The 576716-nt window shown below is 47.1% G+C and overlaps 3 protein-coding genes across 13 annotated transcripts; all 3 read left to right on the top strand.

Annotated features, from left to right (window-relative positions):
- Positions 1–16509: 16509 nt before the first annotated feature.
- Positions 16510–473823, top strand: RPS6KA2 (ribosomal protein S6 kinase A2). 6 transcript variants are annotated; one of them, XM_064360463.1, is made up of 23 exons: positions 16510–16618; positions 20327–20386; positions 105180–105230; positions 342572–342688; positions 350172–350253; positions 369711–369791; positions 371769–371848; positions 375335–375441; positions 378973–379010; positions 382192–382334; positions 390637–390707; positions 392350–392438; positions 410590–410654; positions 420816–420918; positions 431946–432076; positions 434372–434497; positions 454730–454819; positions 457020–457178; positions 459682–459843; positions 462445–462521; positions 463992–464109; positions 468951–469088; positions 470367–473823. In XM_064360463.1, the coding sequence occupies exons 1-23, from the start codon at positions 16556–16558 to the stop codon at positions 470490–470492; spliced, it is 2277 nt and encodes a 758-aa protein (XP_064216533.1). In that variant the 5' UTR covers positions 16510–16555; the 3' UTR covers positions 470493–473823. The 6 variants fall into 6 exon arrangements, with proteins under 6 accessions (XP_064216533.1, XP_064216535.1, XP_064216537.1 ...); XM_064360465.1 differs by lacking the exons at positions 16510–16618; positions 20327–20386 and adding an exon at positions 104991–105085; XM_064360467.1 differs by lacking the exons at positions 16510–16618; positions 20327–20386; positions 105180–105230 and adding an exon at positions 120054–120127.
- Positions 473824–488928: 15105 nt separating this feature from the next.
- MPC1 (mitochondrial pyruvate carrier 1) lies at positions 488929–506782 on the top strand. 5 transcript variants are annotated; one of them, XM_064360471.1, is made up of 5 exons: positions 488929–489077; positions 490858–490861; positions 504926–505022; positions 505658–505790; positions 506255–506782. In XM_064360471.1, exons 1-5 carry the CDS (start codon positions 489007–489009, stop codon positions 506277–506279), a joined length of 330 nt encoding a protein of 109 aa, XP_064216541.1. In that variant the 5' UTR covers positions 488929–489006; the 3' UTR covers positions 506280–506782. The 5 variants fall into 5 exon arrangements, with proteins under 5 accessions (XP_064216541.1, XP_012326474.1, XP_064216539.1 ...); XM_012471051.3 differs by lacking the exon at positions 490858–490861 and having other exon boundaries at positions 488948–489077; XM_064360469.1 differs by lacking the exons at positions 488929–489077; positions 490858–490861 and adding an exon at positions 501200–501452.
- A 41338-nt stretch (positions 506783–548120) lies between these two features.
- Positions 548121–572600, top strand: SFT2D1 (SFT2 domain containing 1). 2 transcript variants are annotated; one of them, XM_012471054.2, is made up of 8 exons: positions 548121–548262; positions 561750–561836; positions 562405–562487; positions 563598–563679; positions 565444–565479; positions 567746–567804; positions 569457–569486; positions 572069–572600. In XM_012471054.2, the coding sequence occupies exons 1-8, from the start codon at positions 548200–548202 to the stop codon at positions 572106–572108; spliced, it is 480 nt and encodes a 159-aa protein (XP_012326477.1). In that variant the 5' UTR covers positions 548121–548199; the 3' UTR covers positions 572109–572600. The 2 variants fall into 2 exon arrangements, with proteins under 2 accessions (XP_012326477.1, XP_012326476.2); XM_012471053.3 differs by lacking the exon at positions 548121–548262 and adding an exon at positions 548338–548666.
- Positions 572601–576716: the final 4116 nt, after the last annotated feature.

Genomic DNA, 576716 nt, shown 5'->3' on the forward strand with positions numbered 1-576716 from the left:
TTTGGTCCTTTCATATTTATTGAAATGTAAGATTCTTACAACAAATACTTCCCTTTCTTCCTTCCCATCCTGTTTGATATTATTGTCTATATTTGCTTCTGTGTGTTATAGATGACACAATACAGTTATTATTTTCCCTTTAATTAGTCAATTATTTAAGATATTTTAAAAATTAAACAATTTTTTCTATTAATTTACATATTTATTTGAAATTCTCTTCATTTCTCTTCTAAATTTAAGTTACTCTCTGATATCTTATTTTCTCTTTTTGAAGAACTTTCTTTAGATTCTTTTTTTTTGGAGGAGATATTTATTTATTAACTTTTGTTTTAGGATCAGGGTACATGTGAAGGTTTCTTATATAGGTAAATTACATATCATGAGGGTTTGGTGTACAGATTATTTAGTCATCCAGGTAATAAGCATAGTACCCAATAGGTAGTTTTTTGATCCTCTCACTCCTACCACCCCCCAGTCTCCAGTAGGCCCAGTGTCTGTTGTTCCCTTCTTTGTGTCCATATGTACTCAGTGTTTAGCTCCCACTTATAAGTGAGAACATGCAGTATTTGGTTTTCTATTCCTGCTTTAATTCACTTAGGATTATGGCCTCCAGCTTTATCCTTGTTGCTGCAAAGGACATGATCTCCTTTTGTTTTTTTTAGCTATGTAGTATTCCATGGTGTACCTAATGCTCAGGAGGCATCTGGCGTGCCCTTCCTTTCTGGGCTCTGGGTCATTTCTCGATTTCTGTACTGCTTGTAGCTTAAGAGGGAAACACTCCTCCTGCCAGACCTGGTGGTAGGGAAATTCATTGATCACCCTGGGGCTATGGTATTAGACAGATGTGGTTGATGTTGTTGTTGTGGAGGAAATAGAAGCCCATAGAAAGGAAGCCACCCACCCAGATCACATGATAATGAAATAATGGAGCCAGGATGTGGAGTTTTCAGTCATTTTACTCCAAGCCCTCTGTTCTTCCCCATACCTGGACTTAACACCTTCCTTTTATTCTTGTGGTTACATTTGCCTGCTAACTCATCTGCTCAAACGCTGGTCACTGGTTTCTCCATCCTTCTGGCTCTCTATTTTGTGGGTATCTTGTTCTAGTCTGCTCTTGTTTTGATCTGGCTCAGTTGAATCTAGTTTTTGTGTGTGTGTGTGTGTGTGTGTGTTCTATACTTTTGAAAATTTCCTCCAAGGCTACAAAATAATGCACATTTCTGGCTTCTCAAAAGCACCATGGGTTTCAGGATTGCTTGTATATTTCACCTGATCGTCTTGAGCTGCTTGTTGGGAACACAATTTGCTAGCCTACAATTGCCTCATTTCTCACAGCACTTAGCTCAGATGGCAACAGTTAAATCACAACCAATAATGCAATAAAAAACGAGTCTGTAATTTACCTAATTACTGATTTCTCAATTTTGAAAATAAATTTCGGACAGATGGTTCATTAAAAAGTAGTAGAAAACATCAAAAGGATACAGACACATAATGAAATATATGGATAATGCTTAGATTTTATGCTTTTAAAAAAGCCTGCCTCCTCCCAAATCAACAGAAAGGTAAGTTTTTGTTTCTAAGCAAAAAGGAAACGGAGGCTTTTATGAATGTGTTCACATTGATGAAGATGTTTATTTGTCCACTTATTTCAAATCTTATATTACATAAGTTATCAAAAAGTGATTGTTGCAAACCTTTATGTTACTTTGGAATATTAATTACACTCTATATTTTATGTAGGCATATCAATTAGTCAGTTTTTTGAAATTTATTCCATTTTTTATGCTTAAAATGTTATTTTCCAACCAAGTCAGATAAATATTCACCTTTTTTACTTCTTGCTATGATTTAACATTTTTTACAATATAGAGTTTAATTATTCCTAATTTTATGTATTTGGGAAGTGAGGTTTTAAAGTATTTTTTTTTCCAAATGGCCACTTTCCCCTTTAACACTCAAAAAATCTATTGCTTTGTAATTGGTATACAGTATTTTTCTGTCATATTTTAAGTCCATATATGTCTACTTTGGTTGTGAGTTGAACTGCTCTCTCCCAGGACACACAAACACACTTCATTTATGTGTTACTTTCATCAGTAGAGTTGTATCTGTAAATATTACATCTGACCCAGCAGGTATTGTTCCTGCTATTCTTATTCTTTTCATTCTTTTCTTGTTTAGTTTTAAACTTTTGCTTATTTTGTTAAGTCATAAATCACAGTTTAATTTGATTATAGCCACAACAAAATTCAGACTAATTTTAGTAGAATATACATGTTTAAACTTTTCAGCTTTCCTAGCCAGAAACGTGGCATATCTTAATTTATTTAGGTCAGTAAGTCAATCCTTTAATACTCCCAAATGTGCTTTCATAATAAAAAATCAAAATACAAAACAGGTTTATGTTGGGAATCTCTTTCAGGTCACTTTCTAACAATCACCCACAGAAGCAAAGCTCATTTTTCCTATTCGTAAGAGAATCCTACATTAAAACATACTTTATTGTATTTTAGGGTTTCTTTTTTTGTATTTTATGAGGCATAAACATGCTTATCATCATTTACCAAGGAAAGTTGCATTTGGGGGCTTGCCCTAAGCATAGGGCAAAAGCCTTATGCACAGAGATGTTAACGGAAACAAATATATCCCCTTATGAGGAATGATTCAATGCATTAAGATATGTCAATAGGATGGAATCTTACACAGAAATGGAAAGTAATTTTGAGGACTATATTAATGTTGGAAAATATTTTCAATATGTTATGTTTTAAAAGATGGGGATTTTTTTTTTTTTTTTTTTTGAGATGGAGTTTTGCTCTTGCTGCCCAGGCTGGAGTGCAATGGCGCAATCTTGGCTCACTGCAACCTCCGCCTCTTGAGTTCAAGCAATTCTCCTGCCTCAGCCTCCTGAATAGCTGGGATTACAGGCATGTGCCACCACACCTGGCTAATTTTGTATTTTTAGTAGAGATCGGATTTCTCCATGTTGGTCAGGCTGGTCGCAAACTCCCGACCTCAGATGATCCACCCACTTCGGCCTCCCAAAGTGCTGGGATTACAAGCGTGAGCCACTGTGCCTGGCCCAAGATGGGAAATGTCTTTAAATGCTGTGTTACAAGGCAGTGTGTTCCCTGCAGGCATTTCTTCTCTACGGTTTCTGCTTCTCTGGCTTTTGCTCCCTGTTCACCAACCACGTTCACCTGCTGCCGTTCCTTGCACCTGCCAGGTAGCCCCCTCCCATGCCTCGGACACTTGTGCTTGCTGCCAGGACTGCTCTTCTCCCCAACACCATGACCAAGTCCCCTGCCTGGCCTGGGGTCCTCACTGGCATCATCTCAGTGAGAGCTTCCCTGGCCGCTCCAGCTAAGGTCCCACCCCTGCCCGGCACGCTCCAGCCACCTTCTCTGGCCATCTCAGGACATATTGTCCAGTACTTCTTTTTTTTTCTTTCTTTCTCTTCTTCCTTTCCTTTCCTTTTTTTCTTTTTTCTTTTTCTTTTTTTGCTCTCCTCCAACTAAAACAGAACCTGGGGTGGGATTTCTGTCTGTTTTGTACAAGGGAGCCTGGGCATATGAACAGGCTATGGAATGAAAATGTACAAAAGTCATAAATACTAGAGGACCATGGACATTATTATATTAATTTTATTTTAGCTAGATTAGCTTGTCGATCATTAAGAACTATCTTACTAGAAGCAACCCTACCCACCTGCCCTTATTTTCTTTACCTCTAGGGTATCTACAGATGAAGAAAACCTGGCTGGCGGGATAGGGGTTGCCTGAAACAGGCTGCAGTTCTGACCGTTTCTTGGGCAGTCTCAGAAGCATCAGGGCTGGACCTGCTTCCCTTGGCTGAGATTTAAGCGGTGGCTGAGTCTTGCCGTGTGGGCAGTGAGGAGAGCCCTCCATGGCCACGTCTCGGCCCTCACCCCGCTTGTGCTGGAGGAATCTCTGGTTTCAGGTGAGTCGGCTTCCTCTCTGGCACGATGCTGGTCTAGTGCACGTTTGTATTCATGCCTCCCAAGGTCTGGAGACTTTGTGCTCATGAGGGGAGGGCAAAGGCTGACACAGAAGAGGGGAGGTCAGGGTTCCCCAAGTCCTGGTGTTCATGTGTGTCACATGGGCCTCCGTAGAAATGGTTCTGGCCAGACTCATGCTGACCATCACCCACCTTGTGCCCCACTCCCAAGAGGAGGGGTGACTGATGTGCTGGGTCTCCCATCTCCAGCCATGTCCCCAAATCCGCTCTATCAGACAAGTAATGCACACGATTCAGAGATCAAAAATATTATATATATTCCTGGATATTTGTAGCACTTCCTTTTCCTCCAGTTTTTCAAAAGTTCATTAGAAAATATTTCTTAAGAAGAGCAAAGATTTATATTGCTAGGGGATCAGCATCTGACAATGCAGAGAAACTTCCACAAGCTCCAATCAGAATTCATCTATTTTTACTGAAGCAGAAGAAAAAAGGATCTCAGCTGACAGCAGTGCCATCTAAAAGGCTGCGGTAATCAGCTGTGCGGCAGAAAAACATCCACATCATGAGACAAGACTGTTTTTAAAGAAAATCAAGCCAGATTTTTTTAAAAAGCTGGATGAAATAAACAAATCAGAAGGCTATTTAGCTCGTTTTAAATAGCCAAGACGTCAGCATTTTTCTAGGAAAGGAATCCAGATCTCTGAGAACACATGATGCAATGAAATGCCACAGAAAGCGTGACCGCGGCTGCTTTGTCATCCAGCTCCAGGTGGGCCCGCTTACAGGAGCAGACCCGGGGACGAGACGAGAGGCTGGGCTGAAGAACCACACCCATTTATTTTAGTTCCACTGTGGATACTGCATGCTGAGGATCAGGTATAACAGCTGCAAAGAACTGCCAAAAGGAACTTTCCCTCTTTATCAAGGGTGTTCAGGCTTGCCCGGTTCACATGTATTTTTATTATCCAAGGAAGTCATGAGGCTTGACTGCTGCCTCATCATGTTCAAGGCAAGGCCAACCCCTGCCATTGTCCACTGTGTCTCCTTTCACTTTCTTGTAGGTAGGAAACTCAGCCCATAAATGAAGGTATACAGGAACTGTTCATTTCTTTAAGTCAGATTCACCTGAGAGGAATCTCACGCATGTCAGCCTCCTGGAGCTCCTTCCTAGGTTTCCCACCCAAAATCGTGCAATGGCCCCACAGCACAGGGTCCCCACTGGTCACTCACTGCTCCCGCCAGCCCGGCTGCCCATGCCCTGCTCCCGGGCGAAGCTTGGCGTGGGCTGGGAGTGAATGGGGTGTATGGAAGGCGAGGGGGAGCCCTGCTGCAGTGGGTCCTGCCACGGCCCTCTGCTGAGGCGTGAGCATCCCCGTAGAGCAGCCATCCGCTCCAGCCGGGGCCAGGAGCCTGCATGGGGCCACTCCACAGGCCGCATGCCCCCCACCAAGGCGTGGAAGGGGACCCCTGGGGACTTGTTAGGAAACCAGAAAGGGCTTTTCCCAAGACTTCCTCAGCAAGAGAAATGCAATCCACTTAACTAAATTCTGCAGGGTGTGAGGGGGTGAGTAGGAGAAGGATTGGAGAAAAACAAAGGGTTGTTTTTATCCTTACAAGAAACACATCTTACTTTATTACCTAAATTAGTATGAGAATTCAAGGTTAGGTTGAACTATTGTCAAGAAATCACATCTCTGGCGCCATGCTGGTCTAGCGCACATTTATATTCATGCCTCCCAAGGTCTGGGGACTTTGTGCTCCTGAGGGGAGGGTAAAAGGCCAACACAGAAAAGGGAGGTCAGGGTTCCCCAAGTCCTGGTGCTCACCCGTGTCACGTGGGCCTCCTGCTATGAAATTTCTTTACAAGTGTTCTTGTTAATATAATTAATGTTCATCTTGCAGAATTTTCATTTAAAACTAGAAAAAACCCTCACTCTTCTGCCCCCATAACAGTTTGACAAAACAAATGCTCACTGCATTTGTATTGGGAAGTCGGTTCCTCTGGGTCCTATCCACTGTGTTTATGGCTTATCTCTACCCAGGGCGTGGAGGGCTTCCAACCTTCCAAAGCCTCCAGTATTCCTTCGTTTGGCAGAGACTTGTCCAAGGACTGAATGTGGACCAAGCCTCTGCCTGGCCCTGTTGAGACACCAGGAATGCACAGGAGCCCTCCCCATCCCAAGATGCCCCCATGCAGGGGGCTGGTCACTACCAGCTTACATGATTGATGAACTCAGTCAAAAGGGCTAGTGAGGACTGGAAAATTCTGTAACTTTTTTTTTCAGGAAATCATTGGCTTACCTTTACACACATGTACAAAGACACACAGATAAACATATAATTTTGCTGATTTCTTAAAAAATTTCCTAATGAGTTGTCATTTATCAAGCACCTAATGTGCATTCAGCCATGCACGGCATGGTTAGCGCAGCAAAGCTTGTTCTCTGGGGTTTACCAGTGCTCTGCTTTATAGGAATAAACGTCAGCACAGTTCCCAGCACACCGCAGGGTACCTTCTGCCCTCTAACCGGGCACAGTCTGTGTTTGGTTCACAGCTAGTGCGACTCTGCCCAGGCTGGACGTTCAGATGGTCCTTCTTCATTGCCGTACTGACGCCTGGCGTCCAGCCCCGAAAGGACCTCTCTTTGGCTCTGTCTGCCTCTGGTGACCTGACCTTCCACGCCGGCGGAAGTTCTTTCTTTCTGACTCACCTCTTCATAAAAGGAATTTTAATACCCTCTTTGAGATCAAACAGGACAGGTGAAGATGAAATATTGGGTTTGTTGTTAGCGACAGTCTTTTAGTTTTGCTGGTTTATTATCCTAAAGATTTCCTTCCATGACTTTGCTTTTATAATTCTTTCCGCATCTCAAAAACTGAGGCAGGAACAGTTATTCAGGTAATTTTGACTGTTTAGTCATTCCTTAAGCTAAATGCTTCATGAAAAGATGAGTTCTCTTGCACATCTGTGTACCCAGCTTGGCTAGTCCATTCTGTTCCTATGTTTTCCTGACAAGGTAAGCAAACATTCATTAAAAAAAACCCATCAACAAACAGATGTAGCAATTGAAGTTGACAGCATGAAAGAAGCTAGCCTGTGCCAGCAGAAGAACCGAAGTGGGGCTCTTGGGGCCTGTAGTTTGGATATCTTCTTGCAATTGGAAACTTAACATTTCACATTGGACATTCTCCTGTCTTCCATTCTTCTCCCCAGAAGACTAGTTCAGTTGTGGCACCAGGTAATGCACCATATCTCAAACTTTGCCTTTTCTTTTATTAAAGAGAATTTTATGCCACTATAGTTATTATTATTATTTTGAGCCAGAGTTTTGCTCTTCTTTCCCAGGCTGGAGTGCAATGGCATGGTCTGGGCTCACTGCAACCTCCACCTCCCAGGTTCAAGTGATTCTCCTGCCTCAGCGGCCTGAGTAACTGGGATTACAGGTGCCTGCCACCATGCCCGGCTAATTTTTATATTTTTAGTAGAGATGGGGTTCCATGTTGGCCAGGCTGGTCTCAAACTCCTGACCTCAGGTGATTCTCCTGCCTCGGTCTCCCAAAGTGATGCGATTACAGGAGCGAGCCACCAGCCCTGGCCTAGTTATTATTCTTCACTGTGACCATTAGAGTGTACTTCAACTTCTTCCACCAGGAGTAGATAATTGTTTCTACAAATTATTCAGAAGATTCCTATACATACTGTTTTTACTACAAATTTGTATTTTGAGAGAGCAACTACTGTAGTTTTGAGAATTTGCCAAGTCCCATTCGTGCCTATGTTTAATTTTCAACCGTTAATACCAACTGCCAAGATGTGTTGTTCCAATTCCCTCCCATTTCTGGTAAACACAGAGCCGTCCTCTTAGTCACTGTTTTAACTCTCTAGGCATTTTCCTGTACTTGTTTCTTGCCGTTGTCCATTCTTAACCAGATAGCTGCTGTCACCCGCTCTTATAATGCAAGAAGCACGTAAGTGCAGCCTGCATGCTTGTGCTGCGGGCTGCTTCCCCGCACCCTTCACTTCTCCTCGAAGCCAGTTGTTCTGTCTCTATAGCTTCCAAAGATGTCACGCTGGGTTTTAAAAAGGCATTTTCCATATTCAGATCACAGATGCCAATATGCGTATTTTTGTTTTCAAAAGGACTTGAGTTAGTCCAATAGAACCTATTTTTTTTTTAAAAGTCTTGAAAGATGTTTGTTTTGCTTTAAAAATCTTTCTTGCAGGCTGTATTAGACAGGGTTCTCTAGAGGGACAGAACTAATGGAATATACATATATTCAAGGGGAGTTTATTAGCTCTTAACTCATCTGATGACAAGGTCCCGAAATAGGCTGTCTGCAGGCTGAGGAGCAAGGAGAGCCAGTCCGAGTCCCAAAACTGAAGCAGTTGGAGTCCAGTGTTCGAGGGCAGGAAGCGTCCAGCGTGGGAGAAAGATGTAGGCTGGGAGGCTAGGCTGGGCTAGTCTCTTCACGCTTTTCTGCCTGCTTTATATTTTAGCCATGCTGGTAGCTGATTAGATGGTGCCCGCCCAGATGAAGGGTGGGCGTGCCCTTCCCAGCCCACTGACACAAATGTTCATCTTCTTTGGCAACACCCTCACAGACACACCCAGGATCAATACTTTGCATCCTTCAATGCAACCAAGTTGACACTCAGTATTAACCATTACAAAGGCCATCTTTGCTCACGTGAATTCCAGTGGTATGACGCCAAGATCTTTCAGGCAAGGTGTGGCGTGGGGGAGACAGTACGTGCCCATCTTCCAGATGCTGGCTGCTCATGGTATACTCGTTGACTTGCTATGTGATTAGGGTTATGAAAACGGGAATAAATTTTAGAACCAATATGTTTGGCTTGAGGCTAAATTAAATAAATCCCTAAGAATGGCTTAATTGACAATTACTGCATAGTATGGCGAGTTAGCAAAGACTGCAGCTTTGGTCTCAGCATCTCTGCAGGACCAGCAAGGCAGAGGGACTCCCGACAAGGAAGGCCGGTAAGCGCTAGGGTGCTTTTTAAACACGATTGTGCCAACTCCTGGGTAATGTTATATGCCGACAAATAAATGGGTGAATTGAGAAGGGGGTGCAGATGTTTCGGCATTTTCACTTTTTTCTGTTTTTTATGTGTGCTTGTATGTATGTGTGCACTTTCTTAAGTATGAGCTTCATGCAACTAAAACCGATAAGCATTTGCCTCGCGCTGCATTTATACTCTAGAGGTGAGAAGACTTCACGACACATAGGAATACTTGGGGGCGCCCCGAGAATCTGGGCAGTGCAGGGCACAATGACTTTTCCTACCAGTGAGATGAAGAGCTTACCTTGGAACACTGCAGGCAATAGCTGCTTTTTAAAATGTTCGCCTAGCTTATAATTTTTTTTCATAATAGAGGCTGTTTACTTTGTGCGCAGGCTTTTTTTGTTCCTTGTGAACAATTTCTTTCGAAAACAAGCTGCTGTTATAGTTCTGAGTATCACGACGCTGCTGTGCTGGAAATGAGGCTTGGAGGGCATCCTGCCAAGGGGGCTGGTCTGGGCCCCAGACACCTTCATGCCTTTGGGACCAAGTTGTTGGCTGCCAGTGTATCAAGTGGCTCTGTGAGCCTCTGTGCACCTTGGAAGCTAAGCCATTTGCAGCTGAAATGATGTCCCCCCTGCCCTGGCTGGCCCCGGTGGAGAAAGGGTATCTGTGAAGATCTCTGTGTGCTGGATTTCTCCTGGAGTTCGGGTTCTGGTCATCACACTGCTGCGGGCTTAGGGCACTGCTGGATTTGGTGGTGCGCGCTGGCCTCGTCCCCCAGCTGGTGTGTTAGCCCTCTTCTCTGCTGGGGTAACCAAGTATCACCAGCCGAGTGGTCTAAACAGCAGAAAATGTTGCCTCCCAGTTCTGAAGGCCCGAAGTCTGAGGTCAAGATGTCAGCAGGGTCGCTCACCCCCTGAAGGTGTCGGGAAAGGGTCTGTGCAGGCTCTTTCTCAGCTTCTGGGAGAGCTCGCAGTTCCGCGGCTTGTGGTAGCAGCAGAGCTCCAGCGTCCCGGTGCTGTTCTCGCGTGTGCGTGTCTGTGTCCAAATCTCCCTTTTTATGAGGACACATAGGGCCCATCCCACTCCAGCGTGACCTCACCTTAACCAGGTACATCTGCAGGGATGCTTCTTCCATGGAAGGTCACATTTGGAGGTAGTGACAGTTAGGACCTCAACATAGGAATTTGGGAGGTAGAGGGACATGGCCCAGCCCATGACCATGGGTAACATGCATTTTTGTTAAAATTTAAATCAATTTGGTCTTAAGTTTTTGGAGAATTTTGTGAAACTCTGGAGAGTATGAATACCAAAGCTGGTGACCATGCCAGTGGAAATTAGTAACTCTTGTTTTTTTGAGACAGTCTTGCTTTGTTACCCAGGCTGAATAGCAGTGGCATCATCATGGCTCACTGCAGCTTCAAACCATACTCCCACCTCAGCCTCCCGAGTAGTTAGGACTTCAGGCACATGCCATCATGCCTGGCTATTTTTTTGAATTTTTATTCTTAGTAGAGACAGGGTCTCACTGTGTTGCTGAGGCTGGTTTCAAACTTCTGGGCTCAAGCAATCCTCCTGCCTTGGCCTCCCAAAGTGCTGAGATTATAGGTGTGAGCCACTGCACCTGGACACTGTTTTCATTTTTACTAAATCTTTCATGCATTTCAAAATGTACAACATTGCAAAATGGAACAGCCCAGGATAAAACATTTGGGTCTTTTGAAAGTGTCTGTCGGCGTCAGTGTGGCGGTCGGGTGTGTCTGTCGTCAGAAAATTTGGATTTCTCTGGGCCTTTCCTCTCCGATCATGAAACACATTTCATTGCTGTGTATTCTGTGAGTCAGGTCATGGCAGCCCCCTCTGTGGAGAAAGTGAGCCACAGAAGATGCCTATTAGTAGCAGAAGCGGGACCAATACTGGATTCCTGATCCATCTTTTCTTTGGTTGTCGGAAATCACCGAATGTCTAAGCTCTCTCCATCCCTCCTTCCCTCCCCTTCTCCCTTGTCTGTCCTTTCAAAGGGAAAAGAGGCACTTTAAGATTGAAGAGGCCGGGCGTGGTGGCTCAAGCCTGTAATCCCAGCACTTTGGGAGGCCGAGGCGGGCAAGATCACGAGGTCAGGAGATCGAGACCATCCTGGCCAACATGGTGAAACCCCGTCTCTACTAAAAATTTAAAAAACATTAGCTGGCTGTGGTGGCGTGCGCCTGTAGTCCCGGCTACCCGGGAGGCTGAGGCAGGAGAATTGCTTGAACCTGGGAGGCAGAGGTTGCAGTGAGCCGAGATTGCGCCACTGCACTCCAACCTGGTGCCTGGCAACAGAGTGAGACTCTGTCTCAAAGAAAACCCAATAACAACAACAACAAAACAAAACAAACAAATAAAATAAGATTGAAGGGGCAATGAACACACAGGGGTGCCTTCCTTCATTGCTGCAAGAGAGGAATTTTCACTAGGGGCTTCAGTGGGTTTGATGCCAGCTCCTCCATCTCATTTCACAATGACTTTGTGACTTGGGACTCTTAAAACACTTCCCGTTGCTTTTAGTTTGCATGGTTTGGTGCATTAAAGACTCATTTTCTTCAAGGCTGCTTCAGCAGTTCTTTCTTCTTGGAAATTGATGCTTTGGAGGTGGATTTCTCAGAAATAGCTTTTTAAGGTGTTGTGCTATTGAAAATGTTGTTCAGGTTGGGTGGAATGGCTCAAGCCTATAATCCTGGCACTTTGGGAGGCTGAAGCAGGCAGACTGCCTGGGTTCAAGAGTTCAAGACCAGCCTCAGCAACATGGCAAAACCCTGCTTCTCTAAAAAAAAAAATAGTGGCGTGGCATGGAGGTACGTGCCTGTAGTCCCACCTACTTGGGAGGCTAGGGTGGGAGGATCTCTTGAGCCCAGGAAGTCGAGGCTGCAGTGAACTGAGATCATACCACTGTACTACAGTCTGGGTGACAAAGTGACACCCTGTCTCAAAAAAAAAAAAAGAAAGAAAGAAAGAAAAGGTTAAGTTTTCTTGAGAATTAGTTGAACATTTTAATTCCAACACATCTAATTTCCTTGGTTCTTTATTTGAATCTTTATCGTCTTAGGTATTTAAATGTAATAATTATTTCCTTTTTTTTCCTTTGGAGACGGAGTCTCGCTCTGTCACCCAAGCTGGAGTGCAGTGGAGCCATCTTGGCTCACTGCAACCTCCACCTCCCAGGATCAAGTGATTCTTCTGCCTCAGCCTCCAGAGTAGTTGAGATTACAGGCGCCCACCACCACATCCAGCTGATTTTTGTATTTTTAGAAGAGATGAGGTTTCATGATGTTGTCCAGGCTGGTCTCGAACTCCTGACCTCAGGTGATCTTCCTGCCTTGGCCTCTCAAAGTGCTGGGATTATAGGGGTGAGCCAAATTATTTCTCATCTAATTGTTTCCCTTTCCCAATGCAAATTTTGTAAGTGGGGCTGTTTTCCCGGACTGATATCACCTTTTGAAAATTTTAGTTTGTTTCATTTTATTTTGTTTTATTTTCTGGCTCCTGGGTCTGTTTCCAGCTCTCCTTCCCCAATGTCTGGCATACCTGGTACTGTGTCTTGGCGGGCAGCACCCCGGGAGTGCCTCACATGTAAAAAGTTGATGGAAGAGAACCCATTGGGAGGTTTCTGCTTTGGGAGGACCCGGTAGGTGTTTTAAAAGGTGGCAGTGCAGGGAGTAAGTGTGGGAATTCCAGCCTGGAGCCCTGGTCACATAAAATCTCATCTCGCTCGCTGGTGATCGCTTCATATCTCCAGGCTTCTCTGCTTGCCTGTGAGATGCCGAAATAATGTGCAGTCTGTTGATTAGTGTCATATTTGCATAGTTAAAACCATGCTAAATTATGAACCATATTTTCAGCAATTCCTAAGATGCCCCCGAAAATGAGCTCTTTTTTGCTAGGGACTCTGGCAGGCTGTTCACCCATTGCCAAGGGCTCCCTCGGGTCTCTTAGGGCACATGGCCAATCAGAAGAGATCCCATCCATAGGTCTTTTCCTTCCTCAGATAAAGGACTTGTATTGTTTTTCTTCCACATCAGAGCACCTGGGGAAAATTCCAGAAGCTGGAGGCTTTGTAAATACACAGTAAAGAATCCAAGTTCATTTCTTTCCCATTGCCTTCAGGAGCCCACATTTTCAGTCCATCAGATTAAAGATTCTTCACATCTCTTCAGCACTATCTTTTAGGAATGATTCTCCTCGCTTTATTACAGGAAAACCATTTCTTTTCTTTTTTCCTTTTTTTTTTTTTGAGACAGAGTCTCGCTCTGTTACCCAGGCTGGAGCGTAGTGACTCAATTTTGGCTCATTGCAACCTCCACTCCTTGGGCTTAAGCAATTCTCCTGCCTCGGCTCCCTAATAGCTGGGATTACAGGTATGCACTATCATGCCTAGCTAATTTTGGTATTTTTAGTAGAGACAGGGTTTCGCTGTGTTGGCCAGGCTGGTCTCGAATTCCTGACCTCAGGTGATCTGCTGGCCTTGGCCTCCCAAAGTGCTGGGATTACAGGCCTGAGCCACCATACTGGCCTTGTTTATTTTTTATCTGTGACTGGCTAGCCATGTGCAGAAAGCAGAAACTGGACACCTTCCTGACACCTTACACTAAAATTAACTCCGGATGGATTAAAGACTTAAACATAAGACCTAACACCAGAAAAACCCTAGAAGAAAATCTAGGCAAAACCATTCAGGACATAGGCATAGGCAAGGACTTCATGACTAAAACACCAAAAGCACTGGCAACAAAAGCCAAAATAGACAAATGAGACCTAATCAAACTCCACAACTTCTGCACAGCAAAAGAAACAGTCATTAGAGTGAATTGGCAACCAACAGAATGGGAAAAAATTTTTGCAATCTACTCATCTGACAAAGGGCTGATATCCAGAATTTATGAAGAACTAAAACAGATTTACAAGAAAAAAACAAACAAGCCCATTCAAAAGTGGGCAAAGGATATGAACAGACACTTCACAAAAGAAGACATACATGAGGCCAACAAACATATGAAAAAATGCTCATTGTCACTGGTCATTAGAGAAACGCAAATCAAAACCACATTGAGATACCATGTCACACCAGTTAGAATGGTGATCATTAAAAAATCTGGATACAACAGATGCTGGAGAGGATGTGGAGAAATAGGAACACTTTTACACTGTTGGTGAGAGTGTAAATTAGTTCAACCATTGTGAAAGACAGTGTGGTGATTCCTCAAGGACCTAGAAACAGAAATTCCATTTGACCCAGCAATCCCATTACTGGGTATATATCCAGAGGATTATAAATCTTTCTATTATAAGGACACATGCACACAAACGTTCATTGCATGACTGTCTACAATACCAAAGACTTGGAACCAACCCAAATGCCCATCAATGATAGACTAGACAGGGAAAATGTGGCACATATACACCATGGAATATTATGCAGCCATAAAAAACAATGAGTTCACATCCTTTGTAGGGACATGGATGAACCTGAAAACCATCATTCTCAGCAAACTGACACAAGAACAGAAAATCAAACACCGCATGTTCTCACTCATAGGTGGGTGTTGAACAATGAGAACGGACACAGGGAGGGGAGCACTACACACTGAGGTCTGTCCGAGGGAGCTAGAGGAGGGACAGCGGGGGAGGGGGGAGTTGGGGAGGGATAACATGGGAAGAAATGCCAGATATAGGTGATGGGGAAGAAGGCAGCAAACCACGTTGCCATGTATGTACCTATGCAAAAATCCTGCATGTTCTTCACATGTACCCCCAAACCAAAAATGCAATAAGATATATATATATAAAATTTTAAAAAATAATAAGAATAGGGAAGCCTAAAAAAAACACCTTGTGATTGTTAACACAAGAAAACCTTCACTCTGCTCTGTCAATCGCAGAAACTCCAATTTGAAAATGAACAATATTGCTATTTTTTAAATTCTGAATGGAATTCATTTCAAAGGTCCTTCTGGCCTCATTTTGTGGAAAGATAAAGTGACTATCACAAATCAACGCCAAGTGCACAACCCTTTTGTTAACTTTGGACTCTGCTATGAGATATAAAGTATCTGGGATTTGGGCTTTTCTTCTTTTCCAATGAATTGAATTTCTTAGTGATTGTATAAAGATGTAAAAGAAAAAGGGATTGATAATATTTGAGAACATTAAGTCATTTAAAAGAGATTTTTTTCTCAAAGATAAAGGAATTTGCTATAGAAATGGGTACACTTACTCCTAAAGCAGCATTAATTTGTGTTGACTTTAACACCCTTTCCTAAAAGAGGGAACCAGTGCTTCTGGATTAGCACTTGGACGTCTGGAGGGATGAACGTGTCTTTCACACACACGCATCTGCCGTGAGACCAGGACAGCAGGGAGTAATACGAGAGGCAAGAGAGATCCCCCGATTCCACTCTCAAGAAAGGGAAGCAGGGAGGGGAGTTTTCCGCTGGTTTCTCTCCAGGCAGCCGAGGCTGGCTGGGCTCAGGAGGCCTTGCTATGCGGTGGGCTCCTGGCTGTGTCTTTGGGGCTTCCTTCCCCGAGCCTCAGGACTTTGTCACCGGTGAAACAGGACTAGGTGGAGACGTGAAGGCGCTGAGGGCAGGATACACGTGGTTTGAATCAATGTCTGCGTCCCTCAGGCCCCGCACTGGGAGCCCCAGCGGCCACGTGCCTTTCACCCCGGCCCGCAGAGGCCTCAGCGCTGTCCTGGCAGCTCCGGGCAGGGCTCAGCAGGCCCCACGGGCCGCCCCACGGGCCGCCCCCCGCCCCTCTTGGTCCCTCTTCTCCTCAGGTGCTGTCCCAGCCCTCGGGGGAGGCGGCCGAGGGCCGCTCACTCTGCAGCGCTTCCAGGGGTGCTGGGGTCCCCCAACGCTCAGCAGGAAAGCAGCTCTTCCCCGCCCCCAGCGTCCCCGTCCCTCCTGTCCCTGTCCCCGTCCCTCCCGTTCCGCGGTGGGAGGCGCGTGTGGGGCCCCGGGGAGGGCGGCGGGCTGGGAGGTGGGGGGCGGCCGCGGGGGGACAGGCCCGCCGCAGCAGCCCTCGGTTGCTATGCAGTTTCTATGGCAGCAGCATCCTCAGACTCAACTTTCACCCTCATTTAGAGCCAATTAAGGTAAAACAGTGCGGGGAGGAGGGAAGAGCGTGGCCGGGCGGGGCGAGGCAGGAAATCCAATTCGATGCTGCAAGTGCAGCGTTTACTCCGCCGAAGTCGCAGTACAGATTGGAGCCGCAGCGCCGTCCCCGGCTTTCCTCCCCCAGCCCGAGCGGGCAGCGGCAGCGGCTCCCCGGAGCCCGGCTCGGCAGGGAGGGGACGGCCCCCCAGCAGCCATACTGCAGCCCCCCGGGGTCCCTCCTCCGCGGCCGCAGGCCCCGCGCCCGCGACTCCTCTGGGAGCTGATCTCTCGTCTCCACCGCCGCCTCTGCGTCCCCGGCTTCTGACACCGTCTGGCCGCCCCGCTGTGCGGGTCCCGGCCTCTATTTATTTCCTTTCTCACGATCAATACTTGACCAGCAGAAAAGGAAAGTTTAAAAATGCCGATCGCACAGTTGCTGGAACTATGGAAAAAGATCGAGGTGGAGCCTATGGAAATAGAGGTGAGTGCGGGAAGGAACGCACTTTTCACGGCACCGTGAGAACCCTCACTCTGCGGCCAAAGCTCGTTTACTGTCATCAGCTCCTGTTTATTCGGTGACTGTAATGTGTCAGAGCTGGATCTGGAGTGCGTGTGGATGTGTGTGTTGTGTTGTATGTCACATGGATAAACACTGCGAGTGGACGCACGGCATTGTGTGTGGTGTAAATACATAAATGACAATGAGTACAAGAAACAAATGGTTGCCCTTAAGGAAACTTCAGGATGCTTCTTAAAGTCTGTGCATGTCTTAAAAGTATTCCCGTTTCCAAACTAATCTGCATCAGTTTAATTTTCCTTCAACAAGTGGCTTTAAATTAGAAGGCTTCCATTTGCTACAGTGAAAGATGAAACCGGAAGACAAAAATCAATGATGAATCAAGGAACAGAAAGCATAAAGATAATGTGATCTTAAAGGAAGAACGATAATGCAACCTTAAAAGGATGAATGGTCAGATAAAGAGGTGTGATTAAAAAGAAAGAGAAAGGATAATGAAATGAACGTGTTCCCAGCCCATCCCAGGGCTGGTGGGTGTTCAGGAGATGCTGCTGGTAGTTTTCACTCCATGCTTCCCTGGGGACACAGAAACCTCTGCTCCACGGAATCTGATTTGCTCCATTTGCGTTAGAGATGGTCAACATACATTTTTCCTAGAAGAGAAAGTTCTCCAAAGTTATTAACATCTACCAAATTATTAGATCTACCTGCTCTATGTTTATGGCAACTGAAACGGCGTTTAAACATGGCTGATTTTTAATAACTCACCAAACCTCAAAATCCAATTCAATGTTTGCTTATCTCCTACTCCCAGCCCTGTATTTATAAATTCAATGTCATTTTAAATTTTATTTATTTTTATATGTATGTCTTGAGATAGTCACATAATGTAACTTTAAACTGAATGAGAGGTTCTGTTTTAGAAGAGAATTTACTTCATGTCTCATACTGAGTAGTTTCCTTGGAAAGCCAAACTGAATTATACTTGGCATATGTGTTGATGTTTAACAGAGATGGCTGGGCATAGCACGGACATTATAGTCCATTTCTTTAGCTGGAACAGCCCAGATACTGGAAGTACCGTAGGTGGGAGAGGGACGACACCAGGGCTCCTGAGTGTTACTGATTCTTCTGTTTGTACATGGGGTTGTTCTTGGTGTTGAGGACAATGCCTTGGAAAGATCCATTCCCTTACTGGGGTTGCCATTTCAAGTCTACTCTTTTCTTTTTTTTGAGAGAGAGAGAGATTCAATTTTTTTATGTATTGAATTAGTGAGTGAGCAAGTGATTAGCTAGACGTTCTTTTCTTATTTACTAGTGCTTCCTGTAGCCCTGTTGGTCATCGTCAGCACGTTTGTTTGTGCTGAAGCTGTAAGGTGCACAGGCGTAAGGCCCTCCTGAATGAAGGGCTCCTTCAGAGGGAGGATTCGGCCCTAGGCTCAGGAAGGATGTCGGGGGTGGGTAGGGCAGGGACTTCACAATTCCAGGTGGGATTCCAGTCTTCATATTATTTCCAGTGACCAAAGCCATGAGGAGCAGCTTGTGTTTCACATATTTCGCAAATTGCTCCTAGACGGATCAGTAATGAATAGATTCACATGATTTCAAAACTATGCCATGACCCTAGAAAGCCTTGCAAGTGGCAAGAATTTGGAGCTGAGTTGACGGATACTCTGCCCTGCCTCGCCAGCCCCAGGAGAGGACAGATGGTAAAGGTTTCAGGGAGAATTGGATATATTAAATAGCTCCTGAAGCAAAATAAATTTTTTTCAGGCTTCTCAACTAAATTTTTCAGGAGAGCACAGCTGGTGGAGTACGGACAGTGTTAAGTTCTGTTTAGCTGGAACCCAGAAAACTAGGGTTCTTTCCACTGAAAAATGAAAGCTTAAATATTGACACTTTGGTACTTCAAGTTTCTGAGGAAACTTCCACATCCACAAAATCCTCTGTGTTTTGGAACTCAGAGGCTGATTTCACACTCTAGTTTTGTCTATGTTTTATGTTGTGTGGTATTAAAATAACTCTCATATCAAGAAACATGGCAGAGCAATGTGGAGCACATCTGGCCTCTGAACCTCCGCGTTAGACACCCTGACGCCCTTGCAGGAGGAGCCTGCATGCTTTTCTCATCAGAAAACCTGCTAAGAGATTTTAGTGCTTAGTTTTTAGTGATTTACTTTAGATTTTAGTGCTTTAGTTCCTTGCTGTTACGCAAATTTAACACGACCGATGATTGGGTTTCCAGGACTAGAGCCAGCATTCCTGGATTCCTGATTTGCGCTAACTACCTTTTCCAGTTGCTTGCCTCTCTGGCCTGTTTTCTCATCTGTAATCTGAGAGAACTGAACTGAATTGGGTTTGAGGTCCCTTGTACTAGAGAACACTGCATACACTTTATAAAAATCGTAGATCAGGGGAGATTCATCTGATTGTCCAGAGAAACTCTGCAGTTCTATGCATTGTTCTGAGATATTTCAGATGATATAATTTACCCATAGATAGGAGTCTTGACAAAGAAACCTGCTAGTTAAGAGCCAGAACCTCCAGAAAACCCCTGCAGAATGTAGCATGAAAAAGAAACATGTAGTTTTTCATGAATATGCTCTGGCAAGTTGAAGGCACGTCTCAAACGGAGGACTTCTCAAGTGTTGCTTTCAGCAGGGTCACAGCAGCCAAGGGCATGCTCTGGGGGCAGGATAAGAAAATGGGAGAAATGATGAGGAAGGCAAGTCCATAGCCAGCCCACAAGGTCTGACTGACCCATTCTATTTGTGTTCTTTGGGAGGAATAAGCAAGATTTTTCTCTCTGGGATGCCATCATACATTAGAGGAAGAGAAAGCCCCCGTTTTTAAACAATGCAGATCAAACATGATTCCCTAAGATTCATACTCAAGCTTGGATAGAGACAATTATCTCCTGGCTACTGGGTGAGAAGATGAAACTGGAAATAGTAGTTATGACAGCAGTTCGCTTTGAGTGTCTACTGCCTGGCGGCCTGGGCTGCTGGCTGGCCGGTGCCCTTCCATGGAGCTCTCCCCGTATCTCTAGACAGAAGCGCTGCCGTGTCCCCGAGGCCCAGGTTAAGCACTTTGCCCCACGTTGTTAAGTAGAAAGCAAAGACTCAGACCCAGGTGGCTCTGCTTAAGCCTTGTGCCAACCACAGAAGCACTTTGCTTTACGTTTTTGGGCTGGGCCTCATTTCTCTGATAGAATCCTTTCTCCCGGCACCCGCTCGGGACTGTGATTTTGTTCGGTCTCACGGGAGTGGTCACACATGCCTTCACCGCCGCTCTCCTTCTGCATCAGCTCTGTTAGCTTTTTGGCTTTGGGAAAGTTCATGCCTTCTTCACTGGCAAGAATCAGCTTGTCCTCCTTTAGGTTGTGCTGTAGGTCACACATGCTTCACTGATTTCGTCATTTGAGTTAGCATTTAGTGGGAAGGCTCCCTGCCTTACTTACCAAAGCTGTTGTATAAAGGATTCGTCTTGGGCATGAAGCATCACATAGTTGCACATAAATTCAGGTGGGAAGAGATGGTGATATGGTTTCCATGTCCTACAGAACTCATGCAGGATATTTAGTTAGCACTTTTTCGGATTGATAACCTGTATGAGGCCGCCTACAAACACGTGGCAATGCTAACCATCTTTAACATCTATCTTTGTTATCAGACCACAGAGGAGGATCTCAACCTGGATGCAGAGCCCGCCACAGAAGACACTGCGGAAGAAGTAACTATACGCATTTTATTACACTCTGCTTTGTTAGGGGAGATTGCGCCCAGAAGTGGTGAAGGGGGAAATGGAAGTTTGACGTTAAGTATCTGCTAGCGACTAGTGACATATGTGTCCCTAGACATATACATGCACGAATATGCACAAGTACATATCATGTGCTTACTGTATTTGGTAATCTCCCTCGAAAGGAATAGCGGGAGCATAGGAAGGAAGGCTGTCAAGCGAGGTAAAGTTCGTGGTCTCCTGGCATGGGTGTTTGCAAGGGGCATGGCACATTAGTAACAGTCAAGGAGTCCTGGGAGTAACCAGCTGGCACGGAAGCCCGGCCTGGGGTTCCCTGTACTGGAAGTCATATGAGGCGGAATTGCTGAGAGCTCCTCTGGGCAGGTGGGAGGACCAAGGTAGGGGAAGACTAGGAGAGAAGGAAAAAGAGCTGGGATATCTGAGAGATTAACAGCCCGAGGTGGACCTCAAAGGGAAGAGAAGAAAGAAGTCTCACTGCTACTGGCTGTGCATTTCTTCATTTTGATGCTGTGCAGGAGCGTGGGCCTGACCCAGGCAACAGAAAATGGGCTAAGACTTTGATAAAGTGAATATATCTCAGCAACACTCGTGTTCTAAGGGGAGATTTTGGTAACAATAAGCATATCCATGAGGGAGACACTGGGCACAAAGGAGCTAAATTCAAAAGCTGAGTTAAGGCTGTAGTTAAGGCATTGCAGTTACGTGGCCACACTTCCACCAGAGGTGGCTGGAGCCATGGGACATGGACGTGGCCATTAAGAAGACAGAGTTGCTCAGCCACATGCCACCTGGAGCCATAAAAGTTATACAATTTGCAACTCTGTTGACTTTTAAAATAGCTGGCAGATATTGTAGACTGGAAGGGCTGGATCAATGAACATTACTGGTTTTAGAAAATGGTCTGCTCAGATGCTGAACACTGCATTTCACCACTGTCTAAACCTATGCACACCAATGCAACATTTAAGCCAAATGTCGCTGGTTCTTCTGATCCGATGATATAACCCACTGGTTAAATAAAGAAAATGGCATTCAGCTGCCTAACCTTTATCCAGCTGCCTTTCGGTTCTGTGTGTTTTCACTGATCTGGGAGTCTAGAGTCTGGCTCTCTTCTAGCTGTGCCGTGATCCGGCTGCATTCTTGAACACTACACTTGGCCTGGCCTGTACCTTTGCATCCCCTGGGGGAGTAGATAGTGATGCTTTTGCCAGTTCCATGAAGATCAAAGTGTAGGGAGACGTAAGGCAGTGACTCTCCTGAAAATATGATGCTCAATCTGATACTTTCAAAGTAGCAGGAGTGGGAAAGGAAGATGCACCCTCCCTGCAAATTCATAAGGCCAACGGTCTCAGAGAAATGACTGGCTGTCATTTTTAAGAATACTTTTCCAGGCTTTCATAGGAACTCTGATTACCAGGGAACCTTCAGTGCATTTACTGCAGGCAGACTAATGTGATGACTTCGTAGTTGGCTTCAGGAGGCTTACAACAGGGCCCTGAGCCAGGATAGGTGCAGCAGACTCTTCATTCTGCTAGCTTCAACCAGAGCAGCAAGATTGTGTAACACCATGTCCTGCTGCATCCAGGCTGCCATAGCAGAATCCACACTGGGAGGCTTAGACACAGCAGAAATGTACTGCTCACAGTTCTGGAGGCTGGGAAGTCCACAATTAAGGCATGGCGGCTTTGATGGCTGCTGAAGGCACACCTTCTGGTTCATGGGCAGCCATCTTCTCCTGTGTCTTCACATGGTAGAAGGGGCAAGGGAGCTCCCTGGAGTCTCTTTGATAAGGGCGCTAATCCCATTCATGAGAACTCACCCTTAAGACCTAATCACCTTCCAAAGTTCTCACCCCTAATACCATCGCCTTTATTGCTAGGATTTCAACATATGAGTTCTGGAGAAATAGAAACATTTAGATCATGGCACACGATATGCCCAAAAGTACTTAACAACTAACTGAAAATCCTTTAATTCATTAACAATATTTATTTTTTTAAGAGCTCCTGGTCTCAAGTTGTCTTGTCCTCCACATTTTTGATAGAAATCTAAATGTGAATTCAAATATATATATATATATTTATTGTACTTTAGGTCCTGGGGTGCACGTGCAGACCATGCAGGATTGTAGCACGTACATACATGGCAAGGTGGTTTGCTGCCTCCATCCTAGATGCGAATTTATAATAGAATGTAATAAAAGCAACCAACCTCTTTAAAAGTTGTTTTTGATAATGGAATATGAGATGGAGGAAATTATTACTGTTTCCTGATGTTTACTCTATCTGGATAATAGAAAAGCAGTATGTCTTCACATCTTAATAAATGAAGGACTAGAGTTCCAAACAGATTTTAGGAGTATTTTGCAGAACTGTAATATCGATATTTAGATACATTTGCAGTATTTGTGGGAATGATGAGAAAATACTGGAGGAAATTACTTGTTTACTTGATATTTCTTATAGATGATGCTGAAAACCCAACATGGAATTTTTCAGTCTAGCTGCAGATGAATGTCATTTGAATACTCTGTGATGTAGTTTAACTTTCGTTAGAGACAAGCTTCAGGCATCCTTCTCGGCCTCCGGAGTGGCAATTTGAAAGGTCTCCTCTAAGTGAAGGATTTATGGCTCAGATCAAAGAGATATATATGTTTCTTCTTTTTTAAAAAATAGATTTAGGGAGTACAAGTGCAGTTTTGTTACGTGGATATATTGTGTAGTGGTGGTCTGAGTTTTTAGCATAGCCATTACCACAATAGTGAGCACAGCACCCGACTTGTGATTTTTCACCCCTCGCCCCCATTCCCACGCCCCCGCCTTCTGTGGTCCAGTGTTTACTGTTCCCCCTGTATGCTCACGTGTGCTCATTGTTCAGCTCCCACTGATAAGTGAGAACATGCGGCTTTTCTGTTTCTGAGTTATTTCACTTAGGTTGATGGCCTCCAGTTCCAACCATGTTGCCGCTAGAGACATGATTTCATTCTTTCTTATGGCTGAGCAGTATTCCATGGTGTATCTATACCACATTTTCTTGATCTGATTCTTTGCTTTTGGACATTAGGTTGATTCCATGGCTATGCTACTGTGAATTGTGCTGTGATAAACATGTAAGTGCAGGTGTCTTTTCGAGATAATAATTTCTTTTCCTTAGGGGAGATTCCCAGAAGTGCGACTATGGATCAAATGGCAGCTCTGTTTTTAGTTTTCTGAGAATTTTTCATAGGTTTTCTGTAGAGGTTGTGGTGACTTACATTCCCACCAGCAGCGCAGAAGTGTTCTCTTTCTCTGCATCCTTGCAACATCTGTTGTTTTGAAAAGGAGAGAAATGTGGTGGCACCTGAACTGAGCAGAAGACGTTTCATGCCTCTTGCCTGTCTGAACATATATGATAAAAAGTCATCTTATTTGGGAACAAAATCATTCAAGTCAGCAGCAGTTTTCCATTCACTTATTCAGCCAAGAATACTTATTGATAACCTGTGGGCCAGACATTAGTGTTCATGGAAAAGAATAAAAAGGCGAGTGGGGCTTCCTGGAAGAGTGCCTGTGAGTACTTTCACTGCTATGAAGTTTGTGAAGTGTGCTTCTCACGTAATTTTTGAAGTGTGGAAGGCGTTTGGGATAGATCGCGTATGATATCTAGGCACGGGGCTCCTCATGGTATGGTTCTGCACAGTTTCTGAGAAGGTGAGCTCTGGTGGAAGGCCAGCGTGCAGATGGGGTGTAAGGCAGGACGTCTGCTCTTGAGCTTGGGTGTTACTGTGACACACCTTAATTCCCCATTGCTGAGAGAACGGCCTCTTCCCTCAAGAAGGCAGTAGCCGTGTGGGGGAGTTTGTGTTATAAATTCACGGGACAGGTGGATTCTTGGTCTAATTTCATCTGATGCATCAGAGGCAGGCACACTTCACATTCTGAACAACAACCACAAAACCCAGCAGATTCTGTCAGGAAATACTTCCTTAAGGGATTACTTGAAGGGGCTCAGTACAGCGACATCACAGTCATGGAAGAAAAATCTAGAAGCATAATGACTCCTGTGAGCAGGTGAGGCCTAACAGAGCAGGCTTATTGAGGGTCCAGAGGCAACTTGCTGCCTCATTGCCGGGGAACCTGATCTGGATGTTGGGCCTAGTGTACTCCAATGAACCTCACAGCCACACTCGTGACACTCTGCGCCAGAGTGCCGAGCGCTCATCTGGGTGGGATGGGACGTGGTCGCAGCGGTGTTCCTCCAGCCTCCTTGGAGCTGCTGTGCTGGGCGGTGGGGAGGGCCGAATGCTGTCCCGATGGAGGAGGAGGGCCAGCTTCAACGGCGCTGGGCCGGGAGAGGCCCCACCTGCCCACTTCCCCGGCACAGAGGCGAAGTCCGTGCAGCGCCAGGCTCCCGGGTCTCTGTGCTGTTTTGTCGTCTTTGTTCCCTGTGTGTTCTTAGATACGGAGATGATTTTTAGGTGAGCTTTCATTTCACAGAGCAACCTTTGAAAAATATTAGAATTTGTTGCATGAATGTGTGTTTTTTTTTGTAGACACAGGGTCTCACTACATTGCTAGGCTGATCTTGAACCCCCGAGCTCAAACGATCCTCTTGCCTTGGCCTTCCAAAGTGCTGGGACTACAGGCAGGAGCCACCACACCTGCTCATTGCACGGGTTTTTAAAGTGCTTAGATTTCAGGGTTATGTTTATTAATAACAGGACTATTTTCTTGTTAAGTCAACTTTATAAAACCAGATCCAGAGATACTATTAAAAATGTTGGCATGATTCCACTTTATTTCCTTGTGGCTACTGGGGTACTTCCCCATTCCCCTCAAATTTTACTCCTTCTTTTTGACAGCAGAACAGAAACTACCTGGACCAGGGGGCAGGGCAGGTGGCACTTCCTGCTGTCACCTTCAGTTGGCAGCACGCAGCTACACGGGGATCACAGGGTTTCGGTGGCCAGTCTCTTTGAGCCAAGGAAGATGCTGACGACACAGCGCCAGCTGAGAGGTCACAGAGGGACCCTCAGGCCTGGGCATGTGGCCTCCTTGCAGGGGCATCTAGGGGCCTGTGGGCAGCTCAGGGACAAGCTCCTGAGCATGTCAGCACGGTTGCTGCTTGGACCCCTCAACGAGTCCCCTGGTGAGGAGGAAGGAAGGCAGGCCAGAAAGAGAGTCGTGGCAACAGGCAGAACGCGTTAAAGAGCGCCAGCCCGAGCGTGTTGGGGAGCTCTGGGCCAAAGCCCCCGCAGGATACGGCCAAGGGGGGCTGAACCGCCTGTGTGGCTGCATCGCCTCTCCTGTCTCTGCAACCCAGAGTTCCATCGTTCCTCATAAAAAAGAGAAAGAAAAACTATCTAAACTGGTTTGAATAGAAGAGACAAGGTGAATAATGAAGCCTAGGCACTAATGAAGCAATTAAGAGCAATGCAATTACTGTTTAAAAGAGATAGCTAGTCGTTTTGAAAGAAGATTGATAAAACAATCTTCCAAGCCCGGCTTATTACCTCCCATGATTCTGTCTCTGTGGCGTCTCTAAAAGCTGGTGTTACATAAGTCACCATGATGGTGTCAGTCTATTTGCATTTGTATTTCTTACTGTTTTTCTGTCCAGCAGACAAGAATCACTTTAGTCCCTGCAGAAATTCTAGAAAAGGGTAGGGTAAGCATAACGCCTTCCGGAAAGAGGGTGGCGCGGCTCAGCCACTGCAGGCCCATCTGTGTTTAGACGTGCTGTGGGGCGGGTGAGAATAACATTGGCTTCACGAAACATTAGCACTTATTGAGGCAGAAAAGAAAAATGTATGATTTTGTTAAGAAAATTGGGACAGCATATCATTTGATGTGTAAGTGGTAATTATTTGCAAGAATCCACAAAAGACAAGAAGTCTGGCTCTTGTCATCTGCAGACACCCCTCCTTCTGCTTATTCCTTTCTCACGGAGTGTTTGTCATTTGTCATTCCTGGGCAGATGAAGACAGTTTACAGCTCTTTTCAGTTTCTAGGATCCTCATTTTTCTGCTTCGGTGACAAAGTCAGCCTTTGCACATTTCCCAGAGTGCTTTCTTTCTGAGAAGAAAAGGATTACTCAGTGCGAACGGGAACATTCTCTCAAATCGTGGGCACCGGCTAGAGACAGTGTCCCGTAGTCTGAGAGCACCAAATCGGGAGCCTGGGGCGACCGCTCCCTGCTCGCTCCCCACGCAGGGCTCCAGGGAGTCGGGCACCAGCAAGTGGCCCATGGGGGCTTCCTTGTAGCCTCCGAGGCAGAGCAGTAACTGTCTCTGCAGCCCGGTGATTTTATGGGGGATCTCATAAAGAAAATGCCGGTTCTCCAGAAAAAATGGTGCTCATCCAGTCACAGCCAGCAATCACCTTCTGCATCGAGGTCGTTGCTAAATCATGAAGCAAAAGACCCAAGGAAAGCTACGTGTTCTCCGTGTCCAGCGTGCAGCGCAGCAGGTTGGAGAAGTGATGAGCTGAGGCCTGGGTGTCTGTAAGGCCCCCTGTGTCTCAGCCCCTGAAGACTGACAGAGAGGCTCTCCTGCTGCCTGCAGAGGAACGGCTGTGAAACAAGAACGTGGCTCTGGAGGTGCCCTTGGTTTCCACACCTCGCACCCTCCCTCAGCCCCGGGAAGTGGGCAGCAGGGCAATTTGTTTTCCCCCATTTTTCAGGTGGTGAAATCGAGGCATCAAAGATGATGTGATATGCTGAGGACAGCAGAGAACTAATGAGTCAGGGAATTCCAAACAAAGGCTTTTTCTGGAGACGTGTTTTCTCTTTCTAGAATCCTTGATTTCGCCCACTCTACTCAACACTGGGGGCAGATCTTTTATTTTTGGTTCATCCGCTCAGGTCATGGGTCAAACACTGTGGCTCAATCCCTTCCTTCTGTTCAGGCTTTAGCTCCGTGCTTCAGGCATCTCTGACCACATGGAGGACACTGCCCACGGCGTCTGTCCCTCCCTGTCCCCGTCATCTCCCTTCTCGCCCACACGTGGAGGAGCCCGCCCCCTGTAGGTGCATCCCCCGGGAGACCTCAGAGGCAGCCTGGCTTCCCGCTTTCCTGAGGAGGCCGCAGGGCTCAGATCTGTGCCCCTGGCCGGTGCTGCGTGGAACTCGTGGGACCTGCCTTGCCACACTGAGGCCCTTTCTCCTCTCGTTCCAAAGTCTCTCTCCTCTGTTCACACTGGAAAAAGACAAAAATTATTTATTTATGTGTGCATAAAAATCCGGGGGGGCTTTAGATGGAGCTGCTTTTAAAAATTATACCTCCCCATTCTCTGGCTGATATCTCATCATAGGTGGGATGTATTATCGATTTACAAGAATTACAAAAGCTCCTTGTATTTTATTAATCCTAAATGGATAATTTGAATAATTATGGTAAGATTTATGTACAATATATAGGGGTTTTTTTCTTTAATCAAGTGGATTTTCCTCCATAAATAACGCTGTATGTGTTTGGGTAAGACGCAAGGTATCAGTTAGAAAATTGTAGAGCTTGTTATCCTTCAGATATTTTGAAGTGATAAAAAGGGGGAAAAAAACCCTTGCACCCTTGTAACGTACATGCAGCTAAGAGCTGGGTGTGGAGATAGACTTTGCAGTTTGTGTGAGTCATAGAATTCTCTAGGGAACCTTAAAGACATGTTTTTCCAGGATGTGGAACCCAAACACCCCACTTACCAAATGCGCAGAGAGTAGCCACCGCGAAGGAAACGCCTCCGTTCCACTTCTCTGGCAGAGGCCCCATGGGCACAGTGGAGCCGGGCGTGACTGCCCTGGTCCCTGAACCCGGAGTCTCACATCTGTCTCCTGTAGAACAGATGGAGCAAACCCTATAAAACCATTTTCAAAGCAAGCGATGGTGAGAATGACTCAGTCAGCTTGAGGAGACGCTGTGAAGTAGGCTGGGTGTCCATGTCGGCCACACACTGCGCTAGGCACGTGGGACTGAGTGTGCACAGGATGCAGCTCCTATGTTGGGAAAGCTCATTCTATGTGAGGAGTTAGCTACATCACTGCGTATCTCCAAGTTAATAGGGTAAACACAGCAACACCCTTATCGAAATGATATCCATGGGCAGGGGTGGCCTTGGGCTCCTCCACTGCCAGCTACACACGTGGTGGCTCAAGCTGATCTGCCCCTGCCTCACCCTCCCTTCTCCTATCATTCTTCCGGCAAAGTCTGGGGAGTAATAGCTGTGTGTCTGGCCCTGTACTAGGCACCAGGATTCCGTGAGAAAGAAGACAGATGATTATGTAAAATTTATACATGTGTATTTATTTATATACATACCGCAGTTTATCCACTCATTGCTTGATGGGATGGGCATTTGGGCTGGTTCCATATTTTTGCATTTGCAAAGTGTGCTGCTATAAACATGTGTTTGCAAGTATCTTTTTCGTGTAATGACTTCTTTTCCTCTGGGTAGATGCCCAGTAGCGGGATTGCTGGATCAAATGGTAGTTCTACTTTTAGTTCTTTACGGAATCTCCACACTGTTTTCCACAGTGGTTGTACTAGTTTAAATCCCCACCAACCGTGTAAAAGTGTTTCCCTTTCACTGCATCCATGCCAACATCTATTATTTTTTGATTTATATATTATGGTCATTGTTGCAGGAGTGAGATGGTATAGCATTGTGGTTTTGATTTGCATTTTCCATAAGTGACGTTGAGCATTCTTCCATGTGCTTGTTGGCCATTTGTGTATCTTCTTTTGAGAACTGTCTATCCATGTTCTTAGCCCACTTTGATGGGATGGTTTATTTTTTTTCTTTCTGGTTTGAGTTCCTTGTAGACTCTGAATATTAGTCCTTTGTCGGATGTATAGATTGTGAAGATTTTCTCCCACCCTGTGGGTTGTCTGTTAACTCTGCTGATTGATTATTTTGCTATGCAGAAGCTTTTTAGTTTTATTAAGTCCCATCTATTTATCTTTGTTTTTGTTATATTTGCTTTTCAGTTCTTAGTCATGAACTCTTTGCCTAAGCCAATGTCTAGAAGGGTTTTTTTCCAATATTATCTTCTAAAATTTTTACGGCTTCAGCTTCTTAAATTTAAGTTTTTGATCCATCTTGAATGGGTTTTGGTATAAGGTGAGAGATGAGGAACCAGTTTCATTCTTCTACACGTGGCTTGCCAATTATCCCAGCACCATGTGTTGAAAAGGGTGTCCTCTCCCCACTTTATGTTTTCGTTTGCTTTGTTGAAGGTCAGTTGGGTGTAAATATTTGGCTTTATTTCTTCGTTCTCTATTCTCTTCCATTTGTCTATGTACCTGTTTTTATTCAGGAACCATGCTGTTTTGTTTCTGTGATGTCACAGTATAGTTTGAAGTCAGGCAACGTGATGCCTCCAAGTTTGCTCTTTTTACTTAGTCTTGCTTTGGCTATGTGGGCTCTTTGTGGGTTTCATATGAATTTTAGAATTGTTTTTTCTAGTTCTGTGAAAAATGATGCTGTATTTTGATGGGAATTGCACTGAATTTGTAGATTGGTTTTGGAAGTATGGACATTTTCACAATATTGGTTCTACCCATCCATGAGCATGGGATATGTTTCCATTTGTTTGTGTCATCTATGATTTCTTTCAGCAGTGTTTTGTAGTTTTCCTTGGAGAGGTCTTAGGTCTTTCACTTCTCTGGTTAGGTATATTCCTAAGGTTTTATTTGTTTGTTTGTTTGTTTTTGCAGCTATTGTAAAAGGGGTTGAGTTCTTGATTTGATTCTCAGCTTGGTCACTGTTGGTGTGTAGCAGAGCTGCTGATTTGTGTACATTAACTTTGTATCCCGAAACTTTGCTAAATTCATTTACCAGTTACAGGGGCTTTGTGAATGCATCTTTAGGGTATTTTTTAGGTCTACGGTTATATCATCAGCAAACAGTGACAGTTTGACTTCCTCTTTACTCTCTTTACTAGGGTTTTCTAGGCATAGGATTATATTATCAGCAAACAGTGACAGTTGGACTTCCTCTTTACTGATTTGGATGGCCTTGATTTCTTTCTCTTGTCTGATTGCTCTGGCTAGGGCTTCCAAGTGCTATGTTGAATAGAAGTGGTGAAAGTACGCACCCTTGCCTTGTTCTAGTTCTCAGGGGGAATGTTTCTAACTTTTTCCCCATTCAGTATAACGTTGGCTGTGTGTTTGTCATAGATGGCGTTTATTACCTTTAGGTATGTTTCTTCTATGCTGATAATAAAGCAATGCTGGATTTTGTCAAATGCCTTTTCTGCATCTATTGAGATGATTATGTAATTTTTGTTCTGTTTATGTGGCATATCACATTTATTGACTTGTGGATATTAAACCATCCCTGCATCCCTGGTATGAAACCCACTTGGTCATGGTGGATTATCTTGTTGCTATGCTGTTGGATTCGGTTAGCTAGTATTTTGTTGAGGACTTTTGCATCCATATTCATCAGGGGTATTGCTCTGTAGTTTTCTTTTTTTGTTATGTCCTTCCCTGATTTTGGCATTGGGGTGATAATGGCTTCATAGAATAGTTTAAGAAGGATTCCGTCCTTCTCTATCCTGTGGAATAGTGTCAGTAGGATTGGTACCAATTCTTCCTTGAATGTCTGATAGAATTCAGCTGTGAATCCATCTAGTCTGAGACTTTATTTTTGTTGGCAATTTAAAAACTACCATTTCAACCTCACTGCTTGTTATTGGTCTGTTCAGAGTTTCTATATCTTCTTGGTTTAACCTAGGAGGGTTGGATATTTCCAGGAATTTATCCATCTCCTCTAGATTTTCTAGTTTATGCTCTTAAAGATGTTCATAGTAGCCTTGAATAATCTTTTGTATTCTGTGGTATCCAGTTGTAATATCTCCCATTTCATTTCTAATTGAGTTTATTTGGATTTTCTTTTTTTCTCAGTTAATCTCGCTAATGGTCTATCAATTTTGTTTATCTTTTCAAAGAACCAACTTTTTGTTTCATTTAAATTTTGTGTTTTATTTGTATTTCAATTTCATTTAGGTCTGCTCTGATCTTTGTTATTTCTTTACTTCTACTGGGTTCGGGTTTGGATTGATCTTGCTTCTTCAATTCCTTAAGGTTTGACCTTAGATTGTCTATTTGTGCTCTTTTAGACTTTTTGATGTAGGCATTTAATGCCATGAACTTTACCCTTAGAACTGCATTTGCTGTATCCCAGAGGTTTTGATAAGTTGTATCGCTATTATTCAGGTCAAAGAATTTTTAAATTTCCATCTTGATTTCATTGTTGACTCAAAGATCATTCAGGAACAGATCATTTAATTTCCATGCATTTGCCTGGTTTTGAGGGTGCCTTTTGGAGTTAATTTCCAATTTTATTACACTGTGGTCTGGGAGAGTACTTGATATAACTTTGATGTTCTTAATTTTACTGAGACTTGTTTATTCCCTTGTCATATGCTGTATCTTGGAGAATGTTCCATGTGATGATGAATAGAATATATATTCTGCAGTTGAAGGGTAGGATGTTCTGTAAATATCTTTTAAGTTCATTTGTTCTAGGGTATAGTTTAAGTCCATTATTTCTTGACTTTCTGTCTTGATGACCTGTCTAGTACTGTCAGTAGAGTATGAAGTCCCCCACTTTTACTGTGTCGTATCTCAGTTCTTAGGTCTAATAGTAATTGTTTTATGAATTTGGGAGTTCCAGTGTTAGGTGCATATATATTTAGGATTGTGATAATTTCCTTTTGGACTAGTCCTTTTATAATTATATAATGTCCTTCTTTGTCTTTTTAACTGCTGTTGCTTTAATGTCTGTTTTCTTTGATATAAGAATAGTTACTCCTGCTCACTTTTGGTATGTATTTTCATGGAGTATCTTTTCCACCTCTTTATCTTAAGTTTATGTGAGTCCTTATGTGTTACCTGAGTCTCCTGAAGACAGCATAAACTTGGTTGGTGAATTCTTATCCATTCTGACTCTCTATATCTTTTACATGGGACACTTGGGCCATTTATATTCAATGTTAGTGTAGACGTGAGGTACTATATCTTTAACGTGGGGCATTTGGGCCATTTATATTCAATGTTAGTGTAGACGTGAGGTACTATATCTTTTAGATGGGGCATTTGGGCCATTTATATTCAATGTCAGTGTAGACGTGAGGTACTATACATTTTAAGTGGGGCATTTGGGCCATTTATATTCAATGTTAGTGTAGATGTGAGGTACTATATCTTTAAAGTGGGGCATTTGGGCCATTTATATTCAATGTTAGTATAGATGTGAGGTACTATATCTTTAAAGTGGGGCATTTGGGCCATTTATATTCAATGTTAGTGTAGACGTGAGGTACTATATCTTTTAAGTGGGGCATTTGGGACATTTATATTCAATGTTAGTGTAGACGTGAGGTACTATATCATTTAAGTGGGGCATTTGGGCCATTTATATTCAATGTTAGTGTAGACGTGAGGTACTATATCTTTTACGTTGGCCATTTGGGCCATTTATATTCAATGATAGTGAAGATGTGAGATACTATATCTTTTACGTGGGGCATTTGGGCCGTTTATATTCAATGTTAGTGTAGACGTGAGGTACTATATCTTTTAAGTGGGGCATTTGGGACATTTGGGCCATTTATATTCAATGTTAGTATAGATGTGAGGTACTATATCTTTTAAGTGGGTCCTTTTGGACATGTATATTCCATGTTAGTGTAGACGTGAGTTACTATATCTTTTAAGTGGGGCGTTTACGCCATTTCTATTCAATTTTATTGTCGACGTCAGGTACTGTGTCTTTTAAGTGGAGCATTAGGGCCATTTATATTCAATGTTATTGTAGATATGAGGTACTATATCTTTTATGTGGGGCATTTGGGCTGTTTATTTTCAATGTTAATGTAGACGTGATGTACTCTATCTTTTATGTGGGGCATTCGGGCCATTTCTGTTCAATGTTAATGTAGACGTGAGGTACTATATGTTTTACGTGGGGGATTTGGGCCATTTATATTCAATGTTAGTATAGATGTGAGGTACTATATCTTTTACATGGGACATTTGGACCATTTATATTCAATGTTAGTGGAGACGTGAGTACTATATCTTTTACATGGAGCATTTGGGCCATTTATATTCAATGTTAGTATAGATGTGAGGTAGTATATCTTTTACGTGGCGCATTTGAACCATTTATATTCAATGTTAATGTAGACATGAGGTACTATTCTTTTCATTGTGCTCTTTGTTTCCTGAATACCTTTTTTTTTTTATCGTGTTATTTTTATATCGATTCTGTAATATTTATGTTTTAAGGAGGTTCTATTTTGGTGTATTTAGAGGATTTGTTTCAAGATTTAGAGCTCCTTTTATCAGTTCTTGTAGTGCTGGCTTGGTAGTGGCTAATTCTGTCAGCATTTTTTTGTCTGAAAAAGACTGTATCTTTCCTTCATTTTTGAAGTTTAGTTTCATTGGATGCAAAATTTTTGGCTGATAATTGTTTTGTTTAAGGATGCTAAAAATAGGACCCCAATCCCTTCTAGCCTGTAGGGTTTCTGTTGAGAAATCTGCTGTTAGTATGACAGCTTTTTCTTTATAAGTTACTGATGCTTTTGCCTCATAGCTCTTAAGATTCTTTCTTTCAGCTTGACTGTAGATAACCTGACGACTGTGTGCCTAGGCAATGATCTTTTTGTGATGAACTTCCCAGGTGTTCTTTGAGCTTCTTCCATTTGAATGTCTAGATCTCTAGCAAGGCTGGGGAAGTTGTCCTTGATTTTTCCCTCAAATATATTTTCCAGACTTTGATTTCTCTTCTTCCTCAGGAACACCAATTATTCTTAGGTTTGGACACTTAACACAGTCCCAAGCTCCTTGGAGTCTTTGTTCATTTATTTAAAATTCTTTTTTCTTTGTCTTTGATGGATTGGGTTAATTTGAAAGCCTTGTCTTCGAGCTCTGAAGTTCTTTCTTCTGCTTGTTTGATTCTATTGTGAGACTTTCCAGTGCATTTTGCATTTCTCTAAGTGTGTCCTTGATTTCCAGAAGTTGCAATTTTTGTTGTTGTTGTTGTTTTTTACGCTATTTCACCAAAGAATTTTCCTTTCATTTTGTATATCATGTTTTTTAATTTCTTTAAGTTGGAGTTCACTTTCTCTGGTGCCTCTTTGATTAGCTTAATAATTGACCTTCTGAATTCTTTTTCTGGCAATTCAGAGATTTCCTTTTAGTTGGTATTCATTGCTGGTGAGCTGGTGTCATCTTTTGGGGGTGTTAAAGAACCTTGTTTTGTCATATTACCAAAATTGTTTTTCTGGTTCCTTCTCATTTGGGTAGGCTATGTCAGAGGGGAGATCTGAGACTCAAGGGCTGCTCTTCAGATTCTTTTGTTCCATTGGGGGCTCCCCTGATGTAGTGTTCTACTTTTTTTCCCTAGAGATGGGGCCTCCTGAGAGCCAAACTGTAGTGATTTTTTTTTTCTCTTCTGGATCTAGCCGCCCAGCAGAGCAACTGGGCTCTGGCCTGGTACTGGGGAGTGTCTGTAAAGAGTCCTGTGATGGGATCCATCTTCACGTCTTGCAGCCATGGACACCAGCACCTGTCCGGTGGAGGTAGCAGGGAGTGAAGGACTCTGAGGGTCCTTGGTTGTGTTTTTGTTCACTGCACTGGCTTTGTGTTGGTTGTCCTCCAGCCAGGAGGTGGTGCTTTCAAGAATGCATCAGCTGAGGTTGTATAGGGCGAATACAAGCTTGCTCTAGGGTCACCTTTGGAGAAGTATTTAGTTTTCTCTGGTGGTGGTCAGGGCTGTAGAGCTCCGAAGGGATTATGTCCTTCATCTTCGGCTACCAAGGCAGTAGAGGAAGACCCCCAGGTGGGACAGGGTTAGGTGTTTCTGATCTCAGACTCTCCTTGGGCAGGGTTTACTGTGGCTGCTGTAGGGGATGGGGGTGATACCCAGGACAATGGAGCTGTGTTCTCAGGGGGCCTCTGCTGCATTACACAGATTGCCAGGGAAGTGAGGTAAAGCCAGCAGTCACAGGCCTCACCCTGCTCCCATGCAGCCCACAGTCCTAAAGGCCAGTGTCACTCCCACTATGCCCCCAAGAGCACTGCACATATTTCCAGGCAGCTGGTGACCTGGGCTGCCCCAGGCCACCATCCTCCCCACTGAGAAGGCAAGTAGACTGACAGTTTTGTGCATCTCATGGAGCCTGCAGCAGTGATACAGTTCCTGCAAAATGTCTAAGGATTATCTAGGCTTTCCTGGTGTGTTGCTATGGTAGTTCTTGAAGCAAAAGTTCAGGATGTGGGTCTCTCCACCTGCTGCTCTGTGTGTCCGAGCAGGAGCTGCAAGCCAGTCTCGCCTCCTATCTGCCATCTTAATCTCCATTTTCCGTGTGTATGTTTTTAAGAAAAGTAATTCTGGCTGTTGGGTTTAGAAGCATGGAGCTTACAGGGAATGAGTGAAACTAGGAAGACTGGCTGGACAGCAAGGTGGTGGGGCATGCCGCTCTCAGTAGAGATTTGAAAGGCCTTCGGGTCAGTTATGGACCCAGCCCCTCTGGCTTCAGCACCAGATTAGTCTCCTGGGGCCTTGCAAGGAAGTCCCATGCACTGGGCAGCTTAAATAGCAGAAATTCTTTCCCTCACTGTTCTGGAGCTGGAAGTCTGAGATCACCGCGTCCACAGGCTGGCCCCTTCTGTGGACTCTTGGGGAGCATCTGTCCCAGCCTCTCTGCATCCTCTGTGCTTTGCTGGTGACCTCTGGTGTTCCTTGGCTGGTGGGATTCTCTCTGCAGTCTCCGTCTCCATCTTCACATGGCATTCTAAGAAGCACAGTTATACTGGATCAGGGCCGGCCCACCTGCCGACTTTCACCCTGTTATACCCCAGTTCCAAACCAGGCCACACTCTGAGGTATGGGGGGGTGAATACTCACGTATCTTTTGTGGAGCATAATTCAACCCCTAGCAGATACCATGCTTGGGAAACCCCGCTTGATTGGCGTCATGGGTCAGGGTCTCAGACTCTTTGCAAGAGACCCTGCTTTTTGGGGCATGCGCTAAAATCCATGAGTTGCACGCTGACTTGAGTTTTATCATGATTTCTGCTTCTACCACTGCTGGAGTGTGCAGAGGCCTCCCTGCTGCCTGGCACTGGCTTTTGTTTGCTCGAGAGATGCTAGGTCATGCTCGAGGCTTGTCCAAGGGCACCAGAATCACAGTGACCTTAGGGAAGGGTTACCACAAGCTCCTGGTCACGGGGTCACCAATTTGGGATTAGAGAATACTTTAGGGGGATTTCGCACCAGCCCTCTGTCCTCTACCTACACAAGCTGCACCCTGGCCACTTCCTGATTCCTTTAGAGAGAGGTCATGGGCTGTTACTGTCATAGCATGTCAAAAGGGAGGAATGAAACCCAGGTCATATTACTTGCTGTCAGCCCCCTGTCACCTTTTCCTCAGCAGTGAAGCACAATTACCAGGTCCCGTCTGACGCAGGCCCTCGGGTGTGGCCTCTGAAGGCTGGGTATAGCACCTGCCATGTCTGGATCAGAGCCGCCTCAGACCTGCTGAGTTCTTCCACTTTGCTTCTGCAATTAATTTTTTATTATTGTGTTCTCATCTTGCCCTCCTATCACTTTGAAAACACATATTCTTCTGACAATTTCATCTTTAGCCTTTGGAAAAAGCTCATCGTCAGCTCTGGGGCCACTGTCTTTGAAAGAGCAGGTGCAGCATGCACTTTGCCTGGCTCAGCATGGCAAGAAGCACGCGTCAGCGCTGAGGCTCCAAACATGGCCTTGACTCTTACCGGAATGAGCTGTATTCCTTTTAACGTACCATGGATATTCAGGTTTCTTTTTTTTTTTTTTTAATATTTTTGAGACAGGGCCTCATTCTGTCACTCAGGCTGGAGTGCAGTGGTATAATCTCACCTCACTGTAACCTCAACTTCCTGGGCTCAGGTGATCCTCTCACCTCAGCCTCCTGGGTAGCTGCCTGGCTAATTTTTATTTTTTATTTTTTGTAGAGACAGGGTTTGCTTTGTTCCCCAGACTGGTCTTGAACTCCCAGCCTCAAATGAGTCTACCACCTTGGCCTCCCAAAGTGCTGGGATTACGGGTGTGAGCCACTGCGCCCAGCCCAGCTTTCTTTTTAAACAATGTGAGATGGAATGTTTCAAGGTTAGTGATTGGTTAAGCCTCCTGGGCTCAGGACGCAACTCACTGGTGTTTGTTGTGGTAAGGAATTGTTGTCTAGTATCACACATCCTCTGAGTGCTGCTGGAGAAATTGCAAGGAAAGGAAAGCATCACACCTTGTTTTCCTAGAGGTTTGTAATGATGCATTTGAAAACCAGCTCCCCAAACCATTTACGCAGTCCTGGAATGTGTCTGTGCTGGGAAAACTTTCTCTGTTTTTCAGCTACAGAGGGTCCCTTGTGGGGAGGTGGAGAGAGGAAGGCCGTCGCACTCTCACGTGGAAGTCTGAAAGTGTTTCTTTTTGCTGTGCGTGGGAACCACCGGGAGGCTTTGGTAAAACTTCAGGTTCTGGTCCAGTGGGTCCCTCACAGGCTTCGCAGGGTCATGGTGCCCACGTGCCAGAAGTGCAGAACACCACAGTATAAGGAGCAAGGCCATGGGCACACAGCAGCCGGAGGTGTGTTCTAGGAGCAAAGGAGTCGTTTGGGGCAGCTTTGCAGAACGGTTTCCAGCATTCACTTTCAAATTCTTATCTCCTGCAACAAGTGGCATTATGACGTCTGCTTCTTACGTTAATAGTAAGCTTATTGCTCACGTAACAAATATATGTGTGTGTGTGTGTGTGTGTGTCTATATATATGGAATAATACTAATATAATACATACACACACACATATATATGGAATAATACTAATAATATACACACACATACACACGCACACACACACATATATATATGGAATAATACTAATTTCATTCAGTAGTTGAACTCATTACCTAATTGGAGAGGTTGACTTTGTCCTTTTCTATTTTAATTAATTTTAAGAGTCCACAAATTCATCATCTTACCACTTTAGAGAGCACAAGTCCAGAATCAGTCTCCCTGTGGAAGCCCAAGGAAGAACGCATTTCTGGGCCTTGGCCCGCACGCCCCGGCGGGAGGCCGTGCTCCACCTCCAGAGCCTCCAGTGCCGCCGTGCCTCTCCTCTCCAGCCCTGATTTCTGCCTCCCTCTTACAAGCACCCTTGTGACTATATCAGGGTGACATCTATTTTTTACATTGGCAAACCATACTACTCCAAAGCCCCCATTATAAACAGGAAGTGAGTCAATTTCATTTTACATTTAGAAAATAATGATACATATACAGTAACTAACCCCTCAGATATGGTAGGGTTCCATTCCCCCTTATTCTAACATCTTTCCTTAAAAGCTACTATATCGACAGTACACATTTACTCACTTATTTATCTAACAAATGTTTCTTCAGAATCTGTCCTGGAAAAGGCCATGTAGATGCTGCAGTGATGACAAATCCTCCGGTTTTTGGGTGTTTGATGCGCGGGAGGTGTGATCATCACAGTATAAGATATACAGCCTTGAGTTCATGGAGCAATGCAGGAAGCCACTTTGAGCATAACCACCTGATTACAGGAAAAAAGCAATAAAGACACAAGAGTGAGAACACCATGACTTCAGCGCAGGTCCCCGGCGGGTGGCTGTGAGTTCCTTCTGGCTGTTGCGACTAATCCCCACAAACGTGGCGGCATAAAACAACACACTTTGGTTCTCTTACGCTTCTGGAGGGCACAGGTCCTAAGACTGAGGAGTTGGCAGACTGCGTTTCATTTCCAGAACCTGCTTCCTGCCTGTGGAGCCTGCAGAGGCGCTGGCACTCCTTGGCTCACAGCCCTTTCCCGCAGCAGCCTCACTCCCATCCATCCCAACCTCCGTGGCCACATCTTGTCCTCTGACTCTGACCTACTGCCTTCCTTCCTCTTATGATGGCCTGGTGACATTAAACTCGAATGAAGAATCCTGGATGGTCCTCCTTGTTCCTCCAAATCTGCAAAACCCCTTTGCCATGTACCATTCTCGCAGGTCCTAGGGCTTAGCATGTGGACATCTATTAATACCTTTAGAGTCAAGATTCTGACTCCTCCATTGGTGAGGCCTTGAGGATACCCAGTCTGCCTGCGAGAAAACAAGTCTGAAACAAAAGACTGGGAAGGACTGCTGTGTATTGACAAGACTTCGGGATATGAGAATACAATGTAACATTTACTTGTTGGTTCCATTCTGATTTGAAGAAACCAACAGTAAAACATATTTCTTTGGACAATCAGGGCACTTTGAACATGGACTAGATAAGCTTTTGTTGATTTTGTTCTATATTTGTATTTTTTTGTTAATTTTTTTTGCTTAAGTATATTTTTGTGACGTATATAAACCATAACATTTCATTCCTAAATATTTCCATATGGCTCTCTGAAAAATCAGTACCTTTTCCTGCGTAAGCACAATGCTATTATCATTGACAGGCTGACACTGTCATCTTCGCCTTCCCCAAAACCATTGCGTTAGAGAGATCAGAAGCACTTCACTTTGTAAGTTAAAGACTGACCACCCTTCTCCCAGGTTATTTTACTTTCTTGAAAAAATCAATTATAGCTAAACTGTACCTTTGTTGGACAAGGCATTGATTTCCACCTGTTAATTTTAGCAACTGATGTTAGCCACTGACTGGCTGGTACAGGGCTTTAAAGCCCGAGGTCCTCGGCCCGTGACTCAGGTGCTCCGTGAGCCAGTGAGGGCTTTGGGCTTGTGATCTGGGGCTTTTGCCAAGGAGCGTGTGCTCATGCACAGCCTGCGTTGCGTTTGTGTGTCTCAGACACAGGAGTCAAACCAGCCGTCAAGCTCATTGTGAACCAGAAAACCTTCTGCTTCTTCATTTCCGTTTCTCATGTGCAAACTTTATTTTCATTCCGTAGGCGAAGCTATTTGGATAGATTATTGGTGAAAAGCAAGCAGCCAACCAAGTACAACACGAAGCTTCTAGTCGGTTTCGCCTGGGATGTAGAAAGCAGTGGGAACCTGCTTTGCAATGAAGCTGAACCAGGCTGTCTGGGAACCCCACTTTCCTCGAACTCAACAGGGGCAGGGTGACCAGGTGGCTGCAGGCTGACGGGTGCGGAGCCCGGGATGGGCAGAGGGCAGGCAGAAGATGCAGCCACCGCCACAGCGGTGATGAGGACACAGCTGGGTGTGGACCCAGCACCAGCCTAGGACCCCAGAGCCCCAGACACGGGCCTATCTTCACTCCAGTGTCCTCTGTGGCCTTTTTGCAGCCGGAGGGGCTGGGGGCTAGGCAGGAGGTGGGGAGCCCTCGGGGTGCACAGACACAGAGGCCCACCCTGTGCCCGCCTTTTCCCTCTTGCCATGCAGAGCCCTCAGCCAGTGGGAAGGGGAAAGGCCTGCCTTGGGGAGAGGTGGGAGCTCTGAGAGGGTCAGGAGGGTCCCATGCTCGGCCGTGAGCCTGAGCTGAGAAAACTGCAGCGTGGCCTTTGGCCCAGGGAAGGGGTGCCAAGGCCGGGGGGGCAAGAAGTGGCTGAGCCTTCCAGCCCGGGAAGGGCTGGGAAAGCCTCGAGAGGGCTGCTCCGTGGGGGTGGGCAGGGGCTCTCCCACCCCAGACCCTCCAGGCCCAGGTCTTTGGGCCACCTCTGAGACAGGCTGGACAGAAGGTCCTGGAGCCCCCTGGCCTCACCATGCACCTCTCAGCAAGCATTGGTCTTCCTCGGGTGGGTGGCCAGGTGAGCGGCACCTGCTCAGCGCAGAGGGTGGGGCCGGTACTGGAAATCCCACTGTGCTGGGCCAGGTCCCAAGTCCCAAGTCCCATGGGAAGTGCCTCCGCAGGTGCCTGGGCAGGTGGGACTGCAGACAGACGCACTGAAGGCAAAGACCAAGCAGGGAGGCCTGGTCAGCTCCCAACAGGACAAACCCCGGCTCCGGGACCCAGGTGGGACAGCGTGGGTGCAGGTGTGATTTACGGTCAGCTCGGCTTCTACTGTTCTTTCTTCCACTCACCATACCCAGTGTTTGATAAACAATCTGAAGACACGTACCAAAACGAACAAAAGCGAACCATCCTCAAGACTGCTCCAGATGCTAGAACCAACGGATAGGAGATGAAAGTAACTGTGACAAATATGATAAAAGATCTAGCAGAAAGCGGAGACCCTGCATTTCAGCACAGAGGGGCAAGCTATGCAGATGAGCCACATAGCTGTGTTAGAAACCTTCAGAGTGAAACCACAGGTGAAGTATACTGTAATGAGCTCCTTAACAGATTGGGCACAGCAGTGGAAAAATCAGAAAACTCAGAGGTAGAAAATTGAAAATATTTAACATGTATATTTACTTACCATATAGTCTTATACTTATTAAAGGTGTTTAATTTGTTGTTAAAAGCCCCCACAAGGAAGTTTCCAAGGCTAATTGAATTCACTAGCGAATTCTATCCAACCTTTAAGGCAGAAATATTACCAATTCTACACAAAAGTGTCCAGAAAATAAAAGAAGAGGAAATACTTTATGAAGCCAGAATTACCCTGACACTAAAACCAGACAAAGACATTGCAAGGAAAAACAAAAACAGAAAACTGTAGGAGAATGTCGCTCCTAAGTATATATTTTAAAATAATACATATTTTGCTTAGGAAAATATTAGCAAGCTGAATCCAGTAACATATAAAAAGAAGAATGCATCATAAAAAAGTAGGAAGTATCCCAGCAATGCAAATTTGGTTTAATATTTGGAAATAAATGCATGTAATTTACTGTATTAACAAACTAAAAAGAAAAACCATATGATCATCTCAACAGATGCATAAAATCACTTGAGAAAACTCAAAATCTATTTCTCTTAAAATTCTAAGAATTGTGGATAAAAAGGAAACATCCTTAACATGATAAAGTGCTTCTACAAAAAGCTTCACACTTAATGTAGAAGACTGAAGATTTGCCTTAAGATGGGGGCATGGCATCACACCCATTCTACATTATACTGAAAATTGTTGGTAGTGCAAGAGGGTAAAATCGAAAAGAAATTTAAGTTCTACAAATTGGAAAGGAAGAAAGCAAGCTGCATTTATTTGCATACGACATTACTATTTACATAGAAGATTCCAAATTATCTACAAAAGCATCTCTTATAGACTAATGTGTTTAGGATGGTTGCAAATGCAAAGTAAATATGCGAAAGTCAATTTTTTATTTCTTTATAAAGGCAACAAAAAATGAGAAATTGAAATTAAAATGACATGCAGTAGCATCCCAATATTACAAAATACGTGCAAGTTTTGTGTACTGAAAACTACAAAACATGGCCGAGAGATTAAAGACAGAAGGTCCAAACTAACAATGCATGCTAAGGCCGTGATCGGAAGACTTAGCGTTGTTAGGGTGCTGAGCTTCCAAGCTGATTTTGAGAATCCAGTGCAACACCACTCAGAATCTCCACAGAATTTGGCAAAGGTTCTTAAACTTATACAGAAGTTCAGAGGACATAGAACAACCCAAAGAACTTTGTGAAAGAAGAATAAAGTTGGTGAACTCACACCGTCTTTTAAAGTTCTACTATAGTGATGCAGTCATCAAGACAGTTCGGTATTGGCATAAAAGCAGACATAGTCAACGGAACGAATAGAAACAGGCCGTCACACTATGGTCAACTGGTTTCTGACACAGACGAAAGTGTAATTCAATGTGGGGGAATATTATCTTCTTAACAAATGGTGTTTGAACAACTGGATATTTATAAACAAAAAGATAAACCTTGGTGTTTGCATCATTTTAAAAAGTAGCTAAAAATGGATCATTGACCTAAATTTAAGAGCTAAAACAGTAACACTGACAGGATAAAGCATTGCTGGTTTAGGCAAAGGTTTTCTAGGTAGGGAACAAAAAGCATGAACTGTAAAATACATAAATAAATAGGACTTTATAAAAACTAAGACTCCTGTCCTTGAAGAGACACTGTCGGAAAAATCAAAAGACTGGCCAGAGTGGGAGAAAATATCTTCAAAACACGTTACCTCCTAAAGGATTTACATCCACATTACATCACGAACTCTTACAACTAGAAAATACAAAGACAACCACCCAATAAAAATGAGGAAAAGGTTTGGACCGACATTTTTGTTTTAACTTTTATTTTAGGTTCGGGGCCACATGTGCGGGTTTGTTATACAGGGAAACTGTGTCACGGGGCTTTGTAGGACAGGTTATTTCCTCACCCAGGTACTAAGCTTAGTACCCAATAATTTTTTTCTGACTCTCTCCCTCCTCCCACCCTCCACCCTCTGATAGACCCCAGTGTCTGTTGTTCCTTCCTTTCTTTGTGTCCATCTGTTCTCATCATTAAGCTCCCACTTACGTGAGAGAACATGTGGTATTCAGTTTTCTGTTCCTGCTGAACAGACATTTTAACAAAGACGTGAGATTGGCAAATGAGTGTGTGAAAAGATGCTCAACATCATGAGTCATTTAGGACACGCAGGTTAAAACCACAGTGAGATATCAATGCACGCCCACTAGAGTAGCTAAAACTGAGAAGTCTGACAGCATCAAGTGTTGACGAAGGTGTGAAGTAACTGGAAGTCTCTTCCATCATTGCTGGAAATGCAAAACGATGCAGCTACTTTGGAAAACAGTTGGGCAATATCTTATAAGGTAAACATCCTCTTGTCATTTGACCCAGTGCTTTCACCCTTAGGTATTTATGCAAAAGGGGCCAGGCATGGTGGCTCACACCTATAATCCCAGCATTTTGGGAGGCGGAGATAGGAGGATCACTTGAGGTCAGGAGTTTGAGACCAGCCTAGTCAACATAGTGAAACCCAACTCTATTTAAAAAAAAAGGAAAAAAAACTTTATGCAAAAGGAATAAAAACACACGTCATAAAAATGTCTGAATGTGGACATATAAAGCAGCTTTGCTTATAGTCACAGAAAGCTGGAACCTGCTCAAATGGCCATCAACTCGTGAACAGATAAAGTGCGTTCTGCGTCTACACATGGGGCACTTCTCTGCAATAAAAGGAACAAACCAGGGGTGACTACAGCAACACAAGTGCATCTCACAAGAATTAGGCTAAAGGAAAGCAGCCAGGCCCAGATACGACGTGTCGCATGCTCCACTTCTAAGGGTAGATCAGCGGAGTGCAGGAAGTGTGGGCGTCAGGAGGAAACTGACCAGAAGAGGGGCGTGAGGAAGTGTTCAGGGTGGGGAAATGGGCGATGCCTTGGTTTTCATGATGGTTACATGCTGTACAAATTTGTAAAAATTCATTGATCTCTACACTTAAAGGAAGTGAACTCTCCTGTAGGTAAATCATACTTCAATAAATCTGACTTAGGAGAATATAAACTCTAGGGAGTTACAGCTTCAAATGCTAATCTTAAAGGAAAAGTCCACATTCAGTTATAGACTGACTTGCTTTCAGTCTTGTCAATATGGATGGTAGACAGTTTCATCTTTGTTCCTAACGCCTTCCTTTGTTGGCTAAGAATGGTATCTTCTGTCAGATCACCTGGCTGTGAGTCTGTTTCACCACTTTTGCCTTTTCTAAGCTTGTTTCATCGCTTGTAGGATAATATTTATATCTTCTTCATGGTTGTGAGGATGAAATGTGATAATGCCATGCAAGTGCTTGGCTAACTGTGGGCACACAGTAAGCACTCAATAAATGTCTGCTATTATGATTATTTGTATTATCATGAGAGAAGCTGCTAAACATCTTAAATTAAAATGCATTTACATAAGAGAGCATGTTGCTTTCAAATATATTGGCAAGATATATTTGCAATGAGACATTTTAATGTGAGCATTATAAATAAAACTTGGTCTTTAAAGTGTTGTGATTAAAGTCTTGGCTCAATTCTTTTCTAACATTTAGTTTCTTTAATTATGAGTGCTTGGAAGTAATAAAATGACATTTAAAAATATTGCAGTGATTCATGATTTTCATTAATTCTGACGATTTCCCCAGTTAGCTCAAATTAATGACATTGAACATCAAAAGTAAACATTTAGTAGCAAATCTGTCAATTTCCTGGATCTCCTGCGTTTCCTAACATTGAAACTGTGGGGCACTGCAGCCTCCCAGCACGCATCTTGAGAGAGAGATTCGGAAAGTTTATATTCAAGATGGAGTTAGTTTCTCTTGACATGAGTGGACTTACCGTACAGAAAACACCAATAAAATTTCCATTTTTGTCTGTTATATTTTAAAATGTATTGCATTTTTGTCTCTAGAGTGATATGGTGTAGCCAGGGGCGGTATTGCCCGGGCTTCCAAGCCTGGGCTCTGGGGTCTGTCAGAAGTAGACTCAAACTGGATTCAAATCCAGCCCAGCCTCTGCTATCTGGCATGTGTGAGTAAACCGAAATATGTGCTGAGAGCCTGGAGCTTCCCCACAGCTTCCTCAGCATGGCTGACATGTCCGAATCCCACTCCTCTTACTCTAACTCAGCTCTTCCTCCCAGGCTGGGCAAATCCCAGTGCCACCAGCCATTTTCTTCCTGTTTGCATCATTAAAAATCCCCCCAAGTTACTTTCAAGGCCAAATCAGAAATCTGGTATGCATCTTATATTCATCCTTAGTCACTCCATGCAACCAACTCACTACTGTGGATTACCTATCTATCTATCCATCTGTCATCTATACATGTGTATATGTGTGTATATATCACCCATGTATCTATATATCATCTATGTATACATCCATCTATTATCTGTCATCTATCTATATCTATATGTGTGCATCTATGTATCTATTATCTATCATCTGTCTATCATCTATCTGTTATGTAATTCTGTTATTGCATATATGTATGCAGATGTGGTGAAATATAATTTGTTTAAAATATTTCCTGTTACAGTTTTTATTTTCAGTTTTTCTGTCTGTGGTCTTTTGCTACTGAGCCCAGGCCCGGGGAAGGCGAGGGTGAATGTGACCATGGGAAGAGGAAACAGCAATGGTGCCCTAAGAGAGCTCCTCTCGGGAGGGGCCGAGCCTTCCTCTGTGGGAGGAGCTTGTGAAGAGGTGCAGACTAGGCAAGGGTGTCTTGGTCCTCACTGCCTTAGAGCGGAAGCTTTCTGTCTGGCAGTGGGGAGGGGGACGGTGTGACGCCAGTGTAGAAATAGACACAGAATGTTTGAAGGGCAAATTTGAGTTGAAGTAGAGAAGCTCCACGGTCATCATGGCCGGGGACCCACGGTGGACCTGAGCAGGAGAGAGACGGCAGTGAGAGTAAGGACTGGAGAAGGGATCCTGGCTAGGCCTCCGTCCTGGAACGTGGAGCAGCCTCTGAGGAATCTGCCTCTGGCGAAGTTAGTGAGGTGCATGCAGGACCAGCACCTGCGGAGGATGGAGGACGGGGTGGGGCAGAGGGAGCAGGTGCGACCAGCGTGGATGGCCCAGGAGGGAGTGCCTCTTCCTTCAGGGGTTTTCTCCCTGGACCAACCCAGCACACCCTGCCACTGGAGGGTCTGGGCTCTAGGCCCTCAGGGGTGCAGTTGGCGACGTGTGTGGTGAGTCAGGGGTCCAGGGAGGCCTTGGTTGCAGAAGAAACTCCCTAACCACAGCGTGCGGCCCAGCCCAAGGGAGAGCCTGAGTCTAGCCAGAGTGCGTCGTGGTCAGGGATCTAGCTTGATAGGGAGAAGCACTGGGAAAGAGGAAACAAGAATGTCCCAAATCTCAAAGAAAAGGCCTTAAAAACCAACACGGGTGCCAGGACGGAAGGCTGTGGCTCCGGGATCCCACGCAGCCGTGGAGATGACGGCTAAGGCAGCAACACAAGTTTCAGCCCCCAGTTTCAGGTCTGGGCCCGAGAGGACGGATGCTTGGTGTGATGAGAAACGCCAGAACCCACAGCGGAAAGCACCCCTGTGGGCGCTCACTAAGGGGACTCACTGAACCGGGGCCCAAGAGAGCAGTCCTGATTTCACTTACGCTGTAGGAAATTGTCCATGAACTATGTATGTGTCATATCTTGTGCATGTATTGAGAGAGATGTTTTATACTTTGTATCTATGATGCAATTTTTTAAAAGAAATTACGAAAACATAAAATTTACCACCTTAACTGTTTCTAAGTGTGTAGTTCAGAGGCGCTAAGGGCATTCACATCGTGCAGCCGTTACCATCCACCTCCGGAATGCTTCTCGTGTTGCAAAACTGAAACTCTCTGCTAAAAACCAACTCTCTCACCGGGCGCGGTGGCTCACGCCTATAATCCCAGCACTTTGGGAGGCTGAGGCGGGTGGATCATGAGGTCAAGAGATCGAGACCATCTTGGTCAACAAGGTGAAACCCCGTCTCTACTAAAAAATACAAAAATTAGCTGGGCATGGTGGCGCAGGCTGTAGTCCCAGCTACTCGGGAGGCTGAGGCAGGAGAATTGTTTGAACCCAGGAGGCGGAGGTTGCGGTGAGCCGAGATCGCGCCATTGCACTCCAGCCTGGCTAACGACTGAAACTCCGTCTCAAAAAAAATAAAATAAAATAAAAACCAACTCTCTCTTCTCCCCTTCCCTCAGCCACTTCCCCATTGAGACAGCAACCGTTCTGCTTCCTGTCTCCATAATTCTGATACTCTAGGCACCTCACACAAGTGGAATCATCCAGTGTTTGTCTTTCTGCAACTGGTTTATTCACTTAGCACATTGTCCTCAAAGTTACGGGCTCCATGTTGTAGCATGTGTGAACATTCCTTTTCTCTTTCTTTTTCTTTCTTTCTTTTTCTTTCTTTCTTTTCTTTCCTTTTTCCTTCCTTTCTCTTCCCTTCCCTTTCCCCTTTCCTTTCTTTCTGAAATTGAGTTTTGCTCTTGTTGCCCAGGCTGTAGTGCAGTGCTGCAATCTTGGCTCACTGCAACCTCTGCCTCCTGGGTTCAAGCAATTCTCCTGCCTCAGCCTCTGAAGTAGCTGGGATTAGAGGCACCTGCAACAATGCCCAGCTAATTTTTATATTTTTAGTAGAGATGAGGTTTCACCACGTTGGCCGGTATCGAACTCCTGACCTCAGGTGACCCACCCACTTCGGCCTCCCAAAGTGCTGGGATTACAGGCGTGAGCCACCGAGCCCGGCCAAATTCCTTTTCTTCTCAAGGGTGCATGGTGTTCAGTTGTAGATATGCACACATCACATTTTGTTCCTCCACTCATCTGCTGATGGACCATTGGGTTGCTTCCATCTTCAGAGTACCGTGAGTCATGCTGCTGTGAACATGGGTGGACAGATATCTGTTTGAGTCTCTGCTTTCAATTTTTGGGGTATACACCCAGTAGGGGAATTGATGGACCATATGATAATTCATTTTTAAATGTCTTTGAGGAACCAACAGCCTGTTTTCCGTAGCAGCTACACTGTTTTGCATTTCCACCAGCAGTGCCACAAGTGTTTCAGTTTCTTCACATCCTTGCCAATTGCTATTTTGTTTTGTTGATAGCAGCTAGCACACTGGGTGTGAAGTGGTATCTTCCTGTGGCTTTAATTTGCATTTCTCTCATGATTAGTGATGTGGAGCATTTTTCCAGGTGCTTATTAGTCACTTGTGTGTCTTCTGCGGAGAAGTGTCTCTTCAAGTCGTCTGCTAGTTTTTAACTGCGTTGTTTGGTTTTTTAATGTTATCGAGGTTGTTAAGTTGCAGGAGGTTTTTCTACGTTCCAGATATTAACCCCTTATCTGATATATGATTTGCAAATATTTTCTCCCATTCTGTGGGTTGTCTATTCATCCCGTTGATTGTATCCTTTGACATACAAAATTTTACATTTTGATGGCGTCGGATTTATCTGTTCTTTTTTCTTTTGTTGCCCATGGCTTCGACATCATATGCAAGAAATCATCACCCAATCCAATGTAATAAAGCTTTTCTCCTTTCCTCTAAAAGTGTTACAGTTGTAGGTCTTACATTTAGATCTTTCATCTGTCTCTAGTCGACTTGTGTATACGGTATGCCCAACTGTATTCTTTTGCATGTTGATATCCACCTTTCACAAGACCATTTGATGAGTCAGTGATACCATTTTTAAGGCACATTGAATTCATTTATATCCCAAGCTTTGTTAGGTTTTGATGTGATACATTCATTCCCATAGATAAAGTACTTGCTCTACTTCTACCCTAGAAATATTAAGAGCAAAAGATTTCCACAAGGAAGGGTAAGGGAAAGGGCAGCTATGGCATGAGTCAACATGGTTTGTCATGTAGCACTGGGGACTGTGGAGTGGCAGTCATGCCTGAATTGTGTCCTCACAGGAAGGTGGGGGCTGTGGAGTTGGGGAGGAAGGGGAATGGAGGGCAGGTCTTTCAGAAGAGGCTCTGCAGGTGACAGGGTCACCTTCTCGGCCATTCTGACCATTGGGCTCTGATTCTGTGCCCACTTGTAGCGATTAGGGGACTCCCTGCGGCCACAGCACTGTGCTAAAGCTGGGAGGGAACAGGTGGGATGCCCATGCCCTATGCCGGCCTGAGGTGTGACTGTCTCCTTCACGAGATCCCATCCATGGGTTTGTGCTTACTTTTGCCCCCAGCATGCTTCTGTGGTTTGATGTGGCAAATTCTGTCAGGTACCTGGAGCTGACTGACATCTCTTCTAGCAGAATATATGCATTTTTACAGATGTATGTTTACACCCAATCTGCATTCCAAGAGGAAGTTGAGGCATCTTATTAATTAAAAATGCTCCTCACTCAATAGACTGAAACTAAAAACCAGATTAGGGGGACAGAACAATGAAGGCAGAGCATAAAACAAGATTAAAGTGCACTAGCCTATCTTTACCATTTGCTTTCACATTTTGTATTGAAATTGTTATATTTAAGATACACAGTGTGAGGTTTTGATGTTCATATGCATCATGATCTGATTATGACAGACACTCTAATTCACTTATCCATCTCTTCACACAGTTATCTTGTTTTTGGTGGTGTGAACACTTGAGACGGACTCTCAGCAAGTTTTCAGTATGCAATAGAATATTAATAACTGTGGTCCCCATGCTGTGCATTAGAAGTTGCCAGCCTTAATGACAGATAGTGGCTCTCTAAAAGAAAATGTTTATTTGGGAATAGAGCATTGCAGTGGGAATACGTATGCCATAGTAAACTATGTGTATATTCAGGAGATAAAGGCAGAGGTTGTTCAAGAAAAAAAATGAGGAGGATTACATAATTGTTTTGCAATAATTGTTCTTGGCCACAAGATCAATAACAAGTGACCCCAGTCTGAGGTTGGACAGGGAGTTTTGGGGCAGGTGTCCTTCCAGAAATATTTTTTTTGTATAAAATTGTGATGGCCTTTGTGCAAGGTTGTGGTTTTTGTAAAGTCCTTTTCATTATCAGGTATACAAGCCTGAGAACCTTTTCTTCCTGGCCTTCCCCAGCTCTATTAGTCAGGGTTTTCTTAACTTTAGTGACTCCATTTTGATTCTGACAATTTTAACAACCTTTATAACTTATCATCCTACACAATTAAAACTTCATGCTCTTTGACCAAGGTCTCCCCGTGCCCCCACCTCCCTGCCCCTAGCAACCACCATTCTACTCTCTGCTTCTACGTTAACGGTAGGTTTCAACCCTGAGCTCTCTAGAGGCCTAAATAAAAGGAGAAACATGATCAGTTATATAATTCATAGCACATTAAAGCACAAGAGTGGCCCAGAAATATAGCCTTTCTGAGCACTATGATCTCAGGTTAATTATTCCTGTATCTTCCTGTCAAGAGTACCCTGAATAATCCAGTAAACCAAGCCCTATAATAAATCTAGTACTGAATTTCATATATGTCCCTCGTATAGGGCCCATAAATGTAATCAGAGAGTATAGTGGAAAATTGAGGTCAATGAAGACAGTTTTATGGGATGTGAGGCAACGTGGTACCCTAGCTGTGATAACCCTAGCTTTAATTCAGGGGACAATGTTATACTCTGTAGAAAATCTTTCCGTCAATCCTTTGTAACAGTGATTTACCCAACTAATCTTTCGTAAGAGCCGATCGCAGAGTCGTCTGCAAGGAGTGTGGGAGATTCTCCCTTGAATTGCACACGTACCAGGGAAGCCGTGGATGACTCGAATCTGACTCAGGGCCTTCCGGGACGTGGCCCAGACTTCTCCAGTCCTGCAGTGTCAGCAAAATGCTCAGGACGTCCTAGGAACAAGAAAAGAGCTGTTTCCATTGATTCTGTGTGAGAGAAGTGAATATTTCAAACACAACTAAGATGTAGAAATGAGAAACATGTCTTTCTACTCTTCCACTTTCTCAGAACAAACGAAAAACTTCCTATCAATTTTTAAATGTAAAATATAAACTACATATGAACTTAGACTTTAATGGCAGGACAAAGAAAAATGTGAAAAAAAATACGTCATATGTTTTGATGTTTCCAAAGCTGCTTATGACATTTAAATTTTTTCCCCCGGTAAAACCTAAAATATCCACAACCTAGGAAATTTGCCAAAAGAGAACATCTATTTATGCCTGAAGTATTTTTTAATGACTTGTGCTTACCTTGGTTCATTCTTTCAGGTTAATTTGACCCAATTTTCTTTCCTTTCTACTCACAATTGTTGATGTGGAAGGCAGGAACTCGGGTGATCGCCGGCCAGAGGAATCTGTTCCTTCCCGCTGTGGATGTTTCATCTGTGCTGTGGTCTGAATGCTTGTGTCGCTCTCAGAATTCGTGTTGAAATCCTAGCTCTCAAGGTGGTGGTACTGGGATGTGGGGCCTTGGGTGATGATGGGATCGTGAGGGTAGAGCCTCATGAAAGGGATTAGTGCCCTTAGAAAGGAGACCCCAGGGAGTTCCCTTACCCCTCCCACCACAGGGAACACAGAGAGAAGGTGCTGTCTGTGTACTACGAAGCCGGTTCTCACCCAACACTGAGTCTGCTGGCGCCTTGACCTTTGCCTTCCAGCCTCCAGACCTGGGACCAATACACTTCTGTTGTTTGCAAGCCACCCAGTCTAGGGTATTATTAAGTAACACCCTGAAGGGACTGTAACAATTTGCCAGGATCTGGGTGGTGTCAAGGGAAGCGGACCTGCCTGGGGGTCCTCCTCTGCCATATTCCACCTAAACTCCATCTCTTCACCTAAGCCCACACTCTTCCTCCATGGCGTTACCTGGGAATGAGAGGTCAAAGTTATTCCCTTTGGAAAAGTCACCTTCCCGTCACAGCCATGGGCTCCTTGGATTCCCAGTGTCACGGCACCATCAGCCCTGCCTTTTGTTCTCGGGACTCATGGGGCCCCTCCTGTGTGCCCCCTCCCGTCAGCATCCAGCACCCCCTCAGCTCAGAGCCTCCATTTGTGGTGAGCCCGCGCTGCTCTGGCTTTGAAATGGATTCCTGATCATCAAAGCAACATTTGTAAAAGGGTTTTTAGAGGCCCTGCCATTCACTTGTGGAAGAACAACTCTCTGCAACACTGCTGTGTGGGCGGAGGTAGAAGACGGATGGGAAGGCAGTTCCCTGGGGGGCCCCAGTCACAGCTCCAGATTAGCACCCCAGACAGGGTGAAGCACAGGATGCTGTGGCCTGCAACTGTCTGATGTGATTGCCTCTTTTCACAAGGTTCACACACACAGACACACACACTCTCTCACATAAACACTGACATACATACAGATACACAGATACACACAGACATGCACACAGACACATACACATATGGATACACAGACATACACACAAACATACACATATAGACATGCATACATAGACACACACATATGGACACACAGACACACACAGATGCACATACAGACACACACAGGCATACACATGGACACACAGACACACATAGACACATAGACACACACACATAGACACACATACATAGGCAGACACACACACACTCACACACACATGCCAGCACAGAAGGATTTGACTTAGGGCCAGATTAAATATTCAAGTTTCCTTTTAAGTGAAAACTGCCACAGAGAAGTTGGGGAGTGTGTCCCCCAGGCATCTTGCAGAGTGCGAACCCCAGCAGGTGCCACCTGCTGAGGCAGCACTGGGCACCCAGGGGACGGGCCGCTGTCTGGAGAGCCGTCACGCACGGCAGCTGCTCTGCACATTGGTGGCCCTCGGGCAGAGAATTGCACCAGGTCCACTGCTGGTTGGTCCGTACCACACCTCCACCGTCGCTCCGTGGACAGCCCTCCTTCACTTTCTCCTTCATTCACTTATTTGCTATAACTTTCTTATACATGATACCTCGGGTACATGTGCAGGAGTTTCTCCTGGGTGCAAAGAGATGTGTGGACACATACACATATGCACACACAAACGTATATTTACATGGGTATACACATATAATCAAGCACATACACATCACACACGCGCATACACAACCAACCAGAGGTAGAATTGTGGAATCGTTGTGTGGAATTACTGAACGGAATTCACACGGAGAGCATAAACGTTCAAGGAGAACGTGCCAAGCGTTTTTCCAGAGTGCTTGTGCGAGTTTATATCCCAGCGGCAGAACATGAGCATACGATCCCACGTACTAGAGAAGTGCTTCATCTTCCCTACCATGTGGGGTCATGAGACTTTTTAACTTTTTGCCAATTGAATGGGGATAAATTGAACTTCCCTCATCAAATAAGGTTCACGTCTCTCTACATTTTTAGTGGCCATATCCGATTCCTTTCCTGTGAAGTGCCTGTCCGTGTTTTATCATGCTGCGTAGTTTCTGCTTTTATTTTGGAAAATTTTGAGCAATTGCAGAAGCTGAGGGATTCTTGCTCCCATTGTGCAGCAAGTATCACTCAGAGAAAATGTCGTTCCACTTTAAACTCCATCTCTTCCCCTAAGCCCACACTCACCAGATGATCTTTGAAGAAGTTTATTATCACATTATGTCAGCTACAACTATTTCCAGGAGTATCTCTAAAGATAAGGTCACCCTTTACACAGACACACACACAGACACACACACACACACGCACTGCAAAACCAATACAGTGCATACCAATTTAATAATAATTTTTTAATATCATCAAGTATGAGGTCTTTGGCTTTCTCGAGTCATCCGATCTTTAATAATTTGTTTGAGTCAGGCTCTAAGTGAGACTCATATCCTGTGGTTGGTTGACACGTCTTAAGTCTCATTTCATACGTGGTCTCCTTCCACATCTGGCATATTTCTTGCCTTGTTGAAGAACCTGGACCATTGTCCGGCCGTGTTTCGGGCATTCTGGATCTTTCTGCCTGCTTCCTCCTTGTGTCCTTGAACATGGTCCTCTGTCTCATGTAGCTCCTGTCTTTTGTCAGTTGGAGCTAGAGTCTCGCTGATTTTCAGGTGGGGCCATCTGCCCTTTAGAGGCCCGGGTGTCTCTTTCTTCAGTATTGGTAATTTGCCTAGATCCAGTGACTCACTAGGAGTGATCAAAGAGCGATACCCTCATTCTAGCACTTCTTCATTGATGAGCTGGAATACTTCCTTGAAAGAAACTTATCCTACCAGGAAAAAGTTATGATTGTGGAGCCATAACATTCCGTATTAAAATTCACTTATATGGATCTTTATGGAAAGTCCTAAGATCTGGCAACATGGGATTGCATTCGTTCATTCATTGGAAAACACATGCTGAGCCCCTATGTGCAAGGCATTGCTTTAGGGGATGGACATTTGTGTGAACAGGGCAGATAAATCCACGTATTTGTGCTGACTTTCTGCTGGATGGAGACAGACACATAAACAATCCATGAGCTGGATGGGGTAGTGGGAGGTGGTGGGCAGGCAGGGAATGGGATGGACTCTCTGTATAGCTAGAAGCCATTTGTGTCCGTGTCTAGGGCTGCCCTGACAGTGACCACAGACGGAGCAGCTTTCACAACTGAAAGTTACTTCCTCACAGCTGCAGAGGCTGGAAATCAAGGGTCAAGGTGTCCGCAGGCGTGGTTCCCACCCACCTCTTCGGCTTCCAGGGCTGCCCTCTTGCTGCATCCTTACGTAGTTGTCCCACTGCGCAAGCAAAGCCAGGTGTCTTCCTGTTTCCTAATCGCCTCTTTTTATGAGGACACAATTCAGCCTGGCTTAGGGTTCGCCCTGTGGCCTCATCTTAGTTGATTTACCTCTTAGAAGGCCTTATCTTCAGACACAGGCACATTCTGAGGCACTGGGAGTCAGGACTTGAACTCAGCAAGTTTACAGGGACACGTCCAGCCCATAAAGCCCTTGCCAGTGTCCAGCATAGGATTGCGAGAGTCAGATTTACTTTAAAATCCGCTGCAGCTGTTCTGCAGGGGCAAGACTGACAGGGCAGGAGCAGGAGGCCAGCTCCAGGAGGGACAGTGGTGGTGCCAGCAGGGTCCACGGTGACAGAGGTGGAGGGGCAGGGTCTGGGTGCGTCTGCGACTCAGGGCTGTCAGACTTGCCAGTGCATTTGATGTGGAGGCTGAGGGAGAGGGATTCACCGTGGTGCCCAAGTGTTCAGCCTCACAGCTGGGTGTGCCGTTAACTGCGAAGGGGAAGCAGGGGAGAACACAGCAACGTTAACTTGAGTATGCCTGTTAATAGACAAGTCATAGGGCATGTACGCGGCCTTAGGAGGGAGGCCACAGAAGGGTCAGGGCCTTCCTATTGGGCATCCTCAGCAAACATGGTTTTTAAAGTGAAGGGAAGTTTGTCCTGGAAGAGGCTACAGATTACAAGGGGATGAGGGCTCCGAGTGGAAATCTGGGGCACAGCAATACTGAAAAGGGAACAAGTGATGGGGCGGAAACCCATGGGAGCATAGGTGGTTACAGCTGGGAGGAGGGCTGCCCACCGCACCCGCACGGAGGAGGCACATGGACGGGGCAGTTCCGTGCCAGGCTAAGGACGGAGCCCTGACTGCAGCCTTTATGGGAGAAGCCGGGATTTCTGAAGAGATAGCGCACTCTCCTGTGTTTCTGCCTGCCTCTCTGCCCCTCCACCCTGCAATCCCACGCATGTGAAACGCATGTGAAACGTGGCCTGGGCTGCTAAGCCACCCGAAGAAGACAGCCAGGCCCCTCCCCAGAGGGAGTCAAGGGCTGATTCTGACTCAACGCCCAGCCATGCCTGCACCTGTTTGCTCAAATGTTCAGAGCACAGGAGGATGCAGCAGGAAAGGCTGAAAACTGAGTTGGGCCAAGCATGTGCCTGATTTTTCTGCCTCGGTCCGTGTCACGTTTTCCTGAGGAAATGGCAGGGAGTTGATTGTCTGAGGTAGTACAGGGATCATGCCCATCAACTCACTCATCAGTACCACAGCCCTGCTGCCTGAGAAGGAAACCACGCAGCCCCAGCAAGCGCTCTCTGTTCCTGGAGTTGGTGTGACATGCTCGTTCCTGGTTTGCAAGGTGACACAGAGAGAGAACTGCTGCAAGCATTAAACGTGCCGTGTCATTTGAAGGATTTATAAAAGGTGGTGGCAGGTATATGGTCACTTCCTATGTGGGGCCCGGCCTGGGTGGCAGCTCCCAGCCAGACTCAGAGAGCAGCAGTTCATCTAGCCTAACTGAGAGGCAGGTGTTTTGTTATTAATCTCAGATCTGTAAATCAGTTCCTTTGTTCTGATTCAGGATGGATTCGGTGTCATCCGTGTAACAGAAGCCACTCCTAGCTCACTCACATTCCAGTGTGTTTTATCTTTGGGATGTTCCTGGGAACCTGTGGTCTGCAGATGCGATTTCTCACCTCTGGGGTGTGTCTGCTGGAAAAAAAGAGAAATGCTTTTTTTACCCGATCACCTCTATATTTTAAAAATAAAGCCACTAACCAACTAGCCTGTGATGCAAAATATGGTTACCTAAGTCAATATCCAAATCTCTGTAGCCCCAGACCCATCATCCCAAGACACCTGCTTGTCCCTGCCCTTGGCTCCCTGTGATAAAATGCTGTTTTATGCCACGTTTGAAAATTCATCTGTGAGAGATACTTGTTAATTTTCACTTGCAGGGAACTTAGGTGAGGAGGAGTGATTTTACAGAATGTTCCTAAACTGGTAACAGTGCAGTCTGAACACAGTAATTGGTTAATTATAATTGAACAAAATAATTGAGGTCATTATAAGTGGGTTAATTGCTCTTTGTTAAGGAGGCAATTTACTGTCTTATGACAAATGCAGTTTAAAACATAATGAGCACAATTCTCTATGACACGCATGGAGAAATGTGTATGTTATATTCCTATGTATATAAAAATCAAAGTCACAAGTCAGCTTTTATTGGAATTGTTGGAACAAACCTTCCAATATTATAAGAAAGTCTTTTGTTCTTTACAGTGGAAAGATCTGCACGGTAACTCAACTTTATGGTAACAGAATAGAGCATGTACTTTAAATTGTATGGTACCAGGAATGTAAACGTTTTCTAACCTATTCTGTTTTTTCCACCCACCAAAGCCTTTATATCCCCAAGGCAACGACCTTCACACAAGACTTCTCATTAAATCCCACTGAGACAACCCACGCATCTAAACAGAATTTTAACCAAGATTGAATCAGATAATTTGAGACCCAGGTGAGAGGCACTTAATCTGAGGTTGAGGTAGAGGAAGGAAGTCTGGAAACCTTTAAGGAGAAAGGGGCATTCAAGTGGGGTTCTGTGGATGGTTAGGAGTTGGACAGACATGGGAGGCTGGTGGGTGGGTGGGGCAGTTTTACCTGCACAGGTGACAGCATATGAAGAAATCTGGTAGTTGCTCAGAGCTTAGGGGACAAGTTGAAGCAGGGGTTTTATCCAACTATATGTTCATGCCCTCTGGATAAAAGGAGAAACGTATGTGCAGCTAGCCCACAGAAAGTGCCTTAAACATAGTCATGGAAAGAAAAATGCCCTGAAAAGGGCTCCGACTACCCCCTTCACCTCAGATTTGCAGGAGTTCAGAAGCTTGCGTCCATGCCGTGTTGGCAAACTGTGTTCCCTTGGGCCAGAAAAGTGGAAAAAGTCTTGAGGAGGAAAATCGGCCTAATAGGAAAATTTTAAATGCATTTACCCTTTAACCCAGAAATCCCATTTCTAGTAATTTACCCTTGAGACTCACCTTCATAAATTCAGCAGGTGCAAGATTAATCCTTGCGGCATTATTTGTACAGCCAGTTATTGAAAACAACCTAAGTGCTGCCCACAGGAGACTCATTGAATAAACTACAGGACATCTACGCATGGGGCACTGCAGAGCCCTAGAAAGAATAAGCACAATCTCTGCGAAAAATCACGTAATTCCCAGCATTTACTTTTCAGATTTTTACCAAAAGACTATTCAGGAAGTATAGTGTACCCATCGCGTGCCCTGTGTGTATACAGTTGACCCTTGAACAGCATAAGTTTGAACCACCTGAGCTCACTTACAAATGCAGATGAAAACACAGTACTTGTGGGATGCAAAATCTGCCTGTAGGGCTGACTTTCTGCATTCGCGGGCCCTACAGGACCGACTGCGGGACTTGGGACTTGAGTGGTTGCAGAGTTGGGTATATGAGGTTGGGAAGGGACGTGTCCTGGAACCAATCCCCACAGAAACCAAGGTACAACTGTGTATATGTATATATATTTACACGTAATGCTACCTTTCATGTAAGAAGTGAGGGGAAGTAACAATAAATATATATTCGCTTACCTTGTAAAAATAAAACAAAATAAACAAACAAAAAAACCAACTCACAGATGGAATTTCTCGGAAGAGAATGGAGACCCCTCTTATAGGGAATGAGTACCAGTGGGGTGGGAAAGTGAAGGTTGGCATGAAGACTCCTCAGAGGGCACCTTCAAATGATGTTTGGGGCTTCTGAGTGGTGTGTTCATGTGCTAAACCCCAAAAATTCCCAGCTCTGTCCACTGAAGGGGTTTCAAAGGCTGTCACCTCCATTGTCATAAGAAAACCTGCGTGCCGAGCTTGGTGTGTAAGTCACACTCCCCAATGAAGGGAGCCAGGAGCGTCCTTGGAACAGTAGCTGGTTCCAGGTCTGGAGCAGGCAACATACAAGATGAGCCTGGAGTATTCTGTCGGTCCAGGAAATAAGGGCATGTCTAGTTATCAGTGGGAACACGTGGAGGGGACACAGTTACTGGTTCAAAGAGATGCCTATGACCAAATTTTTGAAAACAGCATACTCAGAAGAATAATAATGGCATTGGATTGTAACATCTTGACTAAAAATTAATTGATGGATTTACTGTGACAAAGGCATGATGGAATTATAAAATCACTGTTTCAATCTCCATTTTAATAGCAAGTATAGGCAAAGATTTCTGAATGGAGGCCAAAACTGGGGAAGGGGATGACTGTGCAGCTGGAAAACATCACATCCTGAATCACTTACTTCTGAGACATAGAAAGGAACATTTTCAATGGAAAGGTCTGGCAGACACCACCTTAATCAGATGAAACACAGCTTCATGAGGGATAGGCCTGCCAGCTAATGTGCTGCAAAGAAAAATGTTTGGTGACACAGATGCAGCTTTCTTGTCAAAAAGCTTTAATCTGAGTCTAACATGAGGAGATAGAAAAAATTCAGGTTGTGGAAAATTTACAATGCAATTAGCCTGGACTCTTCAGAGATAAAAAGGAGGAAAGAAATTCTACATCAGGGACTACAGAGACATCACAACGAAATGCAGGGTAATCAATCCATGACTTGGTCCTGGATTAAAAAAAAAAAACTACAAAGACATTCTTGGAGATAATTTCAATATTGACTGTACATTTAACACCATTATATTAATTTTAAAAATTTTGAGCACAGCAATATTATTGTGGTCGTGGAGAATATCCCAGTTCTAAAGAGAAACATGCTGAAATATTGAGAGATGAAATGTCAAGATATTTGCAAGTTACTTACAAAGGTTTGGCAGGGCCAGGTGCAGTGGCTCAGGCCTATAATGTTGGCACTTTGGGAGGCCAAGGTGGGTGGACTGCCTGAGCTCAGGAGTTCAAGACCAGCTTTGGCAACATAGTGAAAACCCATCTCTACTAAAAGACAAAAAAACAGCTGGGCATAGTGGTGCGTGCCTGTAATCTCAGCTACTCAGGAGGCTGAGATGAAAGAATCCCTTGAACCCAGGAGGCAGAGGTTGCAATGAGCCAAGATCATGCCACTGCACTCCAGCCTCGGCAACAGAGTAAGACTCTGTCTCAAAAAAAAAAAAAAAAATGGTTTGGCCAAAAAAGTGGTATATAATAACATACAGAAAGATAAAAAGTGAAGATCATGTGCATGTTCCTTGTGCTATTCCTTCAACCTTTCCATAGGTTTTTACCAGTTTAAAATAAAACACTGGAGGAAAAAGTGACTTACATGTAGAATCTCAGTAGATATTAAAGGAATCTTAGTATCTAGCAGACAGTTTTTAAAATTTACATGGAGAGGTCTGTGTGTGTTTCTGCTCTACCATGTTATGGTTTATGGTGTGTGTGTGTTTACATGCATGTGTGTGTTTCATTTGAGTTATGTGTGTTCCCCATCGGACTGTACAGCAGTGGTCTATGCATAATACATATCATTGCCAAACTAAGGCACCATGAGGAGTCTTGAGTTTTGTGGCTCGGGAATATCCCTGTCTCCTGGTAACATTTTCAAATGAGCGCTTTAATCATTGCTAAGGGGGAGAACTGGGGGAAGGAATAATGTCACTTTTTGGCCTTCAGGTCTGATTTCTGATTTGTATTAGAGGACATTACAATGAAATATATTTTTTGTCTATTCCTTTTCACCCTTTACTCTGAAAGGCACACACATTTAATCCCATTTATGTACAAAACCAGAATCTTCCTTCTCTGTTTGAATCATAGTTTTAGGTGATCACAGCATCATCTGGGAAAACCTCCAGAAATGTGTCTATGTTTTGGGCTTGGACTTGGAGTGAGAGGCCATGTTTCAACCCAAGCATTTGGGTCGGTGCTCTGTGGAGCAGGGGACGTTGCTCTGTGGAGCAGTACCTATTGTTCTTTTGAACAATTCCCCTGTCTTAGGAGGGAAGCATATGAGTGTGTAAGAAATAGAAACATTTGCTTGTTTCCAACCTGACAAGTTGACAACAACCTCTTGAGAGTGAGTTTGACTCTAATTTTTAAATACTTTCTATGGAGTAACAATATAAGAAGCACTGTTTAAAATGTCTTGTAATAACTGAGTCATTCTGTATCGACTTCCATATTTTTTCAAAGATCCATTAATTGGGGGAGGTGTTACTAACATCTTCCAATTTAGTTATGGTCTATAATTCCTTTTTTTTTTTGAGATGGAGTCTTGCTGTGTCACCCAGGCTGGAGTGCAGTAATGCAATCTCAACTCACGACAGCCTCCATCTCCTGGGTTCAAGCGATTCTCCTGCCTCAGCCTTCCGAGTAGCTGGGATCACAGGTGTATGCCACCACACCATTATTATTATTATTATTTTGGTATTTTTAGTAGAGACACGGTTTCACCGTGTTGGCCAGGCTGGTCTCAAACTCCTGACATAAGGTGATCCACTCACCTCGGCCTCCCAAAGTGCTAGGATTACAGGCATAAGCCATTGTGCCTGATCATAGTTGAAAAATTCCTTAAGTAAATACCCTGGGCATGCTAAGACAGCATGGACCCTTTGAGGACTGGGGCATATGCTGTACATAGGAAGGCACTGTTGTGGAGAACCAAAGCAGGATTTTGCTAATGTAAAATTGTTAAAGCAAAACCCAGTCTTACCTGCCTTTTAGAATCTTGGTGAAAGTGTTTTAATCATCTGTCATCCACATTCATGTTTTAAAAACTAGGGTGTATTTTTTGGACTTTCTTTTGTCATCTTCAGAAGAGGTACCAACATTGACAGCATTAAAATAAGAACCCTGAATGCACTTACAGGTTTGATGCTCTGTAGAAACAAGTAGCACAGCTACTACTCTTTATGAGCTACATTTTGGTTTGAATTCACTCCTTTCATTTGTAGAATGAATTAGTAGAGATGAAGACCTAAGGAAAAGTAGGCAGCTGCAAAAACCTCTGTCCGCGGTACTGAAACTCTCCCCTCCCGGGCTCAAAACTTCTGTGTTCATTCTGTGCATTTTCAACCTGCAATTCTTTTGAAATTTTTCCTTTTATTGTCTCTTCCTCTTTAATCCATTGCCACTAACACCTGTCAGGGCCGCATTATTTCCTGAAATGCCTACCCCATTAGTAAAATGGCCCTGAATACTGGGGAGAAGAGATGGGGAAGTCATCTCTCCATGAAATTTTTCCTTTTGCACGTCAGATTATTTCTTCAATTAGTTGATGTCTGTAGGTCTTAAGTTATAGGCCAGATGATGCGATTTTGGTAGAGTGTATTAGTCTGAATTTAGATGTCAGTAGTATTTGAATTATAAAGGAATTGCTTTATTTTAGTGACTGTAAGTCACAGTGGGCTAAAAAGCTCAGCAGTTTGATGAAATAAATGTCCATTCTTTCCTCATCTCACATACAGTGAAGCATGTGGCAGGCAGCCTTCCCACGCAGGGATCTGAGGTCTAGTACTACCACTTCCCTCAGCGAGCCTCGAAGGCCTTGCTGCTTATACAACATTGAGAAGAATGTGGAAAATGAAAGAGATGAAAAATTTTCTAGACTATGTGGATGGCAACTTCAGAATAGTTTTTAAATTCATGTTTCATGTCCATAAAAAGTGGTTTTTCATCGGTTTCTTTAACTGGTCATTCAGAAGACACAGAACTTCCTTTAGAGTGTCTCTTGTTTTCTTTGTTGTACCACAGAAGATGATTTTTCAAATGCTTGCTTAAAACTTTTCTACCTTGAAAGCAGTGGTCCCCAACCTTTTTGACACCAGGGACAGGTTTTGTGGAAGACAATTTTCCACCCACCAGGTGTGGTGAAAGAGGGGTGGTTTTGGGATGATTCAAGTGCATTACATTTATGTGTACTTTATGTCCATTATCATTACGCAGTAATATATAATGAAATAATTAAACAACTCGCCATAATTTAGCATCAGTGTGAGTCCTGGGCTTGTTTTCCTGCAACTAGATTGTCCCATCTGGGACAATCATCAGGCATTAGATTTGTAGTGGGTGTCACATCGGAGTCACCACCTGAGACCTCGATCATCACCTGCAAGGGTCCATCCTACAGACCCTGATTCCACAACAGATGAATGAATACACTCACATACACTCATCTGAGTGGTCTAGGGATGGTCGCTGGCTGCTTTTTGTGGGCAATTGCAGCTAGCCTACCATAACTCCTTGTAACTCTTCACATTTATTCAGCATAGATTTAATAACAGAGGTTCTAAGTCAACATGCTTGTGGATAATTAACATGGTTAAAAGAGTGGTTTTACAAATGATATAAGCTTTAGGTTCTGGGGCCCAGAGTAAACACCATTAACAGGTAATTCCCCTTTGACTTCTCCCTGAGAGGACCATCCAGCACAAAGTTTACATAAGTAAACAGTTAGAGTAGAGACAAAGGAATGTGGGGTATCAGACTTAACTGGGAAAGCTTTATCTTCCTTTTACCCTATGACTTAAAATTCTAACGTAATGAACTGGATGCCTTCAACCCATTCCATTAAAACCTTCCTGGCTTCCTAGAGACTACAATCTTCTAACTTTCCCTAATATTTCCCTAGTGTTTTGCCAGCCACCCTGAGTGAATCTCAACAAGATTCTCATAAGGAGTGGGCAACCCAGATCCCTCCCATGTGCAATGCACAATAGGGTTTATATTCCTATGAGAATCTAATGCTGCTTCTGACCTGACAGGAGGCAGAGCTCAGGCGGCAATGTGAGCAGTGGAGAGTGGCTGCAAGTACAGATGACGCTTTGCTCGCTGGCCACTCACCTCCTGCTGTGCAGCCCAGTTCCTAACAGGCCATGGGCTGGTACCAGTTTATAGCCCAGGGGTTGAGAACTCCTGCTTTAAAGAATTTATAAGAAAGCATTAGCACATATTACCAAGATATTTTACTTTAACTTCAGTCAACAAGAATGACCAATTTAAAGGAAAGATATGAATCATTGCTCCACTGTGTCTTAAAACCAAATAACTCATATGATTTTTAAATTAGATTTTTAAAATATTTTGTCTTTATTTACTGGTTAATATGGCCAACTCTTAAAATGGTTTTTAATTATAATTTATTTTTACCAGGCAATCTTTTTTTTGAAACATAATATTATCCATGTGGTATTCTAATAAGATCATCCTAGTGCAATAAAAATTTAGGCATAAAACCATACATATCTTTGAAAAACATTAAGAATATTTCATGTTCGTAACTGCAAAATGTATGCACATCAATAATGTGGGGTTAATCAATAACAATTAACAATTGATATTTATTTAGTTTTTGCCATGTGCCAGATAGAATACCAGACACCAGTTGTCATTAAACACTGAGGTACAAGACAGTTCTACTTCAATATCAAACATAAATGTGCTGAAGAAAGGGAGAGTTTAAATCTAGTCTATTTCCGATATCATCAACCCATTATGTATTGTATATCCATTATGATTTTGACCTATTTCCTTTTGAAAGAAACCCAATAATGTCCAAAGAGTATTTATGACTGAAACTCAATAACATGACTGGCATCCTTAGAAGAGACACAGATACGAGAAAGCCCGTGACGGTGGTCACAGAGACTGGAGTGACACGTCTACACACCAAAGGTCACTGGGGATTGCCAGCAACACCAGATGCTGGAAGAGACAAGGAACGGTTCTCCTGCAGGTTTCAGAGGGAGCACGGCCCTGCAGACATGTTGATTTGAGGCTTTCAGCCTCCAGAATGCAAGACAATGCACTTTTGCTGTCTTAGGTCACCCAGTTTGCAGACTGTGTTAAGGCAGCCCTTGGAAACTAATGCAGTGTTTTATCGATGAACTCAGAAAACAAATCATAACATGTAGAATGAATTCCTTTTAATCTCATTAAAGTTAGACATAATCAAATCTACAGTTGTAACCAATCCCTTACAGGTTCGGCTTTTTCCAGGGAGCTCCTCATGGAAGCAACAATGTGAGGTTAGGTCAGAAGCAGCGGGTGGCTGTTCCAGGGGATGAGAGCCCTGGCTCCTGCTGTGGGGCCTTCTGCTCCACATCCGCGTGTATGTGGCTTCCACTTGTTAAATGCGGGCTGTGGGCCTACCTCCCCTGTGTGTGACATGGAGACACTACAAAAGATGTGGGTAAAGTCTGGATCAGTTCTCCAGGGAGCGGTGGTCTGGGTCAGGGTTAGAAGCTGTGCCTCTCAACCCCTCCAGCCGCAAACAAAATCAAGAGACATGGAGGTGCGTGAGTGTCTCAGGATTTAGTTTGGGTTAATTGAGTCATTTGAAAAAAAAAAAAAAAACCCATGAGGCCTTTTTTACTCTGAACTGTCTTAGCATTATTTTCAGTGAGAGCTGGAGAGTTTCCTGATTTCTATAGAAAACTGTCTTGGTGTTGTTTAGTCTTGAGTGGGATTGCTGTAGTTTATAACCTGTTAAATATTCCTTAACATATTTCTCAGTGATGTGGCTGTGAATCTCATAGATGAAAAATGTGAGAAGCTGCTAAATTGATCTTCTCATGAGGTCACTAGAAAACTTGCAAATAAGTAGGTTCTTTTAAAATATTTTAAGCTTTTATCATAAAATTATTCCTGTAGCGAGGTGTGACATTGCAGGGAGAGGGTCAGGTTCTACATGAGAGGGGGAGCTTGAGGCAGGTCCCAGAGCTTTTCCGTCTTCTCCGAGTGGCCACAGGTATGGGAGGCCACGTGCCCAACACAGACCCCCCCATGTGGAGGATTTCCACTGTGTTAAATGCCATGTGTGCAAAGTGCAGGGCCCTGCAGGGCTTTGAGGGAAAGGCTAACAGGGGCATCTCCCCACCTTCAGCCCCTGGGAAGGTGTCTCTGGGGAGGTGACATTGAAGCTGAGAATTGAGAGGGAGGCAAGGGGGCTGTGGGAGGAGGGCGGGGCTGGGAGGGGGCTGCCAATGTCTGGGAGCCCGAGCCCGGATGCTTTCTTCTTCTTCTTCTTCTTTTTTTTTTTTTTGAGAGGGAGTGTCACTCTGTCACCCAGGCTGGAGTATAGTGGTACAATCTCAGCTCACTGCAACATCTGCCTCCCAGGTTCAAACAATTCTCCTGACTCAGCCTCCCGAGTAGCTGGGATTACAGGTGCCCACCATCACCCCTGGCTAATTTTTATATTTTTAGTAGAGACAGGGTTTTGCCATGTTGTCCAGGATGGTCTCAAACTCCTAACCTCAGGTGATTTACCCATCTCAGCCTCCCAAAGTACTAAAATTATAGGCATGAGCCACCACACCCGGCCCGCTTGCTTTCATCCACTCATCTTCCAGAATGAGACAGTGACAGCCAGGTTTCCCAAGAAGCTCTGTGAACTCATTTAAAATCTGCAGTGCACTCAGCAACTATTGCTCAGCTTTGTAATTAACATCTTGACAAGGCACTGAAATATCCTCGGATGGCTCTGGAGTCACAGGAGAAAGAATTCATTGTGTTCAATATCATTTTCCTGTTAAGTGAATTTTAATTTTTGAGAGCTGTTATTTCAGTAATTATGTATGTAATAACTTGATTAAGAAGAACGGGTGGTTCACCAAGACTTTGAAACTTTAGTAGAAATCAGACAGCGCTCAGATTTGCAAAAATGCTGTTTTGAACGTATTTTAAAATGTTAGGGGATGGTTTCCTTGGATCAAAAGATTAAAAAGAATTTTTGTACACCTAAAACATTTTTATTTTTATTTAATTAATTAATTAATTTATTTTGAGACTGGGTCTTGCTCTGTGGCCCAGGCTGGAGTGCAGTAGCATGATTATAGTTCACTGTGGCCTTGAACTCCTGGGATCCAGTGATCCTCCCGCCTCAGCCTCTGGAGCAGCTGGGACTACAGGCACACAACCACACCTGGCTAATATTTTTATTTTTTTGCAGAGATGGAGTCTTGCTATGTTGCCCAGTCACATAGTTAGGTTTTGGGCAGCCCCCTGAAGTGGAAAATTATGAGGCAGAATAAAATTATGACCTTAGGACAAACATGACAACAGTTTGAAAACACAGCTGAGAAAATAACATTCTGGGCAAGCTCTGTCTGAGACCAGTGAGGAACCAGGGCCATTGGCTGTCGGTCCAGTCCTGCTTGGCTGAGGGCAACGAGGGTCTCTAGGGCGAGTGGATGCTGAGACAAGCAAATGTAATTAAAGGTATGACAATCCTACCAATAAGATCAATGTGTCCGTCTCCTGAGGCACCCACGTGGCGTGTATATTTGACCTACACTTTGAGTAGTTTTTTAAGATCTTATTTTCTCTTCTTGACTCTTTGAGTGGTTTTTTAAGATCTTATTTTCTCTTCTTGACTTAGTGTGACATCATCATAGTCTTGGTCCTTAAGAGACAGTGCTGTCTGAAAACATGTCCACTATTTGCCAGCTGCGCAGGCCTCAGGGTACTTTCTCTGTCCAGTCCTGGCTTCTCGAGGGAAGATGGGCCCTCGTGGAGTTGTGTGAAGTTGTCACAGTCTCACTTGGTTGTGATTTTGTGTGGAGACACTTGGTGTTGTGTTGGTATGCTGCGTTTGGTCCTTATTATGTTTTTTGAGGATCAGAAAGAGGCAGTTTATTCCCTGAGCATGGGCTTAGGCAGGAAATTGACATGTGTGCAAATGTCTCGTCCATGGTACTTTGTGACCCTGTGAGTTGCCAAGAATGGATTCCAAGGAGATGCCATGAAGTTTTCTGTATACAGGCTTTTATCCGGACCTAGACTCGGGTTAAGCCTGGTAGCAGGTCTGCATGGGGGGGACCAGAGGACAGCCTCGAGCCACAAAGGCAACTTACATACCCTGATCCTAGGAGGTGATGCCATTGATCTGTGATGCTCAGCTATTTAACATACTTCTTTTTAGCCTTAAGTGCATAGGGTTGAGTTGGCCACACTCTCAGTTCAAGGCACATCTCATCTTTAGCGCATCTCTACTTTTTTTTGCCCTCACTCTCCCATCACACAGAAGCAAACGTCCTCGTGAGTTCAGATCTTTCCATGTTAGCTTGCACTTACCATTCCGTTGCTTATAACCAGGGGCTGTACAACATTCCAGAGCATTCCACACACCCACGCATCGTCTGATATGGTCTGGCTGTGTCCCCACCTAAAATCTCATCTTGAATTGTAATCCCCATAATCCCATCCCCATAATCCCCATGTGTGGATGTCAGGAACAGGTAGAGGTAATTGGATCATGGGAATGGTTTCCCTCAAGCTGTTCTCCTGATAGTGAGTGAGTTATCACGAGATCTGATGGTTTTATATGCATCTGGCATTTCCCCTGCTTGCACTTGCTCCATCCTGCTGCCCTGTAAAGAGGTGCCTGCTTCTCCTTTGTCTTCTACCATGATTGTAAGTTTCCTGAGGCCTCCCAAGCCATGCGTAACTGTGAGTCAGTTAAACGTCTTTCCTTTATAGATTACCCAGTGTCAGATATGTCTTTATAGCAACGTGAGAACAGACTAATACGTCATGCCTGTTCATTCCCCCAGCAGTGCATGACCATGAGTAAGGCTACAGTGAGTGTCTTCACATGCGTCCCTTCGTGGGCCTGCATTGAACATGTACTAAGGAACGAAGTTTCTGGCTCATTGGCTCCCTATTCTTAATCTGAATAAATCTCACCAGGATGCCTTCTGCCATGTCTGTGCCATGTGCACCCACCTGCAGCTCATGGAATCCTGTGTTCCTGCGCCTGCCTTAGTTCCTGGCACCACCCAGCATCCTAATTTGCCAGTCTGACACCTGTGTGAAGTGGTGTCTCACTGTTGTTCTAATTTGCATTTCTCTAACATGACTTTAACCTTCTCTTTATATGCTTGCTAGACATTGGATTTTCTCTTCTGAGGCTCACCTGTCCACATCCTATGCAATTTCTCTGATTTCTTTTTGTCTTTTCTTGGTATTTACAGGCTTTCCCTGTTTTTCTCAATATCAGTCTCTTGTTGGTTTTCAAAATTGTAAATATCACCTCCTAAGCTATCTGCCATGTGTTAACTTTGCCCATTTTGTTTTTCAGTAAACAAAAACCCTAGATTTTGATATTATCAAATCCACGTTTTATGGGGAAATCTTGTTTAAACATCTTTCTCTATTCTCAACTCACGGAAGTATACTCCTCCATTATCTTCTCTGAGCTTTAGAATTTAAATTTCCACTTACAGGCCTTTAGCCTTCCAGGACTCCCCTACTACACATAGCGCTAGAAAGAATGCACCCTCATTGTCTTCATGTAGTGATTCAGTTTTCCTGAAACCACCGATTCAAAATTCATCCTTTTCCCCGTTGACTTGTGATGCTGAGTTTCTGTGTATATGTGGTCTCTCTCTGAGCTCTACTCTGTTTAATTGATCTATTGTCTGTTTTTGCACCAGCGCCATACTTTTAAAAGATTACTATTGGCCGGGCGCGGTAGCTCACGCCTGTAATCCCAGCACTTTGGGAGGCCGAGGCGGGTGGATCACGAGGTCAAGAGATCGAGACCATCCTGGTCAACATGGTTGAAACCCCGTCTCTACTAAAAATACAAAAAATTAGCTGGGCATGGTGGTGCATGCCTGTAATCCCAGCTACTCGGGAGGCTGAGGCAGGAGAATTACCTGAACCCAGGAGGCGGAGGTTGCGGTGAGCCGAGATCGCGCCATTGCACTCCAGCCTGGGTAACAAGAGAGAAACTCCATCTCAAAAAAAAAAAAAAAAAAAAAAAAAGATTACTATTATCATCACTCATTAGGGTCTTGCAGTCTCTATTTACTAGGTCAAGTCTCTCCTCTGTACCCTGTTTTTTCACAGTTAATTAGGCTACTTCTGAGCCTTTATTCATCCAAGAGAATTTTAGCATAAATTTATGAATGTCTCAAAATCCAGCTAGAATTTCTATTGTAATTGCATTTAATTTTTAGACAATTTTGGGATACTGACATTTACATTTTGTAAGACCATACTTTATACTGTTAAAGTGTGCTTCTACCCAAGAACACAGTCTATATTTTTATTTACTTAAATATTTTGACTTTCTTTAATGGAAACTTGACTTATTTTCTTCTGTGTAAATATGGCCAACACTGAACATGTGGTTATTCTGTGCAACACTGGGTGGCATACTTTTAAGATGCATTATCAGATTCAATATGTAAGACATTTACTCAGCACAGATTTACTGCATCTCTGCTATGAGCCAGGCCCAGCTCCAGGCACCAAGAAAGCACAGGAAAAATCCAAAGCCCTGTGCCCTGGCCAGTTCATGCTCTAGTGGGGCAAGACAGACGATGAACAATGCAACAGCAATAATAATAATCAACTGTGCGGCTCATACTCTCTGAAGAGCAGAAACCAGGCAGGGTTGGACATGCAGATTCCTTGGAGAAGGAGTGAAGAGAGATTTCAGACCACGCTGCAGGTCCGACACCTGTGAGAGAGAAAAGGCAAGAAGAGGTAGAGGTAGGAGGGTCTCAGCTTCAAGAAAGGTCTGTCCAGGCCAACAGGGCATCCTGGGTGAAACGTTACTCCCCAGGGAGTCCCAGCCCAGGAAGCACCGTGGGGAGCGTGGCCTTGTCGTGAAAACAGGTGCATCCAGAGGTGCCACAGTGGAGCCATGGGTCCATAGTGCTCCCTGCAGGGGTGGGAGCTGTGCACCCCCAGGGCTGCCACATTAATGAAATTCTGTGGAACATTAGAAGGAGATGAGTGCCATGGCAGAAATCAGTGGGGCAGGATGGGGGGGCCTGGGAAGCTGCGGGTGGAGCAGCTCTCATTTTAAACAGGTGTTGAGGAAAGGCCTCATGAATAAAGACTGAGGAAGTCCAGGAAGTGAGCCCTGTAGCCACCTGAGCTCAGGGCACTCCACACAGAGACAGAGCACGCTGGGCTGCATACAGATGGTGGGAGACTGTGGGAGGCGAGCGTGACCCGCAGAGCGAGTTGGGGGAGAACAGCAGGGGAGAGGCCACAGAGGTCACGAGGCCAGGTCATGTAGCACCTTGTGGCCTCTGTAGGAATGGGGCTGCTACTCAGACTAAGATGGAGAGCCCCCGGGTCTGAGTGGGAGCCACCTTCTGCCCTCACTGGATCGCTCTGGCTGTGTGTTAGGGAGAGACCAAGAGGGAGCAAGGCAGAAGTTGGGAGACCTGCAACCTTCCACGCCAGAGGTGGTGGCTGCTTGGACCAGAGGCAGGTCACTAGGGAAGTGGAAAAAGCAGTTCATATGTGGGTATATTTGGAAGGCAGAGTCAACAGGATTTTCTGAGGGATTGATACCAAAGACTAGGTAAGAAGAGGATTCAGAACGGAGGAAATGATTACATGTGTCAGGAAAGATGGGAACTGAGGATGGACGATTACATTTACACACATGGCGGTCACCAGGGCCTTGACAAGAGCAGCTAGGGATGGGGAGTGGGGGCAAGAGCATGGCCAGGGTGAGCTCCAGAGAGGCAGGCAGGAGAGGAATTGGAGACAGAGAATCAGCAAATGGGGAAAAGAAGGGGGTGGCAGGTGGCAGGGAAGAGGGCACCAGTGCTCATGGTCAGTTTTCTCCTGGGAAGACCGAGGCGTGGGGAATGTGTGAAAGTTGCTCAAGAAGCCACGGTCCTTGCTCTTATTCCCTGCCTGACAGCCTCTGGGGTCATGCGCTTTCCTAAGTTAGTGTCTAGATATTGCACAGTTTTGTCATTGTGAAGGATGAATATTTTTATTGTGTTTTTAGTTGGTTTTTGCTAAGATGGAGATGTGTATTGATTTTTGTACAGTGAATCTGCCTCAGGCAACCCGACTTTCCTGTCATTAACACCCCACCCCATTCATCTATGAGTCTCTTAGTGTTTCCATGTGAAAGATGATAATATTATGGTACGCAAATGAGAAGAGCTCACGATACTCCTCCTGTTGGGTACATGAGAAGTCATTAGGTCCAAGTGATGGCTTCACACCCATTTAAAAATCCGTTGCTATGAATTTTAGATGATTTGTGACAGTTTTCACATCTCCTCTGTGACTGCTCCTGTGCTCTGAGGGTCCTGAGCAGGAGTTGTGAGCGTGAATCACTGCTGGCTGCACATCTGTGAGGTGGCCGCTGTCCCCACAGTGGAAATGATGCTCACGCCAGCAGCACGAGGATGCTGGCAACACCCATGACACTCTCTGAACTCCCACTGAATCAGCTCTTCCGGAAGAACAGCCTTCTGTAGAACCTGGTGGGAAAACGAAATAGAGGCAATGTTTATGTACATTTACCGTGTGCAACAGAGTGAAACCCATATTTAAATTCAGAAAATGGTCCAACATGCTGATTTCTTAGACATAATTGTCTTAACACATTTTCCTACACTGTAAACTGTACAAATATTACACATCAGACAACAGTCTAGAGAAATGGGGATTAAATTTTAGGCAAACCAATGTTTCTGAGGCTGTCTCCTCCCTCCACTGTGCACATGAGCCCCAGAGCGTGGAGTGGGATGGGGACGCCATGGGAAGGGCCCAGGTGCTTGCCACAGTGATCAGGGACAGCTCTGTGGCTTTGCTATCATGGTTGCTTTATATTTATTTATTCAACTAATTCTGGGACCTATTCTTGTAAATTGGCCATATTGCAAAGAGACAAGTATGTCCTTTTTCTCTTCATTTTTTTTTATTGTGGTAAACTACATGTAAGATTTGCTATTTTAACCATTTTAATGTGTACAATAGTATTAAGTATATTTATATTGTTGTACAACCATCAACATGGTCCACAGCACCTTTTCATCTTGCAAAACTGAAACTATGCCCATTAAAAAATAACTTCCCATCTCCCCTCCTCCAGGCTCCTGGCAACCACCATTGTACTTCTGTCTCTGATTCTGACTACTCTACCTCGTATAGTGAAATCACCATTGTGTTCGTATTTTTGTAACTGACTTATTTCACTTAGCATCATGTCCTCAAGGCTTTTATTCTCTTTATTATTATATTATTTTTCAAGGCTGAATCATATTCCACTGTATGTATGTGCTGCATTTTGTTTATTTATCTTTCAGTGGGCCCTTGGGTTGCTTCCATGTCTTAACTCTTGTGAATAATGCTGCTATGAATATTGGTGCACAAATATTCCTGGGAGACCTCGCCTTCAATTCCTTTGACCATATACCAAGAAGGAGAGTTGTTAGAACATACAGTAATACTGCTTTTAAATTTTTGAGGGACCATCATACTGTTTTCCACAACAGCGGCACCATTTTACCTTCTGACCAACTGTGCACAAGGGTTCTAATTTCTCCATATCTTTGACAGCATTTGTTAACTTCTGTTTTTTTTCTTTTAAATAGTAGCCACACTAATGTGTATGGGGGATATCTCATGGTTGTGGTCTGCATTCCCCTCATGATTAGTGATGTTGAGTATCTTTTCATGTGCTTATCAGCCATTTGTATATCTCCTTTAGAGAAACGACCATTAAAGTCCTTTGTTAATCTTGGATGAGGTTATTTGTTTTTCTGTTGAGTTTTAAGGGTTCTCCCTGTATTCTGGATATTAATTCTTTACCAGATTTATGGTTTACAAATAGTTTCTCTCATTCTGTGGATTCCTTTTTACTCTGTTGATAACTTTGTTTGATGCACAATATTTTTTAATTTTTATGAAGTTCGATTTATTATTATTTTTTATTGTTGCCTGGGCCTTTGATGTTATATCCAGTAAATTATTCCTGAATCCAATGTCATGACGCTTTTGCCCCATGTTTTCTTCTAGGAATTTTACAGTGTTAAGGCTTACATTTAGGTCAATTGTGGATCCATTTTGAGTTAATTTTTGTGTATGGTATTAGATAAGAATCCAGCTTCATTCTTTTTCATGTGTATATCTAGTTTACCCAGCGTCATTTGTTGAAAAAGACTGTCTTTTCTTCATCAAATGGTTTTGATATGCTTATTGAAAATGATTTGACCCTATATGGGAGAATGTATTTCTGGAATCTATTCTATTCTATTGGTCTATTTATCTGTCTTTGCCAAGACCAGCTCAGTCGAAGAGACCCCAACCCAGGTGGTGCTGAAGGAATTAAGAAACAGAAACAAAGATAGAGTGCAAAAGTGGGATCAGAGAGGAACGTCAGGGGCCTGCCAGCATTTCCCAGCTGAAAGCCCAGAGCAGACTCTGACCCATGTATCTATTCTTTGTGAACAAGTGATTATTTTTAATAAGCAGGTGCTCAGTGTTTTTTCATAGAATAAAGACAGGCTAAACAGGCAGATAGTGCCTGTTCACAGCTAAAATAGAAATAAGCTAGAAAGCACTCTTTGCGAGTCAGCAGTGAGGACAAGGTCACATATCCTGTGTTTGGGGAACTGGTTTAACTAGTGCATGACCTGTACATACTGCTTACTTATTCTAACAGTTTTCTGCCTGGGGATGGCTCGGTGTTCCCTGCCATCGCCTCTCAGCAAACAACATATACTCCCTCACACACAGGTAAGACTTTCTCCCAACATGTCTTTATGCCAGTATCATACTGCTTTGATTAGTATAGCTTTGTTGTAAACTTTGAAAGCAAGAAATGTGAGTTCTCTAGCTTTGTTCTTTTTCAATAATTTTTTGACTATTTTGTGTCCCTTGAGATTTCATGTGAGTTTTAGGATGGCTTTTCTATTTGTGCAAAAAAAGAAATTATTGATATTTTGATAGGAATTGCATTAAATCTGTAAATAGCATTGGGTAGTACTGACATCTGAACAATATGAAGTGTTCATGAACAGGGACGTATTTCTATTTTCATACATATTCTTTAACTTTTTTTGGAAATGTTTTGTAGTTTTTCACTACATAAGTCTCACCTCTTGGTTAAGTTAATTCCTAAGTGTTTTACTTTTTTCCATGCTATGTAAACAAAATCATTTTTTTAATTTCCTTTTTTGATTGTTTATTGTTGCTATTTAGAAATGTGACTGATTTTTGTGTGCTGACTTTGTATCCTGCTGTTTGTTGAATTTGTCTATTAATTATAATAGATTTTTGTGGAATATTTAGGGTTTCTACATATAAGAGTGTATTATCTATGAACAGAGATAAATTTACTTCTTCCTTTCCAGTTGGATACTCTTTTTTTTTTTTTCTTTTTTTTTTTTTGCCTAATTCCTCTGACTGGAACTTCCAGTACTGTGTTGAATACGAGTAGTAAGAGCAAGCATACTTGCCTTGTTCCTGATTTTAGAGAAAATTTTTCAGTCTTTTACCACTGAATATGATGGTCACTGTGAGTTTTTACTTATGTGGTTATTATGTTGACGTAGTTTCTTTTGATTCCCAGTTTGTTGAATGTTTTTAATCATGAAAGGATGTTAAATTTTGTCAAATCCTTTTTCTGCTTCAAGATAATCCTGAAGATTTCCCTATCATTTTATTAATGTGGTATATTACATTTATCAATTTTTGCATGTTGAGTCATCCTTGCATTCCAATAATAAATCTCAGTTGATCGTGGTGTATAATTCTTTTAATAGGTTGTTGAATTTGGTTTGCTGACATTTTGTTATGGATTTTGAATCAATTTTATAAAGGATATCAGTATGTAGTTTTATTTTCTTGTAGTGTCTTTGTCTGGCTGTGGTATCAGGATAATAGCCTTATAGAATGATATAAAGGTTTCCCTGCCCCTTCAGATTTTTGGAAAAGTTTGATTGGTGTTAGTTCTTCTTATATTTGATAGAAGTCACTGGTGAAACCATCAGATCATAGGCCTTTATGTGTGTGTCTGTGGGGTAGATTTTTGATTATTGATTCAATCTTCTTCCTAGGTCTATTTAGATTTTCTATTTTTTTGTGGTTTGGTCTTGGTAAGACTGTGGTTATAGAAATTTGTTTATTGGGTATAGTGTTCTGTATATGTCTGTTGAATCTGGTAGGCTTCTTTTGTTGTTATTTAAGTCCTCTATTTCACTATTTATCTTTTGTCTGGTTGTTCTATACAGTATTGAATGTGGAGTATGAAGTCTCCAACTATTATTGTAGAACTATCTATTTCTCCTTTCAATTCTGTCATTTTTTGCTTCAGATATTTTGATGGTCTATTATTGGATGCATAAATGTTTATATTGTATATCTTCTTACTATATTGGGGAGTTCATTAATATATAATGTCTTTCTTTGCCTCTGCAACCTTTTTTTATTTAAAGTCGACTTTGTCTGATAGTAGTATAGCAATCTCTGCTTTCTTTTCCTTACAATTTGTGTGGAATATCCTTTTCCATCTTTCTACTTTTAAGCTATTTGTATCTTTGGATCTAAAGTGAATGTTTTGTACATAGCATACAGTTAGATAATGTCTTTTCCATCCATTCTCCCAATATTTGTCTTTTGATTGGAGAGTTTAATCCATTTACATTTAAAGTGGTTATTGATTATTGATATGGAGGGATTTCTGTCATTTTGCTATTTTCTATATTATAGTATTTTGTCTCTCATTTTCTGCATTACTGTTTTCTTTTGTGTTTAGTTGATTTTTATAGTAAAACATTTAAATTTATATTTGTATATTCTTTAGCAGTTTTCTTTGTGGTTACCATGGAGATTAAATTTAATATTATAAAATTGTAACATGGGATTTAAAGTTTTACCAACATAACATTAAGAACATGCAACAATTTTGCTTCTTCAGAAACCCTGTTACCACCTCTTTTAGTTGTTGATCTCACAAAATTACATCTTTATGTATTTTGTGTCCAAAAACATAGACTAATACTTTTTTAATGCAGTAATCCCCTGTAGAAAACAAACAGTGGAGTTATACATCATTGTTGGAATTATGCTAATTTTTATAATTGTTATAATATTTACCTTCACTGAGATCTTTATTCCTTCACGTAGCTTTTAGTTACTGTCTAGTGTTCTTTCATTTCAGACTTCAAGACTCCCTTTAACATTTCTTGAAGGTCAGTCCTCATGATAACAAATTCCCCTGCATTTATTTATCTGGGAATGTCTTAATTTCTTCTTCAGTTTTAAAGTACAGTTTTGCTGAATATAGAATATGGTTGATGGATTTTTTTGTTTAATTTTTTTAGCACTCCAGATATATTAACTCTCTGCCTTCTGGCCACCAAAGTTTTTGATGAGAAATCTGCTAATATTTTTTGAGGACCCCTCTGTATGTGATGAGTCACTTTTCTCTTTTCAAAATTCTCTTTGCCTTTGTTCTTCGACAGTTTGATTACAATGTGTTTTAGCGTGAGTTTCTGAGTTCGTCATACTTGCAGTTTGTTGAATTTCTTGGATGCTCATATTCATGTCTTTTTAATCAAATTTGGGAAATTTTCAGCCATTATTTCTTCCAATATTCTCTCTCTATCCCTTTCTCTCTCTCCTCCTTCTGTGACTCCTATAATGCATATGTTTATTCACTTAAGGGTGTTCCACAGGTACCTTGATCACTGTTCAATTTTTCTTCAATCCTTTTTCTTTCTGTTCCTCAGAATGGCTAATTTCCATTTTCTTATCTTTAAATTTGTGGATTCCTTTTTCTTCCTGCTTATATCTGCCTTAAATCCTTTTAATGATGTTTAAAATTTGACTTATTGTACTTTTCAGGCCCAGATTTTAGTTTTGGCTTCTTTTAGATTTTCTATCTCTTTATTACTATTTTCATTTTGTTCACACATAGGCTCTTCCACGTCTTCCTTCAGTTCTTGAAGCATCTTTAAGACCGTTGTTTTAAAGCCTGTCTAGTAGATCTACCATCAGGTCTTTTTCAGGGACAGTTTTCTATTTAATTTTTTCCTTTGAATGAGCCTTACTTTCCTGTTTTTTGGTATGTCTTGTGATTTTTTATTAAAACTGGACATTGGAATCTAATAATATGGTATCTCTGGAAGTCAGACTGTCTTTCCTCAGGGTTTGCTAACATTTAAAAAATTGTTCTAAAACCGATTTACAAGAAAAAAACAAGCTCATTCAAAAGTGGGTGAAAGATATGAACAGATACTTTACAAAAGAAGACATACATGAGGCCAACAAACATATGAAAAAATGCTCATCATTACTAGTCATTAGAGAAATGCAAATCAAAACTACATTGAGATAACCATCTCACGCCAGTTAGAATGGCGATCATTAAAAAATCTGGAGACAACAGATGCTGGAGAGGATGTGGAGAAATAGGAACACTTTAACACTGTTGGTGAGATTGTAAATTAGTTCAACCATTGTGGAAGACAGTGTGGTGATTCCTCAAGGATCTAGAAATAGAAATTCCATTTGACCCAGCAATCCTATTACTGGGTATATATCCAAAGGATTATAAATCGTTCTACTATAAGGACACGTGCACACAACTGTTCATTGCAGCGCAGTTTACAATAGTAAAGACCTGGAACCAACCCAAATGCCCATCGATGATAGACTGGACAGGGAAAATGTGGCACATATACACCATGGAATATTATGAAGCCATCAAAAACGATCAGTTTGTGTCCTTTGTAGGGACATGGATGAACCTGGAAACCATCATTCTCAGCAAACTGACACGAACACAAAATCAAACACCGTATGTTCTCACTCATAGGCGAGTGTTGAACAATGAGAACACATGAACACAGAGAAGGGAGCACTACACACTGGGGTCTGTTGGGGGGAAATAGGAGAGGGACAGTGGGGGATGGGGAGTTGGGGAGAGATAGCATGGGGAGAAATGCCAGATATAGGTGAAGGGGAGGAAGGCAGCAAATCACACTGCCACGTATGCACCTATGCAACAATCTTGCACATTCTTCACATGTACCCCAAAACCTAAAATGCAATAAAAAAATAAAAAAATAAAAATTGTTATAGGCTGTCTGTGTCAAGGATCAGACTGAGATGTAGACAGGTATTTTCAGGTCTTTTCTGAGTCTGTGGCTTTCCCTGGGCATGCATGGTTGCTTTGTAATTTTCTCTGCATATGCAGTTACTTTTTAATGTGCCAGTCTTCGACATCTGGCTCCAAGTATGGGGAGGGGGGCAAGAAAAATAAAGTGGAAAGAAAACATATGCCGATTCTTTAAATCTCCTGGAAGTCACTTCAGCTGGAAGGAGAGGGCCTTGCAGCAATGAGGGGAGCTGCAACAACAATGGTAGCAAGCCCCTCTGTCCGCAACTCTGTGATCAGAGCACAGATCCCTTGTCCCTGGAGGTCGGTATTCTCTCTGCCCGTTAAGCTGTGTGCAGGTTGCTACAGGAACACCTGCCCAACTGCCTGCTACAGGCCTGGTGGTGGAGGGCAGGTAACTGTTACTATGCTAAGAGGTAAAATTGACCAAATTTAACCACAGTTTATCATCCAAGACATCCCCTGTGAGATGTAAGCCTTCAATAGACCCCAGAATTCCAAAATAATTACACTATTGCAATTGTTGTCTAAGTAGGAAGACAGATTCATGGTGCATTTGCTCTTTCATTTCCAGAAACTTTTCTTTATTTCTTTTTAATGATAATGTCTCCAGAGGAAAGAGAAAAAGTGTAATCCTGCTGCCTTGACTACTTAATCTGTCAGTATATTTTCTTTTGAGATGTCTCTATTAATTCCTTTTTCTTTAATTCAAATCTAAGTATTTTGGAATGCTTTTTTAAAATGTTGTCAATCCAGATCATATGTCTTGTTAGTCTAATTATATAGATTATTTATGTTCAAGAAGAGAATAAATTTTAATTTCCTCACAGTGAGATACCAGATAATGTGAATGCACTGAGTATTAAATATCTTCAATTGTATCTAAAAATTAATGGACAAAACAATAAAAGATACAAAACACATAAATATATTATATCTAACGTATATAGTTAAATACATAATACTCTGTGTAATACCTAGACCTCTCATTAAACTCTATTTTGCCTGTGGGCTGTTATTTATCTATAACAGAAAGCTTTAATGTTAATTCTGGCTTTACTAGTTAAGTATTTTTTTTACTGATTTACATACATTATTCTAGTTATAATTATTTTCTCACATTGTATTGCTTAACTTTAAAAATTATAGAATTATGAATTATGGAAATTAGCAAATACAATCAAATCAACAACCAGAATTGTCAGACTTCAGAAACCTCACAGAAATTTCAAGTGAAGAATGTTTTATAGGTTCATATTTTTACAATATCATTAGGGTTTCACTAGAACAGACTGAAAAAGACATTAGCACATCTCAGTTGCAATTTCATAACAACATCACATTTAGCCATTTTCTAACATCTTAAAAGCAATTTTCAGCCAGTTTTGCTTATCCCCAAGGGGATTTCCATTTTAGAATGGAAAAAAATGACTTAGAAATATAGCTATGGAATATCTAAGGGGCAATTTTCTAAATTGTATGTAAATTAAAACATCTCATGCTTCCCAGTTTTTCACTCCATGGCGACTGTGTGAATAACACAGGCACAAAGTCAGTCTCTGTGGGGTTTCCTGCTTCACAGATTCGTTGAAAGTCTCATGCGTGGAATATGGTTTTGCTGAAATCCGTATTAGTCAGCTAAGCATTTGGCATCCTGGCCGGTCCTGGCAGAGGCCAGTAATTCACCTCAAGCTGCCTGTGGTTTAGGGTCCTGCCATGGGATTTCCAGGACTCTAAAGTCTTTGGATTAATTTTTGGTTTGGGCCTCATAGCATGGGGTTGCTGACTTTTCCTTGTGAACCGGGCATGAGGGCCAACAACTGTCTTGCAGCCCGGGCTGGGTTCTTGTTTACCAAAGCAAAACTACTTCCGAAATAGTATTAGTCTGTCAGCATTGTGTCTTGGTGGCAGGTTTAGGAACTATGGAACAATGAAACTTACAGTCATCAACTTTTGTATGTATTTGATGCGGTTAGAAACCTATCCAGGTAATAAAGAGCAGACTTTTAAAAAGATTGCTTCTTGTACACTTTGCCAATAGGAGCTTTATTTCTCAAATACTTTTGATTTTCTATTCGAAGGATATTTGGTCAAAGTGCAGAATAATTTCTAAGTCTCTGTTTCTGGACGTCCTTTTTTCTTAGATCCCAATTAATTTGCACAAAGTTTCAGGGCCAATCTGCTTCAAAAGAAACAGATTTAGTACCCAACATTTAAGGAGTATTGGTTAAAATAATACAATGTAGACTTTAAAAATTAGTCTAATTGGTCTCATTTAATCATTATATACACACGCACACACATATATAAAATCTATGGTTTGTCATTTGATCATGAAGATTATAATTTAAAAATAATAACATTAACTTAATAGCAGTTTAACATTATGGTTACATTCAAATAAATTCTTTTGTCTTCATTAGTAAGATGGCTTGTCTGATTTTCTCTATTTCTTAATGAATGATAAGCATCGAACCATTGGCTAAACTTTATTCTGATGTAATTTTGTCCAAGGAATTGGCTGGGTCATGACCACCTGAGCGCACCTGGACAGATCAACCAGTTTTCATGTCTCAGTTTCTCCTGCTGCAAACTGGGGGAGCCCACCACGGTCCCCTCAGAGGGATGCTCTTCAAGGGTCTTCCCCTCTAAAAACCAAATGAGTCAGCCCCGAAAACATGCCTGTCAGCGTTTGGCAAACAGTCGTGCAGCAAAGGCAGCCTCACTGTTGTGTGAGAGTTTCTAACTCCTTTCGTCTGAATTTTAACCCATTCTGAGCATGTGAGACCTTCCAAAATCCCAAATCTGGTCTTATTTTAAAATCTTGTGCTTTATGTAATCTATTTTCCTAGAGTTTTTTCCTTGCATGTAAAGTAAAAATAAAGGGCCGCTAAGACTAACTAAAGGTAATTTCCTTCTCCTTTACCCTTTCCTGACGTCTAGGGAGCGATTTTTTAAAAATATTTTTTGAAATTTTCCTCTCGGGTTTTTGAAATGACATTATCTTAAGCACTGTTAAATAATTTCCTTCTCAATTGTTTTTCTCTAGTCAGCGATAACCATTCACACAACTAAAAAACAAAGAACTTACAAATTTAACTTCTTTGATTTCTCAAAATATGAAGTTTTGCAATCACATATACTCATTGTTTTAAAATCATGTGCATGAATATATTTATGCACAATATTTTAAATAAAGATAGAATATTTTTAACTTTTAAAACTTGAATATAGCAAAATGAATCAAATTAGATTCATTAAACATCAGGCCAGGTGTGGGGGCTCATGCCTGTAATCCCTGCACTTTGGGAGGCTGAGGCAGGAGGAACACTTGGGGCCAGGAGTTGGAGACAAGCCTGGGCAACATAGCAAGACCCCATCTCTACAAAAATTATTTTTTTTAATTAGCCAGGCATGGTGGCATGCACCTGTAGTCCCAGCTGTTTGGGAAACTGAAGCGGGAGGATAACTTTAGCCTATGAATTGAGGGTATAGTGAGCTGTGATTACACTGCTGCCTTCCAGTCTGGGTACCAGAGCGAGACTTCATCTCAAAAAGAAATCATATAAACCACCCTTTCCTTTACATTCTTTTCCTCTCCCCAACTCTTCCGCTTTACTTAGCCATGTTTTTTATTCTCTCTGGATTCTATCTTTATGTTTTATGTTTTGATTGCAAACTTTATCATTAAACTTTTCACAAGTTTAGCCTATCAGATTCTTTTAAATGCTTGAAATTTCTATAAAAGTAGACACAGTTAAATTGCTACAAAACTCACCACTGCACTCCCAGCAAAACCATTTACAAAAGTGCAAAATTTTCTTCTTTATCCTGTTATTTCTACAGAGACTGTGAGTCTATGACCACTTAGAGAATTTCTCAGTACAACTCTTATTTCTATTACATCAAAAACTTTGGCATTTATACAATTTCTTTTGTAGAGCAGAAAGTTTATTAACTTTAGAGATTTTTGCTTTAAATGCTGAAATGAGGAGTCCTGTTTCAGTTATTTTACATATAAATTTTCTTTACAATTACAGGGAAAGCCAAAGGTGTATATTTCCAGTGCCTGTCATGAAATAAAATATCTTCTTTGAGTTAAGGATATAAATGAGTTGAGGATAATAAAGTTTGAATTATCTCAGGTAAAGAAAGGCCAACTGTCTTTATTCAGGTTACTGTGACAAAATACCCTAGACCAGGTGACATATAAATCACAGAAAGCTCTTTCTCACAGTTCTGGAGGCTGGAAGTCCAAGATGGAGGCACCGTGGGTTCAGTGTCTGGTGAGGACCCATTTCTGCTTCCAAGACCTTGTTGCTGAGTCCTCCAGTGGGGCTAAGTACTGCATCCTCACATGCTGGGAGGCGGAAGTGCCTTTTATAAGGTCCGCTGGTCCCATTCATCAGGATGGGGCCCTCATGACAGCATCACCTCTTCGGGCTATCACACTGACGTTTGAGTTCCAGTGTATGCATTGTGGAAGGGCACACACCGTAGCACCCACCCCTTCCTCTCTGTTTAAACACTTTAAGCAGACCCAGCGCCCCGATGTGGCAGGAGGCCAGAATGCAGAGCCCTAGACTGTGCCGTGGAACTGCCCTGGAGCTGGGCTGCTCCCACCGTGCTCAGGGGGCTGAGGGCAGACACAGGGGCAACATGTCAGAGTCTCTGGAAACCTCGTTCCTGGCCCCCTGGGGTGTTGGCCTGATTGCCCTAGAGTGTATGGTCAACTGGGACTCCAGTGAGTCACTGGCTTAAAATATTCTTCTGGAACTCCTGAGGAGTTGGCCTAATTGAAACAGAGTGATCCATTTTCCAGGGTTCAAATGAGTTTATTAGGCTGGAGACTGCTAGAAACAAATACCTGATGTTTAAAAAGGAACCCATAGTCTCCACAAAGAACTGCGGAGCAAATCCCCACCAGGCAGGCCTGGGGCCTGTGCTAAGCGCGCGTCTCCTGATGAGAGGTCCCAGACACGAGCAGTTACTGCGGACTCACAGAAGGGTGGAGAGGGTGAGGGACGAGAGGCTGGCATCCAGCGCAGAGTACACTGCCAGGGAGACAGGGGCACCAGAATCTCAGACATCTCCACTGAAGAACTTATCTGTGTAACCAAATACCTCCCGTTCCCCCAAAACTATTAAAAAAATACTCATCTAAAAGTCAGTTTTATTCATTGGAAAAGGTATATCTTCTGGCCTTTCAAAATATTGATATTCCAAAATAAAACTCTCACACCACTCTTAAGTGTTTCCACTGGAATCCAATTACCATAGTGATTTCACAACCTCCCTCATCCTTAAATAAAAATAAAAATAAAAAAACACAAAAATGCTTTTCTTCTGAGCATGCAAATTTTTTTGTGATTCCTCTTTCTCTGTAAGCTCAACTTTCCATTCTAACTACTCCTTTGGATATTATGCCAGTGTGATAGGTATACTTTTTAGCTTAAAAGTCATCACGTTTATATTCTTACAGGAAAAAATCTGTATATAAATTGAACAAACTCTTAAAATGTAATTTTCTGAAACCATAGACTCTAAATGTTGCTTCTTTGAATTATTCTTGTAATTATTGGTAGTATACGACTGATTAAAATTTAAATAATTTTAAAAAAATTCATTACTATAAAATTAAAATCTTAGAAATCCAATATCAGTGATGCTAGGGGTGGCCCCTCCCCAGGTTCACAGACCCACGGGGTTCTCCTAAAACAGGCGGGGCACTGAGATTTTCTCCAGTTTCATTTTTATGAGCCAAAGCAAACTTGTTCATGTAAATGGGGATGGAAGATGGAAATGGAAAAAGATTTGCTATAATCATGTCACTGTTTTTTGAGCTCCATTCAAGTTGTATGCCAAAAATCACCTTGTGCTTGTTATACAAGAGTGTTTTTAAAGCTTTCTCAGCTGACAACTTGAATAGGCTCCCCTTCCATTCTATGGAAAGCAAAGAATAGGAGACCTCAGCATTTGCTGGAGGCTGGTTTCCTTCGTCACTGGGCACAATTGGCTGCTGATCTTCACAGGGTTGCTCTCTCTGGCGCTGTGCTCTGGGGAGGGCTCCCCCACCAGGAGCACGCCCTGGAGAGAGGTTTGGGGTGGGTGTGAGGTGCCAAGTGCCCGGGTCTGTGGAGAAGGGGACAGGAGACCGAGAAGGGGGCCGGGAGAGGGACTGGCCAGAGAAGATCCTAGGCACATCACTTTTGGGAAAGAGCTGAGGAGCTGAAAATGATAAGTAATTGCTTTAAAAATACTTATACCACGTGCCCCATAGAAGGTCTTTGCATGTACACTGACCCCGTCTGAAGACCACTGTGGTGGAGAGGGCCACTCCCCAGCTGCGGGGCCTGCACCCAGCAGGCCGAGCACAGCCTCCTGCAGCCGGGAACAGGGAGCACTCCGATCGGCGGAGACGCTGTTTGGGGCTCCCTGGGGAAGCTCCCCAGTGCCCTCTGTCAGCACCAAGACGCAAACTTCCAGTGCTAAATATTAATATTAATACCAGAGTTGTTCCCCTTTGGTAGTTAAGGGCTCATCAAACATTCCTGGTGTCCGTCCCAGATGTTCACGCCGTGGTGCTGGCATGTTAGAGTCTTTTTCAGGGCCCTGTAACTCCCTCAGAGAGGGGATTTATCGTAGGCTTACATTTAGCCTCTCCCCTAGGAATGGAAGGCTCCCCAGGAGGAAATTAGTGGCAGTCCTCATTTCTTGAAAGTTGCTGCTTCCGGTCAGATAAGAAAAGCTCTGAGAAGGCTTCTTTCTGCATCTGTTCAGCCTCAGATGTCTTCAGCTTCAAATAATCTGTTCAACAGTGCCTGGGGTTCCGAGTGAGTCCCCACAGCAGCTAGAAGCCATTCCTCCATCCTCCCTTGTCCTTGACTCCTGGTCCAGAGGACACCACTCAGCCCCTGGCCTGGATGCTTCCCGTTCTCCTTCCTTTTCCAGGGACATCTTTCTGCTCCCATCTGAAGTCTAGGCTCCAGTCCCACTTTTTATGGAAAACTCTTCCTGATTCCTGTGGTCTGAGCGTCCCACCACGGTGCCCGCACACTACACCTGAGTCTGGAGCCCAGCTGTGGTCACCGGGACCCTGCAGGGAGAACCGCCTTTCTCACCCCGCAGCCCTCATTACCTAGCTTGGTGCAGGGGACCCCGACAGCCTCCAGCCATGATGATTACCTGCCCTGTACAAGGAAAGTGAAATCCCGAAACATTCAGAAGAGCTTAGAGAGTGAAGGATCTGGTTTTGTCTGATGCACAGCGGCAGTCAGCTGTCAGGTTCAGGAAGAAAGTCACTCTTGCTGGGCGCTGGCTCTTTAATGCCACATAATCACGTTCAACTGACCACTGGGACCAGTTTCAGTGTTTTGCCAGTTTTTTGAGTAAAAGCAGTTGTGTTTGTATGTGTTCTGTTATTTTAACTTAAAAACTATATTTTTCTTATTTTTTCTATTATAATGATAAGACAGCTTTAATAGAAGAGCAAAACAAAACAAGTTGAGATTTGCAGATTCTTTTCAACTATCGGCATCTATAGCACAAATGAGTCTGGCTTTATGATTTTAAGACACTGAAAGACCAAAGAGGGTTCAGCTTTTGCTTTATAAATACCACATAATGCATATTTCCCTTTTTCCCTGAATTTAAAAGAAATACAGTATATTACAATATAGAAAATGAGAAAAATAAAGGTATAAACATTTTTTAGAATGGCTGAATTTTTATTTTTTATTTTTTTTAGATTTATTTTAAGTTCCAGGATACATGTGCAGAATGTGCAGGTTTGTTACATAGGTATACATGTGCCACGGTGGTTTGCTGCACCCATCAACCTATCATCTAGGTTTTAAGCCCCATATGCATTAGGTATTTGTCCTAATGCTCTCCCTCACCTTGCCCCCCACCCCACAACAGGCCCTGGTTTGTGATGTTCCCCTCCCTGTGTCCAAGTGTTCTCATTGTTCAACTCCCACTTGTGAGTGAGAACATGCAGTGTTTGGTTTTCTGTTCCTGTGTTAGTTTAGTGAGGATAATGGCTTCCAGCTTCATCCACATCCCTGCAAAGGACATGATCTCATTCTTTTTTATGGCTGCATAGTATTCCATGGTGTATATGTACCACATTTTCTTTATCCAGTCTATCATTGATGGGCATTTGGGCTGGTTCCACATCTTTGCTATTGTAAATAGTGCTGCAGTAAACATATGTGTGCATGTGTCTTTATAGTAGAATGATTTATAATCCTCTGGGGTCAAATGGTATTTCTGGTTCTAGATCCTTGAGGAATTGCCACACTGTCTTCCACAATGGTTGAACTGAGTTGCACTCCCACCAACAGTGTAAAAGTGTTCCTATTTCTCTACAGCCTCCCCAGCATCTGTCTCCTGACATTTTAATAATCACCATTCTTACTGGCATGAGATGATATCTCACTGTGGTTTTGATTTGCATTTATCTAATGATCAGTGATGATGAGCTTTTTTCATATGTTTGTTGGCCACATAAGTGTCTTCTTTTGAGAAGTTTCTGTTCATATCCTTTGCCCGCTTTTTGATGGTGTTGTTTGTTTTTTTCTTGTAAATTTAAGTTCCTTGTAGATTCTGGATATTAGCCCTTTGTCAGATAAGTAGATCACAAAAATTTCCTCCCATTCTGTAGGTTGCCTTTTCACTCTGATGCTAGTGTCTTTTGCTGTACATGAGCTCTTTAGTTTGATTAGATCCCATTTGTCTTTTTAGCTTTTGTTGCAATTGATTTTGGTGTTTTTGTCATGAGCTTTTGCCCATGCCTGTGTCTCGAATGGTATTGCCTATGTTTTCTTCTAGGGTTTTTATGGCTTTGGGTTTTACATCTTTAATCCTCCTTGAGTTAATTTTCGTATAAGGTGTAAGGAAGGGATTCAGTTTCAGTTTTCTGCATACGGCTAGCCAGTTTTCCCAGTGAAACGTATAGACATTTAAAATCAATTTAAATGTAACAAAGAAGAGACAATAATTTTTAACAGGGGGCATTTTTTTTCACCTGTGATCTATTTTTTTCCCTTTGGAACCTTTCTACTTCTATATCTGTACTCACACAACCAGACCTATATTTTTATCATCAGTATCTAGATGTTTCTATATTTAAACCAACACAATTTATACAATTCCTCAATATCAAATCATACTTTTTATAATATTCTCTAAACATTTTATAATTTTGTCCCCAAACTCTTATTTTTAAAAGCAGCTATAGAGTTTTCCATCATATAGCTGTACCATAATTTATTAGTATAACCCCCTATTGTTGATTACTTAGGTAAATTTTCAATTATTCGCCATTATAAAAAACACTATGATAAACATCCACATCCATCGGTCTTTATCTTTGGATAAACTCCTAGAAGTTATTGGGTCAAATAATTTGGATATTTTTATAAAAGCATGCTTATTTTACATCTTGTTTTATGCAAAATAAATTTTAGGCCTAATTTAGGAAAAATATTTAAATTCTGGATTGAGTTTTCAATACAGATATTGGGACACTGACATAGATGTGTATACCACGAATCAGAATTCCTGGTTGGGAAGGCCATTTAAACCCACATTGCAAAATGGCATCAGGCTAATTCGACCAATCTCAGGCCTCTTGTACTTCTCTCTTCTGCCCTCTAGTGGTCGTGAGGATCAAAAATGTGGAACTGGAATTAGGTTGTTACTCAACTGATGAAAATAACCAAAATTAAGCATAAAAAACCCTGAACTAAACTACTTACGAGTACTAAATTACACAATTACTAAAAATTTAACATGACGTGATTTAATTTAGTTTTCTTCACTTTTGCTATATGATATTTTTAAGCATTGTTTTTCCTCTTGTGATGTGGAAGGCATGCACCTTTTAAGACTATAATTGTAGCATTTTTGTTTATACTACTATAAAATGGCAATATCTATTAACCTAGCAACGTTTGGAGTAAATTAGAAAAAATAATATTTTTATATTCTTCCTTCCATTCTATACCCAACCATCTACAAATCTTTGTTGATGTAATCAGGATATTTTTTGCATCTATGATATCACTCATGAATTATTTTGTTACCTTTTCTACTCTAATGATCAATTTTGTCACCATTTGCCCCTTTTTCATGCCATATTAACTCATTATTCTCTGTTAATTCCTTTTCTTACTGCTAATACCATGGTTTGTAAATTCTTCCTTACCTTCTGTATTTGGAATTAGAGTTTATTAGATAAGTGCATTTTTAAAGGAATTTCTCTGGGCTGCCTGAGCCAGGCTGCCACCCATGTGTCTTATTTAGTCCTGCTCCACAATGACTAGCCAGAGAAAAGGAGACTGTTTACCAGAGAAGGGCTTAACATTTCCTGTACCGTCAGCTTTCCACACTGTGAGTGGATTGGAGGAGGGGCGGCTCCTGTCTCAACCTTCTCAAATAACAAGAAATGCCCAGAAATGATTGTTGAAAATGGATATCTGAGTTGTATGGTTTTCTGGTCACATCTGTCGAAACCCCATTGTTCTTAGATTTTTAAAAAGAAAATAAAACTAAATGTTACGTAGTTGATTATTGTTATCTGCTATTTTTATTATTTTGTAAGATTTCATCATTGATCTTCTAGAACAAAAAGGAAAAAAGGTAAAAACCGTTTTTGGCAATACCTTGTCTATATACTAACATGTCCTAAAAACACATTTGAGTGACTTGTCTCATATGATATGAATAAGATTGATGCAGTTAAGCCATTGAGTGCTTTACAGAAACAAGATGCTTGGAAGCAAATTTTGTGATTAAGAATATGGGCTTGGAGTCAGATAAGTCTGAGTTCAAATGCTGGCTCTGCAACTACTAGCTTGTGACTTTGTAGAAATTATTTAACCTTGCTCAGTCTTAGTTCCATCAGCTGAAAAATAGCATTCATGCTGCTCAGATTCTCATAAGGACCATGTGAGTGGAGGTCTCGAAGCAGGAGCACCGTGCCTGGTGCAGAGCAAGCCTTTAACATGGTTGCTACGTTTTCAGGTGTTTTCTGGATCATAGTCTATGGAAAGTAATTACTTAAAAAATAATAAACCCTCAAGTAAGTAGAAGAAAGGAGGAACAGCTCCCATAACCAAAAGAGCCACTAATCCCTGCCTCATACACATCTTTTCATACCTGGAGCCAATGACCTAGGGAAGAAACTGAGGCCCACAGAACTGGGTGACCTGCTGGGCAGCCTAGTGGGGGGGTGGCACGTGGGGGGGGGGTGAAGAGAAAAAGCACCAAGGCCCTCCCCAGCTTCCCAGGGCTTACATCAGAATTCAGAGGCTTACATCAAGAATTCAGAAGATTGTCTTATTTCAGAATGAGATTGCCTTTACAAGAAAATGGGATTGTACTGGTCAGTGCTCTCCAAAGAAACAGATCCAAAAAGATGCAGACAGGTAAATACAACACAGAAAGGTCTACACATATACAGACACGTGTGTACAGCGACTGATCAATAGCTACAGCCTGCTCCGAGAAGGAGCTGACAGCCGGGTAGAGTTTCCCTGGCATTGGAACCATCCTCCCAGCTCAGCCTGTGTGCAACAGAAGCCAGGAACTGCATGCAAGGCGGAGGCAAACAGGGATTGTTCATCACACATGCACTCCTCAGGTCAAACTTGTTCTTACATTCACTCAGCAGAATGCTTCCTCTGTCCCGGATGAGACGCAGAGGCCACTCCGGGACTTAATCTGGTCTCATGTAGTTATAGACATGCATACATATGTATATATGTAGCTACAGATAAGTGTGCACATGTGCATTATAATTATGCATAGGTGCACATAGGTAGTTACAGATACATGTGCACATGTGTATATGTGATTATGCATAGGCATGCACATGTGCATATGCAGTTACAGAAAGGTGTGCACATGTGTATATGTGGTTTTAGATAGGTGTGCACATGAGCATATGTGATTACAGAAAGGTGTGCACATGTGTATATGTGGTATAGACAGGTGCATGTGTGCTATGTGGTTATAGGTAAGTGTGCATGTGCATATATGTAGTTATAAATAGATGTACACATGTGTATATGTGGTTTTAGATAGGTGTGCACATGTGCATATGTGATTACAGATAAGTGTGCACATGTATATAGTTACAGATAGGTGTGCACATGTGTATACGTGGTTATGCATAGGTGTGCACATGTGCATATGTGATTACAGATAGGTGTGCACATGTGCATATGTGATTACAGATAGGTGTGCACATGTGCATATGTGATTACAGATAAGTGTGCATGTGTATATAGTTACAGATAGGTGTGCACATGTGTATACATGGTTATGCATAGCTGTGCACATGTACATGTGTAGTTACAGATAGGTGTGCATGTGTATATATGTAGTATAGACAGGTGCACACATGTATATATGCAGTTATAGATATGTGTACATGTATAGATGTAGGTTTAGATATGTGTGCATGTACATATATGAGGTTTTAGATATGTATGTATGCATATATGTATGTCATTTGTATCTATATCTGTCTATCTAGAGAGAGACAGCAATTTCCTTCTGTTAAGGAACTGGCTCACACCCCTGTGGGGCTGGCAGGCAAGTCTCAAGTCCACAGGGCAGACCAGCAGGCTGGGAATTCTAGTGGGAGCAGATGTTCTAGTCCCGGGGCCGTCTGAAGACAGAGTTCCTTCCTCTTCAGGGTAGCTCGGTCTTTTTCCTTAAGGCCTTCAACTGATTCGATGAGGCCCACTCACATTGTGAAGGTAATCTACTTCACTCAAATCTACTGATTTAAATATTAATCGCATGGCTCCTGCCTATAGTTCCAGCTCCTGGGAGGCTGAGGCGGGAGGATTGCTTGATTCCAGGAGGTCGAGGCTGCAGTGAACTGTGAAGCCTCCACCGCAATCCAGCCTGAATGACAGACAGAGGCCCTGTCTCAAAAAAAAAAAAAAATTAGTAACACCTAAAAGATACCTTACAGCAAATTCAGAGTGGTGTTTGACCAAGCAACTGGGTACCACAGCCCAGCCAAGCAGGCACATAAATTAGCCATCCTGGGGCCAGAGGCCTATGATTGTCTGAGAGAGATGAGACAAGTCCCGGGGTGACCTTGATGACCACCCAGGGCAGAGGAAGAAGCACTCTGCTGCGCCAGCTTATGAATCAGTCAGAACTGATGAGTGCGTTTGTGCTGAGCAATCCCTGCTTGCCTGCACCTTGTGTGCGCGTCTGGCTTCTGTTGCACCGGACGGAGCTAGGGCTGGGAGGACGGTTCCGACGTCAGGCAGGGTCCCAGCTCTGCCCTGGCCTTCGGCTCCCTCCCAGAGCAGGCTGTAGCCATCTGCCTCTAAGATGCAGACACAGGCTTTTGAGTAATTCTGCTGGTGCTAGGGAGGACTTGAGGAGGAAGCCCAGCTCAGCCATCCGGGCCTCGGGATTGAGTCACACCGCCTTCTGGTGGCTCTAACCTCGTGCTGCCACTTCAGTGCCGGCTTCTGCTCGGTCCCGAGAGCACAGCTAAGACCTTGTCCAAGAGTCTGCTGCACGGGTGTGTCTTCTCTATCTGAGTCTCCCATCTGCAAAACCTGCCGGGACCCCCGATAAGCTGGAGTTTTGCTTCTGAAGACTCAACTGGTTCTGAACCAGGGGTAATTTTGCATCCCCCAACCCCAGGGACACTGGCAATGTCTAGAGACAGTTTGTTGTGGTGGCTGTTGTTGTTTTTTGAGACTGAGTCTCGCTGTCACCCATGCTGGAGTGCAGTGGCACAGTCTCAGCTCACTGCAACCTCTGCCTCCCAGGCTCAAGCAATCCTTGTGCCTCAGCCTCCTGAGTAGCTGGGATTACAGGCACCTGCCACCTCACCTGGCTAAGTGTTTGTATTTTTAGTAGAAACAGGGTTTCACCATGTTAGCCAGGCTGGTCTTGAACTCCTGACCTCAAGTTGATCCGCCCATTTCAGCCTCCCAAAGTGCTGAGATTACAAGTGTGAGCCACCATGCCCAGCCTCTAGAGACATTTTTGGTTGTCATAACTTGGGCTGTCCAGGGGGACATGCTCCTGGCCACTAGTGGTCAAGGCCAGACAGACTGCCGAACGTCCTCCATGCACAGGACAGGCCCCGCCACAGAGTCATCCACACAAAACGTCCACAGTGGTGGCTGGGACACTCTGCCCATGCTCGGCTCTCAGGGAGAGCTTTGCCTTCTGGGCTCTGGACCACGTCTGCTTCTCCATCGGCCTGTCCTGGCTCATGGTGCAGCTCTGTGGGGCATCTCAGCGACACTGTCTCATAGCTCCATTGTCTGTCCTCAGGAAGGTTTCCAGTTTGCTTGGCCTCCTCTGTCATTTGCAGCTGAGCCTGTTTACCAAGCACTTGCCTGACCTAGGTGAGTGCATGCAGGACATGGGCAGTCTCTCCAGGAGCACCTGTCCAACCTGAGTGGGTGCACGTAGTCCTGGGGCAGCCCCTCCAGGAGCACCTGCCCGACCCGGGTCAGTACATGCAGGATGCGGGCAGCCCCTCCAGGAGCACCTGCCCGACCCGGGTCAGTACATGCAGGATGTGGGCAGCCCCTCCAGGAGCACCTGCCCAACTCGGGTCAGTACATGCAGGATGTGGGCAGCCCCTCCAGGAGCACCTGCTCGACCCAGGTCAGTACAAGCAGGATGTGGGCAGCCCCTCCAGGAGCACCTGCCCTACCTGGGTGGGTGCTATAGTTCTGTAGCAGACCCTCCAGGTGCCTGTGACCCGAAGAGAGCCAAGTCCTGCCTCTGCTGGGAGTGGTGACCCCAGCTGTGTTGCTTCAGCATGGGGTCAAGTCGGCTAGTCTTCCCTGGAAGCATGGCAGGGGATGTGAGAACAGTGTCTGAGTGACAGACAGAAGCCACCGACAGTCAGAAGTCACCTTAAATAATCCCCAAATGGGCCGCCAATTATGGATAATTAAGAGTGAAATATGGTTCCTCGTTTCTTTGGGAAAATAGTTAATGGCCTACCTTCTTCTTAAATACACTTAATGAGAACTTGATATGTTGATTGGTCTTTCTAAAGCTACGACCTTCATAAATTTAAGCAGAGAGCAAAGGTCCAATATGTTTTGTAATTCTGTTAGAGCAGTGATGCTGTATTTACAGTGATGCTGTATCTACAGTCTCTTTAGAGAGATTTCCAGTCCTTAAAGGCTGGGAGAGGAACTTGAAGTTCTAGCAGGAGTCGATAAATCGTCTGTGTCTGCTAGAGCAGCGTCGGAGTACCGGGTGGTTATGGTTGGGATGAATTTGATTGCAGTGTGGCTCTGCCTGCTTCCACTGCGGAGTGCCGGTCGCTCAGCCTGGAGTGTTACAAGTAATTTTTTTAAGTCTTGGCCACATCTGTGTAATCCAACCAGGCTGGCTTGCAATGTTGCGAGCACACTTTTTGCCCTGAGTCTCAATTTAAGATAAGTATATATTTTCTACAGGTGCAGGTGAAAACTATAAATAGCATATTAAATGCCCGTAAAAGACCCCCGAGAGACTCTTTGACACCTGGAATTGACTCACGTTTCAAGCCCGACCCTTCCCCTTGGTTAAACGCCGAACGGTGTCTTAGCCTGGTCCTCCAGCTCCTCTGGGTGCCCGTGAAGGGGTCCTCTGGCTTCTGCAGTATACTCAATCGCCAGAGCTGCCGTAACAAGGCACCGAGACTGGGCTTAAACCAGACGCGCGTCGCCTCACAGTTGCCTGGGGGCCGGAAGCCCCAGGCCCAGGTGCTGCAGGGTGGCTCCTTCTGGGCTGTGAGGGAGGCTCTGCTCAGGCCTCAGTCTGCCTTCAGTGGTTGCTGGTAGTCCTTTCCCAGCTCTCTCCCCATCGCCATGCTGCTGTCGTCCCCCTGCCTCTGAGGACACCATCATATTGGACCAGGCTCACCTATTCCAGGGGCACTGCCCCTCAACTAAGCCCATCTGCAATGGCCCTTTGTCCAAATCAGGACACATTTCCAGGCGCTGGGGGTTGGACTTCAACGTATGGATTTCGGGGGACGTGATGCAGCCCCAAACTACGCTGCTCTTGGTCACAGTGACTCTCTTTCTTTCTTGCCAAGTAGCACTTCTCCTGCTCTGAGCCATCCCTCTGTGTGAGAAATTAGCAAGGTTCCCCCATGAAGAAAAGCAGAGAGGCCTTTCCCTAGCTCCCATAGAAAAGGGGCAGCATTGACATCTTTGCAGTTTTTGAAATGTGGTTGTATCCTTGGGATGAGTCAAAAAACCGTCCGCTCCACACTGTGAGCCACTGCGAGCCTCTGCTGGACTCAGTGGGCCCTTTCCCAGTGGCCGTGGGCGACCCTAGCCCGGGGCCTCACTGCAATTTCTCTTGGCCGCCCTCACTTCGTGAGTCCTGCCTGCGGTCCGTCGTCCAGTCCGTTTTCTGCCTGGTGAGTCTGGGGTAAGATGAGTTGAGCTGAATCTGCTCACAGGATGCTCAGCTAAGGCCACAGAGCCGGTGCTCCAGGGATGGGATGTGGGAAAACGCGGCTGTGCGATCTGGCTGCTGACGAGACTGAGGCCCCAGGCCGACTCCAGCACATCGGTTATCGGTTCTTTGTCTCCCTCTGCCCCGGGCTCTCCCCTGTCCCACAGCTAATGGTGGGGGTCCCTGAGCACAGGCCCCCAGGCCTCTCCTCCAACCTCTCAGTCGTCTTGTGAGGCCCGGGACCCCTGAGCATTTCCAGACTCACACCCTCCACACTGGGGGGCAGGGCTTCAACACAGGAATTTTGAGGACACAGTTCAGTCCACGAGAGTTCGCGTCTGTAAATTACAGGTGTGTTTTACATCCTTACCTGGTGGAAGGCAGTCTCCTTGCTTTTGAAGCTCACTTTTAAAACAACTCCTGTGATATTTTGGGATTTAGCCCTGCTGGTCACAGAGCTCTACTGCACCGTCCTGAGTGCCATCGAGGGTATCGTGGTAGGAGAAGTGGCATCGTTTACTTTTCTACTCTCCCACCAAGGAACAGTTAGATTATTTCCGACGTTTTGATCTTTGAAGCAGTGCCAGTGAGAAAGCCCGCACCCGTCTCCCCATCAGCGTGTGCCGGGAGTTACTCTCCCTGTCTAGACACGTCAACGTGAAACCGACAGGCCACAATATTTGTGCATTTTCAAGTTAATCTGCTGTCGACAAACTGCTCTCCAAAACGGCTGGACGTTGGGCTTATCAGAGAGAGCATCAGTGCCGTCAATAGCAATGGGCCAGAGTTTCCGCTTCGCACCTCTCACTGGACCCAGCTTGGCACTCGCGATGCTGTTTGTAGGAGCCACAACCACGTTCTCTGACAGGAGTGGACACATCTCATTAACACATGAGTTAATGAGTTAATCTTGTTGTTGTTGTTGTTGTTTTGAGATGGAGTTTCACTCTTGTTGCCCAGGCTGGAGTGCAATGGCGTGATCTCGGCTCACTGCAACCTCTGCCTCCTGGGTTCAAGTGATTCTGCTGCCTCAGTCTCTCAAGTAGCTGGAACTACAGGCACCTGCCCCCACAGCCAACTAATTTTTATATTTTTAGTAGAGACAAGGTTTTGCCATATTGGCCAGACTGGTCTTGAACTCCTTATCTCAGGTGATTCACCCACCTCGGCCTCCCAAGTGCTGAGATTATAGGCGTGAGCCACCATGCCCAGGCTAAAATACAATTTTTAAAGCAAGGTATGGCATTCTGAGTTGTTTAAAGAATTCTTTAGTAGCTCGAGTTAAAACACCCGCATCTTCTCCTGGATATCCTTTCAACATTGTGCCTTGGCTTTTTCACATCTTGGCCTTTAACACGTCTTGAATTACTGCTATATATGGTGTGAGGTTGGTAATAGTGATATATACGGTGTGAGGCTGAGAAGTTGTTGAAGAGGCCATCTCACCCTTGCTGTTCTCCAACAGTTCTGCCCTTTTGTGAGGCCCGCACGGAGGCAGGCAGGTCTGCAGGCTCTGCTGCGTCTGAGGCACCCACCGGGTCCCTCTACTGTGAGCGTAAGCGCCGATACCTCCTGCCAGGGCCTGTCTTCGCTTCTCTGTCTTTAAATTGGTGTTGGCTGTCCTTCAGCCTTCAAAATCACTTTGCTTGAAATTCAGAAAAAGTTCTTTTTGGATCATCATTTTATTAAATTAAATTTACAGACTGACTTTGAAAAAATTGCCATGTTTACTCTATTAAGATGTTTTTTCTTGAATATGATATTTATCTTCATTTACTTTAATCTTCTTTTATATCTCAATAAAGTTTATCATCTTTTCTGTAAAGACATTACACATTTTTGTTAGATGTATCTTTTATAGCTTATAAGGGGTTTTTTCCATCTCTTTTCCTCTCACACAATTGCAAATGCTGTTGTTTAAAATTACTTTCTGCTGGAGGGCACAAACACTGTTTGCTTTTGAATATTGCTTTTGCATCCATAACCTTTCCACACCATCTTATTCAAATTAATAAATTCTCTGTAGGTTCTCTTGGATTTTGTAGAGATTTCTATTATCCGTGAACTGTAGCAGTTTCATTTTATTCTTTCCAACTTGTTCACATTTATTTCTTTTACTATGTTCTTTATGATTTTATAACTTTTAACAATACTTCTTTAATACTCCTGAGTATTGTTTATCTGTTCTCTGGAATTCTGGGCTCCAATCTGGCCTTTCTGTGTGTCCTCTGCCCGTCACGCAGCGTGGCCTGCTGCCTGGGTTCTGCAGCTCCTGGCTGTGCATGTACTTGGAGGCCTTGTCCCCGGGTGGTCTGCCTCCTGGGTTCTGGAACTCCTGGCTGTGCGTGCACTTGGAGACCTTGTCCTCGGATGTGAGCTACCATGCCCAGGCTAAAAACCAACTTTTAAAGATTAAACCTGCCTGGGTTCTGAAGCTCCTGGCGTGCACTCGGAGGCCTCATCCTCTCCGTGTGCATTCCCCGTGGCTTGGTGTCAGGTGGTCCCTTCAGCAGAGTTCTGGGTTTGTGACTTAGGCATGTTCCTGACACCAGATCAGCTGTCATGTTAAACTTCACCCTGAGCCACCCTTGTCATTATGAATTCACACCCAAACTCATGGAAGGCTCAGCCCTGGCATTTTCAATGATCAGAGAAGACAAAGTCCATGTGTTTTTAACCTGAGCCCAGGACGAGTTCTGTAAGTCTCTGTTCTTAGCTGGTCAGCCAACTTTCATCCAGGCTTTGTGCTCCCTGCTCAAGCCTTCCACAGCAACCTCAGGTCAGGCTCCTCACCTCACAGTCACCCCGTTCTCCTTCCCTGCACCTCCAGCATGTTAAAACTCAAGCTTGAACAACAAAAAGACACCAGCCCAGTGAAAAAATGGGCGATGGGCTTGAGTGGACATTTCTCCAAAAGAGAGCTACGAACGGCAGAGAAGCACAGGAAAGGCTGCGGTGTGCCCCCTCCTAGGTATGTACCCAAGACTGTTGAAGACAGGAACTGAAACAAAAACTCCATGCACTTGTTTACAGCAGCACAACTCACAGTCGTCAAAGATGGAGACAGCCGCATGTCCATCAGCGGATGAACGGATGGACAGTTGTGGTGGAAACAAGCAACGGCCTGTGATTCAGCCACTAAGGAATGAAGCACTGACGCACGGGACACCGAGGAAGAACCTAGAGCACAGCGTGCAGAGGGAGAGAAGCCAGACACGAGAGACCCCCAGCTGTGCAGTTCCATTAATATCGAATGCCCAGAACAGGTGAACCCACAGAGCCCGGCATGGATTGCTGGTTGCCAGGGCTGGGAGGGCGGAGTGGGGGGGCGTGGAAGAGGCGAATGTTGGGAACTCGAGGTGACACATCATCGTGAATGCACTAAATGCCACCTCATCGTTCATGTTAAAGCGGTTAATTTTGTTACGTGAAATTCATCTCAATAAAACAAATTAAAACGCAAAAACAGGAAACCTAACCTGGAAGATTACGGGCACTGAAAATGCCCCAGAACGGCCTCAGAGTCAATGCGGGGACTCGATTCTCTCTCCCAGGGCTGCTCATTTCTGAGGCCTGTGGGTTAATGCTTCTTTCTTACAACTCAGCTTTTCGCTTAACCGCTTTTTTGGGTTTGTTTTATCCACCACCTCTAGTGGGTGCAGTGAGATTGTTCTCGGTCATTTCTGCCTGGCGTCTTGCTGGAAGTAGAAGTCCTCTAAGCAGTACTTTCTCCACGTATTTTTGTGTGGTCCTGGCCCCAGAGCCTGATGGTAGAGGACATAGTGGTGCGCCCCAGCCTTCGCTAGACCACTGCTGTGGCTGGGGAGACGCACACGCCCTCAGTGGCTTTCACGACCATCCTTCCCAGTGATCTGATAAAGCCAGCAGTGTCCACCCTCACTTCCCGTTCTGGCCCTCCACACCTGTCTGTCTTCCTAACTGTAAGTTTTATCCTTGCCAAGTTTAAAGAGAAGAAACTGAGGCCAGCACAAGAAGATCCAATGTGAAGGGTTTAATCAGGCTTCTGAGTGAGGTTCTGAGGTCCAACAGGCAGGGCCGGAGAGGTCGTGCGGACTCCTCTCAGACATGGGGTTTTATAGGGAATGAAGGAGCTCGATTGGTTGTGGGAGAGCAGGACTGCTATTGGGTAAGTTACAAGCCTTTACCTAGGACTTGGCTTGTTGTTGGTTGGAATTACTCGGCTGCTATTGGTTGTTAATACTCGGCTGCTATTGGTTGTTAATACTTGGCTGCTATTGGTTGTTAAGACTCAACTGCTATTGGTCAATAAGGCTTAACCGCTATTGGTTAACAAGAGGCTAGGGTTACAGCACCTTGTTTGCATACTGGGCTCTTTAAGGGAAGGTCAGGCTGTGCAAGCATGGGAGAAGGGAACAAGCCTGAGCATGTCTGAGCTTGCCCGAGCTCGTCCAGACTTGTCCGAGCTTTTGAAAAAGAAGTGGGGGGTGTGCGTCCGAGCTCCTGGTGAGGCAACTGGCCTTACACTAACTGTCCACACTGGTTCCTCCATCCCAAGGACATTGTGTTTTGTGTTGAGTAGTCCTCTCTGTGCACCTTTGCCCGTGCTCCGTCTCTGCCCCGTTGCAGCTCAGAGCTCCAGCCACGGAATCCCAGAGCCCAGGCATGTAGGTGGACAGCCTCCTCACGTGTCTGTGTGCATATCCACCGTGCTTTGTCTAGAGAAGATCCCCAGGCTGCAGCCCTGAAGCCAGCAAGCGTCTGGGAGAGACGTTTCTTGGCTGATGCTGCAGCCTCAGGGCGCTGATACTTTAGTGCCGACAGAAATCCAAATAAAGCTGGCAGGTGTGGGGAGAGCCGGGGGTCATGGAAACCAAATCCAGCCTTCCTACAGCGTGGGCCCTGTGTCAGTTAGCATTTTTATGCTTCCAGGAGCACATCAGTAAGATTTAAGAAAACCAAGGCCTATGTTTTGTTTATTACAACTTTCCAGGATTTCATTGGCTGCGCAGGCCTAGGCGTGTTCTCGCTTGCTGTGTCCTCTGCTGCCATCTAGTGGTGGACATGCAAATTCGCGAGGGAAACATTTGGGCGCTTAGAGACGCCCCTAAAACCAATGACTGAGCTCCTGAAGCCTGTGCATGGTGCGAAGGGGTTGGCGGGCGTGGATGTCAATGAGTGTGTATTTTTTGGAGGAAGAGCCCAGGGTGTTTGCCAAAGTCATCAAAGACATTTAAGAATCAAGACTGCCCCCCAAAGTCTGGGTAGAACCATTTTAAATTAACCATTTTGGTAACTCCTAGGTGATTTCAAAATGGTAAAAATCTTAAAATTGGTTGTGTAGCCTAATTATATCTAAGACGTGGAATTCCAGTGATGCTGAGGGCAGGTGCTGGGTGAGCATTTCACATCATCATGTGTAAAAATACCCCCAATGCCACCTGCCGCTTCTCCTCTGCCCTCCCAGCCCTACACACTGGAAGCTGGGGCTCATCCAAAATATAGGACAGCTCAGAGCTCTTCAAGCACCTGGGGATCGACTCTTCAGAGGTCAGGGACAGGAAGCACACACGCCAGCCTGCTCAGAGAAGGGCGCGGTGTTTGGGGGCCCTTTATGCTGCTGTAATCTGGGAACGCCTTCATTTTCCTCACATTGCCATCCTGCTGCTGTTCACTGATGGCTGCTGTTCACTGATGGCTGCTGTCTGCTGGGAGCCTGGTATGGGCCAGCTCATTTCCCACCACCCTGAGCAAGGGACTGTCTTTCCTCAATTGTACAAACAAGGAAATTGGAGCTGAGGGGTGCAACGGCTCACCTAAGTTCTGGTGCCAGGAAATAAACCCTGGCTGGCTGCTTGGGAGGCTGAGCTCCCCACCATGGGCCGTAGCATCTGGGGAGAGCTTAGCCGCATGGTGCTGGGGTGGATGCAGCAGGAGCAGCGACAGTCACAGCATTCTCAAAGACCCAGAGTGACCGATGCCGAGACGCTTGCTGGGTCAACACAGCTGCTCCATTCCAGCCACGCCACCACTTGAAAGGGTCCAGTTTTTAGAATCCCATGTACTAATTTCACTTTGAAATAGCTGATGTTGGTTCTAGCAACAGCCTGACCATGACTACCTACAGTGTCTTTTGAGGAATGTGCACAGACTTCAAGGTATTCTGTCATCTGGTAAGCAGGGACGCTGTGAGTGTGCTGAATTCCTTTGGTGGTGTAAAATTGGGTTGTCAGCTTTACTTACAGTCCAGTCATAAAAGACCCACAAGGATCAAATGGAGCTTGGTCCTCCAGCCTGCAACGCCGAGTGCCATGAAAGTGACGCCGTCTGCCTTTCACGTTTCTCCCACAGCACCAGGTCACTTTCCAGACCTTTAAAAAAGATTCCTTCCATATTTTTTTCCAAAATGGTTGGCAAGCATTTGTTTAGAAATTTCTGATAGTTTATTTCAAATCAACGAAATAGCAAAGATATTTGTTTGGCCATGTTCATTTATTTTCTGCAAGCATGCTTGGCTATTTGGCGAGTGTCTTCTTCACGGAATACCCCTGGAGGACAACTATTTGCACAAAATGTTTTATGTCATCTCAATGATAGTTTGTTTGCTTGTTTCTTTCTGGTGGAGCCAGCCACGTTAATGGTAAAATCATGCTAAATGTGTTTTGATGATAATGTGGTCACAGGTATGTAACTGGATGGACAGACAGGAGGAAGGGACAAAGGCAGATTGCAGGCAGGTGCGGTGGCTCACGCCTGTAATCTTAGCACTTTGGGAGGTTGAAGCAGGCAGATCACCTGAGGTCAGGAGTTCCAGACCAGCCTGGCCAACATGGTGAAACCCTGTCTACTCTAAAAACACAAAAATTAGCTGGGTGTAGTGGTAGGCGCCTGTAATCCCATCTACTTGGGAGGCTGAGGCAGGAGAATCCCTGGAACTGGGGGGCAGAGGTTGCAGTGAGCCAAGATTGAGCCACTGTACCTCACCATGGGCAACAGACTAAGACTCTGCCAAAAAAACCCAAAAAGGTGGTTGCTTTAGGAGTCAGGATTTCCTATGGGGGCTCTGACTCCCCTGTGATGGAAAGCCCCTCATCAGGGCATCGCTGGGCGTTCCTGTGGCCCATCTCCCTCTCCTCGCTCCTTCCCCGCCTCCTTCCCCACCCGCACAGTCACAGGTGCTCCGAGGGAGGAGAAGGGATCTAGAAGGGGCGGCCTCTCCTCTTGTCCTGGATCGGAAGGGAGTGCTGGAGGAGCCAGGATTTCCTTTTGGAGCTAGAAGCTGCCCGCTTCTCTGCCCACCCAGGGTTGGCCCAGGAGTGGAGTTTATGAAGGAGGCTGAGCATGGTGTAGAGAGGATGGGGGTGGGGCCAGTTTGGAGAAGAGGAGGGTGGAGGTGGGAGGGATCTCGTGGCTGCAGAGCAGGTGGAGAATCCTCATTTAATGTCCAAGTCATTCCAGATTCCCATTTAGTTCAGGGGAATTCACAGCATTCTTAATGTTGTTTGCAAAGCAGAGTCCAAGAAGTGAAAAGGGAAAGATAGTGATTCTAAACAAGAAGATATGCAAAATTTAGTAATGTGTCTTTTTATGGGGGTCCCAAGCACCTTATACTCTGTATGCACAGTCTCAGGGGTGTCCCGACGGCCTGGCTTAGTAGCGCCATCCGTGGGGCACTTGCTATGAAAAGCTGGTTGCCCTGAGGGTGGTCGGGAGTGGAATGAGGTGATGGGCAAAGGTACGATGTTGTGGCACATTTGGGATTTTCATGCTATTAGGCATCTTTCTGTAAAAGCGCCATTTATGTTCCACCAGGTCTCATAATTTTTTCAAGTTACAGAAACAGAATCAAACCTTCTTAAGCAAAGTTGGCAATTTGTTGGCTCATACCATTGAGTAGAGAGAGAGTTTCTGGTGGGTCTGAATCCCAGGGTCCGGAGCTGTCAGCAGGACACCGAATGTCTTGTCCTCCTTGCTCAACTCCATTCTACGGCAGGCACGTTTGCAAGGCAGAGCAACCACAAACCCCAGACTTAGGTCACCCGCCAGGCTGGCCATCCCAGGACAAGGGGGCTGAGCTCTGCGGGAGCCCTGCTAGGGCGTTTCTCCCAGTGGTTGGGGGATGGGGTGGGCGAGGTCATTCCCACCTGGACGCCATGGCACTAGTGTCCCACAGAAAGAAAGGGAGTGCTGGCCAAGAAGAGGGCAGGGCTGCGGGGTGCAAACCGCACACAGGCTCACCATGCACGCCCAGTGTAATACAAACGGGGACGAAAATGGCAAAGACAGGTAGTCAAGTCGGCTGTAGAAACTGCGTTCCTGCCGTTTAGTAATTACCATCCAGCTGGGGACATAAAACAAGGACAAAGAGACACACGGTTCTCACATGGTTCTCAGCTCGATAAACTGATCGTTCGTCAGCTGTGTTGGAGGACGGAGGCGGTGTCGTCGGAGGTGAGGAGGAGCACCTGCAGGGCAGGGCTTTCTCTCACGGCGGAATCGCTGGGCCGCTTTTCTCATGGCACACAGGGAGGAGCGCACCCCGAAGCTGTGTGCGGCTGCTGACTCATGGCAGCCGAGGCCCACGTGAGGCAGCACAGGCCGTGGGCATCTCCCGTTAGCCTTCTCACTTCACGCGGATGGTGATTCCAATCCTCTGTCTTCTGACCTGCAGTCATTAGTAGGGGTAAAGATTTCGTTTGAATTCTGGCTTCTTCCTTCATCTCTTACATTTCAGTGGGTATGAGCCAAGGAACAGAACACAGAATAGAAATGTAGAAGGAAAAAGCCAAAGGAGAAAGGAGGAAATGAGAATTTGGCCTCTACAGTATTGAATGTGTAGCAGTAAGAATAGCCATTGTCTCTGCTCTCAAGGCCCCTAAAACCACATTGCTAAGTAACATCTTCAGTTGACCTCCAAACCGTGCTGGCCGAAAGAGGCTTGGGAAGAAGGAAGTCCTCCTAGACGTAGTGTTTCTGGGTTTAAGCCCTGGGACCGAGCATGATTGGAATTTTAAATAGGTGTATGGTAGCATATTACAGATGAAGACGAAATCCACACATTAAAGCATCTGGAATGAGCCTCTTCCATAGACTAGAGCTAAGAGTCACCTGAATGCGTTTTTATTCTCATCGGTGACATGTAGCTCGGAAGATGAATGCTGTACGCTTGGAGCTTAAGAGAGTGACTTTCTTTCCGTTGAGGTTTGAGGTTGGTGATGGGAACACCATCACTTCCTTTGGCTAAATTTTAAAAGTTGCACAAAAGTCGCAGGTTCCTTTCTTCTGTAGGCTTTCACTGAAGGGCTTCCTGAACGCGAAAGAAACTCCTCCAATTATTTAGAGCTATGTGGAGATTAATGTTTAGAAACAAAAAGCTCGCGGGCTTGGTGAGTGCGGTAGTGACGCCCTTGCTAACGAAGCTGCTGACTGTAAATGTGTTTGCGACTTACAGGGCTTCTTTCTTCCTTTCCATTTTCACAGTGCAAAAGTGACTCGACTGCCCCCGAGGCAAAGGCAGCTGCATCCGCGGAGGTAAGCAGCGTTCCAGTGGGTTCCTTTTTCTCCACGGTCATGTGAGTTACATACTTTTTTTAAGTTAAACTTGAAGCCTTTTTCGATGTGTCGAGTTGTTTCACACTGCCAGAGTCCAGCAAGGCAAGCTATGGAGAGCTTTTAGAGGGCTGGACCGCTCCACAGGAAGACGTGAGTTTTTCGACGTCCTGCGGGAAATCCGAGTGCTTTGTGCAGTAATGTCCTTGTACAGCAGCGGCTGCCTTGTGGGCTGAACTGAGGTGTCCTCTTGCCATGCATTGTGAGAATCTGTGAATCGCTTTATGTGCAATATTCCTTTTAAAACTATGATGTGCCTTCAAAATAAGCTGGAATTACGAGAGGCAGAAGCGAGCCATGGCTGTGAGGCAAACGTGGGGGGCTGAGGCTGCCCGGGGCTGTGTCTGCCGTCGGGATTTGCAGGCTGGTAGCTGACCGGCCTTCAGGCTCTAGTGTGTATGGTTCAGGTTCTCAGCAACAGCTTTTCTAGGAATTAGGACTGAAGTGGGTAATTTTAGATGGTGGTAGATTTCTCCTCTGTCAAGCATCGATCTGGTTTTAACACCTTTATAAATAAGACATTTTTAAAGATAGTTTAGTGGCTGTTTTCGATGTGTTGGGCTGCAACGCGCAGGTGAAATGTAGTAAGTGGGTAATATGCCACGTGCAGTTGTGACGCCGCCATGAGACTGATCATTCTCGGGCTGTGCCTCCACAGTGGTCACGGCAGGCTAGTGGGCCTGCACCTTGTGGGTGCCAAACGGGTCATTGGAACTTGGTTTCTGGTTGAGTTTATGTTCATCTGCGTTGAGACCTTAAACCACCCTGTGGTTCATACGAAACAAAAATACTCCTGATTTTCTGGCAGCTTTCCTGAAGCTAAAAAGCAAAAATACAATAATAGTAAGATTTAAAATGGCTCCTGAGAGCAGCGTGCACTCTGCCACAGGAGCCTTGCTGGGCAGTTGGTGCCCCAAGAGCTGCCAGGGAGGGCACTGCACCAGGGTGCGGCCGCCTCTTCTTAGCGCCGCCGCCGGCCTGCAAATCCCTGACGGGAGAAGCTGAGTCCTGCCTGGCTTTAGGGGGCCCCAAATCCTGGAGGAGAGGTTCCTGCTGCATTCCATTGCAAACAATGCTTGACACTTGAATTCCACTGTTTCACTTGTTACATGCTCGAGGCACTCCCGTCTGGATCTGGACATAGTTTGCATGAATTGAGTTTCCTTGTTAGACTTGGAGCTTGTGCTGTAGAGCTGTACGGTTAACGGTGGCCATGCAAAGGTGACAAATGAGCACATGGAATGTCAAGCTGGCTCTATGTCAGCTAAGGGGTTAGGCAAATGCCTGGATCCCAGGTGGCATTACATCCTAACTTCCATCAGCTCAGCAAGCAAGGTCTGCCGGGGTGGGAGGAACACAGTCTCCTACTCCTTTCTCGTAGTCTCGTGTCAGGCTGGTCCATAATCTGTTCAAGAAAAAAAGAGTCAAGCTGTAGTTGGTGATTCTTAGTGAAACTTGATGTGGCTTTATCCAGATGTGTGACGAACTGTATTTCTTGGCAAATGAAAAGTTTTATTATTATGTATATCATCCCAGTCCACACCCGACCTGGCCGTGCCACATAAGAGTGGTGAGTTCCAGTACTGGGTGTTTCTCCTTTCTTGGTCATAGCGGTGAACACTGGGCCAGCGCTACAAGCCTGGGCCTGGTGGGCAGTGCACACTGAGTTCAGGGCGGCGGTGGGGTGTGGGTGCCCTTGGAGAGTCGTTCCTTCCTAATTCAACAGCCAGGCCTGGACTGGCATTAACCACAGGTGCCATAGTTGGAATTGGACAGTGTTCCAAGGAGAGCGGCTGTTTCTGCCAGGACGCTGTGTCCGGTCACACCCTAGTGTCAAAGCATGGGAGAATCCCGGGAGCCATGTGGCCACAGCGTCTCTGTGGGCTGAGGGCCCATAATCCCCTCCGCTGCCTTTAGCCCTGGAGCAGGTCAAATGCCTGGCAGTGTTTCCAGATTCACCGAGAATTTGATAGGCAGGAATCCCGCATGTTCAGGGTAAAAAATGCAAATTAGACCTCCTGCAGCATCACCGGGGAGCAGCCCAGAAGTCTGACAAGGTAGGGAGGCAGGAGTGACTGCAAAGTGGAGCCTTTAACTCTCCCTCTGCTGGTCTTTCTGTTTCTTGCTGTTGTTGTTGTTTTTTGTTTTTTAATTTTTTTCCTCTCTCCTTCCCTACCCGCCTGTCTCTGTACATATTTTTTAAAAGACTACAGAAGTTGATGTTCAACAGATTGTTATACCAGGTTAGAGGATTCCAGGGTCTCCTGCTGAAACTCCTAACACAGACTGAGCCTCTGAGGCAGAAGCAGGTGCCCCTGCCACATGGCTAAGGAACATCTGGCCGCTCATCAGGACGGTCCCAGAAGCATGGGTGGTGCTAACACAGCAGCCAGCATCTTTCATGGATCTGCCTGATAACACCTGCAACATGCCTCCAGTTTCACAGCTAGCTGTGTCTTCTTTCTCCATCATGACTCCACTCTTTATTTGGCTTTATAAAAATGAATTTTAGAAAAGAGGAGACAACGGAGGTTCAAATTCCCAGGGGAGGATGTTTTCTTTTGTCCACACCCAACCTCAACCAGAATGGAGGGAGCTCGTCCGGGGCCACTGCTGCCCGCTGAGGGCCTCTCTGGTTTCCTTCCTTTTCTGACGACTTTGAAGTGAGCACACATGCCCTGTTTTATAGAGCTGCAATGATCAGTCATCTATTGATTGGGTGGGACTTGAACAAAGAAAAGCAAAATTGTCTCTCAGATTTCCTGCTGTCAGAAGGACAGAAATGTGAGCACTCATCACGGTGCAGCGGTGGCCCAGGTAGTGATTTCACACGTGGGGACACAGAGGCCGACTCCACAGTCATTGAACAATAAAACCCCCAAGGCTTGCACCCTAACAGGGAGAGCGTGCTCTGGCTTGATTAGCAATCCACGCACACGCTCTGTGGCAGCCGGCTGCCCAACACCAGGTTGTGTGTGTGTGTGTTTGTGTGTGTGTGTGTATGTGTGTGTGCAGGGGAAGTATTATTTTTAGTTCTTAATAATTTGGGAAACAATGAGTTCTTTTGTCAGGTACATTTATATGCAAATAAAATAATGAGGTGACCCAAACTCAGACCTTTGCAAAGCAACGTAGGGAGCTGCAGTGCGGGGCTAAGCCTGGAACATCATGGATGCCCAGCACATTCCGGCCGGATGGTCTCCCTTCCCGGATCTCTCTGAGGCTTTGCTGGCAAGTGGAGCCCAGTCGGAAGGGTTCCTGGGTGACAGCAGCAGCCCTTAGCTGAGTCACAAAATTAACTTTCCGACCCGGATCCTGAAGGGAGCACGAGCTGGCTTCTTCTTTTGTTTGGTCTTCCTCTCACCACGCTTTCACCTCGACCACATCGATCCGGACCACACTGATCCACGCTGCCTTTTTGGCTTTGGCTGGAAGGGTGATTTTTCTGTTTTCCCCTGTCTTTTTCATCAAATCGTTCCGTGCCTTGCAGCTGAAGTGTGTGAGATGGTAGTCTCAGGTGTATTTTGCTTTCTGATGGAGTTGATCATGGGGAGGGGTGGGCTACATTAAAAACTGGGCAGAGTCTAGGGAATAAAATACAAAGTCTGGTCCTTCAGTCCGTTTTCGGAGACAAGAATTCCACTGTGGAGCTGGCTATGCATGCCGACAGATGAGCCCTTGCTTTTTGCTAGGGCTGCTCCCAGCTAAGGAAGGGACCTCATTCACTCTCGTGGCAGTGAGTTGGTGCAGCCTTCTGGGTGCAGCAGGGTTTGGGGGTGGGAGGCATGTTCCTTGGGCTTGTAAACAAAGGCGAGGGAGGAGAGGCACGTTAGGCCCACAGGGGCATGCAGCAGGCTGCAGACTCTGTGGGGCTAGTGGGGTGCCGAGGGAAGCTTCTGGAACAGTGGTGGCAGCAGATGGAGACACCTGCAGCTACAAAGGAGCACCTTGCAACTCTGCAGCCTGCAACCTCGGTGCTCTTCTGCGTTCCTTGCAACTCTGCAGCCTGCAGCCTCGGTGCTCTTCTGCGTTCCTTGCAACTCTGCAGCCTGCAACCTCAGTGCTCTTCTGCGTTCTGTCCCCAACCACTGCAGAGACAAATTCCCTTTCATTCCTGTGGTTTCTTGATTCACTGGGTGGGCTTCCAAAATCTGTGCACTGCACTTCAGCAGAAAATAGTGGTGTCATCAGAGTTAGAGTTTGAGCTAGAAAAATCCTTTGATTGAGGTCATACTTAAAAATGTCTTTTTGGGACAGCTGGAGAAAAATCAAACATTAATTTTAGGAAAAAAGTAGATCCAATGTTTTATCATATTCAGCTCAGCTGAAGCTACAGGTCAGCTACAGGTCAGCTGTAGCCCACCTCCTAACTCCCCATAGAAACAGGCAAGTGTTTTAGAAAAAGCTTGAAAGGAAAACACACACGCACACAAATCCAAAAATTACCAAGGCTTTTCATTAAGTTCTAGGATTATATGTAATTTTTATTTTCTCCATATTTTTCTACAATTTCCAAATAAATCTATATTACTAGTACAATGATTATATTTGAAAATTAAGTATAATTTAAGTTATAGGCTTAAAGTTAAGGCTTAACTTATTCTAAAAAAAAATTTAAATAGCACTATACTCTTTGATGATACAGTACAGATTTAAGTTATTCGATATATCTTGGGTTTAGTAATGTGTGTAAGTCTTTATCTCAGGCAATTTCACCAATTAAAGGTATCCTGTATTCAGTGACATGAAAAGAAGTATTTAATCCATTAATCGAACAAGTCACTGCAACTTACCAATGCAACCCAAAAGATGTCATCATGATAATTATACTCGCAGGCTACCCAAAGGGAAAGTTTTGTTTGGAATCTGTAATTCACCCTGAGAGTTTCTCATCGCATAACCACAGCCATTATGACATTGACCTTCAATGAACTAGAAAGTGTTTTGTTCGTAACAGGCTGGAGGACTGTGTCCCTGTGAAGGGAGCGTAAACTCACCCTCCCTTCCCCTGTCCAGAAGAGCTGGTAGTCACGGGGTGCCTGCCACTGCCCCAGCCAATTTTTCATCGTCTCTATTTCTTTATATTACTAGTCTTACTGTTAGTATTGCCATTTTACAGACGAGGAGATGAAGCCCAAGACAAATGAAGTAAATCACTCAGTCATGCATCTAAAATGTGATCCTTAGCCCCATGTCTTTGAAAAAAGTAAGATGCTCTTTGAATTCTCTTATTTAAATGCCAGATCCACATCTCACACCTTCTACACCACTTTTAAGCCAGCTCTTTCTAAATCATGGTCTCAGAAAATAAGAGCTGTAGAGAATTATGGTTATCCTTTTTAATCCACTAAAAGTTAAAGTCATGATCTTGTTGTTACTGCAGGATTTATCTAGCCTCTATGTGTTGGTGGGCACTGAGCCCGCCCCGAGCTGCGATGCAATAAGGAACTTATTTCACCCAACACTAATGGCAGCAGGGATCGTGCAGGTGGGAGCAGGTGTGGGGGCCGTGGCTAAGGAGGGTTGGCTGTGCTCATGGCCGTGGGCCGTCCCCATGATCCCAGAGCCTCCTCTACTTGAGGGCTGGCGTGCTGGGCACACCTGCTGACCTGCAGCCCTGGCGACATCTGGGAGCTTCTCATGGCACTCAGCTTTGTGGAGCCCAGCGTCAGGAGCACTGTTTAGGAGTCCAGAGATGCCACACACACTACCCATGCTGGCCGGCCACGTGGAGGCTCACTCCAGGGCCATGGGCTCTCTAACTTGTGGGTCCATTGCTTATACAGCACAGTGGCTGTTCCTCCTGCCACCGCCCTAACACTGTCAGCGGGGAGAAAGCCCCAGGCTGGAGCTGAGAGACCCGGGTGGGGTCGTCCCATGGCTGTGTGGTCCAGGGAAGGTCATGCCACCTCTGTGGCGGATGTTGAGAGGACAGAACTTGGTAGAGATACGTCAAGGCTGTGGAAGTGTTTTGTTGTTCTTGCATATGTGTGTTGACACATATGAACACACACACACATGTTGTGTAGTGTGTAAATGTACGAAAGATGTGGCATGTGACTGTGGCATGTGTTTACACTGGTGCTTGCAGGGATGTAGGCGTCACTGTGGTGGCCACTCTCTGAGTCCCCGTGGCACGTGACTGTGGCATGTGTTTACACTGGTGCTTGCAGGGATGTAGGCGTCACTGTGGTGGCCACTCTCCGAGTCCCCGTGGCACGTGACTGTGGCATGTGTTTACACTGGTGCTTGCAGGGATGTAGGTGTCACTGTGGTGGCCACTCTCTGAGTCCCCATGGCACGTGACTGTGGCATGTGTTTACACTGGTGCTTGCAGGGATGTAGGCGTCACTGTGGTGGCCACTCTCCGAGTCCCCGTGGCATGTGACTGTGGCATGTGTTTACACTGGTGCTTGCAGGGATGTAGGCGTCACTGTGGTGGCCACTCTCCGAGTCCCCGTGGCACGTGACTGTGGCATGTGTTTACACTGGTGCTTGCAGGGCTGTAGGCGTCACTGTGGTGGCCACTCTCCGAGTCCCCGTGGCACGTGACTGTGGCACGTGTTTACACTGGTGCTTGCAGGGATGTAGGCGTCACTGTGGTGGCCACTCTCCGAGTCCCCGTGGCACGCCTTCCCCACATTGTCAGGGGTTGTGGGCTCACGGCTGCGGGCTCCTTCTGGTTTCTTTTCACAGCGTGAGGGTACCTGGCTGAGTCCTGTGAAGCGCAGCCGCACTCAGGGTGGTCAGTGACAGGGACCCGACCCCTGCCTGGCCCCCTGATTCCTGACCCACTCTGCTTCCCCACCTAGGCCTGGGGGCTTGGCCTCCTCCTGCCTTCCTGCACCCCTCCCTCTATCTCACTGGCCTGATTTCGCTCCTTCAGCTCTACTGAGCCGCCTCATAAGGAGAGAAACGTGGGCCGCGTGCTGTTTGATCCGATCCCATGTTCCAGCACCTCCTCAGGGCTTGCCGTCCTTGACACCCTCCTTTGGGGAGCGCCCTGCTCCTCGGCCACCCTGGGGCAGAGCCTCCCGCTCTCCCTCTTCACACACCTCCTGGTGTCCTTCCCTCTGCCCATCACTAAAATGTCCCTGGCCTTAAATGATCCTGACCGCACTGCGGAGGGCAGTCCCAGAGCTCTTCCCTGCTGTGAGCTGGGGCTCGGCCACATTTCTCCCACCCTCCCACTCACAGCCTCCCCAGTGGGAGTGGAGCTCCAGCACGGCGTGGTCCTCAGAGCGGACAGTGACGCAGGACACCGGGCACTCAGAAACCCCATGCGTGTCCATTCCTCACGCCCATGACTCCTGAAACACTCCGCATTCTTTCCAGCTGAACAACAGGAACCCTAACAGAGGCTGCTTTAGAGCAGGTCATGGAAAGTGCTGTGTATGCCACACAATTTAGTATTTGGTGGCAGACACAGACAAGGCCGATCGTGCCGTCATGGATCCAAAAACCATCTTTAAAGGACAGCTGGGTGCACCCCTGTTTCTGGAGGCATCGTTTGCAGTTGCTTAGTACCTTGGACCCCTGGGGACTTGATTGCTAACAGCGGACTAACAAGGTCATGGAGGTTTATCTGCCTGGTGCCTTACTACTTATAAAAACGCCTCTTCTCAATGCTCTTATCTGTACAGGAAGGAGATAAAGAAATTGACAGCTCTTTCTTAATTAACTTTCGGTTTCCAAGGTTGTTCCCGCAAGGGAATCCAGGGTTCCCTGCCTTCCTCCTGTTTTTGCTTTGCTTTTCTTTGGTAAATCCTTCTGGAATACTCACTATGTTCTGAGCCCCTTACAATATGAACGAATTTGACCCTCACAACCAGATGAAGCAGCCCGTCATTGCTGCGCTCTCCCATTCTACAGATGAGAACATGGAGGCAATGAATTGTACCAGGTGACAGGGCCAAGTGGTGGGTCGGAATTTGAACCAAGCTGTGTGGCTTTGGAGTCTTAACTGTGATTCTACGATGGTGACGTTTGTTGAACTCAAAGGTAATTTACTCTCGCAATTTATTTTGTGGAAATAACATTTTTCTACTTTCTTAATGTCACCCTTTAATGACGCCAAAAGAATTTAAAATTCTTGGCCTTGCTTTTTCCATGCTATCTAATGGGCTTTGGCTAAGCCTGGAAATCGGAAGCCGTATGGCAAGAAATGTGACTCCTTCTATGACCCTGATACTGCTGCTGGAATTTCTGAGTTACTGGGTCCCAGACATTGTTAATATAATCTCTTTGTCTCAAATATAATACGAGTAAATCACAGGCCACCCCTCAGTCGCTGTATATTTGTTATTCATGCATTGAGGAGACCACAGGAACCCATCAATGCCTTCCAGATAAAACTGAACTTTATTCATTATGGTCATATTGATGCTTGCAGCTATGATCACAGAAGCATGTGAAACCGTTTCTTTGGCCTATGGAAGGTCACCTGTGTACCTGTGTTTCCACCTGTGCTCTGCACTGGCCTCGGTCCCCACAGGTCTGAAATCTCGTGGTGGAAGGCTCAGGGTCATAACTTGCTCCCTTTTCCTTGTTAGCTCCTGAAAGTCGTGGCAGAAGTGAAGGTCATTTCCTGGGAGTGGACGGGATGGGAAGGTGCTGTTCCTTCTCCATGGAGCTGTTGATTTATTTACCTGTGAACTGGGAGTGAACAGGACTTTCACGTGAGGCTGAGTGAGTCTCTCAGGGACTGCAGTGCACAGCAGGGTGTAACCCTGGTGCCGGCTTACAGCCAGGTGCGAGACCCCGAGTGATTTGAAACCAGCCCTGTAAGGGAAAATGAGGCCAGTTTCCCAAGGTACTTTCACTTAAGAACATGACTTTACATACTCCGTGTGCTGGGGACCACACCAACTGCTGTGGGGAAATTTGAACGTCATGTTCCCTCCTCTCTTTAACATGCACACACACACCCATACATAGACATACAAACATACATGCACATTTCATGCACACACATGTGCACAGACACACAAACACACACATGCACACTGCATGCACACACACATAGACATACAAACATACACACACCGCATGCACACGCACATGCACATAGACAAACACACATGCACACTGCATGCACACACATGCACATAGACATACACATGCATGCATACTGCATGCACACACATACATAGACATACAGATGCATGCATGCTGCATACACACACATGCACATAGACATACACATGCATGCATACTGCATGCACACACATACATAGACATACAGATGCATGCATGCTGCATACACACACATGCACATAGACATACCTATGCATGCATACTGCATGCACACACATACATAGACATACAGATGCATGCACGCTGCATACACACACATGCACATAGACATACACATGCATGCATACTGCATGCACACACATACATAGACATACAGATGCATGCATGCTGCATACACACACATGCACATAGACATACACATGCATGCATACTGCATGCACACACATACATAGACATACAGATGCATGCATGCTGCATACACATACATGCACATAGACATACACACTGCACACATACACGCACATGCATACTCTATGCACACACATATATAGACATACAGATGTATGCACACTGCACACACACACATGCACATAGACACACACATACTGCATGCACATGCTCATAGACACTGCATGAACATGCACATGCACATAGATACACAAACACACACACGCACACTGCATGCACACACACATGCAGACCGATTGCTACATGGCTAGATGGTAAAGAGCGACAGAGATTTGGTTTTGAGTCTGAGGAGAATGTGGTAAAACGTGGGGAGACTGAGGGAGGGGAGGACACGTGGATGCTGCCGTCCTAGCGCCTGGGCTGTGTGGCCTCTTTGGGCCTCAGTTTCCTTTGGGTGACACTAGCACCTAAGGTTTCTGCCCCTTGTCTTGGTCCAGATGGGACAGACCCTGTAGCTCTGTGGTGACACCAGGGCCTTCATGTGACACTTCCCACTCCTCTGTGCGACTTCTTTCCCATGAGGACACTGGCAGAGCTATCCTCAGCCACATTCTCGGAGGTCCAGGGGCTGGGAGACGAGGCTGCCCCATCTGGAGCTGTCCCCTCCCTGGGCTCTTGGTTCTCGCTGTGAGGCTGGGGTGCAGGGGATAGCTGGCACCCTCCACACTGCCTCAGACACGAGGAGACTCTTCCCTTACACTCCATTCCCAACGGGGAGGATGCAGCCAGGCCGTCCCACCTTCCTATCTCCTGGGGCCCAGGAGGGGGAAAGGTGCGGCACACTTACAGCGATGTCTTCAACGCAAGGCTGATGTCACCGCCTGATCCTCCCTGGGACCGAAGATGTGGAAGTGAACAACTGGGTTTTTCAGAGGAAGACACACAATATTGCTCCTGGGCTGAGACGCTGCTGATCTTATGGAAACATGAAACAGAGGCTTTCTGCTGCATGGTGCTTGTCTATTCCTTGGGCTAACCGGCATGAGCATTTGGGTTGTGCGGCTGGAAGGTGGAGGCTCACATGACAACAATAGCAATGCTTTTAAAGCCGGAGCCAATAAGCAGTGACGGCTGCTTTTCACCAGTTAGCCAGAGACCTTTTCAGAATAATGTCTTTAAAAATGTATTTGGTAGATGAGTAAGTCAAGGTGGTTATGATGATTTCCCATGGCATAAAAAAAAAGGTGGCCAGGTGTGGTGGCTCATGCCTGTAATCCCAGCACTTTGGGAGGCTGAGGCAAGCAGATCACTTGAGGTCAGGGGTTTGAGACCAGCCCAGCCAACGTGGTGAAATCCTGTCTTTACTAAAAATACAAAAATTAGCCAGGCATGGTGGTGCATGCCTGTCATCCTAGCTACTTGAGAGGCTAAAGCACAAGAATTGCTTGAACCCAGGAGGCAGAGCTTGCAGTAAGCTGACACAACGCCACTGCACTCCAGCCTGGGCCACAGAGTGAGACTAGGTCTCAAAACTAAAAATAAAAATAAAAGGCAATTTCTTGCCATTATCACCATGACAACATTCAGTTCAAAACTCTTATCCACCTGCAATTAAATGCCATTAAACATGAAAGGTTTCTACTGCAAACCCACTAGTTCTCACAGGACCACCATTTACCCAGAGACCAAAGGCCTGATCTATTTTGCTAGTGCACTTTCAGAAGTACCAAGTCCTGGAAAATTACCTTTTAATTCTTATGGGAGTTTGGATTGAATTGCTTTTAAGATCACTGAAAATACAGATACCAAAACCCAATGATTGTGGGTGAGGATTATTCAGACCCTTTGCTTCTCCATTCCCCCATCCAATTCTCTTTTTCTCTTTTCCTCAACTCAGTATCCATGCACGTTGCAATCAGGTTGGAAACGGGAAGAGGGCTTGCCAGTGAGCAGGCTATTTCAAGTGATTCCAGCAAAATGTGTGGTGCAGGAAAGATGAGCATTTTTGGCCGAGGGATTTGCAGGCTTTCCCGTGGCTTGCGCTAATCTAACCTGTGCTAGTTTCTGTTGCCAGGAACAATAGAACAGACCCGAAGTCCTCACAGTCTAAAACCAGACCGTGATGGAGGCAGTGCTCATGCACCGTGCAATGGTCTTGTCACCCTGACGTTCAGTAGGCAGCTTTGGTGAGTTCATTTTTGATATAGTTCAATTGCTTTGCTTAACTCCTGGGTTTTTTTCCTTTGGGGATTAGACCAGCTCTATATACCCTTAAAAGAAGATGTTTACACAGCTTCTTAAGAAGCCTTTTATTTTACTCTGTGTGCAAAATAACCTGAGAAAATATTTGTTCAGCAAAACGAGCCCACCTTCCTCTCTCCAAATCGCCATTCCCGGGTGCCACTGATTCGCCTGAGCTGGGAACATTTCCCCACAGGAGCGACACATCTCTGCCAAGCGATTGAGTAAGTCACAGATAGCGGAAAGAAACCTTTCATTTGTATTCCTGTGTATTTGAAACAAATCCAGGGCCTCAACACCACACCCTCAAACAAAAATTTAGTAAAAAATTCCAAATCTCAAGCCTGAAAAATATGTATTTTAAAATTAAAACAAAATATTTATGAAGGGTCACAGAGTCAAGTTTGTTTTTTTGTTTTGTTTTGTTTTGTTTTGTTTTTTGTTTTGTTTTTTGTTTTTTGTTTTTTGGGACGGAGTTTCGCTCTTGTTACCCAGGCTGGAGTGCAATGGCACGATCTCAGCTCACCGCAACCTCCGCCTCCTGGGTTCAGGCAATTCTCCTGCCTCAGCCTCCTAAGTAGCTGGGATTACAGGCATGCGCCACCATGCCCAGCTAATTTTTTTGTATTTTTAGTAGAGACGGGGTTTCACCATGTTGACCGGGATGGTCTCGATCTCTTGACAGAGTCGAGTTTTAAGGAAAATATGTTATGTTGTTCTCCTTCGACACGCAGAAATCCCATGCAGCAGCGCTGAGCGAAGCGCACGCCCCTCTGTACAACGGTGGGAGCGGCGACGGCCGGCGGGCGAGGCCGCGGACTGGGCTGCAGTCATGTCTGCCGTAGGCGCTGAGGCTGCTGCTGACGGTAGACGGTGTGAGACCGCCACCAGCGCGTTTCCAGGAAGCAGGAGTGCTTATTTCTGTGCAAGACTGCACATATATTTTAAGATCCAGCATTTTCAAAGAGGTGAAATATGGATGTGGGTTCATTTTAGGGAAAAGAAATAGAACTGGAATTGTTTTAAAGCTCCTGATGCTTTGACAAAAAAGAGACGTCAAGGCTGAAACATACCAGCAAGTGCTGAGACCCAAATAAAGTAACACGTATGAAATTCGGTGAGACTAGAAAGAGCCTTAGTTTCTATTAATCTCCCTGTATTATTATTTTGCACCAGCAAAAGTGGCAAAAGGTCATTGAGAAATTTTGGGAGACGGAGGCATTTTCTTCTGTTGCCGTAACTTGGCCTGTGAACAAACCGTGCTCTCTCCTCAAAGTAACAGCTCAGAAGTGTGACCGTTCTGCTTAGAACGTCGTATTTGCCAACTGCTCCAGAATAGAAAAAAAAATGTGTATATAATGGCAGATGCATGGCATATGTTTCTAAAAATCTTATATTGTAGGTTCTTAATAATAAAACTTTAGTTCCTATAATGGAAAGTAGGGTTAATAAAAATGATAGCTTAGAATGTCCCTCCGAAGGGCTGACCACAGCATTCTTGAGTTGTTATTTACTTAAAGTATGTACCTGTCTGTGTAGCCCAAACACACATGCACACACACACACACACACACACACATACACGAATGCAACATTTATCTGGATATGGATAAATGAGTTTCCGTCAGTTCTGCATTCGAGGGAAAGAAAATTCGCCGTGTGTGCTCTGGAAGCCACAGAGTGGATGAAAGGCTATTTCGATAGAACCCGTTTTCTGAAGTAGCAACCACCTGAGAAAAGACAATTGTACTTCAACTATTTTTGTCTGATTGGGAAGGAAATATTCTTTATCTCAGTGTCTGGGAGTAAGGAAGGGGTGGACAGGGCCCCTCTCTCAGCACTGTACTGCCCTAAATCGAGGTAATTTCTATCCATTTCAGCCTTGAATTTTCTCTTACCTTTGGTTTCTTCTTTTCATGTCCTATGCTTCCACAGCAGTTTATTTCCACGCCTGCATCCTCAGCCATGGTCTCTGTCGTCTGTCACCTCAAAGGCAATTGTCAGTTGCTAGATCTCTTCTGTTGTGTCTGTAGTTTTCAGAGGAGAAGGCTGTTTATGTAGTAACAAGAAGCTACAGCAATAAACAAAGGAAACTCTCCACCAGTGTCCTGGGTCTGACTCTGAACCTGCCACCTGCACTCAGTGGCTGCCAATTACGTGGAACCCTGAACACTTCTGGTGGCACCAAGGCAGGGCTCGATGGCAAGTGACAGCAAGAAAGGGCTGATGTTCCGAAAACGTGGGAACTCAGTTTTGATCAGGAAAGCGAAGCAAATGTTTATATTAGCCAGAGGGGACATACTCTGAGTTAGCCGGGGAGGAGGCTGGAGAGAGTGTGTGTGTGTGTGTGTGTGTGTGCACCTGCCTGTCTCTGGTGTGGAGGTGTCATTTGAAGGGGTAATACAAGGGTGATGCCATCCTTGCACCCTCCATGAGCATTCGTTGACCCAGCGCCACCCAAAGAAATAGCAACCATTTTCTTTCTCCTTCCTCCTCCCACTGCCTCCTCCTTTTCGTTTAAGTGACACAGAGAAGGATTGAGGTGTCTTTTCAAGTGCTGCTAAGGCACGTTCCAGCCTAGCTGTGGGCAGGCGGGCAGGTGTGTGGTGGGAGGACCTCAGGCCTGCCCTTCGGAGCATCTTTGACGGTTTCTGACATTCGATTGCCTCCACGTGACGCTTCTGCTTTGCCGGCTTCTGCCAGATGTTGTGTTCCAGCCTGCTGGGATTCAGAGCAGCATGAGTAACTTGGCGTTCACATCGGAGGAGATGGCCAGCCTCAGGGCTGAGGTTTTCTAGGCTTCTCTCCTTTGCTTCTGAGTTTGCAAAGCAGGGGTTTTGTCTGCAGCCAGAGCATTCTCGCTTCACAGCTGGTGCCTACGAGGGGCAGGACTCCTGGCTCAGGAATCTGGCTGCCTGAAAGGGGTGAGGGGAGGAAAGGGGGGCTGTGCGGAGTGGCTGCCTGGTGACGTGCGGGGGTGGGTGGGCGCAGCAGCCCCGGAGGTGATAAAAGGAGTGGCACTGCCCTGGCAGGATGGCCGGCCGGCGAGGGGAGCCCGACCCCCGGACCCTACACAGCGCAAGATGATGATCAGGCTGCCACACAAGAAGCTGCAGAGACTGTTCCTCAGAAAGGTAAAGGGGGGCTCGTGGGAAATGGGGGTCCCGGGGAGCTTGGCAGTTTTTATTTACTGCAGGGAAATCACTGGCATGAGCGAGCTTGGGTGGCCAGGGGCAAGCTGTTTTCTGGGCAGAGTGGAATCTCACAGATCATGAGCACGGGTCTCGCAGTGGTGCCAAGAGCAGGTCAGCGTGTCTGGTTCAAGTTCGCCTTGTTCTGAATTTATCTCGTGTTTGAGGATGTGTCGCGCCCAGGGAAACTTAATGCTCCTGTTCCCAAGTGTGTTTCCAGCACTGAGGGCAAGGGGGTCTGTAATTTTTCTGCAAGTGCAGAAGCAAAGGGGAGAAAATAGGACGAAGCTTATGTTTATTTTTACTGTTACTAAAAGGTAAAGTTTTGGGTGAAGAGAATCAAAACTCACCCAGAGCTAGCAGTTTGCCCTTTAAAAAATTGTTTTTGCTTTTTCTTATATGATGGGGAAATGTGCTTAAGATTTGCAGTTGTAACCATTTTTCAGTGCACGACTCAGCAACATTAAGTGTATTCACGTTGTGCAGCCATCAGCACCACCTCTAGGACTCTTCCATCACCCCAAGCCGAAGCAAGCTCTGTTCCCATCCAACACTCACTCCGCACTCCTCCCGCCCTCCAGGTTGCCCGTTTTTAAGTGAGTTAAGCCAAACACATTGATAATCACACGTTACCAGAGTGCATCAGATCAGAACCCAAACCAGCCCATGCAATTGCTCCTACAATCTGTTGAGAAATTACTGTTAAGTGTATCTCACATAATTCTTTTTAAAAAGAAAAAAGATGAAATACAGGGTTCTAGAAATCACTGACCTACTCATGGGTAGAACATTGTTTTGAAGGAAAATCTGTGACTTCCCCAGATGTGCACACTTTTTTTTGAATAGGATGAAAAGACGTCCTGGTTCCTTGTTTTGGCTCAGATCTGCAAGTGTGCACAGGCTTAGTTATGTCAGATCTGGGGTTGGTAAATATGCTTAGACTTGTAGATCCTTGTGTATGACAATACAATTTTAAGGAATATTTATATTTTATTTTGAAACTACTAAAATAATATTATTTTAAATAATTATATAAGGTGAATGAAAGTTGTTTACTTCAACTTTTGGAATTAAGAAAACTGAGCATGAAGAGAATAAGTGGCTTCTTCCTGAGTGGCGAAGACAGGCAGGCCTCTAATTGTGAATTCCAGCTCCTCACCCGGCTCAGCCCCGAGTCTGTTACATCCTGACAACAGCTTCTCATGCGGTTGTTTGCTTTGATTTAAACAAAGTTGCATCTCTGGCGTATTTCCTTGTTGATACCCCATCTTATGTCCAAAAGATGTCAGTAAACTTACCTATATTCAGTCCAAAGCTAAGCCACTTGGTGAAGGAAAGGAGGAGGAGTGGTAGGAAGCTGGGCCCACGCGCGGCAGCCCCGGAGTCTGTCCACAGGCCGCAGCCCTGCGGAAGGTGGGCCTGGGTCTGACTCCGAGACTGCTGGCTTCTCAAGGAGTGGAACAAGGCAGGCACGCTGGAGACACAGAAACCAAACAAGAAAAATAAGCGAATAAACAAAGCCCGGTTGTGTAGGTAAACACTTCTATTTCTGTTCCGAGCCCTGCGAGAAACATCTCCTGCGGTCCTCCGAGAGAGCTTGCCCTAGGAAGGGGCGAACGCCCTGCACGGTCTCTTTCTAGGAGCTGCAAAGTGTCTCTACATAAGGTTTTGCCATGGCCCGGGCTGTAGGCTGGGACAGTAAGTCCGGAAAGCACTCGTGCCAGGAGTCCACGCTGCGGAGGCCAGCAAGCTGCCCTGGGAAGAGCTGCCTTCACCCAGGGCCCATCTGAGGCCACCTAGGAGTATGCGTGGATGCAAACCTCCCCACCCTCCACGGCTTTGGCTGAGGGAATCACACCTTCGTTAGAATTCAGTGGCCCTGAGTCTAGGTTCCTTGACAAGCACAGGATTATAGATTTTCTGTGCTCCAGGTTACGAGGTGGGCCTTGTGCAATCTGGAAGCTGGAAGGGGTCACTGAAATCACACAGTCCAACCCCTTCCATCCCCTTCATTTCACAGATGAGGAGGCTGAGGCCCTGAAGGTTGAGATTCCTGAGTCAAGTTCCCCCGGGAATGAGCGACAGGGTGGGGCCTGTCACCCGGACACTCATCTCAGACCCCTTCCCTGAGACCACAGCATTAAACGTGGCATCAGGAGGGTGCAGCACAGCAGCCTAAGGGCTGGGAAGGGGCCTCTACCTGCCTGAACTAGCTGGGCCTTGTCATTTTCCGCATCTGATACTTTGACATCCGTGGGGAGTTGGGGAGGCTTGCTGGCCCTGGAGGGGCTGCTCCCCCAGGATTTCTCTTTCTGAGACACAGCAGGCAACTCACCCAGAAACGCACTTTTCAAATGAAAACTGACCAATCCAGAGGCCACCCCACCACCTCCTTTATGAACTCCCACCACTCTGGGCCACACCCTCCTACCCTGATCTCCCCCAGGGCCTGGAGCCGGCCAGCAAGGGCAACCCCCATGCAGCAAGGCCCATACCAGCCAATCCCATGCAGACTCAGCCTGGCTCACCCATTCCTTCCCTAGAAGCCACGTGAAAGGCCCCTGCCCATGCATCCCCGTGCCCCTTCTGCCTCCGGACAGGCTCAGTGCATCCCTAAGTGGTCCCCAGGGCACGGCCCCTCTCCCAGATCTGTGAGTAACAAACTCTTTTCCACGGCGGTTGCCTCGTGACCTGTTGCCCTGCCACACCTGAATAATAATGAAGCCTGCGTTTTAAAACACTGTCAGTTGTTTTTAAAACTAGCGGCTTTTGTTTATTCAAGATTCCTCCAACACACATGTTGTGGCAAATGCAAAAATAGGTGAGACCAAGTCTCTGTGTCTGAGAAACCATTCCAGGCGCTAAGGTGGTCCCAGGCACAGTCACCACTGCGTGCACCTCGGACCTCAGGGATACTGAGGTCTCGTGTGGCTGGGGCTCAGGGCTGGGCTCCTTCAGGAAGGTGGACAGCACAGGAGAGCACGGCAGGTCAAGTTCGAGCATGGCCAGGGTATTTCCCAGAGTTTGGGCTCCTCATGATGCATTGTTGGGTTAGTGCGTTTCTGACAGTGATCTCTCTTGAAATTTTGGGGAAGTGAGCGGCTTCTTGTGGAGGATCCCAAACTTCTTGATCTGTTTTCATATGAACCGCGATAGCTCATGGGCAAATCAGCTCGGTGGATTTTCCCAGTTTCATAGTTGCTAACGACTGTTGAACAAGCACAATACGTGTAGTAATAAAGGTTTTATTATAATAACACAACACATTAACACAATCTAAATAACAGTCAAAATGCGTTTGTAGGGAGGTGATAAACTTTCATAATAACAACAGTTAACGCTATGTCCCTGCGGATGAAGTTTCAAACTGCTGTGTGATTCTATTATTAAACTCATCTGAGTTCCTGTGTTTGTTTTTACAATACGATGTCATAGTATTAATATACAGCTGTAGAAGAACATATAAAAAGGCCAACAGTGATTTTTATATAAATATAGGACATTTTTGTGTTTAATATAAGAAGAAAATTCCAACAGCATTACACACATTTTAAAGTATATTATTGATTCTTTACAGAGGTTAATTTTCTGAAGTTATCACTAAAGTTTTAGTTTTAAGGCGTTTAACGGGCAAAGTCCATTGAATGCTGTCGTATACCCAGACACGGCAGCTGTTTGTTCAGCCTGAGGAGGACTGTTCCTCCCTCGCGTAGATACTTCTTTATTGAGTGCTTGGGTCGCCCCAGCTGGGGCCTGGGGTAAAACCATGAACAAGATAGACAGCGCCCTACATCTGGCTTGAGTCTGGCGTGACAGCCAGCCCCTTTGCTCTAGTAAACCACGCACTTCCTACAGAAACGGTCGCCAGCAAAGAGGAGTATGATTTTAATGCCACACAAAGGGAGTAGTATCTAAAAGTTTCTGCCCTCTGCAGTGACTAAAGCCACAGAATAAATTGCTCATAGTCGGTAGGAATGGGCCCTGCATTTCACAGCAAATAAATCCAGGTGCAGAGTCAGGGGACAAAAACATTTACCTACTCAGCAGCACATACCAGGCTTAACGCAGCAGATAGGGATTGGGCCACCGTCACCCCAGTAGTATCCATCTACTTGATCCAGATTCCACCAAGAAACCAGCAGCAACAAGCAGAAAACTATGGGGAGACGTAGGGGCGAGGGTAGCGACACACAGAATGGTGTGGGGACAGCAGGAGGGAGGACTGCGTTCGGAGCCCTGCTTTCCCTTTGAGAAAAATCAATTAACTCAGTTAGTCTCAGTCTTTCTTTTAAAATACAAGGGTCTGAGTAAATGATCTCCAACACCAAGAATCATCTGCCTCTATAATAACCTTCATCATCATTATGGGTCTATCACCTTTGAATTAATTTAAATATTTAATAACCCATTAATATTCTTAGCTAATATCACCTTTCGAGGTGACTTTCTTCCTATATTTTCACTATCTAATTCTAAAATAAGATTTAAAAACAAATCAGGCCGGGCGCGGTGGCTCACGTCTGTAATCCCAGCACTTTGGGAGGCCGACATGTGTGGATAACCTGAGGTCAGGAGTTCGAGACCATCCTAGCCAAGATGGTGAAACCCTGTCTCTACTAAAAATACAAAAATTAGCCGGTGCAGTGGCATGTGCCTGTAATCCCAGCTACTCGGGAGGCTGAGGCAGGAGAAGTGCTTGAACCGAGAGGCAGAGGTTGTGGTGAGTGGAGATAGAGCCACTGCACTCCAGCCTGGGCGACAGACTGAGACTCCACCTAAAAAAATAGATCTCTCTCTGCCTTTCTGTCTCTTAAGATTTCTCTTCCCGTTTCTTCTAAATTGCCTCTCTGGACTTCAGTGTGCCCCGCATTCTTGGACGTGAAGCTGAGGTTGTAAAGGATGTGTGCTCTAGTCCCGCTCTTCGGTGACTGTGGATGCGCTTCTCAGAGCTTCGTCTCAGAGGCTGCTTACTCTGCGTGATGTCTTCATCATATTCACTGAGGCCCCAGGTTGTGGCCATACTGCCCAATTTGCTAAGCTGGCCCATCTAGAAGACCACAGGTTGTTAATGATTAAAATATTTAGAAACAATGTCTTTATTTAAAATAATAAGCATTGATTTTATCTAACTTCTAACAAACGCACATGAGGCACTGGTAGAGCCTGTGGAGGAAGATTTAAAATATCCAGGTACAGATGGACCTGGCGTCGCCTTCGAGGTCTCAGGGACTCTTTGGCCCAGTTTGCGTTGCCCCTTTGTCCTCTGGGGCCCCTTCTCCAGGAGTCTGGCTTCTGTGCTCCATGCTTTCTTTGCTCCACAGGGCCTGACCTTGAATCGTCGTGAAGACATGTTCTGTTCATTCTGTAGATTTCCTAGAGTCTGTGCCTCTGTTTGGCTTTGCATAAAATCACCAAATTGGCTAAGTGTTGGACTTCACTAGGCTGGAAATGGTGCAAAGTCCGATCCAACTGGCTGTGGTGGAAAATGGAAACGTGTAGGGCTTCATGCAGAAAACTTGGGAATACTTTGATTCCAAGCTCAGACACGTGGATGCCTCTTTTCCCGGCTCCGGTGGCAGCCCAGCCACTCCTGACACCCAGGCCAGCAGAGAAGCAAAGCCCCAGGGCCTGTTGCCGTCTGTTACCTGTCAGGGCTGGCTGGCCTGCACCTCCTCCATTCCCTGCAGTGCAGCTTTGCCTCCCTTGCGGGGTTACAGGCTCTACTCAGCTGTCTCCTGCTACAGAGCAGACCACGGCCCAGCTGGCCGACTGGGGAAACCCTCCTGCGACTGTGCATTTGACGGGACCCTGGCAACTGGCTTCCCTGGAACTCATCTGAATTCCTGTGTAATCTCCACCCCTTCCTGAATGCACCTGGCCAGAGGGCGCTGGTCTTGCCTCCACCTTGGAAAGAGCAAACAGGTGTCTTGGAAGCAGGCTTTTTGAGGTTTCAGGAAGCAGCACGGGGCTGACAAAACTTCCTGCTGGTTTGCGGAAGTAATGCTGTAAAATCTTAACTGCTCCGCTGATTCACCGCTGAACCCGGAGGCCGGCCATCGCCTGCAGCTGCCGGGGCACCGTGTGAGGGTTATGAACTTTGCAAGGTGCCGAGTTAGGGGACGCAGAGGCCGGCTGCAGTCACAAAAGAACACTTCACACTTTCCGGAGTGTCAGCAGCCTTACCTCTGTTTAGGCAAATAGCATTTGTCCTCCCAGAGATTGGGCTTTTCCCTCTGAATCCGATCACAGTCTACCCAGCAAGAGGGGTGTCTCAGCCCTCGGCCAGTTTCTGAATTATTCCAAGGAGCAGAGCTTGGATTTACAGACTTCCCCATTTCTATTGCTTTAGACCAGTTCTCAGCTAGACTTCCTGACCCCCTGCGTATGGTCCTTGTCACCCTTCTCTTTCTCGTGCATCAGGGCTGGAGACTTTCCTGGCAATATCCCAGATCAACCACACTCATCGCTGCTGTGCGTCTGGCAAGTTCCAGGCACAAGGGATGCTCCAGGAGCTCAGACCCGGGTGGCACCTGCCATCTTCAGCCACAGAAGGGGAGACATACAGGTGCAGAAACCCGCCTTGTGACAGAATCAGGAGGGGCATGGAGGGCGGTGCCTGGGCCAGCGAGCTCAGAGCTGGGCATGCAGGAAGCAGCCAGGGATGTTGGGAATACCAAGTACAGGTCCCCAGGAGGGCGTGCATCTGAGGAGGAGGAGGAGGGTCAAGAGGGGCTGAGGGAGACTGTGTGGGAGGAGTGTGTCACAGACATGTGTGCACCCTGTGGGGTGACTCAGGGCCTCCAAGGTCGGCGAGAACTCAGGGAATCCTCGGGACCTCGAGGTTTGGGATGGGGCCCTGGGCTGGTAAGCACCCACCCAGGGGAGAAGCTGAGGACATGGAGGGAGCACACCCCACGTGTCTGCAGCACTGCCCTGCACGCCAATCCTGTGTGGCTCACAGAACTAACAAAACCTAGGCCGATGGAATCGCCCTTTGCAGTAGCACAGAGTGGGGCTCCAGGAAGCCAACTTCTGCACGGGACGGGCACCTCCAGGGCCACTGCCCTGGGCCCACACCTTCTCCCTGGAAGGCCCCCTCTTCCCTGCCCCTCTCCGCTGACTCAGGCCGGGCTGGACTCAGAAGGAGTGTGCCAGCTCTGCTTCTGATGCAGACTGTGGCCACCTCCACACCCTCTCTGTTTTCCTCACTCAGCATCCCCCTTCCCCCTGCCCAGCTTCCTGCCTTAGTCTGTGAGGTGGGGGGTGAGTAGAAGCTCTGAGAGGAGGAGGAGAGGCCAGGCTCCCCCTGCAGCTCCCAGCCAGGCAGGGCAGACAGTAAGGAGGACGGAGATGGGGGCCCAAGAAAATGGGGGGCCCGAGGATGTGGGGGGCCCGAGGAGGTGGGGGGCATCAGGAGGTGCAGGTCCGAGGAAGTGGGGGGTCCGAGGAGGTGGGGGGCCCCAGGAGGTGGGTGTCCGAGGAGGTAGGAGTCCGAGGAGGTGGGGGCCCAAGGAGGTGGGGGCCCGAGGACATGGGGGTCTGAGGAGGTGGGGGGCCTGGGGAGGTGGGGGCCCCATGGAGGCTGATCTGCCCCCGCTGCCCAGCATCCTCCAACCCCACACCAGCATCTTTTCCCAGCAAGCTTCTCCTTCACTAGCCTGTGGCAAGGATCAGTGTAAAACACCCATTCATTGTTAGTTTTCAAGTTCCTCCTGCCTGGGGCAGCAGAGTCTGGCCTGCGCTCCCATCCCGGCTGCTCCCCAACCCCATCTTAGCCTCCTGAAGCCGGGAGTGGCGATTGCCTGTGCTGCACCCTCCAGCCAGCTGCTAATTTCCATTCCTAAGAGGTAATCTCTTCACATGGTTCTAGAGTTCCAGAGTCTATACAAAGCTGACCGGATAAGTGTCCTTCACCCTGTCCACCACCCCCTGCCCATCACTCGCCCTTGGAACCAATGGTACATTTCCAGGCTCCTGTAGAGCTACAGGGACTGTTGGCACCTTCACTGGCATGGACAAGTAGGGGCAGAACGTCGAGCACACACCGCTCTGCACAGTGTCTGGGTCTGCTCTGTTCACACACAGCCGCTGCAGAGGTTGAGAATCTGCATTAAGAGCTTCAAGAGGAAGCCCCTGTGCAGTCCCGTCTCCTGCCGAGGTCATTTGCATTGGAAATGAAGCCCCCCAGCTAGGCATACACATGGGAGTAGGGTCAGGCAGCGAGGAGGTGAGTTCATCCTCAGCATCCACGCACACACCGACACTGCTCTGAAGCCTTGCCGCAAAGAGCACACAAGCGATTCGGGCTGCACAAAGCTAGCAAGCTGCGACTCGGGCTTGCGTCGCTAAGACATGCAGAGGTGCATCTGTGAAGGATGTTGTGGAACATTCTTGGTGTGCAAAAGTTTGCAGTAGCCTCTAAGGTGTCTTCCAACTGGACCATTCTCCTGTTATACTTGAGTGTGCCCGACCGTCCGTGAAGCAGACAGTAGCCCAGCTTTTGGATTTGCGATACCAAAATATACATACGTGTTCTTTCTCCCCGGTTCCTGATATGCACCTCCTGAACCCCTTGGAATGAGTGCCCTTTGTACACTAATGGGATGACTGGTGACTGAGGGCCCCTAGGCAGCTTTAGGATGGGGGCTGGTCACCCCAGAGACCACAGGCAGGATTAGAGGGTTGAGACTTTCATCCCTACCCCCAACCTCCCTGGAGAGGAGAGGGGCTGACGGTGGAGTTTATCACCAATGGCCAATGATTCGATCAAGCCTGTCCATATAATGGAGCCTCCATAAAAATCCAAGAGAACTGGGGCTGGGGAGCTTTGGATTACTGAACACCTGGAGGCTCCTGCCGGTGGCACTGCCTAGAGGGCATGGAAGCACCATGCCCTTCCCCATGCCTCACCCCACGCCCGCCTCCATTCGGCTGCCCATCTGTGTCCTGTAATTTCCTTTATAGCAAACCAGCAGACCTTGATAACGTGGTTCCATGGGCTCTGTGAGCTGCGCTAGCAAATTAGCTGAACACAAGGAGGGGGTTGTAGGAACCCCTATTTATAGCCAGCTGGTTAAAAGCACAGACCACAGCCTGGGGCTTACGACTGGCGTCTGAAGTGGGGGGTAGTCTTCTGGGACTGAACCCTCAGCCGATGGAATCTGAGGCTGTCTCCAGGTAGGCAATGTTGGAATTTGAATGGAATTAGAGAACATCTTGCTGGTGTCTGCGCAGAACTGATTGGTTGCCACTGGCAAGAAATCCCCAGGCACTGTGGTGACTGCAGGTGAAATGTTGTATTGCATGAGAGTACGGAGTAGGATAAACACTTTGATATGTACTGAGAACCAGCTTAGCCATAGAGACCCCCACCCAGGCGGCACTGAAGGAACTGAGAAGCAGACAACCAGATAGAACAGCAAAGTGGGCCAAGCGCAGTGGCTCACGCCTGTAATCCCAGCACTTTGGGAGGTGGAGGTGGGCGGATCACGAGGTCAAGAGATCGAGACCACCCTGGTCAACATCGTGAAACCCCCGTCTCTACTAAAAATACAAAAATTAGCTGGGCATGGTGGCACGCGCCTGTGGTCCCAGCTACTCAGGAGGCTGAGGCGGAAGAATAGCTTGAACCCAGGAGGTGGAAGTTGCAGTGAGCCAAGATTGCGCCACTGCACTCTAGCTGGGGTGACGGAGCAAGACTCCATCTCAAAAAAAAAAAAAAAAAAGAACAGCAAAGTGGGTCTATTGGGGTCAGTGGGGGACCAGCAGCCTTCTGATCTGAGAGCCTCAGGGGCTGGCAGCATTCCGGGCTGAGGGCCCTGAGTAGACGCTGACCCACACATTTATTCTCTCTGAACAGATGATCATTTTTAACAAACAGGTGTTTGGTATTTTCTCACAACACAAAACACGCCAAGTAGGCAGCTGGTGCCCGCTTCCCACTGATCACAAACAACCTACAAAGTGTTCTCCACGAGGGAGCCACGGGGCAGGGGCAGATACCTTAAAGAACTGTTTTAGCAGGTGTGTGATATTTACACCTTGTCCTGCCACTTTGGAATGCCCCAGGTAGTTTTCTATTTGCGGGGAGGGTGGCTAAGTTTTCCTTGCCATCGTTCTTCCCAGCAAACAATATGTTCTATCATACACTTAGCATTTCTCAACAGATACGTCTCCAACATACGGGGTCAGGAGTGTTGGGTTGACTATGTGAGAACAGGAAAACACATGTTGAGTTTCCTGTGTCCTCATCCCAGATGCTGAAATGGGGAATTCGCCTCAACAGGTGAGTCTGGATCCGGTCACATGACTGGTGGGTGTAGGCGCTCAGAGGAGAGCTCGGTGGTGTTCTTGTCGTGTGGCCTTGCCTGCTCCAGCTGGCTGCATGCGTCCCAAGGCACTGGCCCCCCAGCTGTGCACTGCCTTCTTTGCCCGAAAGACCATCTAATCTATAGAGGCAGAAGGTGACGGGGGCAGGAAAAGTGTGTCTCAGCACCTGCGGCAGCGCGGATACTTCTCAGAGGCTCAGAGGTGAGCGAGCGATGTTCTGCGTTTCGTTCCTCGTGTCCTCACTGGGCAACCGCGGCCGCAGCATTAATATTCTGTCGGGCCTGACAGCTCTTTTCCAAATTAGTCTCTATTTTCTGAGTCACCGGTTATAGAGACGATGGATTAGAACCTCCACATTTTGGTAGATCATTTTTAAACCATGACACACTAGGGAGGTTTTGGCAGGCCTGAGAGGCTCCTCCGGCCTTGTAAACTGAGGCAGATGAAACAGCGCTGCACGCGGAGCTGCCAGCTCTCAGCATCTTTGCTGCAGCGCCCCACACTGTCTTCGCGCCCTCTCGTTCTCTAACGGAACACCGGGTGGAAACCTGGTCTTTGGGGTTCTGCTGTTATTATGGACTGAACTGTGCCCTCGCAAGTTTATGTTGGAACTCTAAGCCCAGGACCCCAGAATGGAACTGTATTGGGATGGAGGGTCCTGGAAGAGGTGATGAAGGTGAAGGGGTCACGAGGGTGGGTCCTGGTCCAATCTGACTGGTGTTCTTATGATAAGAGTAGATTAGGACCAGGCACAGTGACTCACACCTGTAATCCCAGCACTTTGGGAGGCCTAGGCAGGCAGATCACCTGAGATCAGGAGTTCTAGACCAGCTTGGCCAACATGGTGAAACCCCATCTCTACTAAAAATGCAAAAATTAGCCAGGCATGGTGGTATGTGCCTGTAATCCCAGCTTGGGAGGCTGAAGCAGGAGAATTGCTTGAACCCAGGAGGCAGAGGTTGCAGTGAGCTGAGATGGCATCACTGCACTCCAGCTTGGGCAACAAGAGTGAAAGAAAGGAGATTAGGACACACAGAGGGTCACATGAGGATGTGGGAAGGAAACTGTCCCCAAAGCCGAGGAGCGATGTCCCACTAGGAGCCAACCCTGCCAACATCCCAATCTCTACTTCCAGCCTCCAGAACCGTGGGAAATGAATGTCTGCTGTTTCAACTGAGAGCTTGTGTTATTTGTTACGCAGCCTGAGCTGACTCATACAACCCAGTGAACCCATGAGGAAAGGCAGGCAGAGGCAGATGCCATTCCCAGAGTTGAGGAAGGCTGGCCCAGGCACCCAAAGCTTTAGGAAGGGAAGGTCCTGCCTCCAGCGTCTTCAACTGGAGCCAGGTGCAGACTCCCAACTGAACCACAGGCAAAAGTGTGGTGTGCCACTTTAAATCCAGAGCCACGCCCAGCCCTGCACCCACCCACCCACCCGGGGTGTCACCTCCCACTCTCCCCGAGCCTGTCCTCAAGCAGATGCCGCTGAAGTCTGAAGGGACAGCGGAAGGACCCTCGTGTGTGTCTGGGCCTGGCCCGCAGGGTGGGGCCTGCTGCACGGGTCTCCAGCCTGTGCCCTGTGGCAGCATGCTCCTCCAAGGTGTTTCTCGGGGGCTAAGGCCCAGCACTGTTCTTTCTTGAGTGTGTCACCATAGAGCCTGTGTTTTGAAAGGAGGGCAGGCCCCCGGGACCCTGCCTACCCCCAGAGGCCTCAGCCAGCAGTGCTGCTCCCACTCCCGCCGGCTCCCCATGCCCAGACTGAGTCTCAGGACTGCAGCGAGGCCAGCATGGCCCAGGGGCACGGGGAGCACCAGGATTCCCTGGCCGGAGCTGGTGCCTCCCTGACAGAGAGCCAGGGACCCCGCCACCAGCCCCTGGAGGTCACTGCATCCACAGGGCTGCCCTCAGAGACTTTTTGAAAATTAAAATCCAGGTCGGTGGATGGAATTTCATGAATGCAGAGTGCTGTGTGGAAGGACGTGGCCACACTCGCCTGGGTGAGTGTTTACCCCGGTTTCCCAGAGGACACTCAGGCGCTCAGGGTATGAATTCGAGACACGGAGGGCTGTGACCTCGGGATGGCTCAGGGCCCCAGCACTGCACTCGGTGGCTGACAGGAAAGACAGATGTTCGGCAAGTGCCCGAAGCTGGGTTGAAAGGGAAAATATTCAGGCCTCTCATTTTCTCTCTCTGCACTTCTGCTGCTATGGGAGATGGTGTGGTGCGCTGACCACCAGCCAGAGGCCTGTCTGCCGTAGGCCTGGTTTGTTAAAGTCCTATGGGTGAAAAGCTAAAGAGGGGAAGGCAGAGAATCCCTCTTGCAGGATCCATGGCGCCGAGTCAGGGGCATGAGGGTGTCCTGAAATGCCCGTGCTGGCATATGCATGTCTCAGTACATCAAAGGGTTACAAGAGACAGCGGTAGCTCCCCAGAGAGGCCTCCTAAGCTGTTTGTAGATGAGGCGGCACTGTTGTTATAGCAACTAAGGACCAGCGCCTTCTGCTGCTGTGCAAGTGGGTGTGGCCTCAAGCGTCTGCCCAACTGTGCTGTTCATGTTACACACTTGTTAAAATGTGTGTGGCCTGGTGAAAGCAGCTGCCATCGGAAGTGTGCCCAACTGGGTTCGGGCTTGCTCTTCAGCCTGGTTGCTGGGCTTTTAGTGGGCATGCTCACAGACGAGGGTGGTGTTCTCCAGCCCTTCCTGGGGGATTGGCACCAGGGCCTCGGCCTGCGCTGGGCACCGTGAGTTTCAAGTCCCGCAGTGTGAGTTTTCATAGCCCATCCTCAAAAGGAGAGGGAGCCATGAAGTTTCCTTTGCGAACCATGTTTTGGGTGACAGCTTGCAAGTCTAACGCTGGCTGGCGGGGGCCACGGAGCTGGCCCCAGCTGCAGGGCCTTGGGCGAGTTGCTAGAGAAATATGCAGAAATAAAGTACATAAACAGAGCTTGGGTGTGTGTTGCAGCAGGCCGTTCTTGTCCTCTTTTGTTACCAGACTGTCTTTGGGGAAGTGCTCGAGCTGCTTTGATACCAGTATTCTAGCTCTGTGACAAATGTCTTGGGAAGAATTCCGCTCCCTGGTAGGTAGATAATTTTGGATTCCTTCAGTGCCATTAGTCAGAGGGACATGTGCCTCTGCTATGGGAACGCTCCCATTCTACGGGGCCCGTTTGTGTGTCTGGCTTCGCAATGTTTTGCAGGCATGGATGGAACACAGAGTGCCCTGCTCACCTGTTAACTAAATACTGAAAAATCCCTGCTAGCGTGGGACTAAGAGTTAATGAAATGATGCATTGAGTGGACATTATAGGTAATAAAAAGCACGCAGTGTGCAGTGTCGGCAGGTGCGGTGGAGGGAAGTGCGAGGAGGAATGAGGGGCGGATGAAGGACCTGGGAGGCCACACGGCCGAGAGCCGTCCTCCCCGTCCTCCCCTCCGTGGCCACCGCAGGGAGAGCTGTGACAGCTCCTTGTGTGTGTGTGTCGGGAGGAGGCAGAAGGGAAATCCTCATGGATTTGGTTGGGGTTTAGCATGACTTTTTGTATTTTGCCATCCAAACGCATTTTCTCCTGAGAGACACAATTCTGAGACCCACACTGGAGAGGACTCCACACCAAGGGTTCCCTCAACAATAAATGTTTTTGTGAAAAATCAGATAACTCAGTGTTTCTTCTTGAAGAAATTTCTTCTTGAGCTGCCTTTGTCCGAGCACTCCTGTGCAGAGACAGACATTTGAAAAGCCCCGTGCACACAGTCTGTGCAGAGCGTTGGTCATGGTGCTCTATTTGTGTCGGGGGTAACGGCGCTCAGCCCAGGGCTGTAGGATTTCTTTCTTTTCTTTTCTTTTTTTTCTTTTAATGAGTCTCGCTCTGTCACCCAGTTTCAAGTACAGTGGTGTGATCTTAGCTCAGCTCACTGCAACCTCTACCTCCCGAATTCAAGCGATTCTCCTGACTCAGCCTCCTGAGTAGCTGGGATTATAGGTGCCCGCCACCATACCAGGCTAATTTTTGTATTTTTAGTAGAGACGAGGTTTCACTATGTCGGCCAGGGTGGTCTCGAACTCCCGACCTCAGGTGATCTGCCTGGCTTGGCCTCCCAAAGTGCTGGGATTACAGGCGCGAGCCACTGTACCCAGCCTGGACTTTCTTGAGGCAGCTGTTAGGGCCGGTAGGGTGAGAGCAGAAGAATGCTAGAAACTGGGCTGCTCAGATGGAACTCCTGGGAGAGCGATTTTCTGGGGTTTCTGTCCTTTCTGTTAACCTCACTCTTGGCCCTTGAAGGCGGGGCCCTGGAGGGGTGGTGCAGAGCCGCCTGCTGGGTCTGACTGCTCCTGGCCTGCATACTTAGGGTACATAAGCAGTGGGTGATTACTCAGCACAGCAGTAAAGGACACCAGGCTCTAGTGATCCTAATTCAGTTAGATGGTCTGCAATCAGGGGCTGTTAAATTATCCACCTGAGCGCCAGTTTAACACAGATTTCATTTTTGTGCTTTCCCTTTTTCTGTGTGGCAAGAAATTAAATATAGGGGATGACTTGACATTCAGCACTCAAAACTCAGACATAACACTGGAGGCCCTGCCCAGCCAGAATAACATTTAGTCCACATGCTTCAGATCATGTGAAAATAAAGCTCACATCCCTGTGCAGGGCTCTCAATGGCACCCGCCACCCCTTCCTTTCCCACCAGCGCCATCCACCGTCTTGGATTCAGAGTGTAAACCTTATCGACGTCTTCACATTTTACACTTACACATACGCGACGTATGCATCAACAATGTGTATAAACGGCGCACAGAACGGTTTGTGTGTTTATGTCTCATCAGTGGAATTACAGTGCACACATTTTTCTGCAACCCGCCTTTTCTCCCTCGGGCGTCCCTGATTTTGCTTACCTGTGCCCCTTCTGATGGGCGCACCAATTCCCTCCACATCTGGGCTGTTGGACATTGCTGCACGTGCCTGGCAGTTCTGCATGTAGGCATGGAGTCAGTCGCTCGTGACACACGTGCATTTCCAGCTTGTACCGCCGATCACTCTCTGTTGAGAGTCTGTCGACAGAGTGGGGACTCCTTGAGGCTTCCAGACGTTTTGAACGTTCTGCCGACTCAAAGCGTGGAATATTCCAGTCTGTGCCTCCCCACCACTGGCGAGGCCGGGCGTCTGTTCACATACGCACTTGGACATTTCGCTTTTCCTGTTTGCGAATTACCAGTTCATGCCCTTTGTTTATATTCCCATTGGGTCGCTGTCTTTTTGTCGATGGTCTTTATAAATTCTGGAAATCAACCCTTTGTCACAAATGCTACACGCATCTTCAGAGAGTTTGCTGTCTTTAACTTTGTGTGTGAGTTCTTTTGTAGGAACAAAGTTTTTCACTTGCAATATTTTTGTCCTTTTATTTTGAATTGTTTAAAGAATGTATTCCTACTTAAGAACGTAGGTTGTTTTTCCTTAATGTCAAATTCTTAGACTAAATTTGATTTTGCATATGGAGAAATATGGGAATCTAATTTCATTTTTCTGATAGAAAGACTCTCTATGGATTAATTGCACATCCGGTCTTTGAGTACTCTGTTTTCCTCTCTGCTACTTTGGTAGATTCTATTTTTTAGGTGCTGAGAGCCCCCTAGTCCCCAGTAAACAGATAATAGGCTGAACATTATTTTCAAAATAAGCAGTAGGGCAGCTTGTTCATTTTGAATCATAATTTTTAACAGTGCTGGAGTTACTTCAGATGGTTTCTTAGGGTGCAGCAGAATTACCACGAGGTAGGTCTCTCTGTGGTGGTCCGACCACGCCCCAGTCACTGTGTCCAGTCCACATCCTGCCTTCCAAGGACAAGAAGCCATGAAGAGCATGTCCACCGAGAATGCTCGGGGACCCGCTCCTCACACCCTGGGACGTCAGGGCCCTGGGCTCTGGTGCGTGCACATGGCGCAGGCCCAGCCCTGGTAGGTGTCCCTAAATGTTTAACGAATACGTGATCTTAAAGCAGGCCCTGCAGGAAACAATGAAGGTGCTGGTGTCACCCACCTGGGAGGAAGGACACAGCATGAAGAAGGCAGGCTTTCCGACACTTGGCCGTGTTACAGAAAGAGGGGTTGGGCTTGTCCCAACTGCCCTCCTGATACCGCGGGATCGCGAGTGGAGGCCGCATGGAGCCAGGCCCTGTGCACACTTAGCTCTTTTAAATTCAGAACTTTCGAAGATGCAGTGGCTCCTACGTGGAGACATCTCCCATCACTGGAGACATTGAGGTGGAGGCTGCGTTGACACAGACAGAGGGATTTGCAGAACGTGATTGGTCTCAATGACCGTGGGGTCCCCTTAACCTGATATTCCTGAATCGCACAGCGCAATCGTTTACCATCTGTTCCCTACCTGCTCTGTTCACTTGGTTGCCTGACTTAGACTCAGAGCAAAACCTACGAGTGAAGCTGACAGACTCCCAGGCTGCTCTGTGAGCTCACAGTGGAGATGCCAGGGCCTGGATTTTAAAGATGAGCTCTAACGGGAATTCCCTTAATGGGAGGCTTAAGGGTTTCCACAATGTCTAAGGCTGTGAGTTCGCTTAACAGCTGTGCTCAAGTGATCCAGTTAGGGATCCTTACCCAGGGGATTTCTTGGAGTTCATATTTCTAAGTTTATGTGCTTAAAGTGTTTTTGCATTCTAGCTTTAAGTGCTACGCAGATTTAAAACTATTTACATATGGAATAGCACCATGAGAAATATCAAAGAAAAGAGGAAATGCTAAAATTGTCAAAGCCATGAGTTTAGACAAGTCAAATCTGAATGACTCACTGCAGATACTTAGCTTGTCATGAATTTTATAAATATCTGCTAATTCTTGTAAATTTTATTTCTGATGTTAGGATGTTTTCCTCCCCCTCTCCCTGTTGCTTTAAAAATTACTCTTGATTTTTTCCCACAATTTCCAGTAAAGCAATATTGCTACAATTTGTATTTAGCTGTCCGCATTCGGAAACCTTACGTGTTTTCAGGAGCACTCATCTTGCAGACACGCAGACCTGCATCTCTAGGCTGTAACTCCATACCTGCTGTGTGAAGCTTGGGAATATTTCCCAAGAGCCATTGGCAGGGAAGTGATGGATGGCTTCAATGTCTCTGGAAATTTTCCTAGTGGCAGATTCCATTGCCAGACTCAAACATTTCTCTATTAATATTTTTCTTTTGAAACTCTGTGGATTGATATCTTTCTAGTTCTGTGTAAAAGTTTGCCGTCTTCCTGGCAGATACCATGGTATCCAGTGACTTTTTTTTTTTAAGCCATGTTCTTTTTTTTCCTGTGTAAAATGGGTACAATACTGGTAACATGTCCAGGACCATGGGGACAGTTAAATGAGCCAACCTAGTCAGACAATTGCACACACCGGGCTTGAAAGGCAACGCCTGGCTCCAAGGCACAGTGCAGTCACCATGTGAGTGTCAGCCGCTGCTGCCCCCACAATTCTCGCTCCTTGTCCTCACGGTGAATTCCTCTGTGCTGAGGGTCCGCCTTGGCCTTCCTGCTCCAGGGTCTCTGCTCTTGGCCTCAGACCTTTTTCTTCTCCCTGGACAGTCCCCCCCAAGATCTTCCTCCAAAGCCCCACTTCCCAGCCACTGCCCTGCTGCCTTCCAGACCACTGGGTGACCAGCTGGGGAATTCACTGGATGGGTTTGCAGATGTTGGGGACTTCCTCCAAACAGCAGCTTTCAGGACTGTTGAGTTGTAATTACTCTCTCTGTCATTTTATTTAAAATAATAATAATGAACTGGAGACAACCTATGCGTACATTCATACAGGATTGAATATTTAACAATAACATACTATGTATTCAGTATGTTCATTGATAGGGAAGAAATGTCCACACATACTAAATGCAAAAGGCAGGTCAGGAGACGGTAATACAGCAAAAATAGTATTTTCATTTAAAAATTATTAACACAGTATGATGTGTTTGCATGTAAATTCCAGGAGGGTGTAAACAGCATTCAGAGGATTCTCGCTGAGTGATGGGTGACATTTTTATTTTACTTCGTATACTTTTCTGTATTTTCTGTTTCTTTCACAATGAGAAATCGCTTCTTTTCATAATCAAAGTTGTTTCTCTTTATGAGAAAATAACTAGTACAAATTTAAAAATAACCGAAGGGATATGAGTTTAATTTGGAGTTCATCTAAACAGGGAATATACTACTTTGGGTGCAGCGTTTGTCAAGTTCAGAACTGTCACCGGAGTCCTTTATAGCATCACAGGAGTGAGATCCAAGACCCGAGTACCTGGGGCGATTATCCTGGCGTTAGCTTGGAAAGCTGTGAGGAGCCCTCACTGAACATCTTGGAAGCTTAAAGGGAGTCAGTAGCAGTTTCCTATGAAAAAGCTCTTTCTGTTTTTTAATTTAACATCTGCGGAGAGGAAGTTTAGAATTTTCTTGAATACCTCTGGAGTGTGAAGCTTATCTCTAATGTCTAGATTTTCTGCTGTCTGCATGATGTTGATGATGAGTAAGGCGTGAGTTGTTCCTCCTGGTGTCTGGCTACGCATGCCTACAAATCTAAGGGAGACAATTAAGCACTTCTTAGTGTAAACAGCAAACTGGTTACCTACCAATTATCACAGCAGGCTGCGGCTGTGGTGAAGGGTCGTGGCCGCACATGATTTATTAGGGAGAGACACCGACAGCCTTGCAGATTTATTTGCTTCTAAATAATATTACAAGTATGATCCGGTTCATTGTAGACTAAACAGAATAATCAGTATTTGGCAACTGATGAGGAATGTCTTAAAAATTGTGTTTCTTAGCCAGGATTGCAAAGAAATTAAAAACCAAGGACCTCCTTTGTGACAGTTGACAAAGAATGTGCATCTGTCTTTTCGCCTCTGTTAAAAAGCTTAGGCTCCACCCATTCCCTTCCCGCCCCCTTTTCTCCCCTTCCAGCCCCTTCCTCCTCCCACGCCCTTCATCAGTTACGGTTCTGGGAGTACAGGTCTTGAGGGATTTTCCAATGTTGTCAGTTCTGCTAGGAGATATTCTATTTTCATTTCCTCTTGCCATCATGACTGGCAGCTGGGTGGTGGTTCATGAAATTTACAACTGGAAGAAAAAAGCTTCTTGGGCTCCCTCTGAACTTCCCATCACCAGCCAGCCGGTCTCACCTTCCTGTTTCCAGGTGAGAGGAGAGCTCACTTCCTGAAACACTGACAGAGCCACAGAGCTTTGAGGGCGGGCGGGTGGCGACCCTGGCCAGCCTCGTCGATGCAGGCGGCTGTCTGGACAGCATGAACTGTGGATGGTATCTTAGAGTTTTGCACACTTTGGAGTGGATTTTTTTTGTTGCCAGGAAAAAAAATACTGAATGGTCTTGACTTTCCTGAAGACATGCAATCCTGATATTCTGTGACTTTCCCTTGAGTTTGGATATATTTTACTGGAGAAATTAAAAGGAATAGGAAGAAAAGGACAGGAGGAGCTGGCATCCAATCTGTTATTCCACTAAGGGGCAAATGGCAGGGTGGCAGAGGTAAAGCGTTAATGTGAAAATCACCAAGCAACACGCAGTTACAAGCGTGGCCCTGCTACGCAGAATGACTTCACAGGACCCTTGAGAAAATCTCAGTGGAGATCACCGCTTTGAAGCAGCATCCAAGAGAGAGCTGAACAAAACGACCCAGTGGATCGAATATGCTTTGACGCGAGTAACTTCAGCTCCATCATGTAAGATGTAAAGTCCAAATGTCCTCAACTCTGTAAGCCCCAATACTTTCTGATGGTGAAACGGATAATATCACACTAGTAGATTCTATGTCCAGCTGACTTGTATACGTTTAGCCTTACTTCGGTGATACATAACTAGAAAATCAGCTGTTCTGCTTTGATCAAGGGGTCTGGCTAGTCCAAAAATTTCACCATGGTTTTGATCGCTTGGGAACCTACACCTATTTTTAACAACGAGTACATTATTCGGTTGGATCATATTTGTACCCATAAATCACCTACTGTGCTGCCTTTTTCTTACAAAGCTTTTCAGAGCTGTCTGTTGAGTGTTTTCCTAAGTCAGGGTCCCCAACCCCTGGGCCACAGACCATGTCCTGTTAGGAACTGGGCCACACAGCAGGAGGTGAGTGGTGGGTGAGCAGGTGAAGCTTCATCTGCATTGATGCCCACTCCCCATCACTGGCATCGCCGCCTGAGCTCTACCTCCCGTCAGACAAGTGGTGGTGTTAGATTCTCATAGGAACTTGAAGCCTATTGTGAACTGCGCACTAGAGGGACCCAGGTGGTGCGCTCCTCATGAGAATCTAATGCCTGATGATCTGCCCCGTCTCCCATCACCCCCAGGTGAGAACGTCTAGTTGCAGGAAAACAACTGAGAACTCCACATTATGGTGAGTTGCGTAATTATTTCATTATACATTACAATGTAATATGAATAGGAATAAAGTGTACACTAAATATAATGTGCTTGAGTCATCCTGAAACCATTCCCACCCCCATCCATGCAAAAACTGTCTGCCATGAAACCAGTCCCTGGTGTCAAAAAGGTGGGGGACCGCTGCCGTGATGGAGACTAGACCGCCGTGAGGGTATTGTTGATTCTCTTGAGATAGCTGTTCACGTTGCTTCCGGTTTGTTTTGTGTCATGTTGTTTGCTTTTGCAAATAATTGCCGTAAACATGTTTCCCTGTTGATGGCGCAGAAGTTTCTCTGCAGGGCAGCCTGAAGTGGAGTGGCCGGGCGGGAGGGCGCCCCTTTCAGCTCTCCTTATCTTGTCAAAGCTTCCCCAGCATGGACATGCTCAGGGCGTTCTCAGAGCTCTCCAAGTTTGATGGAAACTTAATCCAAGATTGTCTTTTTCTGAGTGATATAATTCAGAAATCGGATCTAAAGTAAGTCGCAGTGCAAGGCTACAGACACAAAGATTTCCAGTTTCTAACCTGAGACTTCTGAGTGAATAATGCTTCACTGATTGCCGAAACAAGAGGATAGGAACTTCAAAATCTGCGATATTTTCTCATTCTGTGTATGAAAAAACTGTCATGATAAAGGTCAGGTTGTTTAACATTTCATGTGACAAATCTATAAAATACTGAAGTGCCCCCAAAGGAGGAAGTGATTTATGAAGAAAGCCTGGCACTGTGTGGCAGCAGCTCCATGTTGCTGGTCTCAGGCGTGCCAGCCCCAGCCACACACGCTCCCTCTCGTGCTGAATCAGGCACACTGTCACAGGGAAAATAAACATGCCCTGGGTGACTCTTACAGGGAGTACAGACCTGTGCTTAAATTCATTAACTTTCTTAACACCCTAATGAACAATGGCTGAGTGTCTTAATTGACACGTAAAAGAACTGATTGCCAGAACCTTCTAATTACCCCACAGATACCAGCCGCTGCTTGTGAGCACAGAGTAATCATATACCATTGGATGGTAAGACGGGGATGAATCGCTGATAACTTACATCTATTTCCTAGCACCTGAATATGGAAAAGACAACCTATTGCTCTTCCATTTGAGTAGGTGGCCCCTAGGGAGAGAATCTTGAGTTTAGAATTCATTTCAGTTGAAGCCCTTACTCCAAAGGGTCGATGTCAAAATCTTAGACCCCTGCTAAGGACAGAAGCAGATGTATAGCGGGGAGAGTGCTCAGGCCCTGCAAACAGGTGTTATAAACTGGTAAGAAGAGTGAGAATTGCTGCTAGCCATGATTTCCCATGCTCCTGCCAGGCGCCATGGCTCCCTTGCCCCTCAGGGGCTGTACCTAACTTTCCTCTCTCCCCCCAGGGCCCTTCCCAGTGTCTGAACAGGTGACCTGTCTCCAGTTGTTGGGGAAAATTGAAGCAATCTATTACCTCAGCTTCCTGCCTCCCTCTTACCAATGTATCTTTGCCTGCATGCACCTTCATTTTTGGAGGTCAACACCCTGAACCCTCTGCTCCCACACCCCAGCAGTGATCCCCATCCACACCCCACAGTTTCCTTAGAAATCTCATTTTGTTCATTTTACCCTTTCCCTTTCTATCAGTTTATTCAGCCTGTAAACCCACTCATACCTGCTTTATAAACAAAGACACCCAGAACCTTTCCTTTCACGTCTCTCCTCCTCTTCTCTCCTGGACAGTTCAGGGCTGGCATCTGCCAGGGCAGCCTCCACTTCCCCACTGGCGTGAGCTCCAGAACCCACTACAGTGTGACCTGTGCCGGACATTCCATGGAAACTGTCCACGAGGGGTGCTAGTGACCTCTGTGTCAGCAAACCTTTCTCCTAACGAGATAGGCATTGGCTGCCATAAATACATGGGACAAGATAAAATCAGAATCACGTGTTTTTGAGAGTAGATTCTGCCCTTTTTGGCCTCTAAATTTCCTGGACGACAATGCAAAAGAACTTCCCCCAATTAGTTTAAGGATGAGTTCCAAGCCATAACAAACTGATCAAGATGGCTGGCACCACTGCTGTTACTGACAGAGGCAGCCTCAGCCCTACAGGTCCATAAAGGGTCTGTGACTTTGGGAACAGTACCATCCGCAGGACTCTTGCAACCTAAGGCTATTAGGCTTTCAAAAATATTCCCTTCCATTCTGGCAGATAATGTGACATCCAAGTATAATTTGATATCATTTTCTGAATGCTCAAAATGATGTGCAGTGGTTTGCACGGCGCTGAGTACAGGGCAGCCTGTATCCCGCAGGCCGGGGGCAGAGCATCATGAAACCTTCTGCAAAGAGGGTCCCAAACCTCCAGAAAGCAAATGCAAAACTGGGCAAATGCATAAGTGTGCACCCCAGCCACTCCGGTTCCTCATTTCCTCTAGGCCAGTGGCCTTCACTTTGGGTCTTTTGTTTTAACTTATTATGTTTATTTGAACACCAACTTGAACCAGAGCGGCCTTCGCTTTGGCTGTTCCCTGTGCCTCCCTCCGCCTCCCTCTGCCAGGCTCAGCTTCTGGCGGCCTTCACAGCTCCCCTGTCATCACCTCTGGTAGGAAGAGGCTCTGACCGGGCCCCTGTGTTGTGCCCTGGGAGCACCCCATCTCTGCACCTAACATCGTCTGTGGGAGCTCCACGCTTCTTTGCGTCTCCATCTCCTAGACAGCAGTCCCTGCAAAGGCAGCACTGTTCCTTGATGACTGCTGAAGATTCAACGGTCTGGAACGTGGTGTGGTGGATGGCCGTTGAGTGGACTTGGGATGGGCATCTGTTTTTTCAAATCATGTGACATCCACCCCCTACCCCGTGCCACCATAGCAAGCCCATATGATAAGGTTCAATGATTCCCAGTTCACGGTCCTGGAATGTTTGTAGCCTGATGGAGGTCACATCCTAGCAGGTGGACAGGCAAAGATCAAGGCCTGGGCTCTGAAGCCGGGTGACCCAGCTCTCTCCAGCAGGGGCAACAGCCTCCAATAATCAGACCCCACGTGCCACTGGCTTTGTGATGGACTTCAGATATTTCTAAGAATGCTTCATCCCAATGGAAAGAAATGCTTCTAAATTGTATTTTTATTGGTCTGTTTTGGGGGGAATCGTGAAGTTATACAGAAGTGCAGGAGGACTTTAACAGATGCCAGGTTTCCAGCAGCCAGTTTGATGTTACTATGTTTGGCATATTGTATTAAAGTCATCTTCTTCTTCTTTTCTTCTTATTTTATTTATTTATTTTTTGGTAAAGTGAAAAGGAAAAGAAAAAGGAATTAAGGTCTTGGGAAAAGGTATTCCAGTTTCATCATTTCTCCCCAATCCCATCCCGTCCCGTCTCCTCCAGCCACCACTAATAAAAGATTGCTATGAGGCCTTTCCATCCACTTTTGTACTTTTAAAGAATATTTATTAAATAATGCTGAGTAAAGAAAAATCAGGCTTTAAATAATTAAAGTTAGTTTTATTCAGGACTCTTGCTGTGGACCGTAGAGGAGGCCTATGGTTGGGAGGAGATTCAGGGTTTCTGCCCACAGCTGCTGTGCAGGTGGTGGGTGGAGCTTCAGGACGTTCAAAATCACAGCGAGGTTTGGGCATAAGTGCACATCTGGTCGCAGATGACAGAGGCATTGTCACTAACCTCATTGGAAGTTATGTGTCAGAAAAGGCAAGGCTAGGGTCATTTACCTCTGCAGGAATGGAGCGACTCCAGCAGGAGCCTCCGGGGCTGTGCGCTCTGTCCTGTTTGGCTTCAGAGCATCTTTCTGGAGAGCGGCAGGGCATTGCAGAGTCAGGGGTTTTGTGAAATGATGCTGGCAAGCAGGAAGAAACAGATGGGCTTCTGATGTGTGTTACTTTGTCTCACGAGTTCCCCCTTTAATCATACATCCGCTACTTAGTTGCATTTACAAGACCAATGCTAATTGTCTCTTACAGCTCGGGGGCTCTTTCCTAGGGCAGTCGGCATTTCTAGCTGTAGTTGCAAGGAATAAATGTCGGGCCCAAGGAACATACTTGCCTCTTTATTGGAAAACATACTTTGATGGCATCCATTTTTTAATTAGCATGATGTAAGATTTTTTCCTGATGTTGTCTTTCCTGCACCTGACAAAACACCTCAACCCGACGACTGCAGGGAAACCACAGATTCTTCAAAGCAGCACACGCTCAGCAGCCTCAAAACCAGTTTCCCAGATGCGGGGAAACCACAGATTCTTCACAGCAGCACACGCTCAGCCGCCTCAAAACGAGTTTCCCAGATGCGGGGAAACCACAGATTCTTCACAGCAGCACACACTCAGCAGCCTCGAAACGAGTTTCCCAGATGCGGGGAAAATAAGCATGATAAACTTTTAACAAAACCAGAACATACATTTGCATATTCTTTGATTGATTGTACTATTTTTCTGTCTTTTTGTACCTATATTTATTAGAGCCTTTTTCATGAAAAGCAGTTTTGGACTAGAGCGGATTTCAAATGTTTATAGAGAAGAATTCAGAACAATAGTTTTGAATGACAAAAACTTAGAATAGCCATGGTTAAAATTTGATGAAAGTTTTCAATTGGCAAATTTAGTTGTTTCTATTACATGCAGCATTCTACCGTAACAACCAGAATCGTGACTGACAGGTCATATTAGGGTCATTAGACTTTCATATATTTCATATAATCAGAATAATCATAATAACATATCCATGTAATTTTATAAAAGATTTACTATAACATCAAAATGATGACTGAAGTATTATATTTTTATGAGTTGATGTCACTTTTAGAATATTTATCTCAATAATAGACTCATAAATGTCCATAACTCATAAAGAAGTTCCGGGACAATTTTCATTTGACGACGCCTCCCACACAACTGGCCAGATGAAAGTGTTGGGGAAATATCCTGAAGATATCAAAAGGTTCAAAACACTTGATCAAGACAGAGTCACAAATCACTGTAAAATAACAGTTATTCAGTTAACCAGAGTGATAAAGACCTCAAAAGCAATACAGAAAGTTACATGAATGTGAGAATCTTAATCCTTCTAAAGCTCAGTTTTTGCAAGTAATCAGAAAATCTAATAAAGGCAACACAGAAAATTATCTTGATGAAACATGAAATCTTTGTTTCTTTAGACCAGTTACCAAAAAAGGTGGAGAAAAAGCTCATCGCCATGAGGGATTGCTTCTCCTCATGGGATGGGACGCCCATTTAGACAATCTGGCAGTCAAACCTGATGAGAAGGGCTCTTGAATTTCGTCACACACAGGAAGCGCGTGTCTGGGGTTATCACACACTATATTATAGGGGAATATAAATTAGAAAACTAGCACCTTGATCAGGGAAATATGTAGCCCTTAGTAACAGCATGGGAAGTTTCTTGGTTCCATTGAATGATCCAGATATATCAAGAAAAGCCAAGAGAACAGAATCAAGTTAGATTGGAGGAAAACATTGCTTTCTTAGACCTTCAAGATAAATGTTTCAAGGTTGAGCATGGTGGCTTATGTCTGTAATCCCAACACTTTGGGAGGCCAAGAAGGGCAGACTGCCTGAGCCTGGGAGTTCAAGACCAGCTTGGGCAACATGGCAAAACCCCATCTCTACAAATACTGTAAAAGAGTAGCTAGGTATGGGTGCATACCTGTGGTCTTAGCTACTCAGGAGGCTGAGGTGAGAGGATCATCTGAGCCCTGGGAGGTTGAGGCTGCAGTGAGCCGTGACTGCACCACTGCACTCCAGTCTGGGTGACAGTGAGACCTCATCACACAGAAAAAGAGAAAGAAATAACATCCTGAGCAGTGGCCGGTGACTTTGATGTCCCACACCCTGTGGCTGGCTCTGCTTGCCTGGGGTAGCGTGGCTTCCCTGCACCAGGGCTTGCAGACAGCCATGAAGGGCCCTCAACTGCTTGCTCCATGAATGGGTGGCAGAGGTGACAGCTGGAATCGGGTGTCTAATTGATGGATGTCAATCTTGTTTCATGCTCTACCTAGGCTGCCTCCACTCAGCAGCCCCTGCAGGAGGGCTAGAGGGAGTGATGACAGGGAAGAGTGTGCTGGCACACCTGCCATGGGCCCAGCCCTTCCACGGGGGAGCACTTCCACGGGGGAGCACTTCCACAGGGGAGCCCTTCCACCGGGGAGCACTTCCACGGGGGAGCACTTCCGGAGGGGAGCACTTCCGCAGGGGAGCACTCCACGTGTCAGACTGTGGTCACTTTTTGCATCAGTCACTCCGTCCTTTGGTCTGTCTGGCTAGTGAAGGGCAGGCACACCCAGTAAATGCTGAAGTAAACCAAACCAAATGAGGGGTGCAACTGCATCTCACATGCTGAGAAATGCCTTGTTTCCAAGAATGTCGTGGAAACTGCCCACAGAAGGCCTGCCTGGCAGGTGCCCAACCCCCTCCAGACAGGCCCCATGCCCAGCTCTCTCCAGTTGTGCAGCAAGAACTGTTCTGTATGCATTGAGACCATGCTGCTTTTTGGAACTGAGAAAATAAGCATGTGGTATTGATCTTATATTCCACTGATTCTATTGTAAAATCAACACAACACTCCTAATTTCCAGCTTCCTCTGGTCAAGCAATTTGTCCGGATTGTGTGCTGGAGGGGTAAGTCTGGCTGGCGGGGAGGAGGGCCTCTCTGAGTCAGCTGAAGGACTGTCCACCCTTTCCCTGGTCACTGCAGAAACGCTGCTCAGAGACCAGAGGAAAGGGGCCCAGATTGGAAGAGAGAAGGATATGCTTGTCATATACAAGTGGGTGACTCTTTTAGCCACTGCAACGCTCCCTGGAGCAGCAGTTTCTTACCCTGGAAGCTGACGAGACCCCGGGTGACCCCTGCATCCACATCTTGGAATTGCCCACACCATGTGGACCCTGAGTCTCTGCACTGGGGGCAGGGATCTGATGAGTGACTGGGACTGGGAACTTTGTTCTGAATCACTCTGGCCAGCCCTCCGCATTCGTACAGATAAGCACCCACCCCAATACAGTCATCCCTCTGCATCTGGTTCCAGGACCTCTGTCGATACCAAAATTTACACTGCTCAAGTCCTTCATATAAAACGGTGTAGTATTTCCACATGGCCTAAGCACATTTTTCTCTATCCTCTAATCATCTCCAGATTGCTTATGATACCTAACGCAATGTAAGTGCTATGGAAAAAGTTGCTATACCGTATTGTTTAGGCAATGATGACAAGGAAAAAGTCTGTTTAGTGTGGATATGACCATCTGGCTTTTTCCCCAAATATTTTTGATTCTCAGTTGGTCGAATTCGTGGGTGGCAAACCCCTCTCAGAGGCCACTGGTGCTCAGCTCCTGAAGCTGTAGCCCGGCCTCTCATTTTCAGTTTTGCAAGCTGCTGTTTTTTCCAAAGCTATGGCTTTGCCTCTTGGCAATTCCTGACTCCTTTATCTAGCAACACTGCACCAGGCAAGGGGGCCACATTAGGCTGCTGAGACTTTAGGGTGGTGCTGCCTTAAGGTGCTGATATTTTAGGGTGCTGATGCCTTAGGGTGCTGGTACAGTGGAGTGCTGCTGCTTAGGGTGTGGTGCCTTAGGGCTCTAATACCTGAGGGTGCTAATGTTCAGGGTGCTGGTGCCTTTGGGTGCTGGCACATTAGCGCGCCAGTGTTTAGGGTGCTGTACCTTAGGATGCTGGCTTTGGGTGCTGTGCCTGAGACTTCTGGTACCTTAGGGTGCTGGCATAGCACAGTGCTGGTGCTTAGGATGCTGATACCTGAGGGTGCTAATGTTCCGGGTGCTGGCACCTTTGGGTGCTGATGCCCTGGTGTTGCTTTAGGAACAGCACTGCCACCAGGCATCGCAACTTTCATGACCCATCTTCCAGACCTCAGGAACTGGTAACGTGTTACTGCATATATCGCATTAGAGGTGTGTGTGTGTTTTAAAGCATGATCTATAATCATAATATGCAATATACTGTGATGTGAACTGTGTTACTTTCCGTTCTTTCACACATCAGCAGAACGATCCCTCAGCCTGTGGAAGGACACATGAGGTGGGCTTTGTCATCGTACCAGGTCTTCACAGGCTACCTGAAAAGGAGGATGTTGGCTGCTAATTACAAAAATGCCCTCAGGAGGAACCACCCCAAGGTTATGGGGAGCTGTTGGGATATACGGTTCCAGTGACAGCAGTATACATCTCAGTGTTTCTGACAGTCATATACATTTCTACTCAGTTGAGGAACACTACGATTCCTGTGAGTGGCTATGGCTTCATGAGCGCGAGTGGAAAATTCTTCATGGAAATCGGGTTTGGTTTATGTGGTAGAGGAGACAGTGCTCAGGACGGTAGATTCCAGGCCTGGGCTTCCTCCCCACCTGCCAGACCCACTCCCTGGGACCCGCCCCCTCCTGGGTGGAGGGGCTGCATCTGTCAACGTCTCCTGACCTAGCGTTGTTGCAGTGTTCAGTTTTAAAGTTTTGACAATAATTCACAGAAGCTTACGGAAACCGGTGTCGCAACTCAAGTCGTTAAGAGTCAGTTTCCAGTGCTGCCAGCAGCATCGGTGCATGAGATCCAGTTCTTTGGTGACACCTCACTCGTTTAAGTTGACCACGGTTGTATATTTTGGATCAATCGGTGTGTCACTTCAGAAACATCTAAGTTCTTCACGCAATGGACGTGTGTCTGGCGTGGGCGCCAGGATGTGTGTCCTTGCTTTCATTTTCCTTCCATGTCTCTGACTTGGGGAACGATTATTGGCAAACAGAAGCCTCTGCTACAAGGTCCAGGCCCTTGGGAGGTGGCTAAGAATTCGCTCAGCATAGTGTCACCTTGCTGCTTGCAGCTCTAGGACTCGGAGGCGGGGTGGAAGTTTCTCCCGGTGGAGTTTAGCCCCTTCCCCAGGATTGCTGTTTCTTTATGTTCCACAGCTACCTGCAAACTCTCAGCCTCGGGTCGTCCTAGGTATCATCTGCCTTTCAGTATATTCTTCTACCGCAGCAGACGGCAGTGGCCAGGACTTTGCTTATAAACTGTAGGTTTATCAAACTAATTATGTGAAGTAAGATTTTAAACTTAAAAAAAATCATCTGTGGGCCTAAGGGCATTTCTATAGGACCTAAAAGCCATGTGTTTTCACACTCACATAGGTTCATAGCACAGTCTTACATCTTACTCTTGGGCTGGAAACATTCTTTTCTGATCAGCTTCTGGGGCCAGGCTGTTTCAAATATGGTGCTCTATGGTAAATCTGCCGGGTCCCCCAAAGCCGCCTCTGTGAACTCCCCTCAAGCTGGGGAATCACACGTGATGCACCGTCTGCCTCCCCCGCCCCGCCTGGCACTGCTTTCCCTCTGGGTCTGGGCTGCCAGGAGCCTCCCTGCCTGGAATGCCTGCAGCCAGTCTCTGTGGTGTGGGGGCAGGTCGGGAACCCCCAGGGTGGCCCGAGGAAGCTGCGCAAGCAGAAACTCAGAGCTTCCTTCCCATCCCCAGTGTCTGAAGGGAAGGCAGGTGGGGTGAGGGTCTTCCTATGGGGCCCCGGCCCCGCACCAGCTCGCCCAGTTCCTTGTCCTATCACACCCCTTTGGTTCTGTGCTTGCACCCCACCTCCTGCGCCTCCCTTTGAGGCACCCACAGAGGTGGCTCCCAGGGATGCTCTGCTGACTGCCTGGAGCTGTCCACTGCTGTGGGCTCTCAGAGGCCGGGCTGGGCTGGGAGGCCCAAGGGGAGGGTACTTGGTAGATGCCTGTCACATGCCCACCTAGTCTGTTATAATACGTACATTTTTCTTCCAAATGGAATTTTTAAAAGAGAAAAACACCACGTGGCATAATCCATGAGGATTTAATAGAGAGCCAAGGTTGTTTTCAAGGAGAAAGAAAATTGAGACTTTTTAAATATGAGAAAAATCAGATAATGGAGCAACATAAGAACAAAGCCTTTCTTAAAAAAAAAAAAGAATTTTTTTTTTCACTCAGTCCAGAAAACCAAGGGATAAATGGAAAGACCGTGAGAAGGAGAAAACTTTGGTTTTATTTTGAAATGGAAAAAATCTATTTGAATATGAAACCAAAGCCAAAGAATGTGAGATTATTCTTGGGCATTTGCATTCTCAGAAGAACATAACAAAAGCTAGAACAGGGGAAGATGAGGTGAGAAGAGTCTGTTTTCATTTCTTCAACCTTGTGAGCCGAAAGTTAGTAGAGAGCATTTCAACTTGGTACATCAAATACAAAAGTATTGCATTGGTGGAAAAGCTAAGTATTCTATCTAACAAACCACAAATGCAAGGTGGCGAGGAAGGGGGTGCGCTAACTTGTGCATCTTTCAGACGAGGCCATGACGGGAGTCTGTGTAAAGTTGATGAATCAAGACATAGATGTTTGTTTTGATCATAAAACTTTAAAATTAAAACCAGTTACAGACGGTCCCCATTAAAGAATAGGAACACGCACACTCAGCGTAGAACTAGGAAACCAGGCCAGACGGCAGCAGGTTAGAAAGAGGCGGCAGGAAAACCAGGACCTGTGCAGTGACGCCTGGTGACGAGGCTGGGGCCCGGCACGGTAGCCATGGTGGCTGAGTCACAGAGCGTATGTGGGGGGAGCAGCCGTCACAAAGTTCTCAGATTGAGGGAAGAAGCATAACTGACCCACTCGCATTCAGACATGTACCCTAAATAAAGTGTCTGTGAAAGATTAACTCCAAAAGTCTGGTATGAAAGGGTTTCGGTGGCTTTGTTTTGTTTTGTTTTGTTTTAATATCAGTTTTCAATATGAATAACAAGGTTAAATTCAACAAAAACACTTTAAGGTCCCTTATGATAATGATGAAGGTCTAGTCTACAGCACAGAGCTCACTGCCACGCTTCTCCATAAATCAAGTAACGGCATCAAAATCTGTGAAGCAAAAACTGCAGAAAACACAAGGAGAAAAAGGATTACCCAGTTAGGAATCTTTAACTCATTGCTGTTAGGATATCACAAATCAGAGGCAAATGCGCGTGCACACACACACACACACGCACACTTAATATAGCATATTTGATATACATACATATATGTCCATGCATGTGCATGTGTATGACATATATGTAGAGAAAGAAAAATATACACCCCGAAAATAGATTATGCTTACCTTTCAAGTATCCATGAAACATAATACAAAAATATACCTTAAATTATGACTCAGGAGCCAGGCACGGTGGCTCACGCCTGTAATCCCAGAACTTTGGGAGGCTGAGGAGGATGGATCACCTGAGGTCAGGAGTTCAAGGTCAGCCTGGCCAACGTGGTGAAACGTCATCTCTACTAAAAATAGAAAAATTATTCAGGTGTGGTAGTACACGCCTGTAATCCCAGCTACTCGGGAGGTGAAGCAGGAGAACCACTTGATCCGGGAGGTGGAGGTTGCACTGAGATAAGATTGAGCCATTGCACTCCAGCCTGGGCAACAGAACGAGACTCTGTCTCAAAAAAAAAAAAAAAAAAACAATTATGACTCGGGGAAAAATTCAGTCATTTCCTAAATGTAGAGTTAGTTCAGCCTTTATTTTCTAACCACAGTGCACCCAGCTGAGAATCAGTGCCCCCACTTCTGTTTGTATTTACGTGTTGTTACTGGATCCCAGCTGCCACTCTGAAGCACTGGCACAGCCTTCCTGGTGCCACTGGGGGTCCCCTGGCGCACACGTGTCGACCCTCTGGGGTGAGGAAGGCGTGATGCGCGTCCTGTCGTTCCCACAGCCTCTGGGGGCCTAGGTTGCCTTGTTCACTGTGGCACCTCAGTTGGTCCTTAGAAGTTAGTGCTTTAGTTTCCAGAAGGGGAGCCTTGAGCAAGAGGCGGGGCACGGGGCCAGGATGGCAGGGCTAGGAAACACGATCGCAGACTGCCAGCCACAGCCCGGCCTTCCCACCAGGCGGGGGTCTGCTCACCGCACGTCTGCCCTGACTTTCTGACAACTTCACTGGGACCTTACTCCGACAATATTTGGGGCTCTTTTACTGCAATCTCTACAAAACAGCTTCTCTAAGTCCTTGCAGGGCCAAGCCTTGCATCGCTAACCGTCGCCGTAGTCGCCGACATAGGCACGGACAGACCTTGGAGGCGGTGGTGTCTCGTGAGATGTGACAAGTCCTGTGAGCTCGGAGAGTAAACTGTGCAAAGAGGAACCGAAATTACTCCAGAAATGTAGAGAGGAACGGGCTGGAAACGCCGCGACTGACGCTCGTGGAAACTGAAGTGTCGTTGGAGGGAAAGTCTAACAATAGACCGAAGGGCGAATCTCAGAAAGGGAGCGTTTGCTTCACACGGGGAAGCACCGAGTGTCAAGCGTTTCAGAGAATGGGATCGGAGAATTCAACAGCTCCTCATCCACAGCAAGCTCGGCAGCCCCATCTGAGGGTGTCCTGGCTCTTCTCACAGAACTCCAGGGATACGCCAGTGAGGGTCGCAGACTCAAAGCCGGGCAGACATGCTGCTCCCACTGCAGCCGCCAGGCTTGGAAGTGCCACCCCAGCCTCTGTGGCTGTGGGTCCTGTGGGTTCCACGTGGTGTGGGCCACGGATTGTAGAACCAGGATGGATCGTCCTCACAACCGAAAGAGGGAAAATACGATCAAATAAGAGGAGCCCTACGTTTCCCCTACCCCCTCGCGGCTTCTCCATTTTTCGTCACTTTCACCTGCTTTGTTGAGTGCCCGCCCGCCTGACAGAACGCTGTTCCACTTTGTGTTCAGCTTCTCCTTCCGCGTGTGGGATCTCCAGTCTCCCGCCTCACGTTCCTGCATGGCTTTGGCTGGAACACAGGGCTGGAATGTAGGGTGGATGGTTGGACCTTCTGAGTCACACTCCACTTTCTTCACCAACTCCTGAAGTGCGAACTGCTCACTTTCTGAGTTATTCTGCTTATGTCTTCTCATTTTTCCGATTGTATTCTGATTATATTTTGGTTCTGATTATGTTTTCCTACTGTACTCATATTTACTCCACTATGACATTCCAAATAAAATGGACTATTTTAATGAGTCTGTACATGTGAAATATGTACCTAAATATTTTGCACAAATGCTGGTATCCCAGCCGGCAGGGAGGAGCGATAGGAATCGGGCTATTTTCGAGTCGGAGGAGCTGGTTCTGGGGCTGAGGCTGGCACCAGCTCCTCCTCTGAGCTGGCACCTCCTGGGGAAGCAGCTGAGCCGATGAGCCAGGTTTAGGTTGCAAGGTGAGGGTTCTGTTAAAGTCCAGCTCTGCTAACTCTACCACCCACCCACCCCGCGAAACGTTCCTGAAGCAGCTGTGTCTTCGCCACCCCTGAGGCTCTGCCTTAGAAGGAGGGGCCCAGACACAGATCCTCTGCGATCACCCAGCACTGCCAGGAAAGCTGCCGAGCTTCCTATTTTACTTTTTAAGAAGCTCTAGCATGTTCATCTGTGATTTTGTTCAGGAAACTAGAAATTTTCTGTTAAGAAAGATCCATTTTGAAAGCTTGATCTTCTAGAAGTTTTTAAACTCTTTAACTAGGCACCATCTGGTTAGATCTCTGGCGAGGCAGGGATGGAAGAATGGAGGAGGTGCAGCCGTGGGCCATGGCTAGGCCAGTGCTGCTGGCCCCCATGTCTGTCAGGAGAAGCTGCTCCGGGGGGAACACACTGAGGGAGAGAATGGTGACTGGACACCAGGGCCTGTGGGTCAGCGTGGGGAGGTCGGCACCATAGGGCCAAGTCCACCAAATAAACTTGAACAGGTGAAGCCACAGGACCAGCACCCCAGGTGCTATTTACTTTTAATGATTATTGGAATGTATTGTTCTAGTTAAAAAAAATTCCAGATAATGCTAAAGTCTACTAGGAACATAGAGTATCCTCCCACCCCAAATCTCATCCCTACCAAAGGTGTCCTGAATTAGTCCATTTCACACTGCTGATAAGGACATACCCAAGACTGGGTAATTCATAAAAAAAAAAAAAGAGGTTTAATGGATTCATAGTTCCACGTGGCTGAGGAGGCCTCACAATCATGGCAGAAGGCGAAAGGCACGTCTTACATGGTGGCAGGCAAGAGAGAATGAGAGCCAAGTGAAAGGGGTTTCCCCGTATAAAACCGTCAGATCTCCTGAGACTTATTCACCATTGCAAGAACAATATGGGAGAAACTGCCCCCGTGATTCAATTATTTCCCACTGGGTCCCTCTCACAACACGTGGTAAATATGGGGGTACAATTCAAGATGAGATTTGGGTGGGGACACAGCCAAACCATGTCGGTATCTATCCACAGGGTGGTTTTCCTCTTTGCAGACTTTACGTCTGGTTATATAAAATAGATAGCTGTACTTTGAAAGTGGACTCCTGTAGTTATAAGCCACAGCTTGCTTTTTTCCACTTAACAGTATGTCTTGAAGGTGAATCTTGATTATCCTGTTAAATAGCTGTGGGAAAGTACCACAGCGCATTAACTCATTTCCCTCCAGATGAGCATCTAGTGTTTTAAAAAGTGTATTTATATTACAAATGATGTTGCCATGAATATCCCAGGGCCATTTTTCTGCTCACTGCCATCCTAGTGTCAACCCCAGCTTGCCCCATCAAGCCCCTTCCCTCACTGAGCTTTAGGGTCTGTAGTTCTGGAATGTCCAAGCTGGAAGGGTCCCTGGCGATCATCGGCTCTGACTTCCTCAATTTGAGGATGAGGTAACTCAGACCTCAAGAAGTGACTGTTTAAGCCCACATGGAAGTCCACACTGAGCCAACGAAACCTGCATTATTAGTTCAGCTGCCCTGGAGCACGCACACTCGTTTCATACCAGCCCATAGTACAAACTCGATGTCTGTCTGTGTGCTGGAGAACAGCAGCCCAGAAGTGGCCTCCCACCTGGGTCCTGGCCATCAGATGACTTCTAAGTGTTGTCAGATGTCACTTTGCCTCTCCAGTATTTTCACTGTCTGTTGAAGGCTGCAGTCATTTTGGAAAAGCCATCCAAGCAGAGGAGACCCTGAGTTGCACCCTGAAGGTCCCCCGCCTTTAATGTCATTTATCCTTATCCATAGATGTTTTGATGTTAAACCATTTCATTAGACACACCAATCTGAGTGACAGATTTCGAGTTGAGATCTTCATGAAATTGTTAAATGAGTCACCTTGTAAATGGAGCACGTGCTTGTGTGAGCTCAGGTGTTAGAAGGTGAACAGATGAGTAGAATCATTTCCTGTGAAGTGTATGTAAGATGACTTTTAACAGTGAAATTGCCCTTTAGTATTAAACATGCAGCTTCTCAAAGCATCTTCTCCTCAACTATCTGAGATTAAATACAGGAGCTCATCCCTGCTTTGTGGGAGGTTTCAGACTTACTGTAATTTAGTGGCAGCAAGGCAGGTATGGCCTTGCTACTTTGCACAAATTAAACTTGCTGTGCCAGAGTTTCCTTCTAAGTAAAATACAGATGATTGGAATGAGCTACTCTGTCTATAACGAGGATTTGATACAAATGAAAAATACCTGACACAAGCTAGACATTTAGTACATAGAGGTCATTTGTCTTATGACCAAATATTTCCCTTCATTTAGAGTTAGAAATATGCTCAAACGATCTCAAAAAGTGAATTATTTAGTGCCAGTTTCTCACACAGGGACTTCCTGGATTTCTTTGATGATGCCTGTCTTTGTCTTACGATTTCATTTTTGGGGAGAGACTTCTAGGTGGTGATTGACAGCTCCCTTTCTGCAGACAGCCTTGAGGTTATCATCTGGGTTCCTGAGTTCCTCTGGGGAAAGAAGCATATTGCAGATCTTCAGTGTTCAATATCACCCATCCATTCTTTTATTTAGGTGACATATTTCTCCATTTATTATAATGATTAGAAACCTATTCTTTGGAGTGAACTTGGAAGATGAATAATGCAATTAATATGTTCCCAACTTGAAAGTTTATAAATAGCACCCTCTGGGCACATAAGGGGAGCTCGCTAAGTGGTAGTTATTGTTGTATAGGGCTCACCAAAATGTGAGTGCTTATTACCTCAAATAAAATAGGAATAGGGATTTAATACAAAGATGCCCATTTTACAATGTTTCGTTCTTTAAAAGTGTGCATTGAGTTGTTTCAATGAGGAATACTTACATAATACTGATTTATTTGTCATTTTTCTATGAAGACAAAAGCAACCGTGCACATACACCTTCACTTTCCCTTCAAAAGCCTTTGGCCTCTGGGCATAAGTGAAAGTCTTATTAACAGTAATTATTTACATAAGTGAAAGGCTTATAGTAATTATAAGAAATAGCACTCAGGGTATTTTGGGGCTTGAAGATTTCTGAATGGGGAATGTAAGACAGCGAAACGTTTAGACTAACTTTCCTCTCCCACTTATCTCAGAGCTGCCACTCTTTTAGAAATTTGCCATGAAATTCCTTCTGAAGACTGTGGTTGAAAGTTGGCACATAGCATTTGCAAATTATAATATGAACATCCTTTATAAGCTCTCCCAGATATGTCCTAATCAGCAGACCTGGACCATGCTTGTTGGGATCAGTGCAAGCCATGATCAGCTCCCCGCTGGCAGGTCCTGAGCAGAAAGCAGTCGGCTTTCAATCTGAAAACTAGTGAGACTGACTGTCCCTCCATGGATGAACGTTTTAATGATATGTGAGTAGAGTTTGAGATGCGTTCCTTTAATCATTCCTTCATCTGACATTTAATGGTACATTATCAAACACTGAGCTAGTTTCAGACTATCCATCGTGGGGTTTAAGAAGGCCATGCAAAATGGAGGTGTTTTCATAGAGAAATCATCACAGTCATGTGTTGTTCCAGGGCAGTTATGATGGTAGAGAAGAAAGAGAGACTGTAGGGCGCTCGGCCTTCCAAACGAGCGCAAATTCAAGTTCTCATTGATATCAAACCTTGCATACATTCTGGCTATGTGAGCTAAGGATGATTTTTACATATTTTAATAGTCAGAAAAAGTTAAAAGAAGATTTTATGATACATAAAAATTGTATGAAATTCAAATCTCAACATCCATGAATAAGCATTCTTAGAACCCAGCCACGTGCATTCATTTACATGCCATCTGTGGTGGTTTCCCTAGACAGGCAGGGCGGAGCAGGGGTGACAGGTTGTGTGGCTCCTAAAATATTCGCTACCTGTACACATAGAGAAAAATTTTGCTGGCTGGTGCTGAGTATATCGGGCTTGTTGTCGGAGTCAAGTTCTGGTCAAATTATTGAGGATTTCTACCCTGTGGTTAGTAAACAGTCCTCAAGGGCTTTGGCTTTCTGAAATTCTTAGTAACTTTTAAATGTTAATTTTTTGTATTCATACTCCTGTATGCCTGTATACAGACACACAAATAAGAAAAACTCTAATGGTTAGACTTTTAACCTAATTATCCTGTTCCAGCCCTCTCTAGTTTTATGAACAAGCAAAAGAGCTGTTCAGTGCTTAGAAATACTAGGATCTCACTTTTCATTAACTGAAGGTCGGTTATTGAGACGTAACTGATCCGAAAGTCCTGCCAGGTTTACGTCACCTGTCCTTCAATACCTCCACGCACATGTGTGGGGCAGCTGTCTTACCACAGAGGGTGAGACTTAGAGATACGTCTGCACTGAAATATGTGCTACTTTCTTGGGTGTCTGTCCTCATTAATTCATGTCTTGGGGGCCAAGTTATTTTAACCATTTTAAAAGAATGTGTACAACTACTCGTGTCTTGTATTTTCAGACATAGTTGCATTTTATTGTATGATTTTAAAAAGTCAATATGTATCGGTTTAGATTTTGATATGGCCTTACAACTATTAATATTTTTCAAACAAACATGGAGTGCTTAGTCTTTTTAAAGGAAAAATTATCTCCAAAGCCTTTTATTTCTTCCTGATGGATTAGTATCCAGGTGCCTTGGAAACTCAAACAGCCTGACATATGAGGCTGAGCATTATTTCCTAAATCAGCACCGCGGGCATGAACTTCCTCCCATGGCCAGCCTCTGATAACTGCTATCTGCCGGTCTGCATGGTGGCCTGCGGTAGATAAGACCTTCACTAGTTCCCTTTGTGCCTGGAACCCAGAAAGCTATTTAAGGGGAAGTGAAGGTAAATGTGCACAGTTGTGTTTTGTCTTCACAGAAAAATGACAAATAAATCAATAAAACAATCATCAGTGAAATATCTATACCAAATGTGCTTGCCCCAAGTACAGTTAATTGTGGAAGGCACCCCTGATGAAATTTCTAGGTCATTTCAGCATGCTAACCTGTGTTTCTGGTGCACTCTGGATCTTAGGAGGATACGCTCTATCACTGAAATCTAAAACCCGCCCTGGATGGAGCGTCCGCTGTGCACCCCACCCCCTCCCAACCCCACCCTGCTCCAGCTTCCGCCTGCAGGGTCTCTCATTGCCAGTGGTCTGCTGAGCTCTTCCCTGTTAACATCCCGGTTTCCTTTGAACCCCAGCTCTCTTCGCCTGGCTCCCACCTGTACAATCCCCTGGCCTTCTTCCCATCCTCAGGGTGGCAGAGCAGAGCTGGAGAGAGCCTCCTGGTGCCAGTGTGTGCCCAGCGCCAGCCTCCTTTGCATCCATGCTTCCAGGCCATGGCTGGTCTTTGGTTCCTGTTCTCTTCCATCTCCTACAACATCCCTGGGCCATTCTGCAGCTCTCTGTTGAGGGGGACACACAGCAGTGATCCCAGTTGTTCGCTGTTTTTGGAAACCTCTTTGCAAGGCTCTGCTCCTTGTTCCCAGTGATGGTGACGCCTCCACCCGCTTGCAAAACCTGAGCCTCAGACGAACTCAAACTCCTCTTCCTTACCTGCCAGTTACCTACAGACACACCTCACCTCCTTCCCTCCATTGCAGGGGTGAGCGCGGGGCCTCTGCTAAGCCTGTGTCCTGATCTGCTTCCACACGTGTCCCAGCAGCTCGTGCTCCATCCTCACCCTCTGCTCCGTCCAGCTCGGAATCCTGCACAGCCATGAGTGGGGTCCTTCTCTTACTCAGTGTGAGTTCTCTGCGGGGAGCGCTGATGCTTTGCATGCGTATTGCAAAACCTTTTTCTGCAGTTTATTTAAATTTCGGTTACAGTGTTTTGACATAGAAAGTTTTCAATTTAGTCAGGCTTTGCACTTGGAAAAGTTGTAGCCATCAAAAGATGGCATAAATGATCACCGTTACTTTATTCCAGCACTTCAGTGTTGAATTTCCACACGTTTGCTTTTGTCTCTTCTGACATTTTGGGCTGTGAGGTGTACAATGGAGGATTTAACTATTTTTTCCAAATGAATAATTAGAACCCCTCCTTTTCCATTCTGACTTCACAAATCATGATGTCTTAACCTCTTAGGTATGCAGCTGTGCAGCGCAGAAGGCCATTTCCGTCACCAGCAGACCGCACATAGGAAGGTGGCCCCATGAGAGTGTAATATGGTATTTTACCTGTGCAGCAGGTCCTTAAATGACATCATCTCATTCAATGTCATTTCGGTACAACATCGATGTGAAAAAGAACTGATGCCAGCCAGGATGGTGTCCCGGCCAGGATGAGGCCTGCCTCGCAGGACAGGCTGAGCTGCCGGGACACACTCTGCAGACCTATGACCCTGGCCTGGAGTCGGTGGGAAATCATCGTCAATATTAGAAGTGTTTCAGTCTTTATTCAGAGGCTTGGTGATGGTTTTGTGAATTGAAATACGCTGCAGGAATGTAACTCTTGTTTATATCAATTAAGCTGCGGCGAAACTGCTTTAATCACATGTTTTGCTTCAGGTATGTTTGCAAGAAGCTTTCAATGATGTGAAGTGAGGACCTACAGCTTTTTTGCTTTTGGATCCACGGCTCCTTATCCGGGCGCCGCCGCCGTCCCCGGGGTTCAGCGCAGCCGCGTGCGTGCAGGCTCGGCCTGGGAGCCGTGGGCTCCACCAGCAGCCTCGGTGTGTGCCAGGTCTCTCTGTCGCGTTCTCCCACGACGGAATCGCCCAGTGCGCCTTTCTCGGAACGTATCCCTGTCGTTCAGTGATGCACGGCTGTGCCTGCATCTGGTGTTGGGTTTTTCTGTTCCATTAATTTGCCTTGTTGGGCTGCTGTTAATATCATATTTTAATATGTGCTAGGATAAGCTGTCTGTCATTCCTTTTCTCACCCAGCATTTTTCAGCTATCCCCACAATTTTGTCTCCTGGATAAGTTTACTCCATTTTAAGAGGCAGCTGGTAGGAAGACTGGTCGGACTAATTCAGGTGTCCCATGCAGGGAGAAGGCCTGAGTTCTGTGGTGACAGCTGCCGTTCGTGCCTCCTCCCAAGGGCACTGCGGTTGAAGGCACAGCTCCTCTGCAGCCAAGTGGCTAACTGACCCAGCCAAGTTGGAGGGAGGCCACCAGGAGGGGCCGTGTTGGGCGCGCTCTGGCCTCTGACTGCCTGAAGGGGTGCTCTGCAGTCTCGGGCCTCCCCAGGCTCCCTCTGCCCACCCTCCCCTGCTCTTTTCCTTCTCACGTCCACAAGGCAGAAGGCTTTGGTGAGGCAGAGGCTTTGGTGAGGCAGAAGGCTTTGGTGAGACAGAAGGCTTTGGTAAGGTGGAGGCTTTGGTGAGGCAGAGGCTTTGGTGAGACAGAAGGCTTTGGTGAGACAGAAGGCTTTGGTGAGGCGGAGGCTTTGGTGAGGCAGAGGCTTTGGTGAGGCAGAAGGCTTTGGTGAGGCAGAGGCTCTGGTGAGACAGAGGCTTTGGTGAGGCAGAAGGCTTTGGTGAGGCAGAGGCTCTGGTGAGACAGAGGCTTTGGTGAGGCAGAAGGCTTTGGTGAGGCAGAGGCTTTGGTGAGACAGAGGCTTTGGTAAGATGGAGGCTTTGGTGAGACAGAGGCTTTGGTGAGACAGAGGCTTTGGTAAGATGGAGGCTTTGGTGAGGCAGAGGCTTTGGTAAGATGGAGGCTTTGGTAAGATGGAGGCTTTGGTGAGGCAGAAGGCTTTGGTAAGATGGAGGCTTTGGTGAGACAGAAGGCTTTAGTGAGACAGAGGCTTTGGTGACACAGAAGGCTTTGGTAAGATGGAAGCTTTGGTGAGGCAGAGACTTTGGTGAGCCACAAGTCTTTAGTAAGGCGGAGGCTTTGGAAAGGCGGAAGTTTTGGTAAGATGGAGACTTTGGTGAGGCAGAAGTCTTTGGTGAGACAGAGGCTTTGGTAAGATGGAGGCTTTGGTGAGGCAGAAGGCTTTGGTGAGACAGAGGCTTTGGTAAGATGGAGGCTTTGGTGAGGCAGAGGCTTTGGTAAGATGGAGGCTTTGGTAAGACGGAGGCTTTGGTGAGGCAGAAGGCTTTGGTAAGACGGAGGCTTTGGTGAGACAGAGGGCTTTAGTGAGACAGAGGCTTTGGTGAGACAGAAGGCTTTGGTAAGATGGAGGCTTTGGTGAGGCAGAGGCTTTGGTGAGGCAGAAGGCTTTGGTAAGATGGAAGTTTTGGTGAGGCAGAGACTTTGGTGAGCCACAAGTCTTTAGTAAGGCAGAGGCTTTGGTAATGCGGAGGTTTGGTAAGATGGAGGCTTTGGTGAGGCAGAGGCATTGATAAGCCGGAGGCTTTGGTGAGGCAGAGACTTTGGTGAGCCACAAGTCTTTAGTAAGGCGGAGTCTTTGGTAAGGCGGAGGTTTTGGTAAGATGGAGGCTTTGGTGAGGCAGAGGCTTTGGTAAGATGGAGGCTTTGGTGAGACAGAGGCTTTGGTAAGATGGAGGCTTTGGTGAGACAGAGGCTTTGGTGAGGTAGAGGCTTTGGTAAGATGGAGGCTTTGGTGAGACAGAGACTTTGGTGAGACAGAGGCTTTGGTAAGATGGAGGCTTTGGTGAGACAGAGGCTTTGGTAAGATGGAGGCTTTGGTGAGGCAGAGGCTTTGGTAAGATGGAGGCTTTGGTGAGACAGAGGCTTTGGTGAGGTAGAGGCTTTGGTAAGATGGAGGCTTTGGTGAGACAGAGACTTTGGTGAGACAGAGGCTTTGGTAAGATGGAGGCTTTGGTGAGACAGAGGCTTTGGTGAGGCAGAGGCTTTGGTAAGATGGAGGCTTTGGTAAGATGGAGGCTTTGGTGAGGCAGAGGGTTTGGTAAGATGGAGGCTTTGGTGAGGTAGAAGGCTTTGGTAAGATGGAGGCTTTGGTGAGGCAGAGGCTTTGGTAAGATGGAGGCTTTGGTAAGATGGAGGCTTTGGTGAGGCAGAAGGCTTTGGTGAGGCAGAAGGCTTTGGTAAGATGGAGGCTTTGGTGAGGCGGAGGCTTTGGTAAGATGGAGCCTTTGGTAAGATGGAGGCTTTGGTAAGATGGAGGCTTTGGTAAGATCGAGGCTTTGGTAAAATGGAGGCTTTGGTGAGGTTTGCTCCTCAGCATTGGGTGGGTTGGTCTGTGGAGAAGGAGTTTCCTTGGGTGAGCCGAAGGAGGAACAGAGGCCAGACAGGAAGGGAGGGTGCCCAGTGCAGCCTGAGGCCCAGCTTGCAGCAGGGAGAACAGCCCAGAACACAGGCCCAGCACAGGCTGCCGAAGCCAGCTTGCATTTTTGACAAAATTTTGCCTGGGACCTGGTATTGGCCTCCTGGGCTGCAGTAAATAAAATTCCACGAACTGCCTGGCCAGGCAAGGGGCTCTGCCCTCTCCCCAGTCCAGAGGCTGGGGCTTGGAACTGGGTGACGGTGGTGTGACAGGGTGTGGTGACCGCTGGCTGTGAGGGCCACACTAACAATCCTGTCCGCCTCCTCCACGATGGAGCTTCGCACCATGACCCCCGTCGCCTCTGCAAATAACGTGGCCAATGCTGACCCCAGGACATCACAGGCAACACTCATCTCCTCCTCTGCCTCACTCCAGATAGTTCACAAAGCGCAGTTTTGTGCTTTTCACTTGCTAGAATAATAAAGCTGAATACATGGCTGCACTGGGCAAGGAGTGGTTTGATTCCAGGACACATAAGGCGTCTGTGTGTGTCCCTCAGCCACTCCTGGATAATTCTATTCTTTCTTTTCTCTCCACATCATGCGTGAATGTTCTTGTATTTCTCCCCAGGGCTGTGACCCAGATATCTAGGCACCAGTCCTTTCAAAAGAGGACACAGAAAAAATCAGTATCTGTGTCCTATCATTTTTTAGCACAGTCTATCTGCACAGATATCTCACCAACTGTTCATAAAAATCTGCTCTTTCTTCTCCCTCAAAATTCCTTAATTTGCTTTTCGCTCATTTTATTTAATCAAGCATGACTTTATTAAAACAAACCCCCCTCCACCTCCTCAGGTGTGAAAGCCCAGCTGTGGATCCGGCGTCTGTCTTCTGATACACAGAGATCCGAGTGGCCATGAGTCACCCTTAGAGCTGGGCTCCCTCCGCTCTGAAAAGAGAGAAAGTGAGATGTATTCCGGGGCCTGGGGCAGAACTCTGCGGTGGGAAGGCACATGAGGGCGGGCAGAGGAGGTGATGGACGCTTGTCAGAAACTGAACTTGGGAAGGAGAATGGGGAAGGACGCCGCCTGCAGGGACAGAGGTGTCATTTCCAGGGGTCACATAACCCTGTTCTCCTGACGTGCACCTGCACTTTTTGGCTTCATTTCTTTTTTTTTTTTTTTTATTGCATTTTAGGTTTTGGGGTACATGTGAAAAACATGCAAGATTGTTGCATAGGTGCATATGTGGCAGTGTGATTTGCTGCCTTCCTCCCCTTCACCTATATCTGGCATTTCTCCCCATGCTATCTCTCCCCAACTCCCCACCCCCAGCTGTCCCCCCAACTCCCCACCAACGGACCCCAGTGTATAGTGCTCCCCTCCCTGTGTCCATGTGTTCCCATTGTTCAACACCCACCTATGAGTGAGAACATGCGATGTTTAATTTTGTGTTCTTGTGTCAGTTTGCTGAGAATGATGGCTTCCAGGTTCATCCATGTCCCTACACAGGACGTGAACTCATCGTTTTTGATGGCTTCATAATATTCCATGGTGTATATGTGCCACATTTTCCCTGTCCTGTCTATCATCGATGGGCATTTGGGTTGGTTCCAGGTCTTTGCTATTGTAAACTGTGCTGCAATGAACATTCGTGTGCATGTGTCCTTATAGTAGAACAATTTATAATCCTTTGGATATATACCTAGTAATGGGATTGCTGGGTCAAACGGAATTTCTATTTCTAGGTCCTTGAGGAATCGCCACACTGTCTTCCACAATGGTTGAACTAATTTACACTCCCACCAACAGTGTAAAAGTGTTCCTATTTCTCCACATCCTCTCCAGCATCTGTTGTCTCCAGATTTTTTAATGATCGCCGTTCTAACTGGCGTGAGATGGTATCTCAATGTAGTTTTGATTTGCATTTCTCTAATGACCAGTGATGATGAGCATTTTTTCATATGTTTATTGGCCTCATGTATGTCTTCTTTTGTAAAGTATCTGTTCGTATCCTTCACCCATTTTTGAATGGGCTTGTTTGTTTTTTTCTTGTAAATCTGTTTTAGTTCGTTGTAAATTCTGGATATCATCCCTTTGTCAGATGGGTAGGCTGCAAAAATTTTTTCCCATTCTGTTGGTTTCCGATTCACTCTATTGACTGTTTCTTTTGCCGTGCAGAAGCTGTGGAGTTTGATTAGGTCCCATTTGTCTATTTTGGCTTCATTTCTAACGAAGCCGTCAGGAACCCAGAGCTTCGCGGAGTGCTCTCCCCGTGCTCCCGTTCAGGGCAGAGAGGAGCGAGGCACAAGGCACAGGCGGTGTTGAGCAAGGAGCACTAAGGAAGCGGAAGCTTGGGTAGATGCTGCATTTCGGCAGCTGCTCAGGTGCTGTGTGGCAGCATCTAGAACGGGGCGCTGGGAAGGCAGAACCCTGTGAGCTCAATGTGTGTTCCAGACATTGAGGGACACAGCCCACCTGCAGGCCCCGGTGGGACATCACACATCAAGGGGGAATGGGACCTCGTGGCGTGAGAGACTCGCACCCATTCTGCAGGTGCACGTCACTCTCCCCAGGCTGCCACAGCCCGTCCATGCGTCTCTTTCTGACCCCACACTGCATGCGTGACTCAGATGCTGAGTTACAGCAAGAACCCTCACAAATACTTGTTGGATAATGAAAGGAATAGCTGCAGAGCTTGCTAAGCCTTCCTGAAGGCTGTTAACTCTTGGCTCCAGATCCTTAGTCATCCTCTGTATTGGTGAGTGTTACCTCACTGGCAATGACAAGAAAAAACCATCTGTACTCAGCACAGGGTTTAGAGCTGGACCAGAGGGGCCCTACCCTGACCCTGAGCATTTGAGAGCTCCTTCTGCCTTCCCTGGCCTTGCCCTCACCACAGGATGAGAGTCTGTGAAAATCAGGTGATGTTGCTGTCCACAGTTTGCACCCCTCCCTCCAAGAACATTCTCCAGGCACCTGGGATGCCAGAATTTCCTCCCCCAGTGACCCTGAGCCTCTTTCTGAAAGCTGTGTGTACCTCTTACCCGGGTCCAGGTACTCCTGGGCAGGCTCCGCCAGCAGGGTATGCATCCCTATGTCCATTTCATCCGCTTTGTTGAATCTGTGTGTAGAGGCGTTCATAGCGCACCCTTATTATCCTGGCCAAGTCTGCGGGATCTGTAGTGATTCTGTTTCATTCCTGATACTGGTAATTTATGAACTTGTGTCTCCCCCCTCTCTCTCTCTTTCAATCAGTCTTGCCAGAGATTTGTCGATTTTATTAGTCTTACTTTTTTAAATCAGCTCATTGTTTCATGGGTGTTTCCCGTTGTTTCTGTTTTCAGTTTTATGGATTTCTGCTCTCTCTCTCTCTCTTTCTTCCTTGCCTTTTATTTATTTATGTCCTTTCTTATGCTCGCTTTGGGTTTATGTTGCTCTTCTTCCTCTGGGTTTTGAGGTGAGAGTGTCTGTTGTTTCATCCTGCATTTCACGCTTGCTTTCCTGTTTCCTCTACTCAGCTATTAAGCCCTGCCTGTGAACTTTTCATTTTGGTTTTGTATTTTTCACTTTTAAAACTTCTATTTGGTTCTTCTTTATATGTCCCATTTTTTAGCGGAGGCTCAGTTTCTTCATTGATTTCAGGCTGGTCTGTGATTGCTTGTTGAAGCATTTTTATCATGGCTGCTTTGAAATCTTTGTCAGATAAATCTAACATTTCTGTCATCTTGGTTTGGTTTATTTTTTCTTTTCTGTTTGAGATCTTCCTGGTTCTTTGAGCAACTAGTGATTTTTTTTTTAATTGAAAGTTAGACTTTTGGGGCACTATGTTATGAGACTCTGGACCTTACATAAGCTTTCTGTTTTAACAGACTGGGACTCACATGACTCCAACCTAGGAAGTGGGGGCGCCCCCATTACTGCAATGAAGAAAGTTGTGGGGCCATTCCTGCTTGCTGGGGGTGGAGGCTCCCACTCTCCCTGTGGCCTCCACTAATCCCAAGAAGAGCTATGGCCGGTTACCCTGGGCAGTGGTCAGAGTCCTCACTGTCCACGTGGAAGTGGACACCACCCCTGTGGGGAAGTTGGGGCACCTCCTTACAGACTAATGAGGGTGGAATTCTAGGCCACCCAAACAGCCTTTACTGGCATGGGTGAAGGTGGGGCCAAGGTTTTTCTGCGTTGTTTGGCTGAAGTAGAGCAGTTATCTTCTAAGAGTTTTCTGCCCCTTCCCTGGTCCTGTGGCTAGAGAAAGCAGGCTTTTGTTGGGACTTTATTTTGTCTGTGCCTGCTGGAATTTCTGGGTTGCTGATTTCTTTGGTTCTAGGTCTAGTATGCATGAGGCAAAGGAAAACCCAGGGAATTCTCCACCATGTCGTTCCTCAAGACCTGAGGTCCTTAGCCATCCTGCCTCCTTCTCTCTGTCTGTCAGGGTCATCTCCATGAAGTGTCCAGGGTTTTCAGTTGTACTTAGTGGGAGGAATAGGGAAATACATGCCTATTCCATATTCCTAGAAGAGAAGAAGGATGCATAACACATGCACTTCCAGGATGTAATCAAAAGATACAGTATTTGATGACACAGACAGACACACCATACAAACACACATACACCACACATCACACACACACCACACAGGCATACACACTCATACAACACATACCATACACACACCCCACAAACACCACACACACACCACACACACACTCATACAACACATACCATACACACACACCCCACAAACACCACACACACACACCACACACACTCATACAACACATACCATACACACACACCCCACAAACACCACACACACACTCATACAACACATACCATACACACACACCCCACAAACACCACACACACCACACACACACTCATACAACACATACCATACACACACACCCCACAAACACCACACACACAGACACTCATGCATGCATATGTACATATTATTTTACAAAAAATATACTGAAGAGTACAGAACAAAGTACATTGTTCTGGGAGGACATCAGGGTGCTGAGAGCAGTGTTTGAGGCTGATCTGTCAGATATAATGGATCAAATGCTAAAGCATGCTGTAGAGGTTATGACTCAAGTGTTACTTTGAATATTCCAGATTTGAAATAAGTTTTCATAAGAATAGCAAAATTGAATGGAACCTTTCAGATGTTAAAGGATTTCACTGTATTTTTCCTAATTGACATACACATATTTCACAGTGGTGAACCTTGAGATTGGTAAGGACAGGGAAAAAAGACAATGTGTGATAATTTAAGAACGACACAGGATTAAACTTAAGTTGCATCAGTTTAATTCTTACTCCATCAGGATTTTGAATAGTACTTTGGAGTGAAGATTGTGGTTCAATAATAGAATATGGCATACATGAAAACTGAAACCCTCTTTAAAGTTTTGAAGGTATTCTTCCATTTAGAAAGTCACAGTTGTCCTGCACGCAATAGGACCTTGTCAACCCTAATTTGTTCTCAGTTGCCATGAGTCAAATAAACACTTCAGACATGGAAACTGAAGTGTTTATTTGAAAAATACTTCTTGATGGTAGTTAAAGCTGTCCTGGTGACGAGAAGGGTCATTTATGCACCTGTAAATCCAGGAGATGTCTGGGCCAGAAAGAAGAAATACAACCAACTAAGAAATGTTCCAGGACTTAATTTCATCCCTTCCTTCTTTGTATTTTGTTATTTGACATTTACTAATCCTCTTAACCCACCTGCACATCAGGATCTTGACCAATTTCCTTTGAGATTCTGACTTTCATGAAGAAAAAAGATGATGTAAAGAATCACTGTGATTTGAGATTAGGATAAAGCGAAGCCATCAGATAGTTTTTTCTTTTTGGTCATGTGTTTATTTTTTTTTCTGTGGTCTCACTATGTGGCACAGACTGGCCTCCAGTGTCTGGGCATCAGCAGGCCTCCTGCCCCGGCTTCCCAAAGTGTGGGGATGACAGGTGTGGGCCACCTCACCCAGCCCATATGTTTATTTTTAAGGATATGTTGTGTCTTTATTTCTGACTTGTGGGACTGTTCTTATTCCTCCATTAATAAAAGTAATGATTTGCCCCATATGTGCCCAGCTTAATGAGCACCCACAGTCATAATCTCATTATATCTTTATGACCACCAGTGAGGGAAGCAGGGGTGAGATGAACTTCAGTGCTGCTTTAAGGAGGAGAAAACTGGGGCACAGCTCAGATAAGGGGCTGAAACAAGTCGACGGTACCTGGCTGCGGGGCATGTGTACGGAGCCCACTGCAGGCTCACAGCTTCTGGCTCGCGCCTCTTCCTTGTTTCTCTACTTTGACTGTCACTCCATGTCACCTCTGTTTCTCATTTCTCCCAGCTGTCTACATAACTGGTTCCACTTACTCCACCGAACTTAATAAATTGCAATTTGTGGTACCATGCATTTATTTTATCATGCATTGCCCATGAAAATTAATGGCTTCACTTCAGAAGTATGTATTTCAAAAACATAATTACACTTGAAAGTGAGCAAGTTCAACTGTATGAGAAGGAAGCCATTGTGATAAAACTTCAGAGGAAGTGACTTATTGTAGCCATAAATAGTACTAGTAAAGGCCTGCTGGTGAAGGCTTGTTTAGCAGAGTGCACTGCCTGGTGACAGGAACGCTCAGCGGGCACGTAAGCACCTTCTCGGGGCCTCAGAAGCATCTCAGAATGTCTTCTACTTTCTTAGCTTTTGCCAGCCTCCCAAGGCAGGAGGAATGGAAGTTGCAAGGGAGAAAGAGTTTTTGTTTATACTGAACTTATTTTTAACATCCTAAATCTTCCCAACATCCAGATAAAGCAGTTTCTTTGGTGTGGCTTAGCTTTCTGAGAGTTGGGATTTTTCTGTGTCAAATCCAAGTTAACTCTCTTCTCTGATCAGCCTTGACTCTCAAGCTTTCTTCTTCCTGAACACCAATTATAGGTATGTTGGACTTTGATCTCTTTTGAGTAATATTCACTCCTAATTCACTCCATTTCAATGGCTGTCACCCTTCCACCAATAAATGTGAAGACCACACTTTACTCTTTTAATGTTTTTCAAAAACTTCCTATGCAGAGTTTTGTTACTACTATTCAAGGAACTCTAGTGCAACTGTTCAAAGCAAGACTCTTCTTGCTTAATACTATTTTACTTTTGCTCCTGATCCCACTCTCTCTACATTCTTAGATATGAATGTATCCTTTAAGATACACAGTAACGGGGTGATACTTCAATTGCACAAACAGTAGGCACAGGGCTTTACTTCCCCCGGGTACTGTGCATAAAGCCGGCCTAAGTAGTTGTCCCCTTGCCTGGGTACTCATCCAGTCGTCGCGGGTGGGGGGTCTGGGGTCTCCAGGCTATGCAGCATGGGATGGAAAGACCACCGATGATACTCATCCTTCATCTTCATGACGAGTGTTCTCCATGCAGTCACAGCAAGGGCGCTCCCAGAAGAACTGCAGGAGGCCCTGTATCTTCCCACGCTCATCAACTCTTGGTTCTATGGTGCCTTTTACATTTTATAAATATGATGGTTGGAAGCGGCATCTCCTCATTTTATTTCTTCCGGTTACGTTTACTGAGTTGGGGAAGTCTTCACATACCTGCCAGTCATTTAAATTTCTCTTGCTGTGAACTGTTTTCATTACTTGCCTGTTTTCTGGGTTTGGGTTACCTATTTTCTCTTGTCGGTAACGTGAACCGTGTGGTCCCCCAATTGGTACAGAGAGGTATTTGATAAAATCTCACCACATAAGTTTAATAAAAATTGGAATTGGTTATTGCAGGCGTGTTAGTCCATTTGGGATGCTGTAATGAAAAACTCTAAGCAGCGCGGCTTATAAACAACAGAAATTTGTTTTTCACAGTTCAGGAGGCTGGAAGTCCAAGAGCGAGGGACTTTCAGATCCAACGTCTGGTGAACAGTTGCTCTCTGGTTCATAGATGGTGCCTTCTCGCCAAGTCCTCACATGGTAGAAGGGGTGACGGGTCTCTCTGGGGTCTCTTTCATAATCCCATTCATGAGGGCTTTGCTCTCACGACCTAATCACCTCCCAGAAACCCCTCCAAATACCATCACACTTGGGATTAGATTTCAACATAAGAACTGGGGGGACACAGCATTCAGTCTGCATCAGTAGGGAAAGAGAATTACTATTAATTTTTAGGCTCACTTTAAATCCATCAACATCACTGAACTCTCATTAGTTTGAATAGTCTCTCTTCTGTTGGAGTGTCTGTGTATGGGATTGTGTCATCTGCCCATCTGCCAATAAGGATTTTTTTATCTTCCTTCCAAATCTTACACCACTAATTTCTTTTGTTTTCTGACTCTTTCCTTCTTGGTTCTTTTTGTCTGTAAGAACATTTAGTACCATGCTAAGCAGTTGTGATATTGATGGGCATCCTTGCTCCTGGTTTTAAAGTTTCTGCATTGAGTGTGATGTTTACTGGGTGTTCTGTAATATAGCCTTTACCAGGTCAAGGGAGTTTTCTTCTAGTTTCCTAAGGGTTTGTGCAGAAGGTGGTGATCTGCTCAGATTAGTGTTTCATAGACTACTGTGGCCGGGAGGAGGCTGCTGCAGTGATCCAGGTATGAGAGGAAGGTGGCAGCAGAGACAAAGAGAAACGGACACAGTAGAGAAACACTACTTGTAAAATTAACTGGACGTGATGATAGACTGGGTACAGGAAACGTCCCAGCTGGCGCCTTGCTCTTGGCTTGCACAATTAGATGGATACCATCTGTGGAGTTACGAAATCCTGCAGGAGGCATTGACATGTTGACGTGTCGACTCTGACATGTTTGAGGTGAACATCTCAGAATAAAATATTGAGTAGATGTTGGATATGGAGACCTGGAGCTCAGAAGAAAGTGCCTGAGAAAACTGCATTGCGCAAAATTGCCCACTGCAGAGAGCAAGGCTTTGAGAAAATATGGTGCTGGGATAGAACACCCAAACCTTAGAAATTCTGTAACCAGAGCACAGACTACAACAATAACAATCCCAATTTTGAATCCCGGCATAGAAGAAATATATTCAATTCCCAATAAATGGAATATGTATGCTGCAGTACGTACGGAACTTTAATAAGGAGAAAGAGGAAGGCAGCCCAGGGAAAGGACAGGTAAGGAAAGGTCAGAGGGCTGAGCCTCGGAGCCCAGCGCGGAGATGGGGCAGTTGCAGGCTTTGCAAAAACGCAGTGATGCCAGCGAGAGGTGTTCCAGGTCACCATCCTGTGCTTGTTTCTTTTGCATGAAGATCCAGATCCTGGACACTTTCAAAGCCAAACACACGGCCAGACAGGACCAGCAGAAGAAACATGGGGCCAGTGGACATGCAAGTGTGTTCTCGGTGTCTTGCTGTGCTCACCCATGCCACAGTTCTTTGTGTTACAGCACAGACCTTCTATTACACGGTGACTTAAAAAGTTAGTGCATCGGATAAATTGGCTTATGACCAATGCAACTTTTACATCGTATTCACACCTAGTCAGTCACTAGGTCTGTCAGTGACAAATGTGTTTTAGAAAACAGATGCCCTGCGGCAAACCAGGCTGCATTTCGTCAGTAGCATGCGCATGCCTGGTCAGCTCTTGGGCTAGGCGTGTGGGTGGCGAATGTCAACTCCCTGCAGGTGCATCTAGGAGGAGACACTGACCTTGGATCACCTTGGCTACGTACTGTACGCTGTCAACACCCCACAGATTGCTGTTGTATTTTAAAATCTCTTACAAGCATGAGGAGTAGTATTTAAAATCACTGTGATTTAGGATATAGTTGAACTTGTCCTCATTCAGGGGGAGAATTGTTCTTTTCCAGATGTAACTCTTACCTCTCTTATACAAAGTCAAGTTCCAGCTCCTCAGCAATCTGAGAAGTGTGAGCCGATATCTTCTTGTAAAATGAAAATAATATCCAGAATTATATTTAAGCTCTTCTGAAGACAGCTGCTGGAAGAATTGAAATTGTCCATAAAATATGCTACCTGAGAAAAGTAGGCAAACTATTCTATTTCTTTGTAAGTCCCATTTCATAGTTGTATAATTTCTTCCATTCTCCTTTTGTTTTTTCCTTGAGTGGAGAAAACATCCTTTAAAGTAGAAAGGTACATATAAGGTTAATTGAATTGCAGAAAGGAAATTGGCAGCTGCAGCTTTTCTGAACGGTAATCACAGTCAGCGCAGCTGTGCATTCTTCTAAACGAAATCCCGCCGCTTTCATTTCACATGCTCTGTATCACTATTTCCTTTATGTTCTTTCTGTGAAGAAATGTTGAGCAACCAAGAGAAAGACTTCAAAAGAAGAAAAGATCTTTTTAATGACGCAGACTAAGAAGGAAATGACATCTCTCATGTGTCAGCCTCTTAGATGTAACACGCTGTTGAACTGTCTTAGTTTTGATTATAAACTACACGGTGTCTTTCTCCGATTAATGTGGCAACCTGAGAAAATCACGTTCTAGGCTTGATAATGAAGAGAATATGCATATTCTTTGAATTAAGAAATAGTCTCAGCTAATGTTAATTGAACCCTGTGTTCGAGACAGAATTCCAATCCAAACAAAGCGAGTACCCCTCCCATGCAGAAAGTTATCGCTAATGTGACTCAGGTGTAACAAAAGGTAATTAACATTTGAAATGTGTCAGCTGTTCCCATAGTAACATAATTGGGAAGGGAGTTTTAATCAATACATGTAGCCATTGGCATCCATATATGAATGAGCATTCTGCAGGTAATAAAATTACAACATAGGTGATAAACACGACTTTACCTGTATTGCTTGGTAGATGAACATTATGGCTAAAAAAATGGCTGAAAAGTTAGCTCAATTCAAAAGGGACAGATATATTGGAGAATTAGAACCAATCATGCTGTATGCACACCTGTCCCTTTCTCTAAAAGAAGGCATGTGGTTGCAGGAAAATCCTTGAACCGTGGAGTGGAAGCCTCTAAGAAAGGAAATTGGAGAGGTGTATTGCCAGGAGGAAGGCAGACGAAGAGTTGAAGGAAACAGTCGCATCAAGGAAGAGAGGGATGTGGAGTTAAACGTATCCCAAGCTTTCAGGGAGTTAGGTTTTATAAAGCAGGAATCACCAAGCACGAGGCTCAGAAGGAGAAATATCACACAAGGGATTAGGGACGTTCTTAGCACACACTTCAGATGATGCGATTTTACGCAGTCCTAATGAAAAGGAAAATGGAGACATTACTTTCTAACAAACCCAATATAATCATACCAGCTGCTTCCTAGGGATGGTTTTGAAAAGGACACATGAAAAGGTGAAAAGCAAACACACCAGGGTGAAAGGGAAGAGCATCTAACTATAGCATCAGAAATCACCAGCCCCAATTTAGGTAAAAGAAATGTTTAAATGTTAAGGTGAATATAGATGTTGTCTTACATTATACCTTGAACAATAAAATATCAGTAATGATTTAGTGCCTAGTGTAAATGTGGACACATGCAGTGTTTCACGTACAACTCACATCTGAATAGCCATAGCAACCCGTAAGGTAAGCAGCATCGGGACTTCCACTCTTAAGATGAAGAAATGACAGCTCTCGGGTCCTCGTAGGCTTCTCAACGTCACAGAGCCAGCACGTGGCAGAGCCAGGACTCAGAAAACCTATTCCAGGCCTCCCAGCATTCCTGTTTTGGGAATACACAGTGCAAAAAGCATAAAGTGGAACCTATAAACGTGGAACATCTCCTTTGCTCTCCCTGTGGTTCTGGTCCCTTGGCCTCAGGCAAGTCTCCGTGTTGATTAGTTGTGTATTTTAATCTATGACTTTGCAGACTGCAAAAATGTCAGAAGACTGTAGACGGCTGAATGAAGCCCCAGTTTGAAAAGCCAGAATTCAATACCTTCTGCACGTCCCAAAGCCACGGACTTGATGGTCATTCTTGGTAATAATCTATTTTCAGAAAGAATTGGTTAAAACGACAGCTGATGTGTGTCTACAAAAGAAACAATGATGGATTGATAAAGAATCAGCTGTATCAGACTGACCTCATTAACATCAACAGTCTGTTCAGGAAAATACCCTAGGGCATCTTTATCTACTAGTTACTCAGAGATAGGAGATGGAGTCCCAGCCATCTAACTCATTTATCAACCCAAGGAAGAGCGTCCCTGGCCTGGCACTCTCCTGAAAGACAAGCAGAGTGATGTCCACCAAGCTGGCCTCCCCTTTTGTCCTGGTCACCGCTCCAGGGACAACACATTCATGGCCTGTCTCTCCAGTCCCAAGCACTGGCCTGCTGGCCATCCCTCCTCTCTGGTCAGCCGTTCCCTTGAAGTCTTCTCTCAAGATTCCTCCTGCTTTCCTTAAGTGGAATCTGATGGCTTCTGAGAACCCACTTCCTCTGTGATCCTCTCAAGTGGAGGCAGTTTGCTCTCTTTTTGCCCCTGAGGCCTGAGTGCCACGTGCTTGGTCAATGTCATCCTTGCTCTTCAGGGAGCTTTCTGACCACAGCCTTTCTGTTAGCTGGACAAAAATTTGCTTCTTTAAATCTCATGCAATCTGACAATACCACCTCTCCTCTACTCTTAGGAGTCGCCTACTCCATCTGTGTTACTATGGTGCACTCAGAGGGGTCGTTGGAATCCACGCCAGTCTCCTCACCATTACCATGCCTGCTATTCACTAGGTGTCTTCCACATCCACCTGAAGATCACATCTGACCATCTGATCTCTCCGTTCTGCTACCTTCTCATCTCTAGTGACTTTTTTTTCTACTCCAAATAAGCCATCTATTCTAAACTTTGTCATCTTGTGTTACATGTAAATTTTCAGTGCTGCAAGGAAAAGTCAGCGCTGGGACAAAGGATCTCTCAGCAAGGCAATCTTTACTTCTTGCAGAAAGAGTACCCTCACCCATCTTGCTATGACAGTACAATGAACAAAGGAAAAGCAGACAGATTTATCCTTTACGCATTTGGGGTCGTCCTTACTGCTGTGTCTGATCTTTGTTGGTTGGGCCAGACTTCACAATCTAAACTAAAACTTTATGGCTAACAACTTCAAACTTTTCTAAACAGGTAAAAGCAATGGAGAACAAAAAGGAGGTCTAGGTAAGGAAGGGGCATAGGCTGCGAGCTGGGACATGCCTGTGAGCACATCTAGCACAAGTATCTTGGTTAAAGGACAAGGACACAGAATGTACTACGTGCCTGTAAGCGTGTCTAACAGCTACATAGGATAGGGCTTAACAAAAAGCTACTAGCAAAAAGCAAAAAGGCTTTGAAGAAAGTATTTAAAACAAACTATTATTTCTAACACTTATGATTATTCTTTAACAAGAAAGGAAACTTTGAAGAGGAACCTTTCTACTTCCTACATCCTGGAAACTTAATCACTTGTAATTAACAAAGTCGTTGAGCACATTCTGTTGCCTCCATTTCTTGTCCTGCCACCAGGCTGGTTAAGAAGCTGCAATGCAGATGCCTGTCCTGTCAGAACCTCCCGTCCTCTGATGAGTTCACCACCACGTCCACCAGCCTTCCTGTCAGCAGTTTCTTCCCTCTCCAACAGAGTCAGTAACTACTTTATTGCAATATTCTATGGAAGTTGCCCTTCAGACTTTTAATTTTTATCATCGGGCACAATTACAGCCCCAGAAGAAGCCGAGCGTTTCCTGTTCTTCGTGTCTGTCTAAACCCTGACAATTCCTGGGAAAGACACACACTGGGAAGATTGTTCCTATAAAAATGCATGATGCCCAAGCTCATCAGCCTCTGAGAACTTCTCTTTATTCTGACCATAGCCCTGTACTCACTTTGCTTTCTCTCCACGATGACTATTTTCAACCTTCTCCGTTTACCTCAGCCTGACTTCCACTGGCCAGCATTCTCTCCAGGGGGCGACCTTGCTTCCCACTAGACAGAATTTTTTTAAGAGTCATCACTTAGATACATCCTAAAATTCCTACCTGTGACCCAACAGGTTTTCCTGTACACCCACCCGTCCTCTTCTTCTTCCCTTCTGCTGATATGAAGAAAGTACCTCACCTGCTACACAACTCAGGAAATTTACAACACTGTATTTTGTGTTGCAGTCCTTTCTCTTGTTGGATTCTTTTTATTTTTGTGGAAATATGCCCCAGCATTTCCTATGTCACCCGTGTACACACATATGCATTGCACGGCACCTGGACCCTAGTTCCTTAGTTACTCCCTTCTCTGAACAGCAAGTTCTTGTAAAGAGATGTAACTATAGACTCTTTCCCATGTCCTCACTCTCCTTCTAGTGCCAGTCTGCATTTCTTCCACTCTCCACTCATTCCACACATGGTTGCTGAGTCCTCCTCGTGCCAGCTCCTGGCCCATTCTCTGGGGCTACAGGAGAGAGCAGAGCAGGCAGACTTCTGTTCTAGTTGAGGGAACAGCCGTCTGCCTATGTTGCCGTTTGTGTGTGTTTTCATGTCTGTTTCAGTTCAGTACAAGCCAAACGCTGGAGCAAAGAGACTTCAGAATATTGGGACTTAAACCGGAGAGATATTAGCCTCCCTCCCAGAATCTGGCCCAGAGCTGGACAGTCCAGGCTGGCGTGGAGGCTCTGCTCCACCAGGTCATCCAGCGACTGGGGTTCCCTCACCTTCCTCCACTGTCTTTTAGGGTGTGGTTCTTATTTGCAGAGTTAAAACTGGGTCATTTTCTAATTGGGTTTTCAGCCTTCAGAAAACAGAAAAGGAAGAAGTCTAGGACGGTGGCTTCATCTTTATGGAGATTCCCTGGGAGTTCGTCAATTCCCTCATACACCATTGATCTGAACTTAGCCCGTGGCTGCTCTTGGCAGCATGGAAGCTGGGAAATGTGGTCTCCATCCCCAGCCTGGTGGCTGTGTGCCCAGGGGGAGTTCTGCCATAGTTCCAGTCTACTTGATCTGTGGTCAACTTCTGCTCTCATTTCTATTTCTTGGGTTGCACTATGGTTTATTTCCAATGTGGAGATACCCTATAGCTTATATGAGTCTTTTTTATTAACTCTATCTTCTCCCTAGACAATATTATTTCCTCTTTAGCTGGTGTATTAGTCAGGGTTCTCCAGAGAAACAAAACCAATAGGATGTGCATCTCTATATATGTATCCATACACACACATATGCATACACACATACAATAACGCACACACACATCACATAAACACACAGACATTCTATAAGGGATTGTATCCATACACACACATATGCACACACACATACAATTATGCACACATACGCATCACACAAACACACACATACAATAATGCACACACACACATCACACAAACACACAGAGATTCTATAAGGAATTGGTTCATACAACACTGGAGGCAGACAAGTCTAAAGATCTGCGTGGTTGGCAGGCTGAAGTCCCAGGAAGGCTCACAGTGGAAGTTCTAGTCTGAGTCCAAAAGCCTGAAAACCAGGAGAGGTCTGGTATAGTTTGAAAGCTGGAAGGCTCAAAATCCAGGAAGAGCTAGTGTTTCTGGTTGAGTCCAAAGGCAGAAAAAGATTGCTGACCCAGCTCAAGGCAGCCCGGCAGAAAGGGGTCCCTCTTGGCTTTTCTGTTCCGTTCCGGCCTTTGACTGATTGGGTGAGGCCCACACACACTGGAGAGGGCATCTGCTTGACTCCATTCGCCTCCTTGGACGTCCGTCTCATCCCAGAACACCCTCATGGACACATTCAGAATAACATCCGACCAGTATCTGGGCAGCCAGCAGCCCTGTCAAATTGACGCAGAAAATCGACTGTTTCAGCTGATGAGCATTTGCCAGGTTAAGGAAAAATGTTGGAGGAAATGTTTTAATGGATGGTTCAGGGGTAATGATTTGAGTTGTGGACATGTTCACTGAGTTTCCTGGGGAATATCAGAATAAACGTTTCTACCAGAGAGTGGATACATTAGTCTGAAACTCAGAAGATAGTCTGGGATAGAGATAAACTTGGAGAAATAATCTGAATAAAAATGAAGCATTTCCATCTACCTATTCAGGTTTCCAATGAGCATCTCCCATCTCTCATTTCTGATCACCCCCGTACTGAGGCAATCCCCATCCAGCTGATGGACCACCACCCAGATCTCACGTGGGGCTGCTTCCCACCACCCAGATCTCACGTGGGGCTGCTTCCCCCCTACCCAGATCTCATGCGGGGCTGCTTCCCCCTACCACCCAGATCTCACATGGGGCTGCTTCCCCCTCCACTCAGATCTCACATGGGGCTGCTTCCCCTTCCACCCAGATCTCATGTGGGGCTGCTTCTCCCCCCACCCAGATCTCCCATGGGGCTGCTTCCCCCCACCGGATCTCCCATAGGGCTGCTTCCCCCTCCCACCCAGATCTCTCGTGGGACTGCTTCCCCCTCCACCCAGATGTCACGTGGAGCTCCTTCCCCCCCACCCAGATCTCACATGGGGCTGCTCCCCACCCCACCCAGATCTCATGTGGGGCTGCTTCCCCCATCCCCAGATCTCTCGTGGGGCTGCTGCCCCCTCCACCCAGATGTCACGTGGAGCTCCTTCCCCCCCACCCAGATCTCACGTGGGGCTGCTTCCCCCTCCACCCAGATCTCATGTGGGGCTGCTTCCCCCCCACCCAGGTCTCCCATGGGGCTGCTTCCCCCCACCGGATCTCCCATAGGGCTGCTTCCCCCTCCCACCCAGATCTCACGTGGGGCTGCTTCCCCCCATCCCCAGATCTCTCATGGGACTGCTTCCCCCTCCACCCAGATGTCACGTGGAGCTCCTTCCCCCCCACCCAGATCTCCCATAGGGCTGCTTCCCCCTCCCACCCAGATCTCACGTGGGGCTGCTTCCCCCCATCCCCAGATCTCTCATGGGACTGCTTCCCCCTCCACCCAGATGTCACGTGGAGCTCCTTCCCCCCCACCCAGATCTCCCATAGGGCTGCTTCCCCCTCCCACCCAGATCTCACGTGGGGCTGCTTCCCCCCATCCCCAGATCTCTCATGGGACTGCTTCCCCCTCCACCCAGATGTCACGTGGAGCTCCTTCCCCCCCACCCAGATCTCACATGGGGCTGCTCCCCACCCCACCCAGATCTCATGTGGGGCTGCTTCCCCCATCCCCAGATCTCTCGTGGGGCTGCTTCCCCCTCCACCCAGATGTCACGTGGAGCTCCTTCCCCCCCACCCAGATCTCACGTGGGGCTGCTTCCCCCTCCACCCAGATCTCATGTGGGGCTGCTTCCCCCCCACCCAGGTCTCCCATGGGGCTGCTTCCCCCCACCGGATCTCCCATAGGGCTGCTTCCCCCTCCCACCCAGATTTCATGTGGGGCTGCTTCCCCCATCCCCAGATCTCTCGTGGGGCTGCTTCCCCCTCCACCCAGATGTCACGTGGAGCTCCTTCCCCCCCACCCAGATCTCACGTGGGGCTGCTTCCCCCTCCACCCAGATCTCATGTGGGGCTGCTTCCCCCCAACCCAGGTCTCCCATGGGGCTGCTTCCCCCCACCGGATCTCCCATAGGGCTGCTTCCCCCTCCCACCCAGATTTCATGTGGGGCTGCTTCCCCCCATCCCCAGATCTCTCGTGGGACTGCTTCCCCCTCCACCCAGATGTCACGTGGAGCTCCTTCCCCCCCACCCAGATCTCACATGGGGCTGCTCCCCACCCCACCCAGATCTCACTTGGGCCTGCTTCCCCCCACAGCCTAAGCGCTGGCGACATCCTACTGTTTCCTGGAGAGCCGCTGGAGCCTCTTTGCTGCTGATCCCGCTCCAGCTCTTCCCCATATCAGAGTCAGTTGCTGTGGAGTCTAAAACGGCTGTCCCCAACCTTTTTGACACCAGGGACCAGTTTCATGGAAGACAATGTTTCCATGGACGAGGGGGGAGTGCAGGGAGGGGAAATGGTTTGGGGATGAGGCTGTTCCCCCTCAGATCATCAGGCATCAGATTCTCACAGGGAGTGTGCAACCTGGATTCCTCACATGTGCAGTTCACCATAGGGTTCAAGCTCCTATGAGAATCTCACGCTGCTGCTGCTCCGACAGGGGGCAGACGGAGCTCAGGCTGGAGAGGTCACTCTCGCTTGCCCACTACTCACCTTCTGCTGTGCGGCTGGTTCCTAACAAGCCACGGACCTGTACCAGTCCGAGGCCTGGGGCATGGGGCCCCAGTCTAAAAGACACAATCAGAAAAGTACATTCTTCTAATTAAAACCCTGCAAGACCCCCATTGCGCTTAAGATAAAACCCAACATTTTTAACAAGGGCTTACCCCATTTTCTGGCCAGTTCTGGCCATGTAGATCTCTGTGGGTCCCCTCAATGACACCACGCTCTCGGTTGTCTCTGGCTCCGGGTTGATTCTTGGGGAGGTTCCATTTGTGCTGTGTTTGTTTTGCCATTGGGTAACAAATCCATTCTTCATGTGGGCTGCTCTGTTCATTTCTCTTTGCCTAGAGAAGCTGGACTCGCCTTTTGAGTTTCAGTGTAAGCGACCTTTTCTCAGAGAGGATGTTCCTGTCTCTCCAGGCTGAGCTCAAGTCTTCCTGCCCTCCGTTCGCGTAGCAACGCACTGCTCAGCAGCCGCATCAACTATATGCATGGATTTGCCGATGTCGGTATTTGCTTAGTGACATTTTCTACACCAGAGTGTTAGCTCCTTGGTGGCCAGGATAGCATCTCCCTTTCTCCACTGTGTTTCCAGAGCTGATCCCACAACCTAAGTGATTAATATCTACTTATTGAATAAACGGATAATACAAGCAGGATTATATAAGCAAATAGCACATGCATCACACTGGCATCTAAAGCCCAGCTGGGAGGAATGGAAAACACATTAGATGATGAGACAGCAAGCATGCTCAATCAATAGTTCTTTTTTTTTTTTTAGACGGAGTTTTGCTCTCGTTACCCAGGCTGGAGTGCAATGGCGTGATCTCGGCTCACCACAACCTCCGCCTCCTGGGTTCAGGCAATTCTCCTGCCTCAGCCTCCTGAGTAGCTGGGATTACAGGCACGCGCCACCATGCCCAGCTAATTTTTTGTATTTTTACGTAGAGACGAGGTTTCACCATGTTGACCAGGATGGTCTCGATCTCTTGACCTCGTGATCCACCCGCCTCGGCCTCCCAAAGTGCTGGGATTACAGGCGTGAGCCACCGCGCCCGGCCCTCAATATTTCTTAAGTGAATGAACGACTCCCTCTCTTTATCAACATGGAAAGATGCAGTAAGTGACTTCACAGTAACGCATCAGGCCACTCAGATCATTATGCTCTGTGGCATGGTTCCCACCAACAACAATAGATTTCAGCTAGAGACAGAATCGCTCTGGCAGAATGCCCGTGATACTTAAAGCTATGGGAAGGTAAAGCGTTCTCACCTCATAAGGAGAGGTTCGCATCAGCTTCCTGGATTCAGTGATTGCGACTTCAGAGGGCAGTGCCCACACCCAGTTACCAGACGGTCAGAGCCTCAGAAAGTATCAGACGGACCTTCTGGGGCCAGGCTTTGTTCTTGGCAGTTTCAGACATTTTTTATCCTGGACATTACTAGAAATCTCTCCACAATGTAACTAGTTAAGGAATCAAGAGTCATTGGGGTGGTGATTTTATTGTATTGGAAGACTGAGTGGAGAAAGGGTGAACAGAAAGAGACTACCAAGTCTTCCAAACAATACGGGATGTTCCCGGCAAGTTCCCCTAAAGGATGAGCAGTGCAAGTCGGTTCCTACGCTGGTCAAATGATCTGCAAAGTGAATTTCCATCTTGAGTCTCTGGGCATCCACATGGCAAATAACCTCCATGTGTGGGAGGAAGAAAGCGTGTGGACATCCAGCCCTTTGGAGATATTCGGGCAGTGAGCCCCAGTCATAAACAGGTTCACTATCCTCTAGTCAAAAATGACTCATAAATTCCTGATGAGCTGCAGTGTCAGACAATGCACAATAGAGACATTTGATCAATTTTGTCATTTCACAGAGTGGTGAGAATCATAGGTAAGGGAGAGCGGAATTTCTCTGAGGTAGAGGACAGAGGTGTCTAAGGAAGAGGTGAGGTTCCAGCCTTCACCGGCAAACCACAGGAGTGACCTGTGCCTCAGGGGTGTGTCTAAGCACGGTGAGTGGAACTGGTTTTTCATGAATTGCTTATTTTTGTTGGCTTTCTCCCTCAAATTGCTGACTCCAATTAAGCCATTGTTTGGAAAAGCCCAGAACAAAAACCTAGTGGACATGGCTGGAGTTTGAAATTGACGGGCAGGCTGTACTCACAGGACGCAAACAACGTCATGTTACATTAGGTGTGTGGGGGGGTATTAGTGGTGCAGCCTTTCTGCAAACTGCATCCACGGAACTGCAGGAGACATTTAATGAACAACTCGAGTGTACTTTAGATCTCCCCAGCCACAGACTGGGTGAGATCCTGAGCAATCAGACTTGGAGCAGTTCACAAAGATGGAAAAGGGAGTCCTCCTGGGGCTTTGGATGGAGCTGCAGGAGCCTGAGTGCACGGCTCAGACGCTCCTGTTTTCCATTTCTTTAGTAGAGGCCCTGCGGATGTGCAAGGAAAGCAGAGATTTAAACTTATAAAAATAGTCTCCAGAAAACACACACAACTAAGGATATTAAAAACAACAAGAATCACTTCTGCTTGTTTAGCAGCTTGATCTGCAGTCTTCTCAGGAGAGGAGAGGGTCCCAGAACACATCTGGATTTCACAGGCACTGGTGGGAGGTGAAATCCAATCGCCGCAGCACCTCTTGCGAGCGGCCGTGCCGGGCGCGCCTTCTGATTTGGGCTGGAGACAGGCAGACTTGCAAGGGAACAGGTGGTCAATTTCGCTAAACTTGCCACCCAACGGAAAGAGTAGCCCTATATTAAGCACTTGACCCCGAGGTGTTGGACTGAGTCAGTTACTAAAAGTGACATTTTCATATCCTTGCCGCAATCAACTGCCTCTTGCCCGCTCCTGAGTTTCGGATGATCCCGAGTGACAGTTAGCCTGAATGTTTGCACACTCCCGTGGAGGTTTGCTCTCCTGAACGTGGAGGAGTGAGATTCTCCACGCTTGAAGAGAAAGACGGCGCGGCTCCCCGACCAAAATTGTCCTCATTTCCAACTTAGGCAACATGCTGTCTCTCCTCCGCCAAGCCTTCTCTAAGTTCTATGGGCTACTGTTAGTAAGTACCTTGTTTGCCTTGTTAAAAACACTTTGGAGCCTGCTGCGTTGTTTGGTTTTGTTTTTAAGATGGTTCCTGATCCTCTCTGGAAGCCAGACAGGCCGGATAGTTAGGTCATTATTTTGGCATAATAACGGATGACGTTTGTAACCGTTTCTCCTCACCTCTTAATATTTTACTTAACATGCAGCTTAGAGTAGGATTCTTTTTTAGCATTCGATTTTCTCACTTTTTCTGTCCGTGTTTATTCTACTTTATTCCATTTTGCTCCTATTTATCCTTAAACTTTGGCTTGTGAAAGTTTCCTGCCCGGCAGAGCATGTGCTCTGTCCAGCGTCATTCCGTCTTGTCTCTGGGTTTGCCATGGCTGGGCTTCCATCGTCCATCTCTGCACACGCTGGGCCCCGGGTTCGGAGTTGACAGAACACTTCCCCACAGCCTCTCCTTCTTGGGCACGTTTTCAGTAGGGGGTGATTTTTGTCGATAGAGCGCTTGAGCAGAGGTAGGAGGACGAGCTCTGTTTGCTGCTTTTATTCTCTTCTGACTACTTCTTCCTTCCTTTTCACTCCATCACCTCACTTTACCCCTTTTACTCTTCTATTCTTCCCTTATTTTACCTTCCCAAGACAACAATTCTTGCAGGGGGACACTTGCGGGAGGTGGGGAAGCCACACGTCGTCCACTTCTGTACATCCTCCTCTTGAATGTCATTTAAACTCATCGCATGCTTGTGCATTTCCCGCTGTCTTCCCCCGACACGTGATGTCCTGTCCCGTAACTAACCCAGAGAGAGGGAGGATTTCAACCGATGGGCGACTGCTCCTGGGACGCACCGAATAGCTGCCCAGGAGCCTGTGGCCTGTGTGGCTTCCTCCCAGCCTGACGCGCGTCTTGATTTCTCATTCTGGTCTTTGTTTTCTTTTGCTGGAATTTCAGTTTCTCATTTCCTTTCTGCTGTGTAAGCGTATAGAAGATGGATAGATAATTACAAAAATGCCTGCAATCAAGTTAGCACTGTTGTTTTGTAACATGCATTTGCCTCAAACCAAAGGAGACTCCAATCCTTTTGAAGATGAAATATTTAGATAGGGGTCCTTAGAGAATGTCATTACGTCATGGCACTCATGGTGCTCACAGTGGGCTGCAAATAAATCACGTCAAAATGTGGAGTAAAGTTAAGAACACGTCACAGAGAGGATCGACGCTCCCTGGGCTCCAAGGGATGAAGTCTTCTAACAGGGCAGCAGGGAAGGCCCCAGCTGAACTCAGTGCCCTGAGAACCAGGAGGTGAGACGGGCTTGTGTGCAGGAGAGAGAGCCAGGAGCAGGGGAGCAGGGAGCACAGCAAGGAAGGTGCTGGGCGCCTGCGGCAGGGAGTGACACACAGGAGGTTATTTTGGGAATAGCCTGGCAGGTCTCACACTGGACTGGAGTGGAGAGAGACTGAGAGCAGGAAATGGTTCTGAAGGTGGTTATAGCCTGAGTGAGTCATAAGATGAGGAGGGCCTAACCTGGCGTGAGGGCGGTGAAAACAGAAGGAAAGAATCCAGGAAACTCCTGAGGTCCAGTCCTGGCAGCACTCGTAGTGGAGGCTGGAACCTGGGGTACGATTTCCAGGGCAATCAGATGGCAGAGCCAGGTATAAAAGGAGAAACGGCATGACGACAGAGCACAGGTCTCCCAGGATGAGCTGGCAATGCCTGAATCTTCTAGAACCTACAGTCTTTTATTTTCTATTTTTGTTATGTTTAACCATCAAGACTATATTATAGAAACTGTGTGTTCTTGATTGTTATGCCGTTTACTGTTTAAGATCAAATTATCGATTTAATGCTTTTGTATAATTAATGTCCTTTGTAAAACATTAGAATCAAGATGGCATGCCACAGAATAACCCTCGTAAACACCTGTCCATGGCACGCCTGTTCAGGGTCTCTGTGGTCAGAGATTTTCCCTGAGAAAAATAAGAAGCACAGATCTGTGTCTTGGACGCAAGCCCATGGTTCTTATTTATACACGTGGCCATTTAAATCAGAAACGAGTTGCTTCTAGGACTTGACAGTGCAGGAGCGATGTTTGCTAAATAGACGGTGTACGTCGTTTTATAGCTGCGGAAACTGAGGCTTATCTAGAGGAAGGGACTTTTAGGAGTGCAACCCAGGGAGTCTCACTGCAGAGCTGCAGAGCTGAGCCACTGTCCCCTCCTGCCCCCGGGGAGCAGGCGTGCCCTCATCCACAGAGAGGAAAGCCAAGACTCATGGAGCTGCATCGAGGTGTCAGAGGGCACCTGGAGTCCCCATGCATGTTTCTGAGCTCATAGAGAGTGTTCTCCCTTTGAAGAATCCTGAAAACTGTGTAAAGCTATTTGGCGCCTTGAGGCATCATTCTAGCAGCGCAGGTGGCTCCAACTGTCTGATCTTGTGACAGGTATTTGATGGGAATCCTGTTGGCTTTCTGTGCTGACATGTCTGTATTTCTGCACTGCCCCCGGGGCGAGGATGCTCTGTCAGGGAATAGACCAGTTTAGCCCTGATCGTGTGGAATGGACAGGGTCAGTGTTCACTCTCCAGGACTCACTCTGGGTATGGGGACAGCTTGACACCCCCTTCCCAGAGCAGTGGATTTATGTGAAAAAGTCACGGGAGAAAAGACCCCAACACCCCAATCCTGGCTGCTCACGTCAGACTCACAGGTTGTGACGTGGTCCCAAAGCAGCCTCACATCTTCACCCGCCTCTCTGTACTCCTCAGCTTCGTCCTTCCCCAGACAGGCCACCTCCAGGGCTCCCAGAGCCCCCCACACAATCCCCAGACTGGGGCCATGCAGCAGGATTGTGAGACCATGCAGCTCTGCCACAGCAGCAGGACCAGGGGCCTCCTGGTGAGGTGGGTGGGCCCAGCTTGGCTTCCTGCCACTCAGCCTTGGGGCCGAATGTTAAAACTTTGGTGTGACTTTCTCTGGTCACGGCGTCCTCAGTGTGCGCACAGAGCCTTGCAGAGCAGAACCCTTGTGGGACGGAGCGGCTTCTGCCAGTGCCGTCTTCACACAGCTGCAGTTTGATGGCTTTGTTCAGAGGCACTGAACTTTTGCCTTTGAAATAGGAGGACATCTATTAAAATGCCCAAGGCTTCCAGCAGCTGTCTGAAATGCCTGCACTCTGTCTCCCATGCCTGTCCCATGAAGTCCCACTGGCCTGCCTGGATGGGTATTGCCTCTGACCACAGGGCCAGCAGAGTCCAACACCTACAAATCCATCAGGGAGGGGTGGATTCTGGGATCCCCTGGGGATTCTACAAATTGGAACTTGCCCTGCTCAGTTTAACCAACACAGTTTTCTCGGGATCCTTACTTATCTTTTCATTCACTTGAATATTTATTGTGTGTTCCACTGTGGGCATGTTTACTCTTTTCCTTGTTTCACAGTGGGAGGCCAAGCATACATATCCGTGGCAGGGGCCTGTCTGCAGAGAGCTCCGGAAATGCTGTAGGAATGCCTCGGGACGTTCCCTTCATCCTGGGCTCCTGGCCTTGAGTTCACCTTCATGTCCATTTCAGACACCAGTTCTGTTTTCAGGACAGGAACCCAGTCTTCTCTGCAGGGGTAGAGAAGCGGTGTAAATCCACATGGAAACATGGTGCACAGCTCTGGGAAAGCGAGGGCTTTGGTAGGGGAAGCGCTTTTGGCGCAGCTCCCAGGCCCAGAGCAGCCGTAGAGTGTGCTCACCTGGGCGGGTGGGGAGGGCCTGCTCAGGGCTGGCCTTCGGCAGGTGGTCCCCCTTGTACCTCGAGAGTTTCCTTTGTTTTCGCCGATGCTGTTAAAGTTAGTGCCGAAGCAAGGGTGGATTTATTTCCACTCAGCTGAAATCTCTTGCTCTGCATTGAGGCTATTCATCAAGTGGGTGTTCTTCTAACTTCATAGCATGTAATAACTCAGTCCTTGTAATTCTTAGGAGCACAATTACAATCTCATTTTGCAGATGAGGAAACTAAGGAGACAGGCCCCTCACATGGGTCCATGTGAGAGTGCTAGTGTGGAAAGAGGGCCCTCAGGCTGCCTCCAAGCGGGGCTCCTGTTGTCTGGCTAACCTCGGGTGTGTCCTGGCCCCTAACACAACCGAGACTTCAGTGCTGTGTGTTGCCAGCCTCATGCTGACCCTGTTGTTCCCACCGTCCCCCGCCGCCTGGGCGTCATGTCACCCCTCATGGCGACGCTGTGTGCCCCTCTCCTAGCCACCTGGTTCTCACCCCAGTGATTTCGTTTTGCCCCATGGTTCTGCTCATTGCTGGGGGCACACGTGGCACTGGTTAATCACTCAGTCCTGACTTGTGGACCCAGCCGCCCGTCGGTCCTGACTTGTGGACCCAACCACCCGGTCCTGACTTGTGGGCCCAGCCACCCGTCGGTCCTGACTTGTGGGCCCAGCCGCCCGTCGGTCCTGACTTGTGGGCCCAGCCGCCCGTCGGTCCTGACTTGTGGACCCAGCCGCCCGTCGGTCCTGACTTGTGCACCCAGCCGCCCGTCGGTCCTGACTTGTGGACCCAGCCGCCCGTCGGTCCTGACTTGTGGACCCAGCCACCCGGTCCTGACTTGTGGACCCAGCCACCCGGTCCTGACTTGTGGGCCCAGCCGCCCGTCGGTCCTGACTTGTGCACCCAGTCGCCCGTCGGTCCTGACTTGTGCACCCAGCCGCCCGTCGGTCCTGACTTGTGGACCCAGCCGCCCGTCGGTCCTGACTTGTGGACCCAGCCACCCGGTCCTGACTTGTGGGCCCAGCCACCCGTCGGTCCTGACTTGTGCACCCAGCCGCCCGTCGGTCCTGACTTGTGGACCCAGCCACCCATCGGTCCTGACTTGTGGACCCAGCTGCCCATTGCCAGCTCCCTCTGCAGCCTCGCTGGAGGTAAGAATGTGACCCTGGCAAGGCCAGGCTGAGCGGAGAGGCCAGGCGGGTGGGACATGAGTGGGAACCTGACATCAAGGGCCCTGGCAGGGAAGCTGTGCAGTGTCCCAGCAGCAGAGCTTGTGACTTTTTCAAGTGCCCCCAAAGATCCACCACATACAAGCTTTTGTGAGCAAGGGAGACACCCAGAGATCTTGGAGGCAGGCAGAGCAGGCGAAAGAGCGCCCCAGCTGCTCCGCCGCGAACCTGGAAGCCCTGCTACCTCCTTCGGCCTCCAGAGACCCATCAGGGCCTCCCCATCCCAGACGCACCCCTCCCACCCTGAGGTCCGCGCCCCTGTCCCCTCCTCCTGCCTTTTGAATACTCCATCTCCTCTCCTCTGTCATGAAGAGCAGCCCAGCTCTGCCCGCTCCTTCCCAAGCCAGCTCCCTCCCACCCCCTTCCTGTGAACAGAACCCCCTCCCCAGTGGTCTGGGGGCCTTTGTCTCTTGGCCCATATCTTCCAGGTCTCACTCCTACTGCAGGGGGCTTAGAAGCATTCTTTGGACCACACATAACCCGAGATTGGTTCTGGTGAAAGGCAATTTTGCTTTTCTGTGCACACGCATTAGGCGAATCCTGATAACGCTCCAAACCAAGCCGCCGACACAATGCTGCGCCTTATTTAAACGTGCCCAACTTAAATGTGTTTGAACATTGTTTGCTCTTGAGCACAGAAAATCAAAGTTCAACAAGCCACATCTGTGCAAATTAAAATGCCTAGACTCCTGCAATTCAAATACTTCAGTAAACCATCTTAATAGAAAAATAAATATAGTGGAGTCAGCTGGCTCCCAATAGATCTTTGGAATTCTTCAGTCAACAATTTTCCCCCAAAGCACCTCTTCCTTTTCTTTAGCTTCTGGGTAAAATCCCGCCGGCTTCTGCTAGCCTCCCTGCCCCGCTAGAGCAGCAACAGGCCACAATCAAGGGCGGGGAGGTGCCACGATTGTTCTTTCAGTAGTGAATAGGCACAGCACAGCCGACACTCGGTAACCGTGCCCTGCGCTATCAATCTCCTAAGCGCTGGGGCATCGCTGTCTGTGCCCTACGTCTCCATGGCCCAGGCAGAGTCGTGGGCGTCCACGAAGGCAGGGCAGATCCCTGGGTTGGCTTCTGTCTTCCTGTGGTTATCTCAGTGGCACGAAGAGTGGGTGCAGACAGAGCTGTCCTCCGCCCTGCAGCCAGTCAGTTCCTCCCCACCTACACTCGGGTCCTGTTCTCCCCTGCCCCTGTTCTTTCTCCTTCAAACCGCGGGTGAGGGAAATGGTAGCGATGTCCTGGATTTGTGGCCCTGTTGTAACCGGCACATGTTAATGCGTCAAGTATGCACAGAGCTCCTGCCACGGGCGCTGCTGTGAGCGCTCTTAGTGTGGTGGAGGAGATAGCTCCTAAACAGGTCCTCAAAACGCTGCACAGTTAAAAGCAGTGATGCAGATACCATGGAGATACAGGCACAGACCCAGCTCGGCCGGGCAGCAAGGCAGCTTCCTAGAGGAAGCCAGGAGGCTGAAGCATGAGCAGAAGTGGGCCAGTGAGGGGTGGGGAATTCTGGGCAGAGGGAGAAGGAAAGCTAAGCCACACAGGCTGCAGGATCAGGTGCACTGATGGGCCAGGTCCTGTCAGCAGATGGCACGTGGCCTGCGCGCAGCATGTGTGCTGGCTCCAGTGTATCTGGGACAGGCTGGTTTGGCATCAGAGGTTTCAGAAGGTCACACCAACCTGCTTGGATTTCAGGGTTCATTCTGGGTCATTTCACCTCCCTGCACAAAAGGAGCTTAGGAGCCACCAGGTGACATGGATATAACCCTGGGCCAGAGGGTCCCACGGTAGGAGACGTCGGACTGCTTTGTAGGGCCTCCACACATCCTTGTTCCCAGTGACAAATTCTCATGCCTGGTGCCCGATACCCTCCCTAACTCCTGTACCTGGCGGCAGGACTCCGTAGGGCCGGCCTTCCGTCGCATAGGACTGCCCTTCAGTCAGTGCTGTCCCGACCTCTTCCCATCTCTTTGGGATGTCACTGCCAAATAAGATTCTCGCTCCTTCTGTAGGGTCTGGAAAGCACCTGGATGATCCCAGTCACTTGTTCTCATCAGTCCCAAGACCTAAGGCTGTGAATGCAAAGACCTCACAGCCCCTTCCCTAGCCATCTGTCCCCACCCCCCGGTGCACGGGGCCATCGTCTGTCACCATGCCACATTGTCTGCGGGCTCACTCGGTGGTAGGAGATGGTCTGAGGTGGGAGGAAGGGCACCAGGTATCCAGCCGCGTGAACCCAGCTTGAACCTCAGTCCTGCAAGGCTCTTTGCCATAAGAAACGTGATGCTCATAGCATTATTGTGAGGGTCAGGAGTGATGGTGCGCGGGGAGGGTTCTTACAAGAGCTGGGAGGCAGCAGGGGCTCAGGGAGGGCCTGTGGATTCCTAATCCTAGGGAATGAAACTGTACTCTAACAGCTCTCGAAGATGCGTGGCCTATGAATCCGTCAGCTTTCCCCCATGAACCTAGGGCAGAAAGAAAGTCAGACGTCTGGGATCCTTTGACTCTGGTCCCAAGTGTCTGAGGGAGGACAAGTGGGGTGAACAGTGATAGAAGTGGCCAACGGATCGCTTTAACCATTGCCTTCTGCGGCCTCTGTCCCAAAGCCGGCACACCTGCCCCGCGCCCCATCAGGGTACTGTCTGAGCTGTGGTGCTGAGCGCCACCCACTGGAAGGGGATGTCCATGGAAGCAGGTTGGCCTTTGCAGGACTCTGGAGCCACCGCTGCGCAGCGATACCCCAATCCTCCTGCAAGGGCCTCCCCGCAGCCACCTGTGGCCCCCAGTGCTGCACGCTCTCAAGTAAGGACAGCCTCTCTCAGCCCCTCCTCAGCCTCTCTCAGCCCCTCCTCTGGCACAGTGTTTCCTGTTGCTTTTCAGATATGTAAGACATTCTCTTATTATAGATTGGAAAGAAGCAGAAAGGGCATTTTATTAACAAGTAGGTTCAGAATTTCTCTTAGAAAACAAATCGAGCTGTTTGGGGGGAAGCGTGACAGATGTTCAAGTTAGGAGATAAAGCCGATGTGGGCTGGAGGCCAGGCTTCCGGGGATGGAGCTGACTGTGGATGCATCCAAGGAAGTCTGCCTGGATTCCTGGAGCCTCTGGGGCGGAGCAGGAGGGCAGAGAGTAGGGCGAAGGCTTGAGGATGGCTGCACCCAGAGAGACCCCGCCATTGCTCCCTGGTTTTCTTGGTGGCGCAGGACAGGTGAGCCTCAAATTAGGCCTTAGCCTTCGAAGGGCCTTGGCTTTACCCAGGAGAGAATTCAACATCGAGCAGGTGGTAGGGTGGAAGAAAACAGCTGTGTTGAGGCAGCAGCTTTGCAGCTCCGTGACTGCTCCTGCAGAGCAGAGCCATCCCCCAGGCAGAGAGTAGCAGCTCAGTGCAGGCCTGCAGTCACGTTTATACCCACTTTTAATTACATGTACACTAAGGGGCAGCTTATGCAGAAATTTCTAGGAAAAGGGCAGTAACTTTGGGTCGTGGGGTCGTTGCTATGGAAAGGGGCGGCAATGCTTGGATGTTTCCATGGCAATAGTAAACAGACATGGCGCACTGATGGGCACGTTCCGGACCCCCGTCCCCGTGTTAGCTGGTTCTCGATTTAGTCCAGTGTCTAAACCCTGCCTCCAGAGTCAAGTCCCGCCTCCTACCTCACTGGGGACCTTGGGCCCTGTTACCTGTTCTCTGTCCCCAGCTATGTCTAGATGACAACACCTTATAGACGCCTCCAGTTCTCTTGGGTTCCTACAGGAGCGTGGCTGGGTAGAGTCCAAGATGAGCTTCTGCAGGGTAGCCCCGTGCTGCTGCCTGGCGAGCTCTGGGTCCTGTGGAGGGAAGGGGGAGTGCCGTGGCTGCTGTGGGCCTGTCTGGGGGTCGGGACCTTAGGGACCACAGCTGCAGAACACCCCAAGGACCTCTCATTGGCTGCTCCTCCTGTCTCTCCAGGCTGCCCAGCCTCACCCGCCAGGTGCACGCTGACTCACGTGGTCGGAGGAGAATCAGCCACTGGCGTCACAGTGGCGGAGTGAGGCCCTGGACGGGAAAGGCTCCCTCTGTTTTCAGCCTGATGTGCTCTGACACATTTGTGTCTACATAGTTATCCAGAGACATCGATTTCCCTGACGGGAAAGCACATTGGGAAAAGGAAGTCATTGATTAATAGAGGGAAATATTTGAGTCACAGATTGTCCTTAGGTGAACCATTGATCTATTCCAAGTGAAATCTGACTTATTTGGATGGCCACACAAGTAACTAATAAAGTAATTTAAAAGTAATAATTTAAACAAATGAGATAATTTTAAAACGTATTTTCAGGTCTCTAGAGTGGAGGGAATGTGTTCTGTAGATGACAGTGATTATGAGGTGCAAACACTTTGCTTCCTGCGTTCTCACTGCTTGCTTGGGAATGCATTGTTACATTTCTGGCTCTTGCAATATTTTCTCCGAATCAGGAGAGCATCACTGCATGTGATTTATAAAGTTGAAACTTTGTGTACTTTTGGACGTCTGCAATATGCAATACTCTACAACACAGAGGTACCCGTAGGTATTAGCTGGCGTGGAAATGCATGTGTTTCCATCTGAAGGGCTTGCCCTGCCCTTGGGAGGAGCCATGTTGCATGTGGTGACCCCAGCAGGGCTTGGATCTTCTCCCAAGAAGCACAGCTGCCAGCCGTGGCCTCGGGCTGGGCTTCACCGAGGGCGAGTGGTGAGACCCACCTGATGCCTGCCAGCTGGTAGACCTTCCCACTGTTTCTCGTTGCATTTCTTCATTCATGCCTTCATTCTTTAAACCTAGCGTGGTTTGGGTCTAAGGAATGTGGTTATAAAAGCTAGGACCTGCAGGACCACATGACCTTCCAGAAGAAACAGAGAAGGGAAAAAAGACTAGGATGTGGTCAAAGGCAAGGCTTGCCTCTTGACTGAGATAGGTGGTGGTCAAAGGGCACTCTGAGTACAGGCACGAGGCCATGATCTCGCTGGGTGTGGGGGCAGGTTCATCTCATGGTTTCTGGTGAATGAGTTTGTCCTGGTTGTGAAAGCATCCTTGTGTGCTTTGCCTCGTTGTTGCTAGTATTTATCTCCACACTCCCACCCAGTTTTCTTCTTGGGATTCCACTTATTCGACAGCCAATTATGGAGTCCCTCCTCCCTCTCACTCTGTTCTAGACTCAGTTCAGCAGTAAACCTGATGTCTTGGCCCTGCCCTCGGAGCTTCCTCCCTGCCCCTCCCTTTCCCCAGGGCTGTCTCACCCTCTCTGTTCTTCCGTGTGCCTCTGACACCTGACCCTGCCTGAGGGTATTCTAGGTGCTGACTGAGGTAGGGAAAAGACCCTCCCCATGGCTTGGGATTTATGAGTAAGCTGAATGCGAATACTGAGCCAGAAACAGAGCAATCACTTTCCATTTCCCGACACCTCAACACCAATGTTTTATTAAATTAAAAGGACTAAAAAGAACCAAGTGATGCATGAGTCTTTATTTTTAATTGAACTTTAATGTTCCTCAGTTCATTAATGAAGAAAAAAAGGAGAAAGCTGGTATATTTTATTGCCTGTAATATTCAAGCGGAAGTTTATTCTGAAACATATTTCTGCATCACATTCCTTGGGTAAATTGCCTGTAGCTTAAACGTAACAGCAGCATCTGAAAACCCTTAGAACTCTACTTACAAATGAACCAGATTTTACTATTAAACAATATATTGGCTAGACCGGTTTTCTTTGTATATTCTTGCTGCACATCAGAATACTTAAACCTAAGCTGTCCATCATCCCAGGGGGAGAACGGCACACTGGTGGTTGGTGTTGAGACTCACAGAAGGAGCTGAGCAAGGGATCCTGGCAGGAGCCGCTGGGGGACAAGGCGTTCCTGGCAGGGGATGGGGAAAGTTGGTGGCATTAGCATCCTGGGCGCCTGCTGTGGGTGTCAGGCCCCAGCCCTGGGCCACAAGGGTCAAGACAGGACTTTTCATCTCTGGGAGAGAGGCCACCAGGAGCAAGACCTAGCGGGGCATCCAGGGAGAGGCCTGGACCTGTAAGCTGGGATCACAAGAGGTGGGAAGAACTGGGACTTGGGAATCACCAGGAACAGTTTTCCCTTTGGAGCACAGAATCCGGGTGCAACTTGCAGGAGGAGAGCTCAGCCTCCCTGGGGCCACCGCTCAGCGCTGGTCGGCACTGGTCAGCAGTGGCTGCAGGAGTCAGAGAGGAATTAGGGGTAGGAGACGCTGTGTGGAGGATGCAGATGAGAAACCTGGACCTTATGTCAAGAGGGAATCTGGGAGCAGGGCGTGTTTCCAGTGGAGCAATGAGTCGGTTTATAATTTTGCATCCTAGGCCACTGGAGATGCCTCGTATTTTGCTTGGGAAATAAGCGTCATTTGTATCGGGAAATGGTACAAGTCCATTGTGCAAGGCGCGGATTCTTTTTGTCTTGGGATGTGGCATCTATTTCTTAGAAGGTCTCTGAGATACCGTGTTGTAAGCTGCAGAGTTTGGCACACCCTTCCTTGTGTTTTTCAAGTGCCGACGCGCTGACACGTCGCGGTGGATCCGTGCTCTGGCGCCGCCTCTCCGCCCTTCCCACTTGCTCCACTTTTCCCTGCTTTCCTGCTTTTTGTGTTTCACTGGGGAGAAAAGCCTGACTCAGAGCAGAAGGGGTGAGAAGATAGGGAGAGGCAAGCAGCCTCTGTTAAAGAAGAGCAATCCTCACCCGAGATGCCAAACAGGGCCCTCGCCGTCCTTTCCAGAGCTGACGATGGGAGGAGAGGGGCAGCGAGGCCAAGGCGTTTCCGATTCTGCGTCCTGTGGAAGTTTGAACTGTGCCTCTGGCCTCAGCAGGTCTCCTTTCATGTTCAAGCTCTTTTTGGCTAAGTCCTACGCACTGTCCCTCATCGCGTGTTTTCTAGATTTGCACTGGCAAAAATAAGTGACAATATTACTTATTATTTTATTATTTTTATTGAGATGGAGTCTTATTCTGTTGCCCAGGCTGGAGTGCAGTGGTGTGATCTCAGCTCACTGCAACCTCCACCTCCCAGGTTCAAGTGACTCTCCTGCCTTAGCCTCCTGAATACCTGGGATTACAGGTGCCCACCACCACGCCTGGCCACTTTTTGTATTTTTTTTTTTTAATAGAGATGGGGTTTGGCCATGTTGGCCAGGCTAGTCTTGAACTCCTGACCTCAGGTTATCTCTCCACCTCAGTCTCCCAAAGTGCTGGGATTACAGGCATGAGCCACCACACCTGGTGACAATATTTATTATTTTTTGTTGTGACTTAAAAAGCAACATCTCCGACTTAATAGACTTTCTGTTCACAATTTTTTCCTCCAAACTTACTACTTAGTAATCTATTAATGCTGGTAGTTGGACAACCAGGTATTGTAATGTGAACTAAATCCTATAGAATTAATAGTAATTGTAAACAAATAAGGTTTTATCTACTAATGACCAAGATAAATAAAAAAAGTCATACTCAAATTTATTTGTGGAATGGATATCTAAATACACACCATTTCTGGAGTGTTCAAATGCTTTTGCCAAATTTTAGAAACTCATGTGTGGTCAACAGATGCCTGCTTTGCACTTGAGAGCACAGTCTCATGAAGCCCAGGGGGTTTGAGGCGCAGCAGAAACGCTGGAGCTTGAGACTTGAGAGGCCACGTTTTGAGCCCCCTTTCTCTGTCACTTGCCAGCCATGCCGGGACAGAGGTCACCTGGCCTCCCTGAAGCTCAGCCTCCCTCTCATTCTCTCTCTCACCCCACCTTGCTGCTTCCCTGGGTGTGAATCACTGTAATTTCCACCTCCGAGGGTGACGCAGAACAGCAAACATTGGGAACTGTGAGTAGACGTACACGTTCTCATCTGTTGGGAAAGGCATGCAGAGTGGAAGCCTTATGGAAGAGAACCAAAGTGTCTTCTGTGGAATAAAGGAGAGAAGGATTGAAGGCAGAAAACTGCTTTTGTTTTTATTTTGCATGTAAGTAAAATACAACTTTATTTAGAGAAGAGAAGGTTTTGAGCTACATTGTAGACGATGGCCTTCTGCGATCAGTGGGCTTACAGGGCGGCGTGTGGCACCCAGCTTTCCCAGGATTTGGTGGAGACATGGTCCAGGGGGTAAGGGATGTTCTGAGCCAGGACAGGCACGGAGGAGCAGAGCGGATTCAGGCCCCGCTGGAGTGAGAACAGGGGCTGGAAAGTGGCCGGAGGTAAGGAGAGGTGAGGCGGCCCTGGCTGGCGGGAGAAAGCGGCCCTGGTGGCACGGCTCACTGGCTGGCGTGTGTTCCTGAGCCAGGCTGCTGCTGTGAACATAGCACACGTGTGTATCCATACACAAAGCAGCTTTACATTTTCCCAGGATCACAGCTTCATCCCACACCGGCTTTAAAAATGACTTATTTTATGCTGCTCTGGGAGTGATTTTAATATCAGAAGCATTTTTAAAGTGACAATCACACTCATTTGCTTGAGAGGTTAAATCCCTGCTTTAAAAAATATGAGTTTTGTCATAAAAAATGCAAGTATATATGGAAACAAAGATATATGTTTGTTTCCAAAATTTCCACTCCAGGCCAGTCTTGTTTTATTTATGTATCCACTCCCTCTCCCCTTCCACCTACCCACACAGCTCCAGGTTATTTTGTGGCAAGTCCTAGGCATCATATAATTTAAATTTAATTTTAGAATAATCCAAAAATATCTTCCTCCCTCTTTTCAAGGGTAAAAACTGAATAGCATTAATACCTTCTCAGGTTGGTAAATACATGCCTGTAATCCCAGCACTTTGGGAAGCCAAGGCAGGCAGATCACTTGAGGCCAGAGTTCGAGAACAGCCTGGCCAACATGTTGAAACCCCATCTCTACTAAAAATAAAAAAATTAGCTGGGAGTGGTGGTGTGTGCCTGTAGTCCCAACTCTCGGGAGGCTGAGGTGGGAGGACTGCATGAGCCCAGGAGGAGGAGGTTGCAATGAGCCAACATCACGCCACTACACTCCAACCTGGGTGACAAAGTGAGACCCTGTCTCAAAAAAAAAAAAAAAAAATGCTGATATGAACACATTTCTCATTTTTAAGTGCATAGAGTAGAAGGTATTCATATTGTATAATACCTTCTATTTTATACCTCAATTTCTCAGGGTCAGGCGGTTCTGCATCTTACGTGTAAAACCTAACCTTGGCTTGACGCCCGTGTCCTTCTGTCCCATCTTTCTGGAAGATGTCAAGGGCTCATCTTTCATCCTAGTATTAACTCAAGTCTTCTGTTGTGAAGATACCTGGTAGCCCTTGAAGGTCATAAATTTTCAAAATATGCAAACAACTACATAGAAATTCACCTAAACGTGGTAGAATTGAGCATACTGGAAACAGAAGTTTTCTCCACGTTAACTAAAACTCCATTGCAGAGAAGTCCAGGCTTTCTCAAGAGAACATCACAGTACTCTTGTGTGCTGGACCACTAAGGAAATCCTCTCTCACTTCCAGTTTCTACAATAATTAATCAGTCAAAACAAGAACAAGAGAAAAAACTCAGCTCATAACCATTAGCCTCTTTGAAGTGTAGGAGATTGTGTTTGGTATCGCAGGATACATACAAACGTGTCGATTGAAGGGAGGTTGAATGTGGTTGAGTGTAAATATGTCGACTTTGGGAGCAGTGTTTCCACCACAGCGTGGTAAGTGCTGTGAAAACATGAAGCAGATGGCTGTGGAGTTTCAAGGGGAAAAGTCTTATTATCTGACACCTGGCCTCACAGGAGGGCTCGGCACAGGGACACCCTGGGGAGGGGACCGTCTGAAGTGTGTGCCTGGAACAGTCCTGGTTACAAGTTCTACGTGGAGATTTGGTGAGAGCTGACTATGGCTGACTTCAGATCAAGAGGAATCTTACCATGTCATAGGGGGCCAAGCTGCTGGAGGGTGGGGGGTGGAATCACAGGGTGGACTAGCACTTCTGGAGATCAACTGACCTCGTTTTACAGGGAGACCGGTGTGGGGCAGGCCAGCCCTTCAGGAGGGGGGAATTGAATCAGGCAGTGGCAGGGGCTGCACCTCCCAGGACATTTTTACTTTCATTTTTTTTTTGAGACAGAGGCTCACTCTGTGGCCCAGGCTGGAGTGCAGTGGTGCAATCTTGGTTCACTGCAACCTCTGCCTCCTGGGTTCAAGCGATTCTCCTGCCTCAGCCCCGAGTAGCTGAAATTACAGGTGTGTACCACCACGGCCAGCTAGTTTTTGTTTTTTTAGTAGAGACAGGGTTTCGCCAGGTTGGCCAGGCTGGTCTTCAACACCTGACCCCAAGTGATCCGCCCGCCTCAGCCTCCCAAAGTGCTGGGATTACTACAGGTGTGAGCCACCGCACCTGGCCTCCCAGGACTTTTCATTGGTGAGCCAGTGAATCCCTTACTGTGGGGAAGCCAGTTTACACTCGACTTTCTGTTATGACAAATGACAGCTTCCTTACCTGCCCAGAGACAAGCAAACCAATGGTGACCTCAAGCAGCACATAGCACTCAGGGGACAGAGACCTTTAAACACCTAGGGAGACCGAAGATATGATGCAGTAGCCAAAAAACAAACCGGATGAAAGAAGGAATAATTGGGAAAGTGAAAGCATTCCTCCAGATTGGAAACAAGAGCGCTAAAACAAAGAAACAAATGTTGGGACAGTGTTGAGGAATTCTCCTAGTAACTAGGACTGGAAACAGGCGTGAAATAGGACTGAAACAGGAAGAAACTTGACTAGATTTTCATCTTTCCTATTGGTGAGTTCCTCATGTCTTGACCCACCGAGAAGGAAGGTACCTGCCTGTTGACCACGGCTGTGGAGGGGACCGCCCAGCAGAGCCGATCTCAGGAGCAGGTCGCACCAGGGCTGGGGAGGGGTTTTTCCAGGGCCTTGACGGGTGTCACAGCCTCTCTGATCTGATTGGTAACCTTTGCAGGGAGGATTGTGCTGTGGACATCTTTAAAGGCAGCGGATTAACAGCTTGGAAATTGGGGCAGGACCGAGGCTGAGAGATGGCAGGTGGGGCTGAGGGAGAGTAGGAGAGAAGGAGCAGGGGTGAGTGGGCTGGAACTGCAGGGGCTTCCCATTGGGAAGGGGAGGCTGGCCTCCTCCCAGGCAGGAGCAAAGGAGGAGCCTGGAGATGATGTGTGGGAGAGACCCTCCTCCCTCTGGCTTTCGTCCTGTTTTCTTTTAAGCAGAAGACTTGGGCCCTGGCCCGGCTGTGGGTTCCCTCCACTTGCTGGCAAGGCGGGCAGAGGGTCCCTATGCAGGGAGCCTCAGCCACGGCACTGGAACCCTGGGAGCGTGGAGGAACCTGAGAACCGCAGGACCCGATTCATTCGGTGCACTGAAGCTCACTCTTCACGTGTCTGTTGGTGGCAGAATATTTTGTAGAAATACGAAGTTTAATCCTTGTCCTTTGGCCAGACATGGTGGCTCACGCCTGTAATCCCAGCACTTTGGGAGGCCAAGGTGGGTGGATCACATGAGGTCAGCAGTTCAAGACTAGCCTGGCCAACATGGTGAAACCTGTATCTACTAAAAATACAAAAATTAGCCTGGTGTTGTGGCGGGCACCTGTAATCCCAGCTACTCGAGAGACTGAAGCAGGAGAATAGCTTGAACCCAGGAGGCAGAAGTTGCAGTGAGACGAGATTGCACCATTGCCCTCCGCCTGGGCTATAGAGCAAGACTCCATCTCCAAAAAAAAAAAATTGTCTTCATCATCATGATGCTTATTTCTGGTTCATGTCCCACATCTCTGAAGTAAGGCTTTCTTTATTTCCATAAACAGCTTCTGAACATATTCCTTCATTTCCTATTCTGTATTTCCTCATTCCCAAGTCCTTTCCTCACCCGATCTCCCTCCAAAGATATCGACCTCTTATCCCTGGTGCCCACTGGGTTGTGTGTCCTGCCGTCGCTCAGACAGACCATCCCTGAGCTGCCCCTCCCAGATCCCAGGTCAGCAGCCCCACGGTTTAGCGCGGTCCCCATCGGAATGGACACCACGGGCCTCCAGCGTGCCTGTGCCCCCTCAGCCAGGCGGCAGCCTCTGCCCAGAGCCCACCTGCCATGTTCAGGCCCTGTTGTTCCCAATCAAAGTCAATAACTCTTTCAAATAAGAGGTTTCCTGTTCCCACAAATAACCTCCTGAATGCATCATGTTGCTTTCTTTTTTAAAAATAATCTATTGACATGGATGGCTATAAAGGATTGTGCTGGTGAGGAACTCAGCATTTCCTGTTTTCAGACTCTATGAAGCTCTAAGAGTACCAGTACACAATTTTCTTTATCGGAACGAAAAATCAACAATCCGCTCAGAACTCTCTTTCCCCAGCGATGTAGCCTCTTTGGCGCTGTTAACGCGCTTTGTGAAGATAGCGGCAGCTCCGGGCAACATTTCACTGAGGAGAGAATGTTCATGGCTCTTTTTCTGTATTTATTTGATGGTAACTCTTTAGAACAGCACAGTAGGTCTGGATAACAAATCAAAGCTATCTTTAACAGCAAATGGCAAGGAAACAGAATGCCTTGGCGTGTCTTACGGCAAGCTTGGTTTAGCAGGGGTGTTTAACCTTCGGCTTCCCTGGGCCACATGGAAAGAAGAAGTGTCTTGGGCCGCACATACAATACACTAACACTAACAATAGCAATGAGCTAAAACACACAGACATACACACACACACACACATCTCATGTTTTTGGAAAGTTTATGAATGTGTTGGGCCACATTCAAAGCTGACCTGGGCCACATGCTGCCTCCAGGCCACACGTTGGACAAGTTTGGTTTTGAGTTTGCAAACTTTTGTCCTGTTTTGCGGCTCCTGAGCCATGTGGACCCCCCATCCATCAAAGAGCAGGGGGTTCCGTCGTCTCAGGGCCAGGAGCTCTGCAGCTGGGAGCCCGTGGGCCTGTGCAGTTGGCGACAGGGCACCAGAAGCCCCCAAGGATGGCGACTCAGTCATTTCTCCTCCAGGGTCCTTGTTGACTGACTGGGCAGCTAGACCTCAGTGCAGCCTGGTCCTGGGCACCCCTCGTGGCAGCTGCAGCTGGAGTGACAGCTGCGGGGGGACAAGGCTGCTCTGAACCCAGGACCAGTGCTCCCCACAGCCCTCCACAGCCCAGAGACTGCTAATGCTGCAGCCTGCACACTGGTCCTGACAGGAGGCCTTCCTGGGTCTGTGTGCATGTGGAGGAGGGTGGCTCAGGGTGCCACAGTACAGAGGAGATGCCTTTCATCGAGGGGCACACCCATGACCCAGGCTGGAGGGATGGGCAGCGCGTGAGACTGTGGTTCTGTATTTAGCTTTATAGTGAGTATGCACATAGTATAGCGGATGGGAGGAAGTAGGGAGAGAGTGGCAGCTCTGGGGAGGGCTGGGAGAGGGCTTGGGTGCCCACCCAGGCCTGCAGGTTAGCCTGATGCATATCAGCTCACTGCAGCAAACCCACACTGACATCAAACCCACGGTCCAAGCCGGTGACACGGAAGAGTTCAGTGCCTCCTTCTGCCGAGGCTCAAGGCTTCCGGCAACTGCCTCACTCAGCCAAGAGGAAGGCTTCCTTCCCTTTGGAGAGGCGGTATCTGTGAAGGAGGCAAGGATTTCCTGTCCCCACCACACACAGAAGCAGCAGGCTCCCCGGGACAGAGGGGACAGTGGCATCCTCAGCTGCTCCCATCCAGCCAGCCGGCCCCGCTCTGAGGTCAGCCCTCTGTCCAGTACAATGTCAGCCCTTTCTCTTAGAAAATAAATCTCATAAACATGATCACAGTAGCACTTTGAGAGGAGTAAGCAATTTTTTTCTTACCATTTTGGATGGTAAGATTCAAGTTAGAAATCTAGAAACCAAGAAAAAGATTCAAAGGTATCCAACTGGAATTGCTGCCTGCAAATCAAGTGATGGGGACTCTGCCTTCAGGGCACCCACAGAGCCAGGACGATGACTGCAAACACTTCTGCAGTGCTCGCTGGTGCTCAAGGGGCATGCCAGGAAATCAGTATCTTTTTCGTTAGCACCTGTGGGTTGACTGCTTCTGCTTGTTGTCTGCTGTAAATCTCGAGGATGAATGGTGTCTACCGGCTTTCCTTCCCTTCCCTGAACGCTGGCGGCTTCTGACTGAGTATCACTGTGGTGCAGGATGTATGCAGTGCTCAGTGGGTATGCGGGACTGGCTTCCCTGAGTGTTCTCAGTCCCCACATACCGAGTGCAGTTCCTCCCTCAAATCGCCCTGGGACTCTTTAACCTCCCAAGAACATTTTAACCCAGGGTTTTCCTTTGTGTCTGTAACTTTATTCCAGATAGACTTTAGGATATACACACAACCTCTAATCCAGCAGCAACTAGGAGGACCCACAGGAAATGCTGAGACCACGCACTTGGCTGTAACTCGCAGATCGTAACTAGGTGGAGACACGCCTGGTTTGGCCACAGGTTTCGGACCCCTGGGCTCCTCCCTCTGAACTGAGAATGGACTTTCTTAGTCCCCTGCTGTCCTCCTGTGAATCTGAACCTCAGTGAGCTCCGCCCCACCCAATTTGCATCTCTGAGACTGCTGACTTACTGATGTGAGATGCTTTGAGATCCCGGCTCTGGCCGCCCACCGACCAGTGTCCAGTTCCACTCAGCCCTCCCGTGTGCTGGGCAGCTTCTGCTTGTCCCCATTATCAGCTTTGCAGACTCAGCCTGATCTCTGCACCTTGAGTCTGCATTTTTCCGCTCACTACGTAGATTTCAGAGCACAGAGAAGAAAGTGGATGCTGACAAATTACCCACAGCGGCTCTCTGCCGGATCGCCGACCTTGCCATCCGAGGCTGTGTTGAGTCTTTTCTTACTGAAGTAACTTAGCTGGGCTGGTGTGGTTGAATTTGAGTGTCTGTCCTTCGATATTGAGAAGAGTCATGTGGTACAGCGACTCCCTCTCCAATATACGGCCACCAGCATCCATGCACCATGGGGACGCCAGGAGTAGTGAACATGACTGCCTTGAGATTGCTCCTGTTTAGGCCCCGCAGTCCCAGGTGTTGATAAGAAATGCTTTTGACCCAGTGCAGCCACAGATCGACATGTCATGTTCAATTTTGAATACAGAGGCTACCAGAAATGCCTTCCTACTAACAACAGACCAGGACTAGTGGCAAACTGAGAGTCTTGTTCCTTCTGTCTGAGTTTTAATGACTGTCTTCAATTGTTCCAGAAGTATCATTCTACTTGTCTGAAAAATGTCTGACCATTTACTCTGAGGCTCAGATAAAACAGGCAAAAGGAACATTGCATTTAAATAACATGTTGGGGCCAGGCATGGTGACTCATGCCTGTAATTCTAGCACTTTGGGAGGCAGAGATTGGTAAAATCACTTGGGGCCAGGAGTTCAAGACCAACCTGGCCAACAGGGTGAAACAATCTCTACTATAAATACAAAAAATTAGCTGAGCATGGTGACGCATACCTGTAATCCTAGCTACTTGGAAGGCTGAGGCACAAGAATCACCTGAACCCAGAAGGCAGAAGTTGTAGTGAGCCGAGATCACGCCATTGTACTCCAGCCTGGGCAACAGAGTGGGACCCTATCTATAAATAAATAAATAACATGTTGGACACTTAGTGGAATTTTAGCTGATGTCTGAGTGTAGCCTTTACAGACACTCCCATCATCTGTAGGAACGATCAATTGTTGCATTTCAAATATGAGAATCAAAATTGGGAATACAAAAGCCCTTAGAGGTGAGGGTCATATTCTTAAATGTTATCCAAAAGCACATTTTACCTGGAGAATCATGATGTCTAAAATTAGGATCACATTGATGTTTTAAGATGGATAGGCATTGAAGACTATCACTTCAAAGTGTGACGGTCATGTTACTCAGAATTAAATAGTATGTTTCAATATTTACGCCATGTACTAACTGCCTTTGGTCCATAATAAGTTATCCTCAAACTCACTGGCATTAAAAAACAAACAGGCGTTTACTCTGTCACCGTTGCTGTGGGGCAGAAGTGTGGCTGCAGCCTAGCAGTTCTTCACGAGGCTGCGTCCAGCTGTCAGGCAGGGCTGTGGTCTCATCCGAAGGATGACAGTGGGAGTCACTCCCAAACTCAGTCATGCGTGTGTTGCAGGCCTTGCACCCTCACCACGTGGATCTCTCACCAGGCCTGTATCACAACAGCTGGCTCCCCCAGGATGAGCAATCCAGGGACGGCAAGAGGGCCCAAGGTGGAGGTCATGCCATTTTATAACCCAGCCTAGAGGTGACTGCCCATCCCTCCTGCTATATTCCACATGTTAAAAGCAAATCACTAGGTCCAGTTCACACTCACGGGGAGGGAATTACCCCAAGTCGTGACTACTGGGAGCAAGGATTGTGGGGACATCTCGGAGGCTGCCTATCACTCTCCTGTCAAAGGCAGGGATTGCTGATTGAAAGGGCTAAGAGGAGAGAAAGAAATCACATCTGACATTTTCCTCAGAAACCGTGTTTCCATACTGGGTTTTGTTTGCTTTATTTTTATGGGGAGTGGAGAGTTGCTGTTACTATTTTGTCATGTTGTTATGAAACTACTCAGGGGCACAGGTGAGAAACGACGCTTCTTTGGGTAGCTCCTCAGGCACGCATCCTCTAAATCTAACATCCCCTGGAGAGTCAGTGATCATCACTGCCTGGTCCCTCCATGGCACCCGTGAATATTCACAGTAATAGCACGGGATACACGAGATGCCGTTTAAAAACTTCTTCAAAACAGATTTAATGTGCTCTGAGTCCTTTTCCCCCAAAACTTGCTGGGGCTACCTAGAAATTCAGTCTCAGTCACCAATTGGCCTCTTTCCCTCTTGGCCTTTGCACCACAAACACCCCAGCAGGCAAACGCCCTGGTGTCCCTGAGCAAGCCCAGTGTGGGGACTCTCTTCTCCAGTCTTTGTCATCACGGAGACAGCACCCAGCGTTTGGAAAGGCAGCTTGTCTTCTCCAGGCCTCTAGGGTCAAGGGTCTGTGCTGAGGCTGAGCGTCTGGCCTCTGTGTAGCCCAGCCACCTGCCCCTTCTTTGAGTTCTGGGCTTGGGAGATGCACACTGAGGAGGTGCCATCACTCAACCCCCAGCCTTCCCTACCCCAACCCCCGGAGTGGGCAGCTCCAGACACTTCAGCCTCCCAGGTGTCCCAGGCGCAGGCCACTCTCATCCCCACCTCAGCTCCTGAAGAGAAACCTGAACCTTGCCCTGCCAGGCAAGAGACACTCGGTCCAAACTCAAGTCACAGCCCTAGCGCCAGGTGATGAGAAACCGGGGACACTTCTCTCATTCTACCTGATTTTCAAAAAGGAAAAGAAGCATCCATTTACTCCTGCCGTTCTCGTTTCCATCTGCTTTATGGATGTGAGAGTGCCTTTCATTTTTTTTCTTGTTGAGACCAAGTCTCGTTCTGTCACCCAGACTGGAGTGCAGTGTGGTGGTACCATGAGAGCTCACTGCAGCCTCGGCCTCTGTGTTCAAGCCGTCTTCCCACTTCTCAAGCAGCTGAGACTACAGGTGTGTGCTACCACACCTGGTTATTATTTTTAGTAGAGACCAGGTCTCGCTATTATTGCCCAGGCTGGTCTCAAATTCTTGGTCTCAAGCAATCCTCTTACTTCAGCATCCCAAAATACTGAAATTATTGACATGCCTTTTATTTTAGATTATATATCATATATCAGAGGACACTCCTGTCCCTCTGTTTCTTATTCAGGATCATTTTAGAATCTATAACATGTCTGTAGGTCCTGGGGGCAGCCTCCTACCTGAGGTCACCAGGGATGACTTTGTACTCAACTCAGTGGCTTTACACAATCCTCATTTTTTTCTTTGACATTAAAGTCTGAGGTATCACCTTAGGTGTGGGGAAATATGGAAAATTATGCTGCCCTCTGAGACTTAACCTGGTAACCACCCCACACACAGCCCTGCGATCGGCCATCCATCAAAGCCTGTGGGAGAGTTTTAAGAACATGGGGGGAAATGTGGGAAACTCCAAATGCCAGTCAGAAGGTGGTCCTGGTTGTGATCTGAAGCCAAGAAGATTAAGATGTGATTATAATCTCATAGGGGAACCAAATCAATGCACTGTGCTCCAGTTGTGGGGAAAGACTGTGGACAGCAGAGAGAGAAATGATGGAGAAGGAGGCACGGCAAAGAGCAGAAGCTCAGGGAGGTCCACGGGTGCGGCTCATCACCCCAACCCTGCACACCCCGCGTCTGCAGCAGGAGCTCCCGGGCACCGGAGAACTCTCTGGTGCATCCAAGGCATTTCATTAGGAAAATGGATCTGGGAAACACAAAAATTCTCTGCCTCTTGGTATTCATTTTATATTCACTAACCCTTTTCATAAGTAACGTGAATTCCCAATGTAGCAGCTCTTGCTGTAGAACATGCCAGCCTTGGGCCCAGTGGCTTCAGATAACAACCGTAGACTGGAGTTGGCTGATCTGGGCTGGACCCATGCATCCGTCTGAGGACGGCAGGAGTCACTAGGCTCAGCAGCCTGGCGCCTCATCTCTCTCCTCCTCCTGGACCAGCGAGCTACCCCAGCATGTCTTCTCACAGTGGCAGCACACGCGAGAGGCCAGCCCCATCGCACACGTGCTTGTTAAGCCCTGCTTGTGTCTTGTCGGCTAATACCCCAACTGGCCAAAGCCAGTCACATGGCCGAACTCAGAGCCGGGGTGGAGAAAGAGACTCCACCTCTTGAGGACTTGCTTGAGTGCTGAAAAGAGCAAGGCGGCACAGACCAGTGAAGAATGAGTGCATCGTTGCAATTTTCCACTCCCCATTACCTTTATGTGGGGAAGGATGCCCTGAACATTGCACCTGAGCTTTCTTGTGACTGGACGTGTCCATTCCCTACGTCCTATTCAATGTGTTGGCACTGCCATTTGCGCCTCTGTGAGGCTCATGCATGCAAGGCCCTTCTCCTGAGTGCCCTCATCTCTGGATGCCTGGAAAGGTTGAGGTTCAGAACATGCAAGAGGGAGGAGCAACTCAAACCACAGTGGTTGCACCTGCCAGCTCCTCCATAGGACTTCCTGGGCCCCATGTGGGTTCCTGCTTGCTAGTAGGAACCCTCAAACCACAGCAGATCTCCCCACAGGCCCTGGCCTGCCCTGGACTTCGGTGGGAATTACCGGTGAGGAATGATGAGGTGGTGAGGCAGAGAACAGCCAGAATCTTGTCTTCCACCCACCCGGGATGAAGCGTCACAGGCATGAGCTGATAGCGCCGAAAGCCAACACGGTGGGTCAGGCTGGAGAGCGAGCCGGCAGGGGATGGGAAGAAGCAAGGATCCCAGAGGCAGCAGCAGGGCACTGGCCACACCCAGAGGGCAGTGCGACTTGGAAGTGCAGGCTTCTAGACGGCTTAAAGCCAGTGGTGCCGGGCCCTGTGTGGTTCCAGCACTGAAGGAAGGCTCTTTGGAGCCACCGTGAAAATGCAGTAGGACCTGACTTGGGGCAGGCTCTCAGGCCTGGTGAAGACAGAGGCAAGAGCGAGGCAGAATCCAGAAGCATGAATCTGGGGTCAGACAGCATGTTGGCTACGGAGCTGTCCTATCTCAGCTGCAAACCCACCCTCTACACGTGGCCTGGGGAGCAGGGTGGGCTGGGAATCTGGTCCATATTCCACGTCCGCAGCCCTGTGAATAGAGGGTGCTAGAGAGACAGGCAGCCTCGGAGGAGCAGGTGCTGAGTCCCCTATTTCTTCCTCCTGTTCCTGTCACTATCCCCATCAAAACCTCTTAATGCTGGCTGGGCGTGGGAGCTCATGCCTGTAATCCCAGCACTTTGGGAAGCTGAAGTGGGCAGATCACTTGAGCCCAGGAGTTCATGGGTGAAACCCTGTTTATACAAAAAGTACAAGAATTAACCAGATATGGTGGGGCACACACCTGTGGTCCCAGCTCCTTGAGAGGCTGAGGTGGGAGGATTGCTTGAGCCTGGGAGGTCGAGGCTATAGGGAACCGTGGTGATCGCGTCACTGCACTATAGCCTGGGTGACAGAGCGAGGCCCTATCTTGAGAGAAAAGAAAAGAAAGAGAGAAAGGGAAAAAGAGGAAGGAAGGGAAAGAAGGAAAGGGAAGGGGGAAGGGAAGACAGACTGACCAACCGGCCAATGTCAGGATACGTTATTGCACTGGCCACCAATGAAAACAACTGGTGACTTGATCCTCCAGGACCATGTGAAGAGCCATATGAATGGTATTTTACAACCATCCATTCAAGGGAAAAACCGGGGAAGAATTTGTTCTTCACTCTCCATTGGAGAAAGAAAGAAAGAAAGAGAGAGAGGGAGGGAGGGACGGAGGCAGGAAGGCAGGCAGGCAAAGGAAAAATGAAAACCTTTTGATTCTGGCAGAAGCTGTAGGAACAAGTTTCTGGCTTTTATTTGCACCTTCACTTATTTTGCCAGCTTCCCAGAAGCAGCCTCACAGTGCCCCTTCGGAGAGGCTCCCAGCGGCCGGGCGGGGCCTCCCTTCTCCGTGTTCCCTGGTTGTCATAACACCAGCCTCTTCCCTCGGTCTAAGGAGCTGCTTCCCTGCGGTTACTATCCTGAGGTTACTGGGGGTTCCCCTTTGCCTTTCCAGCCTTCCAGCCTTACTCAGCCAATTCCTTACCTGAAAGACTTTCTGTGAAAATTACTGCTGTGGTTCTTGCTTTCCTGATTGGCCCTGAGACATTCAGAGGCCAAGTCCCTGCCTGGCTATGAAGCACGGTCTCGCCTGATGCTCTTGTGGGTTGGAATGGAAATGGCCACAGTCCGGCTGAAAAGCGCCAGGCTCTCGACGCTACCCCACCATGTGAACTGAGGGGTGAGGGGCCAAGGGCCCCACAGTGGGCAGGAACGACAGTGGGCACGGATTTGGGACTTCGCGCCTCCTGCTTTGTGTCCAGGAACACTGTCTTCACCCTGCATCTCTTTCCGCTTCTCCAAAGGCTCCGAGAATCCAAACCTCACTCACGTTGCTCGGTGGCCTCATGGTCCGCTCCTGCTCATCTGTGTCACTCCGGCTCCCCAGGGCCCTGTGTCGGGCTTTCCCTGGCCCCACCCCACACGCTGAATGTGTTAGTGGAGCAGACTTTGTTCGTAGACGTGCCCGTCCATCCCGAAACATCTCGTGAGCTCCTGTCGCGTGTGGGCTCTGCTCTTCTCTCTGGCATCTGTGTCTTTACTTTCTACCAGCAATGCGGGCAGGATCTCCATCTTGTCTTGGTACTTCAGAGTCCGGCAGACACTGCCTTGAAAGGCCCCTTGTGACACTGAGGGTCGTGCTTCTCATTATTCGGATCGTCTCTCCTTGATCATCTCCTTCAAGACGTCTAGCCGTAGTGCTTAACATGGGATCCCCTCTCCAGAATGGATGATTCTACCCAGTTCATCCTGGTCACCTTCTTTGGCTCGTGATTCTGAGTTTTCACAATTGCGGGGGGTGGGGGGAGCACAGTCAGTCTCTTTGACCCCCCAGGTGCTCCTCGGGTGTGGAAAGTTTGAAAGCTCGTATCTATGAGAAGCTGCTTTCCTGTGATATTTTTGATAACTGAATGACATGTGATCTGGCCTGCACGTCTCATCTATGGCTACATCAGAAGGATTTAAGTTTTATTCAAATGCAGGCACCACAAGGAATCAGTAGATGTTTTGAGCTTATGGTTCAAGCATGTTAAAACAAAATAGCAGAAAAATTAGTAATTTTCATTGGGTACCTTTTCTGTAGTGTAGATTGATAAATATAGGTTACGGGATAAAAAATTATCAACATAACTGTGTAACTATATGCTGTTATACATCATGCACATATACTGTGGTTACAATTATCCTGACACTTGAGTATTTGAGATTATAGGTAAAATCGTGTGATGTTGTTTGCCATCTTAACCACGTTTACGTGTGCCATCAGTGGATCAGGTGCACTCACGTTGCTGTGCTGCCGTCACCACCATCTCTCTCCGGAACTCTGTTCATCTCTCAAAACCAAAACCTACCCTTTAAACAATGACTCTTTTTTCCCCAGTCCTCATCCTCTGGTGCCACCGTTCCATTCTCTGTCTCTATGATTTGAGTATTCTCGGTACCTCATGTAAGCAGAATCATACAGCATTTGTCTTTTTTGTGACCGGTTGATTTCACTTCACGGGACGTCCTCCAGGTTCATCCACATTGCAGCGTGTGTCATAGTTCCCTGCCACTGTGAGCCTACGCCGCACTCTGCTACGCGTCCATCCACCAATCAACACTGAGGTCGCTTCCATATTCCGGCTACTGTGGATGCTGCTGCTATGAACGTGAGCGGACAAATATCTCTTTGAGGCTCCGCTTTCCATTCTTTTCGGGTATATACTCAGAAGTGAAGTTGCTAAATTATATGCTTATTCTGTGTGTAACTTTTTGAGGAATGGCCCTACTGTTTTCCAGAGCTCCTGCAGCACTGTGCATTTCCACCAGCAGTGAACAAGAATTCCAGTTTTTCCACACCCTCGCCGGCACTCATCATGCTCTGTCTGTTTTAATAGTAGCTACCCCAGCAGGTGAGAGGGTGTATCTGGTGCTGATTTGCTTGTGATGTTGACTTGCATTTCCCTAAGGATGAGTGACACTGGCATTGAGCATCTTTTCATATGTTTCTTGGTCACTTGTGTATCTTCTTTGGTGAGGTCATCCTTATATTTTATAAAGAGCACATATAGCATTCGAAGTGACGCTTTCTAGCGTTTTCACGGAACTGTCAAATGTCAGGATCCAGACACCTGACTAACCACCTAGCTAGTGGAATGTCACTATTGCCGTGCTAGGAAGAGGGATGGGTCTAGACACCATCTACTGGTTTTAAAGAGTGCTCCTTGGCCCCTGCTTTGCTGAGAAGATGCCAGTCATGCCCCTCTCTCTGATCCACAGCAGAGCACTCATTAGATGGGGCAGACCCCATGACCCAGGCAGGCCTTGCTGAGAGCGTCTCCAGTTTTAGACACCAGCTTCTGAAGTGAGTTCAGCTTTTTCCTGCTGTCATTCCCAGATCAATCAGCTGGGAGAGGATTGGCTTTCAGTAACTTTTCTATTTCTAGATTGCTAATCTCTGCTCCTTCAGATCGCATCCTATGGTGATGTGGGCTTTTCCACTTGATTTAAGCTATAAATACACAATTGGGTTCATCATCATGATGTCAAGGCAGGCTCCTGAGTCTCTCAGAAACTGTGGATTTTGCATCTGAATTTCCTGCCCAGGAAGCGGGCTGGGGGCCGTGCTGAGCAGAGCTTTGCTTTGTTCTGATCCAGCTCTGCCTCTGAGAAGGCTGCTTTTCTCATCCTCACTCTGCTTCCTTCTTAGTGACAGAACGAGGTTCAGAACAAGCTCCGCACATGGGGCTCCTTGTCATGTGACATAAGCTTGGCCAGGGCCGCCTCCAGCTTGCTGGGAGACCTTCAGCAATGAACTCCACACCTCTGGTGCTTGTTCTCACGAGGGTTGCCCCAGCTCTGGAGTCTTTCCTATGAGAACACGTTTCTGAAAGCAGTTTGCTTCTGTCCCCTGGCTGCTGTCTCTGAGTTCTTTCCTGTACTCTTTGTACCACGCACCACAGAAATGGGGAAGTCACGTGGGGGCCTTCTCTGAGGATAGACTGGGACTGGGCTCCTAGAGATTTGTCTTTGTCCAGTGGCTTTTTTTTTTGAGATGGAGTTTTACTCTTGTTGCCCAGGCTAGAGTGCAATGATGCAATCTTGGTTCACTGCAACCTCCACCTCCCGGGTTCAAGTGATTCTCCTGCTTCAGCCTCCCGAGTAGCTGGGATTACAGGCATGTGGCACCACACCCAGCTAATTTTGTATTTTTAGTGGACACAGGGTTTCTCCTTGTTGTTCATGCTGGTCTCGAACTCCTGACCTCAGGTGATCCACCCACCTCGATCTCCCAAAGCGCTGGGATTACAGGTGTGAGCCACTGTGCCCGGCCTGTCCAGCAGCTTTGTCCAGCTGCTGCTGCAAATCCTTCTTTGGGTTTGGGTGACATTGGGTGTAGCACACCAGACAAAGCCCAGAGGCAGCTGCACAGAGACCCAGTTCATCCTTTATTAGCATTCTTAATATCAATTTAGGGACACTCTTAGGTAACTCGGGTGCTCTTGTAAGTCACACTGTGGTGTGTGTGCCTGAGGATGAAATCTCAGACTCTTTCACCTGAGCTACCATCTTCGGGGCCATTCTGCATCCTTGAGCCCTGCAGATGTCCTGTTTGGCAGGCAGAACCGGAACGCCCTGGCAGCTATGAGACTGAAGCCTACTTTAATTGGTGCTAAATAGATATGTTTTTAGGTGTGTACTTTTTCGTCTTCTTGACTGTCCCATTAACAAATGACTATTTTCAGCATTCTGGTAACTTGTGCTTTACCTGTATGAGTGCAGGTGATCTAGAACTCTTACTATTATTTTTTAAAAAACAGAAGCTATTTCAAATAACGCTGGCTATGCCAAATTAGGTAGGAAATTGCACAATTGTCCTTTTATTCATTCTTCATGTGTATTGCTCAGTGCTGTGAGCCAGGTGGCCAGGTGCTCCAATGGATTTGGAGCTCAGTGGAACAGGACTGGGTGTGCAGGCTGCGGGGATGATGTGTCAGTCACAATGGCTTCCTGGTCAATGCCACGACACCACCATAGGAGGCGCGTTGTGCAAATGGGTTGAGGAGTCGGCCTCATCCTGGGCGCACCTGGCTGGGGGTGCATAGGGCTGACCTGTGGCATTGGTGGTATGGGCAGACGTGATTGCATGAGGCACAGAAGATTCTGTTGGGAGGATGGATTTTCCAAGGGAGCATTGCTGTCCACCTGCATCACAGGCAAGAAACAACCTCTCATACTCCAGCACTGTCCTCAAATGTCTTGGGTGTCTTTTTGACGGAGTCTTGCTCTGGTGCCCAGGCTGGAGTGCAGTGGCACGATCTCCAGTTTTTGCTCAATTATTTTTTTCATAACAATATTTGACAAAGAAGAGCATGTAAGACAAACCAGGCAGGACATCCCTGTGGCCGTGACTTAGGGCCTGGGTCCTCGCTTTAGCAGGGATTGAACTTAGCAGGGAGCAGTGGCGCGTTGGAGAACGGGTCCCAGCTTGCTGACAGTGCCGGCTGCTGTTCCTCACAGGGTGTGCAGATGGCACTGCCCACAGGGCAGGAGCCTGGACGCCGGCCGCTGATGGGCTCAAATGTGCCCCTGAGCCTCAGTTTCTCCATGTGCAAAGTAAAGGCATTTGATGAAATTGGTAGATTTCAGCCTTCTAATGATCGCTGTCATTTTTCACCTGCAGCTCCATGTTTTGAAAATTTTTTATATTCAACTATTTTAAATAAAATGTTTTTTAAGGAACTTTTTTTCAAATTGTATCATTCAGACATATAACTACCCATCAAATTCTGGTCAAAGGAAGTCAATCAATTGTACGATGTTAAGTAGGTATATAATTCTAGCCCAAAGCAAGGAAAACTACCTTTTTTTTTTTTTATCTTGGGAAAGAAATTTACAAGAGACTTTTAAAAATTTTAAAATATTGTGGGAACCCCTCTGACTGCCTGAGAAGAATGAGGATCCCCAGGACAGACTTCTTTGGCAGCTGTCTTCTGGCATCAAAATTCCAGAACCTGTGATTAGTAAAATTTTCAGCATATAAAGATGAAAACTCATGACTGCTGTTTTGGGGAATGGATGGAGGAATAATTGGAAAGGAAGCTTGTGTGTGGACACAACTTTCTCAAGCCCACAGTTGTCAACGTAGGGCATGAAATCCTTCTTCTGGAAAGCGAAGGGATCTGATGGGGCTGCATTTCATGCCCCAGGCCTCTCTGCCCACCCCCTCCATCCCAGGCTGCTGCCTGAGGGGCGCTGTCAGGGGAGGCGAGGCAGGCAGCTCATGCTGCCCTAGACAGGCATCTCAACTAGCAGGAAAGACAGGCTGATCGGCAATACCTGAGAACAGAGAAGCTCCGTCAGGGAGAGCCGGTGCACAGCCTGGCCATGCAGGTGGCTGTGTGCTAGGCGGGTGGTTCCAAAGAAAGGAGTGAGGAGCGAGCTGTACCCCGGGGCAGGGTGTAGACAGGTCAGTGTGTGTTGGGGAGAATTCAGACTCTCCAGAGCAGAAGCCAGAAAGAGGGTGGCACGTTCCTTCTGGAGAGGAAGACGGGGACCAGGTTATGAAGGATCTCCTGAACAGAAAGCTAGTAAAGGGTTCTGCGTGGGCGGTTCTGGTGGGTGTGGGGTGGGGGGTCAGAGGGACAGGGCGGCCATGCTGTGCTGCGCTGGGACAGGGCAGGGGCTGCTGGGGAAGGGCTGCAGGAGGAGGAAGAGGGCTGGCTCTGGAGAGATTTGTAGGTGGACGTGGTGGCTCACCGGACACAGGGCCACCAGGACCATGGGAGGTGATGGTGCCCTTGGCCATCTGCAGACTCTAACAGTGAAAGTGCCTAAGCAGTGCACTGTTTAATAAGTAGGATTCAGAAACCTTCCCCACAGAGTTCCCTTTCCTTAAATACTGAGATAAAATCATGAAGGTTCTGACCTGCAGCCGGTAGCTCAAACTGGATATTAATGGCTGAAGCCATAATGCTCCCCATAGGTGAGAATGTCCCAAATTAAGCCACATGGAGGAGGGAACAGAGATGCACTGATGACGTATGTGGCCCTGTCATTCGAAGAGCCTGAAGATGCCTCCTTGGTGAGTTGCTTTCTGTTGTCCATGGTATCCCTGTCAGGTAGGAAGGATGTGCTGATTAGAAACAATACATGGGACGCCTGTAATCCCAGCACTTTGGGAGGCAGAGACGGGCAGATCACTGGAGGTCAGGAGTTCAAGATCACCCTGGTCAATACAGTGAAATCTCATCTCTACTAAAAATACAGACCCTGAGAGGAAGGAAGGAAGACCACAAGTGGCAGCAAGAGACTAGAGAATGACCAGGTGGTAAAGTGCGTGGGTAAGTGCAGCGGCAGGGGGCAAGAGGGTAACAGGCTGGGAGAAGACCACTCCCCTCGTCCTGCAGACCACCTACGCTTGGAGCCAAGCCTGTAAGTTTCTGGCATACATGTGCAGAACGTGCAGGTGTGTTACACAGGTACACACGTACCATGGTGGTTTGCTGCATCCATCAGCCCATCATCTACATTAGGAATGAAGGAATTGAAGTTTAAAGCCCTTGCACAACTTGCTGAAGCTCATTTAGCTGGCAAAAGGTGGAGCTGAGGCATCACCAATCCCAGCGTAAAAGAAGACAGATCTTGAAAAACAAGAATACGACCACCAATAGAAGGATGGGAAGATAAAGATTATACTTTTAAGAGTGGAACCTGAGCTTTCTCAATTCAGGTGGTGTATCAATGAAGAGAGATGAAAACAAATCACTTCGGTCATTCCAACTTCTGAAGTAATTGGGGCAAAAGTGTATGAAAAAGAGAAAAGTCCTAAGAGCCTTGGAGCTCTGTTAATAGAAAATGCCTGAGGTTCATTTACGTGAAGAACTACAGGCTCCTTCTAAGTTTTAGTTTCTTAAGGCTATGTAAGGAGACAAGGAAAAAAGAAAGAGAAAAAGTGAGAGAAGGAAGAAAAAAGGAAGGAAGTGAGGGAGGGAGAAAGGAAGAAAAGAATGAGGTAGACTCCATCTGCACTCTGCCTGTATGTCTTCCTGCTGTCGTGATGAAATCCTGGGTTCTGTGTGGCTGTTTATGATGAAGATTGCACAATATCATTTAAATACACCATCTGGAGGCATTTCATATTTTGTAAATTTGTACAGAAATAGTAGTACTGCTAAGAAAACTTTTACGACCTGATGAAAAGCTGTCAAATATATAACTTTTAGTGAGCAAAAAAATAAAAATAAAAATACAATAAAATTAGCCAGGTGTGCTGCCGGGCACCTATAATCCCAGCTACTCAGGAGGCTGAGGCAGGAAAATCACTTGAACACAGGAGGTACAGGTTATAGTGAGCTGAGATCATGCCACTCCACTTCAGCCTGAATGACAGAGCAAGACTCCATCTCAAAAAAAGAAAAAAGAATACACATTTCAGATCGAGGAAAGAAAACACGGCACCCCGAGCTCTTGTGGAGGGGAACTCATGGATGGAGCCCGGGGCCGTCTCTGTCCTTTCACTGTCCACTCCTGTGTAAGCACTGACCGAGGGCCAGCTATGAGGCAAGTGCTTCCCTGAGGGCTGGAGATGGTGAATACCAGGCACAAGGCCCCCGACCCAGGAAGCAGAGCTGTGCATGAGGGACATGGTAAAGTCAGTTTGACGCAAGTGGTTTCGTGACCAGAGTCTCCTCTTCCTGATGGCTTTCCCAGCCTCATTAGTTCAAATGTCTTCAACTTTTTACTGAAATGTTGGCTTTCAGATCAGATCAGAATCTGAATTCTGGCTTTACAGTTACTAACTGTGAAATCACTTGTTTTAATTTTTCTTTCTTTTTGAGACAGGATCTCACTCTGTGGCCTCAAACTCCTGGGCTCAAGTGATCCTCCTGCCTCTGCCTCCTGAGTAGCTGGGACTACAGGTGCACACCACCATGCCCAGCTAATTTTGTTTTTTGTAGAGATGGGGTCTCATTATTTTGCCTAGGCTGGTCTCCAACTTCTGGGATCAAGCAATCCTCTTACTTCAGCCTCCCAAAATGCTAGGGTTACAGGTGTGAGCCACCACGCCTGGCCAGACTTGTTTTCTCTTATCCTCAACTTCCAAATCTTTCAAGTGGCGCTCGTGTTCCTAAAGGGGTCACGAGGACTCTCTGGGCTAAGGAGGGAAAGCCAGCTCTCTGCACCGCAGATCCAGCAGGGGCCTCATCCGTCGTAACATCTTTCTTTCCTTTTCTGGCACCGTCTATTAGAATCATCTCTTGCAAATACCACTTACGAGACTATTTTCTTGCTCGCTATGCATAAAACTGAAATTTTGTAGCTAAAAAATTGTCAAAAGTTCTGCAATTCTCCGTGGTTTACCTAATAATTTGTTTCTGTTACCATCCAATATTCTTGAAGTAGAGCTTTGCAATCTCTATTCTTACAAGAAACAACATGTAAACACACAGAAGTGAGATACGAGTGTGAGTCTGTAGAAATGTTTGTGTGTGTGGATTCCTCCGTGCCTCAGGGGCAGGCACAGTTTCATCCTCCTAATGCCTTAAAAAATATCTTCTAAAGCTCCCGTGTGATGTTGAGTGTATATTTCAGTGAGTGGTTCTAAGAAAATGCTCCCCGTAAATGAGTGTGCGGACATTGGCCGTGACCAACAGTTACCACCTGGAAACTTAGTGTTTACAGCGTCCCAGCTGTGAGCTCCCTGGGCTCGGCAGGAGGAGGGATGATGCCCTTTTGGCTGCCAAAGTTTACTTAGAGTGGGGACCAATGGAAATGAAAACAGAAACTTCAGGGTGATGTTTGTTATGGCCTCAGAAGCTGAACAGAGCACAAGAGATCAAATCAAGCGCAAGTGCAATTCTGAAAAGAATGGCCTACGCTCTGTTCCATGTGCGCATAACAAGATGGACACTTCAGTTATTGACGCTTCTGATAAATTTCCTGTATGACACTTAAAGTTTATAAAGCACTTTCAACCATGACTGAACTTTCAGAAAACCTATAAGATGGGTAGAGGTGGCCCGCTTTACAGATAATAAAACAGAGACATCACAAGTCTTAAGTGGTTAGCGTAGAGTCCCACAGCTAATAATCAATTTCGAACCGAAACTCAGGTCTTGACGTTGACCTTCATGCTCTTACTTCTGACACTACACTCCCTCGTTAGTACTGAATGAGGCTTGACTGTCAGCTCCAGGTGGGTGTGGCACCGAAGCCCGTGTCCCAGAAGTTGCTGTCCCCATCCTCCTGTCACCCCTGACCCTCTTGCTCCTCAACTTCCTTCCTCCAAGGCCCTTCCAGGAGAGGGTGTGGCCGCTGGCGGCTGCTTCCCAGCAGGTGTTTTCCCCTGTTGCAAGTTCTCAGAGGGATGGTAGGAATCGTTATTCCACAGGAAGCCACACTGTTGGGAAAAATAAGGTATTCCTTTTGGAGAAGTGACAAACCAAAGACCCAAAGAGAGGAAGAACCCTGTTTCCATTTTCCCATCCGGCCATGCACAGAGCAGCTTCTTCCCTGAAGATCTCCTTGGCCGTGGTGAAGAACGCTCTCTTGGTAGAGAAGTGGGCTGTGCTTTGTGCTTCTTCAGGGTGCAAAGCCTGGGTTCTGGGGGCTGGCGCAGGCTGCAGAGAGCTGTGAGGTTCACGTCCATTGTCACTTCTGGGTGTTCCTGCCCCCTCCCGGGAGCTCTCTTTCCCACCTGCATTTAATAGCTCTTGGATACAGCAAAGCGGTCCTGAGTCAAGATTTTCAGCCTTGCCTTCTGGTATGATAGAGTAGGAAGATTATCTATTGGTTTTTTGTTTCTTGGCCACCTTTCAATTCTGATTTTGTTGTTGTTGTTGTTATTGCATTTTAGGTTTTGGGGTATTGCTGCCTTCCTCCCCATCACCTATATCTGGCATTTCTCCCCCTGTTATCCCTCCCCAGCCTCTGCTGTCCCTCCCCTATTTCCCCTCGACAGACCCCAGTGTGTGATGCTCCCCTCCCTGTGTCCATGTGTTCTCATTGTTCAACACCCACCTATGAGTGAGAACATGCGGTGTTTGATTTTCTGTTCTTGTGTCAGTTTGCTGAGAATGATGGTTTCCAGGTTCATCCATGTCCCTACAAAGGACGCGAACTCATCGTTTTTGATGGCTGCATAATATTCCATGGTGTATATGTGCCACATTTTTCCTGTCCAGTCTATCATTGATGGGCATTTGGGTTGGTTCCAGGTCTTTGCTATTGTAAACAGTGCTGCAATGAACATTTGTGTGCATGTGTCCTTATAGTAGAACGATTTATAATTCTTTGGATATATACCCAGTAATGGGATTGCTGGGTCAAATGGAATTTCTATTTCTAGGTCCTTGAGGAAGCGCCACACTGTCTTCCACAATGGTTGAACTAATTTACACTCCCACCAACAGTGTAAAAGTGTTCCTATTTCTCCACATCCTCTCCAGCATCTGTTGTATCCAGATTTTTTAATGATCACCATTGTAACTGGCGTGAGATGGTATCTCAATGTAGTTTTGATTTGCATTTCTCTAATGACCAGTGATGGTGAGCATTTTTTCATATGTTTGTTGGCCTCATGTATGTCTTCTTCTGTAAAGTGTCTGTTCATATCCTTTGCCCACTTTTGAATGGGCTTGTTTGTTTTTTTCTTGTAAATCTGTTTTAGTTCTTCATAAATTCTGGATATCAGCCCTTTGTCAGATGGGTAGGCTGCAAAAATTTTTTCCCATTCTATTGGTTGCCGATTCACTCTAATGACTGTTTCTTTTGCTGTGCAGAAACTGTGGAGTTTGATTAGGTCCCATTTGTCTATTTTGGCTTTTGTTGCCAATGCTTTTGGTGTTTTGGTCATGAAGTCCTTGCCTATCAATTCTGATTTTTGATGAGAGAAACAGTTGAGACAGCTCCGTTTTCTGTTAACGATGGATTGGTTCGCCCTTTTAGAAGTGGACTGGGCAGTTCAAACAGCAGACACGTAGTGTCTCTCTGTTCTGGAGGCGTGAAGCCCAAGGTCAAGGTCTTGGTGGGGCTGGTGTCTCCGTGGCTCTCCTCTTGCTTGCAGATGGTGCCTCCTCCCTGTCCTCGCATGGCCTTTCCTCCACACACAAAGGCGGCCCCGGTGCCTCTGTGTATTCAGACCTCCTCCTCTTCTAAGGACAGCAGTCAGAGCGGATGAGCACCCACTCCAAGGCCTCACTTAATGGAATCCCCCTTTTAGAGGTCCTGTCTCCAAACACAATCACTGCCTATGATGAAGAGGTTAGGACTTCATCATATGAATCTGGAGAGGATGCAGTTCAGTCCATCATAGTTAATTTGGTTCACTGGGTTATGACAAAATACTGGGTTTATAAGCTTAACCAGAGAGTCCAGGTATGTGATCCACAAGTCAAATTCATGTACCCCAATGCTCTATCTGAATCTGTCTATATTTTCATACTGAATCTCTCTCCTGGAGCTGGTGCAAACTAACTGGTGTTCATAGCATAAATAACCCCTCGTAATGCTGAGTGACTCTTTCCAAATGTGAAGCTGCATTCCCGTAACGTAGGCATTGGATTTGCAGGCAGAGCTGTTGCGTATCCCCAGAGAAAGTAGATACCTAAAGTGTCTGTAACTTGGAGTAAGTTTCCTATCTCCTGTGCCAGCCCATCTCTTACCGCCCCTGCATCAAATGCGTCCTCTGTCTGCCGATTGATAGCTAAATTACCTTCCTGAAAACACTGCCCCCACGATGGCAGCCAAACCTTAGAATGGCAATATCCCAGAAAAAAGAACGCCAGTGAAATGAACAACCGTGAAACAGAGAATTCAACACCTATAATAATCTTCAAAGATTAAAAAGAAATTGATAAAATTTTAGACAGTTTCTAATTTTAAAATAAGTAGGTGAAAATAAGGAAATATTCATAATGTGATAAACAGCACCTATCTTTACTTATTTAATTCTGTCCCATTAAATAAGGAACAAATCAAGGATTCTCACTAGCCCCATTAAGAATTCATGTTACATATGTTTATTGCGGCACTATTTACGATAGCAAAGACCTGGAACCAACCCAATGCCCATCAATGATAGACTGGACAAAGGAAACATGGGACATATACACCATGGAATACTATGCAGCCATAAAAAACGATGAGTTTGTGTCCTTTGTAGGGACATGGATGAATCTGGAAACCGTAATTCTCAGCAAATGGACACAAGAACAGAAAATCAAACACCGCATGTTCTCACTCATAGGTGGGTGTTGAACAGTGAAAACATGTGGACACAGGGAGGGGAGCAGCACACACTGGGATCAGTTGGGGGTCAGCTAGGGGAGGGACAGTGGGGGGTAGGGAGGGTGGGGAGGGATAACATGGGGAGAAATGCCAGATATAGGTGATGGGGAATGGAGGCAGCAAACCACCTTGCCATGTATGTACCTATGCAATGACCCTGCATGATCTGCAAGTGTACCCCAGAACCTAAAGTACAATTTAAAAAAATCGTGTTAATGAGGTATTGAACTGGAGTAAAATGTCCTGAAACAGTTCTTCGGTATTTACTGTATTATATAGGGAGCACCAAAAATGGGAGATATGTGTACTGCAAGGTTTGAATGAAGCAAGCGAGGTTCAAATGAGGCAACTAAGGCCAGTTATTGGAATAAATAAATTTAATCGGCTCCTGGGTGAGGTTCTGCGGTCCGACAGGAGGGGCCGGAGAAGTCGCACAGACTCCTCTCAGACGTGGGGTTTTATAGGGAGTGAAGGAGCTCGATTGGTTGTGGGAGAGCAGGACTGCTATTGGGCAAGGTCACAAGCCTTCGTTTGCATACAGGACTTGGCTGCTATTGGTTAGAATTACTCGGCTGCTATTGCCTAGAAAGACTCGGCTGCTATTGGCTAGAATCACAAGACCCCGCTTGCATACTGGGTTCTTTAAGGGAATGCCAGGCTGTGTGAGAAGGGAGGAGGGAACATGCCCAAGCATGTCCCAGCTTTTGGACAAAAGGGGAGGAGTGTGCGTCCAAGCTCCCAGTGAGGCAACCGGCCTTACATGTACTATCCAATAAAACATGGGAAAATCAGGTATGGATAAAGAAGGTCTTCACTTCATATTGTACCCTAAAACAATTTCCACATGGGTCAGAGTCGGATGAAAATACCTGCATTATAAAAAAGAAAATGCTCTTGAATATTTAACTGATTTCAGGAAGAGAAAGAGTTTTGTAAGCATACACGCAAAGGAAAGAAAATCTCACAAAAAAGAGACTATTTGATTTGACTTACTAAAATATTGAAAACTATTAATATGTCAAAATTTTTAAATAAGGCAAATAGACTAGAAAATATAAGATTTTATATACATTATGTAGGGAGACTATGATAAAGAGTTAATTCAGTAATATACAGAAAACTTTTAGAAAACAATAAAAAAATTGCTGACTTTGCAATAGAAAAAATGAGTCAAAGGATTTGGATGTAATTTACAAACAGAAGAATAATACAAATAGCCACCAAATATTCTTAAACATGACTACTAATCAAATAAATGCAAATTAAAATAGCAAACTATTTTGGCCATACAGCGGTGGCTCATGCCTATAGTCCCAGCACTTTGGGAGGCTGATGTGGGCGGATCACCTGAGGTCAGGAGTTTGAGACCAGCCTGGCTAACATGGTAAGACCCTGTCTCTACTAAAAATACAAAAAGTAGCCAGGCATGATGGTGGGCACCTGTGATCCCAGCTACTTGGGAGGCGGAGGCAGGAGAACTGCTTGAACCCAGGAGGCGGAGGTTACAGTGAGCTAAGATCACACCACTGCACTCCAGCCTGGGTGACGGTGTGAGACCCTGTCTCAAAAGAAAAAAAACAAAGATTTTGGCCACACAAATTGGCTTTTGTAAAGGGCAGTACTTAATGTTAGCAGGCATTGTTTGAGAGATGTGAGGTAAGAGTGTGGACTGGTTTACCCTTTTAGAAAACAAGCTGACATACGTCTCATTAGCCTCAAAATTTTTATGGCTTTTAACTCAGTACTCCAATTTGCAGGAATGTATTTTAAGCAAATCATAAGATATTAATGACTTAAGTTCATGAATTCTCTGTGCTGTGTTACTTTTTATTTTTTTAAAAATCCAGCAATGGGGTCGTCAAACCATGCCACCCCACATAAGGAGTATACTATGGAGCCATCAGAAAACCCAAGGAAGCACCCGCTGGGCAGCACTGGAGGAAGAGATAGGGCGGGAACTCACACACTGTGAAGGCGGCGTGCTGGGTGCTCTGTACACACTCCCGTGTAACCCAGATGATTCTCTGAAATACTGATCCTTTTTGTGATTATACTATTAATTGTGTAGCTAATTATTCACTTTACGTTTCTTCAAATAGAATTTATGCTTATGAGGCAGGAGCTGTGTTTATCTTGGTTGCTCCTGTGTTCCTAGGAAGGAACACTCTTATGTGTGAGGCAGACATCCAAGGATTTGTTCAGTAATCTTTCCCTCCCTCCCCCACCTTTTCTCTCTCTCTCTCTCTCTCACACACACACACACACACACACACACACACACACACACACGGTGAGATACAGGAGGCAGACTCACACACCGGAGGAAGATATACCAAAATGATAGCACTGGTTGCTTATGGGCAGTATGATTATGGAGTCTTTAGTTTTAAAAGGTGACACCATTTTTCCATCTAGTTTATGAAATGATTAGCTATTAAAAGTAATGTAAAAAAATTAAAACAGAGTTTAAAATTCCTCAGTTCTCCTAATGGGAAATGTTTATCTAGCACTTTCCAGTGTACAGAATTAATTCTCGGCCAGGTGTGGCGTCTCACGCCTGTGATCACAGTACGTTGGGAGGCTGAGCCAGCAGGATTACTTGAAGTTTGGAGTTCAAGGCCAGCCTGGGCAACATAGTGAGACCTTGTCTCTAAAAAATGTGAAAATGTATTAGTTCTTAAAGATTCTTAATTTACTTTGATTCTTACAACCAGCCGGGAAGATGAGAGGAGCTGCCACCCCATGCTGTCACTGAGGGAGTGGGTTCCCCAGGTTCGGTGGTTCCCCATCCCACGGTGGGTGCTAAAGCTGTACAGCTGCCGGGCCAGCCTGGGCAAAGGATGCAAAGCCGCCACGCCATCCAGCACTGGCTTCCACCCGTGTCCCCTGACCAGTGGCAGCACTAAAAATAACCACAGACTCCCACAGCTCTGAGCTCCCCGTGCCTGATGACTCCTTCTCATGCTCCAATCCCTGGAATTATTAATAACCTGCTAGCCCTTGCACAGAGGAGATGTTCAATAAAATGCATATTTACGGCTACAGCATCTGTTTAGAGAAAAAGAAAAAAATGGGAGGCAAATCCTTTCTTTCCGGGGTAGTGAAGTAAAAGCAGCAACACCATCCTCCCTGAGTGGCCTTGGCTCTGACCCGTCCAATCGTCTTCCTGAGGGTGGCCCTCTTTCCCCTCCGCCGCCACCCCCTCACCCAGAGCCTTCTAGAACAGCACCGAGGTCAGCAGGGAACAGCTGGGGGAGACTGTTAGTGCAATTAGTTTTGTCAGCCTGTGTTTAATTTAAAAACATAATGAGCGATTCCACACAGTTTTAATTTTGGTTTTTAATTAATAGGGCTGAAATTGGGAATGGCATTTTTGTCGTAATATTTTTAGCCTGTGTGACTTGCTTTTCTTCACGCTCACTAGTGCTTCATTTTGGACACCTGTCCAATGTGCACAGTCAGCTGATGACTCAGTGATCCCCATGTAAGTGCCACAAAAGCTGGGGTTGTGGGGAGCTTCCCACCTCCCAAGGGTCGCTGAGGCCACGGTTTACCGGAGAAGCATGTGCGATTCTGGGCAGCCTGTGGGTGTCGTTGGTGGGTGTCTAAGTACTCAGTCACGTGTCGGGTGGGTTCCCAGCATGCCCGCCCTTTGCCCAGAGCACCCCACGCCGACCCACGCGTCTTGTATAGAGCAGGGACAAGTTTCAGAGAGAGTCTCTCCCTAACGATGGCGTTGAGGGACACGAAAGGTTTAGGGGCCTTAAGTTTCTTGGCCTTGAATAGTTCAACAAGTTTCCCTTGCACAGATGAAGGTCAGAATTGCCAGCTTCAACACCACAAGCCACTCTGGAACTGCATAGGGAACCCTGGCCCTCCCATCCCACAGGTCATCATTGTTACCTATGTCCCCAACTCCCCGAGCCCTGGGCTGGCTCTGCCAGGGTGTCCTGGGACATCTTGACATGGAAGATGACTTTTGTCAAGTAGTCCAGCCTCATTGTCTAAAAAGTTTTCAGTGTGTAGTTTCGACGTGGCCTCTGACTCCCGCCCGCCATGCTGTCCTGCCCCTGTCCTGTGTTGTCTGTGGGATCTGCATAAAGTGAAGTGTCCATGAAACTCCGGAGAAGGACAGAGCAGCAGGCAGCGGAGTGACACAGTGACCAGCTCTGCAGCTGCGAGAGCCTCTGGGGCTTGGCCTGGGAGGCCTTGTGACCTCTGCATGCAGTGTCCAAGGCTGCGCACAAGGCTGTCGGGTGTCACACGCAGAGTCACGGACATACCCTGGCTCAGCAGGGCTGGCCCTGCTTCCTCACCGAGGCCATCAACACGGTGCCACCCCCAACACAAATCACGCCCAGGAGTCAAAATTCCGCCCCTGCTTCAGAACAATGAAATCCTCCCCAGTGGCCTTGCTGCAGAAACGCATATGCAGTTTGAGTTTTCCGTCTTAAGGCCTTTCGTACGCATTTGTGCAACTTCCGGCCTCAAAAGCAGAACTCGCCCTGCTCTCAAGTGGCACAACCCGCCTGCACCTCTGAGGCGACTTCGCACCAGGGCTCAGCCTCTGCCCATTCTCCTTCCGACCTCCGACACGCTCTCCTTAGAAACCGCACGGCCCAGATATTCGGCTCCTGTCTTTTTAATCATCTGTCGAGTGCTCTGCAGAGCCTTCCTACAAACCCCTAAATCAATCATCATCGTAACCGCTCACCAACACCTCCTCTCGTGATTCCCACAAGGGTTTCGTGTCGTTAGTTTCAGGCAATGTGAGCGTATTCCTCCTTTTCTACAACCAAGGAATGTTGTTATATTTGAGCCTCATCTGTACCATCTTTTGGTGAATTTACTTTCATTATTGTTGTTGAAAAGAAGACACTTTTCTCTCCTTGTGTCCGCTTAAAGCTTCCCTACTCTTTTTTTAGGCAATGGTCAGTAGCAGGACAATGATCATCTAACACTGATTTACCCGGCTTGAGGACTCTCGTCCCCTTCTATAACTTGGCTTGTGATTCTGCAAGTTTCCAAATAGAAAGCAATGCCCTTGCCTGGGCGGGGGTTTCCCAGCCCACGATGATGGTCTCCTTTTCCTCATGTGGCTCCTGAGACCTGGGGCCAGGTGTGGCTGGTACCCCGCAGCTCCAGCCCTGCACCCCCTCCATCTCTGCCTTGGTGGGGTCTTCCAGTCTCCTAGGTGAGGAAGCAGCTGGGAGAGTTCAAGGTCTCAACCAGGGAGTCAGAGACTCAGATTCTGGGCTTGGGGCCCTAAGGACAGAACGGCCACCCTGCGCCCTTTCTCTGAGTCACAGAGAGTCTCACTAAACCCCAGTGCCGCAAGAACAGCTCTGTTGATTGAGGGCCACCTGTTTGCTAGGGCTTTCACATGCACCAGTGAATCTGGTCAAAAGCCCTGGGAGGCCATGGCACCTCTCTGAGCCAGGGGCCGGGGATGGGGGCCCTTCCCGGCCTGCCCTTCTCCATTGGGAATTCTGGCCTGTGGACTCAGAGAGGCGGTCTCCACACGAACCGCGCAGTGCGGCAATTCCTTCAGTTGCCTGTGTGGATGAATGCGACCTCGGCTGGGAGCTCCTGGAAATCGGGGAGCTGCTTCATATGGTCTTTCTATCCCTCTTTCCATCCCAGAGCCCGGGGCTGGAGGTGGAGGCAGAGTCGTATGAGCACTTGCTGGGCCGCTCCGTTCCAATCACTGCCCGCCTGCTGAGGGCCTCCCACCTGCAGAGGCCCCACTGGAGGGGAATGACTGTGTATCATTCAGGAGGCACAGGCCCATGGGAGATGCCCCTGTGACCAAGCCACACTACTCAGTCAGGGCAGGGGAGGCCCCTGGGGTAACCAAGCTCCACCCCCCGCAACCCTTCGCAGGGAAGATGCCTTTGGGTTGGACCGAACAGCATTTCCCAGACCATCATTCCGCCCACTCCCTCTCTCCACCCCCTTCACCTTCTTCCCTGCCTCTTCCCTCCCTCCCTTCCACCTTCTCCCAGGGGTTGCTAACAGCAGACCCCTCTGTAAATGATGTCCTTGTTTCCTTTGTGACTTTACCCATGTAGCATTTTCTAAGCAATGAGCTGTGTTTCACCTGTTTTTGATGCTTGTGTAAATAAGCTGTCCGTGAGCTTCCACCGCATCCCTCTGCCTTTGTTCCTGGTTCTTGGTGTGAGCTTCCCCATGTTTAGAGGCGTGTGCTGTGCACACTCCGGCGCCTGTGCTCACTGCTGTGGAGTGTCCTGCCACGTGCATCTGCTGCAGGGTGTGTGTTCCTTCCACCATTGCTGGATATTGTGGTGACGTCTGGTGTGTGGCTGTTCTGCAAAGGCAGCTACAGCTATTCCTGGGCGTGTCTCTGGGCACACCTGCCGGGGCTCTGCCCACGCGGTCCTGAGGTGGAGTCACTGAGCTGTGGGGCCTGCACCTCTTCAACCTGATGAGATTGCCGTTTTCTAAACCGGGGGCACCCTTTCACATGCTCACCAGCCCCACGTGGGAGTCCTGGCTGCTTTGTGTGTTTCCAACCTTTGACAGTCAGCAGGATCTCACTAGCTATGAGATATTTTGAATTGTAACAAGAAATACATGTTCGTCTTGGTTCTTAGGGAGAGTTTTAATTTTTTATTTGGTACCTTCTATGAAGCTAGGACCTTTCCTGCCTGGCCTTCAGTCACCCACCCTGCTCTGCCTCAGATCTGCCAGCCAGGCATGCAGCCCCCAGCCTAGGCTGTGGGAGAATCCTCTGCCTGCCAGCCCAAGTTAGCAGGGCAGCAACTAGGGATGGACATGGGCACCAGGAGTCCGCTCTGTTTGTTCCCTGACCTGTTTGTACCACTTTGCACACATGGCATCATTCACCACATTTCGCTGACTCCGGGTGCAAATATGTGTCTGCACGTTGTCACTGCCCTCAGTGTGGGCAGTGCGGGGATGCTCGTCATGTGTCCTTGGCAAGGCGTTTCCTTTCTGCAGGGCATGGGAACTCCTGATGCACCTCGTAGTCAGCCTTACCCTAGATTCACTGAGGTACGATTGTTAATTACCGTGATCCGATGATCTTTGAATAATAAAAAAGAGCAATTTCTGTGGAAGGTAAATTGAATAGTTTGGAAATACGCAATATCTATGAACAAAAATGAGAACTTCTGTTGGAAGGGTTGGGTGATGCAGTTGTCAAGGTTCGGGTTGGGGTGGGCTGTCAGTGTCTGCAGAGATTCTGCCATCCAGGTGCTGTGCAAAGTTCATTAGATTCTTCCCCCGCCCTCTGCCTTGAAAATGGACACCTGGTAATTTTTTTTTTTTTTTACTTTTTTAATAAGTACTAAAGCCACTGGGGGAACAGTTGAGGAGCTACTGCCCCACATCCTACTTATGAGTTACGGTGGGAAAGGTTATCTTCACGAAAGGAGGCCTGGCAGGCAGAAGCAGGTGTCTCCCGCAGCGGGGCGAGCTGACATGACAGGTCTCCTGACATGACGAGCAGCAGCTAAAAATATTTCACCCTCATCTAATTATGAAGAAACCACAAAATCAGTCCAGACTATGAAACATTCCACAATGCAGCTGCCCCGAACGCTTTGGTCACAAAGGTAAATGTCTCAACATCAACAAACACTGGAGGCTGCTCTATTCAAGAATACTGTTGCAACTTGACAACTAAGCGAAAAACTTGATTTGTGATGGGATTGTGCAGAACAAATCATTTTAAGGATATTTGGGGGAAGCTGGGAGATTGTGTGCGGAACCTCAGGTGTGTAAACAGTGTTGCGGTTGTGTAGGGGCTCGTCTCGGTGGATGCACACTGAAGCGTTTTGGGTGAAGTGTCTGCTGGGATTAACCCACCTGGCAGTGGGGGCCGCGCCCTTTCAGGCTCGATGCAGCTATTTGAGGGTGCTTATTTCACGTTCAATACTAGATGTAAAGCGTTATGATAACTTTTATTGCGGTTCTGTAATATTACCTGCAGAAAAATATCTAATGTTCAAGAGAGAAAAATGCAGCCGTGGGTACGTTGTTCTCCATCATTAATTCTAAACCTTTTCTTTCCAGTGGTTCTGAGGCAAACATTTGTTAGAGGATTTGAGAACTTTCACCCTGAAGTATAGGCAAGTGTTTTTGAAAACTTGACCAATATGATGGAAGAATAGTTCGGTTTAGATCAGAATGCAGTATGCTATCACATCTTGTTATTCTTCCCTAGTTTCACAGTTGAGAAATGATTTTTCTTTGGGGAGTTCTGCTCAGTATCACAGTGAGAGGTGGAAAGAAGCCTGTTAAGACGGATTAAGAATATTCATGATTTTTGCACAGCCTTCTAAAATCCACAATTGTAAGCATTTGAAAATATGTTTAAATAAAACATAAGTATTAATGAAAATGTTTTATTTGCATTTTGTGAAACCAGTTCTTCCTCCAGAAGTTCTTTGCCGTTCTCCAAGGTTTCTCTTACGTGTGGTACTTCACTTACTGCATTCCTTCACCAGGTGGCCCCCACCTGGAGTTCACGTGCCGCTGAGATGGGATTTCTAGTAGCACTCCTTTCTCTCGTCCATCCATTTAGTTGATGAGATAAACCAAGAGTCACAGATAGAATGCTATTAGCTATTTTTATCAAGTGATACCACATACGTGCAGGGCTTGGACTGCTATATTTCTGGTTATTAATAAGAAAGCCAGGGAGACATCTGTACTTTTCTGGGAAGAGAAGATGATTGATGCCAGCACGGGGCAGCCTCTCTAAATGCTGATTGTGATACCGATTCCGTCTTCTTGTGTCTGATTCAGTAACTGTGTTGGCCCGGCTAGACTGGACCTAAATCTCAGGGATGAGTTAAGTCAATGGGAGTTATTTATCTCATTAAAAAAAAGTCATTAGGGTCAGGCAGGGTGGCTCATGATTGTAATCCTAACACTTTGGGAGGCCGAGGTGGGCAGATTAGATGAGACCAGAAGTTCGAGACCAGCCTGGCCAACATAGTGAAACCCTGTCTCTACTAAAAATACCAAAATTAGCCAGGTGTGGTGGCACTTGCTTGTAATCCCTGCTATTCGGGAGGAGACACGAGAGTTGCTTGAACCCAGGAGGTGGAGGTTGCAGTGAGCCAAGCTCATGCCACTGCACTCCAGCCTGGGAGACAGAATGAGACTCCATCTGAACAACAACAACAAAAAATCACTAGGAGAGAAAAATAGAATAATGGGCAACGCCCAGCGGCAGGTCCTGCGGCCCAGGGCTACCCTGGGAAGGCAGAGTGCCCACTGTGGGCAGCCTGGCAAATCGCATGCTGCCGGGCCCAGCATGATGAAGTCAGCCCAGCCAGCCAGGGCACCAGGCCGGGAGACAGGCAGCTGAGTTGCGCCCTGATGGAATATTGATGACATGAGAGTTTAACTGTAGTGCTTGCCTGCTGAATTTAAAAAAGCTTCCATTATTCTACACTGATTAAGATAGAGTTTGAAACTCTCAGTACAATTCACCACTACTGGCATCTCTTCCGTGATGTCTGGGCCCCGTCTGAAATTACTAAGGACTCAGCTGTCCTCTGGCTGGGGAACCCAAGCAGGCCACTCGGCAGGATTTTAGCAACAAGGGATCAGAGTCGAGTTGGTCAGAGGGTGCTCCGACACTGACAGGTGGGCACACGGGTTTTCAGGGGCATGAAGATCATTATGGGCAAAAATAGGACATAACTTAATGATTAAGTCAAGAAATGGTGTCCAGTTCATGGTCACGCCATAGAGAAGACAGCCTCCACGTGGTTTTTGCTAAGTTCCCTGAAAAGAATTAAGTGCAAATGATCAAATGCCTCATGGGGAACATTGAAAGGAAAACAGGTTAATTTGTCTTATGTTGAAGACTGTGTATTTGCAGCCATCCTTTGGGTAGAACTAGCTGTACACTTCCCAAGGACAGTTAGTTTAAGGTTCTGAATAAATTGAACTGGGAAAGAAAACTGGAATATGAAATGCATATGGAAGTAAGTTCTTGGTGAGATGCCTTAAAAGAAAACAATAGCTAATAAAGAAGAGAAGACATAATACCCCCGAGAGGCTCTTGCCACATGTAATGTGAAGGTGTTTTTTTTCTGTGAGATAATCTGAAACTCTGTCCTCTGACTTTTACTCTTCATATGTGAAGATGTTCAGAAAACAGTATTCTCATCATATCTATTTTAACATTCTTAAATTCTTCTAGCACTCAGTGGTGTTGAAAGTCTAGTAGCAAAAGTAAGTGAAGGGCTAGTGGAAGCATGGCAGTACCGAGAACTCGCTTGGAGAAGGCTGATGCTCCTGCATCCTGACTGCACGTTGTCAGCCGTTGGGAGGCACAGAGCGGGGTGCATCCCCAGTGCGTGCGCACCTGAGCTCATACAAGAGCAACGGCTTACACGTGGATCCCTCAGGTGCGACGGCCTTTTCCAAATGGGATCAGAGGAAAAGCTCTGATGAGGTGTGAGACAGAAGAGTTGGCTGTGTGGTATGTGTACCCGTGAGCCAGACATCACTGCATACACACCATCGTCATCAGATTGAAGCGTCCTGTGTACAGGCTGCTGTCATCTTTATGGATTCCAAAGAAGGTTAGTGGCATGTGGCACATGTGATCACTGCCAAAGGATGTCACTAACATTTCAAAGCGACGGCTAAAGTGCTTCAGGGACATTGTTCTCTCTGATAACCGCCTTCGTAGCTTTCCTTGAATTCCCATTGTCTTTCTGTGAAGAATCGTCCACTTCTGAAAAATGTTAAGCTGAGCAACGAGAGGGCCCAATGGGTGTTACAAACCCATTGCCGAGTTTAGAAATACATAAAAAACCAATCAACTGCAGACCTCTGATTTTATTGCTGGTAATAACCTGTTTTTTAGATACTCTTACATAATCCTGTGCATTGAGATAATTGCATAATTTGGTTAAAAAAATCTTTGAATTGCTGCCCACATGATCCAACACTTTTCTGTACTTGCTGAATTGTACAAATGCTTGCAGATGGAGCCTCTAGAAGTAGGGAATATGTTCTGCTTTTTACCAGATTATATATATATGATATGACTATGAGATAAAGTAGAAAATACCAATTTTAAGCTGAGAAATCTGGGTTCTTATCTAAATTCTGATCTTCACATACCAGGGTGATGTGAGCAAGGTGCTGACATTTTCTGGTGGACAGCCTGGCTTCCACAGCTGCAAAGGCAGGACCTGGGTAACATGACCACATCACGGGGCAGGTCCCTATAGTCAGGGGACCTTTGCCCAGAGCTGTCCATGGCCATAATTTTAGGTGCTGAAAACAATTTTTTTTAAACGACCTATTCATATGTTCAGGTTCAAAGTGTTAAACCCAACTACCTTGAACCTCATGGGTTCTGTTGAGCCACCTCAAATCCCTCTCAGCTGCCCAAATGAGACCTGCAGTCTCCAGGGTTCCAAGAAGAGCCTTTCTTACAGATGGCTCTGGAAGTCAAAAATCACTTAGAATTTCAGTCAGGACTGGAGACAGAGAGAGAACCGAGTCAGCGTGAGCCAGCGATTTGGGTGTTCCTGAACCAGTAGAGTGCCATCTATTTAGGCAAGCCTGACTCAGTTCACCCTCACACACAACCCTGCAAGTATATGGACGCCACTGGCCAGCCCTAGTGAAGGCAGGACACAGCCTGAACAGTCATCATCATTTCCTGATACTAAAGTGATGGCCGTGAAGAGAGAACATTGAACATGGAGCCCTCCTCCCTCCCGCCTCTAGACGGCTGTAGAATGACCCCTCTTCTTCCCCAGTTCCTGGCGGAAATTGAATGCTAGTATTGTTTCAGGGTCTATGAATAAGAACGTGGTGATGAAAGACTTCCTGTGGGAGACCCCAAGATAGAAACTCCAGGGGAGGCCTTATCTCATTCCCCCTGCAGTAGAGAGGGGCTCTGGCTCCGCATCTTGTGGTGCAAGCTAATTGTGCATCTTTTTGTAATTTCCAACAAAGTGAATGAGCCTCGTCCTGAAGGAACTTTCCTCATGGTATATAAAAGTCCAGGGCTTTAAGGAATATGAGCCTAATGTCACCCTATCTGATATTTCTGAGGCCAATGTTCTTTTAAAGGGAATGAAGATTTGTTTTCATAAGACTAAGTCAGAGACTCTACCCTCCACGATGACCCACTACCTGCTGAGATCATGCTGGACATGCAGTTCTGGAGTCTGGCTGGTGAGCCCTTTCAACCTCTGGTAATGAGTTAGCAGAAAGACAGCCCTGCAGTCCGGTAGCAAAACAGTTATGTGGGGTTCTACATGCTTTCCAAGGAAGCCACCATGGTCTCAGCTTTGACGGACACACGAGCTCACCTGCTTGATGTGGAACCGGGAGTCCCTGTTTGTCTTCAGCTTACTGGGCTACAATTCCATCCCATTGCATAGTCTTTTATTGAGCACCTCCTGAATGCAAGACATTGGCCTGGAAGTGGAGGTTGCACGGACAAGTAAGATTATCATTCCCAAAGATTTATTATGATAATAATTCTTCATTACCCTTAAAAGACCATTGGCCTCAGAAATGTCGGATAGGTTGACATTAGGCTCTCATTCCTTACAAATCTGGAAATTTATATATCACGAGGAAGATTCCCTCAGCACCGTGCTCATTTGTTTTGTTGGGAATTACAACATGCAGCACAGGATTTAACAGGGAGGATAACACAGAAACAGATTCTAGTTAGAACAAAAGTTAGAATATTACAGTCAACACTATACAGTGCTCATGGCTCCATCCATGGTTTTATCCTGATGGGAAATGAGGAAATGCATGAACAAAAGGTCCTATTTGAGTGTGGACTTAAAAGATGGCTAGATGGTCTAAGAAGAAGGAAGAAGGGAGGGCGGGGTGGGCACACAGACGGGTGCAGGGGCAGGATCGTGAGGGATGGATGTGGAAATGCTGCTTGGTTCTGCTGGCTTAGGTGCGGAGCAGACTCTGGGTGGTGCGAGAAAAGCTTGAGACCCATGTGACAAATGAGGCCACGTTTAGAATGGCAGCTTGAATTATTGAGTCACATTGGGTGGTACAGATGACCGAAGGGCGGAGCAGTGGAGAGGCATAATCTGTTGGTGACATATTGACTAGCCTGGAGGAGGGGCGAAGAAAGGAACCCACTGGTAGGGCTGGCATAGGTGCCAGTGGCCTTAGAGAGACAGGTGAGTTTGTGAGATGGTGCAAGATGGATTCCACAGGCCTTGGTGATGGTGAAATGCCTAAGGGATGTGAGGAGAGACAGAGGGAGATGCTTCCTGTGCCAGCCACCCATATTTTGAGTCTGATGGTTGCAGATGGTCGGTGCCATCCCAAAGTTCAGGACCTCAGGACAAGATGCAGACACCGGAGTAATCACTGTTCTACAGATTGGAGTGACGTGCAGATGGAACCGGCCGCAGAGAGTCGGAAACAGGAGATTCTAGCTAGTGAAAGAGGGCAGAGCTGGAAATAGAGATTTAGAAGTCAGCCACATGGCGGTGATAGGTGAAAATATTAAAATGGCAAGGCGTTCAGGAATACACAAACTCACTCACTTGTTCAATCCAGAAACATTTATTAAATGCCTGTCCCATCCCCACGCCAGCTGCCTGTTTGTCAAACGAGACGTGGCTTCTGCTCTCAAGTAGTTCTTACCCAGTCGCGGGTACAAAGGCAAACTGACCGTGCAGCCGTTGTGTATGGTAAGACGGAGGCGCGTACAATGTTCTCCAGGCCCTGAGAAAAAGAGCATGAAAATCAGGCAGTGAGGAGACGCATGTGCATGTATGTGTGTGTGCATGTGGATATGGGCATGTGTGCGTGCATGTGCATGTATGTGTATTTGTATGAGCATTTGTGTGTGCCTGTGTGTATGAGCATGTGTGTATGTGCATGTGTGTGTGAGCATGCGCATATGTGAGTGCATGTGTGTGTGCGATTATGTGCATGTGTGTATGAGCATGTGTGTGAGCATGTGTGTGTGCGTGCAGGCGTGTGTGTGTGAGCATGCACATATGTGAGTGCATGCATTTTCGTTTATGTGCATGTGTGTATGAGCATGTGTGTGAGCATGTGTATGAAGATGTGGTGTGAGCGTGTGTATGTGCATGTGTGTGAGCATGCGCATATGTGAGTGCATGTGTGTGTGCGTTTATGTGCATGTGTGTATGAGCATGTGTGTAAGCATGTGTGTATGAAGATGTGCATATGTGTGAGCATGTGAGTGCATGCGTGTGTGTATGTGCATATGCATATGTAAGTGCATGTGTATATGTGCATTTATGTGCATGTGTGTATGAGCATGTGTGAGCATGTGTGTGTATGAGGATATGCATATGTGTGAGCATGTGTGTGTGCATGCATGTGTGTGAGCATGCTCATGTGAATGCGTGTATGTGCGTTTATGTGCATGTGTGTATGAGCATGTGTGTGAGCATGCGTGTGTATGAAGATGTGTGTATGTGTGAGCATGTGCATGTGTGTATGTGCATGCGTGTGTGAGCATGCACATGTGAATGTGTATATGTGCATTTATGTACATGTGTGTATGAGCATGTGTGTGTATGAAGATGTGCGTATGTGTGAGCATGTGCATGTATGTGTATGCGTGTGTGTGAGCATGCGCATGTGAGTGCATGTGTGTATGTGCGTTTATGTGCATGTGTATATGAGCATGTGTGTGAGCATGTGTGTGTATGAAGATGTGCATATGTGTGAGCATGTGAGTGCGTGTGTGTATGTGCGTTTATGTGCATGTGTGTATGAGCATGTGTGTGAGCATGTGTATGAAGATGTGCATATGTGTGAGCATGTGCGTGTGTGTATGTGCATGCGTCTGTGTCGTGTGTGTATAAGAAGCCTCCTAGAGAAACTTAAGCCAAGTTTCAAAGGATGAGAGGAAACTGGCTAGATGGAGGGGCTGTTTTTCAAATGTGCTACATTTAGACAATTTACAGTAAGAGCAGTAGTGAAGAGTTCCCATTAAGGAGCGGTATGAAAATCGGTGGAACGGGCATGTAGGACCTTGCGTGGTCAGCTAAGAGATGTGAACTTTATCCTGAAAAGTACAGGAAATTATTGATGTCTTAGAGCAGGGAAGGGCTTGACCAGACTTGAATTTTAAAACACATCTGAACAGCGGTGCAGACAGATTGGGGAGGAATCCTGGAGGTCCCCACCCTCACTAGCAGAGAGCTGCACTAATCGGCAGGAAGAGAGGAAGCCAGCCTCGGGGCCATTGTGGCCATGGGGAGGAGGCAAGCATGTGGTGACTCAGCGATTGAACGCACAGGATGCAAAGTGTGAAGGGGCTGGGCTGGGTGGTCCGTGAAAGGGGAGGAATCAGGTTGATTTGAAGAACTGTGGTCACGGTGACCACAGAGGTTTAGAGTAAAAAAAAAAAAAAACACTGGGGTAAAAAGATGATGAACTGGGGGAACTGGTATGACTTGGAATGCTTTCCGGCACATACTGAGCACTCAGATATTTGTGGAATGAGTTAGTTCTTCCCTGGCAGTGCCTGGAGGACATCCCCAGAGGCTTTGAGACTTGTGGCTCTGAGCTGGGGTGGGAGGTCTGGAGGGCTGGGCGTCAACCTGGGACAGGATGGAGCTGAGGGAGGAGCAGCCTGCACGGAGGCCCACCCGCCACCACAGCCTGAGAAGCAGGAGAGCTTGTTGGTGAGAGAAAGGGGCTGAGTCCTGAGTTAGAATGGAGCGGGGGATGCCTGCATCTGAGATCTCAAAGGACAGTCAAAAGGCGTGAGGACAAAAGGGTGTGTTTGGTAGGGGTCAAGGATCCTAGGAGCTGGAGGGGCATTAGGGGGTCACTTCTTCAGGGTAAGCACTGGTGAGGAGCCCCCTGGTAAAACGAGGAAGGTCCCTGAGAGCTGCACTGTGGTCCAGAAGGGCCAGGTTGGGGCGCGGATGACCCCAGGAAGGCTCATGTCAGGGGCTCTCGCAGAGGCAGGAGCCTGGAACAGGTCTTCCCGGTGGAGGGTGGAGAGCAATCTCTGCACAGATGCAATGTCATGAATGAAAGAAGACTCCAGCCTGACCCTGGCTGGCTCCGCTGAACCAGGACTTAGCCTGTAGCTTCAGTGACGCTGAGCAGCTTGTCCAGTCCCCGGCTTGGCTGGGTTGTGTTCTTCCTTTTTCAGGGCCTCTTGGCAGGTATGGTTCTCGGGGCAATGACTGTGTGGGTCCAGGGGCTCCCTGCTGCCTGTGTCCACACTTTCCTCTCCCAGCCACTTCGGTTCCACAGCCAGGGTGTCAGAGGCCAGTCCATGTGGAACTGATTGAGAGACTCCACGTGATCTGGGAGACTAACATAGATGCCCTTTTATCAACCGAGATGAGCACTAAGGTTAAGGAAACTAAGGCACCCACAGGTTGTGGGTTCAGCGCTCAGGAACCATGGCAAATTTCTCAATTCCTACAGCTGAATTCCCTAACAATAGGAGCGATCCACTCCGATTCACAACCTGACCACGACAACTCTAATTGCACAGAGGACCGGCCTTAGAAGCAAATGTTCTGTTCTAATGAGTAATTACAGACCCAGGCCCGCTTTGGCAGCTTCGGGGGGCACACACAGACTGTCTTTCTATCCTTTAGTTCACCTTCTGACAATCAAGTTTCTCCAGACATGGCCAAGTTGAAATGTTGACACAATGTAAACCGTAATTTGAGTTTGCAAAACTATGGCAAAGTTAACGCTACTGTTAATTTCATACATTTATTTATTTAGAGCTGAAAATGAATTGCTATGTGCCAAGAACTGTGTGTGTACAACACAGACTATGATGGGCAGGGGCCAGGCTTCCTGGAGTGCCCCCCATCTCCAGGTGGACCCAGAGAAGAGGGGGCACATTCCCGTGAGGATGGCAGGGCTGCCTCCAGGGGTCCTGTAACCCAGCCTAGGAACCAGGGCAGGCCTCCCAGGAGTGCAGTCTGAGCTGAGACCTAGGGGAGGGACAGAGGTCAGCAGGTTGAAGAGAAAGGAGGGGAGGCAGAGAGTTTGTGACGAGCAGAAGAACAGGGTGGACCAGCACTTAGGGGAAGTATATAGAAAGCGGCTGAACAGGAACTCTAACCCGAGTGTTCTGACTCCCTTCTCAGTGTTCTTTTACTTAAACAATTTCCCCCACACGATTGCTAATTCAGAAACGAACACTGTGGCTCTGATTCCAGCTCCATAATTTATCTTGTCGGCAGCCTGGTCACCCACTGCCATTCTTCATATTGAAAGGTAAATACTTCCAGATGCCATTATGCATCTTGTTACATTTTCAAGGCTTCATCAAATAGGAAGTTTCATAGCTAGCTCTAAAGGATGTCTGAGTAGTTTAGTTCATTTTCTAGGTCTGCCATAAGATAGCGTTACTAACTGGACAGCTTAAAACAATAGGAATTTGTCCTCCCAAGTTCTGAGACCAGAACTCCAAAATCAGGGGTGGGCAGTGCCTCACTCCCTCTAAAGGCTGTAGGGAAGAATCTGATTCACGCTTCTTTCTGGCTTCTGGTGTTCCCGGCAATCCTTGGTGTTCCTTAGTTTGGAGATGCCCCCTGCAATCTCTCTTTCCTCCTCCACGAGGCACTCCTCTGCGTGTGTGTTTCTCTCCTTAGAAAGATACCAGTCGTATTGGATTTAGAGCCACCCTCCTCTAATTATGACTTCATCTTAACTTGGTTTCATTTGCAAAGACCCTATTTCCAAATGAGGTCATGTTTACAGGTACTAGGGGTTAGGACTTCAAGGTGTCTTCTTGCAGGATGCAGGTAAGCCACGGCACTCATTATGTTAGTATTACACGGACATCACAAATCCCTAGGCTGTCATTTCCCTTTGTGTGTGTGTGTGTGTGTCTGTGTGTGTACATATATATATATATGAGCCCTTATTTAAAATACATCTAAGCCAAAACACATTTGCAGTATACCTTCATGTTTGCAACTTAGGTCAGCTCCTTCCCTGAGAAGACTGGGAGGTTTAGCTAAAGCAGTTGCTCTTGGAAAATGGTGATAGGATTGGAGCCTCAAACTTCCTGAAAAGTCACCAGAATCTCCAGCCAGTTGTTCCCAGAAGGGCGTGTAATCAAAAGAATAACTGGAAAAAGTGATGTCATGGGCTGGGGGAGCAGGCACAGTAAATGGGACGTACATTGATTCCAAGAAATGTGGGCTTTTCCCCGTGTTGAACTTCAGGATGTACCATTGTGAATATAACATCTGTGCCCTACTAGATAATTCCCTTTCTTTTCCTTTTTGAATGTTGCATGCTCTTAGCAAATCTAAAAATAGTATTAAGAGTTACTGACTTATTGCCTCAGTTGCCCAAGGTTATGTGTTAATTACCAGCTTAAAAAGAGGAAAGGGAGGGAGAGGAGAAGAGGGAGAGGGAGCCAATTGTCACAAGTTAATTCTCATTCTGCACTTCCATCCTGTGGCACAAAGTACATGACAAAAACGCAGTAGTGGCCATCTGCCTGTCAGTCCAGTGACTGCTTTCGCTCATCTATCCATTCAGCAAATGTTTGTTCTAAGTGGTCCAGCCATCAGTAACAGGCACTGCGTATAGTGGTTTGCAAAGGAGACACAATTCCTGCCCTCACAGGGCAGGTCTAATAAAAGCATGAATTAAATGCGCACACACATACACCTAAGTGAGTATTTCCATCTAAGAAATTCCTAGTACCTTGAGAGCATCTACCAGGGCACCCGACTGAGTCTGGGGGTTGGCAGTCACAGAGCACATCCTTGAAGGACCGATACTGGAGGTCAGAACTGAAGGAGGATTCAGTGTTAATCTTGGTGAACAAGAGCAAAGGCAGTACCACATTGTCCAGATGAGAGCAGCAAGATGTACAATGGCCCGAGACGTCCATAGAGATGAAAATTCTTCTAAATAATAATGGATTTGTCAATTTCTCCTTTTGGTTTTGTCATTTTTGATTAATCCATTTTGAAGCTGTATTATTTGGTGCATGTAAACTTAGAATTATTGTATCTTCCTGGTGAATTGAAACTTCAGCAATATGTACTGCTTTTTCTATATGTATGAATGCTTTTGGTATCCTATGTATGATATTAATCCTACTTTTCATTAATATTCACATGATGTATCTATTTCCATTATTTTATTTGAAACTTTTTATGTCTCTTGTTATATATGCTTTTATATAACTAAATGTATTGCAAACCAATTTGGCACTCTTTGTCTTTTAACTGGAGAGTTTAGCTCATTAACATTGATTTTATTTTTTGATGTATTTTGATTTATTTTTATCTATTTAGGTTGCATATGGTCTAGGATTTTATTTTGCCTCACTTATAAATTACCAATTATCCTAGTACTAGCTATTGAAAGAGTTTGTGGATGTTGGAAGATCAGAGATAAAGGATATTTTAATTTCATGAACAGAAAATGGCATGAGCATCATATTTGCATGGAACACTTTTGCCCCCCATGTCCTATGGGGGCCTAGATGGATTCTATGTTCACATTAAAACTGCGTCTCAGTTGAGGAAAGCTGAGCTTGGGGAACCTGGTGTTTTTTAACAAGTGGTCAGCAAGGCTGCTTTTGTCTTAGAGGAAAACATTACCTCATTTCCTGGGGTTGCTCGTGGCATACACGACACTGAGCAATGGCCTGGCTTAACTGGTCAGCGCCTGACAGTCTTCACATACTCAGCAAGGAGGTGCAGTGACACTCAGGGCCCATGGCGGTGGCCATTCCCAACGGTGGTTTTTCACTTATCCTACTTTTTCCAAGTTCCTTTTTTCCTGCTTTTTTACCATCATTTGAAATTTTTTTCTTGTTCTATACTTTGACCTCCATTAACCTGGCAGTTATACGTTGGATTTATATTCTTTTTATTAATTGCTTTAGAAACTTTAGCATGTATGCTTAACTTTAACATGTATGTTTATCCAATCTATTAAATTTTTGTTTCAAGGTAATCAAACCTCTTTATCTTCAGAAAAATATGAAAACGTTAGAAGGTTTTAACTGATGAATACCCTGTATATGCTATTTTTAAAATCAAGACCTCAATTCCAACTTAAGTCCACAAATCATGCAATACACAAATGTGTATTTTTATTTTTATGCAGCCCACGTGTGTCTAGCTTTACCCACACGATTTCATCGGTAGTGAATTTTCTCCAGTTGTTTACTTGGAAATGTCTTTGTTTTGTCCTTGTTTGTGAAAGATGTTTTTTGTTGGACAGAATTCAAGGTTGAAGTTATTTTCTCTTGGCACGTTGCATATATTATTTCACTCTCTCTGTTTCCAGTATTGCTGTTGAGATGGTAGCTGACGATAATTAACATTCACTTGTAGAAAATTTGCCTTTTCTTCTGGCTGCTCTGGAGAGATTTTTTGTTTGTTTGTTTTTTTGTATTCTGCATATTTAATATGATGTATTTAGGTATTGTTTTCTTTTCATGAAATCCTCCTGGAGATTTCGGGGGTCTTTATAAATATGAAGATTGGTATATTTTATCTACTCTGAAAAATGCTGCATTATTGCCTCACTTCTTTGAATAGTGCTTTTCCAGTTTTCTTTGTTTCTTCTGTCTCATTCTAATAGTCAGAGGCATGCTGGATTTTTCTCCATCTTCCATATTTCTTAACCTCCTTTCATATTTCCTGTATTTCTGTCTTTCTCTCAATTACCATCAAATTCAATCTCTCCTTTACCAACTCTTTCTTGGACTTTGTCTAAACTGCTGTTTAATTGAGCTATTGAATTTTTTTTTTTTTTTTTTTGAGATGGAGTCTCACTCTGCTGCCCAGGCTGGAGTCCAGTGGCATGAACTGAAACCTCAGCCTCCCAGTGTCAAGCAATTCTCCTGCCTCAGTCCTCCATGTAGCTGAGATTACAGGCGTGCACCCCCACACCAGCCAATTTTTGTATTTTTAGTAGAGATAGGGTTTTGCCATGTTGGCCAGGCTGGTCTCAGACTCTTGACCTCAAGTGATCCACCCACTTCGGCCTCCCAAAGTTCAGGAATTACAAGTGTGAGTCACCACACCCAGCCGATCTATTGAATTTTTTATTTAAATTATAGTTTCAGTTTTAAAGTTTTACTTTTTTTTTTTTTTTTTTTGAGAAGGAGTTTCACTCTTGTTACCCAGGCTGGAGTGCAATGGCGCGATGTTGGCTCACCGCAACCTCCGCCTCCTGGGTTCAGGCAATTCTCCTGCCTCAGCCTCCTGAGAAGCTGGGATTACAGGCACGCGCCACCGTGCCCAGCTAATTTTTTGTATTTTTAGTAGAGACGGGGTTTCACCATGTTGACCAGGATGGTCTCAATCTCTTGACCTCGTGATCCGCCCACCTCAGCCTCTCAAAGTGTTGGGATTACAGGCGTGAGCCAATGCGCCCGGCCCGTTTTACTTTTTTTTTTTTTTTACAAATCTGCTTGGTCATTTTATAATCTAGTTTTCTTATAATGCTGCAACCTTCCTTGCTGTTTTTCAAATCTATTAAATGCACATATATATTTACACAAATGCCTAACCTTTGCCATCTGCACAGGTCTGATTTTGGAATTTGTTGTCTCTATTGACTCTTGCTCACAGTTCATATCCATGATGATTTAGTGATTTATGTTTGTCAGCTCATGTCCCTTAGAGTTTCCCGTTTAAACTCTGAGACGTTTAAAGCATGTTTTTCCAGAGAGGACTTACATTGCCTCTGCCTGGTCCTCACTGTGCTGCTGATCTGGAACCTCTAAAAACTAAATGTTTGGATTGGAGTTTTTCGGGCAGCACTAGTAGTGTGAGCTGCAGAAATCTGAGAGGCAGCTTTTACCTCTTGCTCATTTCTGCACTCCCACCTGAATAGGCAAGCCTCCTTCTTCACAGTGAGGTTTTCCCACGGTCATGCACTCGAGTCTGCTCTAAGGGAATGCCGACTCTGATCCGACCCCACACCCTGCTTGGCCTCCAGTGTTGTACGCAGATCCCCACTGAACCTCTGGTCTAGATGCTGAGACTCAGATAAGACTGCAGGACAGACACTGCTCATAACGTGTTTGCCCTCAGAATCCCTCCTTATCCTCATTTTTTGCCTGCCTTTATTCTTCCCTGCTCACTATCGGACCACCTGCTTACTATTGGATCGGCATTCTCAAGCGTTCCAGGAAGGCTCTCTCTACATACGTGACCCAGCAGGTTGCTGAGAACGGGGAAGAGCACAGTGGAGCGGGGAAGGGTGGTGCCGCCTCCCAGCCCCAGCTTCCTCCCGAGTTCTCCTGATGAGGGGAGGGGAGGTGGCACGATGAGGCGCTCCTTTCCCGTGGCTGTCACACCTGCTGTTCTGAGTTCCTATGTGGGGCTTTTATGCGTTCATCTAGTTCTCATCTCTAGTAGAAGTATTTAGTGCCTAAATACTATAGGTGTTTATGAAATATTTTTTAAACAATGAAAATTTCTTGCTAAAAAAATCTAGCAAGGATTTTATGTTCTCCTTTGTACCCATGCCAGATTTTGAGAAATTTTTCTATGATGAGGGTTTTTTTTTTCCTTTTTAAGAAATCCTTCCTGACATGGTTGTGATCTGTTTCCTCTTTCCTGCTAACTCCCTTCCTTTTGAATTCCTCTATAATTTATGTATAGGCTTGGAAAGTCCCTTATTTCTGGGTTGACCTCCTAGACCCTCAGCATCTTCACTGCATAAGGGGGTCCACCCTGTGTTTCATAGATAAATGTGTCACAGAAATAATAATATTGACCAAAGTTGTTCTTAATCAGCAAACCACTGAAAATAATCCTAGCAACGGAATGCTACAGACAGTTGCTTCTCTGAAGAATCTTAGCGTTGGTGGGAGATAAAGGTGAACCCAAAGTTGTAATACAGCACAGTGAGCAAACTAGAGGTGCCCAGGAGACACCCCAACACGGCCTGCAGGGTGGAGGGATCTCGGTGGCTTCCTGGAGCAATGCTGGGTCTGGAAGATGATGGAAAGAGACGTGGCCAGTGGGCAGATGCAGAGTGGGCAGGAAGGACAGCTGTGGCCACTGCGTGAATGATGTCACGGAGACACCACAGTTGATCTTCTCACGAGCAAGTCAGCGGGGCAGGAGCAGAGACTGCGCCCTGAGGGAAGGCGGAAGAAGGCCTGGCGAGGAAGAACAGAGTGCTGCAGCTTGGGGCTTTTCTAGAAGGATCAGGCTGGTGGCGGGACCACAGGTGGGAGTTGTAGGGAAAGCCTTTAGCCAGTAATTACTATTTTCTGGCAAGAGCTGAGGAGGGCCCGCGCTTGTTATGGAGGGCAGGGTTGGAAAGAAGGCGAGACGGGGAAAACATTTAGAAGGCACAGTTGATGAATCTCAGCAACTAGAGATGTAGGAATAGAGGCATGTCCAGAGTTCATGGTAAGTCTTACCTTCTGGTTTGGGCAGCGGGGCACCTGGTCATGCCTTGCACGAGACAATATAGTTTAATAGGGGAGTTTTCAGATAAGAATTCTCATGTTTGGGAGTCGACTCTGTTCCCAGCCTGTTCATTACTTTTCTGTGTGTGAAACGCTAGGATTTCTATGAATAACTCCGTTGAGCACCTTACGATTTACGAAGCGCTTCCACATACTGGTTTAACTGCATGAAATTGCTGTTTTCGTAGGTGATGACCTAGTGAGAAAAGGGTTTTTTCCTCTCTTTGTTCCTCCCTCTTCATCCTAGAGTGGGCTTTTTCAACCTCACCATCAACATTTTAAAAAATAGGGTTCATTTTTTCAGAGTCATTTTAGGCTCCCAGACAAACTGAGCAAAAGGAACAGAGACTAGTGACATTTTTGATGGACACTTCTTGGTCCCGAGCCTTTCCTGTACTGTGTAGAGCGTTCAGCAGTGCCCACCCAGCTGCAACGATGAAAAATGTCTCCAACACTGCCAAATGTCCCCTGGGAACCATCCTCCACAGCCCAGAACCACTGTTCTAGAGACTCAGAGAATATCAGCCAAAGTCAGGTCATGTGATGTGCACAGCGGGTAGAAATTTAATTCAAGACATCTTACTTCCCAGCGTACATTCCATCGCGAGCTCCTGTTACCGTGGTCGCTTTTAGATCCGTCTTTCACCTATCGCCAGCTACATCTAACTTACTCTTTAACAAACAGTACATATGCTCAGCTCTATGTAACTCGGGTGAAGTACTCCGTCTTTCCACAGGAACGAGGGTGTTCATTTTTATATCTACTTGGTCACTTTGAGTCTCTTGTCTTTAATCGTACTTTCATTTCTTGCTTTTATTTCCTTAAGCTGATGCGATCTGACATTCACTGCTCTCCCCTGGACGGTCCAGCGGCCAGAGCCTGCTCACAGCCGTCTGCGGTCAGCTGTCTTGCGGCCGTGCTCCTGACTGCAGCGTTCTTGTGGATTTCGCGCACAGCGATTGTGAGCTTGTGCTCCTTGGAGCTGTATCTGAGGGAATTCTTTGAACCTGGCTTTAATGCAGATTCCTCTAGAAAGCATCTGTGATTGTGTCTGCTAGGCACCTAGGGCAACAACTCAAGACCGCTTTAAATTGTCAGCTGGAGCTCGTGCTGCTGTGTTCACATGGGCGGTGAGCTGAGGCCATGCCCCTGTGCAAAGGCTGGCTGTGGCCACAAATCGCAGGGGATTTCTCATGCTACTGGACCCTGCTTCATGCCAGCGTTCGACCAGGATTCCTTATCCAGGGGGTTATGGGGTCCACCTCAGGCCAAGTGCAGCGCCCTGCTGGACTCCCACTTTTGGGGGGCAGGCTCTGTTCCCTGCGGCCCCATGGCTGGGACACAGGGTCGCATGCTGCAAACCTGGACCCACTTGTTAGTTCCTGTCTCTGCTTATTTATCTTATTGACTTGAACAAACCTGGCTTGAGATTGGGTCAAAACACGTTTCAATGTGTCTCAGTGGGACAAATGCCCCCTTCTCCAGTGTCACTTTCCGCAGCTTTTCTTCCCACTCTTGGACAACAGTCAGCCCACACTGACTTCAAGTTCTGAGCGCTTGGTTAGTATTTCCGGTCTTCAGGATGGGGCCCTTTCATTGACCTGCGCAGGCAGCCTACAGTCCCAGCTTGCTGGCTTCTCCCATCTCGTGTGTCCCCTACCACCCTCTCTCCTCACCCGCCACCTAATCATCGTTCCTCTCGGGACCAGAGCCAGGAGCGAGGAAGAGGAGAGGAGAGAATGGGCTTTGACTGCTCCCCTCTCTTCCCCTGCCTGACCCTTCTCTCCCGGAGGTCCCCATTAGCGCTGCTCCAGGCATCGTCTCTGAGGACTTCACACGGCCCCTCCTTGGCCCAGGCCTGGCCTGTAGGAAGCACTCCTGTGTCCGTGGCCAACAAGCCTCGTGCAGACAGTGTCGGCCAGTGCACAGCCTCTCTGCCCTCCTTGCGTTCCCTTCAGATGGTCCCAGTGGGTGCCAGACCTCAGCCACCTGGTCCCAGCACATCAGCACTCCCCAAGGGGCCCCACAAAGTCAGCCCTCCTGGGCTGGAACAATATTGGCGGCACCTCCCCAGCACCTCGGGTGGTGGAAAGGAGAGGAAGGGTGCGCTCAGCACAGATGCTGCCAGATTTCCTGCCTCCACGCTCCCCTCCTTCGCCCTCCAGGCCCTCCTGCGTTCGCAGAGTCCTGGGTAGTGCCAGGGTTGTGGAACAGCCTCTCGATATTTTTTAAAATTGGCATATAGCTGTTTGTCCTTGAAATTTTCAAACTGAGTCTATCTCAGGGAGTTGGTAGAAACCTTCCTTCCAAATGATCAATTCTGAAATCCTGTTTGTTCTAAATTTAACCCTGGAGTTTATCCACTTCCCTGCGGCCACACCTGACTTTCTCCTGGCCTCATCCTCAATCTGTTTCTTTAACAAGGGCAGCAGATATCCATTTGAATGGTTGCCGTGGGGGCTCTGTGTCACCGCAGCCTCTGGGGATGTTGCAGTTCCTGTCCTTTAGGGCCTTATATTGTGATTGCTGGAGACAAGCATTTAAAAGGTGAAGAAGACGAAGAAGATGAAGGAGAAGGAGGAAGAGGGAGGAGGAGGAAGGGGAGAAGGAGAAAAGGAAGAAGAATCACATATTATCAGAAGTTCTGTAAAGAAAATCAGTGTGAGGTGTTCTAGAGAGTCTGGAGAGAGGCCCTGTGTTAGATGGGCCATCCAGAAAGGTCTCTGCAGGGAGGTGCTCATTCAAGCTGGAAGCCAAAGCTTGGGAGGTAGCAGAACAGGGGCCCGGGCAGAGGGAGGAGCAAGGACCCGAGGCTGGAGGTGGGACAGCCTTGGCGGTTCTAGGAATGAAAGGGAGGCCAGGCTGGTGCAGCCCAGAAGCAGCGTGGGGCAGGGTGGGACGGGGGGTGAGACCCAGGGTCTTTGTGGCAGAGGCAGTGTAGGCAGGATGAGGAGTTTGGGTTTAATTATACTTTCCTGGCAAGAGAGTAAGAAGTCTGGCAGAGTTTTAGGCAGAGAAGTGGAGGATTGGATTTGGATTTGTGCGGAACTGCCACGGGCAGGCAAGCTAGCAGGTGACCACCCTGGTCTAGAGTGGGGGTGGTGGCTTGTCCTGGGGTGGGAACAGTAGGTGAATGGGTCAGAGTTGAGACACCCTTTGCTAGACACATCCAGGTCACGCCCTGAGGTGGACACAGCCTTCTCCCCAGGGTGGGGATGGTGGCTTGTCCTGGGTGGGCACAGTAGGTGAGCAGGGTCAGATTTGAGACACCCTGCACCAGACAAGCCCAGGAGGTGCTCCTGGCATCCTCCTGCCAAAGCCTCCTGGGCTCTTCCTCCTCTTCAGGGGTAAACTCCATGGGGCTCTCTACCACCTGACCCAGCACCCCTCCTCTGCCCTGTGCCCTCTCCACACCCTCACAGCAGCCAAATGGGCCTCCTCAGGACCAGGCTCTCGCTGGCCTTTAGCCTGAGCTCCCGACAGAATGCCCTCGCCTGTCCCTGTTCATCTGGCTGGAGCTCGCTCACGGTCACCTGTGAATGTAGCGGTCACCTGCTAGACTAAGGGCTCCTCTGGGGACCCCTTGGGGCTCTCTCTCCCCTCTAAAGCCCTTCCTGCCTGGGAGAGAAGGCACCCTGGCTTGTCTGTGCTACCTCAGAGACTGCAGCACTCGCTGGGGCAGGAGTCCCTGCTGTGCCCTGTGCCCCAGATCCCAGGCTCAGCACAGCCCACAGCAGCAGGACCATAGATGCGCAGACAGCCTGGGCTGATGATTGACACTGGCTCCCGCCGTGCTTCCTCTCTAACTCATGCATGCCAAGGTGCATGTGGGAGAGAAGTAATTAATAATTATTAGTGAGTAACAAACATGAATATGACCAAGTATGCCGCACACAGTCGGTTTCACATACTACCGTTGGCTCTCTGTTATCACAGGTCTTGTTTAAATTGTGGTCTCATTTGCCTCATATTTTAAAAATTGTTCTAGTTCTTGAATATTAGCTTTTTTATAGGTTTTTAAGGATGTGAGGTATTTATGGTGTGAAATTATACCAAACAATAATTTTTCAAATGAAGGCCGAGTGTAGTGGCTCACACTTGTAACCCCAGCACTTTGGGAGGCTGAGGTGGGCAGATCATTTGAGGTCAGGAGTTCGAGACCAGCCTGGTCAACATGGCAAAACCCCATCTCTGCTAAAAATACAAAAATTATTTGGGCACGGTGGCACACGCCTATAGTCCCAGCTGCTTAGGAGGCTGAGGCAGGAGGCCCACAGGAGGAGGAGGTTGCAATGAGCCAAGATCGCACCACTGCACTCCAGCCTGGGGGACAGAGTGAGACTCTGCCTCCAAAAACATGTGCAAATGAAATTCCGTCTTTAGAGTTACGTGTTATTTTCTCGTCTCACGTAATTTACAGGTAGGTGTCTTTGTTATTCCATGTTTGTGGTCACGTTGGAATAAAACCTGACAGTTTTGCAAGGCGTGGATTTCCAGGGAACCATCTGAGGGTACTAGGTAAAGGCTCAGCGATTTTGGTTTCGAGGTGGTAAAATGGTGTGATGAGGAGGGAGGGGGAGCAACTCGGAGATGGCGCCTGAGGACGTGAGGACCTGTCCTGGAAACAGGGGCCCTGCTTCCTTCCCCGCAGCCCGTGGGTCTCTGGGGAGTTCTGCTGCCAGCATCACCGCCCACCTCGGCCTCTTGCTCTCCACCACAGTGGCCACTGCGGTTTGCTCTTTGTGAGGACACTGTCCTGCCCACGAGATTGTCACAGGGTTGTCTCCCTGACTCTGTGTCCACCTTCCCCAGACTCTCCTCTGCTGCCAGGAGCACTTTCTCCAGTGCAAGTGTGTCCCTGTTGGCCTCAGTTTCACGCTTCAGTGGCCCTTTGCTAAGCTTAGGACAAATGTCATTCCCTCCACCTGAGCCCACACCCTGAGCCCATGCTCTGGCCACACAGTGTCTCTCACCCCAGGGTCTTTGCACAAGATGCTCGTTCTTTCTGATCTTGTCTCCACTTGCCCGGTTTGAAAACCCATCCCAGTGTGTCCCTCTAGTGCTTCTTCCCTCCGCGTGGGCCAGCGGCATGTTTGTCTTCCTTAAAGCGTGGCACGTTCCGCTGACTCATAGTGTATTTTTGTATCTGATAATCTGTCACTCGCCTGTGATGATCTTGTGAGAGGGCACAGTGCTGAGTGCAGAGGAAGAGATCATGAAACGCGTGATATGCGAATGCATTCAAACAAGCAATTCTTCCATCCTATAATTATAACTGTAATTATCATCTCACAGCGTTTCTACCATAATGTTTTACAAATATTATGACTATTAAATAATCTTGAAGTAACTTTTATAAAAATTTAGATTTAGTGACTAGATTTAAATCTATGGATTAACCGAGTGAATAAAAAGTGCCTTGCTCAGTCTATCAGTTAGGATTCTTCTGGCTGCAAATGACAGAAAACTCAGCTCAATGGGAAGGTTTGTTATTTTCCACCGAAATAAGCCTCAAAGAGGTTAGGCTGCAGAATTGGTTAATGCAGTAACTCACCAGTGTTATCAAGGATCCAAAATGTTTCCAGTTTCTGCTGTGCCGAGCTTAGCATCACCTCAGGGGGCCCAGACACCCCCGGCTCTGAGCATCCCATCCTTACACACTGGCCAGAGGTAGAAGAAGAAACTCACTCCTTTACTCTGCCCCAGTTTCCTTTCTTGCTCTGAGGACTTAGGCATTTCTCCTCTGAGCTCGTTTTTTGTTTTTTAGGTTTTGACATGGGCTCTGGCTCTGTTACCCAGGCTGGAGTGCACTGGCACAATCTTAGCTCGCTGCAGTCTCTGCCTCCCAGGCTCAAGTGATCCTCCCCCTTCAGCCTCCCATGTAGCTGGGACCACAGTCATGCACCACCATATCCGACTAATTTTTGTATTTTTTAGTAGAGAAAACCTGGGTTTTGCTATAGTGCCCAGGCTGGCCTTGAACTCCTGGGCTCAAGCAATCTGCCCATCTCAGCCTCCTGAAGTGCTGGGACTGCAGGGGTCCTGATGTATTTCATACCTGCGTTGGGTCCCCATTGTCCTCTGGGCTCCCACACCGCTCAGCGTGCCTCTGCCTCTCCGACCTGTTCCTGAGTTGCGCTGTGGGTCTCTGCTCCCTCCTCCCTCACTAAGCTCTGGTTCCCATTTCCTTTTCCTTTGGGTTAAGTTCCCCATTGGTCTCCTGGTTTTCGTGTGGTCTTTCTCTCTCTGTGTTGTTGCTGTTGATTTCTGTATGCCCTTCCTCATTCGGCGGGAGAGATGGGAAAACTTGTCGCAGTCCCCTGACTTTGCCCTGTTATTCCTACACTGGGACTCCCACCTCCTCTTGTCTGTCTAGGAAACGTATTCCCTCATCTTTTTATCCTCAGGGCTTCAGAGCAAAGGCCATCTCCTTCTTGACTTCTCCGGTTAGAATTGGCTTCTCATTCCTCTCTTACGGGCATTTCTTTCACGTTCACATAAAAACGGCATCAGCATTGTCAGTTCACGCACCTTCTCTTCCATACGACTGTGAACTTCTTGGGATGCTGTAATCATTTCGTGTCCCTCATGACAGCCACAGTGCCAGATGTTAGTAGGTGCTCGATAATCACTTGCGGAATTGCACTGATCACACCTCAGCTAATCTGGTGCTCAGAGGTAGCAGGGGCCGTGGCATTCAGTCTCAAACTTTGTGCTTGAGTCAGAGAAAATGTGGGATACTCAGAGGTCTACCAAGCTCTTTATCTTCTCTTCAGCCCTCCCCCATTCCATCATCTGGGCAAGAGGCTTTAGCAAGTTCACTTTTCTTTTTCGGTATTTGGTATGGATAATTGGGATGTAGGTTGCAATGGGTCTTGATATTATACCTACTCTAGATTTATTGGTTTTGGAGGATTTCATTATACAAACACACGAAATAGTATTCAGTGATAACTAGAGATTGTGGTATACCTGCATTTTACCAGGACAAAAAGGCAAACAGATTTATTGTTCTAGCAGTGAATTTCATGTTTGAAATCTGATTTTCCCCCCAAGTTCAACAGAACAGTTTTGTTGCCTTCAAATTTGAGGAACTCATGAATGTCCTGTGAGATATTTCCTTTCCAATTTCGTCTGGTCAGGTCAAAATGTTGGTACAACACAAGCCTTGGCTTAGGCCTGCCTCGGGCCTTTGGTCCTGAACAGGATGCCCACTGGTTGGTGTAGCTGCCATTCTGCACTCCTGTCTTTGGACAGTATTACCGGCTCCCCTTCTGAGGCAAGCATGGTCAGGTTGGCCCTCCCTCATCCCTGGAGTCTGTGTCCAGTCGCAGGTCCATCTACTGCTTCCCACGCTGGGTCCAGTATTTGCCTAGAGCTAGGATTTTTGTGTTTGCCTAGAGCTAGGATGCCTGAGGGTCCCAGCAGGGACACAGGGCACTAAGAGGCTGGTTCTGAGAGCACAGGTTACTACCTTCCCAGCAGAACCTTAAAGGAAGCAGGAAAACCAGTTTTCATGGGCACTCAACTGGCACACCCTCTTGAAAAGCAGCAAAAAGGGGTGTTTGGTGTCCTTGTGGGGTCCTGCACTTCTGTTTTTATTTTTATTATTATTTATTTATTATTATTATTTTTGGGGACGGAGTTTCACTCTTATTACCCAGGCTGGAGTGCAATGGCTCAATCTCGACTCACTGCAACCTCCGTCTCCTGGGTTCAGGCAATTCTCCTGCCTCAGCCTCCTGAGTAGTTGGGATTACAGGCACGTGCCACCGTGCCCAGCTAATTTTTTGTATTTTTAGTAGAGACGGGGTTTCACCATGTTGACCAGGATGGTCTCGATCTCTTGACCTCGTGATCCGCCCGCCTCGGCCTCCCAAAGTGCTGGGATTACAGGCATGAGCCACCGCGCCTGGCCCTGCACTTCTGTTTTTAAAGAAAAATAGTCATTATAGATCCTTTAATACATCATATGAAAATCAATTGCACTGTTTAAATTCACAAAGCACTCCCACATCCGTGATCTTGCATAAGCCTCTTTGTATCCAGTAAGGGAGATGAGGCAGGTTTCACTAGGATTTTCCTCTTAGAGATGAGCCGTGGGAACAACGCGCAACGGTACCCAAGCTGACCAAGCAAGGAAGGAGCAGCGCCAGAGTCCTGGAGCTAAACTGTCCCCCTGCTTCCACTCCGGGGCAGCGCCGCTCAACGCCGGGCTCCAGGAAACCCAGAGAGCCTGTCTGACCTGCCTCAGCCCGGATGCAGCGTGAGCTTAAAGCTCTTATTTATTCAAGGACATTCTGACCTCTCTGCCCACCTTAGCCAAAATAGCCTGTCACAAGTATTAACGCGACGTCCGACTAGTCCAGGAGGCAAAACAACGCGAGGATTTCTGCAGTTCGCACTGCGAACGAGCGAGACCTGTGGGCTCTCCACCACGCTGGTCTCCGGTCTTTGCAGGTGGTGATGGTGTCAGGTCGCGGGCTCCTTTCTCCCTGCTTTAAACACAGACTCAACACGTGCACAGGAGGGAAGCAGAGGCGGCTGCGCGGGGTCGCGAGCCCCCAGATCCCAGCCTCCCGCCGCCCTGGGCGAGCATTTCCAGGGAAAAAACGAATGTTTCCCTTTAAGGCAGATCCCGAGCGGCGCTGCCGCCAGCAGTGGGCCCAAGGGCCTTGCCCTAGACCCGGGTCACCCCGCCCCGGGTATTCCCAGTGCGGGCCTGATAAGCCATCGGTGTAGACGTTTCCTAGAGCGGGCCGGCGCGGAGGGCGGATGCGTCTTTGTTCTGCAGCCGCGGGAGGGAGCCCCCGCCCTCGGGCGCCTTTGTCCGCACCGGCAGAGGGAAGGCGCCGTCCCGCAGGGCCCGCGGCCGGGGGAGGGTGCCCTGCTCGCTGTGCGCTGCGATTTGGGTTGGGTTTTCCAGAAGCGTTTGCTGATCAACAATTAAAGTTTGGATCGGCAGAGAAAAACATGATGACAAAGTGTGCATAAGGGTGTTTTAAGAAGGAAAACATAATGATGGCCCCAAGCTGGAAGGAAGAGCAGCCAGGCCGAAGTTGCAGGACAGGAACGCCCGCGACCCCGCAGCTCCAGAGCAGCTGCACAGCCCGCCCCAGCGGGGAGCGGTTTTGGGCTGAGGCTCATTAGGCATGCGACGGCCACGGGCGCTGATTGGCGGACAATGTCGTGGGCGGGGCCGTGGGCGGAACCATGCGGGGGCGGGGCTGCCTGGAGCTGGTACTCCTAGGAAGGAGTAGAAAGAGAAGGAGGGATGAGCACCTGGAGCCGCAGGGCCACGCTGCTGATTGGAGGTCTCGGCAGAGGCGGGGCACTCCTGGGCGGGGCGGTGGGCGCTCATTGGCAGTGCTGGTGGTGGGCGGGAATGGGCGGGGCGGTGAGCGCTGATTGGCGGTAGTGGCGGGGCGTGGCGGAGGAGGAGGAGGTGTGCGTGCCGGGGCGGGAGCGGCGGGTGCTGATTGGCGGTAGTGGCGGTGGGCGTGGCGTAGGCGTGGCGTTTGGCTGGCGCTGGTACTCGCAGGGGAGGCGGAGGGGGAGGTGGAGGGAGCGCCTGGGGCCCCGGCCGCGGTGGCCGGCGCGGCCTGCCCTTTGTGACCACAGTCCGCGCCCCACGCCCCGCGCCCATGGCCGCCGCGCCCGGTTCCCCGGCCACACGCGCCTGCCCGCGGACCTGAGCCCCGCGCTTGGGATGCCAGGGATGCGAGTCCCCCGGCCCTGCGGCTGCTCCAGGCTGGGCGCGGGGCGATGGACCTGAGCATGAAGAAGTTCGCGGTGCGCAGGTTCTTCTCCGTGTACCTGCGCAGGAAGTCGCGCTCCAAGAGCTCCAGCCTGAGCCGGCTCGAGGTAATGCGGCCGCCCTCGGGGCGCGCAGGTGCCGGGCGCGGAGCGGGCCATGGCCGTCCGAGCCTGCCTCGCCACCCCTGGGTGGACCCGAGACCCGTTGGGGAGTTCAAGTTACTGGAAAGCTAGTCCGGTTCCGAAAATGGAACCAAATGGCCCCAAACGATATCGCTGGGACTCCGTAGTAATTGGGCGGTCCGTGGGTCCTCGCGGGGGCCAGCTCCACCCGCACTGCATTTCCAGCTCGTTTCTCTGCCGCTGTCTGCACGGGTGTGGGGTGGTCCCCCGTGGGCCACAAGGTGTCCCGGGTGAGGAGGGGGTTTCTCTGCAGGTGAACCGTGCATGGCACAGGGCGTTCCGCGGTGGTCCATCAAAGTCCCGAGTGGAGAGGCCCCTCAGCTCCGCCCTCTGAGGCTCCGATCAGGTGCTGTCAGCCGTGCGGGGCCGGCACGTCCCACCTCATCTTGTAGCTCGCTCGTGCATTTGAAGTCAGCGTAGAATTCACAGAACGGGAAAGAACGGGCAGCAGCACAGTCTACTCAGGCGTCTCGTCTAAAACGGCGCTCGGGAGTGAAGCGCCTGATGCAATATCCTCGCAGTGTCGGGGTCGATACAGATTCGTCCTGAAAACCCAGGTGCTCCCAAAGCACTGTCCTTTCTACCTGTCCGGCATCTTGGCATCTTAGGGTTTCTTTGTGGACGGTTCTCTTGTTGTGTTTTTTATTTCAGCCATCAAATCTTATTCTCTTAATCCTAGTATCCAAATCACATTGTTGAATCTATAGATGATAAACAGTGAAACGTGTTTAAGTGAGAAAGAGACGTGGTGATGGGAGACTGAGGCTGTGACCCAATGATTTCGCCCGACACTGTCCCGCCTTTGCCTCTAGGCTGGCACCTGTAGAGTTTTGGTTGGTTGGTTTCAACTGGAACAATCTCAAATGTTTCATCTTGGCTGTCTTTGTCCCAGCTGCCATGATACTAGACACAGGCATGCGTTTTGTAACAATTCAGAGATTTCTAAGCAGAGCTCAGGAATAGACATAGATGAAGAGAATTGCTTGTTTAAAAAGTTTCTCTTATGGCGTCCCTTAATCAGAATTGGAAGTACTAGAGAGGATCAGTGTGGCCGCTTCCCGAGGGTAAAATACATCTTTCAAACAAAACTGTTAATCCAGTACTGGAGGGGGCTTCCTTTAAGTCTAACATTGAGAGAAAGTCAGCAACCCCTCAGTGAGACAAATCATTTTCCTGGAACACAGGCATTTAAAAATCTAAAGTTGACAAGATCAGAAACTCAGAACGGTATTTACTTTTACGGATAAATCTTTACCCAGATACATGTTTTATTTCCTGTTTCATCACAATGCCGGTTTATTAGACAACTCCTCGTCTCCTTCTATTTATTGCCTTTGCCAAGAAGAGGCAAACCTGTGAGCAAACTGTAGACATTGTTTATGAAGAGCAGCTCTAGACACTGGCTGACCAGTGGGAGCTGAGGAATCTGCCTGTAGGATACACACATCTCTGGTGTTAGCAGCTAGGAGGACCGGGCTGCGGAAGTGCCCCCAAAAAGAAGACAGTGGGAAACAAGGTGGGGATGGGAATAGAAACGAAGTTTCTTTGATGTACAAACACAGTTTCTAGAAGTCATACATAAGCCATCAGCGATGCAGGAGGTCAAATGGGCTGAAAATAAATGTAGTCTAATAGATAATCAATTAGTGTGTCCTATGTGCCAGGTCCCGAACTAGGTGCTGGAGGTCTCATTAAGATGGCTAGTGCTAATACGATGCTCTCTTCTTTACAAATGCATCCCCCAGCTTTCTATTATTTGATGCTTGTAAAAATCGGAGTCGCATATGTTACTATCCTCATTCTATTGCTAAGGGGAAAAAGACCCTGAGAGATTGAAAGTCTTGTTAAAATCTTTCCAAGGAATTCATTCTGCAAGTGTATATGGAGGACCTGGTCTGGGCTGGTCTTTTTCTGAGTTCTGCATCCAGAAAGACACAGGACATAGAAGTCCTGGCCTCAGGGCACTTCCACCCAGTGAGGAGTCTCACAAACAGCTGACTTTGTGCCCCAGTCCAGTAAGTTACTCCCCAGCTCCCTACCCATACTTGAGAAGGCTGCCTGTTCGTTTGTGTGTTCACAGCTGGTTATAGGCCAAGAAGCACTCATGAAAAAATGTAAAACTGAGCAGGGGAGGTCTGTCAGTGAGAAACAGGACACAAAGTACTGAACACAGATGTGTATTTCCTCTGTTTGGATGAATGAGAAAGATAACTTGTTTTATATTAGGAAACATTTTTAAAGTGTTTCTGTGAAATTTATATTTTGAAATATACAGAGACTTTGAAAAATTTTGTTATTTGAAATTCAAAGTCTCGTGACATAAACAGGAAATTAACGTAGTTACTTTAAGTTGAAAACAATATCTTCATTTAAAAGGCTTTCAGAGAGAGACTCAGTCCTAATATTTTCATACTTGATTTTATTTATTTATGTTTTTTTTAAATAGTAAGAAATTTCTAAAGTCCCTTCTTTTTTTTTCCCTCTCTTTTACATTTATGCTTGGCAAAAGTTCTCTGAACATACTTGATTTTAAAATAAATTTTACATCTATAACCCAACATTTGCTAAGCCCTAAGTGACAGAGAAGCCAGGTTACTTAATCATATTTGGAAACAGTTTATGAATTACAGATTAAAATGAAATTCACTGAAATATTTTGTCCTCTATCAGCATAGAATCAAGTGAGTAGGCCAAGTCATTAACTTTGGCAGCTATAACTTTGGGAGTTTCTAAAGGAAAACTGGGTATCTTGCATAGACTTTCATGGGTGTGCCCCAGAAAGGAAGGTGTCAGGTCTCAGTGCCCACAAGACCCTCACCCCCAAGACAGCTTTGCTTTCAGGCCATTGGCAGTATTGCCTAAGAACCAGGACACATTCCTGGGCAGAGTAACCTGCGTCTCGTCCGACAGTCCATTTCATAGATGAGAAAGTAGGGCACTGGTCCATTTGCTAAGCTGGAGTTCCCATCATCCGGCTGGGATAGGAAACCCTCTCAGTGTCAGTCCTGTAAGTCAGTGCACTTATCTAAATACGTTACCCATGCCAGTTGCCACTAAGTTAAGGTGGCTTTGAGAGCAAGGAAATGCACCATCTGCAGCATCCTAACTTAGCCGAACCATAGGTCCACTGAGCTGAAAGGAATCTTCTCCCCACTCACCCTTCCCACACACCAGTAGAGCCTCAAAAGATGGGCTGTGCAAGCTCCAAAGCTTTGCTTATATTTATTCCAAAAGGGAATGTAGATTTTAAATGAATTAAAAGTGATATTGTTAACTCAAGGTAATACTTGAACCAATTTGCTAAAGGTGTCAATATGCAAAGTCATTTCATTAGCGAACAGTTATTAGTGTGGAGTTACCAAAGCCAGAGGATTCTCTTTGGTAAACTATTATTTGAGCTATTTCAGCTGTAACTGGAGTTTCTCCTGAAAGACAGTGGGGAGTGAATGAGGAAGACAAAATGTGGGGATTTGCCTGGGATATTGCTAGTGATGAACTGCTGAATGGATGGGAGAATTTCATTTTATGTCTCTATTTGCTCAGATTTTAGCACATACCGTGTGCATTGTGTTAAGCAACTGGGATAAAAATAGGATCCCTGCCCTCAGTGAGCTTAATGTCTAGCAATAGATGCAAACGAGTCAAAAGAAGCTTGCTGTTAGGGTGTAAGTGCTGTGAAATTATTGGCAACTTTGGATTTAAATGGTCTAATTAGATCAGTTGCCAACTTATTCCTATTTCTCGTGGTCGCAGATCATCAGAATTTATCTGTGTGTACATATAAAGATATTTTAATTGCTCATTCCTTTTAAGGAAAACATGGTATCCTAATAAAGGAAATGTGAAGGGACTCTTAGCAAGCATTGGAAACAATATTGGTTCCAGTCGTGTATAAAAGGAAAGCTTCCTGTAAAGTTTACCATCAAGGCTTGTTTTGGTGCTTGTGAGGTGAGCTCTTCTAGGTCTGGGTGGTTTCCAAGAAATCCATTTGTAATTAAGATAATTTTCAGGTACTCTCAATATTTTGTTTATCCTAATTTTATTAGATTTTCTGACAGCCAAAAAAAAAAAAAGAAAGAAAGAAAGAGGACCACAATAAATAGCCCATATTAGTGAATACTGAATTTGTTCATCTTCTTGCTCATTTACATACATCATTCTATTTTAAAGACGTTAAGCTTAATTCCTTATTTGTGGTCACAGTTTCTGTGACATGCCTTATGTCTGGAATTTCATTATCTACTTTCTCTCTCTACATTTCAGAAAACTCCCCGAGTATTGTTGCTTTTTTAAACTGTGAAAAGACAACTAAATGTAGTGAGATTTTGCCCCTTTTGCTTTGCCCATCCCTTTCCATAAGCCCATGTGCTATCTTTGACCACACACCCAGCACAGCAAAGACTATTCAGACTGTTTTTCATGCCTTCACAAGTAGAAGAATGAAATAGAAGCACACTGAATAAAAATGGGACCATCTCTTCACATCCTCCGACTTCCCATTTACCTGGGATTTCATTCTGTTTCTCACATGTGGAGTGAATAGTTTCTTAGAAGTGGCAAATTCATAGTGGGTGGGAGGAGTGTGAACTCTCTGAGGCACCTTCCAGGGCTACTGGCCGTGAAGGGGAAAGGGAGGAGAGAGGCTTTGGGGCTGTAGCTTCAGGATGAAGGCAACATTCAGGCCAACCAGAGATGTGTGCCACAGTGGAGACTTTCAGGAAGCTGCCAGGAGAGAGTGCTCCTTTGATGTGGGGGGCCAGGATGAGTTGATTTTGTATGACATGGAGTTAGTAGTAACCAGTAGTTTAGCCAGAAATACTCTACCTGTTTTGCTCCAAGGATCTGTGCTTGTTAAATAAGCTGAGCTGGTCAAAGACTAGCCACATTCTCTAGAATGCTCTGCTCTTATTTCTGATTACACTGAATTAGGTTGTGTTGCATTTTCTCAGCATTCTATGTTTGCTGATATATTTTCACTAGTAAAAGCCATTACGTTGAACTCAAATAAGTAAAAATTATCAACAAATAGGCTGTTAAGCTACAGTGTGATTTAATCAAGTAAACGGATCAGACACAAATATATTCCTCTCCGAAATACTGTGAATCACATCTGACTTGCAGCTGCGTGAGAAGCCTTGCCTGCTGACTGCTTAGCTCGGGGAAAATAATGGTGCCGCTATAAGGAAGCCGGAGGCACCTACACATCAGGGCGTGGGAGACAAATGTGACACACCACACACCTAGGATTTATTGCCAAGCAAGCCAGAAGCAGTGCTTCAGGCCAGCCAAGATGTGTACCTGTTGTTATGCAGTCATTTGCATATGTTATGCAGTTATTTGCATATATTCCTGGAGATGAGTTAGAGGGTGTTCCCAAGACCGCGGCTGATCTGAGACCTGTACCTGATTCCAGTCCGCGAGTGCTCCCTAGTCAGCCTCCTCGATGAGCCTCGGTGTGCAAAGCTCCCAGGCTGGCTGGTTTGCCCTGGCCTCGTGCAGTGGAGGGAGGAATCTGCAGGCACGGAGCAGGTGGCATCCTGTTCCCCTCGCCCCTGCGTGGTGCCAGTCTCCTCCATGGGATGTGCCTGATCTTGCCGGCTGCCCCCTCTCCCTGCCACCTCACACTGCCCCATGTCCTTGCTGTCTGCCTTGTCAAACCGCTGAATCCTTTTGAGAACCTGTCTCCCCAGCTACAAGATAGGGGTAGCCCTGTAATAAGGGTTATCTTCAAGATAGTAAATGCTTCAGCAGTGAAATGTGCCTTGTCAGGAAAGAGCTTGCACTTGGCATCTGTGGTGTTGCACAAAGCTCACTTTGGTTACACCGTTTCTGTAAAGGTGCTTGTGCCACATTATGGGGGGAAAGTGTTTTTTCTCTCCTGCCAGCCTCCTTCCTTGGTCCTTTGAGTACGCATCTGTTTCAAATTAGTATTATCACCATGAAAATAGCTTTTCCTAGCTTATAGCTATGTTAAGTTTACATACAATGATGGTTTAATCTTTGATACTGTCATTTTAAACACAATTCGTGGGAATAGCCCTCTTGGAAAACAGACTTGTTTTCCACGCTGTTTCTGGTGTCAGCCCACGAGGAATGGCTGAGTGGGGACCGTTGGGAGAAGGGAGAGACATTGGTAGAAATTCTCCAGCTTTTTAGAGAAAAGAATTGTTTCTTCGTTCCATTATTCTGTCTTCTATATGAAATAAGCAAGATTTAAAAAAAAAAAATGAATTGCAGATTAGTACTTAGGTATTAGCCGTGTATTTCCTCCTGTTGCCAAAGAAAAGAAAGGCTTGGATGAGACTGACAATAAGAAAAACAGGCCTCATACCTGTGGAATGATTCGTATGCTGTATTTTCACGGTCTGAATTTTCAGATGGACATTAGCCAAAATGCAAGCCCGGGGCCCGCTGTGGAAAGCATTCTCTGTGCTCAAAGTGCGCTGTAACATTCTTTGCACCAAGGCATCTTGGCCACACATCCTGCCAGTGGCCTGTGGGCTTGCAGCTTTTACCCATTAAACTGTGAGGCCGAATTTATAAGAGGAGCGGGCCAAAGGATTTTACTTTGAATGACTTTATTTTGGAACAGTTATGGTAGAAATGCTCCAGCGACTACTTAAGAAGCTCACACAGGTCCCAATTTGAATGCTGTTAGCCCAGGGTAACTGCAACTTCTCTAGAACTAGGGTCGGATATCATATGAGCTTCCAAATATAGTCTTACATCCAAAATATCGTGTGAGAATCTCTTTCTAAGGATGAAAAACCAAAGAAGCCTCTTGTTCTGAACTTTGGGTAAAACACTAGAGCAGTAGAGAAGATGCCTTTGAAAGGCCTCTGTGTGAGAGAAGCTGGGAGTTGGGCAAGACTGGGACGAGGCAGGAAGCCCCAGGGGTTCTACAGGCCCTCCAGGAGCCCCAAGACTCACAGGCCACATGGCCATCAGCTCCCGCAAGCACCAGGGGCCCTGGGCTCCCTGTCGCAGGGTGAAGCCCCAGAGAGACCGGTGCGTTCTACACTATGCTTGCAAAGGTGCCTCGGGAAAGCCTCTCGCCTGTAACTTGCTAAAGCAACTTTGTTGACTGATTGACTTTGAACATAGCAAAGGAAAGAAACACAGACAAACAAAACAACTTTTAAAAGAGCATTATTTTTAGAACACCTTTGACTTCTTGAATTCCTGGTTTGTCATCACTTTAGGGACAGAACAGACCGGCTGCGGGAATCCGAGTGGTGACTGTAGCTGACTGCCTTCATTCCAGAGAACCCGAGACACAGCACGAGGTTGGGTCTGTCTCTTATTTCTAGATCTCAGCAAAGAGAATACATGGATTATGACGTGTGACTCAGTCACGTCCTCGTAGAGTACAACCCAACAGAAAAGAGGAAACGCTTTCTATCTGATGGCATCTGTCAGAGTCCCTACGCACAGGGCTTGTGTGCACAGCGTCCAGTGTGTCTCTCAGGGTTGTGAGCGTCTAGACCTCTGTCCTGACGTCTTCTTCAGCGCGTTGCACTGCAGTGTCGAGGCTGATGACAGTAGAACTCCAGCAACTGATGTAGGGAAGGGAGCGTGAACTGCTAACATGAGCTGGCCACAGTCGCTCTGTGTGCATGCGACAGCAGAAGAGGTGAATGTCTGAAACGCCCACCCTACCCTCCCAGAGCTTGGAGATAACAGACGTGATGGACGTTTGCCCGAATTGCCATGAGAGTTACAGAGTAGTGCCCGTGTTTTCATCTTCCTGTCTCCACCTCCCACTCAGCCAGGGTGAGCCAAACACAGAGCCTCTCACCCCCGTGAGCCTGATCTTCTAGTGACGGTCACTCTTTTCCTTGGTCTCACCTCTGCTCACTCCAGGTCGCCTTTCTACCCTAGGGATCTTCCCTTCCCAAGACTCTTTGCCCCTCAATCCATTCTCAGGCCCCACCCACACTCTTCCACACCAGACTTCCTGCTTTGCCTGGCTCTGCCCTCCTCCGCGGTTGGATTCAGGGCTGTCTCTTTGGGAGACTCTAGCCCAGGGACACTTGGATCTGGACAGGAGTTGGGAAGAGAAGAGTCCGTCGCTCTGTGGCTGTGGGTGTAGCAGAGCTCACTACATCTGAGTCCTAGTTTAGAGGTGGTGGTTCGTGTTCAGATCACAGAAGAGAGGACACACCTTGACAGTTTCTTCCCTTTGATGTGGCTCGGTCTCCCTTGGTGGTAACATTCTGGAGTTTTAAGGAGTGTCCTGAATCACACGTCCCCTGCATGGCCAGGCTCTGGGTGTGCAGAGCTGCACATTCTCTCAGCCGTCGGGGCAGAGCGCACTCGTTCTCCCTGATGGTGTCGTCAGCTTGGACCCCACAATACTTCTTTGCTGTTTGTGAATTTACAGAAAAACTCAGGCTGATTTGTGGCCTATGGTGCTAAAAATGCTGGCGAAGCTCATGTGGAAGGAAGGTGCCACAGGCTGATGCTGCAGGCTGGACTCTGTTTGCTCAGTGGCCATGGACAGCTGTGGCTTTGTGGGACCGTTGCGCTTGAGCCACGCGTGGCCATTCTCCGTGTAATGCACAGCTTCTGGGTTAATGTGTGCAAAGTCCTCAGATGCCATTTAGGACATTTTATCTTAGGAATAAGTCATGGACTGACTATTCACTACGTGCCTAAAAACTTTCAGTAGGACTTGGGTGTAAAGGGTTAAGATGCAGACAGAAAGTGGTGCTTACCTGAGACCAGTGGAGGAGGAGGTCATTGAAACCATCGCAAAAGTCAGATTACTCAGAAGCCACAAGAGGACCACGTGGCAGCATGAGGTGGTGCTGGCACTGGGCCTTTTACAGACTGACTACTGTTTGGCATTGAAAATTTTTCTATAGAAAAAACGTCTAATCTAGGCTCACGATATAGCTGATGTAGCATTATCTTGCAATAAAAATTTTGGGGAAAAAATCTCCAAACTACTTTGATTACTTAAAAAAATTTTAAAGCAACAAAATATCTTAAAAGATTGAGAAACTATCAACATTTTTTAAAATGCACAGATTTCCACATGTATTAATGCTGTAATTTTTAAGAAATAGAGAAACAGGAAAAGTCAATCAGGATTTTTGTTTTAAAAGCTGATGCTTCTAGAAGAATAGGTCTTATTCTAGGAAGATGGCCTTTGTGACATGGCTGATAGAGATTTCTAGTCTCTGACTCCTGGAGCTGAGTTTCTGTGATGAGTGACTTTGCGGTGTTCCCGTCCGTGACCGCCTTCGGCCCATGATGGAGCGATGGCATGGGCGCTGGCACCTTCTCTCAGGGCGAGCCAGGCTGTGTCAAGGGCTCTCCTGTGCCTGCACCCGTAAGCCTTCTGGGCTCATTTCTTTCTCCCACGTTCATTTGTTCCTCTTCCTCTTGGGTGTTAGGTGCCTTGGCGCACCTTAGATTGAAGTGTCAGGCACCTGCTGTCAGGGACCTCAGTGGCTCTGGGCTAAGTCAGTGCTCTGGCTCCTGCCAGGCCCCCACCATGAGCACCACAGCAGGCTCGCCGCCCTGTGTGAGCCCAGGTCTCTGGGGCAGAAGTCCCACCACATCACATGTGGCCATCAGGCCCTGCTCCAGGCTGACCGGACCCCCGCATGCAGCTTGGAAGCTGTGGGCCTGGGCCCTGGCCTGGCGGAGGGAGGAGGGGAAGGCTGGACCTGCAGCCCAGAGCCTTTGGAGCTGTTTCCTGGAGTCGGGGCCGGGGGTCTGCATGTTTGTCTTCCTCTCTCAAGCCTGGCTATCCCTAGACTGTAGAAGGCGTGCCATGCACCTGCCGGACTGTTCACAGCTGCGCCATGAACCTGGACACGTGTTGCTGGGCAGGAGTGACTTAGCTGAATGGCCTCGGGCAGGCGTGAGCGCTGGTGCTGGTGCTGGTGCTGGTGGGCGGGGCGGGCTCCATTTGTGGTGCTGGTGATTTCTCCCACAGTCGATGAGGGGAACCGTCGCCTGTGATCCCTGTGTCGGGGTGGGGGTTTGGAGTAACCCCCATGATGTGAATCTTGGCTCTGCTACATGGCACTCATATGGCAAGGTCACCAGTGGGACCTTCTTGAGGCTCAGTTTTCTTCTCTGTAAAATTAGCATAACGCCTGCCTTACAGGGTCTGACCCGGAGTCAGTGAAACTCCGTGCAGGGTGTTGGGGGCTCTCAGGCGGCAGGAAGGTCAGCTAGGGTGTGGCTCGACTGTCACCTTCTCCCCACCGAGGCTGCCTCCCCGCGTCCCACACACAATGGGTGGCAGGGTACCACAAGAGACTCAAGAGGCCTGGCACGGGGACCGCTGTCACAGGGTTGGCCGTCTAGAAAGCATCGTCGTGTAGGCTGAATGGCAGGGAATGAGAATGACTACACTGAGGTCCATGTGTGCCGGGAGCCACCTCCCAAACGCAGCAGATCCATCCACTCGCTCACAAAGGGCACAGAGCGGGTGGAGTTCTGCGCTGAGTGGGCAAGTCCTCAGCTGTGTCTAGCCCCTGCAGGCGACGCAGGGGACTGAGCGCTGGTCCGGGGGTGTGTGCTCTCCCTCTCTGATACTTGAGACTCGCCTCGGGGCACTTTGGTGGGTCTCAGGGATGGCCTGGGACAGGCCAGAGCAGGGAGGGGGAGAGAGGTCCCGGAAACCTTAGTACCTCATTCCAGAGCCTGCACCCAGCCCTTGCTTTTACTGTCTCCTGCCTGGTGCAAGCGGAGCGGGCACATGGTGCGTGGGCGCCGTCGGCCTGTGTGCCGTGGGTTTGCATTTCAAGCGGGACAGGCCGGGCATCTCGGAGGCCCCAGGCGATCGGCAGGTCTTTCTGATGTGACTGGGCAGCTTAGCCCGGCCCTTGTCCACTGCTGCTCTTCATTAAAAAGAAAAAGGCATGCCCTCTGATATCTTCCGAAATCTTAACACGCTTTCCTTACTCCTCCCTTTATTCCAATTCTTCTTCCTCCACGTTTCCTTTTTACTTGTGTGACCTATGACCAAAATACTGTGCCTAAGGGGTCCACAGCGGCTGGAAGGCCAGCCTGGGGGTGTGACACCTGATGTTCTTTTTGATGTGCAGGGCGGGAGCCGCAAGGCTCAGCCCCCAGAGGAACATCTCTGCCCGTTTCCCAGTCAGATGAGTCAGCTGAGAGGGAACGTTAATTCTTAGAACTGAAGTTTGAAAAAAGGCGCTAATGAACAATGTGGCCGCATCCTGCTGGGATCTCAATGGCAGGAAATAAAGTAGAGCTAGTCGGGGCCTGGGCCACAGGGCTTCATCCGGCAGAACCCCTCGCTCAGCCCCCACGCAGATGCTCAGGTGTGGGCCCCTGGTTTCCTTGGTGGGTGTGGAAGGCTTGATAACAGGTCTTTGGCAAAGCCACAGCCTAAGCCTGGAACCTGGAACTGTTCCCGTATGTGGCAAAATGGACTTTGTAGGTGCGATCAAGTTAAGGACCTGGAGGTGGGGTGATGTTCCTGGTGGATCTGGGGGGGGGATTTGGAGGTGGGGAGATGTTCCTGGTGGATCTGGGGGGGATTTGGAGGTGGGGAGATGTTCCTGGCAGATCTGGGGGGGATCTAGAGGTGGGGAGATGTTCCTGGCAGATCTGGGGGGATCTGGAGGTGGGGAGATGTTCCTGGTGGATCTGGGGGGATCTGGAGTTGGGGAGATGTTCCTGTTGGATCTGGGGGGCATCTGCAGGTGGGGAGATGTTCCTGGCAGATCTGGGGGGACCTGGAGGTGGGGAGATGTTCCTGGCTGATCTGGGGGGCATCTGGAGGTGTGGAGATGTTCCTGGCTGATCTGGGGGGGCCTGGAGGTGGGGAGATGTTCCTGGCTGATCTGGGGGGGCATCTGGAGGTGGGGTGATGTTCCTGGCTGATCTGGGGGGTGCCTGGAGGTGTGGAGATGTTCCTGGCTGATCTGGGGGGGCACTGGAGGTGTGGAGATGTTCCTGGCTGATCTGGGGGGGTATCTGGAGGTGGAGAGATGTTCCTGGCTGATCTGGGGGGGGATCTGGAGGTGGGGAGATGTTCCTGGCTGATCTGGGGGGGTATCTGGAGGTGGAGAGATGTTCCTGGCAGATCTGGGGGGGATCTAGAGGTGGGGAGATGTTCCTGGCAGATCTGGGGGGATCTGGAGGTGGGGAGATGTTCCTGGCTGACCTGGGGGGGTATCTGGAGGTGGGGAGTGTTCCTGGCTGATCTGGGGGGGCATCTGGCGGTGGGGAGATGTTTCTGGCTGATCTCGGGGGGCATCTGGAGGTGGGGAGATGTTCCTGGCTGATCTGGGGGGGTATCTGGAGGTGGGGAGATGTTCCTGGCTGATCTGGGGGGGTATCTGGAGGTGGGGAGATGTTCCTGGCTGATCTGGGGGGTATCTGGAGATGGAGAGATGTTCCTGGCTGATCTGGGGGGGTATCTGGAGGTGGAGAGATGTTCCTGGCAGATCTGGGGGGGATCTAGAGGTGGGGAGATGTTCCTGGCAGATCTGGGGGGATCTGGAGGTGGGGAGATGTTCCTGGCTGACCTGGGGGGGTATCTGGAGGTGGGGAGTGTTCCTGGCTGATCTGGGGGGGCATCTGGCGGTGGGGAGATGTTTCTGGCTGATCTCGGGGGGCATCTGGAGGTGGGGAGATGTTCCTGGCTGATCTGGGGGGGTATCTGGAGGTGGGGAGATGTTCCTGGCTGATCTGGGGGGTATCTGGAGATGGAGAGATGTTCCTGGCTGATCTGGGGGGGTATCTGGAGGTGGAGAGATGTTCCTGGCAGATCTGGGGGGGATCTAGAGGTGGGGAGATGTTCCTGGCAGATCTGGGGGGATCTGGAGGTGGGGAGATGTTCCTGGCTGACCTGGGGGAGTATCTGGAGGTGGGGAGTGTTCCTGGCTGATCTGGGGGGGCATCTGGCGGTGGGGAGATGTTTCTGGCTGATCTCGGGGGGCATCTGGAGGTGGGGAGATGTTCCTGGCTGATCTGGGGGGGTATCTGGAGGTGGGGAGATGTTCCTGGCTGATCTGGGGGGTATCTGGAGATGGAGAGATGTTCCTGGCTGATCTGGGAGGGTATCTGGAGGTGGGGAGATGTTTCTGGCTGATCTGGGGGTCATCTGGAGGTGGAGAGATGTTCCTGGCTGATCTGGGGGGGCCCTAACTGTAATCACAAGAGTCCTCCTAACAGGAGGCAGAGGAGGTCTGACTGCAGTAGTGGAAAGGGGTGTGACGAGGGAGGCAGAGGTTACAGGGGTGTAGCAAGGGGTCAGGAGCAAGGAACGCAGGCGCCCCCCAGGGCTGGCCATGGAGTCACCGGAGGGACCGGCCTTGCCCACACCAGCAAAATGGATCCCAGACTTCAGACCTCCAGCCCTGGGAGGGAAAAACTGTGTTTCAAACTGCTCAGTTTGTGGAATTTGTCACAGCAACAAGACACAGTGAATACTCTCATCAGTTCAGCTTTGAGGAAGGTTCCGTGTTGTATTAGAGGTGGCAGACAGGATGCACGCAGGGTGTGGCCCCAGTGTGGGAGTGACACGGGCGGAAGCCAGGGCAGCGCAGGGCCTGCTCACAGAAGGTGAACACCTGCACTCGGGGCCATGCAGGAAGCTGGCCGGGCGCACAGCTGTGTCCCAGTGTCCTTGTGGGAATGGGGCTCGAGGTGTTACGATAATGCCACATCCATTCACTAGACGTCCAAGTGGCATGCCAGGGCCTGGTGTCCAGCCTCCTACAGGCACAGGGAGCTTGGCTGCTTCTAGATCTGTCTACAAATCAAGTCTATGTAGAAAAATGTGCTGATCTCAAATATACAAACATCGTATGGTGTGAACAGGAGCCGGGAGTGACAGAGGACAGTGTTCGAGAGGCCATTCCAGGGAAGCATCTCCGCAGGGCTGGATGAAAGACATGATTGGCCCCAGGAGGTGTGGGGCAGAGCTTCTGAGGGACATGTGGCTTAGGCCTGGTTCCCAAGCTAGCTAGGCTTTGGCCTCATCAGGTACCTGCCAGAAGTCAGTGTCTCCAGAAAGAGGGGGAGGAGTGGGGTGGGCTGTGAGAGCCCAAAGCTCTCGAGGTCTCGGGGAGGAGTCTGACTGTGTCCTGAAGGCTGTGGAAAGCCCTGATGATCTCACGCAACTGAGTGATGGGATCAGATCTCAATTTAAAAAGATGCTTTGGGTGGTGTATGGCAATTAGATTGCAGGGTGGCAGAGAATAAGCTGAGCTAGCAAGCTCTCAGAGCTGCCATCTGACACCAGGATGGACAGGCCTTGCGGATGGCCTGGACCCAGCATCCGTGCAAGAAAAATCAAAGAGGACTCCTAGATCTTCAGCCTCAGCTACCTTTTAGGAAGAAGTGTGACCCTGAGGCGGGTGTGGTAGCTCAGGGTGTGGGTTAGTGAGGCAGGTCAGAGCTCTCCTCTGTAAGGAGCAACCTGAGACTCCTTCAGCGACTCGCTTTGCAAATGTCAGCAGTAGACAAAATCGCTTTGAAAAATCTCCATGTTTCTCGTTATACTGCAGTCTGTTTGCTACACTGAAGTCTTAATAACTTTCAGCAGCCCTGCTCCTAGCTCTTGCACCCCGGCCGCCAGAATGGTGGCGACAGCTGCGCTATGAATCAGCAGGTCTATTAAACGTAGCGTCGGAGCTTTCATATCAAACCGCAGATACCACTGGAAGTGAAGGATTCCAGGTAAAAGCAGGCATGTTTCAGGGCTGGAATTTTTTCTGATCTCTAAATCAAACTTCCCCTCCAACTTAGAAAATTCAGACACATGCTTTTTACTAAGTACTTGAAACGCAGGGAAATGCCCTGGAAAGTCCATCCGAATGGATAGCTCCGGTTCCTCAGGCTCAGCTCTCTCTGGGAGGCCTGGGAAGCACTGCTCAAGCATTTGTCTTTTTAAATAATAATTAAGGGGCAGGAGGAGAGAGGAGAGAAGAGACAGGAAGAAGGAAGACAAGAGAAGGGGAGGGGTGGAGAATGGGTCAAGAAACAGGTGGGATGTGGGGCACGGAGCCAGCGGGAGGAGGACCGGTGGCCAAGGGCATGGAGAGGGAGAGGCTGGTGTGGAGTGAACTTGGCAGTGGCCACTTGGGAAAACAGATCCGAGTGTAGGAGGAGACGAGCTTCCCAACTGTAAAGTCCTGCTACCTTAGCTCAGCGTTTTCCTATCCAAGCATGGGTAGCAACGGCCGCCCAGGCAGCACGGCAGACCGAGCACAGCCCACGGGCTCTGCAAAGCGGTGTCTGACCTGAGTGAGGTGAGTAGGATTAGTGGAGGCAGTCAGGCAGCAAGGCCCCAGCACAGAGCGCCTCAGTCCTGCTTTCTTTGCCCTGGCCTGTCGCGGAGGGCGAGAGGAAGAGTGCCTTGTTACAAGCCCATGGGGGAGCCACAGACCTGCAGAAGCCACAGACCTGCGGGAGCCACTGACCTGCGGGAGCCACTGACCTGCGGGAGCCACGGACCTACGGGAGCCACCAACCTGCAGGAGCCACGGACCTGCAGGAGCCACGGACCTGCGGGAGCCACCGACCTGCGGGAGCCACGGACCTACAGGAGCCACGGACCTGCGAGAGCCACCGATCTGCGGGAGCCACCAACCTGCGGGAGCCACGGACCTGCAGAAGCCATGGACCTGCGGGAGCCACGGACCTACGGGAGTCACCGACCTGCGGGAACTACCGACCTGCAGGAGCCACAGTGTGTTATAGCTTTGCTAGACGACCCAGGGGTGCATGCCATCTTCCTCCTAAGGAAAAGCTGCAAATTCAGAGTTTCACACATGCACTAGCTGCAAGGAGGATAAACGTGTCTGAGTAGAGCACTGAGGCCTCCATGGTCATCCGCAGAAACACATTTCAATGCTCAATGCATATTTAAGTGTTTGGCCTCATGAAATGTGTAACCCGATTGCATAGGTGTTGTCTGTATTAACCATCATGAGTTCTTTCCTTTGAATCGTGTCCTTGACTTTTGCCTACAGCTGACAGGCCGCTAGTCGTCTCAGAATTCAGAAATTCTCATTAATTTCCTGCCCCACTTCCTGCCACCATGGTCTATGTTGGTGGGATTATCTTCTTATTCGGGGGAAAGGAGCGGAAGGCCATTTGCATTTACCTTCCATGATATTGCCAGGCTGCTCGGGAGTGAAAAGAATAATTTATGACTTGCTGTTTATTCATTTATCAAATGATGTGCCTTACGCTGTAGCTGATGCCCACGCGTACTTATATAACCTTTCAGAACATCTCTCTCTCATGCCATTTACCACGAAGCTTTGCTGTTTCTAGCAAGCTATTTGGTCATAAAAGATCTCATGTTGAACAAAATAGCAAGAGATCTAATGAGGAGATAGGAGTAGAGAAAAAAAATCAAAATGAGAAAACGAGTAGGATGATTAGAAAAATATGTAAAAGAGAACAAGAATGAAGCTGATACATTTTTTAAAATCTTGAAATAAGTATAGAAGATGTTTTCCAATTTGTAAATTTCAGTATTCCAGTTTGTAAATTTCCCATTTTTGAATAACTACAGATTAATAAAATATACTTGACACTACAATGTTTCTAAATAAAATTAAACTTTTGGGCCGGGCACGGTGGCTCATGCCTGTAATCCCAGCACTTTGGGAGGCCGAGGCGGGTGGATCACCTGAGATCAGGAGTTCAAGACCAGCCTGATCAACATGGAGAAACCCTATCTCTACTAAAAATACAAAATTAGCCGGGCGTGGTGGTGTGCACCTGTAATCCCAGCTACTTGGGAGGCTGAGGCAGGAGAATTGCTTGAACCCAGGAGGTGGAGGTTGCAGTGAGCCGAGATTGTAACCACTGCACTCTAGCCTGGACAACAAGAGCGAAACTCTGTCTCAAAATAAATAAATAAACTTTTGATCATTCAGCATACCAGTGTCTCAGTGCTCCTGAGTCATTGATGTAAATACCAGACATTGCAGTACACCACAGTAACTATAGCAGTATTAACCATAGAGAAATAATGAGAATCATCCAGTCACACCCCAGACAGCCCAACAGATCCTTCTGTAATAAGCCTGAAAGTAGATCTAAATCAAGGTTCTGCCATTTATCTCATACCCGGAACCCAGTTTTTAAACGTCTTATTCAGAAAGAGCCACTCTTTGGGGGCGCCTGCTTGTCTCTGTAGTACCTCGCACTCCATGGAACTTAGTTAGAGTCCTATTGAACCCCAGTTTGAAAACCAGGAGTGTAGAGTCTGTGCAGACATTTATCCAGGGGGAGGAAGTGAGTCACAGCTTCCTTACTTGGCTCTCCCTGTATTTCCATCCCTTAGTCCTAGAGTGAAGTAAACAGAACCCACTGCTGTCTCTCCGGCTTGGTAATTTTCCCAACCACAGTGGAGATGGGGTTGAACTGGGGCTGAGCCTATGATATATTCTGGAAAGTACCCTTCAGAGTCAATCCCCACTCTTAAATTGTTTATTCATTGTTTTCTTTCATAAATATTCTACATAAAAAGATAACCTTAGCTTGCTGGTTGTTTGGATTTGTGAATAAACATGACTTGGGGCCTAAATAGAAAAAACTGAACCAACGTCTAAAGAATATCTCACTCTCCACCATGAGCCAGTGCCGCAGCCCTAAAAAGATTGAGAAAATCTTTCCTCGAAGCAGAATAGAAATAGAAACCGTGTGAGGGACCATTCTGTAAGCCTCGTAGGAAAAAAGCCATGAGGCACTTGAGCTGAATGTTGCCTGCGTCTGAATGGTACCCAGGGAGAAGTGCTTTAAATGCCTTTTATTTAAACAGTAATCAAAGTGTTATGCTTTCCCTGAGACTCTAAACTTACTCCTGATTTTGTCTCCCTCTCAGAGATAAATAATCGTGAATTCATGATCTAGAAGTTCTTAAATGGGAATTTTATTTTTTCATGCGCCGATGGATTGTTGAGTCAAGTTAGATGTGAGAATTTTGAGTCGAGCATTTTTAATTTTTGTCGCACCAAATTGGATTGAATTCAGTGGATACAGAGATATTGGTTACCACCCTACAAATAAGGTTATCCAACTTCTAGCCTGTTTTATACAGTGGCTAAAAGAAGCATTGTCTACTCCTCGGGGACTCCATTTCAAAATATGCTGTATTGTTTGCATTCTAAATTTTCTTTTGTTGCCAGGAAGCAAATATCCTGAGGAAATTGCTTATCATATACTAAGCCATTGCCTCCTGGGAGTCTTTGTGAAAAATTCCACATCGTTCCTGAGTATGGACTCAGAACGAAAGCTAGATGTGTGGAAGAAGGCATTCCCCTCCATTCTTCAAGGTGTGCTGTAATAAAAGGCACCAAGACAGTCTCTCTCTCTCTCTTCTTTTTTTCTGAGACAGGGTTTTGCCTTCTTGCTCCAGCTGGAGTGCCGGGGCACGATCACAGCCCCTTGCTGCTTCCACCTCCTGGCTTAGGCGATCCTCCTGCCTCAGCCTCCTGAGTAGCTGGGACCACAGGCACATGCCACCACACTGGGCTAAAGGAAAGTCCCTTCTTAAGAGCTATCTTAGTATTTGTTTTGCTTCAAATTACCCTGAATGTTGTAACATTTTTTTTTTGTTTTTATTTCTGTGTATAGCTTTGAGATCTAATTCACATACCAAACAGTTTACCCATTTGAAGTGTATAATTCCTTGTTTTTAATATATTCACAAGGTTGTGCCAATGTTACCACATCTAGAATGTTTTCATCACTTCAGAACAGAACCCTGTCCCCCTTTTCCCCTCCACGACCCCCCGCAGCCCTACATCCATTTTCTGTCTCCATAGAGTTGCCTATTCTGGGTATTTCATATACACGGAATCATACAGTATGGGGTTTTGTGGCTGGTTTCTTTCACTTAGCCTCATGTTTTCAAGGCTCATTCATGTTGTAGCTGGTATTTCACTCTATTGCCAAGTAATATTCCACTGCATGGATATACTACATTTTATATATCCATTACTAAGTTGATAGACATTTCAGTTGTTCCCACTTTTTGGCTATTGTGACTAATGGTGCCATGAACATTTTTGTACAGGTTTTGATGTGGACATATGTTTTTATTTCTCCTGGATTTATACCTAGGAGTGGAATTGCTGGGTCATATGGCAACTCTATGTTTGAGCTTTTGCGGAGCTTCTAGACCATTTTCCGAAGTGATTGCAACATTATACACTCCCACTAGCAGCGATAAAGCAGTCCTTTTTTTTTTTCTTTTTTGAGACGTAGTTTCCCTCTTGTTACCCAGGCTGGAGTGCAATGGTGCGATGATCTCGGCTGACTGCAACTCTGCCTCCCATGTTCAAGTGATTCTCCTGCCTCAGTCTCTCTAGTAGCTTGGATTACAGGCAGATGCCATGATGCCCAGTTAATTTTTGTATTTTTAGTAGAGATGGGGTGTCACCATGTTGCTCAAAGCTGGTTTTGAACTCCTAACTTCAGATGATCCACCCGCCTTGGCTCAAAGTCCTGGGATTACAGGCATGAGCCACTGTGCCTGGCTAGGATCCTTTTTTTTCCCCAACACTTGTTATTGTTCACCTTTCAAATGCAGCTATCCTGGTGGGTATGAAGTGGTGCCACCTTGTGGTTTTGATTTGCATTTCTCTAATGACAAATGATGTTGAGCATCTTTTCATGTTTTTATTGGCTGTATGTCTTTGGAGAAATGTCTAATCAGGTCACTAGTCCATTTTTTAAAATGGGGCAATTTATCTTTTTATTGTTGAGTTATAAGAATTATTTATATATTCTAGGTACTCGTTCCTTCTCAGGCATATTATTTGCAAATACTTTTCCCCATTGTGGGTTGTCTTTTCATTTACTTGATGGTATTGTTTATAGCAAAAATGCCATAACTTCTATCTTATCCATATCATTCCACTGTAATTTGCAGTCACTTTGAAGGACCTACACAACCCTGCTTAGATACTCAAATTTTCGGCACAGAGTTGTATTCAGGATATATTTGTTCAGAATTAAATTCACTGTACCAGGTGCTTTTTGCTTTTGCTTTTCTTGTGTAATTGAGCAAGGAAGGCAAGGGGTCTCTTCAGCTTTGGTTATTTCATGGTGCACAGGTGAGCGTGTTTCCAAGGAAATCATTTTACCTCTCTAGCAAGCACTCTGATCTTGTGGTTCTAAAAAGAAATGGGGTCCAGCTGGCTGAAGTCTGGTCTGTTTAAATAGTCTTATATGGTGTGCACCATTTTATTTTCGTAAGGGCAGTAGTTGGAACTGCATCCTCAGGCTGTAGCCATAATAAAAGTGTCAAGGAGTGTAATGTGTGCAGCCCCTCAATCCTACCGTGGGCGGCATTGCGCTGCCTTTGCCCTCTTGTAGACACTCATCAAGGTGCTTTGCTGGCAGAAGGAAATCAGGACCCAAGGCCAGTGATCTGATAACAGGTGCTGATTTAGTGCCTTAGACTAAATCACATCAACCTGCAAAGTAAAAAGCTCCCTATTTTGGTCGCAGCCCCTCTGGGCAGCGTAATGCCTTTATGTCTCAACCATTGCTTATGTGTTTTCATTTCAGGCCTTATCACCACAGAAAACAATCTTCTGGTTTGCTCTTTTCCATAAAATTTGTGTGCTGTTTTTATTTTGATGTCACCTTTGAAAGATCGCAGTTAAATGCATGAAGGGAAGTGTGTGTATGCATTTCTATTTAAAATGCTGCCTCACACGGCCCTTTCACATTAAATCATACTCTACACATTAATTTCTTGCTCTAATATCACATCACATTTCACATGCCAATCATATTCTACATGCTAATTTTTGGTTCTAATGTCACATAGCATTTTATGTGCCTAGATAGGAAACATGATGTTTTAAAACTTAAATAGGAATGTCTACTAGAGACTTATAGATATCAATCCCAATAATATAATTGGATTAAGTCTTAATAAGCACATTTAATCATCAGAACATTCACACCCCTGTATTTAGTCTCATTTGTCTTTTAGGCTATGTGACCACCCAAAGGTTGCCTTTTAAGGAGCTCAAAATCTAATTAAGGAGATAGAGACATTGTCTTGAAATTACTGTAAATGCTCTCAGACTGGATATCAAGAGCATGTTGTAGATTTCAAACACAATATGGCTTTAGAGGGGAGGAAGGTCATTCATAAAACGAACGTGGATCTACTGGCAACACCCAGACCCCTTGAGGGCCACGGCCCCCGTGCAGATGACTTGGTTGCAGGTTGCAGCAGCTCCCACCAGAATCCGGTTGGAGGTGGTTCTAGGACAGGCAGGAGGGAGTCGGACCTTGACTGCAGGGATGGAAGGATATTCCCAGTGAAGAGCACCACGTGGCAGTGAGGGGAGGGGGAGGGCCCTAGGGGCCAGCTGTGGCAGAGCCTGTGGCACTGGCACGCAGAGCCTGGCAGGTTGCATTGGATGGGGAGGGTTCGTAAGTCTTCTCCTCCTTCCCCTCCATTAGTGTGGATCATTGTTTTGCTGTGGAAATATGAGTGTTTGATAACAGTTGGCTGCTCCAGATGTCAGATGTCCCATGTTCTGAGCATTGTCCATATTTATATTGAATCCTCACAGCAAGCCCATGACGGAAGGACTTTTAGAAACTCTGACTTGCAGGTAAGGCCCGAGGCATGGACTATGAGGTGGCTGGACACCGCCTCCCCAAGCTGTGGATGACCCTGCCCGGGAACTTCCCTTACTGTCCCCAGGGAACCTAGCTCAGGCAACTTCACTTACCCCAGTTACCAGGAAACACGCACTACTCTGGGCATTATGAAATATGGAGTTTATGTCTTTATTAATTTCTGAATTTTTCTTTCTTTTTTGTTTTTGAGTTTTCCACATGCTCATTCCAAACCCCCAAATAGACCACATAAGCAAGGCTTTTTGGGGAAAAGTTTAAAATGAAGAACGTTCCTCATTTTTTATTAGTGAGCTGTTATGTTCCAATTCAAGTAAACCCTGAAACCTCCAAACGCTGATGTGAAAACAGTTACTTCCTAGATCCCTTGCTCCATCCCCTCTCCACGCAGAGCTGCCCACAGGGGAACGTGTTGGTACAGATGTAGTTTGCATAGTGTTGTCACAGTTAAAAACTTTCCATTGGAAGAGTCACCTCCTCTGGAGCTTTTCCACAGAGGGTTAATCGGGATGGAGCTCTTCTTAATTTTACTATCACTTCTTTCCATTTGTAAACACTTTGACGTGGACTTTATTCTTGTTTCATAGTCCCGCCCTCTGACTTCTAGGAGGGCACATTAGGGTGAGCTGGAGAAGTTCTTAGCTCTAATCTCACCCCTTCCAACATGTCAGCTTTGCGACGATCCAGTTTCTGCCTAAAACAACCTGGATTGCCCGTTTGGTGGGTGTTGAAGGGGGTCTTTGGCTCCTCCAACCTCCCTGACTTGATATTGCAAACAACAGTATGGGGGCATTTACTCGATTTACCTGGGCCACAGCCATTCCCCGGCCTCCCTCCCACAACCTCGCAATGTTCAGGAGCCTTCCTGTGCCTGTGACTTTGTCTAACCCGAGCCTTAGATTGCCCGGCATGTGCCAGCCACATTCACCGTGCCCTCCCAGTGACAGGTGTGGTCCAGGTGGAAGCATCTCCCGTCAAGTTCCCTCCCAGAACTCCCTCGGCAACCTGCACTTCCACGCCAAAGCCCTTTACCCAGGCACCCTCCACTTCAGCAAGTGACTGGTCGGTAACTGCCCCCATGCTAATCCCATTTATGAGGCCAAATGAAGCCTTTCAATCCCATGTCCCATACCACATCCCATGTGACTGGTGGATGCTGGGCTGGAGGAAGTCACTACTTGGCCTCCCAGAGCCCTTCCCCACCCCACACACTCCGAGGCTGCACTGAGTTTCTGGTTTAATTATGCTAAGGAGTGTGATCTTTTTTGGAAGTACCATGGCCCGCACAAGCTGAGAGCAGATGCAGTGATCTCAGCGAAGCTTCCCTGTCCCTTAGAAACCATAGCATGCATCATGCAGACCGTAGACAGGGAGGTAGCAGAGGGAAGGCTCTCCCTGGATCTGTGATGTTTGGTTCTTGATTTCCCGCCTAGATCCCTTTTAGACTAAGGTCATGTCAGAACTTAACACTGAACACATGTGGATTTAAGAGAATGTTTACATTTCCAAATGTTGAGGTCTCTTCGTCTTTAAACGAACTCATCTAGAAGGTGAAAGCAGAATGGATTCCTAGGGGCCCCTGACCAACACCTCTCGCTCTCCGGATTTTCACTGTGGCTAGCTCATTGGCCTGCAGAAAACTTCCTCAACTCAACGAACAGAAATATTGACTTGAGCCCTTTTCAGGTTTTTCTTATGAAGTATTTTAGACATTTTTAGGAATAAAAATGCTGTAAGTAACACCTATACACCCATAATTTCAGCTGAAGAAATAAAGAAGTTATCGATACAGTCGAACACCATTTATGGCTCCCCATCTCATCCTTCTTCCTCCCACTCCGAGGCTACCATTGCCTTGGATTTGACGTCTACCACTTCTGTTTATTTCTTCCTGTTTTATTGTGTGTATCCTAAACACTGTATTGTTTCTCGCAGTTTACATGTCATACAAATTGAGTCACCTCGTGTGTACGCTAATGCGCCTTGTTCCGCATTGTATTCGTGAGCTGTATCCGTGCTGCTGGCCAGGACTTGGTTCCTATGTTTGCTCTGTGTGGTATTTCATCTGGCTGTGCCGGCCCTCCTCTGTCAGTTGCCCTTTGCTGGATGCTTGCTCCTTCTGCTGTTGCTGAGAGCGGTGCTTCTGTGAACCATCTCGTGCATCTGTCCTGTGAGCACAGTAGGGGCAGGTGTTGCAGGGAGGTTCTCTAGGGTATATATATATGCCTGGGAGTGAGATTGCTGGATCATGGAGCACACGACCTTCAACTCTAGTAAATATTCTCTTCCAAAGTAGTCATATAAGATGCATTCCCAGCAGCAGTAGATGTGAGTGCTCATTCTCTCCCTCCTTGCTGTTGGCAGGGGGTCCGGCATTGAGCCGTTGCCCACCTGCTAAGTGTGAGATGGTGTCCCAGTGAGGCCAGAACACTCACTGCCTGACGACCAGCGTGGTCAGACTCCCTTCGCATGTTGGGGCATTTGTAATTTCTTTTTGCGTTCCTCATCCATACAGTGTTCCTATTCTCCTTTTCTCTGTCTCTTTTAGTTAATTTGTAAGAGTTCTTTATGGATTTTGTATAATAACTCTTCGTCAGTTATGTGCATTGTAAATGCGATCAAGTTTGTGGCCAATCTTTTAAACTTTTTTATACAGAAGGTTTAAATTAGTATACAGCTGAATTGATTCATCCTTTTCTTTACATTGCATGCCTTCTGTGTCTTAAAAAGCCTGTCCTCACTCTGAAGTCATAAAAATAATCTGTTATTATCTAGAATTTTCAAAGTTTTATTTTTAACACTTTGGTCTTTAATGACTTGCATTCTTTGTATAGTCTAAAGAATGGAACTGGTTTTGTTTTCTGTTTTTTTCAATAAGGTAACCAATTTCGTGAGCACCCTCTATTGTATTGTTTATTCTTTCTCCATTTACCCGCAAGGCCACCGCGGAGCTTGCACGATTCCCTGTGGGGACGGAGTCTATTTCTGGCTCTATTCTATTTCATTTGTCTAACCTGTGTCAGAACCACACTGTCCTATTAACCATAAGTTTAAAATAAGTTGTGATAGCTATACAGCAAGACTCTCCTACCTTTATCTTGTTGAAGTTTTTTTTTTTTTTCCCCAATATTATTGTAGCTCTTCTTGGTTTTTTATGCTCCCAATAGCTTTTGGAGACAACTTGTGATTGACACAACTCTTTAATCTAACTAGATTAACTTACTTTCAAATTAAATAAGATGTTTTATGTAGAAGTGCTTTGTAACCAATGGAATGCTGTGTAGATTTAAGCTGTCAGTATTTGCATCATGAAAATGTGATTTATTTGGATTTAAGAGCATTTTGTGTATTGTATGTATCTGCTAGTATATAATTTCCTTGCAAGTAGAGAAATGTAGCTTGGTTTTTATCATTTTCTCTCTGTAATGTTATGTGGCCTGTGTGTACCCAAGAAATACTATCTGAACGGAATCATCAGTCAGGGTCCCAGATAGACCACGTAGTCAATTGTTTTTTCTTTTTCTTCTTTTTTAATACTTGTAATTCTTCCTTCATCTATCACCATCTTTTTGAGCTGAGTGTAAGAGATTTTGTTTGTTTGTTTAAGAAATATTGGATATGCAGCATATTTTAATAAATTGCTCCCTGCCTACAGGCAAAAGCAAGATGAATTTCAATAGGGAAAACATAATAAGAATGACTTTGAGTTTAAAATTTAATTTCCTACTGACTTTGATAAGACCAATTTCAGAATGCTTGCATATTCCATTCGCCATTTCTATTCACTTTGTGCAGTGAGCTGCTTTCACTGATGTCTACACATCTGAAATTTCACTTTAACTATGCAACATGGCAACTATATTATTTAGTCCTGAAAATAGGGCAAGTATAGCAACTTGTATATTAAAAGAATGATCCTTTTCTTCTCCTGTTTTTTTAATGCAACCAGTCTTTAGATATGGTACTCTGGTAGGTTCTTATTCAAAGATTAATCAGGCACACTTCCTGCACTAAAGGATCCCAAAACCCATTAGGAGTAAGAGATATTTCCAAATTCCCAAGACAGTGTGTCGAACAGGAAAACCAGGTGAATTTAGATAGGAAGAAAATCACATCTGATGGTGGCGACTCTCATTTATCTTCATGGGGCAAACCTTGATGAGTTTCTACAAGGCGCCAGGCATTGCCTGGCTAAGAATAAGACAGACAGTGTCTGTGCCCTTCATGGTCCACTTGGGAAGCCAGATGTTAAACAGTAACCTCAGCCCGGCACGGTGGTTCATGCCTGTCATCCCAGCACTTTGGGAGGCTGAGGCAGGAAGGTCACGTGAGCTCCTGAAACTGGTATGGGAAACATAGTGAGACCTTGTCTGCACCAAAATAAAAATAAACTAGCTGGGCGTGGTGGTTCACCTGTAAGTCTCAGCTACTTGGGAGGCTGAAGGCAGGAGGATGGTTTGGGCCCAAGAGTTCGAGGCTGCAGTGAGTTATGATGGCACCACTGCACTCCAGCCTCAGCTATGGAGCAAGACTCTGTCTCAAAACAAAAACAAAAAACCCCACCACCCTCACCAGCATGCAGAGGAGGAGGCTGGGTGTTCATTGCGCTCATGATGGAAGGAGCTACTCTAAGGAGGAGGTCAGGCAGCGCTCAGGGAGGAAGTGGCTTTTGCTCTAGGCCTTGAGAGTGACGCATAGAGGGTGGAGATGGCGTGGGAAGGAGGCCTGCCCTGGGCAGACGTAGACCGAAGCCTGCGTCGTTTCCCGCAGCACGTACGCGATCCTCACATTACTGAGCGCGTGTTGGGCTAACACTGCTTGCTCATCTGGCCCCTCGCCCGGCAACTTACTGGTTTTTTGTTTAATAAGAGTAAGACATTACATTTACTCTCTAATTTTGTTCTTAAATTCCTACGTCCAGTTGGTTGGTGTTCTTAGAGATGCGTATCCCGTCATCCTGCACGTGTCCTGAAGCTTCCTGCTTCCCCTGGCGCTGAGAAGGCTGAATGGAGGAGGCCGGGAGGGTGTCCTTGGGACTGCCTCCGGGTTGACATGGAGTGATTAATTACTTCCCTTTGGTTGAGGCAGCTATTAATCTGCCAGTCATCATTTGTTCATTTTATTTGTTGTACATAATGAGAAAACCTTGTTAAATTCTTCCTGAAAACCAGAGACACTGTTTCCCATTTTCCCACATCCAGCCATCTGGTAACCTCATCAGAGGAGAGAAGGAATCAGCACAGATTTCATGAAACTCTCCTGATGACTGCTGATCGCCGCTTCCTCGCTAAGATGCCTTCAAGCTAATTTCCAGTCTCCTTGTCTGTAGTTAGCAGAATTTACCTTTCTAGAAACCTCTACCTACTTTCAGTCCTTGATACCGATCCAGTGCCGCTTCAGATATCCTCAAGAGTGGGTGTTCACATATGGCACGCACCAGGTGACTCCAGCTCTGGAATCTTTAGTTATTCTTAGGATGAAATTTATCCTGGAGATTTTAATCACCGAAACTGAGACACTAGTTATAAACCTAGACAAGCAGTAATAACCGCTGAGACATGCTAGGCTGGGCCCTGCCTGGGCATCGGGCACCCCACCGTTTCAGCCCCACCCGGGGGACCACCTGAGAGTGAACCGTGTCTGATGGGCATGAGCTGAGTCCTGGTCAGCTGTGGAATACAAGGATGGAGGGAAGACAGAAGGGAGACAGGAAAGAGAGGTGCTGTGTCCTTATACAAAGAAAACCCTTGTTTCCTGGACTGCTACAAAATCTAGAGTTGGGACATCATTTCTCTTCCTGACTCCATTATCTCAAAGAAAACAGGCTTCCTGTTCCTGACACGATGGGAAAGAATGTTGCATAAACAGAGGCGCTTAGAGCCAAAATGCTGAGAGCGTCTACCCACACCAGCCACCCGTGACTCAGTGCATGATGGGGAGACTCCAGGCTGTTTTGCCAAATGTCTTCAAGTTCAAAGGGTCATCTGATTCCAACTTCTCCATCCAGAATTGGTTTTGAAATGTCGTTAGCTCCAAATGTGACTTGTCTTTTTACTCCTTTCTTGTCCCTGCCTATCTATGTGGTAGAGAATCCAGTCTTAATTTTGCAAACCATTTAATTCAGCCATAAGCCTCTCTCAGCTGTTCCTGTAAGAACATAAACGCCTATAAGAAAATGAAAGCATGGTCTGTCTGCCCCATTGCCTTTTGTAGGGACTCCTTCCATACCAGGCTTGGGAGGAGAACAAGGCTTTATCCTGAACAGCAGGGAGGGAAAGCATCAAAGGAAATCAGAACGGCTCAACAAATGCCGCCCTGTGCTCTGATTCGTTCCCACAATGTCTTCTTTCTTCCCTTTCCCCCCTCTCTCCTGAGAAGTGTTTTGTTTACTTTCTGCCTGAGAGGTGAAATAGTAAGGCAAATCACAGCAACAATTACGATCATCAGGAGCCACGTGAAATCAAACCATGCCTCCGTGCAACTGCAGGTGTCTCTGCGACTGCCCCTGGACCCATTTAGATGGGAACAAAGTAGAACATTTTAATAGAGGAGAAAATGCCATTTGCACAAAAGCTCGGTCTGTTGCATGATTGCAGTGATTCCATCAGGAACTGGGTGATGAAAACCGACAATAGCATGGTGCCCGGCTGGGGCTGGCACACCAGAGAGCAGAGTCCCGTGAACTGGAGCCTCTCACCAGCCCGTGGGCTCCAGAAATCCATTTCTATTCTCTTCTCAATGATGCTGTTACCCGTTGGATATTTCTTGTCTCTGATGTTTAATAATATGAAATGGTCATTTTGGGGTGACTACTTAAATCCATGAAAAATTCATGAAAATTTTGGATCGCCTCCAGTATCTGTTAGAGCTGTAACCATGCATATTACCAACTCCACAATCATTGCATTGCAGAAAGATCATTTCCAAAATCACTTAAATTTTCTTTTTATGCTAAACGTCTCTATCTGTATACCAATCCTCCTGCTACTTTTTCCCAGAAGAAGAGATGCTCTTTCTCCTTCTGAAGCCAGTTCCTCCTCCACCCTGCAGCCCAGCCTCCCCTCCACCAGCGTCCTTTCCTCCAACTGTGTGTCCTGTGGAGATGCTCAAGTGGCCTGGCTGCCAGGTGTTGGCTTCACATTTGTCTTTTGTCCTTTTACTCTCCCTTCAATGACTGCCACCTCCTCAGAGAAGAGCTGTCTCCACCTGCCAAGTCCCTTTCGCCTCGGGGGCTGTGTCCTCTGGGGCCTCACAGAGCCCTCGCCACCAGCTCTGCCCTCTAAAGACTCCATTCTTTCAACTTACCCTGTAGCCTGTGCGCCCAGCCACCTGTGTCCCTCTCTTGCCTCCCATAGTGTGCACTATCTTACTTCTTTATCTTTTTCTCCATCTCACTTTGTCTAGTTTTTGTGGGTGAACACCATGGGCCGGTGCTCAGCATCTGTGGCCCCTCCCCATCTCCTTTCTCCATCCGCTCCCATGGCTGTGCCTGACATCGCAGGCACCCATCACCCAGGCCCCTCTCTGTAACTCCCAGCTGGTGCATCTGTCCCCCTCACCCCTACGTAGCTTGTCCGTCTGAGGGACAGCTCTGCTGCTTCTGCAGTAAGGAGCTCAGTGGTGGAAACCCCCACCCCGCTTACCCCCGACCCCGCTTACCCCCCACCCCACTTACCCCCCACCCCACTTACCCCCCACCCCACTTACTCCCCACCCCGCTTACCCCCCATCCCCCTTACCCCCACCCCCCCTTACCCCCCCCGCTTACCCCCCACCACCTTACCCCCCACCCCGCTTACCCCCCACCCTGTTTGCCTCCTGTATTCAGGCCCAATGTTTCCCCACAGAGCGTATGAGTCAGAGTTCTCTAGAGGGACAGGACTCATAGGATAGATGTATATGTGGAGGGACTTTATTAGGGAGAACTGACTCACAGGATCACAGGGTAAAGTCCCACTATAGGCCATCTGCCAGTTGAGGAACAAGGAAGCCAGTGGTGGACCAGTCCAAGTCCCAAGCCTCAAAAGCAGGGAAGCGACAGTGCAGCCTTCAGTCTGTGGCCAAAGGCCCACGAGCCCCTGGCAAACCACTGGCATCCAACGGCTGAAGAACTTGGAGTCTGATGTTCGAGGGCAGGAAGCATCCAGCACTGGAGAAAGAAGAAGGCCGGGAGACTCAGCCAGTCTGCGCTCCCGTTTTCTCCTGCCTGCTTTATTCCGGCCTCACTGGCAGCTGATTAGATGGTGCGCACCCAGATTGAGGGTGGGTCTGCCTCTCCCAGTTCGCTGAGCTGAACGTTAATCTCCTTTGGCAACACCCTCACAGACACACACAGGGACGATAGTTTGCATCCTTCCATCCAATCAAGTTGACACTCAGTATTAACCGTCACGTAGTGTTACTGACTGTAAACGCAAACCTACCTCCTTCCTTGGTCATCGCCTGGACCTTACCTCCCATCTTCCCCATGGCCTGTGGCCCCTGTCTGGAGACCGCCCCGCCCTCCTAACCTCCTGCACGTTAACTAGTGAGTGCAGTTTCCCTGGCATCACGGTGCGAATCACGTGTTTAAAACCCATTGAAAGGCTTTCCCTTTCTATGCCATGAGATACCAATGACGCTTCAAGGATTTCTATATCCAAACCTTGTGTTGTCTTATTTTAAGCTTTAAAAAACTGGTCGGATACTATTACACTAAGTTCTAAAAGCCCCACTTTCAGAGGTGGTGGCCTGTGGCCGGGCTTGGATTTGCTTGCCTCAGGACTGACGGATGCGGGAACCCCGTTCCTTTATGGATAACACATGGAAGGGAGTTTTCCTCCAAGTCGTTTTATGTGGACCCGCCCTTACTCCTTCACGCCTTTCTGTCTCCCTTGACTAGTAGATCACGTAAGGACCGAATGTCTTCCTTAATATCATTTTACACTAGACTGGATTCTCTCCTTAGAAACATCAAATGTGTTTGACTCACGTCACTGAGAGGTTGAGATTCCTACAGGTTACTAATGCATAAAAATATGTGTCTGCCTGTGAGTGGCAAAACAGAACCAGCTGTGACTGTAGTGCCTTTCTACATTTCAGGGAGGAGAAAGGGCTCACAGTCACAAGCGTATCTGGGGATTGAAGACCCAGTGCACAGGCGCAGTCGTGCTGGTGTAGGACCCAGCTGCTTCCCTGGGCAGCTTTGCTGTCATTGAACTTGGCTTTTTTGGGGGAATTATGAAATAGCCTCATAGAACTTTAGGGTACAAAATTGTATTCAAAATTATTCATTTTGGCCAGGCGCGGTGGCTCATGCCTGCAATCCCAGCACTTTGGGAGACTGAGGTGGTTGGATTACTTGAGGTCAGGAGTTCAAGACCAGCCTATCCAGCATGATGAAAGCCCGCACTAAATTACAAAAATTAGGTGGGAGTGGTGGTGTGTGCCTGTAATCCCAGCTACTCAGGAGGCTGAAACATGAGAACTGCTTGAACCTGAGAGGTAGAGGTTGTGTGAGCTGAGATCCGGCCACCACACTCTAGCCTGGATGACAGAATGAGACTCGGTCTCAAAAAACAAACAAACAAACAAAAAATATTCATTTCAACTTCTTCGTTTCCTTGGATGAGAAAACCAAGACCAAGAACTTTGGCTGAAGACACAGAACTAGTTAATTTTAAAAGTAGTGCTAGAATCCCAGACCCACTTACCAGATCTTCTGTTGTTATTTTGCCTATTTTATCTTTTTACTATTTTACTTCTTTGCATCTCAATAAATATTGGATGGAAATAAATTGGGCGTTCTGAGAACCTTATAACAGAAAAGCACTATGAAAGTGATATTTTAGGACAGACCTTTGAAAAGTCAATGTGTTTGGACATACATTTGACAATTTTTATAAGGTATTTGTTCTGATGACTAAAATGACACATTTGATTGTGAAAAGTATGAGGGAAATGAATTTTTAAAAACTCAAATTATTTAACACCTCCTACTTTAAAATAACTCCTGTTAAATTTTTTATTTCCTCTGATTCTTTCTTCATGTATACATATGCACAGTTCTTTAAAAATTTGAATCACCTTCTAGAAACTGTTTCATATTACTTACTACATTTTCAGAATTTTACCTTCACCATTAAATATTCCACACATGCAAATATAATGGTCACACATCAAATAAAGTAAGCTTTATTTAGTTTCAGCTTTTATATTACTAAAACTCCTATGACGGGCAGTCTTGAACACAGACTCGTCCATGCACTTCTATTTTCTTAGGGTAGATTCTCAGAAATGGAATTGCTAGGTCAGTGGCACGAACAGAGTAGTTCTGTGCATTTACATTTGTAGTAGTGTTACCTGAGGTGTCTGAGATGTTTATTCTTCTAGGTTCTCAAAATCCTTAATATCATCATTTTATTATTTTTAGAAGTTTGACACATTATAAATGTATTTTTTAGGTATTAGTAAGTTTGAAGTTTGTTCGTATGTTTGATTGTGTTAGATCTTTTGCCATTTTTAACTGAGCTATCTGTCTTCCTTACTGATTTGTAGGAGTCTTCATAAGAGCTCCTGCCTTTTGCAAGTTTTTTTTTTTTTTCTAAAACCAGTTTGTGTTTACCTTTTTAAATGGAATGTTTTGATACAGGTCAATTTTAATGTAACCAAATCTATAAATTATTTCCTTTATAAATTATCTCTTTGCTGGTGTACCTGCATGAGAAGGATCATACCATTCTGAGACTGATGGACCTGGTCACCTGTACTGTGCTGGTTATATTATAATTTTGCTAGGTTAACACTTTGTCATAAGAATTCCAGTTGACTGCAGTGTGAGCCAGCATATTATTCTGGAACTAGCTATTTACCCACAATAGGAAATGCTGCTTTTGTCATGTGTTCTGTTTTCATGTAGTCTTCTTTCTGTTTTATTCCATTCCATTCCATTCTCTTCTATTTCATTCTATTCTATTTTGTTCTGTTGAGTTCTGTTCTGTTTCTCTTTCTTTCTCTTTTAGCTCTGGTGTTCCCTATAAAGAATGTTTCTTCCAAACACTTAGAATCCACAAGTATATGTTGGGATTTGATTGGGATTTAGGGTCCACTGAGTTCTTCTTTGACTTCACACAGCCTTCTTTGGTGCTCACGCTGCATCCGAAAGCTGCTCTTTCTGCAGGGTCCTGCCGCCCTCCTTCTGCACTGCACTTTTGCTCAGAAGTATCTGTGAATGTTGCGTCAGTGGTGAGCTCTGAGGTCTTGAGTGACTGACATGTCTGTTTGTCCTGTTCCCATGATAACTGTCTCAGCTCGATGCTGAATTTGAGTTCCAAAAATACTTTCTTTCAACCTTTCATGCTGATGATTTTGGGCTCAGGTGTCTAATGATCCTTTTGTCATTGATTCATGCTTAGGAATATAGTTAGGATAGATCGCTGGCACGGTCTGTTTCCCAGAAGGCCTATTCTATGAATTGAACTAGACATATCCAAGAGCAGTTTCCCGGTAGAACTTAAGGGCAGGCTGCAGTAGGCAGGTAAGGAGGCAGTCCTGGCGGGGGGCGTGCTGCAGTGCGGTTCTCGGGGTGGACTGCCTGCCTGCCCTCCCCCGTTTCTTTCTGTGTTTTTGTCCCTCTCCTCAGTCGGGGCCACACATAAGGACAGGCGTTGATTCAGATTCTGATTTCTCCCCACACACATCAGGCATCACAGCAGAATGGTCAGGAACATTGCCTCTGGGCTTCTGGGTTCACGTTCCAGCTCCTCCCTTATTAGTTATAAGAAGAGCTAGTAAGTTCCTCACCTCTCAGTTCCCTTATGTGAAGTGAGATTCACAGATTCTGGCCGGGTGCGCTGGCTCCCGCCTGTAATCTCAGCACTTTGGGAAGCCGAATAGGGCGGATCACGAGGTCAAGAGATCAAGACCATCCAGGCCAACATGGTGAAACCCAGTCTCTACTAAAAAATACAAAAAATTAGCTGGGTGTGGTGGCACACGCCTATAGTCCCAGCTACTCAGGAGGCTGAGGCAGGAGAATTGCTTGAACCTGGGAGGCGGACGTTGCAGTGAGCCGAGATCGCACCACTGCACGCCAGCCTGGTGCCTGGTGAGAGTGAGACTCTGTCTCAAAAAAAAAAAAAAAAGAAAAAGAAGAGATTCACAGATTCTGCCTAGCCCATAGGCTGTGTGAGTAAATAGCCCCTGTAAATCCCTGCGGACAGGACAAGCATGTCAGCCCCTCACAGCACCACACCAGAGCCCTCTTCCCTGCAGATGAGTTCTCTGGTTTTAATCGAGGTGCACCCAGCAGAAGCTTTCTGCAGGCCAGAATGCCTCATAGAGCCGAGAATTCATTATCCTGTTGATTTCCCCATGCCCCAAGCTGCTATTTATAATATGTGACTCTCCAGTTCCCTTGAGAAGTAATTCTCTTTCTGCTAATATTCGGTGAAGTCACTTTCTCTGTAAGCCAGGCTCATCTCTTTCCCACTTTTCAGAACTTCTGAGAACTTTCCGGTCTATTGCTACGTCCTGGCTGGTGATTATTTTTTAAACAAAATGTCCTTCATTTTCTCACTGTCTGAGCTCTGAGTGATTTCTGTATCACAGATGTTTCTGTCTTCTGCAGGTACAGCGGATCCAGCCAGTCCCTTCAGTGTGGGCGGGCCTGGGTTTGGGGGCTATTGTTCATAGCCTTCTGTCTGTCTGTGGAACTCACATGCAATACACACAGGCTTGAAGGTGGCCACGGTGGGTACACTGATGAAATTTTAGTAAAAACTAAATGCTGGGTTAGTTTTCTGGGGCTGCTATAAGAAGCCTCCCTTGAACAGGGGGGTTTAACCAATAGTGTTTATGCTCTCACAGTCCTGAAGAGTGGATATCGAGGATTACGCTGTGGGTAAGACCAAGCTTTCTCCAATGCCCTGGGAGGACCCTTCCTTGCCTTCTGGTTTCTGGTGGCCCCGGGCACTCCTTGGCTGCCTCCAGCATCCCGGGTGTGTGTGCCTTTGTGTGGCCGCTTTGGAAGTCATCTCGGATTAGGTAGTCATCCAGTCGTCTTGGATTAGGGCCACTCATCTTCTCTGTGATCTCATCTTAATTAATTACATTTGCAGTGACCCTGTTTCCAAATCAAGTCACATGCCGGGGTCTGCAACTCCAACATGTCTTTTTTCGGGGGGTGGGGGCACACTTCAACCCATGGCCCGTGCCGAGTGCTGTTGTGATGGGAGCAGCCCCACTGTGGCTGGTCTAAAGGCATTCTGCTCATCCCAGGCAGAACCGTAATGTGGCGCTCCTGGCCGTGTGGAATGATGCTGCCATCTTTCCCAGGTGCCCCCAGGGCCTCCCATGGGGGGTCTATTTGCTGAGTCCTTGCACACTGGCCTTTTCCATCACCTGCATCTAGGAAAGGTGACTGGGCGACCTCGAAATGCCTGGGCTGCAGCCTTTTTGTACCTGATGCTCAGTGAACGTGGCTCTCTGGCATCTTCTGGCGTTTAATATGCAGAAGAGAATTCTAAAGTCAGACCGAGACAACCTGTTTTTCTGCTTTTGTAATGCTTGTAATGAAATAATGCTCAGATTTGACTCTTCATTGACTGTACCATGGCAGGCAGATCCATTTTACTTGCAAAGGTTTGTGTGGGTTGGTTTTAATCTGTTTTTATATCCAGTAAGGCCTTATTCTAAGTCTTGTCTTTGATGATCTCTTCCGTTCCCTTATTTATGCTCTTTGCCGGGGGCCGTCACTTACCCGTTAGAGCTGATTATACTCACTGCCCCAATGAGGATTTTTTTTTTTAGTTTTTAAAATAAATTTCATTGTGTATATTTAAGTTCTACATGATGTGATGGGAAATGTTTGCAGGCAGTAAGAAGGTTACTGTAGTGAGACACATTCACATAGTCATGCTTTCAGTTACCCGCGTGTGAGTGGGGGGGCGGGGCAAGAGCTGCAGTCATCAACTCATTCCACAGGAATCCCTCGCATAGTACAGGGCTATGACCCGAAGTCCTCAATGAGGATTTTAATCATGCTGCTGCATTTCTGGATTCTTCTGGGGCAGGCTGATGGCATGGTTCTCACCCTAGTCATGTCCTAGGCTCCATCTTTAGGTGTGCCCAGCCCTGAAATAGGATCCGTCTCCTAGAGCAGGGGCAGACATGGAGGTCACACGGGAGTAGGAACTTAATCTTACATGGACGTTGTATCTGCCAGACCCCAATGACTGATTCTTACCAGCTCTTGGTAGGTTCTTGCTCCTCCAAGCCTATCGATGTGGGAACTAGTAATTTACTGTTCTGATTTTATTTCCCACTATGTGCAAACTTTAAGCAAAAAGTATAAGTGAAACAAGCAAAAACAAGAAGGCTTCTCTAATCAGATAGATTTAGTGTGTATCATCCCGACGACGTATTTCACCTTGAATGCTCTCTCCACACCACAGTCAGTAATGCCCCCCGTTACCCTGCTCCTCCTCTGGGCATCCCTAGTCAAGCTGCCCTGGGGCCCTTCTTCCTCTGACCTCCCCTGTTCGTGTTTTCTGTGTATCTCATTGCATGCCTATGGCCTTACATGTCTTTGGGTTAGTGGGTATGGTCTTGTCTCCCAGTAAGATCACAAGTCTCTCCATTCTATTCACACCAGAATTTGGTTTTGTTGTATATCAAATCTGGGAGTTAGACAGTTTGAAAATGTTTCTAACAAATCTGATTTGTATGGGCCAAAGCGTTCTGTGAGAGTCTTCCGTAAGACTGCTAGAGCATGGTCTATGCTTTAATGCAGAGATGCTGGAGACACAGATGACGTGGGCCCATTTCTACCAACAGTCTCTATCGGAGCTGATAGTAAAAGCTGAAAGTTCAAATTCCCGGTTTCCCTTTAGGCTCTTATTTCCCGTGACTTCACGAGGATGGAATGGCATTGTTAATGCAACCTTCCATAAAGCGTGACTGATTTCATCTGATTTCAATTCTAAGGGCACAGTCCCACCTGTCAGGCATAGAAGATACTCTGACCATGGAGGCTGGGTCTATTTGGCCCGTGAATTGATCTGGGTTATTTTTCAGTTCCAGTGTGAGTATGTAATGTAAATAACTTAGAACAAGTGTTCACAAAAGTGCACACTTAGTGCTGCAGATTAATCCTGCCCATCCTTTTTCCTTCTTCGTGTGTAAATGAGCAAAGGAACCCAGGAGGGACCCTGGAACGCACTGTGGTTTCTCGTTGAGCTGCTGAGCAGACGCTTTCTCCACGCTGGCTGTGAAACATAAATTCACTTTTGGCTTTTGCTGGTGGTGGGAGGAGATTGGCCCCATAGCCAGTGTTTTTATTTCAATCTGACCACCTGTTTCCAGAAAGCCTGGGGCTCTTTTATAAAGGACTTAAATTTTGAAAGAGTAGTGACAACCCCAATGTTACTAATTTCAGCTCTGACTCATCAAGGGCTTAGAGCTGCTTCCTCCTTCTCTGCGGGGGCCACTCCCTTGCCACCCACCTCCTAGCTGCCCTTAACCACCCACTCCTCCTCCTCCCAGTTTGGAAGTCAGCCTTGAGAAAGTGACCGTGTTCCTTTCCCAGCTACTTGCCGGAACACAGGCAGTCACACGTGGCCGCCTCTGCATGGCCTCTGCTGGCCGGGTTGACTGTGAGCACGGAGAGCTGTCGGCTGCCACTCCCTGTCTGTCATATGGCATTGCCCGGCTGGACTTCCTTAGGGCCCGAGCTGCCAGAAACCCTGTGCCCATCATTGGCACAGTAGCAGCCCCAGGTCACAAGGCAGCGACAAAGCCCATGCTCTGGAGTTGAGATCAGAAGATCCAGTTCTACCTTTGATTGATTTTCTGTACAAATAGGAATTATGTACGTGCAAGGCTACAAATCAGCAGATGGCAAATCCAGCTGGAGCGAGAGGTTGGGAACAGGCAACTTCCCCAGGCCCTGGTGTCTCAGCGGCGTGCTGCAAGTTCCCAGCATGGGGTCCCTGTGGAGACGGGGTAGCAAAGGGAAGCCTTGTGCCTAACAGGAGTCCTCTGAGACTCCCAGTTCAGGAGCACGGTGTGCTGTGTGGCTAGGGCCTACGGATCCAGTTCAGTCATCCCTCTTTTTTTCTGCAGAAAGCCACCCCTGCCGAGACTCGCTGGCCCCACCTGGAAATTATAACGGGTCTATGAGCGGCTGCACGTGCACATGTGCTGTTTCTCTGTGGAGACGTGATTCTGCTGTCCCCCTGCTGACTGTGGAGCCGACTCTGTGGAGGTCCTTGTTCCTCTTTTTAAACCACACTCAGGGAGCAGCTGAGCTCCTGCCTTGTTTACTTCAGACCTCAGCCCAGGGTGTACACTGGGGAGCAAAACGAAGGTCCCCCTTTTCCTTGGAAAGATGAAAATTCTCTGTGACTGGGGTCTCCGTTTTCATTCATTTTATGCTGCATATTTTGCATTCAGATGTGATAAGAAGCCAAACAGATAAAAACAAAAGAACCTGAGTGAGTTGGGTACAGGGTCTCATTCTCACCTCCTCGGGGTGCTTCCCCACAGGGCGGAGGGCACACTGTCCTGGAAAGTCCTGCCATAAATGACAGCAGCCAGCAGGAATTCAGACTCTACCCCCAGGCTAGTGAGGCTGGACCACTAGTTCCAGCACCTTCAGCTGCGGCCCTTTGTCTTCTACTTCGGAATCCACTTATATGTTTTACATTTTTGTATATATATAATGTTTATGATGGTTTGCTTTTTTTTTTAAAGCGAGTGACAGACTTCAAAAAGGGCAGACTTTTTCAAGAGAGATATTATATCACTGCATTAGAAATTCAGGAAGAACTAAAATGTTATTTCTGAGAACCCACTCTATGCCAAGTACTGTTTTGGGAGTTTTGCATGCACGGGTTCATTTATTTCTTATAATGACCAATCCAGGTAGGACCCCCTCATTCTACATAAGAGGGAAATGAAGCCAGGGACAGGTGAGGAGCTTGCCTGATGCCATACAATTAGAGTGACGGCAGTTAGAACTGGTTTTGATGATGAATTGCTCTTGTACTTATGAAAAGCAGATACGAATTTCTAGTTTGTGCTTACCTCATCTTCCTTGCTTCCCTCTGTCCCATGCCAGCATCCAACCAAGCCTTTCTTGGGCCTGCAGGGGCTCCAAACCAGGGGCTGTGGACTGTGGGCTCTTGTGTTTCAGTAAAATATTTCCGTGAGTTCATAAAAGCAAAATCATTTCTTGCTTATATGTTAGTCTAATGTCAGTGTTCCTGATGAGTGGCCACTTTTCTTCCATGTGGGGATTTGGGAGACCCAGGCTCCTTCTTTGTATACCAACAGCCCTGAGGCCCTACAGTCAGCTTGGAGGGGAAGAGACTAGGAAGGAAGCACCTGCTTCTTAAAGGTAAACCATCCGCACACACCCCATTGGCCAGGACTAGTCATGTGACCATGTCTGGCTGCAAGAAGGGCTGGGAAATGTAGTCCCCACTGGGAGGCACCTGGCGGGAGCCCCAACCTGTGGCAGGAGCAGAGATTTCTGAAGGCTGCTGGCTGTCTCTGCCCTGGAGGTAATGCTGAAATTTGACTTTGTGTATAACTGATGTGTATTACCTTTGTCATGTCTTTGGAATAAACTGTGGTCATTCTTTTTCTTTCCTCCTCTTGTATATATAGACTGGTTCATGGGCCTTATTAAAAGACTTGTTTGATATCATGTTTGAGGTTTGCTCTTTAACCTTAAAAGATCAGCCTGGGCAATTGCACCCAATTATAAGTAAATGTGAAAATTAGGCTCTGTAATTTGGTTGGCAATAAACATATTGGAGAACCATAATTAATCAATACAGATATGTTAGCAATCCTCAATTCTTTAATCTTCAAGAGAAAAAAACTCAAAATTGAGAAGCAAAAGTTGCTGAGGATGTGAGACTGAAAGGCAAGGATGGCTTTGTTTCCAGCCTGGAGTCACTCACTCCCTCTTTTTCATGTAGCCAGAGCTGCGTCTTTTTCCATGTATTTCGGGGCATTCTGGCTGGAAGGAAAAATGTGTTAGTTATGATCTTCTTTAGAAACTCGAGTTTCCTGAGCCCTACATCGTCGTAGCAATTCGTCCCCACACATGTGCTCGGCACTCAGAGGCGCAAAGACGACCAAGAAGCTCTCGGGTTTTCTCACACTAGTTGCTACAGCAGAATCTGCTGTGTGTTTCGAGACATCTTGAGAATGACACACCAAGGTGCCACCCCCTCGGGGATCTTAAAATAGGTCCAGATTGAATCTTTAGCTAATGTTGTTAGTGTAAACCCTGAGTTCCACCAAATGTTTCTGAGCTTCTGGACCAATATTGCATTTCAAATAGATCAATCATGGTGTCTCCACGAGAAATGAATTCTATTGCGATACTTTCTGTGCTCACAGCTCCTCAGTGTATTTACTGAAAACTTGGCATGACAGCATAACCCCTTTGTTTCAGTTAAAATTTCAGTTAAAACTACTATAAAATAAGGTGCAAAAGATCACAATCACAGATGGAAATGACCAGATTGGGGTATACTGGGTTTCCTTAAATGCTGGAGAGCTGCCGAGCATCCCAAATGCCCAGGCATTTTTCATCTGTTAATGTCATGACATAACTGGTCTAATAGAGCTATAAAATTGTGTTTTAAGATGTAAATTTTGACATTTAGAGTGTCCCTGTCATCGCTGAGTAAGGTCATGCTGTTACTACAAATGAGGGATGCGATGTTATGGACTAAATTGCATCCCTCCAAATTCACATTTGGAAGCTCCAACTCCCAGTGTGATTCTATGCAGAGAAAGGGGCTGTAAGGAAGTAACTAAGGTGAAGTGAGGTCCTAAGCATGGGGCCTTGATTCGATGGGAGTAGTGTCCTTAGAGGAAGAGGAAGAGACCAGAGCTCTGGCCCCACCACCAGAGGCGCTGCCAGAAGCAGCCCTCTGTGAGCCAGGAATCGGGCCCTCACCAGGACCAAATGGCCGACACCTTGATCTTGACCTTCCAGCTTCCAGAACTGTGGGAAATAAATGTCTGTTTTGTAAGCCACCCAGTCCGTAGTACTTTGTTATGGCAGCTCAGGCAGACTAAGACAGGAGCAAAACACACCAGGGCATTTTAAATTTATTGACTTTGTTTCATTGCACAGTTGGCCTACCAGAGCTATAAAATATATTTTAAGATGTACATTTTTATTGACTCTGAGAGGGTCACTCACTATGGGGTAAAGTGATGAAATTACTTGAACTAAAACAAACGTATTGAGTGTTTTGCTCTAGCATATGTTACCATTAGATAGAATCCATGGTACATTTATGGAAGTAAAATGCTGTAGAAAAACATGAGAACTGGCAATTTTGCAAATTTCTTCCTATGGCATAGGACTTCTGATGGCTTGGTGCCTCCCAGACTGAAACAAGCCAAGTGAGATACATCCTCTGTCACCCAGAGGAGAGAGCCACTGTCTTGCAATGCTCATCTCTTTTGGCCATTGGCGCTTTAATAAGCACTCAGGAATTCGGTGGGCTTAGCTTCAGTTTTTCGTGACAAACTGTCACGTGTGAACATTCCTCAGGAGCGTCCCTCCTTTGTCACCTCTGTACAGTGGGGAGACCCTGGTGTAGACATGACAGTGTTCCGGCACGGCCTGGCCAGAGCCCAGAGAGGACGTGCAGGGCACTTAAGCTCTCCACCACCAGCTTCTTCCTGTTGGTTTCTCCTCTGCTCTTTGAAGTTGCTCAACAGTTTCATCACCAAGACTCATAGGAGGCAAAGTGGAGTGAGCTGTTTCCGCAGATCACAGTGACAGTGCCGTGGTTTGACCTGAAAAGGCTGTGCCCTCTGGTGCGAGTCCTGCGGGGTGCAGAGGGCTAGACCCTGGGGTGAGCTGGGCATGAGCCCATGCGCTTTCTGAACACGCACAGATTGAGCACTTTTAGCTCACAAATAGCAATGTGGTTGTTTCTAGGATCTCATCATGTGCAATACGATACCTCGAAAAGCATGCTAATGCAAGTAAAACTGATCAAACTGCTTTGTCTTTTTAGATTGATATTGAAGTAATTATTGTACATACGCGTTAGTCTGTTCGTCCCAAGGGCATTATGAGTAAAAGCAGTCAGCAATCAAGTCAAGACAAAGGACGTGCATTGTAAAGCAGGAGAAACGTGGAGGGTAAAAAAGAGAGTGAGTTACTTTTCTTAAATCTTCCAATTATTATCCACATCGAGCTACCAAATCTATTTAAGTTTTAAAACCAGCCTATTAATATACTGCTGTAGTCTGTAGCTTTTATTATTCCAGAGGTTTTTTGTGTGTGTGTTTTGTCTTTTCCTTCTCTGTCAGTTGGATTCATAATAGCAATTCTTACATAAGAACCCCTAAAAGAGGTTCTTGCAAAGTCTTCTGGCTTTTTCAGTCAAGATGGAAATCACATCTAATGTCTTGAATAATGGAAATTGTATTACTGCCCATTTTTGGCACTTTTTCTGTAGAGAAATGCCATTTCGTTTTCCAAAATAAGATGTATGAATTTATGTTATGAATTTGATAAAAATTCATTGCATACTATAAAACTTGTGATTTATGAAAAATCTCTCAGAGCTTCATGCTACATTTCAATTGTGGAATGGAATTTGTGCTGGTAAAATGACTGTATATTCATCTACACCCAACTAACGAGGTCATGGTGGTGAGCAGCTATGAACAGTCAGCGCAGTACATTAGTACATGGCCCTTTAACATGTGTTCACTCTCCCAGGAAGTTTGGTTTTGTTGAACACATTCATAGTCAAATAAAAAGGCTTTATTTCAAAAAGTGCATGCCACCAGAAGCCAGCCCAACAGCTCAGATCTCCATGGATGGCTCAGTAGCTTTCAGTGGCCAGTGTGCTTGCCCTCTCCTGTGCCCTCCTGCTCAGCCCACCTGCCCACTGGATATTCCACTCCATCTCGCCCCCTCCCCGTGCCCTCCTGCTCAGACCACCTGCCCACTGGATATTCTACTCCATCTCGCCCCCTCTCCATGCCCTCCTGCTCAGACCACCTGCCCAGTGGGTATTCTACCCCATTCTGCCCTCTCCCTGTGCCCTCCTGCTCAGCCCACCTGCCCAGTGGTTTCCCACTCCATCTCGCCCCCTTCCCATGCCCTCCTGCTCAGACCACCTGCCCAGTGCTATTCCACCCCATTCTGCCGTCTCCCTGTGCCCTCCTGCTCAGCCCACCTGTCCAGCGGGTATTCCACCCCATCTCACCCAGTGCGGGTGCTCATTTAAAGTGGTGACTTCTAAGGCTTTCAGATCTAAACTAGTTGTCTCTGGGTACAATTCTCTGTAATTCAAATAGAAAGTTAATATAAGGAGAATGCACATAGTGAAATACCCACCCACTGCCCCACAAACTCGAAGCGGGGCTCTCTGTGGCCTGAATAGGCTGCCATGCCTGGTCCTTGGGTTTGTGGAAAATGCCACACCCACTTGAGGACATCCAGCAGAAGGAAGGGCTGAGGGGATGTCAGTCCCATCCGAGAAGGAAAACACTTTGGCCTGCCCATCTAGGGGGCTGTGGAGAGGCCTAGGCCCCAGAAGGCCCTGCAGCCCAGGTGCTGTGTGTATTCTCCGCAGAGGCCTTGAGGGGAAGGTTTGTCATGAGAAAAGTTGATACTATCAAAAGCAGAGTGGATATTTGAGTGGATTTTCACTTAAAGAATTGTAGGCAATGTGTATGTGCAATACTAAATTCCTCAGCCCTGGCTGGGCGCAGTGGCTCGTGCCTGTGATCCCAGCGCTTTGGGAGGCCAAGGCAGGTGGATAACCTGAGGTCAGGAGTTCAAGACCAGCCTGGCTACTAAAAATACAAAAATTAGCCAGGTGTGATGGCAGGTGCCTGTAGTCCAAGCTACTTGGGAAGCTGAGGCAGGACAATCACTTGAACCTGGGAGGTGGAGGTTGCAGTGAGCCGAGATTGCACCACTGCACTCCAACCTGGGCAATAGAGTGAGACTTAGTCTCAAAAAAAAAAAAAAAATCCTCAGCCCTTTTTCTATTTATTAGAAATCATCTCTGTGGGTTTCGTGTCTTTTACCACTTAAAGATTTAATGTCCCCCCTTTCCTCCCCCTACCCCCGCTACACATGAAAATCCAGTCCATGTCCAATCAGATCTGGTTCCCCCAGGGACACAGGGTATGCTGGGCTCACTGGGCCTTCTGGTCTCAGCTGTCCTCACTGGAGACCCGCTGGGGGGTGGTCAGGGGCGGGTGTCGGGGTAGACCGAAAATCAGGTCTTTTTGCTCAGTTTGATCGCATGCAATGACAGGCACAGACTGGGGGCAATCTAGAGCAAGCTTGTCCAACCCACAGCCTGCAGGCTTTGAGTGCTACCCAACACAAATTCCTAAACTTTCTCAAAACATTACGAGGCTTATGCACTCACCTTTTTTTTCTTAAAGCTCATCAGCTGTCGTTTGTGTTAGTGGATTTTATGTGTGACCCAAGACAGTGCTGCCTCTTCCAGTGTGGCCCAGGGAAGCCAAAAGATTGGCAGACCATTGGATACGCACGGGACTCCGGCTTAAGCCAGGGTGGATGGGCACAGTGGGTTTAAGGCCGCTTTCCAGGGTTCGTGGACGCCTGTTCTACCTTCACTGGTGCCTAGTTTCCTGAGAGCCATAGGGCGGCTGTGTCACAGGGGCCCTTTCCTCTCCAGCTTTTCACGGTGTGTCCTGTGTGAGTCAGCCTGAGCCTGGGAGCTCAGTGGGCACGTAAGGGAGGGTGTCGCTGGTCATCAGTGCCAAGGGGCAGGCCCGGGGCCCGAAGCCCACTGTGATGGGGGCAACAACTCCAGAACCTCCAGGACTGAGTCGCAGACACACGGCTGGTTCAATGCTGTGACTTGATGAAGAGCTGTGATCCTAAAGGCCACAGTTAGGAACGTGTTGTCACTGTGCATTCTCTGTTCTTTTTGGCTGAGATAACAGAGGAACTATCTTCAGATGATTTAGTTGTCTCTTTTTTCCTTCTGAAAACAATATGTGAGTTATTTGCATAATCATAAAAGTGGACTATTTACGAGGCCCATTCTTATTCCAGAGATAAAATTTCAATCATGTGATCTTTAGATCTGAGAAAAAGAAAAATGTAGAAAATGTTAAATCATGAGATTTAGCAACATTAAATGCCACAGCCCTGGTCTTCTTCTGCCAGATGAGCGGCTGTCACTTTTCACAGGCTGCTTCCTTCTCGTAATGTGACGCGTGGCGTTTCCTAATGGCCCGATCTTGAATACGCCAGTTTCCTGGTGACACAGAGCATTCATCTTCTCCAAAAACAATTTTGTGCTTGGAAACATTTTTATTTAACAATGTTCTCTAAATTTTCTTTAAATATAATCCACTTGTGACTAGCGAATACAATAATGTATTTTTAATAATTGCAGTAGAATTGCCACCACCAGAACCTCTGGAAGCATGACATTCCTGCATACATTACTTCCTCCCCACACGGGCTGGGGACGACAGGCCAGCGCAGCTCTGGGAAGGGCCCGAGCAGCCGAGAATTCTATAGCATTCTGCACAGAACGCAGGTCGCACCTGTTGAGCACATCATAACCTGGATTTTACTATAACTTCAAATTTTATAAGAACATTAAGTTTTATCATAATGGTACTCAAAAGCTGAATGCAGAAAACAGAATACAACTATAGATTGTTTTCTAAACAGCACAAACAGATACTTATCTAAGATCACAAAGCCCCGAGGCCGATGTGGCCAGGCGGTGGCAGCTCGGGGCTGACTTGACTGACACGTCTCTTCCTTCCGTCTTGTTTTTCACGATCCTCTGATCTTCTGTTTTCCATGCTGCCCGACATCAAAATTATCATTTCCTTCTGGCCTGGCCTTCTGACTAAATGTGGAATATGGAATGCAGGGGCTTTTCGGTCTTTCTGAGTGCAGTTGAGTCAAGGTGGGTTTTAAACGCAGAATCTCATAGACTGCATTTCTAAGATGTGACACTGCTGTCCCTCACATATCTCTGCACAGATCCTATCAATATCCTGGAGCAGTCTACACTCCTCTCTGTATACAAAGTGCACAAGGCTCATGGTGGAAGACCTCAGAGCTGAGCTCAGAGGCTCTGAATGAGTAGGCCGCCCCAGCACGGTGACCCTGGCACAGTGACCTCAGTGAGCAGCCCTGCTGGTCTGGATGCTCCCGTCACCTGAAGACCAGCTTTGCACAACCTCGCTCTCTAGGTTGGAGCATGCTGGCCAGAATGGGTTTTCAAGCCATCATTTTTAAAGAGAGAACTGTGTTATAGTTATCACTAGTATCTGTGGGATGCCTTCTTTCCTCTGCATTTCTTAACGCTGCTAAACTTCACAGTCCTAAGGCCAAAGCACTCATCTCTGCTTTGCAAACGTGAACAGCAAAGTGCTGGAGGGTTAAGGCGCTTGCCCCTGGTCACCCAACTCCTACATACTGGTGCCCAGCCCCGAATCCCACCTGTTCACCTCAGCATCCAGGCCTCTCAACTGCTCCTAGTATTCCACTCCTTCCTAGGGCCACCCAGTTAGAAGCTCAAGGACAGTACATGTGGGTGTGCAGCAGCAGGACAGCCCCTGGTCCCGGGCACAGACGGAGGAGTCCATGGCACGTGGCTTCTGAGGGAAGGAACACGAGGCCCAGCATCTTGGGGGTCAGGAAACCTGGTTTCCAATCCTGTGGTATTAGTCCATTTTCATGCTGCTGATAAAGACATACTCGAACCTGGGAAGAAAAAGAGGTTTAATTGGATTTAGAGTTCCACACAGCTGGGGAGGCCTCAGAATCATGGTGGGAGGTGAAAAGCACTTCTTACATGGTGGCAGCAAGAGAAAATGAGAAAGGAGCAAAAGTGGAAACCCCTGATAAACCCATCAGATCTCCTGAGACTTATTCACTAGCATGAGAACAGTATGGGGTAAACTACCCCCCGATTCAAATTATCTCCCACTGGGTTCCTCCCCCAATGCATGGGAATTATGGGAGTACAATTCAAGATGAGATTTGGGTGTGGACACAACCAAACCATATTATTCTGACCCTGGCCCCTCCAAATCTCATATCCTCACATTTCAAAACCAATCATGCATTCACAGCAGTCCTTTAAAGTCTTTTTTTTTTTTTTTTTAGATGGAGTCTTGCTCTTTCACTAAGCTGGACTGCAGTGGCACAATCTCAGCTCACTGCAACCTCTATCTCCCAGATTCAAGCAATTCCCCTGCCTCAGCCTCCTGAGTAGCTGGGGCTACTGGCATGTGCTACCATGCCCAGCTAATTTTTTTGTATTTTAGCTGAGATGGGGTTTCACCAGGGCCAGGATTCTGACCTCATGATCTGCCCACCTCAGTCTCCCAAAGTACTGGGATTACAGGCATCCAAAGTCGTAACCATTTCAACATTAACCCAGAAGTCCACAGTTCAGACTCTCATCTGAGACGAGGCAAGTCCCTTCCACCTATGAGCCTGAAAAAAGAAAAGCAAGCCAGTTACTTCCTAGATACAATGGGGGTACCGGTATTGGGTAAATGCAGCCATTCCAAAGAGGAATTGGCTAAAACAGAGGGGTTACAGGGCCCATGTGAATTCAAAATCCAGCAGGGCAGTCAAATTTTAAAACTCCAAAATTATCTCCATTGACTCCAGGTCTCATATCCAGGTCACGCTGATGCAAGAGGTGGATTCCAATGGTCTTGGGCAGCTCCACTCCTGTGGCTTTGCAGGGTACAGCCTCCTCCTTGGCTGCTTTCACAGGCTGGCATTGAGTGTCTGAGGCTTTTCCAGGTGCACAGTGCAAGCTGTTAGTGGATCTACCATTCTGGGGTCTGGTGGATGGTGGCCCTCTTCTCATAGCTTCACTAGCCAGTGCCCCAGTAAGGACTCTGTGTGGGGGCTCCAACCCCACATTTCCCTTTTGCGCTGCCCTAGTAGAGATTCTCCATGAGGGCCCCACCCCTGCAGCAAACTTCTGCTTGGGCATCCAGGTGTTACCATACATCTTCTGCAATCTGGGTGGTGGTTTCCAAACTTCAGTTCTTGACTTCTGTGCACTTGCAGGCTCAACACCACACGGAAGCTGCCAAGGCTTGAGGGCTTCTATCCTCTGAAGCAATAGCCCAAGCTGTACCATGCTACCTTTTAGTCACAGCTGGAGTGGCTGGGACACAGACCACCAAGTCCCTAGGCTGCACACAACTCAGGGACCCTGGGCCTGGCCCAGGAAACCATTTTCTCCTAGGCCTCCAGGCCTGCAATGGGAGGGGCTGCCGTGAAGACCTCTGACATGCCCTGGGGACATTTTCCCTATTAACATTTGGCTCCTCGTTATGTATGTAAATTTTCTCAGTGGGCTTGAATTTTTCCTCACAAAATGGGTTTTTCTTTTCTATCACATTGTCAGGCTGCAAATTTTCTGAACTTTTATGCTCTTGTTCCTTATAAAACTGAATGCCTTTAGCAGCACCCAAGTCACCTCTTGAATGCTTTGCTGCTTACAAATTTCTTCTGCCAGATGCCTGAAATCATCTCTCTCAAGTTCAAAGTTCCACAAATCTCTAGGGCAGGGGCAAAATGCCAGCAGTCTCTTTGCTAAACCATAACAAGAGTCACCTTTGCTCCAGTTCCCAACAAGTTCTTCATCTCCATCCAAGACCAACTCAGCCCCAACTTTATTGTCTATATCATTATTAGCATTTTGGTCAAAGCCATTCAAGAAGTTTCTAGGAAGTTCCAAACTTTCCTACATTTTCCTGTCTTCTTCTAAGCTTTTCAACCTGTTCTAACCTCTACCTGTTACTCAGTTCCAAAGTCACTTCCACATTTTCATGTATCTTTTCAGCAGCGCCCCACTCTACGGGTACTAATTCACTGTATTAGTCTGTTTTCATGCAGTTTCAAGAGGTTTAACTGGACTTACAGTTCCACATGGCTGAGGAGGCCTCAGAATTATGACAGGAGGTGAAAGGCACTTTTTACGTGGCGGCAGCGAGAGAATGAGAAAGAAGCAAAGGTGGAACCCCTGATAAACCCATCAAATCTCTTGAGACTTATTCACTATCACAAGAATAGCATGGAGGAAACTGTCCCCATGATTCAGATTATCTCCCACCGGGTCCCTCCCACAACACGTGGGACTTACGGGAGTACAATTCAAGATGAGATTCGGGTGAGGACACAGAACGAACCATATCAGCTGTTTTGTTTTGTTTGGAAACTCAAGTGATTCACTCTTACCTTTGGAATTTTTTTTCATCTGAAATGAATACATTGATATCTTGGTGAGCTCCTTTACACCCGAAAATTTTATTCTTCCAAACCAGTCCATGGAGGAAATTCTATGTTTAGAGAGATGGTTCCCGTGGATAAAGAGGCAGTGGACTCATTGGTGTCCTTCCATTCAGCTCAGTGGGAGGTGTTGTTCTGCGGTCTTAACTCTCCTGACATAAACCATTTAATAATGAAAGCATGTAAAAAAAGAAAAATCATTATACTTCTGTGAAGTTAAAATGTTGAAATATTTTCAAATGTAGAGAGAATAAACAAAAAGCAACACCAAACCCATCTGCTCATCAGTGGATCATCATTTAAAATAGAAATTGGCTTTTTTCCATCCTGGAAAGCCTCACACGATAAACACAATGAACAGGAAATGAGCAACCTTGCATTTCAAAGTGCTTTCCATCTTGGCAAAAGGTACCCTCTCTCGCTAGATTTGGCAGGTCTGGACTCCAGCAAAAGCCAGCACTGAAAATAGTTCTCTGTACACTCTGAGCGCTCCCCCGTACTCTCTGAGCCCGGATCACACATAGCCTCGTGGTATGCTTCTGACTTTTGAATGCAAAGACCAAAAAAAAAAAAAAAAAAAGAATCACATGAATCATTGTAGTTATTCAAAGTTTTTATGTGTTTAAAATCTTCCCTCCAGTGTGCTCTGAGAGGTTGTATGGCTTTCATAAACAAAAGCTGCGTATTTTGCATGTCTAGTTTTGATGACGGCCATGCCTATCATGGTTGGGGAAGTCAGTTCCCACCCAGCCCAGCCCAGCCACAGTCAGTATAGGAGCAGTGAGGCAGAAAGGGGAATTTTTAAATTATTTGCTCCGTCTTTCTTGATTTGTTCATTTAAAACCATTCGTGTCTGTTGACAGAAGTAGATCCTTGGTAGCTCCTCCTGGTGGTTCTTGGTGTCTTGCTAAGTTTACTATATTTGAAGGTAATACAAGTTTCATTTATATAGAGCCTAGCCAGATGTTTTACTACTTCATAAAGTCCTTCTCAAGCTGCCTGATGAATTAACCTGGTTTTTCTGCATTTGTATGGTTCCTGTTTCCATCTCACCCCTATCTTTATATAAGTTTTAATTTAAAATACTCTGGTAGAACTTAAAACAGAACTACCACAACAATTCCATTACTGGGTATATATCCAAAGGAAAATAAATCATTCTACCAAAAAGACACACTCACTTGTATTTTCACTGCAGCAACGTTCACAATAGCACAGACGTGGAATCAACTTAGGTGCCCATTAATGGTGGATTGGATAAAGAAATGTGGTACATATACATGATGGAATACTACACAGCCATAAAAAGAATGAAATCATGTCCTTTGTAGACACATGAATGCAGCTGGAGGTCATTATCCTAAGCAAATTAATGCACAGACACAAAACCAAATACCACATGTTCTCACTTAAAAGTCAAAGCTAAACCCTGAATAAACACAGACATAAAGATGGGAACAAGAGACACTGGGGGCTACTGGGGAGGAGGGAAGAGGAGGATGTGAACTTCAAAACAAACTCCCTACTGTGTACTGTACTCAGTACCTGGGTGACAGGGCCACCCATAGCCCCGACCACGGCATCATGCGATATACCCACGTAACAAACCTGCACAGGGACCTCCTGAATCCAGAATTTTTAAAAAGAATTTAAAAAAGTAAAAAATCCTTGGTCAGCACGCCAGGACTCAGGAGAAGAGCAAGGAGTGGTGCCCTCGCGGTCTGTGGGCTTTAGAGGGAGAATGACCACGGCGGGACCCAAGTGTGTGTTCAGTGGACTGCACAGAGATGGTTTATTCTGAGCTGTTAGGACTGACAGTCCTTCTGAAGGTCCTGCATGGCTGCTCTGTGTGGACTGGCGTTCTTTTTAACGTGGATTTTTTGTGTCTGACACACCTTCACATGCACGAGGAACTCGTCCTCCTTCTCTCTCAATGCTCTATTAACTATTTAAAAGCTATCTCTGAAGTTTTTCAAAACTGGGAAGTTCCCGGACTGTTTGACCATGCAGCTGATGGACTCTCGGCTGGAATCTCACGCTACTAGGCTCCGCAAGAGAACCTTGGTGTTTACGATCATGACCCTGGCAGTCACCGGGAGTAAGCACAGCAAAGGCTGGTCAGGCCGGAGCCAAGGAGTCAATGTGACAAAACTCATGGGCTTTGCAATGGCGAGCTCGATACTTTACGTGGAGAGCAGTGCCTCTTCCAGCATCAGAACACGTGAGCCAGGTCCTCCGTCCTTGACGTAGAAAACGATAAATTCCCCAGGCAGACTCTGCCATCGTCTTCAGCAGCAGACCCTGTATTTTCCCCGAGTTTGCACGAGGGTGCTGCTGGTCCGTGCATGTGCTGCATAATACGAGGTTCAGAAGGCTCTAACCAGAGGTGATGAGTGCCCGCCCTGATGGAGGGCCCTTCTCGTGACAGGGCACAGGAGCTGGATTTGTGCAGGGTCAGCGTTGTCTTTGAAATGGACTTTCTGCATCTGATATGGCTTCCCACGGACCAGGGATCTCAGCTTCCTGCCCTCCTTGCGCCAGGCCAGCCCACCTCTGCCAGTGAAGGAGGGCTCCTGAGAGCTCCTGGGTGCCCCAGGAACCCTGTCCTCATGGTGTGGGGTGGGGCTGGGCATGCGGAGGAGGCCTCTTCATTCTCTTCCTCTCCTGGCTTCGCTCCCTCTGACCACGCAGGCGCTCCCTGGGCCCAAACTCATGAGCCACGTTTCTGCATTTCCCGTGCTTCCTTCTTCAGCAGGCAGGGGTAAGACCTGAGCGTGAAGATGCTGGGGGAGTGGGGAGCAGAGGACATGGGAGCTGCTCTGTGTCACACCCTGCATGAGGGTAGAGACTCATGTGCCATTGCTAGTGATGTGGGCTCCATGTGGGTTATATTCCTCTGCGTGTGTCCCCCACGGACCCTCAGTGAGGGGTCACAGGCAGGAGGAAAGGGGGCCTTGCAGGTCCAGGTTTAGCCGCCCTGGTCCCCTATCCCCAGGCCAGTGGAGGCTGGAGGAGCTGTGAGCCCGTAACCAGGGCTCTGCCGCAGGGTTGGCAACAAGAGCCATGTGAGAACCTCATCCCAGAGTCCTCAGGAGGGTTGCCGTGAGCAAAGAGCTAAATACGTCACCAGCCGCTTGTGTGGTTTCTGCAGAAATTGACGAAAGTAAACATCCCTTGGCTTAGCCAGCTTGAGAGGCCACCAGACAACTTCCTAAACCAGTATCTATTAGTGTTTGTTTTATAACATGCGTTCATTCTCTTCTTAGAATAAAATTAGTAAGCGTACATGTTTATGCTGGAAGTTTGAAATTGTTTGATTCTTCTTATCAGTATTTATCGGGTAGCTAATATGTGCAAGACGTTGTATCAGGTATTCCAATTAGAGAACTGGAAAGAAAATTAGAATCGCTCATAAATCCCACCACTCAGATGCACATATTTAATATCTGGGGACATTTGGGGTCTTCCTAAATTTGTATCTATGTAGGAATTTTGTTATAAAATTCTGAACATAGAATTTTGTGTTCTTTAAAAAGAAGCTGAATATTATAGTGTAAGTATGTTATCGTGTTATTAAATATTATGAATGCATTTTATTTTATATTTAATGTTCTGTCTTTTGCCTTTCTTTAGACAATAGAGAAGATGTAAGGGTTTTATTCCCCCCACTATTCTTCACTATAAATAATGCCAACACCTCATGTTTACATAAAAGTATTTGTCCCTACCTCTGATTTGTTCCCAAAATTCTGAAAATGAAGTCAGTTGTTTCAAGAATATGATTTTCGATACAAAAGCACCAGATTGCTTTCCAGAGGCCATTCAGGCTGCACTCACACTGGCATTTGTCAGCCAGTTATCACCACACTCAACATGGCAAATATTAGATATTTTTATTCTCAGCATCTTAATTAACTAGATAGGCAAAACAAAACTCTCACCTATCGGCTGGGTGCGGTGGCTCAAGCCTGTAATCCCAGCACTTTGGGAGGCCGAGGCAGGCGGATCATGAGGTCAAGAGATCGAGACCATCCTGGCCAATATGGTGAAACCCCGTCTCTACTAAAAATACAAAAATTAGCTGGGTGTAGTGGCATGTGCCTGTAGTCCCAGCTACTCAGGAGGCTGAGGCAGGAGAATTGCTTGAATCCAGGAGGCGGAGGTTGCAGTGAGCCGAGACTGTGCCACTGCACTTCAGTCTGGTGCCTGGAGACAGAATGAGACTCTGTCTCAAAAAAAAAAAAACCTCCCACCTATTTAAATTTATTTATTTGATTACTAATGAGACTACTTTAAAGAATATATTTCTTGGATTTTAAATTTCCCTTCATGTAAACTGTGCATTTCATTCCTTTGTCCACTGTTTATTTTGGAGTGCTACAACATGCATGTGCGTACACATAAACACACAAACACACACACACACACACACACTCTGTTTTGTGGTTCCCAATATTTTCTGTTTGTCATTGGCCTTTTCATTTTGCTTACGAGCTTTTAAAGTTCAGAACCTTTTATGTAGCTAAATCATTGTCTTTCTGCTGTTGCACTTGCTTTTAGGCTGAGTTCTTTGCTGTTCAGGAAGCAGTGACCTCTTTGCCCATCTTCTCCTAGTTCTCCATGTCATGCATGTCAGCATTTAACATTAAGCCGATAGAAGATGTTTTGGTATCTGACAGAGCTGGAGATGGACTCAATTTTTCATCTGGCGAGTTCCAGGGCAGTTTCCCTGGTACCCTTATGGGTTGGTCCCGCACTTCCTGTTTCGAGTGTGGAGCGCATCTGTCTCCCGGACCTGCGGGGCACGCGGACCGGCCTCATGGGTCCCGGGTGCATCTGCACCTCACTGTTGTAATGGTGCAGATTCACAGCATGGTTTAGCATCTGGCAATGCAACTTCTCTCTCATGCCTTGGTTTTCCCAGAATGCCTATGCCACTCTTTATTGTTTCATGTAAAGTTTAGAAAAATTTGGCCATTTTTGGCCAGATGTGGTGGCTCAGGCTTGTAACCCCAGCACTTTGGGAGGCCAAGGCAGGCGGATCACCTGAGGTCAGGAGTTTGAGACCAGCCTGGCCAACACGGTGAAACCCTGTCTCTACTAAAAATACAAAATTAGCTGGGCGTGTTGGTAAACGCCTGTAATCCCAGCAACTTGGGAGGCTGAGGAAGGAGAATCACCTGAAGCTGGGAGGCAGAGGTTGCAGTGAGCCGAGATTGTGCCATTGAGCTCCAGTCTGGGTGACAAAAATAAGACTCTGTCTCAAAAACAAGCAAAACAAAAAACAATTTGGCCATTTTTTGATTCCTAAAAAGACCCCTTAAAATTTGGATTTAAACCGGGTTAAACACTGTTACCATGGAAAGAATTAAGACACTCAGTGTTCCCAGCCTACCTGTCTGCTTGCTCACATCTACCTTTGTGTCTCTGTAATGTTCCCACCTGCTTTTCTACACACCCTTTAGTTGTTATTGTCAATATTTATTCACTTTTGAATATTTCGGAGTAAATCTTTGAATGTTGTCTGGTTTCCCTGTGGCATTCACTGTCTTGCTAATTTTGATGTATAAGAATAGAATTGATGTGTGTATTTCACGTTGCATCTAAACCCCGTATTATTGGATCTGCTGTATTTATTTTGGTTTATGCTCTTACAATGCTGAGTCTACAAGCATACTGCCTTAGTAGTATTTATAGTTCTTATTTATATGCTGTATTTATAGTTCTTATTTCTATTTCTGTGCTCACTTCATTTGCTGAAATTTCCAGGAGAGTTTTAAGTAATGGTGGCAATTGCGTATATCCTAAATTTAGAGGTTTTTGTTTTTGCAGATGAAACACATGAAACAGAAATCAAAGCGTTGTCACTGGTGACTCTAGAGTCTGACAGTGGAGTGGTCACAGCTGTCAGAAACAGCTTCGGGGCATGCAGGGCCCCGGGGGGGGGAACCAGGGCCCGCGGTGACCCCTCTTGCGCCCTCCTTCGAGGAGGCAGTGACTGCCCGTGTTTCTCCATCCCTGGTGCTGCCATTTCTCAGTACTGCTCCCTGAGGGTCTGGAGCTGCGGCAGGAAGCTCCTGGGTCTGAGACCATGTCGTCGCTGTCATGCCCTTGGGGTTGGTGCACAAGGTGATGGGTGCTCAGTAGACTTCTTTTGTGGGAATGTGTCCCCTTGTCACCCTCATGCTGGACAGCCTCTTCCTTAGGCTTATACGTGTGAATTGTGCACTTTTTTTCAATTGTTAACTGTCTAGCCAATACTTGAGTTCGGAGTTTTTAGACCTGCATAGTGAAAATAAGACATCTCTTCTGTGAGTCTCGTGATCCTTAGTTCAATGGCAGAGGTTGAAAGTACAGAATGAGGCTTTTCTCCTGGGACTGTGGAATTGGGATGTAAGTTTCAGTGCTGGCCAGCAGCCTGCAGGACGACGGGAAGACGCTTTGCAAGGACTCAGCACAAAGTCAGTGCAGGGAGATGCGCTCTTCCCGAAGGAGCGGTCCTTTGAGAAGTGTTCTGCCATCCTTCCTGTCTCGAATCACATGGCAGAGTAATTATAGTTCTCAGAGGGATTGCAAGGACGCGGAAGTCCAGAGCTCACAAGGTGACCTAGCCTCTAGTCCATGCAGCTGCCTACGATGTGGCCCCAGCCCATGGAGGAGTCCTGGGAGTGACCAGAAAGACCCCTCATGAGAGCGGGCCCAGAGAGGACACAAGAAGGTGGGAGAATGACTGGAGATTATTCCCAGGGCGGCCTCGGCAGTGACCCGGGAGCCCTGTCCAGGAAGGTCAATGAGGGCAGAGGCATTCGATGACAGGCCAGGGCCTTTCCCAAACCACTCAGAAGGTTCTTCCACAGAAAGAGACACACACCATGCAGACATCCGAGATGCAAAGGGAGCTGAGTGAGATGAGAGTAAACAGAACTTGGAGAGCGACCAGGGCAGCCACAGCGCCAACCTCTCGTGAAGCCCAGGCCTTGGCGCCTTCCTGTGGAGAGGTCACTCAGAAGAAAGCCTGCCCTGGAAGACGGGAGGAGCAGAAGGGGCCAAGCCAGGGCCAGCCCCAAGGCCCCTGCGGGGTCTCAGCCTCTCAGCCCCTATGGGTTGAAGATTGTGCCAGTCCTTGGGAGGAATTCAATGGAAAGAGAATAATTATACGGGATATGCTTACGTCTGCACCCATTAGCTTAGACTAAACTTGCATCTTTTTACTTACAGGCTTGTTTTTTCCTAATACACTTCTTTGATATTAAATCCAGAATATAATGTTTTGTATACATTTATTAATGTAAGCTTAATTTTTAATACACTTTTAACATACATTATTTGGGTAAATGAGATGAAAAACATACTTGTTCAAAATCATGAAATCAGGAAGAAGCAGAGTTTAGATTGATACCCAGATTTTCTGATTTAAAATATCACATTGATTGCACAAAACACACTTGTCATTTGCATGTGTGTATTCTAGTATCAGTAACTATGCACATCCATTCAGAGCTTTGAGCCTGAGCTGGTCACTAGCTACACAGGGACTAGCACAGTCAGCTCCAGGCCAGGGCTCTGCCTGCTGAATGGGGCCTCTGAAGTGTTTCAGCCCCAAAATGTGCTAGTCAGTAACAGATTTTGGGTTTTGTTGTGTTTTGTTTTCTGAGATGGAGTTTTGCTCTTGTTGCCCAGGCTGGAGTACAATGGTGCAATCTCAGCTCACTGCAACCTCTGCCTCCCAGGTTCAAGCAATTCTCCTGCCTCAGCCTCCTGAGCAGCTGGGACTACAAGTCCCCACCACCATGATCAGCTAAATTTTTGGCATTTTTAATAGAGATGGGGTTTTGCCATGTTGGCCAGACTGGTCTCGAATTCCTGACCTCAGGTGATCCACCTGCCTCAGCCTCCCAAAGTGCTAGGATTACAGGCGTGAGCCACCACACCTGACCAAGTAATAGATTTCAGATTCAGTTTTCTTTTCATACAGTCCTCTGAGAACAGGCTTTCATAACATGGCTTCTATGGATGGGTCTCAGGAATTCCGGGCAGTCTTTGACAGATTTTATGTGGATGTGCATGTGTGTGTTTTTCCGGGAAGAAAAGTCTAAGATTTCATCAAATTATCAACGATTCCTGTCACCCCAGAAAGCTGAGGCCTGTGGTGGGCATCCAGTGTCCTCTTTCTCTTGGTTACAGAGAGCGAGATGCCCCAGGGCTGATTTTGGGGCTGGCGGCGGAGGTATTTCCTCTTCCATCCTAGACCTGAAATGAGATGTTTCCCAGGAGGACTGGGTGCCCTTGGACTTTGGTAGTGTGCTCTTTCCCCGGGGGAGCTGGCTTTTAGATTAACAGGGAAATAGGTTGCTCTCCCGTTGTTTCTGTGAGACCCTTGGGCAGTGTAAGCCTATCACCGATTGCTGGGAAGAGATGTCATCTCTTGTCTCCTGCGGGTCTGGGTAATTCGGCAAGTTCCATGGAAAGGCCAGGGGTTTCCCCTGAACAGGTTTTCCAGTTCAGACTGGGGGCCAAGCGTGTGCTGTGATTTATCTCAGTCCCAGCTCTGTTGGCAACCCCCGCTCAGTTCAGTGATACGTGAATTGCACGTTGGACCGTAAGCAAACCAGCCCGCTGTGGATTTACTACTCTCTGTTTTAAGCCAGTTTCCTGGGCAAGCATGGTTTTCTTGGACACCTAGTACTGTGATGTGTTGTCATTTGCTCATAGTTAATCTGTCCATGTCTACTTCTTACGTTAAATTAGAGCCCTGGGAAATTAATCAAAGCTCTTCATCTTTTTCTTATTTTCCCTCTGGGTGTTTGCTCATCCCCATCGGCCGCTCTCACGTGGCCACTCATTGTTCCTTCTGGCTTTTTAGTGACTCACGTGAACCTCTGGGTAACTGCCTCGTTGGGACGTGTGGAAAGTGAATGCCGAGGTTGAGTGGAGGTATGTGGTCTGCGTGCAGTTAAAGGCAGGGCTGCAGGCTCACGGCTAAGCACACATCAGGGATTTGGACTTCTCAAATCCCACTTCGGAAAGGACATCCGTTTTGCCATGATGGATGCGGCCCATGGCCGATTGAAGGGTGCTTCTGTGGGCAGCAAGCAGGGCGCTCTGCGGGAGGGCAGGGAAGGCTTCTGCATTTGTGAGGTCTTCCTGGTTTACCTCAGTGGCTCGTTACGGATTGTTTTTTAGCCATTCACGTGACCCATTCTGGGAGCTGTCTTCATCATTTTTGCAACTCTTTGGGCTAAAAAGTTCCTTTAGTTCACGTTGGCACCTGTGACTATGTAATGTAGGGTTTGTGGAAGTTACTGTGTCCGAGGGAAATCCCCTGTTGCCAACTCTGCTTTCTGTGATCCTGCCGCAGACACAGAACAGCGTGGGAGAAGAGACCTTCTGCTCTGCGTGGGCTGGGGGATCTCCAGCCAGTCCCCTGGCTTCCCTGGGCCTGTTGGGTGCGGGAGTGGGGCTGTCAGGGACTGGCTCAGAGCCCATCCCACCCCTCTAGCAAGGGTGACTCCTTCCTGGCTGAGAGGACTCAGGGCCAGGAGTGGACAGAATTGCTTCCCTTAAGAGGTTCAGGGAGACTCCAGGCAAGGGTGGGGAGGTGCTGAGAGACACATGGGCCTGTGCAACACAGATCTGGACCCAGCATGGACTTCCAGGGACCGAAGCATCACACAGAGCTTGGGAGAGGGCCACCCCCAGCACCTGTGTGGAGCTCTGCCATCTGGAAGCCTGAGCCTGGTGCTTCGGAATCATCTGGAGACAGAACATCTAGTGATATGGGGAATAGGCAGACCTGTGGCACCAGCAGTGAGGTTATTGAGGTGACCGAGGTGGCGGCCCTCATCCCTCATTCAGACATGGCCAGCAGGACTCAGGTGTCCCTGCCTGAGATGCTGCCCACACCTGTGAGTGGGCCCTTTGGAGATGCCAGGAAGCAGCCTGGGATTTCCAGCATGTTCCAGCAAGGACACTTGTGTAGGCTCTTCCTGATGTTGTACAATCATGAAAGGAGCATGGCCTCCCTACAGTAGCAGCCTGTGTCCGGCTGGGGCCATCACATCCCGGGAGCCTGGGAGTAGGTCTCTTCCCCTCCTGTGCACCCTAGGATGTTCCCAGGTGTCACACACCTCAGGCTGAACTTTGAAGATTAATTCCTACATTTTCATGTAGGTTTCTGTGATGCTCTTCTCATTCTTTATTTCTATCCCAAGTTCCATGCGTCTCTTCTCCTGAAAAGTGGTTATCAGAACCACATGGCAGTTGTCCACGAAGATGGGAAGATGGTTTTTGTTTTGTTAGAAGTGTGCTCCTTTGATGTTGCCGCCTGGCAGTGCTGGCTGCAGTAGCTCCCAGGCGTGGTGTCTCCTGAAATGGCCAGCGGTAACCTCTGCATCCACGTGGAGTCCCCAGTGCCAGCTGATAGCTCAGTGCACACTGTCTTCCAGGCCATCTGCCGTCCCGTTGGCCCACACAGGAGCTCCCTGGCAGCCGCAGGCCCCATGTCCAGGCTCCGTCTAGTATCTGGCTGATCTCCACTGGCCTGACAGAGAGCTCACTGGCTGCAGGTGTCCATGGCTGAGTAACATCCATACTGGGACTATCTGAGTGTGACACGGGGTCTCAGCCACCACTGAGGAATGTGGGGTTGGCTGCAGGTGAGGTGGTCAGTGCTCGGACGTGGACCACATGGTTCTTGGGGAGACAGCTGGTCCCTACAGCTGTCTCTTGTGAAGGCAGCTGGGGTCCGGGCCCGCCACATTGGCAAAGCCTGCAGCCAGGTGCCAGGGAGGGCGGACTCCCACATGTCAGCACAGGGTTTGGCTCCTGGGGTCTGATGAGCTCAGTCAGTCCCGAGGGAAGCTGGAGAAATGGCTGAGGAATTTCCCAAGGGAAGCTGGAGAAACGGCTGAAGACCACCACGGAAGAGCGAGCTCAGGGTGCTGTTAAAGCCAACCCCCATCACCCCTGTCATGACTGTCTCAGCTTAAGCAATGGGCCTCTCCCCAGTTTGAGTTTACTGGTTTGGAATTGGTGGGGACTGAAATCACTTGGGGTGGGGAAAGGTTGGGGAGCCCCTGATTGCGTAGCAGGGGCCCAGCACTGGCCCAGCTCTTTTCTCCCAGGAATTTCAAGCCAGACTCAACAGGCAGACATGGGAGTGACTTTCAGCCCGGCCGTCTCCCCTGTGCCAAGTGGCTGTTGTTCGTGTCTGCCTTAGTCCCTCCTGGCTATAGTGTCCAAATGCGGAACCACGTGAAAGCCTCATGATGGTCGTTGAAATGGCCGTTTTAAAAAGATTTTCATGGCTCACAGAGGACAGCTCAGACACAGAAGGGGATCACATATCCCAAAGCTTCTGCCCGTTCCTGAAGCACAGGACCCTTGAAGTGGGCTCTGGGCGCTGAGGATGCTTCCCGAGGACTCGCAGAAAGGTGATGCTGCCGCAGGGACACGTTCCAGCCCTCGACCTTGATCCGTGGCTCGGGAGGACGAGCAAGGACTTTCCCCCACAGAAAGTTCCCAGTTTTTCCATCTATCTAGACTGCGTCGTTTAGGTATTGGGAAAACAGCCATTTTTACAGTGTCTGAATGAGAGCTCTTGCAACAGATATACTCAAAAAGCTTCACATTGAAGAGCAGGTGCAAGATAGACGCCTAGAAGAGGGCCCTAGAAAAGGGAGATTCACACTGAAATCTGTCAGCTCTCACTGTCATTTCCTCCAGAATCTCTATAACCTTGGAGATGAGAAAGAGAAGAAAGGGGAGGTGTGGGGCGGACGGGGAATGTCTTCAGGGGAATTTGGAAGCGTGAACAGAAGCTGCTTGTGAGTGGCAGGCCCTCTGCAGGTGCGGAGTGTTTAGGCTGAGGGGGATCTGCTCCAGAGACTGGTGGGGAGAGGGAGGCCCCTCCAGCGTCCGCCTGAAGCTGGGAACCCCGGAAACAGGTGGGCCGAGGCTGTAACTGCCGATTAGGCAGAAACGGTAAGGATTTGACACGTGTGCTGTTACAGGCACTCTTGACGGAATGATGCGGGTGACAGGCGTGGAGACAGTGAAGACACCTGGGGGAGGACAGGGCCATGAAGACTCGGCCTCATTGCTTCACAAAATGGATCTTGCATTTTCCCGGGAAATGTTAATAGGCTGCCTCTCTAAGTAAATGCATTTCCTGAGGAAACAGAGCCCGGAACATAGTTCGTCATCCACAGCGGGTTGTCCCGTATTTCTGCAAACTGTTCCTACTCGGTGAGCAAGGAGCCCCAGTGCCGAAGCATTGGCACGCTGACATCTGCCATTTCTTCATGCCGAGACACAACACGGGGAGTAATTGTCTCTCCTCTCCCACCACGTCCACCTGTGTGTTGGAAACCCGTAATTTACAAATGGTAAAGCTCGTTTGTAAATGGATGGCAAACATGAGAAACTTCTTTTTCATGCAAACAATATTATAAGCCCTGTTATAGATAGGAAAATAATATACATCTTATAAACAATACCCTAAAGGTCCGGCCCATAAAAGCTGAGCCACTTATCAATTGCTGAAATATTTAAATTAGCTTAAATATTTTCCTCATAAAATCCATCAACATCTTTAACCAGATACCCAGCCCATGAGGTCTTCCTGGGGCGGGAGGTCTTGGCCGCCCCTGGCTAGAGTTGGGGGCTCCCTGTGTGGAAGGGAGACGGCGGGTGGGGGTAAGACTCATGACCAGTCAGCCGCTGACCAGGTGGAGGGGGGCAGGCACAGTGCTCAGGAGGCTGAGGCTGGGCATCTGGGGGAGCTGCAGCCCCTAGGGATGGAGGCACCTGTCGCCAGGAGGAAGGAAGAGGCCCCTCCATGCCGGAAGGGGATCCCACCGCCGGCAGCGAGCCCAGGAGACTGGGAGGAAAAGCTGGGAACAGGTAAGCTGCGGAAAAGAAGGAACAGAGGCTGATTCCAGGCAGGCCTCCTGATGCTTCCAGTGCCTCCCTCGGGGAGCCTCTCCCGGCTCCAGCCCTTCCCACTGAGGAGCCCTTCTCTATCTTCCTTCTCTGGAATCACAGACGTGGTGGTGTCTCCACTCCGCCAGCAAAGCCGCCAGGACCCCTTGTTGCCTCCAGAATAAACTTCATCCACCCCCACCTCAGTCATTTCAGGCTGGGTGTCTACCACACACTGGGAGGGGCGTCGAGGACCAAAAGCTGGAAGAGCCTGTGTTTCCCGCACTCAGGACCCTCTGGCCTCCTGGTGTGACTTGGACGTCACCTTTTGCGCTGTTCCTCGGTCTGGCTCGGCTGCCTTCTCAGTCCGTCCTGCCGGGCGCCCGTCCTTGTTCTCCCGCTTCCGCACCAGTCCTCCGGCCCCCACGTCCCAGGCCTCCTGCACCCCCAGCTTTCTGGAAGTCCAAGTGGCCTTCAGAGCTCAACTCAGATACCCTGTCTGCAAAGCTCCCAGCCCCCATCGTGGCCATGCTGTCCCATCCACTGCCACAGCATCTTGGATTTCCACAGTGTGTCCCACCTGGAGACCTCCAGCGCCTGGGCTTGACCTCTCCCGAGTCTCTCTCCTGGAATACTGAAAGGTTATGTGTAACGGGTTTGTCTTTCCTGCCAGGTTGAGCCTGAGGCAGAGAAAGGATCGTACTTTGCCATACCTGAGGCTTAGCAGCAGCCCGGCTCTCAGCGGGTGATTAGGACCAGGTTGGAATGAATTTTCTTGTGCTTGACAGTCTACATATTTAGTTTATTCCTTTATTACCAGAGTCTGAGCTCCTAGAGAGCAGGGATTATAACTTTTTAATCTTTCAACAGAGCAGATGCAGAGATAGTTGTTACATTCATTGATTCTACGTGTGCTGTGTACATACGCACATAGAAATGTGTACTTAGAGACCTGTACGTGTCCAAGGGTGACACTAACAGTAGTGTAAATAGTAGGCAGTGTCTGATCACCAGCACTGGCTAACGCCATCTCTGCATTAACTCAGGGAGGTAGGTCCTGCGATCACCCATTTTACAGAGGCCCAGATCAGGCAGCTCTCCCAGACATGCAGAGTGATTAAGGGCTGCTGCTTGGAGTGTGCCTCTCAGATGCTGGATTTTGCTTTGACATGTATTTGGCTCAAGCTGCCCATCCAGTATCCTGTAGGAAGTCTAATTCCTTCTCTAAGGACTCTGAAAATATCCAATTCCTTCTCTAAGGACTCTGAAAATATCCAGGGCTTATGGTTTCGGGCGACTGTGTGCCTCTCTCCCCAGATCTCTGAAGTTGAGCCAGCAATGCCTTCCTCTCTGCTCGCTTTGAAGATTGAATGACGTAATGTTTGCAAAATGCTTTGCATGGTGCCTGACATACACGTGCTCCGGACGCACTCACTTTTATGACTTTGGCTCCTGCGGGCTGCGCTCTCCTCCCTTGTGCTGTGTGCTACGAAAGCCAGTTGCTTCTCTGTGATTGCTCCAAAGCCTCCCTCTCAAAAATCTGCACGTAAACCAAGCTTGTCCACCCCGCAGCCCATCGGCCCCCTGTGGCCCAGGATGGCTTTGAATGCGGCCTAACCCAAATTTATAAACTTTCTTAAAACATTATGGGATTTTTTTTTTAGTTCATCAGTTATTGTTAGTGTATTTCATGTGTGGCCCAAGACGGTTCTTCCAATGTGGCCAGGAAAGCCAGCAGATAGGAGACCCCTGGGGTAAACAGACTTTTCCAAGGCTTTGGGACAGGGTACATGTCAACTGTGACTGCAACTTGGAAGCAAGAGTCAAGCAGCCTCCTTCCTAACCGCCCTCCAGCCGCCCTGCCTCCTACAACCTCTCGCGGGCCAGCACTGCCCCAGAACTCCCCTCACAGGGTCAAGAGTCAAGCAGCCTCCTTCCTAACCGCCCTTCAGCCGCCCTGCCTCCTACAACCTCTCACGGGCCAGCACTGCCCCAGAACTCCCCTCACAGGGTCAAGCAGGCAAGAGAGTCTAGGGTGACTCCCAGAGCAGGCTTGGCAGTGAGGACGGGGCGGCACTAGGGTCATAGAGCAGCACGCAGTGAGGAACCAAGCTCGACAGAGTTTCTTCTTTATGGGAGGGAAGGGATCCATTGGCGGGGAACGAGCAGGCCTGGGAAGGGGAGCAGGCTGAACACTGGTGCAGGGGAGGAAGGAGCGAGACCTAGAGTTCAGGGTGTCGGGGACAAGGTGGGGACCTTGAGCAGGACACAGGGTCTGTGTCTGTGTCCTTTCCCTCCAGGGATGGAGGGAAAGTCTTGAGATGAGTGAAAATGAAAATGCATTTGCAGATCAGGGCTCCTACCCGCTGGCCTTCCAGGGTCTCCTGAATGAGGTGTGTAGGGCTCCAGGGGAGCGTGTGTGCACAGGTGCACCCAGGAAACGTGCCTCCAGCCTGGAGGAAGGCCATTTGCATGATTGTTCTTGCTACTGGAAACAGTAGCCCTAAGTTGTTTATTTTCATGGTGGATAAGTTGAACCCTTGTCTCTGATCGATGCCTGCAAAAGCTTGCTTTACTTAGTGGGGGTGTGGATTACCGATGCACATGTGAGTGAATGGGATTAGTCTCGGGGAAGAAAACACCCTATTGGGCTAAGAAGTATGCCCCAAAAGGACCACGGAATGAGCCACTTGCACGAGACTCAGTGACCATTGATGGCATTTCTTTGGTGTATGCTCGTTCACCTGGGCACGCTGCACCTGCGCCCTCCTGCCCAGGCTGCCTCCTCCCCCGCCCTCCCCTCCCACCACTGGGCCTTGGAGGTTCATGACCACCTCGTGTCTCTTTCTTCTGCTGTGATTTCCCTGTCACAATGGGTGCATGTTTGTGATTTTCCTTCCTCAAAAGCCCCCAAGCACATGAAGACTCTTGTCTCCTCTGAATTCTGATCACGTACCTTAAGCGAAATGTATGGCACGCATCATTGTTCTCTATGCTGCATTCTGGCGCAGTGCCTGAGAGCGTTCACTGTCAGGAAAACAATTGTAAACCCTCTCGTTGGAATGATAATTTATCCTTTTTGTCTGCCTTCATTGTGTTTGGTTATTATTTATTGTAGTGTAAGGTACTTGTTAAGACCTTAAAAGAAATACTAATACTAGTTGTTCTTTGAAATAAAAATCTGTATTTCATGTAAGCGCATTGAAATATGTGCTCGGAATCCCAGGAACTGGCCCGTTGGTGAGAGAGCCCTTCCCTGCAGAACACACAGGGCCAGAAATGCGCACCCAGCTGCTTAGTTGGCATCTTCTCTCTGTGGCCTGTGGACAGCAGGTGTGGTCTGGTGTCTGCTCCGTGGCCTGTGGAGAGCAGGTGTGGTCTGGTGTCTGCTATGTCTGGTACTGTCCTGAGAGGGTGGTCTGATTGAGATGCCCACTAGACTGAAATCTCAGTCTAAATAATGCTGACTGTGGATGTCACAGTGGTAGTGTCAGGGAAGGCCACGCCCCACTAGACTGAAATCTCAGTCTAAATGATGCTGACCGTGGATGTCACAGTGGTAGTGTCAGGGAAGGCCACACCCCACTAGACTGAAATCTCAGTCTAAATAATGCTGACCGTGGATGTCACAGTGGTAGTGTCAGGGAAGGCCACGCCCCACTAGACTGAAATCTCAGTCTAAATAATGCTGACCGTGGATGTCACAGTGGTAGTGTCAGGGAAGGCCACGCCCCACTAGACTGAAATCTCAGTCTAAATAATGCTGACCGTGGATGCCACAGTGGTAGTGTCAGGGAAGGCCACGCCCCACTAGACTGAAATCTCAGTCTAAATGATGCTGACCGTGGATGCCACAGTGGTAGTGTCAGGGAAGGCCACGCCCCACTAGACTGAAATCTCAGTCTAAATGATGCTGACCGTGGATGCCACAGTGATAGTGTCAGGGAAGGCCACACCCCACTAGACTGAAATCTCAGTCTAAATGATGCTGACCGTGGATGTCACAGTGGTAGTGTCAGGGAAGGCCACGCCCCACTAGACTGAAATCTCAGTCTAAATAATGCTGACCGTGGATGTCACAGTGGTAGTGTCAGGGAAGGCCACGCCCCACTAGACTGAAATCTCAGTCTAAATAATGCTGACCGTGGATGCCACAGTGGTAGTGTCAGGGAAGGCCACGCCCCACTAGACTGAAATCTCAGTCTAAATGATGCTGACCGTGGATGCCACAGTGGTAGTGTCAGGGAAGGCCACGCCCCACTAGACTGAAATCTCAGTCTAAATGATGCTGACCGTGGATGCCACAGTGATAGTGTCAGGGAAGGCCACACCCCACTAGACTGAAATCTCAGTCTAAATGATGCTGACCGTGGATGTCACAGTGGTAGTGTCAGGGAAGGCCATGCATTTTGCATCTTTGTAAGTTACATGCACATGTTCTCCTCGTTTCTTCTCAAAATACCATTAGAAGAAAGTTGCTGAGAGTTCTTGTAAAACTGCGAGTCTTGTTCTAGCATAGATTTTTTTCTTTTTGGTAACATTTTAAAAGGACTCTTGATATTTGCCTGGGGAAAAACTGACTTTTTTGTAATATTTCTCTATTAACTCCTTAAGTTGCCTAGACTTTTCTGTACATCTAATACATAATATAATACATATTAAAACCTTTTTTTTTAATAACACAGACACAAAAACACAAAGGCTGATTTTTCTCGCATTCAACAAAGGTGACCTTGAAACTCAGGCCAGACCATGTTACTCAGTTTGGATTCTTGATAGGGGAGAGTTTAGGAGGCCATGCTCATCGTTTTTACTTCCACAGATTACTGAAAGTCACTCAGCAGGCCACTGGGGATGTCTTTGGGCATATGATATAGTGATTTACAGCATGGTCATTATTAACTAATACTTAGTAAGGGAAACATTCATCACTTAGCACGGAGGCTTCTGCCTCATTCGGCTTGGCTCTGATGCGATGATTTTGGCATTCAGGAAGCATTGGAAGCCCTCCCCCTTCCCCAGCCCAGCCCAGCCTTGAGTGTTGCCCTGGGCACATGCTGCTTGGGATGCAGGTTGTGTGTTTGACTGGTGCACATTTGAAGTATGAGGCAACGCTGATAAAATTTGTATGTCACACGTGCCTACGCATGTATTTTCTCCTGAGCTACATGCCTCCAGCCCTGTGCATTGAGAAAGGGAATGCAAAACTCTTTTCCTCTGCTTAATCCCTGCCTGCACTGCCCACTACAGAACGATACGGTAATTCCGGTGTGTTGTATTCCAGGTCCAAAACCTCCTTCTTAACCCAGATCTAATCCTCATGAAGAGATGGAGGATGGGAATTTATGAATATCAGGAGCCCACATGACTTTATTTTAAATGGCAAAAATTGTATGTTCCTAGCTCAACCAACTCAAAAGCATAACCCTTTTCCCCAAATACACAAAAACTCTGAAACTCCAATATAATCTACCAAGAATTTCTGCCTCACATAAAGCACTTGAAACCCCAAATGTTTCCTCAAGACTAAATTTACCTTCATAGCAAGGACGGCAGAGCTTGTGGGTCACCATGGGGTTATGTGTCCCGCCAGCACTGGCGATGCTTCGTGACTGTAGACTTTGTCCAGGGTGTGGGCTTTATTAGGCCGGCGGGATCCCTCACTGCTTCTCAGTGTTTGCCACTTTCCCGGAAAACCTTTTCCTTTCTCAGCGTGGGGCCCCCAGCAGTGATGTCATAAGCACATTTACCACCTAACACATGGTTACCATCCTGCTGGAGAATGGCTGAGATATCGTGTGCCTCTCACCCTCCCCCTTCCCCTGGGCACATGCTGCTTGGGATGAAGGTTAATGTCGTATGTCAACTTGGCCGTGCATGCACACATATTTAGTCAACCCTTATTCTGGGTATGTCTGTGAGGGTGTTTGTGGACAGGTTTACTGAACTGAGTGAGGCAGGTGCCCCCTAGATGTGGGTGGCCCACCTCCATCAGCCAAAGTCCGAATAGAGGAAAGGGGCTTGCCCTGCCCCGAGGAAGAGGGACTCCTCCTGCCTGACTGCTTGAGCTGCAACATTGATGTTTTCCTGGCTTTGGACTTGAACTGAAGCATCAGTTTCTCCTGGGTCTCAGCTTACTAACTGCAGATCTTGGGACCCATCAGCCTCTATACATGTAAGGGCTGATTCATTCTCTCTCTCTCTTTCTCTCTCTCTCTCTCTCCGTACATAGATATCATACACACATATATACACACCTGTATATACACACATACCCCTACATACACACATATACACCTCTATACACACATACCTATATATACACACACCTATATATACATGTGTGTATATATATACACACACACCACACCCCTCTGCATATACATATATACCTCTGTACACCCCCCCACACACACACGTATCACCTACTGGTTTTGTTTTGCTGAACAACCCTGACATTCACTGGTATAACAGGCTTTCTATTTGGATGGTGAACTGGAGCTAAAATGTTTTGCAAGTTGTTGTGGAAAATATTAGGATACTGAGGGTTCACAGAGTGAGAGAAGTCTGTATATAGACACTAGAAGGATTTCAAGTTTCATTTTGACCTCTTGATGTTTGTCTGGGAATAACTTGACTTTCTTGTAATATATCTGTATTATTTCCATGAGTTGCCTGGGCTTTTCTATATATCTATTGTATAATACTTTATTAAAACATTTTTTAATAACACACAGACACAAAAACACAAAGGTGATTTTTCTGTCATTTGACAAAAGTGGCAGAGAAACTCTAAGCCTAGACCATATCACTCAATTAGGATTACAGAAAAGGAACATATTAGCGTAATTTGATCCATTCATTTTCCTCAATCCCTGAAGTAAATTACCTGAAGTAAACAGAACTTCAGGTTACTTTGGGTTGAGGCACAGCTCAGTGGGAGAACAGTTCAGTTTCGGAGTGACCGCAGTCACCTGACCGTTGGGTCTCTGGAGGACACAGTGGCCAGGACTGTGTCTGTGTTGAGCTGGGTTTTGGGCAGCATCTGTGCGTGCTGTGCTTGGGAAGTGTGCTCTGCGCCCACACTCCTGACCCCGGCAGGAGCTACCCTCTGCATGCTCAGAGCCAGCTGCCTCTGCCCGTGGGCTGGGTGGGAACCGCCTGCCGTAGCTCAGGGAGGAGCTTAGCAGAGAGGGGGAGGGCATGTTCGACTTTGTGCCCTCTTGTTCAGCACGGTCACTTGGCATCGGGCAACAGGAAAAGAAAATGTGTTTGGCGAGGCGGGGTGTGACGAGTCAGCCCTGGCTAACGCCCTGTGGTCCGGGTGCTGGCATGCATGTTTCTTGGCACTTGCCTGAGAACTCGTGGATGTGGCCAGAGCCCTGGATGCCAGCCACACATTGAGTCCACGCCCAGCATACCAGCCTCCAGCAGGCTTCCAAATCCGCCTGGGTGAAAGAATAGAAATGTTTATTAGGGGATTGTACTTTCACAAAGAGTGCCCTGACAGGTTTTTTTGTTGTGTTTTGTTTGGGTTTCTGCTGGAGCTTACTGGAAGGCTGTGGATGGCTTACCTAGAATGATGCTGCCTGATTCAGACAGCTGGACTCAGAGATTTTCTGCTCTACACAGAAACAGTAACGTTCCATTCTCTTTGGGGTTTTGTTATTGTGGTGGTAAAGAAAGGTTTGTATTATGTCCTGTATTCATGTGGGCATGGCAGATGCCCCTCTGTACTCTTGAGTCTATTCCAGCATGACCTGGTAATCTTCCTTCCTACAAGTTAGTGGTGGGATTCTACTGTCTTCTCAGGAGTAAGTGGCTCTCAACCACAGCTCACTCACTGAAATTCACTTTCTTCTATGATGCAGGGTTAGCATGCTTAAAATGCCAATTGAGGCCGGGCAAGGGGGCTCACGTCTGTAATTTCAGCACTCTGGGAGTCCAAAATAGGTGGATCACCTGAGGTCGGGAGTTCGAGACTAGCCTGACCAACATGGAGAAATCCTCTCTCTACTAAAAATACAAAATTAGCCAGTCATGGTGGCACGCGCCTGTAATCCCAGCTACTTGGGAGGCTGAGGCAGGAGAATTGCTCGAACCTGGGAGGTGGAGGTTGCAGTGAGCCGAGATCGTGCCGTTGCACTCCAGCCTGGGTGACAAGAGCAAAACTCGGACCCCCCCCAAAAAGCCAGTTGACTCAGAGGTGGAGATTAACATGGGTATTTTTCAATGGCTATGGGAATGACCATTTCTAATATGTCAGGTATCAGGGGAAAAAGTCATTAGTAACTCACAAGCCAAGAAAAATGAAAATGCAATTACATCCACACTCAGTCACCTGTGGAGCGAAGGAGTCGGCGTGAGTGAATTTGCACCCAGTGGGCAAGGCTCTGTCTGAATCTGAGCAGGGACCCCCAACAGGTAGGGCCTGGAGCAAGGACCCTTGCACAGGAGAGAGCCTCCTCCTGATTTCCTGCCCATCCAGGACTTTGCAGAAGATAGAAAGAGGGTCCAGGAACAGGCTATTCACTGCTCCCCAAAGACCAGCTCCAGATAAGTGCGTATGGATAAGCCCCAGGTTACAGGAGAAAGAATCAGAAACTGCCTCTTCTTTCCCCAGGGCTTCTAGCCATGGCCCTTCCACCCCAGCCCTGAGCTTACTGCCCCAACGGTTTTCCCCCAGATGCCCCCCTTAGCAGCTGTCACCCTAGGACTCTTGGTCACCTCCACCCTGGTCCATCCTTCCTAGAGGAGCATCCCCTACCTTCCTCTTCTGCCCAGTCTGCCTAAAATGTATTTTTACCTACAAGTGAGGTGACAGCAGCCCTCCTCCCTGATGACGCCTGGATGAAGGACCTGTCTGGGTGGGGAGAAGGATGCTCTTGCTCCATGATGATTCTGTGTCCCCTTTCAGAATATAGACATCTCAAACATTAAAGGCAGCTGGGGAAATGTAACCAGAATAGGTTCGTCGCTTGATGCACACAGGAGTCAGTACACCGAGACTCTGGGTTGCAGCAGAGAAAGAGGTGCAATCGTAGAGTCCCTGAACGAGGCGACCAGAGGGAACCTCAAATCCACCTCCCCGAGGAGTTTGGGGTTAGGATTGAGGCTTTTGGAGTGGCTGAAGTGTGGAGATCGTTGATTGGTGGAAGAGTACAGGGTGAATTCGTGGGACAGGGAGAGGAGGAAGCAATATTCTACACCAATCTCATTGCTCTGGCGGGGGTCTTAAAACTGGCTGCTGGAATTCGGGTTCTGAAAAACATCTTAAGAGATCCTTAAACAAAAGCTTTATGACTCAAAGGTTGGAGATCCCGGAACAGTGGGGGTGCAGGTAGTCAACTTCTAGAGCTACGTGACTTTTCACAAGGGAGTGGGCCAGAGTGTGGCCTGATTAATGCTTGCTTAGAACCGTGTTCCTGTCCAGAAGCTGGCATGCAATTCTTCTCTCACCCCTGTCCCTTCTGAAGAGATGTACAGATAACTGCGACTTGGAGAGGACTCCCTTTTCCCATTGTAAAACCTACCACGTACCTGGGAAGAAAACAAATTTACCTGCTTAGGATGTATGTTTCTAGTTCAAGCTATTACAGTGTCTTTGAGCCCAAATTGCTAGAGAAATCATCAATTTTTACGTAGAGTTTGGGAAACTGATGTTTTCTGCTGTCGCTTGAACGGTGTTCTAGCTCTGTAGGGAAAAAGTACAGGAGCAGCAATTTCCTAAAGTCATCTCAAAATCAGGTTTTGTAAATTACCAATTGACCTTTGTAAAACTGGAGACTTTTTACGTGGTTTTCCCTGAGCACACGTGCAATCTTTGTACTTCTGACTTGTCAAGGAGTTGCTGGCCCGGGCCGTGTCTCCTCGGATCCAAGGCAGAATTCTCATCATAAGTAGGCTTTTCCTAGGGATGGGAGGTCAGACTTGTTTGCTTAGGAAAAAAAACAAAACCCTTTCAGACAGCAGGTTGGTTTTGCTCCCTGCTTTCAGGCTGCAGTGGAGGAGGATGGAGTCCTATGCTGGGGCTGGACTCCCCCAACGGCCACTGCGTGCCGGCCGTGAGTTCTCACATCACATCAGATCTCATGACTTAGGTTCTGTCCCTGAACGTTTCTCTCTGTCCCCCACACAGGATGCACATCCGGAGCTGGGAAGAGGAATAGAAAGGAACAGAAATTCCTGTGGGATTTTTATTCAGCCAGCAGCTTCTAGTTCCATGGTTAATTCTGCTTTGCATCCAGTGTTTACAACAAAAGGAAGAAGGTTAAGCTTTAGATCACTTTCAGCTTCATAAAACTGGCCTGACGGTCTGGGAATATGTTAGTCTCAAGTCTTGAAACAGAAGCTAAAATGTTCATGAATGAGCAAAAATGTGCCAATCTCTTACTTCTGGGAAAGGAGTAGCAGTCATTTCTCAGGTCATCATTATTTGAAAAGTTCTAAGTATAATAAGAAAAATATGTCACTCTGTGGGAAAAAGGAGCAGAAAGCTGAGCTTACGAACTGCATCAGTGGCTTCAGTGATGGCAGCGCCAAGAACCGTGCTGGAAAGTTCCAAATACTCTTCCCAGGACAGACAGACAGACAGATTCACACACAGGCTTTGGTGCAGTTTCCAGCCACTGCCTTGGGGTAGCCTGTAGGTGAGGGCTCCTTCTGAGATGCGAGTATTAGTTTCCCATGAACAGACTTTGACCTAACTGTGTGTTTTTCAGCAGGGCTAAGTTCTCAGTAAGATCCAAGAATACGGATGCAAATCTCAGTAGGGATTTGCACTAATGTTCCAAAGCTGTCATTCTGAGAAAGAAGAGCAATTTGGAAACATTTGAAAACAGATGATAGTAGGCTGGCTTTCCTTTTTTAATGTATCAGCTTGTAATGGGTGCAGAAATTAGCCAAGTCTGTTTAAAGCAGTGCCCTGTGTTTGGCTCAGCAATGGCATCATCTAACAATGGGATGAGCCGCACGTGTGATAAGATGTGAGCTTGAGTCAGGGCTGACTGGCCCACATCAGAGCCAGCAGAGAGAGGGCTGGGGGCAGGTCCACGAGCTGTCGCTGAGGCCTTCCCATTGCCCAGGCAGCTTGCTACTCAGGAACACTGTGAGTGGGTGCCTTTTTTTTTTTTTTTTTTTCTCCTAACTCCTGTTTCTTTCCCAAGCATGGTCTTGCATTAAGGAATTTAACTTTAGAAAAAAAAATGAGAATAAACATGAGTAAGCGGAGGCTGGATGTGGTGGCTCACACCTATAACCCCAGGGAGGCTGAGGTGGGCAGATTGCTTGAGCTCAGGAGTTTGAGCCCGGCCTGGGCAACATAGTGAGACCACCACCTCTACAAGAAAATACAAAAAAATTAGCTGGGCATGGTGTCACTTACCTGTAGCCCCAGGTACTTGGGAGGCTGCGGTGTGGGGAATCACTTGAGCCCAGGGAGTCGAGACGGCAGTGAGCTGTGTCTGTACCACTGCGCTCCAGCCTGGGCAACATAGTGAGACCCTGTTTAGTTAATGGCTAAGACACCTGCTCCCTCCAGGGTATGAGTTGAGCCTATCTTGCAAGTTTGACATTCCGCAATATTATGTTAGTATGTGTTCATATGCTAATGAGAATAGACCATTCAGATGTCACACTCTTACTAAAACCTAGTGGGTGAATGTCAGAGCCAGACTGCAGAATCCAGAGGGAACCGTTGCCCGCCTGTGGCCGTTGCCAGGCTATAGCCTGCATCAGCCTCCAGGGACCAGCCTGGTTGTCGGCCTGTCCCTGCTATGCCACTGAAAAAGAACTGGTTGTCTTTGTGCATAGGAAATGATAAAACCTCTACTTAACAATTCGGAAATAGCATCCTCAATGCATGGGTTACCTAACCAAGTTTCCAGATCACCTTTTCTAAAATAAGTCGTGGACTTTTCGGTGTGTGACTATGAGAGCTTCAGAAACATTTGTCCCCTCCATCACTGAGGTCTCTCCCAGGCAAGGCGTGTGGTCCAGATGCAGAACAGGATGCCTGCAATTGGGGAATGTGGCCAAGGCATTTTACCAAACCTCAAGCGAGGGTACATTTTAAAAAAAACTTTTATAATACAATTTCTTTTGATCATGAACATTTATGTATAATGCCAATAATGGCTTCTAGAGTGTGGAAACTTCTCAATCCCATGTCTTTTGCCACACAGAGGGATTGGCTGTCATCATGATGGTGAGGCCCTGCCACTGGGTGATTCTGCAGCCTGGCATTTGAGTAGGGCTTCCTAGGGACCACCAAGCACCACTCTAAACCATTTCACAAGTTTTCATCGGTTCCTTGAACAAAGACTGGAGAAAGATGGTACCAGACACTTTGCAAGGCGGAAGGGGGTAAGCAGGCATTAGTACAAAATGTGGCCCGTCCTGTAGGGGGGTCAAAGACCCATTAAATGAAGACTGTATTTAATGCATGCACAACCCCTGGTTTCCCTGTGTTTATGGGGTCAGAGAGCTGCTTTTGAGCAGCACTGGGTAACAAGGATCTCTGGGTAGATGAAATCCACAGCACTGGGTAACAAGGATCTCTGGGTAGATGAAATCCACAGCACTGGGTAACAAGGATCTCTGGGTAGATGAAATCCACAGCACTGGGTAACAAGGATCTCTGGGTAGATGAAATCCACAGCACTGGGTAACAAGGATCTCTAGGTAGATGAAATCCACGAGGTGTGGCTCTCCAGCCTGTCAGTCTTTGGTGCTTGCAAATGACAGTGGAAATGCTGATGGAATTAAGGTGTGTCATAAGACAGTCTGAAAGGACAGGTTGCACTGTGTAAACCACTTCAGTTTGTCATCTCACTTGAAATACCCTATCTGTGCCCGTGACTGTTTGGAAATCTGCAATTTGTAGCTCACATTGGCAGAAACTACTGCATGTGTGCATTTCAGCAGTCAACGTAATTCCATTCGCCGTATCGTTTTGCGCCAAGTTCTTCCAGCTCTAACTGTTCTGCAGGCTCAGGGGTGGAGGGCGATAGGAAGGTCGGCGGGCTGGCGGGGCCGTTTCAGAACTTTGTGCCATAACTAACATTTAAAAAAAAAAAAGCTTCATAATCTTTTAAAATGTAAAATTACTAAGTTATTTTCAAGAGAAAAGAAAGAGAATGCTTATTTAGTTAACTCCTTTGAATGGGGTTTTTGTCCGAAATTTTAATATCTTTTCAATAGTTTTGGAAACTGCTAAGAGATTATGTGCACGTTACCTCTGAAATCACTTAAACTTATTCTAAAGTGTTGACTGTTGTTCGTATGGATTCCATTTGTAAGGCTCGTCAGGGCAGGAAATAGTGCACACAGCAGGGGCTGCCACATGCTACACGTCAGCTCCACTGGCCACATTGGAAACCCTCTCTCAGGAGAATTGGGAACTGAAAAAGTAGTTAGGACCAGAGAGTGTTGCAGAAGAAGTTCCCTTTCATTGCCCCAAGATCTCATTTATGCGCTGGGGAATACCACTCACCTTGAACCTTGCTTCAATGATTGAGTATCAGTCCAGCACACGCATACATTATCAAAGGGACTGTCGCCGATTTTGCTTGAGTTAATCCTAATGACTTTGAAAGAAAAAAAATTAAACCCTTCATATTTCTATCTAGAAAACTATTTAATGTAAAAGAAATAAAAGTATAACACTTAGTTATCTAATTAGCGTTACAGAGAGTAGTACCTAATTTTGCTTTTAAACAAGTTATTGTGTTTGTCAGTTTCCAGTAAATTGTTGCCACCCACCCCTAGAGACACCCGCCTCCCAGGAAAAAAATCTATTAACTGACTCCCTGGCTGCCTGCGGTGCTGGGAAGTTCATGTCACTGTTCATATTGCACGTGTTCAAGTTTTCCACCCGCACCCTGATTGGAAATTCCGTGTTGATGCACAAGAGGAATCTTGTGTGTTGAGCATAAAAAATGTTAATAGCTTTAAAAATATTGATTTTTTTAACCAATTAGTAGGTTTATTCTTTGATTCACAAATGATATCCAAATTCTTTCCATTGGCTTCCAATTTTTTTCCCCTGCAGCAAGTTGTTTGATCTTATTTGCTTTTCAAGACTCACAGTTAATTTTGCTGAACTTTCCATTATAATTCAGTGGAGCTGGATAGGGTAGCGATGGGTAAACAAAGGGAGTGTCACGTAGTTTATCGTTTTAAATGTCCAGTTTTCTATTTCTGTATAGGAAATTCAGAAAACAAGGGGGAGAAAATTAATCATTTATATTTTCTAATACTATCACTTCTAATATCTTCATGTATTTTCCATAAATACTTTTCCTACCTTGTAAACATGTCATGTTCATCATCACATACTGACCTTTATTTTTCTGCTTTCTTTAAATCTTCTAACAAAGCTCTTTCAATGTTGCCAAACAGACTTAAAATCACTTTTTACCATTTTTAAAATTTCTAAATGATTATAGAGTCACAGAAAGTTGCAAAACACATGGCAGAGGTTGTGTGTCCCTCACCCGGGCTCCCGCTTGTGCAACCACAGGACAGTATGAAAACCGGGAATTTGGTATTTGCTACAATCAGCAGACCTTATTCATATTTTACCAGTTTTACATGTACTCATGTGTGTGTGTATATGAGTTCTCTGCAAATATATCACATGTATAATTTGTGGCAGTACCATCCCGATGAAGATATAGAGCTGTCCCAGCACCACAAAGAACCCTCATGCTGGACACACACACACCCGCCAACACCAACCATCCCTCACCACTGGCAACCACTAAACTGTTCACCTCTATTATTTTACATTTCAAAAATGTTATGTAAATGGAATCATACATTGTATAATCCTTTGAGACTGGCTTTTTCACTTAGCATAATGTTCTGGAGATACACACAGCTTGTGACTCACAGTAGTTTATTCCCTTGTATTGGTGCGTAGTATTCCACGATGTGATGTACTGCAGCTTTTTAAACCATTCTTTCATTGAAGACCATTGGGGCTGTTCAGGTTTTTGCGTTACAAATAAAGCTGCTATGAACATTTGAGCACAGGTTTTTGTGTGAACGTAGTTTTCAGTTCTCTGAGAGAAATGCCCTGGAATACCTTTGCTGGGAGGTTTTGTTTTGTAAGACACTGGCCAGACTGCTTTCTGCAGTGGCTGGAGCGTCTTGTATTCACACCAGCAATGTGTAAGATCCAGTTTCTCTGCGTCCTCACCAGTGTTCCATGTTTATCACAATTGTTTTGTTTTAGCCGTTCTGATGGGTGTGTAGTGATAGTTTATTATGACTTTCTACTTCTCTAATGACTAACGACATTGAGCATGTTCTCATGTGCTTATTGTCCTCCGTGTATCTGCAGTGGTGAAATGTCTGCTTCCCTCTTGCCCATTTTCTAATGGGTTGTTTTGTTTTACTGCCGACTTTGGAGAATTTCTTATATATTATACAGAACCTTTGTTGGATGTATGGTTTACAAACATTTTCCCCCTCTCTATGGCTTGTCTTTTCATCTCCTTCACAGAGTCTTTGCAAAGCAAAAGGTTTACATTTTGATGAAGTCGGATTTGTCCGTTTTTCCTTTTAGGAATTATGGTTTGCGTATCATGTCTAAGAATTTTTTCTCCAGCCCTAAGTTTGGACACCTTTCTCCTATGTTTTCTCCTAAAAGTTTTGTAGCTTTATGTTTTATATTTAAGTCTGTGATTCATTTTCTGTTAATTATTGTGTAAGGGATGGAATTTAGGTCACATGTCTTTTTTTTTTTTCCTATGCATGTCCAGTGCTCCAGCATCATATGTGGAAAAGGCTGCCTTTCCTCTATTGAATTGATTTCCCAAAAGCAGCTGGGCATATTTGAGTGCTTCTATTCCTAGGTCCTCTGTTCCATTATATTGATGTGTGTCTCTGCCCTTCAGCAGTAACACGCTGTCTTGATTACTGTAGCTACGTAAACTTTCATTTGGTGGAAAGATCATCATTTTTCTTATTCTTCTTCCCCACTTGCTGGATGTTTTGATCATTTCTTATTTCTTCATGTTATAAATAATGTTAGAGCTTTCTATGTGTAAATGTTTTTGATGAATTCTGAGGAGTGAGGTCCCTGGGTCAGAAGGCATGCAGGTTATGCCTGTTGGTCGACGGTGGAATTTATACAGAATAGAAGGCTTTTTGTTCAGGACCCGTCAGTCCGCCCCATAGGACAGGTGTGTTTCCACTCACAGTAATATTTCTTTTTTGAAAACACCGACTCAGTTACTTCCATCCTTTCCTGCATTGTGGCTGACTGCTCTCTATTACAATTAATATACAATTCCATATAGGGCACAATTATTGTTTTTCCAAAAACACGACCTCGTGCCGCACACACTCTGCCCGCCAGAACGGCCTCTTCTGATCGTTTAGCACACCATTTCCATTTGCTAAGATGTTATCAATTTGAATAATTCATCCAGATCTGCAGCCTAACGATTCTGCTCTGCCTGCTCTCATCCAGATCACAAACACGGCGCATGGCGAGTCGGACACCAGCAGCACCGCCGGGGAGCGCGCACTCGGCCACCGAGCTTTCGGAACCATTTCGGGGATGAGACTTTCCCAGTCACCCCATCAGTTGTGATATTGATTGCCATGAATTTGGTGGACCGTTTTTAAAAAACCCATGACTTAAGCAGCATTTCCTTGCAGAGCCCAAACTGCCTCGCTCTAAGTTGGTGGCGCTGCAGTGCTGCAGAGTGACTTGGCCCCGTGCGCACTTCCATCTCCGCTGCTGGAGAGGAGGACGCACGTCAGCGGCCTCGTTACCCCGGGAAGCGTCCCTCTACTGGGTGTCTGAACGGCCCGATCTATACAGCCTCGCGTTTTTGCTCAGTGCACTTGAAATAGAAACAAATTTTGTCTACTCGCGGGCCTGAGGTGGAAGGATCGCTTGAGCCCGGGAGGTCGAGGCTGCAGTGAGGCAAGATTGTGCCACAGCACTCCAGTCTGGGCGACAAAGTGATACCCTGTCAAAAGAAAGAAAGAAAGAGAGAGAGAAGAGAAGAGAAAGAGGAAGAAAGGAAGGAAAGAAGGAAGGGAGGGAGGGAGGAAGGGAGGGAGGGAGGGAGGGAAATGAAACGCACTTTGTGTGGGAAGAGCCCACTAGCTCAGAGTTCCCTATGGCTGGGCACTCATGGGATGTGCATTTTCTTTCCATCCCAGTTGACTCAGCATTTTTTATTCTGCTTAATGGAAATATCGCAGCCATCAGCAGCTTATTCTTGTAGAGGTATTTACTATACATTCACCAACATGTTGCTTTTGAAAAAGAATGAGATCACATTGGAAACATGTATATAGATCATTGACTGGGAGAAGATAGTATTTGTAGAGATTCTGTTTTCCCTTTTCTGGTAAAGAAGTAGGAAGTTTATCCCAGTAGGTCTCACTGGGATGCGGCTGTCGTTGTCTTGGTTATTCTGATCACACAGTTTATTATAATGTGGGTTTTTCCACTTGTGACTTTCAAACCTGTGTTACCAGTGTTCTCTCATCTCCTGGTGCAGTTTCATACAACATATTCAGACACAAAGAAAAAATATGTTAGTTTCCCAAGTCAGGGTGACACACTGGCGTACACAATGTGCTATTTGGTGCACACCAAGCATGTCTCCTGGTGTCACTGTCACCCTCTGTGGGTTTTCACCTGGCATTATTTTAAATTGTGCTAAATAATACAGATGTAGTCAGCCCCTTTAGGCACTCATCGTCCCACCTAAAGCTGTTCCACGAGGAAACGCTGTGGCTTGACCTCACCTGCATTCACGTCCCATCAGCCCCGAGTGTTGAGGCTGCTCGGAGATCGTCCGTGCATCTTAATACACTCACATCAGTCGGCAGCTACCGTCTCATTCCCCCATGCTAGCAATTAGTCTCTATAAAGCAAATCATTGGAGATCATTTTCAAGACGGAGTGGGAGGGCTCAAGGAGCCACACCTGAAACACCGTGTCAGACACCAGCACCGACACCCCAAGCTTCTGTGAGGACTTCGCACTGACGTTTCCCAAGGAGGTGAAGGATTGGAGGACTGATTAGAATGAGCTCACCCAAAGAGTGGCCGGGGTCAGGACTGGGAGCCCCCGTGTGTGCAGGAGCCCTGGGTCTGCACTCTGCACGTCTTTTTCTGTGGGAAGGAGGCCCCTGCAAAAGCGGCGCTCCATCTGTCAGTCACCGTTTATAAGCACGGCTTTCAGAGTCCAATTTGCATTGACTGTGATTTATAAAAATGCCAGCAGACTAAGGGCTGAGAAGGAGGGAAGGGAAAAGAATCCGAGGGAACAACAGACAAGGAAGCCGAAGGCAGAATCAGTGGTGGGTGGCGGGCTTCATTCAAACCAGAGAGGAAACGGCCTGGGGGAGCGTGCCTCTCACCTCAGTCACTGAAAGGAGCAGGGACGGGGTGGGGAGGCAGAAAGGCAAGAGTTTGGATAGAAAGAGAAAAGAAAGGAGAGGCGTGCTGAGGCTGGTTTTGCGGCTTCTCCTCCTCTCTCTCTGTAATGCCGTCCACTCAGTGCTGCTGTGTTCTAAGCACCTCACACTCAGCCCAGCCTCAGTTCCACGGAGCTTCAGTGAGTATCTTAGCGGAGACTTCTCCCAAAGATGAAAGGAGCCCCAGCGGCCAGCCCACTCGTTGACTGTCACTGTGTGTACGGTGACTGCAGTGACCACTCTTGGATGCTAAATCACTTTGGTCAGAAAAACAAACAGCGATTTTCTAGGATGGACGAGGAAACAGAGCTTAGCCCTGTTCTTGCAGGTCGCTTTCCCTCCGGGATCCTGTGGCAACCATTTGAGCATTGTATCGAAGATATGCGGTTCAAGCTCTAAAAATGACCAGGGCTGGAAAGGAAACCTTGGCTCGCTGAGCAGGCCCCCGCTCTATCAAGCATATACGGTCACACTCCTGAAATTTCAGAGCTTCTGTCTGCGACCTTGACATTGCATCTGGTATTTTCCTTTCTCTTTCCTTCTCCTGTTTCCCTTCCTCCTGTGATTCTGTGGCAGATTTATTACTCTTTAATTAAGCCGTCTTGTTTCACCTAGATTCCAACAGGCGCACATGTCACCAGCCTGATTTCCATTCTCAGGGGTACGGGTTCTGCTGCAGTAAATGGCTCACTTATATTTAGCTTTTTAGAAATGGAAGGGAAACTTTCTGTAGAAATGGTTTCCTAAGGAGTTGATTGGACAAATGCAGCTGGTCCCATCCTTTCACTTCACATTTGCTCACACCAGCAAAAGCAGACACATTTGCGGAGACACAGAAAGGGCAGTTTAAAGAGCTGAGAAGGCCCCGGAATTTGCAATCCGTTACCACTCTGAACGCCCTAGGCCCTGGTCAGAATGGAAGCAGCGTTGCCGGGACCGTGAGTCCTGGGCCTCTGATGATCTGAATTCTCATCCCTTGAATAATAAGATGCCCAACCTGATACATGGGAAGTTCCTTCTGGTTCTTAGAGTCTGTGGTTCAAATGTGTAGTTATTTTTATTTCATATTAGTAATTACAAAAACGGCCTACTGGAGGATTTTTGTCATAGGTGGCATGTGTTCACTGGTGTAGCCAGCTTTCCTGGTAACAAAAGGCCAGAGTCCCACGAGCTGTCAGGAGACATGCGGCAGATGGATCTCGCGCTCCGGAGCTCTTCCTGCGCAGACTCCCCTCTACTCTCGTCAGCAAGTGTGCACCTGTTTTTCCTTTCAGGAAGAGGCTAAAAAGCCATTTAGTGAATCTTCGCTCCCTTTAAAAGCATTCCTGAACTTCCATTTCTAGCAGCACGGTAGACTAGGCGTGGCCAGCCCTCACGTGAAACACAAAAGTCCTGGATAAAGTATCTCTTTAAGGATTTTTAAAGTGTGAGTGAGTCGGGAAGTGGGTAAGGAATACACAGAGGCCAAACCCTGTGTTGAGCAGGGACCCAGAACAAGGAGATGGTTAAAGCCAGCTTTCTCCTGGAGGCCAGGTGACAACCTGGTGAACTTGAGGCTGGCTGTTCACGGCCTGGCAGGGCCAGGGAACTGGAGACAAATCCCAGGGCTGGCCCCAGGCAGACCTCTTGCCCCACTGCCTGCATAAAGCTGGGACTTGAAGGAGATCCATCCCAGTGTAAGAAAAAGCCAGAACAAGACCTGTCTACCTCACATACACTCACGTGTGTGCATTCCACAAGAACACACATGGCCACACACACACGCACACACCCAGGACAGTCGCCTGTGATGGGCCTCTAGAACTGGACCTCTGGGAGCAGCCCCTGCTGGAGATTAGATTTGCGAGTTCTCAGTGTTTATTTACATGGTACGTAAAGCCCTGAGACAGGATGAGGTTCCGAGGGGGTAACTACATGGAGACAGGAGGCCAGGGACTGTGCCCAGGGGAAAGGTGACCTCAGCAGGCACACAAGGAGGGGCAGGTGGGAGCAAACCCAGGGGAGTAGGAGATACTGGAATCCAGGGGAGGGGAGGGTTTCCAGCAAGAGGTAGTGAACAGCCATGTCCAGTGCTATGGAGGATGGAAATTTGGCCGCTGGATTTAGCAATGGGTAAGATTTGGATGACTTGGGAAGGGCACGTTTGGTGAGATCATAAAAGGCAGATTCTAGGTGAAGCCATGTTCAGAGATTCCAGACCAAGGAGGCCTCACCTAGGGCTTGGGATCTGCATTTTAACAAGTTCCTTGGGGTGATTCTGAAGCAACACAGAACATTCATCCAGAACACAATACTGTTCCTTGGCAGGCGTGTCCGGGTTTTGTGCCTTAAGAGAGTGACTTGTGATGTGGTACTCTGAAGCCTTTATACAATGCCAGCTTCTTAGTCACCTGGGATTCAGGAGGACTCTGCCAATGCTGCCCTTAAAGCCAGGCTCTCATCCACCTGCTCATCTATTCATGCCATCAGCAGTAGAGCGGAGCTGGCTTGATGGGACCCTGAGTCGGAGTTAAGGTGCTTTCCTTGTTCTTTTCTACATCTTCATAAACCACCTGTCTAATGTATTCTGTTATTTTTCTGGGAATTAATATCCTTCATGTGAATTGATGATTTCTAGAATGACCTCTCTCCTTTTTTGGAAATAATGTGAACCCTTGCGTATCTTATTTCCTATGTCTTTATCACTAATATTCTGCAACTTTTAATTTGCACTTTTCATAAATATTATCCCTTTAATGACATGAAGAGTAGATGATTCAGAACAGAGGAAATGACCTAAGAACGTGACTTTGGCCCAGAGAGAGGTATGCAGAGCCGCGGTGGCCGACCTCCCTCGTCTTTCTCCCTGTCTCTCCCACTTCCCAGCCGCTCCCAGGGGCTGCTGAAGTACCTGCCCGGGACTTCCTGCAGCCACTGGAATTCTGAGTGCAGTTCCGCAGGAATTTTAAAAATTCTTTGTTACATTTTATCGCATTCAAACGTCATTTAAACAGTTTATACCTGTAGTTTTTCTTTCTCACGTTACAAAACGTTTGGAATCTTTGCTTATGGAGCTAGCACCTGATCGTGGTCCCAGCTCCTCCTCCCAGAGCTCTCAAGTTAGCTTTAAAAATACTGTTTACAGGAGCTGTGCTGGAAACCACAAGATCGTCCCATGGATGCGGCGGATTCGGGAAGACTTGATCTTCCTCAGGGATTGCATGCAAATCCACATAGAGTTCTAGATAAAATTACCTGCCTCGTAGAAGAGAAAAGACACAGATTTCAAAATGAAATGTGAATAACATTTTCATGCCAGCTGCCCCTTAGGGCAGTTGCCACGAAGGGATCCAGAAAGCAGGACTGTCCTGAGACGTGGCCAGCAGCCCCGGGGAACGGCGATCGGGCTTCATCTGGCTGTTCCTACTCACACAGACCCCGGAGTCCGCGCGGAGTCCAGGGAACGCCAGATTTTCTTTCGTTTTGTTTTGTTTTCATTTTGGGGAAAGTGAAGAACAGAATTAAGCACCTCAGGCAAGTTCAAGCTAAAATGTCACTTTGAAGGCAGAACTCTGAAGTCTAAAAGGTGACACTCTTGGGATTATTTTTCCATTGATACTTCAGATTCTTTGCTGTTAAAAACCTTACTGCTTTTAAATGAAAAATTAACTCTATTGCTGTATTATCAGGGAAGAAAACTGAGGTTTTTCATGTCATTCTAGGAGATGAACTTATGTATGCACCTTGGGTGCATTTGCTCTAAATACTTTGACAGCAAGAATCCGCAGAGAATTTGAAATGTTATGAGATAGCTGCGCCGAAGGCTTTGATTCGAAACGTCAAAGAAATGACTCAGGAAGGTGAACTTCTGCAGTGGAGGGTGCAGTGTTGACAAGGAGGCAGGCGGCAGCATGGGACAGCAATTCGGATGTGCCTAAAGCACTGGGAGCCGGGGAATGCCCATGGGAACCCCGAGGTGCCAGCGTGCATGGCCAGGTGGCATGGCGGCCCGGACACTGTCACTCCCACTGCAGAGTCCAGTCCTACAAAGGCGTGTCCCACAAAGGCAGTGAAGGGCACTGGGGCCCGTGGGCTGTATGAGTTCGTTCACCACAGCTCTGGGCCTCAGACCCTCCACAAATTGCTGCTGAAGAAAAGGAAGGAACTGGAAATCTTTAAGAATCGTACATAAGGGCTGGAAAACGTGCCCCGGGAGAGGGTGGTGGCTGGAGCAGGAAGCCTCCCTGGCCAGCTCGGGCCTCCTCCGCCCCACACCTCTGGGCAGTGTTGGATTTTACTTTCTGTTCAGCAGTGTAGCTGTTGCCATGCTCGCATGACCACAGCGAAGTCACAGAAGGATGTGCTTTGGTGGTGAGTCCTTTTTTCATAGTGTGGGTGTCGCATTAACACAGCTGCATGATGGGAGCTATTTTGGGAGGGAGGCTGGGGTGTGGATGACTCATGCTCACGCTAGTCCTGTAGGTAGAGGACGTTAATGGACCCGTTGTGAGGAAAGTGTTTTATTAACTGAAGAGGGGCATTTTGTTGGTCTTTAAATGACAAATCGTCAGCAATTTCTTCCTTCTTTTGGTAGGTCAATGACGGGAAAAGATAGCGTATATGTTTCTATGGTGAATTTTTTCAAACCTGGGTTCCTGGCTTTGTTTTCTGTGCAGGAAGCCACCTCCAGCAGCCGCGTGGAAGGTAGTGGTTCGAACAGGCAGTGACACACGTGGAGCCCTGGGGGCCTTGTTTTTCTCTGTCCCTCTGTAAACCAGGAGATTTCACCACGAAAGCTGCACAGTCCCTGGTGGCTCGCGTGGTCCTGCAATTCCAGAAAGCCTGCATGGTGAAGCCAGGAAGGGCTTAAAATGTGATGTCTGCCCACAAATTAGCATCTAAATATAATGCCCATTGGCTGGGCTCTGCCGCTAGCATGTTACTTACTCTTTCAAGAAGTAATTACAAAGCAACCAAATTGCAATTCTGTATCTTCCAGTTGCACTCATGTGAACCTCAGGATGGATTAGAGAGAGTCCGTTTTGGCTGTACTCATTGTTTTCCCGAACAAAAACACTGTTTTTACAAAAATAGCAAAGAATCCTTAAAGATACGGAGATGGAAGTGTTCCCTTTAACTGTGAGAATGGAAACGCCATAGGTAACTGCATAGGCCTGTAATCCATGAGTTTCCACAGCTCAGACACCTCACCTACGTGTGCATGTGCCTGTGTTTGTGACATGGAGGTAAAATAAGATTTATAAGTAACCGTTTTGAGAAACTGAATTTTTCAAACACTGTAACGTAAATTATTGCAATTGTGATTTCATTGGAAAGTATTCGCTCTTAGACTAAAACAGGGCCTTAGCTGTTTTACAAGAGTGAATACTTTCAAATGAAAGTGACAGAGGTGGGTTTCCCATCAGGGACTGACTTTGAAGCTGAGTACCTCCACCCTAAGGTACTTAGCTTTAAAGTCGGTCCCTGATGGGCAACCCACCTCTGTCACTTTCCAGCTAGTAATGTGTAACCTGAGTCTCAGGAGAAAATTGCCACAGTTTCTTAATGCGAAGAAGAAACGATGAATGAAAGGCCCTGGTTCCCACAGCACACCATGATACGATTCCCGGTAGCTGTTTTTGGATGAGCGTTTTAGCCAGCCCTTTCTGAAGTTTTTCAGCCCTTCACCCCCTGCGAAAACTGTAGAAAGGGGTGTACGAATGTATAGATAATGGAAGAGGAATCTCAGAGAAATACGGAGATAATTCAAGGAACAGTTGGGCTCTAAAGTCTCATGCGGGGAAAAACACCGACTTCCCGGGTTTTCCGTGTCCAGGCCTGGCACTTGGGCAGATGGCCTACCCCTTTACGAGGGAAGTCATATGACTCTGGGGACAGGAAGCTCTGTGGGGAAAATTTGTAGTGTTTTCTGTCAGTATGTTCACTTATAGACTCTTTTTCCTACAGGGAAATCTTGCTTTCTGGGCTGGTATAAAATCTTATCTGACTGCTTCTTCTGAAATATAATCTATAGGACGGCAGTGAAGTGTTCTTTGCGTTAGCTTTGACAGAATTCTAGGAATGGCATGGATCAGAAGGAGAAGGAGAACAAGCTGTCCGCATTTCTCAGACCACTTCTCCGTGTAGGAATCGGTCAGTGCCCCTTTGGGGTCATTTTGTTCCGTAGCTGCTGCGTTCATCGTTCCAGAACTTCTGCCCAGACTGTTAAAGAGCAGAATGGATTTTATTGAGAGTACCCTTAGATTTTTCTGAGGTCCCAGTAAGATCAAATGACAAAAGTCAATGGAGAAAACAAACCGTGAAGGCCCAGGTGGGTACACACGATAACTGCACACGTCACCAGGGCGATTCCATAAAACTAAATGGTGTCTCCACTTTTAAACTCCAGCGCTAAAATCCATAGCAGCCCCGGCTCGTGGTAATGTCAGGGAAGGAGGAAGCGGTTCCGAGCAACTCCTGGCTGTGTGTTTCTTACCCGTGCCGCTCTCTTGCAGGAGGAAGGCGTCCTGAAGGAGATTGACATCAGCCATCATGTGAAGGAGGGCTTCGAGAAGGCAGACCCTTCCCAGTTTGAGCTGCTGAAGGTTTTAGGACAAGGATCCTATGGAAAGGTAAGTTCAGCCCTGGCTGACTGAGTCTCAGTCCTGAACACAAAGGGCACCTGGACAGAGCCCCACTGGATGAAAATGGCAGGTGGTCCTCACCTGCAGGGTCGCGATCTCGAACCCGGACAGGTCAGAGCGGTGGCCTCACTTTGCACCGGGTGGGGCTGCGCTGCGTGACAGCAGCAGTGCCCTTGGGGCAGTCACGTGCACTTTTCTCCCCGTCCTGCCGCCTCCCTTGGCTCTTGGTTTATCACCAAGGTGAGGAGAGTTACTGACCCTGCAATGTATCGTTGAAAGTGCATTCTAACAGCTGTTTTCCCCCGCCAATAAAATAAGAGAAAAAGAAAAAAAAACCCTCTGAATTGGGTGCAGGAGCCAGGAAGGCTGGGGTCTGTCTGCAGCGGGCTCCCCTCCTCACCCTGCGTGGTCGCCTCCGAAGCCTCGGCGTCCCCACCCGCTAAATGAAATGATAAAACCTACTTTATACAGTTGTTCCGCGGAGTAAACCAGGCGCGAGTCCCACCCAGCAGTTGCCTGAGATGTTTTTGTGGAGTGGAATTGTTCATTTCCTTTTTTTTTTTTCCACCTTCGAATTGCAGCAATAAAAGCTAATTTCTTTCAGGAAATGAGAAATAGTTGGCTCTTCATTTAATGCCTCATCCACGTACAAGATGTCAATAACGCTTTTCAATTACCATGACATGTGACTTATCCAGCACAATGCTAATTTCTCTGCCTCCTTGGGTTAGCTGTTAGAAGTATATAGGCTCTGACAACTTGATTTCTGAAACATAAGGGCCTGCAGTAAACCATGAAGCCAATCGTTCCTTGCATATAAGCAGAACAGCCCTAGCTCTTTAAAGCAACTATTTTTGTGTGGCGTGTAGACATTCACCAAATCTTTTCATTCTTCACAAGACTTTGTGCCAAAATGAATGTGGCTCCTGTTAACTTAAGTGTAGAATGAATAGGACATTAGTGTTCTGGATGATCCCACAGACGGCATGAACTAGAATGTTTGCAAAATTTCTCTTTTGTCATGTTTGTAATGTAGAATATCTTTTTCTTTTCTCTTTCTCTTTTGTATGTGGTAATAAGGAACATGTGTTTATATGATATGTACACAAAAAACGTTAGATTAAACCATAGGAAATTACCAGCATGTTGGGCCTACAAAAATGGCTATTTAATAGGGTTCATATGGTGTTTATGAAATGGGGGATGAAGATTTCAGTTTCTCACAATGTTAATAGCCATTACCAAAAAGCACAAAATCACTCACAGAAGGCAGCGCCCGTGAAATGTGGTAGTGGAATGCCTTGCTATTAATTAGAAAAGTAGAGAAAAACAGAGAGGGGAGTCATTTTCTCCGTGATTTGAGAACAGGGACAAGCGTTGTCTCCTCTTCCCACCTTTCACGGTGTTGCCGATGTGTCGTTTCTTGAGAATAGATTCGGCCTTTGGAAGCGCAGCATCAGCGAATCGTCTTTATCCCGCGGGAAGGAGCGCTGGAGTGCGTCCCACGGGGGCGGCCCGGGAAGTGTCTGCGGGGCTTTGGTTGACCGGCTGTTACAGAGTGAATCTTACCAGCGTCCTCCTTAGAGAACTGGAGTGTTAAAGACGATAGGAGAAAGGCTTTTCCAGCTCCCTCATTAAGATTTCAAATTTTGAATTTTAATTTTGCTTTAAAAAAACATGTTTTGGAAAACAAGTGAAATCATGGTGTTTGGCAGAACCCCGCTGGAATGAGAATGCTCCTAACACTCTGTCCCTTCCCTTCCCAGCCTTTTCACCACTTCTTATTTTATCTTTACTTGTGTCTTTATTATATGAGGAATTAAAAAGTAAAGTTTCAAGAACAGTAGTAAGTAGAGAGAAGAGAAGGGTGAGGCGGTGGCAGCGCCATGGGTGTCTGACCTCCAGGGCCAACTCCAGTAATGCCTGTCCAGAGTGGTGTGGGGGCAGGGTGGCAGGTTCAGGCTGGGGCTGGTGTGGGAAGGGAGACAGGTCTGCTCCGTGGATTGATGTGAGCGGGACTCTGGAAAGAAGAGTTATTATTCTCAAAAGCATTGCTCAGACGTTCCCAGGGAAGGTTGGAGCTAACATCAGTCACCAGAGAGTCACAGATACAAACTGTGTTTGTCCACATAGGTTTGTTTGTGGTGAGCTTTTTTAATTAAAGCAAAACCGATGACAGAGGGGGAGAAGCCACGTGCTCTAACGCCCCATGTTCCTGTATTCCTCCTCTCTACATGCAAATAACACAACCTTATGCAAGAGTGTCTTCACGTTTGCACCTACCAGGGACAGAAGGGCAACACTGAATGTTCTCATCCTGCAGAAGGCGCCTGTTCCTCACGTTCCCACCTCCTGCCTCTGCGCCAAAGAGCAAAGACCTCGGGTGAATCTGGACACAGTGTCACGGGGCAGGCCTTGCCTGGGAGCTGAGTCCCTCAACAAGGCTCATGGTCGCCTGTCACTGAGCCACTCCATTCTTTCTCTCTTGTTTAATGATGATAATGGAGACGCAGAGATGGATGACATGCAGTTATGACGATAACGGAGACGCAGAGATGGATGACGTGCGGTTATGAAGATAATGGAGACGCAGACAGGGATGACGCACGGTTATGACGACAACGGAGACGCAGACAGGGATGACGCGCGGTTATGACGACAACGGAGACGCAGACAGGGAGGACGTGCGGTTATGACGACAACGGAGACGCAGACAGGGATGACGTGCAGTTACTTCCCCTTAGAGTTTGGCACCAGTGCCAACTTTTGACTACAGGCTGTGTGCAGAGCCGCCGAGTGACTGTCCCCTTGCCTTGGCTGTGTGAGCTCCTTACTTAGGCTCTCCGAAGCCACTGCTCTTTGCCTGGTCACTGGTAATAAGCTTGTTCCTGTGGCAGAAGCCGCACTTGCCACCAGTGGGAGGCATCTCTTTGCTCTGAGCTCAGTCCTGCAAAGGGAAGCTGTCAGGCTTGCATTGCTGTCTAGAGAGCAGGGCCATGGGTGGTACTTGGGACCGGAGAAAGGCACAGAAAACAGCCTTGTCCTCAAAAAGAAAGGCAATTTAAAACTTGAATTAGGAAAGCAATGGGGAAGCTTGTTCAGTGTTGAAATGAAGAATGCAAACCCAGTGCTCCCTGCAAGCTTAGAGGAGGGAGGCGAGGGAACCTCCCTGGGGCCCGCAAAGCAGCTTTGCCCCTGGTCCCACCTCACCTGCTCCTGGAGCTCCCCTATTTGCATAAGTGCCAGGGGTAGGGTTAAAAACTCTTTTTCTTTCAAATATTCTGGAGAATGAACTGTAGGTTATGATTCCTGCATTCTAAAAAGTAACCAAACCAAATTTTTTTTTTTAAATCCTTGCTTTCATGACTTCAATGGTGGCATGATAAGAACGGGTTTTTACATGTCTTCCTTTTGGGGGCAGCTGTGACCCAAACCCCCTGGAAGTGAACACAGGCATTCAGCTCCTGCTTGAAGGATTTTGCAGCCTGGCGGCGACCTTCTACCTCCAGAGAAAGCTGAGAATTCTGCTGAGAGAATCTGCAGATCATGGTGATCCATGACGTCGTGAGGCAGTTCAGAGTGACGTCTCACCTGTCACCGGGTCGCAGTTCCCACAGCGTCTTCGCAATGCAGCATGCTAAGCTGCTGGAGAGGCAGTTCTTTTTTTTTCTTTGAGGAAGAGTTTCGCTCTTTGTCGCCCAGGCTGAAGTGTAGTGGTGCGATCTCGGCTCACTAGAACCTCCGCCTCCTGGATTCAAGCGATTCTCTTGCCTCGGCCTTCCGAGCAGCTGGGATTACAGGTGCCTGCCACCACACCCAGATAGTTTTAGTAGAGATAGGGTTTCACCATATAGGTTAGGCTGGTCTCGAACTCCTGACCTCAGGTAATCCACCTGCTTCTTCCTCCCAAAGTGCTGGGATTACAGATGTGAGCCACCACACCCAGCCTGGAGAGGCAGTTCTAAAAATGAAATGACGGGCACACAAGATGCCCACTGGGTTAGTATTAAAGACCCAGCGCCTGCGTTGGCTCAAGGTGACACTGTTGTTTTGGAACTTATTCCACTGCATTAAAATTGATTCTTAAACAACAAGAATGACAGCAGAGAGGGAGAGGGCGCTGCATGGTGCCCGGGAGTAGAGATCCCTGTTGCAGACCAACAAGCCGGTCACTCATTACCAAAATCATTTTTGCATCTTGGCTGTATTTTGTTGCTCATCTCAAGGTCTCGTTCCCTGTGCTGGGTACTCCACGTGCCACTCGGGCAGCACTGGCTGCAGGAATCCGCAGTACCTGGCACCGTGGGGGAGCGTGGCAAACACTGGTAGGATGGAGTTTTTTTCCGTTCTTTTCAAAAACAAAAGTGGAATTCTCTTTTCTAAACAGATAAGCATGAGCATTAGCCGTGACGATCACTCATCTCATCTTGAAGGCCTGACATACAAGAGAGAACAGTGTTCATGTGTCAAGACTTATGCGAAATTTGACATCATTTAAACCAAATCTTAGCTGGCAGCTGGCCCAGGCAGGACCGGTCTTCAGTTCAGACTTGAGTGGAATGGGGTTTCCTCTGCTCTTTGAGTTTATACAGTCATACATCTTATGGGTTAGGGGTTGAGTGCAGAGGTCTAGGAAGTACGTGCCCGTTCAGGATATTCCAAAGGCTGGACGGTCCAAACACAAATCCTTCATGTACGTTGCTTCCTTTTCCTTCAGGGTTCTCCCATTTTGAAAGAGGAAGTTTGTTGTTGTTTGTGAACTCCTGGGCTCAAGCGATCCTCCCCGCTTAGCTTCCCGAATAGCTGGGCCTATAGGCACGCATCACCACACTCATCTAACTTTTATTTTTACTAGACACAGGGTTTTGCTATGTTGCCCAGGCTGGTTGTAAATTCCTGGTCTCAAGAGATCCCCCTCCCTCAGCCTCCCAGTGTGCTGGGATTACAGGTGTGAGCCGGTGCACCTGGCCCTTTGTTTTCTGATTATAAGAATGCCTCATCTTGGGAGCTAACAGTCAGCTTCACCGTAATGGAATGGGTAGATTCATCTGTCAGGCAACCAGAGTCCACCGTGAGCTGAAGCATCTGCCCAAGGCTTCCATCCTCTACGCAGTGACTCAGTGATCGGTTGCCTGGATTGTTCCCCACCAGATGTCCTCAGTTGCCATGGCAGGGAGGGGCAGCTGGAACGATTTGCACCTGCTCTTCATTACCTGGGCCAGGAGGGACTGAGTGGCACACCCCTGCCCTCGCTGGTGTCAGTGCCCCACTTACCTGCATGCAGGATGCAGGGAAAAGGCAGCAACCCTGCCACAAACACAACTGCCTTTGTTCCATCCCCCTCCTTGTTTTGGGACCCAGGTTCCTCCCTACCAGTGTGGCCTCTTCGGCACTGGGACTCTCACACAGCCTTGCCCAGTTCCTGGACTCCTGGGCAGCACCTACCTCCTCCCTGCACTGTCCTGGCTGGTCCTGATCTGCACACACTGCTAAGAAAGTCAACCTAGGGACATTAGGCACAGGACGGGCTGGAGAAATGAAAGGAGTTGCATCAGATGGAAGCTAAAACCGTGCATGGCATGTGACTTTCCCGTGATTCAAAGCAGAAGATATCAGGAGTTAAGCACTGACGTTTTTCTCTCTGCAAAAATCCTGTCTCTGAACACTGCCTTCACATCTCTACCTGCCTGTCAGGAAGCTCGCCCACTGCACCGAGGGAGCACCCTGAGCAGAGTCCTTCCATGTGCAGTAATTTCCAGGGCTACGGTGGGTCTGCTAGCAACAGCCATAGGACCCTGAGCCCCGAGAAGTGCCTGTGTCTCCCACTGCAGTCCACGTGAGGGTTAAGCCCCAGCCATCACCCCAGGGCTGCACCACAAGCTTGTTTGTCCAGCTTTGGGGACACACACACATATGTACACATACATTCACACACACACGTACATACACACATGCATACACATATGCACACACACATACATACACGTATGCACACACACACACAGACACTCCATACATCTCCCAAAGATGTATATTAACTGTCAGCGATTGTATAGCCTGCAGCCTGGGAGAAGAGGAAACTTCTTTCTAATTGCTTGTGACATCCTGGGACCTAGTTGGGTCCCAGAGGCAGCATTTAATCACACAGGACAATGCTGCACCGTCCTGTGCCCTGGGTAGGGGCGTTTTCCCATGGGCATCGTCTAGAAGATTCTCTGCCTGGGAGGGGCTGTGATTCAATAGTAACAGTGATCAGGACAAATGGCAGGGCAGCACTGGGTCAGGAATCTCTTCAGGGCACGTGATGAGAACGTGACACTGATACTGCAACTCCGGGAATCCACCTGCCTGTGCTGGGACCTTGTGTCTTCCCGGTTCCTCTTTATTTGTGTCTCTAGAATAGATGCTGGTTGATCTTCCTCCGGTAAAGACAGGGGCCAGTTTGCCTGTCCCAGTAGCTCCTGCTCCGAGAGCCCCTGCACTCAATAAGTGTCTAGAGATTGCCCCCCGGGCTGCCAGCAAGTCAAGAGTGTGGAGGTCCCGGCCATGTCCCTCTGCCCATGGCAGGTGAGGCTGCTGCTCCACACGGACGCTCACTTGGGCTTCCTGGAGTCTCCATGGCACTAGACCACCTCAGAGGCATCTAGAGTGGCTGGTCTTTCTGGCTTTTTGAGGCTTAGTAAAGGAGATGTTTTGGGAAGGAGCCACCCCACCTCGGCCCTCCAGCCATACTGTGTGGGCCACACCAGTGTGCCTGTGACATTTCTATCATGCACGCAGATGTTTGCATCTATTGGAAAATACTTTTAGGAAAATCAAGCACTGTCTTCTTCATTTGCATGGAATTTTTTTTTATAAAGGAATTCCAGTTTTGTTTTGTTTACTAAGTTTGTTCAACTATCACGAATGTAAATTTAAACTCAAGCTCTTAATGACCTTTTTTTGTTGGTTTTGCAGTGATGCACATCAGAAAGTATTGTCAAATATCTATATTTAACAGCCAGTTAGAAATGAACTCTTAAGCTACTCACAGCTGAAATTTGAGTGAAGACAGTTCAAATAAGAGCAAGTAGCTTTTCTTGAAAATGGGATAGAGCTCGTTTTGTGTGATTGGTAAACCTTTCAGCACAGTCTCTCGGTAGGGATTTACAGAGGGATTACTTAAACCAAAAGGTCTCCCTTAAAACTTGTTTGTTTTTCTAAACAGCTGGTCTTCAAAACAAGGTGGTGGTATTACTCCTGATACAAAATGAAAGTTAAGGATACCAGAGGGGACGCGTCTTCATACAGACACGTGGCGGTGTTCACCGCAAGGCCAGAGTGACTTAGAGTGTTTCCCGGCAGCCTCGATGTTGGGGAAAATTGTACACGTTCCTACAGTGCACGTTCCTTGTGTATCCCCTTGTCAAACCCAATAAGGAGAGCGAGTTTGAGGTCTTACGGTTTCTGACCTTCCATTTCTCTCACGCAGGTGTTCCTGGTGAGGAAGGTGAAGGGGTCCGATGCCGGGCAGCTCTATGCCATGAAGGTCCTTAAGAAAGCCACCCTAAAAGGTAAGGGCTTCAGGAGGGCCGGCCGCTTCTGACGCAGGTAACTGGAATTTCTACTTCATTATTTGAGGAAATACTCATTCCATTTAATGTTCACGATTTCTGAAGACGTCTCTGAACGGGCGCGTTACTCTCTGATTGATAATAAACAGTATAAACATGTCCATGAGTATTTAGAATATCACTGCAGAGTTCTCACAATTGTCAGAGAAGAGCTGTATTGCGTAAATACCATTCTCCCACGTGTGTGCTGCCGTGAGTGGCACTGGGAAGACAGCAGCCGGATGGGAGCAGGCCGTTGGACTGGCGGTGGCACAGCAAACCAGCCTCGATTCCGGCAGGCTGGCGGCCTTGCTCGGTTTTAAATGAAACGTGACTCACGGTTGCGTCATATTATTCCCCTTTTTTGACTCAGTGGCTGGGCGTTAGAAATATAGCCCAACTGTCATTCTAAGTTTTAAGGGAGATCCTTTTATTTATTTTAAATATCCCTCTGTAAATCCCTACCAAGAGACCGCGCTGAAAAGTATTACAAATCACACAAAATGGGCTCTATCCGATTTTCAAGAAAAGCTACTTTTTGTTATTTGAACTGTCTTCACCCAAATTTTAGCTGTGAGTAGCTTAAGAGTTCATTTCTAACTGGCTGTTAAATATATTTACAAATATTTGACATTTCTGCCCAGCTCCTCTGCACGTCTGTCCTGCACGAGAGGTGTAAGCACCCAGCACAGCATTAGTCAGGATGTGATCCAAAATCTCTGTTCCAAGCTCACGGTCATTGAGTCAGTCATTAGCTGGGCACCTCCTGTATCTGTTCTGATCACCTCCTATCCACTCCGTTGGTGAGAGAGGGAACTTCCCCCTGTTCTAAATAGCACAAGATGATTGAACACACAGCCCCGGGCCCTGGACAGGTGACATGACAGCAGCTTGTTAGTTACATAAGCTTGCCCCCTGGGAAGGAGGGCACCCCGGGCCACACAGGGCCCCACAGGGGCTGCACTTAGGCGCCGAGACCATGACAGGCTTCCTAGGAACAGGAGGTGAAGTGGCCCCTGGTTCCTGCAGAAGGTGTGTCTGGCTTGTTGGAACGATTCTGTGGGCTGGCAGGGAACTGAAGCCTTTTAGGGTGGGTGCTGGCTGGGAGCAGCTGATCCAGCCTCTGGGGAAACCAGCAGGACAGGGAGCATTCCTCTCTGGGTGGGATCACAGGTGGCAGAGCAGGGAGCTCATGTCGAGGCCTTGGGTTCCCCTGGGGCTCCGAGATGTCAAGGCAGCACTTGAATTTCTAGATCTTGCAACAGTGTCCCCAGCAACTGCAGGCAGGCGAGCAGTTCAGGTATGTCATTCTCTGCCTTCAAGTCACTCGCCTTCTAGCCGAGGAAGTAAGATATATATTGGGAAGGACCTGTCACCTACAACAAGGACAGAAAATACATAGACCAAATGTGTATAGACTTTAAAGCACTTAGGTATTCAAAGGAGGAAGAGCATTCTTCCACAGGAGGTAGTCCAGGCGGGAGTTAGAAAGTACGTGGGACTCCAGGCTTAAAGAGGGGGGTGAAAGTTTCTATAGGGGAAAGAAATCTGGGTGACATTTGTCAGTACAACTAATGGTAAGAAAATGCAGACACGGGCCACTTTGGCTAGACTTGATTAGAATTATCTGTGTGTGTTTGGGGGTGGGGAGGGCGCTGTCATAAATACAGATCCAGGCCCCACTCCCGACTTATCGAATCATCATTTCTTAGAAACAAGGCCTAGAATATGACTTTTCAAACAAGATGTCCCAGTAATTCTTATGTACACAGAGGTCTTCGGTGGGGCATTCTAGTTTATTGCAGGCACTTGAATTTGCAGTTCAGTGTTATCAAAGTAACATAATTTAAGCCATAATTTAGGTATAATAATATTTCTAAAACTGTTTGTCATTTGAACATTATCCACTATTTCAAGATCCTCAAAACATATTCAAGAATGGTTCTGTGTTGATGAGAAAATGTACAGAAAACAGAGCAGGTTTTGACCTTGTAACCCTAACTTTTAATAAAATAATGTCTCCAGTTACAATTACCTCTTCAAAACGGGAAGTTAAACTAGACATTGGCTCGCTTAGGATCATCCGAGTGCCCACACAGTGAACTGCTCCTGCAGGTTCTCCAAAGGTCAGCCACGGATTACCACGTGACCCGGCTGGTCCACGCGTAGGTGGTTAACCAAGAGAAATGAACACACGTGTCTACACAGAAACTACTACAGGGATGTCCACAGCAGTAGCCAATTCACAGTAGCCACAAAAGGGAAAGAGCTCCAATGTCCACCATCCGGGAAATGGGAAAATGAAGCGTCTGGCTCCACAGAGGAATATTTGGCAATAGAAAGAGAGTCCTGGCGCACGCTCCAGCATGGCTGAAGCCTGAGAAGAGCGTGCTCCGTGACAGCAGCCAGGCACCAAGCCCACGGGTTAAGATTCCATTCATATGAAAGTCCAGGACAGGCGGGTCCTAGAGGCAGACGGTAGATGAGTGGTTTCCTAGGCTCGGGAGTTGGGGGGCGGGAGTGAGTGCTGACAGGTCCGGAGCTGCTTTTGGGGTGATTAAAATCCTTTAAAACCCACTGTGGGGATGGTCGCACAACTCTGTGAATATCCTAAAAACCATTGAATTGCGCACTTTAAATGGACAAATCATATGGAATGTGAATCATATCTCCAAAAAGCTGTTATTGCTCAGATGAATGGCTGCTAGAGAATACAGTCAATTCCTAAAACCCACCCTTTCATCCTCAAGGCATTGAGATTTGCTCTCAAACACAGATGAGGCGTCCTCCTGTGGTTTAGGATAAAGGCAGGTAGAAGCAGGAAGCTCTCTAGCCTGTCCTCGGCCATACACTGTCCTACTGTCCATCAGCTGGTTCCATGTTCACCTCTCCAGGGCACCAGGAGTGACCGGAAATAGCTCCTTCTCTCCTTCAAGCGTAATGGTTCCTTCCTTCCCTTCAAAGTTGGTCTCACCCTGCCCCACCCCTGAAGGAAAGGGAGGAAAGCTGGAATCCGTGCCTGTTCACCCTGCTCTGGAGGAGTGCAGTGGACTGGAGGAGCGGGAAGCTGCTCTCTGTTGAAGCCATTGCTAAGCCTGGACCCCATCAGGGCTGACCTGGACCTCTCAGCTCAAGTGCAGAACTCTCCATCTCGATGACTTCACTCTCCTTGATGCAGGTGTCGCCGGCTGTTTATAATCCAATTCGTGGTGTCCTTGAGGAACGGCTCCTGATCCCCTGTTACATGGAACAGGCTGGATATAAAACTCTGTGTACAGAGTGATCATGGGATTGTTCCATGGAAGAGGGACTGGAGCAGTAGTGAGGTGTGTGGATTTGTGTGTGCACACGAGATAGACACTATGCCAGGAGCAAACAGGCCAAGGTGAAGGCCTGAGTTACAGGATTAGGCTGGCTGCTGTCCTCTTCCCCGTACTCTGTTACTGCAAGTTTTCAACAAAAATAAAATATATCTGACTTTTGGTAATACAAAGTTATTTTTAAAACATTTTGGAACAATATGCTTGAGTAAGTAAAATCATTTTTATACTGTGAAAATAAGCCATGTGGCTGGGTGCGGTGGTCACACCTGTAATCCCGGAACTTTGTGTGGTGAAGGTGGGAAGATTGCTTGAGCCCAGGAGTTCAAGACCTAGGCAACACATTAAGACCCCATCTCTACAAAAAAATTTTAAAAATCAAAAAATTAACTGGGTATGGTGGCACACACCTGTAGTCCCAGCTGCTTGGGAGGCTGAGGTGGGAGGATCGCTTAAGCCCAAGAGTTCAAGGCTTCAGTGAGCCGTGATTGTGCCACTGCACTCTAGCCTGGGTGACAGAGCAAGACCCTGTCCCAAAAAAAAGAGCCACATAAACATAGAAGAACAGAAAAATTTTTTGTTTCCTTGTGCCCCTTAAAAGTCAGGTTTAAAACGAATCGCTATTTTACATCTTATACTGTTTCAGCTTTCCATAATGATCCATCACTAAAACATAGATATTTTTTCCAAAAATGTTATTGGAATTTATTTTCTGAAGAGAAAATAGAAAAGCTTTGCAAATAATACTTTGCATACCTCAAAGTAGGTTAGGTCCCTGGAGCTAAGCATGACCCAGCAGAGTTATGTGGAGAGGAGACTTGGTCCTAACCAGCACTAACTGGTCCTAACTAGCACTTAGCCTGGTAAGGACACCTCCTGGCCCAAAACCTTAGTTTCTTGTTTCTTTCTCATCTGTGAAAGAAGACAGTTGACTGGAAGGGACACCCACATCTGTCTCAGCCCTAACACCTCTGCATTTCGTTAGCCCAAGTTGTTCAAGTATCTCCTAACCCATTCCCTACCCTCATAATATCCCTGGTTTGTGAGATCATTAATAATCCTGAAGAATGTCAAGGAGAGAAAAGGAGCACGTGGTAACAGCCCCAGGGATGTGCTCCATGTGCTGACAGCAAAACTCCAAAGCCCAGGCAGCTGCCCAGGGAAGATTCCAGGCACTTGAATAGTAAAATGTTTTGAAAAAGAAAAATGCAGGGGGGTGGGAGACCTATAGAGTCATTTTGAAACTGCAGCCTTTCTCCAAACCGTGGCTGACTGTCCTGTGCAGGGAAGTGAGGGTTGTCAGTGGGATTCCTTCCAGCCCGCCTGGAGGATAATGGCTTCTGACAGCTCCATTTGATCTTCAAACACGTTTGGAGTGCTGGGCACCCACCTCCTTCCTTTAGAGAGGTGTCGGATCATTTCTGAGGGAGGTCGTCTGCTCAGCCACTGAGGGGGCCGCTCTGCAGGGGTGAGGGGGCCGCTCTGCATGGGTGAGGGGGCCGTTCTGCAGGGGTGAGGGGACCGCTCTGCAGGGGTGAGGGCGCCGCTCTGCAGGGGTGAGGGCGCCGCTCTGCAGGGGTGAGGGGACCGTTCTGCAGGGGTGAGGGGACCGTTCTGCAGGGGTGAGGGGGCCGCTCTGCAGGGGCGAGGGGGCCGCTCTGCAGGGGCGAGGGGGCCGCTCTGCAGGGGCGAGGGCGCCGTTCTGCAGGGGCGAGGGGGCCGCTCTGCAGGGGCGAGGGGGGCCGCTCTGCAGGGGCGAGGGCGCCGTTCTGCAGGGGCGAGGGGGCCGCTCTGCAGGGGCGAGGGCGCCGCTCTGCAGGGGCGAGGGCGCCGCTCTGCAGGGGCGAGGGGGCCGCTCTGCAGGGGTGAGGGGGCCGTTCTGCAGGGGTGAGGGGGCCGCTCTGCAGGGGCGAGGGCACCGTTCTGCAGGGGTGAGGGGGCCGCTCTGCAGAGGTGAGGGGGCCGCCCTGCAGGGGTGTGCTCGCAGCCTTGCTCCTCCCCGCCTCTTACCCAGCAGTGCTGCCTGTTGCCTGGGTACCTAAGGATGCCTTAAACACCCTCCACTTCTTTAACTTGACCAAGTTTCCATATTCATGACCAACCTGGAGTTCCTACAGGGAACAATTCTATGTAATGCATTCCACATAAAATGAATTCCAAAAGGTAATATCCCCACTTAGAATTGTAAAAGAATGTATTGCAAAGAAACATATTCCCAACTGTGAGACCAAGTGAGACCACGAACAAAGCAAGCCTGATCTTCATCAAACAGGGCTGGCCACTCACCTGCAGGGATGGCCTGTATTGTAGGGAGCAGTAGTTCTTGTCCTCAACTGCAAGCTGGAATTGCCTGGAGAACTGTCTCAAAATGCTGATGCCTGGGGCCCCTCTGGGAGATGCTAAGTTAGTTGGTCTGAGCATGAGAATTCAAGAAAGCTGCCTCCCCAAGGTTCTCTGGGGTGCTGCCAACGTGGAGAATCCCTGATAACGGGGGCCAGGCACACAAAATCCAGACTCTGGAGCCGAGTCCAGCTCTAACCCCATGAGCTGTATCATCTCGGGGCACCTCTCCTGGCCTCAGTTTCCCCCTGCTTAAAGTGGGATAGTATGTATTCATAGATACCTGCCCCACAGCATCGCTGATGTGAGGCTCCCATGTTAGAGTGTGCAGGGTGCTGCCAGCCCAAGCACAGGCTCAGGAAGTGGACGCTGTGTTCACCTTCAGCCCTTTTCTCCGTGAATACTGCACGGCTTTGGAGCTGTGTTAGGACTTTTCTTGTTGAGCTTTCGTTTAGGTCTGCTGAGTAGGGTGTGGGGAGAAAGTTGGATGCCACCTGGCTAGAAGGAATTATGTCATGGTTCAGCTGTAATACCTCCACTTACCATGTGAAATGCCTGTGATCACGTTCATGACTAAAGGTGGCCAGTGCCTGCGTGGAGAACACAGACGCGCCCTTCTGCAGAAGGGCTCTCCGTGCACAGTCCCTCATCTTGGTGGGCGCTCTCCACAATGTAGAATGAGCTGTTGATGTGAAATATTTCTTGGTAATGATGATTTTTCTGATAGGACTGCACCTGCTTTTCATGCCTAACTAGTTCTCAAGCATTTTCCCTGCAAGTCAGCTTTCTCCACCTAGAGGAGATATGCATTCCCTTCTTGGAAGGAAATAAGCTGTGTTCAGTTGTTTGTAAAGGAGAAAATAAAATCATTCCAGCAGGATCTCTGTGTTTAAGCAAGTCGAGTCACTGATGCTTATGCTGGTGTTGTGTTTTTCGAGGGCTGTGTGGTAGGTCACTCTTGTGGCACCCATGGCAGCCAGGAGATGGGAATGGGCCCGGACAGCACAGTCCAGGCTCGATGACTTGTCAAAGCTCCCTCTGTCCTTCCTGTAAGCAGTGCAGCACTTCCTGCAAGCTGGGATCACTGCAGAGGCACTGGGAACGCAGGGCTGTGCGTAGTGACCAGCACAGGCAGGTATCAATGACAGCATCTTGAAATAGAACCTCCTTGGAGCCTGCCTGGCTCCAAACCCCAGAATGTTATTTTCAGCACCTCTTTATTTGTTTTCCTCTCTTATGCTGAGAGGCTTCGTTAGAAGGCACTGAGTCACTCAGAAACTCCGCTCCGATCAATCTGTTAGCTTGAACAGACTATATTTCCACAATATGCTAATTCATTTATGTCATTTGATTCCCATTTTGATGATTTCAGATTCCCAGGGGAAAAAAAAAAGCAAGGAAGAATCCAAGTACAATTTTGCCCTCTCTTAGGAGGGGAGGACTGGTATCATTATTATTATTATTATATTTTTATAAATCATCATCTCTATTTATAAATGATGAAACTAAGGCACAAAGCAGCAGAGTTACTCAAAAGCATTGTTTGGAGGTGGTGACAGTCAGAGTCCTGTGCTTGTCCCAGGATAACTCCCTGGCTCCCCAGGCCTCCCTGGGCCAACACCGTCCTCACCAGATGACAGCCTCTCTGCATTTCCTCAGCAAGAAGCCACATTCCTGCTCGTTGTACTTGAGGTGTTTACTCTTCAAGGGATTTATTTCTCATTTAATTGCATAAGATGACAAGCAAAATGAAAATGACTCCTTCTTAATCCATCTTTGACTTCCGTCTTTCTGAAGCCCTTTGTAAGGTACGATCTCACTCTACCGCTTGCGTTTCAGACAGACATCACCCTTACCTAACAGGTAGCTGATTTAGTACAGATCCGCCCGCCTGTGTGCATAGAGCCCTCTATGTGCTTATTGCCAGAGTTGCATTTCTGGAATTATAGATATTCGGAAAGCAGGAAACAGACTTTTTCCATTACGTGTCACCTTTAATACCTATGCAGTGTAAGTATTTAAGAGTAATGGGCTTAAGATTTATCTGCGCAAAGATTCTCTACTAAGGAAGTCAGTTAAGTAACCATATCAATCTTTTTAATGCTTCAGTATAGAAGAATAAAAAGACACCTCTTGAGGAGTCATACCCATTATGGTAATCAGCGTGGTTAACTTTTATTATTCTTATTTGCGGTTTTCTTCTCTTCCTTGATTTGTGAAATAATTAACTATAAAAAGTTTGTCCCCCAAAAGTTTAGCAACATAGAGGCTCATGGAAATCCATTTTTTTACTGTGAATTAAACCTTTGAAAGCTAGAAGATATTGTGGGAAGAAGGACTTTTATTTTGCATCTGGGAAGCCACGCAGGATATAATTTCAGGCTCAATAGCCTTTTTGTGAGTAAAGAAAGGAAGTCTCAGGCAATGGCCACCCATGGGGGAGACTGAGCTCAGCACAGCCCACACTCTCCAGTGCTGGTAAGTCTCAGGCTTAAGTGTGTCTGTCAGCTCAGTCTTCCAGATCCCTGCAGTTGTGCTGCATCAAACCGAAGCATCATCGAGTCTCGAACTGCCAGGACTTCAGGTCACCAAGGCCGTCGAATGTGCTCAGCCCCCCGCAGAGGTGTGCGCAGAAGCGAAGGTTCTGTGGGCTTGCAGCAGCAGAGTCACTGGCACTGCACGGTCCATGCAGCGTCCACTGTGTCCCCTATGTCCCCCACACAGTGATTTCCTGAGGTGCACCTGCATAGCCATTTCCCGTCTGCACAGCGGCTGACAGAATTGCATTTAATTTCATCTTAACCTTAATTTTCTTTTGTAATATCTAGGTAAAATAGAACAGAACAGTATGCTGTAATATGATATGTGTCTTAGTTCATTCAGGCAGACGTCACAGAACATCAAAAACAACAGAAATTCATTTCTCACAGTTCTGCTGCAAATCCCAGATCCAGGCTATGTCAGATTTCATGCCTGGGGAGGCTGCTGCCTGGTTCATAGCCCTCTCCTCACTGTGAGCTCACTTGGCGGAAGGAATGAATGAGTTCTCTGGGGTCTCTTTTCTAAGGGCACTAATCTCATGCATGAGGGCTCCACCCTTCTGACCTAATCACCCCCGGAGGCCCCAGCTAAAACCATGGCACAGGGAGTTAGGTTTCAACATATGAATTTACTGCGGGGAGAATAAACGGTCTATAGCATTCCACCCTGGTCTCTAAAATTCATGTCTTTCCCACATTCATCCCTCTCCATAGCCTCAGCTTCATTCAACTCAACTCTAAAACCTGACATCTCATCCAAATCATATGGTTTCCTCTGCCCCCAATGTCAGTATCTCTATGATCTCTCCGTATTAGTGAGATCCAAGATACGATTCATCCTGATACAAATCAGCCTCCAGCGCTGAGCCTGTGAAACCACACGAGCTATATGCATCAAAAATACAGTGGTGGGACCAGCACAGGACAGACATTTCCTTTCCAAAGGAGAAATAGGAAAGAAGGAGTAACAGGTCTCAAGTAAGTCCAAAACCCAGCAGAGAAAACAACATGGAGCCTCAAAGCTCCAGAATAATCCTCTTTGACTAGACACTGTGCCCTCCAGGCCCACTGGAGCAGGTGTCCTGCCTTCTGAACATACAAAGTTGGTGGTCCTGTCCCAGAGATTTGCAGGGCAGCAGTCGGCTCTCCAAGTCCCTGGCCCCACGGCTTTGGGTGGCTCCCCACAGCTTTGGGTGACTCCATCCAGTGTGGCTGGATGGCCTCACAGTGGTTCTGTGCCTGGACCCCAGCCTTTGAAATCTGGGGCGGGGGGGTGGTTGGGGGTGGGTAGCCACACCCCCAAGGCTCCTGCACTCCCCATGGTGAGGAAGACAGAATCACACAGTTGCTGCCAGCCTTTGCCACCCGCTCCCTCCAGAGGGCAACTGCTGGGACTCACAGGGCACCAGGGTCTGCCCTAGGCAGAGTTGTACCCAGGGCAGCCAGGGTCAGCAGCACTGGAGGGTGGAGAGCCCACACTGTGAGGCAGCACTCAGTCCCACACACCAGTGGCTCTTACTTTTAAATCATTCTACCCAGAGCGCTTATACCCTGGCCTGACGTGAGTGGGCAGCCCTGATGCTCTGAGTTGGCTGCAGGGTCATCTTCTGTTGCCTTGGAGAGTGGCTGCCGGCTTCTATGGAGGTGGCTGGTCCATACTGACTTCCTTATCAGCATCCGGAATTCCTTAGGTATTCCCCAAGAAGATGTAGGCTTTCTCTACAGCTCTCCTCTTTTCTTTGTGAGTCTTCCCCAGAATCGCATTGAAAGGTCTTTTTCATGGCAATGTAGGCTTTTTCTAGCTGCATCTCAGAACTCTTCCAGCCTCTACCCATTACCCAGTTCCAAAGCTGCTTCCACATTCTTAGGTTTTGATATAGCAGCACCCCACTTCTGGTACCAATTTATGTATTATTCAGGATTTTTCAGAGTAACAACCAATAGGATAGATATACATTTCTTAGAGGTAGAGATTTATTACAGGAATCAGCTCACATGGATATGAAGGCTGGGAAGTCCCATGAGCTTCCATCTGCAAGCTGCAGGACCAGGAAAGCTGGGGGTGTCGTTCAGTTAAAATCCAAAGGCCTGAGAACCAGGAGAGCTGGTGGTGTAAGTTCCAGTCTGAGTTTAAAGTCCTGAGAACTTGGTGCTGGGGAGAGGAGAGCAGTGGCTTAAGTCTCAGCCCAGGAACCCGGCACTGATGTCTGAGGCCTGGAAAATGTGAATGTCCCAGTTCAGTAGGGAGCAGATTCCTCTCCCACTGCTTTTTTGTTCTTTTCAGGCCCTCGGTGGACTGGGTGGTGCCTGCTCACATAGGAGAGTGTGACCTTTATTCAATCCACCAATTCAAATGCTGATATCTCCTAGAAACGCCCTCACAGACACACCCAGAAGTCATATTTCACCAGCTACCTTGGCATCTTAGCCCAGTCAAGTTGACACTTTCATAAAGCTAACCACCACCATATGCTATATAATGTAATACACAGATGCTGTCTATTGGGGGAGATAATTTAAAAATCAGACAAACAAATGTGGGCATTGCTGCTGAAGAGAGGCGCCTTGAAGAGGGGTTCCAGAAAGTAGCTTGTAGTTTCGTATCATATAACCTTTTCCTGCCAGGATAATCTCACACAGTGCTTCCTCCCCTGTTTTCCTGGGAAGGAGACCACGCCCCTCGCAGTGAGGTGACCTGTGGTGCCTCCACGGTCGTCTCAGCCCCAGGGATTGTCTCGGGGCCATGACAGTGGAGAGCACATGGCAGTCAGAACTGGTACCAGGGGCACAGGTTGCTGAACAGAGCAGGTAAACCATGGGAACTGCATCACCCAAACCCGAAATGCGGCAGGTTGGCCACAAATACAGGGTTAACTTGAAGGACAATGAAATTTTAACGTATCCCCAGTGCCTGCCATTCATTAGTGAATCTCAAGATAGCCTAGAACATTTATTCTTTTCTTATCTCTAGGAGCAAGCCCCAGGCAACTCCAGGCTAACCTGTTAAGTACAAGAGAATAAACATCACAGAGGAGCTGTGGCCTGGCGCAGTGGCCTGGCTCCAGAGTCTCAGCTAGCCTAGAACTACCCAGCAGGCAATGGTTGCTGGCGTTTCCCTTCAGGCTGGTGTGAGTGATCTTTTAACTCGGTTTTCTGCAACTCTTACAATGTCTGTAACTCATTGACACAGTAACAGTGGAAGAAACCTTTTCACTAGGTTTTCTTTTTTATACGTCTAGATCTTAGAAATCAAAACTCCTTGGACTCCCTGACTGTCAAAGAGACGGTTTGCACGTACTGAGCATCAGAAAATGAAACATTTGCTTTCACTGTCTGTTTCTCAGTGGAAGACTCACTCCATGGCTGTCAGTTGGCAGATCAGTGGTTCCAGCCCTTTCGTTCCAGCCCTGGATATGGGCCATGCATGACCAATACCACACAGAGCGGGCAGTGGCGAGGTTGGTGTATTGCAGCTCTGCCCAGCAAAGCTAGAATTTGCACAGACCTGAGCCTCTTCCCCAGTCACTCTTGAATAGCCACTTCTAGTCATGGTACTTCACATGCCGAGGGCGCCGCTTGGCGTGGGGACTGTCCTTGACATCTTGTTTAGTTTTTCTTCCCGTTCACGTATGGAAACTAGGCACGGTTAGTTCCACAGTGTCGTTAGCCCAGTCTGTCTGTCTGTCCTGTGTCATCAGCAGTCATACCACCCTGCCCTGGAGTGAACACATCCTCTTCCTGTTTTCCGCCACCCTAAACCCAACGCACACTTGTGTGAGGCCATGTCGTGCCCAGGGAGTGAAACGTACAGAACGTTCATATGAAGACGTCTTCCCCACACTGATGTGTTTAACCTGGAATACGTTGTGTTCACTGTCAGGCTGGATGCTCAGTTTCTTTCTTTATTATTGTAAACATTGACAGTATTCGGGTATTAGATTTACTTTGGCTTTTGACCTCTTTTCTGCTTGTTTAAGATAACCATATATTTTTGTTCGCCTTTTAGTTTTATAATCTTTTTGGATGGCCAATTTGTAAATATTTTGTAACTTTATCTTTCCTGTGTTATTTCTTCCATTGCTTATATTTTAAAAACAAAAAATATTCCCCATCCAGATACCAGATAAGTGTTAACCTTTATTATAATTTGTTTTTGCTTTTTTGGTGCTTTTTTTTTTTTTTTTTTTTGGGCAGTGTTTTACTCCCATCACCCAGCCTCAGCTTCCCAGGCTCAAGAGATTCTCCCATGTCAGCCTCCCAGATAGCTAAAGCTACAGGTGCCCGCCACCACTCCTGGCTAAGTTTTTGTATTTTTAATAGAGACAGGGTTTTACCATGTTGCTCAGGCTGGTCTCCAACTCTTGGGCTCAAGGGATCCACCCACCTCAGCCTCCCAAAGTGTGGGGATTACAGGTGCGAGTCACCGTGCCTGGCCAGCTTTGTTTTTTTGGGGGGTATTTTTTTTTGCTTTTTGTTTTTAAATGTAATTCTTTAATAGATCTGAGATTTATTTTAGTGTAAGATATAGGGAGGAGACCTTTTTTTTTTTTTTTTTTGCTGTGACTCGAGTTCCTTTAAAATTTGAAAATAAGACATCTTTCTCTAATTTTTCATCAGACTTCCCAAGTTTTCCTTACCAATGCTTTAAAGTCAGATATGTGGCTAAACAAGTTCTTCTTTCCAAATGGATGAGAATTCAATAAAACATCAGTCCTATTTAGAGGACTTTTAGATGCTCTTAACCAGAGTCGAACACTAAGCTTTGCAAGGAGATGGCAGGATGGAGCAGGAGTCCCCCTTTTCTCTCCCACGCTGCTTCACCAGGTCTCAGCATCAGCATTCAGGACCGGGCAGGTGGAGCAGGGACCTCGCCCACAAGAGGAGGCACTTTGGGTGACGGACGGCCTGCCCTTTGCGGGCCCTGCTAAGCCTGCGCCTGCTTTGCTGAGATAAAGGACACAGTGCAGCAAGCCTGGCCACATGCATCTAATGAGGTTTTCCCCATGTGGAAGCAGCCCCAGTCTAGGGCGTGCCAGAGCCCACGGGTCCATGATGGCAGCCCCATTGGCTGTGTGATATGTGACAGAGAAATTTTCCTTATTGAGTTTAACTTTGTTTGACGCCAGCAGGCAGCTCAGAGAGACAGAGGCTTCTTGTTTAATCATCCTAGAAGGGGCAACCCCCCACCCCTCCCGCTGTGTGCAGTCACTCCTGCCCCTGGCTTTCTGCAGAGCCTGCCTGCCTTCATGAGCCTGGCATCTTCTGCCCAGGCCTTTGCTTTTATTTTGAGAGAAATCTTTCTGATTCCACTATGTCCTTTCTCCCTTCAGGGTCTTTGCGTTGGACGAATGGATTCTAGGTTTGCTTTCATTAACTCCCGAAACTCATTGGCACTCACGTTGGCTGTAGCCATTGGAGGCTATAACTGGGGAGAGGTGGGGAATGGAGACTTGAACCCCAAAAACCTCAGACAGGTCTCAGTTAATTTAGAAAGTTTATGCCAAGGTTGAGGATGTGTGCCCGTGACACCGCCTCAGGAGGTCCTGACAACATGTGCCCAAGGTGGTCAAGGACAGTTTGGTTTTGTACATTCTGGAGAGACCTAAGACATTGATCAACATATGTATGATGAATACTGGTTCTGGCTGGAAAGGTTGGACAGCTCCAAGCAAAGGTGGGAAGACTGGAATGGGGAGGGGCTTCCGGGTCATGGGTAGATAAGAGACCAATGCTTGCATTCTTGAGTTTCTGATTAGCCTCTCCAAAGGAAGCAGTCAGATCTGCATTTGTCTCTGTGAACAGAGGGGTGACTTTGAATAGAATGGGAGCCAGGTTGCCCTCAGCCGTTCCCAGCTTGACTTTTCCCTTTAGCTTAGTGATTTCTGGGGCCCAAGCTTTATTTTCCCTTCACAGAGGCATTGTCTGTAGCATCTTCCCTGTGAATCATTTTGCTTTTCCTCCCTTCTGCAGAGCTAAGGTGACAGATACAGTAGCTCCATCCGGCAATCACCAGCGTGTGATGAGAGCATCCTAATGACGTCATGCCGATGCTGGCATGAGGTTTTGCCCTTTAGAATGTCCTCTCCAGTGCATAACTGCAGTTGTGTTTAATAACACAACCTCTCTTATTTTTATCTACATCAGGAACTGTTTTTTCAAGAATTAATGGATAAAATATTTTAATTTAAAAAGTATGTCAAAGCTTCTAAAAGTCACATCAAGGGGTCACACAGATGATGCTGGCCTCACCCACCACATCGCAGACCCAGCTGCGGGCCCCTCCCTGCGGATGAGCAACGTCCTCATTGCGTGGTCCCTGATGAATCTGCCGTGAGTCGTGCAATTCCGCCCGTGGCCTCCTGTGTCCCCACCTGGTGGACTGTCTTGAGTATCTGCTGCCACCTGACACTTCTTTCACATTTCCGATTTCTCTCTCTGTCTCTTCCGGGTCTTCCCGTTTCTGACCACATCATGGAGCATCCTCTCTCCCTTCTCCCCCAGAACAACAGTCCCCACCATGGTCCTCACCATGGTCCTCACCATGGTCCTCCTTCATCCTGCATAGCCTCCGGTGGTCCTTGGGCACCCTTGGTTCCTGCTGTGGGGTGGGCGTTCGCATCTGTGTTTCCAGCAAAGCTCCAGACCAAGTCTTTTCCTGAGCCCCACGTGTCCCCAGCACTGGACATGCAAAGAGTACAGGTGGCCTCTTCTCTCCCTGCCCACCTCCTGACTTCTCTCCTGGCTAATTTCTCCACCAGTCACCCAGGCAGAGGGCTAGGATGATGCGGCTCCATCCTTTTTATTCCCAGCAGCTAAGAGGTCGTGAGTCTCCGATCTCCCTCCTCCAGGCCAGATCTGTCCCTCCCCCAGGGCTGGATGGTGAGATCCCCTTGTCCCATTCTGGCCACACTGCTACTGCATCCTCCACATGACCTCTTAATTCTAGACTAGGCCCTGAACACATGCTGTGTGAAAGTCCTCTCCCTGGTCTCTTGCTCCGCAGGCCCCATGTCCCTGATGCTGGCCTCATCAGCGTGGCGCTGCAGCTCTGTGTACCAGCCTGCCCGCATCCCTGAGGGTATCTCAGCTGCCACCCTCAGGGCCATCCCTTGGCCTGGATCCTCCTGACCGAACACCTGGAGGCTCCCAGGTCCCCTGTAAGACTTAGCTCCTCCTCTGTGAAAACCTCCCGGGCCGTTCCCAATTCCCCCAGCATGCACAGCTCCCCCAGCAAACATGGGGTAGGGCTGGTCACCCTCTGGTGACCCCTTGCTGCCCTCCGCACAGGCCATCTTCCCACTGGGCTCTCACTTCCTGCAGGGCACAGCCTACCTCTTTGCATTCTAAATGCCCAGCGCAGAGAAGACAGAGAAGCAGTGATGGGAAAGGAGTGGGCCCAGGAAAAGAGGTGGGGGAGGAAGGAATTTGAGGCCAAGCAGCAAGAATTGTGACCTCACAGCTCAGCTGTCTGATTCACAAAAGGGCTGGGAAGCCCAAGCCCACCTTCGCTATCCACTTCCCCCAGATTCGCCATCCTGTGGCTTATCTTCCGGTTCAGCTTCATAGAGAAGGAAAACTACCCTGACCAACACGTGGAATCCAGATCACTAAGGCGTGAACTCACAAACGAAAAACAGGAACTGGTGCAAGACTAAATTCTGCAGCTGAGCCTTTTCAAAAGGTTCACATACAATGACTACAATCAGAGAGGGAGAAAAGAATCTCTAAACTCAGGGATCATTACTCTAGAGAGAAAATCATCGCTGGGGTATAAAATTACATTCTGTGAAGCTGCTCTGTGCTCTCCTGGCATCTGAACACGGTGCTCCGCTTCTCGACTGGGTCAGTGCTTTCCATGCTTGGACCCTCTCATTAAATCTCTCCCAGCCCAGGTTGCTTGTTTGCCCTTCGTCCTCCCCAGCGGTCAGTCTTCTGTGCTGCAATTTGTACCGCCCCTGTGTCCAGCGAGGACAGTGCAGGCACGCAGCTGGGACGCACACCAGGCCTTCACCCAGTAGAGGGGGCGGGCAGGGATCTGCTTCCTTCCGGCCACCAGGAGCCATCTAACTTTGAGCAATGCTTTTTCCTGTGGTGAGCCTCAGTTTCCTCTTCTGTAAGAACATGGGGTTGAATTGCATGCTCCCCCAAAGTCTTTTAAGCAATCAAATTTTGATTCCATTAGTTGAGGCAGGAGAAGGTCCTCCCTTGGGCATGAGTGAAGAGAAGTCGTTCCTGCACACTCTGCCTTGGTGTTTTGGTCTTGAGGGATTAGGAACTATGAGGACCACTGGGGAGGGAGGTGCTGAAGTTCAGGGGAGCTGATAGTATCCCCCAGCTCTGCCCACAGGACTGCCTGCTGGTGCCTGCTCAATGCCCATCTAGAGTCTAAGGCAAGCTTGTCCAACCCATGGCTTGTAGGCTACATGTGGCCCAGGACAGCTTTTAATGCAGCCCAACACAAATTCATAAACTTTCTTAAAAGATTATGAGTTTTTTTGTGATTTTTTTTTAAAGCTCATCAGCTATTGCTAGTGTTAGTGTATTTTATGTGTGGCCTTACAGTGTGGCCCAGGGAAGTCAAAATATTGGACATCCCATTCTAAGGAATGTCACAGGACCACTGTGATGACAAGGGTCTGGGGTTAGAGGAGGGATGGGCAGAGCAGTGGAAGAGCAAGGAGAGATCAGAAAATAAAAGGGGCTATGAGCATATAATAGAGGTGTCACTGCCAATGACACCCGAAGCAGCACAGTGTGGGCTGGCCCCGGGTCAGTGTGGCACACACGTCACGCACAGGTTTCTCAGGCAGCCGTGGGAGGTGGGAGCTGTCTCACCCGGTTTGTATATGAGGAAATCAAAGCTAAGAGTAGGGCACAGTGACGCTGACAGTGAGGCGGGGTGCAGGGCCAGATGCCAGTCACCACCCGGGTCCCAGGAGACACTATTACAGACCAAACGGGAAAGCAAAACTGTCCCAGCACCAAGGACACAGGCAGACTTCAGAGAGCCTGAATCCTGGCTGTGAGCATTAAAACCAGGAGTCGAGACAGTGAAACTCAGGGACCCAGGAATGAGGAAGGACTTTCTCTTTTTAACTGTGGTGAGACATACGTATCATAATATTGATCACTTCAGCCATTTGTAAGTGAACAGTTCAGTGACATCAGTACATTCACAATGTTGTCCTCACCAGTATTATACCCAAAACCTTTTTATCGTCCCAAATGGAAACAGTAACTTCTCATTCCCCCTCCTCTAGCTCCTGTTCACCAGGATGCTGCTTTCTGTCTCTCTGAATCTGGCTATGCTAGGCAGCTCTTCTAAGTGGGATCATACAATAGTGGTCCTCCTGTGTCTGGCTTATTTCACTTAGCAGAATGTCCTGAGGTTCCGTCCATATTGCGTGTGAGAATTTTACTCTTTTTTAGAGCTAATACCCCGTTGTGTGTGTATGTGTTTGTGTACGTGTGTGTGTGTTTACTACAGCATCACATGTTGTCCATCACCTGTTGATGGACACTTGGGTTGCTTCCTCCTTTGTCTGTTGTACAGAATCCTGCCACGAACGGGAGCGTACAAACCCGTTCAAATCCATGCTTTCAGGTTTTGGACGTGTATCCTATGAGCGGACTTGCTGGGTCGCACGGAATTCTGCTTCTTTGTGAGGAGCTACCAAGCTGTTTTCCACAGCAGCTGTGCCCGTGTTACATTGCCACCAGCGATGCATGCGGGTTCCAAGTTCTCCACATCCTCCAAGTTTGTTATTTTCTATTTTCTTACTATTACTGCACCATTCTTGGTGAAGAATTTCTTAAATAAAACTTTAGCAGTATGTATCACAAGTCCTAAATATGGATACATTTAAATACCTGGCCCGTGATCGAATACTCGTCATGTTTGTCCCGATAGAAACGTTTGAAGAAATTTTCTCCCATCACTCATTGGACTGTGCGAGGTCCCGGACGCTGCCCAGGGTGTGGCGGCTTGCCTATGGGAATACTGACGCTGTTCTCACTCTCCGGTGGTGCTCTTTGTTTGTTCATTTGTTTTTGCATCAAACTAATTGCATCTGTATTCTCGATTGGCTAAACTTGAGATAGTGTGAGCACTAAGAAGAACATGTAACTGTTACAACACTAAGTTAAACAAAGTACATGGTCCATGGTTATCTTCATGGAGACAGAGAGAAGGAATCTTCCTCAATTTCCAGTTCCATCAGAAATGTGTAAACGGCTGTCCTGTAGCCTGAATGACTCAGGCAGGGATCATATATGTATGCTAGCACCATTGCATGAAGGATTGTTCGGGAACCCACGGGTCCCTCCATGCCAGCTATCAGCCCACAGGTGCCTGTTACTCACAAAGGGACATGCGGACCTTTTCCATGGAGAGATGATGACCTGCCCCCGTCCACCACAAATCACATTGAGCATCACGCAGAGAGGGTGAGCCCTGCAGGCATCTCCTGATCTCAGGCAGGCTGAGGTACAGGCATTGCCTGGTGACTAAAACTGTTTAGCCCCAATCTTATAACACCTCCAGTCTACAAGAAATACAAGAGTTATGGAAAGCAACTGAACCACCATCAGACGAACCCAGAATGTGGAACATTCTACAGATAAAAACTGACCCGGACTTACCAAAAAGTCCACAAAAAAATACAGGGCAGGGGAAATAGGTGTGGGACCATTGTCTTCTAGGAGCACAACAAAGACATGTAACAACCAGTGTAATTGAAGTGGATCCTAGGTCGGAAAAACCAACAGCTGTAAATGCCGTTGAGGGGAGGATTGAACAGAGACTGATGTTCGATGGTATCATGGAGGGAATGTTGGTTTTCTTAGGTGTGACAGTAGTGTTAGAGTTATGTAAGAGACTGTCCTCTTTCTTAGGAGACACCTGTGCATGCACCTCAGAGTAACATGTCGTGCTGCCAACAATTTAATTTTTAATTTTTTGGAGAGCTAGAGATGCATATGTATGTGTGTGTGTGTGTGTGTGTGTGTGTGTGTGTGTAGTGTGAGAGTGAGAAAGCAAATGTATTAAAATGTGAACAGTTGTTTAATCTAGGATTATTGTACAACTTTTTCAAGTTTTGTGTATGTTTGAAATGTTTGTGATGAAAAGTTGGGGGCATTGTATCAATATTTCGTGTTCGGTGATCCTCAGCACGCTTACTTCCTGCCTCGTGAACACCTTTATCTTTCTACTTTGCAGTTCGGGACCGAGTGAGATCGAAGATGGAGAGAGACATCTTGGCAGAAGTGAATCACCCCTTCATTGTAAAGCTTCATTACGGTAAGTAGAGTCAAAATGACACTTTAGGGAGGACCAGGGGAAACTTCTCCAGATCAGAGGAAATTGAAAAAGAAATAACAGGTCAGAAAGTAGAAAATCTTTCCTGTACCAGAGAGTCCTGCCCTGTCTGGGGATGAAGGTGCCTTATTTCCTGATCGCTTAATGTCTTCTGTATTTGTTTTCTTTGAAAGAGCAAGAAGCCCTGTTTTCACTCAAAGATCTAATTATAGATGGGGTATCTATTATTAAATTATTACCATACCATTGATAATTTAGTAAGAAGATCTCAACCTTGATTGGGGTGAATCTATGACTTATTTCTGCTTTGTTTTAGAATAAAATGCTCTATGACCTAATAATTTCTTTAAACCAGAAATGGTAACACCTTCTTCATTTCAAGTGAATATGATGTTTAAAGATAGTAGCTCAGTGAACCCTCAAAACTTCCATTCAAGGTAGCTTATTATTTTCATGGTTTGAGGCTCAAGTAATTAACCAAAGGCCACATAGCTGCTTTGCCACACGACTTCTCTTCATTTGCTCTCTGCCTTTTTATCCCAACAGAGAAGCAGTAAGTGAAATTTTCAAATTAAAAAAAGATGTGTTGAGATGGTGGCGGCAGGCTCATGGCTTACTGCACTAACCTTTCCCACCTAGTCACCCAGACGAGCAGAGTACAGAGAGGAACAGCAACAAAACTGGTGGTTTGTTCTTGGTTGCATAGGGCAAGGTGGCGTGCAGGGAGGTGTTAGTGAGACGTGCAGGAATCTGAGGATAGGATGAAGGAGCTGCAGAAGCCGGGTGTACCCTGCTGTTCCTTCTGGGCTGTGGGCAGTGCAGCTGCAAACCCCCACCTCGCAGCAGAGGAGGCTGCAGAGACCGGCTTTCCCACACTCGCTCCCTCCACTGCTGCTGAGTGGCTGGGGTCAAGCCCCATCCTACATGTCATTTATGTTACTTGCTAGGGTGCTTTTCTGAAGCGATTGAGAACCGAGTGTCTTACAAAGAGCTTTCAACAGACCTCCACATCACCTCTGTGGTCACCCAAGGGCTCCATCTGCCCACCCAGCCCAGGATGGAGCACTGGATCGCACTCAGCGTCACAGTCCTGGCAGAGGGCTTTCTAGCTCGAGGCTGTTTCTAAAACCCCAACATTTATGATGCTTCTAGCATGTACTTTTAGGAAATAAAATATTTTCTAGTAGGCAGGGATATCGGGATCCCTTCCAGCCACGCGTCCTATGTAGATAAAATAGGCGCCAAGTGGTACCTCAGCAGCGCCGCCACGGTGGCCGTCATCACAGCAGGGATGGTGACGGCCTCTCTAGACCCTCCGTGCTCCTGCACCCTCTCAACAGAGGCAGGCCCTTGCTGAGTGTGGACAGGAGCTGTGTGGCCTGAATCATAGTCTGCAGTTGTAGCTTACGGGGCGCAGACCTAGGACATAAGCCCCATTGTCCTGATGTACAAATAACTGGGCCGACCAATCACCAGAGCTGCCGTGAGAGGAAGGCAAGCGGGGGTTCCCTCGTACCAGAGTGGAGTTCTGTAGGAAGAATGCACTTCCACAGGACGGAAAGGACACGTCCTCCAGCCTCATCAGAGCCGTCTTCAGGCTGCTCACTAATACATCCCAACAAAAGCCAGCAACGATGAGAACAGCTTGAATATGCACATCTCTCTCCCCATGTATGTTTCAATTCCTTTACGATTAACAAAGGGAAGGAGGGGAAAAGAAAGAAAGACAAAAAAACCTCAAGACCCCTAACAACAGTGAGAGAGGGGCAGCCCTCACAGCGTCAGGCCCCCCTTCCCCGGTGCTGCCCCTTTGAGCTGGTCATCAGCCGGGGTCCTGCTGTTTCTCAAATGGCTCAGCCTCCCGGAGTAAGCAGTACTGTGAGCAGGGAGAAGCCAGAGAGCAGTGTCGCCACAGGACATTCGACAAGCTGCCAAAATGCTGGTCTCTCTCCCCCACAGCCTTTCAGACAGAAGGGAAGCTCTACCTGATCCTGGACTTCCTGCGGGGAGGGGACCTCTTCACCCGGCTCTCCAAAGAGGTGAGCGGCTGCCACTGAGAGCCAGCAGGAATGTCTGTGGGGGACTCGAGGGAAGGAGGGGTGGAGAGCACTGGGAGGAGGTGAGCACGTACGAGAGTGCATGTGTGTGGGGCTGTGCGTATGTGAGTGCGTATGAGTGTGCATGTGTGGGGCTGTGCATGTGTGGGGGTGTGCATGTGTGTGTGTGCGAGTGTGCATGTGAGTGAGTGCATGCAAGTGTGCATGTGTGGGGGGTGTGCATGTGTGAGTGCATGCAAGTGTGCATGTGTGTGGGGGTGTGCATGTGTGAGTGCATGTGTGTGGGGGGTGTGTGAGTACATGTGTGGGGGTGTGCATGTGTGTGTGCGAGTGTGCATGTGTGGGGGGTATGCATGTGTGAGTGCATGTAAGTGCATGTGTGTGGGGGTGTGTGTGAGTACATTCAAGTGTGCATGTGTGTGCGGGGGTGTGCATGTGTGAGTGCGTGCAAAACTGTGTGTGGGTGTGCATGTGAGTATGTGTGGGTGGTATGTGTGGGGCTGTGTGTGAGACTGCATGAGCTTGATGTGTGGGATCTGCGTGGGAGGGGTCTGTGAGAGCACATGTGCGTGATGTGTGGGGTATGCATGTATGTGTGAGTGCTTGTGTGTAGTGTGTGGGGTGTGTATGTGGTGTAAGTGTGTGTGCATATGTGGGGTGTGCATATGTCGTGTGACGAGTGTGGTATGTGTGATGTGTGCTGTGTGGTGGTGTTTGTGTTATTTGTATATGTGGGGGGTGTGTTTGGCACGCTGTGTGCCTATGTGGGGGGTGTGTGTGTTTGGTGTGTTGTGTGCATGTATAGGGTATGTGTATGTGTGGGGTGTGTGTGTGTTTGGTGTGCTGTGTGCACTGCTGGTTAGTTCTAAGGAAGCCACACGAGCGGCCCTAGCAACCGTCCTGGGTGGTCCTGACGCAGCCCTGCAGCTCCAGGACCATAGTAGCGCTCTTGACCTCCCAGCTAGAGCACGTGGAAGGCGCAGGTCAGTGCATAGGAACGGCTGGGAAAGACTCTGACAGGGTCTCACTTTCCTTCCTGGGAAGATGTAGTTCATGCAATGCCGCCCACACATCTGGGGGTGTTCAGAGCATCGGGTGTGGTCTTTGCACCCGTCTTTGTCTCACGACTGCTATTGCACATGCCAGGGTTTCTTCTTGACCTCCAGTGCCCTCGGTAGGAACTCTCCAGGATGCAGCTTCGCTGCATGGCCCCCATGGACGTGAAAAGCACCCCACTTCATGGGATGGGGAAAGGCAGATTCTGCCCACGGCAGTGCCGCTGCCCAGCTTTCCATTCTGACAGTCCTGCTTGTTCTTCTCTTATACAAAGGAGGAGTGGCCTAGCAAGGGCATGCTGAAGCCCCAGGCAGATCGGCCCCAGCACTCCTGACACCCTCTTCCCAGCGGGGTGCCTTCACACCCCCACTCCCTTTCCTCACCTTCCCCCTTTTAGCAGGAGACTCCTTTGTCTTGCACAAACGGATAGTAAAGCAAGGCAGAGTGGCTCTGGAAGCGGGAGCAGAGGGTCCCAGAGAACACGACTGCCCTGTCCCTCTGTGTCCAGCAGCGCAGATATCTCTGGGGCTTCTTGCACGGACGAAAAACACTGGGCCAGGAGAACCTGATCCAAGCCCTACACAAAGCCCCTGGGAACCCGCGTCTGGCCCCTTCAGGTGCCACCCGCTGTGTGCCCATTTCCAAAGCTGCCAGAGCCTGGCGTCTGCCCATTCCTCATGTGATATCATCTCTTGGTTTGTCCACTCCCCTCTCATCCACAGGGAGTCAGTCCATCTGGGGTCTGGTTTTGTCCAGCAGCTGCTATGACATGCCTGTGGTTGGGCTCCTTGACCAAAAAGACCGCAGTAATCAGCAGAAAGCGCAGCTCCTCGCGTGGGAATATGTGTCTCCCCTGAGAGCCTTTATTTCAGAGGAGGAGCAAAGTTGTCCAGGGTGGGCAATACAGACTCATGGAGCTGGTGGCAACCTGCGGAAAGTCTTTTCCTTGGGTCCTCTCATTCAGCAAGTAGGGTCCAGCATCTTACAGGACGGTCACTGTGCCGGCGAACGTGCAGGACGCACACCCAGGAGGTGTTTCCTCTCTGTGGAGAAACTCCTGCTCTTGTCCTTGGGGGTTACACTAAGAGCTGGGGGAGTGAAAAGACAGGTTTGCCTCTGAGCCCTAAATTACACACGAAACCCCTGGTGATCCACGTGTGGATATGCCAAGTCAGGAAAGAGCAAGGTCACCAGCAGAACTTGCTGAAAATCAGTCCACTGAGCACATTAACCAATCTGGAAAAGAAATATCTGTCTGGGAAAGGCACTGGCCAAGCATGGAATGGAGAACAGGGGACTCAGGGGGATGGCAGGTGCTGGCACCCACCAGTCACTGTCCAGGATGTGGAGCCTGCGTGTCCAGCCGCGTGGAGGAATCCCCTGTGTGAGGGGGATGCCCGGCTCTCACCTGACACCACTCACTGTTCAGGCCCCCGGCTGCCCTGAATTTGGTGCTTGCCGGGCAACCTTCTGGCGGCATGCTGATACTTCACGTCTGCTGTCTGAGAGAGAATTCAGTCATCATGTGGATGTGTGGTCTCCATGACACTGATTTGTCACAATGAATGTAGAAAATGGCTTGTGGTCATGATTCCGCTTCCTATTCAGGGGTCTACAAAACATATACACTGATTCTCACAAGTCGGGGCCAGGGATGAGTCATGATGAGACAATGGCCTTGAAGTCTGTTGTGCTTCGAGGCTTCATGCGTATCTCAGCCAGCCTGAGTGAGCGTGTCCCCGGCACATGGACACTTAGGGCATCCCCACCTTGTCACCTCTGAGCCCTGAGCTGTCCCAGCCACATGGGAGCGCAGTATGTAGCCGCCTGCCGCAGCACCCAGAAGCCCCTCTCCGTCCCGCTTCCCTCGAGCAGCTTGGGCCGCCCATAGCTGACTCCACATGGCCTGCACGTGATCTCCCACTTCGGGTTTACAGTAGGTTACGTCAGCTACTAGTTTGCATCGACCCATGGAGTGGAGAAATCCACGGGGAAAGAGTGATATTTGAGAGCCATTTTCAGTAACTTCCCACCAAGCCCTCGCAGTGTGGTTTAGTTACTCGTGTTAAAATTGTTATGAGTTCTCATCAGCAGCACTCGTATCAGAATATAAACCCAGAAACCCACCCCAGAGCCAAATGATTTGCAGGGACGAGAAGGACAGAGAGGAGAGAGCTGAATCTGAGCATCCCACTCACAAGGCTGCATGAGTCACCTTTGCAGGAAGCCCTCATCTCTGTCTGCTAATCTTAGAACTGTAGAGGGAAGAGTCAAAAGCACTCTGGAGGGCCACGATGTTCCATGCACGGAGCAAACCCACCTAAGTGTGGACTCTCGGGTTCTCTGGCAGAGTTCTCTAAAACACACCAGCCAAAAAACAGGTTAAGTGGTTTGTTTTTTCTTTCTTACTAGGTAATGTTCACGGAGGAGGACGTCAAGTTCTACCTGGCTGAGCTGGCCTTGGCTTTAGACCATCTCCACAGCCTGGGGATCATCTACAGAGATCTGAAGCCTGAGAAGTAAGTGAGAAAAAACTAGTGCTGACTTCCGCACGCCCATCGGCTCCGTGTTTTTTGCCGGGCCGTGTTGGTAGCCACTGCAAGGTATTTATTTCCTAAATGAGGACATATCAGAGCGGGCTGGGGAGACTCTTGTGCTGGCAAGACCCGCTTAGGCATCAGGGCCCAGATGCAGGTGTGGCTTTGCTGATTTGCATAGGAAACGCCCGAGCCCATTCCCACCTGACACTCATAACGTCTGAGGGAGGCCAGGCCCAGGTGCGTGTCTGTGATGCACAGGAAACCGGGAAGCTGGAGCTGGGGAGGGGCATGGCACACCCACGACCCTGACCCACATTCCTGCCCACTCTCCTGGGTGAGGCTCGTCCGGCCACTGGGGACCGTCTCAAACATGGCTGCCTCCAGGCAGGTTTCTCCTCTCTCATCTCTTCCCTGACATCCTCCAGATCAGGCAGCCCTTTCAGCTGCTTCAGCAAGCCCAAGGAATGTGGTCACGAACCTCTACTCAGTCACCTGCTGGCCCCACCTCTAGGCACGCAGTCAGAGAGCTCTCCCAAGAAGTTCCCTAAAAGACAGCGGCCCCAGAATCCCCAGGCCAGGTGCACTGAGATTTGTGTATCCTTGGCCTTGGTGACCTGTGAGGCTGTTATTGCTAGGATATTTTGCTAATCTATTCTAAATTTTTAAACGCTGAAGTCTCTCCAAAATAATAATCTTCCCATTTTAGTTTTGATATTGTTGTTTTTACATTTTCTCTGTAGACCTGACATGTAACTAGGAGTAATCCAGTTAGAAAAGAAGAGATTTGCAGGGTGGTATTTTAGGTTCAGTTGACCTCGGCGGTATCCCTGAGGGGAAGTAGCTGATTGTCTCACTCACTCCTCACTGCCTCGAGGGGCCAATTCATGCCACCCACCCAGACCAGGGCCCACAGCCACCCCTAGATGAGGCATCGCCTGGTGGCCTGGTGGGACCGACCAGCCTTGGGTGCCACCAGGCAGCCCAAGCCTGTGAGCTAAGACCAAGGGGGCCCTGCGGTCTGGAAACGGGTCCCAGCTGCTGCTCCATATTCCTGCCCTGTCATCTGCATGGAACTGAGAAAAGACAAGCCCTGCTCTAAAGCCGGTGTTGTTACATGCGGCTGTCATTGATGGGAAACATCTTGGTTTACCCAGAAGCCAGGTCGTGTCCCATGTCCAGCGCGTGATGTAAAATGCACTTGCCCATGTGCTTAATGCTCTGACTTCACCACCAGCCCGTGGAACGTCACAGCTGCACACCTGAATTGAATATGTGTGTAAATACAGCTCGAGCATCCCTCATCCAAAAATCCAGAATCTGAAATGCTCCAAAATCCATACCTCCAAGGGGAATATTCCACACATAAGTACTTAACACAAACGTGGTTTCACGCACAAAATTATTTAAAATATTCCGTAAATCAGCTCCAGGCGATGTGTAGAAGGTGTATGTGAAACAAAAATGAATTTTCTGTTTAGACTGGCCCAGCTCCAAGATATCTTATTATATATAAGTAAATATTCCAAAATCCAAAAATTCTAAACATTTCCAATTTCAGGCACTTCAGAAAAGGGATGCTCAATGCAGACTCATGAAAGACTTTAACCTGAGTAATCCGTCAAGAGGGCGGCCTCCTGGCAGCTGCTGCCTCCTTCCAAGATCAGGAGCACAAGGCCAGATTTCCATTTCAAAGTGGGTCTGACCTTGAACGCTGCGGTGCTCTGAGCCTTGGGCCTCCCCTTTCACCCCTCCCTAATCGGGAGATGTTGGCAGAGCCTGGCCTGTCACCTTGGGTCACAGCAAAGGTCACCCCAGACGTTACAAGTTACCCCATGTTAATTACCCTCTAAGTGGAAGTGGAGTGTTGTGAGTCTGTGTGGACACGGCCCCTGCTTCTCCTCTGCGGCCTGGTTGTGGACGCCTGAGTGTTAGAAGCTCACCCCGAACGTCCACCCAGGCCTCTAGTGCAGGTTCTCATTGCTCCTGAAGGTCAGCATGATCCTCACAGCTAAAAATAGCCATGTTTGATTGCAGACTTGAAGGAAAAGGTTGTGTTGTTCAATCAGAATTATTAGGGAGTTAATCTTCAAACGTGCTTCATTCTGGGCAAAGATTGAATATGCCTAAAAGGCAAAGACGAAAACATTTGCCTCATTAATTATAAATCGTCATCTTAAATATATGCTGTAGTTTTTCCTTCCCATTTCCAGAAAACAGTAGGTGTTTTTTTTAACCCCATGGCAGACTTTTTTTATTGTAGAAAAATACGCATAACATTTATAGTTTGAATCACACTGAAGCGCCCAGCTCAGTGGCGTCAAGCACATGCCCACTGCTGAGCCCCATATCCACCATCCATCTCCAGAATGGTTTCAGCTTGCGGAACTGAAGCCCTGTCCCCCGGCACAGTAGGCCCCCAGCCCCTACACCCACCATCTGCTTTCCATCTCTAAGACCTTGACTCCTCCAGGGGCCATACATTTTATATTTGTAAATCGTATAATACCTGTCGTTTCGGGACAGGCTGGTTTCATCGCTCGAGACATCCTTCAGGCTCATCCTTGCTGTAGTGAGTCAGGCTTTCCTTCCTTTCACAGATTTCTATAAAGGTATCTATCACAGATTCATCCTCCAAGCCTTGCTTTTGCTTCTTTCTAGCCCACTTTCTGTTCTCTTTAGGGCTAGGCTGGTACCTCCCAGCATCTGGAAGAACAGGATTTAATTACAGCCAAAAAAATAAATAGGGAAAGTTTGGGGCCACAAGGGCATCAGGGTATCACAGCCCACACTGACTGACTCCAGCCTGACATTCAGGGAAGAAGGGGTTTAAGCCTGCGCCCAGCCCTGTATAGACCCCGCCTCCATTCTATAGGGAATGGAGGGTCCACCCCACAGCAGGATACCTGGGAGGAGTAATGCCAACTCTCACATCAGGCACATGGCGTGAGGAGGGCTTGGCGGGAACAAGACGGGGACCCAGTGGCCCACAGGGGTGCTGAGCCAGGACCAGGTCCCATCACAAGATGTACCTGCTAAAGCCTGAAGCTCCTCAATGCCATGACCCCTGCATGTGCCGGCTTCCCCTGGGATGGGTCTCGAGAGCCACGGCAGGCTCGGGAGGATACATGTGAGAAGAAGGGGTCTTTGGAAAGCAAGGGCATCCGAGTGTAGAAACATTCCTTCTCCAAGGCTCCCAGGCCCCTCTCCACCTGTGCTTCACACACAGCGGTCTGGAGGGCTCCCAGATCTTCCCTGAGGACCCGTGAAGATCTAAAGCCAGCAGTCACCCAGGCGCAAGAACACACATCTCTGTCTGGGAGGTGTGCATCTTTAGCTGGGAGCTGTGGAGAAGGAGGCGGGATGGGAAAGCCCAGTTCACAAGCAGCAGGTACTTCCCGGGCAGCTCCGTCAGGGCTCCCTGAACCCTGCAGCTCCCCTCCTGAGCTCTGCGTGCCTGTCGGTGGGCTGGGTCTCTTTCTAAAGCGTCTGTTTTCTTTCCCTTTCTTTTAGCATCCTCCTGGATGAAGAGGGACATATTAAGATCACAGGTTTGTAAAAGATGGCAGGCCCTTCGTGGCTTCATCTCAACCCTGGTAATTTTGGGGGCCACCTCAAAGCCCAAGCCCTCTTATTTAGACCACCTTCCCTTGGCCAGATGCTTCGTCTCTAATTTGGCAGAATTTTCTGTAGCTACAGACTGGTTATAGTGTCGTGCATCCTCATAATGTCCAGAACCATCCAGCTTCCCCGGCCATGCTCTGTTTGCTGGGCTTTCTCAGCACTGCTGGGTGTTTAGTTCGGAAGCCCTGATGCCCAGCACCATCCTGAGGGCAGACATCCGGGGTCTTGCTGGAGTGCAGCCTGCACTGTGGGCCTCGCTGATGCTCAGCACCGACCTTAGACAGACACCCAGAGTCTCACGGGAGTGCAGCCTGCACTGTGGGCCTCGCTGATGCTCAGCACCGACCTTAGACAGACACCCAGAGTCTCACGGGAGTGCGGCCTGCACTGTGGGCCTCGCTGATGCTCAGCACCGACCTTAGACAGACACCCAGAGTCTCACGGGAGTGCGGCCTGCACTGTGGGCCTCGCTGATGCTCAGCACCGACCTTAGACAGACACCCAGAGTCTCACGGGAGTGCGGCCTGCACTGTGGGCCTCGCTGATGCTCAGCACCGACCTCAGACAGACACCCAGAGTCTCACGGGAGTGCGGCCTGCACTGTGGGCCTCGCAGATGCTCAGCACCGACCTTAGACAGACACCCAGAGTCTCACGGGAGTGCGGCCTGCACTGTGGGCCTCGCTGATGCTCAGCACCGACCTTAGACAGACACCCAGAGTCTCACGGGAGTGCGGCCTGCACTGTGGGCCTCGCTGATGCTCAGCACCGACCTTAGACAGACACCCAGAGTCTCACGGGAGTGCGGCCTGCACTGTGGGCCTCGCAGATGCTCAGCACCGACCTTAGACAGACACCCAGAGTCTCACGGGAGTGCGGCCTGCACTGTGGGCCTCACTGATGTTCAGCACCGACCTTAGACAGACACCCAGAGTCTCACGGGAGTGCGGCCTGCACTGTGGGCCTCGCTGATGCTCAGCACCGACCTCAGACAGACACCCAGAGTCTCACGGGAGTGCGGCCTGCACTGTGGGCCTCGCAGATGCTCAGCACCGACCTTAGACAGACACCCAGAGTCTCACGGGAGTGCGGCCTGCACTGTGGGCCTCGCTGATGCTCAGCACCGACCTTAGACAGACACCCAGAGTCTCACGGGAGTGCGGCCTGCACTGTGGGCCTCGCTGATGCTCAGCACCGACCTTAGACAGACACCCAGAGTCTCACGGGAGTGCGGCCTGCACTGTGGGCCTCGCTGATGCTCAGCACCGACCTTAGACAGACACCCAGAGTCTCACGGGAGTGCGGCCTGCACTGTGGGCCTCGCTGATGCTCAGCACCGACCTTAGACAGACACCCAGAGTCTCACGGGAGTGCGGCCTGCACTGTGGGCCTCGCAGATGCTCAGCACCGACCTCAGACAGACACCCAGAGTCTCACGGGAGTGCGGCCTGCACTGTGGGCCTCGCTGATGCTGTCCCTGCCTCCTCCTCACTCCCTGGACCGTGGCCGTGGCCACATGACCACCCTCCCTGTTTACATCTAAACCCTGGCAGCCTCCAGCAAGTTCAGTCAAACTGGAAGCGGCTGCTCTAATCTCGGGACACCCTATTTGTATTAGTTCCCTATTGCATCTGTAACAAAATGCCAGAAACATCGTGGCTTCAAACCACACAAACTTATCACCTTACAGGTCAGGAGGCCCCAAGTTGGAAATAAGCCTCACAGGAGTGAAATCGAGGCATTGGCCTGGCTGCCTGCCTTTCGGGGGCCTCTAGAGGACATTCCCTTGCTTTGCTTCTTCCTGCTGGTAGAAACCCCCGCATTCCTTGTCTGTGCCGTGTCCTCCATGGTGGAAGCCAGAGGGCAGCATCTTCTGAGCTCTCAGATGGCATTCTGACCCCCTCCCTAACCTGAAGACCCTTGTGATGGCATTAGGCACACCCAGAAATCCAGGGTCATCCCCCATCTCCAAATCCCAGTGGCATCTGCAAAGTCCCTGTATTAGTCTGTTCTCATCCTGCTAATAAAGACATACCCAAGGCTGGGTAGTTTACAGGAAAGAGGTTTAATGGACTCACAGTTCCACATGACTGGGGAGCCCTCACCATCATGGCAGAAGGCAAAGGAGGAGGAAAGGCACATCTTACATGGTGGCAGGCAAGAGAGCATGTTCAGGGGACCTGCCCTTTATAAAACCATCAGATCTCATGAGACTCATTCACTATCACAAGAACAGCACAGGAAAAGCCCACCCCCAGGCTTCAGTTACCTCCCACTGGTCCCCTCCCATGACATGTGGGGATTTATTACAATTCAAGGTGAGATTTGGGTGGAGACACAGCTAAACCATATCAGTCTTTCTGCCATGTAAGGTGGCCCATTCCCAGGCTCGGGGGGGAAGTCCGTGGCCTCTCTGGGTGCTGCTGCTCTACCCACTGGCTGGGCCTGCCTCGGCTCCACTCAGCCGCTCTGTCATCCCCCAGACCTGTGGGCCCTGAGCCAGTGCACTCCTGTTCTTTCCAGCCCCAGGGCCACTTCCTTCAGAAGCCCTTCCGTGCTCTGTGGCACCTGGTGAACCCTGTTCTTCCATCATAGCTCGGCCCCTGCTCCCCAGGCCGCCTCCGCCCATCTGTGCTCTCCACACCCTGGCGTTGTCAGGGCAGGCAGGTTCACCACACTCGGCCTTCCCCCTGGCTCCCCTACAGCCGGAGGCCCCTTCCCCGTAGCTGTCAGCCACACACCTGCCCCTCCACCCCGGGTCCCTCTGCCCTGCAGCGCCCACCTCCATGTGCCTGTGGAAGAGGGTCTGCGTGAGTTCCCATCGGTGGCTGAGCATCTGCAGTCTGGGTGGTGTTTCAAGGCACTGCTGGGTGTGTAGATTCATAAGGAACTGCTCACGCTTTGAGGATTTTAAATTCAGGCACCAGTGGGCTCTGGGCACTGACGGGCTCCTGGAAGTGCTCATGTGGTCCTGCTTTCACTGAGCAGGGCTCTGCCACGCCCACCTGGAGAGGGGCAGGCCCACAAAAGGACACTGACGCCCGCCTGCGTGGGGACCCCTGAACACACCCAGAGACTGAGGCAGTGCGTGTGCTGTGTTTGCATGTAGATTTCGGCCTGAGTAAGGAGGCCATTGACCACGACAAGAGAGCGTACTCCTTCTGTGGCACGATCGAGTACATGGCGCCCGAGGTGGTGAACCGGCGAGGACACACGCAGAGTGCCGACTGGTGGTCCTTCGGTGTGCTCATGGTGAGCCTTCCCCCAGGCCCCTTCCCTGCCATGGCAGCTCTTCCCCACACGGACCCCTGTCCTCGGGTGGGTTCAGAGGTCCAGGAATGCAGGTGAAGGCAGTGCTTCAGGGTGTGGCTTGGGACATGCCACAAATGTCCAGGCCGAGCACTTCCCAGCAGCCTCCTGTCCTTCCCACGTCCCCACCATCAGCAAGTGGGACTGGGGTTCAAAGGAGAACCCACGCGTGTGAGGAGCCAAACTGTCTTCATGCTTCGTGCTCTTCGGGCTTAGCATGATGATGATAAGAGATGCCATGGTTTTCATATGAAAATATTTTTCTTAAACACAAAATCCTTGCACTTAGTTATGAACTGAGATGTACAAGAAGTTAGGCATTTTTGCATCGGTGTCTAGAAAGGTGAGTTGTCTCTGACACAGTCTCACAGACAGAGTGTGTAACTGAACTTGGTTTGGGCTGTTGTCTGTGTCACAGTCTCACAGACAGAGTGTGTAACTGAACTTGGTTTGGGCTGTTTTCTCCGTCATAGTCTCACAGACAGAATGTGTAACTGAACTTGGTTTGGACTGTTGTCTGTGTTACAGTCTCACAGAGTGTGTAACTGAACTTGGTTTGGGCTGTTTTCTCCATCACAGTCTCACAGACAGAGTGTGTAACTGAACTTGGACTGTTGTCTGTGTTACAGTCTCGCAGACAGAGTATATAACTGAACTTGGTTTGGACTGTTGTCTGTGTTACAGTCTCGCAGACAGAGTGTGTAACTGAACTTGGTTTGGACTGTTGTCTGTGTTACAGTCTCGCAGACAGAGTATATAACTGAACTTGGTTTGGACTGTTGTCTGTGTTACAGTCTCGCAGACAGAGTGTGTAACTGAACTTGGTTTGGACTGTTGTCTGTGTTACAGTCTCGCAGACAGAGTATATAACTGAACTTGGTTTGGACTGTTGTCTGTGTTACAGTCTCGCAGACAGAGTGTATAACTGAACTTGGTTTGGGCTGAGTGTTCTGTGGTATGCCAGGAACAGTGTGGTCTCCTTTCCCAGTCCTTGGAGGGTCCTCTCGCTCTCACTCTCCCCCCCAACCCCACCCTCCCAGCTGAGCAGGGGGCTCGTGGCTTCCGGGTGGAGCAGATGTCCAGTGAGTGCTCTGGAATCTGACATGGATGACGATGGGATAGCAGCATTTCAGGGGTATCCCGCCCTCTGGCCTGTGCATCACACAGAGGAGAAAACTGAGGCCAGGAGCACTTTACGAAATTGGAAGAAGACTGTCCCGCTGGCGTGTGGCAGAACTGTGTGCCTGCCAAACCTGGTTCCCTTCAGAGTTCAGGCCGCCTCTCTTCCCACCACACACCACTCCTTGTCCCCTTGCTAGGGAACCCCAGGGCTGAGTCCTGTGGTATCGCCTGGGGAACCCCCGGCTGGTGTCCAAGGCCTCACTGGCCCTTTGCCACTTGGGTGCCTGGCCTCGGCCCCAGGATCTCACAGACCCTGGCTGTGCCCGATCTGCCTGCACGGGCTGCTCACCTCTCCCTGAGGGGCAGACGTACATTAGACCAGCTGGGAGAAGGGTGTCCACAGCCTAACCCAGAAAGCCAATTCGCAGTCAGAGATGCCCTCGTTATGCTCATGGCTGCTCCTGCCTGTGGAATCCCCTTCCCTCCCTGGCCATTCCTGCTGGTAAAGTCAGTCACAACAGAGAGAGTCATGCAGGTAAACCCGTGAGCACAGGCGCGACACTGGAGAAAATGCCTACAGGAATGCCAGGGGCCCACGAGCTCAGCCAAGAGGACGAGGCTGCTGGTTTATTATTTATCATTATTCAGACCTTCAGTGGTTCGGGCTAAGGGGCAGGTCCTCTCCATGCGGAGACCCCCAAGCTAAGTCCCGCAAAGGCACCTCTGAGATCACCTCTGCTTTCCTCTCCATACGGAGACCCCCGAGCTAGGTCCCCCACGGTCACCTGTGAGACCACCTCTGCTTCCCTTTCCACGCGGAGACCCCCGGGCTAAATCCCCCACAGTCACCTCTGAGACCACCTCTGCTTCCCTCTCCATGCAGAGAGCCCCGAGCTCAGTCCCCCACGGTCACCTGTGACACGTGGAGACCCCCGAGCTCGCTACCCCACGGTCACCTCTGAGACCACCTCTGCTCTCCTTCTACTGAAAATGCTTTTGTTTAGATATGTCAGTGAGACAGTTAGGTTGGCTTTGTTGTCTTGGAGGTGATTTCTGCGTAGACAGCTCCACTCCCTTCCAAATATGTCGGTTTCCTGTGTGACCCTGGCTGGTGAGTGGTGGGTGAGGGCAGGGTGACAGGCCTGCGGAGACCTCCCACCCTGGGGCAGGTTTTGCTGGAAGTCTGATGTTGCCTTTGCCAATGCTGGGCTACAGGTCCAAGCTTATAGTCTGTGGCTTCAGGAGAGATTTCAGTTCTTATACCCCCTGCCCCCTGAGAACCCCAAATTGCCCCAGAGAGCAGGGCTGGCCACGCTGCACATCCAGGCTCCCTGAATGGGCTCCTGGCATCCTCCTGTCTCAGGGTCCTGTCCTGTAACTATGTGCTCACAAGTGGCCCACACAGCAGTGCTGCAGACCAGCCTTTGTGTAATGAACAAAGTCATAAAATGCTGCCACCCGGCTCTCGGGCGAACCGATATTTAAAAGCTCCAGAGTCTAGGCTGGAGTGGAGAGGAGTACCTTAGAGAAAACCACAGCCAGAAAACCACATAGAAGCTGACACCAGTTGCACTTAGTTTTGTGAGGTTTCTGGGGGGACATAGGGAGGGGAGATTTGATATTCTTCTGTTTCTTCTATTAAAGCAACAGATCATAAAATCTATCTTATGATATAAAATATATCTTTAATTTTTTTTCTGGTCTTAATCACGGCAAATTTAAAAAACAAATGGAGGAGCTGAAAGAAAGAAATTAGGGGAACAGAAAAGACATAGAAGGAACAATCCAAAGAGGACACGAGGAGGGGAAGAGGAAGGGGACGTGAGGAGGGGGAGAGGAAGGGGACGTGAGGAGGGGGAGGGGAAGGGGACGTGAGGAGGGGGAGGGGAAGGGGACGTGAGGAGGGGGAGGGGAAGGGGACGTGAGGAGGGGGAGGGGAAGGGGACGTGAGGAGGGGGAGGGGAAGGGGACGTGAGGAGGGGGAGGGGAAGGGGACGTGAGGAGCGGGAGGGGAAGGGGACGTGAGGAGGGGGAGGGGAAGGGGACGTGAGGAGGGGGAGGGGAAGGGGACGTGAGGAGGGGGAGAGGAAGGGGACGTGAGACCACGGAGGGATGGCCTCGCTCTGTCAGGCTCCTCCCCGGTTCCCTCCCGCCCTCCGCCCTAAGACAGAAGTGCCACTCCCAGTGGCCTTTGCTGACTCTGGTGGGGTTGGTGGCTCTGGCTTGGGTGTCTTCTTGGCACTCCCGGCTTGCCGGGGCTCCAGCACCTTCCATCTTCCCTCATCGTTGTCTGTCTCTGTGAGTGTCTCCTGGCACATGGAGTTTCTTTAACACCAGTCACCCTAACCTGAGATTCCCCAGCACAGACAGAAGTGCATGCATCCGGCCAGACCTCCAGGGGACCTGCGTGGGAGTGAAGACACACCAGGGTGGAAGCAGAGAGGCACTCACCCCCAGACCCAGTGCCTGGTGGCCTTCACCCATCCTGAAGTCCCCGCACTCCCCGTTCCTAGAGTGTGGAGAGCTTCTGAAGGAGGCGTTTCCCTGCACTGCCTTGCACGTTGGCACACCAGGAGCCTCTCCACGTGCCTCCCTGCACACAGGACATTTCTTACTGAATTGTTCACTTGTTTGCTAGGATCGTCCCACATTCAATGTCTTGTGACAGCTGGCGAAGGAGTCTGGCTCCAGATCTGCTGTGTCACTCTCAAGCCTGGGCCAGGGCTGGCTGTTGCAGGGGTGACCACAAGCTAAGGCTGCCTGGACCTCTTCACATTTGATCTCAACCAGACAATCTGCAAGCCAAGCAGGAAAGACTGTGTCCATTCTGTGCACAAAAATGAAAACTAAAGCTCAAAGAGCCTAAGGGTCAGGCTCCAGATCACATAATTCTCCCAGAAACACATTCTCCTTTAGTCCCGGCTGCCCACGTGGTGACCGGCCACACACAAGCAAATGTCTTGACTGTGGTGGCCCCCTGCTTTCCGCACTTCTGTGGGTGGCATCAGAAGTTATGAATTCTCATTTGAAGCTCAGAGGTGGGCCTCGGTGACCTTTCAAGTCATATGTTACCCAAGCCTCGTAAAGGGATCAGTGCAGAGCCGTTGTGTGTGAGAGGGGCCTCGTTTTAAAAGAAGGCTTACCCTGGAGACTGCGTGCCAAGGAAGTGGTCCTCGCGTGGGGGTTGCTGTCGTCCCTTGGAGATGGATGCGTGCTGGGGTCTCTTCCCAAGGAGCCGCACCCACAGGTGCCCTCCACAGACCTCAATGAAGGACACCTGTGCCAGTGGTGGGAAGTCAGTGTCCTCGAATAAAAGTCCGTGTCTGAAATTAGGAGCTGGCACCTGGAGAAGAACGTGAGGAGCTGGTGGCCGTGGCGTGGTGATGTTTGGAGAATTTCCAGCACTCCTCTACGCCCGGCTGGGGCCAGTTTCTAGAAGGATGTTTGGGTTGTGTTTTACAGACATCTAAAGCATCTCTTGAGCACGCTGGTTTCGAGTCCACTTTATCCTTCTCCCATTTCTTAACCACGGCCCGGAATGTTCTGGATGTCCCACCTCAGGTGTTGTGTGATGTGTCCTTGGATGGCACCTTCCAAGGCTGTTTTGAGACTGAGACTGTTGGCACAGGGGGTGGGGTGTGGCACACGGAGAGGGGCAGCTCAGATTAGAGGGCGCATGTCTGTGCGTGCAGCCACCTCCACACATGTGCATAGATAAACACAGCTGTCAGAGACCCAGCCCTCCACGCCCTGCAAAGCCAGGTCTGCTGCCACTTCCAGTGATCCATCCAGGGCGGGTTGTCCTCGCCTGTTTCCGGATTAGAATGTTAGCTTGCTTTTGGTGCCCTTCAAGAATGAGGAGATCAGCCAAGTACACTTGAAATCGAGGCTTCTGCCACCGAGGGTCTCCCCAGAGTCTCCTCCTTCCCCTGCCCCCAGCACCCCTGGCCTCCAAAAGGTGCGTCCTGCCTGTGCCCCAGGGCTGCCACTCCTTCCGGGTTCCTCAGCTGTCCCTTTGGATGAGGCTCCTCAGCCTGCACTGTTGGGGTTGGGGCTGGACACTTCCTTGTCATGGGACACCCTGCGTGTCGTATGATGTTTAGCAGCCTCCATGCCTCCCTTGCCGGACACCTGCGGCACCAGGGCCCCCGGGCATGACAGTCACAAATGCCTTCGGTCATTACGAGATGTCCCCAGGCCGGCAGTGGTGCCCCCAGCTAAGAAACCCTGCGTTATGTCTGTCTGATTATCTTCCCGGAAGCATTGGGCCTGCGCTCCGGGGAGCTGCGGCCGCGTCTCCTCGGGCCCCTCTGCGCCTGCCTGCAGTCTGGCCTCGGTGCTGATCGGAAAATAATCCCCCCTCCCCCAGTGAGTTTGCTTGACTGTGGGATCCCAAGACAAACGTTGGCTTCTCTCAGTTCACCCCGGAAGCCTTGGCCAACCTCAGTGCCATTCAACACCACGGAGCAGAAGTCTCACTGTAAATAACGTTGCAAGAACTCGTCAGTAACCTGAGTCAGTAACGCTTCAGCACTGAAAAGTTCCTCGGCAGCGAGATTCAGACGATCAAACTGAAATGCTCTTCCTTCTCCACAGAAAGGGGTGGATAAGGGGACGGGAAAGGCAGCAGAGCCCCATGGCTGGGGGAGGCCGCAAAGACCACGCCTCACCCTCGGCATCCCCCACCATCAGCAGCGCCTTCATCACCAAGAAGCAGTTATTGAATACCCACGGTGCTGTGCTGGGTGTTCTCTGGCTGAATAGATGGTTGGGCACCTCCTACCATGTGGATGGAGGAAGAGCAGGAGGAGGAGAGAAAAACACAGAGCAGTGGAGGGCCCCTGATCACAAGGGAGTCATCTTCAAAAGCTAAAAATTCACCAGGCCAGGTGCAGTGGCTCATGCCTGTAATTCTAGCACTTTGGGAGGCCCAGGTGGGCGAATCACTTGAGGTTAGGAGTTCAAGACCAGCCTGGTCAACATGGCAAAACCCCATCTCTACTTAAAAAAAAAAAGAAAGAAAATTAGCCAGGCATAGTGGCGTGTACCTGTAGTCCCAGCTACTAGGGAGGCGGGGACAGTAGAATTGCTTGAACCCAGGAGGAGGAGGTTACAGTGAGCCGAGATTGTGACATTGCACTCCAGCCTGGGTGACAGAGCAAGACGCTATCTCAAAAAAAAAGGAACCAAACAAATGTATGCAACATACCAGTCCATCTGTAAAAAATAAATGCTAACTGGGATCAGGACAGGCACCATTTGTGTACCAGGGATTGAACGGTGTGTATGGGATGACGGCTTTCTCGTTTCACGTAGCCAGAAGGCTTGTCCTTGGAAATGGGATTTCGTGAGTGCTATTAATAGACTCAAGAAAGAAAGAAAAGAAAAAAAGAGCAGAATAGGAAAGGAGTTCCCTTTGCTAATACAATTCTATTTTGAGAGATATTTCAGTGTGCTAGATCAGCTTATAAACGTTCATCCTGTTTCAGCAGGCGAACAGCTGTCTGCCAGTCAGAGCGTTCAGGCCTCTCCAGTTTAATCACATTTGTCTCTTTTTCAGCTCTCCTCTGGACCCCCTTCCACTCGCTTTGTATTACTTTTATATTTATTGATTGCCTGCAGCCTGTCTGCTCTGAGGTCCCTCACTTATTCTGTGCACAGGATGGACAGCAAATTTTAATGTGAAAGAACAAGCTTCAAACATCAGAACTGGCAGAAAAGTTTTCATTTCTTTTAAAATGTTGTTTTCGGAAAGCAGACTGGTAATAATAAAACCTGAAATGCATTCATTTCTTTAAGCTTATAATTTCACTCCTAGCAGCCTGTCATTAGAATAAATCCAAATCTCGGGAAAACATCTGTGCACATTTCAATATACAATAGCAGAAAATTGGGAATGCCCTAAGTGCACAGCAGTAGATACACTATTAACGTGTTGACATATCCACATATTTTTAAGTGATATTACAAAGATTTCATTATAAGCATTGAAAGTTTTATATTATTCTGTGAAAACTTAGTATACAAACCTTATTTATGTTTTTAAAACAAATTAAACAGCTTGAAAAAAGTACTATGAGGAACTAACAAATGTAAATTTCGGGCATTTTTGGGTAACGGAATTCTGCGTGATTTCTTTGGTCTTTGTACTTTGCGTATCTATCAAGATTTTCAGACTGCAAAGGAAGAATGCTGGAGGATGAATTCTAGGGGCACAGACACACACAGTAAAAATAAAGACTAGGGGGAATTCAGAAAGCCCATATAACACCTGCTTCCTTGTAGTTTAAACTGACTTGAAAGACGTGGAGGAGGATTGATCCTTGGGCACATTTCACTTAGACTCAGGATCTTATTTTTATGAAAAGATTGGTTGCTGCTGCTGCCCTAGTTTCTTTCCTGAGAAGCAGTCAGCTGTGCACCTTCCTCTGATGAGACCATTCCAGGCCACTGCTTCCAGAGTGCGTGTAATCACCCTGCATGTGCCGGGGGAGTTGGTGCAAGAAAGAAACCCCGCTCAGAAAAGGCTGCCCTCCATCCTCTCCTTATCTCACGCTCTGTCCTGGAAGGCGTCCAGTCATGACAAACTAAGGACGTACGGTGCAGAAGCTGTGTCTGAGAGGTTGCTGGTGACATACTGTCCTCATCAGAGGCTAATGGCCGTGGTCAGGTGTATCTCGTGCTGGAAGCACTCTGGCCTCCGCCCACGCTCGCATGCACGGGTATTCACACGAATGTTCTCCTCCTCCTCCTCGCTCATCCCTGCCACGACACCCGCCAGGGCAGGACAGGGTCCTCAACCGCGTGTAAGATGTGTTCTCCCAAACCGCCCAACCCCGCTCGACCTCTTCTCTGTCGAACTTGGCGCCTGCTGGCCTGCCACAGAGCGTGATTACCTACCACGTCTGTCTTTCACCCGTCTCACCCGCTGAAACGCAAGCCCTGCGAGGCAGTTTTAGTCACTGCTGTGCCCCAATCACGTCGACCAGTGTCTGCATTTGACTGATGGGGATTTCGAATGAGGAGATGGATGTGGGTTGCAGGCTGCCCTGCTAGGGCGCTCTGTCGTTAAGCAGGGTCCCTCTGGATGAATGAACTCACTGTGCTCTATGTTGCTCTGCAGTTCGAGATGCTCACGGGGTCCCTGCCGTTCCAGGGAAAGGACAGGAAGGAGACCATGGCCCTCATCCTCAAGTGAGTAGCGTGGGAGCCACCCCCAAGACCTGTGAGCACTTTGCGGTGTGAAGAGCTGCCGCCTCTGAACCTGCGGCGTTCTCATTCCATTGCTGGGCTTACAGTGCCAAAGTACTGTCAGCGGGTGTACAAAATGGTAGCGCTCTTCCACCAGCAGCAGTGGTGCTCGGGTGCTGGGCATTCTAATGACGGGCGTCAAGGGAGCAGGTGCTGGTTTGGCTTATCCTGCTGCGTGGTTCTGAATGAATACTACTATAGATCAAGTTTCCTATCAGTAAGTCACTTAGAATGTGTACTGAGTGGCTGGTTTTCAAACGTGATGACTGAAGACCTCCCAGAAGTATAGATGCAAAAAGACACAAGGCCTACAGGGCCTTGTCCAGAGAGATCACAGGAGCAGGGATTGCCCTTCCCTCCAGACCTGCTGACCCCATTCACAGAGCCCTCCTGGTTGACCTTGGCAGGTCTCAGTGTCATTTTGCCCCTGTGACTGGATACAAACCATTTTCTGCTTAATTCTCATGAAGAATCATTTACCAAGCCAAGGTTTTGCTCTTGCGCCACCTTCCATGGCATCCTAAATGTGAGCAGACACCGCCCGCCGACCATCACTGGCCCAGAGCAGATGGCAGGAGGGCGGGAAACAAAGCCTGGGAGCCCCTAATCAGTTCCTTCCAAAGTGCTTGCAAATGGACACGTAACTTTTATAAAATTGAGACTCACCTAAAACAACGCCAGCTCGGCTTTTGTAAGCTCAGTTCTTGTGTCGATGGAAGGAGAGAGGGAGTGAAGGAAGCCCCATCGCGAGGACCCTTTTGTAAAGGTGGGGAGTGACTTTATTTAATCAGCCTTCTCCTCCATCAAGGGACCTCGAATTGCGGCAGACACTGATAGCTGCAAGTCAGGACCTGTGCAGTGATTCACGCTGTTTGTTTGAATTTTAAGGGAGAAAAAGTTCTTTACTTTTTCTAAAGCTGCAACAATCCCCAACCGCAAGTCACAGGCGTGGCCTCATGGCCTCCCACTTGGGAGGGATGGAGAATTTCTGAAGGGAGGCGCCACGCTGTGTGCCCGGGGTTCTCAGTGTGCTCTGGGGACGCTGGCTGGGGACCCTGACACCCTCCCGGGCTTGCAGGTCCTGCTCTCGCAGGGTTTCCTTGTAACATCGCAACAGCCTGAGCACAGGGCAGACGAGAGCCCAGCTGTCTCCTATGGAGCCAGGAAGACACCCACCAAAATGCACAACAGTGCACTAAGGGCTTTTTGATATGCTTGTTTAGGAAAACACAGATAATTTCCATTAACAATGTTATGTTAATAGGATTGTTATTGTTATTTTAAGTGATTTTATTATTAAATAATACATTTATTACTAATACAAATATTTATTAAAATGAACTAGTAAATAGAAATTATACAGATTTCTCACCTTTACTTGCTACTGTGATAAATATCACAGCTCTAGTCCATATAAACAAAAGCTCTTTGGTGTCCTCAGTAACCTTTAAAGCATAAAAGGTCCTAAGGCCAACATGCTGGAGCGTAGCTGCTCCGGGTGACGGCGATTGAGGTCTCCGAATGCTGACTGAGGCCCTCTTTATAGCTTGTCCTTGTTCTCCTAAAATAGGATTCTGTTTTTCAGAGCCAAGCTGGGGATGCCGCAGTTCCTCAGTGGGGAGGCACAGAGTTTGCTGCGAGCTCTCTTCAAACGGAACCCCTGCAACCGGCTGGGTAAGAGTCCCTGGGACACCCCACCACGGGGACGTGCAGGGCGCTGCCCCACAAGCCACGGTGGAGACGTGCAGGGCCACTCTCCCCCTCCGGCCCAGCGCTGACCGAGGTCACTGGAATCAGACCTCACCTAGAGGTTGAAATATGTCACATGCCATCTGTGCTCCAGGGACAGAGGCCCCTTCACAGCTTCTAAAACACATAGTCACTGCCAAAGTACCAGAAGCTCTTCTCTAAAAGTCACTGGTTTTACACAAAATGGTAGTGTTCTTCTACCAGTTTGACATTTGAAAGTCAGTTGAGAGTTTATAAGCTAAGGGCAGAAACATTGAAAAGCTGCTTCTAATTTAATCCTCCTTCAATCAGGAAACTTCCACATCTGTGAAATTCTGGACTCACATTAATATTAACTACTGATCGATTTCCTATGTGTGTGTGTGACCGTGTACTGAGGGTTACTCTGTGGGCTGGGCGGGTCTTAGGGCGTGGGGTGACCGTGTTGTCTCAGAGTCAGATGGCACCAGGAGCGGGGGTTCCAGGTTGTTTCACTACAGGAAAATGAAAGGAACACATTCAGTCATGTTTCTAACTCTAACGCATAGGTGGAAGCCATATCAGAGGCGAAGGCAAAAGTTAAATCAGGAAGTTTTCATTTCGGAAAAAACACTAGATCTTCCTCTGCAAGCCTCAGCCCCAAAGAAAGACGGACCCATTAACTTCTTCCCCGCCCCGCCCCCCGCCCCGCCCCGCCCCGCCCCGCCCCGCCCCCCCTTAGCTTCCAGTGCAGGGAACTTTTGCATTAATTTGCAATCCTTCAGTGACTAAAAGTGAAGCTAATCAAAAGTACTTTCCTACTCCACAGTAAGGTTTTCACAGGATGAGACAATTGATGTGTAACTTTTTGATCTTAGAAGAACGGAGTTGAGGTGATTTTTTAAAATCAACGTCCATGTATTCAAAGTACTGCATAAGAATTCCCATGAATTGCATCTTGTTATGAGTTGTTACAGTTGTATTCACCTAACTGAACACATTTACATCCAACTTCTAATCCAGATTTTTATCACATAAATCGCTATTCCTTCCTGCGGATTCATCTTCCTAGGAATTCTTTACTTTATATAGGAATGCCCCGTAGCTGCCTTTACGAGGCAGTTCTCCTCCGTGCAAGCAGACATGTTAAATTCCACTTTACACACTTTTCAGTGATCACCTGTCGTCGACGTCTTTGTCCATTCAGCCTGTTTCCGTTCTTCCACACAACGCAGTAAAGCAATTCCTCCTTGTCACTGGGAACTTGTGCGTGCTGTGCGTGGCTACCAGGAGAGCAGGTGACACAGTGAGCTGCCATGGTGCAGTGTCCACCAGTCACTGCAGGCCAATCCAGAAAGCCCAGGGCACGTGGGTGTGTGTCAAGAGAGTAAATCCCTGCAACATTTCAGCACCTTGGTCAAACCATCAAAATGCTAACTGTATGTACCCTTTTGCCCAGATGATTTCCTGCCAGAAATCTCTCCAACAGAAATAGCCATACCCGTGTAAAAGGGATACGAATAAACGATGTTTGCCGAAGGTCTTCCTGTTTAACAAAGACCTGAAGACAAAGCAAGAGTCAATCAATAAGGAAATCATTGAATCAATCATGAAACGTCCGCACCACGGGCTGGGGCTGGGGGACGGTGTCTCGGCCATGACTCTGCACATTTTGGGCGGGTTAATTCTTGTTTTGGGAGCTAATCCGTGCACTGGGGCTGTTTACCAGTGTCCACACCGCCACCCCGTGATGATCAAACATCTCCTGACGTTGGGAAAGTCCTGCTGAGAATCTCCGCACTGCTGGTAGTGACATGGAAGAGCCAGAGTCTAAACTGGATTGCAGCCCGAGTGGCTGGAGAGTGTAGACTCAGCCTGCAGTGGCGTCTGTGCCACCCATGCCACAGTGCATCCATGCCAGGGTGCGTAGAGACACTGATGGACCCAGTCCCTACACCAGCTGCCAGGGCCCCGCGCTGGTGTCTGTGGAGAGGACTGTGTCCAGTACATTGGATGAAAACTCGCCAGCAGGTCACTTCACACATTTTACAGGGCCATCCCCACTCGAGGGTCTGAGAGGCTGGGGGACCGTCACCCAGACAGGCAGCTTCCGTGATAATGAGATGGGAGGCCCAGGATGGAGAGGCTCAGGACCAGAGAGGACGCCTGGTCAGACAGAGGGCCCTGCTGCAGAACACGCAGGGGCAGTGTGTGCACGTGTGCAGGCGTGTGCATGTGTCTACGTGCATGTATGTATGTGGTCAGACAGAGGGCCCTGCTGCAGAACACGCAGGGGCAGTGTGTGCACATGTGCAGGTGTATGTGTGTGTGTGCAGGCGTGTGCGTGTGTCTACGTGCATGTATGTATGTGCTCACAGGTGTGTGTAGGGTTCATGGGTTGAAGGAAACTGCCAAACAGTTTTTGCCACTTTGTTGCTACTGGGACCCCTCAAAGCAAGAAGCCTCAGGACTCCTCCTTTTCATCAGTGGTGACGATCGTCGTCAGGCAGGTTCACAGCCACATTTCCAAGAGACGTGCGGCCTAAAGCTGCCTGTCCCTCTGCCCTTCACTCACTGGTCCTGGTGCACACCCCCTGATTACAGTGACTCGGCTCAGGAAACGCAGCAAGGGCTCAGCGCCCACCCTCAGTGGCCAGAGTCCCGTATCCACGCGAGGCCTGTCGTGGGCAAGACCTCACCCCTTGAAGGCAGGGTCCCTGGTGGTGGGAGACACAGCTTAGATTGTACAAAGGGACAGCCTGGGCTGGGCCAGGCAGGAAGGGCCCGTGCCCCACCCTGTGTCCTGAAGTTGCCCTTCACTGCAGTTTTCCCAAATTTGGTTGTGGTCTGGCCTTTTGTTTGCAGACCCCCGTTCACTGTGTGTGTGGGGAGGTAGGGGAGGTGGTGTTTCATAACCATGAGGGTGGGTTTGGAGACAGGGGCAAGCTGAGAAGTGTGTCCCTCAACTAAGCCAAGGCATTGCGGCGCCCTGGTTTGTCCAAATGCCGTGTCAAAGGTCATGATTGCCCGGTTCTGTTCTGAATCTTCCAGGTGGTGAATTAAATTCTGAGTCCCTGTCATTGCAGTCTCTGTCAGCGTTAACAGCAATGCGGAAGTAACCCTGCCTAGATGGAGACGATCAGGGGCTCGCTGTCAGGGGCTTACTGCCCGGCGCAGCGGATCTCAAGCCACTTAAGAGCACGCCTGCCTTAGAATTGAGCTTGCCGTGCTGTAAACTTCCACAAAATGCACAGAAACATTTTGCATGCCATTTCCACTCATCTCTCAACCCTGAAGGCTGCCCACCTCTAGAGCCCTGCTCTCATTTCATCAGCCTTTTCAACGGCCGCTCCAGAGCTCTTCTTTTCCGTGACCCTGGGCTGCGCGTTTATTGTGTCTGTGGCTCTCCTCCAGCGTTCCCTGTGCTGCTGGGTGTAAGCACGGCCTCCACCATACAGCCCTGGGAGGCCCCGTGGGCGGTGGGAGAGGGTGTGTAGATAGCTCCAATGTTGCCCTGCCTGGGCGAATTTCTAATGAACCAGGAGAAAACGTCGTTCTCCGAGCCTCAGGATTCTCCCGGCACCGTGCTGTTGGTGAGGATGAGAAGGTGCCTTGGCTCTGCACTAAGACAGTCATTATCTGACTTAGATCCTATGATGGCACTTAAAGTTGGTCAGACCAGAAACTTACAGAATTCACTTATGAAAAGAGGTGTGTCCATAGGAATTGCTTTTAGCTGCAAGGAATAGAACCCTTAAATGATTTTAAACTTTTTATTCAATTAATTTAGTTTTCCAAATCGCAGTTTCATTTTCCCTTGTTAACACGCCGCGTGGTGGCGGATGAGTTACAGACGTTGACAACTGAGCTGCTGCTGTCAGAAGCCCAGCTCTTCCTGTGGCTTTGTTTGCCATCCTCAGTGCACCGCCTTCTCATCCTTACACTCGGTGCCTTGTGATGACAACGCGGCTGCAACAGCTCCCAGCATCACGTCCTCGCTGCAGGAGAAAGAAAAAAGGACCTGGATGGGGCCAGCTGCCTCTGTCCCTTTCATCGTGAAAGCAAAGCTTTTCTGGAAGCCCCTGGGACTTCTCTGTGCTTCTCACTGGCTGGAACCCTGTCACATGGCATTCGTGACACATGGCACTGTAAGGAAGGCAGGAGAACATGCATCTGTGGAGGAAGGAAATGAGGGCTGGAGGGGCAGCTTTACGGGCCAGGCAGCCGGGCCAGCCACAGCTATTCACTGAGTGATGAGATCTGGGAGGGTAGAGGTTGTGTCTGGCTCATCTTTGTGTCCAGTTCCCGGACCACACAGAGCCCCCAGTGAATATGCATAAACTAAAGTGAATTGAAGGAATTGCAGTTGTTCCTTAAGGTGCTCTGAAAAGCTCATCACGCTGAAGCGCCTGGAGTTTAGTCGACCCTGATCCTTGGTGCTGCCGCTTCGTTTCTATCCACTTTTCTTGTCAAGCGGTAAAACGGAAAGACAGCACTGGTGTGTGGGTGCATCGTGCCTCGGTCCCCGCGGCGCCTGCTCAGGTGCAAGCGCTCGGTCTGTGGATGTGAACGTCGCTGCCGTTTCTGTGCGCTCACCCAGGAGTCTTGTTCACAGAGTGTTTCTCTGCTAGTGACTTCCACGATCCTGCATTCGCCTAGCGCGCCACACCTGCCGAGCACGCACACCTGTCCTCTCCTCCCATCTTTATGACAAGGCTGTAAAATTATGTTCATCATTTTCTGTTTGAGCAAGGCTTGTTCGGAGGTACAAGGGCTTGTCCCAGGACCCTGTGTGTGCAGGAGTCGGCTCTAGTCGGCGCACGCCCAGCCAGGGGCAGAGAGCAGTGCGGCTGTCACAGAGGCCTGGGTCCTCCCTTCCTGGACGTGGAGCACAAATGCGTTCCTTCTCCATGGGCTTCCAGGAAGACCACGTAGGAGCTTCCCTTATTTAGTGAGGATGTGATTTACCCTGAATCTTAAAGAGGAAAAAAGGCCCTGCTCATCTAATGCTTCATTAGCGTGACATTTTGGGTCTTCAGGATTTAAAATCAGCCTTTCTTAATTCTTCCCAATTCTGTAAAAAGTCAGGGCCAGATTTTTCTTTTCCCTAGGTGTTGGAGGGCCGTCCTGCTGCTGGAAGCAGTGGATTCTGTGGTCTTGGCGTGGCAGCAGGACGTGGGAGAGTAGGACCATGGGTGGCCATGACCCCAGCTCTGTGAGCTTCTGGTCTGCGGCCCACAGTGGCATGGGAGCTGTCTGGGTTCTGCCTCCTAGACCCAGCCAGGCTGTGGGCAGCTGCGGAGTCATGGGCCCCCTCCCTCCTTTTCTCTGGGAAATGAAGGTGGGGTGGATGGTCCCTGCGGTTCCTTCTACACCTGTAGGCCTCCCAGGCCACACCTGGTGTGGCACGAGCGTGTCCTGTAAAAGCGGCCCCATCGGAACCCTCCTCTGCTCCCCACAGTCATCAGGCTGTGAGACTTGGGGCATCTTGTTACGTGGGTTTTCGGGAATGCCTGCTTTTGAGGCAATTGGGAAAGTACTGAGACTCCTTGTTGAAGGTCAAGGCTGCGTGGCCACCTTTGTTTCGAGTAGTCCCTTTGGGAGGCAACTAATTTTAAATGACCCCCCAAATTTGCTTCCTGGTGGGGGCGCATGAGCATGGCTGTGAAGCACTCTGGGTTTCTTGGGAGTCTGAAGTAGGGTGTGATGCCTTTCTTCCTCTCTCCTCCTTCCTCCCCTCATCTTCCCACATTTCCAGTGCCACCAAACACACAGATTTCACTTGTTGAAACTGGAGAAGCTCATGAAACCTTTCCATATTTCTAATTTGGGTGGGCTTTCCCTCCAGTGGCTAACCCCGTGGAGCCAGCCTGAGAGGGGCACACTCCTCCTCTTCCTCATCCTTGCCAGAAGCCTCTGTGATCGCAGCCAGAGTAAGCAAGGCCTGCAGGCATTAACTGGGTAGCTCCCTGTCGCTGCTCCTGGCTCTCGTTTCTAAGACAAAAACACAAACTCTTTTGAAAATTATTTCATCCTCCAGTTCCAGGGTGAGCACAGATACCACCACCTGTCCCAGACACAGTGTCATTCACAGAATTTCCTGGGATAGTCCTCCCCCAGCGAGGGCAGTGGCATTTGAAAGGAAAGGGCGGCATCTCTGCAAAATCGCTGAGGGCCCAGATTCCAAGATTCATCCTTTTATCTGGTTGGAGCAGATTTGGCTCTTGGACCCCAATAGCGGAGGCAGAATTTCCTGCCAGAAACTAGTGACAACCCAAGGAAAATGAGAAGGAACCAAGACTTCTTGTGTACTTGTGTGTGCCTGCACAAAACAAAGATGTACACACAGTCTCCATCTCATCAGAGAACTGAACAGAGCCCCGCACTCTGCAGAACATACTTTCAGATCTGTTCATTCCATTTCAAAAGGGACCTTGGCTTGATTCCAGAGCAATGTCAGACATCGGTCTCCTTTTTAAAAGCCACAAATTAGAGCTGAGCCTTCATGGCTTATTTATTTCTAATCTTTGCAACAACAAAGACCACTTTGAGCTTTGCAGAGTCTTAATTAAAAATTGAAAAATGTTTTTCAGGAAAATTCCCTATAGCTATGCTTGTGTTTCTGATAAGAGTACTTGATTTGGCCTTTTAAACTTGAAAAATGAACTATCTTTCATTCACAACTCGATTCTTTTTTACTTTAATATGGAATGAGGGTATAATTATTCTCTGTTCCTACAGAGATTTTCCCAGAATTTCACTGTAGTTCAACTTCAGAATTTTGTAAAAATCCTAAGTTATTTGTTTTCATTTTGTATAGAATTTTTGTTCTGTAGAAAAATTGGACAAAAAGCATCAAGGCTTAGAGAAATACTAGAAGAAAGATAATTACATAAAATTGGCCAGGCGTGGTGACTCACACCTGTAATCCCAGCACTTTGGAAGGCTGAGGTGGGTGGGTCAGCTGAGGTCAGGAGTTCAAGACCAGCCTGGCCAACATGGTGAAATCCCATCTCTACTAAAAATATCAAAATAAGCTGGATGTGGTGGTGCGCACCTGTAATCCCAGCACTTCAGGAGGCCCAGGCAGACAGATCACCTGAGGTCAGGAATTCAAGTCCAGCCTGGCCAAAATGGCAAAACCCCATCTCTACTAAAAATATAAAAATTAGTTGGACTTGGTGGTGGGCACCTGTAATCCCACGTACTCAGGAGGCTGAGGCAGGAGAATTGCTTGAACCAAGGAGGTGGAGATTGCAGTGAGCCGAGATCGTGCCACTGCACTCCAGCCTGAGCGACAGCGCAAGACTCTGTGTGTGTGTGTGTGTGTGTGTGTGTGTGTGTGTCTGTGTATAATTACAATCTTAAGGGATAAAAGATTGTTGTGTATCAGGTCCAAAGCATCTGTTGAGGATTGAGGCTGTTCCTGGAGACCTCCCTGACTTATGAAGGGGCTGTTTAAAGCACAGCACATGTTGCTTTCCATGAATGCTTTCGTGCTTCCGAATCAGCCAGTGCCCATACAATTCTTCACGATGTTTCATGTCCTTCCTATCTTTACGGAGGTCTGGTCCATTTTTGCCTCTCAGGTTAGCACAGAGGCACACATGTGGCAGTCCCCATTATGCGCAGTGGGAGAGCAGTTTCCCTCCTTTCGGGTGAAGGGGTTTGTGTGTCCTATCTTTTCATAAGTCAACCTGAAAAATCTCTACAAAAGTAAAGTGCATGCACCTTACCCAAGTAATTCCACTTCAAATAATATATCCTTCAGATATAGTCACGCAAGTACACAGAGAGATAGAGAAACCGAAATCCACACCTGGGAACGGTTAACTGAATTACCATCATCTACACAGGAGATACTACGTGAATGTTGACAAGTGAGATCATTCTGCATGCACTAATGTGGAAGGATTTGTAAGTTGAAAAAAGAAGTAAGTAAAAATAGCACATTGCAGCACAGAACGTTCAGAACGATCCTGTTTGTGTTTTTAGAAGCAAGGGAGGTAAACAAAGAAGAATTCTGAAAACACGGGCAAGCAGCTCCTACACGGCCGCTTCTCCCAGGAGAGGCAGGGAGAAGGGGAGCTTTTCCTTTTACCTCCTTCATGCCAATCGTTGGATTTTTTTCTGCCAATTATTTTTATGATTGAAAACCCAGTTCTTTAAAAGTTGTTTTAGGGAGAAACATTTGATACTGGAGACTTCTGTGTAATGTGCAGCCCCGCACCCCACCTTAGGCTGCCCCAAGGCAGCCAGCAGGACCACACCACCACCTCGCCATGGCTGGGACCACCCCCTGGCAGCCAGCAGGACCACACTGCCACCTCGCCATGGCTGGGACCACCCCCTGGCAGCCAGCAGGACCACACCGCCACCTCGCCGTGGCTGGGACCACCCCCTGGCAGCCAACAGGACCACACCGCCACCTCGCCGTGGCTGGGACCACCCCCTGGCAGCCAGCAGGACCACACCGCCACCTCGCCGTGGCTGGGACCACCCCCTGGCAGCCAGCAGGACCACACCGCCACCTCGCCGTGGCTGGGACCACCCCCTGGCAGCCAGCAGGACCACACCGCCACCTCGCCGTGGCTGGGACCACCCCCTGGCAGCCAGCAGGACCACACCGCCACCTCGCCGTGGCTGGGTCTTCTGCCTATCAGCAGCACTGCCTGCTGACCCTTTCTCATGGCTCCGGCAGACACTGGGCAGATACTGGGCAATTTCATCAGGAGCGAGCGTGAGCGGATGATGTGAGTCTGGCCCGTGCCTTCCCTCACTCGTGGGCGAGGCTCTGGGGACCCATGAAGCAAACGTGTGGCCCTCATGCTCACGGTGTCTCTGACAGCAAACAGCAACACCAGCTGCAGTCGAGACACGGACAGATGCCCATGGCCAGGGCGGAGAAACAGATGAGGCACAAAACAGATCTCAGCAGAGCAGCGAGGGTCTGCCAGGAGGGGAAGGAGGAGCCGCAGCGAAGGAGAAGGGGGCGCATGGGAGAGGCTGGAGCCTGAGCAGGGCGCAGAAGCGGAGCAAGGCCAGGGCCAGGTGCCCAGACCTACCCAGCCCGCCCCTTCCTGGCCGTGTGGCCCTGAGCAAATGGCTTCACCTCTCTGTGCTTGCTTATGTATTCTACGAACTGAGGGTAATACCAGCACCAACATCGTGACGTAGGTGGGAGGATTTGAGGAGAACAGTGCCTGATGCGCAGGGAACACTGATGTGTCTGACGAGTAAACGTAAATAAGCAGAGAGCACTGGTCGTGCAGAGGCCTGCAGCCGGGCAGGGGATCCACCCCCAGCCGCACTGCTGCCTGCTCATCTGACCATTTTCTTTCTCTGCCACTTGGCTGTGGGACAGAACAGAGAAACGTTATCTAATGCACGATGACCAGGGAGCCACAATTCGGAGTTTTAAGGAGAAACTCATCATTCTGCGAGATGCATTTTAATCAGTGCTGTTAAACCCTCTGCTGAGATGGTTGCACAATGGACGGGTAAATGGAAAGCCCGCTGTACCAGCCAGAAAAGCACTGAGGCCAATCACCAGAGTCCCAAAGTCACCCGGGAAATCCACCCCGGCAAGAGCACAGAGTCGTGCCCACCTTGCCCGGTGTCTGATCTGTCAGGGGGTAACATCTTCCTGTGAGTTGCTACCAGGAATCTCACTGGTGGCTGAAACTCCTCTTTCAAGACCAAGCTTTTATGATGGAAGTCTGTGTCGTCTCTGCCTCGTCATTCCCAAGCACCCGAATAACATCTGGATACTTACTATAAGTGTGTGAGCATACATGCAAGTGATGTCTCACCTCAGGTGGCAGGCCCCGCCACCCCACCTCTGCCACTCCCTCTGAGGTAATCAGGGTGACTGCCCTGCCCAGCCGAGCTGCCACAGTCACCACCTGGGGGGTCGCATGCGTGAGGGTTTGCTGTCACCCCTCCCCTGCTTGGCCTCCCGTGGAAATGTGAATTAGAGTCAGAAAGGAGAAGTGGAGACATTGGACGTGTTTATTCATCCAAACATACACGAGAGCAAAAATTCACTCTGTTCTTGCAGCAATTGAAGCATTTTGTCTTGGAGTCACTGTTTCCTTTCCTTTCTTTCTTAGACAGGGTCTTGCTCTGTGGCCCAGGCTGAGCACAGTGGTGCAAGCATGGCTCACTTCAGCCTCAGTCGCCTGGGCTCAGGCGGTCCTCCCACATCAGCCTCCCAAGTAGCTGGGACTCCAGGCATGCACCACCACACCCAGCTAGTTTATTATTGTTTCGTAGAGACGGGGCCCTGCTATGTTGCCCAGGCTGGTCTCGAACTCCTGGACCCAAGCAGTCCTCCCACGTTGGCCTCCCAACATGCTGGGATTACAGACTTGAGCCACCGTGCCTGGCCAGATGATGCACAAAATAGGTCTCAGCAGAGGGGAGAGGGCCTGCCGGAAGGGGAGGTATTTTCTTTCAGGCATTATTACGTTGCTGGGAGAGGATTTGCTACAGTAAATTGGATGAATGTGACAAAGTATCGGAGTATTTGTATTTTTTCTCCCCTTGTTCTGGAAGAAGCAAATAATTTTCTAAATAACTAATTAAAAAAAAAATTAAAAACTTTCAAATTTAACATCACTAAAATCATAGTTTAGTATTTGGTTTAAGTAACCGGTGAAAGATGGACTTACCTCCTCCCTAGGTATAGAGACAGCATTGGTTAGAAGGTACCGCCCCCCGGGTCTCACACAAGCATGTAGAATGGCTCACATCTGGCTGAGAGCGCCCTTCAGCTGTGTCTGCAGTGAGTTGTCATCAAGCTTCGAGGAGCTGTGACCCCTCCCACAGGTGTATTTCACAACCTAAGTTGTCCAGGCTCAACATGAAGAAGCAACTACAGTCAGAATTAAGTGCCAGCCTTCATCCAGGGCGGGCGCCGGATTTAGTTCCTGAGGAGTCGTAGCTGGATATGTCTCAAAATCCCACTGGGCAGAGTCACCTTCACCTGCACAGGCAGCTGCTTTTGTGGCTGGGACTTCCCAGCACTTCTGATTGCCATGAGCCTTATTCTCGTTCCTCCAAAAGAGCCTGGAATTGAGTTCTCCCTTTGACCATCTGAGGAACCGTTGGCTGTGAGAGGCCTCGTTCTAACCCTGGGCCCTCACATGCGTTTGCAAGGTGATCGCACACCTCCACCCGCCCTGTCTGGAGCCTCTCTGCTAAGAGCTCTCAATGCCAGAGCTCTCCGCCCTGGTCCATGCTGCACGTGCTGCACAGGACCTCCGCGCCCGATTTGTAGGCTGGGAGGAGGGGCGAATGCGTCTTCATCACCTCCCACCTGTCCTTTGTTGGTGCCTCCCCTAAGTGAGTCCCCAGAGCTATAGACTTCCTTTCTGTGGCCTCCCCCAGGGAGGGCAGGACCCTGCTCTCCCTCCCGACCTCCTCACCCCTTCCTCTTCCTCAGTAAGCTGCTGTCAGCCGGAAGCCCCAGGATTCCCAGGCAATCCTGTCCAGTCCAGTTGATAGAGTGGTTAGTGGACAAAGCAATGAGCTAGAAATTAGGAAATCAAAGAAAAAATGTGCCCTCTGTGTGCACACAGTGTAGCAAGAAATGCAGATGAAAACACACGTCTCTAATGCCCACGGACCACAGTGAAGACTGAGCTGTTCACTGGCCACCGCTCTGTGTGTCTCTTGGGGCAGCTGTGACAAAGAACCACAAAGTTGGTGGCTTGAGCAACAGAAACGTGTTATCCCACAGCCCTGGAGGCCAGAGGCCTGCGCTCAAGGCTGCAGGGCTGCACTCCCCCGCCGCTCCCAGACCCTGGGGCTTTGCTGGCAAGCTGTGGCACCTTGGCTGTGAATGCCACACCCTGGCCTCTGCCTCCGTCTCCATGTGACCTTCTCCTCTGTGGGGGTCTGTGTCCAGATCTCCCCTTGTTCTAACGACAACAGTCATAAGAGATGAGTGACCGCCCTGCTCATGCTGGTCACCTGCAGTGACCCCTTTTCCACATACGGTCACATTGCAAGGCATTGGGGATGACGGCTTCAGCGTATGAATTTGGGGGAGTTGCACCCTCCCAGAGTGTCTGCACAGATGTTTATAGCTGGAAGCGATGGCATAATGGGTTTATACACGTCCAGACCTCCAGATGCATTTCGTTCCTCTCTGACGCTCTGCAGGTGAGAAAATGGCCCTCTGCCCCCACATGAGCCTCTCAAGGCTCGTTGGCTTCTGAGTCTAAGACTAGCGTTTCTCCCACCTCCACATCCCCTGAAGAGAAAATGTCTTCATTCGAAAGAGTCCTAGACTGAAGCCCCCAGCCTTCGTGGGTGATTTGTTCCGTGCACGTGTGCTGAATGCCGGCAGCAGGTGTTGGCTTACAGAGGTGGATGGCACCGCCACTGACCTCCAGAGGCCGCTGGTTTGGGGCCACTGATCTATTTGAGTGGGGATGACAGAGCTGCTCTGTGAGGACGCCTGGTTTGGGTCTCAGAGGATGTGCGGATGCTGCGCAGGGAGCATCCTGCCCCAGGGGGCATTCTGGGCCCAAGAAAGGTCATATGCAAAGTCGTAAAAGGGAGGAATAATTGCACACTTGAGGGCATGTGTGACTCTGTGATGTCCTCATGCCTGGGTGTCGAGTGAGTGGACGGAGACAGAGCAGCCAGAGGTTGGGCCACGCTCGGGAGCAGTCGGTGGGTGTGGTGGGCATGGGACTCTGAAGGGTGTGGCCGAGGGACACCAGTCTTCTTTCTCAGCACAGTTGTTCTGCTGCTCGTGTGGTCATGTGGTCGTGAATTAGAGAAAGACCCGGGCAGCTGTAGCAGCGTGGGGTGGCCCAGTCTAAGCAGAGGCCCCACAGGCTGGGGCTGGCAGCAGGGAGTGGGCACATCCCGCGATAGAGGCCTGGGAGGGTCACACACCTGCTCGGACTGTCTGCTTTCTTGTCTGTAGGGAAAGGGCCTCCCAGGTGGAACACTCGGTGACTCTGAGTGATTTGCAAATCTAGGAATTTCAAAGAGTAGAATAAGAGAAAGGTGAGAAAGGGGCTCCGGGCCAGCATCCCTGGGCGCCCTGTAAGCGTGGGCCGGGGCAGCATCACGGGTGAGCTCTGGATGAAGCTCTGCAGAAACAGGCTCAGCGGAATGGCAGGTCCCTCTGTGCTCGGTGCTGCTCCTGCCGAGAAGGGGAGATGCCCGCAGATGTGGGCCATGCTTCTGCTGAACAGGCTTTGTAGGGCTAGACCCTGGGAGGTGTTTGCTGCTTCTCATTACTTAAGTGATGCCGTTTCTGACAGAAGTTTATACCATAGAGATGTCCAGAAACAGCTGTAAACATATCCCGTGCACCAATGTCAGTACCTGCGGGGGTTTTCAGCACCAGTGATTTTATTTGTTATCTCCTGACTTTCCCCCAGGACAGGAGACGTTGCAGTGAGTATAAAACTTCCCGAGCCTACCTCCAAATCTTCCTTTTTTTCCAAAGCTGACGGCTTTCTAGCTCATTCCTAATGAGTATCTGTAGCTTCTCCAAGACACTCATGAGATATTCTGAGACTCCCAGGGGAAGTTTAAAGTGAGGGAAAGGTTAGGAAGGAATTCGATGTGCTGATGAGCACAAAAATAGCTCAGCAAATCAACACCCATCACCTAACCTGGGTGAGCTGTCTTCAGAGCACACCTGCCACCTGCGGCTCACGCACGGGCAGAGGGTTTTCCATTGCTCTTGCTTCTGTTTTCCTGTCCAGACTGATCTCTAGATGATGTGTTTTTAATGACTTCAGACACGGTCCATTCTGGCCCTCCTCCCAGTTTCCACCGGCATTGCTAGGACTGCCTGTCATACATCAAGCTTTGATGGTTGCTGAAGACCAGGCAGCCCCAAACCAGTTCTAGGGAGCCGCTAGAGACCCGTGGGCCTGGGGCCTGTCTGGAGATCTGGCTCCCGTGTGCTCAAGCCTGAGCCCCTCGCCTATCCCTGACTCCAAACCAGCTGTATCCCGTGAGACACAAGCAACTCCCAGACAAAGGATGTAAACATGAAATGGATGAAATTTCAAATTGGCAAAAAACAGAAAACTTTAAATAATGTATATATAACCTGTAAGTGATTAAGAAATTGAAAAGCAGACCTAGTATTTAAATCGGTCGTGGAAGTTGCCCTGGACTGTTACAGGCTGGACATGGTGGGCCAGTAAGGAGAAACTTGCAGTATGTGGGAAATCTGGGGAGGACCCAGTTAGCTGATACTGAATGTTCCCAATAGCATTGGAGGTGGGTTTGTGTGACTCTAAAAAATGAAAATATCGCAAAGGAGTCCCAAACCATCCAGGAATTAACCATCTCCCAGAGCTATCTGTGGACATAAAGACAGAATGGACATATTTTTGGCAGATACCAAAACCCTTTGGGAATCACGTACAGAGAATTTACGTGATTCCCAAAGAATTTACGTGATTCCACAATGAAATGAGTGACTTACTTCGTGAAAAATATGAAGTAGAAGAACTGGATAGAATTGGTGCAATGAAAAAATAAATCGTCTGGGTGCAGTGGCTCATGCCTATAATCCTATCACTTTGGGAGACTGAGGCAGGCGGACCGCTTGAGCCCAAGAGTTTGAGACCAGCCTGGGCAACATGGCGAGACCCCATCTCTACAAAAAGTACAAAATATTAGCCAGGCGTAGAGGCACATGCTTGTAGTCCCAGCTACTCAGGAGACTGAGCTGGGAGGGTCACCTGAGCCCAGGAAATTGAGGCTGCAGCGGGTCGTTACCATCCTGCTGTATGCACATCAGCCTGGGTGACAGAATGAGTCCCCCCAAAATAAAAAGATACATCACATCCTCTCACAGGCACTGCACTGCACTTTAAAAGTACTCGTTGATGTGAGAGTTCCAACTGGTTGCAAAATTACACCCTTAACCAGAGCACAGCAGCTGGAGACATAAGCCCAGAAAAACACATCAGGTGATGCCCCAGTTTGGAGATAGACCACAAACCATTAAAGCAAACAGGATCAGGTGTTGTGACTACAGAGAAGAAGTGATTCTTGACTCGTCTGTTCCCCTGAACATTGAACTCCTATCGACCCTGCATTAAGGAGCTTAGTGACAAATGGCCACGCCTCACAGGAGGTAATTCCAGCCTTCTGTGCTCACAGCTTCTGTCCCTGTTCTTGTCAGGGCTTCGTGATCTCGATGAGTGACAGCAGTCCTCTAGAACCAAGGAAGGCCTTCAGTGCGTGGCATCCACATCCCACAGCGGGTCAGCCGTGATTCCAGCATCAGCCTGATGCTTTCCGGTTCTCCCCGCCTGGGACTCCGCTCGCCATCATTCGTCCAGCGTGTTCAGTGTAGATCAAAAGGGGGAGCAGAGTGCAAAGTCACCTATTTTAACAAGACCAATAACCTGACTGCCCTGGGAGGGTTGACGCAGGTTTCAAGGCACTGAGTGTGCATGTCCTCCCTCTCTTTCATGTTTCCCCTATAATTGGAACACCTGTAATTTTTTAGTAATAACCAAGGCATTATTTCCCGCCGACTCTTTTTGCTGAGGCCTCAAAATACTAACATGGTGCAAGATCTCACCGCCTTGGCAGAAAGGAGGTACAGCTAGAAATCACTGTTGATTTCAGTGATCCGAGTAAGCCCAACACATGCTAGTTACTTAGTAGTTACACCAATACCTGCGTTTCCTCTACACCCCACTTTCTAAAATTCCTGCAGACTGTATTTGCAAAGGATGAATAAGAGGGAAATCCAGCGGGTACAAAATGTGAAATAGACCCTCCAAAGAAATACAGCCCACAAACCGCCACACCGGTGGGAGTACCGGGGCCTCTGACTGTTCTCATCACCGGCCTTTTGAGAGTGCTTCTGGCCGTGTGTCCAACAGTCACCCAACCACAGAGTTGGGGAGAGGCACACTTCAGAGGATGGGGAGCAGAAGGACCCTGCAACCCGGAGTTCTGGGCGTCATCGAAGGAGGCCTGCACACAGGATGGGCGCCTGGGGAGGGCTGTTTGGAGGTCACACTGTCGCTCTGGAAGTTTTGTTACAGCAGCCACTGGGGCGCCTGCGAAGGCTCACGCAGCTGCTGCGATTGCAAAGGCCTCGGATCAGATCCCTGGGCTCAGGGTTTAGAGGAGAACAAAAGAGATGGACTGGGAAACCCGGAGGGGCCTCAGCAGGGAGTTCTCGGGAAAGACGTGTAAGAAGGTGGGGTGCCTCGGCCACGTTTCAGAGATGTGCCCCCAAAGCCCATACCTGTACCTCACAACCTCTGGTCTGATCTTGAACAAGTTACCCCACGTGCGTCAGCCTCAGTTTCTTCATCTGTAAAATGGGAGCCGCGATTCTGCATCGGATGACTGAGGTGTTCATGTGCTGTGTCTGTCCCATGAGCCCACGTCCTCATGGAAGGAGAAATTCCGAATGTGAGCCCTCCCTCTAATTCTCTGCTAGACGGGCTTTCATGTCAAAGTGAGAGAATTTCCCAAATCACATGAAGCTGAGAGTGCCATTTAGGAAGTGGACCATTTAGGATGCGGGTTCTTTCCCAGCACTGTGGCCCTGGCCGAGCGTCCAGGGTAAGGGGACTGTGGCTCTGGGCCAGTGACCACCTAGAGGCGATTTCAGAGGCCACTGCAGCTCCTGAGCCTCCTCCACATCACTGCCCAGAGTGTGAAACAGAGGGGCGGGAGGAGCCAGGACACAGGCCAGTCCAACCCATGATGGCACCATCTCCTGTGACTCCTGGTGACCCCTGCCACCCAGCCCAACTTCCCAGCCAGAAGTCTAGGCCATGCCTGTGCTGACCATGGCATCCCAAGCAGTCCTGCTCTGCCCTTCACTCCAGGAGTATGAGCTGGGCTCCCCAAAGGGGCAGGCATGGCACGGGGAGGCTCTGATTTGGAGCAAGGTCGTTAGGAGTTGGCAGCAGAGAGGAACACGGCCTGCAGAACAGGGGAGCCGGGCCCCAGGGATCAGACCCTCCCCAGACCGAGGCCTGGAGCTGGCAGGAATTGCCCAGGAATTCCCCAGCCACTGCAGCTGCTGCCCCTTCCAGCCAAGCCCACCCATTCTCGGACTCGTGACCTGGGAGAATGGGCTCCTCTGCAGCCATCCCATCCTGGAGAAAACAGAGTCCTAGAGCTTTAGGGCCTTTTGTTTGTAATTAATAGACTTTATGTTCAGAACAGTTTCAAGTTTACAGAAAAACTGAATAGAAACTGTAGCATGTGTCCCCGGACCCCTCACTCCCGGTCCCGCAGTCTTCCCGAGCAGCAGTGTCTGCACCAGTGGGCACATTTGCTGCCGTCAGTGAGCTGAGGTCCTAAGGCCTTGTCCACACTGCGCTCATTCTGGGGACAGTCGTGTTTTCAGGCAGATGAGTAGACGGCATCCACCATTAGAGAGTCATGCAGGATCATTTCGCTGTCTGGAAGGGCCCGTGCTCCGCCCACTCATCCCTCCCTCCTTTATGCCCCAGGGTCTTAGGATTGTAATGTAAGCAACAAAGTAAGGCAGGAGGTTAGGTAGAAATAATGGACAAAGCAGAGATCTTTGTAAGCAGCCTCCACGTAAAAACAGTCACCTGTCTGAGCAGGCTCAGGGGTGGCCAGGTGTGGGCAACAGGCTGGGCTCCGGGATCCTCTGGGACTCAGTCCTGTCTTCATTTCCTGGAATTCTTCCCTCCCTGGTTAATCCCTGCAGCAGCTTTGCCAGGATCTCTGCTCTGCACCTTCCCCTCCGGCCTCCTGGGAGGACCACGTGGCGCTCCCACTCACAGGCACCTCAAGCTCCTGGGTGTGACAGTGGGGTGCCAGGTGGCCCTCACGTGCAGCAGGCAGCGTCTGGCTGGCCTGTCCCATGCCTCTCTCTACCACCTCTTTCGCCCACCCCAACCCCAGGCCGCCTCTGCCTCACAAGCCCTCAGGGCTGAGTGGTGGCTTTCTGTGCCGGGGCCATCAGCAGGTGTGCAGGCACCCTGGGCAGAGCGAGCAGCCTCTGGGCCACTTCCCACACCTGCCTCTGCACGCCCCCACCCCCTGCACTGCTGTATTGGAAACTGTCAGAGAGCCCTGGCTTGGATTTGCTCTGATGATCTTCTCTGTGTTGTGACAGGTGCTGGCATTGACGGAGTGGAGGAAATTAAGCGCCATCCCTTCTTTGTGACCATAGATTGGAATGTAAGTTGCATGCCGCAGTCCCCGCCTGCACACGCGTGACAGGGAGGGAGTGGAGGGAACACAGTGACTTGGTGCAAAGGGTGCTCAGTGTCCGCATCACAAGTAGGTCAGAGGTGAATGCAGAGAAGCCACCTGCAGGCAGGAAGCTCCCAGGACCCCGCTGAGTGGGCTGGCAACTTGGGAGGCACAGACGGCTGAGTGCCCCTCCCTCCAGCTGGAGGCCTGACGTCCCCTCAGCTTTCCTCCTCCTCCTCTCCTGCCTGCACCCACTCCCCGGCCTCCCTGACAATCATTCCTGATTGCTCCAGGAGTGACTGTCTTCTGACCCCGAGCGCTGAGCAGACAAAAGTCCCGACGAGCTGCTCAGCCAGGACCCTTACTGCTAGGGCTGTGGGCAAGCCCAGATTTGATGCTGCATTTCCCATTGTTAGTCAGGCTGATGCCACATGTAAGTCACATTAAAAAAAAAAAAAAGTGACAACAAAACAGTGCCCAGTTGTTAGAATAAACTGGAGCTCTGTCAGTGGAGTTACTGGTAAAGCCGTTTCCAGTGCTCTGAGCCAGGCTGGACATTGTCCAGAAAGTTCTTGTATCTCACTTTTCACCAAGCTACAAGTGTCAGTTGCCTATGTCTGCCAAGGCGCCAACTCCGAATGGTGAAGCCGTCAGCATCCGACGCCTCCGACGCCTCCTCCATGCAGGGAGTTATCCAGCTAAAACTTGGAGGCTGTTCTTCCCGGCTGAGGAAGGCGGTAAATTCATAGCAGTTGCTTTTAGTCATTTCCTTTGGGTTAACACAGATACAATTATGCTGGGATTTTCTTTTTCTGACCTAACACATTAACCTCAAAGGATTTTAAGGAATGTTTTTTAAGATTTAAGGGCCCTCTACAGTATAGAGTTTATTACCTGCTTTACCTGCCTGTCTTCTTTACGTCCTCATGGACTCTGGGGCCTCCACACGTTGCATTAAGCGGTGGCGCCGTGTCTGATGGGCGGACCCCACGTGCAGCCCCAGCCCTCGCCTCTGGGACTGTGTAACAGCAGTACCGGCGAAAACCAGCTCTCCTCGTCCTTCAGCCTGAGCCCCAGCAAAGCACGCAAACTGGGAAACAGTGAGAATTTTTAAAAACCTAGTTTTACAGTTCTGATAAAAGAACTTTTGTAAGATGAGACTTCTTTTCAAAGTTAGATTAGAGAGAAGCGTGTAAAGTTTCAGGACATCTGTGCCTCCCAACCGGGACCTCCAAGAAATGAAAACCGAGGCCTCCCTTTGGAGTCTCTCGCTTCGCTTCCCTGAAAATTTCAGTTTATCAGAAGCTCAGGCTACGCTCACCTCACAGACGGGCACCTAAGGCCACTGTTAGGCGACCCGGCGTTGGAACACATGTTCCACGGAGACTTCGCCTTACGTGGCGATTAGATCTCAGACAAGACTGTTTCATGGACAGTGGACCTGGGCGTTGGCCTGTGGGCCGTGATCACACTACGTGCCTGGAAGCTGGACACCAGCGCCTCAGGGTTTCACAGCATGTCGCATCCCCTCCCCCACCCACCAGCATTAAGATGGGACTGCACAGCTCCTCCCCGCGTGATCTGCTTCTCCATTTCTCCAGCCCTTCCTGCTGGGCATCCCCGTCTCAGGCACTTTCCAGGGGTGGGGCTAGAGCTGTGGATGGAACGAAGTCCTGCTCCTGTGGGGCTTGTGATGACGTTGGAGAGGAAGGTGGTGGACAGATGGGTCTGCACGTGTCACAGGAGGACACCGTGCTGCCAAGGAGGATGCAGCTGGGGACAGGTGGAGAGGTGGGAAAGTGGTCGGGACAGCCACACCTCACCCCTCCCATCCCCACAGAGCCTCCTCCCCTGCCTCCATGGAACAGGTTCACCCCCAGCACTGGCTCCAGCTCGTCTGGCTTCCTGGGCCCCTCCTGCCCAAGTTCCCCAAGGGCTCACTGGTCTCCTTCCAGTCTTTGTTCAGCATCATAAGACCTGTCCTGTGGCCCTTTCAGACTACAGCTCCTCCTCCAGCGCCCTGACCCCTGGCCTTGCTCTATTTCCGTATTCCTTATCACTTTCTGACTGACCTCATAATACCATGTGCTTCTGATGTTGATTATTTTCTGTCTCCTGACACTAGAATGTAAGCTGCAAGATCAGGAAGCTGTGACTTAGAGGTGTATCCCACGCCTCTAGAACAGAGCCTGGCTTGAAGGAGGCACCTGATGAATACCTAGTGAGTGAGTGAGTGACTGAGTGACTGAGGGAGGGAGTGAGTGAGGGAGGGAGGGAGTGAGGGAGGAGGGAGTGAATGAGTGCGTCAGTGAATGAGCGAACGAATGAGGGAGTAAGTAAATGAGTGAGTGAATGGAATGAGTGAGGGAGTGAGTGGATGAGTGAGGGAGTTAGTGAATGAGCAAGTGAATGAGTGAATGAGCCAATGAGTGAGTCAGAGAATCTGGGTGAATCAATGAATGAATGAGTGAGACTCTCAGAAGTCATAGCTGTGGAGGGAGATTCGCCCCCTCCATTTCCTTGCTCTCACACTCTAGTCCTTCATCCAAAGACCACGCCTGGGAGAATGGAGAGGCAGGACTGCTGGGCTGGGAGGGGTGCTGCGGGTGGGCAGGGCAGCAGCCTGGGGTGGGAGACCCTGAGGGCTGCAGCTGGGGGGAGAGGGAAGTCCCTCCACACCGAACCTCCAGGTGACACAGTTCAACACGGAGGACTCAGCCAGGAGTGGAGCCACTTGGAAGTCTGCATGGCCCAGAAGGGCTACGAACTCGCTAAGACAACCTTGGGAGATGCCTGGAATTTTAACAATATGATGGAACTGGAAAACTATGCAAAATCAGATTGCTGTCCATTCCAGAATGCTGAGGGCCAGCGAGCTCCGAGCAGAAGCTGCCTTCTTCCTTCTCTCCCGGCACCTCTGCTCAGGCTGCTGTGGTCTCTCTGGTTCGAGAGCAAACACAGCCCAAGAAGGTGGCATTTCTGCATCATTTCAAAGTAATGAGACTGGAACCAGGGCTGGGAAGTTCCTTTTGCTGCTCTTAGCACTTGATTTGATTTTACTTTGGCCTTGTTTTGGTTTTGAGAGAGATCCTTATGACTGATGCGAACCAGGAGTGCTTGCTTCGTGTCTGTACTTGCCAGAGGAAGGCAGGCAGCAGTGCGGGAGGAGTGGCGGGCCCTCGTTCTGTCCAGAGCTCCGAACCCACACGGCCCGTGAGTGGCAGAGGAGCTCAGAAACACCGCTTTTGCATTAATTCATGCGTTTAATGAATAACGCTTGGTGCTCTCCCTGGTCGTGCACGAGCAAAGTGTCCATGTCCCTGACTTAACAATGGGAAGGCAGAGCTCCGCCCTCCAGCTGCTCACAGACCGAGGAGTCTGCTGCCCATAACACCATTGTCCACCAATGGAAGAGGTGTGTGCACAGTGAAAGTGGCCAGCAGAAAGAGAGAAAAATGATGCCTGGAAGAGGGTGAGTGGAATTAACCAGCAGAGGGGCACAGGGAGGAGAAGAAGGATGCCCCCAGCAAAGATGCATGCATGAAACACCATGCTCAGGACCACGGTGGTCTTAGGGGCTGTCAGGATCCTGCTCAGCTGATCCCCCATCTCAGCCGATCCTCCCTCATGAGTCAGGTTTGCCCGCGTGTTCTCCTGTGTCTGTGTCCCAGCAGCGGCCCATGTGTCTTCCTGGCTAACCTCAAACCCCAGTAACACATCCAAGCAAGCCATCGAGCCATTCTTCAGAAAGCAGCGGCTAAAATGCAAGGAGTTTAAAGGTATTTATTGAAGAGGTCATTTTACTCCATGATATCTTTGTCCAGATGTGCCCATTCTGTTTTTCAGCAGCTCAGATAACTGAAAACCACAGTTCAGCTGCATTTGCAAGAACTGTTAACCCAAAAGGCGCTCCCTCTGCAACACAGACCCTCTGTAACGACGGATGAGAAGACATTACTCGAGATTTCTGCCTGGGTATTCCACCCAGGGGCTTGCCTCAGGATCCAACTGGGGAAATATGAGGTTATTTGTTTTGCTTTTTGCCTCCGTCTGTGACCCGACACTGCCAGCAGGGTTTTTTGTTTTTTTTTTTAAGTAAACACCTGTCATCTCACTGCTGCTCCCACGGTCTTCGGTGGCCTGCCGGAGCAGGATCCATCTGCTGACAGCACGTGTGGGGACGGTGGAGGCTTGGGCTCTGCCCAGCATGTCCTGCACTGCCTTTTAACTTAGCTTCAGAGATGAGCAAGTGAGCGTCTGCACAGGAGGCATTCCTTCTGAGGGCTGGCTCTGTGTGACCAGCTAAGTGAGAAACTACGACTTAATGATAGACTAAAAACCTCTGCAGAGGATATGGTGGAGTCCAGCAGATAAAGGCTGTGTCGGCTTTTCCCCCATGGCTGAAGCATGCTGAGAACACAGAATTAGCACTAACCCCAAATAAGCTTTGTAAAAGTTAATCACTGCAGACAGCACAAGCCAGTCTGACGACGGCTCCCAGCCCAGCCTGACATCCCTCGCAGGGGGACCCAGGGGACTGCAAATATTTTAACAGACAGAGAACGATGATGCGGGACACACAGTCAGTCACTGGAAGAGGGACATCTTTGTTTCTAGAACTCTGTTCAGGGCCTGGACCCTTAGTACCGCATTGACGCTTTTTTTTTTTTGAGATGGAGTCTCTCTCTCTCACCCACGCCAGAGTGCAGTGGCTCGATCTTGGCTCACTGCAACCTCCACTTCCCGGGTTCAAGCAACTCTTCTGCTGCCTCAGCCTCCCAAGTAGCTGGGACTACAGCACACACCACCACCACGCCTGGCTAATTTTGGTATTTTTAGTAGAGATGGGGTTTCACCATATTGGCCAGCCTGGTCTCGAACTCCTGAACTTATGGTCTGCCCTCCTCAGTCTCCCAAAGTGCTGGGATTATGGGCTTGACCCACCGCACCCGGCCATATTGACTCTTATGACTGTTATTCGTTATTAATTATCAGTACTAGTAGCTCACGTTTGTGTTCTTTGTACATTTTGAAACCCTTCCAAGTACTTCATTAGCTGTTATTCTGCGAGATGGAAGAGGCTTGTAGGGGAAACTGAGGCACGGGACAATGAGAAGTGTGCCCAAGGTTGCTCGGTGACCTGGCAGCGTGTGGGGCGTGCCCTGAACTTGGCTGTTGTGTGTCCTGGCAGGAGCAGAGGGTGGGTTCCGGGTCTTCAGGCCACTCTGGTCTTCTTGCCCACAAGCAGAATGTTTGCATTGTGGCACAGAGGGTGAAGTGGGGGTCTGGGAGCTGTAGGCTGCAGGTCAGGGCTCACAGCACAGGGTTCCTCGTGCAGCTGTTGCTGCCATCGCCAGTAGCGAGATTTCCGTCCTTTTACCTGTGTCGTATACACCGGGGGCACTCTCCCTTCAGGGGACCCAGCAAAGACTCTGTGCAATCAATCATCACCCTCTGCTTTCTCAGCTTTTCAGTCCGGGTGCTTATTCTGTTGGACCCACTTACAGCCGGGTAGACTACAGGCACAGCCCCGCTCCCTGAGCCACTGGCCCGTCACACCCATCGTGACGCTTTGAAGACCGTTCAGATTCTTCCCGTGGTGCTTTCCACCCTGTCTCCTCTCTGGTCTGCGTGGTCTTGTGTTACTATTTCAGGAATGATCTATAAATGTGTCTCTTGCTTTATTGGAGCATATTAATTCCACAGTGCCTGAAGCCAGACTGTCTGCAGAAGGCAGATGTTGGGGCCTGAGACCCCAGACTGCATCCGTTTCCCGTGTCATTGCCCAGTCCCCGTTTTCATGTTGCTGTCTCCATCCTCTTCTCACCTATCTGAAGGTCTTCACTAGAAACAGAATACTGACGGGCCTGCTCCGGGCTTCCTCAGACGCGCTTGTATCACGTGAAATGCGTTTCAGCACTGCTGCCACGCTCTGTCATTCTGACATCCTGGGACAAATGAGATGCTTTCAAATGTGGCTGGTGAATTTGATCATGAGCCTGCATTTTCTCTCTGTGCGTTTTGGTATGAATTGTCCGAGTCTCAGAGAGGAGGAATCCAGGGTGGAATTGCTACTGTCTGTCCCATCAAGCTCAAAATCCAGGTGAGATTCGGCTGCCATTTCCCTCTCAACACAGCCCTGCCTACAGTGGCTCCATACCCAGCACGAGGCTGAGTGACTTCTCCCCCAAAACCTCAAACCCAGTCTTAGGTTTGCATGTGGAAATGAAAAGCATGCATGGTAATGACACACATTAGCACCTTCCACGTTTCTGCAGCAGCAGGAAGACATTGACCAGCCTTTAAGATTGCAGCAAGCATCGAGGAAACTGTCCACATGGCCAGAGTGACCAGCTCCAGGTAGCCCCCGGGCAGCCCACGCAGAACCTCACTCCCTGACCCAGACCAGAGTGAAAACGCAGCAGCCTCCGGCTGATGGGGCGTGGTGGTCCGGAGGCCGCAATCGGCAGGCAGAACCGTGATCGGGGTGGACTGTTGCCTGAAGGCTCCTGCAGACAGAAGGAAGGCCCTGGCCCTCGACTAGCGACTGTCCACTCTTGTACGCATGCCTCCCTCTGGCTGTGTTGGGGTCTGTGAGCTGAAAGCCTGGGCTCACCCCTGAGGGGTGGAGAGCGTAAGAAAGCAGAGGCAGGCTCGTTCCTGCGCCTTGCGAGTAGGAGCTGTTTGCGTGGTACGGCACGCTGCAGAACCACCTGGGCTCAGAACCTCCTCACTGGGCATCCTGGGTGACTCCAAGCACTGGGCGAGGCACAGATGGGGCAGATCACAGGGGACGTCTGAGCCCAGCCACCAGGCGAAGCGTCCTGAGATGTAGGGAACTGGTACCTGACTTAGCAGCAGATACTTCGTGTGAAAGGAATGGGAATGCCCTCAGCCCAGAGGATGTTATAGCAGTGCCAGTGCTGGGCTGCGAATCTGACTCGGAAGGCAGGAAGGTGACAGCCTCCGGGCCTGAGCCTCCCAAGTCAGGGTGGCTGGAGAGAGAGCGTGTGCTTTCTTGGACAGCTTGTGTGAAGCGAGGCTGTGGCACTTGCCCCTCGGTTGATGAGGAGGGTGAAGGATGTGGTCTGCAGGAAGCCAGGCAGAACCTGCAGCCTTGCCACATGGGGGTTCCATGGGGAGGGGAAGGGGTTCCAAGGACAGTGGCCAGTCGCCTCGACATCCAGTCCTTCTTGAAGAAGCAGATTGACGTTACATTTTCGACGGTTGAAGCAGAAACAAGGCAGGAATGGAGATGGGGAGAGAAGGAAGCAGGCAAGGCCAGGGTCTCCCACCTTCAGCCCTGGTGGTGCCTGGGCGATGCTGTCGGGGGGGCTGTTCCCGGTGGGTGGGTTCCCTACACTCGGCCTCCACCCACTGGGAGCCTGCAGCAGTCACGCAGGTGTGGCAGCCAGCGGTGTCTCTGGGCACTGCCAGATGTGCCAGTGGAGGCAAAACCCCTCCATGGAGAAGCACCGGACAGTGGGCTCTGGGGACGGTTTTATCGGAGGCTGTGGCAGGGCGGGGGCAGGGGCAGGGGTCCTGGGGCGATGGAGGAAGAGCTGGCATGGAGGAGAGGAGCTGGAGGGGCCATGTGGGCCCTCGCTTACCGAGGCAAAGACTTCACACTAGAATTAATAAGTGACAACTAGTTTTGTATTTTATTTTGTTTCTAATGGAAATCTCTTGTGCAAATAAATTCCTCCTCATAATCAAAGTAGGAGGCCTGGCTCTGTGCTGGATCGAGCTAGTGCACACACTCACTCTCTCTTTCCATCTCTCTCCCTCTCTGTTACCCCTCCTTCTCTCCCCCTCCCACTCCCTCTCCCCGCTTCTCTCCATCTCTTTCTCCTCCCATCTCTCTCTCTGTCTCTCCTTCCCTCCGTCCCTCGCTCCCTCCCTCCCTCGCTCTCACGCAGAGGGAGGGTGTGATTTTACTCCAGCAGGATTCTTAGTAGCCCGGCTCCCAGGACTTGCTGGGTGGGGAACGGGCTGCACTGGCCTGTTCGTGGCACCCGATGGCCTGGGCTTCTCATCTGGTCTCCTTGGCTCAGGAGACATTCTCAGGCAAATGCATGCATCTGGGGAGTTTATTCCCACCTGGCCTGTGCCTCGCTGCAGAAAGCAGCATCCTTTCATTTCTGAAAATGGCTTGAAGAGTAACTGAATGCCTAATGAAAACTGTGCACCCAGGGCACCAAATAATTTGGGGCTGAATTCAACCCTGTGTTTCTGATGCCTCCCACGTGCATACCCTGAGCTCCTGAATTCAACCCTGTGTTTCTGATGCCTCCCACGTGCATACCCTGAGCTCCTGAATTCAACCCTGTTTCTCCTCTGATGGCTCCATGTGCATACCCTGAACTCCTGAATTCAACCCTGTGTTTCTGATGCCTCCCACGTGCATACCCTGAGCTCCTGAATTCAACCCTGTTTCTCCTCTGATGGCTCCATGTGCATACCCTGAACTCCTGAATTCAACCCTGTGTTTCTGATGCCTCCCACGTGCATACCCTGAGCTCCTGAATTCAACCCTGTTTCTCCTCTGATGGCTCCATGTGTACGCCCTGAGCTCCTGTACATCAGGCCATGGCTCCTGCTCCTGATAACCGCCCATGGGAGCTCGGGGGCATCAGTCAGCACCCAGCCCCCCTGCAGTAGCTGTGGGCCCTGGTTTCTGGCCTGGGCTCTGACCCAGGTGCTCCCGGATAAACAGAGCCCCAGGTGGGACCCAGACGTCAAACACCCTCCTCCCTCCTCCTTCCTCCCTCCTCCCCTTCCCATCGGGCCTCATCTGAGGAGGTGTTGAAATCTGCTTTGCAGTGTCCCTGAGAGATGTAGAGTGGGCTTCAGCTGTAGCCACTGCATCTGTTTTCCAGAGCTGCATGGCCATGGGGGTCCCTGACTCCAGAGCTGAGCTCCAGATGGTCACACACAAGTGCCCAAGAGAGGGCTTCAGGCTCGAAGTTTTCAGCCAACACCATGGCAGGATTAAGGAAACCCCATGCTCAGCAGGGCAGCAAGACCCAGCCCAGCCCTGCCGCTGCCTACCAACTACCAGACTGGCCCCTCAGCGCATTGGTGTGGCCCGTGCCTCTGTCACCAGGGTGTTTAACTAAACCCAGCGTCCTCTACCGAATCTGCCCCACAGGCAGCCCTCCCGGCAGTGCCCTCCCTCTCCACGCTTTTCTCCACACTGTGCCCTTCCAGCTCCCTCCGTTTAACCACCACCCGCGGCATCACCCGCCCGAGGATCACGCCAGGTTCCAGATGCCTGTGCCTTGTTCCCTTACATTCAATTATCCCAGCAGAGTGCGTCGTTGCCCCAGAGGACTGAAAACCACTCATCTCAGCTTTGGAATGCATCGTCAGGCAGGGAGCTCTGAGACCGGAGCACGGAGGGCTGTGCACTTTCCGTGCCTTCTGTCCAAGGTCCTGTCCAGGAAATACGTTCAAGCCCAGAGGGGGCCATGGGAAGAGCTGGTTCTCTGCAGATGCAGGCATCCTCCCATAGAGAAGCCTGGGTGCCCTATTCTGACACTAAAGACAGGTTGCTGGCAGAGGTACCACGGCCCCCAGAGCACAGACCCTGAGACAGGTGGCAAGACATCGCCCTGGGCTGGCTCTGAGGTGGCAGTTTTTGCAGTGTCTCACAGAGCTGAAGGTCCATGGTTAGGGTTAGGGTTAAGTGCCCCAGAGTCCCAGGGAAGGAAGGAGAGAGCCCCACGCTGCACTGGGGGCAGGTGGTGGCCCTCCTGTATGATTTTACTTGGAAAAAAGATTCTGCTACCAAAAAGAAGCTTGAAAACTATTACCCTAAAATGAAAAACACTTAGCATGTCCCCAAACCTTTATACCTCAAACTATGCCTTTTATATATCTTTCTATAATATGTAGTTATTATATATGCCATGTTATCGCTAATACCACACATATTCATATATTTTTATATGTCACCTATATTTGAGAATGTGTAGAAATCCCTTGTAATCCACGAGGCAGACGCGGTCTGTGATAATGCTGGTCTCAAACTCCTGACCTTGTGATCCGCCCCTCCCTCCCTGCAGCACGTTCCTGTGTCCCTAGTGTTCTGCAGCAATGTCTGTGCATCCTCAGCGCCCTTTCTTGCTTTCCTTGTGTTAATAGAAGCTGTACCGGAAGGAGATCAAGCCACCGTTCAAACCAGCAGTGGGCAGGCCTGAGGACACCTTCCACTTTGACCCCGAGTTCACAGCACGGACGCCCACAGGTGTGTGCCACAGCGGTTCCCTCTATTGGTGGCTTCTCCCACCTGAGCCCTTAGGGACAGATATCTAGGCACGGGGGATTCCCACGCTTAAGCATTCTTGTGATGGAAAATAACTGTCTGTTCTGTGTGGGGTTTTTGGTAGTGGCTTTCTCTGCTCAGTGATAAAGGTTTAAGTGATAGCCCCAATTCTCTTTTGCTCTCTCCATAACCTCCACCCTGGAAATGCTGTCCTATGGATTCTCGTATTCCAAGTCGCTGGTCCAGTTACTTTCTGTGTCAGAGACACACAGCAAGAGCAAGAAAAGAAGCTGGAAACAATTAAAATCCCTCTTTTAATTAATTGATTTTTTAATTAATTAAAGTGCATTTACGGAGAGGGAAGGTTGTCAGTTATGTCTGTAGATTTGTCAGCTCTGGATATTATTCACGGCAAAAACAAACCCATTTGAAAAGCTGTATCGGCTACTAAATAGCATAGCAAATGGATGTATACATTTGGTCTCCCGGTGTGTCTGAAATTACTCTTGGGGTCTAGCAAGTTTCATCAGAACTGGTCAGCTCGCTTTAAAAGTTATATTTTTGGGATATCAATGAACTGAAGTTTGCTTTTTTATATATGGTAGTTGTCCCGGTCTGACAGGGCTGTCATAACAAAATACCACAGACTGGCTGGTTTAAACATTTATTTTCTCACAGTCTGAAAGTCCAAGTCCAAAGTACTGACAGGGTTGGTTCCTGTGAGGGCTCTCGCCTTGACTTGCAGACAGGTGCCTTCTTGCTGTGTCCCCACATGGCCTTTCTTCTGTATCTGCAAAGACAGCAAGATTGAGCTGGGCCGGGTGCAGCGGCTCTTGCCTGTAATCCTAGCATTTTGGGAGGCCAAGGTGGGCAGATCACAAGGTCAGGAGTTTAAGACCAGCCTAGCCAATATGGTAAAAACCTGTCTCTACTAAAAATACAAAAAACATTAGCCAGGTGTGGTGGCAGGCACCTATAATCTCAGTTACTCAGGAGACTGAGGCAGGAGAATTGCTTGAACCCAAGAGGTGGAGGTTACAGTGAGCCGAGATCCTGCCACTGCAGTCCAGCATGGGTGACAGAGCAAGACTCTGCCTCAATCAATCAATCAATAGAAAGATTGAGCTCTGGTGTCTCTCCACCTTCTTATAAGGACAGCAGTCCTCTTGGATTAGGCCTTCACACTTTTATCCTCATTTTACTTCAGTTATTCCCTTAAAAGTCTACATTATTCTGTTTTCACGCTGCTGATAAAGACATACCAGAGACTGGGCAGTTTACAAAAGAAAGAAATTTAATGGACTCACAATTCCATATGGCTGAGGAAGCCTCACGATCATGGTGGAAGGCAAGTAGGAGCAAGTCCCATCTGACATGGATGGCAGCAGGCAAAGAAGGAGCTTGTGCAGGAGAACTCCCCTTTTTAAAACCCTCCGATCTCATGAGACTCATTCACCATCATAAGAACAGCACGGGAAAGACCCGCCCACATGATTCAGTCATCTCCCACCAGGTCCCTCCCACAACACGTGGGAATTTTGGGAGCTACAAGATGAGATCTGGGTGGGGACACAGCCAAGCCATACCAAGGCCTGTCTCCAAATACAGTAACACGGGGGTTAGGGCTTTAACTTTCGCGTTTGGGAAGGACATCGTCAGTCACAACACTAACGGCATGCTGGTTATGTATAAAACCATCCCCAAGCTCCTTCTGTAGACGTAAGTGGGACACGTCCAGAGAGCCCGTGGTTGTCCAGCCTGCGTCTTGGATCTATGGGGACTCACCGTAGTTTTTCTGACCGCTTTTGAATCTGAAATTGTCGTGTTTGTAAAAAGATAATCAGGAAACAAATAGATGGTCAACCACAAAGTGTCAAGTGTAGATGAAGTTAGAACAGAGAATCCATTTGTTCCTCTGGGTTTAGGCTGTTGATGAAATCCCTGTTCGCCATACCCAGATGAGCACATGAAGGTGGGTGTGAGCTTGCATGGGTTGGGAGGGTGTGGGGCTTGGAGTGGGACTTCTGATGGGCCCAGGCCAGCTCCTGACCCGGACCACATTGGTACAAAGAACAGGAAGAAAGCTGATTCCATGCACTGTTAACTCGGGGGTCCTGCCACCCACTTCTCATTGCTTCTTTTGGGTCCTCCTGCAGTCCCCAGGTAGAATCAAAACTGTCATTACAGCATTGGGTCATCACTGATTCACGATGTAATGAGGTTGCCTTGGAGGACACTCCTGGGTCTGTTTTCTCAAATAAGTGATGGTGGGATTTCACCTAGTTCTCAGTTTCCTTAGAAAGTATTTGGGAAGTGTTGGGGTTGGTCCTTCCCATTGACAAAATGAACCCAATTCACAGAACAGGATTACTTTTCAGTTTCCAAGTTTGAAAAGATGGGGCAGGATTTCATCCTGGCTCTGCCCACAGGTCACCCAAGCAGGTCATTATATTTGTCCACCTACAGTTGACCTGAATGTAAAAGGAGCTCAAAGGGAATCAGGTCCGACCACTAGATCACTGTCCCTGAGTCCACAGGGACCATGTGGTCCCCAACAGAATGTGCACACATCCTTCTGAGGTGCCACCACATGGGGCCGTGTGTTTAAAATGTGGAAAGAAAGTCTGTATTTGTGCTGCTTGGTAAGAAAGTGTTAATACAGTCAACTCGAATATTCACGTGGACATGGATTTTATCTTATCCGTGAAGAATTGAAACTCCCACCTAGTTGGCCAGTGGCACCAGAAGCTTTTTTTTGGGCATGAAGAGAATTCAGTTTTGTTTTAATAATAGCCTAAGGAAAACATAATTAGACACACTACATTCCAATGCTATTCAGAATTGGCTTCCTTATTCCTTGGTTCTTCCAGTTCTCCAATCAGTTTTACTTAATTTATCACACCACAGTTTGCCTTTGAGTAGTAATTGAAATGCTAAAGACACATTAAACTCATTCTGATTTGCATAGGAGAGTAGGTGTCTAAGCATGTGAGCTGCGTGCAGGGCTGGGTGAATGAGCAGCTGCAGAAACGTGACTCTGAAGTGGAAGATAAGCTACAAATCCTTTGTGTTAGACCCTGGATGCACGGGGGATTTGCTTGTGAGTAGACTTTCAGTCTTTTCTTAAACTTCAGCCAGTGTTCAAGTTGGCTTCTATTCCTGATCACACATTGGCTGCCTATTGAAGCACGCTGCTTAGCCAAAAATGGCAATCTAGGATTTAAATCCGATCAGGCAGACTCCACAAATCGGGAAATACCCACAGGATCAAGAGAGGTTGTTTGTAATTACTGTAGTTCTAAATTTCCTTTTCTCTAACTCACATTTTTGCTCTTCTTAAATACTGTGCTGAAAATCAGCATCCCCCAGGTGATTATAAAGTCCTTTAATTCTATTTAGGCCACCTGGCATTTCCTCACTAGCTAGCCACATCGACCAGATGTCAGCCGCTTCACTTCCGGTGAAGAGCCACTAGGCCTTCGGTAGATTGCGTCACTCTTACCCTTTCCGCAGGCTCTCCTTGGTCTGTGCGGGGAGAGACACAAGTTCTCTGGCCAGGAAGGGGTGGCTGTGTCTTCCATGCCTCTTGGTTGGTTAGAAGACATTGCTTATCAGACTTACAGATTTTCCACTTACCAATGAAAGTGTATCTATCAGATTAACATGGCTTGCACACCACCCTGCACACACTCCTCCACAAGCTGTGAGTTAGACTCCCAATCCACACACTGTTCCACAGGCTGTGAATTAGACTCCCAATGCACACACTACTCCACGGACTGTGAATTAGACTCCCAGTCCACACACTGCTCCACGGGCTGTGGATTAGACTCCCAGTCCACACACTGCTCCACGGGCTGTGGATTAGACTCCCAGTCCACACACTGCTCCACGGGCTGTGGATTAGACTCCCAGTCCACACACTGCTCCACGGGCTGTGGATTAGACTCCCAGTCCACACACTGCTCCACGGGCTGTGGATTAGACTCCCAGTCCACACACTGCTCCACGGGCTGTGGATTAGACTCCCAGTCCACACACTGCTCCACGGGCTGTGGATTAGACTCCCAGTCCACACACTGCTCCACGGGCTGTGGATTAGACTCCCAGTCCACACACTGCTCCACGGGCTGTGGATTAGACTCCCAGTCCACACACTGCTCCACGGGCTGTGAATGAGATTCCCAGTCCACACACTGCTCCACGGGCTGTGGATTAGACTCCCAGTCCACACACTGCTCCACGGGCTGTGGATTAGACTCCCAGTCCACACACTGCTCCACGGGCTGTGGATTAGACTCCCAGTCCATGCTCAACACTTCACACTTGTCATGGCTCCTCACGTTCTGAGTCTAAAGCCCTAAGTTAGCCCTAAGAGTCTAAAGTACCTCCAGATTTGAAGATGTTTTAAACTATGATGTAGCTACGTGTGCTTCATTTTTCCAGGGAGAATATGAGGCACGTGGTAGCTGGGGTGATCTCTGGGAGGAGGCCGACCTCAAAGCCAGACTTCCATGCAGTTAACAAACTGAGCAGCAAGAGCGCTCCCTCCTTGAGTGGCTCCGTGTACTGGGAAGCAGAGCCGCTCAGGAAGCCCGTGCTTCTCCGCCAGGTCGCACTGCAGAATTTCAGCTTCTAAACACAACTCAGTGTGCCTTGGGTTTATTAATGATGCCTCGCTAGTCTGCCGGTCGGATGTTTATTTCCAAACACAGCCAACTTGGGTCACATTAGTCTAGGGATCTTGTGGGCATCCACCTGGGGTGACTGTGAAGGCCCCTTTGAGGGCCGACACTGGCTCTGCCTGCCTCTTGGTCCAGGACACTGAGGATGAGCCAGGTCCATGAAGCTTCCTACCACCGGAAGAGCACCAGTGGGGTGCTGGGTCATCTGTCTGTCCACGGCCTGGCCCCCCCTGGCACCAGAGGGCCACGCAGAGTGGGCGCTGGTTCCTGGGTTTTGGAGAAGCAGCCCTCATAACTGTTGCCCCAGAATATGATACTAAGAAGCAAAACACATGTTCTCTGCAGCTGTCTGCCAGCCCCACATGCCTGCCTCACCATGACGAGATAAAACTGAGAACTGGGTGTATTTTCTTCATTTCAAAGTACAGCACCTAAATAGAGGAGGCGGGGAACGAGGGCTAAGAGACAAAGGCCTGCAGGTAGAAAATTCTAGAATATACAGTTACACCCTCTGCATACATGGAGTCTTAAAAGATACATAAATAAGGATGTTTACATTTTTACATGTGGAAAAATTACATATTATATTTTATATATTATAAGTTTACATGTTATATAATATAGTATTCTATTTTAATGTAATATATATTCTATTTTAATATATTAAATCTCTTATTCTGTTATCCTATTACTCTATTTTTTTTTTTTCTTTTGAGACAGAGTTTTGCTCTTGTTGCCCAGGCTGGAGTGCAAGGGCATAATCTCTACTCACTGCAACCTCCATCTCCCAGGTTCAGGCAATTCTCCTGCCTCACCCTCCCTAGTAACTGGGATTACAGGCACCCACCATTATGCCTGGCTAACTTTTTGTATTTTTATTAGAGATGGGGTTTCACTATGTTGCCCAGGCTGGTCTTGAGCTCCTGACCTCAGGCAATCCACCCGCCTCAGCTTCCCAAAGTGCTGGAATTACAGGAATGAGCCACCGTGCCTAGCTCATCTATTTATATATATGTGTGTGTATATATATATGTATTTAAATAATTAAAATATATTTAAATTTTTAAAATAATGTCTGAGTTCTTCTTCAACAGCTTTTTGCTTTTTTCAGTTTGACAAACAATAGCAAGCCACGTCTCTGTCAGTCCACACAGCTGTGGCTCCTTCTGGTGGCCCTGGTCTCGCTGGCAGGACTCACACAGCATCCTTTATAGAGCGTCCTGATATGGATGGGCCACTGTTGACCATGGCCATGATTGTCTTAGTGAGGAGTATTTCGTGTCTCCTTTTTCTTTTCTGTAACATGTATCACTGAAACAGACTTTTTCTACATTTATGTCTAAGTACTTTGGGGTTTTTCGTTTGCTTGTTTTGTCTTTTATTTGTGTAAATGCCGGGTACAGCTGTAGCTTTGTTCATGGGTATATCGCATAGCGGTGCGGGCTGGGCTTTCAGTGTGACCATCACCCGAGGAGAGTTCATTGTACCCATTAAGTCACTTCTCACCCCTCACCTCTTCCCACCCTTCCACGTCTCCATTCTCTGTCCCTCCACACTCGACAGCCACACGCACACATTATTCAGCACCCACTTATGAGTGAGAGCATGTGGGGTTTGACCTTCCTGAGTTGCTTCACTTAAAACAATGGCTTCCATTTCCATCCATGTTGCTGCAAAAGACATGATTTCATTCTTTTTTATGACTGAAAGTATTCCGTTGTGTGTATGTACCACATCTTCTTTATCCAGTCTCCGGTTGAAGGACACTGAGGTTGACTGCACAACTTTACAATTATGAATAGTGCTGCAGTAAGTTCGCAAGTGCGGGTGTCTTTTTGAGACAATGGTTTCTTTTTCTTGGGGTCGATGCCCAGCAGTGGGATTGCTGCATTAAATGTAATTCCAATTTTAGTTCTTTGAGAAAGCGCCATACTGTTTTTTGTAGAGGTTGTACTAATCTACATTCCCACCAACAGTCTATGAGCGTTCCCTTTCTCCACATTCTCAGCAACATCTGTTAGTTTTTTGACTTTTTAGTGATAGCCATTCTGACGGATGTAAGATGATAGCTCATCGTGGTTTTCATTTGTATTTCTCTTATGACTAGTGATCTTGAGCATTTTTTCATATACCATCTGGCCATCTGTATGTCTTCTTTTGAAAAATGTCTGTGTCCTCTGGCCAAAATTTAATGGGGTTATTTGTTTTGTTGCTGTTGTTGAGTTGTTTAAGTTCCTTGTAAATTCTGGATATTGCTCCCCTGTCAGTTGCATAGTTTGCAAATATTTCCTCCCATTCTGCAGATTGTCTGTTCATTCTGTCGATGATTTATTATGCTCTGCAAAAGCTTTTTAGTTTAACTCTCGTATGTCTGTTTTTGTTTTCATTGCTTGTGCTTTTGAGGTCTTTGCCTAGACCCATGTCCAGAAGAGCTTTCCCTAGGATTTCTTCTAGTATTTTCACTGTTTCAGGTCTTCGGTCACTTGAGTCTTTAATCTACCTTAGTTGATTTTTGTATATGGTGAGACACAGGGGTCCAGCTTCATTCTTTTGCTTATGACAAACTAATTTTCCCAGTACCATTTATTGAAAAGAGTGTCCTTTCTCCAGTATATGTGTTTGTCAACTTTGTCAAAGGTGAGTTGGCACCAAGTATGTGGCTTCGTATCCAGGTTCTCTATTCTGTTCCATTAATCTATGTGTCTGTTTTTATACCAGTACCATGCTATTTTGGTTATTATCCTTATGGTATAATTGAAGGCAGGTAATGTGATGCTTCTAGCTTTGTTCCTTTCGCTGAAAATTGCTTTGGCTCTTCGGGCTCTTTGTTGGTTCCATGTTAACTTTAGGATTGTTTTTTCTAATTCTGTGAAAAATGACATTGGTCTTTTGATAGAGATTGCATTAAATCTGTAGATTGCTTTGGGCAATTTGTTCATTTTAATGATATTAATTCTTCTGTTTTATGAGAATGGGAAGTTTTTCTATGTGTTTGTATCATCTACAATTTATTACTGTGTAATTTTGAAAGCAATTCTGTAGGATAAATTTCTAGATGTAGAGTTGTCTTCGAGGACATGCAAATTTTAAAGCTGGATGACCACTACCAATTGACTTTCCAAAAGATTATGCCAGTTATGCTCTCTCCTGCAATTAGAAGGGTGTCTACCCCCTAGCAAACCCAGATGTGACTGATTTCTTTCACTTTTGTTAATTCATTGGGTAAAAGTGTGATCCTATTTAAATATGTGTGTGCTCACTTCTTAGAGAGATTGGGCATTGTTTCAAGCCTATGGTAGCTATCAGAATTCCTTCCTTTGAGTATTTTGCTCCTTTCTCATTGATCTCTGGGAGCTTTTGGTTAGTAGAGAGTTTAGGCTCTCATCTGTTATGTATGATGCAGATATTTTTTCCCCATGAGGCATCTATCCTTTTGTTTTTCTTTTCTTTTTTTTCTTTTTTCTTTTTTTTTTTTTTTGAGAAAGAGAGAGAGAGAATGGGGAGGAGGAAAAAGGAAGAGAAAGAGAGAGAGAGAATGGGGAGGAGGAAAAAGGAAAAGAAAGAGGGAGAGAGAATGGGAGTATTGCTTTCTTGCCCAGGCTAGAATGCAATTTAGTAATGGGTATTGAAAACCTCTTGTATACTGATAATTATACTTAATGATGTAGTCAGGAAGGAATAAGGGAAGAAGATAACAAACAGCCAACCAATATTTAATTTAAACCTATGAAATGCTATGCGATTACTGAGGAGTGATTTACTTCCAATTATATAGTCACCTTTGGAATAGGTGTGAGGTGGTAATGTATGTTTTGTGTATTTGAAGTGGAGAGTTCTATAAATGTTTATTAAGTTTACTTGTTCCGGGTCTGAGTTCAAGTCCTGAATATCCTTGTTAATTTTCTATCTCGTTGATCTATAGAATCGTTAGCTCTTCTTGTTACATTGATTCCCTTTACCATTATGTAATGTCCTTCTTTGCCTCTTTTGATCTTTGTTGCTTTAAAGTCTACTTTATCAGAGGCGAGAATTGCATCTCCTGCTTTTTGTTTATTTGTTTATTTTTACTCTCTGGTTGGTAAATCTTCCTCCTTCTCTTTGAGTCTTTGTGTATTGTTGCACGTAAGATGGGTCTGGATGCAGCATACCGATGGGTTTTGGCTTTTTATCCAATTGAAATATATATAAGTTTAATACTGGCGTTTGATGCTAGCTGGCTGTTTTGCCCATTAGTTGATGTAAATTTTTCATTGTATTAATGTTCTTTGCTTTTTAATATATTTTTGGAAAGGCTTATATTGGTTGTTCCTTTATATGTATAGTGCTTCTTTCAGAAGCTCTTGTAAAGCAGGCCTGGTGGTTGTGAACTCTCTAAGTACTTGTTTGTTCGCAAAAGATTTAATTGTTCCTTCGCTCATAAAGCTTAGTTTGGCTGGATAGGAAATTCTGGGTTGAAAGTTCTTTTCTTTAAGGATGTTAAATATTGGTCCCCACTCTTTTCTGGCTTGTAGGGTTTCTGCTGAGAGATCTGCTGTGAGTCTGATAGATTTCCCTTTGTGGGTAACCTGACCTTTCTCTCTGGCTGCCCTTAGTATTTTCTTCTTCATTTCAACCCTAATAAATCTGGCAATTATGTGCCTTGGGGTTGGTCTTCTTGAAGAATATCTTTGTGGTGTTCTCTGTATTACCTGGAGTTGAATATTACGTTGCCTTGCTAAGTTGGGAAAGTTTTCCTGAATGATATCCTGAAGAGTATTTTCCAACTTGGATTCATTCTCTTCATCACATTCAGGTACACCTATCAAACGTAGATTAGGTCTTTTCACATAGTACCATATTTCCTGGAGACTTTGCTCATTCCTTTTTATCCTTTTTTCTCCAATCTTGTCTTCTCGTTTCATTTCACTGAGCTGGTCCTCGACTTCTGATATCCTTTCTTCTGCTTGATCAATTCGACTGTTTAAGCTTGTGCATGCTTCACGAAGTTCTCGTGTTGTGCTTTTCAGCTCCATCAATTCACTTATATTCCTCTCTAAATTGTCCATTCTCGTTAGCATTTCGTCAAACCTTTTTTTAAGGTTCTTAGTTTCTTTGCATTGGGTTAGAACAAGTTCTTTTAATTCACAGAAGTTTCTCATCACCCACATTTTGAAACCTGCTTCTGTTATTGGAACACACTCGTTCTCCATTAAGCCTTGTTCCGTTACTGATGAGGAATTGCGATCCCCTGTAGAGGGAGAGGCATTCTGATTTTGAGTATTCTCTGCCTTTTTAGGCTGGTTTCTTCCCTTCATTATATATGTATCCGTCTGTTGTCTTTGTAATTATCGACTTTCTAACTAGGTCTCTGAGCGGACGTCCAGCTTTTTGATTCCCAGCGCCGAAATCTGAGCAATCCACTGTGCCGGCCAAGACAGCGGTGTTAAGATTGATGGTGCCTTTCTGCCCAGGAATCTCTGGACTCTGCACCAAGAACTGCCGCTTTAAGGCGCCAGCAAAACCGCCACGCCGGCCACAAGAGTCGCTCTGGCGACCCGTGGAGCTCCTCCGCTGGGAATCTCCTGGTCCATGAGCAACAAATATTCGTCTGAAAGTGTGGCGTCCTCTCGTTCTCTGCGCTTTCACTGGGAGCTACGTGCCCGAGCTGCTAGTGGTCAGCCATCTTGGATCTCTCTCCCCTTTTGTTTTTCTTAATGATAAACTTGAAGTGGGATTGATCTCACAGCAGTCATGCTTTTGAACGCAGATCTTACAGAGATCAGAAGAATCTTAATGGAAGGGAATCACACCTTGTGTACTCTGCCTTTTTGTGGCAGGAGCAACATTGCCCAGATGTCCTTGAAGAGCAGAACACGTGCACAGCACACACACAGTTACACAGCTGTGGGTGCAGGGGTGGGACCTGTTGAATCTAGAGACCAGATGCTAAGGATACAGGATTCACATTCACTACCATTCCATCCTGAGGTTATTGGTGCCTTCTTAACTGAGTCTGGAGTGGGTAGGGGTGGAGGGCTGTGGTTAAGAATATGTAGTAAATTCAGAAGGCAGCAAACTAAGAGATGCCATCAATGATAATCCTAAAGTTTTTGTTCTGGGTATTTTTGCCATTTAAAAATCAAACCATTAGCATCCGTTTCATCTGGTTCAGTATTTCTACATGTTATTTTACCTTTTCCTCCAACACAGGCATACAACACACACACACAAGCACACACAACTTACACACACATATCACATGCACACACACACACAGACACAATCACTTTACCCCAGGGTCACCCAGCTTTTGTGGTATCTGAACTCTGCCCCTGTCACCTGCAGACTCTCCTGGTGTCCCCCCGAGTGCGAATGCTCATCACCTGTTTAGAGGATTCAGCTTTGTGGCCTCAAGTCTGATCCAAGAGCCCTCACAACAAGATCTGCACAAAGTCCCAGTTCACCCAATTGTGCAGGTAACTGTGTTTGCCTGCAGTGGGTTGGAGGTAAGAGGGCACTTGGATGAGGGGTGACTCTGGTGTTCCCTGTGGCCTCAGTCACCTGGGGATTGGGTGCTTAGGGTGAGTCGACTTCAATCACCAATTCTTCTTCCCTGGTGCTTCCTATTGTTCTGAGTGTCTGCCATGGTGGTTCCTTGTGGTGGTCCCCATGATGGTCCTTGTGATGGTCTCCATGGTGGTTCCCATGGTGATCCATGTGGTGGTTCCCGTGATAGTCCCTGTGGTCTCCCTGGTGGTTCCCATGGTGATCCATGTGGTGGTTCCTGTGATAGTCCCTGTGGTCTCCCTGGTGGTTCCCATGGTGATCCATGTGGTGGTTCCTGTGATAGTCCCTGTGGTCTCCCTGGTCGTTCCCATGGTGATCCATGTGGCGATTCCTGTGATAGTCCCTGTGGTCTCCCTGGTGGTTCCCATGGTGATCCATGTGGTGGTTCCCGTGATAGTCCCTGTGGTCTCCCTGGTGGTTCCCATGGTGATCCATGTGGTGGTTCCCTTGATAGTCCCTGTGGTCTCCCTGGTGGTTCCCATGGTGATCCATGTGGTGGTTCCCGTGATAGTCCCTGTGGTCTCCCTGGTGGTTCCCATGGTGATCCATGTGGTGGTTCCTGTGATAGTCCCTGTGGTCTCCCTGGTGGTTCCCATGGTGATCCATGTGGTGGTTCCCTTGATAGTCCCTGTGGTCTCCCTGGTGGTTCCCATGGTGATCCATGTGGTGGTTCCTGTGATAGTCCCTGTGGTCTCCCTGGTGGTTCCCATGGTGATCCATGTGGTAGTTCCCTTGATAGTCCCTGTGGTCTCCCTGGTGGTTCCCATGGTGATCCATGTGGTGGTTCCTGTGATAGTCCCTGTGGTCTCCCTGGTGGTTCCCATGGTGATCCATGTGGTAGTTCCCTTGATAGTCCCTGTGGTCTCCCTGGTGGTTCCCATGGTGATCCATGTGGTGGTTCCTGTGATAGTCCCTGTGGTCTCCCTGGTGGTTCCCATGGTGATCCATGTGGTGGTTCCCTTGATAGTCCCTGTGGTCTCCCTGGTGGTTCCCATGGTGATCCATGTGGTGATTCCCTTGATAGTCCCTGTGGTCTCCCTGGTGGTTCCCATGGTGATTCATGTGGTGGTTCCTGTGATAGTCCCTGTGGTCTCCCTGGTGGTTCCCATGGTGATCCATGTGGTAGTTCCCTTGATAGTCCCTGTGGTCTCCCTGGTGGTTCCCATGGTGATCCATGTGGTGGTTCCTGTGATAGTCCCTGTGGTCTCCCTGGTGGTTCCCATGGTGATCCATGTGGTGGTTCCCTTGACAGTCCCTGGTGGTTCCCATGATGGTCCCTGTAGTGGTCTCGTTGGTGTTCTGAGCCCTTGCTCCCACCCTAATTTGCATTCATCTTAAGGAAGAAAAAGCCCTGGGTAGAATGTCACCATGGTGTGTCTATGGCCAGAGACTGGAGCATCTTCACTGTGGAGTCCAGCTAGGACCCTAAGATAGCAGTTTGATTGGTTGGCATCATTTTCCTGTGATGAAATGTAGGCTTTGGGAGGTTTATGGAAGGTGATATTTTTATAATGAGTTTCCCACCTAATAAATGTGACCAGAATATGGAGAATTCTAAGAGATTAAGCTTAATAATCTTAATTCTAATTGTGATTAAACTTATTTAAGAATTAAGTCCAGGTAAATTGGATGGCATTGGATTTCCATCCTATTTCCTTCCCTGTGGCCTTTTGGAGAAATACAGCATGTGTAAAGCGGACATTGCCATGATACTGCATGCTGCCATGGGTGGCTTTCTGTCTCATTTAACAGCAGGTGGGTGGGGCTTCTGTGTGCAGGTCAGAGCAGGTTGTGACTTGGACACTATGGAATCAGATATCCAATGAGATGTTTCGATCCAGAGTCTTGTTCTGGATACAGGCATTGGAGCCACACACCCAGTAGCTGCCAGCACTTCCTTCTCACTTTCAGATGCTCCTGCTTTCAGATCTTTGGGACAAACACATCAGTCAGTGGACACTGAATGGCCTGCTGTCTAAAAATTAAGAGTCATAACCCAAGGAATCAGAGAAGTTGGGCTTTAGGTCTAGCACATCACTAAGTAGCTCTGCAGCCTTGGGCAGGGGAGCCCATGAAGTCCTGGGCCTCCACACCCTGGGTTCACAGTGGGTGCCTCTCTTCTCCCCCCATTCTGTGTGCACGTAGCTGCATTGCCCCCTTGCATGAGGGTTCTGACAGCCCCTCTTCTCCTGGTCCCTCTGCAGCAGTTACACGGGAGCAACATCCACTTCACCGATGGCTACGAGATCAAGGAAGACATCGGGGTCGGCTCCTACTCGGTGTGCAAGCGATGTGTGCACAAAGCCACTGACACCGAGTATGCCGTGAAGGTAAGGCAGGCCTGCCACGTGAGCAGGGCCCTGTGTGAGTGCAGCTCATGGGAGCACGTATGGCGCGTGGGAGCATGGGGCTTGGGGGCACAGCGTGTGTGCTCATGTGCTCAGCCGTGCAGTGACTCCAGCAGGGACACCTGAGCCTGGGTGAACATTCTCTCCATTTGCCATTTTCCAAGCTCTGATATGATGGAGTTCAGTTTGTTTTGATATGAGGTCATCCATTAAAAGATAGTTTTGCAAGTCACATCCAGCACGTAGGGACTGAGCACCTCTCGTAGCTTTGTGTATGACAGACACCAAGAATAAAAGCTTTGGGGCCCCAGTATTTTGAGAAAATAGAGTTGTGGGACAGGCACAGAATTTGGCAAGGAAAGGAAGGAAAGAAAAGAGGGCGAGAGGAAGAAAATACTCAAAGAAATAAATAAGCTTGGCTGGGCACAGTGGCTCACGCCTGTAATCGCAGCACTTTGGGAGGCCAAGGAGGGTGGATCACCTGAGGTTAGGAGTTTGAGACCAGCCTGACCAATATGGTGAAACCCCATCTCTAATTAATTAATAAGCAAGCAAGCATCTTGTATTATTTGTAGAAAACGTTGGCAGAGAGCTAGTGTTTTTACTCCCAACCATCAATAACAGTATATAGAAACAATATAACCCAATTTGGCAATCTCTACATAGTAACTTTAGCTTCTGTAATTGTTGCTAGTTTAAATATTTGATCTGGGAATCCAGAATACCAGTTTCTAGATTTTTTTCGTTAGTAAAATGTGGATTGAAGGTAAAATTTCCTGTTAAAATCAGAATTAAATTTATGTTAAGAAAAAAAAAAAACATTGTACATCTCTCTAAAAGACACTTGAAACTCCACCCCTTTCCCGTGGAGCTGAACCCCAGGCTGTCGCAGAGTGAGGTCCCAGCCTGTGCTGCCATCATGACTGGACCCGCCGAGCTTATTCCCAGACACATCCGTAGCACATGGTTTGCTTTCATATGAGGTCATCCATTATCTTGCCCTTCAAAGGACATCTGCGCAGCCAGCAAGTAGAGTATAAGGAGGAATTTTTATCAACTCTGATTCTCCTGCACTCTGACGAGATTGTTCAAATTGATGACAACATTGAGATGACCCCATCCCACCCTCATTTGCCCAGAGCTCCACTGAAATTTTAATGAAAATAGGTATCTCTCTTTTTTTTAATTGTACTTTAGGTTCTGGGGTACATGTGCAGATCATGCAGGATTGTTGCATAGGTACACACATGGCAATGTGGTTTGCTGTCTCCATCCTCCCGTCACCTACATCTGGCATTTCTCCCCATGTTATCCCTCCCTAACCTCCCCACCCCCATACTGTCCCTCCCTCGGCCCCCCTGAACAGACCCCAGTGTGTGATGCTCCACTCCCTGTGTCCATGTGTTCTCATTGTTCATCACCCGCCTGTGAGTGAGAACATGCGGCATTTGATTTTCTGTTCTTGTGTCAGTTTGCTGAGAATTATGGTTTCCAGATTCATCCATGTCCCTACAAAGGACATGAGCTTATTGTTTTTTATGGCTGCATAGTATTCCCTGGTGTATATGTGCCACATTTTCCTTGTCCAGTCTATCGTCGATGGGCATTTGGGTTGGTTCCAGGTGTTTGCTATTGTAAACAGTGCTGCAATGAACATTTGTGTGCATGTGTCCTTATAGTAGAATGATTTATAATCCTTTGGGTGTATATCCAGTAATGGGATTGCTGGGTCAAATGGAATTTCTATTTCTAGGTCCTTGAGGAAGCGCCACACTGTCTTCTACAATGGTTGAACTAGTTTACACTCCCACCAACAGTGTAAAAGTGTTCCTATTTCTCCACATCCTCTCCAGCATCTGTTGTCTCCAGATTTTTTAATGATCACCATTCTAACTGGTGTGAGGTGGTATCTCAATGTGGTTTTGATTGGCATTTCTCTAATAATCAGTGATGATGAGCATTTTTTCATATGTTTGTTGGCCTCATATATGTCTTCTTTTGAAAAGTGTCTATTCATATTCTTCACCCACTTTTGGATGGGTCTGCTTGTTTTTTTCTTGTAAATCTGTTTTAGTTCTTTGTAGATTCTGGATATTAGCCCTTTGTCAGATGGGTAGATTGAAAAAATTTTTTCCCATTCTGTTGGTTGCCAGTTCACTCTAATGACTGTTTCTTTAGCCGTACAGAAGCTCTGAAGTTTAATTAGATCCCATTTGTCTATTTTGGCTTTTGTTGCCAATGCTTTTGGTGTTTTAGTCATGAAGTCCTTGCCTATGCCTATGTCCTAAATGGTTTTGCCTAGGTTTTCTTCTAGGGTTTTTATGATGTTAGGTCTTATGTTTAAGTCTTTAATCCATCCGAAGTTAATTTTAGTGTAAGGTGTCAGGAAGGGGTCCAGTTTCTGCTTTCTGCACACTGCTAGCCAGTTTTCCCAACACTATCTATTAAACAGGGAATCCTTTCCCCATTGCTTGTTTTTGTCAGGTTTGTCAAAGATCAGATGGTTGTAGATGTGTGGTGTTGCCTCCAGGGCCTCTGAAAACAGATATTTCAAAAGGACAGATCCTCACGCATGGCCTGCATATTCACTGGGACTGTGCTTCTTTCACTGGGAAAACAAAAGACACCAGCCAAAACCAAATCTGAGGTCCCTTGATTTCAAGAATTTATGGATTATTGAATTTCTCAAACAAAAAAAAAAGTTTAAATATAGAGAAACAATCTGTGATTCCCTCTGATAGCATCTCTGTGTTTAGTCTGCGCAGAGTCTTGAACACATCCAGGAGAGGTAAAAGGAAGGAAATATATCATGATTGACAGTTACTGGGAAAATTGGGTGGAGACTGCAGTGTTACGTTAGTGGTAGAATGTCCACCCGAGGTGTGAAAAGCCGGAGAAAACCTGGTTTGTTATGAAGTGGCTGCCTCTGCAGCCTGGGGTGTGTAGGCTTGCTGTTTCTATTATTTGGATTGTTGAGGCTGGTTTGCCCTGCTCCTCCGTCTCATTGGGAGGGTTTAAAGGAGAACTTAGATGGGCGCCTACCATTTGCACATCCAGGCGCTGTTCTTTCGTCCAGATGTTCCAGTGGTGTGCCAGCAGTGAAGAGTAGACCTGTATTCTGCCTTAGACAAGAGAGTTGCACTTACACTTTGAAACGTATTTCACATAAGCATACGAAGCTCCTTGGAATTTTTTTCTGTCTGAGTCATTGCTCACAGAATTTCTTTAGATTGTTTATCAGGTGACAGACAGCAGTCCCAGAAACAATCACTGCGTGCCAGTGAGCTCAAAGAAACAAGCCTAGGGTTTGTCAGCCCAGCAGCCACGGTTCCCTTCTGGAAACAGCCTGCTCCTGTGAGGCGGATCAGCCCCTGTTTTGTGCCTCTGCAAGTAAATCCCCCAGTGACAAGGCAATGGTGTGTTTTCTCCTACTATTCCCATATCCAACTCTGATCTAAAGACACCATCTGAATTCAGCTTTGTTACATGGCTTATAACTGAGTCCCTCAGTCTTCGAAGATCTTGCTCAGGTCAAACCCTGTGGAATCTCAGCAGCAGCTCTCCGGGAAAGAAGCCAGGCACTGCGGCTCCAGCCAACGGTAGAAGAAAGGGGCTGGTCTTCCAGTTTCTCTTTCACAAAACTTGAAGTTCCCTGGACAAATGTAGCCAGTGCACATGGCAGGGATTTCCCTTGTGCCTTCTGAGACTACAGTGGATCATAATGTGTTGTCTGGATGATGCATAAATTAACCAAGCACGGGAAGGTGCAGCCCTTTGAAGGGCCCGGGACTTTCCATGGCTCCGGGTCCAGAAGGCTCCTGTGACCACAGCCATTTCAGAAGCACGTTTCAGCCGGTCAAGGGAGTGGTGGCAAGTTCATTTATCTGTGGGTAGACACAGTTGTTTGGATTTCCTTCAAAGGTGAATAAGCTGGTATTTCTGAGCAGCGAGTTTGTTATTTAGAATGAGCTCACTTGTTACCAAAACTTTGATGCAGTGCAGACCACTGTGTGGTTTTGTCTTCAGCATTTTCAGGTGGAATGTAATTGAAATACTTTTGGTCCTTGTCTGTATCCGCTGACTTGTTTATGAGAAGCAGCATCCCCACCTATTGACGGATGGACTGAGAAACAGCAAAGTTTGGTGATTTCCAATGTGACCCACAGCTAACCATGTGGCAGTTGATTGTCTGATGTGTGAGTTGGATCTCAGCTCAGCAGATGTCCTGCTGAGATTGTCCCTAGAATCCAGCTTTACCACTCCCAGTTGTCATGTGAGCCGCATACAAGCCCACCTACCCATGGCTCATGGATACAAACAGAGTCTGCTTCAGCAGTCCCGTCCTAGCCAGGCAGGGCTTCCTCCCATTCAATGGCATGGGCGACCCAGAAACCAATGATAAAGGAATGCAGCAATCGTGACTAAACAATGAGGCCAGTGACCAGAACAGATGGATTCTGCCCAGGGACATCATATTCATTTGGGGTGACTGTGGCCTCCAGGGGACACTGGCAATGTCTGGAGACTTTCTGGTTTTTACAGCTGGAGCAGGGGCTCCTGGCAGTGGTGGATATGGGTCAGGGAAGCTGGTCAGCATCCTGCAGTACACAGGACAGCCCCCACCACCTGCTACCCCAACAGAAGATTGACAAGCCCAAACTACAGCATCCTGTGGCTGAGGGCGGGTCTCATGTAGATAAAGGCCAGGAGGCTGATATTTTGGAGATAGGGGTGGAGATTTTCTTCTTCACCGAGTTTCTGGTGAGTCCTTTAGCAACAGGATGATGATCTGACCAAGAGCTCAGTGTTCCCCCATGCCGCAGGGCAGCCTGTACCCCCACCCCGCTGTGACTGAGCCATGACTCTAAGCACAGGTCCTTGTAAGAGGAGAGTGGGGCCAGCTCTTCACCTCTACGACGGTCAGATGCAGAGCTTCAGAGTGACTATGGAATCATGCTAGTTCCCACATTCCTGGAATAGCGTTATATTTCACTTTAACTTATTTCTGCATTTTTTGCAGGTTCCTAACGTTGCCATCGTTGTTACCCTGAGTCATGTAAACTACATTTAAGGTTATGCTTAAACCGGTTTACCCAAGCATATTCCCAGTCGACAAGACTGTCAGTTTCGAATTTATTTTCAGCTGCGTTTTTAACTTGAGTTCCTGCTCTACGCTGGGTACTGTGCTAAAGTTTGTGGGAAGTGGCAGCTAGAATTGGTCCTAATTTTAGTCCTAATTTTGGGACCGATTCTACCTACCGCAACATCCAGCAGTGCCCAACATAGAGCAGGGGCTCAGTTAACATGGGCTGAATGACAAGCTGGATTCCCAGGCTTGTCCCTCCCTCTCAACTTTGGCAAACAACACTGGAATGTCCAAGATCTTTCACTGGGGCAATGCGGCCTTGGGCGGGAAGACACTGCCCCTCTTCCTTCTCACACACACACGCCACGCCGCGTCCACCCTCGCGCACGCCACGCCGCGTCAAGCTGGACTTGCTTGATGCAGGCACTCTGCCAGTGCCCCCAGCCAGTGCTCTGATGGTTGAATGAGAAAAGCTTTTACGTTCCCTCAGCGCTTCCTCTTCCTTTTATCAGACACACTGTAGATGAACAGATGTGCCCTATTTTCTAATAACTACAAGCCATTTTATTGGGCTGAAACAGCTAAGTAATCTGATGTAAAATTAAAGTCCGCCTTTGTTTTTTTAACCAAAAACGAAGTGGAGAGTAGTGGTAGGAGACGAAATTGTGTAGGACTTCAAAATAGCGTGACGTGTAGCTGCATAGCACCCTTCATTTAAAATCAGATTAAAATAGAAGTGATGATTAAGTGTTGGACGTAATCATGATGCAGGAGGATTAAAAGGAAGGGGAGAGCTGTATTTGAAAGAAAAAGTAATATTCCTACTCAGAGATGCCGTATTCACTTTATGAGAATTGAAAGAGGGCACTGTTTTTATTTTACTCTTAGGTCTTTATGGCCTAACGTAATTAGGTACATACTCTAGATAGTACTGATTTGTAGAAATGGGAGGATTCCTGGTGTTATATTGGTGGGAGAATACATAGGAATACGTAAATATATACAGTTGGCACTTGAACAATACGGGGTTGAATTGTAAGGATCCACTTATGCAGTGTTTTTTCAATGAACATATTGGAAATTTTTTTGGAGATTTGTTAGGATTTGAAGAAACTCACAGACAAACCACATGGCCTAGAAATACTGAAAAATTAAGAAAATGGTAAGTCGGAATGCATAAAGTATACGTAGATGTTAGTCTATTTTATCATTTTCTACTATAAAATATACACAGATTTATTACAAAAAGTTAAAATTTATCATAATGTGTGGGCTCAAGCACAAATCATACGTGGCGCCATCTGCAGTTGAGATCAATGTAAACATAGACGCAGCATTGACTCATAGCTGCATGAAGTTAACTGTGGTGAATCCTGCACTACTGTGAGTTCCACAGCCACCTTCCGTTGCTGCTGTAGCGAGCTCAGGTGTTGGAAGGACCCGCTTTAAATGCCCCGTGACACTCATCATCTCCGTGGAGCAGCCTCTCTCCAGGGAATTGGGAATCCACATAAAAAATGGTGTCTCGTGGTTCTCACATATTTTTTCACCCTGTTTAGTGCAGTACCATAATCCTTGAATAACACCATAGAACCTATGAGAAGTGCCACTAGGGACGCTGTGAGTGCTCCCAAGAAGCAGAGAAAGTCATGACATGACCAGAAAAGTTGAAATGCTCGACACGTGCCCCAGGTTGCGGTCTGCAGCTGCGAGTGCCCATCTTCCAGACAGACGATCCATCTGTGAACAGACAGCATAAACTCACTGCATCCAGAAATGCAGTACCGAACACTAAATGTATTTTCTCTTCCTTATAATTTTCTTAGTCACATTTTCTTTTCCTTAGATCGTATTATTATAAGAATACAGTATATAATACATATAACATACAAATACGTGTTAATGGACTGTTTCTGTTATCAATAAGGCTTTAAGTCAACAATAGGCTATTAATAGTTAGGTCTGGGAGAGTCAAAAGTTATATGTGGATTTTTGTCTGCTTGAGGGGTCGGTACCTCTAACCCTAGGTTGTTCAAGGGTCAACCGTCTACACCTATCAGAGCTAATTCACTACAGAAATGTTAGCTTGTGTCACTAGTATCTTTCCATCTCATAAGCTTAATACAGGTACCTTGAGAGGGCTCTTGACCACCTCTACTAATGACTCAAGTTTTATTTATGACAGATGTCATGATAGGCATAAAGCTACTTTACATCACTCAAGTGCCAATTTTGCCACCTTGACCCTCTTTCACAAAACACCAACATCGGTAAATATGTGAAGAGAAAACTTCCCAAGAGCTGAAGTCTCTGAGGCAGGAACTGTAGGCGTTAATAGAATGGACAAGAGTCACAAGGTGAAGAGAGCAGACACTTCATGCTCAGTACCTGCCGAAACTGCTATGAACGCTCTGTGTGTGTGAAGTCATTTAATCCTCACAGTGCCCCACGGTGTAATCATTTTCATTATCCCTGTGAGGGAACAGAAACTCAGAGCTGTCACCACATATGAGAAGTCGCAGCCAGTCAGCAGGAGAGCAGGTTCCCGTCCAAGCAGTCAGACCCCACGTGCACGCTCCCAACCCCTCTCCGGCATACCCACTCGTCATGAGGGTGGGAACCCGATGTTCTGTTTCAGCCAGATGCTCTGTACATCTCAGAGTGCCCAGACCATGAAAGAATGAGGCAGCATTCAGAGCAGATGGGGCTGGGCAGTAAGGCTGGGCTTCAGAACAGATGGAAAGCTCAAGTCATGGGACCTGTGAGAGAAATCCATTGTTTGACACACAGCAAGGTCCCTAGGCTTTCAGGGGAAGGTGTGCCAGGTACACGTGGAGCTCTATTTAAAATCACACCTAAGTCTCTGGGTCTTACAAGCCTGGGTGTACCCCAGTGAAAGGCCCTGACCCCACCAAGTGGGCCACGGTTCAGCCGTGTAAGCACCGAGTGGCAGCCAGGCCGCTTCCTCCAGCTTCACCTCCAAGGGCACAGCGCACCTGGTTCCTCCAGCACTCAGCTGCGAGGCCCCCAGCCAGGGCCCCGGCCTCCGGCAGCTGCTCCAGCTTCCTTCCCCACGATATTCAGGATGGTCTGCGTTCACGGGGACCTTTGTTTTCGGTCTGTGCTCCGAGGTCACTGGCAGCACTGACCCTGGCTCCTGTGGATCACAGCCTGCTCCTCCTCGGGGCAGCACCTGGGCTTGTGGCCGAAGCTGCATCTTGAAAGAACCCATGGCCTCAAGCTGGGCACCGCAGTGAGCTGCACGGAACTGAGGAGGGGGCTCAGGGGAGCTTGCGTTCAGGCTGACTCCGGAGGATCCAGTACAGATCCTGCAAAGAATTCTAAGCTATTGAGAAAGCCGCAGATGGCTCCATCGTGGGGCTTCCCAGTGTCACGTGGGGCGTTAGCTGCACCCGTCCCAGGGAAGAGAGGTGACTGTGCTGCGGAGTCAAACCACTGTGGCCAAACCTGGAAGGAGGAAGGTCAAGGCCAGTCCTGGCTTTTGAGATCAAAACACATTTTTTACAGAAACCTTTTGAAAATTTGAAGCAAAGAGAAACAGCAGTTGAAAGGTCAGCTATGTGGAGGAGCAACATTAACCATCTCAAGAACGGCAGTGACGCAGAGACAGACGGAGGCTTAGATGCCATCACAGCCACAGTGGAAGCACAGAGAACGGAGCGGGTTCACAGGCACAGAGGCTGGACTAGGAGCAGTTAAATAAAACAGAAAATAGAAAAGAAAGAAAGCAACATTTAGAAGGACAAGGAAGGAGACTGGGCAGCTTTGGTAACAGATTGCATAACTGAGGAAAACAGGGGCATAAATTTCTCTTCAGAAGAGAAGGACTCAGAGAAGATGGGAAATGACGGAATCGCCTGCCAGAACAGCGGCTCTGCCCAGCCCGTGTCTCCGCACAGCCATTCTCTAATCAGGGAAGCTCCTCAGTGCAATTCGTTGGGCATTTGTATCTCCTGGAAACAAACACTGGGAAGTTGCCTTTCTGGATGACTTAACCCTTTGCCCGTTTTCCCCCAAGAATACTCATTGGCGGTGCCTGCGGCTGAGTGTTTGCCCCGAGATAACTTTGCCGTAAAATATATCGCTTTTAGGATTTTTGCATCACTCTAGTATATTGACTTTGGAGACAGAGGACATCATTGTATTGATAGCATTCCATTTTTAGTAATGGCATTTCCATTTACAAAGCACACTCGTTATCGATAGCTGATAATGTGAAATCCTAGAACACAGCATTCCTACCTAGTGGGAGTTAACTTCCTTCTTAAACAGTTGTTGGTTCAAGATTCATTTGATGAATCCAGTTTTTTCAAAATAGACAATTCTGTTGATTCAGACAATTCTGATACTAGTTCCGTTGAGAAATAACTCCCTTAACAGTTTTTACATTTTATTTTCATATTGAATATCAGTCAGATTTGCTTCAGCCTCTATGAGCGTGTTTATGTAAAATTAAATGAGCGCTGGCAGTGAGCTGCATTTTCTTTTTTCCAGATGGGAAGGGGTTAATGTGATTGGCTCGTGGGTTTGTCTCTCAGAAGCTCAGCCCCTCCCAGCAGGCGTACTGGAGGACGGTCATCAGCTAGAAAGTGTGGGAGGACGGTCATCAGCAAGAAGGTGTGGCCTGCGCCTCCGGCCCGCCGCGTGTCCCTGAGCCCGTCTCACTGGCTCCCACCCACCAGCCTAAACTTGGTTCTGACTCTCTCTGGTCTTTCCACATGGACTTGTTTCTTATTGTCGATGCAATACATTACCACACATCTAGTGGCTTAAAACAACCTCAGCTTATCGTCTTCCAGCTCCGGAGGTCAAAGTTCCAAAATCTGTCTCACCGGGCTAAAGTCCAGTGTCCTCAAGGCTGGTTCCTCTCACGGGGTCTGGGGGCTGAGAGTGGATACACAAGCAGATGGTGGCCAGGCCGGGCGCCCAGAAGTCTGACCCGCACCTGCAGCTAGCCCCTTTACCTACAGTACACCACTCGGGAGGCCAGCGGCTGTGTCAGGCTGGCAGGAAGCCAGATTGCTATCTCTAGTGACAATCCAGGAAGCTGAACTATGACTTCTGTGACAGTCAGCCCCACATGGCCAGGACTTGATGAATGACTGACAGCTTCCTAAGTTCTGTTCCTGCTTCTGACTCAGGACCAACCGGAGAACACAAATGTGCACCCGAAGCCCACAGGATGCCCGATTTTAGTTCCCCGCCTCCGTCTTCTGCCACCAGCAGCCTCCTTCACCCACATCATCTTCCTACGCACGTTCCCCTGCGTGGGGTGTTCACTGTCTGTGTGCACAGCCCCACGAAGACATCCACCCAGGGGAGCAAAGGCTTTGTTTTGTTTTTGCTGTAGTTCCGGCACCTCAAAAAAGGCACATGGCAGGAACTCACTCCATTTTAGCAGATAATGAAGAGGCTCCTCATCTTCATGTAGCATAAATACTTGGTAGCAAAAGGCTAAGTGTTGATTAAAAGAAAAATATATGGCCAGGTGCGGTGGCTCACGCCTGTAATCCCAGCACTTTGGGAGGCTGAGGCAAGTGGATTACAAGGTCAGGCGTTCAAGACCAGCCTGACCAACATGGTGAAACCCCATCTCTACTAAAAGTACACACACACAAATTAGCCGGGTATGATGGTGTGTGCTTGTGTGCCTGTAATTCCAACTACTCAGGAGGCTGAAGCAAGAGAATCACTTGAACCAGGAGGCAGAGGTTACAGTGAGCCAAGATCATGCCACTGCACTCCAGCCTGGGGAACAGAGTGAGACTCTCAAAAAAAAAAAAAAAAAAAATGCTGAGCACAGTGGCTCATGCCTGTAATCCCATCACTTTGGGAGGCTGAGGCAGGTGGATCACCTGAGGTCAGGAGTTGAAGACCAGCCTGGCCAACATAGCAAAACCTTGTCTCTACTAAGAATACAAAAATTAGCCGGGTATGGTGGCACATGCCTGTGGTCCTAGCTACTCGGGAGGCTGAGGCAGAAGAATTGCTTGAACCTGGGAGGCGGAGGTTGCAGTGAGCCGAGATTGTGCCATTGCACTCCAGCCTGGGCGACAAAGTGAGACTCTGTCTCAAAAAATAAATAATTAATTAATTAAAAATAAATAAAAGAAAAATATGAGTCAGAAGCTTTACTTCAAATTTGAATTTTTTAAATCAGCGTTTATAACATAATTGTTCAACAGAGCACTTCGTGCCTTTGGAATGCCTTTCGTTCTGCAGCAGTCCCCTCATTCAGGAAGCTGGCTACTTTTTTCATTCATTGAGACTTTTTTTATTGGACATTTTTCCTTCGGCAGACACAGGGCAAGGTGAGAGCACAGACCTGCTCCAGGGAGCTCACAGCTCAGCCATTTAGGAATTGTGTCAATGACAGAACCAGAGACTACACCAAAAAGTGGAATGCAACTCCAGAATCTGAAATTAAAAGAACTGTACAGCTGGTTTAGCTCTTTCTCTTGGCCTATGGTAGCTTCAAACACGTGGTACCAGCATACATGCCCATTCACTGACAGTTCCACTCGTAAATTTCTCTTCTATTGTCTGCAAGGCTGTGCTGGAGAAGGAGACTGTTCAAGCTCAGTGAGGCCGAGTTTTCCCAGAAAGAAGCACATGCCTTAAGATGTAGCTACTCCACCTTTTCAGTAGCGAATTTTTGTTGTTATGTTATTAAAACTACCTTAGGCCGGGTGCAGTGGCTCATGCCTGTAATCCCAGCACTTCGGGAGGCCCGAGGCTGGCAGATCACCTGAGGTCAAGGGTTCAATTAATTCCAAATTCTCTTAAAAAAAAAAAAAAAAAAGTCGAGACCATCCTGGCCAACACAGTGAAACCCCGTCTCTACTAAAAATATTAGCCAGGCATGGTGGCACGCACCTGTGGTCCCAGCTACTCGGGAGGCTGAGGTGGAAGAATCGCTTGAACCCAGGAGGCGGAGGTTGCAGTGAGCCGAGATTGCGCCACTTCACTCCAGCCTGGAGACAGAGCAAGACTCCGTCTCAAAAAATGAAAATAAAAAATAAAAATAAATAAAAAAAGAGTTCAAGACCAGCCTGGTGAACATGGTGAAACCTCGTCTCTACTAAAAATACAAAAAAATAAGAACTAGCTGGGCGTGGTGATGCACACCTGTAGTCTTAGCTACGTGGGGAAGCTGAGGCAGAATAATTGCTTGAACCAAGGAGGCAGAGGTTGCAGTGAGCCAAGATCACACCACTGCACTCCAGCCTGGGTGACAGAGGGAGACTCCATCTCAAAAAAAAAAAAAAGTAGCTTAGTTTGCTTTAGCAATAGAATCTGATAAAGCAAGATCTTTAGAACTGTGGAATAGTGTGAGTCACCCAGTTCTAAATTGTAGTGATAAGGTTCTGTGTCACCCAGCTCTTAGCTGTAATGATAAGGTTCTGTGTCACCCAGCTCTTAGCTGTAGTGTTTGTGGTTCTGTGTCACCCAGCTCTTATCTGCAGTGATGTGGTTCTGTGTCACCCATCTCTTAGCTGTAGTGATGTGGTTCTGAGTCACCGAGCTCTTAGCTGTAGTGATGTGGTTCTGTGTCACCCGGTTCTTGGCTGTAGTGATTGTGGTTCTGAGTCACCCGGCTCTTGGCTGTTGCGATGAGGTTCTGAGTCACCCAGCTCTTAGCTGTAGCAATGCGGTTCTGTGTCACCCGGCTCTTAGCTGTAGCGATGCAATTCTGAGTCACCTGGCTCTTAGCTGTGGCAATGAGGTTCTGTGTCACCTGGCTCTTAGCTGTAGTGATGAGGTTCTGAGTCACCCAGCTCTTAGCTGTAGCGATGCAGTTCTGAGTCACCCGGCTCTTAGCTGTGGCAATGAGGTTCTGAGTCACCTGGCTCTTAGCTGTAGTGATGAGGTTCTGAGTCCCCCGGCTCTTAGCTGTAGCGATGCAGTTCTGAGTCACCCGGCTCTTAGCTGTGGCAATGAGGTTCTGTGTCACCTGGCTCTTAGCTGTAGTGATGAGGTTCTGTGTCACCTGGCTCTTAGCTGTAGTGATGAGGTTCTGAGTCCCCCGGCTCTTAGCTGTAGCGATGTGGTTCTGAGTCACCCAGCTCTTAGCTGTAGCGATGCGGTTCTGAGTCAGCGGCTCTTAGCTGTAGTGATGCGGTTCTGAGTCACCCAGCTCTTAGCTGTAGCGATGCGGTTCTGAGTCAGCCGGCTCTTAGCTGTAGCGATGAGGTTCTGAGTCCCTCGGCTCTTAGCTGTAGTGATGAGGTTCTGTGTCACCCGGCTCTTAGCTGTAGCGATGTGGTTCTGAGTCAGCCGGCTCTTAGCTGTAGCGATGCAGTTCTGAGTCAGCCGGCTCTTAGCTGTGGCAATGAGGTTCTGAGTCACCTGGCTCTTAGCTGTAGTGATGAGGTTCTGAGTCCCCCGGCTCTTAGCTGTAGCGATGCAGTTCTGAGTCACCCGGCTCTTAGCTGTGGCAATGAGGTTCTGTGTCACCTGGCTCTTAGCTGTAGTGATGAGGTTCTGAGTCCCCCGGCTCTTAGCTGTAGTGATGTGGTTCTGAGTCACCCAGCTCTTAGCTGTAGCGATGCGGTTCTGAGTCACCCAGCTCTTAGCTGTAGCGATGCGGTTCTGAGTCAGCCGACTCTTAGCTGTAGTGATGAGGTTCTGTGTCACTTAGCTCTTAGCTGTAGTAATGAGGTTCTGAGTCACCCAGCTCTTAGCTGTAGCGATGAGGTTCTGAGTCCCTCGGCTCTTAGCTGTAGTGATGAGGTTCTGAGTCACCCGGCTCTTAGCTGTAGTGATTGCGGTTCTGAGTCACCCGGCTCTTGGCTGTTGCGATGAGGTTCTGAGTCACCCGGCTCTTAGCTGTAGCGATGCGGTTCTGTGTCACCTGGCTCTTAGCTGTAGCGATGCGGTTCTGAGTCACCCAGCTCTTAGCTATAGTGATAAGGTTCTGAGTCACCCAGTTCTTAGCTGTAGCGATGCAGTTCTGAGTCAGCCGACTCTTAGCTGTAGTGATGAGGTTCTGTGTCACTTAGCTCTTAGCTGTAGTAATGAGGTTCTGTGTCACCCGGCTCTTAGCTGTAGCGATGTGGTTCTGTGTCACCTGGCTCTTAGCTGTAGCGATGCAGTTCTGAGTCAGCCGACTCTTAGCTGTAGTGATGAGGTTCTGTGTCACCTGGCTCTTAGCTGTAGCAATATGGTTCTGAGTCACCCGGCTCTTAGCTGTAGCGATGCAGTTCTGAGTCACCCAGCCCTTAGCTGTGGTGATGCAGTTCTGTGCTACCTAGTCCTTAACTCTAGTGATGTGGTGTGGCCACACAGGCCTGGAGCATGGGCCAGACTTCTTGAGGAGGTGCTCCAATCTGTATTCATGTGAGACTGTTGAAAAGAACGTCACGTTTCTGCGCTCATCTTCATACTGTGTGTGTAATTTGTAGACTGAAAAAGAAACGGAATTAAGACAGATGCTTGGCATGAATAGAGCTTATTTTTAGAGGGAGAACTGATGAGCTTGGAAATTTTAATTTTTTCCACCAGGAAGAAACCGGAGTTATTTCTCTCTGTCATTAGTTTAAATTAATTTTATAGGAGAAGGTGTCTGTTAAATTTCACAAATGATTACATGCTCTCCTACCCTTGTTTCAAGTACGATGCTGATCCTTTTGGCAAGTCAAAGGAAATGTCCTCTGTAGCACCAGCATTCTGCAAGCCTGTGAGCTCACACCACCATCTGCGTAGTCAGTGCCTCAAAGCCATCTGGCCGAGTTGCTCTGTGTCCCGAGAGACATGTCTCCACTGGTGGAGAGAGACGAGAAAGACAGGAAAGGTGGAGAAATGCAAAGACCAGAGGAAGTGGGAAAGGTGTGTCCAGAGCAGTGAAGCCTCCTGTTACTGCCTTTGGCGGGCAGGAGGAAAGGTGTTTCAGGAGCGATGAAGCCTCTGGTTCCCGCCTTCGGCCGGCAGGAATGGCAGTGTTTGACACGTGGCTGCATGTGTCACTGCTAAGGAAGATCACAGTTGTGTGCCATCCGTGTTGAACCCAGAATTGCTTTGTGGTTATTCAGACAGCTTGACTTCGCATCTCTAAAGAAGGTGGAAATACTCAGCTTGCTCTGTGGCAACACCGTGAAAAGCTTATTTACCAGCTGTGGTGGGTGGCCGGTGCCTGGGTAGTGTCCTTTTCTGTAGGTTGTAGGTGTCCTTTCTAACCAGCTGTTGCCAGGTGAGAAAAGGAAAACTGAGCGCGCTTGTCCCCGCCCACTGCGCCACTCCTGCCCCGCCCACCGCGCCACTCCTGCCCGCGGCGGGTCAGTATTATTTGAGCATCGGCCTGGAGGGGAGGCCTTGTTCATCACCACGCTTGCTGAGAAGGCTTCCGTCTTATTGCATAGTAAAGATTATAAAACAGTATTATTCTCAGAATGAGGAATGCCATCTACCAGAGCTTGCTCTAATAAGAGAGAATCCAACACAGTCAACCCCAAGAAACCGACCCCATGGAGAATAACTCACTGCCTGGTGCTCCTGGACACTGCGCCCAAACCCGGCTCCCCGCAGCAGATCCTGGTCTTGTACTCCAGGACTGTAGCCACACCTCACGGCTCATTCCCTGTGTGAGCACTCTCCATCCTTACCTTTCTCGAATAGCTCTCCCTCCCTGCAAAAATAAAAACGAAAAGCAAAAAAAAAAAAAAAAAATTTCCAAAAAAGTTCCAGGGAAAAGCAGTCAATGTTTCCTGACAGCATCCGGAGGGAAACACGGGCTCGGAACTGCCTTGCCACTTTGGGTCCGAGCCTTGTCTGCGCAGGCTTGATTTGGAACAATTCTGCCCAGGGCAGGGGAAGGCAGAAGCCCAGGAGGACGATGTGAGAACCTATTCCTGCCGTGACTCCACTGTGGGACTTCCCTTCCAGAACGGGGATCACCATTACCCCTATAAACCCACCCTCCTCGCTTCCCTGTGCCCCAGAGGCTGGAAGGCTGGGAGGCTGGGAGGCCGGGAAGCAAGGAAGCCAGGATGCTGACTGTTAGGGGCCACTTCCACGCCTCTGGCTTCTGGGCAGTTCTGCTAATGCGAGACAGACACCACCAGGGTGAGAAGAGAAGCGTGGGGCCGAGGCCTCTCTGCCCACAGCCCCTGTCAGGGTGCCCCTCCCCACCCAGAGCAACCCCTTCTGGTACTGTGACCGCCCCTGCGCAGCTCTTTGGCCTTGGGAGCTAGGACTGCCCCCGAGGCATGACAGCGTGCCCTGCTCGCCAGCCACTGACCCTCTGGCCACTCCACTGTTTTGCAAACAATCCCTTAATGAAGCACTCTGGGTTGACCCAGTTGGTGTGACATCTGATTTTTTTTCCCTGGGGCTTTCACTGAAACGCGCTCTACTGCTGACGTTAGTTTTGAACATCACACTGCTTCATGGCACTGACTCGCAGTGAAGATTCAGAGACAGGACCCAAGGCGGCATTTCAGGGCCGTAAATGTGACAGGTCACAGCCACTTGGTCTCTTACCTGGGGGCATCAGGGTAATTCTATTTTATCTCTGTAATAAGAATAACTCCTACCAAGTGCTTTCTCCTTGCAACAGGGAGAATATGAAGGGATCGATTCACATTAATTTGCTAAATCTTAACAGTGACCCAGAGGAGTGCCTGCTGTTTCCTAGTTTTTACAGATGAAGAAAGCTAGGTTCAGAGAGGCACGGGGAGCTGCTGCAACCCCATGGGAGTGGACAGGGAGACCAGGTCTCAGCTGGGGCCAGACCGCCTCCATGGCTGGGCCACCAACCACGCTGCAATGGCCTCCCAGGAGCGACGCCTTTCTCCACCTTCCCATTCCCTCCATGGGAGCTGAGCCTGCAGACACCCACGTTCAGGCACCAGAATGTCATGGCCACAGGCCAAGCCACTCACGCCCACAGTCGTGTTCTCACCTCGGACAGCGAACCTGACTTCCCCTCGGGAGCAAACCAGATGTTTGCTGAAAGAGCGCTGGCTCTGCCCTGCGGAGAGACACAGCCCCACTCATGGGCCCCTTGGGGTCTCCTCCAGATGAGCTCCTGCTCGCACGGGACCTGGGCCTGGGAGCTTCTTTCATTTTCCTCCATTTCCCCAAAACCACCTCAGAGAACAGGTGGTGTGTGGTGTTCGGTTGTGGACAGAGGTGCTTTGGGGGTTCCGCCAAGCAATTAAATGATTTTGAAAAAGTCGTAACTAATCCATTGAGAATGTACTAAAAGCCAACATGCATACTCCAATGTGTATCAGATTCCAACAAAGACCAGGACAGCAGCTCCGATGGGTTGAAATCCAGTGTGCCTCACAGGCATGCATACATACTAGCTTTTATTACAACTGAAAATAGTTTTTAAAGGAAGCAAGATTTTAAGGTAATCTATCTTTGAAAACTGTTCACAAATATTTATTACTGTAAGTCAGAATTTTTCTGAAGACTCACAACAGAAGAACATATAGAAATAAAATAGATACCAGGGTTGATAGGGCAGCGTCTGCAGTCCCAGATTCTTTAAAATAGTCACATTGTCCTCCAATTTCAGCTTACAAAATACATTTTGGAATTCTTTCTTTAATTTTTGAATAGACAATATATTCTTGTGGTTCAAAATTTTATAAAATTCATGTGGATACAGCAAGGCCTCCCTCCCCTCATGGCCCCCAGGCACCTGTTCCCCTCTCGCAGGCAGCCCAGGCAATTGAATGTTTCCTCCTTCCTTCCAGGGTGATTTTATGTACCCACAAGGAAATAGACGTGTGTATTTGCATTCTTCTCTCCATTTTGAAAACAAGGGATGGCTTAGGGAGCACCTGCTCCCCGGCGGCCTCTTTCACTCAGTGTATCTTGAAGCCCGTCCCCGGCGGTGGAGGAAAGGCTTCCGCTTTCTTGGTTACTCTGCATCCCGTTCCATCGTGAGAGTGACAAACAGATTCATGCTAAGAGCACATCCCTTTATCATAAAATCATATTTGTGAAAAAACATCTTCTACTGAATTTTTTATAAAAATCCATAAATGTATTTTAACCTTCTCTAATTGCAAAGAGAGGATCCCAGGGAGATGGGATATCCCCAGGCAGCTGGGAGCAGTGGAGTTCAGGCACCTGACAGCCAGCTTCCCCTCTAAGGGGTGCAGGACTAGCCCCCCAGGACCCGGAACTAAGGCTGTGGAACATGAGGGAGCATCCCCCACTCCTCCTCCTTCAGTGATTTTTTTAAAAGTCTGTACTTGAGAATGCATTTATGTTGGTAATGGAAATAATCCTAGTGCCCTCGCTAAAACTTTTGTAGGATTAAATGCAGCCAAAGGAGAGAAATATTGTGTCCAGAAAGGGACCCTAACTTTTCTGTCTGTTTAACAACACAAGCTGTTACACACATCATGGGCCACAGATGCAGTCAGAGCTGAGTGGTGTCCATGACAGAGCATCCTTTAAAACTATAATGGGGTGAGAACTGGCACTATGGTGATTTTTTATAATGGTGACGGGTGGAGGAAGGGTGACTAGGGGACAGAGTACGAGCAGTGAGTCAATGCTACACAAGCGTTTGGTTCTCTAAAGTAAAGAGATAGCGAGGTGTGGTGGCTCACGCTTGTAATATCAGCACTTTGGGAGGCCGAGGCAGGAAGAGCACTTGAAGCCAGGAGTTCAACACCAGCCTGGGCAACACAACAAGACCCCATATTTACAAATAACTTAAAAATAGCTGAGTGTTGTGGCGCACACCTCTGTAGTCCTAGTCACTCTGGAGGCTGAGGCAGGAGGATCGCTTGAGCCCAGGGGTTTGATGTTGCAGTGAGCTGTAAGCATATAAGCTTGCACCGCTGCACTCCAACCTAGGCAACAGAGACCCTGTCTCTAAAAAAAATAATTAAAGAAAGAGAGTGTTATACAAAGCTCTGCTTAGAGACTTTGATATGATAGAAGTTAAAAGCAAATGACGCTCATATTCTAGTAGTAAAGTGACTGCACCTTCTCCAGAGAGTGACTATTGGACAATTAGGTTGAACTAATGTGCAAGAATAGTACCAATCATGGTTAGGAAGTTGTTTCCAATTGCTTTTCTTCTGTTCTGAGTGTTGTTTGCAACATACGTGTTGCTGATTTCCCGTGAGTGGGGTGCCCTCCTCCCACTGGTCCTGTCCCACAGCAGGGCGGGACTTAGGCACCTCCAGAGGGATTCGCCACCAGGGGCCAACAGTGACTTCCTGCTTCCAAGGCAGGCTTAAATCACGACACCCTGTCCTCAGAAACCATACGTCTTCATGGGGGTGAAGCAACTTTATCTGTTATCCTAAGACATCGGATGGACATGCTGGGCAGGGGAGGGGAGCTTGCATACGGGAACAACAGGGCAGGTCTGGTCCTCGCACTATCCCCAGCATGTCTTGGTGAAAGCCGTGCACCTCACCTCCTTCTGTAGCTGGTTTGTAACTCCCGGAACAAGGCAGGAGGCATGCAGTGGCTGGCGGCTGCTTATGGCTGGTGGCCACTGTGGAGGGTGGGACGCGTTCCGTTATTTGGTGGCACTTGCATCAGCTCCCTACACGTGCGCCTCCACCCAGCCTTACAATGTCTTAAAATTCACGTCTGAAGCCTTGTACTCCTTTTTTTTTCTTTTTTGAGACAGAGTCTCGCTCTGTCACCCAGACTAGAGGGCAGTGGTACTATCTCAGCTCCCTGCAGCCTCCACCTTCCGAGTTCAAGTGATTCTCGTCGTCAGCCTCCCAAGTGACTGGGATTACAGGCACACACCACTATGTCCAGATAATATTTGTATTTTTAGTAGAGTCCATGTTTTGCCACGTTGGCCAGGTTGGCTGGTCTCGAACTCCTGACCTTGAGCCCCCCACCTGCCGTGGCCTCCCAAAGTGCTGGGATTACAGGCGTGAGCCACCTTGCCTGGCCTGTACTCCTCTTTTTAAATGTAAATTTTAAGCTAGTTGTAAAAGAAAGGACTTGCCGTGAATTTCCAGGCAATCTCAAGTTATCTCTTGGTCGGGTGTGAGATTGTAGTGGTTGGGTCACCTGGGGCCAGACTTTATCCAGACGCAGGGGTCCACCAGCAGATGCCACCCAAAGCCTAAAAGTAGACCTCTCACTGCCACGTGCTGTGTTTGTTCCAGATCATCGATAAGAGCAAGAGAGACCCCTCGGAAGAGATCGAGATCCTGCTGCGGTACGGCCAGCACCCGAACATCATCACCCTCAAGGATGTGAGTGCCTCGCGCAGCAGCGCCCCACTTCCTTCCCATTCACGCTGAGCATGCTTTCCCACGTCTCATGCCTGTCTGAGCTGGTTTCCACCACCCACACCCCTCAGTTACTGGGAGCTGACTTGCTGGACTGTGTACTCAGATCTTTTCCATGGCCATCGCCCCCTCATGTAGGGTGCCAGTGAAACAGAGGGAGAGATGGCTTGTGTGAATTACAGGCCACAGGTGCAGTCTCTCCTTGTCTTTCCTACACATGGCAAACCTGGAAAGGCAGGAACGGATGAGAGGGTGCGGGTCACATCCCACACTCAGATCACAGCCCTGGCTTAGAGCTTCTCAAAGCTTCTGTGGCTTTCTCTGTTGGGAGATTGGGGTCACTTTCTCTAGGGTGGGGTGGGGAGCAGGAACCAGGCACACTGAACCATTCAGAAAGTCCCACAGCACCCCTAGAGGCCCATGGGGTGCAGCACTTGGGATCCGGGAGCAGAGAGGGGAGACGGTTTTCCTCCCCACACTCCAACTCCAAAATGATTCCAGCATTATGAACCTAGAGCCACAGATATTGGGCCTACCTCATTTTCCCTCATGCAGAGTTATAAGTGTGTGCAAATGGTCTTAACATGCAAGCTTGGAATAGAATTGGCTGGGCGCGGTGGCTCACGCCTGTAATCCCAGCACTTTGGGAGGCTGAGACAGGCGGATCACGAGGTCAAAGTTTGAGACCAGCCTGACCAACGTGGTAAATTACCATCTCTACTAAAATACAAAAATTAGCCAGATGTAGTGGTGCAGCGTGTGCCTGTAATCCCAGCTACTCAGGAGGCTGAGGCAGGAGAATTGCTTGAACCCAGGAGCCAGATGCTACAGTGAGCTGAGATGCTATTGCGCTTCAGCCTGGGAAACAGAGTGAGACTCTGTCTCAAAAAAAAAAAGAAAAAAAGAATAGCCAGAGCAAGCCAGGTGTGATGGCTCACGCCCGGAGGCCTAGGCAGGCAGATCACTTGAGGTCAGGAGTTCAAGACCAGCCTGGCCAACATGGTGAAACCCCATCTCTACTAAAAATACAAAATTAGCCGGCTATGGTGGTGCACACCTGTAATCCCAGCTACTGAGGAGGCTGAGGCAGGAGAATTGCTAGAACTTGGGAGGCGAGGTTGCACTGAACTGAGATTATACCATTGCACTCCAGCCCAGGCAACTGAACAAGACTCAAAAAAAAAAAAAAAAAAAGAATAATCAGAATGTATTATTTTAATTGAGTTCATGAGATAAAAGCCAGTATCAGAAGACTATCTTTTCGTAACTTCGCCCTGGACTCTGCCTAGCCTCCTGTGCTGCCCACACCTGGCCACTCAGTGCTGTCTGTACAGTAGCAGCACAGACATCATGGGAAGCTGGTTAGAAATGCAGAGGGCCAGGCCCCACTGGAACATACATTTTAGCAAGATCCCCAAGACTGGAAGCGTGTTACAGTTTGAAAAGCACTGCCCTGAGGCCCTGCTCGGGCTAGCTGGTGTGCCAACATTAGCGTTTCTTAATGTCTAAATATCTCTGGCAGGCCAGGTGTGGTGGCTCACGCCTGTAATTCCAGCACTTTGGGAGGCCAAGGCAGACAGATCACTTGAGATCAGGAGTTTGAGTCCAGCCTGGCCAACTTAGCAAAACCCCGTCTCTACTGAAAATACAAAAATTAGTCTGGCATGATGGTGTGTGCCTGTAATCCCAGCTACTCAGGAGGCTGAGGCAGGAGAATTGGTTGAACCTGGGGGCCAGATGTTACAGTGAGCTGAGATGGTGCCTTTGCATTTCAGCCTGGGTGACAGAGTAAGACTCCATCTCAAAAAATAATAATAATAATAAATGAAATAAAAAATAAATATCTCCTGGCAGAGTCATGAAGCTATTCATCTCAACTAAGGACACGTCCATCTCATATGCCTTTACTCAGTCCCTGCTTAGCAGTGGATTATTAAAGGCATTTTCTACCTAAAAAGAGGAAATCGCATCTGGTATGACAGGAATGGCCATTTGCTTCTTCCCTGCAGAAGCCTTGGTTTCACTCCTAGAGGCCCTGCGGTCCCAGCCTCTCCCCTCTGACATCCCTCTCCTGTCCCTTCAGAAGAGGTTGCTCTTTCGCAGTAACCAGCCACAGTGACGTGCCCACCCTAAGGCCTGTGTGCACCCCGTCTCCACCCCACAGGTCTATGATGATGGCAAGTTCGTGTACCTGGTGATGGAGCTGATGCGCGGCGGGGAGCTCCTGGACCGCATCCTTCGGCAGAGATACTTCTCGGAACGAGAGGCCAGTGATGTGCTGTGCACCATCACCAAGACCATGGACTACCTCCACTCCCAGGGGGTAGGAGCCGCGCCTGGGGCAGCCGTCGGGGAGGCAGGAGCTTCGGGGCAGGAACTGAAACCACAAGGGTTTATGGGTTCAAGAGCTGAGAATGCAGATTGTACTGGAATTCCTTCCGTGCCGCCATCATCCCCCTTGTGTCTGGAGGCTCGGTCACGGTGCAGGGGAAGAAAAGTTATCTTTTCCCTCTGCCCATCTTAATTCTTTGGTGGAGGCTCTATGAACAAGATTGGCCAAAGACAGGTTAACAGGAGAAAAACCGAAGTCTGATAACATGCGCAGGTCACATACACACGGGAGCACTCAGCTGTGAGTAACTCCGGTTTGTTTTGTTAGAACTCGGAGCTTACATAGCATTTTAACAAAAGCACAATAAAGTTGCCAGGCACAGTGGCTTACGCCTGTAATCACACCACTTTTGGAGGCTGAGGCAGGTGGATCACGTGAGGTCAAGTGTTCGAGACAAGCCTGACTAACGTGGCAAAATCCCATCTCTACTAAAAATACAAAAATTAGCTGGGCCTGGTGGCACATGCCTGTAATTCCAGCTACTCAGGAGGCTGAGGCAGGAGAATTGCTTGAACTCAGGAGGTGGAAGTTGCAAACAGCCAAGATTATGCCACTGCACTCCAGCCTGGGCCACAGAGCAAAATTCTGTCTCAAATAAAAAAAATATTTAAAAGAACGATAATATTTAAAGAAAAAGGACTGAGTTTTTAGGGCAGCAAACCGAGGGATGCTAAGTCTATGGAAGTCTATGCTAAGTGTAATGGAAGATGAGGGCCAGTTAGGGACATTTGTCATGAAGATACTTCTGGTGGCTTCTCCAGACTGTAAGGGTCTAGCGTTCCCCTTCCGTCCTTCCTAACAAAGAGGGCAGGAGGGACACCTTTACCCATTTATATCCTGTTTTTAGGCAAAGACGGGGAGGGCAGAGAGCTTTGCTTACATCTGCACCTTTTCAGTTGTTTTCAGCTCAAAATAACCTTATGCCAGAGCAGCTTGTTTTGGGGCGCCTGACTCTGCTACCCTTTTAGGGTCTAAAATCATTTGTACCAACTTTAGCCAAAGAAATACTTTGGCCTTAATCAAAAGAAATTGAGAACTTTCGTTACTTGCAGTGGGTAAAGTTGAATTCATTAGCCGGTGCACAGAAACGCTGAGGCCGGGCTGGCAGTGATGCCTGGGGTTGATGCGGGCCCCACCGTGACCCAGGCTGTGTTGCAAGCTGTTGGTTCACTGACTCTGAACCCTAGACCACACCCACTGTGCAGGTGAGGGGCCCAGGAGCGTGAGGATCTTGTCCAAGGTCGCACATGAGGAGGTGGAGTGGGGTTGGACCCCGGCTCTCTGGTTCCAGGCCGTGCTCTCCGTCCCAGCCCTGCCCTCCCAGGGAGGTGGCTGCGCCACATCACACGTTTCCCCTGCGCCCACTCTTCCCAGTGTGTCTCCTGGGGCAGGAAATCCAATCTTAGGCAGCTGTGTGCGTGGTCCTGAGCCTTCAGAATGCAGTCATCTCCAAAGAGGGGAACGTGCTTCCAGGACCACACACTGGGTCGCTTCTGGGTGGTCACCCGGTGGTCCTGACCATTAAGCACTTCCCGGTTTTCCCACGACAGTCAGACTCAGAGGAAGCCCTTCGGATGATGTTTTCTGCAGATCTGCTTGTATGTAATGAGGGAGGTAATGGAAGTGAAGCCGCAATCTGTCATTTCCTTGCTGTCAGGACCTCTGTCAACCGGGCCTGACTGCTAGAGGGTGTCCCTCTAATTCCCTTCTACATCCTCCCACTGCATTTTATTAGGATAATTGAGGCGTTCAAGATCCAAGCTGTACAAAGGCATGCCACATGTCCTCACAATGGCCCTCTGTCCCCTCAGAAGACATTGCTTTGTGCTCTAAATAACCACTGTGCTTTGAGGTATACTGGCCCCACCATCATTGCAGCCAGCACAGTCCTCTGTGGGAGGCCTCGAGGCACGATTGCAGAGTGACTGAGTGATCGCGTGGCCCCAGTCCATCTCCCCCATGGGTTGGTGAGCCCGGGAAAGCAGGTGCCTGGTCTGTGCCGCTCACCGGCACTGCTCTAACACCCAGCAGTGCATGGGGTGGGCACACAGGGAATAGTTACAGAATGAATATCATCTTTAAAATGTTTTTCATTCCCGCCACCAGAGCTCACCACATTTCCGTGTATGTAACAGCTCCAGTAAGCTGCGGCCCCATCTTGGAGAGGTGCTTGCTTATTTATTCAAATATTCATTCACTGTAAAAGCAGGTGACTCCAGGGGCTGAGATATGAGTGACCAACATAGGAGAGCGAGAGAAGGTGGGGGGTCCTCTGGAGAAGACAGCAGCTGTTGACTCTGCTGGCCTGCTGCCCGATTGCCAGACCTGCTGGGAAGACAATTCCAAAACACACCCTCCCCTCCGAACGCACCCGCCCTCCCTCTCCAGCTCAGTCCTCGGCCCCCACGTAGGCACCGTGCCTTCTGCCTTGCAGGTTGTCCATCGAGACCTGAAGCCGAGTAACATCCTGTACAGGGATGAGTCGGGGAGCCCAGAATCCATCCGAGTCTGCGACTTTGGCTTTGCCAAGCAGCTGCGCGCGGGGAACGGGTTGCTCATGACGCCCTGCTACACAGCCAACTTCGTGGCCCCGGAGGTGAGCATTCCCGGACTGCAGACCCAGGCCCCTCTGTCAGCAAAGAGAGGCTCTGCCCTGTCCCACCACAGAGCCACTGGACAGTGGGGACGTCAAAGGCAGTTTGAGCCACGTCAGCAGTGGTGCCGGGAAACGGAAATGAGAACCTGCACTCTTGAGCCAGGGGCCAATCCTGCGTAAACACAGTTGTTCTTATCATTCTCGTTTTCCCATTTGGAAAAACTTTTCAACAGTGCTATTTTTATGTAAAATTGTCTCCTGTAGACACTTTGGATGAAATCTGCATATTTGTTCCAAATTAGAGAGAGAGATGCTGCCACAGCCTCCTTACACAGCCAGGACGCAGAGCCGCGGTTCCCCTGGGATGGGAAATGGATCCGTCACAGCTCAGGGAGCAACTGAGTTTACGGGTTTCTTCTGCACCCCAATTCTCACTCCAGATTCTTTCCCCGACAGCAGCAAGTTAGCAGCTGTCAGATTGAGACCCGCAGGGCTCAGGAGTGACTGGCCACTGAAAGCTCCCATGGTGCAGTGACTGTGTCTGCTCCCAGCCCTGCTCGGAGCAGCTAGCAATGGCGCCTGGTGAACTTCTGTGTTTTCAAGTTTCCCAGGAACAAGTTCCATTAGGTTCTGAAGTCAAGGATGGTTATAAAGCTAAGCCTGATTTCTGACCTTTGAGAAAAGCCACTGAAGCTGAGCTGGTGGGAAAGAGAGGAAGGGAAGGGCGGTGGCTGATGTTGCGAATGGGACGGGAGAGGAGGGAACTGACTTCAGAATCTGTGTGGATACGCGGGTTCTTGATGGAACTGGACCAGAGCTGCCTGGTGGGAGCGGGGTCAAGTGAGCAGCCAGGCCTGAGGTGCCTGGCATCTCGTGGTGGGTCTCGGAGCTGTTTGAGAGGTCACCCAGGGCCAGTGTTCGTGGCAAAGATGCTTCTGCGTGCTGACACGCGGATGGACATGCAGCCCGGGGAGAGGCTGTGGTTAGCTTATGCAGGGGTTATCCAGACATTTGAGCCACCTGTGGCCCCTTTAAAAATAACCAGGTTTGGCCGTGCACAGTGGCTCACACCTGTAATCCCAGCACTTTGGGAGGCCAACACAGGTGGATTACCTGAGGTCAGGAGTTCAAGACCAGCCTGGCCAACATGGTGAAACCTCATTTATACTAAAAATACAAAAATTAGCTGGCTGTGGTGATGTGTACTTGTAATCCCAACTACTTGGGAGGCTGAAACACTTGAACGGTGCAGGCTCGCACACGGTGGCAGCGATACAGAAAGGAAGGACTGAGCCGAGCTCTCCCAACTCGATAGTTGATGCTGAATCCAGTCACTGCAGTAATCCACGAGCACTGATGTGGCTTCATTTGTTGTCACTCACCTGTAATTATATCAGAGGATTGCCCTCTACTGAAGTGTGTAATCCAAGGATGCACAGAAGTTTGGCTGCTTTAACAATTCTTCAAAAAACTAAACATTATCATGTAGCCCAGAAGTGGAACTTTGAATATATACCCAAAAGAATTGAAGGCAGGGACTCAAACAGACATGCGTCCACCCATGTGCATAGCAGCACTATTCACAGCAGCCGAAAGGTGGAAGCCACTGAGTGTCCCTCGGTGGATGAATGTGTAAGCAAAACGTGGCGTGTGCACACAGTAAAGCGTTGTCCTTCCTGAAGAAGGAAGGAATTTCAGACCTGTGGAAGAACCTTAGGATGTTATGCAGGGTGAAATTAGCCAGTCACAGAAAGACCAGCATCACATAACTCCACTCATATGAGGTCCCTAGAGGAGTCAGATTCACACAGATAGAAAGCAGAAGGGTGGGTGTTGGGGTCGAGGGGCAGGGAGTTGATGTTTAATGGGCACGAAGTTTCAGTGTGGGAAGATGAAAATGTTCTGTGGATGGATAGTGGTGATCTTGGCACCATGACATAAATGAACTTAATGCCACTTAACTATGTGCTTAAAAAGGGCTTTGATGGTCAATTTTATGTTATACGTATTTCACCGTAACAAAAAAATTCTTTTGCCTTAAAAGTTGGCTGGGCGGTGGCTCATGCCTGAAATCCCAGCACTTTGGGAGGCTGAGGCCGGCAGATCACCTGAGGTCAGGAGTTCGAGACCAGCCTGACTAACACGGTGAAACCCTGTCTCTACTAAAAATACAAAATTAGCCACCCTGTCTCTACTAAAAATACAAAATTATCCAGGCGTAATGGTGGGTGCCTGTAATCCTAGCTACTCAAGAGGCTGAGACAAAAGAATTGCTTGAACCCGAGAGGCGGTGGTTGCAGTGAGCCAAGATCGTGCCACTGCACTCCAGCCTGGGTGACAGAGCCAGACTCCATCTCGAAAAAAAAAAAAATTAAGGCCATCCTTTTCAGAGTCCTGGCTCACCATGTGGCTGGCTGGGAGGAGTCCCACTGCAGTACCTTAGGTTAGCTTTGCATTAAGAAAGAGCAGTCGCACCGAAGACACAGTGCTGTCCTCCTCCTGGTCTCCAGCTTGCTGGCGTAGGGTGCCCCTGGAGAAATGTGCTGTCAACCTGAATGTCCTTAGTGAAGGGCATGCCAGTGTCCTGTCGTTCCCTCCTAGGTCCTGAAGCGTCAAGGCTACGATGCAGCGTGTGACATCTGGAGCTTGGGGATCCTGCTGTACACCATGCTGGCAGGGTAAGCGGTGGCCTCAGACAGCTGTCAGGAGCATGTGTCTACATGGGGTACCAGCCTCGGTGGCTGGTCTGTTAGGGGACCAGGCCCAGGCCTGTCCTAGTGAGCACATGTGGCCAAACCCAACGCCTATGCAAACACTCCCAGGCCTGGAGTGAACACTCACAGACTCCCTTGGCCCCTCAGGACAGCTGAACAACAAGGACAAGAAATGTAGCCAACCATTTTCTTTCAACTCAGCTCATGAACGAAACATCCAAGTCTTTCCCGGCGTGGTGTCTAGTCTCTGCTGAACCATGCCACTGTCTTAAAAGGTAGCAACATCTTTTGCCTTCCGGACATCCTCTTAAACCAAAAAGCATCCATAGAAGCTTCAGGGTCAGAGTCTGTACCTGGGTTTTGTGGTCGTGAGTCATGCACGGACCCGTTCATTGTGGGGAGACACCTGGTGTTAGAGAAGGCGGCCTGGGCCTGCTATCCAGACAGCTAACTTACATCCGAGCCGCACTCGCCACAGCCGTGACTCTGGGCAAAACGCTTCCACCTGTACCAGCCTCCCTTCCCTCTCCCCGAGTGAGAAGTGGACACACTGTGACTGCTTCTAGGCAGGGAGGTCCAGGAGCCTAGAACATCCACTGGTTCCTATTATGTTTGTTAAATGCCCGAATAGAGGCACCATCCAGTCCTGCTGGCTGTAGCAGAATGGCCTGAATGCCCTCATGAGAATGAATGAGCTTGGCCTGCTTTTCGCGCATTTCATGATAATAGGTAGTGTCCACAGCAGGAGAGGAACTCAGGCGCCTGCAGCCGCACCCCGAGGGCTGCAGCAACAAAGGAAGGAATGTCAGTGTCTTCCCAATACCACACTTAGGTTATTCTGTGATGCTTCTAATACTCACTCTGCCTATATGGAGAACTAGGTCACAGACTTTCCCACTAGAGGAAGCGCCGGCAGCATCACGTAGCATTCCTTTTCTAGGAACCTGTGGGTGTGTGTTCAGGTGGGCACAGTGAACACCTCTCACACTCTTGCAGACCGGCCAGAGCCGCACGCAGCATGGTCTGTGTATTTGTGCATACACTCTGCATTTGCAGCGGAGGCTCGAAAAGTTAACTTGTCAAAGAACGCAGAGTTGGTAATAGATGAACCGCCGTGTCTCGAGGTCTTTCGCATGACACCACACCGTCACCGTGGAAACCACGGCACCAGGCAACTCCCTAGGCCGCCCCATCCCGGTTGGCCTGGGCCCAGGAGGGATAGAGCAAGGCCTCACACTTGCCCATCAACCTCTAGCCATGCAGTGGCCAGGGAGGGAAAGCGGGCATCGCGTTAGGAGGTGAGTTCCGCTTTCCCGTGAATGTGGCTTCCGAGCAGAGGAGGGAGAAGCAAAGCCAAGGAGTGATACCAAGTTACAAACTTTATTTTAGGTTGTAAAATGGAAGCTCATTACCGCAAATTGTCTAATTACACAGATTTACCCCTTTTGCCAATGGGCCAGACGACACCGCTGAGGAGATTCTGGCGCGGATCGGCAGCGGGAAGTACGCCCTTTCTGGGGGAAACTGGGACTCCATATCTGACGCAGCCAAAGTGAGTACATGGCCCAGAGTTGCTTTTAAGTACGCAGATTCTGCAATGGCCACATTATTTCTGAGGAAGCCAGGAGATCGCTTTTATATAAGTAGTATAGGGATTTTAGCCCCCACATCTTTTTTTTTTTCTGAGATGGAGTCTCGCTCTGTCTCACCCAGACTAGAGTGCAATGGAGCAATCTCAGCTCACTGCAGCCTCCACCTCCCGGGTTCAAGGAATTCTCCTGCTTCAGCCTCCCAACTGGTGTTTGCCACCACGCCCAGCTAATTTTTTTTTATATTTTGTAGAGACAATGTTTCACCATGTTGGCCAGGCTGGTCTTGAACCCCTGACCTAAAGTAATCTGCCCACCTCAGCCTCCCAAAGTGCTGGGATTATAGGCATGAGCCACCATGCCCAGCCTTATCCTTGGCATCTGTTAAGCCTTTCAGCTAAAAACATTATTTTCAAAAAAGTTTTATAGCATGTTTACATTTTCTACTGTGTTGGTATGTCATGCAGTGTTCTCCAAAGAAACAGAACATGTGTTTGTGTGTGTGTGTGTGTTTGTGTGTGTGTGTCTGTGTGTAGAGACAGAAAGAGAGTGATTTGTAAGAAATTGGCTCACATGACTGTGGGGATGGGGAAGTCTGTGTCTGTGGGGCAGCCGGCAGGCTGGAGCCCCAGTAAGGAGCAGATAGGGCAGCTGCCCGACCAGGCCATCTGACACGAATTCCCTCTTCCTCAGGGGAGCACAGTCTTTTTCCTAAGGAGGCCTTCCACTGATTGGATGAGGCTGACCCACATTGTGGAGGGGAATTGCTTTACTCAAAGTCGACTGACTTAAGTGTTCACCACATCTGTAAAAAAAATCTCACAGCAACATCTGGACTGGGTAACGTAACCCAGCCAAGTTAACACATAAAATTAACCACCATGCCTTTAGTGATGTTGCAGAATGATTGTCCTGCATGTTCGTAAACCAACCAAGTAGAGCTCTGGGCCAGGGGTGTGCTTCTATGCTTATAAAATACTGTGATTTGGCCTTGTCTGCAGTCCACACAGTTCATATCTGGCCTTACTTCTTTTGACCATCAAATACTTTGTCTTTTTTATTTGGCATCATCAAATTCCTCTCTACTCCAATAGTAAATCATCATCCAGCCACTGGTAAGCAGTGCCAATGGCTGTTTCCCATGTTCATGTAAAGCAGCGGGAAGAAAAGGAGTCAGGGGCTCTGATTCCAATTCTGCTGTTGTCATCTCAGCGCAGCCTCATGCCGTGAGAGTGGAGGTGATGATTGTGGAGATGATGGCGTGAGTGATGATGCAGGTGATGGTATAGGTATGGTGGAGGTGACAATTGTGGAGGTGATGCTGGAGGTGATGGTGGAGGTGATGGTGGAGGATTGCAGAAGTGGTGGCAGTGGTGGCAGCAGTGATGGTGAAGGTATGATGGAGATGATTATTGTGGAGGTGATGGTGGAGGTGATGGTGGAGATGACGGTGAGGGTGATGGTGGCGTGACAGAGGAAGGATGGTGAGGCTGATAGTGGAGATGATGGTGGGGGTGATGGTGAGGTGATGGAGGAAGGATGGCGACAGTGATGGTGGAGGTGATGGTGGAGATGACGGTGAGGGTGATGGTGGCGTGACGGAGGAAGGATGGTGAGGCTGAAGTGGAGACGATGTTGAGGGTGATGGTGGCGTGACGGAGGAAGGATGGTGAGGCTAATAGTGGAGATGATGTTGAGGGTGATGGTGAGGTGATGGAGGAAGGATGGCGACGGTGATGGTGGAGGTGATGGTGGAGATGACGGTGAGGGTGATGGTGGCGTGACGGAGGAAGGATGGTGAGGCTGAAGTGGAGATGATGGTGAGGGTGATGGTGGCGTGACGGAGGAAGGATGGTGAGGCTAATAGTGGAGATGATGTTGAGGGTGATGGTGGCATGATGGAGGAAGGATGGCGACGGTGATGGTGGAGGTGATGGTGGAGATGACGGTGAGGGTGATGGTGGCGTGACAGAGGAAGGATGGTGAGGCTGATAGTGGAGATGATGGTGAGGGTGATGGTGAGGTGATGGAGGAAGGATGGCGACGGTGATGGTGGAGGTGATGGTGGAGATGACGGTGAGGGTGATGGTGGCGTGACAGAGGAAGGATGGTGAGGCTGATAGTGGAGATGATGGTGAGGGTGATGGTGAGGTGATGGAGGAAGGATGGCGACGGTGATGGTGGAGGTGATGGTGGAGATGACGGTGAGGGTGATGGTGGCGTGACAGAGGAAGGATGGTGAGGCTGATAGTGGAGATGATGGTGAGGGTGATGGTGAGGTGACGGAGGAAGGATGGCGACGGTGATGGTGGAGGTGATGGTGGAGATGACGGTGAGGGTGATGGTGGCGTGATGGAGGAAGGATGGTGAGGCTGAAGTGGAGACGATGGTGAGGGTGATGGTGGCGTGACGGAGGAAGGATGGTGAGGCTAATAGTGGAGATGATGTTGAGGGTGATGGTGAGGTGATGGAGGAAGGATGGCGACGGTGATGGTGGAGGTGATGGTGAAGACGATGGTAAGGGTGATGGTGGAGGTGGTGAAGATGATGGTGAGGATGATTGTGCAGATGATGATGAGGGTGATGGTGGGATTGACGGAGGAAGGATAGTGAGGGTGATGGAAGAAATGATGGCAGAGGTGATGGCAGCTGGCATTTAGTGACCATATCCCAGATGTCAGAACCTGACAGTCCCAGTGCTTCTGTCTATGCCCTCACTTCATCTCAAATGAGTGTAGGACTTGTCTTAGTTCTGGTTCCCAAAATAGAGCCTCAGACTAGGACGTGGGTGCTGGCGGTTTGTCTGGAAGGCCATCTTGGAAACTGGCGTGGGAGCGGGAGAAGGTGTTGGGAGAGGAGCAAAGTCAAGGACAAGGGCACATTGTCAAGATCGCTGCTGCAGGCAGAGGGCTCTGATGCCTCGCAGGGCCTCGCCAACCCTTCCTGCCCCTCACCACCAGTCTCTGCCACCACCACATCCCACCCCATCTTTTCCCCGAGCCTCTTCCTTTCTCTTACCATCCAACAGAACCTCCCGTCCTCCAAACACCAGCAAAGCTACAGATGAGTATGTCTTTCTCCACCTCCTGCAGGCATACAGTCACATGACTGTGAGATCATGAGAGAGTTAATAAAGCTCTCTTTGCTTTTGTTTTCACACCTGAAAATGACAGTAGTCATACTTCTAGGAGATATTTGTTTCAAGAAATTACCAAGGTTAATGTTATCAAATATTAAAAGGCATTAGATTTTTCTGTAGAAAAGAATATTGTTATTGTGCATAGTATTTTTTACTTGTTTTATGACCAGAAATTCTAATGAGTAATTCAACTTCATCCTTTTCTTTTTCTCTTTTTTCTTTTTTTTTTTTTTTTTTTGAGACAGAGTCTTGCTCTGTCACCCAGGCTGGAGTGCAATGGTGCAATCTCAGCTCACTGCAACCTCCGCCTCCCGGGCTCAAGTGATTCTCCTGCCTCAGCTTCCCAAGTAGCTGGGATTATAGGTGAACACCACTACACCCAGCTAATTTTTATATTTTTGGTAGAGATGAGGTTTCACCATGTTGGCCAGGCTGGTCTTGAACTCCTGACCTCAAGTGATCCGCCTGCCTCAGCCTCCCAAAGTGCTGGGATTACAAGCGTGAGCCACCGCGCCCAACCTCATTCTAATTCATTTTATTACATCTTCAAATGTGGTGGGAACGCTAAGGAAGGAGAGTAGCCTAGTGGACAGAATATGGATTCTCATCCTGGGTCTTCGTAGGGCAGTGATGTCTTCATCTGCAAATTAGGAAAGGTAACATTTGCCCTGTTTACCTCAGGGATGATTACGGTGATTAGAGCAGAAGCATCAGGTGTGTCTGCAAATGTAATTCACACTGTAATCAAGTACTCTGCACATGTATTTCACTGTAATAGAATGTGCACTGTATTGTATGTGTGTGTACACACGTAGAATCTCGTTTTAGAAGTTATTACTGCTATGACTTTACAATAAAGTAGAAAAATACCTTTATTCCACATGAGCCCATTGGGCGTATCTGATGACTCCAGATCGTAGATTTGGCAGTTTGTGATTATTTGTAGTAAATATTTGTGGGTAGTTCTGATAAAAATATAAGTATGTGCATTGTTATAAATTGATTTCTACCAGTAGAATATTTATTATTTCAGCTTCACCCTTTGGAAAGATATCATGTTTATAAGAAACAGTGTTTCACCAGTTCACATGCATCATCTAACATTTCCACATTTAACTTCTTTTTAGACACAAAATATTTAATAAAAGATAAGCCTGGCTGGGTGCAGTGGCTCACGCCTGTAATCCTAGCACTTTGGGAGACCGAGGCAGCAGATCACAAGGTCAGGAGTTCAAGACCAGCCTGACCATCTTGGTGAAACCCTGTCTCTATTAAAAATACAAAAAGAAAAAAAAAAAGCTAGGCACAGTGGCTCGCTCCTATAATCCCAGCTACTCAGGAAGCTGAAGCAGGAGAATTGCTTTGAACCTGGGAGGTGGAGGTTGCAGTGAACCGACATTGCTGCACTCCTGCCTGGGTAACAGAGCAAGACTCCATCTCGACAAAAAGATAAACCTTCAGTGAACTTCTAAGTTTGATGATAAAGCTAAAAACCATTCACATGCTTCTAAACCTGAAAGTGAACACTTGACCCCAAGACGCAGACCCACACTCAGCATAGTGGTTGGGTGTTGCATAGAGAGAGAAGGTGTTCTGCTGGGGAGCTCTCTGGCCCAGCACAAATGATCCCACCATCCACCCCACTCTTGTGCCCTTCCCTGGCAGGACGTCGTGTCCAAGATGCTCCACGTGGACCCTCATCAGCGCCTGACGGCCATGCAAGTGCTCAAACACCCGTGGGTGGTCAACAGAGAGTACCTGTCCCAAAACCAGCTCAGCCGACAGGACGTGCACCTGGTGAAGGTACCAGCCGGCAACAGTGAGGACACAGTGGTGGGAAAGGCAGAAAAGAGCCTAACAGCTTGCAATCACTGAAGAAATCCTAGAGTGCACAGAAGGAGCCGTAGCAGCCCCAAACTGCATGCCCATCCGCTTATCTCCTCACACTTCACCAGACACGCAGAAGCACACAGAGTGGTGGCACATCTAAGTAGGTGCAGCCTCTGCGGACATGGGCGGCTGATATGGTTATTCCACTCAGGTTCAAAGCCTCCGTTCTAGGCCACACATGCAAAGAAGTCCCCACTTTATAAGTGATTTACAGCCGGGCACGGTGGCTCACGCCTGTAATCCCAGCACTTTGGGAGGCCGAGGTGGGTGGATTGCCTGAGCAAGGGAGTTCGAGACCAGCCTGGACAACACGATGAAACCCCATCTCTACTAAAATACAGAAAATTAACCAGGCATGGCAGCATCCATCTGTAGTCCTAGCTACTCAGGAGGCTGAGGCAGGAGAATTGCAAGAACCCGGGAGGCAGAGGTTACAGTGAGCCGAGATCGCACCACTGCACTCCAGCCTGGGCATCAGAGCGAGACTCCATCTCAAAAAAAAAAAATATATATATATATATATATACACACACACACACACACACACACACACATACACACACACATATATACTATATATATATATGTAACTTAGATTCAGGCAGCAGTTACCTCTCAGGCACCCCATCCTCTGGGTGGGACTCCTCCTCTGAGAAACGTAGACTGCCCCCCTCCCCCAGCAGGACGAGGCAGGATCCAGTGAGGAGCGATCCACCCAGATCCATCCTGAGGATTTAGAGTCACTCCAGGATGTGCCTGTTCCTCCAAATGAGTCCAGACTCCTCAGCAGTGGCCACAGTCCGGGCAGACAGGCCCTGGCTTGGTGTGCGTGTGTCCTAGGACCCAACAAGCCCCAAAACACACCTGGCCTCACTGTTAGGGTATGGGGGATCACATAACCTCATCTTGGGGGCTCCACAAGAATCTAAAGTATTTTCCCTAAGGCACAAACACAGTGAAAGGGTGGCGTGGGGTGGTAGCAGGTGCAGGAATGAGGATCAAATGCTGTCTGTCCTGGGGCTCATGTGTGCTGGCCCCCACGGCAGGCTCACAGCACCCCACGCTCCAGGGACCCTGAGGAAGCTCTGGTTTCCCCCACGTTGCCTGGGGGCAGCTGAGGCCCATCGAGGCCCTGGGCTCCGGCTCCAGCCCTGGAGCGAGGCGGTCTCACCCTTGCCCTCTGTTTTGCAGGGAGCGATGGCCGCCACCTACTTTGCTCTAAACAGAACACCTCAGGCCCCGCGGCTGGAGCCCGTGCTGTCATCCAACCTGGCTCAGCGCAGAGGCATGAAGAGACTCACATCCACACGGTTGTAGTGGGTGGGACCCTGGCCCCAGCGTCCCCCGCCAGTGTCCTCGTGGGCTCGCAGACTGTGGCCTCGGAGCCCATCTGGCACCCAGAGTGACCACAAGTCCAGCAGGGAGGCGGCGCCCACCCTCGCCGTGTCCATGTTTTCTTTTTCAGTCCTGGAGAGGGTCCTGACCTAGGGGCTTCTCCAAGCCTCGCTCACCAGCCTCGCCGCCCGCTCACCTTTCTCCTGATCAAAACCAAATGCGCCCCTTCACCTCGTTCGGCCAGGCAATGCCAGGGGCTCCTTTCAGAGCCCGCGGGTCTTCTCATTTCACGGCTTCTGTTTCTGCCAAGAGATCTCTTTTCTAATCATGAAGCCGGTCACTCGGTCAGACTCCCGACGCCGGCATCCCGGGTGCCCGGTGGGAAGGTGGCAGTGCAAGGGCGCAGCCGTGACTGGTTGCAGGCCCCAGAGGGTGGGGGTGACCTGGCATCCTGGGGCTCCCCAAATGCTGGATGATGGGGTTGGCACTGTGGCATCCAGGAAGGATGCCTGGTTCTGACCAAAATAATCCAAAGAGCCGTTTCCTCCTCGCCCTTCAGTCTTTGCCTGAGGTGCTGGGCAACCCGTCCTTTCTTCTGTCCCAAATTCAAATGAGGAGAAAGAGCCCAGGCGGGAGGCAGGCGGGCTGGATCTTTGCCTTGAGAGCTCTGTGTCGCCAGGATGGAAGGGGGTGCCTCCCAGAGGAGCCTGTGTCCACCTCGAGTCCCAGGTTTCCCAGGGTGGGGGGCCAAGCGCACTGGGCTGCCCTCTGTCCGCAGCTCCGGTGTCACACGGCTACCTGGAGGCTTTGCAGGGAGCCGCGGGTTCTCGCACCTGCTCAGCCCTGGTCAGCTTCCTGCGTGCTCACCCAAAGCTGTGGTTTTGCCGTGTTCACTTTGATTTTTCTGGTCTACGGAAAAGCTATGAATTGGAGGAATGCAGCTCTGTGGCTTCCCACCAATCCTCGGTTCAGCTGGAGGCTGGAGGGAGACGGAGGGGCAGCGGCGCAGGTGGGGGGCAGCGGAGATGAGGTGGGCAGGAGCGACGCACTTTGTAGGAGGGAGGCTGAGGGGCAGCGGTGCAGGTGGGGGGCAGCGGAGATGAGGTGGGCAGGAGCGATGCACTTTGTGTTGTGTTGTGTGTCTCTGTTGCACAGATCTGTTTTCACACTGATCCGTGTTCCCCTGAGTGTGCACACACGGTGGGTGCGGGGCATTGAGGGTGTGCCGTGCTCTCCTTCATTGTGTAAAATTGAGTGACAAGGCTCCGGGCAGCAGGCTCAGCGCCCAGTCCAGCCGGCAGAGGGAACACATGGGTCCTTCAGTCTCCTGTAAGGGTGTTGAAGATGCTCCCTGGCGGCCCCCACACCAAGGGACCCAGCAAGCGAACTGGAGGGGAGGTGGCAGCTCCCGCTTCGCCCTGCATCACGGAAGAGCAGCCCCTCTGCAGGAACTGGGGCTTCAGGAGGTGCCCGCTGGCCGCAGCCAGGCTTTCCCTAAGAAGATGTCATTCTGTTGGGCTTTGTCCCCTCCATCTCGATTCTAGCACCCAACTTAAAAAGAAATTGGGCTGTGTTCTGAAAAATAACCCCTTAGCTTGGTCTGACTGTTTTCAGACCTTAAAATATAAACTTGTTTCAGAAGCTTTAATCCATGAGGACTTTTTTTTTCTTAGAGAACAAAAAAACATGAAAGGAGAGGTCGGACTGGACACCTGTTTCCCATGGTGCCCACTGGGCCTCACACATTTTCTCCACAGAAGATGCCTTTTCCCGAGGCTAGAGTGATTTCCACCAGGATGAATTTGCTTTTTAGTTCTTCATTATTTCATTTCTTATTAGAAACTTAGGAAAATATGGATCGTCCTTAGGTCACAGAGTTTGTCCTCCCAGAAATGAACGGAAGTCATCACCTCTTCTGCTGGCTGCTCGGGCAGCTGCCCGGACCCTGTGGTCTGTCTGCTTGAAGTCAGTGGGTTCTGATGCAGGGAGGGGAGGTGGGAGAGGTGAATGGGAAAGCATCCGCGAGCAAGCGGCCACGCTTCTTCCTCTCTGTGTGCCCACGGCCACCAGCTTGTGGTCTTTTTCAGTAATCCGGTTTGTACAGCCTTAGCTTCTGAACTCTAAGAATGCCAAAGGGACTGGTGAGACTCCCCACCCCTGCGAGCTGTCCTTCCGTATACTTGCTGTGCGTCAGCGGAGAACACTGGCTTGGCCCCGCTCCACTGAGTGTGAAATACCTCTACTTTCCCTCCCGTATCTGGAACAAAATGATACTTGAAATCCTTCCACAGAAAGTCAGCCTCGAAGTTATGGTATCACACGTTAAGCTAAGCTTTCAAAAAATTTAGTGAAATAGTACGTGACTGCTTTCAAACAGCGGTCACCTTGTAAATGAAGGTGTTCTTAGAATTCACATTTTGCCAGCTCAGCGCACCTCCACGCCTGATGAAATGCTTCATATGATTTGCACAGATGACACAGACCTCCCCAAAAGTTAATTGGCTCTCCTCGCTCACACAGATCCTCATAACCCCTCTGGATCATGAAATCACAGAACTTATAAACACATGGAACCCTAGATCTCAGGCTTCCTAACCCACCGCGGGCGGCCCTTCCTGGCCACCCTATAGGGTCCTCCTTCCCTGGCAGCCCCCTATGCGGGAGAAATTCCTGATTCTCCCAGTCAGCAGTGGGAGAGCTTTGCTGAATTCCACCCCAAAGTCAAACATGGGCAAGAGGTGAGGATCTCACTTTTACCCTCAAGTCCGATTTGTCTGTGATTTTAAACTAACTGTGTATGTATTGATGTTTGGAAAATTGTTTGAATTTTCAAGTGATAATAGTACTTAATGTTAGCCAGTATTGTTCATTAAATGGTGTTATCCTAAAGCTGCACTTGGGATTTTTCCCGAACGCTTTACTGATTCTCTCAAGCACATGGCAAAGTTTGATTTGCACTCCGTTTCTTTCTGACATGGTTTTGCTGCCTCCTCCTTTCTAAGTGTCGCGCAGATTCGAGAAGGATGCTGCCGGTCCGTGAGCACTACAGAGGGGGTGAAAGGTGGACTCCAGCGCGGCTTCAGGGGCTCAGGACGGAGGCTGCCACGTCCGTGTCGTTCTACTGAGCACGCTTCTCTGCCTCGCTCCTGACTCCACTCTGTTCACAGGCTCAGCAGTTATGTTTACAGATCATTTTTATGTTTCTGCTTTGTAATTCCTGTTTGAGATGGGTGGCCGCTGTACAGATATTTATTACGCTTTCCAGACTTTCTGAATAGATTTTTTTGAATAAACATGGTTTTATGAAGTGTAATCTTTTTTAGCCTAACAGTAACCTTTGGACTTTCTGTGTAGTTACCAATAACAGTCTGGATAGCTCCTCACTCCTCTGGCCCCTTCCACTGGTTTCAGGCCGTGACCACCTCTGCTGCTGCCATGTGACCCCTCGTGGAGAGGTGAAGCAGCATTAGGACCCCTCCAACTCAGAGCCCTGTGTGTGGGTGTGTGTAGGTGGGTGAGCGCATGCATATGTGTGTATGTACAGGTGTGTATGTGCACATGTGTGCGTGTGTAGGTGAGTTCATGTGTGTGTACACATGTACTTATGCATGTGTGCACACGTGCGTGTTTGGGTGGGTTCATGCATATGCTTGTATTCACATGTGTGTGCTTATGTATGTGTATGTAGAAGTATGAGTTTGTGCATGTGTGGACATGCATAAATTGTGTGAGTGCACATGTATGCACATTTCAACATATGGATGTGTGTGTGTGCGTCAGAGCCTGTATGTGTGTGCATGTGTGCATGCACTCTTGAAGGGAGTCCTGCTGTGTGATGTATCTGGGGCTAGCAGGAGACAGTGGACAGTCATCTTGTGCAGCAAAGCAGGTGCCCAGCACACAGCCCCAGGGACAGCCCTCTCCATGTCTCCTGTGCTTTGCCACCTGGACTCAGCACGCCCATCCCCTCTTAATCCAGAAGTAAAGCCAGTCTGCACTGTGGGTCCTTGGCTCTCCAAGCTAGTTTCTTCTTCACATTCAGTAAATTCCTAACCAGCATGTGTCCGCAAGGAGCACACCCTCCCACCCCCACACAAAACACCATACAAACACACGCACACACGAAACACCATACACATGCACACACATGCGAAACACCATACAGACACATGCACACACATGTGAAACACCATACAGACACATGCACACACACACGTGAAATACCAGATACATGTGAAACACCAATTACATACACACAAACATGTGAAACACCAGATATACATATACACACACACGAAACACCATACAGACACAAGCACATGTACATAAAACACACATGGAACACCATGCAGACACATCACACACACATATTTGAAACACCAGACAGGCACATATCCATACACACACGAAACACCATACAGACACATGCACACACACACATGAAACACCATACAGACATGCACATGCACTCAAGAAAACACCAGACACATGCGCACCAGACATGCACACACACACAAAACACCATACAGACATGCACACACACACACGAAACACCATACAGACACATGCACACACACGAAACACCATACAGACACATGCACACACACGAAACACCATACAGACACATGCATACACATGCGAAACACCATACAGACACATGCACACACATGTGAAATACCAGATACATGTGAAACACCAATTACATGCACACAAACACGTGAAACACCAGATATACATATACACACACACGAAACACCATACAGACACAAGCACATGTACACAACACACATGAAACACCATGCAGACACATCACACACACGCACTTGAAACACCAGACATGCACATATCCATACACACACGAAACACCATACAGACACATGCACACACATGCAAAACACCATACAGACACATGCACACACGTGAAATACCAGATACATGTGAAACACCAATTACATGCACACAAACATGTGAAACACCAGATATACATATACACACGAAACACCATACAGACACAAGCACATGTACACAACACACATGAAACACCATACAGACATGCACATGCACACAAAACACCAGACACATGCGCACCAGACATGCACACACACACGAAACACCATACAGACATGCACACACACGAAACACCATATAGACACATGCACACACACGAAACATTATACAGACACATGCACACACACGAAACACCATACAGACATGCACACACACGAAACACCATATAGACACATGCACACACACGAAACATTATACAGACACATGCACACACACGAAACACCATACAGACATGCACACACACACATGAAACACCATACAGACATGCACATGCACACAAAACACCAGACACATGCACACCAGACATGCACACACACACGAAACACCATACAGACACATGCACACACATGCAAAACACCATACAGACATATGCACACACACGAAACACCATACAGACATGCATACGCACACACGAAGCACCAGACACATGCACATGCACACACGAAACACGACACATGCACACACATGTGAAACACCAGACATGAACACACACAAAACCATACAGACGCACACACACACACAAAACCATACAGACATGCACACACACGAAATACCATATAGACACATGCACACACACACACGAAACACCATACACATGCACACACGAAACACCATACAGACACATGCATACACATGCGAAACACCAGACATGCACACACACAAAAAAAAAACCATACAGACATGCACACACATGAAACACCATACAGACACATGCACACTTCCAGGTCCAATCGGGCTGTAGGTACAGGGTGAGAGCAAGATGTGTATGCGGTTCATTCACCACACCCCACTTCCTTCCTCCACATCAGACCCTAGGGCTTCTGGACCTTCAGCACCAGATATGAAGACCCAGAGAAGCAGGGTCCTGTGCAGATTCCTGTCAGACAACACAGATGGCACTAGAGAATCCCGGGTTCCCAGCCACTTGGGGACCGAAATTCTGGGACGTGGACCTGCATCAGTCAACTCAGGCTGATTCACTGTTAGGTCCGATCTTGCTTGAGCCCCTTTAAAACCAAATCCTATTGACAAGCCTGCAATTCTCCTGAACCATAATGCTTCTCTTTGATTCTCTGATTCTGTACTTTGTACCCCAGACTGTGCTGAAATCAGGCCCATGTCCTAGAGCCATTCCGAGTGGGGGCTGGGCAGAGCCCTGTATGCCATGGGGAACTTCCAAGGGCTTTGGGGTTCAGGAGCCAGCAAGCTGCCAGGTCAATACCAGTGCTCCGTCGTTGGGATCTACGTCTCCACAGGCCAGCGCCCCACCTTTCATAGAGCAGATTTGGCCACACCACAAGCACCACGGATGTTACCATTCAAAGATGTACAAAGTCAGTGTCCAAGTTAGATTTTAGGTCACTACAACCCTGTTATTACAAACGTGAAACATGCTTTCTGCAGTCACACCAAGGCTGTTTCAGACCACACTTTGAGGTGAGAATTTCTGTATTTGAACTTACTGTTTTCTGGCTTTTCGTTATTGAATGTCTTCAGAACAACCACTCCTTCCAGCAGGGCCCCTGTCCCTCATCTGCCTTGACTTGCTCTGCTGAGGCAGTTCCCCGTCACCCAGAGCTCTGCCCTCGGTGCTAGATGCCTCCAGGGAACACGGGCCACCGTCTGACCCATTTGCTGGGGTGCCCCATGGCCTGCCAGCTCCCTTCCCATCATATCCATGGGCATGTCACTGCTTTTCAGTCCAACTCCACCCAGTAATACGTCCTCAATTCCCCATGTTTCCCTGAAGATGTGTTGCTTACTGGTATCAATGTCTATGTTAGTTACAAAAGAAATGTATTACAAAGTTAAGTCATTAAGTTTCGGGGTGAAGAAAGATTGGTTAATAGGCACAAACACGCAATCAGGTAGAAGGAATAAGTTCTAACGTGCAATCGCAGAATACAGTGAGTAAAGTTAACAACAGTGTATTGTATATTTCAAAATAGCTAGAAGACTTGAGACATTTCCAACATATCGAAATAATAAATACTGCAGGTGATGCATACCCTAAATACTCTGACTTACTCATAACACATTCTGTGCAACAAAATATCATGCATACCCCATAAGTATGTACCAATATGTATCAGTGAAAACGTGGAAACAACCCAGATATCCATCAGTGGATTCATGGATAAACAAAACGTGCTATCCATGCAAGGAAATATTATTCAGCCACAAAGAGAAACAGAGTGCCGATGCAGACTCCAGCATGAGTGATGCTTGAAACACTACACGGTGCAGAGGCCAGGCACAAAGGCTGCACGTGGTGTGATCCGCTGATATGAAACGTCCAGGAGAGCAGATCCACAGAGACAGCAGATTGGTGGTTGCCAAGGAGAACATTAGTGGAGGGGGACAGAAAATGACTGATAACAGGTGTAAAGTGGTTTTTCTGGTTGGAGGTGTCAAAACTGTTCAAAATTAGAATGTGATGATGGTTATGTACCCTGTAAACTTACTAAAGATGATACGTTTCAAATGGGTAAATTGCATGGTATGTGAATTCTATCTTAATAAAACTATTAACCATAAGATTAGATTTCGCTGTGAGCAGCAGAAAGCCTAAAATGACAGCAGCCTTCCAAGCCTAAGTCTGCAGATTCTCAGGTGAGCCTCAGGGCAGGCTGGATGGCAGCCAGCTCCTCCCAGCCCTCCAGGTCCCAGAGGACCTCCAGCTCACACCCCACCACATCTCAGACAGGCCTCACCCTCACACTTCCGGATGCCAGTGTTTGCGTTCTGGGAAGCCTGCCAGCTGAGGGGACAAAGGAAGGGGAAAGAAAGGATGTGGAGCAGCTGACTCTGGTTCGGGGGGCCGGGGAGGGGAGAGTCATCTCACTGGACCACCATTGTGTAGTCAGTCAGTCTCTGGCAAAACCTTATGTGGTGCGTGGCTGTGTGTATATATGCATACACAACGTGGTCCCATAGGATGACAATACCACGTCGTATTTTTATTGTACCTTTCCTGTCTTTAGATACGTCTAGACACACAAATGTTTATCTTGTTGCCTACAGTATTCAGCAAGTAGCATGCTGCTTAGGTTTGCAGCCTCGCAGCAACCGGCTACACCACAGGACCTAGGTGCACAGCAGTGGGTTATGCCATCTAGGTTTGTGTAAATGCACTCTCTGATATCCACACGATGATGAAATTACCAAACGTGTTTCCATCATTCAGTGGTGCGTGAGTGCGTGTGTGCAGCTAATGCAGTTAGGCTGTTTACCTTGCAGAAAGTGAGGCAATGTGGCTGTTATCTGGGCCTGATATTTTCACAGCAAGTCATACATGCCAGCAGATACATGGCAAGGTCCTGTGCAGCTTGGTAATTTTAAAGGACCTCAGAATCGCTTCAGAGGTAACGCCATGTACTCTCAACAGTCTCCTACTCAGATACTTGGTGCTAAGTATTGTCATCAGGCCTCAGTGCAGTTTGGGTCAGAGACGCCCAACAGGCAAATCCTGGTAATCCTTTCATTTCAGCTCAGACATTATTACCTCCATAAAATCCAGACTGCCTCTTACACAGCCTTGTACTGGATGGAGGAGGAGAATAAGTGAAATTGTTCTTGTGGGCACCTCTCTCCCCCTGGCCTGGAGCACCCCTGAGAGCTGGAATCCTTTGCTTTCTATGCCCGGCTGGGTGCTGGGCTCAAATCATTAGGTGGGGACTGAGCTGGAATTTACTAGTTCCCTGTTCAGCGTCCACTAGGCATGTGGCCATTCAGAATTCTACTGGGGCCTCGGGTAGGTGGGGTCGCCTTGTTGAATGGGGCCTGTTGATCATGTAAATTCATCTCTTTTCCTTCCCAAAACTTCAGTACGTTGCAAGCCCAGTAAGTTCTGTGTGTTTGCTATTGTTACAAGCTGCCGGCAGAGGGCAGTGCTTGTATAGTCAGACCTGCAGGCCATGCAGAACGCACTCAGCTCCGCAGCTCTGGGAGCCCCTCTCAGGACGGTGCACTGCGCTGGACAGATCCCCCATGGGTCACTGGTCACACAGGGTCCCGCCACTGGCTCCTCGTACAGCCCAGGGCAAGCGATGGCCAACCTGAAGTTCACAACAGGACCAGGAGCTCCATCAGTATAAAGAAAAGCTGCTGAAGGCTGGGCACTGTAGCTCACACCTGTAATCCCAGCACTTTGGGACGCCAAGGCGAGCAGGTCACTTGAAATGAAGAATTCAAGACCAGCCTGGTCAACATGGTGAAACCCCATCTCTACTAAAAATACAAAAAAAAAAAAAAGACAAGCCTGGTGGCAGGCGCCTGTAATCCCAGCTACTCGGGAGGCTGAGGCAGGAGAATCACTTGAACCCGGGAGGCAGAGGTTACAATGAGCTGAGATCACTCCACTGCACTCCAGCCAGGGTGACAGAGCAAGACTTCATCTCCAAAAAAAAGAAAGGAAGGAAGAGAAACTGGTGAGACTCATGAGTTCACCACCATAAACCTGCAGAGGTGAAAAATCACGTTTATTTGAGTTCTGTTTGGTTTTATATTAACCCAGTACACTAGCACTGGCTGGCTCACATGTAGGAGAAATTTAAATGTCTCCTTTAAAATATGTCCTCTTTAGAAGGGACAAACATGTTATGTAATAAGTACTTTCTTATGAGACAACGTCTTTTTGTAACAGGTCTATTAGGAGAAACATAACTTTAGAAAGGCTCTTCAAGGGCAAACGTGGTTGTGAATCAGTGACTCGGGTGATAAGAAGAGCGTCTCCGGCAATGTGTCTGAACGGAGCCCAGCAGCTATATTTTATAGCGTCACGTAAGACTGTCAATCCGCTCTGCTGGAGAAGCACTGTTTAAAACCACGTGCAGCGCAAAGTTCCGTGACTCAAAACAATGAAGTGCTGCCTGTAGCTGGGACTTCCCCGAGCTTCTGCGCTCCGTGTGCTGCACGTTGCCGCCCGGATATGAGACAGCGCTTCACACCCGCCCTCCCGATCCTGTGTCCGTATCTTCACCCAACCTCCACCCAGACATGCTTCTCCTTCATTCCCTAGCTCCATTGAGACACTCCCATATATACCATTTGCAAGTGATAAATCCCAAGATCCTTGGGTCTGAAGCTTCTGTCTCACTCCCCAACACACCATCGGTGATCAGATCCTAACAGTGTCCTCCTACAGAGCTCCTGACTCTGAGCTTTTCCCCCATTCCCATCTCCTTCGGCTTGTGTCTGCAATCGACACGTCTCATCCAGGCAATTGCAGCTTAAAATTCTATCAGAAAACAATTGTGCCCCTGTTACTTTACTATGTTAAAAAACAAACAAAACCTTCAGCAGCTCTTGTTCTTCAAGGGAAAAGTCCGAAAGTCGAGGCTCTTTGGTGCCACATACAAAGCCCCCGTGACCTTGGCCACATCGGTTCTCTTTGGTTAATCTCTAGGCGCATCCACCTTAAATGTACGCTCTCGTGCTGTGCTGTCCGACACGCTAGCCACTAGATAGATTTGACTATTTAAACTACTTACAATTTAAATCACTTGAAAGTCAACAGAATTTAAAATGTAGTTGTGTGGCCACACTGTCCACATTTTGAATGCTGGATAACGAGGCTGGTGATGCATGGGAGTCTGTGAGTGGGGAGCTGCTGGAGACTGGCAGCCAGACCTGTGCAGCCGCCCTGGTCACGCCATCAGCCTCACTCCCTGGCTTGCGAAGGTAGCTCAAAGTGGCTACCACCTCCCTGCAAGTCTCATGGGGGGAGCTGCTCAGGAAAGCTCGAATCACAGGGGAAATTAATGCTTCAAGGAAGTTTGAGATTCCAGCTTTCAAATAGCTTGAGTACAAAAAACGAATTGGTTATATCCACCACGCTCCAGCCTGCAGCCACTCGGTCTCCACACAACTTTCTTCCTATACTTCACTTCCAAAGTAACGGCGATGGCAGCCGTGACACAGTCACCTAAATAACACAGCCGTTCTTCATAAATAATGAAAAACTCACACCCTCTCCCAAAGACGAAACCCAAGTCTCACTAGCCTCTCTTTACAGCTCTGGACGGTCTTTCTCTTCCAATCCAGTTCAGACTGGACACCGACGAACCACGAGTGACACGGGAAGTTGACCAGCAGCACAATCTGTGTAACGGGGAAATAGCGGTGGTGGTGGTGGAAGAAATTAGTTACCATAAGGCCCAGGATGAAAATGTGAATAGCTGCTGTCGTGGGTTGGATCAAGGTCTCACCCTCCAAACAATTATCCTCCTGAAGTGCTAACACCAGTACCTCAAAATGTGACCGTCTTTGGAGACAGAGCCTTAACGAAGGTAATTAAGTGAAGATGAGGCCATTAGGTTGGGGGACCTAATCCAGCATGTCTGGTGTCCTCATGTTAAGGGCCATCTGGACACAGAGAGGGACACATACACACAGGGGGGATGATGTGAAGAGACACAGGGAAAAGGTGGCCCTCTATGAGCCAAGGAGCGAGGCCTCGGGAGAAACCGCCCTGCCGACACCTGGTCTTGGCCCTCCAGCCCCCAGGGCTGTGAGAGAGCAGCCTGCTGATTAAGCTCCCCACCTGTGGGACTTCACGATGGCAGCTGTAGGAAGCCCGCACAGCTGGCACAGCCCTCTGCCCCAGCGCAGCTTCCTGCACCTGTGATGTTCCCTGCTGCCCTCTCACACCGTCCCGATCCTGGCCCCGGAGTTGCTTGGGAATGTTTGTCTGTATTTTCCTGCAGTCCCAGAGGTGGAGGGCCCTGCCCTTGGGTTGCCACTGTCTTCTGTCAATGTTTCTCCACTGGGCCGACGGTGCAGGGGTGCTTCCTCCCACCCCATGGAGGAGCAGTGCCCTGACATCCCTCTTGCCAGTCAGGAGAGACCGCGCCATGGTGTCGCCCCCGCCTGTGATGGCACAGTCTTGAGAGGCACGGTGGTGGAACAGCATTTGTGTCCCTAAGGGAAACAGTCCCCCGTAGGGCCTGGGAGCACAGAGAAAGGACATAGCGCGTTGGCAAGTTGCTAGGTATCAATACGAGCGGTTCCGCCATCACCGACACCCCTTCAGTCTCCACTTGCAGGGTCTGCAAGGGGAGAAAAGGTTCCAGATAGTGCAGTGGCTCAGAGCAGGAGGCACCCCAGTCCCACCGGGGCTGTGAGGACCCTTCAGGAGGCCGTGCCCCATTTTAAAGAGGCACAGTTCCTGAACACAGGGAGACCCATGCATCCTGGAAATTTCAGCCCATTCATTGCCTTGCTCCGGGTTTTGGCAGTTGGGACAAAGTAGCACAGAGGGGGCGGCTTAAACAGCACACATGGATTCCTGGCCATGCTGGAGGCTGGAAGTCCAAGCTCACGGTGACAGCAACTGTAGTTCCTGGTGAGGCTCCTGTTCCTGGCCTGAAGAGCCACCGTCTCACTGTGTCCTCCTACGGCAGAGAGAGATGGCTGCAGGAAGATGCCTCTCTTCCCTTCCTACAAGGGCACTAATCCCATCATGGGGCCGCACCCTCACGACGTCATCTAACCTAGCCCTCCCAAAGGCTCCACCTCCAGACACCATCACATGGAGGGCCACTGCTTCAGCACATGAATACTGGGAGGACCCAGATACTCAGCATGTAACACGTTGCTGTGAGCTTCTTGGTCAGAAACAGTACTGTGTGATTACCATGAGGGTAAGCCTGGGTGAGCCCGCAGGTGTTACTGGAGCAGAAGCAGCGTGTGGTCAGCTTACCGGGGTCTGCACACGTACAGAGCTGTCTACAAACCAGACCAGGACTGGGGGAACCCTCTTACTCATCTGGTCAGAGACGGCCCCCTCCTCCCTGAGGCCACAGGAGAAGTGCAGTGGAAGGTACCCTGGGGCCTGGGCACCTGCTCACACAGCACACCCCCGTGCTGGGGGCCCGCCCCACTGGATAGCACCTATCCACTTCCACTCCTGAGGGCCCCCTGCTGGGCGCATCAGCTTCTTGGCCAGGTGAGTCCGAGAGCAGCATTGTGTGAAGGACAGTCAGGCCCCTGGGGTCCCCTGACCAGGTATTCAGTCTTCCAGGGCCCAGGAGAAATACGTTTCTCAAAAAGAAAACAGCTATTTGCTGAAGGGCATGACTTTTTCCAGAATCTCAGGGGCTGCCCATGTGGTTCCCATATTGGAGCTGGTCGGGGATGCGAGCACCTCCATCATGCAGACACTGCAAGCCTCCTTGTCCCTGCAGGGGACAACGTTGCTCCAAGCTCAGGATAAAACCAGTCCCTCATTCTAGCCTCCCTCCTCGAGGCCACCGGGACATGCGGGGCCCTTTGTTCCGCTGCCTCCTCTGCCTGGGGCACCTGCCCAGGCCTCTGCCTCCTGCTCCTAGTTCAGATCTCACCTCCTCAGAGAGGCTCCCGGATTATCCAGCCCACAGGAGCCACCCCGCCCGCCCTCAAAGGTCGGCACTCTGCCTCTGGCCCCCCTGTCATTAACATAACCTGGATGCAATGATTCTCTCTCTCTCCCTCTCTCCTTCTTCCCCCACCTGCCTCCCTCTCTTTTAGCCTATTTCTCCAGTTGGATTGTGAGCACAGTCGAAGGCTTATCTGTGTTTACCTGAACTCCAGATGCACTCAGGCACTGGGCAGGCCGTTGCAGGGCTGTAGGATGAAAGAAGGCGCGATGGCCATGAGTGAGAAAACACAGACACGGGTGTGCGCCACACGGAAGGTGTGAGCTGGGCTTGACTTCTTAGGAAGAACATCCCCCTCCTTCTGCTCCCACCTCTCCCACCACAAAAACCACAGGAAAACTTAATTTCCACATACAGGACTAGCAGGGCATGAAAGCAGAAACGTGTACACTTTGGCACCTGGAAGTCACAGGTTAAAACTGTAGCTCCAGCCATTATGAGCTGTGCGGGGATAAAAATCAGCATCTTGGAGCTTGATGACTTGAAACGTGACCTGTGGTGAGGGCAAGCTGCTTCCTCCTCCTTAGAGACACCAGGGCCAGGGAGCTGTGAAACGCATGGAACAGAGTCAACCCAGCCAGCACCGGTTCCCTCTCTCCCTCTGCGGACTTGTTGACAGTAACTTGTTACTATTGCAGGCAATGTCCCCTTCGGGTGAATGATCCAAGGATACCAAGCTTTGCCTGATCGACAGGGGAGGCAGCTGAGCTGCACCTGCTCCCTGGAAGAGTGAAGTCAGGCCACGGCACAGATGCATGTGCACAAATATTAGCTCTCAGACTTGCTGAGGGCTATGTCCAGTCTCATCACAGCCGACCACGTGGAAGTCTCTTTGAGGTCAAGCAAACAAATTCAACACAGTCAAACTTTAAACCACTTTGTGGGCGAAAGGTTTCTGAGGAATAGACAGATCTTACTCTGTATGATGTTTCTGGCCAATCTATGTAATTGTGTTAGAGCACAGTCACCTCAAATATGCCCCACTTCAGCTGGCTACTTACTCCTTCTTTCATATCACATTTAGAAATGGTTCCAGAGCCACCGGGCATGGTGGCTTATGCCTGTAATCTCGGCACTTTGGGAGGCCGAGATGGGCAGATCACCTGAGGCTCGGAGTTCAAGACCAGCCTGATCAACATGGAGAAACCCATTTCTACTAAAAATACAAAATTAGCCAGGCGTGGTGGCACATGCCTGTAATCCCAGCTACTTGGGAGGCTGAGACAGGAGAATTGCTTGAACTCAGGAGGCGGAGGTTGCAGTGAGCTGAGATCGCGCCATTGCACTCTAGCCTGGACCACAAGAGCGAGACTCCATAAAAAAAAAAGAAAGAAGAAGAAAAGAAAGAAATGGGTCCAGAGAGGCCTGGACAACACCCTTAGAACTCAAAGTTTTCCCCTCAAGTTCCAACCACTGGGATGGGCGAGTCCCCTCTGGCTAGGGCTGGTCTACGTGCTCCCTCCGTGGGTATCAGCTGAATTCTTCCCGGTGTTGACAGTGCTGTGTTCCAAAGTAAAGTTTCATAAACACTGTGCTTTCCCTCTCCCAATACACAGACTGTCTCTCTGAACCACCTGGCAGCTGCCAGGGGACAGGGGAAGAGTGATGTAGACAATTCAAGGCTGTCTTTCCTACTCTTTTAGTAATATAAGCCTAAAACCAGGTACTGTGAATGCTCACCTGATTTTTGGTTCTTATAAAGGTGACTTTTTTGGGTAGACAGTTGTCAAATTCAGTGTTTCTGTGGGGAAGACAATCTGTGGAGACTTCTATTCAGCCATCTTGCCCCACCTCTTCCCCATGGACAGTTTTTTAAATAGTTCAGTATATGTGAGTGAATGTCATGAGTCACTATTGGTTTCTAGAACTATTGAAAGAAATTTAATGATATTTGCCAGTGTTCGTTGGTTGAGATGAGGAAGAGTTTTGCAAAGGTTTATTCTACTTTAACTCCAACTCAAGAATTTCTTAAAGGGAAAGGTGGCCGGGCACAGTGGCTCACACCTGTAATCCCAGCACTTTGGAAGGCTGAGGCAGGCAGATCACAAGGTCAGGAGTTCATGATCAGCCTGGCTGATACAGTGAAACCCCATCTCTACTAAAAATACAAAAATTAGCTGGGCGTGGGGCTATGTGCCTGTAGTCCCAACTACTCGGGAGGCTGAGGCAGGAGAATCCCTTGAACCTGGGAAGCGGAGGTTGCAGTGAGCGGAGATTGTGCCACTACACTCCAGCCTGGAGTTGGGGAAAGAGCGAGACTCTGTCTCAAATAAATAAATAAATAAATAAAGGGAAAGGTTACCAAATACTCAAGAATCAAAACACAGCAGTGATTCATTTTCTCAACAATGTCACACAGCAGATGGAAGAGCTGACCCCGAAGTCTCAAAGCTTCATGTAAAAGTTTCTTTGTGACCCAGGTAGACAGGAATATTTATTGGCAATTAAACATTCTGGAATATAAGTCAATAATAATGATTTTATAGTTGTTTCTAACATGAATATATAGGCAGTAAATTGCATTACAATAAACAGCATTATGTAGATTAGCTGAAACAATTACACCCTGCCTGGCACAGTGGCTCCTGCCAGTAATCCCTGCTCTTTGGGAGGCCGAGGCAGGTGGATCACCTGCGGTCGGGAGTTCAAGACCAGCCTGGCCAATGTGGTGAAACCCCGTTTCTACTAAAAATACAAAATCAGCACAGCATAGGGGTGCATGCCTGTAATCCCAGCTACTCAGGAGGCTGAGGCAGGAGAATCACTTGAACCTGGGAGATGGAGTTGCACTGAGCCGAGATCGCGCCATTGCACTCCAGCGTGGGCGACAAAAACAAAACTCCGTCTCAAACAACAACAACAACAAAAATCCCAATTACACCCCAAAATCGAAGACATGTTTTTCGATCTACGCAGTAACTTTTTAATTCAATGTTATTACAACTCAGTTGAAACAAGTAGGTGAACTGAGGTAACCTGAAGTGATGTAGTTTTGAAATGAATGTTTTTGCTTCAAAGTGAATCAGTTCTTACAAAGATGAACCCATTCTGTTAAGGTGAATATAAATGTTAAAGGCATTTCTTCTTCTTTAACACCACTTATTGTGAATAGATAGCATATGTTGATTGTACAAATCTCAAAAAGAACAAAGGAAGATACAATGAAAAGTCAGTGTCCCTCTTCGACACCCTCAGAGGCAGCCACTACTAACATTTCTCCAGTATCTTTGCAAATGTGAATGTATGTATTTTCTTTGTCCCTATGCACAATGAGTAGCATACTTCATACACTATTCTGAACCTGGATTTTTTCTTGAAAATAAAAAAGATATTTCCTATCAGCACATACAGAATTCCTTTATTCCTAACAGCTGTTAACTAATCCACTGAATGGACGCACCATGACTGACTTAACTCTCTCCCTAAGGATATGTAAAATCTATTTTTTTTTTTCCTTTTTGCAAGAAGTGGAATTCAATTGTTTTTTGTTTTTTTGGATATGCAAATTCTAATCTTTCCATACTAAAAACATTGCTGTACACATGAAATTGCACAAACCGGCTTGTGTATCCTAGGAACTCTCTAGATGGACTTGCTGGGTCAAAGGGGATGTCCGTTATTAACACTCATACACTGCGGGTCACCAACGTTGAGAATTCCTGTTCACCAGAGGCATTTTATTTTTTATTTTAGAGACAGGATCTTGCTGTGTTGCCCAGGCTGGAGTGCAATGGCACGATCTCGGTTTGCTACAACCTCCCCCTCCTGGATTTAACGATTCTCGAGCCTCAGCCTCCCGAGTAGCTGGGAGTACAGGTGCGTGCCACCATGTCTGACTAACTTTTGTATTTTTCGTAGGGATGGGCTTTCACTACCTTGGCCAGGCTGGTCTCAAACTCCTGACCTCAAATGATGCACCCGCCTCGGCCTCCCAAAGTGCTGGGATTACAGGCGTCAGCCATCGTACCTGGCCACCAGAATCATTTTAATTGACTGATCATGTCAGAAACGAAACCACCTGGAAAAATGAGCAAAAGCCTTCAAAGTGTTCCTCTCTCTGCCTCGGTGATCCGGAGGTCGTGCTGCGGCTTATATACTCCTAGGCGACAGTCGCTAGGAACCATCAGACAGTGCTAATGGTTCCTTTTCTTTCGATGTGCACCCGCGGTTAACTTATAGAACCTTTATTTTCAACACCTAAGCAGTCACGCTTCCTCCAGCCTAAGGCTTTGTGCTATTTTTGAATGCTTTCCTCCTCCGACACTGCGGCTCCCTCCTGAGCCCGTGGCTGCAGCGCGTGGGTGATGGGCACGGGCCCTGGGTGCCGCCCGCCACTGGATGGACCGGTCTGGGGAAAGTGCTCGGGGGAAGCCAAGGGCCCTCGCTGGCCCGGGGCTCTGCGCACTCCAAGGGCCAGGAAACCGCAGGCGGGCCCAGCTCCCAGGCCGGGTCTGCCCACTTGGGCGCGGGAAGCGCGGGGTATGCGGGCCGCCTGGCCAAGCTGCACTTGCCAGGAACCGGCGCAGACACAGGCCCTTGGCGCCGCGGGAACCTGGCCAGGCCCACCGCGCGCTGCGCCGCAAGGGCACCCCCGCAGGGCGCCCCCCCCACCGCTCGACGCTCCGCAGGGGCGCCCACAGCCCAGCGGGTCACAGAGATGCTACCTCCGCGCCCAGGAGGGCCGGGAGCTGCGGGGTCCTAGCAGCCGCCAGCAGTCCCCGCCTGGCCCTAGTCATTTTACGGCAGTGGGCCCCGCCCCCGCGCGCCACCGGGGCGGGAAGGAGGTGTGCGGCACAAGCCAGCCAATCCGCGCCACCATCTCCAGCCCTGCACCCTGTCATTGGCCGAGAACCGGACGGCGCGATGCGGCCGTAAGGCGTGGCCGAGTGTCGTGAGGCGGGCCCGCGGTTAGGGCGCCCTCGGCCGGCCGCGGCGGCATTGGTCGGAGTGTCCGGCTCCGAGAAGCGGCAGCAGCGGTACGGACGACTTGGGGTCTGGTGTCCGGCGCAACCATGGCTGGCGCGCTGGTGCGGAAAGCGGCCGACTATGTCCGAAGCAAGGATTTCCGGGACTACCTCATGAGGTGACGAGCGCCGCAGGCCGGACCCCGCAACCCGGTGGGGCGCCCGGGAGGCTGTGACCCGTGCAGTCCGCGACAAGGGCGGCCGCGAGGACGCGGTGGCTCCAGGCAGCGGGTGGGCCCGGGCCCGGGCAAGAGGTTGCACTTGTCGGGGGCCCCCACCCAGATCCCTCCCGGACCCCCACACCCCGAAGCGGACGGCGTAGAGAGCCGGTGACAGTGGGCGCCCCTCCCGGCCAGGGTGACAGTGGGCGCCCCTTGGGGCGGGGGTGACAGTGGGTGTCCTCCCCCGACGGGGCGACAGTGGGCGCCTCTCAGGGCGGGGGTGACAGTGGTTGTCCTCTCCTGGCAGGGTGACAATGGGCGCCCCTCGGGGCGGGGGTGACAGTGGGTGTCCTCCCCCCACTGGGTGACAGTGGGCGCCCCTCAGGGCGGGGGTGACAGTGGTTGTCCTCTCCTGGCAGGGTGACAGTGGGCGCCCCTCGGGGCGGGGGTGACAGTGGGTGTCCTCCCCTGACAGGGTGACAGTGGGCATCCCTCAAGAAAAGGGCGACAGTGGGTGCCCTTCAGACAGGGGGTGACAGTGGGCGTCCCTCCTGGCCAGGGTGACAATGGAGATGCTTTTCCTGGCAGGGATACAGTGGGCGTCCTTCCCGGCCAGAGTGGCAGTGGGGACGGCCCTCCCGGCAAGGGTGAGAGTGGGCGCCCCTCAGGGCAAGGTGACGATAGGGACGCCTCTTCCGGCAGGGGTGACAGTGGCTCGTTCCTCTCCCATGGTTGGGGTTGGGGACGTCTCTCCAGGCCAGGTGACAGTGGCTCGCTCCTCTGGGCGGGGGTGGTTTCCTGGCCGGTTCGTACCAGATCCCCGGAGTGGGTCGCGGGTCACCTGCTGGCGTCCAGGTGTGCGAGAGGCCTCGCCCTGGGCTTGGGGTTGGGAGATGCCAGCGGGAGGCGCTGCTGAGAGCGCGGCGCGGCGCTGTTGGAGCGGAGCTTTGGGAGCGCCCAGCGCTTCTGGGACGCGGAAATAAAACGTGCTGGCCTTGAGTTCACCTTTCGGTTTTCTCATTTTAAGGACTTTAAGCTTAGGAAGAAGTACAATTTAAGATATTTTTATATACGAAATTCCGTCAAGCAAAGTAGTGATGTGTCTCCAAGGACGTGCTTTTTCTTAGTGTTCTATTAACGCCTCCTTTCTAGTTAGCAACAAAGAGCATTCGCGGTTGAAAGGCCTGAAAAGAACACTTTCTTCTGTGTGTGTGTGTGTGTGTGTGTGTGTGCGTGCGCGCGCGCGCGCCTTTTGTTTTGTTTTCTTTTTGAAAATACACTTTCTATAATTTGTTTGTACCTCTAATCTTGAGGCGCTTGCTTTTATTTCAAAATATTGAATGTAACTTTGAAGCAGTTTTAGGTTATTTAGAAGTATAATTTTAGTTCGTTTTTCAGTGTGTGATTTTAAAACCTAGGTAAGTGTACAGCTGTGGTTTTTTTCAGTGATTACTAGTGTGGTCAAGAGGTAAAGAGATGAAGGCTGACAAGGAGCAAATCCTGTTATAGCCATCCAAAAGGTACGGTATGAAGGCAGCTTGAGTTCAGCAATAAAAAAGTTTTAAGTCCTGAATTTTATTGCAAATACTTTCTACTTCTACATGTATAGAGCAGTAGGTTAGGAAAAATAATTCAGTCTGCCGTAGGGTAAACTTATAAACAAGATTCACTTGTGACTTTCAAAAAAAGACATTTCTATGCTTAAATAGAACTATGATTATTCAAGATGGATATTTAGTACTGTGAGCACAGCAATTTATCAGATTAATGGTGGGAAAAATGTGAACAAAGTAGCAGTTTGAGGATATGTTCTTAATCCTTGCAGTTAAGTTTCTTTACAGCTTTGAATATTGCTTTAGCTTTTTACTAATGTCTTGTATAAAAGCCTTCCTAATAGGTACAATTAAGGATAACATTGTATGATAAAATTAAAAATAGTCATGACACCTAGCTATATAAAAATTATGCTGATGATTACCTAACAGTGTTTTCTTTTTTTTTTTTTTTTTTTTGGAACGTAGTTTTGCTCTTGTTGCCCAGGCTGGAGTGCAATGGTACAGTCTCGGCTCACCGCAACCGCTGCCTCCTGGGTTCAAATGATTTTCCTGCCTCAGCCTCCCGAGTAGCTGGGATTACAGGCATGTGCCACCATGTTGGGTACCAGCCCCAACCCCGAACGTGGGTGCCCTTAGTCCGGGAGGTGTTGAGGGATTGAGAAAAGGAAATAAACACAGAGACACGAGTAGAATTTACAGCATAGGTCCAGGGGACCAACACTGTGGGAACCGAGTTGGCCCCAAGCTCTGGGTTCCAAACACCTTTATTATATGCATAATCTCATTGGGGGTGTGGAAGGGGAGCGTGAAGGGGTTGGTAAAAGCGGGGACGGAGAGCACTTGAGATACTCTTAAGACATACTAAACTGTGCTCTAAGCATTTAACAGCACTTGAGGTCCTTCTAAGACATGCTAAACTAGTACTCTGAGTTTATCGCTGATTGATATCAGGGTGCTGCTGCCTCAGAAGTATAGCAGATGAGGAGCTAGGGGTCTGACCACACCCAATGCATCAAGGGGCTTTTGTCTCCTGAGCATGGAGGACATAGAGCAATTAAAATCACTCCATATTTTGAGAACCTAGGCAGAGCCTGAGGCATTCCCTGATCTCTGCCCTGCAAGGCTTTTCTCCCTGCCAGCTCTCATCTGCAAAGACCCTCCCAGATCTTGTGAGCAGAGGTTGCCTCCCTTCTCAGAGATATTTGCACAAGCCCTCTTTAGGAGACTCATGCAGTCTCCATGTTGAGAAGGCATTCGTGGGACCAGAGCAGTATTCCCTGCTCTGCAGCCAGCCTGCGGTGTTCCCCGGTGTTACTGCGCTCTCCATGGTCTTTACCTTAGGCCTCCTGTTGCCGCTGGATTTCTAATTAACTGCACCAATAATATAGTTTAGTTCAGTGTATAAACTTCAGTGTACTCTGAGGCAAGCTAGCTTATAATTATTTAGATCGAATTAACATAGGTCTCCTTCTGGCCATCTTGACCCACACCACCACGCCTAACTAATTTTGTATTTTTAGTAGAGACGGGATTTTTCCATGTTGATCAAGCTGGTCTTGAACTCCCAACCTCAGGTGGTCCACCACCTCAGCCTCCCAAAGTGCCAGGATTACAGGCTTGAGCCACCACGCCCAGCCCTAACAGTTTTATTACATAGGAAGAATTTGTTAAATATATTTTCAAGAAAGAATTTTGCTTTTCTAAGTGTATATTTTCCTCTACTACATGGGTTTCCAAGAGTCAGCCTTTTCAATACGATACTTCAATATATCATCTAACCTTTTTTTCTAAAATTAATTTTATGTGGCTTTAATTTTTTATACTTTCTACAGTATTTAATTCAATCACACTTTGACTAAATAAGGAAAAGAACTGCAGTACCCAGAAAGTGTTGCCTGGTAGAGCACCAGACTAAGAATCAGAAGAATGACTCACAGTCCAGGCTCCCGAGCAAGTTGATCCCAGCCAGCTTTAGATGCCCATAAAAGAGGTTTAATGATAATACCCTTTTTGGGTTATCAAGAAAATTAAATTGATAAAGGATGTGAAAATACTTTGAAACTCCAAATCACTCTACATTTTATTATATCCTTTTGTTTTTGCAAGTGAAAGCATTTTTTAAGTTTACAGTCACTTAGAAAGTTGTGTTTGAGAAGTGAGCGCGTGATGTGAAACATCAGCTGGCCTGTTTCCCTTTTGCCATTTCTGGCAGCAGTGGGATTCCATGCTAGGTCTGCCAAACAGTGATTGAGGGCCAGCTTGAGGTCAGGTATCAAAACTCTGAACAGAAGCTTTTTATTGTAGTGTTTCCTCTCCTAGAAAGGGAAACCTTTCTTCCTAGAACATATCAGAGGAAAGTACTTCTATTTGTTCTTCCAGGCTTTTTGCTTACAGCCCAGCTTTTCTTTAGCAAAAGATAATAAAATATAAAATAGAAAACTTAATATGACTGTCTTCTTCGAATCAGAAACAAGGTTCTATACCTTCCTCTCTTTACTTCATCTGTTTCCTGTTGAACATAGTTTGCATCTTCTGCATTCTTTTTGTAGCCTACTGAAGGGATCTAGAGGTTTTCTCAACTAAAGCTCTTCTAGAATTTTAAAAATTAATGACATAATTGAGTTTTTCAGCAAAAATTTAACATCATATTTCACACAGGTTATACATTTATTTCAATCATGTTTTATGAATAAAGTTGAACATTCTTACTAAAGTGAATTTCCAAGTGTATGAATTTATTTAGAAACAGGGTATCACTCTGTCACCCAGGCTGAAATGCAATGGCATGATCATAGCTTACTGTAACCTCTAACTCCTGGGCTTGAGTGATCCTGCTGCCTCAGCCTCCCAAGCGGCTAGAGCTACAGGTGTGCACAATCATACCTGGCTAGTTTTTGTTTTTTTTAAGAAATGGGATCTTGCTATGTTGCTCAGGCTGTTCTTGAACTCCCAGGCTCGAGCAGTCCTCCAGCTTGGCCTCCCAAAGCTCTAGGATTATAGGCATGAACCACTAGGGCCAGCCCGTCCAACTATATTTTATATGTTGATATTTTTTCACCAAAAGAGGTTATGAAATAGGCTGTCACTTAGGAGACCTAAGAACCAAAGGCAATGTGTGGACTTTGATTGGATCTGGTATGAAAAAACAGATGTAAAAGGCATTACTGTGATAACAACACTTAAATAGGATCTCAGTATTAAATAATATTAAATAATTATTGACAATTATTAGTTGTGATGATAGTATTGTTAAACCTAGGTGATGAGTTTGAATGATGGGCTTGAAGCCCAGCTCTGTTGCTTTCCAGCTTTGTGAGCTTGGGCAAACTGTTCAGCTTCTGTGCTTTGGTAGCTGTTTAAGGACATAGTATAGCGACTGACAAAAGTAAGTGTTCAGTTTATTTTTTATTATAACTAATATTGCATGTTTAATCCTCAGGATTTCTGGTACTTTCTTCTGTCTCTTCTTACTTACCTTGTTTAGGATCTTGAATCAAGAACTTCCTGGGTCTCTATTCCAATTCCTTTTTCTTAAGAAACTATTCCCTCACCTCTCTTGACAGAATAAAAAAAGAGCTCTTCTTTGCCTTTCCTCTTCTCTCATCCTCCTTCTTGGAATTCCAGTTAATAAGAATAAATCTGAATGAGCAAAAAAGTTTTTGAGGCAGAACATATATATATATATATATATATTTTTTTTTGAGACAGAGTTTGGCTCTTGTTACCTAGGCTGGAGTGCAAAGGCGCGATCTCGGCTCACAGCAACCTCCACCTCCTGGGTTCAGGCAATTCTCCTGCCTCAGCCTCCTGAGTAGCTGGGATTACAGGCACACGCCACCGTGCCCAGCTAATTTTTTTTGTATTAGTAGAGACGGGGCAGAACATATATTTTAATGATTAACTCAATCAAGGTCTGTGCAGCTTTATTCTAGAGACTTATTCCTCTTATTCTCAAGTGTGTATATATTACAGTAAAGGTGAATGGATACACACACACACACGTATTTGTGTATGTGTGCAGAGGTTGTTTTCTTAGGAAGAACCTAGATTATATAGTGTTTGTGTTTTAAAATCAGTTAATCACATAGCATGCTTGCGAATCTGAATTTAGTGGGATGTTTGCACTGAATATTCTCAAGTTAATGAGGTATTCTAAATTAATTTTAACTTCTGAGTCTCCAGGACAGCTTTCAGAATTTACACTTATTACCCAGGTGAGAAGATGCAGTAGCAGAAAAGGGAATCTTTCCCAAACTTGTGGAATATTAGAGTTAGAACGGGCCTTGGGGCCTTAGAAATCAGATAGTCCGGCCAGTGCCGTGGCTCACACCTGTAATCCCAGCATCTTGGGAGGCCGAGGTGGGCGGATTGCCTGAGGTCGGGAGTTTGAGACGAGCCTGACCAACATGGAGAAACCATGTCTCTACTAAAAATATAAAATTAGCTGGGCATGGTGGCGCATGCATGTAATCCCAGCTACTTGGGAGGCTGAGGCAGGAGAATCGCTTGAACCCCGGAGGTGGAGGTTGTGGTGAGCCAAGATCGTGCCATTGCACTCCAGCTTGGGCAACAAGAGCAAAGCTTTGTCTAAAAAAAAAAAAAAAAAGGAGAAATCAGATAGTCTAGTGCTTCACTTGCCACAAGAGAAGGCTGATATCTGGACCAAACAGTAACTTCAGAACCTCTGGATACCAAACTTGTGAAGCTAAAACAGAAATGTCAACTTGGGATTTAAAGGAAAATAGTAATACATATACATGGTTTTGAAAAGAAGGTTTTAGATATTTTTGTGCTCCATGTTTTCCTGCATATGTCTCCCTTTTCTCTGCCAAACTGCTTTTCACACCCTGTCCTTGGACTCTTTGAGCACTTCCCTGCCATATCCTTGTCTTTCAGAAATTTAATGGCGCTGTAAGTGTTGAAGCGGGACTGGCCATGACAGTCTCCTAGTATCTGGACAGTCCAGTTCACAAAGGTCTTTACTGTCATTTGCTTACTTTTGGCTCACTAAATACAGCTGAATATCACAAATTCTAATTGTTAAAACCCTCCTCCATTTTAATTTGAACTAGAAAACTAGACAAAATTTGCTGAAAATAAATGAAATCCAGGTGTGCATTTTCAGCAACCTGTGGGATTACGATCTAGAATATCTCAAAATTTTACCCCGATTTACTTTGAATAATGTTAGAAATATACTATGCTAGACTGTCAGTTGGCTTTTAGTACTACATAAGTAAGTTATAAATTACCTAAATTGCTCTCAGTACTTTCAGAGAAAGCTAACATTACTGTAATTTTAGAAAAATTAGACACTGACCTAAAAGCAGCTCTTCTGCTCCTTCTGGTTCAGCCTGCCTGCCTCCACTTCTGCCTCCACCATGTCCGTCAGGGTCACCCAGCAGTCCTACAAGGTGTCCACTTCTGGCCCCTGGGCCTTCAGCAGACGCTTCTACATGAGCAGGCCCAGTCTCCACATCAGCCCCTTGAGCATCTCCCGAGTGGACAGCAGCAGCTTCCAGGGTGGCCTGGGCACTGGCATGGGTCTGGGTGGGGGGCTATGGCAGGGCCAGTGGTATGGGAGGCATCACAGCCGTCACAGTCAACCAGAACATGCTGAGCCACCGTAAGCTGGAAGTGGACCCAGCATCTAGGCTACGTGCACCCAGAATAAAGAGCAGATCGAGACCTTCAACAAGTTTTCCTCCTTCATCAACAAGGTACAGTTCCTGGAGCAGCAGAACAAGATGCTGGGGACCAAGTGGAGCCTCCTGCAGCAGCAGAAGACAGCTTACAGCAAGATGGACTACATGTTCGAGACTGACTTCAACAACCTTCTGGACACTCTGGACCAGGAGAAGCTGAAGCTGGAGGCAGAGCTTGGCAACACACCGGGGCTGGTAGAGGACTTCAAGAACAAGTACAAGGATGAGATCAATAAGGATACAAAAATGGAGAATGAATTTGTCCTCATCATGAAGGATGTGGACGAAGCTTACATGAAGAAGGTAGAGCTGCAGTCTTGCCTGGAAGGGTTGACTGATGAGATCAGCTTCCTCAGGCAGCTTTGTGAAGAGATCTGGGAGCTAGAGTCTCAGATCTCAGACACATCTGTGGTGCTGTCCATGGACAACAGTTGCTCCCTGGACATGGTCAGCATGATTGCTGAGGTCAAGGCCCAGTATGAGGAGATTGTCAACTACAGCCAGGACAAGACTGACAGCATGTACCAGATCAAGTATGAGAAGCTGCAGACACTGGCCTGAAAGCACGGAGGTGACCTGCATTGTACAAAGACTGAGATCTCCAAGATGAACCGGAACATCGGCTGGCTCCAGGCAGAGACTGAGGGCCTCAAAGGCCAGCCCTCTGTGAGGGCTTCCCTGGAGGCCACCATCACAGATGCCAAGCAGCACTGGGAGCTGGCTCTTAAGGATGCCAATGCCAAGCTGTCTGAGCTGGAGGCTGCCCTGCAGTGGACCAAGAAGGACATGGCACGCCAGCTGCATGAGCACCAGGAGCCAATGAACATCAAGCTGGCTCTGGACATCGAGACTGCCACCTATAGGAAGCTGCTGTAGGGCGAGGAGAGCTGACTGGAGTCTGGGATGCAGAACATGAGCATCTGTATAAAGCCCACCAATGGCTATGCAGGTGGGCTGAGCTCAGCCTGCAGGGACTTCACAAGCCCTGGCCTCAGCTATGGCCTGGGCTCCAGCTTTGGTTGTGGCAGGGGCTCCAGCTCCTTCAGCTGCACCAGCTCCTCTGGGGCCATGGCTGTGAAGATGATCAAGACCTGTGGTGGGAAGCTGGTGTCCGAGTCTTCTGATGTCCTGCGCAAGTGAAGGGCCATGGCAGCCCCCTCCCAGCCTACCCACCCTGGGGCTTCCCCAGAGCCTGTTGGGGAGGCCCGGTGCAGAGGAGCACAGGGAACAGGAGACCTACGTGGAATAGTCCATTTTCACACTGCTGATAAAGACATAGCCAAGACTGGAAAGAGAAAGAGGTTTAAAGGACTTACAGTTCCACACAGCTGGGGAGTCCTCACAATCATGGTAGAAGGCAAGGAGGAGCAAGTCACATCTTACATGGATGACAGCAGGCAAAGAGTGCTTGTACAGGGAAGCCATCAGATCTCCTGAGACTTATTCAGTATCATGAGAACAACAGGGAGAAAGACCTGCTCCCATAATTCAGTCACCACCGAGTCTCTCCCACAACGTGTGTGAATTCAAGATGAGATTTGGGTGGAGACACAGCCAAACCATATCACCACCTGAGGCTCAGCTCTAGCCCTTAGCCCACCTGTGGGGAGAGTTTACTGCCTAGGGTACCCCCCTCACCCATGTCTCCAGCTACAAAACAATTCTATTGCTTTTTTCCAAAATAAAACCTCAACTAGCTCTACCAACTGTATATATATATATATGTAATATCTATGTGTTATAGATATTACATACATATGTAAGACTGAGACTGGCAGTGCCTAGAAGACATTCCAAAAATAAAATGAGCTTAGAAGAAGCTTTGAGCCAAGTAATCACTCTTTCAAATTAAGGGGAAAACAATGATAAAGTTTATTCTGTGATAGTCATCCTCCTTTATCACCGCACTTCATCAAACTTCTGATGGAAGTAATAATAGAAGCACTTGGCTAGAGTGGCCGTGCTATGTTTCCCGGTGCAGACTTGGAACAGTGACAGTAGATAACTCTTACCTCTCTACAAGAAATAGAAATAAGCAAATACTGTTTATGCCAGTAGTGTCTCTCAATCTTGAACCCTTCCTTCCTTTTTTTCTATTTCTTGTTTTCCTGTCTGTAACTAATGTACTCTCTTTCAAACTGCATATCTGAAAATACTAACTATTAAAGTACACACCATATGTAGAAAGATTAATTACAAGTCTCAGATTCTGATTGTACATGCAATTGGCATTTTAAAAAACACACTAAAATTTTTTAAAAATTATAATATGCGAGGAAAGGAGGGAAAATGTAATCATACAAAACACTCATTTAAAACCGTAAAAGGCAGAAAAAGAATAGAAGGCAAACAAAGAACAAAAACAACAAATAGACGACAGTAACAAATAGGTAAATATTAATCCAGCTATATCATTAATCACTTGGAATGTCAGTAGACTAAAAGTACCAATTAAAAGGCATTGTACACATTGATCAAAAAATAAGACTCAATATACACTGTCTACAAGAAACCCACTTTAAGTGTAAATACACATATAGATTAAATAGGTAGAGATAGGTGTACCATGTTAACATTAATCAAGCAAAGGCAGAGATAGCTATAGATAGAGCATACTTCAGAGCAAGGAAAGTTACCAGGGATAGAGAGACATTACATATGATAAGGGATCAACTCTCCAAAAAGACATATGTGATGGTTGATTTTAGGTGTCAGCTTTACTAGGTTAAGATACCCAGATAGATGGTAAACCATTATTTCTGGGCATGTCTATGCAGGTGTTTTCTGGAAGAGATTAGCATTTGAATGCGTAGTCTGAGTAAAGAAGATGTGCCCTCACGCGTGTAAGTGGGCATCATCCAATCTGTTGAGGGCCCCAGTAGAACAGAAAGGTAGAGAAAAGACAATTTGCTCTCTCTTCTGGAGCTCGGACATCCATTTTCTTCTCCCCTTCCATTTTCTTCTTCAGAACTCTAGGTTCTTGGGCTTTTGGACTCTAGAATTTACACTAGTGGCCCTTCAGGTTCTCAGGGCCTTTAGCCTTGGACTGAGTTACACCATTGGCTCCCCTAGTTCTCAGGCCTTTGGACTCAGACTGAATTATAGCACTGGCTTCACTGATTCTCCAGCTTATGAGACTTATTGCTTCTATAACTGCATAAGCCAATTTCCACTGAAAATTGTATATATATACACACATGTATGTGTATATGTATCTATATCCATACATCTTCTATTGGTTCTGTCTCTCTGGAGAGCCCTACTACAGGTAACAATCTTTAATGTGTATGCACCATCAGAGCATTTAAACACATGAGGCAAAAACTGACAGAATTGCAAGAAAAAATAGAAGAATCCACTAATATAATCGGAGATTTCACCCCTCCATCATAAACAGATCCAGCAGGCAGAAAACCAGTATGGACATAATTTAACTCAACAAAACAATGAATCAACTGGATATGATGAACATCAGTAGACTGCTACATGCAACAGCAGTAGAATACACATTCTTCTCAAGCTCACATGGAACACTCACCAAGAAAAATTATATTCTGGACCAGTTTAAAAGACTAGAAATCATATGGTGTCTACTTTGGAATTAAACTAGAAGTCAGTAATAGAAAGATAGCTGGAAAATCCCTAGTACTTGGAGATTAAACAGCATTTCTAAGTAACTCTGGGTCAAAGAAGAAATCTCAAGATAAATTTTTTAATATTTTGAACTAAATAAAATGCAAACACAACTTATCAAAATTTGTGGGATGCAGTTAAAGAAGGTTATTTTTCTATTCACCTATCAAAGGACATCTTGTTTGCTTCCAAGTTTTGGCAATTATGAATAAACCTCTATAAACATTCACATACAGGTTTCTGTGTGGACCTAAGTGTTCAACTCCTGTGGGTCAATACCAAAGGAATGTGTAAGAAACTGCAAAACTGTTTTTCCAAAGTGGCTGTATGACTCCATCACCCAGGCTGGAGTGCAGTGGCATGATCTCAGCTCACTGCAACCTCTGCCTCCCAGGTTCAAGCAATTCTCCTGCCTCAGCCTCCTGAGTAGCTGGGATCATAGGTGCGTTACACTGGGTCCCGCTAATTTTTGTATTTTTAGTAGAGATGGGGGTTTCACCATTTTGGCCAGGCTGATCTTGAACTCCTGACCTCAGGTGATCTACCCCTGTAGGCCTCCCAAAGTGCTGGGATTACAGGTATAAGCCACTGTGCCTGGCCAATTTTATTATTTTATTTCAATAACTCAGTAGCTCAACTTCGAGATTTTGCCCTAAGAGAAGAGCTCATGTATATCCTGGCAAGAGAAATTGCGATTTCAGAAATAAAAGTAACTCACTATAAGTTTTTGGTGTTTTTTTAAGTTTAACCTTCTGGAAAAAAGTTTTTACTATTCATTCATTCATTTATTCAACAATGAATTCTGTAGTTTCTTTTTACCTTTCTACTTTTTTTTTTTTTTTTCAGATAGGGTCTTGCTCTGTTGCCAAGCTAAAGTGCAGTGGTGTGATCACACCTCACTGCAGACTTGAACTCCTGGGAGGCACACACCACCCATGCCCAACTAACTTTTTAAATATATTTGTGTATAGATGGGGTCTCACCATGTTGCCCAGACTGATAGCGAACTGCTGGCCTCAAGCAATCCTCCTGCCTTAGCCTCCCAAAGTGCTGGGATTACAGGCATGAGCCAGCATGCCTGGCCGTCTTTTTACTTTTCTTAATGTGGCTTCTAGAAATTTTAAATTAAATACGTGGCTTGTATTTGTGCCTTGCATTATATTTCTACTGGACAATTCTGCTCTAAGGATTGCACTTATTTTCCATAAATTAAGATGTAATTTCATTAAGTCAAAGTTCTTATTAGAAATAATATTACTTGATCTTTTAAAAATAAATAAATAAATGATGCACACTGTTAACATTATAGTCCTGTTACTGAAATTTGAATACAGGTGTGAGGTTGTAGTAACCTACTAAGACCAAAATCATTTGATCTTTTTTTTTTTTTTACATGTCTCTCCTGTCTGAACTTCGTTGACTCTTCACAAAATAGTACGGTAAGAAAATTATTTCCAGCCATTTCAGGCTTTTGCAGACTTTCTGCATTAACAGAGTTATGGACAACAGACTTAGTGTCCTTTGCTTGTGACAGCCTCCCTAGCCACCATTGCTGGTAAGTTGTGAAGGGTACCCACTGCACCCTAGCCTGTCCTAGGGAGCCCCACATGAGCTCTGTGAGAGCCATGCTGCTGGGGCTGCTCCCTACTCCTGTTTTTAGAAACAAGCATATAACTACTTCATTGATAAGTCACTGTGGAGCTGGCAACCAATGAAAGGGAAAGAGACAGAGAAAAAGAGAAAGCAGGAAAAGAAGAGTGGGATGTTTTTTTTCAGTAGGGTGGAGTTCATTTCCATGGCTTTTCTTTTTTTTTTTTTCTTTTTAAGACGGGGTTTCACCATATTGGTTAGGCTGTTCTTGAACTCCTGACCTCAGGTGATCCGCCCACCTCAGCCTCCCAAAGTGCTAGGATTACAGGCGTGAGCCACCACGCCCGGCTCATGGCTTGATTTTCACACTGGAGGTGGTGTTGCATAATTCTGTTTGAACCTTCTTTTCAGCACTATTAAGAATTATAATGAAGTAAAATTTTGCCATTTAACCCAACATGTTAATTTCTCTTTTTGAATATTAATAATGAGGTTCCTTATTTTTCTCAAAATTGACTGCTGAAGGCTGGGTGCAGTGGCTCACGCCTGTAATCCTAGCACTTTTGGAGGTCGAGGCGGGTAGAACACGAGGTCAGGAGTTCCAAGACTAGCCTGGCCAAGATGATGAAACCCCATCTCTACTTAAAAATACAAAAATTAACTGGGCGTGGTGGCACTCACCTGTAGTCCCAGCTACTCATGAGGCTGAGTCAGGGGAATTGCTTGAACCTGGGAGGTGAAGACTGCAGTGAGTTGAGATCGAGCCACTGCACTCCAGCGTGAGGGACAGAGCAAGACTCTGTCTCAAAAAAAAAAAAAAAAAAATTGACTGCTGAATATCTGACAGAGCATAAATCAAACAAATTCTAAAACAAGGGAAGAGAGAAATAGAATCTTGTACTAGATAGAAAAGATGCATTATAAACTTTCCAAGGTTAGGTAGTGTTGAAATGATTTTTACCTTTTGTGTTCTTTTTAAGAAATATATTTTCAGTGTAGTGCAACACTTACAGTCACAAGTATATGTATAGTTCTTAACTTGCAGAACTCTGTTTCACATTACCTAACACCACACTTAACTTTCAATACCATCACTTAGCCAGGAATCTCCCAGGGCTACTTTAGGGTTAGATTTATTCCATTGTCTAGTTCTTAGGACAAAAGTTTGGGATGCGGGTTAAAAAAAAAAAGATTTCATTGTCCATTTCTACTTTAGCCCCACCTATGAAATAAGACACATATTCACACCCGGTGGTAGAGAAACTGGTTTATGTGCCCCTCTTAGAATAACTCTTCAGGCTCTGTTACAGCCCTGGGTTCATGCATGATAAAGTAGACAGCAAGACCACCATACAGTGCAGAGGAGTGGAAAGAGAATAAACAGAAAAGGAGATGAAAATAGACCAAGTGGAGAAAGGCCTGGTCAAAAAAGGAAGATCACTGTGGAACAATAGAGAGTTGAAAACCGAAGTGACACCCAATAAAGGACAGGTAGGAAAAAGTAGGTAAGGGAAAGATAGATACTCTCCCTTACAAAAGTACGGGGAATAAGGAAAAAAGAAAACTGGCTATACCTCACCTAAATATAAGAAATTAAAGGTCATTGTTAATAGAATTCTCTGTAGCAGTGCACTTCTCTTCTCCAACTTGTAATTTTTTTTTGAGATGGAGTCTCACTCTGCTCTGTTGCCCAGGCTGGAGTGCAGTGGCGCAATCTTGGCTCACTGCAACTTCCACCTCCCAGGTTCAAGCAACTCTCTGCCTCAGTCTCCCGAGTAGCTGGGATTACAGGCGCCCTGCCACCATGCCCAGCTAATTTTTGGATTTTTAGTAGAGACAGAGTTTCACCATGTTGGCCAGGCTGGTCTTGAACTCCTGACCTCATGATCCACCTGCCTCAGCCTCCCAAAATGCTGGGATTGCAGGTATGATACACTGTGCCCAGCCCAACTTGCCACTTTTAAAGAAATATTTCCAGTAAAGCCGTGCTGTTCAATTTGAGAGCCACTAACCACCTTGTCTAAATGTAAAAAATTAAATGAAATTTGCAGCAGTATCTTAGATAATATCCCGTCTGAATACAAGAAGACTAATTAGCCAGCCCACAGTCTCAAGAGTCTTTAAACCACTGTGTCTAATTTACAGAGTTTACAACTCACATGTTAAACCCTGAAATACTTACCATGATGGCTATATGGGAACTTTTACTTTTTATAGTTATTTAAATGACCTTGTGGCTTACATGTAAGCATGTTGAGTAAACATTTTAAAATATTCTATCATGCCAAATCTAATTCCCATTTATTTTTCTTGTATTTCCCTTTGTTTACCACTTTTTAGGGAATTTTTGGATTTTAACCCCTCGTCAATAGTAGAAGCAAAGTCTAGAAATGTATTTAACAGTCTGAACTTAACCTAAACATTATGATAGGCAGAAGTCAAGCAAAGACTGTTTTACTCTTTAGTGTTTGGATAACTAAAAGGGGTGTTTAGCCAACAATATGTGGTTTCTGTCAGATTTTAAAATATTATTTGCAAATTCTAAATTAATGAAACAATTTTTAATTTAATGAACAAAAGCCACAAGCCTTATTTTATTTCAGCCTCTAACATTAAATTGATTGTGGCTGCTGTCAAACACAGACAACTTCACTCTGGTATCTCCGGATGAGTGTAGTTGTAGAATAAAAAATGATTGGGTCATTTCTTTAATATTAATGTAAGTTTTTGCTATTATGTCAAAAGTACTTTCCAATCTTCATTTCTTAGTGTCTGGGGTCCTGGGTGTAGATTTCTAAGTTCTTTGATCTTAGGATCGCTCATATGAGCTGAAAAACAGTTTGTTCTCTCGTTAAGTTCCTTTCTTCAGAAAAAGTATCCAATGTAGGGTCTGCATATTAAGAACTATTGACAAATAATGAAAAATTGGGAAAAGAAGTTGGAGAATAGTTCTAACATGGTTTGAATTATAGCAAGGATGAACTGTGTAAGAAGATAGTCTTATTTTTATTTTTAAATTCTCTGAATGAGACGATCAGAGATGACTTGGTTGTAGTATGAAAACAAGTAGGAACCTTGGGAAGCTGCCAAACGCTTTCTAGCTCTGGGCTTACCTGTAAGAACTGCTGCTTCCGACAGGAACACTTGGACATTCCAATGCCTAAATGTTAACCATCAATTAACCCAGTAAACCTGCAAGGTGGAAATGAAGATTTGTTTTAATGCGTTTCACTTGATTCTTTAAAGTAAGGGAAATTTCAGCTGTTTATAGTTCTGTCTTAAATTTTTTCTCTCTCCCTTCTTTTCCTCTCATTTTTTGTAGCACTTCTGGGGCCCAGTAGCCAACTGGGGTCTTCCCATTGCTGCCATCAATGACATGAAAAAGTCTCCAGAGATTATCAGCGGGCGGATGACATTTGGTAAGGATGCAGATTTGGATAATTGGGAGAGCATTAAATACAGCAGAGCTCCTGCTTGCATTTCAAGATTGTAGCACCATATGTTACAGTCACTATTAGAAAGTCACATACGGAATGTGGTGGTGTGGAAGAGTGTTTAGAAATATTTATCTAGGAAGTAGTAACATCTTATTTGCCTTTCATATTTAGCATACCCAGTTGAAGAATGTGTCATCTTAATCATTCTAATAGCCAGCCTAATGATATATCATTAAACTTACTTGATATAAACTTACTTCCTGATATTTGAACATAAAACTATCATGGAGGGAATAAATAGTAATCCTTTCAGATAATGAATGGATTATAAGCAACTCTGGGAGACAAAAAAAGGTGGCTGGAATGAATTTCAGCCTACTCTTGCTCTGAAATATGTTCCTTAAATGTTTAAATCATGATCACAAAAATGCATAGCAGTACAGTAAAAATTTTTATGAGCTTCCATTTAAATAATAACAACTTTTGTTACCTGTCAGAGGCTTTAGCAGAAGAGGTTCTTTTTTGATCAAGGCAATGGAACTGTTCATCTCTGTGGTCCTATCAACCCTCTCAGTTTTCTAAGTTATTGATTCTCTTTGCTTTGATATTTTTGGCAGCCCTCTGTTGCTATTCTTTGACATTCATGAGATTTGCCTACAAGGTACAGCCTCGGAACTGGCTTCTGTTTGCATGCCACGCAACAAATGAAGTAGCCCAGCTCATCCAGGGAGGGCGGCTTATCAAACATGAGTAAGCAGATTTCAATTGAGTTATTTTCTTTTGAGGAATTGGGGAGAATTAAACTAACATCTGGTCTGAGGGGGTACTGGAGGACTGGAGTGTGTACAGATGTGCTTTAGCAGTTGGGGAAGCCACTTACTAAAACATGAAAGTTAACATGAAGTAGGATACAGGCTGAGCATCCCAAATCTAAAAATCTGAAACGTTTAGAGTGCCAGCATGACACTCAAAAGAAGTGCTCACTGGAGCATGTTGGACTTTGGATTTTCAGATTAGGGATGCTCAACTGGTATAATGCAGTTATTCCAAAATCTGAAACATGCCTGGGCCTAAGCATTTCAGATAAGGGGTACCCAACCTATATTACTGTTTTTGTAAGTTGAAATAAATGTTATGCAAAGTTGTCTTTTTAAAGCCATTGAAAGCCCTTGAAATTTTGTTTCTCATTGAATTTTTCTTTTTGTTTTTTCCAGGATGAGTAAAAAGGCATCTGCATAACAACAGAAAATGAAGAGCAAGCTCTTGAAGGGACAGCATTGCCAGCTGCTGCTGAGTCACAGATTTCATTATAAATAGCCTCACTAAGGAAAATATGCTGAATGCTATTTTTACTAGCCATTCTATTTTTATAGAAATAGCTGAGAGTCTCTTCACCAACTCTCTGCTGCCTTACAATTACTAAATATTTTACTTCTTTCCATAAAAAGTAGCTCAAAATATGCAATTTAATAATTTCTGATGATGGTTTTATCTGCAGTAACATGTATATTATCATCTATTAGAATTTACTTAATGAAAAACTGAAGAGAACAAAATTTATAACCCCTAGTACTTCAGTACTCCTACTTCTTGACATTGTCTTTAATGACCACAAGGCAACCAACAGCTGGCCACATACCTAAAATCTTGTCCCCACTGTTTAAAAATGTTATCTGTGTATTTCCATGCAGTGTGTATATTGAGATGCTGTAACTTAATGGCAATAAAAGATTTAAATATTTGTTAAATGAGCATGATTAAATATCTTGCTGCGTTCCCTAGGAAACTGAAGAACAATGTATCTGAAAAGACAATTATAGGTGAAAATGGAACTCCTTGAAAACTATGAAGATGGCTGGAGGAAATGCAGAGCCGGAAGGCCAGTGTTTTCTGGAAAGCATCAATAGTCCAGCTATGCAGAGCCTATTCTTACGGGCAAGTGTTACTAATAGAAACGCCCCTCAGTCACTGAGACCCAGGCCAGTCACGTGAGTGTTCTGGGCTTCTCTTTCCCCATCTGTAAAATGTTGCAGAGGCCATTTCTGTGGTGATCTAAGAATTGTGCTGCTTTCCACAGAAAGCTGTCGAGATTGCAGTCCCACAGGAATGGGCTGATCGTGGGGTCCAGCGTGGCACTGGTGCTCAGTTGGAGGAACCAACTTCCAAAGGAGGGATGAAGCCGTTAACTAGGAGCTGCTCCAGAGAGGTCTGACCAAATGACTGAAAGCATCCTAAGAGCACAGTCCTGACTTCTTATTTCACATTATGCAGTTAAGTTAGCGTTTTAAAAAGATGCAGCCAAGTGCGGTGGCTCACACCTCTAATCGCAGCACTTTGTGAGGCCGAGGCAGGCGGATCACTTGAAGTCAGGAGTTCAAGACCAGCCTGGCCAACATGGTGAAGCCCCATCTCTACTAAAAGTGCAAAAATTAGCTGAGTGCAGTGGCAGGTGCCTGTAATCCCAGCTCCTCGGGAGGCTGAGACAGGAGAATGGCTTGAACTCAAGAGGTGGAGGTTGCAGTGAGCCGAGATTGCACCATTGCACTCCAGCCTGGGGGACCAGAGCAAGACTTGTCTAAAAAAAAATCCAACTCGAATCTGAATACAGTTTCCTTCTCTCTATGGTAGCAGATGAGAGCAGCAGAGCAGCCCACACTGAGCAGAGGGGAGGTCCGTGAGGTGCAGTCTCCCTCAGGAGTCTACATTCTGTCACTTTTGTTTTTGTTTTTGTTTTTGTTTTTGTTTTTTTGAGACAGGGTTTAGCTCTGTGGCCCAGGCTGGAGTGCAATGGCGCAATCACAGTTCACTGCAACCTCCACCTCCTGGGTTCAAGTGATTCTCCTGCCTCAGCTTCCCAAGAACCTGGGATTTCAGGTGTGTGCCACCACATCCAGCTAATTTTTGTTTTTTGTTTTTTTTAGACGGAGTCTTGCTCTTGCCAGGCTGGAGTGCAGTGGCTCGATCTCAGCTCACTACAACCTCTGCCTTGTGGGTTCAGGGGATTCCCCTGCCTCAGCCTCCCAAGTAGCTGGGACTACAGTTGTGTGTCACCACACCTGGCTGGTCTGTATTTTAGTAGAGACAGGGTTTCACCACATTGGCTAGGATGGTCTCAATCTCCTGACCTTGTGATCCGCCCGCCTCGGCCTCCCAAAGTGCTGGGATTACAGGTGTGAGCCACTGTGCCCGGCAATTTTTGTATTTTTAGTAGAGATGGGGTTTCGCCATGTTGGCCAGGATGGTCCTAAACTCCTTGCCTCAAGTGATCTGCCTGCCTTGGCCTCTCAAAGTGCTGGGATTATAGGTGTGAGCCACTGCGCCTCGCCTCATATTCTGTCACGTTTCTTTTCTTTTTAAGGTGCCATACAGTTCACAAAGCATTGTCATACGTCTTCTCTTTGGGGCCTCACACAGCACTGTGGAGCAAGCTGGGCATTGATATAGAGGAGGGAACGGGTTGGGAAGCTGTGAAACACCTGTATTTGGCAGGGCCAGGGCAAACACCAGACTGGGGACTCTGCTCCTGCTACACTGCAGCTGGGACCACAGCAGGGCAGACTCTGCATGAACCCTGCCACACCACAACGCTTCAGGCTCAGCTTCCACAGTTACCTCAGTTACAGCTGAGCGTGGTGAAAAAAAACTGGCACAAAGAGCCACAGATTGGTTAAAAACACCTGTTCTATTTTATCATACAAGTATGATAAAATTTCACTTGCGAGAAATTCTGACTCAACAGAGACACAGCATAGAGCGCAGCAGCTGAAGCCCCCATAGGTCTCCTCCACCCTGGGGCTAGCCCTGTAGAGTCAGCCACCGTCAAGCTTTTTGATTTGGGATCTTTCTCTTTCATCACCTTGGAAAAACTCCCAACCTGCTAGCCGTTAGTGCCAAGTAAGGAGCAAGGGGGTTTTCCACACCTCCATTTCAGAGATTGGCCAGCTCCGTGAAGGCATGGCCTTGCAGGTCAGCCCCGGTGGAAGCCTACAAAGTACCAGGGTCCAGGAGCAGATACTGCAGGGGATTTGAGCAGGAACAGCCCTGATAAAAACCAAGGCAACTTTGTTTTTTTGTTTGTTTGTTTTTTTGACAGAGTCTCACTCTGTCCCCCAGGCTGGAGTACAGAGGCACCATCTCGGCTCACCGCAACCTCCACCACCTGGTTTCAAGCTATTCTCCTGCCTCAGCCTCCCAAGTAGCTGGGACTACAGGTGTGTGCCACCATGACTGGCTAATTTTTGTAATTTTTAGTAGAAATGGGGTTTCACCGTATAGAACAGGCTGGTCTCGAACTCCTGACCTCGTGATCTGCCCACTTCAGGCCTCCCAAAGTGCTGGGATTACAGGCGTGAGCCACCGTATCCAGCCGGCAACAGTTTGACTCAGTGGACTTTTCTGGTACTCCTGAGGAGAGAATATGGAGAGACAGAGGCCAGTAAATTCATTGCTGCTGGCCAAAAGCTTCATCCGAGCTGAGGGAATCCTGTGAGAGCACGTGCAGTCAAAGCAGGCGCAGATGCAGGAGTGGCATGGAATCTGCTCCCTCAGAGGGACCTGAGGGAGCCACAGCCACTGACAGGGCCCGAGCAGGAGTGACGAGGGACTCACCAGGGAAGGACTGACTGGCACCTGGCCCGCTTAAAAGGTCATAGGAAGCTTTTAACTGTCACACTTCCTCTTTCTGCACAGAGCCCTGAACACTTACAAAGATGAAGGTAAGAATGCAAGGCACATTATTAGAAGCAGTAGGAAAGCATGTGAGATGTTTTTTCTGCTGTCAGAATTTGATTCCTAATTTCACATAGCATTGAGACCAGTCATGATAAACTATATTCCAGAACAAGAGTTTTTGGGTTGTTTTTTGAGGAGACAGAGTCTTGCTCTGTCGGCCAGGCTGGAGTGCAGTGGCACCATCTTGGCTCACTGAAACCTCCACCTCCCACGTTCAAGCAATTCTCATGCCTCAGCCTCCCGAGTAGCTGGAATTACAGGCGTGTGCCACCATGCCCAGCTAATTTTTGCATTTTTAGTAGAGACAGGTTTTCACCATGTTGGCCAGGCTGGTCTCAAAGTCCTGACCTTGTTATCTGCCCGCCTTGACCTCCCAGTACTCCCAAAGTGCTGGGATTATAAGCATGAGCCACTGCACCCGGCCCAGAACAAGAGTTTTTAATAGTTCTTGGTTGCTTCAAGTTTACTATATCCAATGTCTATTGTTAGCAAAAAGGACACTCAGAACACCTTGGAATTCATCTTATAACCAATAGCCTTATCAAAAGGGAACTGACCCGTTATTTAAATTGTTTTTCTCTGGACTTTGGAGGCAGAAGACTTCCCGGGCAAGATTAATTCCTAGGCCCTGGGCAAGCTCTTACTGCTCTTTCATCCTGGGAATTTCTGGAGCTTGTCCTCTAGAGACAGGTGAAATACGCTGTCACATTTGGTAAATGTTTGGTTTGTGCTATGAGAGCAGTATGCATGATAATGTTTAATCCTAAAGACTGGAAATCTGATCTGTTCTTTTTAATATAATCTCAGAAGGCATCACCTTAGTATCTTGATGTGTGTTAGTGGAGAACACTGCTGGCAATGGAAATACATTAACCATAAGAGAGTTGGCATTTAAAGTAATCATGGGTGATAAAATGTGAAAACTCAAAGATTAGGTTTATGCAGAAATTGATTACTTTAAAAGTCCAACAATATATATTCAGAATTTAAACTGCCATATAATAGTCTCTCTGAAAATAACTCTGAAGAACTCGAAATAGTTTTCATTTAAATGACAAAATATAAAGAAAGTTAGGAGACTCAACTGAGTCGTGACTAACTTCCAAGATGAAGTTCATACCAGTTGTCAACAGTAAAGTGTCATGTTGGTTTCAGCTCCACAAGCAGTGCTTTTCTTTGTTATAATAATTTCATGGGCAGAGGTGACAATGGGGAAATACTTCCTGCACAAGCAGACATTCTCAGCCTAGACAGTGGGAGACCTGCACCGGGCAGCGTGACTGCAGGCTGCACGCACAGGGAGAGTGGCCTGTGTGATGAGCGGTGGAGCAATCGACGGGCTCTTGTTTTGTAATCCTCCTCTGACCGCACTTGGCTTACTGTGACAGGCCTCAGTTTTGTCAGCTGTCTTCCCACTCTCCACATAGCAATGGTGAATTTCTGCCATTCCAAACCTCAAGCTGGGTTCAGTTACTCTTGTTTTTTTTTACATTTTTAGACTGGATTTCAGACATTTTCCTAGATTAATTTGTATAGAGAATTTACAAGCAGTAACAAGAAAGTAAGCACAAATTGTTGTATCACCTGAGGATACTCTGAAATTGCATCAGATTACTGAGAAGACACTAGATGGGCTCAAAAATAATCGTTTCTGCTCTAAGGTCTAGATGAGAAGTGCACTCTATCTAGACTGTGTCTAGACAGCAAAGACCGAGCTGGCCCTGCCTGCAGCTCTGGCAGGTCAGTGTCCCCGGGGAACGTGGAGAGGGCAGAGGCTGCAGATGTCTGTGGAGAAGAGCCACCCATGGTGAGAAATTGCAGTCCTGATCTTCCGTCAGGCAACTGCTGAGAACTGACCTAAGTGGGGCTGGTCACATGGAACTCCCAGAGTTTTGCTGTTATTTTGTTTTTAATGGATATAACAGGAATCATAGAAAAGTTTGTGAGGATTAGCTACTCCCTGACAACTCTATTATGAAAGTTGCAGGTCAAAATCTGCCTTCCCTACAGACATGCATTTAGCAAACATTCATTAGCTAGTACATTAGCAGGAAGCAGGACAATATCGCTGTTCTCCTGTGTTCCTGATGAATTGCAGCTCTTCTTCCTTTCAGGGTCTCTGAATGAGCCATCCATCTGAGGTAGATAGGACAGTATTTCAGCCAAGACATTATTCCCACCTAAACTAATAATTCCATGGGATAGCTTAATGGTGGTTTCCTATTTCTAGTTACTAAATCACCTTCTATAAAGTAGACACCATTAACTAAATCTGTTCACTTACACACAAACATGGGTCCTAATGAAAAGGCAGGATAAATGTTCAGCTCTTTCCTTCTCTACCCAATTTTAAATATAAGGAATTGATGTGATTCATCATATAAACAGAATGAAGAACAAAAACCATCTGATCATCTCAATAGATGAAGAAAAAGCATTTGATAAAATCCAGTATCCCTTCATGATAAAAACCCTCAACAAACTAGACATCAAAGAACCATATCTCAGAATAAAAGCCATATATAACAGACCCACAGCCAACATCATAGTGAATGAGGAAGAGTTGAAAGCATTTCCCCTAAAAACTGTAAACTTCAACTAAACTTTAAAGACAAAGATACCCACTCTCCCCACTCCTATTCAACACAGTACTACAGGTCCTAATAAGAGCAGTCAGGAAACAGAAAGAAAGAAACAACACCCAAATTGGAAAAGAGGAAGTCAGATTACCTCTGTTCACTGATGACATGATCTTATACCTAGTAATCTCTAAAGACTCCTCCAAAAGATGCCTAGATTTGATAAATGACTCTAGTAAAGTCACAGGATACAAAATCAACATTCAAAAATCAGTAGCATTTTTATACACCAATAACATTCAAGCTGAGAACAAAATCAAGAATGCAATCCCATTTACAATAGCCACACACATACACAAAATACCTAGGAATACATTGAATCGAGGAGGTACTGCCCAAAGCAAGATACAGATTCAATGCAATTCCTATCAAATTACCAATGTCATTTTTCACAGAATTAGAAAAAAAAAATTCAGAATTCATATAAAACCAAAAAAGAGTCTGAATAGCCAAAGCAATCTTAAGCAAAGCTGGAGGCATCACATTACCTGACTTTATACTACAAGGGTATAGTAACTAAAGCAGCATGGTACTGGTAGAAAAACAGACACACAAATCAATGGAACAAAATAGAGTACCTAGAAACATCACACCTACAGTCGGCTGGTCTTCAACAAAGTCAACAAAAATATGCACTGGGGAAAGGACACCCTGTTTAACAAATGGTGCTGGAAAACTTGTAGAGCCATACATATGCAGAAGAATGAAACTAGACCCAAAGCTCTCACCATGTACAAAACTTAAGATGAATTAAAGATTTAAATGTAAGACCAGAAACTATAAAAAAATTTTAGAAGAAAACCTAGGAAAAACTCTTCTGGACATTGGCCTAGGCAAAGAAGTTATGAGTAAGACTTCAAAAGCAAATACAACAAACCAAAACTAGACATATGGGACTTAATTAATGTAAGGAGCTTCTATACAGCAAAAGAAATAGGCAACAGAGTAAACAGATAATGGGGAAAGGACATGAACAGACGTTTTTCAAAAGAAGATACACAAGTGGCCGAGAAACATGAAAAAAATGCTCAACATCACTGGTCATCAGATAAATGCAAAGTAAAAGCACAATGAGATACCATCTCATACCAGTCAGAATAACTATTATTAAAAAGTCAAAAAACAACAGATGTTGGCAAGAATGCAGAGAAAAGAAGACACTTACACACTGTTCGTGAGAATGGACATTAGCACAGTGTCCATAAAAACAGGATAGCGAATGCTCAAAGAACTAAAATTAGGGCAACCATTCAATCCAGCAATCCCACTACTGCATATCTACCCAAGGGAAAACAAATACTCAAAAAGACACCTGCTATGCTTGTATGTGATATGTTTATCACAGTACTATTCACAATAGCAAAGTCACCTCAGCGTCCATCAACAGACAGAAAATGTAGTATATGTGTACCACGGAATACTATACAGTCATAAAAAGAATGAAATTATGTCTTTTGTGGCAACATGGATGGAGCTGGAGGCCATTATCATAACTAAAATAACTTCAAAACAGAAAACCAAATACCACATATTCTCACTTCTATGTGGGAGCTAAATGAACATACTGACACTGGGAACTCCATTTATAAAATCTGATGGCTTATCTCTGCCACCTTGTGAAGAAGATGCCTGCTTCTCCTTTGCCTTCCACCATGATTGTAAGTTTCCCGAGGCCTCTGCAGCTATGCAGAACTGTGAGTCAATTAAACCTCTTTCCTTTATAAATTACCCAATCTCAAGTAGTATCTTCATAGCAGTGTGAAAACAGACTAATACTTTCAATGAAAGCCCAGACTTGACTTCCACTACCCAAAATATCCATGTCACAAAACTGCACATCTACATCCTGAACCTATAAAAATAAAAATGACAAGTTAAAAAGTAGGGGATTGGTGCAATAGCTATTTCAGTTGTAACAAATTATTTTGAATGCTTTCTGTCTAGAACATGATAACAGACTCATGAATTTTCATAGATGTAATGGGTTTCTATCAACTATGATATTATTCTTGTTGGCTCAAAGGTCCTATCTTTGGCCACTGGGAACCCCTTAATGGTGTCCTTTTGATACAATAGCATCAATCTGAAAGCTTTCATGTTTTCTGGCACAAGATTCTCCTGCTCACCTTATCCCTTCCTTGTCCCCAACATGGAAGGAAGAGACATTTCTCCAAGGAGCTATGGCTGTGTTTATGAGGAGTGATGTTTGTAGCCAAAAAAAATGGACTCTTGGCACACTTATGCTGCTATTGGGACATTGCTTTTTGCCCATTTCAGTGGTCAGTGCAAGAAAAGTGTCTTTTTTAAAATCACAAATTCATATTGATATATACACTTCTGGTATTGTATTTCTACTTAATTTACTTGATTTTATAATTAATTCTCTTTTCTCTTACAATGAGCAGCATTATTTCTAATCACACAAACATTGTCTACTTACTTACTTTATCTAACAATATAGAGAAAAGTAGTTTTACAATAACAATACCATTACTAACACAATCAGTGAAACAACTGAATATGATTTCAAATTTTTCTTTGCAGTTTTGTCTTTAGAATGCAGGTCCTAAGCATGTGTGTTCCAAGTAATAATTCTAAATTCACTTGAAATTACCTTTTACTATGTGTATGTAAGCACCTATCCAATGTAGACTTTAACGCAATTGTTTGTTTTTATTTTCACTGTAAAGTTTCTGCATTCTAGCAGCTGCTAGTTCTTAGAAGGTGGTGCTTCTGGCTAGTTCTCTTAGCTATAGAAGGTGGAAGATTGGTCTACAACCAATAAGACAATCTACCATGAACTTTGAGAGAATCTACCGTGAACTTCGAGATGATCTACATGAACTACGAGAAGATCTACTCAAACTTTGAGGTGATCCACACAAACTTTGAGATGATCCACATGAACCTCGAGACAATGTACATGAACCTTGAGATGATCTACACAAACTTCGAGGTGATCTACACGAACTTCAAGATGATCTACATGAACTTCAAATCAATCTACCAAGAACTTTGAGACAATCTATGTGAACTTAAGACAATCTACCACAAACTGCTAGACAGTCTACCATGAACTACAAGACACTCTAACACAAACTTCAAGACAATCTACACGATCTTTGAGACAATCTACACGAACTTCGAGATAATCTACCATGAACTTCATGACAATCTACATGAACTTGTAGACAATCACATGAACTTTGAAACAACCTACATGAACTTTGAGACAATATACACGAACTTCTAGACAATCTAACATGAACTTCGAGACAATCTACATGAACTTCAAGACAATCTACCACAAACTGCTAGACAATCTACCATGAACCACAAGACAATCTAACACGAACTTCAAGACAATCTACATGAACTTGCAGACAATCTACACGAACTTGTAGACAATCTACATGAATTCTGAGACAATCTACATTAACTTTGAGAAAAACTGCATGAACTTTGAGGCAATTTACTATGAACTTGGAAACAATTTACCATGAATTTCAAGATAATCTACACAAACTTCATAAGAGTGTACCATGAACTTCAAGACAATCTACCACAAACTTTGAGGCAATCTAAAGGAACATCAAGACAATCTATATGAACTTCAAAATCTACATGAACTTCAAAAAAATCTACATGAGCTTTAAAAAAATAATCTACATGAGCTTTGAGACAATCCACCTGAACTTTAAGACAATCTACATGAGCTTCAAGAAAATCTACACGAGCTTCAGAGAATCAACATGAGCTTTGAGACAATTTTCATGACCTTTGAGACAATCTACATGAGCTTCAAGACAATCTATATGAGCTTTGAGACAATCTACATGAACTTCAAGACAATCTACATGGGGTTCGAGAAAATCTATATGAGCTTCGAGACAATCTACACAAACTTTGAGACAATCTACACAAACTTTGAGGCAATCTACATAAACTTTGAAACAATCTACATGAACTTTGAGAAAAACTACACAAACTTCGAGACAATCTACCATGAACTTTGAAGCAATTTACCACAAACTTCAAGACAATCTACACAAACTTTGAAACAATCTACACTAACTTTGTGAAATGTACCATGAACTTTGAGACAATCTACCATGAACTTTGAGGCAATCTAAAGGAACACTGAGACAGTCTATACTAACTTTGAAATCTACATGAACTTCAAAAAAGTCTACACGAGCTTCAAGACAATCTACATGAGCTTTAAGACAGCTGATGTGAGCTTCAAGACAATCTACAAAAGCTTTGAGAGAATCTACATGAGCTTCGAGACAATCTTCATGAGCTTTGAGACAATCTACATGAGCTCCGAGACAATCTACCATGAGCTTTGAGACAATCTATGTGAGCTTCAAGACAATCTATCATGAGCTTTGAAACAATCTACACGAGCTTTGAGACAATCTACCATGAGCTTAGAGACAATTTACACAAGCTTTGAGACATCTATATGAACTTTGAGACAATCTGCATGAGCTTCAAGAAAATCTACATGAGCTTCACGACAATCTACAAAAGCTTTGAGAGAATCTACATGAGCTTCGAGACAATCTTCATGAGCTTTGGGACCCAGTAGAACAGAAAGATAGAGAAAAGACATTTTCTCTTTCTTCTGGAGCTTGGATATCCTTTTTCTTCTGTCCTGACACATCTGAACTCTAGGTTCTTGGGCTTTTGGACTCTAGAATTTACACCAGTGGCCCTTCAGGTTCTCAGGGCCTTTAGCCATGGACTGAGTTACATCATTGACTCCCCTAGTTCTTACTTCCTTGGACTCAGATTGAGTTAAGCACTGGCTTCACTGATTCTCCAACTTATGGTACTTATTACTTCTATAACTGCATAAACCAATTTCCATTAAAAATCACATATATATATATATATATATATACACACACACACACACCTGTATGTGTATATATATCTATATCTATGCATCTTCTCTTGGTTCTGTCTCTCTGGAGAGCCCTAATACAGGTAACAATCTTAGCTACAGGTGGGAGGTTGGTCTACCACCAACTTTGAGACAATCTAACACGAACTTTGAGATGATCCACCACGAACTTCTGGATGATCTACACAAGCTTTGAGACAATCTACATGAACTTTGAGACGATCTACACTAACTTTGAGATGATCTACAAGAACTTCGAGACAATCGACATGAACTTTGAGATGATCTACACAAATCTTGAGACAATCTACACAAATTTCAAGGTAATCTACACAAACTTTCAGACAATCTACAGAAACTTTGAGACAATCTACATCAACTTCGAGAAGGTCTATACAAACTTTGAGATGATCTTCACAAACTTTGAGAAGATCTACACAAACTTTGAGAAGATCTACACAAACTTTGAGATGATCAGCACGAACCTTGAGATGATCTACATGAATCTTGAGATGATCTACACGAACCTTGAGATGACCTACATGAACTTCAAGATGATCTACATGAACTTCGAGACAATCAACACAAACCAAGAGATGATCTACATGAACCTCGACATGATCTACACAAACCTTGAGCAATCTACGTGAAACTTGAGAAAATCTACATGAATTTGGAGATGATCTATGTGAACTTCGAGACAACACTAACCTTGAGACGATCTACACGAACCTTGACAAAAACTAAACAAACCTCAAGATGATCTACATGAACTTCAACACAAACTACACAAACCTCAAGATGCTCTACACAAACTTCGAGACACTCTACACAAACTTCAAGATGATCTACACAAACTTCAAGATGATCTACACAAACTTCAAGATGATCTACACAAACTTTGAGATGACCTATACGAATTTTGAGATAATCTACATGATAGTTGATACAATCTGCTTGAGCTTCGAGATAATCTACCATGAACTTCAAGACAATCTACACCAACTTTGAGATAATCTACCGGAACTTCAAGACAATCTACACAAGCTTTAAGACAATCTACGTGAACTTTGAGACAATCTACACAAACTTTGAGACACTCTACAGAAACTTTGAGACAATCTAAACAAATCTCAAGACAATCATCTACGTGAACTTGGAAATGATCTACACAAATTTCGAGATAATCTACAGGATAGTTGATACAATCTGCATGAGCTTCAAGACAATCTACACCAACTTTGAGAACTTTGAGACATAAACTTGGAGAGAATCTCCACAAACTTTGAGATACTCTACAGGAAATTTGAGACAATCTACCTGAGCTTTAAGACAATCTACCATGAACTTTGAGACAATCTACACAAGGTTCAAGAAAATCTATCACAAACTTTGATACAATCTACCATGAGCTTTGACACAATTACCACAAGCTTTGACACATTCTACCACGAGTTTCAAGACAATCTATTATGAGCTTTGAGACAATCCACCACAAACTGTGAGACAATCTACCACGAGCTTCCAGACAATCTACCACAAACTAGGATATAATCTACATGAACTTTGAGACAAACTACATGACCTTCAAGACAATCTAAATGAACTTTGAGGCAAATTACACTAACTTTGAGACAAACTACATGAACTTTGAGACAATCTACCATGAACTTTGAAACAATTTACCATGAACTTCGAGACAAATCTACACGAACTTCGAGACAATCTACGTGAACTTTGAGACAATCTACGTGAAGTTTGAGACAGTATATCACAAACTTCAAGACAATCTACCATGAACTTTGAGACAATCTAAAGGTACTTTGAGACAATCTACACAAACTTTGAAAAAATCTACATGAGGTTCGAGATACCTGAGCTTTAAGACAATCTATACAAGCTTTGAGATAATCTACATGAGCTTTGAGACAATCTACCTGAGCTTTGAGACAATCTACATGTGCTTCAAGACAATCTACCCAAGAGTTGAGACAATCTATACGAGCTTCGACATAATCTAACACTAGCTTCGAGACATCTATCTATGGTCTTCGAGACAATCTACTATATGGGCTTTGAGACAATTTACACAAGCTTCGAGACAATCTATGCTGGCTTCTAGACAATCAATGCTGACTTCATGACAATCTATGCTGACTTTGAGACAATCCATACTGGCTGAGACAATGTGTATATGTGGGCTTCAAGACAATCTACGCAGGCTTCAAGACAATCTATGCAGGCTTTGAGACAATCTATTGTGGCTTTGAGTCAATCTACCCTGGCTTCAAGACAGTCTATGTGGGCTTTGAGACAATCTACACTGACTTTGAGACAATGTATATACACGGGCTTCAAGACTATCTAGACACGCTTTGAGACAATCTATGCAGGCTTTGGGACAATCTATGTGAGCTTCAAGACTATCTTTGTGGGCCTTAAGACAATATATCTAAGTGAGTTTTGAGACAATCTATGCAAGTTTTAAGACAATCTATGTGGGCTTCAAGAAAATCTCTCTAAACAGGCTTTGAGACAATCTACCTGGGCTTTGAGACAATCTACATGGGCTTCAAGACAATCTATGTGAGCTTCGAGAAAATCTACACAGGCTTTGAGATAATCTATGCAGGCTTCAAGACAATCTACACAACCTTCAAGAAAATCTATGCAGGTTTTTCTTTGAGAAAATCAACATGAAATTCAAGACAATCTATGTGGGCCTTGAGACAATCTATCTATGTGGGCTTCGAGACAATCTATGCAGACTTTGAGACAATCTATCTATGAAAGCTTCAAGACAATCAATGCAGGCTTCAAGACAATGTATGCTGGATTTGAGACAATCTACGCTGGCTTTAACAAAATCTATATACACGAGCTTCGAGACAATCTATCCACGTGAGCTTTGAGACAATCTACGTGGGCTTCAAGACAATCTATGGGGACTTCAAGACAATCTCTCTATGAGGGCTTTGAGAAAATCTATGCTGGCTTCAAGTCAATCCACGCTTTGAGACAATCTGTGCTGGCTTTGAGACAATCTACGCTGGCTATGAGACAATGTGTATACACAAGCTTCAAGGCAATCTATCTACATGGGCTTCAAGATAATCTACACAAGCTTTGAGACAATCTATGAAGGCTTTGAGACAATCTATCTACGTGGGCTTTGAGACAATCTACACAGGCTTCAAGACAATCTATGCCAGCTTCGAGGCAATCAATGCTGGCTTCGGTGTAATCTACTCTACCTTCAAGATAATCTATGCTGGCTTATAGACAGTGTATATACACAGGCTTCAAGACAATCTATGCAGGCTTTGAGACAATCTACGCTAGCTTTGAGACATTCTACATGGGTTTTGAGACAATCTGTCTATGCGGGATTTTAGAAAATCTACCAGGGCTATAAGATAATTAACGCAGGCTTTGAGACAATCTCTGTGGGCTTTGAGACAATCTGCTTAGGCTTCAAGACAATTGTCTATGCGGGCTTTGAGACAATCTACATGAGCTTCTAGACAATCTATGTGAGCTTCGAGACAATCTACGTGGGCTTCAAGACAACCTATCTATGTGAGCTTCGAGACAATCTACGTGGGCTTCAAGACAACCTATCTATGTGAGCTTCGAGACAATCTATGTGGGCTTCAAGAAAATCTATGCAGTATTCTAGACTATGCAGGCTTTGAGACAATCTATGCTGTCTTTGAGTCAATCTACGCTGGCTTTGAGACAATCTACACTGGCTCCAAGACACTGCGTGTACACAAGCTTCAAGGTAATCTATCTACATGAGCTTCAAGACAATCTATGCAAGTTTTGAGACAATCTACGCAGGCTTCAAGACAATCTGTCTACGCAGGCTTCAAGACAATCTATACAAGCTTTGAGACAATCTAGGTGGGCTTTGAGACAATCTATGCTGGCTTCAAGACAATCTATGCTGGCTTCCAGGCAATCAATGCTGGCTTCAGGACAATCCACACTGGCTTGAAGACAATCTACACTAGCCTAGAGACAATGTATATAGGAGGGCTTTGAGACTATCTACATGGGCTTCAAGACAATCTATGCAAGCTTGAGACAATCTATGTGGGCTTCAAGACAATCTGTCTATGCAGGATTCGAGAAAATCTACCAGGGCTATGAGACATTCAACATGGGATTTGAGACAATCTATGCAGGCTTTGAGAAAATTAATGCGGGCAACGAGACCATATACTTGGGCTTTGAGATAACTATCTATGCAGGCTTTGAGACAATATACGTAGGTTTCTAGACAATCTACATGGGCTTTGAGACAACTTATCTAGGTGGGCTTCAAGATGATCTACACTCTCTTTGAGAATATCTATGCCAGCTTTGAGACAATCTATGCAGGCTTCAAGAAAATCTATGTGGTTTTTGAGATTATCTAAGGAGGCATCAAGACAATCTACACAGGCATTGAGACAGTATACATGGGCTTCAAGACAATCTATCTAAGCAGGCTTTGAGACAATCTATGAGGGCTTCGAGAAAATCTACATGAGCCTCAAGACAATAAACACAGGCTTCAAGACAATCTACGTTAGCTTTGAGACAATATATCAATGCAGGCATCTAGACAATACACACTGGCTTTGAAAAAATCCATGTGGGTTTCAAGACAATCTACGCTGCCTTCAAGACAATCTATGCAGCGTTGAGATGATCAATGCTGGCTTTGTGACAATCTACATTGGCTTCGAGACAATCTATACCGACTTTGAGACAGTCTATACTGGCTTCGAGACAATCTATGCTGGCTTTCAGATAACATACATTTACTTTGAGACAATCTACAATGGCTTAAGATAATCTATGCTGGCATCAAGTCAGTCTATGCTGGCTTTGAGACGATCTATGCTGGATTCAAGACAATCAATGCTGGCTTTGTATCAATGTACGCTGGCTTTGAGACAATCTACAATGGCTTTGAAGCAATCTATACTGGCTTTGAGACAACATACGCAGGCTTCAAGACAATCTACACTGGCTTTGAGGCACTCCACGCGGGCTTTGAGATAACAGATGACGGCTTCAAGACAATCTATGCTGGCTTCAAAAAAAATCTATGCTGACTTTGAGACAATCATCTATGCTGGCTTCAATACAATCAACTCTGGCTTTGAGGCAATCTACACTGGCTTTGAGGAAATCTACACTGACTTTGAGACAATTAACACTGGTTTTCATTAATCTATGCTGGTTTCAAGACAATGTATGCTGGCTTCAAGTAAAGCTACACTGGCTTTGAGTCAATCTATGCTGGCTTTGGGGCTGTCTACACTGACTTTGAGACAATCTACGCTGGTTTCCAGATAATCTACACTGGCTTCAAGTCAATCTACGCTGGCATTGAGACAATCTATGCTGGCTTGGAGTCAATCTATGATGGCTTCAACACAATCTACGCTGGCTTCAAGTAAATTTACGCCGGCTTTGAGACAATCAATGCTGACTTCGAGTCAATCTATGCTGGGTTTGATACTACCTATGCTGGCTTTGTGAAAATTAACACGGTTTTGAGGCAATCTATGCTGGCTTCAAGACAATCTACGCACTTCTAGTCAACCTACACAGGCTTCAGGACAATCTACACTGACTTCGTGTCAACCTATGCTCACTTTGAGACAATCTACACTGGCTTCGGGGTAATCTACGCTGGCTTTGAGACAATATATGCTGGCTTCAAGACAATCTACACTGCCTTGAGTCAATCTACACTGGCTTCTATGCTGGATATGAGTCAATCTATGATGACTTCAAGACAATGAACGCTGGCTTCTTTTCAATCTATGTTGCTTTGAGAGAATCTATGCTGGCTAAGAGATAATCTACATTGGCTTTGAGTCAATCTACGATGGCTTCAAGACAAACTACGCTGGCGTCGAAACAATCTACACTGGCTTCATGTTTATCTACGCTGGCTTCAAGATAATCTATGCTGGCTTCAAGATTATCTACACTGGCTTCAAAAAAATCTATGCTGGCTTCTAGACAATGTACACTGCTTTCAAAAATATTTATGCTGCCTTCAAGACAATCTACAATGGCTTCAAGAGAATCTACACTGACTTCCTGTCAATCTGTGCTGGCTATGAGACAATCTACGCTGGCTTTGAGACAACTAACACTGGTTTTGAGGCAATCTATGCTGGCTTCAAGACAATCTACACGGACTTCAAGTCAATCTACACTGCCTTTGAGACAATCTGTGTGGGCTTTGAGACAATCAATGCTGGCTTTGAGTCAATCTATGCTGGCTTCAAGATAATTCATGATGCCTTCAAGACAATCTATGATGGTTTCAAGTCAATCTACATTGGTTTCGAGACAATCTGTGCCAGCTTCAAGACAATCAATGCTGGCTTCATTTCAATCTACACTCTCATCAAGAGAATCTATGCTGGCTTCGAGTCAATCTGCACTGGTTCGAGAAAATCTATGCTGGCTTTGAGAAAATCTATGCTGGCTTCCAGCAAATCTAACCTTGCTTCAAGACAATCTATGCTTCCTTCGAGGCAACCAATGTTGGCTTCCTGTCAATCTACACTAGCATTGAGACAATTTATGCTGGGCTTCAAGACAATCTATGCTGGTTTCCAATCTATGCTGTCCTGGAGACAGTCTATGCTGGCTTTGAGTCAAACTACAGTGGCTTGGATTCAATCTACAATGGCTTTGACACAATCTACACTGGTTCAAGACAATCAAAGCTGGCTTTGTTTCAATCTACGCTGGCTTTGAGTCAATCTACGCTGGCTTCGAGCCAGTCTATACTGGTTTCGAGACAATATACGCTGGCTTCGAAAAAATCCATGCTGCCTTAGAGACAATCCACACTGGCTTTGAGACAATCTATGCTGACTTTGAGGCAATCAACACTGCCTTCGAAACAACATATGCTGGCTTCAAGACATTCTATGCTGGATTTGAGGCAATTTACAGTGGCTTCGAGTCAATCTACACTGGCTTTTAGATAATCTACCCAGGCTCTGAGACATTCAACACTGGTTTTGAGGCAATCTATGCTGACTTTGAGACAATCTATGCTGGCTTTGAGACAATCTAGCCTGGCCTCGCGTCAATCTACGTTGGCTTCAACACAACCTATGCTGGCTTCGAGACAATCAACGCTGGCTTCATTTCAATCTATGCTGACTTCAAGACAATCTATGCTGGCTTCAAAACAATCTACGTGCTTCGAGTCAATCTATGCTGGCTTTGAGACAATCTACGCTGCCTTAGATGCAATCTATGCTGGCTTTGAGATGACATATACTAGTTTTGAGGCAATCAGTGCTGGCTTTGTGTCTTTTGATGCTAGCTTTGAGATAATCTACACTGGCTTTGAGGCAATCCACACTGGCTTCAAGACAATCTACCCTTACTTTGAGGCAATCTATGCTTGCTTTGAGACAATCTCTGTTGGCTTGGAGACAATTAACACTGGCTTTGAGGCAATCTATGCTGGGTTCAAGACAATCTACACTGGCTTTGAAAAAATCTCCGCTTGCTTTGAGTCAATCTACGCTGGCTTTGAGAAAATGTTTGCTGGCTTTTAGACAATTAACACTGGTTTAGAGGCAATCTGTGCTGCCTTTGAGATGATCTACGCTGGCTTCAAGTCAATCTATGCTAACTATGAGATAATATATGTTGGTTTCAAGACAACACTGGCTTCAAGGCAATCTACACTGGCTTTGAAACAATCTACACTGAATTGGAGTCAATCAACACTGGTTTTGTGTCATTCTATGATGGATTTGAGACAAACTACACTGGCTTCGAGACAATCAATGCTGGCTTTGAGGCAATTTCTGCTGGCTTTGAGGCAATATACATTGGCTTCCAGACAATCTACGTTGGCATCGAGACAATCTACACTGAATTGAAGTCAATCAATGCTGGCTTTGTGTCATTCTACACTGGCTTTGAGACAATCTACACTGGCTTTGAGGTAATATATGCTGGTTTTGTGACAATATATGCTGGCTTCAAAAAAATCTTCGCTGGTTTTGAGACAATCTACACTGGCTTCCAGTAAATCTATGCTGGCTTCGAGACAATCTATGCTGGATTCAAGAAAACCTACGCTGGCTTCAAGTCAATTTATGGTTGCTTTGAGACAATCTACACTGGCTTCAAGAATATCTACATTGGCTTCATGACAATATATCTTCAATGGCTTTGAGATAATGTATGTATGTAGGCTTCAAGACTACACAAGTTTTGAGATAATTTACACAGGCTACAAGACAGTCTATGTGGGAAATGAGCCAATGTATGCAGACATCGAGAAAATATAACTACAAAAGCATCGAGACAAATAACATGAACTTCAATAAGATCTACATAGGCTTCAATATAATCTATGCAGGCCTCAAGACAATCTACCTACACAAGCTTCAGGACAATCTACATGATCTTAGAGACAATTTATCTATGTGAGCTTTGAGACAATCTGTGCTGGATTCGACAAAGTCTATGTATGCAGGCTTTGAGACAATCTACCTACGCAAGCTTAAAGACACTTTACACACAATTTGAGACAATCGATCCAAACTTTGAGCCTATCTACCTGGTCTTTGTAAGAATCTATGCAAGCTTTGGGACAATCTATGCAGGCTTCAATACAATATACACTGGCAATGAGACAATATACACTGGTGTCAAGAAAACAATAGTTTCAAAACAATCTATGCTGGCTTAGAGAAAACATATTAGGCAGGCTTTGAGACAATCTATATACTCAGGTGTCAAGACAATCTACGCAAGCTTTGAGACAATCTATGCAAACTTCGAGACAATCTAAGCAGGCTTTAAGACAATCTAAGTGGGTTGTGAGACAATTTATCTATGTGAGCTTCAAGACAATTTACGTGGGCTTTTAGAAAATCTTTCTACATGGGCTTTGAGATGATCTGTGCTGGCTTCAAGACAATCTACACCGGCTTAGAGACAATGTATACACACGGGCTGTGTGACAATTTATGTGGGCTTCGTGACAATTTATGCAAGCTGAGACAATCTACACAAGCTTTTAGACAATCTTTGCAGGCTTCGAGACAACGTATGTGGGCTTCGAGACAATATACACTGGCTTTGAGACAATATACACTGGCTTTGAGATAATCAACGCTGGCATTGAGACAATCTGTGCTGGTTTTAAAAAAATCTACGCTGGCTTAAAGACAATATATGTAGGTAGGTATTGAGACAGTCTATCTACGCAGGCTTCAAAACAATCTACACAAGCTTTGAGAAAATCCATACAGACTTTGAGACAATCTATCTATGCAGGCTTCGACACAATCTTTGCAGGCTGTGAGACATGGCCTATGAGATAATCTATGTAGGCTTCAAGAAAATCTATCTATGCGGGCTTTGAGACAATCTATGCTGGCTTCAGGACAATCTACACTGGCTTCAAGATGATCTATGCAGGCTTTGAGACAATGTATATATGCAAGCTTTGAGACAATCTGCAAGATTTGAGATTGTTGAGACTGAGATTGTTAAGCTGGTCTTGCAATTTGAGATTTCGAGACAATCTATGCAGGCTTTGAGAAAATTAATCTACGCAGACTTTGAGACAATCTACTCAAGCTTTAAAGCAATCTACTCAGGCTTCGAAACAATCTATGCTGGCTTCAGGACAATCAATGCTTGCTTCAAGAAAATCAACGCTCGTTTTGAGATAATCTACGCTAACTTAGAGACAACATATTTACCCAGGCTTAGAGAAAATCTATCTATGAGGGCTTCAAGACAATCTACACTGGCTTCAAGACAATCTACACACGCTTTGACACCATCTGTTTACTACGTAGGCTTGTAGACAATCTATCTATGTGGGCTTCAAGACAATCTACATGGGCTACCTGACAATCTAAGTGGGCTTCCAGACAATCTGCAGAGGCTTCGAGACAATCTACCCTCTCTTTGAAACAATCTATGCTGACTTCTAGACAATCTACACTGGCTTTATGTCAATCTATGCTGGCTTCAAGAAAATCTACTATTGCTCAGAGACAATTTATTAGGCAGACTTTGAGACAATCCATGCGGGTTTTGAGACAATCTATGCAAACTTCTAGAAAATCTTTCTATGTAAGCTTTGAGACATTCTATGCTGGCTTCAAGACAATCTATGCTGGCTTTGAGACAATCTACACTGCCTTAGACAACATACATATGTCATTGTGACATTCTATCTACATGACATTCTATCTTTGTGACATTCTATCTATGCAGGCTTTGACACAATTTATGCAAGCTTTGAGACAGTCTACACAAGCTTCTAGACAATCTACCTATGCAGGCTTCAAGACAATCAACACTGGCTTTGAGAAAATCTATGCTGGCTTCGAGAATATACACAGGCTTCAAGACAATCTATGCTGGCTTTGAGAAAATCTACGTGAGCTTCAAGCAAATCTACTTGGGCTTTGTGACAATATATTTCCACAGGCTTTGACACAATCTATGCAGGCTTTGAGACAACGTATATACACAAGCTTCAAGACAATCTATTTAGGTGCACTTTGAGACAATCTACACAAGTGTCAGGACAATCTGCATTGGCTTTGAGACAATCTACCCTGGCTTTGATATAATCTACACTGGCTTTGAGACAATGTATATGCGTAAGCTTCAAAACAATCTATCTAGGCATGCTTCAAGACAATCTATGCAGGCTTTGAGACAATATCTATGCAGTCTTCACAACAATCCATGTAAGCTTTGATACAATTTATGCAGGCTTCAGGACAAACTATGCAGGCTTTGAGACAATCTACACTGGCTTTGAAACAATCTACACTGGTTTAGAGACAATGTATGTATACCGGCTTCAAGACAATCTGTCTATGTTGCTTTGAGACAATCTACACAAGCTTTGAGATGATCTATGTGGGCTTCAAGACAATCTATACAACCTTCAAGACAATCTATGCGGGCTATGAGAAAATCTATGTGGCCAGTGAGCCAATCTATGCCGGCTTTGAGAAAATATATCTATGCGTGCTTCGAGACAATCAACACAAACTTTGAGACAATCTATGTGGGCTTTGAGACAATCTATCTCCATGGGCTTCAAGATTATCTATGTGAGCTCTTAGACATATCTATGCAAGCTTGAGACAATCTATGCAGGTTTTGAGACAATCTACACTGGCTTCCAGACAATGTATATATGCAGGCTTTGAGACAATCTACACGGGCTTCGAGACAATATATGCTGGCTTTGAGACAAAACGCTGGCTTGAGACAATCAATGCTGGCTTTGAGACAATCTACACTGGTTTAGAGACAATGTATGCACACATGCTTTGAGACAAGCTATCTACACAGGCTTCAAGACAATGTATGCAAGCTTTTAGACAATCTACACGGACTTTGAAACTATCTACAAGGGCTTTGAGACAATCTACATCAGCTGTGAGACAATCTATCTATGTAGGCTTCGAGACAGTTTACTTGAGCTTTGAGAAAATCTATCTATATGTGCTTCCAGACAATACACTCTGGCTTTGAGACAATCTACACTGGCTTCGAGAATATCTACATGTGCTTCAAGACAACCTACACCCTCTTTGAGAAAATCTACCCCAAGTTCAACACCATATATCTACACAGGCTTTGAGACAATATATCTACGCAAGCGTCGAGACAATCTATGCAAGCTATCAGACAATCTATGTGGGCAATGAGCCAATCTATGTAGGCTTCAAGAATATATATCTACTCAGGCTTCAATACAATCAACACAGACTTTGAGACAACCTACACAAGCTTTGAGACAATCTATTTACGCAAGCGTTGAGACAATTTACGTGGGCTACGAGACAATCTACGCTGGCTTCGAGATGATCTACACTAGCTTAGACACAATCTATATATGCAGGGTTTGAGACAATCTATCCACGCCTACAGAAAACCAGCTTGGTTGTGAGACCCCCACCCAGGCAGTGCTGAAGGTATTTGAGACAATCTACACCATCTTTGAGACAATCTACATGAGCTTTGAGACAACCTACCATGAACTTCAAGACAATCTACGTGAACTTTGAGACAATCTACATGAACTTCAAGACAATCTACACGAATTTCCAATCTACCACAAACTTTGAGACAATCTACGTAAACTTTGAGATAATCTACCATGAACTTCGAGACAATCTACACGAACTTCATGACAATCTACATGAACTTCATGACAATCTATGTGAACTTTATGACAATCAACCATGAACTTTGAGACAATCTACCACAAACTTCATGACAATCTACGCAAACATTGAGAAAATCGATGTGAACTTCAAGACAATCTACATGAACTCGGAGACAATCTACTTGAACTTCATGACAATCTACACGAACTTTGTGACAATCAACCATGAACTTCAAGACAATCTATATGAACTTCCAGACAATCTACACAAACTCCAAGAAATCTACACAAACTTTGAGACAATCTGCACAAACTTCCAAACAATCTACATGAACTTTGAGAGAATCTACACAATCTTTGAGACAATCTACACGACCTTCAAGACAATCTACACAAACTTCAAGACAATCTCCCACGAACTTTAGACAATTTACACAACCTTTGAGATGATCTATATGAACTTCGAGACATCTACACAAACTTTAAGACAATCTACCATCAGAGCAATATGGTATCTCAGTGCTTCCATTCTTTGTCATTTAATCCATCTACACCACTGAGTTCTGGATAAACAAAACAATTTAGTTTACTTTTTTATTTTTTTATTTTTGAGATGAGGTCCTGCTCTGTGGCCCAAGCTGGAGAACAGTGGTGAAAACATGGCTCACTGCTGTCTCAACCTCCTGGGCTCAAGTGATCTTTACACCCCAGCTTCCCCAGTCCCTGGGAATACAGATGCATGCCACCACATCCAGCTCATTAAAAATTTTTTTTTGTAGAGATGAGTGTCTCACTCTGTTGCCCAGGCTGATGTTGAACTCCTGGGCCAACTAAAGTCATTCTTCCACCATGGCCTCCCACAGTATTGGGTTTACAGATGTGCCACCATGCCTGGCCTACCTTTTACTATCTAATTTCAAGTGCTATTAGAACCTGGATATTTTAACTTTTATATTTTGTCCTGAAAGGTCATCCTGTGAAAATTTTATTTTGTGCCTTTTTTGAATGATAACTTTTCTCTTTAAATAAAAATAATCATATCCAACCTATCTAAATAGCATGCTATGTATTTTCTCACTACAGCTTACATTGTATAAATTCAAATAACTCTCAGTTAACATTCTCTTGACTTTATTTGAGTCAGTGTTTAATTTTCCTATAGAGGGGCTTTAAGAAGACAGACAGCAGATTAAGATTCCACATGATGAGCAGAGGTGATAAATATAAACACAGCTTTTAGGGTTTTGTCTGAAACCTCTTCACTTGTAAGTCAAAATGCAGACTTTGTTTTTTTAATGTATTTTCTAGCACAACTAAATACCCTTCAAATAGCTCACCTGCCTCAAACCTTTTAGTGATCACAGTTATTTACTTAAAAAGACAAAAAAAAAAAAAAAGTTGGAGTTGTGCGTGGCCAAATTTGTTTAGTTTGTAACAGCAAAACCATCACTGAAGCATGAGTTTTGCAAGTTGAGTGAGGGTTAACACAGCCCAGCTGGATGCAACGTGTGTGGCAGAGGGTGCTATTGTAGTGCCTGTGATTTTGGCTGACAGAGACGAAGTGGGGGCACAGGGCAGGCTGCTTCACAGGGTAGGACACAGGTTCTAGTGGCCCGCCCCAGGCACATGGTTGCTTCACACGTGTCTAACGCACTTCTTACTCCCTAGGGAACACTCAACCATCCGGATGCAATAAGATCTCATCAGCAGATCCAGTTTAAGTTTTCCTTCATTTAAAGTCAGCCACATTTATACTTTCTTCTAAAAACGCTTCGAATCAAGAATTGTAATGTCATAATTTTTTTACTGTAAATTAGCATAAATTTCAAGTATGTTGCTACTTAGAGCAAAAAGTGACTCCTTAAAAACAGTTAGGGCACATTAGCCAACTGGGAGATGGGCAATGAAGTTACTTTTTCAGGCAGTTACTTTTTCTAGACAAATGCTATGAAATCTCTCTAGATCAACAAGATCAACTCTCAGTTGAACAAAGCAAGCTTGCAGTGTTTTTCAAATAGTCTGAAAAATGTTTGAACATATGAGGGAGAACTCTGCAAATTTTGTTTAAAATTTAAAAGGCTCTCCTTGAAGAGTTCCTTTACATCCTTTGTTAGTTGTATTCCTAGGTATTTTATTCTCTTTGTAGCAATTGTGAATGGGAGTTCGCTCTTGATTTGGCTCTCTGTTTGTCTGTTATTGGTATATAGGAATGCTTGTGGTTTTTGCACATTGATTTTGTATCCTGAGACTTTGCTGAAGTTGCTTATCAGTTTAAGAAAATTTTGGGCTGAGACGATGGGGTCTTGTAGATATACAATCATGTCATCTGCAAATAGAGACAGTTTGACTTCCTCTTTCTAATTGAATACTCTTTATTTCTTTTTCTTGCCTGATTGCTCTGGCTAGAACTTCCAATACTATGTTGAATAGGAGTGGTGAGAGAGGGCATCCTTGTCTAGTGCCTGATTTCAAAGGGAATTCTTCCAGCTTTTGCCCATTCAGTATGATATTGGCTGTAGGTTTGTCATATATAGCTTTTATCATTTTATGATACATTCAGTCAATACCTAGTTTATTGAGTTTTTAGCATGAAGCACTGTTGAATTTTACCAAAGGCCTTCTCTGCATCTATTGAGACAATCATGTGGTTTCTGTCTTTGGTTCAATTTATGTGATGGATTACATTTATGGATTTGCATATGTTGAACCAGGCTTGCATCCCTGGGATGAAGGCTACTTTGTCATGATGGATAAGCTTCTTGATGTGCTGTTGCAATCTGTTTGCCAGTATTTTATTGAAGATTTTTGCATCGATGTTCATCATGGATATTGGCCTGAAGTTTTCTTCTTTAGTTGAGTCTCTGCCTGGTTTTAGTATCAGGATGATGTTGGTCTCAGAAAATGAATTAGGGAGGATTCCCTCCTTTTGTATTGTTTGATACAGTTTCAGAAGGAATGGAACCAGCTCCTCTTTGCATGTCTGGTAGAATTCAGCTGTGAACTCATCTGGACATGGACTTTTTTTGGTTGGTAGGCTATTGATTTCTGCCTCTACTTCAGCCCTTGTTATTGGTCTACTCAGAGTTTCAGTTTCCTCCTGGTTTAGTCTTGGTAGAGTACAAGTGTCTAGGAATTTATCCAAACCACTGCTCAACGAAATAAGAGAGGACAAAAACAGATGGAAAAACATTCCATGCTCATGCTTAGGAAGAATATCGTGAAAATGGCCACACTGCCCAAAGTAATCTATAGATTCAATGCTATCCCCATCAAGCTACCAATGACCTTCTTCACAAAACTGAAGAAAACCACTTTAAACTTCATATAGAATCACAGAAGACCCCACATAGCCAAGACAATCCTAAGCAAAAAGAACAAAGCCAGAGGCATCACACTGCCAGACTTCAAACTATACTACAAGGCTACAGTAATCAAAATAGCATGGTACTGGTACCAAAACAGAGACATAGACCAATGGAACAGAACAGAGACCACAGAAGAAACACCACACATCTACAACCATCTGATCATTGACAAACCCAGCAAAAACAAGCAATGGGGAAAGGACTCCATGTTTAATAAATAGTGTTGGGAAAACTGGCTAGTAATGTGCAGAAAGCAGAAACTGGACCCCTACCTGTCACCTTACACTAAAATTAACTCCAGATGGATCAAAGATTTAAACATAAACCTAACACCATAAAAACACTAGAAGAAAACATAGGCAAAACCATCCAGGACATAGGCATAGGCAAGGACTTCATGACTAAAACACTGAAAGCAATGGCAATAAAAGCCAGTATAGACAAATGGGATCTAATTAAACTCCAGAGCTTCTGTACAGCAAAAGAAACAATCATTAAAGTGAATTGGCAACCAAAAGAATGGGAAAAAATTTTTGCAATCTACCGATCTGACAAAGGGCTAATATCCAGAATCTACAAAGAACTAAAACAGATATACAATAAAAAAACAAACAACCCCATTCAAAAGTGGGCAAAGGATATGGACAGACACTTTTCAAAGAGGACATATATGAGGTCAACAAACATATGAAAAAATGCTCATGATCACTGGTCATTAGAGAAATGCAAATCAAAACCACACTGAGATATCATCTCAAGCCAGTTAGAATGACGATCATTAAAAAACCTGGAGACAACAGATGCTGGAGAGGCTGTGAAGAAATAGGAACACTCTTACACAGTTGGTGGGAGTGTAAATTAGTTCAACCATTGTGGAAGACAGTGTGATGATTCCTCAAGGACCTAGAAATAGAAATTCCATTTGACCCAGCAATCCCACTACCGGGTATATACCCAAAGAACTATAAATTGTTCTACTATAAAGACACATGCACACGTCTGTTCACTGTAGCCCTGTGTACAATAGCAAAGACCTGGAACCAACCCAAATGCCCATCGATAGACTGGACAAAGAAAATGTGGTACATATACGCCATGGAATACTATGCAGCCATAAAAAACAATGAGTTCGTGTCCTTTATAGGGACTTGGATGAATCTGGAAACCATCATTCTCAGCAAACTGACACAAGAACAGAAAGCCAAATACTGTATGTTCTCACTCATAGGTGGGTGTTGAACAACGAGAACACATGGACTCACGGAGAGGAGCATCACACACTGGGGACAGCTCGGGGGGGTAGGGGAGAGACACGGGGGGTGGGGAGGGATAACATGGGGAGAAAAGCCAGATATAGTATGCACCTAAAGTAAATTAAATAAACGTAAAAACATAAAAAATAAAATTTAAAAGGCTATAGACAAGCCCTTGAAGAAAGGTATGTATTTTTTGATGTTGGTATGAATTGACTGAGACCAGCTATAACTGCACAGGTGCATCCTGACGAACTGAAAATATATGCTTGTCAGTCTCCTCTGTCAGACAGTAGGCTCCTTGGGAGCTCCTTCGTGAATATTTGTCATAATCATGGACCACAATAATGTAAATAACCTTCATATGTTACTTTAGGACACTTCTGAACTTCCTGTTTATCACCTGTCTCCCAGCACACTTCCCTTGCAGCTAGAAAGCACAGTATTGGCTTGGACTTGGCCAATGGGACACATCCAAATGAGACTTCAGTTTGGAAGTGTCACAAGGAAGCAGGCTCTCTGTGGAACATCCCCTTTGCTGGTCTACCTGCAGCTTTTTTGATGGAGAAGTGATGGTTCTGTCCAGCAGCAGAGGTACAGGCAGTAACTGGGGGACAGCAGCAGTGAGGGCAGCTTCCTCATTGGTTCTGTTCCACAGCATGGGGGCGGGGTTGGTCCTGGAAACAAGAGTCATTCCCAGTCTGCAGCATGACTTTGGAAGTAACTTCTGATCCTTTAGTTAATCTCTGCTGCTCAAACTGGTGAGAGTAGGTTCTGTTACTTGCAGTTAAGAACTCTAACCAACCTCAGACAGGTAACATGATTTATTACTTGTCATGTCCTCAATTGAGTACTGGACATGGGCATGTGGAAAGGCACAGTGCACCATCTTCAAAAAGGCCAAGGGAGGGGATTCCTGCCTTTGCAGTCTGAGAGACTCTTGTCGGTGCCAAAGGCTCTGCAAGTATTTAAGTTGTGCTGCAGGTGGAAAGTCTTAGTCCATTTGGGCTCCCATAGCAAATTCCATAGACTGAATGGCTTTGGCAGCAAACTCCTACTTCTTATAGTTCTGGAGGCTGGGAAATCCAAGACTGCCAGCAGTTCTGAGGTCTGGTGAGGGCTGCTTCCAGGTTTGCAGAAGGCTGTCTTTTCATGGTGGAAGGGTCAAGGGAGCTCTCCCACGCCTCTTTCATGAGGCCACTAATCCCATTCACACTGGCTGTACCCTCATGACCTCATCACCTCCCAGAAGCCCCACCCACTAATACTAGCACATTGGAGATTAGTTTTTAAAATATGAATTGTGGAAGGCACAGCATTTAGTTCATAATATGAAAGAATAGAATTGTATTTAACATTTGCAATAACAAATAAGTTTCACATGAACTGGAAAGGCTCATGTTGGCAGGATAAGTGCACTCTCTAAGTTCAACTTCAATAAAAGAGCCTAAGAGTGAAATTAGAGCAGGAATTGCTAGAACAAAAATGGAAGGAATGAGGGAAAGAAGGAAGGAAGGAGGGAAAGAATGAAGGAAGAGGTGAAGAGGAAGCAGAAAGAGAGGAAGAAGGGAGGGAGAAAAGGAGGGAAGAAAGGAGGAAGGGACAAAAAAGGAAGGGAAGAAAGGAAGAAAAGAGTGTAGAAAGGGAGGGAGGGAGAAAGAAAGTGTGGAAGAAGGAAGAAAGAAAAGAAGGAAAAGATGGAAGGAAGGGAAGGAGGAAGGAAGAGGGAAAAAAGGGAGAAAAGGGGAGAAAGGGAGAGAAGGACAATGAAGGAAGGAAGGAGAGGGAGGGAGGAAGGAAGAGAGGAAGAAGAAAAAGGGGAGGAAAGGAGGAAGGAAGAGAAGAGAAAGGAAGGAAAGAAAGGAGAGAGGTAAAGGAGGAAGTTTAAACGTTCTATATGATTCCAAAGTACTTAGCATAAATGGCTCCATTCTGGTTTGGTCTGCTTTGCTGGGGCCTAGTGTAGGGGGCTTGTCCATAAACTGTGGCCTCCCATAAACTGTGTTTAACATTTATCAGTGCCTGTTTGTCTAAAAGGATATTTAAAAAAATACAAATGCACAGGCAGATGAATGGATACATAGGGTCAGGATTGGAAATTCCTGAGCAGAAAACCTTGTCCCCAAGGAGTTGTGTTGTGCTACTGTCCTAGTACACTGATAGGTTCTTGTTGATCAACACAGAAACTCTCTGAATCCAGCCTTTTTGTTTTTGTATGGAGGTTTCATTACCTAGACATGATTGATTCAATCACTGGCCATTGTGATTGACTCAACCTCCAGCCCTTCTTCCCTCCAAGGCTGAGGGTAGCCTAAGGCTGAAAGTTCTAACCCTCTAATCACACAAGGCTTACCCTGGCAACCCCCTCTCATGCTGAGGCAATCCAGGAGTCCCCAACCCACATTCATCTCACTGGCATACAAGTAGACACATCACTTTGGAGATTATGTGGGTTTTAGGAGCTACATGCCAGGAAAAAGGAGGAAGATCAAATATACATTTCCTATTATAAATCACAGTATCACAGAAGGCCAAGTAGAGAAAAACAAAAAAGCCCATACCTAGAAGTATTATAGCAACACCTAAGACTATCAAACACAAAGAATAAGATTCTAAAAGCTTCCAGAAAGAAAGAACTAGTCACCTACAAATAGGGTGACTGAACACCTATAAGTAAGTGGACCACGTGTCTTAATATACACAGCACAGTCCTGGGTTACACCTACTGACAGGCATAATTATTGGTAGTGTCCCCTTCACTCTCCAAAGTGTCCTAGTTGAATGATAAATTATATCATCATCCTGCCTACAAAGGAGTAAGAGTCAGATTGATTGTGGACTCAATAGAAAAATAGTACAAGAGGAAAATGGTGTAATGTTTTTAAAAAATTAAAAGAAATTTGCATACTAAAAGTTTTATCCAAATTGTCATTAAATGTGAAAGTATAATAAAAATATTCTCATTCATACATTTCCAAAATTTTGCCACATGTTGAAAATACCCTTAAAGGAAGGTTTAGATAAGAAAACAGCAAATCCAGGATATTTCTACAAAAGACATGAAAATTAAGGGTAACTGAATACCTAAAGTTTATCATAGGACCTGTCAAAAGAAAACCTTTTTAGACAAATTAAACAATTTAATTGAGCAAAGGACGATTCATGAATCAGCAGCACTGAACCAGTGGAGGTTCTGAGAGCTCTGTTCCTCAGAGTGGGTAGAGAGAATTTATAGACAGAAAAGGGAAGTGAGGTGCAGAAACAGTTTGGACTGGTTTCAGCTTTGTGTTGCTGTATTTGGACGTGGCCTGATCAGCAGGAAGTCTGTGACTGGCTGAAGGTCAGCTGCTCCGATTAGCTGACACTCAGCTGTTTGTTACAAAGAATATTCCTTAATTAGGCTTTCAGTTTATTTACCTACTAAAACAGTTTATATTTCCTTACTTAGGGATATAAGCTATGGCAGCCTCAGGCCAAGTTTTAATTTAACAATCAAAAAAGGAAAATGACTGTTTCCATAACAACCCAGAACTAAAATATTAGCATGATGGGGGCTGAGGGAAGTGGGAGATTAAGGAACATAATCACACGCAAAAATTCTTGACTTGAAAGCACTGTATTGCAGGCTTCAAATTAACTGTAACTATTATGAGAACAAAAGTGTAATGTTTAACTTTTAAACTGGCAGAATACTCAAAATGACCAAAAAGAAGAAGGATAGGAGGCTTTTAAAAAACAAAACAAAAATTCAATAAAAGTAAAATATGAAATAAAATAGCAAAAATAAATCCTATCAAAAGAAATCCTGTCAAAAGAAAACCTTTTTAGACAAATTAAACAATTTAATTGAGCAAAGAACGATTCACGAATCAGCAGCACTAACCAGTGGAAGTTTGAAGGGCTCTGCTCCTCAGAGTGGGTAGGGGGAGTTAGGGGCTCTCTTGCTAGGGGCTAATGCAGCTGGTGACCTTATGTTCACACCAATGTTCCCTTACCATTATGAAAATCCAAGGTCCCTTAAGAATAATACAAAATCTACTCTGCCTGTGCCTGTATAAGGAACATCAAAGCCTGGATGGCAGCAAATCTGTTTACAGCATGATTAAATAAACATTTTAAGCCCATTGTTGAGACTCACTGCTCAGAAAAAAAAGATTCCTTTCAAAATATTACTGCTCATTGACCATGCACCTGGTCACCCAGAGCTCTGATGGAGATACACAAGATGAATGTTGCTTTCATGCCTGCTAACACAACACCCATTCTGCAGCTTATGGATCAAGAAGTCATTTAGACTTTCAAGTCACATTACTTAACAAATACCTTTCATAAGCCTACAGTTGCCACAGACGGTGATTCCTCTGATAGACTGGGGCAAAGCAAATTGAAAACCTTCTGGAAAGGACTTACCATTTTAGATGCCACTAAAAACATTCATGATTCATGAGAGGAGGTCAAATTATCAACATTAACAGGAATTTGGAAGAAATTGATTCCAACCCTCATGGGTGATTTTGAGGGGTTCAAGACTTCAGTGGATGTAGTAACTGCAGATGTGGTAGAAATAGCAAGACAACTAGAATGAAAAGTGGAGCTGAAAATGTGACTGAATTGATGCAATCTCATGATAAAACTTGAACAGATGAATGAACAAAGAAAGTGGCTTCTTGAGACAGAATCTTCCCCGGTAAAAATGCTGTGAACATTGCTGAAATGACAACAAAGGATTCAGAATATTGCAAGAACTTAGTTAATAAAACAGTGACAGGGTTTAAGAAGACTGACTTCAATTTTAAAAGAAATTCTACTGTGGGTAAAATGCTATCAAACAGCATCACATGCTACAGAGAAATCTTTCATGAAAGGAAGAGTCAATCGATGCAGCAAACTTCACTGTTGTCTTATGTTGAAAACTTGCCACAGCCTCCCCAACCTAGAGCAACCACCACACTGATCAGTCTGCAGCCACCAACATCTAAGCAAGACCCTCCACCAGCAAAAAGATTATAACTCACTGAAGGTTCAGATGATTGCTAGCATTGTTTAGTAATAAAGTATTTTTTAATGAAGGCACAATCATTGTTTTTTTCCAACATAATGCTATTGCACCCTTAATAGGCTATAGTATAAATATAACTTTTACATGTATTGGGGAACCAAAAAATTTATAATTGCAATTTTTTGCTTTATTGTGGTGATCTGAAATTGAATTGAGGACACTTTGGTGAAGCTCTCCTGGGCATTTTTCTACTAACTTTCTCAAAACATAATAAACAGACATTACTGCACTTTGGCCCTCCAGATAGTCAACAAGCTAAATGTCTTGGCATCCCAAAATACTGTTGCCATGACCTTTGCTCTTGACAGGTCCACTTTTGCCTTTATGGGACCACTTCAGCCTCTTGGTAGCTATTGCTTTGATTGTGCGTGGTCTTCAGTATTGTACTGGTGAAGCCACATTTCAACTCCTGTTACAATTCTTTGAAGAAATCCTTCAGGATCTTGATTCCGCTTGTTTCAAATTTCCATTGAAACCTCTGCTTCTGTCTGCAGACGATCTGGGCACAAGGGTTTTGGCACTCACCAAGTAGAAAGTTTGCTCTACTTTAACCTTCAGTCAGAATTGGGTAAGCTGAACCAGTTGAGATATCTATGATGTTGACTATTGTTTGTGCTGTTAATTGTCAGTCCTCTTCAGTTAGGGCATGAACAAAATGAATTTTTTTCCTCATAAATTGATATGAATGGTCATCCACTGCTTCATCTTCAACTTCATCTTGTCCCTTCTGAAAACGGGGCACTATCCTTGTAAGTGTCTTATAAAGTATCAATGGTTTCACCATTCTTGCAGGCAAAATTCATCATAAATTTGACGTTTGTTCTTGCTTCATTTTTTTTTTCCTTCATGCTTTCAAGTCATATTGCTATAATAGGGGCTCTTTTCAAATGGATACCTTATCCTTCTTAGTGCCTCAAACTTGGACCTGTTCAGACATGTTCTAACAAGTTAGTACAGGTTTATTTTGATGCAAAAAAGTTTAAAACTCATGCATAGTTTTTTCATAAGACACATTTCCCATGAACTTTTTGAAGACCTCTCATATACATATATATGTGCATTAGATTATTAATTGCAATATTGTTTCTTATTGAAAAATATTAGAAACAACCTAAGTAGTCATTGAGAAAACCACGGAACATGCAATACTGCGTAATACTCCATAATACTATGCAGCTGTGCCAAAAAAGGGGACAGATCTCTGAAAATTGATATGAACTGATTTCCAGAATATACTGTTAAATGAAAAAAGCAAAATGAGAAGAGTATAAAATATTATCCTTCATGTAAGAAAGAAAGGAGATGTGGGAAAGTATACATGTATCAGCTGTCTTGTGCAAAAGAAACAGAAGAAGTAGAAACCAGAAATTAATGAGATTATTTACCTAGAGGGGATGGGTGGGAATGGGGTGGAAAGAATAAGAAGAGAAAGGGGAAAGTGATACCTCTGGGTGTAGCTTTTGATATAGTTATGGTTCTCAGAACAATGGTCTTCCATGCTCCCCCTCCCTCAAATTAATATTTAAAATCAACTGTGATGAGGGAACCCAAAATAGAATGCAAACAGTACAAAATGAACCTAACTCAATTATCAATAGATAACACAACTACACTGAGGGGTGGGGAAGAAAATAGCTAAACTCTATGAATTTAGAAAACAGAATATTGACTGTACATTGTAAAGCTAAAGACAAAAAAAAAAAACCAGAAACAGATATACACAAATATTTTACTCTCATCAGGAAATGTGTTTTCCACAGGAGTATGGTGAGAAATTCTGAAACTACTTTGTGTCTAGGACTGAGCAAATAAGAAAATAAACCATGGTGAAGAGGGCCAGATTTCTCATTGTTGGAAAAAGAAGTTATAGGCCCAGTGCAGTGGTTCATGCCTGTAATCCCAGCACTTCAGGAGGCCAAGGTGGAAGGGGATCACTTGAGCCCAGGAGGTTGAGCCCAGCCTGGGCAATATGGCGAGACCTTGACTCTATAAAATATTAAAAAATTGCCCAGCATAGTATCATATACCTGTAGACCCTGCAAGGATTGCTTGAGCCCAGGAGGTTGAGTGGGCTGTGATCACATCACAGCCAGGGCAGGGCAAGAGAGACCCTGTCTCAAAAATAAAAAAAAAAGAAGAAAAAGAAAAGAAAAGAAATTACAAATAAGGAAAAGGGGAGGATAGGATGAGTGGCAGATACCAATATCAACTTAAGGTTAACATACATATAAATAATCTTATATTACGTGTATACAGATACATATGGAAACACACACAGGTGTGCTTGTATGTATATCTGTATATATATAAAATTTGTATACATATGGTTTTTTTTTCCTTAACTCCATCTGCCCAGGTGGACCAGAAGCAATGACATCCCCATAGCAATGAGCCTATCTAGAACACAGCTATTGGTTCCTAAATATGAATTTTCAAAGAAACCAGGATTCCTTAGAAAATGATTAATTCCAAGGCTATGGTGGGAAGATGCAAGATTAGGTTGGAGCATCTTATGATGCCAGAAATTAAAGAAGAGCCCAGAAAATAATTAGGAAATACTGAAAGAACACAAGAGGCAGCTTAAAGAAGCTGCCAGCGACCCAGCCTGCGACAACTTGTGCAACAAAATAAGCAATAGTAATTAGTAATTCATAGAATAAAATAGATACTCATGAACCCACACTAATAATATAAATAAGGGAATGAATGAACAAATACATACATACTTCATACATACATACGTACCTACAAGCAGCAGAAGGGATATCTCTTCCTTATGGTAGATTTCTGAAAAATAAGTGTAGATTGAATAACAGAAATAAAAAAAATCACCATTAGGCAAATACCAGAGTAATAATGGGTGTGGGTGGAAATCATCTATTGATGCTAAAAATTATCGGTGGAGTATAGTGAGAAATAATAATTGTTGTCTTAAAGTATCTCCCCACAAGTTACAGATTAATTCCAGAGGGAAGAACAGTAACTCTACAGTGAAGAAACGTGGCTGATGCCACCCTACCCCAAGCAGTCAGCTAACAGCACCTGTAAAGGCACACGGAGTCAAGGACACCAAACTTTGCTGACGTGATGCACTGAGAACACCTCTGTAGTGTTCTTGTCAAATATGCAGAGTCTCAATGTCATCATGAGGAAGTATCAGATTAACCCGATTTAACGGGCACTCTATGAAACAGTGGGCAGTAATCTTCAAGTGTGCCAAGCCTAGGAAAGATACAGAAAGGTGGCATGCTGTCACAGGCTGGATGACACCAAGGGGACATGAGGGCTAAATATACTGTGGACTGGATCGTGGATGAGAAAGAGGCCCCTCAGGAGAAGCTAGAGAGACAGCAGCAGGGCTTGGTTTCATGGAAGACAATTTTTCCACAGCTAGAGGCGGTGGACGGTTTTGGGATGAAACTCTTCCACCTCAGATCATCGGGCATTAGATTCTCATAAGGAGCTCGCAACCTAGATTCCCCACATGCGCAGTTCACAAGCAGGATCGTGCTCCTATGAGAATCTAGTGCCGCTGCTGCTGAGACAGGAGCTGGAGCTCAGGTGGTAATGCTCACTCGCCTGTGCTCACCTCCTGCTCTGCAGCCAGTTCCTAACAGGCCTTGGACCACCAGTCCTTGGCCAGGGGAGTAGGGGAGTCTGTCTTACAGGACCACCGTCATATACGCAGCCCGTCATTAGCCACGTGTCGTTGTGCGATGTGTGACTGTCCTTCAGGGTCTCTGTCTGCCCAGCCTGCTGTCTTCATTCCCTACAGTTGGGGTCCTGCTTCCTGCACAGACTGCAGGTCTGCTGCCCCTGGAAGCCATCTTGACTTCAGCACCTGAGGAGAGCAGCTCAGTATCAAGGTTGATTGAACATCGTTGTTACCTCATCCACACGCAGCAAAGCTCCTGGGTCCTCTGTTCAGTGATGGGAGTGTGGTCTACCAGCATGCAAGGTACAACAAACGCTTGGTTTATTTTGGTCATTTGAATACTCAGTTGTACCTTTCCAGACCTCACGAGCCCTCTGAAAAGAGAGGTACAGAAATAAGGAGACTCTGCCAGGTCTGGCTGAAATGCCCCTTGCTTACTGCAGGCAAATGGGGCGGTCAGCGTGAGGCAGGACCCACACCCCGTGTGCTCCTTCTCCTTCCATCTGATTGCTGCTGCTCCCCTTTGTAGGCCTCACAAGACTAGACCCGGCCATTCCTCCTTCACTTCCAGGGCTCTGCTCAGATGCCTCTTAAATTTCTGTCTCCAAACATGTGCATTCTGCGATTAACCCTAAAATTAACATGGAAAAAATGTATGTCTCAGATTATTTAATATGCTCTAGTTATGTTATTCAGTTATTCACTCTAGAAGCACATGTTAAGCTTCTAGCATGAGCCTGGCTCTGTGCCCAGGGAAAGGTCTGAACATACTGGGGCCACAGACAGTGGTCGGCGATGTCAGTGGAATGGCTGCTAAGGTTCACCTTAGGACAAACAGAGCAGCCAGGAAAGCATAGGAGGGTACCTGTCCGTGTCTTCAGAGGTCCAGGAAGGCTTCCTGGAGGAGACATCTCAGGTGAGACCCACAGGTCAAGCTGAATTTGGCCAAGAAAGGGAGCCTGGAGGAGCTTGGGAATAGATGGACAAGGCGTTTGGGGGGACCAAGGTTTCAAGCAATGAGAACCACATGTAGAAAGGACTGGAAGAGACTGTGGACTTCAAAGACTCAAAGCCACTGCACCACACACTTTTTAACATATTTCTAACCACTCGAGACTCCATTTCAAGTATAATTTCCTACCTAAACTGTCATGTGAGAATGATGCACTCAATGTTTTCTACCAAGCACAGTGTGGAATCTTACAGATGGGGATAAGAAATGCAAAACTGTGCTGTCCAGGTTCTGTATTAATTACCTTCATTTCAAAATGCTTAAAATACTGCCCTTGGGAAAGGTTCCCACATGCCCTCATGATGCTCCTCTCCTAAGCTGTCTTCCTGGAACCAAGACCCTTTCACCAGTCATTTAGGTGTTTGTGTTGGGGGGTGTGGTTTGTGTGTGGGGTCCCCTTAGAGCCAGCTCCTGTCACGGGAAGAAGCCAGAGAAGGGCCAGGCGCAGTGGCCCACACCTGTAATCCCAGCACTTTGGGAGGTCAAGGCAGATGGATCACCTGAGGTCAGGAGTTTGAGACCAGCCTGACCAACATGGTAAAACCCTGTCTCTACTAAAATGCAAAAATTAGCCGGGTGTGGCGGCGGGCACCTGTAATCTCAGCTACTTGGGAGGCTGAGGCAGGAGAATTGCTTGAACCCAGGAGGGAGAGGTTGCAGTGAGCCAAGTTCACGCCATCGCACTCCAACCTGGGCAACAAGAGCAAAATCCCGTCTCAAAAAAAAAAAGTATGTGTACAATGCAAGAGTTTGGAATAAATCTAATATTTTATCATTGGTCTTTTACTATCTCTCATGATGCTCCTCTCCTAAGCCGTCTTCCCGGAACCAAACCCCTTTCACCATTTAGGTGTTTGTGTTGCGGGGTGTCGTTTGTGTGTGGGGGCCCCTCAGGGCCAGCTCCCGTCATGGGATGGTGTCCCATCTCAGGTGCAGACTTCTGTAGGCCGGGCTTGTGCAAGAAAAGAGCAGTATTCCCAGCTCCCAGAGTCTCCTGCTGTGCCCGGGCAGGCCTCTGCCTCCCTGACCAGGGCTCTTATCTCTGAATGTCTCCTCGCCTCCCACCTGTATGCTTCTCTGCAGGTCAGGTGAAGGGAAGGAGCTTGGAGGGCTAATGTCAGATGTGGAAACCATGGTCCGTTCGTTACTCACCTCCCCTGGCAGGCCTGGAAGAAAGCAGAATGGGAGATGCTCAGGGCAGTGCACAGGAGAAACGTGCTTTGTCCCTCTCCACTTGGAACTTCCTTTTGTTTTGTGCCGGGGCTGCCTTATGTTCAAGAGAGTCATTGGCTCTCGAAAAAACTATGTGGCCAGGAAGCGGGAAGGGCAAGGAAGTAAAGAAGTAAGATGATTCTCAAGAGTTTTTTCCAGGTTGATAGGCAAGAGGTAAAGGCCCACTTCAGGTTTCCCTATAGAGTATTGATTAATTTACTAGGATGCGAATGGAGACAGGGGTCCAGAGCCGAAACTTTATGTGATGAAACCACAGTTACTATCGTTATAAAAGCCAATGTGTACTCAGCACGTGATCTATGCTAGGCCCCAGCCTAGTGTTTCTATGTACAGTCACATCTCATTATCTCAGGTAGTTATGTTCTATAAAGTCACTACAAACACACTGAATTAATGAACATTGAATCATTCCTTTTAGGGAAAATACAAGGTTAGGTTCCTGAAGCCCCTGGCCATTTTTGTCAATAGATCAATACATAACCTTGTTTTTATGTGTGTTGATATTTACAGACACCTTATTTAATAGTGTTGATTCATTAACACTGAACTCATGGCCAACAGCACTGTAACTCTTGCCTGAATGAAGCTTGTCTAACATAAGTATCCTCCCCTTAAGGCACGTCATGGTCTTCCTGTGCTGAGGACACAAGACAGCCCCTCAGCACTGTGCTTGGGGCCATTTTCAACACTGCATTTTCCAAGTAAAATTTCCTATACCCAAGTGCAGGTTGAACCAAGGAAACTGCCCTTAGTTCAACCTCATTTATCCTTGGAAAGCAATCTTTCCATGACTGGAGTTGTCAGATTATTTCATCTTTTTCCAAGTGGACAACGATAGTTATTATACTTGAAAATCTTGAAAGCACTTACGTCAGACGCAGGTGAACCAGAGCAACCCCATTTTAAATAGCAGCTGGGTAAGATGAGGCTAAGACCTACTGGGCTGCATTCCCAGAAGGTGAAGGCATTTTAAGTCACAGGATGAGATAGGAGGTTGGCACAAGATACATAAAGACCTTGCTGATGAAACAGGCTGCAGTAAAGAAACCAGCCAAATCCCACTAAAACCAAGATAACCTCTGGTCATCCTCACTGCTACACTTCCACTAGCACCATGACAGTTTACAAACACCGTGGCAGCAGGAAGTTACCCTATATGGTCTGAAAAGGGAAGGCATGAATAGCCCACCCCTTCTTTAGCATATCATCAAGAAATAACCATAAAAATGGGCAACCAGCAGCCCTCGGGGCTGCTCTGCCTGTGGAGTAGCCATTCTTCTGTTCCCCTACTTTCTTAATAAACTTGCTTTCACTTTACAGACATGCCCTGAATTCTTTCTTGTGCAAGTTCCAAGAACCCTCTTTCGGGGTGTGGATCTGGACTCCTTTCCTGTAACACTTACAGATGTACTCTATGCTTTATTCAATAGAAGCGCAGAGTTTTATTATTCTATAGATGTCATATAATTACTTTCTAACCTTTTAAAGTTAAGGACATAAGGATAAGACTTCACATGTTAGTATGACTAGGCCACATAGAAGTATCTTCTGCCTAAAAGATACCGAACATTATCTCCCCTCTACTGCTTTATCACAAGAAGTGCACGACTTGCTTTCCTGGGGTTCTTGTGGTATTTGTTTTTATCTAACTGAATTTAGATCAAATCTCTACTGAGGCTGTAGGATGGACAATGAAACTTTTTTGGTATCCACCTTTTCAATGGAAAGATTTTAGGGAGAAAATGGAGTGGGCAAAGCAGTTAAACAAAATAATAGACATTCTCATTACCAGCTTACCAAACCTAGAAGCAAACAGAAGAGCAAAAGCTATCACTTAATAACTTTGGAGTGGTATATTTATAAAAATCTCCAAGCTTCTCTGGGGCCCATATGAGACAGGCAGCCCTGATTTTTAATCTCCTTTCTTAGCAGGGTGGAAAACAACAGAGAAAAATATGTCACTTCTTCATTTGTTAGTGTTTGTTCACCCCAGCACAAGTCAGAGAACAGTAAACGCTTGTTCAATGGTCTGCACTGTTTACACAAAACTGGAAAGATGGGTTGGATTAACTATTCCTTTTATAAGTAAGATTACACGCTTTCAACTCTTGGCTGGCCAGTGAACTGCGTAAAGAAATAGCTCTCACAGGCAGGCGCGGTGGCGCACGCCTGTAATCGCAGCACTTTGGAAGGTTGAGGCAGGCGGATTACGAGGTCAGGGGTTCGAAACCAGCCTGACCAACATGATGAAAACCCGTCTCTACTTAAAAATACAAAAAAAAAAAATAGCCGGGCGTGGTGGCGCGCACCTGTAATCCCAGCTACTTGGGAGGCTAAGGCAGGAGAATTACTTGAATCCAGGAGGCGGAGGTTGTGGTGAGCCGAGAGGCCACTGCACTCCAGCCTGGGTGACAAAGCGAGACTCTATCTCAAAAAAAAAAAAAAAAAAAAAAAAAAAGCTCTCTTGGGCAAAGGAGTGAGGCAGCCTCCTGAGATGGTCTGAAATACAGCTCCTCTTTCATCCTGGGAGGCAGGTGTTTCTGTCTCCGGATGAGGAGACCCAGCTGGGAAAGCTGGCGACGCCTCCAGGGAACCTCGTGGGAGGCAGGGCGCTCGTCCGAGCACGGCAACCTGTCCTCAGCCGCCCTCCGCTCCCCGACCAGCCGAGCGAGGACGCTTACGGGGCCTTGGCTCTGGGAACCTGGTGCGCCGCGGACCCGCCCAGGGGGGCGCCCTCGCGGGGTCCGGAGCAAGATGGATCTGCAGGGCTCACTGGTCGTGCCCCAGACGGGTCTGCACTCATGGCTGTGCGCCCGCTGTGTCCCCGCGCGTGGCCACCGCGCACCTCGCAGACAACGGGATGGGACACCCCTACCGTCAGCGCCCACTGCCCGGGCCTCACCGACCACCGACAGGCCTGAGAAGGCTGGCGAGCATGCGCACACTGCTACGGCGGCCGCTGAGGCCGCGCTGACGCACCGGAAGTGGGCGGACCAGACCTTTGGCCGGTCTGTGGGGATTCGGGTTCGGGGTTTCCTGGTGGGCGCCAGGGGTCGGCGACAGAGTGGCGGGCGGTACGGCCCGGGAACTAGGCCATGGAGAAGCTGCGGCGGGTCCTGAGCGGCCAGGACGACGAGGAGCAGGGCCTGACCGCGCAGGTAGCGAACCCGCCCCCTGGGGCTGCCCGCCGTCCCCGGCCGCAGTGAGGACGGGCGGAGCGGGTGGAGTCTGCGCGTCCTCAGCTCGGCCGTTGGATTTAGGAGGGCTCAGCCTGCTTCCTGGGGAGATTTTGAGAACTTTCCCGATTTCCATGGGGTCTACTTAAGCCCACTTTGAGACCTACCCTCCGACTTCCCCATCTGGCCTTCTGACTCTCAGGAACCCGCTAATGCTGCCTTCGCTGTCCCACATCATCCGTCGCTCCCACGCCCTACTTGGTTTTCTGAGCCTTGTGCGGGGTCTGGCCTCGGGCCGTGCAACGCACGTGGCTGTGCAGGGCATTTATCCTGCGAGCTGCAGTGAGCCAAGCCCCTCAGCTTGTTGCACCTGTTTGCCTCTGGAGGTAAATGAGTGCGGCGTGTGTGTGTGTGTGTGTGTGTGTGTGTGTGTGAGAGAGAGAGAGACTGAGAGGTCTTTTGGAAATAGGGAAACTGGAGGAAAAACAAACCGGGCATTGATAAGTGAAAGGTAGTGAGCCCTGGTAAGAGATTTTTTTTTTTCTTAATAAAAGCCCTAGCGTCTGCGCCTTACCCACGAGACTTGATAAGTGTTACTTCCTCCAGCAAGAAGGTTAAAATAGCAGTGGGGCAGGAACTGCGCATGAGGATTTTTGTTATTGCATGCGATTATATTGCATGTTATTGTTGTGTGCTGTCACAGAAGTTGAACGTTTAAAAATGAATTGTATAAGGATCTTCTATTTGTCTCTTCCTGACTTCCTTCCTTCTCATTATACTTATTCAGCACTTCTTGTGGGCAGAGTTCTGGGCTAGCGTTTTGGGTTCAGAGAATGTAAGACAAGTATGTGTTCTCATTGCACCCTGTAACTCTGTAAATAGTAATACGCGAACCTATAAACAGTAATGTCAGTAAAGCACTATGTGGCTTACCCAACTAAGTTGACGTTTTTTGAGCCACTATTTTGTGCTCCACCTGACGTTCTGCATCTGTGCTGTACAATACATTATTACCACAGCCACGTGTGGCCAATTAATTAATTTTTTTTGAGATGGAGTCTCGCTATGTTGCTCAGGCTGGAGCGCAGTGGTGTGATCTCAGCTCACTGCAACCTCCGCCTCCCCAGGTTCAAACAATTCTCCTGCCTCAGCCTCCTGAGTAGCTGGGGTTACAGGCACCTGCCACCACTGCTGGCTAATTTTTTTTTGTATTTTTAGTAGAGATGGGTTTTCACCATGTTAGGCTGGTCTCGAACTCCTGACCTCAAGTGATCTGCCCATCTTGAACTCCCAAAAACTAGGATGACAGGCTTGAGCCACCGCGCCTGGCTCAATTAAATTTAAATTAATTAAAATTAAACAAAATGTAAAATTCAGTTCCTTAGTCACAGCAACCACATTTCCTGTGTTCAGTAGGCACATGTGGTTGAAGCCTACTGTATTGAACAGTGCAGATATAGAACATTTGCATTGCAGAAAGTTCTGTTGGATCGTGCTACTCTAAACTTTGGAGATGCAAAGGTGACATCACTTATCTTGAGCCCGCTGCCGAGAGGGGAGAAAGATATGTGGAGAAGTAATCAAAGATTAGAGTAACTGGCTATATATACAAGCGCCGTGAGTTCAGAGGACATGATCTCATTAACGAATATTCAAGTTCCTACATATATTTGGCATAGTTCAAGATGCAGGTGTTAATAACAATGACCAACACAAAGAAGTCTTTCACATGGAACTTAAATTTTAATTGGAGGAACCAGTGAACAAACAAGTAAGTATATAATCTGTCAAACAGCCACAGGAAAAGTCAGAGCAGGTGGAGGAGTTTGGGGTTGCCATATTATGTAGATAAGGCCTCCCTGCCACGGTGCCATATGAGCATAGCTCAGAAGAGCTACTGGGATGTCTGGGCATCCTGTAAATAAGAGCCTCCGAGGCAGAGGGCACGGCAGATATGGAGTCCCAAGTGGAGTGTGGCCAGCATGTTCAAGGCCAGTAAGGAGGCCAGAGGGCCTGGAGCAGGGGGGCAGAGAAGAGGGATGAGTACAAGAGAGAAAGTGAGGCAGGAAGGGGGATTCTCAATTGTGGGGGTTCTCATAGGCCATAGACAGGATTTTAGCTTTACTCTGAGTGTGACAGGAAGCCTTTGGGTTTAGAGCAGAGTGGTGGTGTGACCGACTTGGATTTTAAAGGATCACTCTGGTTACTCTGTGGAGAACAAACTGTAGGGGCATGGTTAGAAGCCCAGAGACTGGACTGCAGACAAGTACAGCAGTCCTGCCAAGAGAGGACTAGTGATAGAAGTGGTTTAAAAAGCAAAAAAAGCCTGTTTAAAAAACAAAAAGTGATCAGATTCTGTAAATGATCTGAGTGTGTAGCCAGCAGGCCTCGCTGTTCACGGATTGTATGTGTGAGAGTGAGAGGAGCCAAGGATGCCTCATGGCATTTGACCTGAGCATCTGGAGAGGTGGAGTTGCCATTCAGTGAATGTGGGAGGACCCGCTTCAGGGAGGAAAATCATTTCAGTGTGGATGTGAAGTCTGAGATCCAGGTAGCATCCAAGTGGAGATGTCAGGAAAGCAGTTGGATGTAAGACTCTAGAGTTTGTGGGAGGAAATATGAGATGAGATCATCAAGTAGGAAAGAGATGAAGTCCAGGGTTTAACCTCTGGTTTTCCCTGGTGTGTAGAGGTCTAGAGGATGAGCAGATGCCAGCAAAGACAGCTGAGAGGAGCGGTGAGAGGAGGAGGAGGAGAACCAGGAGAGTAGGATGCCCCAGAAAGTGAGGGAAGAGAGTGCTTTAGGAAGGGGAGGGGACCTAGTACTGTTGTTGGGTCTCAGAATTTGAGAGCAGATTACCTGTGGAGGTTATCTCGAGGAAGGTGTCACTTCCACAAGAGCAGTCTTGGTGGCAGAGGCCTGATTGAAGTCAGGGGAGAATAGTAAGAAAAGATGGAGACGGTATGGCCATCTCAGTGATTTTTTCCTGTAGAGCAAAGAAGTGGGTGGTAGTTGAAGGATGCAGTGGGGTCGGGGAACGTCATTTTTCCAAGGAAAATACTGCATGTTCCTGTGCATTGGGAATGGTCCAGAAAAGGGGAAAATGATGGTGCAGGCCAGAGGAGATTGTTCCTAGGGGGCTATTCAGGAGTGACTTGGAAGTGGTGGGATCTGATGCACAGGGAAGGGTGTGGTCTGGGTGGGTGAGCACGAGCTGATGGGAGGCGGGGCCCAGAATGCATCCAGGCACAGGTGCAGATGCAGTGCTTGGAGCATGTGGGAATGGTTTTTTATGATTCCTTACTTGTTCTCTCTGAAATAGGAAATAAGGATACCAGCTGGAAGTTTGGAGGATGTGGGTCTTGGAAGTTCAAAGAGAAGGTCTGAAGTGGTTGCTGAAGGAGAGGGAATGGATAAGGGAGACAGCAGCCCTGCTTGCATCCTGAGGCCCCACCTGCTGAGGATAAGTGACAGTCAACATAGTTATGAGTTTATCTCCAGCCACACACTGCAGCAGGAGCACAGGGCAGAGAGTTTGGTTAACCAGAGTTCAGTTTTGCCTGGTGAACACAGGAGGACAGAAGGTGAAGGAGTTGTGTGTGTGTGTAAGGAGTGACCACGGGAGAGCAGTGAGGGCATAGGGGAGTGTGGGGAGAGGTGAGGTGTGGTAGGACCCATGGGCCATGGGTAACTAGAGACGTCGGAAGGTGGCAGTGCTGCTCCGAAAGAGGAATACTTGAAATTGAGATTATGGTATGTTTATTGTTACTAGATAGGGGATTTGGTGGCTGAGGTCGGGGGAGGATTGGATCATTGGAGGAGAAAAGGTCAAGGAACCAAGACTCTTCGAGTTTTGAAAGGATTGTTTACACCAGTAATGAAACCGCCATGAATTGAAACAGGATTGGTGGAGTGATGCCAGTGAGCCCCATACAGAGGCCTTCACAGGAGGAGAGGTGTGAGCCAGAGGGAGCAGGTGATGCAGTGAGGAGTAGTGGAGGGCACAGAGTGATGCAGGTCTTGAAAGCAGGTGTCTCTAGGGAGGAGGAAGAGCAGGAAGTGGCAGTGAGGAGGAGGAGAAGACACCTAGCTCACTGCCTGTCCAAGTGGTGCAGGGGAGAGCGCTGGCCCTGGAGACCAAAGGTCAAACCCAGCAGGAAGGTGAGAGGATGATCAGAGCAGAGGGTGAGGACATAGGGAGGTTTGCTGTTGGTGCTTGGGGATGGGTAGGAGGTGAGACGGGATTAAAGGCACACAGACCCGAATAGGGTGAGGGATGACCTGAGAGTGTTGTACGTCTTGTGCAGCAAGACGTAACCGGATGGCGGGCATGTTGGAATTGGGTCTTGACAGGGATGGTTCTAGGCCAACTGAGGAGTTGGGCGAGGCAGTGGAGATCATAGGGGAGCATCCTAACATCCAGGCTATGTTGTCCTCCTGTGGAGGTGCTGTGAGCCCCCGGGGAGAGGCACGGTGACCAGAGTTCTGGGGCCCTGCCTTTGAGATTGCTGGGAAGAAATCAAGGAGGGAAAGATCTGAGCCAGGTCTTAGAGAGTTGATCATATCCCTCCCCGATCACATCCTTCAGTGACTTCCTGCAGCACTTGAATAAAATCCAGATCCCTCCTCCCTTGGCCTCTCAAGCCTGCCTCCCCACCTTCTCCCCAGTGTTCACCTTGCCCAGCCCTCTTTCTCCTCAGTTGGAGCCATTTTCTTCTGCCTGGGAGACGTGGCAGTTGCATTTCTCTTTTCTAGAATACCCCTTCCTGGCTCTTTTCAGGGCTGGATTCGTCACTTGATGTCTTCACTTGGTCACCTCTTTAGAGAGGCCCTTCCTGGCCCAGTTACTCTGCCCCCATTTTTGTCCTTAGTAGAACCTGCCCCATTAGTTGATTGCCTATGTTCCCCCATCTGAATGTAAATGTGCTAGGTGCTTATTTCCTCCTATATATGTAGAACCTACCAAGTACCTGGCATATAGTGGCCATTCATAACTACTTGTTGAACAAACATAGATGAGTGAGTAGTTTGGATTTGGGCAACTACCGAGGAGAGGTGAGGGTATTGGCAGAAGGTACTTGTTGGGAGTTAGATGATAAGAACATAATGCAAGAACATCCTATGGAGGTCTCTCCTGGGAACCCCTGGGAACCCCTACTAACCCCTGCCAACAATTTGCGAGATGTCTTGGTCCATTCAGCCTGCTGTAACAATACACCTTAGACTTAGTGATTTATAAACAACAGATATTTATTTCTTAAGGGTCTGGAAGCCAGAAGTCAGAGATGAAGGTGCACTCATGGGTTCTTGGTGAGGGCCCCCTTCCTGGTGTCACACTGTTGCCTCTGGTTTTATCTTGACATGGCAGAGAACTTTAGTCTCTTTCTCATCTTACTAGGGCATGAATCCCATTCATGAAGACTCCACCCCCATGACCTGATCATCTCCTGAAGGGCCATCGTCCAGTACCATTGCCTTGGGGGCGAGGATTTCAGCAAACACTCAGACCATAGCACGTGGATTGAGACAAGTCATTTGCTTGTTAATGGAATATTTCATATTTACAAATGGCATTAATTTATCATGTTTCACTTCAAAGATCACCATATGGAAGGTGGTAATAAGAGAAAAATGCCTAATATTATACAATTTAAGCTCTCTCTGTCTTTCCCACTTAGGAGATTATAAGTATAGGGGCCGGGCATGGTGGCTCATGCCTGTAATCTGAGTACTTTGGGAGGCCAAGGCGGGCGGATCACGAAGTCAGGAGTTCAAGACCAGCCTGGCCAATATGGTGAAACCCTGCCTCTACTCATAATACAAAAATTAGCCAGGCGTGGTGGCGTGCACCTGTAGTCCCAGCTACTCAGGAGGCTGAGGCAGGAGAATAGCTTGAACCTGGGAGGTTGCAGTGAGTTGAGATCGTGCCACTGCACTCTAGCTTGGGCGACAGAGCAAGACTCTCAAAAAAAAAAAAAAAAGAAGATTGTAAATATAATACCTACCTTATCTACTTCCCTTCACTATTCCTGTGGTGGGTCTGGGCGAGGTGGTTGGGGGAGAGTGCAGAGAAAGTCGAGGAAGAAGCTGTCTTTCCAGTTAGAGGGAGCTAAAGTGGCAGAGGAGACCCCCAGAAGGAGCAGCTGGTGAGGTGGGAAGACAGTCAGGAGAGCTGATAGGAGGCAGGAGTTGAAGAAAACATTGCAAGCGGGAGGGAGTGAAGTGTCCTGTGCTGTTGAGTTGGAAAGGATACTGAAGTCTCGAAAATGTCCCTTGGAATTAAGGACAGGGAAGTGACAGGGTTTCAGCCAGGTGAGGGGCAAAGGTATAATGGTCAAGATGAGCTTCCCAGTCGCTGTGCTGGGTGTGTGCCAGCTGGGGGTGCCGTCCACTCCCACAGCCTCAAATAAGGATCCCTGGGAAAGAAGGTACTGGGCTAGGGAGGGAAATACATGAAAAGGCGTGGCTGGCCAAATGGGACCTTGACTGCACCTCCCCAGGGGCTGCAGTACCTGGGCAGTACTCCAAGTCTGGTGTGTGCAGAGGGCGCGTTCCCCGGGAGGCCTGCCAGGGAGAGGCTGTGTAATTGCCTGTGGCCAACCCCGAAATCACTCACAATTGTTGTGATCTGAATGTTTGTGTCCCCCCAGAATTCTTATGTTCAAACTTAATTCCCAAGGTGATGATATGAAGAGGAGGGCCTTTGGGATGTGATCAGGAATGGGATTCATGCCCTAATAGAAGAGGCCCCGCACCACATGCAGTGGCTCATGCCTGTAATCCCAGCACTTTGGAAGCCTAGGGCAGGAGGATTGCTTGGGCCCGGGAGTTCAAGACTAGCCTGGGCAACATGGCAAGACTCCATCTCTACAAAAAAAATTAAAAAATTGGTTGGGCATGATGGTGTGTAACTGTGGTCCCAGCTACATGGGAGGCTGTGGTGGGAGGATTGCTTGAGCCTGGGAAGTTGAGGGAAAAAAGGACCCATTGCCCTTTCCACCATGTGAAGACTCAGAAGGCGTCATCTATGAACCAGAGAGGAGTCCTCATCAGACGCCAAATCTGCTGGTGCCTTCATCATGAACTTCCAGTCTCTAGGACTGTGAGAAATAAGTGTCTGTTGTTTATAAGCTACCCAGTCCACAGTATTTTTTTAAGAAAATTAAATTGTTTATTGACTACGATTATGGATGATACACAAGCTTCATTCCCATCTAAAATGTTATCTGGTATCATTATTCAGTTTAGATATTTTGCATGGGGTGTGCCAACATCATTTTTATAACCAGTAATTCTATGATTTTGCTTGGGTGATCCCCTTTTGTGTTGAACTGCAGGTCACAACAGTAACTGTCAGTTCAGCTACACCAAACTTACTGAAGAGAGTGGCTTCTCCACCCAAGCAGATTGTAAATAAGTTCCAGGTAGAACCTGGCATCACCCTGAGGGAATTCTGACTTCACACTGGTAGAGGAATTTACCAAGATGGCTTCAGAGGAGACTAACTTTACATAGCACATTTTTTGAAAAGACATTTATTCAGCGTTGTGATCGGACTATTAGATTTAGCAATCAACAGCATGGATCCAAAAAAAAAAAAACTACATTAAAACCCTTTGTTGGAATGCTTGATACTTTCTACAGAACGGAAACTAACCTGTTAATAAAATTAGTCACAAATATGGTCCTGGAGTTTTTTGCTCATACACCTGAGTGTTGCCTAAAACATGTCTTCTTTGTAGCAGCTGGGCTCTGCCACCACTGTGCTTGGCTGGCTGAGTTCACAAATGCCTTGTAACCTGTAGCTTCCCTGTCGCTTCTCCAGCTCTCCTCTCCTGCTAAGCTTTGTTTCCTGGCAGTGATTAAAGTCTTCTGCCAGTGCCATGGCTACTGCTGCCACTGGAACTGCCATAGCCACCTTCTTTTTTGGAACCCATTTATGCCAAGTGTTCCATTATTGGAATGCTAAGCATGTGGGAGTTATTTATATTCTACTTGCTCAGGGTCATCGTCAAGGTCTGATTTTTCAAATTCAAAAAAAAATTGCAGCCTCAGGCATAAAATGGGTTAAAATCTTCTGCCAGTGCCAAGGTGGCTATTGCTGGTACTAGAACCACCGTAGCCACCTTGGTTTTGTAGTTTGGCAAAGTATTGGCCTCCACCACGGTAGGGGCCAGAGCTTCTGCCTCCAAAGTTTCCTCCCTTTATGGGTCCAAAATTCGAAGGCTGATTGTTGTAATTGCCAGAATCATTGGTGCTTCCACCACCTCCAGAATTGATTCCATCATTACCAAATCCGTGACAGCCATCCCCGCTGCCACTCTATCCACCGCCGCAACTGTGGACAGCAGCCACCAAAGCCACCATGACCACTGAAGTTTCCTCCCTAACCAAAGTGATCATTCCCACCAAAACCACCTCCACAACCACCACCAAAGTTTCCAGAACTTTCGACCTCTGGCCGGATGAAGCACTCACCATTTCTTGCTTTCACAGGACTTCCCTAACTTCACAGTTGTGGTCATTCACAGTATGGTATTTCTGAGTGACAGTCTTGTCCACAGGGTCATGGTTGTCAAAGGCTACAAAGGCATAGCCTCTTTTGTTGCCACTGCCTCTGTCAGTCATCATTTCAATCACTTCAGTTTTTCCATACTGCTGAAGATCTCTTAGGTGATGTTCTTTAGTGTCTTCTTTCATGCCACCAACACATATCTTTTTCACATTTAGGTGGGCACCTGGTCTTTGAGAATCTTCTCTTAGACAGCTCTTTGTTTCCACAGCTCTTCCGTCTACCTTGTGTGGCCTTGCATTCATGGCTGCATCCACATCCTCCACAGTGGCATAGTGACAAACCCAAAGCCCCTGGAGTGCTTGGTGTTTGGATATCAATTGCTCAAAATGGCTTCTCAGGTTCTCATCAGTTGTTTCAAAGCTCAACCCTCTGATGATGAGCCTCCACAGCTCTTCAGGCTCCTTGAGTGACTCTGAGTTAGGCTGGAGTACAGTGGTGTGCTCTTGGCTCACTGCAGCCTCCCACTCCCAGGCTCAGGTGATCCTCCCACTCAGCCTCCCGAATAGCCTGGACCACAGGTGTGTGCCCCCATACCTGACTAATTTTTGTATTTTTTTTGTAGAGATTGGGTCTCCCCATATTGCCCAGGCTGGTCTTGATCTGGGTTCAAGTGATCTTCCTGCCTCAGCCTCCCAAAGTGCTAGGATTACAGGCATGAGCCACAGTGCTTGGCCTTTGGTATATTTGTTGTAGCAGCCAGCACATAGATTTTTTAACCAGGAGCTGGACACCTTACCCAGCACTTAGGACAGGCACATAGCAGAACTCAGTATTTATTGAGCCAGTTAGTGGGTGGGTGGGTGGGTGGATGGATGGATGGATGGATGGATGTATAAATGTGCAGGGGCTGGAAGGTGAAGTCTATTTGTTTAAGATGGAAGGGGCTTCAGCATGTTTAAAAGTTGATGGACACAGTTTCAGAGAGCGAGAACATGGTTCACTAGAGGAAAAGGCCCAATAGCATAAATTCCCTGAGCAGGTAAGCGGTTGGCTGTAAAGCAGGGTGGACAGGTGGATCTCAGCTCTGTGGGAAACAGCAAAGGATGAGAGATGGGTGTTCTTTCTGGGTTTGGTGGTTTGGCAGCAGTAGGAAGGTAAGGGAGTTCCCATTGATGGCTTTGGGTTTCTGTGTATGAAGTAGGGGAGGTTGTCTGCTAAGAATGGAAGCGTGGGGCAGGAAGTAGAGGTTTAAAATGAGTTAGAGTAAAATGCAGGTTGAGGTAAAACAAGAAGCCTTGGCTTGCCAGGCAGCAGCGTCTGCAGGCTGTTGGGGGCTGATGAGGACAGGCTCAGGAACCCCTGCCCTGTGCCTGACTCCGCCCAGCAGTGCTCAGCTCAGCACCTCCTGGAGCAGGAGGAGGGAAAGCTGCACTCTGGATTTTCCCAGGTGGAGGCAGCAGAAAGGGAATTTGAATGTCCTGTCGAAGCCACTGAAAAAAGGAGAAGGGCCGATGAGGCATCCAGAAGGCCAAGCAGAGCATGATGGGAGCCAAGGAACCAGCCTGCTGCCAGGAAGAAACAGGTCAGAGAGCGGCAGCTGGAATTTTGGAGATGGGGTAATTTTGGGTTGAAAGACTGCCCTGGGATGGGTCGCTGAGTGGAGTGGAGGGGAGAGGCCATTGGAGATTAGGGGATGAGGAACAGAAAGGCTAGGCTGCCCACGTGGACGTGGAAACCGTGCCGATTGCTGCAAGGATCCGGGTAGGCCCTGTGATGAAGAGTGCTGAATGAGGAGGAAGAGGATGGCTCTCAAAAGTGTGGCCCCTAGCAGCAGGTGTGGGGAGCAGGGGGCTGGGGGAGCGGCAGTTCTGTCTGGAATGACCCTGAGGAGCAGAGCTCCTGGAGGAGGGCATGGGGTGGAGCCTACCCCAGAGGGTCTGCGGATGCCTGTCTTTTTCTCACTTGTCTACACAGCTTTGACTTTTTATACCCATGGGTATTTTGAAAAAGGAGTGGGAGGAATACTGAGTTCAGTGTCATCATTAGTCAAAAGCCGTGTGTGTTTCCTGTGTTGAGATGACAGTAGGCCAGGAGCAAGGCTCAGGTCCTTCCAGCTCTGCTGTTTCCTGGCGCTTCGTGGATTAGAGCTGTTCCCCAGCTTCTCCGTCACTTACAGGAGTGGATTTCAGCTGTGCTGTGGGAGCCACTCATTCAGTCTTCATGTTGTTGCTGCTAGGACTACATTTTCCTCTGTTACGTTTCTCACCTACTTTTTAAAAAAATTAATGAAGTTCTAGTTGGAAGCAATGCTGTGTTTATTGCGACAGGAAGAGAGCACCTGAGAATGGGGAGTGTGGCGCCTGCTGAAGGGCAGTATATTCTCCTGGCTTCCTTTTCCTGTGGCAACAAATAAGTATAATGATTGATGGTGGTTTTGGGAGAGGAAGAGGTGGCAATTTTGTTTATTTTGTAAGACTTAATTTAAGAATTAATAAAGTTGCTGGTTTTGGTGGGATTGCTCCTGATTGGTGGGAGCAGGCCGGGCGTAGTGGTTCACGCCTGTAATCCCAGCACTTTAGGAGGCCGAGGCGGGCAATCACTTGAGGTCAGGAGTTTGACACCAGCCTGGTCAACATAGTGAAACCCCGTCTCTACTAAAAATACAAAAAATTAGCCAGGTGTGGTGGCGTGGACCTGTAGTCCCAGCTACTGAGGAGGCTGAGGTAGGAGAATCACTGGAACCTGGGAGGTAGAGGTTGCATTCAGCTGAGATCACGCCTGAGCAAGAGTGAAGCTGTCTCAAAAAAAAAAAAAAATTCTTATGATAAGCGAACCTGGGGGCTCAGAGTTCCCTCTGTCTCCTGGTTGGAAGATGCACTGCCAGGTTTTCTTCCATGTTGAAGCATTTTGCAGTTTTCCCAGTTAGGAGTTAGGAAATCTGTATTTGTTTCTGTATCCTGGACAATTTGCAAGACTTGACAAATCATTTGCTTGTGGATAGAATATTCCATTGTTTACAAATGGAAATAATTTGTCATGCTGTTTCGCTTTAAAGATCAATACATGGAAGATGGCAGTAAGAGGAAAAAATACCTACTATTATACAAATAACCATGCTGTTTCACTGCTGAGAGAAAAACTGGCTATTGAAAACCAACAATTTAACTTGTGATTTAAACTTATAAAAGAAGGAAAAATGTGGATACTTTCCTCTCATTAAATCCTCACATCATTGTGGACTCACACTAATCTATAGAAATCATTATTCTTTCCATTTTGAATTGACAAATAAAAATTGTGTATGTTGTGTACAGCATGATGTTTTGACATACGTATATGTTGTGGGATGGCTAAACCAAGCTAATGAACATGCCTCCATTTTTTTTTAACAGATCATTTACTATGTAGTTCAGTCTGTCCAGCTTATTCTGTTCTGTGTAGTTAAAATATACTTAGTGTGTATTCTTCCTGATCCGTAAGAATGAAATTTAGATGTTTTTATAGGCAAGTTCACTTGTTTAAAATCAAGTGTTTAGTTTTGCTATAAACAGATGACATTGCTGGAAACAAGAATGTCTGTGAATTAAAACTTAAAAAACATTTAAAGTGTGTTGCAGAGTGATATATGTTTCATTACAGAATACTTAGTTATTTTTATCTACTTTTCATGCTACATAAGGATTCACATATTAATCTCTTGAGGTAAGGAATGTAACCAAATGTATTTTGAGCTATTGCATGTAAAACTTTCTCTTATTTTTTGTTATTCTTGAAAATATATTATAAGCATATAGTTGTATTTTTAAGCGGATGTGGTAGTATAAATTAGAAATTTAAATTTTGGAATGTAAATCCTTACTGTGTATTTCTAGTTTCTTGACACAGTTACTGTTAATAGATATTTGTCCAACCTTATTGGGAAAATATGTTTTAATAGTATAGTAATCTGAGTGTGTTTGGTTCACCTCTACTGTATGCTGGGTTACATACTGTACAAAGTAGATGTAATTTCTACTTTTTTCCCCACATAATTTGGCTAGAATTTGCATAGCATATAGGAACGCTGCTCTAGAATAAATGATCTTTTCACAGTATGTTTCTACAGTGGGTGAGGAGGGGCCCAAAGCTTTTATGGGTTGGATTGAAAGAACTTAGAATGGGCACCATCTGGTGAGTGCTGTGATGGTCTCTGCTGGGACTGCGCGGGCTCCCTTCTGTAGGTGGCCGGCGTCCTCTACCCTGGATGGGGTGTAGAGGCGTCCTCTACCCTGGATGGTGTCACCCCACTCCACCCCACCCTGCAGCCAATGACCCGCTAAAGGGAGGTGGCATCTAGAAGGCCAGCCTCTGCCTCAGGGCAGGACTTGCACTGCAGGCCCGAGCTGCCCTCTAGGTGAAACCATGTTCTTGATTGGTTCCTTCCGCTTCTCTATCTCGCTTCTCTCAGTTCTTAAAGGTTTCTGCTGAGAGCAGTTCCTAAGTCTCCCCTCAAACTCTACATCTCCGCGCTTAAGGAATTTGTCCTACGGAGGCTGAAAGAACTGATAGTGAACCCTGTGTACTCTTTCCCAGCCTCAAGAGTTTCTGTGTTTTGCCTGGCTTGTTTCATCTACCCCCTGTATTTTTTAATCTTTGTGTATTTTGTAATGTATCTCCTATGTCATTTTATCCATATCAGTGTATATTGGCTGTCCCTAACAGTTAAGGACTTTTGTGACACATATTATCAGACTTAGCAAAATTAATAGTTATTCCTCAATATCATCTGCTACCCAGAGCTTGGTCATATTGCCCGTAACAACCATGGAATCTTAATATTCGTAAGTGACACTATGATATGCAAAATAAATGATTCAGACTATGTGTTAAAACTTTGCTTTAATTTAGTATAAAGAATCAGATTGGTAAATAGTGAATTAAGAATATATTCTAAAATTTCCCATTCTTTATTAAGGTCCTGGATGCCTCGTCCCTTAGTTTCAACACCAGATTGAAATGGTTTGCCATCTGCTTCGTATGTGGCATTTTGTTTTCTATTCTTGTGAGTTAAGGCTTTATATTGTTTGATAATTTTTATTTTGTATTGTATTAGACTAATAATTCCATTTAGTACCAAAAAGGAATGTACTTTACTAAATCCCTGTTAGACTGTTTTGGTGGAACATATTTATTGAACTGAAATAAAGCGGTAGAGATCAATGAAAATATGTAGAAATAATAATATTTTGGGGCGTTTTATGGATTGTTGAAATAATTTAAGAAAGATTTATCAATTTGTTAAAAGATCTGGAGAGTCAGTAATTTAGATGTTTATTACTTTTCATGCTTGCCATTTAACGAATATTTAACTTAAATAGAATGAGATTTGCTGATAAGTGCAGAGTTTTATTATGGCTCATTTATATATGCTAGTGGAAATAGGAAGAAGATTCAAGTTAGTGAATAACATTGAAAATTAACCTTTCTGTGTAATCAGACTAGAGTACCTACAAGCAGGTTTGCATTTAAACATTATATTATTACATTGAAATTGTATTACTTGCAGTAGCACATTTATATTTTAACCATTAAAATCATAAAAGCATTTTTAAATAACGATGGTCTCTTAGGGAACTGGATTGCTGTGGCTTCCGGGCGGCATAAAGCTTTTTGCGGTGTTTTACACCTTTGGCAATCTTGCTGCATTAGCCAGGTACGTAGGCAAGTTTGCTTCTCAAAATATCTTGTTTGCTCTTGCTACCAAATGTGCCTTTCTAATAAGCACTTTCCTAATAGGATGTTTCTGTAACTCTATACATATTGTGAATTCAGCCACAAGACTTACATTCATTAAATAAATACATATTGACTGCTGCTATATGCCATCTCCCGTAACAGACAGTATTAGTGCTAGGAATAGCCAGCGTTTTGGGGGCGCTTACTGTGTGTCTGGGACTGTTGTAAGTGTTTTCTATGTATTATGACAAGCTTATGAGGTAAGTAGTATTACCATCCCCATTTATAGCTGGAGATAATAGCACAGAGCAGGGGAGTCAGTGCTGCCCGTGGCAATGAACCTGATACATGGGTGAGGCAGGAATCCTGCAGACAGTGGGCTTCAGAGCCCAGACTGGTAGCTGCTGCACTCTAGGTCTTGCTCTTGTGGAGCTTACATTTCAATGAAGAAGATGTTCACATAATCCAGGAAAAGATCGGATGGCATTGGTGCTGTGCAGAGAATTAACGTAGGGTGTGGCAGCAGTGACCGAGGGCTCATTTAGATGGGGAGGATGGGAATCCTTCGAGAATCTTTGATACATCTTTGGGTTGTTAATTGTCTTAGTCCCTTTTGTGCTGCAGTAACAGAATACTGTAGACTGGGTAACTTAGGAAGAATAGAAGTTTGTCTCACAGTTGGAGGCCTGAAGTCCAAGGTTAAGGCACTGGCAGCCTGGATTTCCTGCTGATGGATGCATCGCACAAGGGGAAAATCCCAGTGTCCTCCCAGGAGGAAAGAGGAAAGAGCAGCCTCCAGGCAGCCTCTCCTCTAAGGGCCTTTGATCCCTTTCAGAGGGAGGAGTTCTCACAGCCACGTCCATCCGTCCTTCATACCACCACACTCACGACACCTTCAGACCATAGCATGTCTATTGGAATAGTTGTAAAGTTTCTTTATAAGTTAAGGAAAAAATAAAACAGATTTGGTGAGAAATTTTAATTAAATAAACCAACAGGGTTTCTTTTTCTAAAAAGGGGTTTATTTTTGCATAGCCGGATACATTAGTAGACCTGTACCTCAGGTAACTTTGTTTGTTTCTAATAGTACATGCTTTTTAATGGGACCCGTGAAGCAACTGAAGAAAATGTTTGAAACAACAAGATTGCTCGCAACAATTATTATGCTCGTAAGTAAATAATGATTATTTTTTAAAACTTTTATTGAAGTAGTCTTTGCACTGTTATTTTATGAATAATTACCTGTTCTTATGTATGTATACTTCTTGTGTTGAATATGATAATTATATCCTCTGGACTGTGTGGTTATAGAGTTCTGATGGTACAGTTTTATCTAAGACTGCTGGCTGGGTAAAGCCTGCTTCTATTGCGTATATGGAACAGTGTAGCTGTGTATTTATTTAAATGAACGCTAGAGCTCAGTGTGCTTTCATTTTTAAGCCCTGCCGATGGTTTCATAAGGGCTTATTGTTTGTACCCTTTGGAGGATGGGTATAGACAGATTACTTCAGTTTCCATATGAATATTCCTAGAGAGAATTAGTGCTATTTGTCATCTGGCTTTTGTCCTTTCCCTGTGTGCCTACTTGACAAATTCTAACAACATGGCTCCCGTAACAGTATCTCTAAATGTGCCCTTCATTGCATTGTGGGTTCTGTCCACACACTCAGGTCATCACTCTTATCTTGAGCCTGGGTGGCACGTAGATGAGAGTTTACACTTCGGTTAGAAGGGTTGTTTCCATTCTCATACATGCTAGGTGTTCAGCTGATCATCGTTTTGTGTATCGAGGGCAGGAAGGGGACCCAAATCCCCTCTGCATCCTGCCTCTGCCTCCTGCCTCTGCCTCCTAACTCACCTGGTCTGTGTCTCTTGTGGATTTCTTTTGCCTTAAGCATTTATGATACTTAAAGAATTTATCACCACTATAACTATTAACATTAGCTTTCCAAACACAGCTAAGCTATGTTAATTTATAAGGAAATGTTTGTTAACTTTAATCTCCTTGGCAGTCTTCTCCAATCTCCTCACTAGAGGAAAAACTCATTTTTAGCTTTATTTATTATGTCTTTATTCAAGTTCATATTTTCTTACAACATTTATAATCTCCAGTTATTTGAATTTTCTATAATAGCATATAGATCAATATATATATGTAAACATGTAACTTTACCTAGATTACTAAGAAATTATCTTTCACTGTTAGAATATAAGTATTTATATTCCACTAAGATTTTAGTTAGATTAGTTTTATTTAAGAAATCCTGGCACTTATCCTTCAACCTTCTTAGTAACATACTGTACCTTACCAAAGTACACATCAAGTTGAGAGAACGTGGGAGCATTTGGGCATGTAAAAATCTCCCAAGGTGGTGGCGCACTTTGCTTGCTTTGATTTGCTGCCCCTTAAGATGATGCTTAGTACTGGTGGTGGAGAGGCTCTGCCATGTAGAGCCTTCCACGGGCCAGCCCCTAGCTCAAGCCCATCATGGATGTACTCTACTTTACTCATTACAACAGCCTTTTAAAGCAGGTAGGTGGGAACTCTACTCATTTTAAAGAGAAGACAGGTTTAGACAAGTCCACTGACTTAACCAAGGACCCTCAGATAGCAGGCGTCAGAGCTGGGATCTCTTTAGGTCTTTCCGACACCACACCGCCCACCTCTCGCGCTCACTCCCGCGCCTGCTTGCTTTCACAGGGATGTGGAATGATCATCTTTCAGTTTACTTAACAGATTAAATTATTAGGTATTTCCAGTTCCTTAAAGTAAAATAATACTTACAGACTATATAAGTAAAACCAGTCAGCTATGTTCTTGTTTTTATTCTATGGTATATTATCTATGCAAATGAATGCAGAATAGTTTGTGCATTTTTATTAGGCTTTTGAAAGGATCTCTAATTTATAATTTACTCTTTCTTCCCCTGTAGTTGTGTTTCATATTTACGCTGTGTGCTGCTCTTTGGGTAAGTTATGTCACCCCTACTGGTTTAATAACTGTGTCCCCTCCCCAGGTAAAGTGTCATCACACCATTATCTTAAAATAGCTCATCTGTTTTTAAAAAAAACTCTAAAGATTAGGTGTTCCTGAAATTTGATGTGGTGACATCCAGCTAATGGCGAAGAGTGCCATAGATTCTGCTGTCTACAGCATAGAGGTTGTCAGTAAACACATCTGCACATGTGTTCCGCCACCCAGACAGTGGTTAAACATGCCATAGATTCTGCTGTCTACAGCATAGAGGAAGTCAGTAAACACATCTGCACATGTGTTCCGCCACCCAGACAGTGGTTAAACATGCCATAGATTCTGCTGTCTACAGCATAGAGGTGGTCAGTAAACACATCTGCACATGTGTTCCGCCACCCAGACAGTGGTTAAACATGCCATAGATTCTGCTGTCTACAGCATAGAGGAAGTCAGTAAACACACATCTGCACATGTGTTCCGCCACCCAGACAGTGGTTAAACATGCCATAGATTCTGCTGTCTACAGCATAGAGGTTGTCAGTAAACACACATGTGCACATGTGTTCACCCACCCAGACAGTGGTTAAACATGCCATAGATTCTGCTGTCTACAGCATAGAGGAAGTCAGTAAACACATCTGCACATGTGTTCCCCCACCCAGACAGTGGTTAAACATGCCATAGATTCTGCTGTCTACAGCATAGAGGTTGTCAGTAAACACACATGTGCACATGTGTTCACCCACCCAGACAGTGGTTAAACATGCCATAGATTCTGCTGTCTACAGCGTAGAGGTTGTCAGTAAACACACATCTGCACATGTGTTCCCCCACCCAGATAGTGGTTAAACATGCCATAGATTCTGCTGTCTACAGCATAGAGGTTGTCAGTAAACACACATCTGCACATGTTCCCCCACCCAGACAGTGGTTAAACATGCCATAGATTCTGCTGTCTACAGCATAGAGGTTGTCAGTAAACACACATGTGCACATGTGTTCCCCCACGCAGCCAGTGGCTAAACGCGCCATAGATTCTGCTGTCTGCGGCATGGAGATCGTTAATAAGCACCCAGGTGCACATGAGCTTGCCTACTTGTGGGCTCATTTGTCTCCTCTTGACAGTGCTGTGTGGTGAGGGGCCCTTGCTCAGGGGTGTGCTCCCTCCACTGCGCTGCTGCAGGGGCCACACTGTGATGCTGCAGTGGTGAGGCAAGTGCACTGCTATCGAGGTGTAAAACCAATAGAAAGGTCCAGAAAACACAGATGGTAACCACAAAGAGACAGAGGAACCAAAATAGTTCTCCCACCCTGTGGAGAAGGTTAACAGCTCTTCATTTGCCTTTAAAGACCTACTTTTTGATCTTCCTGATTCTTCATCCTATTTCTCTATTGTACTCAGCCTATTTCCCAAAAGGGTTTGAAGCAATTCTTGAACTATCAACAAGAAAACGTCCCACTTTAAAGAAGAAAGGATAGTGTATGATAGATTTTAGACATATTCTATTTTTCAGAAAGCTGAAAAATATTCCAGTTTTCTTTTTTTATTTTGGCGATGGTCAGGACAGAACTCTAGTTATATGAAATTGATTTATGTGCCATTTCTTGATGAGAAGAGAATATTCTTAAACAACTTGCACATCTCTATAGAGCATTGATCTTTGGTTTTGGAATTGCCTGTTTACTTATAAACAATAGATTGAAGATAAGTAAAAAAGCACTGATGGGTAAGGAGTTCTCAAAATAGATCTTTTAAAACCTAAAATGCAACAACAACAACAACAACGAAAAAACGATAGAAACAGTTTATATTGTTCCAGAAGATCACAATAAGATACGATTTTCTTTCAAAATATCACTGAAGGAGTAAATGGGAATGAGTAAAATAACTTAATTTCACATAAGGTGTAGATGTCAGTGGGATTTTAAATGTTGATTCTAGATAAGTTAACATTGACTTTAAAGACCTAACCACCTTTAAAAGTTTAATGTTTTCAGCCTATGCACAACTGTTTCAGTAACATTTATTTAAAGTCATATATTTTGCAGTATTTAAATGAATGGATATAGTTTTAGATAGGAAATGTATTTTATGGATTTTAAAGTTTCAGATCAACTGTATCTTAAATTTATCACACTAAAATTAAATAACGAAGATAAATGGAGCCATCATCTACATTTTTGAAAGAGAAGAATTGAGTTTGGCAAAGATGTTTTTAAAACTTGGAAACTCATAATTCCTCTGTTTTTGCTGTTACTAGTGGCATAAGAAGGGACTGGCCGTATTATTCTGCATATTGCAGTTCTTGTCAATGACCTGGTAAGTCTTTCCTTACCCTAGTAAAGTGTTAAAATTGCCTGAGATGGGACAGGCATTTTGTTTGGAATCTGTAAAGCCCTAGCATTTCATCTGGTGATTCGGAGCTAGATAGGCCCTGCAGGGTCAGAGGACAGGAGGTCTGGGATGAGTCCTGCTGGACTTGACAGCGTGGCTCAGTGGTACTGTTAGGGAGAAGTGTAGAGGCAGTTTCACCAGTGTGGGCAGGGCGCTGTGCTCATATAGCTGCATAGTGGTATGTTCTGCTTTTTTCTAATGTGAGAAAGAGAAATGATAAGAAAAGTAGGTGATGACATGTAAGCCCATAAAAGTGAGACCAAATCACAGGGTGAGACCGAGGGAAGATGAGTTTACCTGCATTCTCCACTCTATTGCTGGATAATTACAAGGTAGAATTTATGCTAATGTTGACTCTGTGGCCCTGTGATATCTGGAGATGTCTTCTGAATTGGCAGGGATTAAATACTTGTTAAGTTACTGGTTGAGCATCCAAAATGCTTCAAGATCTAAAACAATTTTTTTTTTTTTTTTTTTTTTTTGAGACAGTCTCACTCTGCACGATCTTGGCTCACTGCAACCTCTGCCTCCTGGGTTCAAGTGATTCTGGTGCCTCAGCCTTCCACGTAGCTGGGATTACACATGTGAGGCACCATGCCCAGCCCAAAATCCAAAACTTCTTGAACGCTGACGTGATGCTCAGATGTGGTTGATGCTCAACCAGTAAACATAATGCAGATAGTCCAAAAATCCAGAAAAATCCAGTATTCGACATATTTCCAGTCCCAAGCATTTCAGATCAGAGATGTTCTACCTGCACTGCCTTTCTGTTTTCCCACTCCACTTTCCTGATTATTCAGTCTGCCCTGGTTCCTGCTCAGACTCTCCTCCTTGTAGCCTTTTTGTGTCTTGCACTGCAAGAGTTCATCTGCATGAAGGCCATAAATATCTGAGCGGCTGATTCAGTGGCCCTGTGGCTCCCAGGTCCTCTCGTGTTAGAGTGAAGGTGCTTTTGCTTTTCCTTTAGAGCAGCTCATGCTTGCTTGCTCTCTTTTGCTTCCTGGTTTTGCCATTTTACATTCCTCCTACTGGATGTTACCCAGTTTGGGATCACCTTTCATTTGGCCCTCTTTCCACTGACAGATGAAGCATCAATGAATGTTAAAGGTAGTTCTCTGTATATCTCAAAGTAACCATATGATGTTCTTTACTGGTTTTCATTAACCTATAAATAAACTTAAATTTAATCTCTTGGTTATTTTCTCTAGTATTTTGCCTTTTATTGCCTATTCTCTACCTAATAATTGATTTATCCCTAAAGGAGACTATAATTATCAGTGTTTTCTTATAAGAAGCTCAAACTTAGCATGCAGCAGAATCACCTAGAGAGTTTGTTAAAGCGCAGGTTGCTTGCTAAAGCAAGCTTGTGATTTAGGAGGTCTAGGGTAGGGCCTAGTAATTTGCATTTTTAACAAGTTCCCAGGTGATGCTCTCGCTGCTGGTCGGGGTCACACTTTGAGAACCACTGTACAGTCTCTTGCTGCTATATTTATTATAAGGTTAGACATGGCCATATGGCATAAAGAAAAACTGTCATTCTCAGATGAAGATTCAACATGCTTGAATATTTCTTGCAGGTATAGCCTGTCGTACATCCCATATGCAAGGTGAGCTTGTTTGAATTCTGTCTTGTTTCTGGCCCTTTATCTTCACACAAATAAATGATTTAAGTAATTTTTACATAAAAATTTTATTTAAACAGCTTTTTTGGGGGGCTGATGTTAACTTCCTAAAAGGAAATAAACATGTTTTCAATGAGATGAAGAGAAACTTGCCATGACAGTGTCTGTGTAGAAATATTTTGGCGACATGAAGCAGCTCTGTGGGGAGTGTCCTCCCACCCTGCTGCCTGGCATGCAGTAGGGAATGTGGATGAGATTCTGGAGTCTTCCGTGGCTTTAGGAGTTCAGAAAATAGGATGCAGAGACTCCAGGAAAACAAATTCTACTTAAAAAAAGGAAGTTACGGCTGAGCGCAGTGGCTCACACCTGTACTTTTTAGCACTTTGGGAGGCTGAGGCCAGCAGATCATTTGAGGTCAGGAGTTCGAGACCAGCCTGGCCACATGGCAATACTCCGTCTCTACGAAAAATACAAAATTAGCTGAGTGTGGTGGCAGGCACCTGGAATCCCAGCTATTTGGGAGACTGAGGTGGGAGAATCACTTGAACTGGGGAGGCAGAGGTTGCAGTGAGCCAAGATCACACCACTGCACTCCAGCCTGGGTGACAGAGCAAGACTGTCTCACGAAAAAAAAAAAAGGAAGTTACTGGGAAAATGAGGTTTACACATAATGCTTATTTTTAGCCAGCAGAAACATTTTAGTTGTATGTCAAGAGGTAACTGGCATTTTAAAATATTTTTCCAGAGAAATGTATTTATTTAATCATGGAGGAGAAAACAAAACTAGTTCCAATCTTAAATGTGATAGATTTAGAAAAAGATTCTGCTGAGGCACAGCTTTGCCTCTTTGTGAAATTCAAAGGTATGTTCTATATTTAAAAACAGCAAAATTTTCTGCTTAATATGAACGATGAAGGAAATTGGTAGAAATTTTATTTTTATTCCATTTTAAATGTATGATTCTTTCTGCTAGATACTTATAAAGAGAAAAAGCAAAACAAAGTCAGCTACAGGTGACAAAGCTGCCTAATTAACAAGGGTGTGCAGGGGTAATTGACCGTGCACGGGAGCTTTAGCAAGGAGACCTCCAGTACTTCTCAGTGCCAAGGAAGGATGCTCTGGACATGATGTCCCATACAGGAGGCTCTGCGAGATGGCAGGACTTGGAGAAAATGACCAGCCTTTCCAGACACTGCGGATCCTGCGCTCGAGAGCAATAAGCAATGTACAGAATTTGCCTATAAGTCTCAAATGTTATTAGTGGATATTTTTAATGGCCTGCATAAAAGCTTTTTTAGTGAATGAAAGTATCAAGAAATAACAGTTTTGGAAGAAAATGTGAAAGGTCACAATTTAATCTTTTTAAAATTCTGCGGGTTCAGTTATAAACATTACACTTTGTTTTGTTTTGTTTTTGAGACGGAGTCTTGCCTGTTGCCCAGGCTGGAGTGCAATGCTGCGATCTTGGCTCACCGCAACCTCCACCTCCCAGATTCAAGTTATTCTCCTGCCTCAACCTCCCAAGTAGCTGGGTGGGATTACAGGTGCCCACCACCACACCCAGCTAATTTTTTGTATTTTTAGTAGAGACGGGGTTTTACCATGTTGGCCAGGCTGGTCTCAAACTCCTGACCTCATGATCCATCGCCTTGACCTCCCAAAGTGAACATTACACTTTTAAAACTCAGTTCATTAGTTCTTTTTTTTTTTTTTTGAGACGGAGTCTCATTTTGTCACCCATGTCACTCAGGCTGGAGTGCAATGGTATGATTTTGGCTCACTGCAATCTCCTTACCCCGGGTTCAAGGGATTTTCCTTCCTCAGCCTCCCGAGTAGCTGGAATTACAGGCATGTGCCTCCACACTTAGCTAATTTTTCTATTTTTTAGTAGAGACGGAGGTTCACCTTGTTGACCAGACTGGTCTTGAACTCTTGACCTCAGGTGATCCACCTGCCTTACAGGCATGAACCACCTCACCTGTCCTAGTTTTTTTTAAAAAAATTAAATCGTCAGGCCAGGCGCGGTGGCTCATGCCTGTAATCCCAGCTACTCGGGAGGCTGGGGCAGGTGGGTGGCTTGAGCCCAAGAGTTCGAGACCAGCCTAGGCATCATAGCAAGACCCTTCTCTACCAAAAAAAAAAAAATGAGCTTGGCATGGCGGCATGCCCTGTAGTCTTAGTTCCTTGGGAGGCTGAGGTGGGAGGATCCGTTCACACCTTCACACCACTGCACTTAGCCTGGAAGATAGAGCGAGAGCCTGTCTCAGAAAAAGAAAAAAGATCTTTTGTTAGGTTAGTTTTGGTATTTAAACTTATTTCTTTGTATCAAGATCAGCGTATGTGCCAGTAAAAATTTCTTAAGATAAATAGCATGTCAAAAATTCGCAAAATGTTTTCAAGTCTCAGTTCTTAATTTTAAGTGATACTGAACAAAGTTTTTGTTAATCAAAAAATGTGTCGGAGAGTTCATTGAGTTCTACTGTTAAAAAAGGTGATTCAGCAGGAACGTTTTCCGCAACTTTGCTCTTGAGGAATATTACATATTTTTTCCCTCTTTTTTCCACCAGGGATGCAGTTATTAAATGCTGTTCTTCTGTCCTAAGTTGAAACTCGTGGAAAAGGACACTTGAACGTTGAAACTCCGTGTTTGGTGAAGCATGCTTTTCCCCTTGAAGTACTCACCCAGAAACAACTGAAGTGACAGTTTAAGACCGTTTTGTACTAAGTCTCCTTTTGTATACTGGTAAAAACTACATGCTTGATTAAACCGTTAAATGCTCATAACTTTAAATTCATTATGTGTCATTAATATGCTTTTCCAAAGATAAGATTTTTAATCATTGCCAATTGTAAATTATTTTTAGCCAATTTTGAAATCTTTTCAAAACAGCTTTGAAATGTGAATGTTTAAGGGTAGACCTGTGCTGCAAGATACATTCAGCTTTTTTGGCTTTTAAAATATGTCTACATTTTTAATACTTTTTTTTTTTACTTTAAATGTGAAACTCCTTATTTTAAGCTAAAAATTGCTTATTATGTATAATAAAAATAATATATAAATCTTTACAATTTTGAAATAAACCCTCCTTGGAAAAATAACATTTTCTGAATCAAATTTATAATATTTTAAGTGATTCAGTAACATTTAATTTAGTCACTATACAGTCTTTATAGAAAAATGAGTAAGATACAGTCTGTCTCCTAAATAATACTGCTAAGTACAAATTGTAAGAGACAATGGGACGGGCAGCAGAGCCCATTCCAGGAAGCGCAGGGGAAGGAGGTGAGGCGCGTCGGCTGTGAAGGTGTCAGGAGAGAGGCCAACAGACAGTAGCGGCAGCAGGAAGCTACCTTCACCTCAGCTGGAGGGTCAGGGCGCTGAAGCCTTGGAGGAGAAGCAGAGAGGGAGGGGAACGAGCCAGCACCCTCCTCCTCCCGCGGGTCTCCACTGGCTGCCCTGGTCTCCTCAGTTGCCAGGGAGCTTCAGAATGCAGCTGGCAGGGAGAGGCAGATAGGCAGATGCCAGCATGATGTGGTTGCCTGTCCAGGGTAGGGTGAGTTAATAAAGAGCCTTCAACAGGGTACTGGGAACAAGCAGCACTCTGCACAGTCAGCTTAGAGGAGAGTTGAGGGGGGGTGTTCTAGAGGGGCAGCAGGCAGATGGGCAGAGGCGAGCCTGTGCAGCACAGGGCCATGGTGGCCGGGCCTTGTAGTTGTTGTTCAGGTCCTTAGGTGTGACTGAAGTCCACGTATGGGGAGGGGTGGTGGGAGACGAAGCTGGCGGGGAGTTAAGGTCAGGCCTGAGGACCCTGGAAGTCAGGCACGTGCTCGGAAAAGAAAGTGCAGGAAGAGTGAGCTCTGGTGAGTGGGCGGGCACTGTGCTTGGTGCTGGTGCTCAAGGAAATGCAGCAGACGTCCTTGCCCTCAAAGGCTTTACAATTATGGGGGAGACATACATGTTCCCAGTTATTATAGTGAGGTGTGGGGACTGTGGCCTCAGAGACATCCACTGGACGCTGTGGGTGTATGGAGCACAGCTCACCCAGCCGCAGGGGGCGCGTGGAGCACGGCTCACCCAGCCGGAGGGGGCGCATGGAGCAAGGCTCACCCAGCCGCAGGGGGCGTGTAGAGGATGGCTCACCCAGCTGCAGGGAGGGTAACACAGAGCAAAGGGGCAGAGGAAGAGGAGGGTGACGTGGAGGGGTAGAGCATGGCATGTGTGGAGCGCCACAGAGGGAGCGGGGCTGCGGAAAACATCACGGAGCTGGAGTTTTAGTCTGAGAGTTGCAGCAGCCTGAAGAAGAATCTTATTTATATAGTAGGTGACAGTGGGAGTAAGGAAAATAAGAGATACAAGTTTGCAGAAAAGACAAGGAAGAAAGTCATGTGCTGAGCTCTGTCTGGGGCTTGGCTTGTCTGTGGGACTGCCCACGGCCCTGTGGCGTGGCCGAGTCTCCATGCCTTACAGAGGCAGCTGCTGTGTTGACTCAGCCTGTGTGGCAGGGGCAGGTGTGGCCGGCACATGGGCTGCGGATGCTGCACCCCGGGTTGCGCTGTTGCCTCCCCAGTCATTTGTTCTGCATCCGTGTTTGTCAGCCACAGAAACGTTCCCCTAGGAAACATTCCTGGCATTGGGAACCTCCCTGAAAAATGTCTGTTCAGCTTTGTTTCTGCCCAGGTAGACCTAAAAATGGGGCTGTTTGCTTCCCGTTTGCCCTGTGTTGGTGAAAGGGTTTGGCCTGATCAAAGACAAAGAGTCCATGTGAGAGAAGTGGGGGGTGAGCTTTAAAAGCCTTACGTCTAGGCAGCCTGAGAACCAGAGCAGGGACTGGTGGCACACGGGGTGAGCTCCGCCTATCTCCAAAGGGATCCCGGTCTTCCGGAACTGAGGGATAAACTGGATGCCACACTTAGTAATAGTTTGGAGCAATGTGGGTTCAGAAACTACCTCTGAAGCCTGTTGCTGTATTGGAAGTGGGGAGGTCCCAGGACAGGATATGGAGTAGCTTTGGGTTTACCATGGGGTGGAAGGCGTGGCCTCGGGATAGAGAAGGATGTCATTCAGCCTGCCAAGGTGGTGGAGAGAGACACCTGAGTTTAGACAAGGGTGTTGGCTTGCTCAGAGCTCTCACGCTTCCTGGATGGATAGGATGGATGCCCTAGGTCCCAGCACAGATGTCGGCAGCAGAGCAGGCATGCCTTGGGTTCCAGAAGGCTTGGGTTGGGGCTGAAAAGGACTAAAATTGATGAGCACAGACTGCACCAGGGGTGTGCCATCTGATGCTCACTGGAACTGCTATGCTTGTGTACAGAGGGGACCTGCAGTGTCAGGTGAGCACCTGGGAGAGTCGGGGTTTAACTGCAGATCCAGTGGATCTCCTGCCCGGGGAGGAGGAGAATGAAGGGCAGGCTCCTATGGGTAGGAGGACAGACGGGCTGTGTTGCATCCGCAGTGGGAATGGATGAGTGTGAGGTCTGCAGAAGGCGGTGCTAGCACTTCTTTGGGTGCAGCCTATTTAAGTGTGGAAATTTCCATTCAGTCACTGGTTAGCCCAGTGGGGGAACTCCCCCTGAGACTTGCTTCCTGCACAGGTTTTCAGGACGGAGGCCCACTGAGAGAGGTCTTGCAGCCGCCAGCACTCTTCTGTGCATCAGTCAAGTCCTTAGCATGATCATCACGTTTCCTCTTCTGGGTCTCACAGCACCCTTCCCTTCTAGCTGGCTCTGCAGGTGGCCAGGAGCACACACAGGGATCACGCTGTGACTGACCCGAGGAGTGCGACTCAGGCTTTGGCATGTTCTGGGATGATCTGGCCAGCTACCTTTAGATCAGTTTGCATGAGAGAGCTGGTAGCCTCCTCAAGCAGAATCCATGCCAAAGGTCTACAGCTGTGGTCCACAGACAGGCTCTGGGGGTTGCATCAACCCCTGCGCCCATACATGTATACATGTTGTATTCAAAATTCAGTGTTTCTGCGTTTTCCATTGCTTTTTCCAGATCCTCAAGGGGCCCCTGATGAATGTCGAAATCTAGCACAAACACGGGGGGTGGGTGGGGCAGCTCTGGTTGGAGGCCAGCAGTGACTGTCAGAGGAAGTTAACTGGAAGTTGGGCAGGTGGCCCTTGCTGAGCTTGCCTTTGGCTCGACTTTTGTATGGATGTCCGAGTGCCTTCAGGGCATGGGGCAGCACCATCCCTAAGTGAGCTTGGGCAGGCACCTCCCCTCTGCTGGCCTCAGTTTCCTCATCTCAAGCAGCATTTAGACGAGGTTAGACGGCATTAAATTGACAGGATTGCTGGGAAGAATACATAAATGAACAGTGACAAAAAAGTCAGTGTGTGAGCACTCCTAAGCCAAAAAGCCATGGTATCTATTGGAAGGCGCTGCAGGAAAATGGAGAAAAAGCTGCCTTGACACGCATCTCTGTGAGGCTTTGCAAGCAAAATGAACTCATGCCTGGGTGCTCAGTGAGCCACATGAACAAGGGAAGGAGGTTTCCACTCTCCACCCCCCAGAAAAGGCAGGTGCAGCCGCAGGGGCCTGAGCGTGAGGTGAGCAGAGCAGGCAGCTCTGGCCTGGCCTGGCTCGGTGGGCATCAGGAAATGGAGCTGAGAACCCTGGCGTGCTGGTGAGAGGTGAGAGCATGGGTGACATGTGACAAGGCTCTGCGGCTCCCTCTCATCCTGGGGGTGTTGGGAACTGAACCCTGCACATGACAGTGACCACAGATCACCTGTGTGGACTTGGGTTTCCAAGTAGCTAGAGGGAAGGTAGGCATGGGGAGGGATCTCAGATCAGCACAGGATTGGGGGGTGATGGGGAGTAAGAGTCAAGAACCAACTGATACTACAGTCCATATTTGCAAACTTCATCTTTTTTATTCCCAGATTGGTATGGTGTAAGAAAACAGACTTCTCTCTGCTCTTCCCTTTAAGCATTGATTAAACTGTCTCTTGAAGTCTAGAACTAGCTGTGAAAATGTTTGCAAGGTTATTTAAAGTTATATTATACTTGTACACAGCCCCTTTAAAGCTGTTGTTGAATTGTGGGGGCTGGATTGAACATATTGAATATATCCAGTAGTTACTGCAGTGGGCTGGTGAGTCAGCGAAGCCCCCAGTCACCTCTTAGTTGTCCAAGTACACCCAAACCCAGCGCTGTTTACTTTAGGTACTTTCTTTTGCTTACAAGTGAATTATTTAAGGAACAACCTA

The sequence above is a fragment of the Aotus nancymaae genome, unplaced genomic scaffold (assembly GCF_030222135.1).
Source record: "Aotus nancymaae isolate 86718 unplaced genomic scaffold, 86718_ANA_hifiasm-v0.15.2.pri h1tg000040l, whole genome shotgun sequence".
Classification (NCBI taxonomy): domain Eukaryota; kingdom Metazoa; phylum Chordata; class Mammalia; order Primates; family Aotidae; genus Aotus; species Aotus nancymaae.

What these genes read in the sequence shown, in the direction of transcription:
- RPS6KA2 (XM_064360463.1), top strand. Translation starts at nt 16,556, where the DNA reads ATGCCGATCGCACAGTTGCTGGAACTATGGAAAAAGATCGAGGTGGAG. An exon ending in GAACCCCTGCAACCGGCTGG is followed by an intron (nt 392,439 to 410,589) that starts GTAAGAGTCCCT and finishes GTGTTGTGACAG; the next exon opens with GTGCTGGCATTGACGGAGTG. An exon ending in CCATATCTGACGCAGCCAAA is followed by an intron (nt 464,110 to 468,950) that starts GTGAGTACATGG and finishes CTTCCCTGGCAG; the next exon opens with GACGTCGTGTCCAAGATGCT.
- MPC1 (XM_012471049.3), top strand. Translation starts at nt 502,996, where the DNA reads ATGAAAATAGACCAAGTGGAGAAAGGCCTGGTCAAAAAAGGAAGATCA. An exon ending in TGACACCCAATAAAGGACAG is followed by an intron (nt 503,095 to 504,925) that starts GTAGGAAAAAGT and finishes CATTTTTTGTAG; the next exon opens with CACTTCTGGGGCCCAGTAGC. An exon ending in GGGCGGCTTATCAAACATGA is followed by an intron (nt 505,791 to 506,254) that starts GTAAGCAGATTT and finishes TGTTTTTTCCAG; the next exon opens with GATGAGTAAAAAGGCATCTG.
- SFT2D1 (XM_012471053.3), top strand. Translation starts at nt 548,493, where the DNA reads ATGCTGCCTTCGCTGTCCCACATCATCCGTCGCTCCCACGCCCTACTT. An exon ending in GCACCTGTTTGCCTCTGGAG is followed by an intron (nt 548,667 to 561,749) that starts GTAAATGAGTGC and finishes TTCTTTATTAAG; the next exon opens with GTCCTGGATGCCTCGTCCCT. An exon ending in CAGTTCTTGTCAATGACCTG is followed by an intron (nt 567,805 to 569,456) that starts GTAAGTCTTTCC and finishes TATTTCTTGCAG; the next exon opens with GTATAGCCTGTCGTACATCC.